The following is a 576,716-nucleotide window of genomic DNA, read 5'->3' as shown; positions in this document are numbered from 1 at the left end:
TTTCTAGAATTCACATTCATTTCAAATTCATCAATGAAGAAAAAGGCATCTGAAAATGGGGCTGCTTTTTACCTAAGCATACGTTCAGAAGTCACGATTTAAGATACGTTGTTTCTGTTGAAAAAAAACCAATTTTCTTTGAGAAAGAATTTCTTAGCTTCATTTTGAGTATATTGACCCCTAAGAGCAGCCTCTCCTTTTTAGTATGACTGACTGAAACCTACAGAAAATGAATGTATGCAGCACTGAATGAAGGTTCAATCCAGAGCATTCAAGAGGGAATCTAAACAACAGGAAATCAAATCCCAAACCCAAGTGTTTAACTACTTAAAGAAATACAGAGAGTTACTCCTGTCTAATTTATGCTGTCAAAAACCGTATTGTGAAAGGTCCCTGTGCATCAAAGTGATATCTTTTCCTTGTGCAGGAAGAGAAGTGGTTAATATCCAGCTTTTGATCACATTCTGCAAATAAAAGATAAGGAGAACATTCCAAACCTGCTAGTGAAAGATGAACCAATGACAAAAGTGTAAAATATACCCACTGCCTGCAAGTGCCTTTCATCAAATACTGCCTAATCAATACAGTGAGAAACAAATTTTAGACTGCGGGGGTAAAAATAACGCATTCAAGTTCACTTTGGTAACTGGACTAAAAATACAGAGTAGATTTCCTTCCGTTATTTTTTATTTATTAATTCACAGGCTGGTTTGGTTAGATGGGGTCCTCTGTGGAAGGTGCATTTAAAAGAAAAATAGTAAAAAAAATAATGGGGACCACAGAAGGAAGAAGAGTGAATTATTGTCTTCCTAATTGCTTATTTCTTTGAAGCAGAAGCTCCTATCCGTGCAGCCCTCCCTGGCCTTATTTGAATGCATTTCATAGGAGGTGGAGGTATGAGCTCTCTGGGTGCGGTATCTGGTTTTATGAAATGAATTCCTCCATTAAAAGAATTCATGCGCAACTAGAAAAGTAATGGCTGTAGTGGGATGAGTAACAACTTTAAATATCAAAAAATACTTTACAAAAATATGAAATTGTTTGCTATTTCTTGAGGCATCAGTGTCAAATGGTGAAATCTGCATTGTAAGAGTAACTTCATATTTTGACATAATTACATTCCTTCCCTGCCATTGACTAGCCTGAAGGCATTTTAAACTGAATTTTAACTTACTTTGCATTTAAATTAAAAATCACGTTGAAACTTTGACATTTTTATACTTCATGTAGATAAGTTTTAATGCTTGTTACATGTTTATGGAAAAGAGGAGCTATGTGTAAGTAGGAATGATAAAATTATTTGCTCTATCATAGCACTGTTAGCCCTTGATGCAAGCTCATAACATTTTGGAGACTTGATTATAGTTACTCCAAAGTTGAATTTAGTCTATATTGTGAGTCTCAGTCAAATCTGAAGTGTCCTGCTTAAACCTTCAAGTGCATTAGGGAATTATATTGTTCTGGACATATTCTGCCATATAACAGATATACTAATTCGATCTTTTAACTACCAGAATATATTTACTTCATAAAATTTGGCTTTTTTTTCATTTCCATTTGACCATGCCACTGACATAAGTCAGTGATATTTTAAACTTGGTCTTCTGTGTTCTTTTAATTGTATTCCTATGTAGTTCTTAACACTGCCTGCTTATTTATCAGTCTCTTATTGTGGTATAGAATAATAGAATCACAGAGTGGCTTAGGTTGAAAGGGATCTTTAAAGATCATCTAGTTCCGACTCTCCCATCATCATTAGGGTTGCCACCTACCAGATTTGGCTGCCTAGGGCTCCGTCTAACCTGGCCTTGAATGTCTCCAGGGATGGAGCATCCACAACTTATCTGGACAGCTTGTTCCACTGCCTCACTACCCTCTGAGTAAATAATTTCTTCTTACTGTCTTAATCTCTTCTCCAGTGATGAATTGTAATAGGATGTTTATAACTTGATTATGAAAGGTAACATTACAGAGGAGAACAAGGAAGTGAATAATTAATAGAAATGCCACTGCGATGGTGATAAAGTCTCTCAGAAGTAGAAATGTAAAAGGGACTGTGCAAATTTTGTGCTGCAGTTTTAGTCTAACTGCAGAGTGGAAGGAAGATATATGACTTACAATTTTCTGCAATGAAATTGAGTGGTTAGGTCTGTCCTAAACTCCCAGGAGGAATCACTGAAATAAGTCATTTGATTTCTCAAAGTCATAGCATTGGAGTCTTGAAAAGGCCCTCGAAAGGTCAGCTGGCATCTTTGCCTTCCAATGCAGGACAAACTTCATCTGTCAAACTTGTTCTTGAAGACATCCAGTGCTAATCATTCATATACTCCCCAGAGAGCCCATTCTCCTCCACCACGATGTGCTTGTAAAATGACTAGAAAGCTTTCTTCCTAGCTCACAGTCTCTTGGTTATTAGTAAAACATTTTGAACTCGTGCTTTGAAAGTCACTTTGTAGATTCAGTGAGAAAACAACTTGTCACGACCACAAGGCAGAACCCTATGGAGATCTACTGGTTTTGTTCATGGGATTTAGCAGATGTATTCATGACAAATGATTATGGTACAGTCTAATACCTCATCGTGCTGTATCTTATATTGTACTGCACTATTGCAGCTCAGTATCATCTGCCATTTGGATTTTGTACAAAGACCTGAGATTTAGGTTTATTTATTTTTCCAGAGAAAGGCAAAGTTGACCCTGCTTTTATAATGCAGCAAATAGAGAACAGAATGTGGGTTTGCTTGTAGTGCTGTCAGATTCCTGGGACCCATTGCTCTGCTTCTTAGTCACAGAGCCGGTAATTTGGAAGATGACTGTATCTCAAATAGTCTGAACAATGAGAAAAGCTGGTTAAAACTTTCATGGTGTATCCTCATGAGATTAGAGTTGATTCAGACTCGTATTCTTTGGTTTTTATTGTGTAAGCATCATACTGAACCACTGCAACTTTTCTGACATTTTTCATTGTACTGTTGTTTCTGCAGAAGTAACGCACTGAATTCAACAGATGCAGGAAATCCAGGAGTAGTTTCAGACATCCCCTAAACTGCATTCTTGACATACAGAAGAGTCAGGGAAAATATACCTTTCAGTTTGTGCAGATATAGGGGAAAATGATTTCTCTGCTTGGCAAAATAGGGAAAACAAAAAGGAAATAAAATATTGGGTTTTCTGTGTCTATTTACTTAGCAAATTGTGTGCTTCTTGTGTCAAGAACTCTGAACTGCTTGGCCCTAAAGCATGTCATGCAATGAAACACTGCTTTAATTGTTCTAGCTTTTTTTTTTCCTCTTGAATATCATGCAAATAATATTTAATAGAAGTAGTAAAAATGTTTTGTGTCCATTTGCCACAATCTAGGACACCAAAAACCAAGTCCCAGGAATTTGAGTGTTTAAAAAGCAGTTACTCTTTGTAATTACTGAAAGGTCCTTCGTAAGCATGAACACTGTTGTTCTCCACACTCCAAAAGAAAACACATCTCCATGCTCAGTCACCCTTTATTCTTATCTTTGTACACTCACTATAAAAAACTGAAACCAACTGAACTTTCTATTATTTTTACACCAGGAAATGGCCCAAGACAGAAGGATAAAACAGGTATGCAGATGTTGCTACAGCTGGGGCTTCCTTCTTTCCACCTCTATTCCACCTTTCTCTCTACTTTTGAGAATTTGCATTTGATTTATGGTCTTCTTCTATCTTTCTGTGGTTATCCTTCCTAACTGAAGATTTTCTTCCTATCCCAACTGTCTTTAAAGCAGACAACTATCCTTCATGGGATGGTTAAGAGGATGAAAGAAATGCGCCTTAGTGGGTGAAAAATTTAGTGGGGAGATCATTTCCTTTTTGAATATGTTCAGTATTCATGGAGCAATCTCATTACCTCCATGTGAGTTTTCCCCAGAAGTAAAGAGATAAAAATGCCATCCTTTCATTTGGCAGATCATTTTGTTACCTGCTGATGAAAGATGTGCATAACAGGTAATGTTTATTTTATATATATATATATATAATTTTATTATTTTACAAGTATTATCACTAAAGGCTATGCATTGCATATGTGTTTTAGGGAGAATGGAAATTAATTTACCTCCCCTTAAAAACTAAGGCCATGTTTTGAAAAGCTGGATTGTTCTGAACTGGAGGATGGGCATCTATATTTGATTCCATTGCTTGCATGCTTGTGGATGGAGCCACATATCACATGCTGTCCTCCAGACAGTTGACTTCTGTCTTCTGCCTACAGCTGTGACAGAATTCCTCTCTCAAGTGGCCCCTGAGCGCTACTGGAATGTTTCAGAAGTACATTGAGACAGTTCATCCTAGAAAATGTGATTTCACAGTTAGTAAAACATTAAACTTGGTGATAAAAAGGCTTAATACGTGTTGTTTGTTTTTCTGGCAACAGTGATTTCTTTTTATATTGCACTTTTGAAGCTGAGCAAAACGAAGTCTCTACAGGATTTTGAGTGATTTTGTTTTGATTTTCATCTAGAAGATTATTGTTTCATTTAAAAAAAAAGAAGACCCTATAACTGTTTCTTTGTGTTTTTGACAATAATATGTACAAGCCCTGTACACACTGGGCCCTGGAGATTACCCAAAATACACAACCCAGGAAGACAGCTTCTTCAGACAAAAAGAAAAGAAGAATGATTTGCCTTTGGCTTCTAAAACTATAAAATAAAGAATGCAGTTTAATAGCTAGGTTAAATACTACCTGTGTCTGCAGTGCCTCGGCTGTGTGCCATGCCCCAAAACCAATGCAGCCCAACAAATATTGGGGCATCATGCAAAGCAGCTCCCCATGAATGTATGGCCCTGGACAGGGAAAGGAATGGCACCAGCACTTCTGATGGCATTATTCAATTGATATGATTTAGCAGAGGGTTGTTAGAGTTAGGGTACTATGGTTAGGCTGCGGTTGGACTTGGTGATCTTCAGGGTCTTTTCCAACCTGGGTAATTCTATGATTCTATGAATTGTGTGACCACCTTTTCAGACTTGAAGGTAAACAAGCCAGAACTGCTGAAGTTCACGGCATTCATACAAATTCTGCAGTTGGTGATGATTTACACTGATCCAGAGGCTGAGTTGTATTTCAAGGGTAGCTATGAGGTCAGTTTAGGTACTGCTGTGAGAAGGGACTTGGACAGACTCAGGTTCTGCTACCCCCTGTGAAATATGAGTAAGAACCTTGATTTAATTTTTTATTACAGCAGGGAGGTTAAAAGTGATATGCTTCTTTCTGCCCCCAACCTAACAGCAGTAAAGAGGTTGAAGATGCAGGTCGGGATAGTTACTATGTGTGTCCTATGCTTAAAATCAAACATTTTGCTTACCTGGAGAGTGTCAGTTATCTTCTAAGATGGATATCTTCATGCATTTCCGGGAGCCTTCCTGAAAGTAAGAAGTGAGCAAATCTGTTCAGGCCCACTGGGAATCAAACAAGTGAGAGAAGAAAATAACTTGGTCTCAGGCATCAAAGACAGAAGAAAGACCTAAGGAGTGGGAGCAGATGCATAACCTCTGTTCAGCTCCAGAAAGGGGCTGTGGAGTTCATAAAAGTGGTCCAAGTATGCAAGTATGTCCAAGGATGTAACACTGTGAGAGTGAAGGAGACAGGCTTCATAGCAGGATCTCTTGTGATAGGACAAGGGGGAATGGTGGCAAACTAGAAGGTGGGATATATAGATTGGATATAAGGATATATATACATATTTTTTACAGCATGAGTGGCAAGGCTCTGGAATGTGCTGTCCAGAATGGTGGTGGTTGTCCTATCCTTGGTGACATTCAAGGTCAGGCTGGACAGGGCTCCTGATGGAGCCATAGGTGCCTCTGTTCATTGCAAGGGAGTTGAATCAGATGACCTTTCAAGGTCCCTTCCAACTCAAACGATTGTATGACAATTATACATGGTATAGCAAATAACTGTGGTTGTCTTCATCTCTGTTCTTTATTGGTGACTAAGGAAAAGGGAAGTCAGATGCAAGGTGTAGCAGTTCTGCTTCCACTCTGTGTTGCTCTTTTCTCAGCATCTCTAGTTTGAAGTGTTTCTGTTAAGGGTGCAGTACCTGCAACAAATTAATTAACAAAATAGTCAAATGAAGTTAAGAAACTTAGATAATTAATTCTTGATCTGAAGATCACAGGGACAATTCCTGTATTTTTTTCATTTTCATTTTTATGCTGCAAAAAATAAAGCAAGATAGACATTCTGAATGGTGAAGAGACAAAGTAAGTGTCAAAGTATTTCTATTTGGAGATATGAATTCAAACATATGGAAGAATTGAGACCCTCTGACCTGCACAAAGCCTCCAGACAATCAAAGGCATTCCTTGGGTTGCTTGATGCAGGTTTCTTATAAAAATAAGGCTGCACCTAGAGCTGCTGAGCACTACAAACTGCTGAACATTAAGCTCAGTGGAAATTAAGACAAAACATCCCACAGCTCTGTGCTAAAAAGAAGATGAGCTGCCAAACTGATTCTGTTGCCAGCTGCTGCCTACTTTGCTCCTTTTAGGATCTATCACCTGCTTTGAAATTCTTGGTGATTAATGTAGGCCATCCCCAATCCTCAGGCAGAAGTTGTTGCTACTCAATTAATATTAAATACTTTTGGCTGATTAACATAATAATTCTGTTTTTTGCCTAATTGCAATCTTTAAGGGATTCTATGTAGGCTTTTTTTTTTTTTCCCTCTCTGTTTGGAAGTCCTAAGAGCTCTGAAGTTATTGATCACATCTTCCCCACAAATCCTAATGGAACCACAAGAGCATGTGATACAGCTCTGATCAGTCTCCATGTTGCTAATGAATGCACTTCGAGAAAATGAGATTTGTTTCAGTTTCATGTTGCTCATACAGATGCTTTGAAAACACATGAAATGAGTACTCCAGATCATTATGGTATTATCAGAGATAAGAGTCTTATCAGGACCCAAGTTACCAACCTAATGTTTTTTTTTTTTTCACAAGAGCTGCTAGAGTAAACCCATGACTCTCTTTTGAATCAGCACATCAAGTCTGTTGTGCTCTGCAGAAAGGAGAGAACAGCAAAATATAACAGACAGTGATAGCACCACAGCTCTGGGAAATGGGGCAATAGAAATAGCAGCAAGTGGTGATCAAAATGTCTGTGTTAAAGTTCAGCCCTGGAACAGAGTGGGTACATCTCCTGTTTGGTTTCTTCTTCTGAAAATTAAGGTACTGTTTACTTCAGGCATTTCTCATTAATCTCAGGAAAACAGTACGTTTTTTTTCTGATTCTGGATGGAGGGGTATGATTGGAAATGGTGGCCTGATATCTGTTAGCAAACAAAGGAAAAGAAGAAAAAGAGTTTTGCTGACAGTCTTTCTAAGTCTTTGCAAGAGTACTGCTGGAGTAGCAGGTTCTCAAAGGGAGCCTTTACATAAGTGTTACCTATTTAACAGTGATAAAAGATGAAGCCCTTTGCAGACCGAGTATGGGAGACAGAAGAAACAAAGCTTGCCTACAGGCGATTGACAAATAAGCCAAGTCTTTTATGCCTAAAGACTGGATATTGGCATTTGGCAAACATGAATCCTAGCATGGTGGCAATTCATAATCCTCTTGAGGCTTTACAAGATCTCAGCACATGTGCTAAGAGCTTGCATTGCCTACAGACATTTTCATCAACCATCAATGGCACAAGTCCTTATATTTCATGCTACTATATCTCTAGGGTGCTATGCAGCCAAAAAATCCTCAATCATTAGCAGACACTTGGACACTGTGGTAATGAAACCATGTTAGTTGCCAGAGAAAGTGTCAGTGATTGGTGTGATGCACTATGAATTGGATGATAGTTTATTCTTAGGAAAGGCGTTTTCATCCATTTTTTCCTCCGGTTTTTTACATTTGTTCTCAGAACATGGAAATTGTAAGGGCAATTTTAGAAATTAAAAATGCATGGCATGAGGACATTTGATGCTGCCATTAAGGCACTTCACTGCTGTATTCCTGGGCCATCAAGGGAGGATGGATGCTGTGTAAATTAGCAGCAAGCTGCACATTGCACAGCTGCACAGAAGGACCCAGAGTGAGTTTAACTTAGGGGCAAAATGGTAAAGCTGACCAGCAAGAGCTGCCTTATGTAACAGAAATTAGAAAACAGAAAAAGTCATTCGGTGTGTGATCAAGAGAGAGAGACCTCTGGATATGATGGGTTAAAACTTTTAGGCCATTTTGATGCTAGATCCAAATCACTCAGAAGGCCCAGTGGTGATGAATACACCTCATAGCATGCATGTTATCTGCTTTCTGTGTTTGTTCCTTTTTTTAGGAGGGTATCACTCTTTGATTTTCTGGTCCATATTATTTTGGCTGGTGTTGATACACAATCTCAAACTGCTTGTGCAGATAGCTTTTCAGTAATCCTTGCATTGTGAAAGAAGGATAGATTTAGAAAAGTCAAGGGCAAGGTTAATCCCGCTGCTGTGATTGTGCAGGTGTGCTCAGCACTTCCCTTGAACTCCTGTTGTCTAAAGGGTTCCAAGGCATGTGGTTAAAAAATGGGCTGCTAACTCCCTATTCAGACACCTGTATGTTAATGTTCTGGCCTGTGAGGATCAATGGACTTCCACGTGAACCCAAATGCTCCTCCACACACATTTGGAGCATTATCATAAAAGGACTTCAATATTAATCCTATAACCTCCAGATGGAGGGCTTTAGTAATGCTACAAGACTAAGCTCAGTGACTTCTCTGTGAGGTACATATAATTATCATAGGTAAGCTGGAAAATGGGCCAAGTCACATCAGTGAATGATTCATGCCTTGATGGACAATGTAGCTGATTTATTCCAGTTTCTTTCTTTGAGCCTCCCTGTGGTAAAGTCTCGTTGATTATTGCTTGTTGGTTCTTCTTATTGCTATTTTACTCTCTAAACTTCTGCAGCAGCTGAAGTGTTCATTCATTGACTGGCCAAAAGAGGGGAGATCAGAGAATACCAATGGGTAAAAAACTGTTTTGTTTTCTTTTGATTTGATTTGTTATTCTCGAGCACCCTCTTGAGCAACTCTTGTCCAAGATCCAAGACACAGGGGACAGAGAACACTGCCTCTAGAGTGGCACAGTGTGAAAAGGATGAACAATCTTGAAAACAGGACACTAGGAACAACATGTGCATCTCTGTATTTGTGTTTTATTGGAAACAAGGGCAACCACACTAGAGGCGCCGGGAGGGTCGCCTCTTGCAGGGTGGAGGAGCTTGTTGGGTGTTGCTGGCCCTCCTCTTGGTGGGGCGCCGGGGCCTCCCAGCTGAGCGCTTCCTGCCCCGGCTGCGAGTGGAGGGGCCATGGCTATGGCCCTGCTCAGAGGGACCGGCTGCCTGAGGACCTGGTTCTTCAGGGCCCCCGCCGAGTGCCCCGTTGGAAGTGCTGTGGGGCTCCTCGGTGTCAGAACATGCACAGCTGCAGAAGGGAGCTGCGCTGGGGGGAGTGGATCCATGTGGGGTGGCGGTGGGATCGTACATGGCCACGGTGCCATCGTTCTGCTCTTGGGCAGCGCTGGGGTCTTCGAGGCCCAGCAACCTCCAAGCCTCCTGGCTGCACCGGCTCGCGATGGTTTCAACAAGGCTGTCAATGAGCGGTGCAGTGATGGGCCCCAGGGCATGCTCTGTGCACTGCACCAGAGTGTCCCTGTCCAGCCCCACCTGGCACAGGAATGCCAGGATCATGCTCTTGAGCCAGTTGATCTTCCACCAGCCCAGCTCCTGGTTGCGGCGTAATTCCTGCTCCAGCCAGGGCAGCACCGGGTCGAGGATGTTTCTTCTCTCCCGGAAAAGTGCTGCCCAGACCTCTGGCAGGAGGCCGCCCACTCTCTCTGGCTCCGCAGCCATGGGCTCAGGGGACGGTGGTGCGGAGGGTGGAGCAGATGCCGCAGTGCCGCTGGGGCCGGTGGTGGTGCCGAAGCCGACGGGCACTGGCACTGCGGGCGGGGAGACGATGCACTCCACGTACTCGTCATCTCCCCGCACAGAGACCCGGATGGTCTTCATGGCCGTCCTGCACAGTGGGCAGCTGTCTCTCAGACTCGCCCACCGATGAATGCAGCCGAGGCAGAACATATGGTTGCACGGAATCACATGTGCAACGTCCCGTCGCACATCACGGCAGACGGAACATGTCCATGCCTCTTCTGCGGCCATGATCTTCTCGCTGCAGCAGGCTGGGAGAACTGAGGATGTCAAGTTGTTCTCCTTCACCGGAGCTGCAGTGGCGGTGTTACACTCTGCAGGAGGAAGAGAGAGCACAGTCAACTCGCTGTCCCGGGGTGTGAATGTCCTCAGCAAGAAGCCCTCCCAAGCCTGTGACTGGGCCGTCATGGCTGCCCTGGGGGACCGAGCTGCCTGTGCACTACTCACCTCCGCTGCTGCGGATGCACTCAGTAGGGCCCTGGCTGCCTGCACTAGGCAGGGCCAGGGAAACAGATGCGATGCTGCGGGGTCAGGCACTGAGATGCTGCAAGCAGCCCCAGGTACGACCCAGCACAGCACAGCCAAAATCTTGCTCGACCTCCAAGCCTCGCAAAGCTGCTCAGCAGGGTCCAGGAACGAGCCAGACTGAGCCAGGCTCAGCCAGCACCCCGGTATAAACAGTGAGGGCTAAGCTGTCACAGTCCGTTGCCTGGTGATGTCACACAGCCCGTTGCTCAGGGGCATCACCATGGGCCTTCCGCCCCCACAGCACCCACCCATGTTTCAAATATTTACTCCTTTTCCTCTTCCTGATTTGCTGGACCTTCCCCATTTCTTGCCATACACCTCTTAAGATCTACATTAATGCACAGGCCTTTCTTTTTCTCTAATTAAACCACCTCTATTTGCACATATGTTTCTTCTTTTTCTTCAGTAGTAAACTGAAATTTTTTCACAATTCTTTGACGTAGGGATTGGGTTTGTCATTCGGGTGTGAGGAAGATTCCTGAATTCCTTTGGGATGGCTGAAGGTGAAATAACACTCACGGTCCATATGTAAATATCAACATGAATGCGGAATTTATAGTGAACAGATTTGCTGTAGACTTTGGCCTTCCACATGTACATCTATGTAAGCTGTGCAGTTTTATGTGAAATCAAAAGAAGCCTTGAGTTACTTAACAACCTTGGGGAAACCTTGTCTTAGCAATTTTAGGAGGAAAGAGAGAAAGTGGGGATGACGGGTTGGGGCCATGGAGAGAGATCACCGCTCTTGGATCTGGTTTGTGACCTGCCAGCAGGATGTCAGGTGTGGAGAGAAAGGGTCCCTGTGGACTTATACACGTCCTTAATTATAGGCCCCAGTGCCTTTGGAGCCTTCTCTTGTCCTAGTTCCAGCACTGGCTGAGACATCTGTCAAATCAAGAGAAGTGACACCAGGCACTCTCCTGGGGCTAAAGAGTCTTTTGGGGTACTGTCAGGGCTCACAGCGCAGTCACTTGGGCTCTTCCCTCACTCTGAGGTGACCACTTTTCACTGGCAGTCACTGAGGGAACAAATTCCCTCATTGAATCATCCTAAAAGAAGATCAAGTCTGAGGCCACCTGAGGAGCCTGGGACACAACCCTGGGACCTGACGAGATTCATTTGAGTCCTCAAGGAACCGGAGTATGGAGGTGACAAGCCTCAACCAGAGTTGAAAAGTATTCTGTTTCAGACATGAAGAGTAACGGCAGTCAAGATCATAGAATCATAGAATTGCTCAGGTTGGAAAAGGCCTTAAGGATCATTGAGACCAAGATGTCTGCACTGACAAGAAAAAAGAGCACTGTGCACCCATTTTTAACAAGATTATTCAGAAGGACAGTGAGCGATACCCCCTCCTCCTGACTTCTGGCAGCGTGGTTAGTGGATAGCATTGCATAGTTTATCCCTGTGTGTGTGCCGTGACTTTATGGTTTTTGTTATGTGTGTTCCACATGATAACATCATGCATTGCTCTGGGAGTAATAAAGCTAATGCTGCAGTTCCATGGGTTGTCGGCAGTTCCATTTACCCATGTCAGGAGGGCTGAAATATACGCCAGCTCCCAGGAGTCTTCACTGTTCCGTTTCTGTGTTCCGGTTTGTGGGAGAAATAAACCTGAGTGGAAGTCAGGAGAGTAGTTCTCTTTGCTCCCTGGCTGAACAGAGCAAGAACGTCGATCTTCAGAAACTCATTTTTTGATGGATTATGTTCAATCCCAACTAACTTGTATTTTCTCTGTTGTAATTTGTAAAGTAAGTTTGTTTACCTCCTCAGATGGTCACCACCGTTATTTCCCCCCCTAAATCCCTTTTGTTCCCTTTCCCCACATCCCCTTCTGTTAAGGCTGGTGAGCCTGTGGGCCTGCACATCCTCATCATGGATAGAAATCCACTGATCAGACTGTGGCAGTGCGAAACATGATGCAATTGAGCAAGCCACATGAACTGGGAACTAACAAGCATTCTGCCTGAGAGCATAGATAAGGCTCTAATTGAAAAGACCTCTGCCTGCCGGTACTTCGGCTGCCTTGATGCCCTGCACAGATGTTCCCGCTCGCAGTAGCTCTGCAGCTCACACCCAACACACAGCCGAGGAAATGGGTTTAATGGTGGCTCATCCACACCGGGTGCTGAGAGCACTGGCTCTCATGTGGCACAGTGTGTGTAAGACATGTGCATGAAGAGTGAACCTTCTTGAAAGAAGGACACTAGGAACAACATGTGCATCTCCATTCTTATCTTTTATTGGAAACAAAGGTAACCCCGCTAGAGGCGCCGGGAGGGTCGCCTCTTGCAGGGTGGAGGAGCTTGTTGGGTGTTGCTGGCCCTTCTCTTGGTGGGGCGCCGGGGCCTCCCAGCCGAGCGCTTCCTGCCTCGGCTGCGAGTGGAGGGGCCATGGCTATGGCCCTGCTCAGAGGGACCGGCTGCCTGAGGATCTGGCTCTTCAGTGCCCGCGCCGAGTGTCCCGTTGGAAGTGCTGTGGGGCTCCTCGGTGTCAGAACATGCACAGCTGCAGGAGGGAGCGGCGCTGGGGGGAGTGGATCCATGTGGGGTGGCGGTGGGATCGTACATGGCCACGGTGCCATCGTCCTGCTCTTGGGCAGCGCTGGGGTCTTCGAGGCCCAGCAGCGTCCGGGCCTCCTGGCTGCACCGGCTCGCGATGGTTTCAACAAGGCTGTCAATGAGCGGTGCAGTGATGGGCCCCAGGGCGTGCTCTGTGCACTGCACCAGAGTGTCCCTGTCCAGCCCCACCTGGCACAGGAATGCCAGGATCATGCTCTTGAGCCAGTTGATCTTCCACCAGCCCAGCTCCTGGTTGCGGCGTAATTCCTGCTCCAGCCAGGGCAGCACCGGGTCGAGGATGTTTCTTCTCTCCCGGAAAAGTGCTGCCCAGACCTCTGGCAGGAGGCCGCCCACTCTCTCTGGCTCCGCAGCCATGGGCTCAGGGGACGGTGGTGCGGAGGGTGGAGCAGATGCTGCAGTGCCGCTTGGGCCGGTGGTGGTGCCGAAGCCGACGGGCACTGGCACTGCGGGTGGGGAGACGATGCACTCCACGTACTCGTCGTCTCCCCGCACAGAGACCTGGATGGTCTTCATGGCCGTCCTGCACAGTGGGCAGCTGTCTCTCAGACTCGCCCACCGATGAATGCAGCCGAGGCAGAACATATGGTTGCACGGAATCGCATGTGCAATGTCCCGTCGCACATCGCGGCAGACGGAACATGTCCATGCCTCTTCTGCGGCCATGATCTTCTCGCTGCAGCAGGCTGGGAGAACTGAGGATGTCAAGTTGTTCTTCACCAGAGCTGCAGTGGTGGTGTTACAATCTGCAGGAGGAAGAGAGATCACAGTCAACTTGCTGTCCCGGGGTGTGAATGTCCTCAGCAAGAAGCCCTCCCAAGCCTGTGACTGGGCCGTCATGGCTGCCCTGGGGGACCGAGTTGCCTGCGCACTACTCACCTCCGCTGCTGCGGGTACACTCGGTAGGGCCCCGGCTGCCTGCACTAGGCAGGGCCAGGGAAATGGATGCGATGCTGCGGGGTCAGGCACTGAGATGCTGCAAGCAGCCCCAGGCACGACCCAGCACAGCACAGCCAAAATCTTGCTCGACCTCCAAGCCTCGCAGAGCTGCTCAGCAGGGTCCAGGAACGAGCCAGACTGAGCCAGGCTCAGCCAGCACCCCAGTATGAACAGTGAGGGCTAAGCTGTCACAGTCCGTTGCCTGGTGATGTCACACAGCCCGTTGCTCGGGGGCATCACCATGGGCCTTCCGCCCCCACAGCACCCACCCATGTTTCAAATATTTACTCCTTTTCCTCTTCCTGATTTGCTGGACCTTCCCCATTGTTCCCATACACCTCTTAAGATCTACATTAATGCACAGGCCTTTCTTTTTCTCTAATTAAACCACCTCTATTTGCACATATGTTTCTTCTTTTTCTTCAGTAGTAAACTGAAGTGAATTTTTTTCACCAATGTGTAACGTAGAGAGTGGGTTTGTCATTCGGGTGTGAGGAAGATTCCTGAATTCCTTTGGGATGGCTGAAGGTGAAATAACACTCATGGTCCATATGCAAATATCAACATTAATGACAAATTTATAGTGAACAGACTTGCTGTAGACTTAGGCCTTCCCACAAGTACATCTATGTAAGCTGTGCAGTTTTATGTGAAATCAAAGGAAGCCTTGAGTTACTTAACAACCTTGGGAAAACCTTGTCTTAGCAACTTTAGGAGGAAAGAGAGAAAGTGGGGATGACGGGTTGGGGCCATGAAGAGAGATCTTGGATCTGGTTTGTGACCTGCCAGCAGGATGTCAGGTGTGGAGAGAATGGGCCCCCCGTGGGCTTATGCATCTCCGTAATTATAGGCCCCAGTGCCTTTTTTAGCCTTCTCTTGTCCTAGTTCCAGCACTGACTGAGACATCTGTCAAATCAAGAGAAGTGACACCAGGCACTCTCCTGGGGCTAAAGAGTCTTTTGGGGTACTGTCAGGGCTCACAGCGCAGTCACTTGGGCCCTTCCCTCACTCTGAGGTGACCACTTTTCACTGGCAATCACTGAGGGAACAAATTCCCTCAGTGAATCATCCTAAAAGAAGATCAATTCTGAGGCCACCTGAGGAGACTGGGACGCAACGCTGGGACCTGACGAGATTCATTTGAGTCCTCAAGGAACCGGAGTATGGAGGTGACAAGCCTCAACCAGAGTTGAAAAGTATTCTGTATCAGACTTGAAGAGTAACAGCAGTCAAGATCATAGAATCATAGAATTGCTCAGGTTGGAAAAGGCCTTAAGGATCATTGAGTCCAAGATGTCTGTGCTGACAAGAAAAGAGAGCACTGTGAACACAATTTTAACCAGATTATTGAGAAGGACAGTGAGCGATACCCCCTCCTCCTGACTTCTGGCAGCGTGGTTAGTGGATAGAATTGCACAGTTTATCCCTGTGTGTGTGCCGTGACTTTATGGTTTTTGTTATGTGTATTCCGCATGATAACATCATGTATTGCTCTGGGAGTAATAAAGCTAATGCTGCAGTTCCATGGCTTGTCGGCAGTTCCATTTACCCATGTCAGGAGGGCTGAAATATACGCCAGCTCCCAGGAGTGTTCACCGTTCCGTTTCTGTGTTCCGGTTTGTGGGAGAAATAAACCTGAGTGGAAGTCAGGAGAGTAGTTCTCTTTGCTCCCTGGCTGAACAGAGCAAGAACGTCGATCTTCAGAAACTCATTTTTTGATGGATTACGTTCAATCCCAACTAACTTGTATTTTCTCTGTTGTAATTTATAAACTAAGTTCGTTTTCCCCCTCAGATGGTCACCACTGTTATTTTCCCCCTAAATCCCTTTTGTTCCCTTTCCCACATCCCCTTCTGTTAGGGCTGTTGAGCCTGTGGGTCTGCTCATCCTCATCATGGATACAGACCTAGTGATCAGACTGTGGCAGTGCAAAACATGATGCAATTGATCAAGCCACATGAACTGGGAACTAACAAGCATTCTGCATGAGAGCATAGATAAGGCTCTAATTGAAAAGACCTCTGCCTGCCGGTACTTCGGCTGCCTTCACCCACTGCACAGATGTTCCTGCTCGCAGTAGCTCTGCAGATCACACTCAACACACGGCCCAGGAAGTGGGTTTAATGGTGGCTCATCCACACCGGGTGCTGAGAGCACTGGCTCTCGTGGCACAGTGTGTGTAAGACATGTGCATGAAGAGTGAACCTTCTCGAAAGAAGGACACTAGAAACAACATGTGCATCTCCATTCTTATATATTATTGGAAACAAAGGTAACCTTGCTAGAGGCGCCGGGAGGGCCGCCTCTTGCAGGGTGGAGGAGCTTGTTGGGTGTTGCTGGCCCTCCTCTTGGTGGGGCGCCGGGGCCTCCCAGCTGAGCGCTTCCTGCCTCGGCTGCGAGTGGAGGGGCCATGGCTATGGCCCTGCTCAGAGGGACCGGCTGCCTGAGGATCTGGCTCTTCAGTGCCCGCGCCGAGTGTCCCGTTGGAAGTGCTGTGGGGCTCCTCGGTGTCAGAACATGCACAGCTGCAGGAGGGAGCTGCGCTGGGGGCGATAGATCCATGTGGGGTGGCGGTGGGATCGTACATGGCCATGGTGCCATCGTCCTGCTCTTGGGCAGCGCTGGGGTCTTCGAGGCCCAGCAGCGTCCGGGCCTCCTGGCTGCACCGGCTCGCAATGGTTCCGACGAGGCTGTCAATGAGCGGTGCAGTGATGGGCCCCAGGGCGTGCTCTGTGCACTGCACCAGAGTGTCCCTGTCCAGCCCCACCTGGCACAGGAATGCCAGGATCATGCTCTTGAGCCAGTTGATCTTCCACCAGCCCAGCTCCTGGTTGCGGCGTAATTCCTGCTCCAGCCAGGGCAGCACCGGGTCGAGGATGTTTCTTCTCTCCCGGAAAAGTGCTGCCCAGACCTCTGGCAGGAGGCCGCCCACTCTCTCTGGCTCCGCAGCCATGGGCTCAGGGGACGGTGGTGCGGATGGTGGAGCAGATGCCGCAGTGCCGCTGGGGCCGGTGGTGGTGCCGAAGCCGACGGGCACTGGCACTGCGGGCGGGGAGACGATGCACTCCACGTACTCGTCGTCTCCCCGCACAGAGACCCGGATGGTCTTCATGGCCGTCCTGCACAGTGGGCAGCTGTCTCTCAGACTTGCCCACCGATGAATGCAGCCGAGGCAGAACATATGGTTGCACGGAATCACATGTGCAATGTCCCGTCGCACATCACGGCAGACGGAACATGTCCATGCCTCTTCTGCGGCCATGATCTTCTCGCTGCAGCAGGTTGGGAGAACTGAGGATGTCAAGTTGTTCTCCTTCACCGGAGCTGCAGTGGCGGTGTTACACTCTGCAGGAGGAAGAGAGAGCACAGTCAACTCGCTGTCCCGGGGTGTGAATGTCCTCAGCAGGAAGCCCTCCCAAGCCTGTGACTGGGCCATCATGGCTGCCCTGGGGGACCGAGTTGCCTGCGCACTACTCACCTCCGCTGCTGCGGGTACACTCAGTAGGGCCCTGGCTGCCTGCACTAGGCAGGGCCAGGGAAACAGATGCGATGCTGCGGGGTCAGGCACTGAGATGCTGCAAGCAGCCCCAGGCACGACCCAGCACAGCACAGCCAAAATCTTGCTCGACCTCCAAGCCTCGCAGAGCTGCTCAGCAGGGTCCAGGAACGAGCCAGACTGAGCCAGGCTCAGCCAGCACCCCGGTATGAACAGTGAGGGCTAAGCTGTCACAGACCGTTGCCTGGTGATGTCACACAGCCCGTTGCTCGGGGGCATCACCATGGGCCTTCCGCCCCCACAGCACCCACCCATGTTTCAAATATTTACTCCTTTTCCTCTTCCTGATTTGCTGGACCTTCCCCATTGTTCCCATACACCTCTTAAGATCTACATTAATGCACAGGCCTTTCTTTTTCTCTAATTAAACCACCTCTATTTGCACATATGTTTCTTCTTTTTCTTCAGTAGTAAACTGAAGTGAATTTTTTTCACAATTGTTTGACGTAGGGATTGGGTTTGTCATTCGGGTGTGAGGAAGATTCCTGAATTCCTTTGGGATGGCTGATTGTGAAATAACACTCACAGTCCATATGTAAATATCAACATGAATGACAAATTTATAGTGAACAGATTTGCTGTAGACTTTGGCCTTCCCACAAGTACATCTATGTAAGCTGTGCAGTTTTATGTGAAATCAAAGGAAGCCTTGAGTTACTTAACAACCTTGGGGAAACCTTGTCTTAGCAACTTTAGGTGGAAAGAGAGAAAGTGGGGATGACGGGTGGGGGCCATGGAGAGAGATCACTGCTCTTGGATCTGGTTTGAGACCTGCCAGCAGGATATCAGGTGTGGAGAGAAAGGGCCCCTGTGGACTTATACACGTCCTTAATTATAGGCCCCAGTACCTTTGGAGCCTTCTCTTGTCCTAGTTCCAGCACTGGCTGAGACATCTGTCAAATCAAGAGAAGTGACACCAGGCACTCTCCTGGGGCTAAAGAGTCTCTCAGGGTACTGTCAGGGCTCACAGCACAGTCGCGTGGGCTTTTCCCTCACTCTGAGGTGACCACTTTTCACTGGCAATCACTGAGGGAACAAATTCCCTCAGTGAATCATCCTAAAGGAAGATCAAGTCTGAGGCCACCAGAGAAGCTGAAAACACAGCCTAGGCCAGATCCTGGGACATAAACCTGGGACCTGACGGGATTCATTCGAGTCCTCAAGGAACCGGAGTATGGAGGTGACAAGCCTCTTCCAGACTTGAATAGTAATGGCAGTCAAGATCATAGAATCACTCAGGTTGGAAAAGGCCTTAAAGATCACTGAGTCCAAGATGTCCGCACTGACAAGAAAAGAGAGCACTGCACCCATTTTTAAAAACTTCATTTGGAATGTGAGTTTCCATTACCCATTCCTCCTGACCGCTGGCATTGTGTTTAGCATCAGCATCAAGAATGCAGGTATCCACAATATTTAAGTGGTTGTTGTGCACCGTTGTCTCCTTCTTCCATCCCCACTCTTGCACAGCATTTTCTGACACCCATGGTCAGGGTGATAAGGGACATCTGTGTTATCAAGAACCAAATGCTGAGCCACCGTCTTCAGAAATTATTTCATTTATTTGATGTATTAGCTCCAATCCCAAGCAACTTGATGGAAAGGAATCAGCTTCTCTAGAGCCTTTGTAAATGTTCCTCAGACTTTGTCCAAGGAAATCAGGCTTTGGCAGAACTGTGTTAGCTAAGAAACTTGTGATACAGTTCTTCTGCATCCAGACATGCAACACATGAAAGCAGCAGGAAGGGTTGTAGTATAACTTCAAATTTGTTAGCACTGCTGAGATGAGCAAGTCATCCTTAGAGTGGCCTGGCCTGGTTCTGGGTGTGCTTCCATCACTTAGTGACAGTCAAGATATTGGTGTGCTATTAATGTTGTTTTGTCTGAAACCATGACATCTGTGTAGGGCAGTAGAAGAGTGCAGCTCTAAGGGAAGCGTAGGGAAGTTAATAGTGTGGCTGGTGGGATGCAGACATCAAAGCTTTCCATGGATTTCATAGGTCCCTTTTGTAGACTTAGTGCCCTAAACCTGAACTTTTGGGGTCAATCTCAGGACCTGTCCTCCCCACTGGATGACTATTTCCACTCAGACAACAGATTGGTCAGTTATGCAGGTTACAATTCATAAACTAAATCATTCACGTCTTGCTGTTTATGTGTAGTCAGCTGCACTGATCAGGCTGTGGGCCATCATCTAATTGTTTCAAAGCTATTTTGAATCCATATATTTCTGGAAAACTGAACTGGCAGACAAATCATAGCTTTAATAACCCCAGAACAAATCCAAGCATTTCATGAGCATCCTTCATATGAAGAAATTAATATAATGAATTAATTAAGAAGGAGTCTATTTATGTTCAAAGTGTTTGAAGTCATTCTTTAAAATGGAGCTTGAAGGATATTGCATATCTATTTTCTTTTTTTAGTAACTCAGCCACCTCCAGACCTGAAGACACTGGAAATAGCAGTACGAACAGATTTAACAGCTGCTGTTTGGAATTGCTCATTTTCACTCCAATCCTTGAAAAGCAGAAAATTGCTAAACCTGGTTCTGTGTAGATTGAGCTCATGATCACCCCTTTACCAGGAGGCTGTGATTGTATGGTGGAAGGTGTGGCTACACAAGAGCATCTCACCTTTTGCTCTGTGCCTGGTCTCACGACACAGTAAATGTTGGGAAATTCAGGATACTTTCTGCTCTGTGACTGAGCTCATCCTCAGATGCAAGCACACTGCAGACAGTGAGATGGAAAGAAACCAGTGTGTGTGGGTACAACCAGTGAGATGAAGCAGGGCTTTGTGTTAGCCCACCAAGGGCTGTGCAGAAGGGAAGCAAGACAGAGGATGATTTATTTGAGCACTGTAAATTTCTGTTGGGGATGAATGTACCATCATCCCCAGAGCAAGAGTTTCCAGTGCAAGGAAGACACTAACTGACTGAATTGAGATCATTGCAAAAGCCCTAAGATAGCCACAGCCTAAAACATGAAAACTAAGTTTCCATGAGGCCAGTCAGTAGCGCAGGGACTGAGAGAGCTGTAGACTAACTGTCCTTCAAGATATTCAAAACCTACCTGGACTGGATCATAAACAACTCCATACAGTTGAAGCAGGCTTCATTTGTGCAGGAGGTTGGACCAGATGAAATTGCAGAGGTTCTCCCTATGTCTGAACTTTTCCATGCCCAAATGAAGGATACCTTGGATTACAAACTGCCAAGAGAAATAAAAAAGGGTCTATATGGTATATGGATCTCTGTGGTATAATCTAAACTGCTTGAATCCCTTTGAGGTGCAAGTTCCTTATACTTCCAATAGGAGGAGATTGCCGGGGGTGGGGAGGGTAGCTGCCAGAAAAAAAGTATATCTCTTAACTCATAAATACTCAGGAAGAAAGTAAGGCATCTTTGTTTTGCTGGATGTTCAGCACTTGATTCTGCCCTCAGAAACACTTCAGCATGATCCTTATTTTGGCAGTGAGATTACTGATGTGCTTGAAATTATGTGTCACTAAGCTAGAAAACAGTGCTCAGCACCAGCCAAAATTGAGACCCTACATAAACCTATCTTGGTGGCAGGGAATTGTTAAGCGCAGAGATGTACTGAAAAAGTCTTTGTACAGAGGATTGTTGTGAAGAATCAGAGCGCCCTGATTTTCATTTTTATTTTTTGCCTGTACCTTCACAAAAAGAAACAGAGATTGACTTTGAAGACAACACTTGAAAGTTCCCACATCAGATTTACCTCCCTTTGAGGTGCCGCATGAAGGACTCTGTGTAGGCATGCAGCAGATTTGGTGCAAGTGTGTAAGAGGAAATGTAAAGTGAACTTTTGTGGAGATAAAATATGTTTACCTTTATTTGTTTCTTCTGTTAGATTTTATCACGCCAGGCAATAACAAAAGCAAAAGTTGAGTCTGCATTTTCATTTGCATTTGCAAGAGCAGAGGAACAAGGGGCAGAAATGTTTCAAAGCAGAGCTATGTGGATCGGGGAATTTCTGTACTGAGGGAAATGTCAATGTCTTAGGATTTATTTACTCTTCAAAATGAAACAAGCCCATGCTTTAAAGTTGTGGTTCTGCTGAGAATTGATTAAAAGTTCTTCTGGAGTTTTTTTCATGGTTTCTATGAAAAAATAAACATGCAGTTTGGAAATGCTGGTATCATTAAGTATTGATTCACAGGGAAGTACTTCTTTCTGGAAGTTACCATTGGAAAATATAAATTATTCTTGTGTTACCTAAGAAGAGCTTTCCTTCTTTAACTGATTCCTTTGCCAGCCTCCCCTTTCCTCTTTTCCTTTGCTGTGCCATTGAGAAAATGAAATTAATGGAGAATTAGTGGCCAGCTCCAGTTGTCACAGTAACAAGCAGTTAATCACTGTGGTAAAACCACTGTCCAGAGGTGTTGGGGGACAGGACTTGTTTCTAGCTTCCCTCCAGCCACTGTCTCTGTTTTTAAAGGAAACTTCCAGCCCAACAGTCGCTATCATAGCTTCATGGATGATGGGCAATTTAAATCTGAGCTCTTATTCCCATTTTATTTTGCTGCCAGTGAGTCAGTGGGAATCTTTCAGTGGGTGTAAATGGGAATAAATACAGATCCTGGGAGCAAAAAGATCTGTGAATTCTTTTTCCATATATGTTGAATTTTCGGATCAGGCTAGAGATTGTTCTTAACTAACTGATGAAGAAGCGCCTGGAACAGGTGAAGGTTCAGATGGTCTGTCTGTTAACTTGATTTAAACTCCAGTTCTTGGTTTGACCATATCACTGCAAATCAGGTACTTTCCTGGACCAGATTTTTCTTTCAGTGATGTATTATTTCTTACATTTTCCATTATGAAATAGGACATCTCTTTGCCCCCCTTAGAATACTATTTTCTGACCTTACAAAAGAAAAAAAAAAAAGTTCTTATGACTATGCTTGTGGTCAGAATAGTTGATATTTTTGCAGTCCTCTCCATGCTCGAGAGTTACTTCTCTCTCACAGAGAGCTCTGTACTGGTCATGATAACTCACACTGAACTTGTGCTTTCTAAAGGAATCATAACCATTATGGGACAGCTGAATCGTTATTGGAATGATGACAAAAAATTTGGGAGAGTAATTCATTCAGTTTATTAAAAATTAACTCGATGCCTTTTGTAACGTTGGCTGCAGTGCTGATTTCTCTCATGTCCTACTTCTTTTGAAATGTTATCACTGTATTCTTCCAGAGCAAGATCAAAAACTTCTGCATAAGGATTGCCATTCAGGGCAGTGCTATGAAAGGCCTGTTTTCTTGTTCAGGACTGTATGGGAATTGTTGAGTCACAGCCTGAACCACTGATTGAGCACCTAGGAGAAAGGATCCTAGCAGCCCCACAGGTGAAGGCAATTTACCTGTGCAATGGAAGAGGTGGAGCCTGGCTGCACCCCTCTTAGACCCCATTTAAATGCTGACTGTCACTAGAGTAAAATCTTTCTCTGGTAAAGCTTTCCCATGTGAGCCTTGAACGTTTTGATACAGGTAAGCAAACTTCCTTTATAGCACCTTTCTGTTATGCTAGGCCTTCATCATCATACATTCATTATAATGCATTTCTGATTGTATTGAATTGTGCTACAGGGACTTTACTGACCTATGTAAACCATTTTTATCTGTTATACTGCTGGATGTCTCAAGCTCAGTTGCTAAACTTAAAAGAACTTTATGTTTAGGTTTTTTTGGCCTTTTTCAGGACCTGCTTTTCTAACATCTTGAAGTGGTTAGGGATATTGGAGTTTCTAATTCCAATTTTGTTATAAAGAATTTCACATGACATATCCTTTATCCATATACTGAGCCATTGTTTCCCTAGGAAGTGGTTGAGTTACCATCTCAGGAGATGTTCAAGAACACCGGAGATATGGCACTAAGGCACATAGTGGGTATGGTGGGGTGGGTTGATATTCTTTTCCAGCCATTATGGATTCTATGACTTCCAAGAAAATCCCCAAGTTTCTTCAAGGCAGCTGACAAAATAAGCATCTCTTATTTATGATTAGAATTGCTTAAGTAGAGTAAGAACTGGAGTCCATTTTTCTTTATAGTCCTTTCTTCTAGTTACAGAGAACATGTTTAGATTTATCAGAACCCCGCCAAGCCAACAGCATTGCTCTTCTGTTTTGCAGTTTCATTGGGTTGTGACAGAACTCTCACATCAGTGTGATTGTTTTCTTCTTCCAGTTTTCCTTGTTCTGAAAGTATTCTTATTTGGATACCTCTGGTTCTTATTTGTTATTGTTATTATTTAGATTGCTCTCCTGATTCACAACAAGGCATACAGCTGCGTCTGTGTGTAATGATTTGTAAACTACTGCCCAGTTTCAGTTTCAATTGGTTGAAGGTGACAAATAGCAAGTATAAAGAAGTTAGAAAAGATTTTATGGAAATGGGCACAAAGCTGAAGTCTTTAATTATCCCATGTGTGATCAAGTCTACAATCTGAGCTGCCATGATATTAGGTATCAGAGATCCCAAACTGAAGATATGTGGGAAAGGGAGCAGACCTTTTTAATATTCCAACTCAGTGTAAATGTGTGTCAGGTCTTGTGCAAGTCAAATGCACACAAGATAATATAGAAGTGAGACTCCAGTGCTCACAGAAGTACTGCAGTTAATGCATTCCTAGAGCGGAATCGCCACCTCTTCTTGCTTGTCTGTGTTTAATTGCACATCTTGATGAAGAAAGCTCATAGTACAAATAGATTTGGAATTATGTTGTTTATCACATTTCAGACATCTAAAACTACAAAACTAAAGAACAGAATGTCTTCATTTCCCCGTTTATCATTTCATCTCTCATTGGATCTGTCACTGCAGGATTCATTTTCAAAGTGAGATAAGGGAGAAATTCCTCCAACTTACTAAACTTTCCTAAATAGTTTCTAATTAGTTGCAGTTAGATACACGAGTTACTTAGATGTCTGTAGTTTGTGAAAACTTCTATAAAGTGTCTTTTTTGAAGCATTCAATTTTTAGTGATACTTTCCTGCTTTAGGGATAATATGATGACAACAGAAGGGAAGTTGCTAAAAATGCTTTCTGAGTGGGTAATGAATCGATGGACTAAATATCAGCTGAGGTAATACTGAAGACAAAAGGCTCAATGGACATTTGCCATAAGTAGGCATTTTCTTGTATTTGTGGATATTTTGTTTGTACAGCTATCATGTTTCACTGCCAGTATGTCAAAATCAGAGCTCTTCTGAGACAATAAAAACAACAGTAATGCTCATTGCATCCAAATGATTTGCAGATGGTTCAGTCCTTTTTGTTCCCTTCTCAGAAAATCAATTTCCTGCCTCTTCATCTTAGTTCTGGTTAGCACCAAGGCAGTTGTTTGGAAAAACCCTTGCATACCAGGATATTTTATTGCTGAGTAGAATCAGCACTTGGCAGAAACACACAGTATTTCCAGCCCCTAAGCTTTAAGTATATACAACCATACCTAACAAAAGTATGTATTTCTTCATGTTTGAGAGGAAAGGAATTAGGGAGACAAAATAGGTTACTTGCTTGCAACTTCATGGTTAAAACAAAGTGAGGTGTTCAATTTCTTTGAGGGTTTGTTTGTTTGTTTGTTTTTTAATAGGAAGAAAACATTCCACTGGATCAGCATGTAGTGGCTCATAACAGTTCCTGTGGTAATGGTATAGAAGAAATCACAAAACTAGCTTTCACCATCTTTTGGTTGCATGAAGAAACAGGTTACAGTTGACTTGGCTGGGATCATATTGTCTCTCTATGCAAACTCAACCCTTTTTTCTCAGCTTCAACAAGGCATTTAAATTGCTTGTAAGGGCTTTAAAACAAATGAAGATGAAGAAGGACATTTGTAGAAATGCTTTCTACACCCCTGGGAATGGCAGGCCTCCTTATGTCTTAAGTAGAAATCAAAACCATATGCGACAGCTTAGGAATGAACTGGTTGCTCTTAGTTTTGGACATGTTGCTTCTGTGCCTTTGTACTGAAAACTTGTGCAATCCAACTCCCTTCTGTAAAAGGGAAGGGAAACCTTCCTTCCTCCAGCCTCATTTTATTTTTGATGGCTTGTTTTTTAGGGCAGCATCTGTGTAGGTTACTCTGAAAGTAATGCCTCCTATTTATTTTTCTGAAAACTATAGTAGATACAAAGAGTACAATAACACTGTTTGATAGAGCAACTTCTCAGCTACACAATGCTATTTTTTTCAACACAGTCACCACCATTAGCTTATGCACTTTCGCCAGCAATGGATGAGAGCCTGCATACCATGTTCATAAAAGTTTATGCTATCAAAGGTTTGTTACCACTGCTGAAATGTACCATCCACAGACTCACTGTGCTAAAATCCATGGTTTGGTCTCTGTAGGCATTCAGCAAACATTGGTGAGTGTCAGTAGGTACAATTTCTTCTGCATGGAGGAATTCAGTTCCACAATTTTGCTTTATCACATTTTCATGTCATAGACTCTTAGAATGGTATGGCTCGGAAGGGCCTCAACACCAGCCAAGTCAGATACCATTTTGTTGAACTGCCCCTCTGCTGTTATCTGTTGCATGTCAACAAAATACTGCCAGACCAGTTTTTGCCTCTGATTTTGTGGGCAAACATAGTAAAACAGGAGGCATTACTTTCAGAGCAGCTGTCATGTTTATACTGTAATCATCATACTTGTGTTGAAATGTTTGGTTTCATTTGAATGGGCTGTAAAAGCCTTCTGGTTTTCTTCTGCTCTTTAGATCTACTTTTAAGTGGGAAGTATGGCTTCAAAATGAAACCTCAAAAGCTTCATTTTGAAAGCTGTTAAAAATGAAATGCCTCATGTAAGAAACTGAAGAGTTTATTTGGGAAACATGGAAACAAAGCTTCAGTGTTTCTAAAGCCATTTTTTTTCCCCCGATAGAAACAACAGCAAAAATTGTTCAGCAAATTACACATATGCATCTGCAGGGATTTTCACTTTCATATTGCTGTCTTGCACTCCCACTGAAACTCCTTCCTTTCATTCAGTTTAGTAATAAGGATAAAGGAAGTTAGCTCCTTGTTTAAGTAAACAAGCAGATGGGAACAACACCAACATAATGTGGAGGCTTGGGCAGAGGACGTAGGCAGATGTCAATACTTCACAGGTCTTTTCTATTTCTCATGGAACTGAGTTGACCGCTGAAAATACGTGCATGAAATCCAAGTCTTATTTTCAGGAATGCACAGTGCTTATCACTCACTGATGAAAGTGAACCTTCACTAAACTGAAAGAAGGGACATCTTATTGTAGGTGCTTGGTCGACTAAAGCTCAAGTCGTATTATATATTAGATGTCAACTATAATGCTCATTTTCTATTATTGCTTTTTATATCCAAACATATCTCTATATCTAAACAGTTATGGAATCATATTTTGGAATAAGGGAGCACTTGTTCAGAAATGAACACGATGGTTCTATGTGTATAAAATAAATAAATGAAGTGCTTTGCTGCATGTTTCTAGGTCTTCTTGGCCTCAGGGCTATCAAAGCAAACATTCTGAACTTCAGTGCTATGGTGGTCATGTTAGAACGTTGTCTTTAAAGCTACATTTAACAGTTCTCTTGTTTTTTCTTAATTTTTATTAGCTAATTGATTTTCAAATTGAAATAGAATAGAAGTAGAGCACTCCAGAGATGCTGGGGGTATGCTGGGAGCATGTTGTGCTCCATCTGCTTGCTTCACTTTGAACTGCATCACTTGTTGTCTAACAGACTGTTAATAGGTGCTGTCACATACAATTTAGCAAACTCATGTCTACATCATGAGCTTGTAGCCTTAATCTTGCCTTCACTGGAGCTATGGAAATATATCCTTTATAGAGGGCATAGGCATAATGTATGTCTATGCGTTTTGAGAGAGCTTTTGGAGGCAGCAGTTACTACTGATCTGCCACTAGACCAGATTAATTAGCATTTGGAAGATACACATGGCTTAAACAGAATTGGATTCTGTAAAGAGTGAATGAACTGCTTTAAGGATCAGTCCATTCTGAAGAACATAGTTCTAGCTGTGTTGACTTTCAGCATGAGTTATTTGCCTTCAATAGAGATACTTGTTCAGCATGAGTCTTGCTAGTAATTTGCAAGTTGTTAAACTTATCTCTGTTACTTAAACACCAAACTAAGCTCTTGCCTTCAGCAACGTTGACTCTGGGAGTTAGTGCAGTTGCTGTGAAGTATATCTAATGGAAATGAGAGGCAAATCTGACCTGGAATTTCATATGAAAACTGGCAATGGAGGTTGATTGAGACATCATTTCAGAAATATTTCATAGTCAGTGCTATGACTTCAGAGCTCAATGTCATCTCAAGTGCCTTGGCATGGATATGTGACTTTTATTAATAGAGGTGCTGAGAGACTGGCATCCAGTAGATGTCATCAGACAAATTACTTCTCCATTACTTATTGATTACTGTTCTGACTGGCAACGAATACATGCTTACTTTTCATTCCATTGGGAAACAGAAAAATGCAATAGCTGACCACTTTAGGTAATTATCCAGTTCTTGAAATGCTTCATCTATGTTCAGATAGATTAGTGGGTGCTGGAAAAGCAATAGATTCTGTCTTTTTGGCAGAAGAGTACAAAAGAACATATTTGTCTTGTATTACTGATGTTTCCCTGGATCTTTCCTATTAGGTATGACATTTAACTCATTTCTGGCCTGATTTCACACTTCTAAAGTGTGGTTAATCAAAAGGGGATTTTATTATGCCTGAACTCCAGTGCAGGAGAGAATAGGGTAGATAGAATTATAGGGCTTATGATAATTTGAATCAATCATATTTCCATTAAAAGTACATGTTTATTAAATGAAAATTCTTGCAAGAATGTCAGTTTTCCCAAAATATGACAGAGAAAAATCAAAGTGATTTTTTTTTTTTCTTGTTAAGACAACAATAGAATTATTGATATATTGAATATCATCTAGTCAAACTCCCCTGCAGTGAACAGGAGCATCTACAGCTGGATCAGGTTGCTCATCCTGCCAGACCTTGCATGATTACAGGCATGGGGCATCCACAACTGCTTACAGTGCCTCACAGCCCTTATTGTAAAAAATACTTTCTTCTTATATCCACTCTAAATCTCCCCTCATTTAGTTTGAAACCATTTCCCCCTGGCCTATTACAACAGCCCCTGCTCAGCAGTGTTGCCTTCTTCCTTTCCCTCAGTTATACCTTGAGTTGAAACATCCTAAGTTCTGCACAGCTACTGCCCAGCAACAGCTGAAACATTGCTGTGTTATTGACACTTTTCTGGGGCTCCTAAGCACAAGAGACACAAGGACAACTGAAGAGAATCCAGTGGAGAGCCATGAAAGCAATTAAGGAATTGGAGTATGTTACATGAGAAAAGGCTGTAAGACCTGGAACTGCTTATCTTGGAGATGAGGACTCTCAGGAGGATTTTATTAGTGTTTGTACCTGAAGGGAGGAAATGTAGATGATGAAGCTGGGTAACTCTCAGTGGTCCCCAGTGTCAGAACAATAGGAACAGATTGAAATAAGCGAAATACCATTTTGACATTAGGAAACTTTATTTTTTCTTTGTTACCATGAGGGTGGTCAAGCGTTGAAACAGAACAGGGCTGAATATGTGCGACCCCCTTTGCTGGGTAGTTGCATTAAATGAACATCCAGCCCCAGTGAGCCTGTACTCTGTGGGGATGTCTCCCTACAATTGTACCCACTGCATTTTCACTGACTTCATTCTTCAGAGTCCAAAGCAGAAATAATGTAGCAGTTTCCAACTGGTTGATAAGCAGATAAAACAACCTAGTCTGTGACTCCCCAGTGCTGATGGCTTCATCAGTGTGATAATATCCAGTTTTTACCATGCATCTTCAGGTAGGGTAAATTGCACAGACATTCTTGTTCTTGTTTAATGGCACTTTCTACAGATAGGCTCCTTGGATTAACATCTTTCCTTTGTTCAACTGTCAAAAACAATTCAAGCAACAGAGCGAAGCATATTTGAGGCAAATAATAGCACAAAAATGAATATAAACCACGTAGCATTGCACTGCAGGTGAAGCAAAGGGGAAAAAAGATGAAAGAATTAATAGCTACAAGGATTGAGAATGGATTATTTTTACAAGATAAACACAGAGTGATAAATATCAGTCTAAAAAGCAAAAGTGTGTGCAGCCTGGGAAAAAAAAGGGTCTAAAAAAGCAGAACACAGCATCTCCTTAAAGCAGAAAAGTAGTAAAACAATTAAAAAATATCTGGCAAGGGAAGCTAAGTCATCTTCAAAGACTGCCAACAAATAATACATAATGAATTTGATTACATGGTTTGCTCTTTGCATACCCAGAGCTGTAGGTTGCATCAGAGGAGGAACTAGTGAAGTCGAAGGGTTGAAATGAAGCCCTGAAGAGGAATTGAGCACAAATTCTCTATCCTTTACATCCTTCCCTGTCCTGCTTAGGATTATAGGATTTTATATCATTGCTAATCACCTGGAAGCAAATCTCAGTAGGACTCTTCTACATAATGTTACATTTAAGCTTGTTTATCTGGAACAGCACAGTGAGTTTCCTTGAATCTTTTCATTTTTCTATTTTATTTTATTTTTTTTCCCCATCATACTATTGCATGAAATGTGTGTAGCATCCAGTTTGTGAGACAGACAAGCAGAAGATTCATAAAAATCCATGGAAGAGAATTTCAGAAGATGAGTGCTCCCTGCCTTTAGCAGTCACACTGGCCATTGCTGGTGGTGGTTAGGGCAAGCACGAGAAGAACAGATCTCATCAAGCTGGTGAAAATCAATGACTATTTTTCTTAAAAGTTTTAGTAGTGCAAAAATATTATGCCCCTCTTAATCCTTTTTGTTTTGTTTTGTTTTCAGATGAATGGAGATAGTTTTGATCCAAAATCTCCACTTACAGAAAGCAAATAAAAACTTAATTAACTTAATCTCTTACTTTGGGACAATCTCTAGTCATCTCAGGTGTCAGGAAAGACTTATCTTCCCTATTTTTAAGCCATAGATTTGCTGCTGGGAGGAAACCACAAAGGAAAAATGGTTATTATGTGATAGTGAGGATGTGCTCATGGTGCTTCTAATGGCAATGCCGTTATATTCCTAATTATTATGTTTTGTCTGTGATGTGGTTCCAAAAGAGTTTTCTTTTTTAGTGGCAAGTAGGAAAGGGAGCAGCTGTGCTGTATTACAGAACTGTCCTCCACAGACAAAGGTCTACAATGGAAGTGAGTAGGATGACATATGAGATGAATTAAGTGTGAAGTTCCATGAAAGAGACTAAGGAGGACCACATATATTGCCTGGTGAGATTCTGTGATTATGAGGGTGTAGATATTGGAAAGGTTTTGCTCCTTTTTTCAAAGGGAAATGTTGTACAAAGAGTTTGCCTCTATTTTCCTCCTCCTGACTTACAGAGCCGTTCAGAATCAAGAAGCCTCAGTTATTTTAAATAACCACTGAGCTATGCTTTTCTCACAGAAAGAATATATATATATAAGTTATGTAAATATATATATGTATACTTTGTCTAAGACAAAATGCAGTTTGGCTATTAAAGGGTGTTTTGACATGATGGCATTGAATGGAGTGTACAAAGCACCTTGATGGCTAATTTTCTTTCATTTCCAAAGTGTGCTAAGTGATTTAGAAAATGCTGAAAAGTACCTCTCTTATCTCTCTATTAATATCTTAAAATGTTGACCTATGTGATCCTATAAAAGCAGACAACACAGTTGCAATTCAAATGCTCTGCAGATGGCAAATGATTCAGGCTGATTGTCTGCCTCCTACCCCATGGTCACCCCAAGAAGGGGAGAACCTTCTATAGTCAACCAAAGATATACGCATGAGTAAAGAAATGGAACTGCTTGAAGAGGGAGGATGACCTTGTCTGACAGCTGGGAAGAGCCTCCTCATACAGTGGTAATCTGGGAAATGTTCCTGCAGGAGGCAGATGCTGACTTCATCTCAGTCATTTAAGTAGGACTGGAATGTAGGAGAGGCAAACTGAATTTTTCTGACAGTAAAACACGATGATGATAGCTGTGTTCCTCAGTATGCTCTTTTCTTACCTGAGACACAGCTTGAAAATTTAGTCTATATATTTATTTGCATAATGTATGCATTTGCTGGGTCATCAAGTTCTTCCTGACATTTGAAGACATTCTGATGCTCTAGAGGCTCTCACCATGATGTTCTCACATCCTACTGTACAAAAACAAACAAACAAACAAACAAAAAAAACCCTACTAGTTCAGACTTTCTTAGAAGAAGAAAGAAGTTTTGGGCTTCTTCAAATTCTGCAGATTGAAGAATTAGGAAAAATTGATTAAAAAAAAAAAAATCCTCCTTGAATTCTTCAACACCGGAAAATTCTTTCCTTACTCAGTAGCTGCTTTGGAAGCAGGGATAGGAAATGCCCATCACAAGACAGGATGTGGAGGACTGAGAAGAAAGTTGCATTTAGAAAACATTTCCAAGAAGGACGTATCAGCAGCAAAGATGTCCTTTTCTCATTGCAACTCTTATTTTCATTTCAATTTCTCTTTCTCTCCTTTTCTATTTTTATGAAACCGTAGCATGCAGTGAGTGCCAACTAGTGTGTCAGGAAATGGGCACCAGGAGCTATTAACATTTACATGTCCTTGAACATGTCAAAGAGTGTTTCCTTGATATATATACATTTTTCTGTTTGATGATCTGGTTTTTAAAACTGGTAACAGTAGACTGGAAGAGAGTGAATGCTTCATTTTCTTTTACATTCCTGCCATTTCTTCTTGTCACTAGACATAATGTAGTAACCTAAATGCCACGGTTAAAAAGTTCTTCTAAGATCTTTCTAGTCTGCACTCCAGTTAATGAGTTGGTGTTTGATGGCTGTGCCCTTCAGCTTGTCTTTTCACAGATTCTCAATACTTGTGACTAAAACTTGTCAAAGAATGCCACTACATTTTTGCTGAACATATCCCAAACACTGCACATCGCTATAAGGTTGTTCCGATCATTTCAGCTGTTTTGAAAACAAAACAAAGCAGTGCACACCCCCAAATAATAATAATGATTTTAAAAAGTCACAAAAAAGCCCCACCACAAATGATTGTTCCTAACTCCAGGGAAATCTTTTAGAAATCTCTTAATTTTCTGCCCAAGGGCATTCTGATTACTGAAGAAAAAAGTTACAAGTACTAATTGTGGTTTGTAGAGCACATGTGTGGGAATAATGAAGCAAAATACAAGTTTGTTAGAATGTCAAGATGCTTAGTGAAAAAGGGCACCATAGACAAGACTTAAGTTGTTAAGTTCTGTAAACTGGCCATGCAATTCTGAGAAGACTGCCATGAAGTCTCCAGGTAGAACTGAGACCTCCAAAGCATAAGGGATGACAAGCTCCTACCTGCATCAGATTTGAGGATAGCCCTTTTCCCAGATCTGGCTCAAGGCTATCCAGCTGAGTAAGACAAATACCTCCTGGCACAAGAACAAGATGTGGGAACAAGTATGGGACAGAAAGTCACTGACATATGGAGAATATATGGTGAGAAGCAAGTTAGCTGAGACACAAGGAACTCCTTCAGCTGAGGCTGTTAGTGGGCCTTGATAATGCTGTCACTGGGAGCAATAATCTTCCAAGGAGAGCAGTACATGCTCTATGGGATTAAACATGGGAGTTGTTACAGCCAAGGATCTCAGAGGCTGCTTTATCCACACAGCTAAGTGAGCATGTCTTCAGCTTCTTCAAGCTTGCACTGGCCAAGGCAGAGTTTGCTTACAGATTAACCATGCCAATTTATCCATTGGTAATGAAAAACTGTGAAATATTACTCCTTTTTTCCAATGAGATTCACTATGTAGCTTTCCAAAAGGTAGAGTTTCATAGGCTAAAAAGGTGGATAAGAATGCCAGCAGAAGAACATCCTACTTCAGGTAGTGAAAAACCATCTCTTCTGCATATGCCTTCTGAGATTAGTCTGCATTTGCTCATTGGTTTTACATTAGTAATGTAATAAAACATTTGAAAACAATCTCTTATGTAATTATCAGCGCTCTGATTCCATCAGAAACTCCCCATACGTCTGACTTCAAAAGATTAGGCTCTTTATCAAATAGAGTAAGACAGTTACATCCTGTCAGTAAAGACTAATATCTAATATCACAGTAAAAATGGTAAAAATCATTTTAATGTATTATTTATTAGATTTTTTCACCTAAATGTGTGAAAGGAAAGTATATATATACTTAAGTTCTGCAAAAGTAAAGATGGGAACGGGCACAATGTCACATACCAAAATAACTTGAAACAGGAGCGCTGGCCATGAAGATTCCAGGTATATTCTGGCTATTAACAAAAAACAACTACAAAAAACAGTGAATGTCATAATCCAAGAATAACTGTGTGGTTGAGTGATGGAAGCCAGTATATGGAGCAAGGTGCTGTCTAACTGAATCGTGGATAAACATGGATGGCAAAGGTATAAGATGATTTCTCTTTTGTCTTAGGCAAAGGAAATTTCAGCCTGCCATTGAAAGGGGCAGTCTCTACTCTTTTGGGGATGCAAGGTCCCATTCACTTCTGGTGGGACAGTACAACTGAAACACTGTTCTTGATGTGCCAGGCATGCAATGTGTTGTTAGCCCTAATATACTGCACTGAGAAGGACACAACAAGACTGTAGTTGTGTACAGATGGAATTGAGTTCTCTGAGCTGGGCAGGTATTTTATGACTATGATGACTCCTACACCAGTGAGCTAGCCATCTTAGCCTGAGATCACACTGGCCAAAGGAATACCACTATTGATAGTTCATGGTTTCCAGAAGCCAATGCCCTTTAACTATTCTACCACAAGAGTGTTACTGGGATGTGTTTTCTATTATTTAATTTGGTAAAGCCCATCCTTATTTGGCATTATTTCGAAGTTTAATACACTTCGTATTTTTTTTAATCTGACCCTTAGTAGAAGTTCTGACCCCGTTACCGCTTATGCAGCCACATGTTACCGCTTATGCAGCCACATGGGCAGAGCTCTGAAGGGCTTAAATCATAAACAAAAGCAGCAGATAGGAAATTTTCCACTTGGTTCCTACTTCCCAGATGTCTCTGCAGTGCTGTTTGTGCCTTTTCTCTGCATGTGGGTCAGGGACACATTTATCTGCTCCTAAAAAGTCATCTCATACTTTTATCTTCTGTCAGATTTACCTGTCCCACACTTTGCTCTGACTCATGACTGTTAATTCTTCCAATACACAAAGTGTGCCACAGACTTCATTTTCCTGACAAGTTGCATTATTATTATGGGTGTTTAAAAAAACAACTACAGGAAAACAAACAAACAAACAACAGAAAACCAGCAGCAACTAGAAGGTAGGCTGTATAAGCTGGAGATGGATAGAAGAAGGCAGGCCATATCTCACTTACTGGTTTCATCAGTTGTCCAGGTTCCTCAGCTGTTCTTGCCCTTGGCCCGTCAGCTGTCTGTCTCATCTGCTGGAGAACAGAGCTTCAAGAGGCCCTCATTTAGCACAATCCACTAAGTCCTGCAGCTGAGGTCTTTGTTATTAGTAACTATTAGTAGCTAACATCTACCCAACAGCACAGATTTGGCTGTGGTATGCAAACTGAGAGTAGAACAGTAATCAGGTAATCCCTGATAACCTGACTATCTCAGCTGCCTTGTGGGTTTAAGAATAACTTCAGCAGCAGTTCTGCACTTTGGAAATGTTCCTGCTTGGTTTTCTTTTTATTCTAGTCACCTTTTGAGCACAGCTTGTCAGTGGTCTGTGGAGCTGTGCAGGACTATTTCTGAAGATATCAAACTCTTCATTTCAGTTTGTATGCAAGCAGTCAACTTACCTGAATCTACACAATACTTTTTTGGCAGATTAAAAAGAAAAAAAAAGTTGTTGGTTTTGTTTTGTTTGAGAAAACAGAGAAAGAGGCACATGTTCCATAATGGAGCCAAGGTAGATGCTTAAAATATTGATGCTGTTACAAAAGGGCCATTGACAGAATGATGGTTGGCTTTGTGTGCATTTGTCATTCCCATTGTTCTCCAATGAGACAAGTGTGTTTATTTATGCCCGGGGGCAGATTGTGTTGTGCAGATAACTGAGCTAAGAATGAATCATGAATGTACTGCATAGGTGAGGAATATGCAGCAACACTCCCCTGGCTGCCTTCAGTTCTGTGTGGGACATAGGGATGACAAACTGCTTTGGGTGGAACAAGGAGCTGCTTTTTGATCCCAGTTATATCCAGTCACTTCAAGTAGATCCAGTCTCACACTGCTTTATACACCAACGGTATCATCCTGGGCTTTAAATCAGTAAGAGAAACAGGCACCTACAGATAAATGCTACTACTCACAGTAAGTAGGTGCCTGATTTTGAAGGAGGCTCAGCAAAGGCTGCCTTTGGGGCACTAGAGTGGCTCAAGACATTGAGGTGCAGATAGAGAGCTACATTTAGCCAACTGAATCCATCTTTGGTGGATGGAAGATTCTTATTTGCTTACTAGAAGATCTTCTATCTGTTAACACTTCTATTTCAACATTTTAATCTGGAACCATTCCCTGGAGATGAAGAGAGAGGTGTACAAATTTATGTCTACTAAAGAAAAACAAGTCTGCTTTTTTTCACTTTGATTCCAGAGAAACAACTTTCTGACTTGCCAGGGTCTTATGGGCAGCAGGGTATAAACCACTGAGTTTTAGAAGGTGCATTGTTACTGAAGCTACAGAAATAATCTTGGTGACAAGGTGACGTCAGGTCACCCAGAGAAGCTGTGGTTGCCCCATCCCTGGAGTTGTTCAGAGCCATGTTAGAAGGGCCCCTCAGGACTGATAGGAGGGGCAATCTTGCCTATGGCAGGGGAGCTGGAGCTTGATGATCTTTAAGGTCCTAAACTGTTCTACGATTCTTTGACAGTGTTAGTGGTTTGTAGTTTATGAGCCAGTGAAGAACTTCAAAATATGGTAATAGCAAATTATAGGGGACAGAGAAGTAAGAAAAAAATGTAACTCTCCCTTAATAGATAGAAGTGTGGGAAAAAGGGTTTTCTGACAATCCTTTTGGTAGATTTCATCAAATAAATTGCTGCTGACCTGATACTCCCCTCTGGTTTTTTGGCACCAGATGCATCACAGGGTCCCAGTTCACTTGAATAATATTGTTTCCCATATATCCAGCCTGACCTGATATGTGGGATCTATTTCATTTCCAGGTACAACCTCTAATGGTGGAAAACAGACCTCACAGATACTTTTCATGAGGCCTTTCCTTCTGTCTAGTACCTATAATATAACAAAAGGCTGTCTTGATTGAAAAATACACTGTTTTTCTGGGTAACAGAAATCTCTTCATTGCAAGCTGGTGATAAGGAATGATTGTGCAGCTGTACTGAAAAGAGACAGAAGCATTCTGCTGTTGCTGTATTAAAATAATGACTGGCATAAGGAAAAGGTTTTGAAAAATCAAGCAGGGGAAGCAAAAGTGCGTGTGAGTGTGTGTGTGCTTGTTTCATTAAAGGCTGAGTGAGGATTAATATTATATTCATTATTCAACTACACTGAATCACTGCAGTTTTCATTTAATGTTTCATCAAATGATTATAACCTTAAAAGTCAAATACATGACAGATGTTCTCAACTACCTCATTGTAAGAAAAAATAATACTCAGGTCTGCTAAATAGAAGAAATGAAACGTGACTAAGCTGGCATTTGTTAAAGTGCCTGGTTTCTGACTTCTCTGTGCTGTTCAGTGATAAGGTGAGTCTGTAAGGAGTAAGTAGTTCCTAATGTCTTATAATCTTCAGAACAATAGTAGTCAGTCAAAGCAAAGGCTTCTTGTGCCATTCTGGGATATGCTGGGCATGGGGTTGGGCTAGATTCACATCAGAATGCTACTGCAAGAACAAAGGAAGATGCAGGAAGAAGAGAGGGGCCAAGTCCTAGAGGACCAGTCTGTCTTCATTGCTGCTGCCACTGGGACTGGGGGAACCATCCTCTATAGATCTAGACCCTGTGTGATGTCACCAAGAAACAAATAGGAATTGCACTCGATGATTCTTACAGGTCCCATCCAATTTGGGATATTTTATGAAAGCTCTGGGAGGTTTAAACTGATGAGATCCCTATTTATTATTGAAAGATGTAATATCCTGGTTTTCCTAAGCATGAGTCAGCATTCAAGTTGCACCAGTGAAAAACATGTAGCTTTCATAAGCAAACATATCTGAGTGTCTAAACCAGCAGGCATTACCAGTGGGGGAGATGCTTTACACCGTAACTTATTCTTATCGTTTCTGTTTTTGCCAAGCAAACTTAAAATAAATGGAAAATGTAGCCATAGGCTGCAAAAAAACATACGTATTCAATGCCCTTGGCTACTACATCAGAATACCTGGTTTCTGATTTGAATACTTTTTTTATATAGTGATTTTTTTCTTCTTTACCCAATTTTTTATTCATTACGAAGACAAAAACTGTTCAGCTGAAAAATGATCACGTTTAAATTTATCTTAAGCATTTCAGTGAAGCAGCAAAGTGCTTTTTGTGCTTCTCCATTGTATGAGACATTTCTTAAAGCCTTTTCTGGTGAATTACTTTTAACCAAATGCCTGGGAAAAAGGAAAAAAAAAAAATCTAAACAAATTGATTTATGGGCACAGCTATTGTGGTTTATTATTATTATTATTATTTTCTTTTTTTTAGAACACCTTTCAATTTTTTTTTAATTTTTTTTATTTTTGTCTTTCTAGTCTGATGAAAGGTACCTTGTCTATGAATACTATTGGCTCTTAAAACCTTCTGTCATATATCTCATATAGTCACAGAGATTAGAGACAGAGTGGACTACCGGACCATTTAATTCATTCCCTTACCGTTATGTGACTATCATCTAGAGTACTTATGGTACTTCATTCTGTTCAACTCCATGTTTTGGTAGATGGGGACCCTGGTATTGTTTTCTATTTTTTCAGTATTGTTTCAGTTCCACATCTACCAGGATGAGTCAGAACTGTCCACCTGGACTAGCATGGTCACAGCACAGATGTTTTTTGGTATGGAGTTGTACATGAACCAGTGATGTGATTAACACAACACACGACTTCCCTAGCCTGTCCTTACTTCATGGATTAGGAAAAAAATTACTCTCAGAAGGAGTAGTAATGCATAGGAACAGGCTGTCCAGGGAGGTACTGGAGCCACCATCCTAGGAGGTGTTCAAGAACAGGGTAGATATGGCACTGAGGGACATGTTTAATGGTCATTGTGGGGATGAGCTGCTAGTTGGACTAAAGGATCTAAGTGGTCTTTTCCAACTTTAATAATGATCCTATGATTAAAAGTCCACCATTGAACAGGTTTCCATTACTCATTATACTCACCATTGTGTTGCATCTGAGAGGAGGGCTTTTGTACTACAGTGTGTGATGCATCATAGCACAGTGATTACACTGAGCCTATGGCCACTTGTGCAAATACCAAAGAATTTTTGACATCTGGATTATCTAAGAATGAGGGAAGGGGGAAAAAATCAGAGAAACAAAGTCTTTCTGATGCGTGCCTTTGGGCAGTATAAATTTCTTGTTAAAGGTAATGAATTAAATGCCCAGATTTTCCTGCTTCACTGTTTAGTTTTGTTTTCTTGATTGTCAATATGGAACAAAAAAGCAGCTCCCATATTTCCCAAGTAACTTCCAGGAAATGCTGTGGATCAGTAAGTACTGGTATCTAGGAACAAATAATTGCTGGACTTCCATGCAGCAATACTCATGTTGACATAAAGCATGGACAAATAGAGAAAACAAAATATAAGGACATTATGAATGGGTCTAATTTTGTAGAGTTCCTTTTGGAAAAATCATTGCCTAGTGACATAAACATTTACCTATGTCTACTCTGGAATATTGCTCTTTAAATGCCTCTGGCCTTGGACAGAGAGAGCAGATGCCCATGCAAATGCAAAACTGCCTTTCTTGCTCAGGAAGCCTTGTGCTGCAAATGGCCAGTTGGAGTCCTGCCTATTGCATTCTGTTGCCAGCATGGATCTCATGTCATCTTTCCTTCTAGTGTTGCTCCAGCTGCAGTCCCTCCACAGGCTAACTTTGCCTGTCAGCTCTACGCATCAACTCTACAATAACCCAGCTGGGCACTTTCCTGCTTTAGCAGTGGCTGCTGTGAGGTGACCCAGGTGTGTCACCAGAGGGCTCCTGGCAATCCCCCCAGACCACTAGCCTCTGCAATCATCTTCGCAGCTGTACTGTTACTCTCAGGACACATTAAAAGATGCTTTCCTTGTTTGCCAAATCATGCAATAGAAGAGAGAAGACATGTATGCAAACGATATTGTTGGGAATAAAGATATGGATGAAAAATTCTAGGTACTGTGAGTTTATGTAAGGGCAAAACCTTGCTGTCCTTGGCTGTAACACAGCAACGTATGGTTCTGTGAACATGGCTTCTTTGCTCACTGGGACCTCACATATCAGCCATGCCAGACAAAGGGGCTTGACAAGCTGAGAGAGCTGGGGCTGTTCAGAATGGAGAAGACTTCAGGGAGACCCAAGAGAGGGCTTTTGGTATCTAAAGGGGAGCTCTAAGAAAGCAGGGTCTGTGTGACAGGACAAGAGGAAACCGCTACAAACTAAAAGATGGGAAATTTTGACTGCACAAGGAGGAAGAAATAGTTTCTTACACTAAGGGTGATGAGGCACTGGAACAGGCTGCCCAGAGAAGTGGTGGATGCCCCATGCATGGAGATATTCAGGGTCAGACTGGAAGGGGATCTGAGCACCTGACAGAGCTGTAGGTATCCCTGTTAACTGCAGAGGAGTTGGACTATGCGGCCTTTAAGGGTCCCTGCCAACTCAAGTGATTTAATGTTTCCATGGTCATTATTTGTAAGAGTTACTTCTACAGGTCTCTGGATAAAGGACCTTTCGGAAAGTCTGTAAAAACACCTCGCATCTTTCCTACCAACATTCATACGCTACCCACATTTAAATTCCACCAGTCTTCGCAGAGTATCCCATGAATTAGGAGCATTTCCTGCTTGGAAGCTCTTACTGATATTCATGCTATACTCTCTTCTGCTTATTTTCTGCTCTCTACTTTGCCTCCTGCTGCATTTGGCTCTACTGCAGAAATGGGCACTAGAGCAAAACACCTCAGTGGGATAGACAAGCTAGTGAAGCATTTGTGAGATTCTGTGAAGCCACTGGAAAAATCTCTGCAAATGTCTCTCCTCTTCATGCCCTAGCAGGGGGTGATGGAAGGACAAAGTGCTTGGATAGTTTCATTTGAGTTGTGATGTGAACAGCAGCAGTAGAGAAGAGTACAAATACAAGCATTAAAAATTCTGACTGAAAAAGAAGAGAGCTTTGCCCTTTGATAAGCTGCTTTAAGCACTGGGGTTTTCATTCTTTAGGATGTCAGTTGGCAGAAGAACTGGTGATACTGGTTCACAGATAGAGAGCTTTTCTGCAGATCAGTGTGTCATTGAACACACTTTTTACAGCTTACTAAATCCACAGATTATGGAAAGCGGGTGTTGAAAAGAACAGATTCAGGCAAAAACAAGAAAAACTATTTAAAATTCTATTGTTCTCAAAGAAAATTTGGGGGAAAAAAATTGCACTGACTTTAAGGTCCCAAAGATTCTTGTTGGGAAATCATAAATTTGTGGGGACTTGGTCTTCTTTCAGTCTGGGTTTTCATTTATAACAATCTGTCTCGCATCATCACTGTCTGAAGAGTTCTTGAGCATAAACAAGTTGAATATCTGGCTCTGATAGTTAGAAGCTAAGCTGCCTGATTTTTTGATCATCTATCTAGTTGCAAAGGGAGATAAGTAAGCATGAGGGAATGGCTGATGCTCTTCCATGTCTTTTCTTCATCACTGAACGCGGCTACAAACATTTCTCCGTGACTGTGTAGGAACACAGAGAGAATGTTGGGGCTGTGTCCACACCATTTAATTTTTGGCTGACTGGATGATCTTGGCACAAACTGCATCAAAGTATGGGGAGGCTGACTGAGTTTCTGCCAAGTGTTATTAAAGGAAAAGTTGCCGGTAAGTGCTGGCTAAAGATACATCTTGCTTTACTTTTATGATCAGTCTGTAAAGTGCAACATTCACTCATTTTACTCCAGCAAGTCATGTCTGCTGAAAGATAAGCAAATATATGTGAATTATACCACTGAAATCTACATTTCTGTCTAGATGAATGTTTTTACTTCTGTACCATTTGGAAACTGCAGCCATAAATTCAGGTCCCCAGTACGTTAGGTGCTGCATAATGACAGGGAAATGAAATTGAGGGTGTTGCCAACATGCATGCTTGCATTTGCAGGGTCTGGTTCACTTTGTTCACTCTTCTGTTGGATAATCCTAGCTCTTTTGTAAGCAATTGCTGTTTTGTTTTTTCTTGGGAGGGCAGCCTTGGCTGCAATCTACTTTGTCTGTTCCGGGTATTACATTTAAATGTAACTGAATAATCTAGCATTGTGAAGACTGAGCATCCATAGTATTGTCCTAAAAATACTGCAGTCATTGGCCAGGCTTCACAATATAACAATGGAGCAGGAGGTCATCAAGTAGAAAATCAAAGGCAAATTAAGCAATAAGCAAGATAAGTGAGAAAAATGATTGGAATAACAACTAAGGAGGATAAAACTAGGAGGCCTGCCTGTTAAAAGAGGATGTGCAATACAAGTTTTTAGCAAAGACTTGAAGGAAAGAGGAAATATCGAAAAAGTAGAGTTTCCAATCCTGATTGAGGGATGGCTAAAATGTCTGCTTCTGTTGCACAGTTGCTCTTCAGTGGAGCACAGGACTCCATAACCATGCCTGGAATTCAGCCTTTTCAACTTGATTATGAGCAAGGGCATTGACAGTATCTTGTTAATTGCAGATTATTTGCAGATGTTCCTTTTTTTCCAGTTTAAGGTCTCTCACAACAACAGAGGCAACAATAAATTGGCTTGTTACTTTAAAAACAGAAATCATCATTCTGCTCTCCATAATGCTTCCTTGGAGTACAATATTGCCGTCATTCATTGGGTAACACAGTGAAAGCCAACAATGCACACTGAGACGTAGACCTGTAGTAGAGAAGTTCTGAATGGGGTCTGGGACATGGGCAGGGGAAAAAAAAAGATAGCAAAATGCTTTCTGAAGCCCTTTGTTGCTGCTATGGAAAAGCATAGCAATATCTCTTAATGAAGCAGATGTTCAGATAAACAGATTTTAGGTTACAAGCACTAAAAAATAGAAACTTCCCCAGGGCTTGAGTTCCAGCTCTGATTCCCTTGTTACCCAGTTGTAATGCTCTTCTTGGCACATTGTAAGCACCAACACATATAGCAGATGGACAATATTTTAGAAATAGTGCCATTATAGTTTCTTAAGCACATTTTCCATCTTAGATGTAAATTTCGTCTTTCATTTTGTGATTCCTGTTGCTGTTTCTCCTTTCACTCTCATGTGGGACTCTATGGCCCTAATGCACTACTACTGTAAAACTGGGAAATCAGTTTGTGTAAAGCGGATGAGTTTTCATTTAATTGTTTTTTACTCTAATTATGTGTCAGCACTTGATAACTGAGACTGTGTCAAATCCTCAAAGCCTTATCCCTTTTGGGGCTGCACTTTTTTGGATATGTAAATGACAAAATGTCCAAGTGAGGCTGAAAAGGCCTTTTGGAGGAGAGGGTGGGCTTTGCACTTTCATTGCACTTTCATTATGGAATAAGAAATGCCATATACCAGCTTGGGGAATCCTGCATCATCTGTGAGCTCACAGTTCTTAAGGCAGAAGACAAGAGATGACTTTAGAGATGAGGAAGAAGAGATGGTAGACTTAGCACTTGGTTCAGCACAAGGACTGCTGTGTCAAGAACAGTGTTTGCACTGGGAACGTTCTGCTCTAGCTTTGTTCCCAGACTCTGGTGAACTTCTGCAAGCAAGAGCCTTGGGTGTGAAATCCAAGCAGCCTCCAGAGTGGTGTCCATTGAGGGATGTCAGCCTGTGATCAACCCTATGTACATCTCTTAGAAATACACAATTATTCTTAAGCTGCCATTGTTGATTTTGAAGTGGCCTGTTTGGCTTGTTCATAGGCAGGAAATGGGGACCTGAAAGCACAACAGTGACTAAATGGGAAAGATGCACAAATCTCTGCAGAAACAATGCTGGCTCTTTCCAATCTGGAAACAAAACAAAAAACAAATGTGCACAGAAGTATAAAATGAAGGGATGCTTTGCTGTCAATGGAAAGAAAATCTTATGCTCAGAATGGAGGCCTTCTGATCTATTGTAGCTATCTATTTTAGAACAATAATTTTCTCTTTCTTCCATCCCCATTGACTAGATAGCCAATGAGTCTAAAGGAAACTTGCAGCAACTCGCTTAGCTACCGGTGCCTTTACTTAGCCAGCTGAAATCACAGGCTGATTACAGAGAATCTGGGTCAGAGATGGCAAGTACAAAAATAATAAAAAAATGAACAGGCACACTCACCAAATTCTTCTGTCAGATGAAAAGCTGGTGCTCTATCAGCACTGTGCAGCTATTTCTTCCCTTTCATTAAAGTGCTCTTAACTTGGGTTGCAATTCACTTTCAGCTAATGACAGACACAGAGGTGACTGGGGCTCCAGTATACCATCAGTTTCCTTTACGCTTTGTTTTTTCCCTTAGAATTAGCCTCTGAACTAACTGTTTTCTCTGAATGTCATGACTTCAACCTCCACTAAGAGTACACTTTTTTTAAAATAGGATTGCTCTTGTGTAAACAAAGCTGTTTATTAAGGAAAATTAGGTTAAAACACTAATTTAGCTTGTAGTTAGGGGGGCAGGGAGTCATGCTGTTTAAATGTTGTTCCAAACCTGGCTAACTAAATCCAAAGGACTATCAGTTTTCCTACTTCCATGCTTTTTGCATGGAAACTGATGGTCTTCTGGAGCCCCAGTCACCTCTGTGTCTGTCATTAGCTGTGAGGTTCTGAAGAATGAGTAACCTGTGAAGCAGAATTAAATGTGCTCACTGGTCACAGCTGTTTTCTAGCTGATAACATGGCATAAGTGCAGTACGTGGATTGATTTCTCTTCTTTTATTACATGTCTAGAACTCTATGGCAATGACTTATCTGAATGCCTCACTGCAGGGGTGGGGTGTTAGGAGTTGCTGAAGTCTTAAGGTGGAAGAGCAGTAATAACACTACTGGCACTAATAACAGACTACTGCAGTTCTGTCAGCAGAGACTTTGTCTGGTCATGCATTTTTAACCTTTTCCAGTCATTTATGATAAGCTCAAGAGCCATTAATGTGAAAGTTCTCAGGAAAAAAATCTTAATACTGTGAAACCCAATGTTAAGACAACAGCCTGTAATTTCAGGCTCTCCCTGGCCTGGTACAATGTGACATATCTACTGTATTTCACTTTTTGCAAAAATGCTGCAATTTCCTGAAGCCAGAAACAATTTGAGAGGCCAGATGAATTGTGCCAGTGGCAGGACAAACTGACTGTAATCTGGGACTCGGTATGTAAGGAGTGAGGTATCCCCCTCAGTTCTGTTCATTTTGGGGATTGGTGCTGCTCCTCAGAAACGTGCTCCTTGTTTTCTGGAGAAGATGGGGACCTGCTTTCTATGTGGGCAACTGTGTGCTTTATATGTACTGGTAAGTTGTATTTGATAAGGTGGCATCCCAATGTAAAGATTTGCTGTTTTTTTAGGAAATTAAAGGCTTCTTGTGAGTTATATTAAGTGTTAATACAGCAGTCGTTCTCTTCAAGGTGTAAGAAGAGAAGTCATCTTTACTTAAAGTGTGTATACATAAAGTTTTGGAAACAAGAAAGATTGAACTGTCAGATACATCAACAATATCTCTGGTCTACTTCCCCATCGTACCTCTCTCCTTTTGGGTTATCTACTTGCTCTTCTTGACTAAAAGAATTGGTTTTGCTTCTGTGCTTCTCCCATGTTGCCCAAAGTAGTGCCATGGCCTAATACAGTGTTAAGATTTTCTCCCCCACTGTCCTTCATCTTCTTTACTCTCAGCTGAAGAAAGGTGCTGCTTTGTTTCTGACATTGCCACACAATTAAATGCTGTAGAATTTTGTGAGAACAGCTTTCTGTCTTGTTCACATTCCTTCTCCATCCTTGCCCAGACTCTTTAATTAATGTTTCTGTCGCGAACTCTGGTGCATTTTTACTGTCAGGTCATTTAGCTTCTTGTTTGCAAGTTGTATATACTCTTCTGAAGATGTTTTGCTGGGATCTTAAATCCTACATTGAGAAAAAGTTTAAATGGGCAGAATTTTTCCTGGCTTCATACTAGTTTTCCTCTGTAGATTGAACATTAAGTCAAAACAGAACAAAAAAACTGGTATGAGGTCTTTTATTTCAGTAGCAATCCACAGCCCTTTGAAACCATAGGTTGTATGGGATCTCTGCTCATCGGGAGCTATCAGTCTGTGTAAGAAAACACTGAACAAATACCCTACTCAGCAGACCAGTAGTAGTACCAAATATGGACCTAACTACTGTGGTGTCCAGACCACAGGCATTTATCAGGAACATTTCAAGAATCGTGGAGATGTGCTGAGGATGTGTTTTAGCAGGCATGGTGATGCTGGGTTGACAGTTGGGCTAGATGATCCTACTGGTCTTTTCCAACATTAATGATTCTGTGATTGTACTTCTAAGAAATGCACTGTTGAACGAGCTGTGAATTTATCAGAACACACTGCCTCACCTGCTGATCAACTTCTGTCAAACCATACATCATAAAGTTGCCCTGATTGTTTGTACAGTCTGTAGCACAGATGGAGACACGACCCATGGCTGAGGACATTAAGCCTCCTATAGTGCTAGCAATAATAGTAATAACAGGCTTAAAAGAAATCCGTGCGTTCACAGAGGTGCAGGGAAGGACATCTGCTGTAAGCAATTCTTTTATACAAACTACAAGGAAACCCTGTGAAAGCTGAGCTTGTGATTTGTCACTGAGTTCTGTGTCATTGTTACTGTTTCTCTTACCCAAATATTTTCATCTTCACTTGTTCTCATATTGTTAATCTCTTTATTGTCATCTTTGTTTTTGTGGATACAATTTCTCCTCTCAAGTGACTTTCTATTGCTACAAGCATTGTTTCATCACCATATTGTGTTGTACAGCTGCTGTTTTTCCTAGAGCTGCATTTTTGTCTGTAATTTCATGCTTAGTAATTAGCACAAAACCCTGTTGTCCTTGCATATAATTTTTGCTTTTTTCCCTTCCAAGCCCTGCTTTGCCCTCGACTGTGATTGAGTGTCCATAGCCATGTTTCCTTTTACCTCTCTGTAACTGCACTTCTTGCAATATTCAGCATTTCCCTCATATTCCAAAGAAAAGTTGCAATGCTGTGTTAATCAGATTCTCAATTTTCCTACATGCTTTTGCTGTCTGGATTCAGCTATCTTTTTCTAAATTTTCCTAGTGCTTCAGCTATTGTAATACCAGATAGTTTCTTTCTTCTTTATTACAATGCAATCTTCCCCGCAGTTTTACTTTGTCTATTTTCTGCCTGTGACTTTCAATGCTGTGTAATGTTTCTCTGCTTTCAAGTTTTTCTCCTCTTCCCAGCACCAGTTTCATGGTCTGATTGTGCTTACATAGATTGCTGGTGGATGTGCCTCTCACCTTCCTTGTTCTTCACCTCCACCAGTACCCGTTTTCTCCCTTTCTTTCTCTGCTTCCCCTTTCTGTCTGTCTAAGCACTCTAAATAGTGGAATCTAAATAATTACTTTGCTACCAAGTGTTCCATTTTCTTTCCCCAGACTATAATTCTCCTGTGAGCAGTGACTACACAGTTAATCACAATTCATTACATGGCTGCCAAAACCCACACCCTCACTCGTCTTGATATATTTAATCAGTACCCTTGGCTTGTGTGCAGTAATTTGTAGTGGGCTTTAGATTAAACTGTTTTTGTTTTCTTAACAGCATATACATCTTCAAATGCAGTCATTGCAGGAACTTGGGGGAACTGGATGGAGACACAGAAACAGAGAAAAAGATGAGAAGCAACAGCTCCTGAGCATGATTGGTGATGTAGCACCAGTAGTGGCTGAACCAGGACTGGGGAGAGGAGACCACCACCTCCGACATGTCTCTTGCCTTGTGTGGCCAAGCAATGCTTAGGGATCTTGGTCCAGGCTGTGGCCACAGCAGACAGCTCCAGCATGTGAGAAGGGCAATCCTCAGCAACGTAGTAGAAATACGGATCTTGACTAAAGGAAGGAGGGTTTGTGGAGAAAGGTACAATCATTTTCTGTGTTGATTGGTGTTGCTAGACAAACTAGCAGAGCTTTAAGGTAAATACGCTCTTCTTCCAGCCAAAAATAAATGCACTCATCCTCAAAGCTAAATTAAGCTGATGATACTGCTGAAATCACCTCACTGCTACCATCCTTGTCCTGAAGGACATGCACTAAAGCCAGGCTCTGCATGCCTCCAGAGCTCACTGAGGGCCTGTTAGAAGAAGACCAAGCTTTGGGTTGGCCCAAGTATATTGCCGAGTTCATCACTACCAACACAGTGCCTTTAGACCATGTGAACAGCTATACACCCTGAAACGACTCCACTCTGACAGCTTCATCATTCAACACTTAAAAGCGTTTAAAGCCAACTTTAGTCAGCATTTTACATAAGAAAATACAGATGACAACTTTAATTGGCTGAACTGAAAACTTGAATTCGATCATAGAGAATCTGTCATAGAAACCAATACTCTAGTCCTCCATAAAACTGTCTCCTGAACTCTGCTCTAGCAGTACCAAAGTCCAAGAAACCATGTCAGCATAAACAATGGAAATTAAAAGCCCACACTATATAAAAATGTGCAAGTCAGCACAGCTAGCTGTACAAACCCAGGAGTTGTTCATAATATATCAAAAGTGCTACAATGGGCTGCTAGGTTTTCAGTGCTACCACGGCTGTGGTGATGAGAATCTCAACAGTCTAAAGTTGCTGCTTGCCCAATAAAACCATTCGAAAAAGTCAGTAAAGTATGAGACTGACTTTGAAATTTTCTCAGAAACTTGCTTCACAAACCTTCAGCTGCACCCCAGATCACTGAACTTATCAGTAAAAGCAAAATGCCGCACAGTATGTAGAAGCTGGAGTCATGTTATGCCTGAATAACATGTGAGAACTGTCAGCATGTTCCCAATCTTAAAAATATCCCCATATAACAGCACTTTATCATCCTTGAATTCTACATCTGCTCCTCCCAAAATGTAATTTACTTCACCCACTTCACAAGGCCCTCATAGAAATTTTATGGATGAAACTAAACAGATTCCTGTGAATCAGAAAGGACTTGAACACGCAAAGCAAAAGGACAAAACTACTCAAACATTAGTAGAAGAAAGTTTTTTGTAATGCAGTCGCTCCATTTCCACTCTCTTAGTCTTGATCCTAGAGAGAAAGCTACAAAATGCTTTCCAAAGATGGCAATCAAAAGACATTCCTCAAGATGAGAAAAAATTATCACAGCAACAACAGAGACAAGCATTTATGGCATGTTATAATTCCTCCCTTTCATCGCCACACAGCATCTCACTTCTCAGCTAAACCATCCATGTTCTATGAACTATAAATTCTCCCCCTCTGTTCTGTAACTCTACCTCATTCCAGTGGAAGATATTGCTGTGTCACCTTTTGCTTTGTAATATTCTTTCTTCTATCCCAAAGGTACCAAACACTACTATTTTTTTCTAAGTGATTAAGAGAATCTAGTTAAAGTCATGCCTTTGTTCTCAGCTCATACTCACCTTTGAAGTTTGGTGTACTTATTTCTGACCCAGTAAAGAGCTTTTGAGTCTAAAACCTGCCTTTTCTTGCAAAGTAAGTTGCTGTTGCCTACTTTCTCCCTATGAACTTTGAATACATCCCAAATCGATCTTAAAATTATTATTCAGATTTGATTTTTTTTTTAAATTAACTGAGAGTGATCTGTAGTGAGATAATGTTATTTGTCTTGTTAGAAATTATATGAACTGAAATGTGCAGATCTGTGTCAATAAATCACCTCTGTGCTGGCCACGTTGGTTTGCTATAGCAACACGATGCTTCGTTGCTGTTCCTTTGGTAATGTATTAGAGGTCACATACAACTGACTTAGCATTTATACCTGAAATATCAGCTTTTAAAAACAACTCATCTGTGTTAAGCTACAATATATGTATTTGTAGGTCTGGTTCATGCCAAGATCTCCTAGGTATCACTACAAAAGAAAGTATTACTAAGTGGAGCCTAATCCTGCCATCCCTTGGCATGAGAACTGCCCAGGGCTGGGCAAAAGATCTTTCTGAAACAAGAATGTGAATCAGAGGAGCACTGGCTTCCTAATAGCAACTGATCATAGATGGAAACCCCCAGGTGGTTTACACAGTCTGATACGCCACGGTGAAAAGCAGCTTTGAAATGGGGAAGGTTTTGTGCTTCCTCCCATAGAACCTGGTGCATGATGTGAGCGCAGGAACTCGCATGCTGCTGTTTGGGAGATTGAAGTGGTTTGATTGGAAAGCAGCCAACAGGTATGAGCACTCGAATTGAGGAACCTCATCTGTGCTACTACTGAAATTTAAGAGGACTAAGTGATTTCTGAATTACTTTTATCATTCCACAAGGATTGCTTTTCATCTTCTTTTTCAAAATTCTTGTTCTCTTTCAGTCAGTAAAAGTCCATCGGACTATAAATCACTTCCTTACTTCACCTTGTTAATAATGACACATTATCTCCTAATTTCTGCATGTGCAAATACAACTGGGAAGCTCTCAGTGACTGAAATGTCAGAGCAGTGTATCTGCAGATGAGCTGAAGCAGGTGGGATGGCAGCTTTGTTTGTAACATGTAATGTGAGTGATGTTTCATTTGAGGATAATGCACACCCAGGTTTATGGGTTGGGTGCAAGCTACCTGACTGAGAACACATTCAGTCCTCCCTTCCTCAGTACTAAAGCAATCCAGCATGGATTTCATATGTATGACCCTGCTGCAAAGTCAAAGTCACCTGCATGCTCTGAAATGGAAAAAATGGTCTGGAGGAAATGTCAGCACCCAAATGTTGATGATGTTGATCATTTTAGCATGTGATAGTACTAAGTACTACAAAAAAATCCCCCAAGTCCCATATGTGTCTTTTTCAAGAGTTTGTGCTAAGGACTTTTGGCTGTATGATGCACACAGGGATGCTACTGGAGATTACTTACTCATAAAATACATCCGCTGCAGTAGCTCAGTAACGACTGGTTCCACTTGAGTGGAGGCAATCAGCAGCACAAAATCACTGCTTAGGGAGTACTGGGGTGGGCAGCAGTGCTATGGAAAATGTTTTGGAGATAGGGGTAGGCCCCACCACAAATGCATCAGTGCGGTTGTGGACACAGTCATCATGATAGGATGACTAAGAGTGGTGTCACGAGCAATCTTCCATACACTGCAGAAATAGTACAGATTTGGCTCTACCAGCGCATTTTGTCCAGGGAACTCAAACAATAATGTGCACCACTTCTAGAATTTTTGAGCAATTAACTGGAGTTGTTTGGTCAAAGAAGCGGGACAGTAACAGTCTTCAGAGGTGCAACAAACTTACACTAAGCATCAAGGGGATAAACTGCTCACCCTGTTCTCACATGTGGGAAGAAAAGAAACAACATTAAGTAGTAAGAAGAAACTCCTGCTAGGTATTAGGAGAAAGCTCGTCAGGTCACCTAAAAACACTAAAAGGGCCTAGCATCTCCACCTTGCATGTCATCATGAAGATGTTAGGTAGACACGTTTCATTGATGATGATTCAGAGCAGAGTTGACCTTTAAAGGCCCCATCTGCTACAAATGGAAAAGTTCTTGTACCACTCATACATAATTTAGGAAGCTTGCAGCTGCTGCCTGTAGGCTTCCAAAATCAGCAACATTCATAAGTCCTTGGCAGCGTTTTGTTGTCTTTCTCAGTGGCACCCATTGGTGTACATGCAGGGAGATCATTTTTGTTTTATTCTATCTGAACATCAGAGCCTGCTATCCATTTATCCTTGGTGAACCATGTGTGTTCATTGGTAAACTGAAACGCAGTGGGCACATTTTGAGAAGCTAAACCAGCTGCTTTGCCTCAAATATTGTCTAGCCAAAATTATTTTTCTGTTTAACCATGGGTAAAACTTAATAATAATAATAATAATAATAATAATAATAATAATAATCCAGTAATAAATAATCTATTTAAAAGCCCCTTAAAACAAAGTTACAGATCAATAACTGTCCTTACAGTTTTTCAGCATAGCATTTATTTTACCCTGCTCATACCAGCTTGCTTTCCTTTCAGTCTTCTTCTCTTTCTTTCTCTTCCTTTTCTCTCCTTCTCTCCTTCTTTATCTTCTTCCCTTCCTCCCTTCCCTTCCTTCCCTTCCCTTCCATTCCTCCCTCCCTTCCCTTCCTTTCTTACCCCTAAATTCTTTATTTTTAAATAAAATATTTAGAGAAATATCCTATAGCATCAAATAATTTTTGCTAGTGATACACAACATTTTTTGTAGTTGTCTGGACACAAGTTGATGACCTTCTTCTACTGTTTTCTTTGGCCATTTTTGGGGTACATATACATATCTAAAAATTCCATTCAAAGACTTGTTAGTAATTTCAAGATTATGACTGTGCCATAAACGTCTTTTCTTATTGATTTCCCCATTCAGAAACTAAGTAATAATGAAGAAAGCTCAGGCCAGGTTCTCACTCTAACAACCTAATGACACTTCCTTATTCCTTGAAGAGCCAATAGGATTTAAATCTGATTAAAGGAATGCTACTCTGCTTTACTGTCAGTCCTAGCAGCCCCTTAATATGTTAATCCACTTTTAACTTGACCTCCCTGGTCTGCAAACTTGACCATACTCAGTTGGAGACCAGACAAAGAAATGTTATGGAAACACAATGCTTTACTCTCTGGTTCTGAGCAATTGTAGCAGAAATGCTAAGCCATGGCCCAAAGCAGTAACTGAGCACCTGGTGGGAAGGCAGGGTCAACCCAGAGGAGCTCAGCTGCATGCAATGCATCTGAGTGACTAGAAGGGCTGGAGCCAGGATCCACCCCTTCCCAGACCTCATTTAAGGGTTAGTAGTAGCAGTAAGGATATCTTTCTAAAGATCCCTGCTTAGCAGAGGCCTTCTAAAAGTAAGTAATATTTTTTTCCCCCTTTAGTTTCTGTGGTTATGGCTGCTGAATTTGTTTTGTTCTTATTTGCAGTAGCCTAGGGTTGTGCTATTCTACTTTTACTGCTGTACTTTCCATCTTGTTATGGCATTCTAGGAATGGTTCTGAATTGTTGTCTCAGTTCAAAGTAACCATTTGTTTGTCCAGCTCTGCTTCTCTCATGAGCATTGATATTTGCTCAGCGGGTTCACCAACTGGGTGCCTCATTTTCCTTATTTCATTTGCAGAGAGCATGAAGGTGGAAGGTCTTAGAATTATTTTGTGTACTGTCAGCTTCTCTGCATCCCAACTTCTTTTTGGAGAAGGCAAATAGGACTTAGCATTTTGCAGGGCCAGTTCTGCACACAAGTGGAATAATTTGGCATGAAAAATACAGATGTAGTCAGCAAAATATTTCCCTATAGGATTAGCAAATGTAACAGGAAAGCAAAGAAAGTTAATGTTTGCCAGAAGGGAAATAAGAAAGCCCCCTGGTATAGGGCTCAATGGAGCAATCAATCTTGAACACCGAGCTCAGCATGCTCAGAGCCAAACGCCCTATTCCTTTCCCTCAGCAGGAATTTATTAGCTTGAGTCACTTTCCACAGCTTTCTCTCTGTACTCTATTTTCATAGTACAGAAGTGCTCCTTGGGGGCCAGGCACTCCAAAAGTGTTATTCAAGTAATTGTTGCATTGCTCTTTGAGAAAAGCAAGCGAGCAGCCACACATATCCCTTTCTCCAATCAGGATGGCTGACATACAGGGTCATTCATGTATTTTCCATTACAGAGGAATGTACCAGGCCTGGTGCTTTGTTGGGGCATCACTCTGGCTGGTACCCTCTGCAGGACTTTGCCCAGAGACTGTGTGGCTGAGTGTGGTAGGAGGCTTTTCACTTCCATCCATGAAGACCTGGAATCAGCATTACTGTATGAGTGCAGATTTTGAGGCTGATTCTCTCTCATCCCACTGGGCCACTCAGAAAATATCTTAATCTTCCTGGACAGTACAGCAGAGATAGCAATTACTTTTAACTGTAATCTCTGCTTTCTTTAGGAACTGCTGCAATGATGAACAGGGGAACTGATGGCCTCTGTGACATGCTGGGATATTGGCTGATGAGACTTGCAGCCATCTCATAGGTTGGTATTTGCCTCAGGATCATTCTTGCTTAGCTTGGTGTGTCTGCAGGGTAGAAGCTTCCATCTGAGCCAGCCACTCTTAGAGTTAATGGGAATGGATATGCATTGTCAGGATGTCCATCACATAATCTTAGTTAGGTCTTTTAAATTGCTCACGCTCTAAAATCTGCACTTGTTTCATTTATGTCTGTAATGGATATTGCAGCCTGTATTCCTACTTCAGGCATCTGCATTTGGCTTCATTAGCTTCATCTCTGGTCTTCTGCTACATGTGCAAGGTCTCTGGGTCAAGGATGACCAGAGTATCATAGAACTGTCTGAGTTGGAAGGGATCCCTAAAGGCCATCTGGTCCAACTCCCATACAGTGAACATCTGCAGCAAGATCAGGCTGCCCAGAGCCTTATCCAACCTGACTTGAATGTCTCCAAGGATGGTGGGTACATCCACCACATCTTTAGGCAACCTGTTCCAGTGCCTCACCACCCTTGTTATAAAAAGCTTCCTTATAGCCCATCTAAATTTCCCCTTTTAGTTTAAAGCCTATGATGATACCTCTATGCATTATATAATGCCTGATAGTATAAGGGACCATAATCCCTACCAAGACCATCAGATCTGACACAAACTATTTCTGAAGGTTCAGTAATTGACGTGCTTCTGCTGTCAACCAGTGTTTAATAATTAACATGCTATTGGTATTGATTTGGTTTCAGTTTATTTTCTCAGGAGGGATTCCCAAGGCAGTAGCTCACTGACCAGAGGTCAGATCACAGATATCATCAACATCTGTTTGCTGGTGCCACCACTAAATTTTAAACACCCATTACAAAAGAGACCGTGACGTTGTTTTGAACAGCCACTACTTTGTTTGATTAATGCTATTATTTTTTTAAATCTTTGTTAGTATTGAATGCTCTCAGCCTGAAAAGTCTTTATTTTGTGGACTTGGTTAAAGACTTTAAATAACATTTTTCAGATGGTGAGCACTTTGATATATACATATTACACATAACAATCGAACAGCCCTGTATGAATGCAGTGTTAAGATATCGTTTTATTACTGGTGCCAGCTTGGAAATGCTGATGGATTGACTATAAAATACTTGAATGGAGGAGGCAAATTAAACAACAGTCTGGATGAGTAATTATTTTGCATGCTTACCAGAGGAAATTGATTATCAGACAGTCCTGATCAATTCATTTTTCCCTACGTATTCTTTTCCACTAGAATTAATACATTTCACTTTATTAAAATTTCATGATGTAAGGGAGCTTTTACTACTATGAACCAATAATGCCAATAAGCTGTTAGTACAAACAGCCCAGTCTAGGAGAGATGTGCAAAAACTTCATATATGGAATGAAATAAGGAAGGTAGAAAAGAAAGAAGGAAAAGGAACATCTAAATGAAAACAAAGCAAGATTAAATAAGTAGTAAACTTATCCTATGTCTCTTCCTCATTGTATTACTTCCTGATTAGAGTTTTTTTGTTATATCCCTATCTGGAATATTCTTTTTGGTCTGTAAAGGAACATGTGAACATGTCAGGTGAGCAAAAGTATTCTATCTGGAATATCACAGTGGTTTTTGAGACTGGCTTTGTGAAATTTGTGTCATCTACCCAGTGCTGTTACCAGAACTTCATGCTATGAAATGCGTAGCTCTGTTCCTGGAGTCCACTGAAAGCAGTAATACAGGAACATCTCATTAGCTCAGGTTTGTGTAGAGGGGCCTTGCAGAGCCTTGGGCTGCTCAGTCCAAGAATCATGAATGGGGATGGGAGACAATGTTGTGCAGGTGCTCCTGCAGGAGCTGCTGTGCTATAAGTGGGGATGGACCATTCACAGATAATGACAGAACTGAAACTTAAATTTACCCAGTGCATCTTTAGTATCCATGCAGAGGACCTGAGGTGGGAGAAAGCTTGCTGCCTTCTTGTTGGAGAGAGACAGCACTACCAAATTTGCACCGAACCTGGACTATTTTGGCTTGTTGACTAGACAGAGGTCCTGGGCAGATGCTTTTGTTTGCCCTGCAGCAATAGCTGTGGTGTAGTGGAAAGTCAGAGCAGCAGCTGTGTGCACACCTCATGAGTTTGTATCCCCAGCTGCAGTGATGACTCAGAGGCCAAAGTTCAATCAATGGACTAACTCTAGACAAGGGGACTGACTGCCCTCCTCGCCCACCTTTCACTCAAAGCTTTTCATCACTCAGTGTAGGATTCCACCAGCTGGCAATTTTTGACTGTCCCCAGTCCTTAATTGCTGTGCATAAACCAAATTTTATGTCTCAGAACAATTTTTTTATATATATATATATTTTTAACATGTTGGTTACTACTCTGGATAGAGAATGTCAACTCCATGAGGCAATTCCCACTGAAAAACTGATCAAATTGTACTCAGATAAGATACTCATCAAAAAGATAGTAGAAATAGGACTTGAAGATGCAGAAAAGACAATAAAGTATGGGGTTTTTTTTCTTTGTTCTGTTATGTACTTTTCTACTGAAATAGGAGATGTCTGTCTGCAGTTTAAGAAAGCCAATGGATGCGTGCCATTCATTTGCTGTAATATTCATGTGGTACCAGAGGATAAGTAATGTAAGAACTGATCCTTGGAGATTCTCACGTGGTCCAGACAGCTCTTGCCAGAGTGCTTTAACCCAGCCTCCCATCACCACCCAGGCACTGTACAGAAGATTTGGTTCCCATACAAGTGTTACCTTTGGGTATGATTCCAGTGAAATTTTTGCTACTAAACTCTGTTAACAAGTTTCTGTGCAAAGGACAGATGCTAAAAATTGAGATTAATACATATCTGAACCCTTAAAACCAATTTATACTACAGCAGATTGTCTAACTGAGGAGCCAGGCATGTTATACACTGCTTATGGAAAAACTGGTGTGAGTTTGCAAGTTGTAGTTCTTGCTATTCCACATTCTCCTCTATATTATCTCGGAGTTCAGCTTATAATATTGTGTTGTCCTCTAGGAAATACTTTTTGCATCAATCTCAAAAGCAGGAATGTTTTCTTAACCTGCTGTACACCAGTTGTGCGAGAGGGAATAGCAGCAAGGACAAAAGTGATGTTCTTGAATCTTCTGTACAAGTAATTTAAATTCAGTCTGTTTACGGAGGTTAGATACCTGTATGTTATTCAAATCCCAATAGACTGTAACATCAAGGGTGGAATTGTATTTAGATCCTGCAAACACAACCTCCATTCTCTTAATGCTGTTAACACATTTCACCTTTCAATGCAAACACTCTAAAGAAACATAGGAGAGTTTGTATGTTGCTACTTTTTGTGTTGGCCAGTTCTGAAGACAGAGGAGGCACCATCACAAGTCTGTGAAAATCCCAAAGAAACCCTGAGAATGAAATCATGAATAAATTCTTTTCTCAGGAACACTTATAAAATGTTGGGTGTTGCTCCATGGAGTAGGACTGTGGTGACAGGAATTGTCATGCTCACTTTCAGGATGCTGTAGAAATAGCTGTAGGAATTACAGGTGAAATCTGAAAGCATCTGAATCTATGTTAACTGTTGAGAATCAGGGACCAGTCTGACCCAGAAAAGAATGCTTGCAGGAACTGATGAGCTACACCAAACTCTGAGACAGGTCCTGGCCAGCAAGCCTGCTTTTCTCAGTTGTAACTGCTGCTAGAGGAAGTAACCAGATTACAATTTGATAGCTACATATGGTCCTTACAGTCAGTGAACTGAAACTTGGCACAATTGCTTCTGCTGCCAAGACAAGGGTATTTTTGAAGTAAACTCCAAATCTCTGACTTAGACTCAATTACAAAAAGGAAAAAGAAAATGATGCCTCAGCCAATGCCCAGCCTGTTAATTTGTTGAAGAGATTATTTCTGCCAAAGTGCGGAAAGAAAAAGAAGTGCTGGGCTTTTCAATCACCACTAATAAGAAAGTGAATGTGATGAAACGAGCTGTATATACAGGAAATTGAATCTCTGGGACAAAACAAGCTAGTTCCCTAGAAAGGGAGCCAAGCAACTGGGAGGCAGTGATTCTATAACATCGCCATCCTTGGCTACAAGGTTCTTATTAAGTTCTGTCTTTGCTTCAGTGTTTTGCACTCCACCTACTGTCTATTCATTTCCTTACCATTTTAGCCACAGGACAAGTGGCAATGGACACAAACTGGAGCACAGGAAGTTTCCATGAGGAAAAACTTATTTACTCTGAGGGTGACAGAACATTGGCACGGGCTGCCCAGAGAGGTTGTGTCATCTCCTTTGGAGATACTCAGTACTCACCTGGATGCTTTCCCGCATGACCTACCATAGGGAAATGCTTCAGCAGGAGGTTGGACTGCTCCCTTCCAGCACCTACCTCTCTGTGATGTCTGCTCATCAGTTCTGAACTCCTCCAGCTTTCTCAGAGATATTTGGCATCAGGCTATGCTGTGTGTAGCCCAGAGTCTTCTGGTAAATACTAAAGAAATTTAGGAATGGGGTAACTTCTCCTTCCAGGTTTTATCTCAACCCCCTCAGCACCAAGATGTTTTGGTCCATGATAGTGCCTGTAAGTCCGTCTGTAGATAGGTTATGTCCCTTCTCACTGCTTATGTAAGTCAGTGTAAGTCTTACGTAAGCATTGACTGTAACAGAGAAATTGCTTCCAAATGTTAGCAGCTTGCATTAAAAATGAAGAAGTAAATTATTCACAAGGAAAGACACTTTAAACACAAAGAAACTGTTCATTTAAGTTGTTGGTCCACTGTTTACTCCTTGAAGGCCATGCTCAGCAAGAGGAAGGAAACCCTTCAAGTTTTGTTTCATGAAGTGTTGCTTAAAATTGACAGATAAATTCTGGGATATGAGAAACTCTTCCAGAGCAGTACAGCATTCCATCAAATAAATGTGACTTCTGGGAAATCTTTTATTGCACAATGTGCACATATGTGCTTAAGATACAAACCTTCCAAAATGATTACGTGTTGGCCAGACCTCATCTTCCCAGCATCCCACTTGCTTAACTAGAACTGTGGTTGCCATAAGATAGTATTTCTAAAAACAAAATAGTCACAAATAATTTGAAGACTGATTGATGCTTGATGCTCAAAACCCCCTCTACTTCTGCAATAATTATTTTTAATTATAGAGCTTGTCATGGTGAAATGGTTACGATGTTCGTAGCTTTCACTGTCAAAGGCAACTGGAGAGCTTACTCCCTTCAAACCACTGGAAAAATTGGTATAGTGTGAACCTGTGGAGAAGGAGAACTTAAAAAATAGTGATTTGCCAGTGCTTTGGTGACAGCCTTCTTCTCACTTCTTTTTAGTGCCATGCCAACAGCTCATAGAGTCTCAAGGAAAGATAAAAGAATCCTTTCAATGGGAGAGAAATATGAATCACAGTATAAACACAATTCCTCATCTCTGAAGGGCAATTAAACTTCTTTTCCTAGTGAAAGAGAGAGCTTAGTAAAGTTATGAGAGTTCTAAAACTCATAAAAGCAGTTTTCACATTCCCCCTTCATGGATGAGTTCCCACAAGCCACATGTTTGTGAGCTCATTATCAGCAGCCATCCAGAGAGAATCAAGTTGCTGAACTCTGTCAACTCTCTGCTACCAAGCTTTTCCCTGATGATCCAAGAATCCTTTTATTTCTTCTCCATCCCAGGAATTTAGACCCAGTAATGACTCTGATCATCAAATGACAAGTAATGTCTTCACATGTCCATCTAATTTCTTCATTTCAGCTCTGTAAGTGATCAGCCAAAAAACTGGTAGAAGTGATAATACATTACTTAGATCCTGAACACGAGTGGAAAAGCAAAGCTCAAGCAATGCAGTGAAGTAAATCCTGAAACGCAGCAGTTATGATGAAGTAAATAGGTTAAAAATAGCTGTTTGAAAGCCTGGGAAGTATAACCATGGTTCATCCACAAGCAGAACTGCCGGTCTCTGAACAGGTCTTTGAATGTTTGCATTATGTCTAGGGTTTTCTGCATTATTTGGACTTCTTTTCCTAAGTCTGGCTGAAGCGACTTGCCATCAGCTTACTTATTTTAGTTGTTCTAGCCTTAAATGGGTTTGATTTTTGCAGATGGAAATTATCTTCATTTTTAGTGCTTATACATTCGCATATACAGCAGAAATGATCTGGGAGGAGAAATCTCAGTTCATTTCTGGTTCCCAGAAACTCACGTAAAATTGAAATGAACTTTATTTGTGCCCTGCTATGTGGATAAGTTCTGTATCTTCTAGTTCTTTGAGTAGTTAATGCAATTCCTAAGATAAAAATTACTGAGGACTGTCTTGTATTTTGTTAACAACTGTCTTTTATCTAGCATCCTAGAATAAATATTGGTGTGAAAACACAATTCTTTTATCAAACGTCCCATTTCTGAGGTGCATCTCACAAAAGCCACCATCACAGATGAAATTTCGAAACCTAAATCAATAGCATGAAAAAGACATGCTATAGGTGGTATTTCCAAGTGGTGTCGCTCCCATGGGATGCTGCTCATCCCAAACTGATCCCACATGTGTTTCCTACAAGTTGCAGATCTTCAATAACTGCTCCAATATGGCTCTGTATCACAGGGCCTATCCTTCAGCAACTGTTCCATAGGGTCTCCATGGGCAGCAGATCCCACTAGGCCTCCTGCTCCACCACAGGTTGCTCCCCATGGGCAAAATACATTAAAATAAGTTAAACAGCTCTTTTCTGAACTTTTTAATATTTTGAGTGAACTGTAATGAAAGGGCAATTAGGTTCCTGGAGCTGTAGTGGTGTGCGTTGTTGCTGAACTACATGCCATCACCTGTCCTCTCTGAGTATCTCCATTAGAACTCCCCAGGACACGTGCATCATGTAACACATACACATGCACACGTGTATTTTAGAAAAGGATTTCTCTTTGAATTCTCAGGTGATGGGATTATGAGTATCACGTTTATTCTCCAGGGCAATTACACTGTATGCTTGTGCAATACATGGATCAACATCTTTTATAGCACGAAAGTCAAAAAGGTTATAACAGCACCAACTGAATGTTAGCAGAACAAACTTCTGAAAATAATACATGTTTTTTCCAATCACAATGGCTATGCATTTAACATTCTCTTTAGACATAAATTCAATAAGCCCTTGCTATTCTGTTTGGGGCCTAAGTATAATATCATTGTGTGATACGCACCGTTTTACTGCTTTCTAATATAACAATTCTCCAGTGTGAAATACAGTTAAACATCAGCATAAAATACTTATCACTTCAGTACAGTAGTAAGTCAAAATTTATTTCACACCTGAACTGCCGTGAGGGTGTGATTGAATTTTATAGAATGTGAAGGATTTGGGGAGCCATTTGATTGGTCAATATTAGCTCTGAGGCACAGGTATAAATCTTCATGACTAAAGAGGTCAAAATTCATTAGCCTCATATTCCTCCCTCCTATAATGTTTCTATAAATTGATGAGAGTGCCAGTGGGAAAAATATCATGGTGTTCATTCCCTATTTTCTCCCCACGGAATACAGATATACTGGAGGATTTAGGTCTACACTTGCTGTATGGTGATTGTTAAAGGTCTGACAGCCACATGCTGGCTGTCTTTGGAAGGCTGAAGTGTGCAGGAGCTTACAGGAGCCAGCATCCTGCAAAAGGTGCTCCCCATTTCCAGCCAAGGCCCAAAGCTCTCACTGCTCCTTTCCTGTATCCAAGGCCAAGCCTGAGCAGCCAAGCCACCTGGTGCTGCTTGCAGAGCCAAAATGAGGAAGAAATCCTGGCACAGGCTGACCAGAAGTCCTCAGTATTGCTTCCTTTCTGACTTGAGGCAACCCCCGGGGCTGTATGCTCTGCTCCAGCATCTCTGTAAATCAAAGGCACCTGATTTCGAACTGCTGATCCATCTGTGCTTTTGTCCTTGTTCTCCAGGGCTCAGACATAGGTGTCCAAGGGAGAAGAGAGATTCCTCCAAGCTTGCACATCAAGTGAGTTGGCAGTGCTTATGCAGAGGCCCTGATGGAGACATTTGTTTTCTTTTAAACTGCAAATGAAGGAACAAATGATGGCAAGTGATTTGGCACCTTGTGTATCTAAATGAGATTATTTTGACAGTTCCCCTCCTTCAGCATTAGCCATGGGGTCCTGCATTTTTGGCCATTGTAGGTCCCCGCTTATGTGAGAATTTTTTGTGCATTCTGCAGCTATGCAGCTGCTAAATCTGCTCAACCCAGGGCCAAGTCTCTTCCCCATGTCGAGAGGAAAGGAGATCCCACCCATCAAATGCCTTATTAGCATAGTGTTGGCATCTCCAGGGGTTTAAACCCTCTGATGACCTGCTTTGCTGTTAGCAAACTGACCACCATCTAACTGGCAAAGGGATCTTGTTTGGAGCAGCAATCGTGGGCCATGGGAATGTGTCCCCAAGGGAATAAATAGATCTGCAGTGGTGTTTAAGCACCAACTATTCAGCTCATCTCCACGTGATGGTGACAAGGACACGTGGAAATGTTGCATTACAGCAGAAGCTTGACCAGAACCTTCATCATTCTTCTGTGTCACTGGTCTGGCAGCAAAACTGTAAAAATTGTCTACAGACAGTTAATGACGTGTTTAAGTACCTGACTTTCAAACGATATAAATGTTTCTTATCATCCCTCTAAATGTTTTCCTTCTGCCACATTAGACTGCTGTTCCCAGAATAATTATAAATCACTACTATTGATCAGAAAACAGTCATAGAATCATAGAACTGTTTTAGTTGAAAGAGACCCTTAGAGGCCATCTAGTCTGAACTTCCCTACAATGAATAGGAACAACTGCACCTATGCTGGTGTCTCGCTACCCTTAGTACAAAAACTTTCTTCTTATGTTCTGTCTAATTCTCCACTCTTCAGTTTGAAGCCATTTCCCCCTTGTTCTACCACCACAGACCCTGCTAGAGTCTGCCCCCTTCTTTCTTACAGCCCCTCTAGATACTGAAAGGCTGCCATCAGCTCTCCCCACAGCCTTCTCTTCCCCAGGCTGCACAGCCCCAGCTCTCAGCCTGTCCTCACAGGAGAGATGTTCCATCCCTTGGATCATTTTTGTGGCCTCCTGTATATTTGGGTGTTAGGCAGCTTTATTACAGAAACTCTTCTCAAACTTTAATTACCGCAAGTGCTACATTTGACTACGCATCTTAAAATATATTAATTTATCTCTTGTAAATTCTCAAATATCAGCTCGAAAAAGGAATCTGAGAAAACAACAGAAAAAGGAGGTAGTAAAATAACAGCAAAATACCAGTTTCCTTTAAAGCAATCGGTATCACTTCTGCAGAATCAGAATTAGGATAATAGTAAAACACTATTAAATGGGAAATAACGTTCTTTACTCAAAGGAAATTAATGAAACTTCCCCAATTTAAACAACAAATCTAGAAGAAAATTCGACCAACACTGGAAGGAAAAAGGACTCATTTCTCATATGAGTGATCAGTGAATTATCCTGTGTAGTAAATATTCTCTACAGCAGATTTTAGCACCTTTGTAACCCAGTGGCCACAAAAACACAGTGGAGCAGGCAAAATCTTGCTGATAGCTTCCCAGGCTCTCAGTGCTTCTTGTTTAAATAAGAAGTGAGTCATCAGCAGTCTTAATGGGAGTCAGTGCTGGCCTCATTGCACAGATTTTTTTTACATCAGCAGGTATTTCCCTCCTTCAAACCATTCCTTCAAAGGAGGGATTTGCTGCTCTTTATCCAGAGCAGTGTCAAGAACAGCACAGCACTTTGATGCATCCAGGGTTCTTCAGAGTGATTTCATCAAATCATTAAGGTTCAAAAAGACCTCTAAGATAATCTAGTCCAGCCATCCACCTACCACCAGCATGCCCGTGTACTAAAGTACCACATCACACATTTCTTGATTACCTCCAGGGACAATGACTTTACCACCATTCTGGAGGTGATGCTCAGGTTTGATTTGGTTGCTTTTAGAAGAAAACAATCAACTATGCTAAAATTAAAGATAGTTCCCTTAGAGACTACTATTCCAGGAGCAGGTGAGCTTCTTATTTCTGAACTGCACAGAACAGGACATGTTTCTTTCATATAGAAGGAGAAACCCCTTAGATGGAGATCATACACTGACACTCCTCTTTTAACACAGATGGCTGAGTTTAGGCTGAACAGACCAATAAATGTTCTTGTTTGACTTGTGCCCTCTGAATCTGTGGTTGATTCACAGTCTTTAATGCCTTTGTACGGCCATCTGGTCACCTGGCCAGCTGCCCAGGGACAGCCTGCTCCTACCCTTACCCTTGGACATATGGCTATAGTGCTGAGCAAAGGGCAGCCTTCACTGCATGGCAAAAAGCAACAGAGGCAAGGAGTTGGAAATTCAGGGGAATTCTCCTGTCTTCCCCTCTTCTCAGTCTCTTTGATTTGGCAAGGAATGGGAAGAAAAAATACAGAGTGAGTCTGATGTCCTCAGGGACTCTGCCTGATCATGCTGCTCCCAGAGGACTTGCAAGCAGAGGGGACTCAAGGCAGGTGACCCCCTTTAAGCAGTTTACCCTAAGCTCCCTTGAGGGTCTGCAGAGCTCTTTAAGTTATCAATCACCTGATCTCATTTCAGTCTTCTCCAGCTGAACACATCTGATTCCCAATAGAACAGGGGAGAGTTGGCTCCCATTAGAAATTCCACCTGCAGACATTGACCAGGGAGCAGGTAGGTAGAACCTCCATTTCCTACTTGTTTCACCCAGTTACAGCTGCTGTGGGAGCACAGCCCCCAGGCATCCATCCTGTAAAGCTGGATTTACATTTTGCACAGCTGAGTGGGTGTCATTTTGAGGTCTGGATACCAGAGCATTAATAACACAAGTGCAGTACTCATGGGTGCAGCCCATATAAAGCAGATGCTGCCCTCCCTCCAACAGCTCACCCTCTAACAGCAGTTGCCAAAGAATATCCCCCGGAGATCTCCATTTTTTTTTTACAGTCTGTCAGAAAGCAACAGGTCTAAAATATACCAGGACAGAGATAATGAGCTCCAGGCTTTTATGCTTAGGAATGATTAAAGCAGTAGGGTTATTTGAAAGCAGGAGTAATCTCCAGGGGATAAAAGGCAGCAGGTCCAAACCCACAGGGAATTAAGTCAATATTCTCTACAAAAGATGGTCAATTTGCTACGATTTGTCACATATGTATAATTCAAAAATTAGTGTGCAGTTCTTTCAATAGTGCCTTCTAATGGTTGTTTGAAGGATTTATTTGCAAAGGCTTGTTGCAATATTTTTTTCATTCTATTTTAACTTTTTATTACAAGTAACCAAAGCAGAGAAAATACTTTGAAAAATGGCTCCATCTTATTATGCTCATAAACTACCCTTGACTAGACAATAAAGTAGTAGCTTTTCTTACAGAAAAGTGTAACTTGCTTCACAGTTCACCACATCTTTGGAAGATTTCTACACCAAAATCAGTCTTACTAGTTGCAGAATGGGAAGAAAAACCATCTCAAAATGAAGTGTCTACAGAGGAGATTTAGGACCAAATTAATAGATTAAAGAGCCTTAGATTTCTAGAGCTACACAACACTAATCCAAGTGTTCAAACAGTACTCAAGTAGGAAATGGAGGAAATATTAAGTATTGTTCATCTGTGCCTTCCTGTCTGAGAAATGCAGGGCAATAAATACAGTCTCTGTGGCAAACATGATACTACTCTTTGGAAATCCTTTATGAGTTGTATAAGGATTCTGAGACTAGTGAGCCTCTTTTTTGTACCAGATAAAATATATGAGCTATAATAAAAGAATTATAAAACGCTGATATGAAAAACTGATATGTTGTTTTATGACATTTTTATAGAAAAAAACTATAGTGATTCACATATCTCTTTTAAGATTATTTGAAAAGAGCCCATGAGCTTGAAGATAAATAAGGGTTTTCTTGGTACAAAAGACCTGGAGTTCCAAAAACCTCAAGTGTCTCACCAAGACTCATAATGAAACTAAGCTTTAAGGAAACATCCTTCTTCGGACTAATTACTGAAAGCAGTTAAACTAGCAACTAATTAATTAATGAATCAAGAGGTGAGAAATAAACAGTTTGATTTCATAGTGGAGAGCAAGAAGAGGTGGGTTTCTGCCTTAAGTTTCTCTATTAACTTCTGTGCTGCCTGTTCCTAAAAGGCTTTGGAGAAAGGGAGAGTACTTGACTAAATCTACACCTGACTGATGAGCTGAGAAAGAGTCTTGTGATCTTCTGCAGCTTAAAGATAAAAAGGCACACTACATTCATTTTGGATCTCCACCCAACTCTCACCAGTAGGTATGTTACATGGAAACATAAGGCATGGCTTATTGTTCTGTCACCTGCACATGGGATGTCTGATGGTTATCATTAATGAAGAGCTGCTACATGGCATGTAGATGCTTTGTGAAGCCGTATGAGGTATTTCTGTGGAAAACTCTCATCCTTCAACACAAAATGTCTGGCCAAAACATGATGAGTTTGCACACGGCGCACTGTGGTTTCCATACATGCCATGTGCCAGGGCAGTGGCAGTGGCAGTGGGCATGAGGAGGTGAGAGCACTCTCCTTTTTGCAGAGTGTTGCAGACTGCATGCCTGGAAAATAATTGGTCTCAGCAGAGATCTGTCCACACACCCTAACGCAGCCACAAAAGACAAGTGTCTCCCCATGCTGTGAGCAGCCAGTGTTCAGATTATGAGCTGAAAATTGGAGCTCTTGACAGCACACAGCATGTAAAGCGCAAAGAGAAGATCTTTCATCCAAAAAAGGAGGGGAAGAGACATCTTCAATACAGCCCTTCACCACGGCACGTTCAATCAATATTTACTCAGTGCTGAAGCAATCCTTTTTTCTGTTTCCAGTCTTTCCTTTATGTAAGGTGGATCAGGTCCATCCAGTACTTATGGCAGCCGTTATTTCATATTGATTATTTTTAGTTCTTAATATTCAGCAGCAGAGAACTGTCTGTTGGAGCTCAGTGTGAAATCTGACTGGAGCAGCACTGTGATAATTATTTTATGAATTAATTACAGTTAAGTGGCTGTGAATAAGGGCAATTGTAATTATCTGTATCATACAGTGAACTCCTGCAAACTGTCATGCACTAGAGCCTCTACACTTTGTCTCTTGAGAATAAGCTCAATGAAGCTAGCACCTTAATTTGGCTCACAGGCTGTGTTGATTGAATGCAACGCTTCTGTCCTGGGCTTGTGGGTTTTTCTTCTAAAGATCCCATTAGCAACTTTTTCCTCTCCCATATTCTCATCCAGTTGATATGTGAAACAAGTTTCAAGGTCAGGCAATAACTCAAATAGTCTTTATGGTAACACCCCTTCTTTGGGCAAAAATCTCATCAAGATGAATCAGGAATGAGTGTGGAAGCATCTATCTAATACTGCTTGCTTGTCTTGGGCAACTGTCTGAACCCTGCTTAGTTATGTCGTATCTCATCTCTGCTGCTCCACTCCTACTTCTGAATCTGTCTAAGGAGAGTATTAAGACTGAAGTCAAACAATCATGAAATAGTGTAGACGATAAATTCACACATCTCTCCACACACATACTCAGTTTTGTGTCCAAGAAACCCTTGTGGCACTGTCGCTGGTACTATCCAGTGGCGAGAAGTTATTCCTCAATATCCAGCAATATCAGAGACTGAACAGGGTCTCCCTCCACAGACAATTCTCCAGTGAAAACTCAGCTTGGGATGCCTCCAACCCGGTCTGCTCTGCCTGTGGCCTCACACCAAGCCTGGAAATTGTTTGCAGCTATTTCTGATTGCCAAAATGATTCCACAGAATTGAACAGCTTGCTTTGCTCCTCACATTCCTCATCCTTCTTTAGCTGGTGTTCTTCTGGACAGGATTCCAGAGGTATTTAGGCACTCCACAGTGTAGAGTGGGGAGGTTTAGGCACTATTCCAGGTCAAATTTGGAGGAAATTACTCTTCCCTTATCTGGACTGGCTGTGAAAATCTGTCAGAAAGATAGCAAAGTCAGTTCAGTATAGACTGGAGCAGAACTTGCAGTGGTTGATCAGAGTTTAGTGAAGCTTTTGTGGGTATTCAGATACTCACAATGTGTAGCACAGCCAGCACAAAGTGTGTGTAGGAGTACAGCAAAACTTCTGCTGATAAGGTAGGTACCAACTGGGACATGGGCAGCATTATAGCTCAGCCCTGATCTGAGGTCTGAAGGGTCCCTTTGCTTTTCCCACTTCCCATAGGGATGTCTGCATATTCTGTGTAACCCCCTATGATCAGCTCTGGAAGCAAAACTAGTTTTTAAAATCAGAGAAATATGGTTTGTGTGGGAAGAAGAAAAGATCAAAGACTCATTAACTTAGATCTTAGGAAATGAACCACAGATCAAGCAAGAAAGAAACCAGGGAAATGGCAGAAAGATCTTTCATGCTGCAACATTATATCTGGAGAGCTGAAGTACACAGCAAAGTCTGCAGGGAGAGCAAGAGGCCCCGAAGCAATGCAATAACAAAGGTGGGAGAAGATGAATATAGCAACACTTCTCTCTAAAAATGGTTACAAAACACTCGATGAAAGCTAGAGAAATGTGTGGCCTGCACTGTATGTAATCTCAAACACACACTTCTTTGCAAATGTAAAAATCAATATAAATGATGAGAAATAGAAAACATTTCCCCCAAATGTAAACACTGAGGATATTTTCATTACAGTGATAGAAGGTACTGCGTATTACTTGCTCTTCAGCCCTTGTTCAAAAAGATGTGAGTTAGAAGAACTGTAACTTACTAAAAGTCAGTAATTTAATATTTCCAACTTCTGGCCACTGTAAAATATTTTGATCAGCTTTCTGACCATCCACAAAGTGAGCAGCTATTGCCTTTCTCACTACAGAAGAAATGAGTTTGTGAGATTTTGACTCTGCCCTGGGTAGTGCTAAATAAATAAACCTTGATGACAGAAACGTGTGGGAAAGAGCTAAACCAAAGCAAAGGCCAAAACATTCCACTTCGGAAATATATCTAAAAATTCAGTTGACATCCATGGCGGAAGAGCATCACATCTCCTTTAGAGATAATTAGTTTAATTTGATAGTGTTTATCACGGCTGATCTGGAGACTTATTCAGTTCTTATTGCTTTCAGCCTTCTGGGGGGAATTAGTTTTTGTTTCAAAGAGCAAACCTGGGAGCTCGATCTGCCAAGATGAGGCTCTGAGAACAGGACCTCTGATTACCCATCCATTTTGGAGGTGTTTCACTGGAGTGAGTGGAGATGTGAAGATGGCATTTTGCATGATCCGTCCCATTTTCACAGTCTTGTCAAGTCACATAACTTGGGGAAGATAACAATACCGTTAGGATAAATGCCCAGCAACACCTCAACCTACCATTCTTCTGTCAGTCTCTAAACTGCTCTGCAAGTACTAGTGAATGGTAGTGTCCTGAAGATGTTGAGACAGAACCTTACAGCAATCTCACTTACCAGTACCACTGGAAAATATTGCAGCAGCTTGGGAAATAAAACGTAGTTGCACTCATTCTTTCATTCTTTCTCATGATTGCTCATGACATCATTCTTTCTACCAACCAAAATAAGTGGCAGTACGTAGCCTCCAGAAATGTATTTCAGGCTGCTTGCATGATAAATCACCTTTCACTGCAAAAGGTGAAGAGCTGACAACCCTGTATCTATGCTTTTTAGCCACGTCTTTTGGAAAGAAAATTGCCTCCTCCTTTTTTGAAATTTTTGTTCTGGAAATAAGAAAAGTCTATTTATATTTAAGTACATTTTTTTTTCTTTTTTCTTCCTTTCTTGTGTTTTGTTCTTAGAGGCTTCCATGATCTTCTATTCTTCTGTGCTTGAAGTTCAAGAGATGTGTGGCTAGAGACATGATTACAATTATTTCCTTAGAACTTCTACTATTCATGAACAACATTAGCCTGGCTTAAGTAATGTATTCAGCATTCTCAGTTCTTTTGTCAGAAACATAAAATACCACAAGTGTTTGAGAAATCAATTCTTATTAACTCTCAGCCCTTTCAAAATGGAGTTTAACTGTTGTCCTTTCTAGGACCAAGTGCTGACTACAGCAGCTCATCTTGGGAAGTTGTCAAAGCCTCTGAAATAGAATTGCTTAAGAGTAGTTTAAGTGACATCTGTCTCTTCCATATCCTTGAGTCTGAGTTGCTTCCATATCTCACCTTAGATCATCCCTTTCTTCCAGGAACAAATGTAAGATTCTGGATGGTGAACTGATATGGTTATGGGAAAGCCATCTAGGCATTTCTGTCTATGAAATAGACTGCATAATACTAAATTCTGCAGCATGAGCTGGGAGAGATCAAGAGAGGAAGACTATGTCTCAAACATGAGACTTTTACTTTCCTATTTCAATATTTCATACCTTTCTGTTAAGTAAACCATTTTATACAACGTTCTTTCTTTATGGAGTTGTAAACTGTAAGGTTTTTCCGAGTTGCCATTCCCGTTCAGTCATTTCACCTTCCCCTCCACACAGGTGAGCTCAAGGGGCTGAAGAATCAATTCTCATCTTCAGAGATGTTAAAGCAGCTAACGAGATTGATAGGGCTACTTCACCTCCAGATATAGCTGCCCAACTTTTGCTCACTGCTCTGCATATCAAAAATTTCTACCCCTCCTTTAGGAAAAGAAAAATAAAGGCTGAAATTCATTCTTGACTGATATCCTATAAACATTTGCAGATAAAAACTATTGTGAGATATAGCAGGTGGTAGAACAGTTCTTTAAAAAAATAATAAGGCATTTTAAGAAAAAAGCATCAGAAGTTGTAATTATTTAGGGACTTATGGCTTCTTCTTGTGCCTTTCAGTTACAATAAGTGTTCAAAGTAATGAGAGATTCTTGCTGCCAATCTGTACCTCATGACTGACAGATTTTGCAGTCTCTGTTATGAAGGTTCCAGTGAAGGTTTTGTTCAGCATGAAGGTTTACCCATATTTTAAAAGGCCAAAGAGAATCTCCTTGCTGCACAGGAGAAATTTCAGCTTATATCACTATATAGATAAGTCAGAGCAGAGTAACCAGCAGAGTAACAGCATGGTCTATGGCCAGGTCTGTCCTGGAGATGAGAAGAGCAAACTCTTCACCACCTCTACTCAAGTGCAATGCAGCAGCCCTAAGATACAAGAGTCTGGAGAACCCTCACTGAAAAACAGAGGCTGGAGGAGGTTTGCTCTTAAGACCTATGAAGTTTTACTGATCTGGTGAAAGAGGTCACTTCCAAAAATTTCAGCTTGACCGATAATGTAAGGATTTGTACAATTAACATTGATATAAAGGTAACTCTTCTGCCATAATTTCAAACAGAAAAAGTGGTACTAAAGCTGCTAAGGAAAGTCTTAAAGATTACCCGGCATGAGCAAATTTCAGCCTGAGGTAGACACATGATCATGAGTTTTATTCAGGTAACTGATGTTCAGTGAAGTTATAAGCAGCTGAAAGCAGGTTGTTAGATGGTACCTTAGTAATAATGCCTCACTCAAACCTCTGTGCCTGTTTGTGTCAGTTCACCAGGCCAGAATCGCAGAATCAGAGAAACTGCAAGGGTTGGAATGGACCTAAAGAGGTCTTTGAGTCCACCCCCTCTACTAAAGCAGGTACAACCCTACAGTGGGTTGCACAAGTAGGCAACCAGATGACTCTTCATAAAAGGAAACTCCACTACATCTCTGGGCAACCTGTTCCAGTGCTCTGTCAACCTTACTGTAAAGCAGTTCTTCTGCATATTAGTACAGAACTTCCCATGTACAAGTTTTGGGCAAGTACTGATAAAAAAGCTTTGTTTCCAAGCAAGGAGTTGCAGTACCTTAGCAGAGTCCTCAAATTAAAAGATCACAGGAGTGTCAAAGCACACACACACCTTACTCAGCAGATCTCAAAGTCAACTGAATCGGAACTGCTTCAGTTCAGGACAGCATCCTGCTCTAATCTAGATATATGTGCTCTCACTGATGCAGAAAGCAGAGAAGGAAAAGCAATGGGAAAAGTCCCATCTTGAAAATATTTGTTCAGAAAAGCAGTTTGAGTGTGTGGCCATGCTAATAAAAAATAAAAAGAGAAGGCAATCACAGCCATTGCCAGGACTTTCACGCTCTGTTTGGGCTACACCTTTGATCCTACATGAAATCCCAAAGCTTTGTGCCACCTGAAAATGATGCCCTATCACCTCTGAATGGAATTGGCTTAAAGGATGAATCCGTTTCTGAAGGACACAGAGTGCGTAATGCAGCTATACATAGGAAAACCCATGTGATTTCATAGGAGAGTTATGCTCCACTGGCTTGTTAGAACATGGTGAGTTTTACTGTCAGTGTAAAGGCTTCTGCAATGAAGCTGAGCACTGCACTGGGTAGGATATTCATAAAGCTTTTAACCCAATTCCTTGGTTTCCAATTAAAATAACATCTAAAAGGCAGAGTTATGGAGTCATGAGATATTAGTGCAGTGCTTAAAATTAAGCTAATTCTAGAAGCCATGTCTTAATAAAAAATTAACGATCATCGGAGACTGCAGAAGTCAGATGTGGGTTGTGAGCTTTGTTATTGTTTGTATTAACAATGAGTAAAATAGCAGAGAAATCACGATTTTCTGGTTGGTAAATTACACTAAAGAGCAACAAATGATAATGGACTTTGAAATTGGACTCTGAAGCAATATCAAATAGTGAATGTGATTAAATATAGATAAACAGAGAACGATCAGTTGTGGAACAAGAAAACAAAAGAAACAAATGCAAAAAATGGAAATTTGCTGCTGTGAACTGCCAAGAAAAGAGATTTGTCAAAGAAAGAGAAAATAGATCAGAAGATGTCCTGACTTCAGGCAGCAGCTTCACTAATGAATGCAAACAGGACATTGTCTTCACTGCTGGGGAATAAAATCATTTGTAAATCAAAGGAAGAGGTAGAACAGTGTTTCTGTGCAACATATTCCTTATAAAGCCCTTCTCTAGTAACCATCACTATGCTTTTGGAAGAACTTTATTACTCTTAATAGGGCAAAATAGAGATGAACCCTAATATTATGCATCTCAAAGATTTGAATGAAGGAGAAATTGTATAAAAATAAGACTTGCTCATCAGAGCCTGATGAGAAGGGCCATACATGTGAACATCCTTATAATTAATCAGTAGCATTGTTTCTGAGAAAGAATATACACAGGTAAGAATAACAGATAAGAAATACAGCGCACTCCAACAATTCTTAGTGCCTTCCATGCCATGACCTCCCCCTGCCATGTGAGGACAGCACTGTCCACAGGAGTAGATAATTTTGAAATACTGAGGAGAAACGTGCTGGGGAAGGGTCCTCCATTTCAGGTGCCCTTGATGCAGTCACACTTATGTCCTGAAGAACCAACAGCTATTGTTATACATCAGTGACAAAGAGGCGTGCTCTTCTCTAGAGGGTTTGCTGTGCAGGTAGACAAAACCAACTGGGGACAGCAAGATGTTTGCAGTGTGGTGATTTAGAAGCATGGTCATTGAATCAGGATCTCCATACCGAAGTTTTGTAGGGTTAGAAGCACACAACTGTTTCTGAGATATAAAACATTTCTATAGCAAAGTTTTATTTTGCTCATTGCTTTCCCATGGGCTTTTTCAGCAGCTACATCTCTCTTCATTTCTGACCCTCAGTCTCCAGGTCTGCTGTGTATCCTTTTCCTTTATTGGTGCTGCAGTAGTGCTAAGCTCTCTAACACATTTAATACATCCTTTCTTTACAGCACTGGCTGTTCAGCATGAATGTATTGCTCTTTGCTCGTCGATCTTGTGTTCCCCTGACACTATTTTTGACAGGTTTTGAACACGTCACAGATAGAGAGGAGGGGAAGAAGGAATAAATCAAGCTAAAATCCCAAGCAATGAGCTTTCTTGCTTCTGAAAGCTCTTCTTAGTTTATGTTTGATCAAAAAGTTCATTTATTACCCTATTTTTAAGAGTTGCCTATTCTTCCTCCAGGATCATAATTGCTTTGCAGATTGCTTATATCATTAATACTCTATATCTTCATTTTCTAGCCTAGGTAGTAATTGAGCGTTTAGTCATTGTTATACTCACTATTCTGCCAACATTTATTAAAATGAGGCAATTAACTATTGTCTTAAATGGAGTTTAGAGGTAAGGCTCATTAGTTTTAGACTCATTACAATTAAGTGGGATGATAAATGTAAAATTATTTTATTGCAGCTTGATACAGAAAACTTGTTTTATTATCTAATGTCAGCGTTCACTTTGCAGCGTGATTTTGCAGTTCCTCTGGGCCCATTTTATGGAAATCCAAACTATTGCATAGGTGCTGTTATAACTGATAAATCTCAGTCCATTTACATCCTTATGTTTGACACTGGAGTTATGCTGCCTCTCACCTTCTATAAGGTAAATCTTCCTCAGAAGAACTTCTGTCTTCTGAAAGCAGACAGACCTTTCAATCCTCTGAGCAGTTTCCACACCTTTGCTTCATAGGCCCTTCCATGTCAGATGCCATTTTGTCAGACTGCTCCTCTGCTGCCATCTGTCACATGGCAATAAAACGTAACATCTGACATCATGGGCTAACATAATAAAATAGGAGGTGTTGCTTTCAGAGCAGGGCTTGTAAAATCCTCCAATCTCACTGAGAAAAATTATTCAGATTGAGCACTCAGGACACACTAATGCAGTCCCAAGGCTGGTAGACAGAAAGTGTCACTCTTCTACCCAAAACACCTAAATCTGGACATCTAAATCTAAAGTCGGCCACACAAGGTGACGTGGATTCATAGGCTGATTTCTGCCACACACTCAGCTCAGCTACGAACCTCTTGAATGAAGTGCTTTTCTAATTAAGATCCTTAATGCAGACCAGTCTAATGATCATAGAATCATTCAGGTTGAAAAAGACCCTTAAGATCATCTAGTCCAACCACTGATCGTGTAAGCTATGTGTTCAACAAGCTCTAGGAGACATCTCCTTATGAAATTCAAAGGATTACTCAGGAGCATAAAGTTAAGACACCTTATTAACAGCTTTGCTGAATGAGGGCCTCAAGACCTAAATACACCCAGACAAGCTTGCATATCATATCAGCTAATACCTCTTATCCATGCACCCAAACATATTCACTCTCTCAGAGCATCTTCTATTGCAGCTTCTGTGTCACAGGAGATGTAAATTACATCACTATCTTGCTTATATTCTTCTTAGAAATTGGGAACATCTATTAGAGCACAGAAGACCTACACGTACATCTTCATAACTCACCAGATTTCTCTCCCATATTCACAATGAGATAAAAGAGACAGAGCTGGTAAATGCCTGTTTGAAACCTGCCAGGCTTTCCTCTCAATTTGTGACAGTTTTGGGATCCCTGGGCTGGCTGCAAAATTGCTCCTGTTGTGGACCTTCCTCCAACCAGTTTATGGCTTTAAGACCATACTGTTAAAGTCAAGGGGAGTCTGACCTCTATCTGCAGGATGATCAAGTGGCCTAAGAAATGCCTAAGGAAATTCTCATCACTGAAATACCGCTGCAGAGAAAGAGGACTCTGATCTGTCACAAACCCATCAGTGAGTCCCTAGGATGTACAGGAGAGCTGTGTCAGGTCCTCACGAGATGCCAAGGTTAGATGTATTGAGATATAAGGTTAATCAAGTCAGTTTCTTGACAGAAGGAACCATGAACTTGCAGAATCCAGTCTCTTTTTTGGGTCTCTTCTTGATGCACTAAAACATGTGCAAAATATCTGGGTTTATTTTGAAGTTCATTAGCCAGAAAGAAAAATGGGACAGGGAGCAGTGGGAAAGAGGAGAAGATTTCACTCATTTGAAAGCCAAAGCCTTTGTGAATGGGAAAGTAACAAATAATTCATGTCACATTAAATAATATCTTGTACTTGATCCAAAACAAAATGCTCATGTGAGGGGTCTTTCTAATGCTTGAATGTTTAATAAAAGCAGTCAGATTAAATTAAATCAAAACTGACTTTGAATGAAGGTCTCTTCTTTAAAAAAATGTCAAAGCAAGAGGTGAGGATGCTAGCAAGAAGCCTACAAAATGCAAACAGAATCATAGAATAATGTATCCCAGAAGAGACTTCTGTATCTGCTTGCTTTGGTCTGTGCCTTACAGCATTCAAGTATCTTCAAGGATGGAAATTCCATATTGCTGCTTGATAATCATTGAAATAGACAGTCATGGAGCAGTGCTAGATGGGTTTCTGCAGGAGAGGAAATCATGAGTGAAGACACAAGGGATGCATCAGCTACCTGCTACTGCTCTGCAGCAAGGTGGCTGTCCAGAATCCAGCATATTTAATATCTCTGTCAATGAGGAATATAAACATATAAAGAAATTCTGAGATACTGAGAAGATCAGGTTTCTAACCCAGACAATGCTCACATTTTCAATAAGGCTGAATGTGAAGTATGCACAGATTGCACCACTGCAAGGCCCAGGCATCAGTGGTGTTAGCTCAGTTGTCCTCTAAACAGTCTGTGGGGAGAGATGTGTCACATGGAACAGGGAATAAGGCAAGAAGAGGCTGTGACCTGAATCTCCAAAGTGTTTTAGGCACCTCATATGTGTGGATGCCATGGAAAGGAAGCAATGCCTGATTTCTTTTGAAATTGAGTCCCCAAGAGATTTGTTAAATGCTTTATAAACTATCTGAGTGGAGCACAGATTGAACCTTTTCTCCTGTGCCCTGAGTATTTTGAGTGCTGGATCAGGCTCTTGCTCATTGTGCCTGTTCCCAACACACGAAGAGGGATGTTGCCTTTGGAAACCTGCAGAAGAATTCATGATTCCTTCACTGTATCATAGAATCATGTCATAGAATCACAGAATGGCTTGGGTTGGAAAGGACATTGAAGATCATCTATGTACAACTCCCATGGGCAGAGCTGCCAACCACTACATCAGGTATCAGATCAGGCTGCCCAGGGGCCCAGCCAACCTGGCCTTGAGCATCTCTAGAGACGGGGCATCCACAATCTCTCTGGGCAGCCTGTGCCAGTGCCTCACTGCCCCCTCTATGAAAAATTTCCCTCTGACATCTCATCTGTATCTTCCCTCTGTTAGACCTTATAGAATGTCAAATGCGACACAAAGTGAGGCCAAAGACACCAAAGTGAGAAGGCCAAAGACACAAAGTGAGGCCAAAGACAACTGGCCAGTGACTAATTTGGGAATCAAGTATTTGGACATGATATAAAATTCATACTATAATACGGTTTGTATCATTATTATCATACCAGGTTTGTTAAAAAAAAACAAACACCTTTTGCTTGAGAATCTGTTGTTTTAACTCGTTTTCAGTGACAATTTTCATTACATATATAGAATAATTTTTCCTACATGTTCAAATATTTTCCTATGTTAGTGCTTTGGCTTTTAAACTACAATGTGTAATCTTGCATACAATTTAAAGTAACAAAATGAGAAGAAGTAATTGTTGATTAATCAAAATGACTTGACCTTTTCCAGAAAAAGGACCGGCGCGTTATTTGAGACTATTCTGTGTTAAGGGGAAAACAAAACAAACCATACAAAACTAAACTAAAACAAACAAGCAAAAAGACCATAGAGTTCATGTTTTCTACGTTGTTCCTAATTAAATTTCAAATCTGAGAACATTTTTTGGGGCAGAAATTTGTTTGTTTGTTTGTTTGTTTTCAGCTGTTTTCATTACTTGCTTGCTGGGAGAGATGGGGAGGTAGCAAAGTATAATTTGGAGAGGCTACAGGTAGCTGAAAATCCTGTAACTAAGGTTCCAGGAAAGGTGCTTTGTGCTTTCAGTCAGGCAGTACTGCACCCAGGTAATCAAAAAGAGACTCAATGCCTTCTGGGGAACTTGCACAGAGTTAATTGCTGCCATTCTTTGGCATCGAACCCTCAGAAGTCGGCAGATTCATATTTGCAGCAAATGAATAAGATCAACACCGAACAATTTCTTTCAGTGGTAAAATTCCAGGCAGCAAGCCTCATTCCTTCTACTTGGAAAGTGAATTTAAATGAATGAAATTCAAAGCCTTCAACCTACAGTGCCACCCAGTCAATGGCCTGTCACTCCTGAAATTCACTCTCAAGTTATCAGAGTTTCTGTGCACACACAGTACACTCTCTGATTTAAACATGGGAAGTGCAGGTTACCTGCCTTCACCCACACGTCCTGTGTTTACCCAGGGAGGACGGAGCTGTGCAGGATGCATTGATTTCCCAGATTAGATGTGACCCTGCCTCCTGTCTCGCTCAGAACAGAGTGCCTGTGATTAGTAGCTATCCGTGAAATGTTCAAAGTGAATCAAGACTTAGCGGTCTCATGGTGCATAATCCCTGCGTGCGGGGGCTGAGATGAGCCGGTGTGACGTAGTTTGTAATTAGGCAGCTTGAATAGCTGAGTGCCTTCAGCTCGCTGGGTAAATCCTGCTTCCTCCAGGGAGCACGCTTTACGCTGGGCAAGATAAAAAAGCAGCAAAGCAAACACACAGCTTCCAACAAAGCCAGGAAACAGCTACTCACACTGCCTGTGGCCCCTTGCTTCGTTTTCTCCCTGCCTATGCAAAAGCCTCTTTCCATTTCCTATGCTGGATAATGTGGCTCGATTGCAGAAACTGTGGTTGCTTCCCATATCAGAGATGTGAATATCCCAGACCTTCATTTCACACCTATTTAAACCACTGCTGACTCAAGTAACTGTGAAGTAATTCTAGTCCTGTTGGTAGCAGATTTAATAGTTTCATTCTGTTTTATATATTAATATTGTAGTACTCTAAAGAGTAGACCAAGGTGCTTTCTCTGGATCAGTAAGATCCATTTCTTGTCTTTTTCTGTTACTCCCTGCTTGTATGGGAGATTGGTAATCACAGCCTGAACCTCTGATTAATCAGCTGAGGCAAGTATGGGGTCAGCTGTGGGAGCACAGGTGAGAGTGATGTAGCTGTGCTCCCGGGAGGGGTGGAGCTTGACTCCATCCCCTCTGAGACCTCATTTAAGGGCTGACTCCCACTGGAGCAGTATCTCTTGGAGATCGCTCACCAGGGAGGACTGCCCCAGCTGCTTCAGTCAAGGCACCACCATTGGTGAGTTTTTCCTTTACTTATTCACTTATATACCTTCTGTACATTTTGTTTCCATCTGTACATTAAAAACCAATACATTTGGCGAGCCAGGCAGGAGCCTGCAAATATCGGAAAAAAAAAAAAAAATGTCTTTCCCATGGAATGTGTTTAGCTGGTTCAAGGGGGAGAAGATCACCCCCTTAGGGAAAACCCTCCCTGGACAAATCCCAGGGTTTGAGGCGTCCCCATATTTTCAATTAGCGACGATTATCGAACAATGGGGGCCCTTACGGGTAACGGGCAATATGTCCCCTTACTATCTAACCGAATACTTTCAGGGATTGCAAAAAGATATTTTGACAACCAAGGAAAGGCAAATGGCTGCATCCATGGCAGCTTGGCCTTTATTGAATGCTTTAAATCAGGCAGAGATTAAATCAAATAAGATTGAGCATGAAAATCAATTATTAAAAGCCCGCATTGAAAAATTAGAGGGCGAAATTAGTCTGTTAACGGGGAAAAATTCATCATTTTTTTCAAATACCCCCCAAATTAGATATATTACAATGGATGATAGTAGGGATCCTGAAACATCGGATCAAACTAAGGTCACTAAATCTGACCTAGAAGAGCCACTTAAGACGGACTTATTAGAAGTCCGTCCTATGGTAACTCAAAAAACAAAAAAAGTCCAGGAGCGACCAGCAGGGGTGCCTCCTGATCAATGGACCCCTGCTGACTCATATTTACACGTAACAGCACGTCCATACACACCCACCGAACTTATGGATCTAGTACAGCGCTTCAGGCAAAGGCCGAGGGAAAGTGTCCCAGCCTGGCTGCTACGATTATGGGACTCGGGAGCAGAAAGTGTAATAGTTAGCGGCCCCGAGGTATCTAAACTAGCAACAATAACAGTCCATCCTGCCCTGAGGCAGAGATTGTACTCAGGGTCCCAGTTCCCTGAAGAGAATCATTCAATCGTAGACTGGATAATGGCTGCCTGCCGTATGGTATGGTCAAATAAAACAGACATGCCAATACATACAGGAATGTGGTCTTCTATGGAAGACCTACAGAATTATATCCGGGAACTAGGCATGCGAGAGGCTGTCTATGAAGATGCATCTGTTAGTCCAGACATGGTGAAGTTTTCCGCAGGAATGAGGGACCTAATCTTACAGCAGGCTCCCTCACATATGTATGGAACATTGGTTTCTATATTAAATCCTTTAGTGGCCGCAGAGGCAGCAGTCCAGCATGCTGCCCAATTGGTAGCGGACCTGGGAGAAACTGAGCGCCTGAGAACCAAGCGCAATATCAGAGTAATTGAAGATTCTGAAGTTTTTCCAATAGCCCGAGCCAGGAGATCGGCTCCACGAACCCCTCGGGCGGGACCCATTAGGGTGTCCCGAAAACAAATGTTTAATGATCTACTCCGAGCAGGTGTTCAATTTGCCAAAATTGATGGGCAGCCCAATCACGTTCTGCTTCAGTTGTGGAAACAGCTGAAGGATGAACAAAAATTTCAAAACCGCCCCAAAAGACCGGGGATAAGGCTTATAGAACGACGACCAACAACAGTTTGGAATCTAGAAGACTTTGTCGTGCCAAATAGGAAAAAGAGGCCACCTCAGGTACCTCGGGTCACAATACCAGAGGCATCAGAGGTAAAAGATTTGAATCTGGCCCAGTTTATGGCGTGATGAGGGACGTCAGTCACCCTAGGGCCTCTAGACGGGACCGGAGGCCCTATGTGGAATTGACAATATATTGGTCCCGAGAGAATGTGCAGAAGGTTATGGCCCTCGTTGATACTGGGGCGGAAACATCTATAATATATGGGGACCCAACAAAATTCAGAGGGAACAAAGTAATGATTGGAGGCTTTGGGGGACAGACCGTTCCAGTCACCCAAACTTGGGTAAAATTGGGGGTCGGGCGCCTCCCACCACGGGAGTACAAGGTATCTATTGCTCCAATTCCGGAATACATATTGGGAATTGATATCTTGTGGGGTCTGGCTCTCCACACAACAGTGGGAGAGTTCCGGTTGCGGCAAAGATGCATTAGTATCCGGGCAATTCAGACAATATTGAGAGGCCATGCAAAACATGAGCCTATTTGTCTGCCCAAGCCACGTCGGATTACTAATGTAAAACAGTACAGACTCCCAGGTGGGCAGGATGAAATAACAAAAACAGTGCAGGAATTAGAAAAAGTGGGTATTATAAGGCCTGCACATAGCCCGTACAACTCCCCAATATGGCCAGTGCGAAAATCGGATGGAACATGGAGGATGACAGTGGATTACAGGGAATTAAATAAGGTCACGCCGCCTGTTCATGCAGCTGTACCCAATATTGCCTCCCTAATGGACACACTAAGTAGAGAAATTAAAACGTATCACTGTGTCCTAGACTTAGCGAATGCATTCTTCAGTATTCCAATTAGTGAAGAATCACAAGACCAGTTTGCATTCACATGGGAAGGCAGGCAGTGGACTTTTCAGGTTCTGCCGCAAGGGTACGTGCATTCACCTACTTTTTGTCATAATTTGGTGGCGCGTGATCTGGCTAAGTGGCAGAAGCCACATAATGTAAATTTATATCATTATATTGATGACCTCCTGTTAACATCCGATTCATTAGAGGCGGTGAGACAAGCAGCAGATTTATTGATAGCTTATCTGCAAAAGAGAGGGTGGGCTATAAACCCACAGAAGGTGCAAGGTCCGGGGCTATCTGTAAAATTCCTGGGAGTAATTTGGTCCGGAAAAACCAAAGTACTACCCAGTGCAGTAGTGGATAAAGTCCAAGCGTTCCCAGTCCCTACAACATCGAAACAGCTACAAGAGTTCTTAGGTATATTGGGGTATTGGCGCTCCTTTATACCTCACTTAGCTCAGTTGTTGAGGCCATTGTATAAGCTTACCAAGAAGGGTCAATCGTGGAACTGGGGGAAGGTAGAACAAGATGCTTTCCAACAGGCAAAGCTGGCAGTTAAACAAGCCCAGGCATTGGGTATATTTGATCCGACCCTCCCAGCTGAACTAGACGTTCATGTTACCCAGGATGGTTTTGGCTGGGGCCTGTGGCAACGCCAGAGTTCTGTTCGAACCCCCATTGGATTCTGGTCTCAGGTTTGGCACGGAGCAGAAGAAAGATACAGCATGATTGAAAAACAGTTATTGGCTGCCTATTCAGCGTTACAAGCGGTAGAGCCAATAACGCAAACAGCAGAGGTTATAGTTAAAACTACATTACCGATCCAGGGGTGGGTAAGAGATCTAACTCACCTTCCTAAGACAGGGGTGGCCCAAGCACAGACGGTAGCACGATGGGTCACCTATCTAAGTCAAAGAAGCAGCCTGTCTTCGTCTCCACTCAAGGAGGAATTACAGAAGATCCTAGGCCCAGTGACATATCGCAGTGATACGCCGAAAGAACCAATGGTCGCTCCACCAGAGAAGAGCCCTGTTCAGGAAGGAAGATATCCTATTCCTGAAGATGCCTGGTATACGGATGGGTCCAGCAGAGGCAACCCGAGCAAGTGGCGAGCTATAGCATACCATCCCTCTACTGAGACAATCTGGTTTGATGAGGGGGATGGTCAGAGCAGCCAATGGGCAGAATTACGAGCCGTGTGGATGGTTATAACTAAAGAACCTGGTGATGGCATCCTGAACATCTGTACGGATAGTTGGGCCGTGTACCGGGGGCTTACTCTGTGGATTACGCAGTGGGCTACCCAGGAATGGACTATCCACGCCCGACCGATCTGGGGGAAAGACATGTGGGTAGACATTTGGAATACAGTCAAACACAGGACGGTATGTGTCTACCATGTCTCTGGTCATCAACCCCTGCAGTCACCAGGAAACGATGAAGCGGACACACTGGCCCGAGTTCGATGGATTGGGAATTCACAATCCGAAAATATTGCCCGATGGTTACATCAGAAGCTACGGCATGCTGGACAAAAGATAATGTGGGCAGCTGCTAAAGCATGGGGGCTGCCTGTACAGCTATCTGATATCGTCCAAGCATGTCAGGACTGTGACGCTTGCTCGAAGATGAGACCAAGACCGTTGCCTGAAACAACATCCCACATTGCTAGAGGATATAGTCCTCTTCAGAGATGGCAGGTTGATTACATTGGGCCCCTCCCTCGGTCTGAGGGGGCGAGATATGCCCTGACCTGCGTTGATACTGTAAGTGGACTGCTGCAAGCCTATCCCGTACCAAAGGCAAATCAAGCATATACAATTAAGGCACTCACTAAACTGATGTCTGCATATGGGACACCTCAAGTCATCGAGAGCGACCAAGGGACTCACTTTACTGGAGCGATGATACAGCGCTGGGCAGAAGAGAACAACATTGAATGGCGATTCCATCTGCCATATAATCCAACAGGGGCAGGCCTTATTGAACGCTACAATGGTATTCTTAAGGCTGCCCTGAAGACAGACTCCCAGTCCCTGCAGGGGTGGACAAAAAGATTATACGAAACCCTGCGGGACTTGAACGAAAGACCTCGGGATGGCAGACCCAGTGCTCTGAAAATGTTACACACTATATGGGCCTCCCCTCTTAGGATTCAAATTACAGGTGCTGATAATGAGGTAAAACCGCAGGTTGGTAATGACAATAATCTTCTGCTCCCTGCCCCTGAGAATCTAAAACCAGGAATCCATAAGATAAATTGGCCCTGGAAGGTGCAAGTAGGACCCAAGTGGTGTGGCCTACTTGCACCTTGGGGGAGACTATTGGAGGTGGGAGGTTCAGTTACCCCCTCGGTGATAGGTACATGGCCTACTGACATCGTGGTCAATACTCCGGTCTTTATTGCTAAAGGGACACCCATCATGTCCCTATGGCAGATCAGGACTCCTCCTCTGGTGCCAGATATAGTTATACAGCCACAGATATCTGGCCAGAGGGTATGGTATCGGAGGCCGGGACATAATCCGGTGCGAGCAGAAGTATTGACCCAAGACAAGAATACGGCCTGTATCTTGCCCTGGAGGGCAGACCTTCCTCTCCTGGTACCCTTGAAACATCTGTATTACTCTCCCTAAGATTCTAAGCCTCTAGGACCATCAGAGAACAATTTGTGTGGACTGATGAAACGCAAATGGACCTGCACCTCGAGATGGCTTGTCTCCAGTAACATCTATCAAGCACTGGCCCACGGAAGATCGTGAATACCCATCCAATCATCATTTGAATAACATCAGCATTCGGTGCGACGGGAAATTGTATCAGCGTCGCGTTGGGTCTCTGTGATAAGGGAAAACTCACCTAATCATTGGTTCACGCTGTGAAGGGGTGGAGTGTATGGGAGATTGGTAATCACAGCCTGAACCTCTGATTAATCAGCTGAGGCAAGTATGGGGTCAGCTGTGGGAGCACAGGTGAGAGTGATGTAGCTGTGCTCCCGGGAGGGGTGGAGCTTGACTCCATCCCCTCTGAGACCTCATTTAAGGGCTGACTCCCACTGGAGCAGTATCTCTTGGAGATCGCTCACCAGGGAGGACTGCCCCAGCTGCTTCAGTCAAGGCACCACCATTGGTGAGTTTTTCCTTTACTTATTCACTTATATACCTTCTGTACATTTTGTTTCCATCTGTACATTAAAAACCAATACACTGCTACAGGAAGAATTGGTTCTTATGGCTTCTGACTTAAATCCCTGTTAGAGTACAGGGTGTTGTATTGCTCTGGAGGGGGCTGTTTCAGATTGCAAGTTCATTTTAAGTAACTCCATTGTATTTTCATTGTTCATCCTCCAATCCAAGATTATCTTCACCCATCTGTTATTTCTCCTACTGGTTACATGACCTGTTGTTCACCCAGATTTTCTTCTAAAATCTCATTCTGTTTTGCAGGGGTTTTTTGTGTGTGTGTGTGTCCATTCATTACTTGATACTTATTGCCAGTGTGCCTTTTTACCTGAAAGCTGCACTGTACAGCAGAAGGGTTTGTGCACACATCTGTAGGTCTGTGTGCTCCTGCTGCCCCATGCCTTGTGTGTGTGATTCCCCCTTGTCACACATGGGCAGCAGAAGTCTGGAGAAGCTCATGAGTACACATTATACAGCCCCTGAGGAAGTCCATATGTCTGATGTTGCATTTGCAGTGCTTCTTGAACACATTGGTATGCACTGAAAACTGACATTTTTCACTGGCTTATTTTTTACTCACTGCTGTAGTTTGCACTCATACTTGCCTAACATTGTCCTTGCAAAAATGCTCTCTCACAGCTGATTGACTTAGAATTGCTGTACTTCTGGACTGCAGAAGGGCTTTGCTTGTACTTGTTCTTGCTAATACGTATGGTAGGTGTAAAAGGCACAGAGAGGCAACCTTTGATCAAAAGAAAATGCCCCCACAAAAATACTTCTGGTCTAACCAAAGCTGTTGAACCTGAAACAAATTAATACAAAGCCATCCCCTGGACTTAAATTACACCGAGATCTAACAAGTTGATCACACAGAATCCCTTCTGGCTTTCAAGTTATTCTTCCTATCTTTTTTCCTACTGAATAATTACTCAAGAGGGAGACTGAAAATGTGATATTGATGCTACTGACATGCACTTTGCATTATATGGTGTCTTTAAAGCTTTATTGAGGCCTGTGTCCCATTATGCTGGGAGACATTAAGACAGAAGGGAAGTCACTGTTGACCTCAGGGAAATTAGCATTTAATTTAATAGCATAAAACAGGTGGCTGTGAAAACTTTGAGGCTGATGAGGCCTGAGAGCATGGAGGAAGAGGCTCATAGGAACAGTTAAGACAGGAGAATATATGGAATTTAAATCCTGACTTTTTTTTTTTCATTCTAAATCCTCTGCAGTTACTTGTTTAGGCTGCTGTAAAAGGAGAATTAGTCCCAATTATTTTATACCATATAATATATTTATATATTTGCTAGTTTTCAACTGTATAAGATTCTTTGTTCTGTAAACTTGGTGGTATTACCTGCTGCTATACCTACCTGGTTGGTCATAAACTGGAGATACAAGAATAGTGTTTTACTGTTTGCAGAGGCCTGCTGCAACCAGAAACTGGAGCCCATACAGCACAGTACGCTCTCATTATAATGTGTATATGCAGGCTATTGATACTTCATCGGCAACTAAATGATACCCCAAGGGAAATCACAGAGATGCTGGACAACAGCTTCATCCTTCAGTGATGAAGGATTGATGCATAGAAGAAGAAAAACTGGAAAAGCTAAGTTATGACCTGAAACAGTGATTGAGTACCTGGTGGGAAGATAGGGCCAACCCAGGGGAGCTCAGCTGCATGCAATCAATGCACTGAGTAACCAGAAGGGGTGGAACCAGGATCCACCCCTTCCCAGACCTCATGTAAGGGTTGGCAGTGGAGGCGAGGGCATCTTTCTGGAGATCCTTGCCTAGTAGAGGCCTTTTAAAGGTAGGCAGTTTTTCTTCTTTTGTTTCTGTGGCTGCTGTGTTTGGGCTTGTTCTCATTTGCTATAGCCTAGGATTGTGCTACTGCACTGTTATTGCTGTACTTTCCATCACACTGTAGAGTTACAGGTGGCTCATGTTACAGGTGGGCTCTAACCACTGAGCTCAGCTCTGTTTTTATTGCATCTCTTCTTGCAGGACTGAAGCAGAGGGCAAGGCAGGTTGCTTGCTTTAGGCTCCAGACTTGATTCCTTCTATCTCTTCAATGTTTGTAAAAACTGTGTATTGTTATAGGAACTGTTCATACCAAATGTCATCCTTAATATCCTTACAGGTGGGGGTGCTGAAGAAGTAGAAAGATCCTTTCTCCCCCAGCCCTGCTGGGCATGTACAATTGAAAATATTGTCCTAAGAGGCTTAAAGCTATTAAGGTTTTCACAGGCCAGCCACAGAGAAGAAAATGCCACTGGATTTGTTTGGTAGATGGTACAAGACTGAAGGCATTTCTATTTTCAGAAACCTTAATTTGCCAGTGACAGCAAGAAGAGGAGCCATGATTTCAGCTGAAGAGGATCTAGAGCAGGTGGCTGTTCTCTTCTTGCCTAAATCCCTGGAGATCAAACTCAAAAAGCTTTCTGTTGCTTGTGGAAAGGAAAGGAAGCTCTCAAATCCCCTTCCTCTGCAGTTGCCTGTGCCATGCAGAGGCACATGAGTTCTGGCACCCATGTGCAAAGACACATCTGTATAGAAGAAAAGTATCTTTTCCGGAACATTAAACTAAAGGCAAGTTTTTGCTTTTTTTCTTTTTTTCTGAGTAGAATTTACAAGCCATTACCCATCACATCTAGAATATTACTGGACCTGTCGAGAGAAAGGAATCAGTGCAGAAACATCATTCCACTGGAAAATATAAAATGGCAACAAGTTGATCCCTCAACAATAAGTCCAATGCTTAATATAAAATGATGTACAACTAGCCCGCATTGAGTTTTGTTTGGGAACTCTCTTCTGGGATGCTTGTGTTTTTCTTCCTTGTTTGGAAGAGTAGCTCCTTTAAAAAAAGAAAAACTCTTTTTTTTTTAGTTCCTCCCAGTATGGGCTAATGAAGAAGCTGAGTGATTCAACTGCTAATGTGATTATGGGAAGAATGTGTTTCATCATTTATGATTTTTTCTATGGTGATTATAACTCCCTCTCAGTTACTTTCCATACTATATACTCTGCATTACTAATGAGTGGCTTTAGGCACTTCCCTTCTCTGGAGGACAAAGTTTTTGGCTCAATGACCGTATCTTCTCTCATCTGCTCACTATCCTTTGTGCTCTGTCTTCCATTTGATTCCTCCCAAAACATTATTTCATGTTCTCACAGTAAGGAGATTCCTTGGAGGAGTTTCCTGTAAACATCTGCCCTGTGTTCTTTCAGGTCTGATTTCAGCTCCTGGACTGAAATGCAAATTGGTAAACAACTCCAGGCTGCTCCATCTTTCCTTCTTCCAGATTTTCTTATCTTTGCTCTCCCTTGTTTTTCTCACTCTGACGTTCAGATATCTTGCTTGCTCTTTATTCACACTTGTTTTCTCCATTGATTAAATTCTGCATTTCCAGATGTTGGCTGCCTCACCTTCTTTCACAGCTCTCTTTTCAAAACCTCATCTATTCCTTCAATATCCAAATACATCCAAAGTTTAAAAAAACAAAAAACAAACAAACAAAAAACCACCAACAACAACCAAACAAAACAAACAAACAAACAAAAAAACCAGAATCTGTATCACTTTATTGAAGACAACAAGTTTTTCCTAGGCAAGTGGTACAAGCCATTATGCATCACACCCAGGACAGTACCTCATACTTCCCGAATAATCTTGTGATAGCCCTGTTTTCCTTCTTCTTTCAAGTATCTGAAAATGCTGATGACAGCAATGAATCCCAGGTTTATATTCCTCCAGCTATTTTTCTAGCTGGCTTTTCACCCAGAGCTCATTTTATGGGCTCTGAGTGCTCTCTGACAACCTTGGGTTTTTTTTTTTACCAGGTGATTAGGTTTCTGTTCCCTCCCTGTCCTCCATAACACTCAGGCTGCTTCCGATACTATATCTCAGTTATTTTGAGCACTTGATGGCCTACTGTCTCCTACGGTAGCAGTTCTTTTTGGTTTTTGGTTATTCCTCCCTTCCTCTCTTTTGTCATGTACATAAGTGATGGCAACCTCTTCTCTACCTTCAATGGTCCTGGTAATCATTCGCATGTCCTCTATGACCTCCATCATTCTCCTCAGCATCCCAGTTGCATCACAGAATCATAGTCTACCCTGAGTTACAAGAGACCCATCAGGAACATTGAGTACAAATCCTGGATCCACATAGCACTGCTCAAAAATCAGCCCAGATGTCTGAGATTAATGTTCAAATGCTCCTTGAACTGTGGCAAGCTCGGTGTCATGACCACTGGCCTGGGGAGGCTGTTCCTGTGCCCAGTACCGTCTACCCAATCTGAAACTCCACTGTCACAGCTCCATGCCATTTCCTTGGGTTCTGTTTGCCAGAGAGAGTACATCACAGTCTCCTAAATTCTCCTTACACACAAACTAAACAGGGTGGTGACTTTCCAAGAGGGGGAGAGATTTGGTGTTGAAAGGATTTCTGTGCGTTTGACACTTCCATGAAAATTCAGATGAGGTAATTGTAGATAAATACTGCCCAAAAAGCATATTATTGGTGACCCAAACAGCTGTAGAAGTTGGATCAGAGGCAAACACATCTTCAGAGTATGGCAGTTTTACAGCAGTAATTTTCCAGGACCTGCTAGACATTACGTCCTATTAAGATGATCTGTTGTAACCACTGTTCCTCCCGTGGGATACCATAAAGAGTCATTCCTTATATATTATTTACGCATTGCTCTAGTCTCCGTAAATGTATATGGTAATGCTGAGTGGGTCATTTTGCATCTTGCTATATTCACTCCATTTTACCTGCTGTGTTAATACACTTTTTTGCAGTGGCCATTTCATCAGAACATCCTTCAAAGGTACCACCTCACAAGCTGTGGTATATAAAGTTTTTGAGGGATGTGGAAAAAATTGAAATGGAAGAAATTACTTCTTAAATCCCAGGATGTTTGATGCTCAGACTGTAAATCATCTGCGCGTTACACAGCTACATTACTGCTTTGTAAAGTATTTGTATTTGAAAATCAGCTATGGAGGAAGCTGCAGATTCCCCCTGGACTTCATGCTAGTAGGTTACTTTAATCATGCAGCAATTTCATTCTCATATTGAATAAAAAGGGCATGATATCCATTTTTGTTAAAGGCACTTTCTTTCTAGAGCAGAGTTGTCTAACAGTAATAACCTTCAACTCTTAAAGCTGTCAGGGCTCACACTTGCCAATTTTCATGTAGCTGGAGAAGGGATGGCTCCTGTGGCTGGACTTTTCCAGGTTGTGAAGGGGGTGGGTGTTGGTCTCTTCTCCCAGGTAGCGGTGATAGAATGAGAGGTAATGACCTTGTTGTACCAGAGGAAGCTGAGGTTGGATATTAGGGAAAATTTCTTCTCAGAAAGAGAAGTATTGGCACAGGCTGTCCGGGCGAGTGGTGGAGTCGCCATTCCTGAAGGTGTTCAAGAAACGTGGAGGTGTGGCACTGAGGGACATGGTCTAGAGTGATTAGAGGTATGGTTGGACTAGATGATCTTAAAGGTCTTTCCAACCTTCATGATTCTATAACATCAATGTAGGGTAATGCCAGACCAGATGCCAAGCTTCTACAATATTATAAATGGAAGGGAAAGCTGCAAGCTCCTGTGAGCACAATACTAGGAGTGGCTTGGGGTTCCCCATGAGTGGGAGAATCCCTGCAGCGTGCTGAGCTCTCTGCTCTTTCTGCAGAACTATTTCTCTGAGCTAGACAATATCTGTACAACCTTCCCTCATTTTGAGTGATATGAAGAATAAACTGCCACTCAGGTAAAGTTTTTTTTTTTTCATCTCAAAAACAGAGAAAAACTCTGCAGTATTCTTAAAGAAAAACTGCAGATTTCTTAAAGTACCCTAGCAGATCTCCAAAGCGTGTCCATTTTTCTAGTAAAGTTTGGACTTTTCTTGATATGTCTGTTTATAGCCGTAAGCTAACTAGTTCTGTTCCATACTACAGCTTCTACCAATTTGCCCAGTGTGAGCCACCCTTCCCCTAAATTATAATTTCCTGGTTCTTCTGCCACCATCTTTCAAATTGCTTGTCTATTCCTATAGTATTAAAACAGTTTTAAGCAAAAGACTAGGAATTACTTAGTTGCTTATACATCTTATACTTTACCGTGTTCAGATTTCAGCGAGTATCATCCAGTCTACGTCTTTTGTTACAGTTTTCTATGTCCATGATCTTATTTGGCCTAATTTTTTTTTCATATTGTTCTTGCTATGCCTTGGTGATTTTATGGCATGCCAAGATTCTTGCAAATTATATGCACTGACTCTGATGGAACATATGAGTTTTTAATTTTTGTTCTGTCTTTGCACAAACTCAGCTGCTTAAACTGTTTCTGTTTGTTTGTTTTTGTTTTCCTAATAGCTTTCTGTATCTTGTCCTTTAATCATGCTGGCATTTCTTCCATTTTAAAAGTAAATATACATACGCAAAGTACGAAAAAGCTGTATGCAGGTTAGGAATTGGGTGCTCAGTCACTGAGGTAGATAATTAACCAATTCTATAAGCAGAGTGAATTTACAAGGACTATATAAATAAATAAGCTACATATATGGTTTAGTAGAAAGTCTTTCAACTGCATTCAAAGATCTGTGAGAGGAGCTGTTCAGCTGTTAATTGATATCAAGTTCTTGAGTGGTTCATCTCAGTGTAGCCCATGCTCAAGTCTCTGTTCCATCTAAGCCCTCCTCAATGGAAGGTGGTCCACTGCATTGTGTAGAGGTTCTGCATACAGGAAATGGCAATAAGGTCTCCTTTCCTTTGAGTCACTGCATGTGGACCCATGCACTGAAAAACAGACATTACACTATGGAAAGTAAAACTGATGGAAAAATACACACGCATGGTGGGTCTGTGACTTGATCAGGAAGCTCAGTAAGGTAACAGATGAACAAGTATAGACACATGATGGTTTGGATGGCTTGTGACTTCTTTTAGATGGTTCTGTCTGGAGCTTCTGCAACACCTCTAAGAAATTCCTGTGGTTTGGATGCCACGAAAGTTTTAAACTATGGGAGAAAAGAGTTTGAATAGATATGAGGTAGTTGATAGTCTACCTGTCCACTGTGGAGTGGACACTGTGTTTGGAATCTATCACTGATGCTGTGATAGATTCTCAGGATCTGTATTCTAATCTAGCATGATTCCACGTAATGCCACTCAGCCAACTAACTTGAACATGCTCATCAGAAAGCTGTAGTGATCTTGGACTTCTTAATTTCAGAAGTAAACCAAGGGGAGAAAGGTGTGTACAGAGCAATAATGCTTGGTTTACATCTGTAACTTTTCTTGTCCCCAAATCTTGTTTCAGATCCAAACTCTAACCCTGTGAATGATACATTCCTTGTTTCTAAAAGATAACAGAACATATTACATGGTTTAACAGTCTTTTTTCTAGAAAATGAATGCCAGGTGCCTCAAAAGTATTTTTCAAACCGGATTCATTTATTCTTTATTTTCTCCAGAAAACATCTAAGCTTGAGATCTCCAGAGGAGATTTTTATGGATGAAATAGGCAAGGAATATTATTCTGTGATCTCAGAACACTCACCTGCTCTCTGTCCCATTTAGTAATTTCACTTTGCGCTGCAAAATCCATGTATTAAAGATGAAGGGTGTGTACAGCTCAACAGTGCTGAACCACAAAATTACTAACTCTGTTCTAAAATAGCTGTGCTCCACTAAGATAAGACAGTTAAGTGCTTTACCACAAGTAAATTATCATCTGGAAAGCATACCCTTTGTTTAGTAAATCTTGAGAAGAAGTGGGGGCTCTGTAGGTAATAGCTCAGATAACTAATGAATGACAGACAGGGAAGCTTTAGTGCGTAATCTCATTGTATGTACATGGGCTAAAGCTACATCTAAAGGTCTCCACAGGTGCAGGGACACGCTGTGCTGAGGACTCTGAATATACAAATGGTGTAATAGAACATTAGGAATTACTAAGTATTATAAAATCGCTTACATGGTACTTATCTAAAAGCTCCTTTGAAGTAAGAAGAATGATCCCTTGAGTTGAAATTCACTTCTTTCAGGGCTTACTGCTTACTTCCTTAAATTGCTATAGACCATTGGATTAGGTAGTTTTATTTCTGATATATGAAAGACAAAACACTTTCAATGAGCTATTCACGTGGAGTCCAAACAGAGAGCCCAAATGCTGGCTGAGCTTTAAACACCTGTGCAGAAGCAGCGTGCTTCTCCTCCAGCAGTGCTGCTGAAAGTCTTCTGAATTAAACATTTGTAGGTCATTAACTCACAGCATCAACTTTCAGTCTCCCTCTTTTAATCTTCACTCTTTCTGCTGTGATGATTTTGTGACTATACTTTGATTTTCCCAGAAAGCTCGAATTGAAGACAGTGGGCTTGGTTTCTTATCAGTAGCAAAAATTACTTTATTCATCTAAATTGGAAATGGATAATCTATGAGGGTTGCTCCAAAAATAATGCCTCCTATTTTGTGATGACACACAATATCAGAGGTAGATGTTGATGGTATGGTTGTAAAGGCCGAATCTGCTGGCCAGTGTTCCATTACATTTTGTTGTCATGTGGCAGATGGCAGCAGAGGGATAGATAGAATTTTAAAATGATCAGAAAATCTGTGTAGTGCCATTGGACCCAGAGGAAAGGTGGGAAGAGCTGTTGCTCTTCTTGGTACTGTCTTTGCCAAGACAGCAGTGCAAGGCCTACCTAATGTCCTAAGGAACTACTTATCCCAGGTTTACCAATTACAGTTCTAGCTTTATAAAGGGAGTAGCTGTGTATTGTTGGGGAGATGTGCTAAGAGACAAGAATTACTGAAACGAATAGCAGCTGAGCCTTCTCCATCTGGTTTTATCTCATTTTTTCTCTTTTCCCTGCTTGCTCTTGGGAGTGAAATTCTGTCAATTATCAGGCATCAACAGAATGAGATAGAAATCATGAAGGTATGTCTATCTGCAGCTTTCCCTGTGATCCTTGTTCTCCCTGTTCTCTGTGCCAAACACTGGCAAATATGTTTTGCTGTTCTTGTCTGTCATGGTCTGATTTCATTCACCAGTCTTACAACTACTGCACCTGAAAGCTGCACATGGTAGGTTCAGGTAACTGAAGAATGCTTCAGGTGCCACAGAACGCGATCTCAAAACAGAAGGTTGCAAATATTTTTTCCAGGGATCTGCAACAAAATATGATTCCTTTCCTTGTAAGATCTGCTCGCACTGTGAAACAAATCAGCCTTTTTCTTCAGCTTTAAACAAGATATCTTGTGCTTAGAACTTCTGCTCAGGTTCTTTCTTCTTGGTTTTAGATTATGAACATTTTGTTTTTATGGTCTGAATTCATTTAATTTGCCCTTTCACATGTACTGGGAGATGAACAGGTCTAAGTGCATCTTACTGCTCTCCTAAGCACAGCAGGATCATTGACTGGTTAGTTTTATAAGTCAGGGTGCTCCAGGTAAGTACCTGTAATATGGGGAGAGGGAAAAGAGAGGATTCTGGCCCTCTTTCCTGAAAAGATTCTTTTTTTCTTTAAAGAAATTGAGTAATAAATTGAGTAAATTGAGTAAACTTCAAGCTTGTATATTTCGTAGATGAAGGAAACTGCATAAGAAATAACCCTTTAACTTCTTCCTTTGGCCTATGTATGATAAGGGGAGCAAAGTGTGAATAGAGACCCTGCTCCAAGTAAGAGCGTAGAGTAAATCAATTTGTTCTAAGCCAGAAAGCCTGAGAGTGGATACGTACTGAAGAAGCTTAGCCAGTATTTCTGCTATAACATGTAGAAGTTGATTGGTCATAAATCAAATTCACTGAAGCTGTAGAAAAACTGCCTGGAAAAACAAATTCTAATGCAGCTCCATGATAGCAAAATTGCATGAGAAACCTCAGGCAGCTCAGCTGTAACTTCTTAAGAAAATTAGATGGCTGTTTTCCCTAGACCTCTCCTGTTCTCCAGAATGAAAGTCGCTCTACTTAAGTGATTTCCTTCAGCATGTCTTGTATACATAAAGTGGATACATATATTTTTACATAGACAGAACAAGGCTGATTTACTTCAGTGTAAACTGATGTATGAACAAAGCTCTGTTAATGTAGGCATTATTAATGGAAAATTCATCATCATATTGTATGTGCAGAAGTCTTTATGTACCTTAATACAGTTTTGCCTTGCATTTTTCTAAGTACAGAACAAACTTATTTTAAGAGATGTTTAATGAATTCATTTTTCTAAATATCTTAATTTAGATGGTGAAGAGAATACCGTGAGTGGTATGCTTATTGGAGAAATCAAACTTCTAATCATTTATCGGATTGCATGTAACGTGCTATATTACTATCTAATACATTAACTGCTGAATGTGTGGTTGAAGCTGCGTTTGTGTATTACTCGGCTCATACTTGTTATTAATGGTGGAAATGTGTATGGTTATAACTGTTGCATCTCATTAGCTGTGACTGTGGCACCGTAGCTGCCTCTCCATCCTTTGAAGTCTTGGTGGATTGGAATATTCCAAATAACAGCAAAGCCCTGATAACACCATTCTGCTGGGGTGGATGGAGTAAAGATGAAAATATCCAGGCTTACTTTGCTCCCTTCTGACCCTGAACTCTTGAGTAAGCTGCTGTGATGTAACTAGGATCTCAGCATAAGCAGAGCTGATTGAACATAGAATGACCACAGGGTGGGAGTCTGGATCTTGGTCCAAGAAATACAGTGGAGAAGTACTTGTGGTGGCTTTAGGTGGAACCACTTTAATTCCCACCAGGTTTTTATTTCAAGTTGACACAGCCCCAGAGAGTGGGCTTATTTCTGGCCCTAGAGATAATGCAGCCACATCTCCATGTGCTTCCTCAAACAGCACAGTCTCAGCTGATCCAGTTCTGAAGCTCTGGCACCACAACACCAGTTAAAAAAGAAATAAAGGCAACTGCACTCAGAGTGCATTTTTATCTTAGGCATGCATTTTTCAGAAGAGCAGGTATTTGGTTAAGTGTTGGCATTGTAGATTCACTACTTAAAAACTCCCTACTTTTAGAACAGCTTTGATGTCAGCCAAGTAGCTAACTGAATGATACCCTCTGGGAGAGCAGATGATGTAGTTAAAAGAATGAAGATGTCGTATGTGAGCCAGTGCATTAATCCTCATATTACTAATACAGGAATTTATAATAGGTGTGTATCCACATGTACAACTTCCACTGATGCCACTGAGAGGATGCTTACACAAGGGTTGTGGGATCATGCCTGTTGTGATATAAGAATCAGCTGGTGGGAATTAACAGCATATATATATATATATATTTAAGGAAGGAGAATAGTGAATAAAAAAGCCCTACTGTAATTTAATGTGTTCAGAATTTTCTAATTTTCATTAGAAAATGGCTAGTCAAAAGCAGATTTCCAGTCCAGAAAGGTTAACTCTTAAATGAAAGGGATTGAGCATATTTCTTTGTAAAAGCCAATGGCCAGATTTCCTTTGTAGCTAGGGGAGAAACCAAGGGAGAATGTCTACTAACTAAAGTGGAGAAAATGGATTTACCAATATTTAAAATTTTAAGCAACTCTAGGGTTCCTCAGTTGAATTTTCCTTTTTAGGACCTACTTTTTTATTCCTATCCTGAACAAAACATTCAAAACATCTTTTTATGTGTATAAAGCACATTGTTTTGTTTTCCTGGACCAGCCAAGCTGTCCGATCCTTTGAGGAGCGGAAACAGGGAACCCACACAGCATATGGTGATAGTTGGCAGTTCCTAGGGAAAGCTGTCTGGCTCTCCTAAAATACAGACAGCCAAAGCATTTGAGGAGAAGTACTGTGAGTTTGCATTGATATGCTGTGTTATTTCAGATGCTACCGTGTTTTTCTTTTTCACAGAATAAGTCATTAAGACCCAACAGGACAAGTTACATAAACACTTAATATTTAAAATAGCAAGTATTCTGGAGAGAGTCATTGAAATCACTCAATCCAGTAACCTCTCAGATTGAGTTTATATCAGTTTAACTACAGCATCTCAGGTTTCATAGCTACTGACAAATAGTCTATAGAATCATAGAATGGCTTGGGACAAACGGGACCTTCAAAGATCATCTAGTTCCAACTGCCTGCCATTGACGTTGTTGCCAACCACAAGATCCGGATGCCCAAGAATCTATTCAACTTGGCCTTGAACATCCCAGGAAAGGGGCATTCACAGCTCCTCTGGGTAGCCTGTGCTAGTGCCTCTTCATCATCTGAGTGAAGAATCTCTTCTTAACATTTAGCCTAAACCTCATCTCTTCCAGTTTAAGCCCATTCTCCCTTGTCCCATTGTTATCTACCTGTGTAAGAGGTTGATCCCACTCCTGTTCGTAAGCTCCTTTCAAGTATTGGAAGATTGTGATGGAGTCTCCCATTCTCTCCCTCAAATTAAACAATCCCAACTCCCCCAGTCTTTCATCATAGAAGAGGTGCTCCAGCCTTCTGATCATTTCTGTGACCCCTCTTCTGGATCCATTCCAATGCCTTCACCAACTCTCATGGAAAGTCTGTGAACAGTGGCTGATTTTCCACTCCGCTTGGTCACTGGCTGTTTCTTTTTCTCTACTATGGACCTTCCTAACTGTCTTTCTTGCTTATACAAAATTTGGAACAATTTCAGGACATAATTCTCCAAGGACAGGTGGACTGGAGGCTGTGTAAGCAAGGCTGCTTTCTCCTTTCCTCATAAACAGCCTTCCAAAAACCCCACATCCAGGTCCTACATAGTGTGCACGGGGTCAATCTTCTCTAGAAGGAGTGTGACTTAAGCAGAGTTCACATAGCCCAGTCTGTGCCAAATGGACTAAAGACCAAAGTTTGGTGCCTCACTTTTAATGTATATGGTAAATAGTACATTTACAGTACATATGTAGTTCACAGCATTGTGGTATGTGCTGAAGCTAAATCATAGACCTAAGAATGTTAATTTTCTTACTGTCCACAAATAATGTTGAGTAGTGTTTCATGTAGCCACTAAGCCTATGGGCTTTTTAGGATCAGTGCAAGGAGGTGAGATTTTACATCAGATTTATCTGTACATGAAATGTACTTGAACAGGACTGCTTCAGGTGATCTCTTTCAGATACATGTCTTTAAAAGTTGTACTGAACTGTGTAAAAAAGGCTCCCTGTCATGTGTATTTACCAGCAGCAGTTGTTCCCAGTCTTGCTGCTGGTCAAATGCCTGCTGAAACATCAAGAAACCAAGGCCTGTGGAGCTTTAATCCAATGGCTAGTATGTCACTCAAAATTGTCAGCATCCTCTCTGTAACATCCCCTAAGTTATCAGAAGGCCTTGAGGAGTAAATACTTCACTGGTAGATAACAAATGCTATCTGAATAGCCTTCCTCCCTTCTCTTTTTCTTCATCGTGCCCAGACTCATGATCACCAACCTGCTGATTTCAGTGTGCAAGTTGTTAACATAGCAGTTAGCTGAAGCACTTGGAGCAGGGCAGGAGCTTTACCTAACAGCATGGGGGTAAGGCACTTGTGGCTTTTGCTAATCATGTGATAAGTGGATTTACCATGAGCCTAGTTTTCCCAGTTCTCAGGTAACCTGAGTTGTGAGTGCAATTTTAGATGAGTTGAGGGGAAATACATGTTTTCATCCAAGTTGAGTGTCTATTCTACAATGAGATGATTGTATCTTGGAGTCCATTGAATGATAGATGAAATCTGCATTGACTAAAAGGGGAACCACTGGAGCTACCTACTGCTAGCCAGATGGCTCCCATATTAAATGTCTGTCTAGCAAACTCATTCATTCTGAGCCCCAGCTTTTAAGTCAAGTCACATGTGAAAGGTGAATGTAACTTAAACTGAGAATTTAGGATACCTCTCTTTACATGTCTGTAATAACACTGCCTATAAAAGGATGGCTGTTCCATTTCATTATGGTGTTGAATATCTGCTTGTGTATATCTGAATATCTGGTTGGGTGTCCCACCCTATAAATCATCTTAATGCCCCTACTTATCCTAGGGTATGGTGTGGCAATGAGAAAGAATTCAGTTGACCATCTTTCTTCAGCTGTCAGCTGCTTTGGAGCAGTGAAGAGATTTCTGTCCTTTAGCTACTGGATGTCTAAAGTAATCCAGGGACTTGTCACAGGCTTTCTCTATGACAGCCCTGAGTGAAGTCTTACTACAGAGGGGAGGGAATGGACCTCGCTTTACTCTTTTAGCAAGGATGTAATCAGCATCATTACCCAAGGGAATTGAACTGTAAATCTAACGTCAACCTCAAGGTTAGTATCACCCAAAGCACTTCCTAGGATGAAGTATTTTGATCGCTGTTGTGGTACTCTTGATTATATAGTACTGTCAGTACATGAGCTGTTACAGACAGGGAATGACCTCCAAGGTGTCCTCTTATGAAGGTGATTTTAAGGATTAAGGCACTGTGTTCTGAAAACTCAAAGATGGAAGAACAGCTGAAATGTAGCACTTGGGGCTGAAGTGCTAAACAGCAGTTTTCTCTGACCACTGTAATCCCAAGTCCAAAGAAGAAGGGAGGTCTAGTGAAACAGCAATTTCAGGATGAATTTCAATCCTAGACCCTTATTTCCTTGCAATACCAGCTTCCTGTCTCCTGCATATTCTGTTTGGAGGGCCTTTCTGCATAGCCTTTCTTTCACACATGCCCAGAATTATGATTTAACTAGCGGCATCCAAAACTGTGACCAATGCCAGAGTAATCTGAGACATGAAATTCCTTCACTTCATCTCTTTTGCTCTGCCAGCTCTTCTGGATTAATCACCTGCTCCTTTTGGGTCTCCTTCAGAATTCTTGGGGTGGTTTGAGATCACAGAAATGCCTTTCTGTCTGTAGAGGACAGACGCTTCAGCAGGATCCCTTGTGATAGGACAAGGGGAAATGGTGGCGAACTAAAAGAGGAGAGATTTAGACAGGTTATAAAGAAGTCTGAAGTCTTCTTATGAGCTGTGAGACACAGGTACTGGTTGCCCAGAGAGGTGGTGGATGCCAGTTTTGAATCACGGATCAAAACAGGAGACTGAACAAAGTAGTCAAGGTAAAACAAATAGTGTAGTATAAATCAACAGAACCCCACGAAGGAGGGAGAAACAGCTCTCTTTCTTAAGGCTGCTCTGTGCGCTACATCCTTCCTCATGTAGGTTGGTTTATTTTGCTAACATGGTTCAATCTCAAACTGCCAAATGACTCAAAATATTCCTATCACCTCCTCCATCTGCATCCCTCCCCCTTCTCTATCTTCTTTTTTTTTTTTTTAATCCCTGTCTGAATAACATGAAAGTGAATGCTCATGCCTAACTACCTGCGATCGAAACCTTTTCTGTTCCAACTTGAATGAATCAATGCATTACTTTTTAAACTCCAGTAGAATCTGAGTACCTGTTAATGTTGGGTGGTTGTGACATCAGAATACTACTGTACTTCCTAAATCCTCAGAATAAATTGTCACAGCAGTTCCTTCTAATATGACTGCAATAGCAGCAATGCCCCTGGTGGGATCATTCCAACAGGACAGTTTTTCCTCTTGTTTTATTCCCGTGCAAACCCCCAGGAAAATATTCAGTTAAAATACTTCAAAGCAATGTCTTGAGTTTTTTGCAGAGCTCAGTAAGACCTTTCAGGATTAGATTTCTCTAATCTGAAGCCTGGCCCTAATGCATATTTATGAACATGGAGGCTTACCATTGTGCAGCCAAATTGTGTATAGTACAATTTGTTTATGATAAGATTTACATGTGCGAGGGCTACTGTTGTTCTTGGAAATAAGCAGCTTGTAAAGGCACTTGCAATTATATGCAGTGCTATTTTCAGGCCTGCTGGTTCTTTTTTCTACCAAATTCAATGAGAAATAAACTTCAGCATGACTTTTGCATAACACGTTTTAGTATAACTGCATGTCTCCTTGTACTGTAGTCAGCTGAGAAACTGACTGTGAGCCTTGAGATCTTGGCCTACTAGCTCTGATCTCTCTAAAGGAGGTTTAACGCCCTTCAGTTAGGCTGTAAAATGGATAGCGTGAACTTCCGTTAGTTCCATTTCTACTATGTAATTCAAGCTAATAAACCTAGAAATGGTTTTTGTAGAAAACCAGATAATAGCTTCTCCCTAGATTGCTTTTTGCCATAATCATTTTATTTGGTGGCATCTCATCATGAGGCTGATGGGGCCATGCCTCTTTACTAATAGATAATGAAGTGCTGCAAAAAAAAAGCCCTGCCATATTTTAATTAGGAATAAAGTACATTATGTGCTGACTTGTAACATGTGGAGCAGGAAAGAGATTTGCAATGTAACACATTTCCTGCTTTCCCTATTGTTATTTTTAGCATAGACACTAATAACCTGTAATGCGTAATTATCATCCTTGTATGTTATGGGCATGAATGCCACTTAAATCAAGCAGAGCTATGCTGTGACAGGAAAACAAAAAAAAAGGTATTAACTTTCATTACAAAGTATAGTTAAAGCAATCAGCATGGGTGTGTTTGTTTGAATCTTAGGGAAGGATTAGGACCGTATATTAATCATATCAGCTCTCAGTGTAAGATTACATTGGCACTAAATATTGATGAGATTGAATCAAATGAACGTGGTCCTATATTGATGTATTTTTCACCAAAAACACTGTCTTGATACTGAGCCTCTGTCACCAATTCCTTCTGCCGAAGCAAACTTCCTCTCACAGTCCTCATGGTGGAGAGTGCTGAGCCAAGTCCAATTTCTAGTTTTGCCAAAGATGCCCTGAGAGGTGGGAGCAGCCTTGTAGCATCCTTGGACCCCTGGGGGGCCCATGGGGAGTTTGAGCACTTGGCTGCTGGACTTCTAATTGGTCTTCCATCAACTTGTTATCCCATGAAATGCCCAGGGAAAACAAATGCCTCAGAATGGATTTCACAGCAGGAGTAGGAAGGTGTCTGAAACAGCAGAGAAGATGCAGCAGGAGGATGTATTTCTTGAATCCTGCTCTCTCTGCAGTTCAAATGCTTAATGCATTACCTTTTGTTCAAGATTGAGCTGTTCTTTCCTGGGGAAACAAAGCAGAGGTCAATACTGCCTTACAAAGGATTTAATGCAGTAGTGAGAAGGCCTATATATCACAGATACTCCATGCTTGATAATTCAGCAGCCACAAGGCACCAGCATCACCTTTGAGCACATTAAAACTTTTACCAGCCAAGCAAGCTAGTGGGCTCCTAATTCTCTCTTTCTGCACATGGGTTCCTAAATCAAAAGAGCAGAAGCTGTGTTCTTTGGTCTATAGAATCTTTAAGCAAAACCCAAAGCAGAAGCCAAAACAAGAGCAAATAAGGGTGCCACCCAGACCTTCTTACCCAATGGGAAACCCCCACAGACTCCAGATTCACCATTAGTTTTTTGACAGAAGATTGCCCCAGATTATCTGCAATATAAGATAGTCAAACCTAGGTCCACCAGATCCTGATGAAGTGCTTTTAGAAGTTGGTTATTAGTGAAAGATGGCAACCACGCTACCAGCTGAAGACAATTTTGAAGAAATCAGCTTCTGATGCATGTTTTTTTTTTTGCCTGAGCAAGATGCTGACATGCCCAAGGAGTAAGATATGGACAAAGCTGATCTCTCCCATGTTTTCCAGGCAGTTCTCCTCATTATCCCCTCATAGAGAACTTCATGTATGTTGGGAATTTCCCTGTTCAAAATACCTTATGTCTAACATAAGTTGAAAATACAAGGAGTGTTGAGGCTTTCTCTGGAACTGAGGGTCTCCGTTCTTCATCTCAGACTGTGGAAAATGGTACATTTGAGTGTAAATAAATTTAAAATTGCAAGGAGAGAGATTAGATGTGATGGTGACTGAAGTGTTCTATCAAGTGGGCAGCATCAGATGTCAGGCAAATATATGTGTTACAGAAAATGATAAAATTTAGGGAAAACTAGATCAAAATTCCATTTTGCCACTTCCAAGATCTTATTAAAACAAGCCAATTGAACTTCATGAAGATGGTATCATTTTCTTATCAGTGGAGGAGAATGTAAAGACACTTCTATTAGACATACAAACAGCATTTGCATCTACATTTGTTTTAAGAAAAGAGTGCAAATCCAGCAAGAGAAACTTCTTGAATTTCAATTTTCTGCTGACATAGCTATAAGGAGTGGCTAAATCTTCCACTCACTCTTTTTATGCTCTATTTGAAGACCTCCTAGCATCCTAATTTCTGACTACATGATTTGACTTAAAATCAGACTGCTCTGTAAGCTTAAGTTGCTTTTATGTACTTCAACAAACATTTACAGCATTAAGATCTTCCATTTCAATTGCGTTCTGTCCAATTCAGTCAAGCAGAGTTCACAGAAGTACTGAACAAAGCACTTGAACAGTCAGAGGTAACAGCTGAAAATGATTAGTTTTAATGTCTGATCAATTTTTATTTTTTTAATACGAAGCATATAAACAAGCAGAAAATAAATGGCAATATGAATTTCCTACCCTCTCTGTAACTCCAAAGGACAGGCTGAGAAAGAGTAAAGATTTCAATTAGCCTTTGAAGGTCAGATTGGGTTGGACTTCATTAGGCTTAGAAGAAGTAATACTGTAATAGTCTGGACTTAAAGTTGCCCACTGCAAGTTTCACAATAAATCCATATCAACACCATCATCATCTGTTAGGAATTTGCATCTTGAAGACAAATAAGAAACTGCCAAAACACATCCTTCATCTCAATGTAACACATCTACACTTATATCTGCATTGTATATATTCATACACTCTCTATATAATTAAATGCATGCATGTTACTGTGCATGTCTCTGTACATAAATACTCCCTAAAACATTTTGAAGGTACTGGCCATTTAAAACCAGGTTGGATGGAGAATTAGGAACCTCAGAGTTATTACACAAGACGTGAAAATAGCCTGGGAAAAGTGGGATGGAGACTACAGCAAATCCTCACCATGGAAAGGGCTACAGTCTGAAGCCAACCCTTACTAGAGAACGTAAATTGAAGACAGCTGTTACGATCGTGCCAACTGGAACAAATGTTTCAGCTGAGGCTTGTCCTATTTTGGAGACGAGAAAGCTCAATTCCTAAGATGTTGGTCATTATTACTTTTGTGCTTATGAGGCTTTCTCCTATGATATCCTTCGCATTTTTCATCTAATAATTGTTGGTTGTGTTGTTTGGTGCGTGAGGGAATTTGAAGATTTTTTAATAGCCGGAAAAAAAACCATACTATTTTTTTTTTGAAGACTAAAAATCAACTGAGGAGAGAAAATGGAGAAAAAAATAAATAAATGATAATTTGTAGTTAGACTCATGCGACAGCTTTGTTTCAGTAGGATTCACTTTTTCCTTTCCAGTATTTATTTTATATACAGTGAGTTTGATGGATGATTTCTAGAGTTTATTTAAGATGTCTCTTTTTAAGACCTTGGTCTTGCCTGTGGTGCCAAGTGGGTAGGGGTTTCTGTCTATTTGCAGTCAATACTTCAAAACATATAGTCAAAGCAGATCTGTTACTGGTTGTAACACTGAAGAAATGTATGTGCTAGGTTATTTTTGATAGTCTTTGACCCTGAAACTTAAGCTGTCTGTGAATGCTACCCATACTCTTTAGATCACGTCTGAAACATGTAGAAATCCTGACCTGTTCTTTATGTTATTTCTAAACGTATGTTTTATCAGAAACTTTTCATCAAAAGATCATAACTTTGGTCGTGGTGATTTTAGAACAAGAACTAGAATAGTTATTTTGTCCCAAATAAGTACGTACTTCTAATCCTTAATGCTGAGTGTTGTTTCTGCTTAACTCTCAAAGAAGAAAATGAGACTTTTACACTCATTGCAGCTATCTTAATAATGTACCTCATCAGTCCTGCACTGATTAATTCTAAATGTAACATGTCAACAAGAGCACCCCAGTGGTTTAATCTATTTGACAAGTTAGAAGTATGCATGCGTTGCCATAGAACTACCAATGTGTAGTGCAAGGTTAATATGTAGGGCTTGCCTATAATGCTGCTGTCAATTGTTTTTATTCCTTTTCATTTTGAATAATTCATCGCTAAAAGGATCGACTTAATATCCCCCTCCCCTTCCCAGCAGGCTGTAATTAATAGAGACCACATTTCTTATGGGGTTTTACAACTTTAAGTACACAAGCTACACTTACTTTTTAGTTTAAAAGACTGGACAGCATCCTCTTAATATTAATTAGGTAGTATCCGTATTGCAGGCTTTTTCATCATACTGTGGTGAATTCTTCTGACTTCCTATGGAGCATTAGAGTGCAAACTATGCTTCCTCTATCTCTTATATGGAGGTGTGGGGAGGGAGAGCCTAGCCAGACTCTGTGGTTCAAAGCAGCTGTCTGTTCAGTATTGATTCATTTAAGTCAAGAGCATTCTCGTCAAGTTTTCTCTCTTTTCCTATAAGATTTGCAATTTACTTAGAAGTCCATACAGAAGAATTTATTTCTGTAAATGTTCTGATTAAGACACCAGAGAAGCAGTATGCAGGAAGGGAGGAAAACTCAGAAAAAGGTGCTAGTGCTTGTACAGCAATGCCATTAATTAATCTGGTAACTGCTACAGCAACGACTGCTTCATTGGGCGCCCATGATGCAGGGATAATCTGTTGTCTCAAAAGTTTTCTCTCACTGCAATCGTTTAAAGCAACTAAACCAGCTAACTGGTAGTTGACTTGGAGGTTAAAATGCCCTGCTTGGTAGGGCAAGTTACCAGCTTTGTTTTCAGCTTTTGTTCTTTTTGAATACTGCTACAAAAGCACATTGCCTTAGATGTCTGATAGGCTTTAGCTGTAGGCTGTCCAGAAGCTAGCAGCTCTCAAGCAGCCCAGACTGCCTGAAGATGTCACCTTATTACACTGACATTTTGTGCCTGAGGTATAAACAAACAGAAGGCTTATTGCAACCTCAGGTTTTTGGAGGCCCACAGTCTGGAGCCAGCCAACGCACCCATTACTGGTTGAGTTAGATCTTCCATAGGAGATTTCTGACCACAGGTGGGAAGCATTGGGATGATATGGTAAGTATAGCTGGAGGGCAGAGGAAGATGGATTCAGGTTCAGCCTGGTGAATCTGAGGGGTGAGATCTGAGGCTGAGATGAGAATGTGATCACAGCTCCATTATATCAAACTTTAAACCATAACTACAGCACAGCTAAAACCAGGCTTCACGAGAAACGTAAGAGCCATGAGGTGCATAGAGTGTTACATCCATTGGACGTATAGCTAAGCCTTGCCTCCACAAGCTATGTCTGAACTCTTCTGAGACCAGCTGTGAAATTTCAGACCTGCCTATGCTGAGAATTGAACTATAGATCACTGTTCTTGAAGGGGGAAGGGAGAATTGTCTAAGCTTTTTCTTTCTGTACAAAATTAATACGCCTCATTTACTCCTGATTTTTCTGTTGCAGCAGTCATCATTATTCTTCACCCAATGGTCTTGTATTGCAGAGCAGAGATGTTAGCTAAGTCTTTAGCGTTTCACTGATGGTTGCCAATATGCATCTCCTGAGTTCTTCCTGTTTTTGTTTTCCTTTCAGGCTTCAGTGGTAAGCAATAAATTTTTTCTTGCTGCTTTGCAGATGTTGTCTGTGTGTGTGTGTGTGTGGGGGTTAATTATAAGGTAAATTATGTGTAAGTCAATGTAACTTATACCAAAAGTGAGAGGTAAAATACTTAAGAAACAGTAGATGGGAAAGAGAGTGGATTCCTGGACAATATCTGCAAACATGACGTGACAGTTTGATAATTCAATGCCATGTGGTTTCACAGGCCTGCTACGGTGTTCTCTAGAAATATGTTTTTAGGCTTTTTTACTTCTTTAGATCTTGTGATGATCTCAGTGAGGGTAGAATCTTAACTCAGGGCTTCTGCCTGAAGCTGAGGCCACTGGGTTGGATTGTTCCACAGCAATGGAATGAGGGACAAAGGATGTTCCACACAGGCTCACCTCAAATTGGTCACAGCTGTAGCAAACTGAGACGACCAAGACTCCATTGCTCAGGAAGGACACCATGAAAAGGGCCTACTGTCTAAATGTCTGTGCAGCTCTGGTTAATGTGAGCTTCACCAGGTTATTTGTGTTTCTGTACATCCTACTGTTGTTTTCCACTACTGGAACTTCAACTTTTAATTGCTTTTTCTTTTCTTGTAAAGTTTTGAACTTTTAATAGAGTATCTTGCAAGTTGTTCCCAGATAGTCTTGATGTTGACTTAACAGAGGGTTTCTACCATCGAGTCTAGAAAATCTACAAACCTTCACATGATAGTTTTACAGCAACTTGTATGGGCTTGGGATTTTTACTTAGAAGGGATTCGTGATAATTTCATTTCTGAACATTCTCCTCAAAATCAAGAACAGGAAGAGAAAGGAAGAGTGAAGCCCCTTCGGATCAGGAGGGTGAAGGTGGCTGCTGTGGGTAATATATAGGTAGTATATATTTCACAAACCGGAGGTGTATGCTACCATCTGATGGGTCATATTTTGCTCATCCTCTACTCTAATTCCCACTGCAAGTTGCCCAAACAAACAGTTGAAATGCAATAGAAGCAGCTATTTGATTTTTGAGGAGTTTAATGGAACTCATCTTAAAGACACCTCATTTTAGGGAGTAGAAGCTCATGGCTCTGCACTCTGTTAAAAAGAGGAAGGTCTTTCAGGCTGGTCATCCAGTAACTGAAGCATTCAAAGTAACTCATCTGCTTTCAGGAATCCTTTGTTTTTTTCCTATTCCTTTTACATCGAAGAAAATGCTTTACTTGTCCTGGGGATACTGTGTGAATTGTGCATTCTTCATGCTAAAATGTAGTTCACAGAGAACAAAAATGAAAACTGAGGCTGCTTGGGAATTTTGATCAAAACTGACCCTTGGAGAAATACTGTGTTGTTACCTCAATAGATTTTTTGTCACTCTCACTGCAAATTCTTTTTGTAGGGGGTGGGAAGAACCTTAATATTTTTGGCTGGGAAGTTTTAATGTGATGATGTGGAAAGACTGTTCAGTCTTACAAAAATTCTTATTTGGTGGACAAATTCTCCTTATCCTCCAATGTTCAGGATTCACAGAGACACTGCAGCCACTATACTGTGTTGGCTACTTCACCTCTGAATGATGACCACTGAAGAACATGAGAGATGAAATACAACAGAGAAGTCCAGATAAATGGGCTGGAATTCCTGCTACCATTATTGTTTTTCATTTTTATGGATTTTGGTACAGCCTAATGGCTGTCAAAGGTGACCCGAGGTTTCAAAATATCTAAGTAGTGATCAGTGCAAGAGTCGGAGCTGCTCTTTGAGCATCCACCCAACATATGCATGGTCAAAGTACTGCTCAGTCTTCTGGATTATGGCACCCATTTGCAGAAGGTAGCACCAGTGCTTTAGCCAGATTAACGCTATTCATTCTCAGTACATGTATACCAGTCTTTCAACTGCTTTAAACAGCATGCTTCTTCTGCAAAGGTGAGATTTGAATGAAAATTTCCCATTCATTTATTAAATTAATAGTCCTCACGTAGCCTGAAAAACATTTGATGGCAGGGTTTTTTTGGTTGATTGTCCTTATGTTGATAATCTGTATGAATTATGCAAGATTTTTGTAACATCATACATCACAGTGTGATTTAATGTCCATCTATATTCTTAAGCTGGAGAGTAATGTGGAGAGATGACTTTGAAAGGTCATTAAGTTTAAATAAATTAGAGTGAGAGCTGGAGTGGTACTGAGGAATAACATTCCTCCATAAGGAGACCTCTAGACTAAATGAGATGAGTAAATTATTACTTAATAATGTCATTCTTAAAACATTCTTAATAGTTAGGGTGCATCCACCTGGGAGTGTTAACATATCAAGCCAAAAGACTGCTTACCCAGAAGCTGTATAATGTAAAATAGAGTGCTGTCAGAAGGAGACACAAAACACAGATGTACTATGAAAACGCTCTTAACAGCACTCTGTAGATGAAGTTAAACCTGGGCATGTGCTACCTAGAAATATGAGCCCTGGTTTCTTTGCTGGTTGGGTTGGTAGGAGATGTGAGCTTTCTGGATATTCCTTGAACCTGCTGAATTTAAGAGCCTGTCAGAGCCACAAACACAAAGTTGATATTGTTTTCTAACTGGGCATTTCAGTTCTGTTGGAGTCTTTTATCAAATCTAGGGCATCCTCTGCTCCAGAGGCCCTACAGCCGTATGCAGCTTGGATCCTAGATGCCATGCTTGGGCTACTGCTTCCTCCTGAATTATGCTGGCAGACTAAGGTGAGTAGGCAGGGAAAGGTGGGACAATATTGTGGGTAATCTGAGGAGCCCAGCTTCTGTCCCGTTAATTGCTTGCTTAATAAGCTCCATGTTTCTGTAGTGTGGAGGAACAATGGGCCAGAGAAAAGAAGAACTGGGAAATGTAACTGAGGAGATGGGCCAGGCTTGGTTACCATGAGAACTGTTGTGAGCACTCTAGGAGGGAGCAATACCAAATAAGTGTGGATCTCTGGCTCTCACATTCTCACTTCTCAGATTCTCACTGGCTCAGCTTCTTTCAGGAATGGATTTACAGCCTGTGCAGCCTTCAAGGGACTGTGGAGTTGCTGTGAGCTAGCTCTGAATGATTTAAGTTTGTAGTTCAAGAAGGAAGAATAATGTATCACACTGAGCTCTGTGCTGGCAGCATCAACTTGACATTTACCTGAAGTTACAGTCAATATGGAAGTGTCTTGATAGTCTGATGGGAGAAGACTGTTCATGATCAAGGTTTTTTGGGACTTTGGACACCTCAGATTGGATACTTGGAAAAATAGTTGCTCAGAAAGAGTGATGAAGCATTGGCACAGGCTACCCAAGAAAATGGTGGAGTCATCGTCCCTGGAGGTGTTCAAGAAGTGTGGAGATGTGGCGCTGAGGGACACGGTCCGTGGGCATGGTGGGGGTGGGCCAACAGATGACCTTAGTGGTCTTTTCTAATCTTAGTGATTCTGTGATCCCTTCCTATTCCCAAAGCCTGGATTTCCACATTGTTTAGGGGTGATTTAATGTTTGCTTCATATTAATTGTTTTTCCCATTGCTATATTCCTTCACTGCTGGCTGCATCAAGAGGAAAGTGATCTTGGAGACTGCTTGCTTGTGATATCACTGCAAAGCATGATTGGACAGAACAGAACCAAGCACTGCTGGGGTTATTCCCTCTCTCCAGTGTTCTGCTGAGCCAGTATCAGGGCTCTCAGAAGTGCAGCTGCTGCAGGGGATGCTCAGCCTTGTCTGAATGTATATTTCTTTCCATGGGGTGAGAGTCACCTGTGTTCAGTGGTGGGTTTTTACCTGTATTGCCTTAACAGGGACTAAAAGTTGTGAGCCTCCTCTGTGTTGCTGTCATGGGAAGAACTCTAACAATCAAGCCAAACTCTGCATTAACTGTGTCCACTTCAGTGGATTCAAAAAGCTCAGTCAGGCTTCTGGCTATGACTAAATCATCTAATTATAGCCTCCCCATGCTGTGCTTTTTGCATTCGTTCCTGATCCATCTTTGCATTGATTTTTAGAACTGTGTTCCTTAGCACTCGGTGGTCTCAATTTTCACATCCTTTTCATCTCCTTTGCTCTCCTCTGCATTCGCTGCATGTTTACTACTCATCTTTATAAGTACTTTTCTTATGCCATGCTTTATTTGCATTTCTCTGCCCAGGTGACTCCTCGTTTTCTCTACAGCCCTCTGACTTTCGTGTGAGTTATACAAAATGGATGTGCCCTTCTGGTTACGTCACAAGTGATGTCAGAAATTGCAGTGGTGTTAAACGTTAGTCTGCCTTGAGGAGCTTCCAATTGCAAATGTCAGAAGGAAACTGGAAGTATTATATCTTTGCCATATTACTGTGAAAGCCTGAGCACCCCTGGAGTTCACAGAGCAATGATACCAGGCACCAGACAGCCCAAATTTAGATCAAAAGAGACTCACAGAAATAACTTAGAGGGGTGTATTTCAGAGACAGCCTCATCTAAGTCTGAAATGGAACTCGGAACTGGTTGGATTTAATGGTCAGCAGTCATGCTGTTTAATGGTGAGATTTGTGACACTGGATGTTTCTCCAAAAGTCTCAATTCTTGGAGAAAGTATAAATCTGTAAAGCATTTATTTTTATTTTGCAGGCTTCAAAAAGACATGGAGGTACTGGAGCAGGTCCAGAGAAGGGCAACAAGGCTCATGAAGGGCTTGGAGAATCAGCCCTATGAGAGGCTAAGGAAGCTGGGGCTGTTTAGTCTGGGGAAAAGGAGGCTGAGGGGAGACCTTATCGCCCTCTTCCAGTACCTGAAAGGTTCTTACAGTGAGAGTGGGGCAGGTCTCTTCTCACTAGTGACATGTGACAGGACGAGGGGAAATGGCCTCAAGTTGCACCAGGGCAAGTTCAGGTTGGATATTAGGAAGAACTTCTTTACAGAAAGGGTGGTTAGGTACTGGAATGGGCTCCCCAAGGAGGTGGCTGAATCGCCATCCCTGGATGTGTTTAAGAGCCATTTGGATGTGGTGCTCAGGGATATGATTTAGTGGAGGGTTTTTAGGGCTAGGGTACTGGTTAGGCTGCGGTTGGACTTGATGATCTTCAAGGTCTTTTCCAACCTGGGTAATTCTATGATTCATCTCTGAAGTATGGATCCAAAGAATTTGAAGAACTCTCAACACATCAAAATTCTTTAATTCTATGACTTAATTTTGGCTGTTTTATTAATCTTAAGTCGTTATTGTGTGTATTTCTCCATATCCATTTTGCACAGCGTTAGCTCAGCTCCAAAGACAGATTAACTCTCTTTACGAAGTGCTCCCAAAAAGTATGACTGAGATTCCTTCTTAATACTCTTCTCAACTCAGCTTATGGATAATCCTTTTCAAAGTATAAAATGCCAAAGGATGTTTATATGCTGGAGCTTATATGACAGTATATTGTTGTTCCTTCACACTTCACTGAACAGTCTACGAATACTAATCTATAAAACGCTCTTCTCATATGCACTTTAAAACTTTGCGCTGTTTGTGGCATTATCTGTTCTTTTTAGATGGATAAAAGACACTTCTGTGGAGAGAACAGACTTTAACTATTTCACTTATGTTTTTCTGCAGTACTCGGTAGCCTTTGCTGAGGCAATAGGCAAATGATGCTGGAACCTATAGGATAGGTATATCCTGCCTGGGCAGAGGTGGGGGCTTCCCCAGGAAAGAAGGGGCACTGATGGCAGAAATGATGACTATATTTTTTTATCTCCGAGATCATGTATGTAGGAATGGACAGGACTTGCAATAGAATCAACTTTTCACAGATTTCAAAGGCTTAACTTCCCCTATGTGTTAAGTAGTCTTTTTTTTTTCCCAAGTGTTAATAAGTACCAACTACTCTGAAAGCAAATCTTTTCTCCCTGCTAACCCAAATGGAAGCTGAAAGTACAGTGCTGTCTTGGTTTTAGGGCAGAGCGGGGCCTTCTGCAAGTGGAACTCTGTGTAGGCATTAAATGGAAAAATGAGATGGAGCAGGAGGCTTTCCCTGGCACTCTCTTGTCAGAGCATAAGACAAATTGTACCCTACAGTGAAAATAGCTTCTCTGTCTGCTCTGCTAGTCTAGCTGTGGAGGGAAGAGGAGGTTACTGCTTGGGTTGGGTAGTGGGGTGATATCTGTCATATCCTTGTTTGCTTCAGGACAAAACTCAGTTAAACAGCCTGGAGTGAAGCTCCTGTTATCAGTTTGTAATACAATGTGTTTGTTGTGCAAGGATGAGAATGCGTAAGCTGGAATAGATAACTACACACAAATACACCTATATATACATACACAGGTGTATATTTCCTTTGTTTCCCTGAAGAATTTGGCTTGGAAGACAAGACAGAAGAACATATTTTTCACCTGTGGTATGCAGTGGTTATAAGGCTTTGCCACGTATCTCTTTGGGCAGTTTTGCTTGCTTATCTCTGATTTTGGAAAGCATTGCACATGCTTGTACAACTGCAAACTGGAACTCCAGGGATGCCTGCATGTCTTAGTGCAGAAACTACTTAGAGGCTATAATGTCACCGGGGCCCATCAAATATGCAACTTGAAGTCCATAATTGGATCTATAACACCTTGGTTAGAAAGATAGAAAAGCCACTGAACGAAGCAGTCAGAGCAGTAAACTTCAACTTGTGTCTGGCACAAGAAGTAAAAGCCCCTGAAGGGATCTAAAGCAAGGGGAGCAGACACTGAGAGACCAAGGAGAGCAGAGAGCGGTCACTACATTATGAGAACAATTCAGAAAGGAAGCCTGCTCTAAAGAGATGGTTTCTCCCTGGAGGAACCCATTTCTTTTAGCAAACCAGAAGTTGAGTATCCGCTCTTCTCAAACTGCATGCCCTGCTACTGAAGGGGGAGCATGTTGACAACACGCTAAGGCTCTGGGGCTTCTCTCCTATATCAGAGTCATGATGTAGAATATTGACAGCAACAGCACAAAACCATGACGAAGTCTCATGTCTCCAACCAAGTCTACCTTTTAACTACATGTTCTTCTGCTATCAGCTTCCATGATGGTCTCTCCTAGCCACATAGTGAGGAGATTTAGCCAGTGAAGCATGTAGTGGTGTATGTATCCCTCAGAAATGGAGGATGGTAAGATGAATTGTGCATGATTATAGCTCTTACTCAGAGGTAGGGTTGTTTATAGCTTGTTTTGCTGTTTCTTTGCCTCTACTTTTCCTTACTTTGCAAATGGATTTTCACACAAGTTTTTGTTGCAAGGTCAGAGGAGGCAGCACTCACCCTCATAGGCTGAATGGAGGGAAAGAAGAGAGCCTGCAGACAGCTGGACTTGATGGTCTTTATGTGTCCCTTCCAATGAGGGGTACTCTATGTTTCTAGAGGTTCTGGTCACAATTCATGTTGTGGATTTACTTATTATTATTACTTAAAATCAATTTTTATCAGCAAAGCAGGGGAGGTTGTACAGCCCCCATTTCTGTCCAGTGTACCTGGAAGAAGAATTACATAAATTATAGTAAGACCTAAATCCCGAGGCTTATGAGTAAATAAACATCTCTCCATTGCATCACAGCCACCCTTTCATTTCACCGGAGACAGCTGCTCTAACTGCCCCAAGCACTGGAGGAGGAGGAGGAAGGGGGAGGGGAGGGGGGGGTGTCAAAAATTAGAAGAAAAAATAAAGAACAGAACCCGACCCAAGCTTGGCGGTTTTTAATGCGATTTCTCTCGCTGGAGGAAGGGAGGGGGGATTAAAAACGGCGGAGAAGTGAGCGCTCTGCGGCGAGGAAGAGCTGGGTGAGGTCGGGTTGCGGGACAGCGCGCCCCGGGGAACGGAGTCGAACCGAACCGAACCGTACCGTGCGGAGCCGTTCCCTCCCTCCCCGCTGCCGCGGCGGCCCCGGAGCGCGGGGGGCGGGCAGACCGGGCTCGCCTCGCCTCTGCTTTGGAGGGCGGGGGAGGAAGCGGAGCCGGCGGCCGTGGGTTGTTTTAGGGTTTGCTTTGGAGCGGGGAAGCCGGGAGCGCAGCCGGCGCGCACAGCCCCGAGTCCGGGGGCGAAGTTCCGCTGCGGGGGCAGCCCGTCTCCTCCAACCCCTCCGCGGCACAACTTTCCTGCCCGGCCCCAGCATGAACCAGACGGCCGGGGTGTCCAACAACGTGCGCTGCTCCAGCGGCAAGGGGCCCAAGGTAAGCCCGGCTCCCCTTTCTTCCGTCCCTAAACCCGTTGCCGGGAGCGTTTTCCCCAAAGCCGGGCGGCAGCCCTTTGCTCTCCTCCCCATCCCAGCACTTTGCCAACTTCAGTGTTCCTCCTTGACACCTGGGTTCACCCCTTTGGGGTTGTGGCTCGGGAAGGTGACGACCGAGCTTGTAGGGATGCTGAGGCCTCGCGGTCCCAAGCGCTGGAACGCTCCGAACTGGCTCTCCTGCTTCAAACAGGTTAAAATGCTTTGAAGGTAAAGATTAGTGCTGGTGTGCTGTGTGGGATCAGTAGAGCTGCCGTGTTCACTTCTTGCCACGGTTTGTTTGCCTAGCTAGCAGCTGGAAAAAATAAGTAGCTAGGATAAAGCACCTGATAGTGCCCTCAGCTGAATGCGAACAAGATGTAATTGGGTCCTCACACCTGATTCCAATCAAATTTGCACTGTTTTTTGTTTGTTTGATTGTGGTTTTTTTTTTTCCTGGTACTAGCAAACATGGCCCTTGCATTTACTTTCATAACGGTGCTGTGCTGTTAAATGGGAGTTGTGTGGGTTTGTGCCTTCTTGTAGGCATTTCTGCTGATGCTGCTTCTGCAACTCTTCAAAGCGTGGTTTGGTGTTTGTATTTCTGTTTTGCGGGGTATTATTTATTTACTTATTTAACTGTTTACTCCAAGGATCTCAAGAACTGCACTTTGTCACGAGGCATGTTTCTATGCTGGCTAATGGGATGCACCTTAAGGAAATGCAGAATTTATGGTTAGCTGGAAATGGTGCTGTGTTGGCTTCTTGTATTTTATCACTTAACACGGACTTCCATGTTCCATCTTCTAGGCTTGATGTCATGTTGCTGTTTGAAATGCCAGTGCTGCTGCTCACCTGGTTGGCAACTTTGTACCCATTTCCTGCAACTTTTCAGACTTAGCCACACAGATTTACCTCTCCTGTGGAATGAATTCAGTCATTGCTCCTTTTATCGCCTGATCTTTTAAGGATGAAACCCATTAATCATGCATCTGCACGAGTACTAAAAGATGCTGTGTGATGGAGGCTGTGGAAGTACACAAGCAGTTCAGATGAGTCTGCTGAAGCTGTTTACTTAGCTCCATGACTAATCATATATCTCAAGTTAAACCCATTCATGAGCACTTTGCATAACCAGAGAGCCTGAAATTGGGGGTCCTCCATGGATCTTGTCTGTAATTTCAAAGCTGAGCCTCCTTTCTTTGTACACCTTGGTTTTGTTTGAGTTTTGGGTTGAGCAGCAAATGTTATTGAGTGTCAGAAATAATTTGTTTTATCAAGCTGCTAACCTAGTGCTTTAATTCACACGGAAGAGATGGGGCTAAAATGGTTATATTGTTAGCACACGATAATTGAGACGTTTGTTGTTGTCTTGGAGGCATCCTCATCGTATTTTCAGATGCTGTAGGAAATGCATGTTTTCCCATTGGAAATAAATATATTTTTTTCAAGTCAGAAGATTGACATGATTAATGGTTTCAGGTTTTTAATTAAAACATGGAAAGCTCCGTGCACGACTGATTCCAGGAAGAGTTCCGAAATGGAACTGTATAAAATAGGGCAGAAAAGCAAGCAAATAACCCCAGTGTAGTAGATTAGAAAAGAGTGTTTTGTGACACTGACTTCTGAAGTATGGAAATGCCTCTGAAATGTTTCCTCCCCCCCCCAGAAAACCAGATATTAAACAACAGCAAAACACACCAAACTTTTCTGACCCGATCTCCTAACTGCTTAAACTCATTTGCCAGTTTTAATCAAAACTGACAGAATAGAAGTGTTGCCAACATTGACTTTCTACAAGTGTCATGGAAGTCGGTTGCTTAATAGAGAAGAATAACTATTTGATACCTGAGCAGGAGAAGAAGCAGGGGGAAGTCTGCCCTTACCTCCTTTTCTTGTATTTTAGCTCACTCAGTGCTTGGATCTAAATACACCGAGGACTGTTTAAAGATTGAGAGAGGATGGGAGAAAGGAATGAGTGCAGAATAAACTCCCATAAAAAGTGGAAGTTGTTGGTAGGAGAGCAGCAGTGATGTGTGAGAGCTGGGGTATTTATAAGAGGGACTGGGTTGTGCCATTGCTGTGGGTTGGAAATCCACTGTGAGTCAAACACTGTTATTTTCTCTGTTCATGACATAAGGTGGGATTGTTTTGATTGCTTTTTCTCTTCTCCCCTCCAAAATACATTGGCACTGTGTGTCATCTGAAGGGCAGCAATTGCCAAGTCACCAGGGCAAGGTCACTCTTCCTGGCTTTGCTGATTTTTCGTCTCACTGGGCAATAAGCACTCGGACTCCAACTTCCCTCTGCATGATTTACAGCTTTGCTCAGATGCAGTGAGCAGTAGAGGCAGCGTTCTAAAAAGAGGGATGCTGTTAAGGTCCTTAAGTAAATAGCTCAACTATAATGCCAAATTGTAGTAATGCATGCCTACTAAAACATATATATGTGTATATATTTATGGGCATTTCCATATAACACATTGAACTGTTTTTAATCAAGATCTGTCTCTAAGCCACTCGTGATTGCTACTGAGAGATCACAATTTGTTGATTATAGAGAACTATATTGAGAAATAGCTTGTGTACATACGGCTTCCAATGCTCTTTTTTTCCTGCCGATGACTAATCCCGTTGCCTTTCCTAAGACAATTTGTGGGAGGAAGGCAAATGGATTCGCCCCAATGCTATAATGAAAAGCTTTGTTGTGGGAATGTTTCTGTCATGTTTGGGTGCCTGGGGTAGTGAGCCTTACATTGCTGAAAGTCTACACAAAACTGGCTACTCCTCTTGTGTGGGCCGGGAAAAGGCTTCAACTCTTAGGGAAGAAGACTTTTTGGAAAGATGGTTCACTTATATAGGCATAAGGCATAAGAATTTGGGGGTCAGTTTCCATTTATCTCCTTTTGATGGGTTTCTTGAAGGAATTAACGAGGGCTAGCTCCATATGGGGGCTCAGGCTCTTCAATACTGCACAGTGCAGTCCCTGGCTCTTGGCTTTCATTCAGCAGTGTGGAGCCCCATGCCAGCCAATATGAGGCACAGAAGTTGTCTTAAATTTCACTTCTTTTATTAGATTATTTACCAAAGTAGATGCTGTGGGAAGAAATTTGCTTCATATTGAGACTCTGAATTTCATCCACCCTGGGGGAGGAATGTCTAAAGAAACCTTTGGGTGTCATTTCTTTCGTTAGAAAGGAGTAATTTCTGGGTTGGAGCCCATCTCTGTACAGTGAATGCGGCTGATTCCATCTCTTCGGACTTCTCTCTGACTGTACCTTTGAATGAATATACCTATGGTAGCTGTTTTGTGTGGACCTGTCTTGGACACAGCGTGCATCTTCTGTGTCAGGTCTCCTGTTGTCCCATCAGATATGGGTGCAGCTTCTTTGGTGTACACCAGTAAACAAGATATGGCCCCAGCATCATGTCGGCAATGAGTACTGAAATACCCTGTGTGCTTGTAATGCTTTCATTTCACCACCTAAATTGCAATGATGTTTTGTTAGACATTTACATCTTCTCATGGATCTAGGCTTTAATTTATTCCTGATTCAGATCCCAGTGGGTAAGTACAAGGTGAATGTTTTCTTCTCCCAATAGGAGTGATAGAAATCACTCAGACTATATGGTTAAAAGAAACAGCATTGCGTTAAAACTTAACAATTAGCCTGTGTTTCCATCATGGCTTTCCTAGCTGTGTCTTAAAGCGTACATTTTTTGCTATAACAGATGCTAAGCAGTCACTCTTCCTCTCTTGACTTAAAGTATGCCTACACCTTAAGAAAAGCTCATTGAGTCAAAGTATTGAGGTTGGGACATCTGCCTGAATAACTGTAACTTGATTTTCAATCAGCACCGATGAATGCCTGAGGATAGCAGCAAATCACTTGAATTGAGGTTTTGTTTTGTGGTTTGTTTTTTCTTTTAAAGGAGAGACAATTGTGCTAATTATCAATTTCAGTATGCAAGAAAGTAGATAGGAAAACAACTCAACGAAGTAATTCAAATTCTTTGTAAAAGTGAAGTATGTGAAATTAAGCTGAACTGGAAGAGCAGATTTTACCCCTGCTTGCTCTCCCATTATGTTGAAAAAAAGCAATGTTAACCTATAAGAAAAAGAAACTGATATATTTAGTGTGTCCCTGCAAAAGAGGATATTTGCAAGGAGTTGCCTTGATCTAAAGGGGTGACATAGTGCTCATATAGCTGTGGTCAATGTCAGTAATGCCCTTTAAACACAATATGAAAGAGTTTCTTTTTTATAGTAGCTTATTCTTTGAACTGTTCTTTAATAAGACATTATTGCATCTACGCTTAATGAATCTAAGTCTCTTTTATATGAACGATTGCCCCTATGTGAAATATGTGAATTCCAATTGAACTACTTACTTATTTTGGTTTAATTGTGGAGATTCGATACCTCTAAACTTATGAAAGCAGTAGAGCTGTAGTCTCCTGGCACATCTGGATGCAGAAGGTACTGATAAAGAAGCTATTGTAGTTCCTGTGTGTTATTGCTGAAGCAGAAACAAGTTCTTGTCTGTTTTACTTGCACGCAGTTTCTATGAGCACAACTATGGAGTATATTTATGAGTTGTCCAATTTAATACTCTATGGGGAATGCAAAGTTGACTTCTGCATCTAACAAGTATTAAAGTAAGACCTGCTGGGGTTTTATAGAATGACCAGTCAGCTGTCTTGAACATCCAGCTCTACTTAAAGGGGGGTTCCTTAAGAAGTCATATTTTCATCTCAAAACACCAGTCTTTAGAGTAGTCTAATATAGCATTGCATAAGCGTCCCAGCTAAGATCAAGAGTTACTCCTGCTGGGTGCTCTACCCTATGGAAACAGAAACAGTTTTTCCATCAGAGAGCTTAGAGTTTAAGTTAACAATAGAGGCAAAAGTCTGCCAGAAGGGGAGAATCACATTAATTATACAGACAGAGAATTGAACTGCTGAGTATAACCTACCAAACTTTACAAACTTAGCATAATAATGATCTTAAATTCAGTGAAAACAGTTAGAGAAGATAGCCTGACAATGAGTTTCTCTGACATGGAAAAAGAAGGTAAAACCAGCCATTGTCCATTTAAGAGCCAATTAATGCATGTGTTGATAACATCCCACAAGCATATCCCTCCTTATAAAATATACTCCTGTAGGTGTTGGCAGGGGAAAGCTGGGGTCAATTGGAAGGGGAGAAATGTGTTGTCTTGGGAAACCTGTAGACTTCTTTGCCATTATGATTCTAGGAGTTGGTTTGGCTGCTCATGGAGTAGCGTTTGTTTTCACGTGGGGTTGAACAGGCTTGATGATGCAACACTTCAAGGGAAGTGTTTGAAACTGTTTTTGTCACATTCTCTCTCCTTTTTGTAAACTGTAAGATTTCAGTTGACAGCGTATGGTGGAAGTGCTGAGTTACTGAGAGGTCTTCTGCTTCTGCTGGTGTAAATGGAAAGACTTCAGACATTTCTGAAGCTCTAAAGCAATGAAGCATTAAGGATTTTATGAGCATTGACTGTGGGAAATTCTTGACTGTAACTCACGTTATTTCAGACAGTGAAATCTGCTTTCTCTGTGGTTCTCCCTGTACCTGATGATTTTGTCAGTAATTCCTGACATATTCCCTTGAGAGTTTCCTTGGACCATACTAGAGTCGGCTGTCCTGGAAAGTTTCCATTAACAGAAAATTTGGCCAAGGGGTTGGTGAAATCAGTGGAAATCCCCAAGAGTCCCTTTGAGAAGGATATGATGGCAAAGGGAGACAACCAGACTGACTTTATAAATTGACTGCTGATCAGAAACCTACTGGTAGGAGTGATGTTTTCCCCAGCTGGAGAGAGAGAATGCAATGGTGGGATAGAACCTGTGAAAGAGTTCCTGCAGTGCTTATTGTTGCTACTACTTCTCTTGTTTTTGGTTTTGGGTTTTTTTTGGTGTTGGGTAGTAAAAGGAGCAGGGTTGCTTGTAGTGATGAGCAAGTGTGCACCAGCTGGAGCATAATTAGCCTGGAACAGCTGTTGTTTTAAGGGTTTGGAGAGACCATGAGAAAGGATCTGGAGAAGGACCATTCTTTCACCAACAAATGCTTGCCAGAAGCATTATGGCAGGGCTGTGCAGAGCTTGAGGGGTTTCCAGCAGTGGTGGGGGGTTTTGTTCTCCATCTCTTCAGTGCCCTCTGGCACAGGCAGCCTCAAGCTCTGAATCTGAATGAGCTCTGGGGGGTCCATGACACCAGAGCTATCCTGCACTGGAGTTATTTGTGGGTGCTGCTCTCTGCTCCTGTTTTTCATCTTTAATGAGAGCTGAACACATCATAAAATTTTATGGGGTGTTTATGCTAACAAAATTAACTAACAGTTGGTGTTCTGAAAAAGCAGCCAGAGATGTGAGTGCTATAACTGGAATCTGCAATGGCTTTTTAACTGGTGTAGGACAGGGCAAATGTGGAAGTGCCAATGTCACATAATTGTAAACCATTTTCTATTAACTTTTTATTGACTAGAACGGATTACTTGAAATTTCAAGCAAAATCTTAGTGTGATATGTGCCAAAACAATGTCATGCTTTCAGGCATTTAGATAGCTAGGAATGGTGCTGTTAATTTATAGTACCCAGACCAATGGGCTGGTCATCAATCTAAATTAGTGGATGAACTGGTCTGAATATTATCCAGAGCTGAGAGAGAAGTGTGCATTTACCTAGGTACAGGAAGGTCTAATTTGTAATGGTGCTGCCAGAGACAAAGTTTGGTGTAAAGACTTTTGATAATGCTCAGGGGAAATGTCTCAATTTGTGGATTAAGCCCTGAGTTCCTCTGGGTTGTTGGCCAAATGGTTTCTGTATTGTCATCTTTATCATAGATTCCAGTTGATTTTTGAGGCCAAACACTGCTGTCGTCAGGATAACATGTGCCAGGCTGCATTTAACATTCCTGTTTAGGAATGGTATGGGTGTCTACAATGAAATCAAAGCAGTCAATGCTAATTGCTCCATACCAAGACTGGGACAAATGGTTTATGCCCATGTTTTATGTTGTTGTTTCTTTCTTTTTTTACTGTTGGCAAAAAATCATAGAATCACAGAATGGCTTGTGGTTGGAACGGACCTCAAAGATCACCCAGTTCCAACCCCCTGCCATGAGCAGGGTTGCCAGAAATATGAATGAGCACTTCCTTTGCATGACCTGCCAGCTCTTTGGTGGAAGATAACAACTTTGTGACCCGCTGAGTGGAATTCCCGTTCTGTCTGCTCACCTTATGTCTTTGTGTTTAAAATCCGAAAAGGAGACTGTTTAAGATTAAGAAATAGTGGGGTATTGAGAAATGCAGCATATAAAGTGCTTCCTAGGTGATATGTCTTCAAGTGGACAGAATGAAACATGCAGCAGGAAGGGCAAGGCTCGTCATCAATGAGAGCCCCAGAGGGAAGTCTGGAGGCTAATGAATGTGCCAGGTGCTGGTCTCCTCCTAACTCTGCCTGCAACTTGAAAAGGAGCAGAACATCATTTTGAGGTCACATAGGTTACTTATCTGCAGATGGTATCTCAGATTGGAATTCTAGAAGGAAGTATAAATTATGGCAGACAGATGCGTACGGACAGCTGCTAATTTACTGCTACTCAGGGCAGCAGATACAGATAATACGTTTCCTCATCTCCCCCCACCTTGATGTATTAGTTTATGCTTTTAGGCTTTTGACTCTTCTTGGACTCTCCCTTAGTGTCCCAACATCCTTGTACTTGCAGCTTTTTAGTGCAGGATTTCTTATTCAAGTAAGATTTTGCTGGATAGTGACCTCACACAGAGCCTTTGCACTGCTTTAACTGTTCTCTGAAGTCAGAGATCAGATGGCTTTCAAACGAAACACATTCAGGAAAAGTCCAGCAGTGGAGACGCACTTCAGTGTTCTTTCTATTGTGTACTCCCTAGGAGCACTGGTTGCATGTTGGGATTCAGTTTTACTAGAGGCTTTGCAGCCATAGAGCACAATACTTTTTCCTGCATCAAAGAACATCCATTTTAAGATATATTCACTGGTTTAGAGTTATCTCTAAAACTAAGAACTTTATTCTTGATGTTTTTCTTCTTCAGCACTGCTTTCTGTGTGTGATCCCATTGACTGTCATGAGGCTTATATCGTGGTTATATCTGGAGCTCAATGAAAGCATGCATATCACATTTTGCTTGGCGTAGCTGTGTTGTCTATCCTCTTGTCTGACCCCCTGTGACACAATTAGTCTGACAGCAGAGTGGCTGCCAAAGTTTTTCAGTCTCTGGAAGTGTAGACAATGTTATTGTTATGGATCTTCCATGGGGCTCAGGGCTGCCCCTGTATTTCTCAGATTTTCCTCTATGTGTGCTCTGTATCTCCGTGTTTTCTTATTTGTTTCCATGTTAATCACTTGAGTTATCTTGATAGTCCCAAAGGCTGCAGAACGTCTTCCACTCCTATCTTTGGGGTTTATTCTTGCTTCCTTCCTGTATCTCCTTTGCACCAGCTGGTTTTCATAGCAAAGAGGATGCTGAATATTCCACTTTACAAATAAATTAACTTAGTTTTTGTGAGCAAAGATTGATAGGTTTCCTTTAAGTAGCAATAACAATTTGAAGCATTTTCTTCACCATTTTATGAGTGCTGTAAATAAAGGACCTTCACGTTGTTAACAGACCTGAATACAGTGCTGATGTGATCTATCCAACTCATGGATGCTGAAGGACTGATTCAGGTTGAAACGCAGATATCTTTACACATTACTTTGAATAGGTAATGATGGTTTTTGATCACTACAGTGTGAGCTATGGGGAAGGTATTTTGAGCCACGGCTCAGAACTTGCACTTAAAATTTGAAGCCACGTATAGAGCACATAAAGATGTTAGCCAAGAATGGAGAAAGGAAAGAAACTGGTTTGGGACCCTCAAATTCAGGGCAGTGTTTCAAGTATTTGGGTTCCTTCTCTCCCTTCCCCCTTCTCAAGCCAATAGAAAACTTCAGTGCTTTTTTATTACTTTAATGGAAAGTAATCGATGCCGAGCACCATCATAGTATGATGATGAAAATAACTCAGATACAATATTTTGCAGTCAAATATAGCTTTAAGTCACCTCCAATGGCCTTTCTCAGGTACTCTCCTTCTGTAGCTCCATTATTTTTTACAGCGTACATTTTGCATCTGAAAAACTCCAGTTTACAGCTGATGTAGTCTAGCTGAAAGGGACAAGATTGTATTTGTTTGATTGTTCATTTATTGTAACTGCAGGAGGGAAGTCTATGTCTAAATATTGGTGATGTCAGCAGAGGAAACGTATCTAAAGTTCTTGTGTGCTGATGGAAGAATTGCTCCTAAATCTTTTTCAGTGTGTGAAGTTGATTGTAGGACCCAGTAAGGAAAAAACTCTGTTTTCCAGTGCTTAAAATTTTAATGGCTGCAGAAAAATGGGTCTTTCAGCCCTTTAAAATATAGCTTGTAGAGAAATTATCACAAATGTCTTAATGTTTCTTAAAAATTCCTTTCTTCTCACTTTCTTGTAAGCGTTTATTATATTTGGGTTTTGATCATCCACAAGGAAAAAAAACCAACATATTTTAGCTAAAAGCTGACACTTCCATATACTCTCATTCTTTGGAAACAGAAATTATGAAGAGTTAGGGGAAATCTAGCGAATTACAAGGGAGTCTAACCATCTTTCTTCACAGTCCTAGCAAGTTAACAAAGACTGTAATGCTGTTCATATGAATGATGATTCTATTCAGCTGAGAAATAGCCATCCTTTGTGGAGGCTGAGGCAGTCAGATGCACCCAAACACTGAAGTATGATGATTGCATGTAAACGTTGTCAAAGCAAGGATATAGATTTATCTTGTATTCTACAAAAGGTATTTGCTGCCCCTTGAGGTGCCTGGAAGCCAGTCTGCATGTGTTTGTCAGCAGTTCCTTAGAGTTCAAGTTATGGTGTTTGCCAAAAAGAAAGGGTTTATTTGATGGTTGGGAATGAGAGGTTGCATCATTAAAAAGCAGCTTTGTTCTGATGTGTAAATGAGAAGGAATGTTCATTTTTTTTATAGATGGTTAGCTGTGCTGTAACAGCTCTCCTAAGTATCATTGTAACAACATTGCCAAGCATGAAATTTCATGTATTTTCCAATTTCACTTACTAAAGAAATATGAAAATAAAAATCAAATAATGCTCAAGTTTATATTCGACATTGCTACAGATGTGTCCCATTAAAGGATGGAAAAATACCATCAGAATGATGCAGGGATGTTATTCCACGAGTCCTCAGAAACTGCAGTGTTTCGTTCTAACGGTAAAGTTATCTTTGAAGGACAGGACTCCATTTCTGGATTACAACACCAATGTTTGTGTGTGTAATTTCAGTTCAGATGTAATCTAGGGGCAGGATTTTGCTCTACTGATGCTGCACGAGATGTGCCAGGTATCCTTCCAAATGCTGCATGAGGATATGAATTTCCAGCAGGTCTTGTGTTGTGTCTGCCATCAACGGCAATACATCTCAAGTGATTGTGGCTGTCTTAGCTGAATTCCTGTTCAAGGAAAGACTGGATGTTGTGTTGAGGGACATGGTTTAGTGGGAGCTATTAGTAATAGGTGAATGGTTGGACTGGATGATCTTTTAGGTCTTTTCCAACCTTGGTGATTCTGTGATTCTATGAATTGGGTTCATCCTACCTAAGCTGTGATAATAGTCAACAGTGCACGGTCAGTGTGAAGAAGCCTGCTATAAGCTCACTGTGGGTCAGTTGCTCTTTCATTTGCTTCTTATATTCCATGAGATCCTTGTTGACTATAACAGGAATTTAGATACCTGGTAGTCACATAAGTACCTCATATAAGTAACTTAGTCGTCTTAGTCTCAAATTGCATCTCCCTTGTACTGGTCAGCCTTGTCCACTTTATTATGTGTTGTCTGTATGGATAAGAAAAGATGGAAATAATTATAGTTTTAATTTCTTGCCTGCTATTTCTTAAGGCCCAGGCCATTTCTTTTGAGTGAGGATGAAGGGTTGAGTACTACAGTGTGATCGGTGTACCTCACATCACTTTATCTATAATAAGATCTCAGATCAAAATGACTGATTTATTTTCAGAGAATTTGGGTTTTGGAAAAGTTTGGGTTATTTGGATCAGAGTAATTATGGCTGGGAACTTAGATTGATGTTTATGCTTCAGTCTTGATGTTGCTGAGAGAGCCTGTTTGGAGCAAGAAAGGATGCTTATGTGAATTGGGAAATAGGTTAGATTTTTATTTATTTCTGTTTTTTGAAAGGTTAGACTATCCAAGCCAATCCTTTTGAACCAAGAGAATAAGGGCTGCAAAAAAAGCTGATATCATTGCACAGAAGATTTATGAATCTCTACGTGGAGCGGAAGGTGGATGTAGATAAAGCAGGCAAAGTTAAATCATTCTTTGCCTGTTATTCTGAGCATGGTATCAGTGTTGGTTTCTTTGACTGCAAGGTCCTTTGGGAGCCTTGCACACACAGTGCAAACATCAGCTGGTCAGCTACATGTCAGGCCATGGCTTATTTTATGTTTCTCTAGGACTCCAACATGGGTTTAGTGCCAGCATAGTGGCATCTCTCCTTTCATCCTGTTGCCATAAACTCACTGGACAATCCAGCACGCACCTAATGGTAAGGAAAAACCAGACTGTCAGTATTGCTAACAGCTCTTGTTGTAATAATGATATTATAATAGTGTCCTAACCTGGTTTGTTTGTATTCAGCAAATTATTGCTCCAAATTATTCTGACATTTAGGTAAGATAACACTTGGAAGGTGGTTTTTTGGGGGAAAGATAGCTGTTTTTAATTTCCTTCTCTGCTCGGTAGCTTTAGGTTGTTATAGTGAAGTTTTCTTCTCTAGTTGTGCTTCTTAAAGAAGGCACATTTTTCTGCTTAGAAATAGCTCTATAGAGAAGTGACAGTGTAATTTGTAAAAGTCAGCAGGGAAAATATCCTTTCACAGGGAAAAGTGTGGGCACATGGAAAGTTATTTTAAAAACTCTCCTGGGATTTAGTAAACTGTCTTAGTGGCTTTATCATTGGAACAGGGGATTGGGAGTAAAGGAAAAGGTAGTTATCAGCTAGGATATTTCTGTGGACTTGATTGCTATCGTGCTTCACCTCCTCAAAATCTCTAATGCTATTTTCTTCAGATCACTATTGATCATTGTTAGAATGGATTGAGTTGCATTAAGTTATTGTTAGTCTGGTTTTACAGACAGTGGAGCTGAGAAACGATGGCAATGGGCTTTTGAAGATATTTAGTCATGTACATATATAAAGACAACGCTTTGTGGTCTTCTCATGAGCAATGGCCATTACATGGGATACGGGGTTACATTGTGGGATGTATCTTTCTGTTCTTTTGTTTTTTTCCCTGAGAATTCCAAGTGCTTCCATAGAATCGTAGAATTATTTGTGTTGGATAGAACCGTTAAAGTCCATCTGGTCCAACTCCTCTGCAGTGAACGTGGACACCTACAGCTCCATCAGGTGCTCCGAGCCCTGTCCAGCCTGACCTTGGGGTGGATGGGGCATCCACCACCTCTCTGGGCAGCCTGTGCCAGTGCTTCACCACTTATTCCTTGTATCCAATCTAAATCTCTCCTCTTTCAGTTTGCAACTATTTTTCCTTGTCTTATCACAGCAGATGCTGGTAAAGAATCTATCCCCTTCTTTCCTACAGACCTTCTTTAGGTACCAAAAAGCTTCTATCTGGTCTCCCCAGAGCCTTCTCATCTCCAAGATGAACAGCCCCAGTTCTCTCAGCCTGTTCTCTTTCCGGTTTACAGAGAAGGATGTTATGGATAGATGTTATTTTGCCCCTTGAATTATTTTTTAGTTTCGCTCAGATAAATGATTGACACTTGTAACTATTATTTTCATGTACTCAGAATGGGGGGGCCACATGCAAAATGGGAAGATGCAATACCATAGTGCTGAGGTGAGATTTTGAAGGCTCAAGCGCTATCGGCTTCACTGCCTCTAGAAATAAATAAGTTGTATCTTGAATGAGTTATGTGAGTTCAGCGGTACTTAGAAATTTATAAGCACCGGGTCTGGTAAGACTGAGGTACACAAGGCCTTCTACACAGCCAAGGACAACAGGGATCTAGGAAGAAAAATGTTTCTAAATGTCAACCTAAATCACGGAGGGATTGAACCAGAAAAGAGGTTAAGAACATGCCTAAAACACAGATGAGATTCACTTTTTCTTGTTGCTCTTTTTCCAGACGTGCTTTAAAAAATAAGACACCAGCTTTCTCTCTGGGGGAAAAAAATATAAATCGATGTGTCCAGGGGAGGAGTGTGCATTGTGAATCCCAAGTGCGTGGCAGTTTCCTCTGCAGCCCCGAGGGAAGGAAAAGTTCAGAATTCAGAACATCTCATTTCTGAACCTTTCATGTGGGCTGGTGCTGAGCAATTTCAGGAGGTTTGGGGGTGGTTTTCAGCATGTTCCTGCTCAGTAAATGGCAGAATCTTACTTTGAGGTAGTTAATTATCAGAAAGGTGAACATAATCTATTGTTTTGGATGTTACTGATGGATACAGAATACTGCCAATTGATCATTATTCTCAAGTTTCCAGTTCTCCAAAAGAGACTGTGGCATCTTCTGCTTCCTCTGATCAGATCTCATGGCTTTCTGTGTACCATGACCACAGTATATGAAAAATCCCAGTTCCTTCAGTTGGCTTCTGCTAAGCAAAACACCTCCATGATGCGTAATTACTTCATGTTTCCAAGACCCTGAACAAAAGTCATGAAGAATCTCCCTGCTTTGCTTTTTCCTTGTGTTTGCTGGAGTAGGGAATTAGAGGACTCTGTTGTCACCCACATGCTTTAAGTTACGTTATTTAGTTTGGTGGATTTCTCTTCAGAATGTTCCTTGATGCCTTTTCAAAGATGAGCTCACTTCATTGGTCTTGTTTACAGATTTGGTAGGCTGTCTTGAGTGAAGCTTTGAGGTCTCCTCATTCAAGCATAATTTTTTCTTTACTTGGACTCACATATGCAGTAATAATAATTACGGTGCTCTGTCACTTCTTAAAACATATTGATCATGAGTTTTTGACATTACTTGGAGGAAAAAAAGGGCATTTGAGGACTTCAGAATACATGCATGCATAATTTTCTGTAAGCTGACATGTATCTTCCTGCTTTCTTGTGGCTTGAAATGAATTTTAGATTTTTAGAACGGTGATATAAGCCATTACACAGCCTTGCTGTCTAACCAGTCACAGTGCTTCTGTAAATCCTCCTCCTTCTTCAGATAAAAATCAGAAACAGCAGAGTGAGAAAAACATGCTGTTTAGGAATTAATAACATGTTTTATTGAACCAGAACAAGTAAGTTGCAATGATGTGCCATGGATGGGCATCATCTTTATTTAAGATCAGCTGCACTCACGAGTCAATGACCAGCAATAGTTTGCTGCTAGCTTAGAGGTTGCCCAGAGAGGTGGTGGATGTCCCATCCTTGGAGGCACACAGAGTCAGACTGGATAGAGCCTGAATATTCTTTGATTTCAGTTTGATGAGTACTGATACGCTTAGCATCCTTTCGTGAGAGTTTTGCTTCTTTTCCAAGATAAGAGTCCATGTCTATCTATCCTTATATTTACTCTCTTATTAACTCAGATCTTTATTAGTGGCTATATAATGTCCATACATATGGTCTATATGTAACATATAGTCAATGTAGCACTCATTGATTGCTGTCTTGGTACCAGAGGGATTTGGGTTCCCAACCTGAGATTCCCACTGTGAGAGACCTGTTTCCAGACAGGCCTTAGCCTCTCAGAAGAGAAGAATTAGGTTGTTTATTTAGTAAAGTTAGGTAGCTGCATATCGCTTTTCAGAAGTTCACATGAAGTTTATCTGTGTGTATGTATATATTCATGAAATTGCTTACCTTGTCACTGGTTTCATCCTGCCCTGTTTGAAAAGGCTTGAATTGTGACTTAGAATGGTGTTTATTGCTTGCTTCCATGATTCTATTTCAAAGTTCCTTTCATGGTGCAGTGCAGAAAGGGGTGAAAAAAAAGAAGACATGGAGAGAACTTGATTTGATGCTGGGTTCTGCGAAGATTTCTTGCTGCGGTCTGAGATGAAGACCTTGCTTCTCTCTGTTTGGATAGGACAGTTTTGCTCTGTGCTGGCAGCCCAGAAGTCTCTAGTAATGGTAGTACTCACCTGGACCATTTTTTGTTTGCCCAAGAATTACTTGTGGTCAAATTCTTTCATTGGTGGAAATGTGCTTGTGCACACCAGCAAAATGCTGGCACTGCTCCATCGTAAGCAGATGGACACTCTCAAATGGAGCTCAATCCCACTTTCAGAGTCATTGAATATATTAAGAGCTCTGGTCCCAGTACTGACACCTGAGAGACATCACTCATCAATTGACTTGCTCAGTCCTGTTTTTTTTTCCCCTCTAGCAGTGCTCTTGCTCAAAGCACACAGATACAGGTGGAAGGAACCTATTCCCCCACCATGCACGTAAGTCTAACGGAGTAACATAGAGATTTTTCATCCCTTGTGATTTAATTGGATGAGCTGATTAAAACTCAGACTTTCTTTCCTCCAAATTTTTGTCAAAGTCGGGATCATTTTTGTAAACAGAGCTGGCTTCCACAATCTGGCTTTTCCTGATGGAAATCTGTTCCAGTCTAAGTCTTCCGCCAGACCTCAGTGAAGAACATATGGATCCCAAAACTGCTGAGACTAAGGAATGAGGCAGTTGTCTGCTGGTGCACTTAGAATAAGTAAATAAATAAGTCCCACTACAGCCAGAGTTGCTGCCTGGGGACTTTGCAGCTCTCCATCCATCTCCTGTTTTAATTCTCAGTCTGTGCAGAGTTCCTTTGTGCTGATCTTCACTTCTGAGACAGCAGATTTAGTACGTATATAGCTGCACACCTCCCTCTGCAGGAAGGAAAACAACAACAACAACAACAACAAAAAACACACCAAAAAACAGATGCAAGAACCATCATAGTAACAGTAATAAACTTTTATTACTGGTGATGGAAAGCATGTTTGAACTGAAGATTGGCTGCAAAGCCAATAACAACCAGGGTGCTGAATGTGCCATCAGAGAAACAGCACTTTACAAGGTAAAAGACAAGCTTCTAAATACGTATCTCTTAATTGTGTGTGGCAAATTGAATAATGGAAGCGTGTTTTCTTACAGTGACTCTTTCAACAGCAATGCTCAGTTTTGCTCATTCAGTCAACTCTGTTCTTTGTATCATTAGTAGGTCTAATGCAGGTAATGAAACAGGTTGCCATTCCTGGATTTTGACAACCTTTATAATATATCTCCCAGCATGGGAGAGCCATTCCTATGGGGTTCTTGGCTGGAGCCTGATGTTAGTGTGGAAATGTCACTGCAACAGTAACAAAGCAAAGATGCTCCTTACCCAACCCTGGCATTCCAGGTGTGCTTCCACTATAATACAGAATTCATGGTATTTTGGTATTTATGACACAGTACTCATTAATTCAAATAGAGTCCCAAATAGTAAGCAAATGATTTCAGCTTTCATAGGCTCAGTTGCATCAGCCTATTCTTAGCATATTTGTTGTTGGTTTTGATCGACCTGGATTAAGATGTGCATTCGTACGTAGTGACAGGTTTGACGCAATGCCTTTAAAGGTAGGAGGAGAGTTAACTGATTTCCACAGCTATCAAAGTATTTGCTGGTAATTAGCAATCAAAAGCGTGAAAAGGGTTTGTTACAGCTGGGATATCTTTAAATAATGACAGTATATTTCCCAAAGCTCACCTTACAGCAATTAAGGCAGAAATACAGAGTTAGAGATGAACCAGAGGAAAAGGTGGCAATGCAGACAAAAGGGCAAATATGTTTTGAGAAGATGTCTGTCACAGACTTGCTTTGCATCGCAGTGAGGTTTTCATTGGAAATGTGCCCTAGATGGTGTTTGTGCTGATCTGAGAGATCCCCCAAAATGAACAGCAAATAATGTCTGAAATGTGGAGTCAGAGAGGCACAGTGCTTTGTTCGCCTTCTTGAAGGGTCAGTGGAAGAAAGGGGAGGAAGGCTTGTAGATCTTTGATTTTGAGGAGATGCTGCTGTCTGCTTTCAGTAGGTGCTGTCTGGGTAAGGGCGGTAGGAGCCCCACTTGGCTCTCCTGGGGGTATTTTTGATTCTAAAAGCTTTTCCTGCTGGATGATAGGGATGACCTGCATGTCTCTGGTAGTGGCTGCTGGGCTCAAAAATAACCTAAGATGTAGCTTGGAGCGATCAGACTGTTTGACAGGTCTGTGCATGCTTTGTACCCTAGTGTAGAAGCTGAAAACAGTTTGTTAGTTGGGGTCTTATACAGCTGACTGCTAAGAGATTTGCACATGCTAGCTGTGCACTGTCTCCAGCTGAACACCCACTGTGGGGGAAGTATCCACCTGATGGTGCAGAATGGATTTGAGATGATCTCTGGAGATACATGGCTGCTTGTCTGATACCCTGTATACATGAGAGCTCTATTTTGGATCTCAGTGGGCTAGGCAAGACAGTGGAAGTCACCCTGAATGCTCTGTGAACTCTTCTAAACTAAGTCCGTTAGTTTTCTGGCAACAGAAGAAGGAACTGAATTATCTGGCATGGCCTGAAACCTGTATGCTAGGTAGGTGACTAGAAGCCCTTTGCCATGCCCTCTGCTATTGCAGTACAGCCTGTTGCCTTCCTCTTGTCACAGCACTTTTCATATTAATACTTGATAATCTGCCGCAATAGCATTTGGATTGTTAGTGGGACTGAGTTAATTGTCGTTGGTATTCCCAAGCAGGGAGCTACAAGCAATGATGTGCTCATGGAGACACAGTCTGCCCTTCTTTACCACTGCTTCCCTGTGTAGTCTCTTCTATAATGCCTGATCCTTCTGGAGAGACAGCAGAATTAGGGTACATGATGTCCCTATGCCTAACAGTCTTCACAGTTCTGTTCCTGTAGATTAATGGGCTGCCTCGACTCCAGTAGATTAAATGTGCCTCGGACAATTCTCAGATGATGAAGCCATCTGGCGTAAATTGCTTGCCACTATATTGCTAACTTCTTGCAAACTCCTCAAAAGCGTGCGTGTTGCTTTTTGCCAAGGGACAAGCACCTGTGTTAATTCCCAGTTGACACCCAGGAGCTGACTGGGAGAGTGCTAGCTGGCAGAGGCCTGTGATGGCTAACGATTTAACATTATAACGCACTTGTACCCATAAATTGTCCTTGACATAGGTTAGCCTTTTAGCCCTTGGACACATGGCCCTTTCCCCTTTTTTCTTTCAGGAGACAAGTCTCACTGTCAAGCTTAGTGCTCCTGGGTGCATAAGGGGCAAGGAGATGTAAATGTCTCGGGTGCCTTAATGAGGAGAACAATGTTTTCTTACAAGGATGCACAGATTTTGGATTTCTCTACATGGCTCCAAACTAGGACTGAAACCTCTCTTGAAGTGTGTTGCTTGCCCTTGCCAGTAAGAATCTGTTGGCCTCTCCAGAGGACTTAAGATCCTTTCAAAGGGTTGAAAATGAGCACAGATGTCCCAAAGGATCCTCATTTGGTGTTCAGTATCTTTTCAAGGTTGTCATTCTGTTAGCTAAATATTGGAAGCACTTAGGCAGAGCTTCTTCCTTAAAGACCTGTGAATAGACTCATAGATTATGTGTCAAAAGGCGATTTATAAAGTAAAAAGTCACAAAATAAGAACAATATCATTCCATAACTCTTACAACTGTTAGGCCAGTCAGCATAGGAAGCAGAAGTCACCAGGAAAGAAAAAGCTTGGTAATTTTTTAGAACATAGGGTGCTAAATTACTTTGCAGCTTCCAGCCATCTGGGGAGAATAACAAAGTATGTTCATTCCTGTTTGAACTGGTGAATTGAAACTGCAGAAGAGACTGGGTTTTGTATTGCTGGTCTGCATGTTAATTCACATCTCAGAGTTGGTGGCTTCTGTGTTGACTGAGCGTAGTTGCTATAGTGTAAGTGTTGGGAACTTGTCTTCTCTTTTACTGTCTGAGTGGAAACGGTTGCTCGAGGGAATTTTCAGATAGCAAAATCTCTCTCATGGATTCCTGGGGATATGAGATGTTAGGTGGCCACAATGCATGTGCGAGCGTGAGTTTGCTTCTTCCATTTCTCCCCAGTGCTTTTTAAATTCAGCTGGCAAATGTCGACCAGATCTGATGAAAGGCTCAACAAGCTTCATGAAAATTAGTGGTTTCGTTATAGAGACTCTTCTTGTACCTCCGTGATATGAACACTGCAGTATGGGTTTGCTCACTGTTCGCAGGACAACGGAGGCACTGTTTGAAGGAGGATTTAGAGGAATACTCTACCCAAAGGGGAAGCGTCACCTGGAGTTTATACCTGATTAAACAGCGTGGAAAAACAGGAACACTGTTGCCAGGGAACATTTTTTGCCCCATTTTTCCACCTCTCTGCCCTTCCAACCAGCAAAACTATATTATTTTAAGGGCCCTTGTCCACAAACAATGACAACACAGCATTCCATTCAAGACATCTGGAAAGTAGTCTGACAAAGAAATAAGTAGCAAAGGAAATGACATCTAGAACCTTTTGCCTTTCTAGGGCATCAATGTGATGGTGAAAGCATTAGGTATCCATATCTTCCATTGCATTTTTGTACTTCGTTGCTGTAAAGAGTGATTGTCCCCTTTCCAGTTGAGGAGCAGCTATTGATGTGAGGACTGGCTGTGCCATGATGGGGTTTTGGGCCTGCTGTAACACAGCCTATGACTTGTGTCTTCTGAACCAGCAGATAAAAGGGAAGTCTGTAGTTTTTAGCAGGTCTCATTCAATTTTTGTGTGAACAGGTTATTTCTAATTGGTGTTGAGTTGCTGCCTGACACGTGAAACATTCTCTACAGATGTCTGTCTCAGGTTTGGCCTAGTGCTTGTTTTTGCCATAGAGCTTCTGATGCTGAAAACATTTGCAGAATCTTGTGCATTAGGAAACCAGTCTCGTGACACTGCTGCTTTGTTTATTTCTCTTATTACAAGAAATAAGGCATTTAGTGATGAGCTGTTGTCGTGTGTTACTTGTGTTTTTAGGATTGCGCTGCTGTGTTTTATCACTACCTGGACGTTAACAAACAAGGTCGGTGGATCAACAAACAGGTCACTGACAGGGAGCAGGGCCTGAATTACAAACCAACTCATTGGAGTAACATCAAGTGCAGGGAAAAAGCTTGTAAGAGCTACTCGCTCAGGGTTGACTGGCTTCACAGCACTGATAATGGAACAGGGCAGCTAGAGTGTTGGATGGGACATGTCATGTGTACTGTTAAATGAAAATTTACCATGGGCTGTGGTTTGATCTCTTTTGGTGGGGCCATAGCCCATCTCATTGAAGGAAACTGTTCCTGGACTTAGGCAGAGGTAGCTCAGCCATGACTAACAGCATTGAGTCAAGAGCTGAGAGTAAAGAGGGATGACTCTGGACCAATTCTTGTATTTTTTTCTACACATTGGAAAGATGAGAGCTGTGTCCTGCTATCTTCGAATGAGGCAATATTTCTTTTTGCAATATCTTTTACATCTCATATTCCTGAAGCTCTTCAGAGTATATCTGGGTGCAGGGGAGATGGAATGTGCCAATCAGTCATACGACAAAGAGAAATAATAATTCCATTGTGGCATAATGCTTTCATCTTCATGTTACTCTTGGAAGGTAGGGAACTCCCCCTAACCTCTTCTGCAGTTGGTAATGGTGGCAGAAGGATGTTCTTTGTTCAAGGCAATGGGCATCTGCTGGAAGGGAGATTGGACTGAGGCAATAGGTTTATGGCCAAATCTGTGTAAAACTGTGTTTCACTTGGAGTGTTTACTAATGAGTTGTGACTAGCTCCTGAATTGGGTTACTTTCAACCAGAATGGATTCAGAATTTTGATACAGCTTCTACACTGATCTTGGAGTGGTGATGGATAAAGCACAAGGATGGCTAGGAGTTATTCGTGCACTTAATGGATATTCAAGAATCGAAAATGTAATAAATAACCACACTTTGAGGCTGACTAACCTCAGTAGAATTTTTCGATGAATAATACCCAACTTTCAGACTCACATCTGTCAGCTGTTGTCTTTCACTGTTCGAGTTTCTCATCCAGAATCTTTTTGTAGTCCATAATTTAAATTTTGCAGGTTTTATATTCACTTTGTTTTCTTCTACATTTCATTCTTTGAAAAAGCATGGGAGCTTTCCTCGATATGATAACCAAGGCTAGATATATTATACCCAGAGAGGTCTTATCAGTTTCCTACAGTGTGTAGCAATTATAATAGTGCTTTTGATTTATGTTATATTCCCTTAGCAACCACACATTCTGTTTGCCACCTTCATTTCAGCTGCATATTGGACTAACAGATTTAGGGATTATTTAATTTTTTTTTTTTTTATTCTCACAGTAAAAATCCTTAATTTCCCAAATGGATCCAAATCACTTTCCTGGTCAATGTGCTAAATCTTCTCATTTTCGATCATGGTTTTTATTTTGTTATAAATATCTTCTTTCTTCAAGATCCATTTATGTCTTCTTTTTTTTACATTGGCTTTAAGCTTAACCACTTTATTTAATATCTAGCACCATGTTTTACTCCCAGCTGCTATCTACAAACTTACTGACCTTATCCAAGGCCTTTGTGCAAAGTGAATACTGGCACTTGGAAGTTGTCTGGGAAGCATCTACAATGCTCCACTGTTTGTTCTGCTGTTGATCGTGTGCTGCGAATGCCTTGAAGGGAAAATACATTTTCTTCCTTCCATTATCCACTGGGAAGAGAAGCACTCAGAAAAGTGCATTTCTGTTGGGAGGGTGTTAATTTATTATGGTGTTCTAAATTTATGTCTAAACAAATCCTGATTTGAGAGTAGTCAGCTTTTGTAATGACAGAGCCATCCGTAGAGGACCAACTCTAATTTAATTTCATTATTTCTGTTCCTGTTTCTAGTACGCAGCTATCACTCATATCCCTGTATCTCTGTGTCATTAAAAAATACCAAAACAAAAAAAATACCAAAACAAAAATTCAGACACCCAGCTCCTGACTATATCACTGTGTCAGGTTAGGCTTGGTATAGCTAAGCATTCATCATGGGACACAGTGAGAAAAAGTGGCCTTTGGTGATAACAGCCTGAGCTTGGCCTAAGCTTGGACTCAAAGAGATTTACTTTTGTATTTCTACTATCTGTTTCCATCTCTTCCATGTCATATGACTCCATGCCCAGATCCTGCACGTTGCTGTGCTTGCTTTGGCACACATTCATTCCACAGTGCAAAGACAGGCTGAGCAGGTCAGAAAGGGATCACAGAATGGCTCTTCTCTTTGAATTTCTGCAAAGGTGTTTCTCTCTGTCCTGACCTCTCCATGCCATTGTTAATATCTGTAGGCACAAAGTCTGAGGCTCCATTTTTGACAAACATTTTGGAAGGTACCATCTCTGCATTAGGAGAGTGATGTGAGCAAGAATCAGTGTGTTAAGATAAACTTGAGCTTTGTCTTCCTCTCACCTGTTATAATCTAGTTTCATGTCTTGGATATGCTGGACCAGGAACCTTTTATGAGTATGTATTGATGGTGAACACGTGGCCCATCCACACTTCCATTTAATTCAGTGGGAGCCAAACTTTTCAACATCAGAGCAGATGGCACCCTTAGAGGTGCAGATTCAAGCATCAGTGGTGCTGAGCATAGGTGTGCATGTATGGATCTTTTTAGAAAGTGGAAAGAAGAAATCAGTCTTTCAGTGATTAGTGTTCTTTTTACTTACCTTTCAAAATTCTTTGGATTGGTTACAATATATGATGCAAGAAAATGCAGTGAAGTCCACAGGTAAGATGTAATGTTAAAGCTGTACTAAGAAAAGGTTGAAATAAGTCTGTGCTTTGTAAGAAAACTAAGTTTCTAGTCAGTACTACCACATGGGTATGTGATAGTGATGGAGGTTTACTATGGATAAAAGAGTTTTAAATTTGACCCTTCATAAACGTTATCAATGGTGAGTAGCCATCTTTGAGACTCACATATTTAGACTAAAAAGAAAATGCATACATTCCCATCTCTGGGCAGTTATGTGCCATCTTTGCCAGAAGCAATGCAAGCTCGATGGCTTGATGATACACTAAATGTCTTTATTGCTTCCCAGTTACAGTATTGCAGCATATTTTGTCTGACCTTGAAAAGAATTATGCTTTTATGACCAGAAACAAAACAACCAAAAATCCGGCCACAAAACAGATTTTAAGTTGTAACTTTAAGCCTCTTCACCGACGTGGATTACTGAAATAACATCACCACTGTGCTCTCTCACTCCACTGACTGCCTATGTAGAGCAGCAAAAGGATTATGCAATTCTCTCAGAGATTGGCAGTCATAAGAAGACCCCAAATCAGGTGAGTTTGTGTTGCTGTGAATGCTTTTCAAATTGTACACAACGCCAGGTGTCTCACTCTGAGAAAGAATTATATCCATTAAAGCTCAGCACCAACTCTCTCATCTTCTTTTTTGGTAGTTATAGCATACATAAATACATTTAGACTTGAAACCCTTGGCAGCGTCTCTTATAATTTGCCTTAATTAGCATTGAACTGAATATGCAAAAGTTAAAGTTTCAGTTTTGCCTTGTTCCATTCTTCCTTTTACTGGAGTAGTTTAAAGGATCAGCTCATCAGGAAGAGTAAGAGACTCTTGTGTTGAGAGTTCTCATAAAGGGCCCTAAGAGCTTCGATAGCACCATTACTGTCTATTGTGTGCCACCAATCTTTAACATACAGACATGGGGTGTATTTAATGCATGAACTCTGTTAACATGATTGGGAATCAGCATGTTTTCCTGCTGAATTGGGCACCTTTAGCCCCTGTCTGCAAGAAAGTCCCTCTACTGTATGCTTCCTATGGCTTAATTGATTCCTTTGAAACGGTGGAGGAGCAAAAAAATGTAAAAATATGAAGACAGGAGACGCTGACATTACAAGTGAAAGCCTACTTTGTGCTGTGACAGTTTATGTATTCAGAAGACAGCCTAAGGAAAATTCATTTCTATTAATAGTGGAAGAATGGATGTGAAGAGATCTGAATGAGATGCACAGCATTTCAAGAGGTGAAGGAAATAGTGGGTGTTAAAAAACTGAATCAGGCTGCAAAACAGTGCACAGAAAGGGAACTCTGAAAAAAGATTGACAAAACGATAGCTGCAGTTAAATAGCGGTGGGGAAGAAAGCTTTTTCGATGCAAACTACAGCAACTCTTGACTTTAAATCAATTTAAAATTGCAGTGCGATTCGAGGTGCATGGAGGGATATTTGTGTAAAAGTAATTAAGAGAATCACTCTTCTTTTTTTTTTTTTTTTTTTTTTTTTTTTTTTTTTTTTTTTGGCAGTTTTGATGCTTAAAACATTGTTATAAGGGAAAATTATCCATTTGGAGTCATTCTTGACATTGTACATACTTTCTGTGGGACTCAGACTTCCACAGGGAAGACATAACCAGGCAAACTCATCCACTGTGATATCTTGGCAATCATGTCAAAGAGCTCCGTCAGCAACCCACCCATCTAGCTACCGAAAAGAAAAGGAAGTTGATGCAATTTAAATGAAGATAAAACAAAACCTTGCGTCAAGTAGACATCTTGTCAGCAAAGTGAATCCATTAAGAATTTTGCTGTTTGTGCCGATTTTTATATTTAATGCTCTAATACTATGGGATCAAGAAATGTTAAAATAGGGAAGTGGACATATAGTCAAGCTTTAAACGAAGATTAACATTTTATGTGATTAACAAAAATGTCCAGAGTGAACACATTCTGCACTAGAAGCATCCTGTTGTTTTTCTGATGCAGTTGCTTGCTTGGGGACCAAATAATTTCTCCTAACTGAGAAGAAACTCTTCCACAGGAGTTAATTTCTGTGGATGAACTGTTCATCAAATGGACTGGATTCGGGATGAGAGAGACCTCTCCTGGGCTGCTCATCACCAGCCGAGGCAGAATTGCAGGAAATGACCTTTTCTCTCCACTGTCAGTATCTGACATTGATGCCCGAGTTCAGGGCATTGTAGGAAATGAGATGCATGCCAACTAGGCTGAGCCATCATAAGATGGATTTCGGTCTGCAGTTTATGATCCTTTCTTTTTTACGTACTTCTGATTCTACTGCACTCTGATGCTGGTGGAGCATCTCCTGCAGAAGATGCATTTGATACAACATCTTGCAGGATGAATGTGCTAGCCAAAAAGAGATTCTGATTTGGAAAGTAGAAACAGGTTCTGGAAATTCTGTCTCTTTAGTAGCTTGGTCTGGAATGTTGATCATGTCCTGGGCTGCATCAGAAACGGTGTGGTGATGTTATGGTTTAACCCAGTCGGTGGTGCAACATCACACTGTTGTTTGCTCACCCCTCTGTCCCACCCAGTGGGTTGGGGAAGAGATAAAATAACACAAAAAACTAGTAACAAAGTAGAATTTATGGGTTCAGTTAAAAACTATTTACTAAGCCAGAAAGGGAAGAGAAAAAACAAGATAATGTTCATGATTATATATGTATATTTTATATGTATGGAACAGTTTGAGTGGGTCCAGATAAGACCACAAGGATGCTTGAAGGGCTGGAGCTCATCTTCTATGGAGATGGGTAGAGAGGGTGTTTAGTCTGGAGAGGGACTCTTATCAGGAAATGTAGTGACAGGGTAATGGCTTTAAACTAAAAGAGGGTAGATTTAGATCAGACACAGGGAAGAAATTCTTCACTATGTGGGTGAGGAGGCAAAAACTTCTTGTTGTCACCATGTTGAAATGTGCTGTGTGTCCTTACTGTTTCATTTTTAACCAGCTTCTGACCCATGGCATTTCTTTCTCTGTCTATGAGCCTGTAGAGCTTAATACAAGTATAGTGAAGCTGATGTGAGTTTCTTTAAAGGGCTTTGGATTAAAACCATTTCCCCTGTCTGAGGGATTTTCCAATAAAATAGAGTTGCTATAATATCATTGTCAATCTTACCCGCTCTGTTGCCAAGGTACTATATGACTACAGAGACCTCGTTTAATCCCTACAAAACTCCAGATGTATCAAGGGTATCTATGGTAGTAAACTGAACACGACCAGACCAGGGCCTGACAACTGCATGTGGTTGTCCATGCTGTTAGGTTGTAAACACAGCTGTTGGCACAATTTTCATCTGTCACTATTCCCAGAAGTGTTCAGGCACAGCTCCAGCTGTAGCAGAGGTTAAAGACCTTCACAGTGGGTTGTCGGCATATGCTCCTTGTTTTGGAGGAGCAAAGGACTTAAACTGCATGGATGTGATCATGCTGTGTGGCCTCAGGGAAGGCTGACGTGATTGGGACTGACTAGTGGACTCTGAGAGGCACAGAAGGAAATGGAAACGAGCTGTTTTGGTGTCCTGTTAATCAGTCTTTTTCCCAACATCACCTTCCTGGTGAGGTCTTAATAGGTGTAGAGTGTCCCTTTCTGAGATTACACCTGTTAGTAGGTGGGATGAGAAGTTAATGGAATAGGTCTATTTGAGTCCTTCTACATATATCTTTACTGAGGCATCTCTACTTATTGAGTCAGAGGCCAATGCAGGTAGGGATGTGACTAGGAACCTAAGGGAGATGTCACCAAAGTGAGAGGCAGGAGAAGAGCTGTCTCCTGAGCTAGCTGGAAGTGATGAACAGCCAAAAATAAGTAATCAAGAAGAGCTCCTGTCCTCCAAAGTGCCACTTACCTCCATCTCTTTCACTCAGAAATTTATGAACCACCTTATTTCACATGTATCCATCAAATTCATCTGCTGATAGCTTGGTGTATAAAAAATGAAGCAAGAAGGAAATGTTAAGATTAAAAACTGCAAGAAGAGTCTTGGTTCACTTCCCTTACAGAAGGCCAAGCACTTTCACGTGGCCAGTTCACTTATCTTTGTCTTCTAGCACAATTTCATTCTCTCTGGGCATCTGAGCACCATACCACTTTGTGCTAATGAGCTGTGTTGTGTCTGTGCCTTAAAATGTGATTTCTCAATGCAGGGAACTTTTCTTGGTATTTGGGAAGTAGCTTGTGTGTCAGCATCACTGTATGATGGAGTCACCCAGAAAAAGAAAGAAAAAGTCGTTCTGGATATAGAAGCCCTAATACACCATTTAATGGGGAACCAAAGTAACACTTCAGTTTCCCTAGGAACATAGGGTCTGTACAGGACATTTGGGGTTAAGGCCAGCTTTCTCTGGCCAGCCTCTGTCAGACAAACCCTTTCACAAATAAATTTAACTGATCCATCTTAGAACAAATTAGGTCATTTGCTACCATTACTTCCTCTGAGACATTGTTCAAGAGCTTCAATTCTCTACTGCTTTGAAACATTCTTCTAATTTTCAGCCTCAGTTTGTTCATGGACAATTTATATCCATTTGTTCTTGTGCCAATGTTGTTCTTTAGCTTAAATAGCTCTCTTTCTTCTCTTGTTTTATTCCTTGATGTATTTATAGGCAACATATCATATCCCCTCTGAGTTCTTGTTTTACTAGTCTGAAGAAGCCAGGCTTGTCTCTTGGTGTAACAAACTGAGTTTGTGTCATTGTCTTCTTAGTTCTTAGCACCTAGTCTTGTCTGAATTTGTTTCACCTGTATTGTGGCCCTAGAAATATTAGATAACATTAGAGACATTTCTACTTAAGGTTCAATAGAAGTGATCTGCATCAAATCTTCACCAAAAATAGGAACTGATGCTTGCAGAAGATTAGATGGAAGTATTTCAGAGCTTGTTTCAAGCGTAACAAAAACACCATTCTGTACTCTAGGAAGTTTACACATTGCTTTCTCCCATTATCTGCGTCAACCCTGTGGCATTTTTTGCCTCTTGTGGCTGTTGCTTTCTTTTCCCAGGCACTCTCTCAGGCCACTGGTTTCTTTTTAGTGCATCTGGGGTAGACACAAAGGGAACAGTGAAGGAACCTGTGAGTTTAAACACCACTTATCTCCTTAGCGGACTATTTCATCATTCTAGCCCATCTTCATGCACTGTGAAAGCTTCTTTTGTTGTTGTTGTAGTCATCACACTCTGTTTCAGGTCAAGAGCTAAAGATGTAATACAGTATCTCTATTACATATACTTGGACTAATGCATTCTCACACTCTTTAGAAGAAGAAAGGAGACATGGGCATCACTGATGGAATAGGACTGTAGAAAAGATGAAAAATGTGATGTTTGAGGTGTGGGATGTCACCTTGTTTGGAAGTTAGTTAGGAAGTCATATACAACATTTCACAAAAATTCCTGTTATCATCTGTTATTCCTTTCTTTTATTGTGTTCCTGATGCATGCTATCATCGAATGGCTGTTTAGCATCTATTCACATCTCTGTTTCCCATATGAAATACTTCTCTATTCTGTTGCAAGCAGCTTCTAGGCCTTAGGAGTCTCTTCATTAGAGATGATCAAAAACATTTTAAATTTAACAACTATCAGGAAATTCATCTTAATCAAAGTAGACACATTTTGAAGGGACAAATTGATTTTCAGCTTTGATGCAATTTTAAGTAGAGGAAAAAATGTAAATGAATCATGTCAGCTGTTTCATTTAAACACGAAATATTTCATTTTTACTGTTTTGATTACTTTTGTTTTAGCTGTCGCACTGTCAGTCAATTCACTGTTCATGTTGCCGTTCATTGTGTTATATTTGTATTCAGCGCTTAATTAAAATGCTTTGGTGTGATTAGAACTTTTCTGTAATGAGATGGACTTTTCTTTTTGCCTTCAGAGTTTGGTGTTGATGAGAAATTGAGTTTGACACTTTTCCAGAGTATCCTGATTCTGGCAATAAACTCATTATGGGCCTCTTTCCGTCATAGAGTCATAGAATCTTTAAGGTTGGAATAGACCATGGCATGGAAGACTGGAACAGCACTACCCAGCTCTGGGTATTGATAATGTGGATGTAGCTTTCTTTGTCACCCAGTGCTCTGTGAGCAGTTTATTATCTGGAAAGCTGGAGGGCTCTGTATTTCACTGATGGCTATGCATCAAATGTTTCCCTGGCTCCCAGGCTGTGCTCAGATATCATTCAAAATTATGGTAAATATTGATTTAGTGCCCTGCTTAAACATGCAGCTCTGGCACAGACTCTTCAGTGAGTGTGACTGTGTCAAACAAGAATTAAATTCACAGCCAGAGTTCACTATAATCGCTGTCTTATTCATCTCCTGCTTGCCTTCTTGCAAAGCGTTGTGCTGTCAAGTGTGGCTCTCAAGTACATAAATGAAATAAATGTATTAAAATGTTAAGATCCTTGACAGTGAAATATACCCAGACCCTTAATGCTGAAAAAGTCACCTTTTAAAAGTGACTCTAAAAACAGTATGTTAGGGCTGTGTCTCCCATCATCTCTTCCTCCGTTCTCAGGTTGTACCTCCCTTATTTGCTACTGCGGCTGTTTGAGGAGCTGCTGCTGTGATGACTGTTTCATCCCATATGGCATCAGAAATAAGACAGATATTCCTAGGAGAAACGGTGTTCTTGGGCTTGCCAGTGGAATCATGGTGGCTAGAGGAGGGGATATGGTGGAGCAGTTATTTGGTGTTATTTGGTGCCTGATGTGGAGTCCTCTTTGCAGGTGGTGGGCTGATAGAACATCTTTGGAAAGGCCACCTTTGCTGCGGATTGCCAGAACATCTAGTAATTCACATTACTAGAGGAATTAATTAAATTATCTTCATAAGAAACAAACTACTGTCTCTACCAGATGTATGCCTTCTGTCTCTAAGGATCTTAACTCTGGCCAATGTTGCCTCTGCTCTTAACTGGAGAGTTTCAGCCATGTCCTTCAAGATGGACCCAATTCTCAGTAGACCTGAGAGGATGTTTGTCTGACAGCGTCCACTGCTTATCTGGGTTTTTTTCTCAGTTCTTTCCTTTTATGATGCTGTTTTGAGACCTGCATTCACCAGTGGTTTAATACTAAGCTTCATCTTTTGTTATCTGCCTGCGTGAGGTGAGACATTAGTGAAGTGTGTCAGTTTTGTCTGAGACATGAGACAAAGCACTGCGTGCAGGAAGCTACTTATGGCTGTGGGGAAAGAAGAGGACATTGGGTTTGATGGTGCCAGTTTAAGGTGCTGATGGATTGGGTGGCAGATTCAGAGAGACAGGTTGGCATTCCTGACAAGATCGGTGATGTGAGAGGTTAATTAATGGCACATGGCTCATTTAGAGTTAGGAGGAGCACCAGCTGGGCAGATCATGAGATGGATTTGCTGGAAGGGAATTACAGCTGAAACTAAATGTTTTAGTTTGTTCTTGCTGAAATAGTCTTGTCAGGTGTACTTTCTTACACAAGCCTGATTAGCTGTACTCTAGGGGAATTTGTCTGAATGTAAATAGTGTGTTTGTACATATTTACATATGTGCATTCCATTATTGGCTCCATAAATGTCTTGGAAAAACTAAGAATCTCCTAAGAGAGGATAGCATTGATGGTTTCTCAAGAATCAATACAAAGTTGGCTCCTACTGGGCACACTAAATATCAGACTGGGCAGATATTTAATAATGTACTGAACTTTTAGTATGGGAATAGTCAGTAGGTCAAAGCATGCACATAAACACTTCTCTGGTGTATCAGATTGCTCAGCTTTTTGCAAGATGGAGGCTGTAGTGACCAAAACTGCTCACAGTTAGTATTGATATTTTACAATACATAGACATGATGATACTTTTCATCTAAGCAATTCAAAAAGGTCATGGTTTTGCCTCATGATAGTAGTGGTAAAGGTCTTTTACTCAAGGTTACCCATCAGACCAGTGGCGGATTTACAAGTAAAGTTCAAGTCTGGTCTCTGACTGATCCTGTCCTCACTCTGTTTCCTGTGGGTGTAAGCTTGTAGTGAGCTGGTGGGGCTTATCAATCTCTTTCAAGTTTCCGATAGGAACAGGCACAACTTGGTGCTAACTTGACTAGTCATCTTATAAGAAGAGTTGTTTGAGCTGGTTCCAAACTTTTTGCCCATCTGTCAGATGGCTGGGAGCCTTCATTTGTGTGAGATGAGAAGGACGTGCACATGGATCGTTCTTTTAAAAACAGGAATTGGACTACTGAATTCAGCTGGCCAGGACTATGCAAGACTTGCTGGAAAAGATGTGCTCACTGTGCATGGCCATTAATAGCAGTGTAATTTTTTTTCTAGATGCAAGAGATTCTTCCAGAAAGCACTTGCAATAATAATAATAATAATAAAACCAAACCCTTGATTTCCTCAATATAGAGCTGAACCTAAAGTTTCAAGCAGGTGATCCATTTCTACAGCTGAAGTAAAGCAGCGCTCCTTGAAGCAGGTGTGCCTGCTCAATTCTCAATAGGAGTAGGGAGGCTGTTCTTCATTTCTTTGTTACAGAAGTGAGCAGTTTCCAGAACATAGATTGGTAATCGCTCATTAATCATGTATTGGAATTAATGGCATAAAACAGTACAGTAATGGAAAATATTCAAAATGTATATTGTTTCTCATGGGTTTGTTGGCTTCATAATAGATAACCAATTTGGCTGAAAACCCACTGAATGATAGATACAATCAATGCGGTTTCATCTTGAAAGTTTTGGTGCTGCAGGTAACTATGTGTCTTTATAGGTTATCAACTGAAAGACAAAGAAGTCTGCACACCTACTGCTGACAGTTTAGGAGCATTTGGAGAAAATACAGACTAAGTTTGCCCTCTACTGGATTGCAAAATTACATCTCTGACTTTATGACCAGCTAGAGAAGTTATGTGCTTCTTATTCCCAACGACGTCTTATGTTACGTGATGCAACACATACCCATTTTCACCTCAAGAGTGTATAATTTTCTTTGTCATCACTCCTCAGTCACCTTTATCTGAGCTGTTTTTTGTTAAGAGTCGTTTCTCTTAAAAATGACTGCATGTAGTGCTACCTTTGAATACCTTCTTTTTCTTTGCATGAAAACTTTCTGCAGTGGGAGTAATTTTGAACATAGGGAATAAACTAACAACTGATTGACAGGAGCCATCTGCATGAACAGATCCTCTCTTTTCCCTCTGACAGCTTGTTTCCAGCAGGGGCTGGGGTCTTCAGCAAGCTGTAGTCACAGCCAGGGAATGGCACCCAAGGGGCTGCAGCTCCTGCTCTTTCTCTGCCAGTCCTACTGCCTGTCCTGTATTTACTGAAGACTTTAGTGTGGATGGAGCCACTTGCAGCCGAGGCATGAGACTATATTGCATCCTGTTTCTAATTGCGTAGTGGGGTTTGGGATCTTATCTGTCTTTTAGCTTTTAAAAGTAGTAGCAAATACATGTCTGTAGTGGGCTGTATTTTGGCAACAGCTCTACAGCACTGATATCCCAGAGTTACAATGTCATACCCAAGAAACCCAATTCCGCCTGCAACGAATCACAAGGTATATGAGGCCAGATGCTCATCTAATGTAAATCAGCATAAATTCTCTGACCTGAACGGAGTTGTGCTCGCTCATTCTGGCTGAGGATTTCTCATTCTTAATGTCATTTCTCATTAGTTGCTTTATTCTTTTGGATGGGCTCGTAATGAAAGTTTATTGGCCTCATCATGCCACTTTGAATTTCTGACCTTGTTCGTCACTTTTTGGCCTGCCGGGTTTTGTTTTACTGCCATAAATGTTATGTCAAATGTAAATTAATTATAGAAAGAAAATCAATGGCTGACTGGACAGTGCTCAGTAGATCTTTCTTCTGACCCTGTGTCCAGATTTCTTCTGTATTGAAGAAACACCATTCAGCGCAGTAGGGCACTGTTGTCACTATCAGTGGCAGTGCCAGTGTGTTACAAGCAGCTGATGCCAATTTATAGGTTTCGTTTGCTGCTCTCCTCTGGTCCTTGGAGCACTCAACAGGTGTGTGAACCATGCTGAGAGCTGCTGGAAAAGCTCTGATATTTTTGCTATGAAGTTGTGTCCATGTCCTTGTGGAACGCTAAAAAGTCATGAAATCAGAATGAAGCCAGAGAACCCAGTGATCTTCTTGGTTTCCCCATGGTTCCCAGAGAGTCAGGATCTGTATATTCTGTGAGGTAGGAAGCCCTCAACTTGACAAGATGATGAAGCACATTGCTTACTTTAGTGAAATCTCTTCTCCATACTTATTGGTGAGTGACAAGCTCTTCACCAGTATGTGCCACACTATAGGCAGAGTATCTCAGATTCCCAGTGAGTAGTGAAATGTACCTTTTCCAGACATATAAAGCTCCTTTCAACAGCAGTATAATTTTCCAGAGCTGGCAGATTGCTTATTTGTCATCATAGTTTTATATATGGCTACCATGAAAGAGGCATGAAGATTGAGTATTATCTGCACTGCCCACCAGTCAGGACTAAATTTGGAGGGCAGGAGGAAGGTGACATATCATGGAGTATCAGGTAATAGAAGTGCAGATATTCCTGGCTGCCTGATTTATTTGTCCATTTATTTCACCATCCATTTTGGAGCTAAAGTCCCTAGTAAAATGGGGTAAGCAACAAATAATCAGTGGTGAAAGGCATATGATAAATTAATGTGTCTATAGGTCTATAGCTCATCTCAGGGGCAAGCACATCCATGGCAGGCAGAAGAGAGTGCAGCTGCTTATGTTTGGGAAGAAAACATTCAAACAACGTTTGAATGCCAGGTAGATTGGATTAAGAGGATCACTGGTGGCTGGAGAACCCACTAATTACTCCGACCAGCAAAGGTGGACAGCTTCATCAGCCTTTGATTTCTGAGTCTCCTTAGGAGAAGTCAAAGGTTGGCATTTGCTCCAGTAATTCTCATAAAGCTTGTTAGGAGATCCTGTGCTGAATGTCTGGAATTGCACATTCCCTGAAATTTCATATTTTGGGAATCTTTGGATCACATTCTTTCCTCTTAGTAAACATGCAAGAATAGAGTATGTTGGTAAGAGCTGAACAGTTGCATAATTGCGGGGGAAATTCTTTTCTTGACAGTAGAGTATTAATTTTACTTTTGGGCTGTAACTGGTGTTGGGATAAATCCTGAACACTACCATATTTGATTGTGCATGGCCTGAAACGCAGTGGAAGCAATGTGGCTTTGTTGCTGGGACAGGGAAGGCAGTCCTCTGAATGTTCAGTGTGGCTGTTGCATGGGTTTCTGCCCTCAGGATTGCAGAGTCTGGACCAGAATGTACTGATGCTGTGACAAAGAGGGGGAGCTTTTCATAGGAGGAGCTTTCTAGCTTTTATATCAATATCTCTGATTTATATTTTTCCACCAGTAAGTCCAAGCTATTCTAGCACTGTCAGACCAGTTGCCTTTCTAAGCCAGTCAGAAGGTCCCCTGTAGTCATGGTATCTGATGAATTTTTATGATGCCTTTCTAAGGATAATCCTGAAATTGAGACTGATTTTTTCTGACATGCAGAGGAGCTGAGATCTGGATCCTCAAAGGTTTTTGGCCTTAATATCAGTGCCGTTAGTAAACTAATTGGCCTTAATTGCCAACTTGGACTTTGTCCCATAGCTCAAGAGCTCCATTTAAGTTCAAGCGCCATTTAAGTTTGCCTATGCTGTGCTGTATGTGTCCACGAGCCCAGCCCTGTCTCCTGCTCTCCTGGCATGGACTTCCCACCCTTGTTGCATCCCTGAATCTGCAGTGTTAGCAGAATATCTCCAGACCAGTCTTCCACTGGAGCACTCAGAATAGATCAGGAAGTGACACCATTTGTGGTTTTCTTGTGATTTGTGACTTGTGGAGGTCACCTGTCACCACCCTGGCCCTGTTCAGGTGCTGTGGGACAATGCCCTATCTCCCTCAGCTCCTGGTTTATTCTGCCTTGTGGAGCAGCCCTACTTCAGCTTCTCGCTGGCACTCAGCCTTGTTGAAGTCACTTATCCATTTACAGATGTGTCAAGAACTAACTTATGTCTTGCCTGAGGCCATGGAGTGGTATTAGGAGGCACGAGACGTGTTCATTGAACCATCTTTTTTATGCTGCATTGATCCTCAGTAATTAGTAAGATTTACAAACTTGCATATATTACTTAATTGCTTCTCTATTCATAAGCATGTCACAGCATTTTAGTTCCTTTCACTTTAGAATCTAGAACTATGCAATCTGTGGGGCAACATGCAGATGTTGCCTTTGTTATAATGTCCCTTTGTTGTAATATTTATTTAGTAGATAACGACGTGGAGGTCTTTGTTGTTAGCTCAAGCCTGGCAACAGCCCACTAAGCATACTTTTGATAGAGAAGGCAGAAGAGTGATGGAAAAATTTGGGAAAATGAAAGAAAATATAAAAGATAGCGTGATAATTTTCAAAGATAAGTCATTTAAAATATCTTGGGAGTAGGTGGGCAGATACTGAAGAGAAAGGGACCTGTCTCATGAGAACATTATGTGGAAAAGGCCAGGGGGTTGTGTAGTGTGCTTCATATATGATATAAAGCCACTTCTGTTTTGTAATGCACATGAAAGGAGAAGAAATGCCTGTGTTCATTTTACTTGCATGAGAGCCTCCTCTGAATTCAGTTCTCTAGGTATTACAGAGCTAGAGCATTAACTCACTGAGTAATCTCCCAGTTTTATGTTCATAAACAATAGCCATAGCATTAGAATGCAGCTGTGGGAGTTATAAAGGAGGGGCAATAATTTCTCTTGCATTCCATTGTATCAACTCACATCTAATTTATACATTTCATAGATGCATAGATCAACATGGAAGTCAGATTCATCTGAAAATGGATTATTTATTGTACAGGCAAGAGCAGACCAAGGAATACCAGGAAAAAGAGAATCTCTGAAGTACGTATTCTGATCCCAAACTTAAAAGAACTCATTTTACAAGCAACTCTAATTTAATGTTATTTTACAGAGAAGGAAGTAGTATTAGAGCGATGGCGTCAATAGGCTTGGTATCACAGCTGATCAGGGAATAGTTCCATCTCTTGTACCAGAAAGTACTCACTTTTGTTTATTTATTTCTTTATTTTGGTCAGAGAACATGGCAGTGATTTTAAGAGGGAGCATGGCATAACAACTGTAATTGCAGATTTCATCCAGCGTTTGGATTTAAATCAATTTTTTCACTCTGGCTCGGATTCTTAAGACCTGTTGTCATTTCAGAACTTGTTTTCTCTGCATTCCGGGAAAACAGCAAACACTTGAATTTCAAAGAGACGGGAGAGGAAAAGTGTGCCTGCCTGAGGTTAGGGTTTCAAACCACTTCTAGCTGCAGCAGCAGATGAAGGAAGATATCTTTTATGCCTCAGTAAAATGATGAGAAAATAAGGTCATTTTCTCCATATAAACTTCCAAGCTCTTCTCCTTGTCTCTCTGACCTGAAAGATGTGTGTGAAGAAGATGTGAGGACCTAGAAGGCCTTGGGGCCCTGCTTTTCTGGGTTGGAAGGGCTGAGGAGAAGACACTTTGCCCAAGAGCTGTAAGTTTACAAGGAACACATCCTTGTGGACACGGGCAGGCTTTAGGGCACTGTGGTTGCATATAGATATGAGTATGTTTGGGTACTTATGTGTATAAGCACAAGTCAGCCTTGCAGTTCACAAAACTCAGTGCCAAAGGAGCTAGATAAATACCATAGTAATGTGAGGGCTAAGCAGCAGTTTTCATGATTTCAGTTCTATATTCAAACACGCAGTGAGATTCAAACATGAATAGAGCCATGGACAGATTGGAAAATATCCAACACAAGTTTACAGGGATGATGAAAAGAGTGGAAAACCTTTCCTATAAGAAGAGGCTGAGAGCTGGGACTGCGCAGCCTGAAGAAGAGGGGGGGATATGGGACCTTACCAACATGTCAAGCATTCAGTAATTCCATGTAAGTCCCACTCGTTCTGGTTTAGGCCTCCACATCTACCAGCCTTAATTCCTTTTGCTCTGCGTGTTTCCTGTGAAGTACCAGGGTAATGTCTCCCTGACTCTGCCCATTCTGTTATATGCTTGAACTCTGTGTCCTATTACAGCAAGGATTTATTAAAATATGCTGTTTACATTTTCAATTTGTGATTAATTCATCCCCGGAATCCTCAGTTGCACTTCTATAATACGTTTTGTTTGACTTTATAAGAGGTAATTGAGATGGATTCACATTGTACAGTATCTTGCAGATAACTGTCACAGGAGTCAAAAGTGTTTCATAGAATCATAAAATCATAGAATGGTTTGCGTCAGAAGGGACCTCAAGGATCATGAAGCTCCAACCCCCCTTCCACAGGCAGAGCCTCCAGCCTCCACCATTAAAACTAGACCAGGCTGCCCAGGGCCCCATCCAACCTGGCCTTGAACACCTCCAGGGATGGGGCATCCACAGCCTGTTCCAGCATCTCAGCACTCTCTTGGTAAACCCTCTTTTCTAACATCTAGTATGCAAGTGTTCCTCACAAAAGTTTTTCTTCTATAATATATTTTGTAGCTTGTTTAGTCAGAAATGGTAGGCTGATTTTTTCAGAAGTCTGTACAAAAACACTTGAAGCAGCATACAGGACTCAGCTTCTCTGGAAAAGAAGTGGCTAAATAAATACATAATCAAACATTTTCAAACTATACAATTTTAAGATGGAATTTTTGGAGCTTGCTAATTAAAGGTTTTCATGGCCAAAATTCCCTTTCCACAAAAACATTCATGTTTTCTTTTGAGAATATTTGTTCTCTTGCTTGTGTATTTGGTTGTATTTAGAAGGGGGAAAGAGAAAAGTTGCTGTCTTATAACCATTATAAGACAGTTGCTATCTTATAACCATGCATCAGTTGTTCATATCCTTGTTTCTAGTAAAGATTTTTCTTCACAAGTCACATTATTCATTTACCTAAGGAGATAGATCTATAGAATCGATTTAATGGGATGTGAACTCCCCTGATGCAAAATAGCTGCATTCCAAAACCAAGTTACTCAGGCAGAATTTTGGCTTACAGAAAATTTCACCATAAAAATATATTCTTTTCTGTAAGCTAAGGTTTTAATCAGCTCTATTTCAAGATGTTTTCCCTTGTAAGATTCATCTTACAAGTGCCATCTATGCTGTGTGCCAGTATTTAATAAATTGTCCGGTTTTTTTCAACCATGACAAGGAAAGATTAGTTTTGTCAAAAAGAATGGCCTAATGTAGATGTGCTGTATGCTTTGGATGATGGGATATTGGAGATACAGAATAGCCTGTGTTGTGGTCGTATTATTGCTCAGTCGACTAATGGAGTTAAGTTATATATAAATTTTGTAATTATATTTTATTATGCCAAAAAAATAATACGTAAATATCTTCTTGCCACACCAACAATTGAGCTCTGTTCCTCCCTCAGGAAAAAAAGAAAAAAGAAAAAAAGGCAACAACTGAGACTGAAATAGAAAACAAAATAGATAATGAAAGCCAATTGCAATCACAAGAGCCTTCATATGGCATGCTAGTCAAGCATCCTGCTTTTCATCACAGCCATGCCACGGCCTTTGCATTTATACTGAGCACACAGTTTAGAGTTTTCCTGCCAACAACCTTGGCCAGGATCCCTTGCTCACTGATGCTTTGAGAAACTGTCTTTACAGCCTTTTTGATGTGGGGGATCAGCAAGCAAATGTGCTTGATAGAGACTGTAGCGCTCAGAAAGCTGTTTGAAATAGTGCTCCCACGTGTCAGCTGCAAAAGAGCTACCAGGGCAAGGATGTGTGATCAGATCCCGCCATATGCCATCTTCTGCCAGCACGCGCCAAGCATGAAGTCTTTTCCTCTGAAGGGATGGTTCAAACTGCAGTTGCTCTTCTGTGCAAGTTGGTCTCCTGGAAGGTGAGTTGAGCTGCCTGGGACATTGTTCCTCTGGGGTAATTACAGAGAGGGTGGGACAGAACATTGAGTGAGACACATTTTTTTTCTCCTTTCTCTTTCTACAATACTTGGCAAAGTTTGTTATTTCTTTAAACACGGCATATCTACCTAAGTTGACTGAGAGCCTACAAAGCTCCCACTCACCTTTTCTAGACGAGTTTCTGACAGTTGAAATTTGTGAGTCTTGTTACAGTTTTGAATTTAGCTTGTTGCTTCATATTAGCGCATCTTTGTAAAACAAGGATGTCATATTTTTTTCTTTTTCTTTTAAATCTTTCTAATGGGATTTCCAGTGTTCCTGCTTTATGAGCACTCGTTTATTTCAATTATCTCTTTTTTTCCTTACTTAGTGTTTCCCCTCAGTTAAACGACTGTGTCTAGACTAGACTCTATAGCATGCATTAGGAAGCAAACTGAGATGTGTTCATTTTAGTGTCCAGTAAAATAAAATTTATGACTATATCTTTTTAATGAAAATGATGGCTAAGGCAGCCTTGCGCTTTGGTGGTGCTTCCCCAGAGCTGGCAAACTCATCAAGAAAAAAAAAAAAAAAGATAATAGAGTCTCTAAAGCTCCTATTGCTTTCACTATTTAAAGCGTTGGTCCCATAGCAGGCAGCACTGAGTCTTTCACTGAAGATAAAGTGATGATGTAAGTTATCATTTGCTTTCAAAGTACCCTGACTTGAAGCTGAAAACTTAGCAAAGCAAGTAGATTCTTGACCGTACTGAAAGATTTGGGCATTTGGAGACAAGCTCTTGGTCTGGATCCATCTTACTATAATACTGGGGGGAAAAAAAGCATTTTAGATCAAGCATTTTAGAAATGTGATAATATACCCCAAGGAGTTCACACATTTACAGACTCAAATAATAGCAGTTAGGTGATTGGCACAACAGATTAACTAAGTCCTTGACATCAGTGCCAACCTAGCAACTAGTACATATCAACAGAAAGTAGATACATTGTTTGTAGGGATGATATCCCTTATTCAAAAGGATTTACATACCTAATCTCAAATAATTGAGAATTTGATCCACACTTAGCTAGGAAGAATAAATTGTGTGTTATAATGCCTACATTGCAAGACTTGGCCATACATTGTAAAAATCCACTGAAAGTCCACTGAATAGTAGAGCAAATATATATATATATATATATATATATATATATATATATATATATCTGCAGATGTGCTAGGAATATCATCCAACAATAAGAAGCACTACTATTACCCTCAAGGTGAAAAGAACTCAAATTGAGTTGACAGGCTTATATCAACCTCTCATCACATAAAAGGAGTAATGCAATTAGATGCAGTCTTATTTTGTTGAAATATTTTTATCAGGCACAGAGCGTTATGAGGTGATAAAGATAATTAGCAGAGAAATTTAATCATCTGTATCACAATGGAAGAAAAACAAATTGGCTTTTTAATCAAAACATAGACTCACCTGGTCTGAAATTAGAATGTTTTAGTATGTCTTCCAGGCTAGTTAGTTTAGCTAGAAATTAATGGGAGTTGGCAAGCATTAAATTATCTACCTAAAAGATCCTATACTGGTTCATGAAAGAAATAGAAATATACTGATACTTAAAAATATAAAACATTTCTCTACAAGACTGTAGCATTGAAAATAGCATCTTTCATAACAAATACCAAAGCTAGGATGCCTTCTCAGCAATAACCTGTCAATAGGTCATTTATTAAAAAGTATGTTCATTCTTGGGTAAAATGGGAGCTGTAATATTTTATTATTATTATTATTATTATTTAACTGATTGTTATGGTTTCATGTTGAAGGAAACTTTGTGGTTGGAAACTGGTTGTAGCTGTGAGATTCAACTGCAGGACTTCTGTTCATTTCTTAGAATTGAATCATAGAATGGCTTGGGTTGCAAGAAGATGGATGAAGATCATTAGTTCTAACTCCCTTGCCACTGGGGAGGTTTCGTTGGGATGAACTTCTTAATGGTTGGCATTGTGTGCCCTTCTGTGAGTTTCTTTTTGTTTCCAGGAATTGTGATTTTGATATCTTTCCAGTTTGGCTGGAATCACTGTCAGCAGTAAACACTTGAGTGAAAGGGCTAATGCTTTTTGCCTCCCCAGTCTAATTTTCATTAAAATATGTAACAGTCAGTGAAATTAAAATTGCTTTAGAGGGTGAAATCCATTGCATAACAAAATTTCACTTTTTAACACAAGTCTGTCAATATTTTCAATTTGGTGTTAATGAGAATTCTTAGTGCATACGTTGCTTTTACCAAACCATGCTTTAGTTACCCTTCCATGTATTTAGTATATATGTATATGTTTTAAACTTTGAAGCACCTTCTTGTTCTTGGAGAACTGAGTAGCACAGCATACTCTTAGTTTAGCAGACAGTGTAATCTGTTGCTTGCACATTGAAATTCATGAAGTCCAACTGGATATTCAAAGTCCAGTTAATACTGAGAATACTTGCTAAAATGTATTAATATGGTCTGTGTCATTTCTACTACAGAACTTGTAGCTTTTAAAGTTTTAAACATATTATCTCTATTTAACCACAAGCAGTGCATGCCTGGAAGGCAAGATCTCAGATTGCTTCGTATTAATGTTTTCCCATTGTTACTAGCATGTCTAATGATTCTGCCTAGATTTTCCTAGCATTCACATAATATTTATATTCACATAAATTTCATAGGCCATTTCATTATGAAGAAATTATATTCATTCCCTCCTTCTCTGAATCCCTTGGCAACTTTAACAGTCAATTTCATTCATGAAAAAGTAATTATTTGAATTCTGTATATTTCTAGCTTTTATTTATGGAGTTCAGGAGCTGGAAATGTGAAGAAAGAGAAGCTTCAAATGGGGAATCTATAGGTTTTAATATCAGTCCTGGATCCTACTGATCCAGCCTGCAGCTGTCCATGTTGCCTCATGCCCAGGCTGTGCTATGGTGTATACACACTCGTTTAGCAAGAAATTTCACACACTCCATATGGGCATGTATGTCCACATGCACTCATTTGCGTCTCTCATTTCCTATATGCTGTATTAATGCCACAGGTGTATTTCATAGAGGTCTGAGGCATGTAGACATTAGACAGAACCAAAGAATGGTATTCAGTTCAAAATTTGAAAAATACTCTTAGGTGCTTCTTTCTAATAAAGTAATAATAAGGGACGTATGGGCCAGCAGCTCTATACACCAATTGGTACCATGGATCATAGTGTGAGATCTCCCATCTCATACCATTTAATGAAGTGCACTCCAAGGTCTTGTCTGTAGTTGAGACGGCAGCATAACAGTATGAAAGCAGCCCTCTATGTGAGCCTGTAAGCTCTGTGGATTATCATGGACTACAGGAAAACAAGCTAGGGATCTCTGTAGCAATGTTATGGTTTGTTTGCAGCTGAATAATTCACTTGCAGGTAATGGGGAGTTGACTGCATTCCAAGTAGCTGTCTGGAGGTGATGAATCTCAAATCATGTGGGGCGGGGTGGAGATTATCACCATGTGGCACAGTTTTGGCATCAGCACCACAAACCATTTGAAAATTCAGTGATAGGAATTCTTTTTTTTCCTCAGAATGTCTGAGATAACTTAATTTCCCCATTTGCAGCTATTTCTCTCCTGTTTGGGTTGGCAAAGATGGCTTAAGTACCTTCATGCAGTGAAAAGTAGCAAGTGTTAGCTTTTTAGCAGCAGCTGTTCTGTCATTATTTTAATTTCTTGAAGAATTAGGGATTCTCAGAAGTATATATTTGTTATCTTTATTTACCATTATAGCTGCTTTATCTGTCTTGCCCATGTCTTTTCTTCACAAGAAGGAGCAATCACTACAGCTGTCCTCATGTTTTTGTTTAAATAAATGGGCAAGTTTCCAGCATAGTTTGAATACAAGTTTTTCAGAATAGACATGTAGCATGTCTTGTCTAGCAGAATGCTCAAAAACGGTTCACATTTAGGAAGAAAAGAAGAGGTTTCTTGCTGCAATTCTCTCTCCATTAGTGTACCATCAAGTACCAAATTGAACTATTTACTCTTCTGTCCCCGGCTTCCCTTAGGGCTTCACAGTGTCACACTCAATCATTTTACTTGGGGTATCAGCAATCCCATTCCTTTTTATGCTTTAATTAGTAGCAAAGCAGGTACTACAGGTGATGTTTCCTTTGCTGATTATCTCCTTTCCTTGGCACTTGGTCTGGATCTGGGTTCTCAGTAACAGGCAAACAAATTGGAGCAAGTTCAGCAGAGACACTGAGGTGGTTGGGGTCACTTAGCCCAGAGTTGAGGCTGGGGGAGCCAGATTTGTTCAGCATGAAGAAGAGATGGGTTTGGAGGGACATGAGCAGCTTTCCACTTCATTGGGGAGGTTATCAAGAATGTGGAACTAGATTCTCCCCTGTCAGGCCGGGAAGGAAGATGAAAGGCAACAGGCCTATGCTGGAACAATGGAGGTTTAGCTGGATTGTAAGCACTGGTTTTTCTTTCACTTGAGGACAGACAGCCATTGGGATGGGTTGCCCAATGAGGCTGTACAGTTGTCATTTCTGGAGGGTTTCAAGATATGACTTGATAAAGCCCTGAACAACCTTGGGATGACCCTACTGGAGAAGGAGACTGGGAGGTCCTTCCAGCCTGAGTGAACCTCTGACCACAAGCATTTGGGTTGGGTTCCCTCTCAGCATTTCTATGACAAAACACTTTCACAGAGCTTGTTGGTGTCTAAGGGAGGGGAAATGTTGGTCATCTGGAACTCTAGGCTAGGTAAGTATTTTCAAGTTCTGCAAAATATATTCTCATGGCGAACTGGTGTGTGGCAGAAAGTGCAAATAGGCTTTCACAGTGCTCAGTTGAACAGACTGGCCCCAGAAAATGAATAAATATGCACAGTGCTGTGACCTGAGGTCTGCTGGGATGTAAGGGACAGGAAGAACTGATGGAGCTGTGGTATGACTTTGAATTACCTTAGAAAGCATAGTCTTGAAATTAGGCTGAAGAGAATCCTGAGCACAGACTTGTTGGATGGGCTGACAGGAAGGAGATGGAATTCTTAAATATGGGTTTGATTGAGAAGAAAATGTTGATTGCTATACTTTGAAATTACATGAACTCTTTTATTGGGGAGAAGAAAATGTAACCTTAGTTTAAGGAGAAACGGTGAAGAGCTGGTAGTCTCAGAAAGGACTTTCAGTTCAACAGCTGTTATATTTTTCTGAGGTCCTACATCCTTAAAATACTTCTTTAAAAGTACAGAATAAAGGAAAGTCTGTGCTATGCAGCCAGCTAATATTGTGTGAAATTAATTCTTTCCTTCTATTCAGAACAACTGTTCCCAGACTTGTTTTGGCTAGTGAGAAGGGGAGCCAGCATCAAATACAATGAATGGGTTTTATTTGATAAAATAAATTCTCCCACTCTCTTATCACGGCTTTAAATAAAGTACTGTCAATAGGATGTAAGCACTATAGCCAGCGTTCCCTTTCAGATAAAGAAAGTCTGCATCAGAGTACTGAAACCTACAAAGAAAAATATTTCTATAAGACAGGTTTTGTTGTTCTTTTTTTTTTTTCCCCCATGTGTTGCATTCTGTGATAGAAGTAAGAAAAGTACATTTCCTCAAAATAACCTATAGAAAAGTTGGCACATGAGGATGGCATTTTGTTCTTGTCAAAGTACCTGAGATACAGAGAAAATTTCTGGATCAGGTAGAAAAAGAAGCTTGAGTTCCCTGGGCTTTTGTCCTGATAGGTAGCTTAGATAGAAATAGATTGCCAAATATATTGGTAAGCATATATGTATATGTAATTGTACACTCATTTCACTTAAGATCTTGAGGTTGAGATCCAGCTGAGTCTGAGCTTAACTCCCCTACGTTTATATCAAACTAACTCTACTGACAAAGGAGGTGCATCGGGTTTAAACCAACAAATGCAGAAGTCGTGAATTCTGCTAGTTTTCCTCCAATAGAAAGCTTGACGTGTTTAAGAAACATTTTAATTCTATATTGAGGTTCTTTGGAGTAGATTTTTGGCCTTAAATTCAGGATAACCACCAGCAAGCAGTTGAGCTCCTTAAGCCATGTTATTACTGCCTTTGGTTGTAGGGTGACTGGTTATCTTTCTGCATCATTTGAAGTCAAAAATGTTCCCTACGGAAATGTGGAAGAAATCTCAGGTCCTTCCTGCATTAAACACCATGGTTGGTGTTTAATAATAATGAAAAATTCCCTTAACAACTGGATGGCATCGAAGATGAAACTTAAGCCTTTTGCTTGTAGTTTTGACTTTAAACAAAGTTGTTTTAATCAAGGCAATTGCTGTGGTTTTGCCAACAATGCGTAATTTAAATGAAAATGGTCAGGCAAACCCAATAGCTTTGTCATGCCAAAGCTGAGGGGAAAACATCCAAGAGATGCTATTGCCAGAGTTCAATATACCGTAAGTAATTCTATTGGTATATAAAGTAAGGCAAGGGGCAAATGGAACTGCTAACTGTGGAGTGGATAACAAATGTTCTGCATTCATACATAATTAAAACACCTGAGGGTAGAAGACAGCGATGCAACAGGAGCTGCTTGATAAAACAGAAGAACTGGAGAAAATAAAACAAGAGACAAGAATTTCAGAAGCAAAATGAGGAGCTTCCTACTCAAGAGGCATGATGTGTAAGGTGTATGCAATTCTGAAATAAAGATAATAGAGAAGATAATAGAGACTTGGAAGAGCAAGGTGACATTTTTGCAGGAGAAGGTTGGATCTTCAGGTTTTCTGTTTTCAATGGAGGACCACTGCCCATGAGAAAACAGTGTTACATACTGTGTAGGACCAGAGTTGAAAGCACTACAGATAAGTGCAACAACAGGACTTGTAGAAGTCCTCATGAATAAAAGGGGAGCTTCTACTCCAGCCATTGGCTTGGATGACAAGTGAGTTTCTGGCTTCAACTTTTTCTTCTTTTTCTACTTGGTTTTCTTTCTCAGCTATTTAAGCAAATCACTTCCTCTCTTCTCAGAGTCCTTTTCTCTTCTTTGGAGCATGCAAGTTTAGAAACAGTTGTGTCCATCCCAAATGAAATTGATGGACATCCTAGTAGTGGATGGTCTGGCCTAGTAGTAGGTATGGAGGTTGGCAACCCTGCCTGGGGCAGGGGGTTTAGAACTTGAGGTTGCTTAAGATCCAAGCTATTCTACGACATCTAATTTTCCTGGAGCTGACAATTGTTATTTCTGGACAAATCGTACACATGTAATAAAGGAAGAGAGAAAAAGACACAGCTTTTCAGGAAGGGATGTTCCTGACTGAGCAACCTGCTGAGGTGTGAGACTCTGGAAGGAGTGGTAAGGCATTGGAACAGGCTGCCCATGGAAGTGATGGAGTTCCTGTCCCTGGAGGTATTAAAGAACCATGGAGATGTGGCACCGAGGGACATGTTTTAGTGGGAATGGTGGTGACAGGTCGAAGGTCTGACTTAATCATCTTAGTGGTCTTTTCCAGCCTTAATCATTCTATGATTTCTCCACTGAGCTCCGGTTCCCCCTGCCCACCAGCTGGGACGTGATGGGGCTCACATTGCCAGGCACGTCCCTGCCCCAAACTGCGCCGGGCATATCCCAGGGGCTCCGGGCAGGGGGTGCAGTGGGGCCGGGCCGCAGCTTTGGGAACACGGCGTGCTGTCCCCGCTATAACCCGCGGTGTTTCCATTCCCCACCCTCCTTGCATCAGCCGTGGGCTGGCTCTAGCCGGTGAACAGTTAATGCTGTGAGAGGCGGCTCCGATCCCCCCTTTCCCCTCTACAACCCCATCCCCTGTTCCTGTTGGTCCAAAAAACGCATGTAACCCCCGGGAGAGCAGCAAACCAAACATCTCCTTCCTTTTATTGATCATTTTCTCCCCTCCAATCTGCGAGCGGGGTCTCACGGGGTGTGGAGGGCTCGGTGGGACCCTCCCCCGCCCACGGGCATGGCCAGAGCGAGGGGCGGGCGTGCGGCTCCCTCCTGCCCACCCCACCGGCACCCACAGGGCAAGAGCTGAAGCTGGAGCGGGGGGGTTGAATCTGAGACTGGCTATCCCCCAGTCCTCCCTTCCTTCCCATCTGATAGGAGCCGCTTTGTTTATTTATTTTGGTGAGGGGAACGGGCAAGGAAAAATTTGTGGAAGGGTGTGGAAGGGAAAAAGCACGCCAGCATCCTCCCCCTCTGCTACTCGTAGTTCACTCCACGCTAAAAAGCCATTGCAAGTGCACGCTGGTTCTTCGCTGAAGTGATCCAGCCTCTGGATTAAGTAACTCTGGGAGAGCAGCGCACGCACATACACTCACACCCAGCAAAAATGAAGGAAAAGGCAATGTTTCAAACCGCTAAAATGCAAGGGAACATGATGGTAAGTGGCTGCTGCCGCCGCCTCCAATGACTGTAAGTAACCGGTGGGGTACCTGCTCGTGCTCGGTGCTCCCACACCCCAGACATCCCCTGCACGGTCGCTGCGGGGCCCCTTTGTTTATTGGGGGGGGGGGGACCCAGTGTGGGGCCATCTCTGCTCAGCGCCTACTCCTCGGGGGGAGGAGGGGGAAAGGGGGGCTCGGGTTGCGGATTCTGCGGCGATGTTCCTGTTTAGGAGGGGCTGTGGTGCAGAGGGGGCGGTGGGTCGGTCAACTTCGGCAAGTTGATGTCCGTGGTGTGTGTTGGGGGACGTGGAAGTGGGGGGTGTGGGTGGGGGGGTGGTTTGCCTCGTGTTTCATTTGTCATTACTATTGGAATTACTATTGGAAACGCTTGTCGTGGTGCTGGTTTATAAGAAACCTACACGGGATGCTTTTAAATCAGCTCCCTCCCTTAAGGTAGAGGGAAAAAAAATAATAATAATGATTAAAAAAAAAGCCAGCTGCTCTCTCGAAGGAAGTGCTGGTTGCCATCTTGTGCTGATGGAAATGTATTGGTGTGTTTTGCCCGCATGCTTGACCCTCTGGGGGTACTGGGGGTGCAGCGTGCTCCATATGCTCCCACAGCTTTGGGGTGGGCAGCGGTGTGTCTGCAGGGCACTTTGCTGCCAAAGCTACTTCCCCGATGTGGAGGGGACCTGTTGGTCTCCTGCCCCCTCCCTCTGTCTAAAGAAGAGCTTGGATTTTGCCCACAGTTTGAGGGGGGAGATGTTAAGGTGTAATATAAATGGTTGTATGTGTCTCTCTCATGCTTTGGGTTGACGTGTTTAAGAGGCGGCCGAAGTATTCTCCATCCTTTAATTAGGTTCTGTAGTAAAATGCTTCGCTGGCTTTTTGAGGCTATAGTCTCCTTTTCCAAATCCAATAACGCTGTTCTTTTTTCTAGCGGTAGTATTTGAGAGGAAGGTGCAATGCTATGTGACCTGTGAATTCAACTAAGGGAACTGAATGGGAACTTCTGCAAACATTTTTTTTCTAGGAGGATTGCACGGCGTGATTGCATCGTACTTCTTTCCTTATGCCTCTTAAACGCCTGGAGATATTGCAGTGCTGCTGGTGCTGCAACTTTTGCAACACAGGGAAACAGAGATCGTTATTTGCTTAAGCTGCTGATCCTAGAGGTCATTGTAGTTGGTGGTGATGATGTGCAGTGCCGCTAAGAAGAAGTAATTAACCACTTGAGCTGGCATTGTGTGTTTAAAGTACAGGATTCGCCTATTTTACATAGGCAGTGTCCTACCTAATTGATAAAACTCTCACGCACGTTTCCTTGCCGGTCTCTGAAGTTGGGGCACGGTGAGCAGGCAGGGATTCCCCAGCACTGCTTCTGCTGGGCTTTTTGGTCAGCAAAATGGATCTGCATCCACACCCTGCTGCGAGATGAGCACAGGCTGGAATGATCGATCTGCATGCAGAGCTGTGTGCTGGGGGATGTCCACATTCAAAACCATCTCAAAAGCCAGAGACCATAGCTTTTTTTTCCCTTTGATTCAAATAGGGCAGGATCCATCTGCCAGGCTGCTATATCCCAGCTATCTCTTTCATACTGTGTGATACAGGGTGGTCTCCCTGAACTGAGCGCCAGGTTTTCCTTTGTAGAACTCTTTTAAGGGCACTGTCAGTGAGATCTGGAGACAGGGAAGCTGTTACACTGACACAGATGATTTCTTTAATTCATGCCTGCGTTTTTATGGGCCACCTAAATCACACAGCTGGTTTCTGTGCCGATCTGGTCTATAGTCGTGACCGAATCTGCAGCTCATTTAAGTAAGACTTAAATGTAGGTGAATATTTCAACTTCAGAATATTCAGAGAGGTTTCATGCTTCAAGATAAGAACTAATCCTCAAATCTCAGGTGTGCTTTCAATGGAAGTTCTAGCAAGTAATGATTAGTACTTTTATTGCTCTTTCTTATTAAGCTTTTTTTTTTATTTAATTAAAATTGGTATATTTCTTTTTGTCTATTTATCACTTCATTACAAATAGTGTTAGAGCCCTGGAACAGTCATGTCTAAGCCTGCTGTTGTGTCTTCTCTTACATACGTGGCAGTCACTGAAGGTAGGGATAAGTGTGGAGTCCCAGGGGCTTCTCTGTGCTGTGCACTGCTCTAATTGCCTACCAGAATTTGAGAAATCATTGAAGATTCAAAGCCCACTGTGTTCTTCTTTTTATTTATTTTTTGTTTGTCTGTTTGTTTTCTGGCAGTTTTGCTGTTGCTTAGAATCTTGACAAGCTTCTAACTCTATATTGATTTTCTTCTCTTTAGAAATCTTCCTTAAACTGAGCTATTTCATTTTTAAAATGATGTGACACTGAGCGATAATGTGGCATGCTGCTCCCTGGCTACCCAATGGGCCCTTTTGAAGTGCAGTGATAGCTCATGGAGTTACTACACCTGTGATTTCTTTATTACGTAATTAGACCAGCAAAAACCAAGCCAGTCTTGTGACACTGAGATAAATGTTTTTATCCTTGTGACAATATTTCATCGGAGCTTTGTTTTGGCTTTTTAAACAACAGCACTTACCTGGAAAGGTGCCTGTTTTTGTTTTACTGCACTGTTTCCCATTCATCACTTGAGCCAAGGGAATGTTGCTTACCAAAATAGTTCACCCTCTTACAATAAGAATTCTCTTAATCCTGCATAAATACTGTAGGGAGTGAGGAATACATGGTGGTTTCCTACAGTAACAACCAACGTAACCCATGAGTTGTTTCACAGTCCCTTTCAAGTTAATATGCAACAAGTAGGGTTTGGAGAAAAAAGTGCATCACTTTTGGAGATTAATTTAATGCATTTACATATGGTCCTAACTAGGGGTGCAGCTCTGTAATGTATTTTGTTTAAATATTCCTGTTATCCCTCTACGCATTCTGTTGTAAAGGATGATCATACCAACTGCACTTGCACTTGTTTTATTCTGCTCTTGCCTTTGTCTCCCCCGGGACTGATCTATCATCATCTGTCATGCACACAGGATATTTATTTATTTATTTATTAAATGTATTTGCAAGAAAATCCATTAAGTAGAGCTGTTTTAAAGACCTTTAACATAGTGTCGTATTCTCCTCTTTATGTACACCGATGCAAAGCCAAAGAATAAAATGGTAGAGCTACAATGAAGAGGAGCTACTGCCTTTAGATGTAGGCTCATTGGTGAGCAGAGAAAATGAGCTCAGTGAAAGTGCATAGTTTTTGTGATGCAGAATTTAATCTGTTGTATGTGATCATGCTGTTATTTGGGCATCTTTGGTTGTCAGTGAGAGCAGTGAGCACTCTGCTGTAGCCAGGTATCTGGTTAGAAGGATGTGGCTATGAAACTCATTCTGAATTTCAGTCTAGGCAATGTCTGTCCTAATGGCTGGAAACTACCAAGAGAAACTAATGAATGTGACACTTCTTTCTAGGGGAAATAATTAGGAACAGGGCAGAAGAGGCTGTTCTGGATCATTGGGAGGACTTATCTAAATCTCCAGATTCTTCTATGTTTTGTTTGGCTGTTTAAATCCTAACTGATAGCTGCAGCTTGGGTGGTTATATAAAAACAAATATAAGCAAGCCCAGTGGTAACTGTTTTCACCCATAAGTTTTGTTGGCATCTCTGGGGCATCAGAGACTTCAAAGGTACAAATGGCTTGAAGATGGAGCTACGCTGCCATCCTTCGTGTATTCCTTCTGTGTCTTCCTGGAGACACACTGGTGCTTCCAAACAGAAAATCCAGCTTTCCTCCCACCCTTTTTGTTTATATGTTGCCTCTGCAGTGCATTAAATTCATATTAAAAGCATAAATAAAAGAGATTGACGTTCCGTTGTAATTTTCCTTATTGGCTGTATTTTCTCTGGGGTTTATTGCTTGCAGTAATCAGTCACTCCACACTGAAACATACATGGTGTAATGTTTCTCAGCCAAGAATGCAGCTGACCTACCATGGGGTAAAGAGGCTGCACAGAGATTAATCTTCCTTCAAACTCCCACCTGAAGTAAGTGGTGGAGTTTCTGTTCCAGCACAGTCTACCTGCTACTTTGTCCTTCCCGCTGCCTCAGATCCTACTTGATTTAGAAACCAAATGCTGTCCAGATTTTGTGTACTATCCATCAACTGTCTGGTACCTTGGCTGAAAAAGGTGCCTCTGGAGCTGAAAACAAGGGAACTGTAGCAGTTCCCTGGTGGGCTACCATGGTTCTAGCTGAAGTTTTAAGTCACGTAGAAACAAAACTGCTGAACAGCAGCAAGAATTTCAGCAGCAGATCTTTGGCTGTGCTGCTTAATGAGAGGTAGGTTATGTTTTGAGGTCCGTAGCAGTTTGGTATTCTTTCTGGGTCAAGCATAAAGGAGAAAAAACACTCTTTTGTTAGGATGGTACATGCAGTATCCATTCCAAAGAAGTTACTGAGATTGCTGCATTGTGCCCAGTGGAAAAGCTTTGAGATGCTCTGTGACTGTTTGAATGTCATGTCAGTATCTGATGGAAATTAAGAGTGTTTGCCTATTTTAAGTGGGATGGCAGAGAGCTCCAAGAGGAAATATCCAGTGGGATCTGAACGTAGCCTTTCTAATGCAGTGTGCGCCTCTACATACTTATGCAGGGAATGGAGGCAGAGAGTCTGAGCTATGGAATGAGTCTGTTAATGCCAGAAGATAATTCACAGCATGTTCCCTTGCACCAAGCATCATTCCTATATATGACACAGGTTGAATTTCTTCACAGAACTTTGCACACAAGTGGTGTTGGTTTAACTACATGAAAGGGAAGGTCGTGCTGAAGAAATCGTAAAGAATCATGCCCAGGCTAACTTGTACTGGAGCTGTAATAGCAACAGGCTACTGAATGTAGCTGACAAAGACAGAACAAGACTCAGAAGCTGGAAGTTGAAGTCAGAGCGTTTTGGACTAGAAAAAGTGCCCCATTTTTGTAGAGAAGGCGATTAACGGCTGGAACGGTCTCTGTGGGAGTGCAGTAGTTTCTCAGGCTCTTGTGGTTCTTCATTAGAAAAAGATGGAAATAAGATTTCTCTGACTAAATGTTGGTTTATTCATTGTAGACATCTACATCTAACGTAGTCAGCCTAGACACCCTTTATAATTGTATTAGTCAGTAGAGTCTGGGGCATGATTCATCCCATCTTGATGTGGTTGTGTCATTTGGACCAGAGGAATTGTACTCAAGGGCTGATTTCTTTCCATTGATACTATTAAAGATGAAGGTACTGGCTGAGCCATAAACATCTACCCTGCTGGTATCTAAGGCTTGAGTCTGTTGCTTAAGCATAGTCATAGATACTCCAGAGCATCTCAGATGGCTCTACACATGCATTTGGGTCTTTGCTCTTATGCAAGAAAAGTACTGCTCTGCACCAGAGCTTGCCAGCCGTCTGCAGTGGGATGTGGGGATACATGAGCTTTATGTTTAGGGCTTTACTCTTTCCAAATCTCAGCATGCTTGTGCAGAAGTGTGTTGGGTCTCCCAGTGCTGCAGTCCGTGTATAGCAGCAGAGGAGCTCCATTTCAGCCATGTGCCGTCTTGCTGTGGAAGTTGCTTGTTCTATGGCTTGCATGTATACAGAGATCCCTTGGAACATTATAATCTACCTCTGTACCTCACTAGCTTTAAGAGAACTTAATCCAAATTGTTTAATGTCATCATAAACTCAATACATTCATTTGTTCATCTACATCTGTGTGTTTGCATATATTTTGTTGAACATTGTTGTACTAAACAGTGACTCACGTGAGATTAACAAGCAAAGCCTATTTATTTAATTGTCTTATGTACTGTAAATCCTGTGCAATCCACTAATGCATAATACTGTAATTTAGGAACCTTGGTATTCTCTCCCAGTAGAGCATTGTGTTTATAGTAGATTCCTATGTCCATTTTAAAAAGGCTGGAGTGGGGAGTAAAATAATAAAAACAATGAATCCACAGAATAAATGTAAACCATTAGAGTGTCAATGCTGACAATGCACTGGTAACTGGTTCCCAGCTATAGCGTGTGTATACCTGTAATTGCTGTGGATTTGCTGCTGTCTTAAGGATATTGTACTAAGGAAAGGCTGCATTTGCCATGTCCCAGGTGCCCCTGAAATGGATTATCAAGGTTATGTTCCATTTCTGCTCTTGCAGTAACTGTCTTTGTGGTATCGGTATGGTCCTGCAAATTTGTGGGGCACCTGTAATGCTTATGCTGTGCATTGGGAAGAAAATTATGTCTTGCGGGTGATTTCCAAGAATAGAATGTTTGCTGTAAGAATGTATGTCCAGAGGTATTCTCTTCATCACTGTCAAATTAAAACCTGGGAACAGGAGCAGTGGAGGGGGATAATTACTATATGTCGTATATGAATTCTGCCCTCGATTGCACATAGGTGGTTCACAATCTGTACATTTTCAGGAGCGTTAGAAGGATTGCATACTCATTGCACATCCAGCCATCAGTCCAGGATTTTGTCTGTGATAAGGCCTCTGTTGGTGTCCTTATCATCAAGTATGAACTATTTCCACCATGGTAATGGCTTTGGAGGTTGCTCTGAGACACACCTGAAAGTCCAACCAAAGCATGTTTGAGAGAACTGGCTGTTTGAGGCAGTGGGATTACCTGCACTGTTGGCTATTGCATGCCCAAGTGAAGCACTGTCTGGTAAGCGGAGTGCTGGATGCTGTGGAATATCACTCTGGAATTACAGAGAATGCTGGCTAGAAGATTTTGTCAACTCAGGTGTGTGTGGAGACAGTTAGGCTTGGCATAAATTCCAGCCACGCATTAGATTGCCTCATTCTGTAGTCATTATTCAGCACTTGATCAAGCACAACTTTTGCTGAACTTAATGGGTTTACGACCTCTGCTGAACTGAATAAGAAATTTGTCTGAGATTTAGTGCCTTCAGACCCGAATCTCAACACAAAACCCCATCATGTCCCATGTCACTAGGGTTTTCCAATACCTTTTTTTAAAGGTTGTATACTGAAATTTAGAGGGGAAATTTGAGAGGGGAAAAAGTAACAACCAAAGGCAAAGGGAGGAGAAAGGAGCACAAAGGATCAGCAAAACAGTTATCCCAGAGGATGCTGTAGGTTAAGGGAAGCACTCTGAGGGTTTTTGCTTCATCTCATTTTCATAGTTGCCCCCATGGAGAACCCTATAGTTTTCCCTATCAGATGCTTCACAGGGCATGCTGCTTCCTGCACTTTCGTTTAGGTTTTCACTAATGATGATGAACTGGAAAACATTCTGAAAATGAAACCTTTCTAGTTGTTTATGATTTGGAAGTAATGTTATTAAAATCAAGGAGAAAAATTGAAATGATAGCTTGGCATGTTTTCTGTAAATACCAAGTAGTTGCTTCTTCAGCATGTGATATAACTAAGGCAAGCTAGAAATAAGCTTATATTGATCTTTTATTTTGTCTATGAGGATGTGAAAAATGTGCCTTCTCATCCAGCTTTGAGGGGGCTGAAAGTACCTCTTGTGTGTATCTCATTTGTAAAGCAAATTATTGTAATGCAGGAATGTTACTACTCATGAACTCTGAGTTTATTGACTACATTAACAAATATATCTGTGGTCCACAAGAAGGATATGCGAATTGCTTTGGGAAGAGCAGAAATTAATTGTACTTCATATCGATATGACAGCACCTTCCCTTATCTCACTATTTGTCAGGTTTTTTGTTTGTTTATTGATTTGTTTTGTTCACTTTTGTTTACAGGGAAGGAAAACTGGTGTTGTGGTGCCTGATGATTTTCTTATTCTCTGTGCCTTTATTTGTGAATAAATTTACATTAACCATATACGTTTAGATTTACAATTTGTTAAGAACTCTGTTGAGGAAGGCGGTATTAATTTGGACTTGCACTTTCTTACTTGTTTTCTTACTCAGATATTTACAGAGGTGCAGGCAGGAGGCTGCTGGTAATATCTGAGGGGGATCAAATAAATGGATTAGATCTGTATCTATACAACAGCAATAAAGCAAAAAGCACATACTCTGGAGGCAGCTTGTTATGTTCCCTGTTCAGCAGTGTACTTGAGCACCTGTTTAGCATTAATGGTAAGCATATGCTTAAATGTTTCTGATGACTTGGGAGTTATGAGAAGTCTGTCTTGCACACACAATAGTGGAACAGCCCGTTTTCCATCTGTGTGCAAGCCCAGAGCACAGTGCTAGCTGAGCATTTTCCAGGTTAATTAGATTGGCATAACAAGATCCCTAGTGGACTCTGTGCAGTCATCAGCTCTTCTGCGCTCTCCAGTTATCAGGCGCTCTGTTTGAAGCAGCATTATCTCTTACCAGTAACTGAAACAGAATATAGCGCTGTATTTCACTGGCGGGTTCAAATGGTAAAAGAATTGAATGGGATTGTGATTGCACCATAAATACCAATTTGGCTCTGCATTGCTAACATGAATATGGTGCATCCTTCCAACGCACTGTGTCTACCAAGGACTATTTATTCTATGGAGCTACCAGTAATGGCAGTGTGCTTTCATGAATTATGCATGCATTTGTCCCTAAACCTCACCTAACCATGATTTGGAGTGTTTAACTTTGATGCTGGCTGTAAGCACAAATTGCAGATATTTTTCATAAAATGTAATGGCTTTTTGGATTTCTCTATAATATTAATAAGAGTTCGTCATGCCTGCATCAGCAGTAAAAGAATAATTTCTGACTCAGTATATGAGAAAATAATCTTGATGCTCCAAAGCCTTGTAAGAAAGCTCAAAATGATGGGAACTCAAAGGTGCTGTATTCATCTATTCACTAAAGCAAGTGAAATGGGACATAATCCCATTGTAGATATTATTTACCAAATGAAGAGAGGAAAATAACCCCACTCTGTGCCAGGAAGCAGCTTTCCATGGTGTAACAACGCATCAGTGAGAATCGTATTAGCCTCCAGGCCTCTGGATGGGTTAAAATGAGAAGAAAAAGCATGCATTTTTAGGGAGAGATCAAATACCTGAGGAGGATTGTTACCAATTCTGCTGAATTCAGTGGCACAAAATCATCTTTCCTGTATTTTCAGGGAGTGGCTGCTTTGGTTTCCACTGAAGAGACCCTGTTTTCTCTGTGCAGTTGTAGCTGTGCAACCGAATCTCTGTTTTCTGGAGAGTTCTATTGCATTTAATGTTTGTTTGTTTTGTTCTTTTAACCTTATGAAGCGTTGCATGTTAAGAGTGACGTCACAGAAAACATTGAGACAAAGTGGGCTAATCTGCAGGACAGTGAAAAATGGTTGTGGTGTTGTTCTGAGCTCTGTTTCCTGCTATATTAAAGAAGACATGTCATAAATTGATGTGACTAAAGAAAAGCAGAACAATGGGAAGACCGGAAGGCTTTGGGTGATTTGCATTTGGGTATGGGGAAGCTTTCAATCTTCAGTCGCAGTTTGAATCTATCCTAAATTGATAGTTATTGATGGTTGCTAACATTCATTGACTGCTTGCTAGTCTTTGCGTGCTGCAGGAGGAGGAGAGCCCGAGCTGCATGAGTAATTGCTGGGAAACAGCTTGTGGCCACACTGCTCAAGTACTCTCTGGAGGTGACTGATAGAGTCCACATCACACATCACTTGGCAGGAACGCCTTGGTGCCCAAGTGGCCTTGTTACTGGAATTAAGAAGTTTTTGCGTGTGTTTTATTTCCAGTGCAAAAATACCAGAGGGCAGAATTCCTTCTTTCTGAACAACGTTTTTTGTTCTGTGACAAAGGTGCGTGCGTGTTGCATGCAGGAGCTGAAAGCAGGAGGCCAGCTGAGAAAGAGCTGGAGGAGACTTCTGAGTTGAGATGTGTTTTAAGTGTGTGTTGTGTCTGTGGGACAGACTCTGTCTGGAGTGGGCTCTTCATAATTGTGCCTTTTACAGGGAGCTAGCAGCGTTGCCTGGAAAGCAGCATGAAAGAGAATAGCCCCGTGTGAAACACAGATGCTCAACTCTGCTTGTGTAATAAAGAACGAGTTAAATCTGTAGTCAGGACACATGCAGTCTCTACTTATGGGCAGAGTCCATATGCAAAGGATGCTGCCATTGGAGAATTCATGCACAGGCACATCCAGAACATGGAATGCATAGGAAATGCTGGATTGGGGGATGCTGAGTCTAGTTTCTGTCTTTCTAGGAAAATTGTAGCATAGCATTTTTGTCATTAGTATATGCAGGAGAAATGTTGCTTGAGGCTTGTAGGGTCCATCAGATCACGACAAACGTACTGTCTGTTCAGTGAAAACAGTTACTTCTCCTGTGCCTTGTAAATGTGTCACACGATTACATCTACTCAGCTGTTTTGTCTCTTATCCTTTCTTCTTCTGGAGCTTCTCACTTTTTCACTTGTTCTGGCATAGCTGAACATATGGAGACTTGTAAACAGAAGTATTCAGGTATTATTGGAATACAGATGTAAACACGAGGAAAAACATGGTGAAGTTAGATTGAAAACACTGTCATTTACTGATGATGAATAACGTTGTTCCCAGCAGTAAATCTGAGGGATGCGTTGTGCTGTCAAGCCCAGAAAGCATGAGCTCTGATAGAAGGTATGTAATAGGCACCTCTGGTGTACTGCGTATGTTCTATACCATAAGCACATACCTATGTACGTGGAGGTGTTCAAGAAAAAGGCAGTTGTGGCACTGAGTGTCATGGTCTAGTGGTCATGGTGGTGGTGGGTTGATGGTTGGACTAGATGATCTTAGTAGTCGTTTCCAGCCTTTATGATTCTGTGATTCTGTACAGGCATAAGACCCAATTTTCTGAGACCATTAAAATACAAAATACACTAGCACATCGTGTACATAATGTATGTACGTGTATGTAATTCCTTTTCCTGCCAGGTCAACAAGGAACTGTTCTGTGGCCAGTCACATATTTTTTTAGATATATTCCATAAAAGCAAAGCCAGATAATAAGCTTCTAAAGTTTATGAGTCCCAAAGTAGACAAGATCCTGAAGCAAAAGGCTACCCTATATCAATAACTGACTTACAGAAAAATATGAAGAATCTGTCAGAAAACTAGTTCTTTATGACAGCTGAAAAAAAACCCCAAATGTTGACATGTCTTAATAGTTGACATCACTTCTCCAGCATATCAGCTATGAATTATCGCGGCCAGGCCACTTCAACACCCAGGTCTTTGTGTATGGAAGACTGCGATGAATAATGAGAGAATGAGTGAGAATGCAAAAGCATGCTGAGATCTTGTTGGCAAATACCGTCTTCTTCCATAAAGTCTTTCCTTGGGGCTTGTTGCATTCATTTCCCGCTTGCTTAGGAATTCAGTGGTTGTTACCAGCAAGTGTCTGTGTGTTTCCGTAGGCTATGTGTAATATGACAATGGAGGTCACACATCTTGACCTTCCCCACCATGTGATAGCAGGTGAAAGGCACAGCTGGAAGAGATTGTAGCACAGGGGCTGGAAGCTATCGGAGTTCAATCATAGAATGTCTTAAAACAGTTGTGTGTGTCTGCAGATCTCTATTACACTCAGAGCATTACCTGCATCGTTGAAATCTATGATCTCATCAAGAAATGAAATCAAGCTTGTTTGGCAAGGTCTGTTTTCCAGAAACCCATATAGGCTAACCTTAATTATACTCCTATTCTTTAGTTCTTAATTAATTGACTCCCATGTCAGCTTTACTATTTTTCCATTCTTGGGAGTCTCTCTGAAGGGATGCTAGCAAGCCGTATCAGTTCTGTGGTAAATAGTGCAGTAGTTTTGAAGAGGTTTGTTGTAAATGCTGTTAGTCGTGAGAATTAAGTCCACAGAGGTGAGGAGGAAATGCAGGGATCTGCTTTGTGATATGAGGTAAGACAAGGCACCATCAGCAAACAAGTCCATTTGGGGTTCTGCAACATCAGTGAAATGATGTGTATGTGTCCATAAGAGGACAGGAGAGCATGAGGCTGGGAAAGCTGATGTTAGTGAAGGTTCTAAGGTGGTGGTATTGTTAAAATTTGGTTTGCAGGCAGTAGGAAGGTATACTGAAGGTGTGAGGAGGGGTAAAAATGATACTGATGGTTCAGTAGAGAAACAGCTTTATGATGAGTACAAAGGCCCTAACAATTCTTAGCTATAAAGAGGGTAGTCTGGAATGAGAAGCAAAAGAATACTGATGTGGATCTGTGTATGCTGTGCTGGAGTGGAAGGATGTGTCATACAATCCAGCTGAAAAGCCTTTGCCACATTGCTATGATACGGAACAAGTTAAGAAGTTGTTAATGCAAATGTGTCCTGCCATGGGGAAAAAAATCAGGTCTGGAGATTTGACTATAAACCGGAGGAAGGACTAACCTATGGTAATGAAATGCAAAGTGTCTGATCAAAATTCAGCATGTTAATCTGAATAGTAAATCTTTTATATGAGTGTGTCACTGGAGCCCCATAGTCTACAAGACTTTCTTCTTGCAGTGTATGTTGCCCTTGATGTCCGTTTTGATTGCAGTGTGGTAACGTTTCAGTATTACCACTTCGTTTGCCTGCCAGAGCTGCGTGGAATTAAATGGCTTAAAAAATTTCTTAACTGCTGGGGGCCACAGCGTGTGTAAGACAACTGTGATTTGTTAAAGTGGAACGTATAAGGCCTTTGCTTGTAATGATGAGAGTGTGATATTTAGCCAGTAAGAACTTTGTCTGATCTGGTCATTAAAAGAAAAAAGGAAATTTAAAACAAAAAATATATTTAAAAGCCAATGAGGGTAATGCTTATAACAAGCCATGGCTGACCAGTGGCTGTTTTGGTGTCCTCAGCTTTATACAGACTTTGGCTTGCCATAAGTTCCCATAATATACATGCATACTAGAATAGTGTAAAAACTGGGGTGTTACTCTTCTATGTTGGACTACTTGTCTATATTTTACATTACATTAAATAATAGAGATGTCATCGATCTACTGAAGATATGGTGTTCAGTAAGAGATTATAGGAGTCTGTAAGTCTGTATAGTGGTAGTAGTTTAACTACGGTTGTAGAACAGGCTCATTCTGAATTACGAAGCACACACAGGATAGCTTCTTCCATTCATGTCTGTGTTTGTGCCTGAATCTGGGTTTTATTACGAATCTAAGCAACATTTGTTACAATCGGTACATAGCAATTATTATTGTTTCCCCCACTGGATCAAACAGTAATTTATGTACTAATAAACTGGTAATATTCTAGTTGATGAGAAAATTCTGCCAGTGCAATCTAGATAAAAATTTCAGATCAACTATTAAAGCTTCCCGCATTTGTGCCATTAACTCATAGAAAAATGTAATGATTTCGATAATGCTTTGTTTAGAAAACAAGGAATTAGAGCTTGCCAAAATCAGACATCTAGAAAAAAAATCTCTGTCTTGTAAGCTTTGATGGTTGTTTGCTTTTTTGTTGTATAAATAATATGTGGAAAATTAATTATTTCAGTTTTAATAAGATGGTTGATGGGAACTGAAATGTTGTTTACTGGGAGGTTTCAGCAGTCTTTATTTATGCTGATTGGGAAAGAAAACTAATATTGAAATTCTTTTTTTCTGCTAAATGGAGATTTAATTTCCTTTCCTCAACTTAGTTTTGCCTTTTAACACATGACTTTCCCATTAGTCTACAACCTATCAATACTGTCAGAAATACGTTGTAAATTGAGGTGATTGAAGAAAGGTTGTTTAGACACAAGGTATTAATGCTTAATTCATTCTTTGCTGTTGCAACCATTCTGCTGTGGATGACTGCTCTCTCCATCCACAACTCCTTTAATATCCAGCAGGATATTTTGAGCATAAATTGAGTTATGTTAGGTTATTTGCATAAATAAGGTGAAAAGGATTGAATCTGGAACTGTCTACAGGATAGGAATGTTATATTAAGAGGTATTTCATTTCTCTGCCTACACTAAGAAAAATATCTGCTGTCTGAGATCTACAGTGAGTGTGTGTAGCTTGCTTTGTCTTGACACTCTGCTGGATCTGAGATAATTTCAGAGGAGTCATTACAGCTTTCCCCATACAACAGCTCCTTTGCAGCTGTGAATATCCCTGTAAAAATGTACTTTCAGAGTCATTCATTGCTGAGTACACTGATAAGTACTGTGGGATGGTTTCAGATAGACTCCCACGTGGACAAAACTTTCAAACAAGCCTAGCTAGCTGAATGTGGTGTCCAAATCCTACACTGGGTATTGAAATTGACTCCCATTTCAGTTCCATCAACTTTGATCTTAGTTCTCTGTGCACTTCATATGCAGTTGTCATTCCATTCAAGAGGCTTAAGTTGGAAGAGAACTTAAAGATCATCAAACTGCAGCTCTAAGAAGAAATGTTGCCAAAAGTGAAATTGCAGCACATGGACACTATTCATCCTTGTATGCATGTAGTCAGCCACTGGCAGTGAATCTGGGTCAGGCAGCTGTTTTGAATACCACATTCCCATGACTAGTCTAATATCATAACAAACCTGCTTGTGTAGAAATATCAGAGCTGCTGAAATATCCAGCTGCATTTAGACTTGCACATGATCACAGTCCCACCTCTGTTCTAAGTATAGTGTATTCTGTACCTGTTTGCCTTGCCAAACTTGCTAAGATTTTTGCTGGCTTTAGGCAATCAGCTCCCAGAGAGGTGCTGTCACTTCAGGTAATCCTTACTACATAACAGGTTTGCGTGGTTGGTAGTGTGGGGTGTCCTCTCAGAAGCGTGACTTTGTGGTACAAGATCCTAGTGTCCTGTGGTGACTGACAGTGATCTGCAAGAATGGTCCAAACTGACTTGGAAAAGAGCTATGCATGTAACGTTGCCTGGTGGTTTCCTGTTGTTTTTTGTTTTGTTTTCTTTTTGCTTATTTTTTTCCTTCAAATTTTGTCTTGTAAGTCAAATGAAGTGTTTTAGAAGATAGCAGGAAGAGTTGAAGCATGAATTCTTTGGAGCTAATTTGCAAAGGACTGTTCATTTATGTGCTTGTTCACTTCTTAAGGCATCACTGCTCCTTGCATGTACTGTATGTTTCTATATTATTGTCTAAAATAACTGTGAAAGTGTCAATAATGAAGGTTTTTTCTGCAGTCCTATCCTGGTTGGTTTTCTTCCTAGAATGGAAGATTTTGTTTCTACCCCACCCTGATTTCCTTCAGGCTTTGACTCACTGCAAGTGTACTGTGGGAAGAAAGTCATCTCCTCCTCATAGTTTGTCTCCCCATACCTTTGCCGGGGTATGGTGTATAATGATCTTAACTCTGCTGTGATGAACAAGAAAGACAGACAGTCTTTGAACTTCCCCAGGAGAGAATTTGGATTTTACGTCGAGGTGTTCCTGTTTCTTATTATTTTTTAGCTCAGCAATATTGCAGGGAATTCTTTGTTATATATTGTTGTAAAACATAGTTAATAAATATTGAATCCAAAGTGCTGGATTTAGCAGCTAGGGAGACAGTTGATAAACTTTTGTAGACAAAAGTTGTCATAGATTGCCAACTTCTATTCGGAATGATGTGCTGAGCCTTTTTTAAAACAAAATTGGTGTTTTGTCTCAAAGCTGCAGTAGATACGAACTATGTCTGGCTAGCTGTGATATCTGCAGTCTTCTGTGTTGTAATGCCAAGAAAATCATGGCTATTAGCAAACTGACCCAGATAGAGAGAAGAATGTTTTTGTTGCAAATGAACTGTTCCCTTTTCACCCAGCCTGTTCTGGTGCTGCACAGTAGATATTTGTAGAGCTGTGAATAGGATGGAGTGATCCTGTAAATGACTCTGACTATCGCTCTCATAAATGACTCTGCGTTTTCTAACCAAATGACCAATGAAGTGAGAGACATTGAACAAGATTTTAAATTATAACAAATGGAATCTGGGCTCTCTAATCAGATTGCTGTATAGGTGGCTATTATTCATTACTAAAAGTTAAAGCAATTAAGCTTCAAGCCATTATAAGGCAGCTCATACCGAAGAATTATTTCATTTGAGAGCTTGGATTTTTTTAAAAGATTTTAAAAATAATTTTATTACTGGTGGAAGTTCACAGTGTGTTGATCTTTGAAATCTATCTAAACTTGAAGTTCTGATGCTGGTGCCAAGAAGGCAGCTGCAAGTGATGCTGTCTTAGACTTGTAGACTTGAACAAACTTAATACTGGGGGTCCGTTTCATGGTACAGAAAGGGAAATGTAATATTAGAATTAGGTATTCCATTTCTTTTTTCTTCTTAGCATGTCTTTCTTTATCTAGGTTTTCTATCTGTCTCTGTGCTGGCTTGCTTACGTTCTTTATTCTTTCCAAGTACACTTTGCTCCCCGTCTTGCTCTCCTGCCAGCCAGGCTTAGAGGAAGTATCTATTCTGGCTGTTTTGGAGGCTAGAGTACTCTGAGGCAACACCAAGAGTAGATGTGGTATCTCAGTTCAGAATGCAGCTTGTGCGGATGCAGTGTGATGCTGTCTGGAAGAAAAAGTATTGCTGTTTCTTTGAAAAATATTTCTGCTAGGAATTTACAGTGTTGTAGCTAATCTGGTGGGGAAAAAATATTTAAGCAAACTCTAATTGACATAATTTTATCTATTTTTACCCATTTGGAAAATGGGCAATTTAATGTCTCTCTGTCACACAGAATTGCTGTAAGGCTTGCTGAAGAGTTGCTTATTAGGCATTTGGACATCTTTGAATGACAGGTGCTATAGAAACGCACTGATTCTGCACACTCTTTTACTGCTGACTTTCACCGTTTTAAATCCAGCACAGGAGTTACACGAAACTGTCAACACTCTGCTGTTTGCTCACTGTTGTTATCAAGAAGTAATATTTGTATTCACCATGCACACACGCATTACCTTTAGAAATTAGATTAAAGCTACTTAATTCCAAGTAGATTTAACTCACAGCAGGGCACACTGGGAAGGTGTTTCCACGTCAGGAAGGAATGTTGCTAGAATTCCTCAGCCAACATTAGTTAGAGAAGAGAAGAATAAGCCCAAGGGTTGAGTTTGATTATTCTTTGGTGGACGTTTGGAAGTAGAACCAACGGAGGTTCTGCTCCGGGAGTTCTGAGCTGCCGGTAGGGCGCGGGAGCTGTCCGTGGTGCTGAACGGTGCCGCACCGTTCTGAGGCTGAGCGGTGAGGGATGTTTTGCTCAGCATTGAGTGGATGAGCGTCTCTTCTGGCTCTGGGGTATATCTCACAGGACTTTGCCCTCTTCATGCCAGCCATCACACAGGGATTCAATTGAAACTATCAAATGACTGTGATACAGACTTGTGTACAAAGTAGTGCACAGAAACATGGTTTAGAAATACCATTAGAATGGTGTGAAATCATGTGATATCCTGAATTGCAGGGGACTCCAAGAATCACTGAGTCCAATTCTTAGCTCCACATAGGACCATGCAACATTGAAATTATATCTCTGAGAATGTTGTCCAAATGGTTCTTGAGCTTGTTCCCGTACCGACCACCTGCTCAGTGAAGAGCCTTTTCTTAATACTCAACCTGGCCCTCCTCTGCTGCACCTTCATGCCATTCCCTTGGCTCTTAACACTATCATTGGAAAGAAGAGATCATTTCTCACCCCTCATGAGGAAGACATACATTATAACATGGGCACAATTAGCCATTTAGCAACAAGTTTGAAAACATAGTGCTAATACTCTGCTTTCTGTCACACTGATGTATTACAGACCAGGGAGAGCCTTTAAACAAGACCACCTCATCCTACATCTTCTTGTTTGGACACTGTCAAAGCTTATTCATCTGGGGGTTCTCAGCAAGGTCTATCTGAATTAACTAATTAGATGTCAGTTGGCTATTTAAGCCAATTCAGAATTCTTGCTCAGAATTAAAGTAGCCTTTATTTAATTTTATTTATTTTACTCATGAAGTGGATTAAACTAAATTAAATTAAAGCTATTTTAATTCCACGTGGGACTGTCCTCCCAGGAATTTAATGTGGCATAATTCATCCATCTACAAAGTAAATTTACATGCAGTTTTTCCAAAAATCTCAATATAAATGTGTCCTTATCAAGAAAATAGTTTGCTGTTAGGCAATGCACTTGGGAAGTGTGTAAAGTTATAATGAATAAGGACACCAAGTGTTTGCTTGGGGAATTGGCACAGAACTGCAAATGGAATATAAATTCACATTTAGGATTAATTTGTAGTACTCTGCCCTCTTTGCAGATGAAACAGATTCTGTTAAGGTCTCTAAATGTTTTCCTGGGAATTTATGATCCCAGATTCTGTTTAGAAGCATGATGATCACAGATACAAAAAGTGAGGGTGGAATTTGAGGCCTGATTTCTCAGGGAACACTAGGCATATGCCTAGCTTTAAAAAAAGAGGTAGTTGGATTGATTGGTTGAGAATTGTTCTAAATCAGAGCCCAAACACTCAGTCTGTTTTGTGACCATTTATATGGCCTCAGGATATGGATATTCAGTGAAAACTTCAATTACCATCTTCCTTAATAATTCAAAAGTCACAGTTTTTCTTCAGAATTAGTACTGGTTTAGATGATAGAATCATTCTGTTCATTTTAGTACAGACTATAACAGGACCTGTTTTCAGAAAGTAGTTTACTGATGACAGGCAGATGGAGCACTGGGTTGTAAGCCCTTCTTTCAGTTAAAGTTGTTTATCACTTATTATGGCTGTTTTAAAACTGTTTTTCTATTGTTGCTGTTTGTTTGTTTGTTTTCCCTTTTAAATTTCCTGGGAAAATAGTGGAATATTTTACAGAGACTTTATTTATTTATTTATTTTTGTGTATGTTTTTTTTTATACATGCGGCTGTTGCTACAGGAAGTCTATGTTCATTATTAAGAGGTGAAAAACATTAACAGCAAAGTGGTGTTGATGTACTTTATTGTAGTCACAGATGAACATTTCTTGAGGAAGTGGTGATAGAAAAGGGATCACTTGGGAAAATCATGCAGCACCTCAATACTGCCATGAAATTCATACAATTCTACCACTACAAGTACACCTTCCAATGCATGTAATAAGGAAGACTAGGGATGGATCATAAAAGCTTCTTCTTAACAAACAAACAGAAATCTCAAAGTAATGTTTTGTTTTGCTTTGCTTTGTTTTAATTAAAGAAAACCATCTTTAAATATGTTAAACAGCTAAATTAAGAACTGTAAGACTTTACCTGGGCACTTAAATCTTTTAATATGAATGAGTATTCTTATAAAGTCACCTGAACAGTATCAGTGGATAAGCACAGAAAACATACCCTTCATACCACTAAATGTATTTGAGTATGCTAAGAAATCCTAAAAACTGTAAAGTTAATAGCATAATACTTAATATAGTTTTATATATATATATAGTCAATAACATAAACTTATTTTAGTATTTTAGTGAGCAGAAAAAAGCAAATGACAAGAACGTGAAAGGAATGTGATTGTTTTCATTTAAAACGTCATCTTTTGATTGTAGTTGCAAGTTTGCAATAGATTTCTATAGAAATGCATGAAGAACATCTTAGAAGGTGTACATTGTAAAATAAAATAAATTCTACAAGAAATAATTAAATTTGAAATTCAGTCAGATTCTGGCTAGACTTAATTTTCCTCATCTGAGGCCAAAGCTTTGAATCTGTATGTGTTCAATTGCTCAAGTAACTTGCTTCTGGAACTCATTGGACAGTGTGGCAAGAGCAGGTGTAGGCCACCATAGCAGGTCTTACCCAACAGTGATGCAATGTATCTTAGGATCTGCATTGGTCCAGCTTCAGGGACTGGGGCTCTGCAACAATTGCTTGTCTTCCAACTCTTACCCTAAAGCAACTATCACATCATTTTTGATTACTTGCAACCCTGTGAAAGAGAAGCTAATGACTTCACTTATGCATGAGAGGAGGCTTAGCAGTAATAATGGCAAAGTAGCTGGCTTGGGGCATCTCTTTGCTACGTGAGTAGGGCTGAAGAGGATGTGTGCTTTCTGCTGCATTATGTGCTGCTTTTTCTTATGGCTACACTGAAACTTGAATACTCTGTCAAGGGAAGTACAGAAATATTGCAGATGGAGAGTCTGAGGCATGGCAGGGAGTGGGGATTTACTGTTGGAAGGGGAAGGCAGTAAGCAGGGTAGTACAGGTGGAGGAAATATAGGGCCTTGAGATGGGACACAGGCATATCTGGGAATAATGTAAATCTGTGCTCCTAAATCTCACTCAAGGCCCTGTGTTGTGTAAGGTCAGCTCTCCCCTATGGGCAGGTTCCCTATTTCATTATAAAGTAAATTGATCAAACAGTTGTGCCAGTCCTAGAAAGAAAATTCTACCATGGGATCTATTAAAGCTTTTCCCTTTATTTTACTACTTTATTTTGTATCTTAGTACAGGACTGCTTAAAATTAATTATCCTCTAATTTGTAGTTGAGGCACTTAGTGACTGTAAGTGATAGCATCTCCACAGTGCAGTTAATGTTATGCTTCTTGTGTGTACATAAATACTTCACAAATGCATTTTTCTCTGATGTCAATTGAATTCTAATATGTTAAATAAGGATAGTTTCTGTATAGCGCTTAGCAATGTATTCCAGGTGCCTGAAAGCAAGTTTAGAGAGGGTGAAAAATTCTCAGCAAATTACGCAGGTCTTAGAATATCTGTCTGTATTCTACTACCTACTTTTCAGGTAGTGATAAGTGTATTTTAGTTTAGTTTTAGTCTAAATCTGTCGGACTCTAAAGACAGACAAGTAATTTGGATGTTCTGTTGAGCTTTTTGATGCAGGTACAGTTGAAATTCTGATAAAAAAACATATCAAAAGGTTAAAAAAAAAAGAGAGAAAGAGAGGGATATGTTCCTTTTATGTTCTGATAAACAGCTTTTTATTTTACCGTAGTGACTTTGAGAACAAGAAATACAGGAGGGATTTTTTTTAGGAGGCATTTATTTTTCCAACGTTAAGTGACTTTTTAATGATTCTTGGTGAGGGATCTCTGCACTTTTGGGAAATTAGGCTCAGTAAGTGGTAAGTTGTACTGGAGGAAACAAAATATGGGCTGCCCTCAAACACTTGGTTTATGGTATTAAAGTCTTTAATTAAAAAGGAAGAACTGGCAAAAGATCTTGCATTAATTAGGTTTCAGGAAGCTGAGTGATAAATTAATACTAGAAAATAAATCTTGTATTTGTGCAGTTAATACATTGTTCATCTTATTAACCCATCCAAATGGGGAAAAAATGCATAAGCGTGGTTACTAGATAGATTTTTACTCTTCTAGATAAAGCCCTGAACTTTGAAAGCGCTCTCTGAGACGTTTTTATGCATGTCTTGATTGTTATCCCTCCATCATTTATGCTATAATGCATTACTGGAAGATCTTGAGTAAATTTAATTTCCTTACCAGCTGCAGTCTTTTCCTTTTGGCAAAGAGTGATTATGTTTGGCTGTGTTTAGAATAAGAATAGAAAAAAGCTTTTCACAGGGTTTCTCAGATCTGTAGTGGTGTGTGAAGTAGGAACTGGTAATGGCAGAGACCCTGTGAGATGGGACCTGAAACATCCTGCTGCAGTAGCAGAGCACTGAGGGAATGAACTTGGTTTTACCAGTACTTGGAATATGAGCCATTCAGCTAATACAGACAACGTCACAGAAACTCTAACAATGAGAGATATGTCTGAAGTGTGTTTTATTAAGTCTTCATCCAGTGTGATGTGGTTAAGAAACCTACAAGCTTTACATATACTCAGCATTGCATATGTGTCAGACTCACTGGACATGTTCTCAGTGATTATATGGATATGGGGATCTTCTGGTGTGTGTTTTTTTTTGTTCTTTTTAAAAAAAGCAGTTTGCAAATGTAGAAAACATCTCCTATAGCTGCATTTTGAAGAGTTTCAATACAAGAACTCCATCATTTTTTCCCTTATATTATACCATACTAACACTGGCAGTTCAAACGTGTGCAGTAGAAGGATCTAGGGGTCCACTGGTTGGCCACGAGACAGCAGTGTGCCCTTGTGGCCAAGAAGGCCAATGGTATCCTGGGATGCAATAAAAAGAGCATGGCCAGCTGGTCATAGGGGATGATCCTTCTCCTCTACTTTGCACTGGTGAGGCCACATTTAGAATACTATGTCCAGTTCTGAGTTCCTCAATTCACAAAAGACAAGGATCTCCTAGGTGTCCAGTGGAGGGCCGCAAAGATGAGAGCATCTGGAGCATCTCTTGTATGAGGAAAGGCTGAGTAACCTGGGTCTGTTCAGCCTGAGAAAGAGTAGGTTGAGGAGGGATCTGTTAAATGTTTATAAATATCTAAAAGGAGGTGGGAGGTGAGTGGATGAGACCAGGCTATTCTCAGTGGTGTGTTGCAATAGTACAAGGAACAATGGCCTGGAATGTGTACATAGGAAGTACTAACATGCAGAAGACCTTCATTATGGTAAAGATGATGGAGCACTGGAACCAGTTGCCCAGAAAGGCTTTGGTGTCTCCTTCTATAGTTCAAGATACTCAAGACCCATCTGGATGCCTACCTGTGTGACCTATTGTAGGGTATTTAGCAGGGGAGTTGGACTTGACCTCTTGAGTTCCTTCCAACCCTTGCAATTCTGTGATATATTCTAGTGTTGCTACTAAATCTGTTTTATTAATACTCAGTATGTGTCTGTGTCCCTAGTATGACTGTATCTTGAGGTATGGTTTTGCACTAGGAACGTTTATTTCCTTGACCTTGATGTACTGTAAAATCAAACCAAACAACAAAAAACAAACTTAGAAGGCAAAGATAAACGCAGCATGATAACAGCAACAACTCAGCAAGCTTCAGTCTTACCTAAATGAGAATCAGCAGAAATTTAGACTAATTAAATTCCACACTTAATGACAGACTGTATGAGCCTGATTTAGCAGATCCTCTAATGAGACCCTTGGGACTTGGGAAGCAGAAGTGCAGTGCCCTATGAGGCTATGAAGGCATAGCATCCTCACTAAAGTTTACAGAGTTGTTACTGTGAATGAGAGACCAGAGCACCCACAACAGCCAGCCCACGTTTCCTTGAGCAAATAAGAGCTGAAAAAGCAGAAGAGAAAGTGCAGCACCCTGACATTGCTCTTGTTGTCATTATTTCTGTACATCATGTGAGAGAAGGAAGGCTCTCCAGGGAGCAAAAAGAAGAGAATTTGAGTGTGTTCTAGTATTTAGGTGAACAAAATATTATGTATTTATTTATATGTTTACATTTGCATTTTCAAGCTTTGGACATTACTTAGAGAAAGTAATGTTCTCTGCTCAGAGAAAGATGCTTCTGATTTATTTTATTTCACCATCACAGTATTTAATGTGATTTGCCAGAGATCTGCAACTCTTTCCATGTTTTTGGCACTGTACTTCAAAGTGTGTTGCCAAACAAGTTAAAGTCTGATCTACTTCTGACACATATATTTAGTGTCATTTCTCTTATATAGCATCAGTGGCTAATTTTCAGTATAGTCTGTTTCATAGGATTGGACCTCCTGCTGGGGAATAGATGCTGTATCAGTGAAGGCAGATGTCAAAGCAAAGTGTTTTGACAAGTGCAATGTGTGGCACTTGGGTTGAGGCAGTCCCAGCCATGAATACAGACTGAGAGAAGAACTCATAGACCAGCTCCAAGGAGAAGAAGTGTGTGTGTGGGGGGTGGTCCTGATGGATGAAAAGCTAGTCATGAGCCAGCAGTGTGCCTTTGCAGCCTGGAAGATCAACAGTATCCTGGACTCAAGTCTTCCAGTCCTTACTTACAAGCTTACAAGCAGGAGAGGGGCTGACTTTTTACGTAGTTTGATAATGATAGGACAATAGGGAAATGGCTTCAATCTAAAAGAAGGGAGATTTAGGTTAGATATTAGGAAGAAGTTTTTTACTCAGAGCATGGTTAAACTCTGGAACAGGTCACCTAGAAATGCCACATCTCTGGTTGTGTTTAAGGCTAGATGGGATGCTGAGCAGCTTGATCTGGTGGGTGGTAACCCTGCACCCAGCCAGGGAGTTAGAACTAGATGATCTTATAGGTCCCCTCTAACCAAAGCCATTCTGTGGTTCTATGTTTTTTTCCCCTCTTCCTTACTGGTAAAGGTATAAAGTAGCCTTAAGAGTCTGGCAGCCACTGGGATATTGAAGTGTCCCCATCTTTTATCTGCAGATGAGGAGCTATCAGTTGGCACTAGTGTTTTAATTCATAGTCTTGAGTAGCCCTGTTGAGAGCAGGTCCAATTGTCACAGCAGTGATGGCTAAGAGGTGGTGAAATTTCCCTAGTGCAGTGGAAAGTAAAGGTTAAGTATTGTCCTCTCATTGTCTGTGTGTTTCTGTTTTGTTTGGTACGTGTGGGGAGGAGTGTTTGTTTGTTTAGGACTCTGTTAGCTTTACTTTTTTCTTTAGGCTCAAGGAATCTGATGTAAAGGGGATACCTCCAACAAAATAAATGCTATGGTTGACCCAGGAAGGAAGGACGTTTCAATGTGGTAGAATAAGCTGGACAGATTTATATAAGCAAGGATAGGCAAATTCATAAGATCAATATTCAGAGGGAGTGCTGGAAGCAGGACTGCTTCAAGCTGCAATTAGTTAGCTAAACCAAGAGGAATGTCAATAATAAGAGAAAGATGAAAAAAAGGAAAAGAAAGGTGAGTAAGGCTGAGGATTTCTTTTTTACTGGTTCCCTCTTTTGCTCTATGTACTTTGTTCCTTCCAGAGGTCTGATTAAATAATGCTTTGACCTGACGATGCTGTCCTAGAGTCATTTTAATCAGCTTGCTGTTCAGATAGCCCTTGAGTGAAAGAACTTAGAGATGTCAAATGCAGTTACTCTTGTTGTGTTGAGTGCTGGAAGATGGAAGGGCGCAGAGAGCCGATGTCAGATCCAGATGTGGTTGAAGCAGGTGGTTCTGTGCAGAATGCGGTGCAGAAATCCTTGCCTGTCATCTCACATATAAATTAGAGAACGATTCCTGGGGTCCCCTGGCACAGGTCTCCTGAGGGCATGACACTGTCTTTCTCTAATAAAAGCCTGTCCCCAGCAGGGTCAGTGACAACTTATTTCCATATTTTCATTGAACCAGGCTCCTCAAACCTTGTACCGGTGTTCATTAAAAGCTGCAGAGTTTTGGGAGAAACATAAATCTGGAGTTTCTTTGCTCATCAGAAGTGACTAAAAGGTCATTAGGCTTCCTTTTGTGATTTCAGCAATTCAGGCATCTCTTTCAACTTCATTCCTTTTTAATATGAGTTCTTCCATTATGCTGATTACTTGTTAGAAACAACTTTGAAATGTGCTGTGGGCAGAAGGTCACCAGTCTAACAAGTTTTGAAAATCATTTTAATCCTCCCTGTGAGGAGTTTAGTTTGGATTTCGAGAAATGCATTTCTTCTAACTGGATACAATTAATTTTACGCCATTTAGTGAAACAGAAAAGATGCTTTCTTAAAGGCATTTTAATTTCTGTGATATTGCTTCTCTGTGCAGATAAAACTGCTTTAAAAATGAGAACAAATTACTTCATTCCATTCATTAACAGGGAAACTAGGTCACCAAAGAAAGAAATGACCAGAGCAAGAGACATATAAATATCTATCAAAACCCAGACCCTAATCCAGGGTCTTCATTTCAGGACTGTGCTTTTTTAGGCTTAGTGTTACAGACACTGATGCATGCTCAATTTGAAGTCTGTGAGTGATCTGAAATGAGTTCAGTGGGATTATGAGGTTTGAAGCTAAGCACATAGGCAAATCTTCTAGCATGTGCTCAGTTATCGCGGTTGTTGCTCCAGACAGGAACAATTTGGTTGAAGAGCGATCTGCCAGATTAGGCAGCATAGAGGGGCTATAGCAAGTACAAACAGCTTTTCTAGGTTTATCTTCTCAGTTCACATTTACGTTGTCATCTTTAACTAGTAAACAACAAACATCTCCTTAGAAAATGATAAGAATGAGAGTATCTATCTCCATATAGACATATTCCAGTACCATCAGTTATTTGGAGTTTACATGGGAGGATGATGGAGCCAACATGTTCTGTACTACAGTATGTGATGTGATAATACAGACAGTAATAGAGATATTAATTTTGTCTGGTTTAGGCATCTACAATGTGAGTGTTTCCATTTGTGTTCATTATTCTGGGCTTCCTATGTAGTCAGTGGAATGAAACTTGCACGTTTAGGGCACAGTTCCTCTGACCTATTTTAGATATCTGCATTAGGAGATGAATGCTGCCTCATAGGCTGTTGGCTGTCAAGGGAGCTGAGAAGGGCTAGCTCAGAAGTTTGCAGTACCTACATTTGATCAGATAATTCCCATCCTTAATAAGTATTAATAAGTATTTCCTTTTAAAGTAATCCTTAATAAGTATTTCATTCTCCAGAGTGATTTGTTTCAGTGTCTTGGTTTTCCTTTACGGATAGCAAGCACTTAGCCCAGGCCTATTGAAATCTTGTGTGGCTGAAAATAAAACGAAGGAAGCAGGTATTTACCAAGTCTCTATTTTAAGTTGGGAAATAGCTCCCTTGTCTTTATTTATCATCTCCTATTTTTCAATACCCAAAGGTGAAACTTTATTTTTTTACAAGGCCATACCCAAATGATCTGCTGCTTCTTTATTAGAGACCCATCCCAGTGCGTTCCTGTTCTTTTCACTTCATCTCTCCTCCATCCCACGTCCCTGAGGAGCAGTTTGAATGGCTGCACACTAAGCATAGTGTTTTATAGTACAAATGAGTCTAAAACCATCTCCCATGCTCACACTCTCTGCTGTCATATCTGTATGTTGTTTTGCCTTCCCTTGCTCATCGTTAATGCTAATGTCCAGTGAGATCAGCTCATTAATGAGCAGAAACTGAATCTTATTTTTCCTTTGCTGGGTTTGCTGGTTGAATGAGCTGATCTGATTCACTGAGCCACAGAAAGTCAACAAGGAGCATATAGCTAAGAGCTTGGACAAAGAACCCTTCTTTTAGTGTTGGTGTAGTGTTAGATGAGCTTAACGGTAGCCTGATGGAGGGAGAAGGAAACTTTCTGGGTAAAAAGACAGTCAGATATGTTTTTAACTGCTCTTGTATTTGTTTAATGAGCTACTAGTTGTGCTTGTAAGGCAAAATTAGAAGTGGTGATATATGCAGACTCAGTTCTGGCTATCTCATGCTGTATGTATGGTGAAGAGTAGCGTGGCGTGGAACCTGTGGATACCCTGCAATTTCCTGAGTATTTCACAGATAAAACAAGGAGTTTAACAGAAGAAGGAAAAAAAAAAAGCAGGACCTGCAGTATTTGTGAGCAGTGAACATGCCTTGGAACCAGACAGGGTGAATGTTAAAACACATCAGTTAGTCAGTAGCAGTATAGGGTAATAGCTCTACCAGAACCTTTGTTTTCTGCATATGAAAGGCAAAATAAACAAAAGATAAATTATACTCTTATTGTTCCATAGCTCTACGTTTCAGAATAAATTTCTTTTTTCTGAAGTTATATTATTTCAGATTAGTATTCATGCAGTGGGGCAATGTTAGCTTATCTGTAGCCAGATATGACTTTCTTTTGTAGCTGGCTGATATCCCCAGGTAGCTCAGTACTGAAACGTGTTGGCTTTGAAGCCCAAGTACAGTTTTAAGTGAGATGTGATGCAGTGTGAAAATTGATCTGAATGTCACAGCTTGTAATGAAGAGGATGTAGGTACCCGTTAGTACCTTTAATGCTCTCCTGAGCCTCAGGCATGATGGAGTAATCAGTTTGAAAATGATCTGGAGTAGAGGGCCATCTCAAACAATTTGCTGAGCATCGGTTCCTGTGTAGGTGTTCTGCTAAGCAAATAGCACGTTTAAGCTTCACTCTGATTAAGGAGGTCTTCCTGGATACAAGGAGATATTAAAAATGAGGTTGCTCTTTTTTTTTTTTTTCTTTTTTTCCCTACTAGATTTAACATATATTTTGTCTCTGGGGAATAATTTTATTATCAGTTTCATTTATTAGCAAGTAATGAAGTCGTGTTTATTACCAAGCAACCAAGGAGTATGCCCTGGCATCTTAGATGTTTTGTACAGAAAGAACAGGCAGCTCTTCCCCAAAACCCGCGTGGTCTATAGGAGATAGATTAGTAGGGAATAAGTCAGGAGTCCACAGTTCTTATTTAAGACAGTCTTAATGCTTGTATTATGCACACAGAACAGGGCAGTGCACTTCCATAACAGCTCCTGGGACGCTTCACTGTGGTTCTGCTTGCTCAGCTGGGAATTGGCTAAAAGGAAAGTAGTGGGGCAGGTGTGAAGTGAAATGGGAAACAGAAGATGTGAGAGACAGAGGTGGTGAGAACTGGAGTGCAGAAAATACCAGCCTGCAATAGGGGGAGTTCAGGAAGGACTGCAAATGTTCCTGTGAACAGCCAAAGGCTCCTGATTTATTTGCTTCTATAATTGTTTCTGTTTTCTGGGGTGTCTGGAAAACTGTATACAGTTTATCCTCATGCCCTTTGTTGGTTAGGAGACAGTGTGAGCACTGTATCATGGATAAACCTGCTCAATTTTTGGATCAGAGGAAAGAGAAACTGTTCTTTCTAGAGGTCACATTACTGTACTGTACCTGATCCACTTCCTTATCTGATTATGGTAAGAAAATCTCTGCTAGGATTGCAGTACTGGTAAAACAGTGAATTGCTTCTTTTTCACTAGAGCAGTATCTTTAGCATTTCAGCTTTCACCAGTCCTTGCAGAGATTTTCTGGAAGCTGAAGATGTTGATAATGTAAACGGTGTTTGCTTTGAGTAGTATCATAAGTAGCATCACCTTTATAGGGACAGCAGACAAAAGAAGGAGCTTGGAAATTAAACCTGTGGGTGTTCAGTGAAATTTAGGCAGTCGCTGGGGTGTCCCCATCAAAAAACAGCAGCGTTCTTTTTTAATTTAAACCAACACATGGCATGTTCTGCGGTCCTGCTGACAACAAGTGCCACGACAAATGCAGCAAGATGAGAGCTGATCCGAGGATAAGACTGAAGGGGAAGGAATTTTAAGCCTAATTTCCAGTTTTGACAGCTATTTCCATTGATGTGGAGGACAATTTCTGTCCTACCACTTTTGTTTCATTCTAGTGCATCTGCAAATCCCAGTAGCCAAACACTGCCCCATTCCCTTGCATTCACCACAGTGCTGCTGTGAGCTCTGAATTATAAGCTCATGCTCTGTGAGGGAGGGGTCTTAAGCTTGACATTTGGTCACCAGCCCTGAAAAGGTTGGAGCACCCCAATTTACACTGTCACTCTGAGGGCAAAAAAAAACATGACATCATTGTTAGCTTCTATATCCCTGTTCCCATGCAGACTTGGGAGAATAGAAATGGAGGTTCTTACACAGGTCTAAAGTGGGAGTATTTATTGCCTCAAGACTTTGCATCAACTCATAGAATAGGATGCATATTAATATTGGCCCATATACAGTTATGCATAAGAAAACTGCTCTGGGAGTAGAGGCAGTTTCTCATTCTTTTCTATAAAATCTCAATACAATCATGAGCTTAGTGAGACCTTATAGGTATGGCCATGGTAGAAATTATAAATCCTAACAGTGACGTTGGTGTGCAATTCTGCAGTGATTCTCTGGCAGCTTAAGTACAAAGTTGTTTAGTGCCAATGGCTGTCAGCACCAAGGATCCATCTCATTTAGGGAACTGTTTTGAAATGATGGACCCTCTAAGCAATAAGAAAAACTGCAAGTATCACTTTAAATCTTTCAAACATTAGGACAAACCTCAGCTTATGTAAGCTGTCACTCCCTCTGCTTCTTGCAAGCCAGGGAGCAAGCTGTTAATACTGCTGCTTAACTGTGACCTTGCTCCTTGAAGCAGCTTCTGATAGGGATCTAGCAGAAGGCATTTTTATTCTCTAGAGCGTACAATATAGAAGAGATGTTCAGTGTTAATCCATACAGATGTTTTCCTGAAGTGTGTTTCTCTGGGGCTGGATTTTCATTATCTTTGCATGAAGAAGAATATCTAAAAAAAGGCAGTGGTCTCATCTTGTCTCCTAAGGAAATGGGTCTGTTGGTGTTAAATGTCTTTGCTATTGTGAAATATATCTTCTAGAAGAGTGCATTAGGAAAGAAGCAAACATTTGATTTAAGCAGTCTTACATTCCTACCTTAAAATCTCTATATAATTTCTCTGGTCAATTTCAAAGATAAGTAAGTTTATTGTTAATTAACTGTGGAAGTCTGGGGTTTGGGTTAGCAGATACTCACAAGGGTTTGCAACTGAATATGAAAATGACTTTTACAGCTCTATTTTGCCTCAAGAGCATGCAAAGCAAAGTTTGTCCTGAGGAGGCTGCCCATTTGTTTGAGTTTTATTGGTGAATTTTTATTTTTTTTTAGTGAAGATTGGCCAAATTATGACTGACTTGGTTTTACAGCTGTAAAATTATAGCCCCAATAAAAATGAAGTTGTGACTCTGAACTCCATGACATTTTTTTAGGCAAGCTGGGAATAGAAGCTATCTACATTCCTCCAAATTAGGACTGTTGTAAGGGACTATTCATCTATGCTCCATTCATTCATCAGCCATAGCTAATAAAGTACAACTGAGCAAAGATTCCTGTAATAGATTACAAGGCTTATTAGCATACAGATATCTGAGTCCAGCATGCCTGGGGTTTTATAACAAAAATGTTCTGAACTTGGTCTACTGTGGTTCTATGAAGTTACCCTATCCTTCGAGTTACATGTGCTGAATGGAATAATGAGGTCAGTAATCAAGAGCTAAGACTTTGCTGATGGATAATAATCCACTTTCTGGTTATGGCTGACCTCTGTGAAGAGTCAGCATGAGTTGCATTGATTAACAAGATAAGAAACTACAGCTTGATAGGAACAGTCCACTTATTAGTGTAAAACAATAGATTCCTTGTGAATTACACGGACTAGCAAATTAGACAGCATGAATAAATTGCTGCTTGGGCATTTTGAGATATCATAGTAGAAACCCCACTTACATCATGAACAATAACCTGTGCTTTGGCCTTTAATTTGGATATCACTTCCACCAGTAAGCTATCATAAAAAAATCAAACTCCAGCAAACCATCATAACAATACTGATTTAATCAGATCATGGGCAGTAGGTTCAGATGAGCTTTTTTCCACCTCACGAGCATCTTTCCCTCCAAGTCTGTGCATTGGGAGGAAAGTTAGAGACTTCTTGATTCTCCTTTCCCCCTCTCCCATCCCTTGTGTAGGGCTGATTTGTTGACTTATTTAAATACATAACTCAACATTAAGGTGTTTAAATGTGACATAAATAAAACTACAGGCTCTGCTGAGTCAAAGGGTTTTGTGTTGTCCCACCTAGTGGGTTTCATGGAAGGTGAATCTTTTTATCTCTGAAGTTGCCCCTCCTAGTTAGCAGGGGTCACTACAGTGATGGAGTCATCTAAGATTCAGAGGAATAATACAAATCAATCTATTGGGAGCTTTCTAACAACCAACACTCTACTTGGAGGTAAAATAGGAATAGCAATTAATAAGTGTTACAAGTAAGAGTACTTTGGCACAGGAGTTATTTCTATGCCATAAGTTCTAAGATGGTGCTAGGCAATGATTTCAAAGGGTAAAAAATGGAGAAGATAGAAAATGGGGAAATAGAAACAGATAGACAGACATACAGGTAAACAAACATAGCAAAGCAAAGCAGTTGACCACTCCTCGATCTCAGGGATTGCTGATCTTTGGTAGTGGTGGGTTGTCCAATGGGGGATGGTCAGTTGACTACCATGATGAACACACATGTTCTCTTTGAAGTAACAGCTTCTGGCCTCAGGGATCTCAGCAGGAACTCTTCTGTTCCTGTCTTCCACGTCTTGCACATTTAAATCATCAGAGACAAGAGGAGGCAGGGAGACGCCAGCTTGCATCTTACCTTCACAGGATACCACTGCATCATCTCCTAACCTCTTGTATCAAGCTGAAGACCATGTCTTCAGCCAGAACACATTCCTGGGCCTTCCCCTTCAAAAGCATACAGCTTCTAGTTCTGTCCAAAGGAATACTTTCAAGTGTGAAACTATTGACCAGTTACTGCTGTTTGTCTCATGTTGACTTGAGACAGAGTATTCCTTACCAGTCTGAGACAAGGGCTATTTTTCTGGGAGTTGGTGTGATTTACAGTAGGCTTGGCAGCAACACAAATCTATGGTTGGTTTGTTATTGCAACAGCTTTGGGTTTGTGGAAGACGGGTGGTCTTGAGGAACTTAGCAGAGAAATAGGAGAGCTGAGGGCTGCAGCCACACTTGTTGGGATAAAGCTTTGAGACAGCTGTGGGTGGACCATGGGTTTCCCTGAATGGAGGAAACTGGGATTTTATTTCAGTGATTGAAATGAACTGAATAAGGATGATAAGAAGATCCAGGGCATGAGGGCAAGATTGTTTGGAGGAAGGGCCTGGAGCAGGCAGATTTTTCCTTCACTTGCCCACTGGTTTTGCCACTGTGTTAGTGATGATTCTGGCTCAGCAGAAGTTCTCCATCTCCGCAGCTTTTGCGCTTCTTGTTTGCTTGATTGATCCTTTGGTTGGATCCCCCTCCCCTTTGCCCTTTCGATACTGTCACCAGACACTGGCTTAGAACACTGCAATTAGTGTGCATGTACACTCTTATTAACGGAAGGACTGTTAGACAGTGTTCCTCGTATTCCTTACTGATGCTCTTCCATGAGAGATCTGAAGACCACTGAAGCAGAAGTCCTGAGATTTGATATATCACCTGCACATCAATTAGATTGATCACCTAAATACCCTTAGGAGAAATTAGTGGCTTTTTTATTTCCTAGGTTTAAGCTGAAAGTGAAGCTGTTCCCAAGGAGGCAAATTAACGTTTTACATGGGTAGACAGAGGTAGGACAACAGGAAATAGTTTTAAACGAAAGGAGGGAGGGTTTAGAGTAGATTATAGAGGGAGGTTTCTCAGAGAGGATGTCGAGGCACTGGCAACCCAGAGAGGTTGTGGATGCCCCAACCCTGGAGGTGTTCAAAGCCAGTTTGGATGGGGCCCTTGGCACCCTGAGCTGGTGCTTGGTCACTAGTGGTTGTCAACCCTGCCTGTGGAAGAGGTTGGAACTAGATGGTCTTTGACATCCCTTCCAACCCAAGCCATTCCGTGATGATCCTGTGATAATGTCTCAGTAATGCCATGTGGGGGTTAAAATGCCAGTGCTGTTCATCCCTTTAAACTCTTGCCTAATGGAAGGTAATAATTGGGTTGATCATAACGTTTAGTTTATTTTGCTGGTTTATTCCATTTCCCACTGTGAGAAGTATATTTAAGATGGCTTTAAACTGTGTCGTTCTGGGGCTTGGAATCAGAATTGATTATGAGGCTCTCTTTTTAATATAATGAAGTGTTGCAAGTTTTGAGATTTGGCTTGCATTGTGCACTGCCTCAGACAAACTGCATGCTTCACAGAGTTAAATAACACAGTTGGGGCTTTTAATCATAAGTAACAGCAAAGGCAGAAACAGGAGCTGCAGAGTAATACACCCTGGAGAGATCTGAGGATCGATGATTGATATGACTATTCATATTCCAGGAGCATCCATGGGTTTTGCTCTGGGAAGAAGGGCTCAGTGTGGTAGACACATTAACATGTTGCACAAGACATTCCTGACTGACAAGGAAAGGCAAAAGGTGAATGTAACGCACAGATGGAGCAGAAAGTGATATGCCTATCTAAGTTTTTATTACAGTAGCTGTTGGCTCAACAGAGCCCTGTGGATCTTCTGGAAATCTGGTAGCAACAAGGGTGGAAGAGGTCCAGCCATGGCTTTTAGAAGGAGCTGAGTTTGTGTGTAGAAACACAGAGAGGTCGCAATGCTCAGAGAGCTGTTCCAGACTGCAAGAGCTGCATAGGTGAAGGTGCTGTACTTCCAAGTAGTGTGAAGAGATAATAAATAACTTCATTCTAGGCAAGAAAAAAATCAGTGTGGATGTGATGCCACACTTCAAGTTGTGTGTGTGGGGGGGTTGTTTTAGTTTTATTTCTTTTTATAATATTAAATATTACAGAAAATGCCAGCTCTTGCCTGGAATCTAAGCATTCAGTTATAAACCCCAAAGAATATACTGCTGCCAACTGAACCTTGCTGATATTTTCAGATTTCCACAAAATCAATGCATGCAAACCAAATTGAGAGAATTTCACATGTTTGTATTAATATTTAATAGTGTGCGTGTCTATCAAAAATATGCTAATCCAGTGCAACTGGATCGTGTTAGCATTTAATACCTTCCGCTGATCACTCAACTCATTATCATTTTGATCACCTGCCTCTCCAATGCTTTGTGCTTGAGGCAGTCATTAACGCCCTGTGCCAGGAGGAGTAACCCTCTGCCACAGCAGAGGAGTTGCAATTTAGTCTCAGTTTGCAGGAGTGAAAATCATTTCACATGCTGGGAAATAACCTGAGAGGACTCTGGAGCCCTGAAAATAAAGAAGCTGTAGGTTAAAGGAGCTTTTTTACCCTGATGGAACAGTTTTGACTCATAAACAGTCTGTGGATGAACAGACTTGAGTTTCTTCTCCTCTAAACTTTTTCTACACTATCTGTGCCCCACCATGCCATCCCATACAGTGACCTATGTCACTTGTGACTATGGCATCATTTGCTGACTAACTGGGGCCAGTGGTTGCCTGTTTGTAGTAAAGTTTTTGGACGTGGCAGTTTGTAACAAAGCATTTGGATTTCTTGAGCCTTGTGCTCTGCTAAATGCTGATTAGGCATGTGCTGTTGATATCGGTGTTGTAGAGGACTTCGCTGTTGTCTGGACAACAAAGAGAAATGTCTTTTGGTCCGTTTCTCTGGCTTTACTCCTTAGTTATCTCCTCAACCACTTTCCCTGCTCAAGTCTCATCACTGTCTAGCGTGGTGTATTTTCTCCTGCAGCTTATGTTGTTTCCTTTGTGTGGCTGTTTCAGAGCTGGAAGCAGACCAGGTCATCTGTTTATAATGGCTTTCGGTTCTTGGCTTCTTTACTTCAGTAGGATGCCTCCTGGCTTTGGAATTCTTGTAGCTGTTTTTCTGAGTGGTCATTTGTCTGTTAGACTGCAATTGTCTGTTCTGAAGAGACCAAGCAAAGTCCTGACTCTTTGTACTAATAGTGCAAAGTGAAATTGTTTGTGTGTGTTGGGGGAGAGGTTGGACTGTATAGCGTGTGAAGATCCTTTCCAACTCACATCATGCTATGATTCTAGGAAATCTGTGTTTCATTGGCCTTCTGGTCTGCATGGGGTGCTCTGTTTCTAGCTCTTGTTTGTTGTGGTTTAGTCTCTTAGCTTGAAGTATGTTTGACTATGATGCAGTACAAAGCCTCTGGTGACTGTGCTGCCTCCTGTGTTACAAGCATTTCTTTGTGTTGTACTGGGATTAAATCCATTAACTTGTGCTTCCCAGAAGTGGTTGATTCTCCTTCATGTTGGCTACCATGATCTTTCTGCTCTTGTCTTTGTGGATCTCTTATCAACATCTTGCATTTGCTCTCTGGCTTCAAAATGGCTTTATTTTCTTTCATCAGCTCCTGCTCACAAGCATTATAGTCTGCTATTACTGCCTTGTCAGGGTTGTATGGATAACATTGCAGCTGGCTGCTCAGTCCTGCTGGAACAGAATTGGTCGTTGACCTAATAATATACCTGCCAACACTGAGTTCTTGGCAGTTTTTTCCTGCGTACACATTGATAGCCTTTGGATTTGCTGAAGTCACATTGTGGAGCTCCCTTTCATTGGAAACTGCTGCATGTTCAATGACTGCCTGCATTGCACTCTTTCTTCTCAGAATGGTTGTGGAAGTGAGAAAACAAAATGTTTTCCAGCATATTTTGCATAAAGACTAATTTTCTTTCCCTCCCTCTCCTTTACATTCCAGACCCCAATGCCTGTGTATCTGTTCTGCTTCATGTTTACTTTTTACCTTGGTTTTTATTACTTGTTCTGACTTGTGATCTGATAGAAGAAAGGTTAAAGCAGTAACTTGTCTTTGCTGTTTACAGCTCTTCCTCAAAAATCAGCTGCAATTTCAAGTATTCCTCCTATATAATAGAATCAAATATCCCAAGCATTTATCCTCTAATTTTAGGCTTCAGTGCCTACCGAGTTAGGTGCTGATTGCAGTAATATCCTAATTATTATGGCCGCTCAACGCTGTGTTGCTCAGCAATAGTTGGTCTGTAACAACCAACTATTCAGTGCTGTTTCCTGGTTCAGTTACCAGAAAGAAGGGTATTTCTCTGCAGGCTATTTCTTTGCTTTTTCCTTGAAGGTCGGTGCTTACTAGGAAGTCATTAGACTGGGCGGTTTGAGGCAGTATTCCTGGCAAGTCTCTCCCAAGGGGGCTTCCATTTTTTCTGCAGTAAAAGAACTCAGTGTTGTTCTGGATAGCTGGCTGTTAATATAGGTTGGTCTTTCTTTTTTACTACACAAAGATTTTATGTAGTAAACTGTGTTTTTTTCCAGTTGCCAATCAGAAATTTATCTCATCTATCTGCCTTAGTTTCCTATAAATTGTTCATCTGTCTTACTGCTCCCTTCTTTGCTATGTTTCTGGTAGTTTTTTATTAACAGAAAGGTCATTAAAACCCCATTTTTATTATTATTATTTTAAAGCTGAACTCACTTTTTAAGGAGAATTGCTTGCAAAAATGCTGTGCGTTATTGAAAGTACAAACATGCCGATCGCCCTGTACCTTCACGAAACTTCCTTCAAGATCTGTTTTGTTCTCTTCTGGTTTCATAGTTGTTAGGCCAACGCTGTAGGCAAATGATTCCACAATGTATGAGAGAATGGAAAACTATATTTAATTTCTAGAGTGTGAACTAATTCATTAAGATTGTTATGGATTATTACATATCTTTGTTTTCGGGATGTTCATCTTTCTATTCTTCTGCTGGAGAATGTCTCACAAGTTTTCACAACGTCTGTATACTTTCCACTTAAGGCTCCTAAGTAGTAATTTTGTATTAACCTGAATCTTTAATTCTCCTTTGCCTGCGCAGACTGTGGGGTAAAGTGTGATGTATTTATTCTGGGGAGTAAGAGTTGAATCCAAAACCAAGATTCAGCTTGTTAAAAATGAAGCTGTCAAGAATGTGAATCTAGAAGAACAGTCTTGGGAACTTTGGCTCAGATAGAGGCCTGGTTAAAGTATTTAACTTTGGTTGGGGAGCCTTGGTTTCTCATTCATGCTTCTAGACCTTTTTATGTATTTTGAATTAAATAGTTATTGGTTACAGCTCTGAGTCCTTCAGACTGACATTGCCTGGCTTGTGTCATCACGTAGAGCCAGGTGATAAACCGTGTCTGTCACAAGTATACTTCAGGCCAGGCAAATTTTCAGTTTACCTTGCAATTTTTTTTTGTTGTGGTAATGAAAACACGTGATAAAATCAGCCCCTCAACTTCAAGAGAGCTTTTAGCCAGGAGAAAAATGAATGCAGAAGAAAAGAGTGTAAAAGCAATTTAAGCCCTTCAGCGTCTCTCTGAAGTCTCCCATTTTTTAGTCCTTATCCATGCCATATATTTAAAAAGCACTCTCTCCACACACCCAGTCTTACTAAGAATCCTTAATAAGACTGTGGTCACTTTAGCCTGTTGCAGGTAGAAATTGAAGAGAAATCACAAATTCAACATCTTGTAACTACTGCAAAGGCAGTAGACTGAACTACTTTGTGGTTTTTGCATAGGTTTACAGATGCTAGATTGAAAGATTAATATGACTAAACATATTTGTTTACACCTTGACTGTCATAGAAAGGCTTGGGTTGGAAGGGATGCCAAGAATCATCAAGTTCCAAACCCCCTGCTTCAGGCAGGGCCACCAGCCTCCAGTTTTGGCTGTCTTCTTATTCCATTATGTTTCTCTCCTGTCTTTGTTAATTTGGCCATTGTGCTCCGATGTTGAGACAGTAATTGCCTTCGTACTTTATGTTTAAGAAAGTATGTCTATGCTGCTTAACTTTATGGTAAACTTTCTCCCATTTTTCAGTCACATTCTTGAAGTCGTATGTTTATGTGAAGATATTTTATTCAGTTAGAATATTTTTAAAGGCATTGTCAGTCTGTAATGCTTATTAAGGAGACTGCAAATAGAAATCTTAATCATTTCAAAAGCAAAGAGTGAATAAAAGCAATAGAAGTAAATACTTTTTAAACCACCTGATTCTTAAGCTAGGTGCAGTATTGGAAAAGTATAGATCTGGGCTTACAGCTCTTCAAAACTTACAATGCTGGCTTTTTGGTGCATGTTTTTATTTAATGTTCATTCATGCTTCTGGATGCTACTTGGAAGTAAAATGAATAGTAATATCTTAGCAAATTGGACTGAGTGAAGTAAAAATGAAATGCAAGTATGCATACACAGAGGGAAGAAAAGCTCCTGTCTTTATAATACTTTTGAAATTCTTACCCAGTATGAAAATCCCCGTCTGAGAACTACATAGAAACATAATAAATCTTCAGAAGAGTTCTAAAATGTAATTGCAACAGGCAGTTTGAAAACGATAATAGCTCCTCAAATATCTTCTCATTAACTCCACGTTATTGTATACTGGACTAGACATATGGTACAGCATTAGCAAAATATAAAGAAGTACAGTTGGGTAGAAAGTGACGCCTTGTCTACATTTTCCCTCATTTACAAGGAAATGTTCACTCATTAAATAAATACTATTTCAGACTGAATTGTATCATACTACTTACATTCCAATACTAATAACGTTCTGCTCTGCTTCAGACTATGGAGAACTTGGTTAAAGTCTGGATTTAAGCCCAGTGAGGGCTGGAAATCTTGTTTTCATGCTCTTTCAGAATGTCTGATAGGAGTAAAAAGAAGTGATCAAGCCAGACCCATTGGCATCTTGGTGATGGAGAAATTCTGCTCCTTCCGGAAGAGGCCTGCTATTAGAGTGCATATAGCAATACCTATATTGTACCTGTATTTTATGTGTGCCTTGCCCAAAAAGCAATATGACCTTTCATAAAAACAATGCATTTTGCAATTGAAGTTTGCATGTGCAAACAGAAAGCACGTTATTGGCCTTAGTGGGAAATCAGACTCCATGACTTTTTAACAGACGGTATACTTGCCAGGAGCAGCTCTTTCCAGTCTGTGCTCTTTTATGCTTTTTAGACCCTCAGAAACTTAAAAGAACTAAACAAGAATTCAGCCGTTAGAAAGCTTGCAGTGTAGGGGGATAATATTTCTGCCCTTTCTCTTTTGATTTGTTACTGAGCTTCTGTTAGAGTTGCCTAAAATTGCTGAGAAACACTGTAAACAAAGCTATCTTTTTTTTCTTTCTTTTATGCTGTATTGTAGTCCAGACATCCTCTTGTCCTGTTCTCTTTCTATTCAAGCTTTTCAAATTATATTACAGCTTGAGGGTGGTACGGATCTGTGGGAACAAACAGACCTGTCTGTGTTCCCTGGAGAAAGTAGCTATGGCTCCAAAATAATTTGCACTCATCTGTAGACTACCAGATCATCCAGCAAGACAAACTGGATCTAATTTGGGTTTTGGCACGTGCCCATATTTCTGTTAGCATCCCTAGCACATATGCAGGCTTTCACTGTTGCTGTGGAAGACAATCTGGACCTGATCTCACTGTGAGCCTGCTGGTATAGCCTTAAATTGTCTGTACTTCTGTACTGAGGTCAGGCCAGCGGAGTGAGTTACAGTTGGTGCAATGCTTTATGCAGTTTAGGTAGGAGATTTGTTCTGGTTCTGTGAGCCTGCCAGCCAGATTTACTGTATTACTGAACAGAGATCTGAGAAGGGAATTGCGAGGTTTTGGAATTCTTCTTCCCTCTGCTCATTAATATTTAGAAGCTAACACTTGTGCAGTTTTAGTTGCAACAAGCATTTAAAAACAACAACAGCAAACAAGGTCTGTTTAACAGCTTGTATAAAAAAGCGGATTTGCATTAGAATGTATCTAGTTTGTACTCCTCTAAAAACAGGGTACATATAACATATTACAGCTTGCTGCGGAGGATAATAGCAAGTGACCTCCTGTGAAAGCAGTCCGCTCCTTAACCCCATAATGGGATTCATAGTGGGTTCATGTAGATGTCAGATTGCTGAGAATCTACTTTATGAAGAGATCTAACAATAAAGGAATTACTTATGTAGTAAAGAAATAAAGAAGCAAGACATGCAGAGTCAAAATGTCCCTAACATTATGCCTAGCAATGGGGATTTTCTTTATCTGTTCAAAGTAAGTCAGCAGCTGATGAACTTATACAACTCATCACAACTGATGTGTCCTCCAGACTTCTTAAAGCTGCATTTTCTCCTTTCCTTTTGGTTTTAAATCACACAACTTGCTTTCCATTCAGTATAATATAGAATGATCTAGACTCAATCCATCATCCCTTTACAAGGTCTTATTTTGTTAACGTGTGATCTGGCACTGGAACATCACAGATGCTATCACAGCATTGAATATATTTTCCCCTGTCCTTCACAAGATTTATTCATTAACACTTCTATGGTTTATCATGTTAGGATTATATTCTTGGCTTTAGGTGCAGAGATGCAGTTGTTAATGAAATATTCCTGGTCTGGCCATCACGTTGCCTTAGAACTGATGTCCCTGTCAGGTTGGGTCAAAAAAGCTGTGTTCCATGTCCCAATCAGTGAAAACAGTAAATACAAATATGCATATCTCCTCAATGAATTTTGGAAACTGTGCTTAGATGTGAAAGGAGCCTCTTTGTGTTCTCACTCTTTCACTTGTTTTCTAGGCAATATATTATGTAAATATAACATATGTACACATTTCAGCCATTGGAATGGACTTCAAAGAATCTGAGAAGATACTTGGAAGGACCAATGAAGGTGATCCTTGATGTGCCTGTTTTTCTGTTTTGCTCTTTTCTTTGGGAAGTCAAAAAAAAAAACAAAACCAAACCTCTTTGAAATTGAAAGATCTGTGTGTGATGAACCATTTGAAATGTGGTAATTGTATTGCACACTGTTTGTCTCCGATGTCAGCATCAGTGAGGGAATTAATCATAGTGGCTGATAGGCAATCTAATGGTGAGGCCTTTTCCACTCATGTGCTCAGTGTAGTTGAGAAGATACAGATACTACACTAATTCTATGTTAATCTTACATGTCTTGGGTTACGTATTTCTGGGAGAGACACTCAGGTGAATGTGTGGAAATAGTCCAATGAGAATGTCTAAGGTAAGAATCCTCATAGATGAATGTCTATAGTTAGGATCTTTAACCTTAAAACAGAGGTAGAAATGAAAATCACTGAATTAACTCACAGCAGGAATGTGTTAAGGTAAAGCTGCTATCATCATGAAATTAAATGCATGTCAGAAGGAAAGGCATTTCCAAACGACTTTATAATTATTTGAAAAGCTTTTGAAATATCTACTCCTACATAGGCTAGGGAATGTTGGTCCTGTGGATGCATCCTAGAGGATTTTCCTTGGGCTCATTAAAAAATGCAGTAAGATTGTTAAAGTGCTGCTGTTATCTAAGTTCATTTAGCTCAGAGAAACCTATCAGAAATTCATAGGAGCTTCTTCTGACTGATCAAATAGACTTGATGGTTTCTCTGAGTTTGCAAATACTACAGTGTGTGACTGATGCAGTAGATAAACACAAGGACTCCTAGGAATTATTTTAATGCTCAAAAGTATTGATCGAACAGTAATCCGAGTTTCTGCAATGTCAACATGAGTTTACAAAATTATTTCTGATAATGTGCTATTTCAGACTATGGAAATCATCATAGACTTCGTGGCCTAAAATTGATAATTATGATAATCTAATCAGAGCTGCCTTATAGCATGAGTCTATAGGGAAGCAAGCAGAGCTTCTGCGCTATTTGAGAGCAGTATCATGATGCTCTGCTCTAAAATAGGGACACGCTTCAGGTCTGCTGCTTGGAAAGACTTGAGCGTAGCCTGAGCCCGGTGTTCAGGACACAATTTAAGTAATGTGACTAAATGTTGGACCTACCTAAAGCAAATGGTAGAGTGATTTTAAGGAGAAATCTAGTCCTCGTGCCTGACCAGCGGGCAGTTTTAGTTAATTGGTTGATATACCCATAGTTTCTCTCTCCAAATTCCAATTCTGCAGTTTTTCCCAGTTTCTTTATGCACTATAAGGGGTATGAATTTCTGACTGATGCCACCAAAACTGTCTCATCACTTTTTTTTTAGACATTCTTTTCTGAACAGCTATTACTTTGAAATTATTTCAAAGCTGTGGTTTAGCTGTACACACAGATCCACTTATGCTGCTTAAGGCAACATATAGTTCTTGCATACTTAAACAGATTTACCTGATGGCCATGTGTCAACAGCATTCTCTTGCTGCAGGCTGTTTTGTGTAGGATCTGTCATTCAAAACCAGGTCATTTTAGCTACGTGATTATGTGAATATCTTTAGTCATGCGTGCACAACACCTCCCCATTAATTAAGTACTTGTTCCTCCAAAGTGATTAACAAACCAATTTATTCTGATAATTGCCAGAGGATTTGACACCTGACCTGGAGAATTGCTATAAATTTGAGGCAGGATGATCCTTGAGATTTCTCTTGTGTCTTGCTGATTAGATATCTTCTCGGTTGTTGACAGTCTGCACAATCAGGGGAACAGTTCTCTTGAAATGGCCTTTCATCAGCAGTGCTGGAGGTGAGGAACAGCAGGAATTCTTTCATAGGGAGGAGAGGATGAGCATTTCCTTTGCAGCGTATATCTTGATTGATGATCCATGTCTATGGCATCCTCAGTCAGCCCCAGCTCTGGAGCTGAGATTGGTTTCCAGCTGCTAGGTTTTATGGCCTTACTTCTGTCCCAGGCACCTTCTTTTTTATTCTTCTGCAGGATTCTAGGGTCTTTCACTCATATCAACTGTGGAAATCAGAGTTTCTTATTTGTTGGTTGGTCTATTTCTTTAATATACATGTCTCAATGATGACTAATTTATTAGTAGGGCATTAGAAGTGTAGTTTGGCATGTAGAGCTCCTTTACAGTGAAAGGAATGAAACTACCAAAACTTCTTTCCACCTGAAAAACTCTTCTACTAAATGTATTCGTGTTGACAGGGAGGATGTGGGTTTCCTCTATTTCATGGAAGAGTTCAGCAACTCCCCAAAGAATAATTAATGATGACACAGTTAGATGTTCTCCATGTTTTGCCAGTACTGGTAATCTTTCATGGTTAAACAGTCTCTTTGCATGGGCCTAAGTTAGATTGCGTTTGATTTAGTATCTTCACTCTTTTTGAGTTCAGTCCTTAAAGCACAAATGAGGAAAATAACTTACAAATGTGTTCAGAGATAACTTCTTGGATACCAGGACTATTTTACCCTGGGAGGTGCTCAAGGAGAGATATTCTCAGCAATGCTGTCTTTGGTAGTCATGATATTGAATAGGTTTGCCCTTGTTTTGGCTTCTTCAGGAGGGAGTACTCTGAGATGTACAGATGCCAGTTTTCATTCATGATTTTTCTGGTCAGATATTCAGCATCCTAATTTAATGTCCAGAAGGTGGAAAACTTCTACGTCTGCAAAAAGGAAGTTTGTGCGACAGAAGTGCCCGCTTGGGTGCTGATGATGGAGCTGGAGATGTCTTGTATTTTATCATTGTATTTAATCTTAGTAGAATGTAATTTGTTATAATATTTGGTAGGATAATACTGCAGTGAGCATTTCATCAGATCTCATCCCATCTGCCAGAGTATTGAACATCATTAAGGTTTTTATCTGTAGAGGTGGAATGAGGATGAAAAACATCCTCAGAGTGTTGATATTTGTTACCTTTTGCTGCTATGTCTATGAACTCACTAGTGCAACTCACCAGAGGATGCAATCACAGCAACTAAGTGGTAAATACAACCTTTTGAGGAACATTGTCTCATTCTGTGAACATTTTATTACGAGATAAATCTACTCAGTCACTTCTGTTATCTTTAAACAGTCCCCTGCATTCAGCAGCTTGCTGAAGAGTTTTTCACATTACCTGTATATAAGAATTGTGGGATTGAGTTGCAGATCAATCTAGCCCCAGCTATGAGGTTCTGTGGGTGCTCATCTGCCTTTCTGTGCTTGTGGAAACAAGCAGTGTCTTAAACAAGTACATTCATGCCAATTCCATGAAATGGACAATTTATAGGCGTAAAGGAAAGCTGGAGGACAGGAGTAAATAGGACCAGAGCTAAACCAGGTCCGTCAACACAACATCCAGTCTTTCCTTGAACACCCCCATGGTCGGTGACTCCACCACCTCCCTGGGCAGTCCATTCCAGTGCCTGACCACCCTTTCTGAGAAGTAATACTTCCTAATGTCCATCCTGAATCTCCCCTGCCGTAGCTTGAAACCATTCCCTCTGGTCCTATCACTAATGACACGAGAGAAGAGGCCGACCCGCAGCTCACTACAGCCTCCCTTCAGGAAGTTATAGAGAGCAAGAAAAAGTCTTACTGGAAGTATATTGTAAATAATGGGGCACAACTGTGATCTGTGATGATCCAGAGAGAAGGATGTTGCAGATGATGCATACGTTTGTTTACTTTGCATTGGGATGCAGGAGTAAAGCTGTGCTTCTGTCATAATGAAGTAGATGCTGATTGCATAGCAAGCGTAGATCTCTTCAGTCTGCAATGCATGCATCACTTTCCAAGCTGAGTCTTAGAGGGCCATTTATGTAAACTACACGAGCTCAACTCCTGATAGAGGAATATTCATCTCTTTGCAGTTACAGCCAGTTAAATTTTATAAATAAGGGGATACTATAGAATTTTCCAAATGTGTATTAATATCCCGGAGATACAAGTGCTAGTGATAAAAATCACTGCAGCATTACCAGAGAGAATGTTGCTGTCATTTGCAGGCTGGAGGCAAAGCAGAAGAAATGTATTTTTTTCTATTAGTTTTTCAGTAATGCTTTACCCTCTAAAGAAATCAAGGTGAAATTAAACCCATCATAGCTGTGCTGAAAAACAACATTTACACAGGGAGAATATGAATGAAGTTTGTGAGCAGACACTGTTTTCTGCCCGTAGGAAATGCAATAAAAATACAAACCAGCTGGCTGAGCATTGGTTTGTGTTTTGACAAATCTCACAAACCGAGTATAAAATCACACATCTGCCTTCCTCCTCTCACTCCCAGCTCCACTCCAACCCAGCCTGTGCATCTTGCCTTTCAAGTATGCATGATTTCCTTCGTGCTCTGTGACCCCATAGGATGTGTGTTCTTCAGCTGCAGCCTCGATTCACAGCTCTCTTCTTTCATCAAGGTGTGATGTGTGGGGACACATCCACACCTGAAAGTATCCGCATCTATCTGTCACTGTAGATTTCATTTTGGTTTCTCCACTTGCTTGATTCTGAGTGTAGCAGACGTTGTCAAACAGTATTTTTTTTAGTGGCCTGCCAGTGGGTGGTTTACCTTGATGCTTGTCTATGTGTGCACCTGCTTTGGGATATAGACACTCTTCATTGCTTTCTTCATATTAGCTTAATACACTGAAAGAGGATTAAACTAGAAAACAGTGCCCTTCCTGTGGGGAAAAAAACACTAACTGTGGTCTTACCCTGTCCTTTCCATCAACTTTGTGGCTGGGACCGGCTCTGTTTGCTTTCCTTTTGCATTCCCCGACAAGTGATTTCACACTTAAAGAATACTTACAACTTTATGTAAGGATCCTTGCAGTTTTCACAGCCCTCAGGTCAGTCGGTCCGTGCCTGGCAGTTTCAGAAGTGAGTTAATGGGAGAAAATCAAAGGTGTTCGTGCTCTCAAGTCAGATATGGGACTGAGACCAGACATCTGTGTAACGTGAGGATTTGCAGACATTTCAGATGAATTAGTTATTCACATTCATGTGTGTTTGTGGTGACTTTGTGGTGTTTTCATACATACTACAGGAGTGCTAATGCGCGCAGTTAAGAAACCATACTGTGTTCTCTTTAATGCTGGCATATATGAAATTGTGCTAAATCAGTGTTGGACAGTGTTCTGATTAGATTCAGTTTAGGTGAGACCCAAAGCATTCCCTTTATTTGAACACTCTGGTGTCTCTTCTGTTGTTTCTTAAAGCTATAAGTCTCCCTTGATTTATCTTAAGGTGTCCAAATGTCTGATTATTCAGAGCTACTTTGTCTCATCACTGCCTTGTCCATCTGTGGCCACATCAATCCAAACTGTTGGCTTGAGATCCTTCTGTCATTACTTTTGTGTGTGTGACACTGCAGAAATCAATGAAGATCTGTGTTGAAAGTGGGCACTTGTGGTGTACTGAGCTTTATAATTGTGCATTCATCTAAATATGGCAAAAGAAACGTTGAATTGTGCAGAAGGAAATCCATATTTCGGTAGAATGCTTTACAGTAACCTATCCAACCTATTTGCACAGTAGAGGATGATTTGGAAGTGGAAAATCTTCAGTGTTGCATTGAAATGCAGGACCTCTGTGCCTGCTTGAATGCTTTATTGCATGCTGTTAGTGAAGTTATATGAAGAAGGAAGACTTAACCGTGTTGCTATCTGGAAACTCTGAGGCTGGTGCTTGGTATTGATTTAGTCATTCTCTAAAAGAACACTAAAAATTATGCCTGCTGCAGTTGTTATTCTTTCATCGTAAAGCCTTTATTGAGTGGCCTTGGCCTGCAATGCTAATGGATGGAGCACTTTTAAGCTCACTCCTCTTGTAGGTCAAATGAAGTCTTATCAAAGTTTAGTAGTTGTTCAGTGTGTTCTTCCTTAGTGATCATGCTTGCAGTTTTCCTGGGTAGGTGGAACGCATGTTGCAACTGCTGAACACAAATAAGGATTTCTGGTATCAATATGGGGGAGATGTTGGGTCAAAAGTTTGGATCCTTTTGTTAAGGCAGTTAGTAGACTTCTAGTGTTAGTGAAAAATGGAATTAGCAACATCTTAAAAGTTTCAGATTCTTAATGTCTTTATTTCCTCTTTGACTTTCGAAGGACATCTTCCTGTTTCACAGCATTTTGTTTCTTACTTACTAGGAAGAGACTGTTTTCAGAGAAATCAGGAGTGTGGAATTGTAGGATTAATTCCTTAAGGATATAGATTTATATTTTGTAGTCCATATAGCCTGTTGTCAGAAGCATATTGTATAGCATTGAAACACTGGTTTTACAGCACACTTATTTAAATGGCCACTTGTGAATGAAGGTTGTAACTGTTGAGCACTCTATGTTTATCTGCGTATGTGAGTGTGTGTGCTGTATAGAATCAGCATCTATCTCTTGATAAAATAGCCATAAGCTTTTCCTGTACTTAAAATGCTGTGCAGACAATCTGAGTGCAACCAACCCTGCTTTATTCTGTTTTTTTCAATCTTGCCATGCATTATGTGGAAAAATTTCCAAAGAATAAACATATGTTTTGAATGGCATCATTTGTAGTGGTGTAAACTGAGACCTCTGGAATTGCTACAGAGGAAAAAAAGCAGATAAGATAACAACAATAATAATATAAATGAGAAGAGAAGCAAGAATACTTTTTTTTAGAGTCATATTTTTTGCTTCTAAGGTTGTATTTTAGGCATGCACAGGGGTCAAATTTCTGTCATCTTCACTTGTTGGGAACTTTTTTCCTCTGGAATAACTTCTTATAATGTAATTAGGCATCATATGTGAAAACCTGTTGTAACTAAGAGCCTTTAAGAAGTTAAAGAGGGGCTCCTTATTGTGATGCTTGTAAACTGTACATTTAATATCAATGTGTATGTAAGAGCAAGGAGAAATCTGAGACAGGGAGAAAGAATAAACACTAATAAACTTATGCTAAGTCTAGTGAATTAAAATTCTCAAGTGAAATTAGTCTTAGCTTTCATCACTTTTTGATTGCGTTTAGATGTTTTAATGGACAACTTAATGGCAAGAGTTCTTTTGTCTCTGTTGTGGGTTTCATCCTGCCTGTGTTTGAGATATGCCACAGATACATAACAAAGGCATTTGTCTGTTCTTGGAAGTCGCTGATGAGCCTTGTAGTCATTGACATACTTCTTTCAGTGAAGAAGATCACGTACACAGAGGGAAATAAATCTCCTTTATGTTTTCATAGTCTTATAGCTTCATACTTCAGGAGATGAGGTGACCTACTTAGGAAAAAAAAGAAAGGCAGAAAGACAGTAAAAGAGAAGTAAAGGACTAAGGAGCAATAACCTACCATAGATTCATGGAGTCACAGCGGAATAAACTGATCACTTTGGTTTCTGGAGATGTGATTCTGCTTGCTTTCTGCTTGGGGCTTCTCACAGCTTAGCGTGCAGAGATCCTATGGAAAGTACATTGTGTCCAAAATGTCAAACTACTTTGATTAGCAGGTAATATGATCAACTGGGCAGAGGGCATAGTGGTATCAGGAAGGAATTTTACTCATAGTTTTATGACTGATTTTGCTGGATTCATGTTAGTTCTTTTCTTACCTTCTGAAGACTGTAAGCTCTTCAGAGCCAAAATTGGCTTCCATTGCATATTTATGTGTTGTCTTGCACACCGAGACTCTGATTATTGTTGGAGGTTTCTACTCCAACGGCGCTGAAATAAATAATAAACTTCATTTTTCTTTTATACGTCTGACACCACCTCTGTTGATATTTCCCTACTTGTGCTCAGGTTTTTGACAAGATGTTGAGATATTTCAGGAAATAGACCCAGTCCTTGCTTACCAGTTATCCTGCTGATGTTAGCACAACTCCACTGGCTGCAGCTGAGTTTGGGATGGAGCATTACCAGAAATAAAATTGAAGACATGGGACCAGGCAGCCTTTCAGTAGTGACAGGTGCAGGAATATCAAGGGCTTTTCCACGTGTAATATCCTGTTTGCTTTGTGCATGTTGAATTGATGTAAGCAGCAGTTGCTTTGCTGGTACTGAAACAGTACCCAGGAACACATCTTAATCTTCAGGTATATCAAAGAAGATGTGTCAGATCTATGTCAGAAAGTCTCACAAAAGGTCTGTACCTTTGAAATCTTGTGTCAGCCATGCTTCACCATAATGATCCAGTTGGTTCTTTCCCTGAAGTCCTTCAGAGTGAGCTTCACCATGCAGCTCTTGTAGGGCAGGTCATACAACATCTCATATCCAGAGACGATCAAAACTTAGCGATCACGTTTCAATGCAAAATCACTCGCATCATGTAGTAGTGTTTTAGGGGAGCCACAAAAGTTTTTCTTTTCGAATTTGCCACCTCAAGTATTATTTAGATCACCTGACTGTAGATGTTCTGTTCTGGTGGGTTAGAGATGAATCTGGGCTTGCTATAGGCAGTGGAGAGAAGGATACTCTTCCAGAGGGAGCCTTCAGAGCTCACAAGTTTTAAGCTTGCTTACTTCCACTTGGTGAAGACCTCAACTGTGCTTTCTCTTCCCTTACTTTTTCTTCCTGTTTCCAAAGAAAACAGACATGTACAATTTATTTCCTCTATTCTAATAATTTCAAAACCAACTGACTTCCTCCAAAGCCATCTGAAGGTCGAAGTTTATACTGCAACAATTTTATAGGTATCTGTTTACTGAAAATGCAGTTCATAGCTCCCTGAAGGAAGACTGCAGTATAATGTTTTTTTGTCATATCAAGTACTAAAGACCTTCTACAGAAGGAATTATGAGTTGTCTCATCTGCAAGACAAGCTTCAGTTGGAATTGATAGGCTATTAGAAGCTGGAGAATCTTGTCATTAGGCATGTCTCTATAGAAAACCGTTCTTCAGGAAACAGAATTGTAAGTGAAGCTATGTTTGTACCATGCATGATCCTGTCAATGCCAGTAGGATTGTCTGAAGCTTAACCTAATACATTCTGACCTCTGATGCTTAACATTAAACAGAGGGGACAAATCTATTTCAATTAATCATGGCAACAGTGGATGTGAAATGGCTACATTAAGTCATTGTGCTAATCCAAGAAGGAAAAAGTTGCTACTCTAATTTGAGATGGTAAGAAATAGGGAGGAAGTTTGCATTAAGGAATGAGTGAAGTGAACGCTATCAAAAGTTGCTTCCATGCAACCCTATTAACACATCGGTTTTCTGCATTGCTTTGCTAAAAGGAAAGCAGTGCAATTCCAGCTGGCAAAGAACAGTGCTCCTTAATACAAGTTTGTGGCACTGATCATATTTAATTCATTGATGTATGAGAAGGCCACCAGACTTGAGGATCCTTCTGCCCTTTTGACATGTATTATAAGCAATTGCTTTTTATATGCATATTTGCTCTTCAAATAGGTGGAAGAAATTTGCCTACTGCAGATGGTCAGTTCATTCAGCCTCATTTCTCAGCTTGCATATATAAAGTTGGGCGGGGAAGCTGAGCAATGAAATAGTATTCTGAGCCTCTCTTCTATAGGTCATCAACAAGAAGCAGGTTTCTGAAAGATTAAAGTGTATTTTATAGCTGTAATATGCCATATATTTTACTGCACTGTGGTACACTAATGAAATGACTGGTGGAGCTTTGAAATATCTGTTATACCCACTTGGTCCAGTCATGACAGACATGTACAAGCAAGTGTGAAATGGGTAAAATTCGGAGTGCATCAGGAACGTGAAATACTGTTCTGTTGTCTAAATAGGAAAGCTTACTGAAATATCAAGCAACCACTCATTTAAGCAGCATGGTGTGCTTGTTCTTTCTGTACAAATATATTTCAGAAATCGCGTTTCTGGTGTAAATAACTGCAGAAATGAACATAATGTCTCATAAATGTTCCACTCCTGTAGCCAGTATCTACCTGGGATGAATTTTCCAGTTTTGCAAGAATGACCTTTTTTCACCACCTTGATTCGTAATATCTTTTAGAACTGCTCAAGGATTGCCTTTGTTATTAGTGAATTTTGGATCAAGCCTGAATTCCAGCTTTAGACCGTCACAGACAGGAGTTCAGAAACCTTGTATCCTGTCTGTGCTTAAATTCCAGCCATGCCAGTGAGGAAGCAGACAGATGAGCTAACAGAGGTGTTACCTGTGTTTTGGAAGGGAGCAGTTATATCTAATCCTTTTTGCACAGTGTTGATGTTTCACTTGTCTTGTCAATACCTGGACATGTGTGGGCAGGTATTTGTCACCCTCACCCAGGCCAGCTATGGAGATGCAGAGATTTTCTTTCTGAGGGAACCATTTTGCTTGGCATGGCCAGCCCAGGAGCTTCATTGGGTGTTACAGAGGATGCCAGTTACGATTTATGTGCCTGGAGCTGGTTCAGTGCAAGGGTCATGCTTGAAACATTGAGCTGAGATAAGCATAAAACCTGATCTGTCTGCCAATTAAAAGCAAAGTCAATTGGCAGACTCTTCTCCAAGAGTCTACAACGTCTTCCTAATCACAGATCTGAAAAAGCCCATGCTTAAAGAACCTGATTTAAGTTTTCCTTCCTCCTGCACTGAAGCAAGTGGCTGGCTGACTGGGTTTCTGTGAAACTGATTACTTGAAAGCTGTCAAAATTGTATTGAGTGTTTAATGATGTTAGGGCACTGAGAGCCACAGAGAGGCAAATTTGTTAATCATTTTAAATCTAAATAAATAAATAGTCACAGAACATGCACTGTTTCTATTCTGGTCTTTATAAATTACCCTTTCTTGCACAACTTGTCTGCAGCAATGAGCAAAGGCACAAAGCATCTCAACTTATTTGGTAGGGTGATTTTAAGAAATGGATGCAAATCATTCCATGCTTTCTCAACTCTCCAGTAAACCTAGAAACAGAGAAGTATTGAGCAGTGAAGGACTTTGCCGATGTAGGACACATGCTTGAGTAAAGAGCATTGTGTTTAAACACAGGTTTTCTTACAGAAGACTGGGTAGCTTGCTGCAGTTCTAGCTTCTTGCTTCCCCTCCCCTCCAGCTGTTAATTATTCTTCTGGTTTAGATCTTAAGGGAGGAATTATTTATCTTTTCCTATTTCTGTTTTGGTGAAACATTAACAATCTCTTACTAATTGCATCTGCTAATTAGCTCAACAGGAGCTGTATTCCTGCTCTTCTTGTGGAGCCACGGTGGGAGAATATGGAGCAGAAATAACACGATCACTTTGTTGTCCCCTTGTTATACGAGCTGTGCAGAAAAAAAGTGTGGTAGATCCATGGAGAAAATGCTCTGCTGTCCTTCTGTGGAGAAGTTTGGGGTGTTTTGGGTGTTTTGCAGGAGGCCATAGTTCAGAGTTTACACAGCTGTCAGTCTCTCCTATGTATACCATCACAAAGCAATTGTGTTCTCTTTGGAATGGAATATTTCAGCGCGAAGGTTTGAATTTGTACATAGAAAAACACAGTGGTTTAATACGTGACAGGCATTTATTATTTGTCATGAGTGCTTCCAGGCATCTGCTCTGCTACCAGTTATTTACAGAAGGAAAACTAGAAACGTTATCCAGCAAGTTACAGTATAATGGAACTGAATGAAATATAAGATTTGAGTGTGCAATAAATAATAAGATTATTTATTGGAAAAAATTAAGTGCTTCTAACACTTATCTAATAGAAAAGATCCCGCAATGGCAGACATAATAAATATGCCTTTTCTGTAGTGCTATTTCCAACAAGACATAAATCCTTGCTAAATAAGATGACTGAAAGAAAGAATAGAGTTATGGAAACGCGTGACTTATGAGAAAATGATATTAGTTATTCTGATGTAAAAGAATTTCTCACACTTCTAGTGCTGACCTTTTCCCACTGAAATATGTTTATGTCACTTGTTAGTTGTTAATAGTTTCAACTGTTCTGGTCTTTGATTTCACAACTCTTTATCTTGAGTGTATGTATTGAAGTAACTGGGACCATCTTCTGCAATGCGAAAGACTGACCATTTTTCACATGTAGACGTAACTGGGACAAATGTCTGTCCTTGGCATCTGGGTGCCTTCCTACCATTAATCTTCACATCCTCCCTCTGGGGTAGGTGGAAATTAACATGCATGCATTTTGTTCCTGGGGCAACTTAAACAGAATGAAAGCAGCTTGCCCAAAATTTCATCCTGGTCAGATTTAAGTTTATAGGAGCCAAAATACGTCACTTGACTGACAGCATAATTTTACTCATTTTGGAGATGAGAGTCTGTAATCAGGGGTTCCTGTCTGCACAACCGACAGCCAAATCACTTTCCTGCGACCTCGTTGCTGATTCTTCCTATGTGTGTAGGCCAGGCTGGAGCTCTGTATAAACCAATGCGAGATCAACTTTCGCTTTAAATGAGGCCAAGATGGTATTCTACCTTCTGCTATTTTTACCTTTACAAAAGTCCTCACAGCAGTTCTCTAACTTGGAGGGGAAAAAAAATGAGAAAAAAAGGATGTGTGTGTGTGTGTATTTACTTACTAGAGAAGTTTATCTGACTTCTATGACCTTGTTATAGGCAAGTGCATAAGTCTTGTGCTGATGTTAATTATGGGTAAAGGCATTCATAGAGATATTTAAAAGGTTACCCTTCTCAGAGGAATAATCAGGACACAGTCTGCAAAGTAACAGAAACTTAAAAATAACTAGTTGAACAATGCATGGTAGGAATGAATAGGCTATACAGAAAAAAAACACATATAAAGTCAAGACTGTCTGCCTATTTCTAACACAATAAAAAAGAGGAATATTGACATATTAGCTCTAATTTTAGATGTCCTAGTAAAAGGATGTTTTGCTACATAGGTTTATGGTTTGCTGCTGTCCCTGTAAAGATTCTGCAGTATATTTCTCTCAATCTCTCTCTCTCTCCCTAATTTTTTTTCCACTTTTTATTTTCCTAATGCTGACTGCTACGATACAGGGGCCAAATGACGCCAGTGCATTAGCAGACTAAGGTCATGATGCATTCTCTTGCATTTTATTGCTTTGCTTTCCTTTGCTGTGAATGCAAGGCAGGAGGTACTGTGGATGCAATGGGTAAAGATGCTCATTGAAGGTAGAGCAATCCTCTTTTAAATTGAAGACCGTTCCTTATCTATTTGGGTACAGGCTTGGAAGATGCATGCTCTGGATCAAGGAGGCAGAGGGTATTGCCTTGTTGAACAGTAACCCAAGGGAGAATACATAGAAGAAGACTGAGGCTGTACTTCTCATTCTGTATTGCTATTCTTAGTACTCTTCTGTTCATAGATTATCTTCACTCCCACATCAGGTCATCCTTGCTCTTTTTGCTGATTGCAACCCTTTGATTTCTAGACCAAGATGCAGGTAGCCATCATCATTTTCCTTTCATCCGAACACATTCTAGCTGGTACCCAACAGAGAGATTAGAGCTGAATGGGGATTCAGGTTTCAAGACTTCAAGAACTTTGATACTTCAGTTAGGACAGGTAATCAGTCTTGGGAATGCCTGAAGGTCATAGAATAAAATCAGTTTGTGACAAGCGAAACAGTTTTTTTGTTATTTATTTTACCTTCTTTATTTTGCTATCCTTCATCGGCATTTCAGAATCATTTCAGTGTTATATTCCCTTTGAAATTCTGCATTTATGTCTTCTAGCCCTAAGTAATAAATCCCCCTCCGTGAATGTTTTTGAACTGGGAATATTGTTTTGAATCAGCCCTTTTTCCATCAGCAGTTTTAACTTCAATGGTTCAGCATTTTCCAAGGGTATCATCAAATACTTCCTGACCAGCTCTCTATGGTGTCTAATAAGACTCAGATGAAGGCATGTGCTTTCCAAACCAGAGCACGTTTTATGTGCAGACTCTGTGCTTTCACATATTTCACAAATAGAGGGATTTCACAAGTCTCTTTCAACTTCATTATTATCTCTTCTTTTTTTCCCCCCATGTTTGTAAATCCTCATGAGCAAATGGCTATTATGGTAAAAGGACGGTAATAAAAAATAGGAGACTCCTCGGTAGTGTTTGACTCAGACTCTCCATTTAGATTGCTGTGGCTTTTTTTTGAGTCATTATCTATTGTATTTTGGTATCGCTTTGTGTTTTACTGACTATTCAATATATTTCCCACAGAGACTAGTTCTGTATGTTTCCTGTAGTGAAGACTATTCAAAAAGCCTATAATCCTGTAATAGTTTATAGCAAAATCAATCGGTATGCATTGGAAAAACGTTCTCTTCTGCTGCATTAAAGGAAAATGGGTGTACAGAGCTGAGAATTTCTATTTGGAATGAATTTTTCGAAGTTAGAAAAGTCACTGAAGGTTCTTTTGTTCTGCTTAAATTTGTTTTTTTTCCAACTCTTTAACTCTTTTTGAGGAGATCTTATCCCTTTATTTTATCACTTTAGTTCAGCCAGGAAGGTTTTAGGGTTTAAACTTTTATTTTGGAGTGAGATCTTCTGTTCCACCCCTGCATATTATGTGAATTTAGCTCCGCATTTTCTGAGTGCCTGCATGGATGTAATTAAGTGAGTGATTGTTGTGTAGCTCAGCGTGCAGTACCTGCCCGGTAGCACATCTTTGAGTTAATATTTAAGAACTACTGCAGCACCCTCAAGTGGCGATGCTGATCTCTATTTACAGTTCTTTTCCTATTGCTTTTATTTCTGGGTTATGATTCATTTTAATGTTTTGGGCTGACCTGGTCTGATATTATCAGAGCCTGCACTCCTTCTTCAGGTAAAGCTTCTACCGAATCCAATTAATAACATTAGAAACTGCGTAGGAGGCTCAGGAAAGTTTTCCTTGGATTGTCAGATGATTTTGTGTAGAGCATAAAACACTCGCCATACCTGCAGTAACTACGGCTTTTTCTATGAGCTCCGTGCTCATAGAAAAGAGAGCCATTACCTCCTACAATAAACGGCCGTAGCATGAAGCCTATGCACTCTTGTGCCCCTGGTATGGACTTGCATGAGCAAATCACTTAGCTCTGCTGGTCCTCAAAGGTAAAACACCAACAAAGATTTTTATTTCAGAAGTTTACTGTGGGTTCTAATGGATGTTGTCTCCACTTTAAGGGCCTTAAGTGAAAACAGATATCAAGATGCTTGCTCTCATATCACTTGTAATGGTGTGTGCAGGGCAGAGGGCACAGACAGGTGGCAGTGGGAGTGCTCCCTCCGCCCCAGAGCTGCTTTGTGCAGTCTCTGCTAATTCTGTGGCTTAGCAGGATGGCACAGCTCCTTATTTACCACTGCAGTTTCCTGCAGGACTGGTGTGTTTTCTGCATCCAACTCAGAGAGCAGGCTTGATAACCACTGTAAACAAAACAGTTTTATTTTTAGGGAGTAGAAAGTGAAACAGGCTTTTAAAAATTACATTGATCCCAATGAATTCTCATCCTATTATGAAGAAAAATTTAATCTAAGTTTTAAGTAAAACGGTCATTTCTTTTTACCCTCTCTCTGAGATGCTTGATGTTGGAAATAGAAATCACTAGTATGTGATGCTCTGTTCTTTCCTCACCTCATTCTTTTTCTTTTTGGCCTCTCCTTCCCATAGAAATCTTACCTCGTTTAAAGTGTACCATCTAGGCTGTCATGCATGTAACAGACTGCGCTGTGTTCACATGAGAAACAAGTCAGCAGAGGGCAGGGTCTGAGAGCAGCGAATCTCCAAAGGGATATGATAAAGAAATGATGTCTGTTTCTAATCTAAGGTAGATAATAGACACAAATAATGTGTGATGAAGCATATTTGAGATAATGGTTGCGCTCTCATCTTAAAGGCCCACTGTCAGCTTAGATATCACATTGTAAAGATATCTTTTTTTCTGTTTTGTTAATACATATAAAGGCACTACCAGTAATGTAAAAAAGCATGTGAGAGATTGCTTTGTAAACTTGCCTTAGGCTGCTCCTAAAATAAGTGAAATGCCATCAGACCTCTCTCACTGTGGCTGCAGCTCTGAGCTGGGATGTATTGTCAGCCTGCATTGCAACTGACCCACAAACCTACTTTAAAACATTTGGGGGCACATGTGAGCCTTGTGAGGTAGAAGAACATGTGGCTTCTAACGCCAGTTAAACTAGGTGGCCTGGCTAGGGATTTGCCTGTCTTAGTGTGCTTGTGACAGCATGGTTGCATATTGCAAAAGGTTTATTGTCAGAAGGAGTGGTAATGCATTTGGAACAGGCTGCCCAGGGGGGTGGCGGGGTGCCTGTCCCTGTAGGGGTTCAAGAAAAGGATAGTTACACTGAGGGATGTGGTCTGGAGCGGTTGGTTGACTAGATAGATGATCTTATTGGTCTTTCCAACCTTAATGTCTCTATGATTCTAAGGGGAGTTGGAGATTGGAGCAAGAATCCCAGTCGAGTAAGCCACAAGAATGATTCTTGGCCAGACAGTAAACCTTAGGCACAGAGGGATTACAGAAAAAGCGTTGCTTCTCTACAGCTTCCTGGGAAAAGCAGGCCAAAGATGAAATGGTTGGTTGTTTATTTAGAAATAGGTCTTGATGAGCGTTCTAAAAGTAACACTATTTTGGGAATAAAAGACCAGCAAATTGCAAAGATTAGAGCTCCTTGTGTATATTTTCTTTCATTTTTAGTACAAAGAAAGCACCGAGTTTTTCAAGGTGAGGAAGATGCCTTTGACAGTAAAATCCCAGCTCACTGAAATTTTCATAAGTGCAATATGATGTTGCGCACATTCTAGCCCAAACAGTTTTGTCCCTCTTTGGGGTCTCTGTCCCACTTTCTGGATACGTCATCTCTGTTTTTCACCAAATGTTTCCACTTCTGACAAGTTGTTGTCTGCCTTTGTCATCATGTGCTGCTGCTTGTGCTCTGTTCTGGAGGACTCGTATGTGAGCAGATGACACAAGTAGGCCATACTAATTGTTTCAAGGCGTCACCCACTTCCAAAAATACCAAGCAATACCAGTGTATGAATTTGTTCCTTTGGATGGAAACTCTCTTTTCTCAGTAAAGGATATTTTCAAGGAGTTTATTATGCCAGAATCAATAGTGGATTCTGTTTTACTGAGTTACTAGATAACCAAGGATATGTTCAGGTTGGTGAATTATGGCTAGAATAAACAGTTCACACAGAAAATGGGTAAACTTTGCCCAGTCTCATGAAATTGAAGGAAGTGTTTAGTGTGGTTATTTATTTGAGGTCATTGAATTCACACTGATGAGGAGCAATTTCATGATGGTTGGACTCATCCGACCTTAATGGTTCTATAATTATCAAGAACCTTAAGTTGCAAGTGAATGATGCTGCTGTTTCTGTCTGCATGTTGCTGATGGGGCTCCCGTAGGCGTAACAAGTGGACTTCCAACAGAAATTGTTACTGCCTTGAGTCACAGCAGCTTCATCGTTTTGTCGTTGTTGTTCAACAGTTGCTTTCAGTTCTGGTGCACTTATGAAATGCAGTGCTGTCTGTGTTTCTGAAGCTTGTTGATGTCATCGCTGCAGAAATCGTGATGGGCACAAAGGTTGTTTTATGGAGCTCTGATGTGACATTTTTAGCTGCCTCGTTGCTGCTTGTCTGCTTTGTGGAAAGGAACAAGAGGCTCTGAATGCTGCTGTATTCTTGCATAACTTGAAGAGCATTCGATTTTTATTCAAATGGAGAAGCAAATCAGACTTCTTTCAGGCTTCTGAAAATATCAGTTGCAGTCAAAATTTTGCAGGATCGCCTTTGCTACAGTCATGCTCAGATCGTTATGAAGCAGCCTGTATTTTCTCGATTAGCGGAGCACTGAATTGCTTTTGTCATTGCAGTGAAATTACTGAACGCCTCTGATGTGAGTTTTCACACCTGCTTTAATTTGGTGCACTTGGCATGCTTTTATGATTCCCTGTCACAAGCAAATAAATGTACGTATTGATCCATGCCCAAATTAGGAAGTACTAAAACACGCAGGCCGTGATTCAAGGGTTTACTTGTTTTTAACATTATTTAGCAAGCCAGTAAGATCTACGCTGGCTTTACTAACAACTAACAATGAAATGCCCCTAAATTTAGGTACATGCAGAAAATATATGAAGATGAATGTGAATGTCCACTGGAATTGTCCAAAACAGTGTCTTGTATTGATCATGCCATCGTTTATATGACTTCAGTAATTCCAGTGTATTCCAGTATCTCTTGTTACTAAATACCTTTGCAAAGCTGACCTCAGTGTCTGTTTGACATACTTTGGAAGACTGCGGTAAGGAGTTAAATTAAATTACATCTCAAAAGGTATCTATAATGAAAATCTCTCTTTGGGTACTATCTTGTCTGTTGGTACTACACAACTGTGCTCATAAACCTCTCTTGAATCAGCAAGAATGTACTTTATTCATGTCCTGTTAGCATTCCACTCTGGTCATTGAGCCTTCCACGTCTTGAAAACTGAATACAGTGTTTGGACAGCCATTGGTAATCCTGTATATTTGCTGTTACCTAATGGCAGTTGACTTAAAGAATTACTAAACCTTTAAGAGAGCCTCAGTTGTTTTAGGCTTTGTGTCTTCACTAAGACAGATGAATTGGATGACTGGAGTATTTTCAATTACAAAAACATAAATGAACTAGTAAGGTTTTTATCCTGATCAGTTTTTGGAGACAAATGGACAGGAAAGCACAGACGAATAGTGAAGTTTCACAAACATCTACCAATGCAAATTAGAGTGAAATCTGAAAAGGGATTATTTACTTTTAAGGTGATTTTGAGAGGCGTTAAACAGCAAATCCAAAAGTGCATTCCATAAAGTCCCTGCTTACTGACCACTTAGCTTCAGATGACTCGGTCTCATTAGATGCTTTCCTGTTCAGTCCGAATGCATCCTGAAGTGCCTATGGTGGCAGTTCTGCACATTGAAAACTGCCTTGGGAAGACAGGCATTTCCCCATCTGCAGTTCTGAAGGGAGATAAGAACTGGACTAAATTTAACTAAAGATTTCAAGGTGTGCAGTCTCCAGAATTTATTCCTAGAGACAACCAACGTGCTCACAGAATGGGGTTTTCCGTGCTCCTTAGTTTGTACGATGCTGTAAGTGGAGAAGATCTCAACCTCTGAACTTGTGTCAAACTAGAGGAAGAAATTTTATGCTTGATAGGCCAGGATGAAAACATGGGGTTGGGGGAGTATTTTGTTACCCTAATGGTAGCTAGCCTTTCTGAGGTGTCTGTCTCTCTCCATATGCTTGCTTCTCTGTGTATTCATGATTCTCTCTGGGTTCTTTCCTTTAGCTCTGAGAGTCTAAAACCTAAAATTGTGTCATTACATCCCCAGGGGCTTTTGTGTTTTTGTTCTTTTCTAACCAGGCAGAAAGCAGTCAATTTAGTGACAGCTAGTCCGAAGAGTCACGGTTCTGCTTAAAGGAAATCTCTATATTATAAAGAAGAGGTCCTTAAATGAAACCTTTTTGTTTTGTCTGTTCCTTTAGAAGTCACTGGCATGTATTTGAAATGCTGACTGGTTAAATCTCTTCTGTTTCTCTACAATTTGGAATGCTCAAGTGAAAACACAGAATACCCCAAGGTAAAGAAATTCTGTATCTGCCTGCAACTCCTTTTTGTAGTGCTGAATTAGAGAGGAATGTTGTCAGCTCCTCTTAACGTGGGCAATTAAGGATGCAGTTCATGAACATAAGGTGGAACAGGAACCTTGTGTATTTCCCTCACATGTATTGCTGAGGATTATCTCTTGCCTCAAGATAGAGTCCATATGAAGTAGCTGACTGAAGTGCCGGGGGATACTTGTGCAAAATGGTTGCTATTTTGATAGGCTTTCAACAGCCTTCTTTGCCTTTCTAACACTGAATTTATTCCCTTTTCTTACTGATAGCCTCTTTGAGAGACAGTATTAATCAAGCAAGCTGGTAGTTGTCATGGCATATCTGATTCAAACATCAAATACTTGCATGTTGCAAAGCAGAGAAGAATGTGTATGGTGACCAGTTCAGGAACATTAGCTAAGTCTTGCCTGATTGCCAACAGCACTTGGCACCCAAAGAAAAACGTATTTATCTCTAACTTTAGTGCTTAACTTCCTGGCTTGTCTTGAAGACATGGAATTGGGATCTCATCCTAATTTTTCTCAGGCAAAGCTTCAACAGACAGAATTTTAATTAAGGAAAGAAAGAGAATCTTCAGTGCAAATTACTCTTAACGTGTGTTGCAATATTAGGTCTAGTGATGGGCCAGGACCTCACCGTACTGTACAGCTGTTCAAACGTGTGCGTCTGAACCTTTTACTTGTGCAACTCTGCTGCTAGCAAGACTATCTGTTGTTGCTGAGCGCTCCCTTCTGTATCTTTTTTTTTTTCTTCCTTTTCTCTCCCCTGCATAACCTGCAAAATCATAAAAACTAGGGACGCGAGAGACCTGTTCAGTCATATGGTTTATCCTTTTGCCAACTGGCAGGATAATTCCTTACAGCACATTTTCTAGTGCCTTGTACAGTCTATTTATAAAATGTCCTCAGCATTAGGACTTCCACCCATTTCCTCTGGGAACAGTTGCACTCACACCACCGGGAAGAACTTGCTGGTATTTGACTGTGTGTTCTTGGTTTAATTCAATGAAGTCTAGTCCTGTAGTAAGACCACAGAGCAAACGTTTATCCACCAGGTGCTGGAACCATCCTCTGGAGAGGCTGATCCTTCTGAAAATCCTCTCGTTGTATGGCTCCAATTAACCTTGTAGCACTGCAGCCCATATCTCTTCTTTCCAGACATGTTGGTGCTTTGCATCTCTGCCAGCTGTGGTCCATTCCTTCTCTTATTCTTTGACTCCAGTGGTCATCCTCTCCTTTCTCTCTCAGCCCCCCGGTATGTCGCTGTGTCCATGCCTTTTCTTGGTACTTTCACTTTCCTTTCTTCGCTGCTCACCCTGGATCCACCTCTTCACCTGAACAGCCTTTTCTTCCAGCTCTACTCTGTTTTCTTCCCAAAAACTTGAATCCTTTAAGCCATATTGCCTGTTATTCCCAGTGCTCGAGTATCAATGTTTTCTTGTCCCAGAAAGAGCCTTCATCTGCTCATTGAATTGTTCTCAAAATGTCCAAAAAACCAGCTTTTCCAGCACTTAGCTTTTTCTACTCTGGCAAACTGGCTTGCATGTTTGTTTAGGTGTTGGGTGTTTTTTTTGTTGTTGTTGGTTGTGTTTTTCTTTTGTAGGTCATTTTGTTATGTTTCCTTATAATTGTAAGGAAAGGAGGATTAAGTTTTAGAATAATCTCCATGATGCCAGAAAACTTCACGTTTTTATGTCTTGGGTTCACTTGCTGTCCAGTGCTGCATCTCTGCAGAATTCACTCTGAGATGCTACTAGCACAAATAATGATATAAGAAATTGAGCATACCAAGTCAGCATACTAATTCCACAGTATATAATGCCCCTCAGTCTCCAGCAGCCCTACTGTCACTTATCTTGACAAAATTATGTGCTTCCCCCAGCACGAATATTAGATCAAAATGAGCGATCAAGTGTATCTTCAGGGACTGCTGTATTGATGTATTTTGTCACAGCAAAGAGACTTTCTGTTCTGGTTTGGTTTGTGTTGGGTTTTAGATGACAACAGAGAGCAGATATATAGATGACATAAACCTGAGGCCAGTAGAAATTCAGGAGTTGGAAGTGTTTATCTTGGTTAACAATAGTAATAGGTGTTAAAATGTTGCTTCTGTAGTGCCTGAAAGTTGCTATTACAAAAAAGTCAGAGGGATGTTAAACTTGTGTTAATAAATACCATTTAACTGTACTAATAACTGTGGTCATTTTAAGAACAGATAATGATTTGGAGCTTCCTGGAGAGATATGAAAAGATAAGCAAACCCTTCTAACATTCCTTTAAAAGTTAATTAAAGGATAATCTCATATTTTTATAATAAAAACTGTACTTAAACTATTGGAAAATTTAATTTCTGTTAATCATTTTCTGCTAAGCAGCTGCTCTTGCCAAATTAGCCAGAAATACACTTAGTTCTTTGTGCAGCAAATTTGCTGTTATTTAAAAGACAAGTTCAGAGTTTAAGCAAACATAAATCATTTAGTCAAAACAGAAGAATGGAGCATGAAATAAGTGCTCACAAGCATTGAATTCCCTGACAGACATTTAACAAATATATATCCAAGAGATGTATGGCTGGATTGCTTCTTTGCCAGTGCTGTTCTGATATGTCTTGTCCAAAAGAAATCTTTTATGTCTAGTTTTAAAGGCAGAAGGGTTTGGGTTTGACCTACAATAACTCTGCTGAAATGTGGGGATGCTTTTTGTTTATACAAGGTGGAAAAACAAAGTGTCATTTTTATCTGTGTGCTTTAGAGATGTCAGTAAAACAGTTATTTTGCCACTGCCAGGAAAATATCTTAAGTTAACACACTTTATTTTGATGGAAATGTCACTAGTTAGGAATGAAACCTCCTTGCAGAACTCTGAATACTGAATTAAATATACAACTATGAGGCACTTGAGAACACTGTTGGTTTTGAAATGCCTTGATTTCTATCTTGGGAACAGATTTCTATCTGTTTGCAGGAGCTAGGGAAATGATTTTCTTACATCTGAGATCCTTGTTTAAAGACCTGAATCTTACATGTGCATTTCTGAATTACTTCGCCTCTTTAAACATGTCTCATTAGGCAAGTTGCTTTGTGCTCAAATCTCACTTTTTGCTGTAAGGAAGCCACAGTTATATTAATATAATGATAATTTATTGCCGTTTACCATTCTATCTCCATGCTTCTCTGTTGTTTGCTTTCTTTTTAGCATCATCCTGTTTGCCATGCTTTGCCGGTGCGCACACTGTATGACAATGTCTGATCACATAACTATGGCATTGTAGAGGACTCTGGGCTCCAGGTTTTGCACAGGTGAACAGCAAATTAACCATGGAATTGCAAGCAGAGCAGAGGGCTTCCAGCACAGAGCTGTGACTCAGGAGCACTGGGCTGCATCCTCCCCCAAGAGGTGGACAGATACTACAGTATGTGCTCATAGGGGATGAGCTACATCCTGAGATGGCTTGTGCACAGGCAGGTTCCAGAGTCCCTAATGAAATCATCCGGTCCCCTATGACTCAGAGTAATCCTCCTGCTTTCAGTAATGTCTCTGGCAGACTGGTTCTGGCGGATCCTGTTGCAGGGGGTTGGTTATTCAAGATATTTCTGTATCTCGCTGCCTGCTCAGCCCTTCTGCATGGGGTCACTCTCACTGTAGCAGGGCTACAGAAATGTAGGATGCAGTTTCCAATGGGAACCTTACCACGCCACGACTTTGCTTCTGCTGTCCGTAGTCTGTCATAGGGAAGAGAGCTGGAATCGGGAAGACCTTTAAATAGCTGTGATTTATTTATTTCAGGGCAAATGAATCACAGCCCAAAGCTGCATGATCAGGACTTTTGGTGGATGAGGACCATTTGGATGGTTGTTTTTCACCGAGCTTTTGAAGTATTTGACAACGCAGTTCAATGTTCCCTTAGTACCATTTTTCCATGAGCTGTGTATACACATACGTGCACAATATGTGTGTGCATGACTAGACAAATCTGATTATGTGAAATCTCGAATCTTACAAATTAAAAGCACAAGCAGAGTGCGTTAGGAACTAAACTGATCCTTCGTGGTTCCAGCAGAATGTTTTCCTTTCTTTCTGTGCTTTCTTTGAGACCTTTTAATTCAGACATTTAATCTTCAGTGTTTTTCTGCCTGGTGCTTAAGTGCCTTTTTGTGGTTTTCTTTGGTTATTCCTTTGTGTCCTAGTTTTCCTTAAAGTTAAAAATACATTATTTCTTTTCACTTGTTTTTCTTTCTCCTTTGTGGTTTTGGGGTATTTTTTCTTTCTCAGTTTAGCTGCCACCAATTTTATATAGTCACAAAGCCACCGTTAATGCAGCTCAGGATGAAATTTAGTGGAAATTACTGTCTGTATTTGTGTTAGTGTGTAGTCGGTGCGTGGCAGAAACAAAACTTAAGAGGGGGCCAAGTGGAAAGTTACCTCTGTTGTGATGCATGTTGCTGTGACACAGAAGCTAGAACTTCTCTGAAGAGCATTGTGCGTTCATCTCTTTCTTTTTTTAATTAAATGTCAGGATCTCAGTTCTGAAGATCAAAATGATTCCTCCTTTCAAGTTCCATCGGAAAGGAGACGGAGCATTTGTTTGTGTTTTCTCCCTATGAGATAAGGTTCCCTTTTCATCTAAATGTTAAGACTTTTCATCCCCGACTTTGAAGATACAAATAAAAAGCAGCAGATGAAACCGTTTGGATGTAAGGAGATTTTTGATCAGACGGTTGTTGAAATCATTGGGAGGGAGGGGGTAGCTACACTTTAGAATATAGTACATATGATCTACTTGGTTGTGGTTTGATTTTAAGATGGAAGAGATTGAATATTTCAAAGGTGATGTTTTTTTAGCAACTAAAACTTTAAGTAAGGATAGTATAAGAAACATCTTAGCCCATGAAGTCTCCTTGCTGAGGTATAATCAAGTGTGTGAACTGTTCATGTCAACTCTATGGATGGGAATGGTCAAGATCTGGTTTATGCTAAATGTGCTTCCCATAAGAGGAAGGGAATATTGCTGGCAAATCCGGAGGTCAAAGAAGAGGGTTTTGCTGTGGGAGAAAAAGAGGGGACAGCAACTCTGCCACTTCCCACTTTCCTTTCAACCTAAGCATCTGTTGCTATGGAAACCTCGGAGCCTAATGCTGGAGCAACAAGGATGGTCTCCCTGTATCCCTGTGTGGCCCGAGATGAGTGGCTGGACACCCCCAGCCCACTCCAGCTGCCCACCCGAGCCCATGCCTATTTTCTCCTGCGGGAGCGTTGATGAGAAGCCGCTGCTCTCTGCCTTGAGTGTGCTTAGATCGGGGCAAAAGGGATGGCGGTGTGGCCGGGAGGTGCTGCGGGCAGACCCCCACCCGGTCCCAGCCCTACCCAGCCCGGCTTCCCCCGGTGCCGGGACCGCTTGTTTATCTCGAGCCGCTCCTACCGGGAGCCACTTTGGGCAGATATCCACAGAGGGGCGCTGAAGCACGTTTTAATGCAGCAACAACAACAGTAAAAAAAAAGTAATAAATGAATTAATACAAAAATAGTAGGAGATAAGATTTACCGGATTTTTATTTTATTTTATTTATATATATTTTTTAAAGCGGCAATAATAACGTAAAAATAAATCCATAGCCTCCTATTGCCCATCACCGTGCAGTGGCAGGAGAAAGAGGGAGACGAAGGGACCGATGGAAGAGACCTGTGGGCACGGCTTCGGGGCGGACCCGGGTAGGGGAGGGCATCGGGGCAGCTTCGCCCTCCTTTCCCCTGCCCCCTTCTTTGCGAGTGGCTCCCTCCAGCTTCTGCTCTCTCCTCCCCACCCTTTTCCCTCCCCACCTTTCCTTTTCCCCCACAATCAGGTGTGTCTGTTGTGGCTTTTTTTTATTCCCTTTTTGCTCCCCCCCTCCCACCCCCTTTTTTTAAGTTGTTTCCCCGGGAAAGAAAAAGAAAAACAACAGCAACAACAAAACAAAAAAAGAGGAAGAATAAAAAGCAGGTGCTGAAAAGGAGCTGCCTGTAGAAGAGCCCTCCCTCCCCAGAAGAGCAACGTGCTTTGAATGAGGCTTCCCAGCCTCTTCCACTCGTCTCACACACGCTGTCACTCTGCCTCTCGCTTTGCACACTGTTGGTATGCGACCTCGGAGGCGACTGCTCTGCCGCCTGAGCCTGGGGAGCCGCTGACAGCCAGCCATTGAGCCAACCCCCCCTACACCCCCCCCCAATGGGTTTTTTTCCCTCCTTTTGCAAACACACACGCACACCCCCAAAGCATATTTAACGCTGATCCACTCAGGCGCCATTATCGGGGTTACGTCTCGGAGTGTTTTGGTTCTCTCTCTCTTTTTTTCTTTTTCTTTCTTTTCTTTCTTTTTTTTTCCTATCACTGGATGGTGCAGCATTCCCGTGGCCTGTGGTGTTTCAGCTCGACTGCGTTTTCTTATTTGTTTCTCTCCTCTTCCCCCCCCCCCGGCGCTTCCCCTCTCCCGATCCCCCCAATCTCCCTGGGCACCGAGGAGGAGCCCTCGCTCTCTCTGCCACTGATGTGGGACTCAGCCTCCCCCGCGTGTAGCATGCTGTAGCAAAAAAGAAGAGAGGAGGGGGAAAAGAAGAGAAAGAGGGAGAAGCGGCTCTCTTTCCCTCCCTCCCCCTCGCTTCCCGCGGATTGACTTCATGGCTTCACTATACCAACGCTTCAGTGGGAAGATCAACACCTCCCGCTCCTTCCCCGTCCCCCCAGAAGCCAGTCACCTCCTGGGCGCCCAGTGCAGCGAGGAGGATGGATCTGCTGGCAAGATCCCGCGTCCATTGCAACAGGAAGGCAGCCGTCCCCGCTTCCAGTACCAGCCGCGAAGTGACTGCGAGGAGGAGGATGTAAGCACCAAGTCGCTCGCGTTCGGCTCCGTTCGGTTTCGGATGTCCTCATCGTGTGTGTGTGTATGTGTGTGCATGTGTATCCCTTTCGCTGATGTGTCCTCTGTCCAAGCCGGTCTTTGTTCTTTTCTTCTTCCCCTGAAGTGCTGGGGATGGAACGGGAAGGGGCCAGAGCAGATCGGGGCTCGCCCTCCCTGTGCTGCCCCGTTCCCTCTTTCCTTGTGCAAAGTGGGGCTGGGGGCCACGAGGTCAGCACGTTTGAAAACAGTGAGTGAGTTCCAACCATTTCCTTCCCGGCAAGCTGATGCTTCTCTCCTCTTCTTTCCTTTCCTTTATTTTATTTTTTTTTTTTTTTAATTTTTTTTAATTTTTTTAGTACTTATTCCATTTTTTTACCCTCTATCACTCTCCCAGGACAGAAGTCTTTACCTCCTTCCTCCCTCCCTCCTTTCCCATCAGCCTACCCCCGCCTCTAGTAGCTTGGCTGCGGGGAAACTTTTTAACCCCTTTGTAGCCACATTTGGAGCTCTCCCCTTTCCCTCCCCGCTGCCCCCGTGTGAGCCCCCGTGTGAGCTCCTGCAAGAAGAAGCAAACTTCGGCTGTACACTTTCTGCTCCCACACTGCCTCAAGAGCAAAGAATTCAAAGGGTGTATCTGCATATCGCCTTAGTAACAAGTGACTCATTCAGGCCACTGCTGTGCCTGATGGAGTTAAACTTGCTTGGGTCGTTTGCGCCTAGTTCTCCCCTGAGGGTAAAGGGGATTTAGGGAGCGGGGAAGTGCGGGCTGCCAGTCACTGCAGGTGGCTCCTGGAAGCTGGTGTAGCTTTTGTGGTGGTCGGTTTGCAGAAAGTGTTTGTGGTGTTTTGCCACTGTGGAAGCACACAGAAGGGGATGCAGATGTCCACGGTTGGGGAGGATGTTTGTATCGATTACAGATTGTTTTTGCATGAGTGGGACTTTGTGGCAAGGTCCAGTTCTGGCTCTCTGAGTGTTCCCAGGAAAGGCACTGCCTCAAGTTGAGGTAGCACTGCTGGGTCACTGGGAGGAGAGAATTGTGCTTGCAGGGAAACTTTCATGGTCTGTTCATTAAGTCTCTGACCACTTTTCCCACCCCTTCATTAACACTTTTGTGCTCTGAAGGGCAAGTACACCTTTAGTAGTGAAAAGGCAAATTGGCCTTAACCACACCAGGGTGATTGCTGCTCTGATAGCACTGACAGTAATAAGAAAATGAATTTATTTTTCCTTGTGAGTCACTGACCAGCGACAGTCTTGGAACTTCTATTCCATGACCCTCGCTGTGTGAAGCCTGTCTCATTGTCAGGGCATGGGAACCCTCCTTGGCCCTTCCCAGCGTGGCAGGAGACGTGGGGCCCTTCCTGGCAATGAGCTGGGCTCTAGATGTCGCTGCGAGCCAGCTGAGTGTTGCCGCCAGGGCTGGGCTCAGACACATTTTCCTCATTATTTGACTGTTTTAATTTTGCTTTCCTGAGTTTGGAGACAGCAGATGTCTGGAGCTGCGTCTCTGATCACCAGAAGCACTGAGCCGAGAAGGAAAGGATGCAGTTTAGCATGTGCGAGTGATTTCTGCTGACAGGCTCACAAATAATATTTAGAACAATGGTATTAAACTACTAGAAAAATAAAAGGGGAATTTATTTTCCTTGTTTTTGTGTTTTTTTTTTCCTCTTTTTTTTTTTTTTCTTTTTTCTTTTTTCTTTTTTCTTTTCATTTTTTTCTTTTTTCTTTTCATTTTTTTCCTTAGGGGTTTGGAGGTGAGTGGAGAGCACTGTTGTGTAATATGATCTGTACAGGGATAAGTGCTTGTCTAGGGCTTCCCTACAATGGAATGCAAAAGACATAGCCAGAAGCAGATTTGGGGCGACTTGTAAACAGATGTGGGAAACTCTCGCGGATTGCATTTAAAGCGTATCTGAGAAAGTACAGTAGATCAGGTTGGGCAGTTCAAAAGTATTCCCAGTCCAGCAGAATCTGGCCAGCTTAGGCTTGGGTGTTCTTTCGGGTCGGAAGGATACAGAGGGGACAGAGTGAAGGACGTGGCCTTAGCTGTGCAGCAGGAACGGGGTTCCCAGTAGGAAAACGGGGGCAGGGGGGCGGTGGTGCTGTCCTTGGTGCTGAATCCAACTGCAGTAGCAATCGGCGGAGCTGTCCCGTAGCGCTAAATTCTAACGTAAGGGAGCTGTCCGTGGTCCTGAACCCGCTGGGGGTGGCACCTGCGTGGTCAAGGCAGAGAGAAGGATTTTCTCTCCCGCTCCCTGTGACTGCAGGCAGGATTCTCTTCTTTCCTTGAAGAAGCCGACTAATGTAAACACCGAATGTGAAATCTCCAAGGGAAAGGGAAATACGAGGCAGGTACCAGGGAAAGACTGTGGGAGAAGTGCAAAGAGGCAGTCACTTTGTGCAGGGTACCAAGAGCACGTGATGTTGCTTATCATGGGAGAGGGTTTAACAAGATGGCATAGGATTTTTCTATGGTGGTTGAACTTCAGATTTCAGTTTTACACAGAAATAATAATGGCACATTCATATTGTTGTTCATCCTTAAAGATTGTTCTAGTAGGAGAACTTGGAGCTTAGAAATACAGAAAGTTTTGTTTCTTGACCTTGGCTGAAAATACCAAAACAAACCAGAGAACTAGACTATTCTGTTCTTAACAGTGTTGTATGATTAATAATCAGAATATGACTGAGATTGTTTTATGTGTTACTAATGACAACTTTCCATACTGAGATGTGTGTGTGGCATTCAGTAATCTGTATTTAAGCACAGACAAAAACCTTAATGCAGTGCAAAAAACAGAAGCTTGCCTCTGAAGGTCACAGTATTGTTAGTAAGCATTTTGTCTACTGAAAATACCACTAGTGGAAAAATACTAGACAAAACTTACATGTAGTTAAATAGGAAATAGTAATTATACATACAAGATAATTGTAAAAATATAATAAAATATAAGATAAATACATATATAATATAATCTTAGTATGACATATGCTAGCTTCACTTTACAGCCACCATTGAGATAGGCATGAAATCATAGTTTTTGTAATTTGAAATTATTGCAATGTATAAGCCACAGCATTCTTTAGTATTTTCACTAAGTTGTACAGTATTCCAATTCCTGGTATGCACGTGAGAAAAAATATACAGTGGACCTAAAATATAAACAAAAACTGTGTTAAGAATTGTGCTTTTTAAAGGTTAAACATTAGTCTGATCAGAAAACTAGGTTATCAGTGGTGAACTACATAGGCCCTATATGAATAACTCTCCCTCCCAAATCAAACAAACAAAATCCAACAAGGAACATTTCCTGGTTGGCTTTGTGGCAGTATTGGTACTGAAGCTAATTACTGCAACAATGGTAGACAAATTTATGATGATATGTTAGTTTTGTTTAGGTATAGATTTACTTTTTCACTACCTTTATTTAGGTATGAGGAATGTCTCTGAATACTATGTAAAACCTACTTTGGCTGTATAGTATCAGAACATTAAGAATTTTGGTAACATTATTCTCTTTTTAAATTGATTAGCTTAATGCGTACCATGTTATATTGTTGAAGGGATTTTATCCTAGAAGTTGATTTGAGATTTTGTTTCCATAAAATAGAGCTTTTTCATTTCTTATTCTTCTTTGGCAACACAGTGATTAATGAGTTTAATTTTTGCAGGCAACTGCCAGGAGGTGCTGAGTAAGATGTATCATGCTGATTGTGTATAACTCTGCTCCTTTTAATTATTGGGATGATAACAATGCATTAATCAAGTACGTATGAAATTCAGCACTTTTCTCTCACACAGAATATTGATCTATTTTATATGGTGCTGACTATAAAATGATGATTATGGAAGTTCTTTTTAAATTAGATTTAGTATGATAAGTTATGTGTTAAAAATATGAAACTCTCCACTGGAACATAAAACTTTTCTATATAAAAACCCATATACTGCATTCTTACAGGTCAATTACTTAGCTAAAACTCCTACTGGATTTAATGGGAGATTTAACCATAAATAAAAACAGCTGAAGCTGCTGCACAAAGTATTAGTGTGGATATGCTTTCCATTACTCAGTTTTGAATAATTCTTAATTTCATGCATTTGCTCGAAGCTATATTTGATCATATATTACACTTTACTAACTTTCAGATTAGTTATTCAGTGTGATTCACATGGAGAAGTTTTTCCATTCAGATATATGCAGTGATAATTTTGAAATGCTTCAATAAAACTGTGTTTCCTGCTAGCATAAATTAAGGATTAAGTATATCAAATACCAGTTGTTAATAGAATGAGTCTGAGAAAGTGAGTATCACGGCGATTAGTGTAAAAAATTGTGACTTGGTATGTCAGACTTGCTGATGCATGTAATTGAAAGTGTTAATTTTCCATTCATTATTTGTCTAATATGAAGAGGTATTGCTTTCTGAAAATGCATGTCAAGGGCAGTGTTTCAGAAAGTCTGAGTGCTGAGTAGCAGACAACAGGCATTTTTGTCTTTTCCCAAAGAGATGACATTTGATTCAATGGAAAGCTTGACTGGACTGCAGGAATCATACCATTATACTAACATAGTTTGAATGGTACGCATAAGTCTTGTCTACAGATGTGAGCTATTGTGTTCATTTACAGAAACCACTGTTGTTTTAAGTCTGTACGAATCTCTTGTTCTGCCTCTTGATTATTATTTTTTTTCTTTTTTTTTTAGTGCTAAACTCAATTATCCAGCAGCCACTAAGATTTAAAGGGCTAAGACTTGTCTTTTCAAAGGAAATGGAGTTGGACCATTCTGGAGTTTTGTAAACTTGTCTTTTGAAATTAATAAAAACTACAACCTACTCCCCCAGAGAGGAATTGTTATAAGCCATAAAATATATGTATATATGGGCTTTTTTGCTTGTTTGTGTGTATTTTTTAATTTGCATGGAAGCTTGTCGTATATTTTCAGTCATCAGTAACAGACACTGATTTGGAGGTGATATGATATTTATATCTTGTAGTTTAGCTATATTTATGATTATACCATCTTAACACTATTTCTTACTAGTTTTAAATTAGGCTCTATTCTTGCAAGCTTTGCTAGCCATGATGACAAAGATGATGCATGCGCTAAAAAGAAATAGTCAGACAAAGTGTATTTTTAAGTATTCATGAATAGTTGTGTGAACAGATTGAATCATCTATCTGATAGTAGTGAACTGTGCAGTAAGTTGGGATGCCTCATTTAGAGTACAGAGCTCACGTTATTTCTCTTGAGCTCAGAGTCAGGGAAGCTTGTGTGGTTTTCCAAAGGGCTTCCCAAGATATGGGGTGAAAAGAGCAAAAATGTGTGCTGCTCTCCATTCCTCTGTACGTTTTCTTTTCAGAAAAGGCAAGAACAGTTGTAGTTCCTAAGGTGTTCATCCCGGCTTTGAAAGTGTTCTTTGGGAGTCAGAAGATTGTGTGCCTTTAAATGAAAACATTTAAATTCGTGTGGGATAATAATTTTATGCTTGTGATCTTTCAAATAATTTTTCCTCGAAGAGTCAGTAACTTCAAATTGATTTTACTGGGATTTTTGCCTCATTAGTGGAATGATTCCCAGGATGTTGCAGTGCGTGCATTTTCATTCCATGACCAAGGGGTGGCAGTGTCTCTTGACTACACTGTTCTATAGAGCTCTTGGCATCACTTTGCTTTTATAGCACAGTACCAACCAATCACTTCCTTGTGTAGTCATACCTACACGGTAGAGTTATTTTAAATTCCTCATTGGTTTCTTTAGGTTTGATTGACTTGCTGAAAAATTAGCAGCTCTCTCTTTCACCATCAGGGAGCAATCCTTGTGAGCAATGCTTTCTGAGCAAAGCTCAGGAAAAAAGTGATTTAGAAACGATCCTGAACTGAAGTAGCAATTTAGCAATGATTTAGCAGTGGTCCCAAGTTGAAATATAGGGGAAAGAAGGGAGAAACAAATCTTTTTTTCCTAGGGAAATGCCTGGCTCTTTTCTCCTAAAGAATAATGAAAAACAGCCTTCTCTGAAAGCCTCTTGCATTCATATTCAGCTGTGTATCTGTGTACATTATCCACAGTACATGTAGATCGTATAAGTTTGTAAGTCCTGTTTCTTTTAAAACTGGCTCATGATGAAATCCACATATAGATATTAGATATGGAGCTCTTCACAACTTTTCCACCTGCAGAGCATTTAGAAACTTTCATTTCCTCCATTCCCTGTTTATTTCTCATCTTTTTAGCACTTCAGGCTAGAGCTCTTCCATACTTTGGTTTGTTAAAATAGCATTTGAATGTCTTACCAAAGATGACAGCAAAAAGTAACATAGTTTTGAAGTTCTGGGGAACTTTGAAGTAGATCCAGACAGAGATGGGAGGAGGGAGATACTCCTACATGTAGTCAGTTTAAGCAAAGACAATCAAGTATGTGTGCTAGTGTGAAAAAGGCCAATATTGTGATTCTCTGCTGAGAAATCTTAATTTTCCATTGAGCATACTTTTCAGTTGCTTAGCACTAGTGTAGATTATTTTCCTCTAAATGGGTGCTTGCTAGTGTAGCTCTGCTATTACGTAGACTATTCCACCAAGTGTTGTCTCTTTTAAAATTGGATTTAACATTATTATCTTCACTTTGCAGATGGAAAGTCTGAGACTGAGTTGACACATTGCCTCCGAGACGGTGTGTCTCAGCTCAACAGCAGTGACAGCTTGCTGTGGTTCAGCCCTGTGAGCTGTTGCAATTTCTGGTCCTGGGCTTCGGGGTCTTTAAGACCAGAAATAGTTCCAGTTATCACTAAAAATGTTCTCACAGGTGTCACACTAATTGTAAAGTCTTGGACATCCAAGTCTGTTGTGTGTCCAGCCATCAGCAGGAGTTTTCATGAGACATTTCACATCTCTGATATTTTCCTCTATCTGTTTTAGGTTTTTGGATGCTTTCTTTGACAGAAGGAAGATTTAAAGCATCCAGAAGAAAGGATGGGAGTATCTTAATACTTTCATTATGTACTATTTGGGCAGGGGCATGAGAGTGTTCCTTCTATATTTGTCAAAATCCAGCATTTCTAGTAGATTTCATTCTAGGCAGACGTCAAAAGCAAATGCAAATTTCTTTCCAAGCTTGCTATCTTGGACATGCAGAGACATGTGAAATAGGAAAGCTGCAATGGGAAATGCCCAGTAACCTTAGTTCTAGTTATGCCACAGTTATTAATTTTATTGTGCTTATGACAAAAGTATGTCTGTGTTCGTTACTTTTCATTGAAATGAGCTCAAATTCTCCATGAAAGAAAGTAGCTGTAGTATTTTAGTCAGAGGAGAAATGGAACCCACAGCAACTGAGCAATTACAGATGTTATTGCAGTCTCCAAGCTGTAGCTCTGAAGACACTTGGTGAGTGAAGCCCGCAACAGGTTTATGCAGGATCCCTATACCTGCTGCTTTCTTCCCATTCTGGCAGAGAGGTAATAATGCCCAACATCTGGGCAGCAGCAGGAGGCCCATTACTGCCTGTTTGCCCTTCTCAAGGGTATAACTGGGGGTTTGCAGAGCCCAGCCATGTAGAACTTGTGTCTGTAGAGTTGAACTCAAGTGTTCTGCAGTGCCTCTTGCTACTGTGGAGTAAAGAAGGACCTATATCTGTAAGGCCAGCTTCCAGAGAAAGAAATAGTGTGGAATATTGTTAATAGCAAAACAGACATTGGTGTCTGTGCCTGTGTAGGGTAGACAAGCAATCTGGTAGTGACTTCTTAGTAGGATGGTATGGGATGTGGCTCTAGGGTCTATAGCTCTTCCTTCTTACTCCCAAGTCTCCCTGGTGCCTTAATAGCAACAGAAGCTGCAAGCACAGCTCAGCATTTCCTCTCTTCTCTACCCCAGCCCTCACATGTCCTGTTAATCATCACGGAAGCAGAACTCAGTTTTTTTTGCACTGCCAGGAAGCTGTGAGCCAGTTCTTCCCTATCTATCAGGTGTCTCCTGGCTCCTAAAGATGATCTCCATGCACAAACTCAGATGAGTCCTCTCCAGCTGCTTTGCAGTGACCTGCCCTCTGGCACTGCAAAATGCAAGTCTCATTTGATGCTCGTCTCTCCTGGACTCCTCCTGGGGCAGGCGAGTCAAGTTATCTCATATTCCAGAGGAACATGAGGAGCCTTGAGCAGAGAGGAAAGAGGATATTGACATCTGCTTTAAACAGTGCTTGACCCCTTGCGTAAGAAAGTGATTGACTTAAGGAAACGTTTATTGCATACACAGGTCTTAGATTTGCACAGATTGTTCATGGGATTATGTTGTATGTGACTGTAGAATCCTTTATTTGTTTGTCATTTATTGCTAAATCCTTCCTCATGTCTCTGGGTAATCCATATAAAATGTGGTTTGTCTTTGGTTTTGTTTTTCCTATTTCTTTTAGATGCTGGAAAAAGAAAGATAATATTTAAAAGACCAAACATCTATCACAATGCTGATAGAATTACTGTAGAAATCAACAATGCTGTTGCCATAGATACTTAAACGGTTTATAGTGAAGCACAGATTTCCACTTTTACTAGTCTTGCTGCTAGGCATAATGAATGCAAGTAGTTTATTGACACAGATAATCTCTTTGTTTTATATGATTTTATTTTATTTTAGCATTTGCAGTTCCAGATACTGAGGGGGTATCTGTAGAGAACACTGGAGTTATTGCAGTGTTTCACAATGGTTGCCTCTAATAAAGTGGGGATGCTGAAGCAGCTGCTTCCTTCTACTGTGAACTGCAGCACAAACAGCACTTGTCAAAACACATACAGTGATTTATTGCAAACAAGACTAATTAATAAGGACTGACATAAGCAATGTTTTGGATCACAGACACACAATCTATTTTGCTTGCCTTGTTTGCAGTCTGTGTTTGAGTTCTGCATACTTGGAAGAGACTCGTTTAAGGAGTAGGTTTCACTGATTTCTGAGTACGTTCCGATACTTTCTGTTTGAGGTGGCAGGGATTTGAGTTAGATCATTGGAATGGCCATTAGGGAGATCTTGCCGTTCTTAGGTTTGCCTGCTGAATGAATTTCAGCTAGTTATTTATCCCTTTGGGGCAGTATCTGCATCTGTTAGATACCATAAAGAAATCAAGGTCATGACTTCATTCATGTCTTCATTGTGATAGTACAGAATTAAATAATTTCTGCTTCTGGCCTAAAGCTTTGGGCTGAAAAGAACCCACAGTAACATGAAATTACTATAAATTAGCAGTGTGATCATTAATTCTGACAGTGGCAAAGTTTGTGGGAGCATTGCTAATAAACAATCCAGGCCTGATTTTGCTTGTTTACGGTGGGCTAGAGGTCTCTCTCATTATAATGTTTCACAAGCAGTGCCAGAAGCTGATAATCACTATAATGCACGTTTTTCTTTTAGCTAAGAAAAGCTAATAAGCATCTGTAGTTTTGAAAATGTCAGATTGAGCCAAAGTGCATGCAATTAGATACGGATAATGTGGCAGATAATAAGAAGATACATGATATTGGATGAGCAGTTATCATACTATTGTGCTTTGGCTGCTAAACTGCTGTGTGTCATATAAAAGAAACCAGTTGTTGGTTGAGGGAAAACATGTCAGAGATGGAAATGTAAGCTAATGTGATGAAGTGACAAGGTTAGCCCTGGGGGAGTATCAACATTCACGTTAGGCTCTTGATAGATAGAAGGGTTGTCTGGGTTAAAAGTCATGTCCGTGGGGTGGTGGGAAAGGCTGCTCAGGAAAAGAAGTATGGAAAGGAAGATGGGTAGAAGGAAGCTATTTATAGTAGCCATCTCTAAGGTTTTGTTATTCCTTTTGTCAAAGACTCTCTGTCTTGCATGTCAGTTCCATCTCTTGAAGCCTTGAAACTTTTCTGAGGTAAATTCCTTGCCCCAAACCAGATACTGCAGTGATACACTGATGAAGAGTCTGAATGTGAGTTTTCAGGCAGTGTCCTCTGTTTAATTTGCCACTGGGGGAAGCAGTGAAGCAGACTCCAAAAGCAAGAGAAAACAGCAAAAGGATGAAATCCAGACAAGGGACGATGGAGGGAAAGGAGAAAAAGGAAAGCAGTGATGCACAGATCTGGTTTACAGCTCTGAATCAGGAACTACCCTGTATGGACTTGTATTACAGGGTTGTACAGAAGTGTGAGGTTAGGCATGAGGTTGATAAATACATTTGGAAAGGACCCAGAGAGAATCTCTTTATATCCTCAGGCCTTCACATATGGATGGGAGCTTCCCATGCTATCACTGTCTGGTGCAGTCTGCATTGCTACACTGTGTGACATGATTGTAGATATGTGTCTTTTCAGATCACGTTTTCATCTTTCCTGACCCTTCACCATTAAGTATGTCTTTTCCGCTGTAATTGAAAAGCACGTTTTCTATACCCTTTACCCCTTTGCATTCAGTTATTCTGAATAGACATTTACTCTGTCTGGGTTTATCAATGTCGGTTTGCAAGAATGGAGTTCATTGGATCAGGTTTTTGTTAAGAATGGTTACGGAGAGAAGGATTCACTGTCAATAAGCATTTGAGCTCAGTATGGGTTGAAATTCTCTCCCTGTGGATGGTGAAGGAAAGTTGCTCGGCACATTCACAGGATGCAAACTCAGAGGTTGTGTAAGTGTGGCCAAAAGGATTATTTCTGTGGGTATTGTTTTGTTATCGCAATTGAGTCAATGACAAATGATCTGCTTCCCGATGAGCTGTTCCTTTCCAGATGGAAGGAAAAGCCTGGATTTAGAGAAGAGGGAGAGGGGAAGAAATCAGCCCTCTTGTCTTTTGTTGGATTATGAAGGACTTCAGTCTTCCACAGACACCAGATGCTTATAGAGATTGTCCAACTTTGTATGGCTCTCTCCTCTTTGGAGAAGCAAGAAAGAAATTCCCCCTGGCACTAGAGAGAAAAACAGAAGGTTAAGAGAAAGGTTAAAAACAGTTTAATCTCACCCTGTAAATCTATGTGTGAAATCCCTTGAGTTACAAACGTGTTCCTGTCTGTGCTAAGCTGAAGCTCTTCTGAAGCTGGGCTTCTGGCAGATAGCACAACACAAGTGGAGTGGAAAGATACGTGAGAATGCCACAGTCAGCTTTTTAAGTGTGCAGCTTAGTATGAAATGCAGAGAGCAGCAGTGTGAATCAGAGGGTTGAATTTGCTCTGAAAGTTCCACAAAAGGCTCCTGTTTTGCTAAAGACAGATTGTGCAAGTCCAACCCAAAAAGCTGCAATTCAGTTGGAAATTAGTGCTACGCATTCCTTTCTCTTGGTTTTGATTGGTGACGAGCTATAGAATTTCTCTGTGGTCACCAGAGTTCAACAGATGAGAATTTCCTAACTCTGCAACATGATTAAAAGCACTCCAAATGCACATTATTAGCAGGGCTTCTGTGAGATGACTCAATCAATGGGCTTTGGGTGCCTTTATGAAAGGTCTGCTGAGCACTGTAGGAATGTGAGATGGCTGAGATAGATATGAACAGCAGGGAAGAATAATGAAATACAAGGCTTTGTGTTTAAAGTAACTTAACAAATGATAGCACACACGTAACAGAGATTTCCCCAGTTTGCCACAATGCCACGCAGATGAATTGTTATCAGTACTGAAGTCTCTAGCAGTGATAATGAGAGCCGTGTGGCTGATTTTGACAGCAGCCCACTCTCTGTTTTTCTTTACCCCACATTGGCTGGGACAGCACTGGAAAAGAAAAAAGCAGATCAGTTTTACACGTACTGTCTGTATCTCTTCCAGAAAACTCATCTCCTCTAGCATTGCTGTATCATAAAGCAAAAACTGAATCCACTGTCATCAAATGCTTGTGAGTGATGAACCGTTGCAGGACCATTGTGTTCTGTTCAAGGCATTTCTGCAAACAGAAGAGGAAAGATTGATAGACTCACTGCAAAATAAATGTTGGGCATTAGGAACTGCCTTTCCTCTTCCCTTCTTCTCCCTTTCATACAAGCTGGCCATGACTTTCCAGACAGACAATGTTGCTACTTCTATTTTATCTTTTTCTGCTCCAATTGCTTACGTGAATAATAGGCAGAGGCTTATTAAGTCACCTTAGTATGGGCTACTAGATTTCTGGAAACTCAGCCTTTTAACATCTATTTGGATGTTCAAAATTATGAAGATACAATGAGGAAATTGAGGCTTCTACTTTGAGTTGTTTATTCTTGGCTGAAAGTTTGTTGCTAAACCTTCTAAAGAAAACTTAGAATAAATCCTGCCATAGTTATTGCTTACTTTGCTTTTGTTCCCAATGGCTCTTGGAGCACATCAGCAAGGTATGACCTTATGGCAGTGACATAATCTTCAAGGAATACAAGTGGAAATGACTGTGCTTGCTAAGAGGCAAAGAGTTGCTAGCTTTGTTTTTTGTTGTTGTGCCTGTTTGCTTGTTTGTTTTTAATTAAAGTATCCTGTTATCAAAGCAGAAGATTGGGATTTTCTATGACTTGGTCTCTCCCCTTTGCTGCTAATAGTGGAAATGAAGAACCTCTCCATTCCAAGGATATCTATCTAGGAGAAACTTTCATTGTCAAACCCAAGCATTTCCAGCATTTTTCTTGCTCAGCTTCAATAATTGCTGCTTCTCATTTATCCAGGTCAATGGGCCCTTTGCCAGAGGGAAAGTGCAGTTTTTTAAGATGAAGGATAGTGTTGGAATAAGAACAGATGGCTGTAATCTGGCCATAAATTCATTCAGACTGGAAATTATGAGATTTCTAAGATCTCAAGCACTGAAGTATTGGAAAAGCCTTCCAGTAAGACTAGGCAAAGATAAGTCATATTTGGCTTTAAGATGGATCTCAGTAACTCTGTTTTCATGATATGCTTGTTTTTGGAAGCAGAAAAAACACGCTATCCTGTTTTACAACAGAATCCACTGTATTTTTCCGTGGAATCAGATCCTTCCATGGAGAGATCCTTTCCTCCATTTGGGTGACAGGAACTTCAGTTTCAATCATGCAGACTAAGTATCTTTTAGGATAATCTTCTGAAGGGTCAAAGGATATTACACAGGATATTTGTGAAAAAATATTGCAGTAAAATGTGTTATCCAGGGCTGATTCTATCTTTCAAACACATTTTTAAGGTTACTTGGTGAAACTTCAAGATCCCTTGAACTGCTGCATCAGGTGCACCAGGTATATTTATGGACTTCTAGCTTCTTCCCCAGCATGCCAAACATTTTTACTTTTCATAAGTAGAAACCTTAAAAGATCTGTCACTGCGTTATCTACAGTATATCTTACATGGCTTCTAGTTGCAGATGATCTGCATGGGCAAGTTGAATTTAGAGTGGTTATCTTTCTCTCACTGTTGTGAATTTGTACGTTCTTGTTCCTCTGAGGTGCTTTGCTCCAGCTTTTCTACGCTGTCTACCAGAGTCCTTCTTGTGGCAGTCTAGTCCATGGTAACTTCATCTATCTTGGTATTGAAAGCAGAAGCCTCTATAGGGCTCTCCTCTGTCTTGACCTCAGTGAGTACAGGAGAGGTAAGTGAGCCGGAAAGGAAACTGAGGGGAATGGAAGCAACCATGTCCACGTGGCTCAGTAGGAATAGCTCTGAGATGTAAGGCTCTGCTCCTCAGCAGCTGGTAGGCCTAAAAAATGGACAAGAAGTGGTACCATGCACACCAGGCTATTTCCATTAGCTTCTTACCCCAATGCTGATAATTTCAAGGTCATGGTGTGCTCAAAATCTTGACAATGAAGTGATGACAGTGGCTGACTTGTAAGCAACCCTGACCTCCATTGCATCTGGCCCTGAGCTCTTTTTAAACTTGACCATTGACATAGACTTGTTTAAAACGAATGCAGCCACTTTTTCAAATAAAATGATGAGAGTCATAGGTGTGAAGATATTTAGTGCAGCAAGTCTACTCTAGTACAGCAAATTACTTGCCAATTATTCCAGTGCTGATAGAAGACAAGGGCCTGCTCCCTTCCTGGGCTGTGCAGGAGGGAAACAGCAAAAGTGGGTCATTCTGAAATGACTGAAGAGAGGGAGGTGGTGATGCTGTATCCATGCAGTTAGAGGCCAGAAATGCAGATGACACCTTCCTGTAAGGTGAAGATGTGGTTTGGGTGTGCAGGACAGTGGGTGTGTTGTTGTGGGAATGGGTGATCTCCAGTTGTCTCATCCCAGCAGCAAAAGAAAAGTGTGTTGCAAGTAAGTAAGGTTGTGGATGCCCCCTCTCTGGAAGTGTTCAGAGCCAGGCTGTATGGGGCTTTATGCAACCTTGTTTAGTGAGAGGTATCCTTGCCTATAGCAGGGGGGTTGAAACAAGATCATCTCTATGATCCCTTCCAGTCCAAATCAATATGTGGTAAGTCAACAAACACAAGGGCCAGGAATTAGACAGCTGGCTTCTATTGCTGTATGGCAATAGTTTTTTAGAAGCTTTTAAAGGTACTGGACGGATTTTCCGGAAGATTTTGGTTATGCAATAAAAGCCATCTAATGTCGTTTCTACTCTGCTGTGAAGATGGAGCATTCTTATTATACCCTATAATCTTACTTCTGCTTTCTGTTCTTGATGGTTTTTCCAAGCCGTGGGCTAAAAGACATTGTGATAGAAATGATTCACCCAACAAAATGTACAAACTGTGAAGCCCTGAAACTCCTGCCCTTTTTGTACTTCTCAAGACAGTAAACCAAGAGCAAGCAGTACAGCTTATATTGCTTGAAAGTGCTGATGTATGTCAAACACTCAGGATTTCCATGGTTATTTGAGCTGGAATTTCACATGCCACCAAACACAGAGTAGCTCTGAATCAGTGCCTCCCCAGGGCCATGTCTTCCCAAGGGAAGAGTTTGCCTCACATGAAGAACATATGGACCAGGTTTAATGCAGAACTTTGGGTGGAGAACTAACATTGCTGCAAGTGCTGCGCTGCACTGGTGCAGTGCCAGCTGTTATCTGTTGATCATTCATATTAGTCAGAACTAATTTATCTACTGATTACTCACACAGCTGTAAATTTTCAGTCCCTGGTATAGGTGGTTCAGAGCTCCTTTGGATATCTCTGCATGCTATTATAAGTACATTAGAGAAATCATCACCATATCAGGCCCTCAAAAATGCAGGTAATGGCAGCCTTAAGTTAATGGCAAATACTCTCATTCAGTTCTCTCTTGCACTCATTATTCCAGTTTTCTTCTGTGCCTTGCGTTAGTCTTTAATTAAATAATTCCATGTCATTGCTGTTTCTTTGCCCAGGACCCCTTTTTCTCACGTTCACATGGAGTTGATGAAAAACTCTTTAGTATTCCATTTCACCTTTTAGTGTGTGGCTTTAGGCTTTAATCTGTGCACTGTCTTAAGATGCCGATTCATTTCCTCCTGGGTTCTTTTTTAATGTTCAGTGTCACAGATTTTGGATGTGTCTCACATCCTAGTGAATTTTGTTTCCACAGGGCAGCTGCAGAACAAGGGGAGGGGTGTATTGCTGCTCTGTAGACAGAAAATTGAGGAACATACATTAATGTATACAGAATACCTTGATGGGTATACTGTTTTCATGGGAGCCCATGGCACAAATCTTTTACCTCAGTGACAGTGCTGATCCTCAGCATTTCTACAAATAAATGAAGTCCTGAAGGTGGCCATTTGGAAAGCAAGAAATGCTGTCGTTGTCACTTAGCAGAACTCAGCATCACAGAATCTGGCTATATCATCACGAATCTGTCCTTTATCTCAGTGCTCCATTTACTGCCTACTTATTCATTTCAGCTGTGCATGTCAGTGTGGGCACTGCAGGATGCTTTTCTTTGTTTTTCTGATTCCCTCGTGAGTCAAAAGTCTTTGAAGTTGGAGATACCTGTGTGCTTAAAGACAAAACTGGGTAAGTCAAGGTTACATTAGACCTTGTGAGTTCTATGTAGACCTGAATATTGTGCCACACTTGGTTTTAAAGCAAGACCTGTGGGAAGAAGTTCTGTTTCCTATTGTGGTAACTACTAGGTTCTGTGGGTGGACAGATATCAAGCATGTGAGCCCTTCAGATCTGAACCCTTTTCTCTCAATTCAGTTGACTTAGGTTGTGCAGGAGCAAGCATCATTATCTCTGTTATGTCCTAATTGTCTAGTAAAGCAACCCCACCTTAAAAAAAACAAGCAGAAAATCATTGTGTGACAGCAAGTGTAGTCCCTCAGTCATTTATTGTTGGATTAGAAGCAAGAGAATGTTACTACAGATCACTGGATTAAAGGGAAAATTAAAAGAGAATATATTTTTTTAATTCTCTCTTGGAATCATTCATAATTGGGAGATAGGTTCTTCTCCTGTCTGTTGTTTCAGAGTTATATGATAACCTTGGAAATACCTTGGAAATAAAGTGACTTGGGAATCCTGAATTATTTTCTGATAGCCAAGTATATAGTGTGGTAACTTCTATCCAGCTCATTAGGAAATTATATCAACTATCTCAATAGGAAATTAGATGAACTGACTCTCACCCATCGTCACTGTATGTTCTCTGTTTATGTGCATATGTCTGTCTCTGTATCATGTTTTAATATATTATTTTTGGTAGAACCTATGTTTCTGTTGATGCTGTCACTGGACTTGGCACAGAGAGGATGTGGTTGGTGCTGCAATGGTTAGATAAACTCAGCTATTTTCCAAATGAAATGTATTTTTTCTTATTTGTTTATTTTTTTAAGCAATTTAATTTCTGTTCTCATAAAACTGGCAAGATTTTATGGATATTCAAGGATGAAATTCCAGGAGTCTCAGCAGTAGGAAGCAAACAATTGAGCTGAAAGAAACAGTATCCCCCAAAACATAAAGCACAGCTGTTTTTTTCATAATCATTCTTGTTCTCATGCATGCTCTGCTATAACTTTATATTACTTTGGTTGTTATTGCAGACATTTTATTTCTACTGTAGCATTTCAGAAGATGTCTGCATTTCGTGTTTTCACTGGGTTTATTCCTGAGAAAGGCTAATTGAAATCTGTCTCCAGTTCATCTTGCTGCTCTGTAGGATATTGCATCTGAGTTACTTTAGGCAGAGCTTCAGAGCTGATGTAAACTTAGGAGGATTTTCTGACTTCTAATAGAACAGAACATCCGTAGGGTGTTAGAATAGCTCCTGGAGGAGTCAACAGGGAGATGTGTTCATTGGTGCTTAATGGAAAACCATAGTCCTCCTGCTAAGAGAGAAATGCAACACCACAGGATTTCTTCTTTTTTTTACTGCTTTATGACAAAAAAAATATATGCTTCCAAATTCTCAGAGGCAAATGAAACTTTATGTACCTGGAAAGGGGTAGTTTTCCTGTGTTCTGATGAAAATTAAATGAAACAAAGGCAGATTTATGAATGACTACAGAAGAAAATATTTCCGTGTGTACTCAAAGATATAAATGTCTTTTGGGAAAAGTATTTACATGGACTTGACTACGAGACTGAAGTGTGGTCTGTCCTCATGAAGGCTTCCTAAGGGTGAGGTTCCTGAGGCAACTGAGAAGTCTTACTGGAATAAAAAGTTCACTTTCAGTTTGAGGCCTGTAGATATCTTGTAGTTGGCATTCAGGAACAGTAAGGGATGGAATGGAGGTCAAACAGAGCAGAATTTGGCGTTGTGTTGTATGCTTACATGGATAGTTTTGGACTGCGTGGAGAAATACAGTATTTGCTATGCATAACATTCACTGAATCTGATCCTGCTGCATTGAATGAAACTGCAGTTTGGAGTGTGGGTTCTGAACCAGCAAAGATTGTGTTGCTCTGAAAGTTCCCCCAGACATCCTCAGGTCATTTGTCAGAAAAACAGGAGTTTGCTGCATTACTTTGGAAGTACATATTTAATGTAGACAACAGCAGCTTGCTTGCTTGCCTGATGTATCTGAGCTACCTTACATTTGCCATGGGCATAGTATGTACAAAGGAAGTTTTTGCAAATATACCTCAGTGACAGAGAATACATCCAGGTGTTTAAGTTATGCAGTGGTTAATCACTCTGCTTCATTTTCTTTTTCACGTGAATTTGTCTACATTTGTTTGTCTCCAGTTTTCAAGCACTGATCTCTTCTAGGAAGCTGGAAAACTTTCTATCATTCAAAATATATGGTAGGGGAAGAAACTTGTGCTTTGTAAGTACAGCTCTGTGCTAATTCCCCTTCCATGTTCTCACTTCTTTACCTCTCTTTGCCACTTAATGTCACAAAAGTCTTTTCTTGCTTCTACGAAGTTTTATAATGGAATTATTGTAGCCATGGAGATTGAATAGCAACTTCTGTAGGTGCAGTCGTGTCTAATAAAAGGCTATTTTGACTGACTGCCTATTAGGAGTTTAGTTGTGGCAGCTCTAACCTCACTGTGGGCTCCTTGTGGCTGTCAGATACAGAAGTTTGTGTTTGCTTGGCTGACCTTGCTGAACCTGCTGCTGGGACTGAACTTCTCTAGGGACCTGAACTTGCTAGAACAAGGAGAGTGTGTGCTGCAGTTTCCTATCACTGCCTATGAAGATATATGCAGTGTTTCTTAATTTATTTCTCGCAGATCTGTATCTCTTGACATTAAATTAAAGTTAATTCTTGATGCCTAGGAGTCAGCAAATTGCCTGTGTATTGTCTATGGGAATGATCCCAGTGGAAGTTCTGTGCAGTGATATTACTGAAGTTTAAATAAACAAGCTCTCCTCTGGCGGCATGTGCCTGTCATTGCTGTAACAGGAAGCAAAGGTTTTAGAATGAATTGCTCTTTAAAACCATGATAAAACACGTTACAAATAATAACAATGGTTTGCTGACACGTAAGTTTGGTTACATGAGAGAAGTGAGGCCAGCAGGGCTTTGGCATTTCAGTATCTCTGTGGAGGTGGCCTGGCTTCCTGCACTTTGGGCACCAAAATAGTGGACTCGTTGCTTGTGTGTGCAGATCCCAAGTGAAATTTAAGAATAAAAGAAAGAAAAAGAGAGTGAAGGATGAGTAAGGAAAGGAACTGCTAGTTCTCTTCCCAAAACACTCTGTGGGTATATGATGAATCTCAACAGCACGCTGAAAGAAAAGAAAGCAGATGTAAAATACAGTAGTGGTGGCAAAAGGACAAAGAGAATAGACTGGAAATGTGGGCAGATGAACTTTCAGGAGGAACAACTGCTAATGCAGACAGAGGGGCAGATGTCTTTGGAGAGTAGGAATGCACGTGATAAAATAACGTGGAGAAATTTGAGATTGCTTAAATTGAAATTTATGGATTCTTGGATTCTTGATAATAGCAACAGGAGACAGTGATTTGCAGAGCACTGATGCTTCATCAAGAAGGTCCTCAGCACTTGCAGCTCCATACAGTTTTCCAGGTTTACTTAGATGTTTTTCAAATGGGTGTACTTAAGCCTACATAGCATAGCCATAAGTTTACTCCACTGGGTACAATGGTTTCCTATTAAGGAACAAGTTAAACACAGTTAAAGCGATGAGAAGCGAGTTTAAACCAAGCAGGATATCTTCAATCCTTCCAGAGCAGGGTTTTCTCCACAACACATTCTTGTGTCTGTCCAGCTTTACTTTAAATTATGTAATCCATGGGCATCCTTGAAGTAGCTTTTTTGATAACTAGAATCTCAATGAGTCCTTCTGTTCATAAAGCAAACCCTTCTGCATGCCTCTGGGAACTGCATGCACTGATTTGGGATGGGCTATGGGCCGTGGAGCAAAAATTGTTCATGACTAGCCACAGGGGTTGAGCATGATGAAAACAGTGGATTGCAGCTTAAAACAAACCAGCTGGCCATGTGCACTGTAATCTTTATCTGTAGGCATTATCAGGTCCCATTCTGTGAGAGAGCCACAGGGTAGATCGGTTTCAGTGGTGCCTAGATTGTAGCTGGTGCATTTAAGACACTATTAATGGAATTACATGTTGTCTGTGGTTTGATGTTATTCTGCCGTTGTTCTCAACTGCTGATAGCCAGACCAATTTACATAGTAGGGAACATACTCCTTTTAAGGATTTGAGTCAGTGGAAATCCCCACAGAAGAATTGGACCCAATGTTGATCAGCTGGTGGTAGTGGGGCACAGGGCTTGTTTCACAGCTTCAACAGTGCATACTTGTTTTTTCATCTGGTGCAGTCCTGCACAGCTTTCTTTCCCTCCTGGGAATGAATGTTAAACATGGCTGAGCTTTGCCAAAACTTCACTTTTCTGCTTGCATGTTGCAGCTGGATGCATGCAGTGAAGACACGTGGAACACTGACATCACGATCTGAGTGTCACGATAGCAGGTGGTGTGTTATGTGGCAGGATGTGGCTGGGCTGTCCTTCTTCACAGACCCCAAACACATAGGCTGAAAGGAGGGACCGGAGCAATGTGTAGACTGATTCCTCTATTGCTGCTGCTTCCCAGCATGGGACAGTTGGAGAAAACATCTTAGAGCTGAGCAATGCACGGTCACAAGGAATGTAGCAGTTAAACACTGAAATGGAAGATGTGCAGCATCAATACTGTTGACACTCAGCACCTGTAAACTTGAGCTTCCACAGTGTGAGATTTGCTGAGCATAATCAGAAGATCAAACAATTCTAAGCCTTCTTCAGGCCCCTCATGATTGGCTTTTATAATTTCAGGCACTGTGCTGCTAAAAGAAACTCCACTGTAAAACATAGCAGAAAGCTGAAGAACAGACAGACTGGATCAGACCAAAGGTCAAAATAGTTTAGTTTTCCATCTCTTTGACAATTGTCAATAGCAGCTGCCTAGAGAAAGGACATTATATGAGAGCAAACTCCCTGTGTAGCTCCCTTGGCATGTCCCTCTGGCAGCTTGTGGCTGAGAACATTACTATGCCCAAAGTTGTGTCACTAGAATGTTTATATAAAAACATATAAACATCCTGGGGCAATGAGCTTTGCAGTTTAGCTGCCTACTGTTGGTAAGGAAAAGAAAGAAGCAGAGGCTTTTTATAAGAAGAGGAGGAAATAGTCATTGCTTTGTCATTCCTGCACACTCAAGCCCTGATATTCCACTTCACTGCCCCTCTCACCCCTATCACTCCTGCCATCACTCCTGCCTATCACACCAAGGCCATCACTCCTGCCTTTCCACAAATGAACTGCTTGGCCTGTATTCCCTTACTTTCTGAGACATAAAGGGGATAATTCTTACTTTTATGGAACACAGTGGGGTAGTTCCCCTTATGTCCTATCCCAGTTTATCAAGGAGCAGGGTTTGCCCCTTCAGTTTAAACTTCTGCTTAAGCAAACTGAGAGAAGCTGGGGCTGAAGGAGGCTTTCTTTGTTTCCAATCAGAGCAATACCAATTTACCGTAATATTCAAAGCAAGAAGTGTATTATTACATGTATTATACCAGTGAGAAGAAAACCTCTGCTATTTTGTGCTGGAGTAGAAAGAGAAACCACCTGCAGGGGAAAGGCCTTAAATTAAATGAAGGGAGATTGAGATTAGATGTTAGGAAGAAATTCTTCACTTGGAGTGCAGTGAGGCATTGGCACAGGCTGCTCAGAAAGGTTACGGATGCCCCATCTGTACAGGTGCTGATTTGATAGGGGCAACCCTGTCTGTGGCAAGGGGTTGAAACTTGATGATCTTTAAGGTTTTCTACAACCTAAGCCAGTCTGTGATTCTCCTGAGTAACACAGACTGAATGGGTTTCAATCTGCTAGAGAAGTTACCTGCATTTCAGGAAAAAGAGGGGAAGATAAAAGAGGAGGAAGACACATTGCGAAAGAGAGAGTAAGCAAAGGAGAAATGAATAGACCTGTGTCATTGCTTTGTATCCGAATGGCTTTGCTACCAAGCTGGCATGCTTGTGCATTGTAATGCATTTTTCAGGCTATGCGGTGATTTAAGACCATGTCTGGTATCAGAGGCTGGAATGAAAGGAAAAAGCTGTCTGCCTTCTGCCCTGAAATTCACTCCTTTCCTTGGCTATATGCCACTAAAACACAATCAAAATAGCATGAACAGGATGTGTCAGAGGAATGAAGATCGTAGTGTTCCATCAGACATTCTGGTTGTGCCCTCTGGAGACCCTGGGAGAGAAGGTAAGCCCTGTGCATGGCTTACATCCCTTGAGTACCGACATACAGGTAAAAGGCCTTACAAGCACAGCCAGAAATTTATGGCAGGAGCAGATGAGGAGGCAAAAACAAGAACAGAAAGCAAATGACAGAACTGCCGATAAGACAGTTGCAAGTAAACTCTCTGTTCATGTTTCTCCCTCCTTTTTCAGTACTCTAGAACAAACAACAGGGCTCAACATTGTCGGCAGCTCAGGAACGTGTTCTGTGTCTCCAAGCTATTCAGTTTGTCTTCTGTAAATCAGCGATGTGATGATCCTTGCAGAAGCAGACACCTTTATTCAATACAGCACTACTGTCTGCTGTTGCAGATTACATGAACAGTCGAGGCTTGGCAGCCTCTGACAACTGAAAATGCAGGGCCTGTATTACTGTCTGCATGGGCTGTTTTAGCCCTTTTACTGTACAATTTGGGTCCTAACATTTTAGGAGATTGGTGCAATGCATAAAATATTTTAGAAGATTGCTTTTTGAGTTGCATGTTGTTGACGTTTCATTATTCACAAGGTGTTTAATGGTGACAGAGCCCATTTTCCTGGCTAGGCAGGATGATTTGTGCTACTGCTCTGGCATCTTTATGTAGAAAGCTACATAACTCAGTTGTCCAAGCTTATATTAAAGACTACTTGGATGGCAGCATGCTCTGTCTTCTCCCCACTGCCCTGTGCTTGTAGTAATGTATACCCCACATCCGCTCATTCTCTGGCAGCTGTTACTTGATGACATCTCTTCAGCTCCATAGCAGATCTAAGCCCCTTCAGTGTCACGCTGACTTATTTTGAGAGTGTAGGTGCCCACATCTTCCTCAAATATGTGTCCGTCATTGCAACACACTGATCTTAGCATGTGCTTGGAACAGCACATATAGGAGCTTTGTCGTGTTAGGGTAAGCAAGAGCAGCCTGCAATGCTGCGAATAGCAATGAGAGCCAGAAAAGCTTTTTTAAGGACACCATCAGCTTGAAAATCACACTTGTCTGAGAATTGTATCTGTTCTAATTAGCAGTAACCCTGTGACTGTGAGAAAGTAGCAAGGCATAAAACATCTCTTCTATTAGATTGATGATTGTTTTCCTGATGGTGCTTCAAGCTCTGTTATTCTTACTGCTGTGTTTGTGGTGTTTTTCGTTTGTTTTTCTCTATCTTTTGTGTGTGTGTGCCTGCTTTGTGTTCACCTCATTGATGAGGATGGCCATGCTCTGGCCATAAGGGTACATTCTTTGCCTTAGGCTATCCGGAGCTATCCTTGGTGCTGCTGTGGTGAATGTGGGTCTTCATGGGTGTCTCCATTTCTCACTGAATCCTCTGGGGGCAGAGAAGCAGCCTGGCTGACTTGTGTGGGAGAGCTGAGGAGTGAGGAGGCATTGCTGGGCCATAGTGCGTTTCTCTCTCTATCTCATGTGCTAGGGTGGGGGGAGGAGGGCTAGGGGTCTTTTATTTCTGGGAGGATCTGTCATGGCACTGAGGGGGAAATCTTAATGATGAGTTAGCTTTCAGTTCTCATGCTGAGCTGGAAGCAGAAGGGGTTTGTGGTGCAAGGTAAAACTTACCTTTCCTTTTTTGTTCTTGCATTATTATTATTTTTTTTTTTCCCCCTTTTCCTGGGCTATTTTCCCCTTTAATTGTGTGTAATCATGTGGCCATGTATGTATGATGTGCGCACTGGTCAGGGAGGTGATGACAAGATTTGGCCATTATGCCATTTTAGAATCTTTATTAAACCTTTGTAGCCTTCACCATCTTCATTGCCCTCCTTGTCCTGGCCCAGTACTCTGTGGGTCACTGGGAACCTGTATTCAAAAGTTCTCTGCAACTTGGTATCTACCTCCTCCTCCCCAATGCAGATCCCAGGCAGTAATGAGCATGGCATGGCATTAGTAGGAGCTGGGTTTTGTGTTTCTCTCCTTGGCTTTTCTACCTGCCCATCCAGATGTATCCCAGCGTGACAAGCCCTGTGCCAGGCCTTGCTGCCTTGTAACAATCTGCAGAAAAAAAAGACCCAAAACTCTAAAAATTCTGGTAGCTCCTCAGTTTTCAAGTTAACGAAGAACACATTCCTGGTTTTACCAACCCATGAACAAACTCTGCTTCTCTCAAAATCCAACCACCCGCTGATATCTGCCACTCAAATACTGTTCAGATTCTAATGCCTGCTCATGTGCTGGGATTTTGATTCTTAGCATTTGCGAATGGGTATTTGTTATAACAAGGTTGATTTTTGTACAGTGGGAGGGAGTCATATATTATTTGTATAATTCAGGTAGAAACATATTTTGTGCTAACCTTATACTTAGTTGAGAAAGTAATTTAGCAAATGGCTAACATTGCTGCTTAATAAATGGTCTGAAAAAAGCCTTATGCCAAAGATCATGTACAAACCTTGATTTCACAGTCTTCCCATTATCTGGGGAAGGCTTACATTTCTGATTGTGCCAGTGTGACAGTTTTCAGAGCAATGTTGTTGATGGAGCTTATACAAGAGAATAAACAAAATCTAGAGCCTTTTGCTTGCATTCGTCATTGCAGTGTATGTATCAGTAGGCGAAAAACCAAATGTGTGCATAGATGGCAGTAGTGGCATTTAGTCAGCAGAGGGCAGGGTATGCTGAGTAGAAATCCTTTCAGTTCAGAGAAATAAGTCTCAGGAAAGAGTTACAGAAGCTGGGAAGGAGGAATTCTAAAGATGTCAGCGTGTCAATTCTTATCCCCCTACTTCCCCATTTGGCAAGTTCAGTTGTTCTCAGTTTGTTCTTAAGCTTTGTTTCTTAACTCTGTTTGAAAATTTCTTGTAATAATTTCGGTTTCCACCTCCAACATACCATTAATGCTTCAGTTCATTTCACTTATTAAGGTGCTCAGGGACATGATTTAGCAGTGGGTTGTTAGGGTAAGTATGGTTACACTGTGGTTGGACTTGATGATCTTTGAGGTCTTTTCCAACCTGAGCTATATATGATTCTATTCTATACAGTTATGAGCTTTTCAGCTTTGAGGACCACGTTTCAAGTTTCAAAAATCAATTTTTTTGAAAATCAGTGCAGGCCATACTTTCTCTATTTGGAAACATTAAAATAACAGCAGAGTTCAGCGAAGTAAGATGGCAATACGGGAAGAGCTGTGGGGGATATTATTCTGAGCTGAGGTCAGGAAAAGGACAAAAACTTGGAGGAATAAGTCTCAATTACTGAGAAGAGGAACAAATGACTTTTTCATCCTATCTTGGTTAAATACAAGGCAGAAAAGTTGGGAAGAGTGTGAAGTCTGTTGACTGCCTTTTACCTGAATGGTAAAGCTTTTATACTTTTCAAAGTGTATGTGAAACATTACTGAGACTGAGCTACTTATGATATCTAATACTGATATATAATGTCTGCAAGCTGTACAATAATAGGAAAAGTTTTTGACCTATAAAAAGTTCAGAAGTTTTCCTTTCTTTGTTATAATTGGATTAAATAGCAGAGCTTAAGAGCTCATGGGGCATAAATAAGAAAACTGATTCCTTTTAAAACTGTCAGAAGGAAAAACTGATTATGTATACAGATACTTAGATCTGCATCTGCCCTTGTAGCTGCTCTCATCGGTGGCTGAATTGGTATCAGGTTTAAATGTGATTTCACATATGAAATGTATGCGAAGTTATACAGAATCATAGGCTATCCCAAATTGGAAGGGACCCATAAGGATCACAGAGTCCAGCTCCTAAGGAAGAAAACATCACTGTGAAAAAAGGGAGTCACAGTGACAACAAAGAAAATGTTCTTAATTTCTGAAATACTTAAGATGACAGTTTGTGTGCGTGTGAGATCAGTTCTACTTCTATTAAGCTGCATTAACCAAGTTCCTCTGGTTGGTAAGTGGATGCTATTGGATGAGTTCTGTCACGGACTTTATTGAAACAGAAAAGTGGTAATAGTCAGATCCATGGGGAGTGTATGAATGTCTTGGAAAAGTCAGATCCTTGGGGAGCGTTAAAATTTTAGCTGGGAGAGATTAGTTCTTATTGGGAGCCTCTTATAGGCACAAGCTGATGTTCTTAAACTGGAACGGCCAGCAACGTGCTCATACTTTATCCAATACTATAGAATGATAGAGGGAGGTGGAAAAGGTTCATAACTAATAGTTAATTCATTTAGTTCTTTAAAGGGACATGGTGACAGTCTGGATTTCTGGTAAGTTCCATGACTGCTATCACCAACTGTACTTATGTGGTTTGCTTGAGAGAATCAGTAGTACCTTCAGTCTATTACATATGAAGGGCTCCATTATATTTGGCTGAAGAGGAGACCAAGAACATCATTTGTGTTGGCTGGGGAATCCTGTGGGGATAAAGAAGTTAACCTCAAATTCCAGCTAACACTTCTGATCACTATCAACGCTCTTGTCCTACACCTCTTCTCATTTATTATAGATAAGGGCTCTGTCTATTTATTTATTTATTTTGCTATGTGTGACTCTCTAATCAGTGAGACTCTTACACAGATCTGTTTCTGGCTTTGCTGTTCATATCCACGCTCTTTCAGAGCAATATAAGCAGGGAAAAACCAAGCCAAAATAAAACCAAAACTTTTTTAGAACCCAAATTTGCCAGAAAGTTGGTTTCAGAAGTTGTGGGTTTGTTAGACGTGTTCAGATTAATGCGCTCTGCAGAGCAGTGAATATTAAAGGAACTGTCAAGAAGGAAAGTCTGTGTATGGGATAAATTAGAGCTCTCCAGGGATTAAAAAGATGTGGGATTTTTTTTTTTAAGTAGCTAGCCTACTATTGAAAAATAATGAGTAGTTTCCATAGCAACTTCCCTTTCAAATTGTGCACCCATACAGTAGAAACATAAAAAAGGAACAGTATCAAAGAAGGAATAAAACTGAGCTGTGCTATTTGGATTTAAAAAAAATATTCCTACATCCTAAATTCTCTGCTTATAATGCAAAGATCAATAATCACCGAGGATATCTATAGATATTCAGGATCAATGATTATAAGATTTTTCATCCAGATATTTGGGAAAAGGAAGCAAAGTAAGAAGTATTGCTCAGAAGAGGACTGGAAAAGGTTTTTCTTTTCCTGTGCTGTAGACTGAGCAAAAGCAAGAGCATCTTAAGCTACCATCATCTTCTCATTGCCCTGTACTGCTAATTGAGTTCAGGATAATAAAAAGACTGCTGCTATTATTTCCTGAATGCACATCATGATGTTTGACAGCTTGTGATTGTGTTTGACAGTCAAAGTTTGGCCTATTCTGACCTTGCAGAATAGGACCACATGAAGATCAAGCTCTCCTGGCTGTAAGTCCTTAAAATTAAGATTAGACTTCTCCAAGGTTTGCCAAAGGTTGCACTTTCTTCAAGCAAGGCTGGACTTGCACAGCGTAATCAAGCAGAGAAGACAATCTCAAAACAGAAAGTCCAGCCAACATCTTTGAGAGAGTCCTATTGTTGTTGTTGATTATCAGTTGAATCCAGAATTCCCAACAACCATTGAAGGAACTGAAACTGAGGAAACTTTGCTTAAGTTAACTTGCTTAACTATAGCAAGCTCAGCTCTCACTGTTTATTCTCTTCAGGAACTTTCCTCTAAATGACCTGACTCCACAATCTAGAAAGAAAACTGTGATTTTTCTTTTCAAACATACACATTTTAGAGAAAAAGTGAAAGGAGGATTTTAAATACTAAGAGCAGAAGGGATGAAATAAATATAAAAATGCTAAGTCAGGATGGGAGAAAAGTGAAAATTAGTAATAGTAATCATTATAATTAATTAGAAGATGGAGTTTCTAGAACTTTGATGTGGGAAGGCTAAGATGATGATCTCTTAAGGATCAAGTCTCATCAGATATAGCCTTTCTTCCCCCAAGGACAGTTTGTTTCGTAACATAACATCTGAGAGTTGCCTGGCTCTGGACCACAGCCCTTCACGGCACTCAGGGAACTGCAAGTGTGGTCAGTGACCGTATCACAGGCAAATGTAATTATCAGAGGAAATGTAGTAATTAGTCCTGCAAGGATTGTTTCTTGGTATCAAGTGAAGGACAAGCACCCTATGCAGTAACACGTGGGAGCTATTGGTAATAGGTCAACAGTTGGACTGGATGATCTTTTAGGTCTTTTCCAACCTTGGTGATTCTGTGATTCTGTGTACAAACATGTCCATGTGATCTGAATCCTTCAGTAAGAAGAAGGAAGTTATAGTAGGTCTGGACTTATTGGGAACCTTAATTAGAATCTACACGAGGGACTAGTATCTGTGTTTCAAGAAGACCATTCAGTGCAGTGAAGAGGATTCAGAGAAAACCTCTGGTGTTGGATAAAGGAAGGAAAAATATGCCTTGCTGACAAGGTGGCTGAGTTTGATATGTTTTGTGTGGTAAAGAGCTGACAGCTCTATTGGGTCATTCTGATCTGCTTGAAAAAGGGGTAAGCAGTGTCTTGGTGATATTTTCCATCTGTTTTTCTTATTCCTTGTATAAGACTTTTCATATGGTTTTAGTCTTACTAATTATGAAAACAAAATCTGACAAAAACAGAAAGCTTCTGCCTATAACTCCATGGAGGCAAATTAATATGTAGGACCAACAGTCACCCTAACCTTTTCATTAACACCATCCAACACTTCTGGTTGTACTCAGAGCTGCAACAGATTTCTTGATAAAATACTTTTTAAATGCCAAATGCTATTTCTTTTCATGGGAATATGCTTTCATATGGCTCTGGTTTGTTCCAGAAAAATGACAGCTTTTGATAACACAATAAAACAATAATACATTGTTTTTCCTGTGGTATTTTAGCGCATGCAACATTTAATGCAATATGGATTTTTAAGGTCATTTCATTAGTAATGAACTCAACAGGGTTCTTTTTTGTTCATCTGGCTATACTGCCATAGTTTTTAAAACAAGTTCCTGGGGGAGCTTGTTGGGAGTTCACTGTAGGGTTCCTTGAACTCTAAAAGTCTATTTCCTCTACTGACATTAGAAAAGCAATCTTCTATGACTGCTAGGATGAGTGCTGTGATGTGATAACTTGAAAAAGATTCCAGCTCATTTTGTTTCTGTGAAGATCTTAAATGCATTTCCCCTTCATCGGCTCTCCGTCCCACACCACTTACTTTTCAATTAATAATTTTTTCTCCAACTCCTTGCTCTTTGGGGAACATATTTATATTATCTCAGGAATCCTCTTCTGCTTTTTACAGCTGCCTGGATTATTTTACATACTTCCCATGTGGATTGTGAAAACCTCTAGTTACTATTGCAAGGCTAGGCATTCACTGGAGAGTTGTTCTAACCCATGTCTACAGGCCTGATCCTGGCCTGTATGAATCAGCATGGGATTTTGCCATTAAGACCATGGAGAAGATGCATCCCAGCCATGTGAGTGCAGCCTGCTGTGGTTTTACAGATGAAGGCAGGGCAGTGCATGACCTGTTGTCCTGGCAGGAATTTTCTCTCTTTGGAGTTGCTCAAATTCATATGACTTATGCTGGAACAGAACTGCTGACATGAGATCATCCTGTGATGATGCTGGTACCTATTCATTGTACTCCTCCAGGGTGCCTCTATCCTGCTTTTCCTATCTGCCATTGTTCTGAACAGGCACTTGCTTTCCCAAACTCTTCTAAAGCCACTGTAGCACTGAAATGGTTAAATAACTGAATTATTTTAGTTACCATCAATGCTAGAAAGCACATTCTGGGGTTATTTGAACTTCACGCCAAGACACATTGCTGACCGCTGGCGGTGTGTCTTCCTCAAAGGATGCCTTCCATCCTTGCTTGTTTCTCTGCAGAAAGAAGAAAGGCTTTGAAAGTTCCTTCTGCCTCATCAGAGTAATGAGCACTTAAGAGAAAAAAAAAAAAAAAGTCAGCTCAGTAGCTCAGAATTTTGCTGGATTCTGTGTAATTAATTAAGATTTTTTTTAAAGCATTGGTTGCTCTGCTGGTGTGTGTATCTAGGTTGTGCCAGTTTCCAGGATTCCCCCCCACCCCCATCCCCGCCCCTCGCCCCGGTTCCTCGCACAGACGTGAGCAGCTGCAGCAATGGAAGACTTCTTTGTAGAGGAGGCAGCTCCAGTGGAACAGGTAGGTGGGCTGGGGTGGGTGCTCACGCTCTGTTGTGCTGCGATGGTCATTGATATTTAAAGCCAATAGCCTAAGACTCCAACCAGCAATGCAAACTCTTTCTACTTGTGAATGAGCAAGGCTGCTGGTGCCTTTGGAAGACACACCAGGTGTAGCTCAGAGCAGCCTCTAAAGCTGGATAAAGATGGCGTAACATCTGCAAGGAGAAGGTTAAAAACATATTTTGCTCGTGGAGCAGGTGTTGCTCTCAGCAGAGAGAGCTCTCTTCCAGAAAGGAGGGAATTCAGCGGGAATGAAGCTGAGCAGAGCAGGTCTGAGGTCTTGTGGGGAGCAGGGAAGGAGCAGAGCAGGCTGGAGGCTTGCCGATCCGGCCTGGTTGTAATGGGTTTCCTCTGCTCCCTGCTCAGGTGAATTCGTCAGCATTGCTTCTCTGTCTTTTCTATTCCATGTGATGTTGAAAGTGGGTAACTAACATCACTGAATCAAGACTGAATTTGCCCCTTTTTCCCTGTGCTGACCCACAGCATCTTCTTCCTATGTGACTTTTTGGTTTTGCCTTTTGGCATGTTGGCTACTTTTCAGTTATTTACGCCTCCTGCCTCAGCCATACCAAAAACAATCATAGTTCTGGACAAGCATGAGCTTTGGACAAAATGACTTTGATCATTGAGTGGGGAAGAGATCTGGAGCTAGTTAATGCTATGGAGTTTGACCAAAAGGACGCGGAACAGTACTGATATCTCAGGACCTTTAGACCAAACCTGGTTTGGGAACCATTTTCTTTGTTAGGACAAATGACAACTGCAAAAGTCGTTTTTCCTTAATACTTCTGTTTTTCCTCCTCGCCGACGCTGTATATAGAATCATAGAAGTGAAATTATATGTTAGAACTGATTTAAATTTCCTAAGGTATAATACTGTAGAAATTGAGATTTCCAAAGTGGAAAATAATGTGTAAATTCAAATTATTCAAACCTATTTTTTGAATAATAGATGATGTTTAGAATTATTCTCTTTTATTTGCCCAGGAGTGTGTGCTGAGTCTTGCTGCTGTTTGAGTAATTCCTAACAAAGCTGTGCTACATTAGCAGTGTCAGAATTGACTGCACTTTTCCAGTGATCCTAATTCAGAGATAGCATAAAAGAAATAACAGCTGAGAGATGGGAGCAAATAACTGCCAATGGATAAACCTGTGAGCACAGGAGAAACCTGTACAGCAAATGGGAGCTGGTGAGGCCGATGTTGCCAGTGATGCTCAAGTGTGATGGGTCAGTGCAAGGCCTGCTTGCTGAATCAGGACGGGTGTTCATGGGAAGTTACACCCAAAAATATATTTCTTATATGGCTTGTGTTTGGATCTAGGATTGACCAATTCAGGGACTCACTGAACTCTACTGAATGGATGGGCAGTTATTTGTCTATTGGGCTTTTTTGTTCATAATGTTGAAAGGGGAATAATAGCCCTTCCTTACTTCCTGGGGATATGTATAGATAAATACTAAATCTAATGAGACCATAGCCAAATTAAAGGGATGTAAAGAGGCAGATCGTGTTCACTTTATGCCTGACGTGGTGTTTTGAATCCAATGATGATATCAGTGTCTCTGATTAGAGAAGATGTAGGATTTGAGTCTGCTAAATAGCTTCAGGAAAAAACAAACATTCAGAACATTCACCTGGCAATATTTTGAAATGAAAGTTCAAAATTTTGCCAAGTCACATCATGTTTCCTGACTCTTCTTTGAAATGAAAACCCACTGTTTCTGAAGTGATTTGGTGAGTACACCTTTTTTGCACATGGTGATTTCTCTTTATAGATAACTGAAAATATCTGCTGGAAGAGTGAGGAGTAATTGTCCTGGGTTAAAATAAAGCAGGCACATCAGTACTAAGTTACCAATTCTTTAAGCATACTTCTTTGAATGGTTGAGATATAAGCTGATAACTCGATCTGTATGGGCAGTTTGCTTGTGCTGGATAGCTCATTTTCATTTGCATTGATGTGGATGTTTGGCTACCAAGCAGAACACGACTCCAGCTTAATGTTAGTGCTGGTCTGGAATTTATGACTTTGAAAGTGCCCTGCTTAATTGCTTGTTTCCCCTGGGAGTGGTGTGCCAGAGTGTAAAGAGCACTCTTAAGCTCCTACAAAGGATCCTGTTCAGCCATTTCTTTTAGAAGTATTTCTGAAAGGAGTGCTTCCTGTCTTTGAATCGGTGAAATTCTGAACAGGGGAATTTTCTGTATTGGTTTGTTTGTTTGAAGGGAAAGTTCTTAGTTGCAATGATAAATGTTACTATAGATTTCCTTATGCTTGCAGTCTTTTTACAAATGCTGATGCTTGAATATGAGGAGGAGAGAGAGTGCACTATAACTACATAATTGTTATGTAAGCATTTTGGATAATGGAAGAAGGAATACAATTAAAGCTTGCAAAACTGGTAATTGCAAGCACTCTTGAAGAGGACAGGCTTAGAACTTCAGATGTTGGTGATAAATTTGAGTGACAGTGTGAAATCAATACGATAAAATTCAATAAGAACAAATACTAAATATTGTAGTTTGGAAGGAAAGTCATATGACACAGGGACAAAAAGGGAAATAATTGGCTAAGCAGCTCTCTGCAGAAAAGGGTTTTTGTGGCTTATGCATATAGTGGATGACAAGTTAAATATAAATCCAGAATGCATGCAGTGGCAGAAACAGTCAAGCTCACACCAGGATCTATTGATAGATATGTGGCATTCAAGTTATAGGAAGTAATTATTCTGCTCTATTTGGTATGGGAGAAGCTTGGAGTTGGCTATTAGCCCTTATACATGGAGGGAAGTATATGGAAAATGGAAGGAGTGAACTCAGAAGGATATGAGAAGGAAAAAAAGAGGAAATGGGGAGAGAAATAATTGTAACAGTCTTAGTTATGTAAAAGTTTTTTATTTTTAATGATAAACGTTTCCTCTGGGAAATCTTAATTTGCAACAAAGAGAGAGAAAGTTCCTAATAATGGATCTCATCTTTTCTGAAGGGAAGAATTCAGAACAGAGTTGACAAGCATCTGTCAGTGGTAGCTGGGAAACTGTCTGTGGGAAGGGACTTGGAAGTCCCCTGGGCTTTCTTAGCAGTATGTTTCTGTCAGTTTTATGAAAAGTAGATGCTACGTACTGGGGAAGGCGATGAGGAACAGTGTTGTGTGCTTTGGAAAAGTTTTGGGCTGTCATGGAAGAAAGGTGCAGAAACAAGACTTGCGTATGCAGAACTGATAAGGTCATGTGGAGTCAGTCAAAGAGCATGTGAATTATCACAACATCATAGAATAGCTTGGGTTGGAAGAGACTGCAGAGATCACCAAGTTCCAACCTGCTGCCATGAGCAGGGCTGTCACCCACCAGCTTAGGCTACCCAGAGCCCCATCCAACCTGGCCTTGGGCACTTCCAGGGATGGGGCTTCCACAGCACTCTGGGCACCTTATGCCAGTGCCTCTGAGTAGGGAATTTCTTTCTAACATTTAGCCTATGTTTAAATTATGCAAGCTATTGATCCTACACTGATCAACATCATTCTCTATCATAAAATAACACACCGTCTTTACCCCAAAATTACCTACTGATAGATTTGCTTTTGGAAGTAATAGTTATTTTAAAGTTTTTTGCTAAAATCGAATATTTCACTGTGTTTTATGTTGAGAAGGAGTAGGAGGACGAGTCAGAGAAATCTATCAGGGTACTCCAGTGATTCCTTCACTGGAAACAGTCTTGCTTTACTGTTTGGCTAGCAGATTAAAAACTAAACAGAAAATGTTTTCCCCATTAGTTCCGGTAAATTGAATTAAAGAGATCACGGAATCATAGAATGGCCTGGGTTGAAATGGACCTCAAACATGATCGAGTTTCAACCTCCCTGCCATGGGCAGGGTCACCAAGCAGTGGACCAGGCTGCCCAGAGCCACATCCAGCCTTGAATGCCTCCAGAGATCTATAAATCTTGTGTAGTAGACAAAGAATTTTTCCGGTGATCCACTGTCTAGCAAAATCCTAAAATAAAACTAAATAAATGAGGATGCTGCTGATTTAATACTCTTGGATTTCTAAGTCTAGTGATAGTTTCCACGGTTATATTGCAAGATATAAAAAGTCTGAGTGCTTTCTGCTGGAAAGGCAGGTTTTCACAGCTTAAGCATGATCTAACAGTGCAAACAGGCATTTTAAGAAACACATGGATGTGTCATGCATATGTGGATCCTCCTAGAGTAATTCTGAGTTATCTATTGATCGCTGTGGCAATCCAAAACTCTAGTATGAAGCATGAATTGGGTTAAAATCATTAGAATATAACTAACAGATTATTCTCCTGCAGGAATAAATAAGTAAATACATGAATAAATCTACCAACAATCTGCCTTCTGGAACAGTACATCAGACTGAGTTTCCGCAATAAAGAGGAAATAGAGAATGCTGTGCTATGGTACTGTTAGAGCTGATTCAATGAGCTGAGCTCAATTAAAGGAAATGCATGCAATTAACTTGGCCCTTTCATCTACTTTCAAACTGCTTGCAGATCGACCCTGTCTGCAATATATTCATCTTTGCAGTCTGAGTGCAAAAAGATTCAGCATTTAGGTCCTCTACAAGATTTGATCACAGTGTATTTTATCTCAGTGGCTGAGTAATTAAACATTTTAAAAAGTATATATTGGCTACTAAACATGTATTTTTCTGGTTTGGGTGTTTTGATACCTAATCTTGAAATTCAGGATTCAGAAGCCTACTTCTAGATAGTCCTCTAAATGCCTTTGTAGCCTCTAGCAGTTTCATGAGCCAGAGCTCTCCATGCATTTAGTAATTCTAAATGAAATTTTCTTCTATGAATACCTTTGAATTCATGGAACCTGTTAGGAAATCTGATTTTTTAGATATTGCATAGGTATGGCACTGGAAGATAGAATGAACAAGCATTTCCTGCCAACCTTCTCCTTTCCACACATTGTAATAGGCCCCTGCTCTCTTGTTCCTTTCTAGGTTGAAGAGTCTGAGTTTGTATAGCTATTTCTCATATGGAAGCCAATCTCCAACTTCAGTCACCCCCTCTTGCCTTTGTCTTCATTCAAGCTGTCTGTATGTCCTTTTAGAGACAGGAGACAGCAAGGGAACTGCACACCATCTTCAAGTTGAGGCTAACTCAAAGAAATACATAGTGGTCTTTTTTTTTTTTCTGTTTTGTTCACTGTTTCTTAAGCATTTCTCAGCATTTGATTTACATCTTTGGCTGCTTCTAAGCACTAAACTTGTATTTTCTTAGATCCATTTATTATACCTGAGTGCCAGTCATACCAAATCCATTGTTGTCCATGTAAACTATAGAATTGTTTCTCCTTAGTGCATCACTTTCCATGATTAGTGCCTTGACAGCTGTTTCTTTACTCAATCACCCATGAGGGTTTGGTTTTAAGATATTTAACAGTCACTTGGGAAAATCTTGCTGTTGTTCCCTTCCAATCCCATTTACTGTCCTTACCTGGTTGGCCCTTCTGCCTTTACTTGTTATTAGAGCCAGTTATTGGCATTAATCCTAGTTCCACTGGTAGATACATTCACAGGGATGTCACTGCAAGAGACAGAGACCCTGCACTTTACATGCTAAATTCCCTTCTCCTGCAGTCACTCACACGATGGCTTTGATGCTTTCTGGTATTGTTTTCCTTCCTCATGGTACGGCTGGAAATAAATCACAAAACAAGTATTTTAAAGTTCTTCTTACAGTTCTTCCAGTTTCAACACCAGACCTTGGGCAGTAACTCCATTTGAGAAATTTAGTCTCTTTATGGAAATAATTTGTAAGTGGCTTAAAAATTGGATGTGGTAGATTTATGGTTCTGGCAAACTAATGATCCCTTTTTCCAGTGCTTTGTCAAAGCCTGGAGTGCTGTCCATAGAATCACAGAATCACAGAATGATCCGGGTTAGAAGGGACCTCAAGGATCATGAAGCTCCAACCCCAATGCCTGGCAGGGCCAACAAACTTTTTACTAGATCAGGTTGCCCAGGGCCCCATCCAACCTGGCCATCAGCCAGTCCAAGCACTGGTGTCTTTAGGGGAACGTGTATCTGGTAATTCATGTTGTTTTCATCATAAAATTATTGCGCCGAATCTCGACACAACCATTCTGATTGCAGCACATTTATTATATTTTATATGTTCATGCCATTGATGCCACTGTAATCGTTTTCTGTATTTGATTGCAGTGAAAAGAAAAAAAAAGATAGCCAAAGAGCAATGTATATATTTGCATAGATTGCTGAAAAAGTTGTCAGATAAAGCACTGCTGTGTTTTTTGTTCTCTGAGCATGACTTGAATTGCAGCCTTCCACCGGCTGATATGGTTGAATGAGTTTTTGCCTTGATGAGTCAAAATAAAGATGTGTGTGTGAGTGGTTGTTCAGAGAACTTGCAAGGTGAAAGGAATATGAATGTTAATGGCTCTAGGAAAAGCTGTGAAGGTGGGAGAGAGTATATGCTTTCAGAGGTGGAAACTGATTCACGCTTGTTTAGGTTGCATCTATGATATGATGCAAACAAAGATTTATTTCTGGATAGGAAGAAACTAAATAAACTCCCTTTTGTTTAACAGCAACTTTATTTTTCAGTCGGCCAGTAACCTAACAAATATCTCGACCCTCTTTTCTGTGTATTTAATGTGCATTGTGTTTACATTGTCCCTCACTGAACCTTCCTGTAACTCTCTATAATTCCTTACAGTGATTTAAAATGCTCTAAGAGAAATTTCTTACAAGCACGGCAGCCATTCACATGTCTAATGCTCTTTGAAAGTCTGCACAAACAGTAGTAGGTTTTGCCACTCATGATCCCACACCAAAAAAACCCCTGATGGTTCTGTGCCTGTTTCTGGGTTTGTTCCACTGTGCTTTGGGAGTAGCACAGTATCGCTCCAGAGGGAAATATGAAACCAAATTCCTTCTGGCTGCAAAGGAAAGGTTCATTTCCTCCTTTGAGCATTCATGCCCCACATTGTGCTTTATCTGTGAGGACATTGATTTGGGAGCATGTGACACTGCTTGTTTCTAAGTTAGTAGGATAGTATTGTAGTGGGTAAGAAGTTACAGTGTAATGATGTTACAGAGAGATAATGTTATTAGTGGCAAGATGGTGATCAGCTTCATTTCCTTTTTACCTTATTTATTTATTTTGCTGTATGTTCAAGTTGGAGCTGCTAAAAATGCTGTTTAATATTCTCCCCAAATAACACGTTTCACATTTGACGTTTTAAATACTTTCCAAATTATCTGACATACACTGCACTGTGTCAGTTAATGCCAGTAAAGGCAGCTTCTATTTTATAGTTAATACCTGTGCTTTCCTGTCATACCCCGACCAGCCTTTTTGCTAGGCAGATTTTCTTCTCATCCTTTGCTGCGTCTGATGAATGTGTCACAGATATTTTTGTCAGTTACTTTCAGGCTGTATGTTTAGTTATTAAATGGTGTCCCAGCATATACTTGTTGAGTAGATCGGAAGAACCCTCTAGCATAAGACTCAGCTCAAAAAGCAACAAAAACTTTTTTGGCAGTGTAGTTAAGTGATCTTTCCAGTAAGAGAGTATACACCAAGTCCTTACAGAAGGCATGTGGGATAGGACGGATAAGAAAGCTGGGAGGGAAAGGTGTTAAGTCCCCCGTCTCGCCTTGCCATGCAAATGACATTTCATGGTGATGCAATAAACACGGAAGCGGTTGTGCCATTTATTTAGTTTTTCTTCCAAGCAAGTGAAGGATGTAGGAATGTTTGAGGCACAAAACATGTTTCTGCATGGCAGAAGGCTGCAGGAGGATGTGCCTCAGCAGCGGCACGGACACCTGCTGTAATCAAATCCAGGCATCTGACATCAGCACTCCCCACTGTTTTGTTCTGTCCCTGATGTGACGCTCCTTCTCTTTCATGTCTCAAGGCAATCCTAAGAACTGGTGCTTATTAATATTCCTCAAACCAAAGATTTCCTTTGAAGAGATTTTGTCTTGAAGAGACAGGAAGACTAATGCAGTCATCAAACATTTCTCCTGCAGTCATCTCCTTGCCAATGACCTCTCCTGTCTGTTCTCAAGAAAGACTTTGTGTCCTCCATCAGCCTTGCCCATAGCACATGGCTCAATTCAATCTCATATCAGTGTATGTGGACTGGGCTGGTCTTTGGGTGCATGAACAGCAAATAATTCACTCAGAAAAAAGTAAGATTAGTTGGAGAGGCGTTTCAGGAGATAAAATATGCTGTGTAGGCATATCTTAAGGAGATACAACTCATGTGGTCAAAATCCATATGGGAATGAAGTTAGGGTTAGGCACACAGCAAATGCTGACCTGATTTGTTTACTCATGGTATGTTTTTCAGCTTTTGAATGCCTGTATATCATTTCAGAAAACATCTGATCCTTATTAAATAGCAGAGAACAAGCAAGCTTTTGAGCTAGGTAGGTATGTCTATTTCTGCAGGGTTCATATCTTTTGCTTGCGAGGGTTGTCATTGTAGGTATCAAGATAGACTTTGTGTGTAGTTTTAAAAGTGTACGTTTATTTATTCATTCAGCCTTGCAAAATTGTCGTAGAAATTTATCAGCTCAGCCACAAAGACTAATCTCCTGGCTTTAGCAGGATGGAAAGACTAATGACATTTTACTCGTCCATCAAAAATAATTACTTTTCCCGGCTGAGCGGGCAGTGGAATTTGTTAGACTCAATTAAATACCTACATTTAGGAGAGTTTATATCATGTTCTTGTTGTAAGGCACTTTGATTCTTACCAGGGCCATATAAATTAACTTCCTCAGTGCTTTCCAAGAAACCTTGATGGGGCAGAACTGAGATTCATTGGCACTTTTTCTTTGCTGTTAAGAGTGGCTTACGCTGAGAAGCAGATGATAGAAGATACCTACAGTAGCAAAATGATTTCTTTCAAGTGCACTAGTTGTAAATACATAACAGTAATTGTTGCGTAATAATAAATGAAGTGACACACACAGAAATAAAAAGCATCAGTATTAGCTCAAGGTTTTTTTACAAGACTTTTAGCTAGTAAGGAACCACACATCAAACTGAGACCTTCTGAGAGGAAGGACAGTGCTGTAGATCAGTGTTAAACCAATACAGAGATGCTTGCAAAGAGGTTTGATTCCTGGAGAAACTGGTCTTAGTGGTCCTCCTGGTCATCCCTGATGTCCTGCAGAGGCCAGCCTTGGGGAAGATGGTGACAGTACCTGTGCTTTGAGCACTCACATTGCCTATCCCCTGGGGAGAGCTGAAGTGGAGGCACCACACTGTTCTGAGCACTGCAGTGGTTGGAGGACTTCTTATGCAATCTTATTATTGTCAGGGCTGTGATAAGAGAAGTGCTGGGTTACAAAATAGCTCATATTCCCTATGAATGATTCACCACGTAAGAAGCTGATTATCCAGATCCACATGAGTCTTCCTTAAGGTTGCTGTGAGTCAGCTGGTGATGTTTCTGAGAAACGGGGGACCTGTGGTCATCACCTGCAGGGACGCTACATCAGATGCACTCGTGCTTTCATTTTTGATGGAGAAATATTCTTGAAGCTATTTTCTGCAGTGTTAGCATCAAAAAGACTTCTTCCGAATAGCCAGTCTCCTCTGCTGCAGGAGAGGTAGTTCCAGGCAGGTAGTTCCAGGTCTAATTTCTGACAAAGAAGAGATAAGTTCAGGATTTATGTAAAGAAGTCCTGGGTGTAGAATAAATTGAATAGCTCAATTTATTCTGACATAATTCACAATCAGAATGACTGTCCTTTAAATGTCACAGGGACATGGGTCATCGTGGAATTATTACGGGGTTGAGTCACACGCTTAAATAGAAACATGGAAATTGGAAATCAAAGAGTTGTCAACCCATCAGGCACATCACCTCACTTGTACTGAATATACCCTAGGACCCATTGAGATCAGAGTCTGTTGTCTGGACCGATACTCCTCTCTGTTAAATCAGTTTAGTGTGAATTTTATCAGCCAAATATAAATGGTAAAAGGCTCTGGTGACATAAATACATTCAAATTTCCTTTTTCTTTTAAATATGCTTAGGCAAAGCATTGGCTGGAATATTTCTGAATAGTTAAAGAAAATGAAATGACCACTAACAAAAAAGAACATGACAGGAAGATTTCAGACTGTGTTCTGACGTATTTTATAGTCAATACTGAAACAGTATGCATAAAAAAGGGAAACAATAAACCATTTCCTTTTATAACACTAAAAAGCTTCCATCCGTACTAAAACTATTAAAACTATAGACCACCCACCAACTAATTAAGCCTATAGTAACATAATGACCATTCAGCACCATTAAGCTCTCAGAATTAGGTAACAAATTTGCTCAGGCAGCCAGTGGCATTAAGCAATCATACATACATGACCTCAAACTAGTTCATAAATCAAAGCTACATAAAATCATTATCCCCTCGCATGTCTTTCTGCATAGGATTTCTGCTCTCCTTCCAACGGTTGTTCAGATTGAGGGCTCTTCCAGATCACCTGCTGGAAGGGCATCCAGTTGAGATGGACAAGGAGAGGGAGGAAGTTCTGAGCTTTGAAGGCATGTTCTGCTAAGGATTTCTTTCTGCAAGAAGGGACTTAAAGCTTGAATGGCTCTCCTTTGTGTAAGTGAGGAGATATACTCCTGAAGGATATCTCTGGACAACTACTAGTAACATCTCTTACAAGTAGATTCATTCATTCATTCATTACAAGTAGAACATCTCTTACAAGTAGATTCTCCAAGGCCCCGTCCTTGGAGGTGTTCAAGACCAGGTTGGACGGGGCTCTGGGCAACCTGATCTAGTAAAGGCGTATGTTTGGTGGCCCTGCTAGGCAGGGGGGTTGGAACTACATGATCCTTGAGGTCCCTTCCAACCCGGGTGATTCTGTGATTCTGTGATTCTGTGATTCATCCTTGTGCTCAACTTCTCTGTGTTTCTTGTTTTTTTAGTAACTATTGGTCAGTGCAATACACTTTGTTTATTGGTGCCTTGGTTTCCACCCTGTAAAGGGTAAATAATACTGTCTCCCTCCATCAGAGGGATAGTAAACAAGTTGCAAACTGCAAGGCAGTCAGATACCAAAGAACTGGAACTAAATAACTGCCTTAAATTATAGGGCATAGCAGATCATGACCTGTGTGTTACAGTCTCTACCCACAGGCCATTCTGCAGAGAACCTGGGTTCATCTGTCATGTTCACCATAAAATGCATCACATTTATTGTTTCGCCCATGAGCAGGTACATGGTGAAGCCTGCAAGAGAGTGCTTCATATTGAAGCATATTGCTTCATATTGAAGCTAGTCTTAAAGTTTTTCTGTGTCTGAAAGCCTGGAAGGTGTCTTGAGTTTTCAGCAGTTATGTGATGCCAGTCTCTTGTTTGAGCATGGTTATCTCAGCCCATCAGACTGGCACTGAAGTTCCCACCATGGGAGATGGGACTGTTGGTCAGATAAGCTACTGGAAGACAAGTCATGGCCTGAACAATTGTCCTTACCATCAGGCTTTTCATTCTTCATAAAGCCAGCATTTATTTCTAAGCCTTTCCTAGAGCAGATATCACTAGAGGTTGTATGTCAATATATGGAGGGCGAGATGACAGTAAATTAGAATTTTCTCAGGAAAATGCCTGAAAATTTCCAAATAGTTCTATTGAGACTGTGAAATAAGCTTCTAAAAACTTGAACTGCTTTCTATTTGAATCTGAGATGCTAAGACAAACATCTTTGAAGGTTACATTTAAAGAATGAGAGCAACAAAGAAATATAGATGGAATTGATAGGTGAAATTGACTTGGGGACCAAGTCAGCATGCATGACGAGATGAAAGAGCTGTAAAAAAAACAGTTAGAAAGTTATCTATCTGTAGCAGGCAGGGTAGCTGACATCAAAAGTGGAAATATCTAGAGATGTACGTATCAGACTCTGTATGAATATTTATCTGTATTATTCATGGTTTCAAAAATGTGCTGGGAAAAAGAGGAGGCTGTGCTTGTGACATAAGACTGAGGACCAAGTGCTTGCTGTACATACATTTGTGTTTCCTGAACTCTATTGGGGAAACAAAATTCGTTTCAAAGTATTTCTCCTATTACAGTTAACAGCTTGTAATCATGATGATGGTTGGTGTAGAGAAAAGTGGCATCTCACAATGAAGAATTCAAATGCAAAAGCAGATACCTGTACAACCAAACACTCTGGGAAACCAGAAGTCACAATTCCTTTAAACTCTTTATAGCAGTTTTTTTCAAGTCAGACAAAATGTAGCAGCTGAAGATTGGCAGTGTATAAGGTCAGTCAAAAAGTACATTACTCACCCAAGCTGGATTTGAGTCTCTGGCAAATCTATTTAGACTGTAGTGGTGTGTGAACAAAACCCCAGCCGGTCAGGATTGCAGCACAAACCCAAATTGAGTTTGTCACTGTTTTAAATTCCACCATACGCTGGTGGAAAATTGATGAAAAAATGCAAAAAAGAAATGGCAGAATCAGTTTAGTTTCCTGTCAGCTATTGGGTGCAGACAACCTTACATGAATACGATACATCAGCAAGATCTTGTCAGTATAATCAGGGATGGCACACCGGCATAAAGGAAAAGGTGTTCGGATATTAATAGTTTCAGTCTGGACTTCAGTTCTTGGGTATATAACGTCTGATCACACCTGTGGACCTCTCCGTTGGCCTTCCTGCCCTTTGCCTTGTAGATACGTTGTGCATGCTTTCAAAGTGAGAAGCTCTAATTGAGACACATTTTATAAGTAATAAGACTGTGTACACATCAGGTAACTTGGAATAGATGCTCTTGAATAGCAACTGCTGGGTTCATTTCAGTTTTCATTCTGCTAAGCTCAGACCTACCTTTCTTCTTCTGTCCTCCTTCTAGAAACCAGTTACAATTGCATATGTTGCATATGATGTAGAGTTCAAAGAACTGGAATTACAGATACTTTTGAGTGACAAATGATTAATAGTAAGTCAGGCTTCAGCTGCTCTCTCTCAGATTTACGCTCAAGCCTTGTGTATTGGAAGTAAATAGAGAAGCAGAAAGTGTACAGTCTGTGTTTGTGCAGCTGTAACAGAAATGCACAGTCAGGGCTTGAAGCAGTGATTGAGCACCTGGTGGGAAGGCAGGGCCAGGGGAGCTCAGCTGCTTGCAGTGCACCTGAGTGACTGGAAGGGGTGGAGCCAGGATCCCCTGCCAGACCTCATTTAAGGGTTGGCAATGGAGGTAGGGCTGTTGTGCTGGAGATCCCTGTGTACCTGAGGCCTTCTGAAGGTAAGCAGCTTCTTTCCTTTGTTTCTGTGTCTGTAGCTGTTGCATTTGAGCAAGTACTTGCTTGTTGGACCTTACTACTTAGCAACTATTGCCGCACTTTCCCTTGTGTTATAACAGTGGATGGTTTCTTCTGAGAGGTTTAATAGCAGTAGATGCATTGAGAATTAAAGTCTCATGGATGATCAGGCTCTGAATTAGCAGTAGTAATGCCAGTGTACCACACAAACTGGAGCAGTGCCTGGGGTCATGCCTGTCTCATGGAATGAGTGACTTATATAAGGAAGCCCGTGTGAGTACAAACAGGTGTCATATCACTTTTTCTATTAAACTGATCAAATGGGTTGAAATCCCCAGTGACTCTGTTATTAAGGTTCATACTGTGGGCTGCGTGGTGGAATTGACTGGAATCTCAGGGGAGGGGGAGCTCTGCATAGGAAATGAACTCTGGCCGTTTTAATTTTCTCTTCTTCATTAATAATTGCCTCAGTGTCTTTTATACATGTGCCGCATAAAATAATTACAGGTGTTCCATCTTCCCCCCCCCCCCCCCCTTTTTAAGTTGTTACCTGCAACCATTTGGCATGAAAAATGAAGCTTGGTTATTTACTCCTTGAACTGATGGTTATTTTTGTGTGTTTAAGGATTTATTGCTGGTCTGAGTAATATGCTGTGGAGGAAAAGCAGTCTTGAAAGCATGGCAATATGTGAGCTTTCCAAGCAAGAGCACTGAAATCAAGGTGTTGTTTACCGCTGTGTTACTGAAAGGAGGCTACAGTAAGGTGGGGGTTGGCCTCTTCTCCCAAATACCAGTGATAGGTTGTGAGATAATGGCTTTATGTTGCACTAGGCAAGGTTCATGTTGGATATTAGGAAAAAAATCTACTGAAGAGGAGTGGTGAGGCATTGGAGCAGGTTGCCCAAGGAGGTGGTGGAGTCAGTATCCTTGGAGATCTTCAAGAATAGTATGCATGTAGTAATGTTGTTACGGGCTGTGCTGGGGCTGGGTTGATGGTTGGGCTGGATGATCCTAGAGGTCTTGTCTAGCTTTAATGATTCTGTGACTGGGGAGCATGAATGGAATGAATCCATTTTTGTGGTTCACATTTATTACAGACTTCTCCTTTGAACTGTTTTCAGGTTGATTTTGCATAGATGAGTCATGTTTTGTTGTTTTTTCACGTTTTTCTCAGTGAAATTTGATTTCTATTCAGGGATGATTTCTTTATTTTAAGTGCAATGTTGGTGCAGTACTATGAAAGCGACCATGTTGAGAGTTTGGAATGAATTCTTCACATCTGAAATAGCAGCATTCATCTTTTTGTGTCCAGTGACATCCCTGATCTCAGTTCCCTTATAATTAAGATATTCAAACTCAGCTACAAATAGCATATTGTATTTTTTTTTTAGCACTGCAGCAGACTGACTGCAGTCCTCCTGCAGGTGTGCTGCAGTAAGGCATGAAATGCAGCTGCCACAGCAGTGTATGGGAGTGCTGGGCCCAAATTCCTCCAGCTGCCTGGCAATCAGGCTAAACTGCTGCTGGTTAGGTCAAAAGAACAAGCAGGTTGGCAATAATACATGACTGTATTGACAAGCAGCCTTTCACAACAGCCATAGGAGCTGAATAGAGAGGCAGGTTCACGGTAGGCATTTCTGTGGTTACAGGTCTACATGCACCCAGCAAACTGCTAGCAACGTGTGGGGAAAATCATGCAAAATGCTGGTTTTCTGATATTTCTTAGTATGGGGAACAAGTTGCATATAGTTCAGCTCTCGGAGGTTGGGCTGTTTCAAAAAGCAGTTTAGGAAGGCACGAAGGAAGGAGAGGAAACTGAGCTGAGGTACAGAATAACTTGTATCAGGTAAGTGCTCTAAAAGACCTTAAGAAAAGGTACTATACTCATGTTTGCGAAGCCTGGATGCAGGGCAGTCTTGTGTTGAGACAATGTATGTTTGCTGCTCTTTTTCCCCAGTCTTTGGCTGGATGAGTTAACTGTCCTTTGTAGTAGGACATGTGAAGAGTGTTAGAGAATGATCAGCACTCTCAGTTTGTGGCTGATGAAATGTGTGTAGGCCACAGGCAATATTTCATCCAACATTCATCATAGTCGCAACAGGGACAGAAGTCATGCTTTATTTCTCCCTATGTATTTAAGAAAGGTACAAGGATAAAGCTGAAGAACATTATAATGTATTTGTGCTCCTAGTTGATTTATATACTATTAATAATTGTCAGGGACAAATACGAAATGCAAAATATTGGTAAAAAATCTTATAGGAGATATTTCTGGAAGAGGTGTATCATTGTTACCTGGTACATCTAGCATACTGTGAAGCAGTTTGTTAGTAACAGAAGCCTTTTCAGATATGTTTTACTCTATCTGTAAATTAAACCTAAAATCGTCTCTGACATTCTTTTCTTTCAAGCTGCAGGCTACAACATTGACTAACCTTGGAGAAAATGGTTGTGTTGTTTTTTTTAAGACATTTTAAAGAAATGAAACTAATGCTGTTTGTGGAATGCCCCCTTTTAACAGTTACGTTTATAAGAATAAAGATGCATAACATGGCTTAGGTCTTTGCGTGATGCACATTCTGATTCAATTGGAATACATTCCATTTCAGAACTTGTGTTATGTTCTGAAAAGTTAAATATGAGCTTGAAAATGTGGCAATAAATTAAGTCCTTTCTTTCTCTCCTTGGTAAACTTTAACAAATAAAACTGAATATCTTTGAAGGACAAATGATTGAGAGTGCTGAAAACAGCCTCTATGGATTTGGGTCATGCACTCAATCATTTCTTCTGAACTTAAGCATAGCTGTGGGGAAACAACCTGAATTCTTTATGTTAAAGCCTTGGTCTTAACTCTGCTTTTGTCACAATTTGGTAGTGAGATATAAATCGCTAAACAGGAATCTCCATAAAGCCTCATTATAAAAGGGCCTTCTGTTATTATCACTGATTGATTTGCTGATTTACTGCATGCTCACCATTGATCAGGTGAAGTTCTCAGCTTGCTGAAAGTATTCCATGTTGCTTTTTATGCAGATAAGCACACAAACACTGACACTGTGTCTTTCCCAAGCCTAGTGTGAGCTTGGCATAACCTGCAATTGTAATATATCTCTGTAATTTTAAATCTAATTAGGGAAGTTACTCATTTATGAGAGTGGGCTTTCATCCCATTGAAATCCACAGTATTTAAGTTAATTGTGTTAAACTTGTGCTTTGGCTTTGCTGAATACTATCTGTGATTTAATATCTCTATTTCAGTACTTAAAAGGAAGATACTTGGTTGCCATCAGTGTGCACAGCTGAGTTTTTAGATTCCTATTTCCAAAAATAAACAAAACTATAAAACAAATAGAAAAAAATAAAACAACCCAAAACCTTTATGTTTTGGTGCCTTAGGGTTTTGTTTGTTTTTTTTTTTACTACAACAATTGAGTCTGTGAGATATTTATAGACCAAATCTGCTTTACATATTAGGGAATATGTAGGCTCAGAGGTACTGAGGTCGCAATCTCCTTTGGTGGAGCAAGTCATAGAAAACATTGTTTCATGGCTCCTTCAAAGAGGAAACTGTTTCCTCCTTAATTACATTTTCTTCTTTCAAGGGCAGGCGCAGATTAAAGAAGGATTTTCTAAGGTTTCTCGGTGCTATTGATCAAAATAAATGCAGGCGTTGGCATTTTTTCCCCATCTGCAACTAGTCAGAAAAATATACCCATCAAAATGGAGACACTTCGGTCACAGTGATGTGTTTATTTCTATTCAATTGTCATCGTATCTTATTCTTTTTATTAGAAACTAAGTGGTGAAAGCTAAAGGAAAGGGAGAGGAGGAAAAGAGTTTTCTTTGTTCAGACTTGCAAGTTTTTCATCCTAACACAAGCTTATTGTGGTTTAGGCAAGGTGAATGGTTTATGCCTCTAAAATATGAATGGTGATTTAAAAAAGAGTTTTTAATTTGTCTGATTACTGGGGTTGTGTCACTCATTGTAGAGAACAACTCTAGACCATTTTTTGGTGATGCTTAAAGGTGCTGAAATTGTTGCAGCACTGATATAAACCAGTGGATCTGCTTTATGATTAGGCTGTGAGCCCAATAAAAAGAACCTGTATCTAAACACAGATTATGGCAGATACTTAATTCAGAGAGCCACGTTTCACGCTTTGTAGCTCTGTGATGAAGGAATATGTTTCATAAAAGTCCTGGTGTAGAATCTCATAGAATATTCAGAATTGAAGGGACCCATAAGGATTGTTGAGTCATTATTCCAAGCAAGAATTCCTACTGGAAGAGAAACAAATACCAGGTTGAACAGTGTCAAGCCACATCAGTTTCCACTTCAGATAAGATGACTTTGAAGCTCATCTAACAGATATTTATATGGGTAAAACTGTGATAGAAGTACTGTGCAATAGGCTCATCTTCATGCACTGCACACCTTTCAGCTCAGTTAGCCTCCCTCTGTCTGATGAAATAATTACACTGAGAGCATGATGATGCACCGTTTTAATCCTGCCATTGCTGATAGCTTATTATTTTGTCTACTTCAACTTAAAAAGGTGCAAAGAATGTGAAATTAAAATGCACAAACCTCCACTTGCACTGGCAGAAGGTCTGACTTGCCATATTTCCTATGGTAGCATGACTAGAATATCTGAATAGGAAAAACAAATGTGTCCTGTAGGCAAAAAAATGAATGCCTGGCTTCAGCCTGTGCAGATGGCCTTTTTTAAGCATGGAGTGCTTTTTCTGTGTGTGTAGCAGAGGAATCAGGGCTATCCCCAAGCAGTTGCTGAGAGGAGGATGAGTTTTCCCCTGCTCCATATCTGGTCTGATGCTCGATATTCTGAATACTGGACTTTTCAGCATTTGTTCTGCTTTCCCTTGGTCACTCCGCCATATTGCAGCACGATATACAGAGCTCTGCAGAATTCTTCTTCCACTGTGTCAGCAAATGTCAAGCATCTGAAGTTGTCTTGTCTACCAGAATGGATTTGCTCCATTTGAATTGTAACTGTAGAATCATAGGGTTTGTCCTCTGGTTATATGCAGATGTTTATAGAACAGAGCAGTCTTGGCTGACAGAACAGATGATGCACGGACATGCTAATTTAATAAAGTAGTCAAAGTTTTTGCCCACTTATCTACATTCTCAAAATGCATCCCCTTAATTCCCTTCAACCAACTGTCTGGTGTGTTACTCCTCATCAGCAAGGAAACTGGCCTTTTGGATGGAGGTAGGAACATTCAAGATGCAATTCACTATGTAAATTTATCTTCAATATTGAGTAAATGATAAGAATTATGATTGAAATGTTTCACATTAATATGTGGATTGTTCTGAAAGTAATACCTTTTATTTCCACTTTTGCGCCTATTCTATCTTTTCCTAGTTTCTCCTTGCTTCTCCAACACTGCTGTGCTTACTATGGGCTTAGTCCTCCTTTGTACCTGCTGCACTCCTCTGCTTTTTTGTCCCTCTTACCTCCTGTGTTTCATCTGTACCCAGAAACCAAGTTTCCTCCCTCCATCTTTTCCAAATCACAGATTTCCCTGCTCCATGGTGGCTTCCCCAGGGAGCATCATGGTCATGCTGGTGTTCAAGTCATCAGTGCCTGTATACACCGAAAAATAAAGGGTTAGTAAAATAACGCAGCATGAATCTAAAGGATGCCAGATTAAAAGTTATGCAATGAATTCAATTAAAATGTCAGTAGAGAGCTGGGGAAGCAGGGGTTCAATTTCTTATCCCAACTGGCAGTTATTTTACTTCCTAGCTATCATTAAGGAGAGAAAAAGACTAAGCCCTAGAGACATCCTGACTACCAGTGCAAATATCCTCATGAAAGTGCAGTAAAATCTTCAGCGCGGGGATAGGACTTATACCTTCTAAGCAGCGCTCTTGACAGTCTTTAATCCTGTTGATTTTTGGCGCTCTCCAAATGTTCTTTTTACACTCCTGTAGAAATGTCTGAAAAGTAGGACAGGAGATTTTCCATCAGAAATGGTGTGTAAGAGTCAAATCCATTTCACAGCACACAGATGCAAATGGTCCTGGAAGTGTACAGGGGGGTTATTTGTAGATAAGAGGAAACGCTCTAGATCTAATTATGTATATATGAGAAATAACCTTAAAGTCAACTTGCTTTGTAAGTCCCAAACAGTATGGCAGCTTTTGGCCTCCCCATGCTTTGTAGCTAACCATAAGATTCAGCATGAATATAATCACATTTACAGACCTTGTGGTCTGAAAGGAATATCCCGTTTGAATTTCAGTTTGCAAAGTTCTTTAAGCTTGCATTAAATTTTAATAAAGGCAGGGATTTAAAAACACTTTATCCGTATTTTTTCTTGTCAGTTGAAGTTCTTTGCTGTTGTTTGAGCACTAATATTTTAGAGAAAGAAATGCTTAATAGATGTTTCAGTTTTGTGATTGAACTAAACGTGACCATGTATACGTTTCATGTAATGATGTGGATGGGGCAAAAGATGTACAGTCTCTTAATACAAATGTGTTATAAACAAGCCCCCCTCTCTCCTCTCCTCCTGATAACCAGGTACAGATTTGCTGGATTTGCTGTGGGAGTTTTAGCCCTGTGTGCATCCTTGTGTACCCACCTGTGTCTGAGCATTTTCCCCTGCCTGTGACTCAGAAGCCACATTTAGTTAATTACAGAGAAGCTATGGCTCTGTGAACCACTTCCCAATCACATTAGAGTTAAAGAGATGTGGAGAGCTTCTTCATCAGCTGAAGAGATGTTTCCAGCTCTGATATTTAAGTTCATTTGTTATCTCTGTTCTAGTGAATCTGACACAACGGCCACCTCCTGTTCCTGTTTAGAAGTGTATTATTATTAAAAGAAACTCTGCTCCCCACCTCAGGAAAGGTGCAGCAGCACAAATGACATTGCCATGATATAAGGAACAGCATCCCATTAGTGAAGTGATAACTCTCTGTTGGAAAGGAGGAAGCATACTGTCCTTTGCAGTAATTTCAGTATCATTGTATAGAGTGTGCCAGGCAATTTCCAGATGTGAAGGATTCAGTTTTCACTTTCAAAAGCTTCCCACGTGCTTCTAACTAAACATCCCAGCTCATAGTGTGGCGGGTTGGAGAATGTTTCCTGCTGGTTGAAGACCACAGAATCAGAACCTCTTTGCTGTGTCACAGCCTCAGGTCCTTAACTTGGTCTGCTCGCAGTAATCTTGAAAGCCCATAAGAAACTAACATTGCTGTTTGTCAGGGCTGACATTGAAAAGCAGTAGCTGTTATTTCAGTTACACACTCTGAAGGATCTGCCAACTCAATTGAACCATAGGGGAAAATAATCTCCTACCAAGCCTCTTATTTGTACCGTCTCTATTTTGATTCCCTTCTTTTTCAGCTGTTAGACATTTAGCTTAATTCTTTTGGCGTGTGAGTTGAGTTTTCTTCAAAGAAAAAGTACTGAAGTTACTAATTACATTAGGAGTATTTTACATATCTGAGAGGTTCGGTAAAAATCAGTATCATTTAACAATTACTCTTTTTCATACATAGCCAATGCATTTCACATACGGTCCAGAACTAGACAGCTACTTTTCTCAATTAAGGTCTGTTTTTCAGAAGTAATAAACTCTGTTAAAGCAGTGGAGTACCTATTTAAAAAATACTCCTTTTCCAAAAAACATAGTAACTGACTATGCTGTTTCTTCCAGGAATATGTGATCACTGAATCTGCTATTCTAAAGGATGCTCAGAGAGGCTGTTGGTGCCCCGTCCTTGGTGGTGTTCAAGGCCAGGTTGGATAGGGCCTTGGGCAGCCTGGTCTAGTATTAGATATGCAGGTTGGCAGCCCTGCTTGCTGTAGGGGATTTGGAGCTTGCTGTTCCTTGAGGTCCCTTCCAACCCAAGCCATTCTATGATGTGATTGAAGACACTCAAAGATTGTGACTCATGTATCTGCAGATGATGCAGTGGCATGTCTTGGGCACATCTCTGGGCAAAGCAGAGAGATGGCAGAAATGTCATTTCAATCAGATAAAATGTGCGTCATCATCAAATGAAGAAAACAGCATCTGACTAGAGTGTTACCTAAAGCCTGGTTAAAACAATAGAACAGAATAATAAACTCATCGTTCTGTGAGATCTGTATCTGTGGATACTCTTTCTTACAGTCCGTCAATAGGCCCATCATGTCAGTCAGGACAGATTATCTTTGACCGTTGGGATTACCAAATTGCCCAATTCTGACATAGAACAGTATTTATAGATACCCAGGTCTTTAAGAAAGCTTATTTTCCTCAATTTTATGACAAAAAATAGCAAGGAATTTTGTTGTGTTTGCTCTTCTGTGAGGATTAGGAAAGAGGACTTTGAAAGCTGAGGATGTTTGACAGCTATACCTCACTGAAAGCTCCCTATCAGCAAACTGTAATCTGACAGATTCTGAGATTTTTACTGTAAAACACACAGCATTGCTTGGCAGTTGGGTTATGTGCTTCCAGTGATAGTTTGGAAATCACTTACAAAGCATTTATATAATAATTCTCCTGTAACTCATATAGGTAAAACAATACAGGTGATGCACAAAATGTGAACAGTACAATGCGTAATACAAACCCAAAACCAATGCACCAGACAATAATACAACAGCACACCTTGCTGTTGCTCCAATCAGTGAATTCTGCCATTGACTTCTGGAATCAGCTTCACAGTGAAGGCAGATAAAAAAAAATTGAGAGTAGTTTAGATTTTACCTCACCTTGGCAAAGAACTTTTGGCCACAGCTCCAAGAGCACTGGAATATAATAAAGCAAATAAATAGAAAACAAGTCTCCTTATTTTTTTTAACTACTTTTATACTTGCACTAGGAATGTTATAGGATATTTAAATGTTCTCAGTGAATAGAAAAAGGCATCTGGAGAACAAGCTTTTTATAAGAGACATTGCAGATCCTTCTGGCACCTTGTGTCTTGTTGTATGGCACCATTGCCTGTGCTCTGGCAACTGAAAAAAGCCTGAAGGATGGGGTCTAACTGTAAGACCCCCTAATGTAAGCCAGCCAGCTGAGCTTCTGTGGGTAGTGAAGGGAGTCGATGAAAAGAGTGAAGTCAAGAGAGGTCAGATCATACTGAGATGCTTCATCAGTTGAACTGTGCCCAAAACTCCATTAGCTGCATTGACTGCATCTGCATGGTCTGCAGTGGGACCTCAGAGATGTGGCTCATGTGGCCCTACTAAGTCATCAGTCTGCCAGCCTAATCCCACCCTACATGCTGTGTAATATTGGTTTTCTTTTTAATCTCTAGCACTTCATGGGACTTGGCAATCAGAATTCTTTCTAGTGTTGGAGGTTGTTGTAGTGGAAGCAGTAAGTTTTGACAGAAAATAGAGTATTTGGTTAAAAAAAGGAAGAAAGACGTTTGGGTACTGTTTGGTAATTATGCTTTCTGTTTTCAAGCAAAAATCATCAAAAGGAAAACAGTTAATGAGTGACCGTCCCAGTTGAGGGTTTATTTAAAGTTCATAGTTGAGAATCTGTTGATGACATCAGAAGAGATCCTGTTCTTCCCTCTGCTGCTCTGTTGTTCCACAGCCATCTATACGTGGAGGAGGAATTCAGAATTCAGTGCTTTTTGCTGAGCTCACACATTTTGGGTTTTCTTCACAGCCCTTGTGGCGAGAAACGTCACTTCCAAATGAAAGATGCACTGCTGTTTCATGTTAATGGAATGAATGTGACAGCATCCTGAAGACATTGCTAATCACAACTCTGCCTAGGGATATGTGACAGAAGAGCACTATTCCTGCCCTGTTTGGTAGAGTAGGAAGTACTGATTAGACTCCAGTGAAAGTAACAGATTTAAGTGTGAAAATGAGCTACCCATGTTTCAGCTTAGTTTTGTCACAGTGGGTAGTTTGGCTTGCCTTGCATCTATTTTTCTAGCTATAAAAATATGGAGATGATGGAGTTATCAGCTACAGTGCAACTTGGCCCTTATGTTGCCCTATGAATTGGTAGCTGGTTTTCTGCTGTGCCTTGCACCATCTGCTGCCTCTCTTGCATGTTCAGCTCAGCCTGGGGAGAACTGAATGAGTAGCAAGATGCTTTTCAAGCCATGGTTAATAAAGAAAAAAATAAGTAGAGAAGAATGAATCTGTCTTTCTCACATCCTTTCTACTTTTAATTTATGTTTAACACCATTGAACCACATTCCCTTCTCATTTGTACTGACACTTTCAGCAATCTCCTAAGACTACATCTAGTGGCAAGAATGACCTAAGAGTGAAAGACATGCGCAGAATCCATAGTTGTTTCCCTTTTTAAGAAGGGGTTCAAAGAACTTTTGAAGTTTGAGTTGCAGAAGGCATTTCCTCTGCAGCCTCTATCTTTGGGAGGTCGATTCATTCTTCACCCCATTGTTTTCCTCTGTTTCTCTGCATTGATTTTTATTTATGTGTGTATTTTTGAATGGTAGTACTTAATGGCAAGGAAATATTGATGGTAAGTTGACGGTTGGACTAGATGATTTTGGTGATCTTTTCCAACCTTGGTGATTCTTCTATAGATGTTTATGATAGCTAGTTCATGGGCTCTGCCTCCAGAAAGGGCTGTGGCCAAAATTGTCAGGACTGGTAATTATCCCTTCCATAAATAATTACATTATTTTTTGGGGGGCGAGTGAGTAACTTGTCTACTAAATAATAGAATCTTTGTCTCTTAAAGAACGTAATGAGCAAGGAAGTTGTCATGGAGTACCTGACAAATGCAGCGGCTACTAAACAAATCTCTCTTGCATTTTCCATGTGGAAGGTAAACTTGTTGGTTCTTCACCCTGCTGCTGTAATGTATGAATTAAAGTTGATAACATGACCTCCCCTGTGGTCAAGCCATCCACTTAAGCTTGTTGAAAAATGCTCTCTTATATGAAAAGCGTTCATTAACTCAGGTGAAGTTTCAGGTCTGGTTGTCTCCAGTGTAGGTCTGAATGGTCTTTAATCTCTTGTATGTATGTTCCTAAGTACTAAAAGTCAGAGTGGTGCTTGAGCTGTGCCAGTCTAGAAATGCTGCCTATTGCTCCAAATGCGATGCTTGATAAGAGAAGGAAAAAAGTCAACTATACATTAAACTATAAGGTATGAAATACACCACTTATTTTTATTAGTCACTACACAGTGCTATTTTTTCCATGTGTATCCAAAAATATTCAGAATTCAGTTTTACTCCCAACTTCTGTAAAGTCACTGTGGAATAATGAAGGAAAGGTGAAACTGAGCCACACACCTTATCTTGGAATGCCTTGCTATTATCCACTCAGGGAAAAAGCTAATGGAACAGGTGGGTACATAACACCATATAGTACCTTTATTCTGATGTAGCAGCAGAACAGATTTGATCTTTCCCTCCAGGGCAACTCTGATATCTCACCACAGCTGAACGGGCTGGATCACAGCAGGATTTGATGCATTGTGATTGCTGCTGCTGTGATTCTAGAGAGATTCTGGAAAGTCCATCTGGACATCTGAGATTTCTTGATATTTCCTGTTCTTTGACAAATTGGACTAATTGGTTTCTATTTGCATAAGAACAAAGGAAGTTCAGTAACTGTCTCATTGTTTTACATATTAACAACAAGCTGCTGAATATAAACTACTTTATAGTGCGGAGGATTTCAGAGCCCAAAGCTACTGAATGTTCATGCGTTTGGAAGTGGGAATTGGAGCTTTTTGGGTAGTGCTCCAACACAGCATTATCTCTGCATACTGAACACATGTTCATGGTCTTGTTGCATGGTGTGAAAATGCAATGGTGTTTTGTGTCTGCAACCTGCTTGTAAGATGGGGTGTGCAGGCTTCCTCCATTCTTTAAATAGAGAACAAAAAAAACTATCAGCTAGTTAAAATCTTGATCCCTCTATTCACAAACAGTTACGATAACATTCCAGTTGAAAGTTATTACTTTTAAATAGAATAAGTATTGCAGTCCTTGGGTTGGCTCCTCATTTGCCACAGCCCTGAAATAGATATCTGCTTTTCAAAGGACCTCTAATTATATATATATATATATGTGTGTGTGTGTGTGTATATATATATGTATATTGTATAGTTCTGAAAACTGCAGTCTCGGATTCAAAAAAGGCATTGGCACCTTTCCACACAGAAATAAGATCATCTGTGGTCTTTGCATCGCAACCTTTATTGTCAGAGCAATTCTGTTGCCCTTATGCAAATGGATGATAAGCCCAGGTCCTGATAAAGCCTATCTCACATCTAATTGCGTCCTCACCGTATACCTCACTCCACCTTGACACAGTCCCTGTGCTTGGGAAGATCAAGGAGCAAATCCTACTGGAAGCAATGTTAGGGAACAGTCAAAGCTGCCACTTAAAAATATATATACATATAAAAGTAAAGTGGGTTCTGAACATCCCATTCATAGATGTTAAAGACAGGACAGTCTCCAGCTTTACTGGAAATTGGCTCTGGTTGTGAAAGACTGCACAAAACTGTATGTTACTTTAATAGAGCCACGTTTCATAATGCAACACAATTTAACAGATTCAAATTGCACAACAAAGAATGTCTGATTTTCAAGGAGCAGTACAAAAACAAACTACCTTTGGAAGAATGTGTGCAAAGCAATGGAAATAGAGCAGATGGGGAAGCATTTACATAGGAAATAGCAGGCAATTTCATTTTTTCTATTGGTGTGCTAATTAACGATCTTTCCAAAGAAGGAATGCTGTACAAATCTCCTAAAGGAAGATTAATAGGAAGGTCAGAACTACGTGGAAACTTGAATGCACGAATACTGCAAAATCTTATATCAGATTAATAACTTGTTCCAAAGAGAAACTCGAAGTACTTGCTATATATGATTTGAAATGCAGATACAAGATAGAAGGGTAAGGCACTGGAATTTTAAGTTGCTAAACCTAAATTCCTGAGTTGCTCTGGATCCTGCAGTGGTGGTTTGTTTAAAGCTATTGCTTGAGGTGGGTGTTGAAAAGCAGGAGGGAACTCGGCTTTGTCGTTTTCTCCTTTTTCCCAAGTTAATGGATGTTTGTGAAGGTCTGCACAGTTTAGATGAGAAGCCGTGATTCAAATACTTTGGTCTAAGTAATGTAAACATTTGAAGTAATTTTTTTCTATAGGTTAGAATAGCTGTAGTGGTTGTAATACTTGATGTAACTAAAATCCATGCAATGCCACTGGATCTGCTGCAGTCACTCAGTCTGGTCTGGATGGGTATGGCTTATGGCTGCCATCTGAATTACAGTGTCCAGGGGCTGCTCAGCTAAGGCAAGTCCCTATGCCTCAAGCACACCGAGCCTATTCAAGTATGTCTTTTTTTTGTGAAATAAATGATGAAATTGATTAAAGTCACCCTAACAAGGTATTCCAGAGAACAATAATCCAAGAACTGCAAGGCTGCACTGCACCAGCACATCATCTCTCTCCTTCTCTCATAGTCTGTTCTAGCATGTTTGGCTCTCTTACTCCATGATCTCTGCTGGCAGTTCCCTGAGAATTCAGGTTTGCAGCATTTCTGGCTATGCTGAATTTCATTATTTTAATGCACAGAGACCATTTGGAAAACATTTTGAATAGTAAGATTGTGAGGTAGAGGGGTGTATTTCAGGAAAGAGTGCACAGGGCCATGGTGTGAGTAATGAGTTTGCTCAGGACTGTTATTCTGGGAAGAGTTTGATCTGTAATGACTGTAGGAAATCGTTGTGCTCACTGAGTACCCAAACTGCTGACTGTTTAATTCCATCATCCTAAAATGAAGGAATTAATCTGCCTAGCTATGTGATCCACTGTAAGCCCAGTGTCTAGGTTCCTACACGACGTTTAGATCACAAAATCATAGAAAGATTAATGTTGGAGAAGACCACTAAAATAATCATGTCCAACCATTCACCCATCACAGCCATGCCTGCTAACCATGTCCCCTGGTGCCACATCTACCCTTCCTTTGGAGATCCAGCCATGACAGTCAGTATAGGTGAGAAGCAATGCTGTGAACTCCTGTTTTAGGGTAAATTAAGTTATTTTGCAGATTCTCTTGTTATTTTCCATTCTAACTAAGGCTCTTCTGCATAGGAAATTTTTTGTGACTTCTTAGCAGTATTTAGTGGGAAGCCAAGGACATGAGTTCATGTCCAGAAATTACCTTTGCAGCAGTAGGGTGAAGTTCCACTCTGCAGGTAAACCTTAGGGAAACAAAAAGAGGCACAGAGATGGTAGTAAAGAGCCTAACAAATATATGATTGCTGGAAGCAGCAGTTGATAATACAGTAAAGTCTACTAATCAGTATTCATACCTTGTCAGAGGGAAAAGTCCTCATCTCAGCATTTAATAAAAAAGGAAATTCAGCTGGAAAAAATTACTATGATGATTTTGCTGTGTATTTTCAGTAGTATATGAGATTCATTAAGAAAGTGTGACTTAGAGGACTTGACAAGCAAGCAGGATTAAGAAAAGTAAACATGCACTGAAGAAAAGAACATCAAGTCAGCTAGAAATACAAGGCATGTGTTGAAAGTCACTTTTAACACTGAAGCTGCAGAAAAGGTGGTTGTATGATATATTTGTGTGAAAAGTTGCAAATTGTATGGACTGTGTGAACAACAGACTAATTTGGCTAACAACAAAGATTCTGGAGTTTATTGTTATTATTTCTAATATGGAGGTAAGGGTGTCTGTTAGCTTGGCCAAGTTTGCATCTAATTTAATAGAAAATGAGACACTGGCAATAAAATAAATCATGCTATTTAATTACAGTCATGGCCTCTAGGAATTGCTTCATTATTTGGTATTGCAAGAGATTTTATTATATTTACTTAAACAATTGTGTTGTCCTCTGTTAAAACCATCAAGCATTGGAACTGGAAAGTATATGTTAGATTACTGTGTATTCATTGCTGCATATTATCTTGTCCAGTTCTGTCCATGTCTCTCCTGTACTAAAGATTCCACATCTGGATGTGAAAGTGTAATTGAATATCTCACTTCTGCAAGGAGATATTCCTTTCATTCAAAGATTTAATAAGTCTCCTGGTTTAGATAGGTCCCTCTCTGATCATTACAAGAGGCAGGGCCATAAATATCAGCTTATCAGGCTTTGCTGCCCTGTCACATTGTTTTCTTTTAATTTTACCAAAACTGTTATATTATCAGTGATTCTGAAGAAATACGGAGATTTTCTGGCCTGATATTCCTCCCGACTGTCCTTATTTTCAGGAGACTGTATATTTTGTTTTTCAGCCCAGTGTATCAGCAAGCCTTTTATTTCCTCCTCACTAGAAGGGAAACGCATTTACTTTTGATGGCTATCAGCAGGCTTCAGCAGCAGCAGCTGATGAATGCAGCCATCCCTAGGAAATCTTCCATACTCTCTGTTTCCCAAATCTAGAGCTTGCCTTGCACCCTGCCACTGCTCTGGGCTGAGCTTAAGAGATTGCAGTACCCCACTATAGGCTTCATAGAGCTACTTTGCTATGAGGGAAATGGTGACAATGCAGCCCCCTGCAAATCTCTGGTGTTGAGCCCTTCTAGGGTTGGTGTCATTGTATTTACCTGGCACTGATGTTACCTCCAGGCGTCAAAGGCTTGTGTGGGTCAGATTTTTTCTGCAGATATTCTGCATACTGTTTAATTTGCTTAACGTGTCTTCAAGCACTTGAAGGTTTTGATGGAGGCAGCAGAATGAAGGGAAAGGAGAAATGATGGAAGTTAAGAGATAGGATTTGCCATTTCCTACTCTAAACAGGGGAGGAGATTGTGTTCTATTTTGGGAGCTACTCTGTCCCAGATAACAACATTTCTTTCTGTCTGTCCTCGCTTTGTCAGGGCTGGGTATCTTTCCTCTTGGCACCTCTCCTTGCCTTTCAGCAGCCTCCCCCTCCTGTAGCCTCTGCTTGTTCATATCCTTCTCACCAGGCTGTTTTATCACTGTTTCCTTGAGATTCTCTGTTTCTTTCTTCTCTGGCCTTCAATCTCCTGAGATGCACTCTAAGAGGATCTTTCTTATTCTGTATCCAGGCTTGCCTTCCTATCCCTCCTCATAAACTTATCCTCTCCTAGACTGAATTATCTGTAACCCTTGATGTGAGTTACATTTTTGCCAAATATGGCTCTATGTATGCATGTATTGTATGTGTGCACTCACTCTGACATGTGTCTTGACGCTTTTTCAGTGCTAGAAGCATTGATTTATGGCCTTGCTGTGGAGACTCTGAACCTACTGGGTGAGACTATCTTGATCTAGGCCTTTATTTCTTGGTACTTTAATTCTTCAAGTGCGCTTTATTTTTGTGTCTACCTCCCGCTGCTTTAATTATTGGAGTGAAAAATGCTGTCAAAATACTCAGTTCAGTGAAAATCAGGCACTTGGCTATCCAGCTAACACAACAAAATACTCCAAGTGACATTTGGGAGATAAAAGTCCATTGGATGCTGCTCCCCTGCTCAAAATGGCCTGCACAGATGTAATCATTCAATATGGGGTTCAGACCAACTGGCTTCTATTGTGAAGCAGAAAAGCAAGCATTATGACAAATGCTTGTTCCAGAAGAGTGGCCGCACAGATGTGAGAGGTGAACTGAAAAAGAGACATGATGGTGTGCTCTGTCTCAGCAATGAGATCCTCTTTCACAAGGTGTGCACTGGGAGCTTCTTGCTCCTAATGCCCAGCTTCCATTGACTCTGTATTGTCAAGTGTGAGAATGGCATTGGCCTCAGGTTTCTTCATAGTGGTCTGCGTCCAATGGGGAGGATGATTACATTTGTGGTATCACTGGCAGTGATGCAGCTTTGTGTCCTTTCCACTTGACACGGTGCCTTATTGCTACAAACTCATCCAGAGGAATTTCATGCAGCAAATACCAGCACTGATGAATATGTCCCTGCTGAGAAACTCATTGGCACAGCCACCGCTTTGACATTCTGTCACTGTGACTTAAGGGAACAGGAACAGACTTGCTTCTCTATCATTTCATATCTTTTAAAAGGCCGCACAGGAGCAAGGAATCCTGCAGTAACTCACATGGAAAAACAACAAATCTGTTTGCGCTGTAAGCTTGCAGGCCTCACTCAGTTCACAACAATTAAGAGAGGAAAATTATCAACTTTCCTATTTCATTGTGCATATATATTTATATATATTAAGAAAAATCATTTGATTTCTCAAATTGTACAAGCCTGTTCTTAAAAAAAAATAAAGTAAAACAACTGAGGCAGTTTGCCAAAGGCTAATGATTCAGTTTTATGTGATAGTTTTCTTTAGCCAGTTAGAGGAACTAATAAGCAGCCACACTGCTAATCTCTAAAATGGCTGTAAAGCCTCAGATCTGACTGTAGCACTTCAGTGGTGACATGTTTTTGTTCCCTGTTGTTTGGAATCAGTATGTTAATGTGAGAGCAGAACAATGACAAGATTGCATGGCACATAATGTTTTACTGTTTTTCATAGCTTGGTATTGTAAGGATGTATAAGCAAAGAACAATATTACAGAGAAGCATTTAAATAGGAGATAATTTCCCAATAATTTGGGAAAATATGAACTATAAAGTTGTCTGTGTGATATCATACATAGCTGACCTTGATGTTCAATCCAGCTGCCCTTATGTGGGGGCCAAAGTCTGACCTTCTGGCTGTGTTACTGCCTTTCATGTAGATGATGTTCAGTAACAACTGGTAGTTTGGGTTGCCTTTATTCATACATTCAATATGGAAAGAAGTCTGATGTTCATTTAACTCAGTGAAGATTGGTTCTTTGTATGATTGCTTATGCTGGACCTTTGGACTTTGGTATGCTCAGATTTATTGATTGTTTCAAGAAATGTAGCCTTATTGCATGTTCCTGGAGGTTTTTGATGGAAGGGTTACATGTGGCACTGAGGGACATGGTTAGTGGGCATGATGAGGATGGGTGGGTGGTTGGACATAATGATCTTTCTGTTCTTTTTCCAACCTTAATGATTCTATGATTCTATGTTTTAATGTAGCCTTTTTTATACTTCTTTTTTCTGCATCCCTTTAAGCACCAACAATACCACTGGGAATCATCAGGGAGCCTGCAGGCATCTACAATACGGGTTGTAATGCTGCTAAATACTGCATTTACTGGTACATATAATGCATTACTTAAGCTCATAAAGAGACATCTGCCAAATCTGCAGATAACAACTCTGAAAAAAATGTTCCCTCTTTCATTGTGTGTCTGAAGGAGCAGTGGGAGCCCAGCTTTTCACTACTGGAATCTGCAGTGCTCCTTCTTTCTCTGCAAGTACTACATTGTGAAAATCTCCTTTTATATATGTGTGTATGTAAATATACTTTTCCAGTGGTAGGTAAGAAGGGGAAGGGTGTCCTTTTCCTATAATAAAATTGACTCACACCTGGCTCTGTGACCAATGCCCATCTAAATTGTTGCAAAAATTATCATAGGAATTACCCGATCCAAATGCCATGGACTAATACTCCATCTGGTCCAGAGCTGTTTCCAGAAGTGATTTACACCAGATGTTTTGAGGGAGTAGTAAGCTATTAAACATGAATACCCTCACCAACTACTAACTTGGTTGCTGGGCAGTTGCTAGGAGGTGTAGTGACAGAGGGAGCCTGCCATCATCTCCGTTCTTCTAGTAACTAGAGCAAAGAAATTCACTTCCCTAGGGAATATCAGTATCTGTTATATCCAGCCCTAGATACGTTCATCACTCCTCCTGAGCTCACATGCACACGTGCATCTAGATGCATGCATAAATACTGTTGTCTTTAGTGCAAAAAACCAAGAAGTGCAGTGCTTGCAGTGCAGTGGGTTTTTGTCAGAGGTGAAATATTGCTCAGGAAACTTGTGGAGACAGAATTAGCTTGAATCAATCTAAGAGTGATGGAAACCTAACCTAGTCATCCCAGGCTCTGTTCATAATCGAAAGAACAATGCCAGCACTTGTTGGTCATGACTCTTGACTGGCACAGATCATGACTCTTCTGATAAGACTTAGATGCCTAGTGTGAGGTGCAGTGACTCTGCCGACTTGCTCTCCATCAACTGCAAAAGGAATCCAGGAAGACTATCTTATTTAAAGACCTCTACAGGGCAGACATCTGCATTTTGCTGAAAGAGTTCCATTTCTGGTGATTAAGCTAATATTTTTCAGTATGAATAGTGAGTTTAAAGCATTAAGATCTGAAATAGTTAAGGCACTTGGGAGTATATTTTTGTCTGCCCGTCTCCTTAGTCTCCCTTATCACCTGGGCAATAATTACACTGAACAGAGTAAAGATGATTATAGGAGTGGGATAAGGAGCTTCTTACTTCAAACTGGCAGCTAAAAGTTATCCATCTTCATAAGGACTAAAATATGTTATATAGATGGCCATGATATGAGTTGATTGCATCACTAATGGCTGATCACACAAAATGCCCTCTGGATTAACATTAACTGATCACCTTGGTGGAGATTTCAGATAAAAGCTCATTGATCAGAGACAGTGACTGTTTTCTTAGTAGGGTTTGTCCTTTAAACGAGGTGGGAGCACCTGTCATTTCCTGCCTTCAGGTCTAGTGTCTTTTCAAGTCACTAGATCTGTTTTTGTCCTAATTGCTTTATATTTCTGCATTTTTCTAATTCATTTCCTGGTTATTTCAAGCACCTCTCATTTTCATTAGGGTAGAAAATAGCTCGTTGTGTATTTTCTTTAAACCTACTTTGCTGATTTTATAAATCTTTGTCTCCCACTGTCAGGGAGTAATTTACTTTATCTGGTTAAGTTACTCTGATGAAAGTAATACCAAGACAAAAGCATTACTGTTCCTAACATTCTATGTCTACACAGGATGTATACAGAGAAGCAGAGAACTGCAAGGCGCACAGTGTTACATCACAGATCAATGTCAGAGAACAACAGAAAGTGGAAAGAAAACACATGCCCACAAAGAGCAGCGCACAATAAACACTACATAGAAATGTACAACAAATACATTCTCAGATCTGAGAATTCATATTACACTGTGGATGGAAAAGTAATTGATTGAGTGTAAAATCAGGTATTGGTTTAATTCCTTTCCTTTGAAGGATGTAGCGACAGTTTTTCTTTGTCACAAGAGTAATGCACAATGCATGGATATGGCCAAAGTATTCATTTGAGTTAATATATATATGCAAATACCAGTGACCATCAAACATACCTTATCTTGTGGATGATCTTCAGTATGTTCTTATTGCTGTAGTGTGGCTTCTTCTTAGTGCTCTTTTTGCTTGCAAAGCACTGATTCTCACCCAGTGATATTAGGTGTTTCCAAGAAGTGGGCTCAGCAGTTGCTTGTGACTCGCAGTGAGGGGCTGGTGGTTAACACTAGTGGTGGGAACTGCTTATCCCCAGCTTGCCAATGCAATTGTTTGCACAGCCATACTATGAGCCAGATCAGTATGCTGGTAAGTAAACTCACCTACCTCTAAAATAACTTGATAAAAAAAGATAGATTTTCTACTCTGTGTCACAGCGTGGCCCCTTGAGGGGCTGTGTTGACTTAACCAAGGAGACGTTGCAGCATGCTTCACATTTGAAGAAGTAACATCAATAGCAGTGTCTACTGTTTTTGTCTGTTAGTACTGTTCAGGTGAAGTGAATGTTCAGCCAGTTACGTGGCTCACACAAGCACCATCCCAGTTGTAGGAGGAGGTATAAGAAGAGTAGGAGACTTAAAACAAAAGCTCAATATGGCTTTTTGATATTAACGTTCTCTGTCTTTTCTCTCTCCCTTTCTTAATCTGGCTGTTTCTTACAAAGTGATGGTCGTGTAGGAAAAATTCTATAGTTTAGTGAAGACAGGAATTTCACTCTTGTTCTAATGAGGTTTATTTTGAGATCAGAGTTTATGGACACGAGGGAGTGATGTGGTAAACAATAGCTGGACTCTGCTCTGACCTCCTCCAGTTCACTCACCCTGCTGGAGATACCTTGAAAATGTCAATGCTTTTACACCTAGGGAAAAGATGTCGGAGTAGAGAGGGTAGTGAATGAACTACTCTAGTTTATTTATGAATTAGGATTAGGTTAAAAATGTGCTGAAATCCACTTTTCAGCAGATTACAATGTGGAAAGACTGTAAAAACCGCTTGAGATAAGACCATAAATTGGTGTAGAAGCATTCTGAAGTAAATACATGTAATTCAGAAGTAAAATTTCTCCTGGCTTCTAACCAAAACAGTGAAGAAAGCCACAAGATAGAGCCATGTTTAGATTGACCTTGGCCTGGGCATGCAGTGTTATTTACGTTCCCTGAGCAAGCCAAGCAAAAGGGGTGTCCTGAGCAATTGCACTCATTGCAGTAGGTAAAGCCAGAAGTTTTTGTCAATCTTTTGAGCATGAAGAAACATAGGGCAGATTCTTGTTCTTGGAGAAAAGAGTTTAACAATTTTAGGTATGACTGCATTTTTCTTTTGTTGTTTTTTTTCTTTGATGTTGCTGGGGTCTAGTATCATACTTTAGCATCAAGTGTTAAGTAGTGCATGAACAAGATAGGGAAGAAGAAAAAAGCACTAAGATACTGACCCAGCTCTTCCTCGGTATCCACGCATAAGCATTGAGCTGTCAGTCTTATTCTCTTTAGAGACACAGCTACATGCAGAAGTCATACAACTATAACCTTAGTTAGTGCATTTGTTCCTTTGCCATCACTTGCCCGTATTTAGCTTAACAGCAGGCATTTGATGCCTTGGTAGTTATGACCATATGACATCAAGGAGAGTTTCTAGGTATTCTCTTAAATCTAGCTAACGATAAACAAACCTAACAGTAAGCTGACAAGATTTCAAACTAGGGAGTTTGAAATATTCATAACTATCTTTTCAATGGCAGGCAGATTAACTGTATTGCCAAAATATCTGAGAGGCAGGTCTGAAAACTTGGAAGTTTGGAATAGCATTAGATAATTCAGAACCTGATTCATAAGGGGAGAAATGAAGTGCTTACAGGAAGCATAAGGAGATATAGTTTGTTATTTTCCATAAAACTGAGACATGGACTCACTTTTATTCTTCATTAAACAGATCAGATTCTGTTAACAAGAATGCTCCTAATGTAACAACATTAGGACTTTGATATCAATGTGAAAGCAAAATAGTCACAGATACCTAGGAGAAGCTTTCAGAGATAACAAGCAGTACTGAGCTGCTCTTATGTCTACCAATCTTGGTATGCACATTTGAAGTGAAGCTGTATGTTTGGTGAAGCATCTCATGGCTGCTAGAAAGCATGGGTCAGATCCTGAATTTACTGGTAAATGCATGTCTCCTAATGATTTTGCTATATATTATAAGTAATGAAATACTACTCAAGTAAAAGCTTGCTGCTTCAGACCTGCAGGATTTCTGTGTAGATTTTTTTCTTGATGAGAAAGAGGCCAGGTTTGATAGAGGCTGCACCAGTACTGGCCAGCAGTATCAAATGTGCCCTTATACGCAGTGTAATTTGATTGAGAGTACACCACACAGTATTTTGTGAGGGGGAGATAAAGTTTCTGCAATGCTGCAATGTGAAGGTAAAGATCTAAACACCAAGTATCTAGGCAAGCACAGTGTGACATGGAAAGTGACAGAATGCACATGATGAGGATATACTGGTAACCCTTTCTTTGTGTGCTTTGAGCAACAGTGTGTACCGAGTATTTGAAGCAAAACCATTTTAGAATATTTGCTGTATGACTTCTTTCTGCACACCCAAGTTGGTGCATTACCTGCCTTTTGATTCGAGGTGACACTTATGAAGAGGGTCCCTTTGCGGAGATGTCTCAATGCAATGAGTCAATGCAGAGGTCAACTATGAAGTTGCAACAGCCAAGAAACGTTACTTTCTCAAGGACTTGATACGTATATTTCTATTTTATATCTTAATAGTGAGACACGTTTCACAGCTTGTTTACTTTTTCTTTTCCTGAAATTATGAAATTATAGTAGGGAATGTAAAACCGGTGGTATGAATAATAAAACCAAGTGGCTCCTTTCCTTCAGCAGCCTTGTAAGCATGAGCTGTGATCAATTTTTTCCATGGTTGGGATCTGTCACGGATTCTCTCCCATCTTCTTTTCCCTTAGAAGAATTAGTAAAATCCCTGGTATCATCCATTGATTTCCAAAATCAAAATCTGGCATATTTGAGTCTGCTAACTTGCATAATTTTATTTTCTAAGGGAGAAAGAGTTAAAAACTTTTTGGGTAGAATGGCTGATGTGCACATTCACATAACTATATGAGCATTATATGGTTAGGAAACGACAAAAATGAATTAGAAAACGCCACATGATCTGTTTCTCAGCACCATTACATTGGAGCATATTGCTGACAGCTTTGTAATATCCTGTGATTGCAGACAGTTTTGTAATATCATATAATTTCCATATATTTTAAATAGCTTTCTTCTTTTTTTTTTTTTTTTCTTAAGATTAAAACAATCCTTTTTGTAAAGACTCATCATGACAGTGCTTTAAAGTGCCACGGCTGTCAGCTTACGAGTCTTCTTAAAGTTGGATGGCTGACATAATAGCATCTCTTTTCACTGACCTAAATCAAGTATTGGATGGATCAAGCCTTCTCCCTCTATGATCTCAAAGGAGGGATTTTAGTGTTGTTTTTTTTAATGTCATGCTTGGCTATTGGTTACTTTATGCTGAGCTGTGAACTGTGTGGTTATTGGAAGCAGCATTAAAAGCCAGGGAGTGCCTCTGTTTTCAAGACTATCCATCACTCTACTGTTTTTAGGCACCCGACTGGTTATAGAAATACTTACAGCTACATAGGATACATATTTGATCTACAGACAACAGAGATGAACAAATCCAAATTGTCCAGAGTGAAGAGATTTAAAAAATTATGGAGGGTGAGTGAAAAAATATGCATTAGTCTATTAAACAGATTGCTGTGGGGAAATGTAAATTACAAGCAGCTAATACTGGTGTTTGTGGGCAAGCTGTCCTGCTGCATGCATGTTATTTGGTCAGACTTGTCAGTACAGCTTTGACTGTATTTTTATGGTTTTCTAGATGAGTTCCATCTTTGCTTATTTATTTCTAGAGACGTTAAACATTCAGGTTAATGTGACTTCTGAGAAAAGTTCCGGAGGATTTGAAACAACAACAACACTCGTATATTAAAAACCCTCGGGGAAGCTCAGATTTCCTCAGTAGTATTAAAAAAATGCCATTTGTAGATGGGTGAAAAAAGGTAAAAGAAAATGGTAGGGAAAAAAAAGCCGTTGTCCCCTGAAGCTGTGATTTAACTGAGATAAATTGTGAAGCTGAGCTGTATGGAATGTGCTTAAAGTCCGTGTTCCATTGAAGTCTGGTATGATGGTCAAATGAATAAAAATAATATTAGAAAGGCGTATTTACTTTTTAAACAGCTGCATGTCTTACAGGTTAGAAATAGAGATGAAACAGATCGTTCTTTACCAAACATACAGTTAATGTTGCGCAACAAGTGAAGCGGACATCCCTCTGGTGTCTCACAAGCAGTTCTTTGAAGGCTTTCTTAACAAGTTTGGAGTCAGTTCTTCCCGCTGATAATTAAGCAGCAAACACCTTTCATTTCAACAGGCTTCAACAAATTTCCTTGGATGCTTTCAGAATATGGGACTCTGGTATCAGCTGATGAAGTTGCATTCGTTGTCTTGCATTCAGTAGTTAAAGAGTGGGAGTCATCCACAATGTGAAATTCTGTTGACTTGCTTCCTGGTAGTATCGATTTGAATATTTAAAGGCAGCTTTTATATGAGGTTCCATCAATGATGAGAAGGCGATGATCTCTGTGGTATGCAGCAATTTGTAGTCTGCACGTAGAGTAGTGGAGGTTTTCCGCATTTTAAGGACTACCTTGAAATAGAAGTAATGTCTCTATTTATGGTTTTGTTTATTGACAAACGTTATTGCCTGAGTGAAAATTATATTTTAATCATCATGCAAGTTTCATTTGTGCAACCAGGCAGTTTCCTTAGAAATTAAAACATATCCATTAAGCATAAGGAGGCATTATATCATGTGAAGTGACACGAGATAATTACCACAGGGCATGGTTCTTAAATGAGCTCAGGAAGCTGTTTAGTATTAAGGGGCAAAATGTCCTTCTTGGATAGAAAGGTTTTATTTGCATATAGTCGTGTGTTTTGTTGTGCAGCTGAACGCTTTGTCCTTTACCTCCTATTTGTAACAGCTATTAAACTGCAGGCTATTAAGCATCATTTAATTGACACATTTTCTGCTCCTCTCCCAAAGCACTTTCCCCTATTCCATCAACATGGTACCTGATATTTCAGGGTGATATAGTTCAAAATTAAGTTTCTGCAGAAGCAAACGTTAGTTCTAAATGCTGCTGTTTCTTTTTCCTGCTTCAAGTTATTCTGGGTAGAAATGGGTCAAAATGTGGAAGAGGGCTTTTATGGTTGGGATTAAAATAAAGGCTAGACCTTTTTTTATTGTGCAGCATGTGCATTTATAATAAGCCATAATATATTTATACAGGAGATTATATGTCTATGATATGGTGCACGCTCCCTTCTTCCACTTAACTCTTGGCATTAACTTGCTCAATATTTATGGATATATCAAAATGATGATACACTGTACTTCTCATTAACATCCCTTGCAACAGCTCTCTGTAGTTCTTGCCATCCTTCAGAATACAGTCATAAAATGAAGAGATTAACAGATAATTAAATTAAATCCTTAATTATTTGGGGATGATGAATTCACTCTGTGATTACCAAAAGGTGTAGAGAGCCTTTTTCACAGGCAGTACAAATTGAAACCAGTGGAGCTACGATGATTTATGTCTACTGAAGGATCTGAATCATGCTGTTAATTACCTACTCCCCTTATGAATACATTTTTAAATGTATTTTATGAATTTTATGTATTTTATGAATACATTCTTAAATGTATTCATAAAAAATTGGATGTACGAGGCCTTCAAGATATTTTTTGCAATATTATATGCATTCAAAGATAGCGCTGTTTGAGAAGTATCAGTCAGTCTTCATGCAGCATGGAATGTCCTTCAGCTGGAGTCAGGGAAATGTAGTTGTTTCTCCAGAAATCTTTGATCACCGTGAGAAGCCTCGTTGTTTTCAGTTAATTTTTACCCTGGCCTATGTTTCAAATGGATCTCCAAAGCACTGATATGTATCACTGACTGATAGTTATGAAGGATTCAATAGCTATCCACCCCTGCTGGTGGAGCGGCTGGGAGCAAAACCCTTTTGAACGTACATCCGACTCAGCTAATTAAGGACAGAAAGCCAAATGTATTGGTAAAATGAAGGAAAATGAACGTTAGGGTCAAAACCAGCAGTGACAATAAACAATCCTTCTGTACTCAATTGTGAGCTCATTTACCTAAAATAAATAAATAAAGAATCCCCCTATAGTCATTATGAAAAAGATTACTGATTACAATATGTAATGGGCATGCGGCGTTATCATGAGGATTGAAGGATATCGTATTTAACTTATGCACTGAGGAGTCTTGAGAACCCATTAGAAGTGTTTGTTAATGATAGAGCTGTTTGGCCAATGCTTGTGCCGTATTCCAAGGGATTGCGTGCCAGATTTTGCTAGTTACAAAGTCCTAAAGCAACTGTCAGGATAACATGGAAATTGATATGAAAATATATACTGGCTCCTTCAAAGATGCTGAGCCCCTGATGGAAACCTTGATTTAGGAAATGTTTAGAGCACACGTTTACTTACACCACATTGTGATCCATCTTATCTGTAAGTATTTAAGCTCCATTTCTGTATGGATTTTTGGCCTAATAGATTGTGGTGGTTATAAAAACCTGCTATGCTCTTTCATCTCAAGTGTTTGAAGGGGATGTTTGGAGTAAATACGCCTTTTAAAAATCCCTATAATTTACTCTGAAAAGTACTTACGGTTGTGAGCTGAAGCAATTCTCACTTGTCAGGAGCATCTCCTCAAACTATCACTATTTCCATCAGGAAATGTTACTTCTCTGATTCATAATTTGTGTATTCTGGGCCGAAAATTGGTATGAAAAGCACTGATTCTGAAGAAATTTCTGTCTCATTGCTTCTTAAAAGCATTTCTTCATAAACACTGTTTTAGGCAGTTTGTGTTAGTAACCACAGAGGCAGGAAGATAAAAATGCTGTTTTAAATAGCTTTTAAAATATAGTGTTCGTATCCTTACTGTGTCTTCCCCAGCCCCAAGAGCAGCAGGGCTGACATGCTTTCAGCCAATTAACAGAGTGCCTATCCAGTCTTGTATTCCTGACTTTTAGATAAAAATGCTGTCACCCTTGCTTAAGTGGCCGTGGCCTGCAGTTTCTTTGCTGAGGAACAGGATCTGAATGCAAGTTCCAGCTGATGTGGCCCCATGCATTCCATTTGTTCTCCACAGTGTCCTTATTAGTGTGCAATATGGTCAACTGTAAACTTTTTTTGGTGTTGCTTCCTTGTATCTCCTTCTTGATGCTTCTGGGCTATACTTTGTCAAAATAGACTGTAGGGGATCTGCCTATTGTGTCCTTGAGGACAGGTGCATATAGTAAAAGCTGATGGTACAAGACTTGAGTGGGCAGAGATGGATTTAGGAAGGAAGCACACTACTCAGGGTTTCTTGATGGCTTCTCTATTGCTGCCTATAATAGCTTTTAAAAGACTAACAGGCACCCAAGTCCATCCATTAGCCTCCACCCCCTCCAGGTCCAAGGGTGTATTTCTTCTGCAGAAGGCACGAACTGGGAGAAGAGTGGGAAGGAGGGAAGAGGCTAAATGTCTTCAGTTGACCCTCAGAGTGGGTGGGGAGCAAGCCCATGGGCACCTACTGGAACGCAGCCGGAGAAGCCCTCCTGTGGCTTGAGCAGTGGGGACCTGCCCGATGACGATCTGGTTAGTGCTGGCAGGTAGGAATGGTGGGCTGAGAGGTGCAAGGATGACAGGGACTCGCACAAATTCAAGCTACAGAGGTGGGAATTGAGCAAGAGAAGCTGTTTATTCTTGACACAGGGCAACAGAGGGGTCAGGATTTTTGGGATTGTGGTCTTCCCTTTGCTTTCTTCTGTTCTCCTGTTTTATGGCTTTGTAATTAGTGGAGGAAAGGAAGTGAAAGGAGACATTTGATGCAGCAGCTTCCAACTCTACTGTTTCTGCTGGAACCAATTCCCATCACTGGAAATCCTTCATTCTCAGGTGAGCAACCACTCAGGAGGAGCAACAGTGCTTTATGTAGCTCCTCATCCCTCCATCTGGGGATGGATTTACCTAGGGACAACTGTGTGTCCCTTTAAAGTCACCTACCCTGTGCCTGGGTAGGCCCCTCCAGACTTATGGGTTGTGCCTAGAGCTACTACAGGGATTCACCTGGGAAGTGCTCGGACAGATGAACAAGGAAAACTGTTAGATGTCAAACAACTGCAAGCAAATGTGGGTTGGTCATTTATTGCTTTCTGTTTTATGATGCTGAAAATATCCAATTGTTCTTTTTGGGGAGATCATTGACACTTCTGCTTGGTGTGTGTGTAACGTGTGTTGCTGCTGAGAATGATTGAGGATAACTACAAAGAAAAGTGGATTGATCTAAAATAATAACAGAAAACATTTAAGTATGTTCTCGGGCTTGATAGTACTGCAGGTCTTCCCTGGAAAGACAGATGTTAAGTTCCTTAAGCAGGTTTTAGTTATTTGAGATTTGTCTTCTGTGTTGGAAAAACAATGACACTCTAAATCTTTAGAGGTGTAGATTACAGGTATTGTTGTGTACTGCCCCTTTCCTAATGTTTACAGTGCTACCAATTACACACAACTACTAATACCAGGTGTTTTGATTCCAAATAGGAACTATTTAATTCACTACATACATAAGTGATCTATCATTGCTCATTCCCTAGGGTCAGTATGGGGCTCCCAAGTGTGGTAAAGCTGTTAAATGTAGGGTAGATTATAGACTTCATTCATTCTTCCAAGTCTCATTGACCAGGATTTAAATTGCTAGATTTAATTGTTCAGAGCGAGGTGTGTAAAGCAGTCTGAAAGTGTGTCCTGTTGTATCCTTAGCTTAAAAGGTAGGATGAATGAAATTGTAAGCATTCTTTACAAAGCTGCTTCTGCTTTTATGTTAGGAATTTGCAAGCCAACATGGCTTTGAAAAAAACACAACAGCACCTAAACTATTGAATCTTAACATGGACAGAGCTGGAGTCTAAGGGTGGTCTTCTGGTGGGCTCTGTACTTGCTTCAGTCACTAGTCCTGTGTAAGGTCCCATGAAAGAAGTGCCAGGGAAACGTCCTTAGAGGGAAAGAGCAGCTTGGAATGTTTTGGCTGTCTTAGTAAGTTCAGGTCTTTAGAGTTGTAAGAAGATATAGGAGAGGCTACTTGTTTATTAACTTTGAGTTTTGGCTTGAGTTACAGTCCTACCAGGGATGACATCAGAACCTCTTCTAGCGCAGGGTCAGCATTTTTAAAATAGAATTTTATAGAAGAAATAATGCTCTCAAAATATCACTCTCCACGTACTTGAGCAGCATAAAGCTGAAGTGGAGGAGTCGGCGAGGAAATGAAAATGGGCATTCAAAACTTTTTAAACTGTCTCCGCACTTTCCTACATCACTATCTATCTGTGATTCCCCTTTCATGATAAAACATGCTGTGTACCTGTACTGAAGTCGGTCTTGCTGATGCTGTGCTAATGCCTGTTTGTAGTCACTGTTAGCAGTGACAGCGTGCTGCATATAATTTACGTTATCATTTCCAGTCAGCGTTTTTCTTACAAATTATGAGGTCCAAAGTACCTAGAGTGAAATACTGCTTTGCTTGAAGTTGTTGGCAAAACTCCATTGACTTCAATAAGTCAGGAATTAGATGCTGAGGATCTTCAGGGTGATTGCATGTAATTTATCAAACCATGGGTCTTGGCTACATTGCTTGCAGTTAGGTAGTTTCAAATCTTCTGCTTATTTAAACGAGGTGCAATGTGTTGTGAATTGACTTAAATTCTTTTTGAATTATGAAGAAGAAGAAAGGAGGAAGGACAGCACTAGAATTCACATTTTCTTTTCAGGGACTGTATCAGCAATTGGTAATATTTACCTCTTATAGGCACAGCTCAGTCTCCCTTTCTTCTTTCTGCAAGTACCTATATTGACCATAGCAACATGTGTTTAGTTAGTAGGGACCGAGCTTCTCACCACTAGTAAAACAATGACAGGAAGCCAGTACTTGGCCTTAGATTCATTTAAAAACAAAACAGGATGGCTGTGATAGAATCTTGGGGTTCATTAAGTTGAAGGATCCTTAAGCCACTACTGGAAAACAGGAGCTTGAGGAGCTCAAGAGAGTAAGATCTCAAATCAGATCTTACGTTTTACCTTTCTATCAAAGCAGCAAAAAGGGGGAAAAGGTGAACATTTTTTATCTTCCCAAAAGTAGTTATTGGTGAAAAATTGAAATGTAATTTATGTAGGTTGCTCCAAAAGTAATGCCTCCTACTTATTTCTATGGAAATGACAACAGCTATAAACGAGCACAATAACTCAGTTTGATGGAGTACATTCTCAGCTATTGAACACTATTTTTCAACATAGTCACCACCATTACCTGTGCATTTTTGCCAGAGATGAACATGAGCCTGTGTTTGTGAATTCTGTGCCAGCAGAGGTGACATAATCACTGTCTCCACTGCAGAAATGCACCACCCACCACCTCACTGTGCTCATATTTGCTGTTTGGTCTCCATAAACTTTCAGCAGGTGTTGATGAATGTTAGAGCCACTCAGAGCAGTGTGAAGATCCCAGGGTTCTCATGGGACAGCAGGGCCTAGGATGTGATGTGACTCTTAATGGCTGCAACAACCTCAAAATTCTGAACAAGGAGCAGCTTTTTCCATTTTTCAACCAATGGCATCTCTATCAAGAAACACACAGATAAACATACATACATAGGCACTCCTATTCAACTCCATTACAATTTGCCTTCTCCAGGTGAAAGGCAAGCATTTATTACCCAAAGACTCATACATCTTTCATGTGAGAAATAGTTTATGAAAGCAAGGAAACATGAGCCTGCTTCAGCTTGGCACCTGAGGAACTTCACACTTGGTTAATCTTGCATGTACTCTGTGCTAAACTGAATATCTAACCTGAAAGTTTTATAAGATATACTCATTCTAACTAATGCATATAATTTAATGGCAAATAACAGGTTCAGTGGACGCTTGCCTATAATCATGATTGTGGGTTTTTTTTTATTATTATTTTAAGAACTGTTGAGATTGTACCAGGGACTTCTCTTGACCCTGCATCCTTACAGGGTAAAGGTGACTTCTCCTCCTCTGCCCAGCAACAGCACTGGAGGATGGGAAGGTGAGAGTATCCTTGAAGTGTGGTGCAGAATATTTGTTTGGTGGATAATTGCTGCATTTAGAGAGGGTACAGAATTAATGGTACGGTGTCCTTGTGGCAAAAAATAAAATAAAAGTACACATATTAGAGAAATAATGCAAATAGCTCAGAATGCATCTGCAAATGCAGAAGTTTGTGTAATTACACAAATTTGGTCAGTAAAAGCCATAAAAATAGTAATTTCTGGTGACGGCAAACAAAATTGGCAACTCTTTCAGTACTTAAGGAATTTGTTTATGAGAGCTCTGGATCTTACTGAACTCTGAGGACTTTCTCCTTTTGCTCTTAACTGTTTTGCTAATTATTCTGGGGCAAAACAATTTTTAGCTTTCACTTACGAGTTTATATCTTCAGGGAGGATGATCACCTATTGCCCACCGCTGCTATGATGAAAATCAAAGTGGTCTCCAGACTAGGCTGAGGCCATCATATGATGGAAGACCTGTCAGGAGGATGGTTACTTCCATCCTCTCCAGTGCATTTTGGACAGTTATACCACAGGTCGATAAACAGAGAAAAATTATGTTTTCATCTCACTAGCAGAGCTACTCCTGGATCCATTCTGTCCTTGCCCCAGACACGCCATTGTCCTATTTATGGCAATTCTTCTCCTGTTACGATTTCCTTTTATTACTATTGGCTTCTAAATAAATCATGTGTGAGGCAAGAGGGAAAAACATTTTAGTGTGTTGACTCTGTTCTGCTCTAATACCTACAAGGAAGAAGAGAGTCTCTTGTACTCTTCTGAAGTCAGTATAAATTTTTGCGTTCTCGATCACTGATAAAAGGAAATGCCCTTCCTATTTTCTGCCCAGAGGAAAGGACAACAACTGGAGGTGAGTGATGCCAGCAGGCACCCCTTGTGTGGGTAGAAAGCCTAAGAGGGCATTTTGGTACGAGGGAGGTGAATGAAGAATATGTAGTGTACATCTGGGGACTTAATTCAGTCAGCCTCAGAGACTGAAGGGTGGAGAAGGGGAGAAAAACGTTTGTTCTTGATATGTTGACAGTCTCATCTGTCTGGGAAGGCTATTTTTGCTATCTAAATTTCTCTACCATGCAAAGCATCCATTTGTTCTGAATGTCTCTATTGAGTTAACGTGTGGGAATAGCTGAGCTAAAATAAGAATAGTAAAACTTCAACCCATAGATACCAGTTCTCAAGGAATAAAGAGAGTCAGTGACTCAGGAAGGTACACGGATTTATCCCAAGGTGGTATTCACATCTTGTCTTTGGCCTTATCCAGAGCTGATCCCTCATGAGTGAAGCAGCTGTAGACTTGGTTGTCCCTTTGGGAATATGGCCAGACTCCTACCTGGAACGTCAACACTATGGTAGCATTTATGATGACCTGATATGAAGCTGGGATTTGAGCTATACAAAATGTAATGTGTATTTCTGGCAAGTCCTTCTCTTATGCTGTTTTTGCTTCCCCATAATGCTTAGAGAAAGCTGTTGCTGGACTGCAGGAGTGAAAAAGGTTTATGGCTGTTTCCTGCGTTTCACTGCATTTATTGCCTCTGTGGAACTTTTTCTGAAAACAAGGAATCTTTCAAATAATAACTTGATTGACAATGAGTAGATGGTTTCTTTCTCCCTCAAAAGTATCTGTAGTTTCAAGCTATGTATAGCTAGTGGTTAGGGAGAAAGGTCCTTCTCTTACTGAAGAGCAGTCCCTCTCGGGGCTACAAGGAGGCTGTTGGGTGGCTGTGACTAAGAGCTATGCTAGGGTGGAATGAAGTTCTTTGGCACTTTGTTTTTTGCAGGGGTATTACAAAGAGATATGACACAGAGATATCAATGCTTGGCTTCATTCGTGTTCCCTGTCAGCTCTGCCAGAATCAGTTGTTTGCTCAGAGAATTCAGTAGTTACGCTATATATTATTTATTATAAAGTCAGCTTATTTTTAAAGCACAGAAGTAATAAAGTGAAGCTGAGATGGTTTCTGAAAGACATGTTGGATGTCTCCCCTCAAATCACAGGATTTGTGATGTGTCATAAATTCTTTATGGATTCTTCTTCAACAACTTTAGTTCATATTTTAGAGGTACAGATTTTGTGGATTTATAACTAATTGGTTTAGTCATTTTGCTATTTCACAAGCTGATGTGCAAAAACATTAGGTACTATGTATGACAAAGGTCTTTGCATTCCGAAGGCTTTACGGTTGCCTCAGAATGTGTGTTTTTGGTTTATAGGTATATCTGTTTTCACCATTTCAGATTATGGGCATGATTTTGCAGCAGAGCTGCACATAAAGCATCCATTAAGCACATCTGTGGTTCCCTGTAGGTTCAGAACCTACGTAGTCTGCTTTATAATCTTGTGTATGGCACTACTGTGGGCGATGACCTAAGTTAGATCTCAGTATCTGGGTACCAGGTACAACGTAGACAGAAGCTGTGCCTGTGTGGACCACCACCCAAAGAGAAGTCATCACTATCCTTTTGGCATGGTCAGCCCTTTGATTCAAGATCACTCAGACCAGCTTTCAGCTTCTATGGCAAACCTTTGTAGGATCACTGAATGGCTTAGATTGGAAGGGATCTTAAAGAACACTGGGATCCTGCCTCCCTGCTGTGGGCAAGGTTGCCAACTACCAGGTCAGGCTGCCCAGGGCCGGATCAGACCAGGCCTTGAATGCCTCCAGGGATGGGGTATCCACAACCTCTCTGAGCAAACATGTTCCATTGCCTCATGCCTGCATATAAACCTTTCTGCTTAGGTAGGTGGTGGAGAGATGTCCAAAAGCTGCCTTGGCATGGGCCTCGGTACTCAGCTCTGAGTGGTCCTGGTGGGGCAGGGTGGGAGCAGATGGACCCAGAGATGTCTTCTGACCTCAGATATTCTTTAATTCTATGGTTCTGTGATTTTGTAATCTGGTATTTTGTTTCTCCTTATAAACAGTCTAAAAGCACCGATCTGTTCTGATCTCTAGCTTCGGAACTGTATTTGAGTAGCCAGAGGCAGGTCCTGGGGGTTTTGCTGAGAGGGAAATGCTGTGGACTTCATTATTAAAAGCTCTCAAGCTCTTCCTTTCATCACTGGGACTGTGGGGCTCTGAATCTGCTCCTGCTTCCCTGTCACTGACCACTCAGAGGAATACCATTCACTGCTGGCTCCTCACCATGACTGCTGCAGGGCTAGCTGCAGCCCATGAAAGATGTACTTGTATTGGTGAGGCCACACCTCAAGTACTGTGTTGGATGTTGGACCCCTTATTGCAAGTTATTAAGGCTCTGGAGCATGTCCAGAGAAGGGCAGCTCTGATGGGAAGAAGCAGAGGGGAAACTGGGGTTGTTCAGTCCGGAGAAGAGGCTGAGAGGGAGATTTCATCACTCTCTACAACTCTCTGAAAGGAGGCTATGAAAAGGTCAAGATTGGGCTGTGCTCCCAGGTAACAGCGATAGGATGAGAGGTAACGGCCTGAAGTTATGCCCAGGGAGATTTGGGTTGGATATTAGGAAAAGTCTCTTCTCTGGAAGATGCAGGTGATGCAGTGGCACAGGCTGCACAGGGAGGCGATGGAGTCACCCATCCCTGGAGGTGTTCCAGAGGCATGGAGATGGATGTGGTCAGTGGGTAATACTGGGGATGGGTTGGTGGTTGGACTAGATGATCTTAGAGGTCTTTTCCAAACTTAATGATTCGGTGATACTCTCTGCAGTGTTCAGACTGCACCCATGCTCCTTCCTCAGCTTTTCTGCACCTCATTTCTTATCAACCCCTGCATGCCAGCGCAAGGTGAAAATGACTCTGCCTTCCTGCTCTGTGATAAAATGTTTCTAAGAGTATTTTGAAGAGATCTCCTTACCCTTTCCTCTATCTGTATCAAATTCAGAAATCATATTTGCCTTGCCCTGTCAGTCTAGCTGTCTGCTCAGAATGCATTTGTTTCTTGCAGTGCTCTTTCAGAGGGAGAGGAAACGATCAAAGGATTGGAACAATTAGTGTTTGAAAGAGCGTTCAAATATGTATGAAACGCTTTGATTTAATGATGAGTAATGTAGGGACAGGTTGATGGCAGTCTACGTATTTATGAAAGTAGTAAACATAAGGAAAAAGGGGGAAAATATTTGTCATAATGAGACAGGGTTTAATTTACATTTAAGGAATTAAATTTTAAATGGCAAAACATGTGCTGAATATAAAGCAAAGCTTCCTGCTTGTAAAATCTCTTCAGTGACAGAATAGTTCCCAGGGGATGCAGCTAAATCCCTTTGCCATTATATGAAAATTTCCAACTGACCTAGAGGAAACACTGAAGTATTGATTTAGGGGATCAGTCTTGCATCAGTAAAGAGGCAGTCTGAATGCTTTGATTGTTTGGGGTTGTTTTCCACCATTAACTCGCAGGATCCAGTGGGTTTTTGAATTTCTCAGGATCTGGGGAGGGTAAACAATGTGAGATGTGGTTTCTAATTTTTGTGCTACGCAGTGAGGATGAGCAGCAGCCGCTGCAGTGAGCGCGTGCTTTTGTAAGGCTATTATTGCATCTCATCTAACTGCTCTGCAGGTTCCATTATATTTTAGCTTGATGAGGGAAAAAAGCAATAGTGAGTGCCAGTGAGTAGGGGTTTGGAAATGGGTGATCTTTGAGGTTCCTCCCAACCCAAGCCATTCTATGTTGCTATGATTCTGTCTGCATCACAGCCCACGTGATTCTTTGTGATGCTTCTCTGGGTTTGTGCAGGTCAGAATATCACCAGGCACGCCAGTGCAACCCATCACGCAGGGGGAGCTGGCACAGCAACTCGCAAGGACTCAAGGTCAGGCACAGAATATTCTGGGGCAGCACTGTACCTCCTGGGGAGATGTGCCACAGAGGAAACAAAGAGGGGACAATATCTGTGCCAGGGTTTTCAGCAGCTACTTCTATTTTGCGGTATTTAAGTATGTCTAGCATTTAAGTTAATGCGGTGGTAGGAGTGCTGTGTTGATTCTAGATGGGAAATTGGAACCAAGAGATTCAAAGTACGATTTTTTTTTCCAAAGAGGCTCAATGTTACAACACTAAATACCATTTCACTTTAAACTTTCAGTGCTCAGTAAAAGACAATACAGAGATGATGTGGCAGATTCGTGTATGATAGTAACACATACTAAATGAGTGCATGGCTATGTGGACAGTGAGTAATAAAGAAAATAAATGTATGAGGAAGAGAATTTGTTGAAATCCAAACTGAATTATTGCTTAAGAGAGCAGAAGCAGATAGCTAACCCAACTTTGTGTTCCTTGCATTATCTTTCCATAAGTAATATGTGTAGGACTACAGAAAGACTTAAGATTACATGATAAGACTGCACATAGCTCAGTCTTCCTGCCATTCATCAGCATTACTTGGAATTTAGGTCAGACATCTAAGGATTCATCTCCTAACTAGCAGATAGGTTTTCATTGAATTTTTAAGTCTCATAGGTCTCTTTTTCCCTCATCTCTGAAGTGCCTGGTGAGAGGCTCTTTCATTTATAAGCTCCTGGTATGCTCAGATAATTTTCTTACATGGCTCGACATAGTATCAAAGTCCATTATTTACTTACCATCCATAATCCCTCCACTGGGCTCCTTGCTGTGGAAGTCAGCTGAAGTTCCAGCCTGCCTGGGACTCAGCCCAGCCCTGGCTGAAGAATGTTTTGTGCAGAAGAGCTTCACATGAACAGCAAAATCCCTTCAGTTGTGAGCCCACTGCTCACAAAAGAACTCTTATCCTCAGAAAGTCAACACGTGGCAAGAGAAATGGAAGAAAAGGCCAAGAAATGGTGTGTTTAAAAACCAAATAGCAGTTTGACATAGGTAGTTCTTGCTGTACAGCAGGATTCAAAGGAATTCAGAAGCAAATCCCTCACATCTTTGTATTCTGTGCTTTTACATACACATAGGAGTGCGGACCCCAAGTATGCCACAGTCATGTTATGCATGGCTCTGTGTGTGGGCACGTACATGTGCAGTAGTCATTCTCAGGAAGAAGAGCTCTCTCTCTTTACCAGAGGGTGTTTAGAGAGAACTTTGAACACTGTCAAGATAAAGCCATTCCAGGACTACAAACTTAGGGAAGATGAACCTCTCTTAACTTAAATGGACTCTGCATAGGTTGGAAAAACCTCTCTTCAATACTGTAGAAGCTTTGAAGTGGAAATGTGCACGTTGTGAAGGAATGACTGAAGTATGGAAACCACCTGCACATGAGAGGGCTGTAAAAGATACCCACCTGTACTGATCAGTGCAGCTGTATAATAGGAGCTCTTGCTCTATGCCTCTTTCTCTTTACACTGTGTGTTTCCCAGCCCCAATATCAATGCACAGCTGGTGCACTGTAGCAGCATGAAGTCATCTATCAAATTCAGTGCCACAAGATGGCCCAGAAATGTGCAGGGCCCGGGGATACAGACCTAGGACAGCTAGGATTGACAGAGCGAGATGACAAAAAGCTTCATAACCCAGGGACACAAGTCTTGCAATGAACAGAGATCTGATCCAAAGAAGTGCTGTTTGAGTTTCACGAGTACAGTAGAATTCATGAGCAGCTTCACAAGGAAGAGTAGCTGATCCAGGTGAAGGTTGCCTCTGCTTTTCACTTACAGGAGAGAAAAATCATTGTTCTGGTTTTACAAAGCTCTTCACGGTAGGGTTGAGCCCCTGCACTCCATTTGCTCCTTCCTCCATACACACAAAGTGCTTATGAAATATCACTCTAAAGCATCAAGATTCTGCTTGAGATCTAAGGCTGCACGTCCTAGAGAGGTACAAGCCCACTCTTATCACTAGGATCAAAAAGGACCAGTTGTTCTCCATCATGATCTTGAGCCAGGTTCCAGGGAAGTCTAAACAGGATGAAAGGATAAAGTGAAGCTGCTTGGGTTTCAGGGTGCTGGGGTAGAGGATGAGATAGCATTTGGGTAAGGGTGTTATTGAGCACTTAAGGTAGATATATACCTTTTTTGCAGGGAGGAAATAACTCTTTATTATGATTGCTATTATTTATAGTCCTCATTCTTCAATCATTTCCATAAAAGAGCTGCTGCGTATATATGAAATGGAAGGCATGCTGTACTGGCTGCACAGGGAGCCTGATGACAAGATTGGTTGGATGTCCTATAACTTGTGAATTTTGAATGTCCTATAAATATTTTACAACTCCTTCTTCAGTTACAGTCTCACTGAAATCCACATTGAGGCTTCATTTTTCTGACAGCTGCCTTCAGAGTTGCAATTCTGCCTAGTTTTGCTCTTGCACAACTTAATCATTAAGAAAAGTAGGTAGTTGCTACTTTGAGCCTATTCTCAGTGTATTTGGTTTTAAACTGTATTGCAGGCAATGCCACTTGCTTGCATGGTCTTATAATTTCAGACTTTTTTTTTGCAGACCACTGGACTGTAGGTCCCTTTAAAAGCACTTTTACAATATTGTTAGGGATTGCTTGCATCAGGCACATATTCTGAGGCTGAGGGACAGTCTGGAGTGTGCAATAATTTTATACAAAAGCTTCCTGTTCTCTTCCCTGGGGTATGTTGCATTGTGAACTTCTGGCTTTGTGGGATGCAGGTGAGAAGGACTGTCCATGCTGAGGGAAAGAGTCAGGTCTTCCTTTGTCACTGATGTTTTGAGGTTTAACTTGCAAATTGATTCTAATTTGTAAAATAAAAAAATAAAAATAAATATTTATAGTAATGTTTTAATGTTTTAACACCCCACAATCATTCTCAGCGGATGATCTCTACGGTGGAGGGATAAGTGTTCAGATAGGAGCAGTATAGGGTTGCGTTTGCGTGTAGATCAACGGCAGTGAAGCACACTTGAATAATCTCTGCCTCAAAGCAAAATTTGGCTTGCCTAATGACTTCACTTTTTCTTGTTGGGTGACCAAACTGTGAAGATTATTTCAGGAGATCCTGCACATTCTCTGTTGAATGGCTGTGTGTAGTGGAGGTATTTGTTCTACAAGAACTTGAAGGAAATCAGAATTTCAGTACTTGTGGCTAAAGAAATTTCTGTAACAGCTGCTGGTACCAATGGGAATAGACAGTCTGCCTTGCTCTTATTTCCACTAGGGTGGCTGATAGATGTGTGACAATTCACTCTGGTGAGCAGTAATTCTAATAATAGCAGGACTAATGAAAATAATAGAAAAATATAGCTTTTTTCCCTTAAAAAACAGTAACAACAACAACAAACCCTCTAGGATGTATCATAATCTTCTGACTTGCTTACATACAATATTTATACTTACTGATATTACCAAATATCCATAAATACTAGTTGAAAAACTCCTAGCCTGGCCAAGGATTTAATTTTAAGGCATTCTGCCTTTCTTTTTACAGACCTAAAGTCTTCCACTATCTTCCAAGTCCTGCAATTGTCACAGAAATAAAAGCCCTCAGCTGGAATATTTTAAGAGTTACTCTAGCCAGGACTTGTTTCCTGCACTTCCTAATAAGTACCAAGCAATTACTTTGTGGTTATGTAATTCATACAATTGATCTGCTAACTAAAAGTCTGATTCACCGACAAAGAAAAAAGTGAAGGCAAATTAAATGTCTTCTGGAAAGGTTAAGTGCATATTTTATTTGGAACAGAGTATTATGGACCTTCGTAACGCAGTTTTGTGTATCTGAGCAGCCCTGTGAAAATGAAGTTTCTTTAAAAGCTGTATTTCTGTTGCTGATGAAATTCCTGAAACCTTGCCACTCTCTACAGCTCTCTGAGAGGAGGTTGTGGTGAGGTGGGGGTAGGCCTCTGCTCCCAGATAACAGTGATAGGATGAGAGGGAATGGCCTCAAGTAGCACCAGGGGATGTTCACATTGGATATTAGGAACAATTTGTTCTATGAAAGAGTTGCAGTGCACCAGCACAGGCTGCCCAGGGAGGTTGTGGAGTCGCTATTTCTGGAGGTGTTCAGAACTGTGGAGATGTGGCAATGAAGTACGTGGTTTAGTCAGCATGGTGGGGTTGGTTGATGGTTGGACTAGATGACCTTAGAGGTCTTTTTCAACCATACTGATTCTATGATTGTTGTGCTCACCCTTGATAACTTCTATTTGTATGGATGTCAGCTCTTGTCTGCGTTCTCTACCAGGCTGTCCATTTCCATAGAATTTATGGGAGCTCTACATTTGTTAAACTTTGTCAAATTTTGTTAAATGAAGCCACGGGCTCAAAAGGGAGCAAAGCAAGACAGACATGTGTGCAGAGCAGTCACGTTTGCTTTGTTTCCTTTGAAAAACAGAATCAGATTGGAAAGAACTGCCTAGTGAGGAATTCTTTGAGTCCCATTTCCTGTGTTTTTGAGAATGTGATGGTGCTCTGCAGGGTCCACAGTCAGAAGCAATGGCAGTGATGGTAGGGTTTTCTTAATAACTTGTAAATTGTTCATGTTCTCTGCAGCAGATTCTCTACAAGGAGGGTGGTAGATATGTCAGGTAAAAAAAAAATAGAGCAGTGCCTGTTATCTGAACAGTGAAAACCGTAGTATGAGATAAGGCCGGAAAAGGCAAAAAGCATTCATCTTCTCATTCTACGCCTTCTGCTTTCTGGTGGTCACATCCAGAGATTGTGCAGATCTCTTTCTGTGCTCAGTGCTCCATCCTTTGCCAGAAGCAGAGCTGATTCACCAAAATACAAATGCTCAGAGCGGGTGGGACAGAATCAGTTTGTGCCGTGCTTCATCACAGCAGAAATTATGCTCTGAAAATAATCCAGACTTGGTTGTTGCACAAAGCAAATTGTGTTCAGATATTTAGTGTGGAAATTGTTTTCGTAGATTCTCTACCTTGCAGCTTAGATGTGCAGTTTTTTTCACCACTTGTGTATGTCAGATACCACTCCTTGAAGACCGCAGATTGGAAGAGGAGTCATAGATCTCTAATCATAGAATCACAGAATGGCTTGGGTTGGAAGGGATCTTAAAAATCACCTATTTCCATCTGCCTGCCATGGACTGATTGTCTCCTACTGGATCAGGCTGCCCAGAGCCCCATCCAACCTGGCCTTGAGCATCTCCAGGGATGGGGCATCCTCTGCCTTGACCTCACTGGACTTAGAGTAAAAACTGTCCTCCTAATCTTTGTTGTCAAAAGAAAATTTTCTCTAATGAAACTCGGATGAATAGAGAGATTCAGACCTCATTTTGAGCAGCTTTCAACCTGTGAGCCTGCAGCACTAAATTAAGGAGAACAGAATCTTTTCTGGTACAAGAGGAATTGATGTTTAAGCATCCTGTCTGTTAATGGGTGATTAGTATATGCCTTTCCTCATTACTTCATCAAGAAACTTGCTCTCAGTCAAATGACAAGCACTGAGAAATGTTTTAATTGATCCAAAATTATTTTGCTTTAGTTAGTCAGCTGTAATCCTGAGGAAGAAGTTGAGGATAATGGCAATATCTCCCAATGAAATATTTGTGTTCAACAGTGATTACATAAAGGTGCAGCAGTGTGATGCAGTTCTGTAGGCTTCTGGGAAGATGTGTGCTGTGCATCACCGCTTTGTCTTTGCTGTACGCTGGCTGGATGCTCATCATTTAAACACAAATGCCAAAATTCTGCCCCCGTTCACATCTTGGGTTATGCTTCATGCTTTTTCCAGGAGTTAATAACTATGTAAATGTACGTAAGGATATTTGATGTGTGAGTATGTGTGAGCTCCACTGTAAGGCTAAAACCATGTACCTACAGTTGCCCACCTCATTGCCCTCCATTTACATTGATGGCTTGATATGTCTGTCATTCAGCTGCTAACTGTTGCAGAACGACTTTTCCTTGGAGGTTTCTTGGCAACATCTAGAAACCACAGAAACGATGCTATGAATTGTGGCCACTGAATCTTAGTTTATCCAGTGGTAATGCAGTGATGGGTTTCAGTGTGGAAGTGAAAGCCAACTCTAAAAGTCAGTGTATACAGCCAACTCTGTGCATGCATGAAATGTTTTGTTTGTGTATTTGCAGACTCAGACATGCAGTTTCTCATTATTTCATTAACAATAATGGACCAAAAATACGTACAGTCATGAATCAATGAGTCATTGAGCATTGATGCGTTCTGTAACTTCAAGAAAACTTTTATATCTGAGCATGAAATATGACATCTACTACAGTGATGATTACAGTACAATCTTCAAATCTCCCATGTTATGTTAATCGAATATATGTGTTTATCTATCTATAGTGTTTAGCACTATATCTAGTGCTAAATGCTACGTAAATCAGAAGTAATATTATTTTTCTTTGCCAGAGTGCATTTACCAATAAAATAGTGTCTGTCCTGTCAATGAGTCCAAAAAAAAAAGGACCCCCCAACAGGTAGCCCAGCAGATTTTCTGTAGTTGTAATTCACACAGTGCATCCTGTTGTTTTTTTTCTGTGCCTAAATCAGGCAGCTTTACAACAATTACTGTCAGCATAAATTGAGCAAGCTTGCAAATTGTCTTCAAAGTCATCCAAGAAAGCAACTTTATCCTTCAAAATTACTGAAATATTACGCTGATAATATATACAATTATTCAGATAATTTATAAATTTACTTTGAGACAACTTAAGTGCACTTTGTGTTTCCCATCTGGATGAGGCCTAATGCATGGGAATGTGAATTATTCATAAGTCTTTTGGTTCTAGGAGTCTTTATATAGCTTTTGTTTGCTAATGCATTTTGTAGGCTATTTTGTGCACTAACACATTATATAGATAATGCCAGCAGTAAAATAAATGCTAAATTATATATTCAGTACTTCTACATTAAGAGCTAGTATGCTTCGCCTCATCGTTTTTCCTCTGTTTTACTTCACAAATCTAAAGACAATTGAAACTGTGAAGCTATCATCTAACTCACCGAAAATACACCGCTGCTGAGTGATTGCTCTATATGTTGATATAGAATTGGTACTGCTGACAAATTTATTAAAGCAATGAAAGCCTAAATATCTAACCTAGAAGCTTCAATATATTACCCAAATTACATTTTGGGCTTCTGAAATCCGTAATATGAACAAACGGAATTTATAGTCATCAGCCAAACAAAACAACTGATAATGATCTTGAGTGCTTACGTGTGAATGTGGCCTTTAGCTAAACTGATTCCCTGAATCCCCTTCCACTGAAAAAAATACAAAACAGAAAAAAAGGAGAGCAACCTCCTTGTTTTTCCATCAGAAATTACAGGATCTGAAGGGCCTCAAACATCTGTGTCTTCATTTCTTATCACAAGAGGTTATGGATGAAAGCATTGCAAAGTCTTTCATTACATACTTAATTTCGTCCATATGGTACCTTGAAGCTGCTGATAGGACCGTAGTTCAGATTTACTGTGTTTGTTAGGAATGCAAAAGGCAATTCCTGATGGGAAGAGCCTGCCTATTGCTCTGCTGATGTGTTGCTCTCCAGCTGTGGGTTTGCACATCTAGATTGGGCTTATCTTTACTCTCAAAGGTCAGCATTCAAAGTAACTTTGCTATCCTGTCTGTGCCCATGGGACATGGTTATGGACTTATACCTTGCGGTAGTCTCCTTGTACACTCAGCAGTGTCACCTCTGTCCCAGGTATATACAATGGACCCTTGTGGGTTTGAACACCTAGGGACCACAGCATCCTTCGGTTTAGTAAAAATTCCTACTATGAACATGTGGCTACTGTGGTAAATACGTGTCCCCCAGGTATAATATATGATAAGTCTTTTTCTTTTTTTTCTTTTGAGCTGGAAAGTGATATTTCAGCAGAGATAGCAAAAGAAACAATAACCCTTGAAGATAAGTACAAGGCACAGAAATACCAGAGATAACAGCAGAGGTAGGAGGGAAACTACATTCTGAGTTAGTGAGATTAAATCTTGCTTAGAACTCAAAATTATAAATTTAGCCTATGGTCTTGGATGTTGTTTGGATCCTTTGGTCTTGCTCTTCTTTGCCTTACAACTACCTGTATGCCTTGTAGTGCTAGGATTGAATGGTACCTTTGTCACTGGTAGGCGCTGGAGGGGTTTGATGGGTGGGAGTTTCCTTTTGCATGTGTAGGAGTTGAACTGTATGGGAAAACAGTCTGCATTTGCAAGTTTGTACAGGCTACGCTCAGTTGAACATCTGAGAGTTGCAGTGCATATTTTCCATGTCCATACAAACCACCTGTATTCTTACTTCCTTTGAGCTGTTCAAGAGGATTTATTAAACTTCTCTCATTTCTCCCTTACGGATTCATACACCTTTCATTTTGGTATAACCCCAAAAGGTTCATAGCAGTATAGTAGTCTTAGTGTATGCTGGTTGCCTGTGAATTTTGCTTTTAAGTAGTGGAAAAATACAGTGCATGTGAAAATGTTTCACGAGTTAGATTAACAGCTACTACTTGAAAACAATCTGCCATTGTTTTCTTTCCTTTTTTTCTTTATGAACTAATGGTTTCTTAGTGACACAGTGAAAATGTTCTCCTTTCCTGCTGCACTGTCTTTCCTTCTGTTCCATGTTTTTGGTAGTCACTTGAGCCTATGTGGAGCATATTGAGGCGCTCTGCAGCGAGTGACATGGGTGTCCTTGTGGATGACAGGCTGGTCATGAACCAGCAGTGTGCCCCCATTGCCAAAAAGGCCAATGGCATTCTGGGGTGCATTAAAAAGAGCATGGCCAGCAGGTCAAGGGAGGTGATCCTCCCCCTCTACTCTGCCCTGGTGAGGCCTCATCTGGAATATTGTGTCCAGTTCTGGGCTCCCAGTACAAAAAAGACAGGGATCTCTTGGAAAGAGCCCAGTGGAGGGCCACAAAGATGGTGAAGGGCCTGGAGCATCTCCCCTATGGAGAAAGGCTAAGAGAACTGGGTCTGTTTAGCCTTGAGAAAAGAAGACTGAGAGGAAACCTGATCCAGGTCTATAAATATCTGAGCTGTGGGGAGCAAAAGGTCCCTTCCAACCCCTATGATTCTGTGATATGTGTTCAGGGGATTAGAGGTATATGTATCTGAACAAACTGCAACAGATTGTTTCTACTTTTGTGAAAGATATAAATATTGGGGTTATTTTCTTCTTTTTCTAAAGATTGTTTCATCTTTACCTTTAAAGTTTCAGAGCTTTTCTGAATTTCCAGAGGATCCATTGGTTAAAAGTAATCGGGGTGTAGTTGTTCATCTGTCTTGAATTAAGGAGTGCAGATGGATGAGCAGCTTTGGAGGGAATCCAGACCTTCATAAACTTTTTGAATTAGGGTATGGGCACTTAATATAATATACCACGATTCAATTAATCTGTAATATAATGGGAAACCTTGTTAATTGGTCTTTATTAATAGTCTACAATATATTCATTTCAAACTGCAGTAGATTACAAAAATAAGGATTTCTGCTTTAATAAAAATGATCTTTTCACAAGAATGAAGACTTAACATGAGATATTCCTAAACTGGGATTGTCTGTTTGCATCACTTGCAGTCTGATGTTACTCTCTACTCCTTTTTTTTTCCTTCTTTTTTTTCCTTTTTTTCTTTTTGCATGTAAATACAGTTATATATCAAGAGTTACAGGTTAATATGTTGAGGTTGAATAGAGCGTGGAGATACTGGGGTTGGAAGAAGAAGGAAATAATGTGAATAATGTGGTTTAGATCCAGGGGCACTCAGAATATAATCATGCCGTGAGTCCTAACAAAGATTCTATGTGTTGATAACAGGGAGGGGTCAGCATTATGTCTCCTGGAAAAACTTTTTCCCTTCTGTTCTCTTCTGGTCCCTTTTGAGATTATTACGGATGTGGATGTGTCAATAGAAGAGGAGCAGGGAGCTGTCTAAGCTGCTTCTGGGGATTTAGGACAGTTAATGTACCCAGACCTGCTGCATAGGTGCAAGTCGGATAAAAGACTTAATTTACTTGGTTGTTCTCAGTCAACTGCTGTCCTTAAATGGTAACAATTATTGTGTGCTAGTCGTAATCACATAATAGGTTTGAAAAGTCATTTATCATAGGCCAGGATGTGGATTAGATTGTTGGACCTTTTCAGAAGGTTTATATTTTGCTTTGCTTGATTCTTGATTAAATAGACTAATCCAAAATAAGATGCTTTACAAATTCAACTGCAACAATCCATTTGCTAAAATTTCAGGTAGGTCAGTCATAGAATGACAGAAGTGGACAAATGATGGAGAGGGCTGTGCAGCTCTGAAGAGTCAGATCCAGTGGGCAGTGTGTGGTTAGCAAAGCATTTTTTGTAGGTATTGCTGTTGTAGGTATTGCTGTTGTAGGTATTGCTGTTGTAGGTATTGCTGTTGTAGGTATTGCTGTTGTAGGTATTGCTGTTGTAGGTATTGCTGTTGTAGGTATTGCTGTTGTAGGTATTGCTGTTGTAGGTATTGCTGTTGTAGGTATTGCTGTTGTAGGTATTGCTGTTGTAGGTATTGCTGTTGTAGGTATTGCTGTTGTAGGTATTGCTGTTGTAGGTATTGCTGTTGTAGGTATTGCTGTTGTAGGTATTGCTGTTGTAGGTATTGCTGTTGTAGGTATTGCTGTTGTAGGTATTGCTGTTGTAGGTATTGCTGTTGTAGGTATTGCTGTTGTAGGTATTGCTGTTGCTTCAAGAAGTAAGGTGATCATGTACTTGCCCCCTTGAATCACTCAACAGAGCCTAAACCAAGTCAATTTTTCATCTCCCACGTGCCTTCTACACTGAAACCTATGTGGATTGTTTGGTTTTTTTTCTTCTCATTTGCTGCTTCTTTCTTCTCTGCTTTCCTTGCAGGGAAAACAATTTACATAAGCCAAAAGTTGTGAGTTTTAACTCTCTGATTGATTTTAAAGCATGATACAGCAGGCTGACCTTTCAAAAGAACAAATCTAATCTTTTCAGAAGTGCTATCCCATCAATATTTAAATTGAAGGATCATCCAAATACAGTATGCGGTCATTGTTAAGGAGATTAGACCAATTTGTACCGTTGGTTCTAGAATCCTCTAATTTAATGAAAACATGAAGACAGCATGAAGAGAAGAGAGAATATTAATGAGGCAGTCGTAAGATTTGATCTACAACAATAATTTAATTAGTTTTTATTTTAACAGGGTAATTAGGAAAAGTAATTCACGTTTTACTGATTTCATTTCCTATGGTCCATATAAGGACATAAAAATTATTCATAAAATGACTATGTGGAATACTAATTTAGATATATCTTCTTAAATGTCGTACTTAAATTTTGTGTTTGTCATTATTGTTCATCTATTGCTGTACTCTACAGTTCAGATTTCTTATATATACTTCACTGTGATATTAATGCCAATGGTACATCAAAATCCTCTAGATGGCTTTGAAAATTACCAATATATTTTCAGTGTGCTGTGGCAATACTGCTGAATTTATCCTTACACCACCCTTCAGAGACAGGTCAGCATACTCTTGAGTACATCTTATTGAAGATAAACCCTGAAGCACAGAAACAGGGGAGACATAATGGGCCTAATCCTATTGACATAATTTGGCAATGGAAGCATAATTTTGAGCCAAAATTATTAAGAATTTATCAGGAAAGAAAGTACTCTGATAACATATTTATCTTGTGCTATTAAGAAAGAAGTGTTTAAAAGATCTTATAGTTTTGTTTTTGGCGTGTGAGGGAGCGGAGCATTTTCATATATTCTGAAGTGGAAACCAAAATATGTATCTATAATTGCCATTATAATGCCTCAAGGGAGAAGTAGCTCCTGAGCTGCATATTCCCTTCTTTTCCTTGACAGAATTAAATGATGCCGTGTTCTTTTCTCTCTTGGACCAAGCAGCACTCTTAGCTTCTGTCATGATTTGTGCTGTCAGTATTCTACATCATGACATCATGTGCGGTATGAATCATTAACTGAGGGTACAAATAGTGGTAAACTGTTTTGGTGGTATAAGAAAGTGTAACAGAGGGTATGTGGAAGTGTAACAGAGGGTATGTGGAAGTGTAACAGAGGGTATGCGGAAGTGTGGAAGGTTCATGCTCCAGATCTGTGGAATGGCAGCATCCCGAGTACTCAGCTCTTGGAGGAAACTACATATCCCAGGGGACGACGCGGCCAGAGACGAATCACCAGAGGAGGAGGACACATATATAATCTCACTCCCAGGCTGGAACGTCCCTCTTTTCGCTCTGTCTATCGCTTTGGAGCGCTCCATCCCTGCCGTCTCCCTCTATCAGCAACGTTCCAGCCTGTCGCCTAGAAATTGCAGTAGGCCCCCCCGGTTCTCGGGGACTCTAGATAATGTAATCAGGTTATCTAGACTTAACCGTGATAGAGGCTGCTGCCCCTAGAAGGAGGGAAATGAACAAAAACAATGGCAGCAATCTAAGGAAAGAACTTATTTTACTAAATACGAATAATATTGGGATACAAGGTGACACAATATGATACAATATAACTACAACTACTAAATCAAACAAGGCAGAGAAAAAGAAAGAGAGAAAAAGAGTCCCCGAGAAGACAGCACAAAACCATGACAGCTTCAAAATAAATCACCTGGCTACTGTGGGGGGTAGTTCAAGGCACCCATAGATAAAGTAGCCTATCTTCCATTAGGCAAACTAGCTGTTCTTTTATTATTTTCATCTTTTGGTATTAAAATTCACATCTGCTTTAAAAGAGGAGATAACTCTTGACATTTTCGTTGTGTTAAAAATGCAGTTTCTCATTAAAGGAAGATATCAAAGCAGTGGAGTGAGTCCAGAGGAGGCCACCAAGATGGTGACAAGAGTTGTATGAGTAGAGGTAGGAGGAGATGGCTTTGTTCAGCCTAGGGAAGCATCAGACTCAATACTGCTTTGTGGTGCACCAGTGAAAGGGTAGCAGGCAAAGGGTATGGCTTCAGTAATACATAACTGAGACCAGACATTCATAAATGGTAGCAGAGTTAAGCAAACATAGGATAAGGTCATCTTTCAGCACTGTGGAAAACCTATTATTGGAGGTGTTTTGGAGTGCCCTGGTCATCATCTTTCCAGAATGGTCTAGAGTGTGCTTAGTTATTTTTCTAGAAGGGCAGTGAGATGAAACACCCTCTCTCAGATTCCTTCACAGTGATTTTCTGTGATTTTTCTGTGACGTATAGGATAAAACTTAAAGTCTGTGTCTTGACTCAGCTGCAGTCTTCTTGTCTGACCTTGGGAACATCAGTTAATTTGAGCTGTGTCCAATTCTCCCTTTCCAAAAGGGAGATTATTATTAGTGTTTAGTATTAGAAGAAGTACAGTGAAGGTATAACCTATTAATGCTTTTAATGCTCTGGCATATTATATTAATGATAAAGAAATGTCCTGGCCCTGCAGAATTTATAATCTAAAAAGGTCAGACAAAAAATGTGAGAGGAAATGTCAATATCCTTGTGCTGCAGACAATATTTCCAAGTTAACGGGACCAACTGGCAGTGCATCTTCTCCTGACCAGCCATAACTGTGCTCACATTAAAGTCTATCTAAAAAAGTTTTTTTTTGTTTTTAACACTGCTCATGCACTGCTATTAATAATCCATATGTTGCTTGTTTTTATGGCTTCCTGTATTGCCTGGCATTCCTTTGTGCTTGTTGATTTCAAGATCTTTGGACCAGAAATGCCAGCAGCTGCCAGTCAGCGTGGTCCAATGCTCACGTTCCAAGCAGGTTTCCTTCAGCCAGCCATGAGAGCTGTATCAGTCCTGCGTCTCTTTAATAAGTAAACCTGATCTCTGTAGCTTTGCTCTGTCTTGTAGAACTTACTGAGGCCTGAGACGAGCCACACTGGATAACTTATTTATTTAAAAAAATGCATTCATCCAAGAAAAGACACGAAAGGGCTAAATTACTATGGGAAGAACTTCCTCGTGGGGTGAGAGCTGTTGCCTCCATGCTCAGTAATGGTACACACAGCCGGTGACTCACCAGATGATTACTGGGTTGGAATGGGCTGTCATGAGCTGATGCGTGATGCCACCAGCAGGACATCGTCTCCTAGCAACCACCCAGAGATGCCATCTTCACATTTAACCCTTCCAAATTTCCTCACGTGCCAGGACACCACCAGGACGTGTTTGCACAGCAGCTTCTGTTGCAGTTTAATCAATACTTCTCTTTGAACAATGTGGGGCAAGTTAGAGGGCTCCAGTGGATTGACTAGCCCAAAGGAGATAGATCAATCTGTGGTGCTAACGTAATGGCATGTAACTTTTCCCCCTTCTCTCACCTTCCTGTTTCTTCTCCTAATGCCTTTTTAGAGGTGAATATTTTTCCTGCTTTGCTTTTGTTGAAGTTTATCTTCAATTGCACTGCTCTGCAGGGCCTCCATATCATGATATCCAAAGCAAATTTTTAAGTGATCAGCCTGTTTAAATATGATGGGGAAGACTGAGTTGAAATCTGAACTTTAGTTCACTTTATTGTGTGTTGGTAGATAAGTGGTTGATCTCCATAAGCCGTCAGCTTCCCTCCAGTTCTGGTCCCCACCATGTGAGATATGTCTGCAATGTGGCAGAAGAACAGGAGTTTCCATGCAGGAAGTAAAAATAATAACAAAACTCTCTGCTAAGACTTTCATTATGCTTTTATTAAAAAACAAAAACAACAACAAAATAGAGATGGATTTTTATAGAAGAAAACAGATCTCAGAAAGCCAAGTAGAGGAAATCATGGTGTCATGGCTGAAAGGAGAACTCATCTCTCCCAACAGGCACCTGAAAGGAGAATGCAGTGGTGAGGTGTTGGTCTCTTTTCTCAGGTGGCAAGTTATTGAATGCGAGGCAATGGCCTCATGTTTTACCAGGGGAGGTTTAGGTCGAGCACTGGGAGGAATTTCTTCATGGGGAGAGCAGTGAAGCATTGGAATAGACTGCTCAGATTGATGTGGTGTCTAGTTAAGAGATATATGGACATGGTGATAAGGGATGTGGTTTAGGGATGGACTCTGTAGTGCAGTCTGTGTTCATTAAAGAAAAAGTTCCAGACTCTGCACAGATTTGTGTAATATCACAAATTTTTCAGTGCCTATTAGGTGGAAACTTGAGACTTCTATGCTAATGGCACTGAAACTTAACACTGAGGTGATCCAACAGAGCTGCCTGAGGAGGTTTTTGTAAACCCTTTGTGTAATGTCTCTGTTTCTTTGCCAGTAAAAATCAACCTCTGCTTGAAACTTCACCTAACTCATTTAGATATATCAGGAAAAGAGAAAATCAATCTATAGCGAGTGGTATCACATTAGGAAGACCTAATTAGGAATGGCTTCTTTTCTATTGCACTGGTAACAGTAAGTTTTAAGATTGACATAATGACAAAACCCAATATGTTATAACTGAGTGAATTTTTAAAGCAGGTGTTTTAACTACCAGATCAATAACTTCACACACCACATAATTAAATTGTACAGAAATTCTCAATAAACAGTAATGTCAGAAAAGTGGTACTCTATTTTGTAATAAATTAGATCATTTGAATCTGCATGAGCTTCTAAAAGTTGGGCAGATATTAATGTGGAGTGGAAGTTTCTCTTTACATATCACACAGAGGACACTGTCTTCTCTTTGTCTTCTTACCTGTCTTCAGCTGCTGTTGGGAGGAACAGTTTTCTATGTTTACCAAAGTTTCCCTTTAAATGCCATTTGGATTTCTGTTTCTTTCTTTTAAGAATCGTAGTTGAAGAAATATGGGAAAAATCCCAAACCATTCAATGTAACTCCCAGTATTTTCAAGTCATTTTCATAATTTCTTAAAATAAGCCGAACTCTTTTACTAATCAGAGACGGGCTTAATTTTAACTTTTTGCCCAGAGTTAACAGTCTTCAAACCAACTTTGATTTTACAAAAGTGAAACACCCGCTAATGGGTGTTATTCAGCCACTGCATGATTGAATACTTGGGATAATCCATCATGGCTTGGACGCAGCTAAGATGCGATAACGTGCTGCATATCCATTACATCAAATGGCCCAAAGTATAATTTGCCATTGGCAAAATTATTTTTTCTAAATGTGCACAGCTAATCTGCACTCACGTATTTTGCTCACTGAGGGAGCAGCATATCTAATGTGTAATCTTTTTGTAATGAGCCTATTACTGGTTTCTAGGTAGAGCTCCACCAGGCATATCTGTGGGCACTTTTGTCCGTACTCTCATTAAAAATCATCTTAGTAAGATTAGCTGCTGTTTGGCAATTTGCATGTCTAGATCTATTTGTTTATAGCGAGAGCAGGAGATAATTAACGTGCTTTGTTCAGCAACTTTCAGCCAGGAAACTAAAGAGGCTGAAGATAGAATCAGTTCTGTTTTTTTCTTCATCCAGCAAAGAGTTTCAAAAAGTATAGGAAAAAGATTCAAGGTTATGCAACAAAAGAATTTCTGTAGCTTGGAACTTGCAGATAAGAAGCAGTGTGCTGCACATAATACTTCTGAGATTTGAATTAAAACTGCCAGAGATATTGGATGCAGAGATGAGCACTGTTCAGCAAAAGGAGTTCATCACTGGTAACAGAATTTGAATTATGCTTTACTAGATTTCCTGCATATGTCAAAAATAAGTAATTGCCAATTACCCTGCTCAAAAGAGCTGGTGGGATACAATCATTTCCCTTCAGAATAAGTGCAGATCTGCAGAGCTGAGGAGAGAGCTCTGCAGAGGAAAAGCTTCAAGGAATAGTTTCTGATAAATCAAGATAACTTCAACTACAGCAAAGAATAATTTTAGCTTGGTCCTAGCATGCAGATGTTCAATGGGTCTTAATAACCTGTAGCGATGTATCTTTAGCGATGGGTTAATCCAACAATACACTTGCTGAACACAGCACTACCATTAACTCATAGTTCAGGAAAGAAACTGATCCACAGAGACTGCTTAGAATAATTGTGGAAAAATTGTGGAAAAAACAAATGAATCTGGGTCTATTAAGCTTATCCTCCTGTCCGCTGGATCTTTCTCTGGATAACTAGAAGAGAACTAATTAGAAAATACAGTTCCTTATGTTGTGGGCTTTTTTCCCCCTTTCCATCCACATGAGGAAAGCTTGTTGAAATGTTATGGGAGCCGCTAACGAGAGCCACTATGGGAGCCATTAATGGTTAGGTCAGAGTTCAGAGCCAAAGCTCCAAATTTCTGTTCAGAGTTTTCCTGTTATCTTATTCTAGGCAGATCACTTATTAGCTTCCCCAGGAACTGAAATGGAAATAATTAAAAGGAGTTGTGGTGATATGAGACATTCCTGTTGGTTTAGATTGCTCTGGTATCTCTTCAGGAATGATAAAGAAATGCCAGCTATGTAAGTGCAGCAATCTATGCAATATATAAAAAGGTATATCTAGAAGCTGTGTACCAAGTTAAAAAAAATAATATTAATAGAAAAAGATACAAACCATATCATAAATCATAATTACTTATGCTTGCCTATAAATGCATTCACCTTACACAATGCTTGGTGTGACTCAACTCCCTCTGGCACTGGTAGTACTGAGCTTAGCTTCAAGAGCAAGGAATATGAGGTTTTGCAGATTTCTGTGTGTGTGTTTGTGTGAGAAATGGATTTGATTTTGTAAACAGATTTCTGTGAGTCAGACTTGATTGCAGATCTGAAGTGTTGGAAGTTCCCATTTCCTTGATCCTCAGTGCCTACATATAAATTCCCAAGACATGAGGACTGCAAATGAGGCCAAAAATAATCGTGTGTGGGATAGCCAGAGAATTCTCCAGGCATAATGAAAGCAGCCCAGTTGTCTTCCACGTTAGCAGAGGACTGGAAGTGTGGAGGGAGGAGTAAGGGAAATGGTGTTAACCTAAAGAAGGGCAGATTTAGACTGGATGCAAGGGAGAAGTTTTTTGCAATGATTGTGGTGAAGTACTGGCAGAGGTTGTCCAGAGAGGTGGATGCTCCATTCCTGGAGACACTCAAAATTAGGCTGGATGGGGCTCTGAGCACCTGATGGAGCTGTAGGTGTCCCTGTTTATTGCAGGGAAGTTGGACCAGGTGACCATTAAGGATCCCTTCCAACTCAAACAGTTCTATGATTCTGTAATCCTATGATTGAGAGCACAGGGAGGATGAGGGGTGGCTGTGCACCCTGAAGTCCCAGCAAACTATTTGATCTTGGTGGTCCAAAGTGATGGACTGAAATTGCTGAAAGCAGCACTGCAAGTGATGATTTTCAGTCTTCAAGTTAAACAGGCCTTGGATCATGATTTAAATGAATCTGTGAGTTTTGGCCTCATCCCTTCAAGCTATTTAGCTGATCTAATAGTTCTGGCAGCCAGAATCCAATGGAGTACAGGGATTGTTTGCCTACAAATTAAGGAGAGAAGCTTTATCGAGTCAGTCATCTCCCAAAATCTTATTGCTGACTTAGTTTGGCTGAATCCTAAATGTAAAGGTAGAGAATGGAGGGAGAAGAGGCTGATAAATGTCTATGGGAATCCAAAAATGTTTGAGGTAGTTGCTGTGATGCGTGATCTGCTTTGAGATTTAACGGTGTTGGATATGGCTTCGTGTCTGCAGGGTGATCTGGTGCCTGACCCTGTCCCTGGGGCTTCCTCTGCCAGTTAAAGAGCCTCATGGTGTACAGTGAGGTCAGTGGGACATTTATTGTGTTGGTAGTATTGTGGCCGTCTTAAGAAAACAAGGTTAGAGAAAAAAAAAAAGGATTTTTCAGCTGAAACAAAGAATAAATCAGATAAAATCCTCATTCTATTTGTTTATTATTATTATTATTCTTTAAGTAAATAAGATTCTCATGGCCTGCTGACCAGCTTGCCTGGAGGCTCAGTATCTAATGAGCTAGGCTGACCTCTACAAGAGAAGCCTGTCCCTTCCCCTTGCATGGGATGCTCTATAGGATTCAGCTATGGAGTGAAGAGCTGGCTCACAGCTCTGCCTTCCACAGGGAAACAGCTGCTGCATTTTAATTTCTGTCTGAAGAGAAAAGTAGGTTAGAAGGTTCTGCTGTCCCCCTGGAGCTTCATCCCTGGCTGAGCAGATTACAGCTCTCTAGGAAAGCACTCCAGCAGTCTGGCATTGTTGGTCCTTCTTCCCCGCCAAGCCTGCTTGCTGCTCTCCTATGAGGAGGTGAGGAGGGTGAACTGCAGTGAGCTAATCCTGCACTGGGGAGCTCAGAAACGTTTGGTCCTCAACTTCTGTGCCTTTAAACAACTGGTCCATCACCTTCATGAGACATCTGTCAGTACTAGGAGACAGCTACAGTGAAGATGCTGTTGTGCTGCCAATCTGGTCTGTAAGAGCAGCGTGGTCTATTTAGGTCTGAATGTATTTGCAGTGGGAAAACAAATGAGAAAAGCTCAAAACTGCCTTAAAGGCAGTGATGTCAGTTTGTGTGGGATTTCCCTCTCTGAACTATAAATTCCAGCAAAGTTCTTGTCTGTGTGTGTATTTGTCCCAGTCACTCCAGCTCTCTTTATAGAAGAGAAAATGGTGTGGTTGCTGATGGTTGCTGACTCAAGTTCCCCTAGGCCTCCTATTGACTGTACTGGCAGAGAGCTGTTGACTTGAGAGCTGCACAGGGAGCTCAGGTGTAGATGGCTTCAGTCAGGTGAGTCCCTCTCTTCTTAGGGATCATTGCCATCATCCTGCACTGTGCCAAGAAAAAATCCATGTCTAATATTGTGCTTTCTTTACCAAACAAACAGTGACAGAAGCCTATTCCCCTCCATCCCTGGGTTATTTCCCAAATATCATCCTGAGGACAATGTGCTTGGAAGGGCTTTTTGGAAGTCTGCCATTGCCTCTTCAGCTTTTTGGTGATGTCTGTTCAGAGAAATAGTAAAGCATTTTGTGGCTTGACCCCAGCTTCCCCTTCTCATCTTATTTGGCTCAATTGCTCTGCCAAATACTACACTGGTTTGTGGGTTTGGCCCTATCTGCCACCTCCTTAAAATAAGCCGTGAATTGATTTTTCCCATCCTTTACTCTCAGTGTCCTCTCCGCCCTTCCTCATTTTTGGGGCAAGACTGTGTAACACATTGCTCCCAGCCCTCTTTCAGTCTCCAGTGTTCTTTTTAATAGATGGACATTACTTTGGCCATGCCCTTCTGCTTTGGAGCTGCAATTCAAAGGCTTTCATACTAAAATGTATATTTTCAACAGTCTCTCACCTTCATTTCTTCTCCACTCTTGGAGTGATACCAGCCAGCCTGAGTGATTTATTGCATTTTAATTTACTGAACTGTTCTTTCACCTCTCTTCTCTGTACATCTGCTTTTGCAAGCACCTCTGTTTCATTGCCTGTAAAAGGTCACCTTGGGATGGTTATTTCCCCTTCACCTTCCAAAGGGAAAGGTAAATGAAATCTATTTAGCTTCTCTGCCCTATGACTGAATCATTTAGCTTTTCATTCTCTTCGATTGTTCCTTTTCCACCATCATGGTACTGCTAGCAAACATTCCTCTGGGCTTCCTACATCCAATGCAGCAGGAACTGGATTATTGTTCATCTTTGTAGCTTTGGTTAATTCATCCTTACCTCTCCAACAGCTCCTCTTCAGCAGTAATTTGCAGTAGACCTGTAAAGTACAAGAGTGCATAGATATTTCTTTGTCCTTTTGCCTGAATATGACCTGATCTCATATGTTCTGCTAGCTGGGAAAAGAAAAGAAACTGTCTGCTCACTGGGTACCAATGACAGAACCATAGAATCACCAAGGTTGGAAAAGACCTCCAAGATCAACCAGTCCAACCGTCCACCTTCCATCAATATTTCCCTCTAGACCAGGGGCTGTGACTGCATTACCTCCCTGGGCAGCTCATTCTAGTGCCTGAATGCTCTTTCAGAGAAGTTTTTCCTTACATCCAACCTGAATCTTCTCTGATGCAACTTGAGGCCATTCTGTCTCATCCTATTTCTAGTTAAATGAGAGAGGAGACCAACCTTCACTTTGCTACAACCTCGCTTCACGTAGTTATAGAGTAGTCAGTCTCCCCTGGCCTCCTCCAGACTAAATAATCCCAGTTCCCTCAGCCCTTCCTCATAAGACTTGTGTTCCAGACCCCTCACCAGCTTCCTTGACGTTCTCTGAACATACTCCATCAGGATGTGTGGAAAAGACACAAAGCTGCACCAGGGAATATTCAGACCAGGCATCAGCAAGAATTTCTTTAGTGTGAGGGTGATCAGATGCTTGGGACAGGCTTCCTAGAGAGATGATTGATGCCCCATGCCTGCTGTTGTTCAAGTGGCTTTTGGTTAATGCTTTTATTGATATGCTTGAACTTCAGGCAGTTGGACTAGATGATCTTTGAAGGCCCTTTCCAACTATCCTATCCTATCATATCCAAGACATATTCCATCCCCTATAGTTGAAGTCTTTAAACCACTCAAAGAGGAAGGAAATCACTGCTGGCACTGCAGAGCTTTCTTTCCACTGGGTAATGGTGGAGGACTCTGATCTTCCTCACCCATCAACTCTGGCTCTGTTTTTTCCCCCCTCTATTTACCTAGACAAGTGAAAGGATTATAACAAGAGCGCTATTTCTGCTGCTTCTAGCAGAATCTGACTTCAAGGTTAATCTGTGTAAAATGTGGCTGCTAGGACTTGTTGACACAGTCACCTCTAATTACAGAAGGCAATGCTCGTGTAATACTGAGCTTTCTGTAATTCTTTTCTCTCTTTTCATTTGCTATTTTTTGCTTATTCTTGTTCTACATTCTATTCTTGGCATTAAAAATCTCTGCTCCATTTTTTTTCAGTTTTCTTTCTGTCTTTTTTTCTGTTTTTGCTGAATTAAAAACTTAATAGAAACAGGATAAATTCTGATCTGTTAGACGTTTGATTTGTACCCAGATTTAGACATCAAGCTTGACTATGTTGTGCCCAGCAGCACTGGAACGTAGCAGCGCTTTTTTTATTAGATCACTTGGATTTGTTATTGTTTCTCTTTCTTAGCGTTACCTGTCAACATCTAAACAACAATTATTTGTTTCCTATAAATATATATTACTCCTTGTAACCACCTGACATGATACTTCCAAAGCACCTTTTCACTTCCTTTACCTTACTTCCCAATTGTCTTCTACCAGTTCCTCAGGCATTAATTATTTTCATTACTAACTGCATACATCATTTATTTTTGTCTGGAGTGTAAATCAAACCACTTTAACGTGTTCCATCCTCTGAAGTTTCCCACTGTCTAAGGTTAGCCACCATTTTTCCACCCTTGTCCTTAACACATAGAGATGACACGATCCAGCAGTAATCTGAATGAGTGGACTGATTGTACAGAGAAATTTACAGTAACTGGCAGATGTCCTATGTTTAGTAAATTAAATTAGTGGGGTTTACAGCACCCGGCAGTTCAAACGCAAAGCAACTAGACAAAATTTGTCCTCCAAAAGGTTGGTAAGGATGTTCACCTTCCTATAGCATACATACCCTTGGGATGGGGAGTGGTTTTGTGTGGCCTCTTCAAAACTCAACATCAGGTGGTGGTGAGATGGGGGTTGGCCTCTGTTCCCAGGTAGCAGTAATAGGATGAGGGGGAATGGCCTCAAGTTTGCTGGGAGGGGAGTGTTCAGGTTGAATATTTGGAAAAAAATTTTTTCAGAGCAGTAAGTCATTGGAATAGGCTGCTCTGAGAGGTGCTGCAGTCATGGTTGGAGATGTGGTCCTGAAGGATGTGGTCAGTGGGCATGGTGGACATGGGTTGTACTTGGGCTTTATGATCTTGGATGTCTTTTCCAACCTTAATGATTCTATGATTTTGTAATCCTTTGGTGCTAGTGTTCATGCCCATGGGGCAGTGTTACTCCAGCTGCAGCAAATATGCTCAGCTTAAGCACACAGTGGCTCTGCCCTCAGCAATAGAAGGCGGGCAGTGAAGACAGATACAAAGCTGGGAGTGCTGCATCTGGGAGCCAGGTGCAAATAGGAAAGAGTATTTCACTGTGATGGTGATGAGACACTGGAACAGGTTGTCCAATGAGGTTGTGGATGTCCTCTCCCTGGAAGCACTCAAGGCTGGGGTGGATGGGGCTGTGAGTAACCTGGTCTAGAGGGAGGTGTCCCTACATGTAGGAGGAGGGTTGAAACTAGATGATACTAATGAAAGTGTCAAGACTAAGCTTACACAGAAAATCTTCCACAGAGTGGTGATTAATGCAAACAGTTCCTCCTGGCTTATTCTCTGATGCCTCTTTTGCTAAATGCCACAGTCCAAATGAGAAAACAATAAATAGAGCAAGGCCAATTGTTGCACCTCCTAAAAACTTGCAATGGAGAATTAAGCTCTAGTGGTGCAGATGAGTGGAGGTAATTAAAACAACTTGGACACCTTGATAGGTAGAAAAATGGGAACCTTTCTGTCAATGAATAGTCTCAATTGGCAAAGATCTTGAAGATGACTTTCAGCCTCTACTTTTTCATCTGGGAGGATCCTTAGCAGCAAAAGGAGCTTTGTGATTGTTGACCCTCAGTAAGAATCTCAGCTAATCTTCATTTGGAATATCTAGAGGATCTGGAGACAACTGACTCTAACCTAAGCTGTCCTCAGGTGCATTTTGCAAAAGGCTCTCAGCAGAGAATGCTCACAAAGATGTCAGTAATCTTTCCAATCTCATCAGTTCTTGCTCAGGAGTCTATTAAAAATGAAAGAGCCCTGGTAAAATTAATGCAAAACACAGTTGGGAAGGAAATGAAAACTTTTCCAACAGACTTAAGGCTGCTGCAAGCATCCTGCACTTCCCTATTCCAAGGAGATACAACAGTCCTTTTAAGTGTATTTGAAGGAGAAAAGCAAAACTGTTTTCTACTTGTTTTCTCCTGTTTGTTAGTAACATAAAATGCAAATTGGATGAGGACAACATATATTGTCCTCGCTTTCGATTTTTTTTTCTTCTGAGAAGATGTGCTCAGTATTTTAACAGCACCATCTGTCACAGTAGCAAGAGCCAAGTTGCAATATTGATCTTGTCACTTTGGGGAACGCTATGATATTTAGGATTATAACTACCATTTTTCTTTCCTTCGTTCATATGTTTAGTTTGTATGTGGAACCCAAACTCAAGAAACTACTTATATCCCCTCACAGGACAAGTACTTACATAGAATCCATAAGAGAGGTTTTGTTGGGATCTGAAGAGCATCGTTTGTATTATTAACTGTTGCATCTTAATAATGTGAATATCTTAATTGGTCTATGCAATTGATGTAGTGACAACTATAGTCGCTATGAAGCAAAGATAATGGCTTCCAGTGCCCATAAGTCATTACTGGGCACAACATTTCTCTCTTTAAGAGAGAGATGATTATGCTGATGAGATTTTAAATGAAGAGCACTCAAGCTGATGTTACAAAGAAAACAGGTGCTGCATTTCTTGCTATTTTACATGTAAAGCAGTGGGTCCCTGGGAGTTGAAAGACTCTGACCACTTAGCATCAGCTGGATGTTGTTTTAAATCTGCATTTAGGCTGCCTTGGAAAACAGAAGATGCACTGTGTGGCTCATTTTTGCTACATATTCTCTGGAGAGAACCAGTGGTTGGGATTGGGTTGAAGGTGTCACGAACATGGAAAGTTTTTGGTGTATTACACTGTTTCATTTATACAAAGACTTTCAGTGGCCAATTCCTGGTGGGGAAAAGAGAATTTGTCCCATTAATGCACAAACTTCTGTACTGTTCTTTCCCTGTTTGCATTTCTGGATGCGGGTGTATCTTTCAGTACAGCTGGCAAGTCTGATGCTCTTAGGTGGTCACTCTAGGCAAAAATATTGGACAGATGGATGGAGTAGTGAAGTTTTTCAAGGGATAATGATATTTTCCAGGAATTACAAGGTTGAATACTTCTATCTGTAGCCTACTGTTGGACATGATGGACTTCAATGATATGGCAACATTTTTTTCCCTCTACTTTATAATCCTCTTTCTTTTGGTTTGGATATTAGACAAGTTTCATAACCATTAAAGTAAGATTTCACTTGGGATTTGTAGTGTTTAAGTGTCAGAATGGAAGGAAATACTATAATACAGTTTCTTCTATCAGGAATTCTACTGCTGCTGCATGCGTATCTATTCTCTGCATGCAATTTCACTCACACCTTCAAGGCAGCACATGGAGCCTATAAGAACTGTGTATTACAGGTTGTCAGCAGTTGGTATTAAGTATCTCCTCTGAAGAAAAAAAAATAGAGCTTTTACACAAAACATCAAGAGCTTGTAGTGGAATAATCCATTATAATCCTATTCTTCATTTCTGAAAGGCTTTGCAAATTGATCTCACCTAAGATATTGTCACACTATATTCAAGGCTTTGTTTTGTTCTTTTATTTGTTTCATTTCCTTTAACTTACAGAGATTTACAGAGTGGAGTATTTTTACTGGGGAAAAAATAAAATCCAGTAAATAAGCTTTGGGTACTGAACAGTGAGGGCTGGATAATCCATTCTCTGCCTCCTCATTTCACTGCCTGATTGCTCAATCCGTTGCTCATGGTATTTCATCCAAGTGCTACCTGGTGGGCAGAAGAGCCAGGTTTGCAGCCATGGAGAAATACATGCAGATGGTACATTTTGTACCATCTAGAGAGGTTGTTTTATGTAGATTTACAAGCAGTCTTTAGTAAGAACCAGACAACAACTACAGAAGATGTTATTTATGTGTGATATAGATATAGTCTGGGGCAAGGCCAGCTGCCAATATCTTCATAGTGATCATAGCGTTCCTTTGGATACTAAAGGTGATTTTTATGTAGGTGGATTTTGGCAGGGGGTTAAGCATTTACAGGAAGTGCAGTCAGGCAGTGCCCAGCCTGACTTCGGAGGGCCTGGAATCTGCTCTCCATTGATCTCAGCATCATAGTGGATGGAGAGTGTGGATGGCAGAGCTATTCAAACTCTGCTTTTGCATAAGAGAGCAGTGACAGTCAGGATGAGAATTGACATTGCAATAGCAATTGCAAATCCATTCTCCTTTACTGATGTCCCTCTGGCTCCCTGAGCCAGGCAAGCCTGGTTGCAGGTGGGAAAGGAAGCAGCAAAATACATTGCTTTGTTTGTTAGTTTGTGCTTATATGCTCCTCTGTCTTTTGGTGGTGGCAGGCAGCTGTACCATCATTACCAGCCAGCACAGAGTGTAGGGAGATTTGTTTGTATAGCAAACTTACATCCTTGGTGTCTTTCCAGGGGCAGAAAGTGGAGGAAGTAATGGACTCTCCAGGTGGGAAGAAGCTGAACTGCTGGGGAAAAAGTGGACTGGAAGGATGAGGTGACCTGAGGATGCTTGGGGATAAGGTTCAGCACAGAGCCATGGCAGGAGGAGAGCTGTGAGGAGATGATGAAAGGCTGTAGCTGGTGGATGGGGAGAGAATGATTTGTAGATAAACGAGCAGAGGAATAAAGGGAAGGGATTACATGAATCTCTGTGATCAAATAAAAGCTTCTGTGTGCTTGTTTCACTGAGAGCTACATCTCTTCCCTAGGCTGGATAGCACAACTTGCTCTTGAGAAGAGATCTCTAAAGCAAACATTGGTATTTTCACTCTTTGGATGATCAAATAGAAGAGCTACAAAAGTTACATGAAGTGTCTGATTAAAACCAAATCCCCCCAAATACCTGTGCTGACAACTGTTTCCAAATAAGATCTGTATGGCTGTATACAGCCTATGCAAACAGGGCTGTATGTGAGGAAAAAGAAGCAATGGACATCCCTGGGAAAGCAGAGGAGATGGAAGGAGCAGCAGAGATCACAAACAGGAGCATTTGGAGGTGTTCAGGGCCAGGTTGGATGGGGCCCTGGGCAACCTGATCTAGTAAATCTGGAAGTTTGGTGGCCCTGCCAGGCAGGGGAGTTGGAACTTCACGATCCTTGAGGTCCCTTCAAACCCAGGTCATTCTGTGATTCTATCTGAGTGCATAGTAATTAAGCAGCAGATTTAATCTGAGGCTCATGGGCCTGTGAAAGAAACCAGATGTATTATAGTTAAAGCATTTATATTTGTAAATAAACACTGCAAATTCAGGAATCCAATAGAACTTAAAAAAAAAAATAAATACTGTTTTGGAGATGGGGATAGATGCGGCATAGTAGATATTAATCAGCGCACTGGGAATGTGGCAAGGAAGAGTCTGTGGGGTCTGGCTTGCAGTGTGATAACTGCATCCTTTGCCTGGGCAAGAGGGTCCAAGGAGCAGCACAAGCCCAAGGCAGGCATGGACACATTTTGGGTCTGAAATCCAAAGCTTAGGGTTGCAGAGCTTTTGGTTGTAGAGGCAGCTTTCTGGAAGGGACATTTGGCAGGCAACCTATGCAATCAAAGCTTCAGAGAAAACAAGAATGGAGAGTATCTCCAAAGGTCATCTAGTTCATTCTTTCATCCGAAGGCAAAGTTTAATTATACCCATGCAGTTCCTGAGAGAGGTTACATCTTCTCTGCCTCTGTAAATTGGATGATCCAAGTTCTTTCTTTCCCTCAGATATGATGTATTTTTGGAAATCTGTGAGCCTTGCCTAGACTCTCTCCAATTGACTCACACCCTCAGCAGCCCGGGGCTGTGTACCCTACACACGACCTCCCCGGTTCCATAGAGAATCTGAGGATGGCTGGTGGTAGTGAATGTCCTTGCTGACTCCACAGATGTATTGAGTTTTTCCTATTGATTTGGAGGGAGCATCTGCAGAGATGAGTTTAATGTCATGAAGAGCTCTTTAGTTTGTGGTATGGACTTCCTTCACCGACTTGTCTCAGGGTAAAAATGAGAGCCCGTGGCAGGAGGGTTGGAATTGAATGATCTTTGAGGTCTCTTCCAACCCCAAGCCATTCTATGATTCTATATTTCTAAGAAATAATACGGCAAGCCTAAATTTGTAAGCTTGTAGAAACTGCCTCAGTGTGAAAACAGTTCAGAGAGCACTGAAAGTTAGCGCGAAGCTTTTGATAAGGAATTGCTCATTGCAGCTGTCTGCATTAGGTCGGGTCTCATTTAGCGTCTTTGTTTAATGATTCTGATGAGGGAGTAAACAGTCTGTTAATGAATTTGTGTGTGAAGCCATAAAGGGAGGAACTTTGAGTAACAGGCGGGAAAGTAAAGGCTACAGAGACACATGGAAGTGATGAACAGTCACAAATAATGGAGTTAATTTAATCTCCGAATAATACAGGTTAATACATTCGAGTGAAGTAGAGGAAGAGGATATGCTTATAAAAATCTGATGAAAAAAGACAGTCAGAAGCCTGTTACAAGGAGAATAGGTTTGCAGTGGGATGTTGCTCCCTGAAAGCAGAGAACTCCTTTGGGCTCTTCAGGAAGACATTAAACACAAGTGGGACATGGCAATTTCTCCTCTCTGTTGGTTGCTGATGACCTGCATGCTTTAATATTTGAGTATAGAAGATGAAGGGGGAACTGCTTAGTGAGATGGGATTCAAAGAGCTTGGATGTGCTGCTTAACCCAAGGGATGGAGCAGCATACAGATACAGGTTTCAACTGAGAAAAAAAAAGGGCAAAATTATTAAAAACTTCAGTTAAGAACGGGGAAAATGGAGCCATCAATTGAGCATCTGAGCTGATCCCTCGTGATGGATAGTATAGCCTGGGGCTTAGAGAGATCTACACAGTCTATGGGAAATATACACCAGGGAAAAGCTGAATTGTTGGAAAGATGGCTTAGGAGATAAGAGGTGTCATCATCATCCTTATTTTCATTTATTTTAGTTCCCCCTCATATCACTCTGACAAGAATAGCACAAGAGGAAGCTTGACATAAATGACAACTTGGCCCTATGAGTCTGTTGAGAGCAGGTTTCCTCCTCAATATCAGCCTTTCAGTCCCTTCAGCAAACAGACAAGTACAGCGATCAGACACATCATCTGCTCAGAGATTTGGATGTAAAGACTCACAGGTTTTTATTTCAGATCATTTCCTCCCATCCCCTTTATGAGCATCCCAATGTGCTGGAGGCCTGAATAATTAAAATTACCTATGTAAACAGCAATATATTCATAAACGTTTTCTTAAATGAATGTGTGCTTTCATATGTACAAGGAGAGTGAGGGAATCTGTGATTATTGCTTTCCTTTCAAAAAGTGTTCAGGTCTTTTGTCCAGTGCAGTTTGTCATGGCTTTGTTGTGAGAAAAAAAAAAAAAAGCATCACAAAAAAAATAATCTTCACTGAAATAAGAAAATGGTGTACAAAACTTAAGCTGGGCTAAGGAACCAGTAACTGGAACACAGATAGGAGCAATGTCCTTAAGTATCACGGAAACAGCGTAGCAATGCAGAGGTGAAATAGGTGTTAAGAGGCACGAGTAAGGTATGATAGATGAGGCTGTCATTGCAAAGAGCTGCATGAGGTCTTTGCCATTGGTATTGAGAGAAAAAGATGAAGGTCACATCAGAGACTAGGAATATGCTTTCCCAGGGGTAGCACAGAATGCTAAGAGGTTTTATCATTATGCCAGAGCAGATAGTTAGGCAATTAGGAGTTGTTAGAAGTTCACAGTGCACTGGATCCAAACAAGTTGCATCTCAGCACTCAGATAGAAGCAACAAGTGGAGATGAAAGCTTTGGCAGAGGTTTCCTGATCCATCTCCAAGGATGGAGTGGTTCAAGAGGACCAGAGAAAGAGGAACTAATGCAGTTTCTGTGTACTAGCAATGCTTGAGAAAAGAATTCAGTGTTAATGCAATTCATTGACAACAGTTTTACTGATAAGGGAGAAATATGTTTTGTTTCTGCCAGCAGTGATAGAAGATTGTTTGCTCAGACTCAGGAAAAGGGAATTCTTAGCTTGTAAATTTACTTGAGTTTCTGAGACATGTTGTTGCACTGGGAGACAAATGTCAAGCAAAGTCTATAATTTATCTGGCTTTCCTGAAAGTGCAGCATGCAAAATATCGATCTACTTAATAAATACACATTATCACATGAAAATGATCAAAAAATAGCTAGGAAGAATAAACAGCATCAGTAACATTGCCAGGAGATAAAAGTAAACTGAGAGTAAGTGTTCATTAAACAGTATCTACCAGCATTTGGTGGGCTCTTACAAATCCTTATGCAATGTGTGCCTTGTTTTGAGTATTAGACTTACAAATATTGTGGAGGTAAAGGGGAAGAATCTTGTCCATCGTGTGCTTCATGTTGCAGGTCAAGTTTTGTAAGGGATAGGACTGTGAAGAGTCTTTCAACACAATACATAATAAGCTTTAATCTGTGCAAAATCTTATGTCTTCCATTGGCAGAAGTTGCCTTTGAGACTCTATATTCAAGGAGCTCAGCTCTGTCTGTGCCAATTATTGGCCTCATAAGAAGTAAGGATGGCAAACCACATTGTTTCAAGCAGGACTGGAGGTGATGATATCACAAAATACTGAACAGAAGTTGAAGAATATGATGTAGTAGTTCCGGTTTTTCTCAGTGCTGAGCTCCTTCCCAAAGGAGGGCTCCCATGCTCATTTGGAGATGAAACAACAGCAATGTGCAGCATCCTGTCCTGTCCTAGATATGATGTTCTGTTTGTCTCCTTTCTAACTGTTAGAGGTGTTGCTTCAGCCCTGCCACGTCTCAGGGTTGCAGGTATGCCCTACAGTGATGGCCCTCATTTTTGCTGCTACTTGGTTACCTGCCTTTATTCCCCTGGCATTTTCTCTTCTTTTGCAGCTGTAATGTTTCTTGCAGATGACGTTTTTATTCATAGCTTTTGGAACTAAGGCCATGACAATGTAGGATCTGTTTTACAGTGCAAAGGGAGCCCGCTTTGCATGCATGCCTCCATTGCAATTCTTTGTGTTGTTACTCTACTGTGTCAAAGCAGCCCTATAGCTTTGCAACTCTCTCTCCAGGCATGCAAATAGGAATTGCAAGTGCTCAGCCTTCAGGGATCTGCATTTGTGATAATCTCCTCCTCCCATGTAATCCTCATAGCTGGAGTGCTGCTAATGTGTTTGCAATTCCTCTGTTTTAGTATTTAACTAGTAATTATTAGTGGCATACTCTTTGGGGTGATCAGACCAAAGCTGCAGAGGAAGAGTGTGACCTTGAGTTTTTTTTTATAGACAATGGAAATTAGTTGATAATGGACAACAGTAATTGGTTGGATGACAGTGCACCTCTGGAGCTGCAACACCACAATAGATCAGTGAGGCCAGGAGCTTAGCAGGATTCAGAGAAAAGGGAATTAACAAAATGCAAACAAGATGTTAAAATGAATGAAAAATGGGATAGAGGATAATACAGAGGGTAATTATAATGTAATTATATAAATATAATTATATAAGCAAGCACTGCAGCTTCATTGGGAACGCTGCATTCAGAGCTGTGCTCAGAGATGCTTGATGAGTATATTCTGAGGCTTGAACGATTGTAACACAGAGAAATCTATAACTACTGGTGTTATTTTTGTAAAGGAGACCACAGAGAGAACATCAGACCAAGACAATGGGACTCCTCAGGTGTCAGCCTCTGGGTCAGATCTAGCCCATGGAGCCCAGGGTCCTGCCAAGAATCCAATCCCCACTTCTCTGCACCCTCCTTGCATTCCCAGTGCTTGTTTGAGTTCCAATCAAACACCATGATGTTGTTATCACTCATGGAGTCATTCTTGGGAAGAATCTGGAAACTTGCATCAAAACCAAGCATATTGCTATTGCTCTGATTAGCAGTAACACATTTAAGGGAGGCTACTCAAACTCTACAATTTAAGTCAAATGTTAAGTATTAATATGAAGACAAAAGCAAAGCATCCTTCCTGTTTTCTTATGCTTTCTGAGAATTAATTCACCCTCTTGTACTTTCTGGTCAGGTATCGTCCACACTGCTGTGTTTACATGAACAAAAAGCGTTCACTGTCATCATGTTAACATTAGGAGTAAAAATAATAATAATAATAATAGTAAATTGTTGCAAAAATATTAATGTCTCTTAGCATTAGGGAGTGTACATATTGTATTTTTTTTTCTTTACAGTTTCTCCCATGAAAGCTGCATGACCAAAATCTTGTTCACTTTTCACTGTGTTTTATTTTTAATATGAAATTATAAAGTGGGAAATATATCTGTGATTTTTTTCCCCATTCCATGGTTTTATTGCTGGGACAATATTGTTTCTGTTACGGCTTGTGAGCAGTGCTTTGTATATGTTCTTAAATAGATCTGATGCATGAAATGTTTCCGTGCTTCCTCAGGCTTTGAAGTCATTACAGCTAAGTATTGCCAAGTTGGCTAAATGTCTGGGTGGATGAGTAGCTGTACTGTCAGACCTGAATATTCGAGAAGTAATAATCCATGCAAAAAGAAAAGTTAAAAACAAAAGTGTAGACTTCTTTTTTTAAAGAAATATATTTTCTGGCCTCTTTATTTCTCTTTTGGGTTTTGAGGTTTTGGTTAACATAGTCAGGTTTTTCCCTTGCTTCAAGAAGGGCAGAAACTCATGGTTTATGGCTCGCTGTGGGAGGCGGTTTGGGAATGCATTATTATTTCCTCAAGATTGTTACTAAGACAAATGCAAGAGAGGATGAGCTGTGAGACAGAGGTGTCTGGTTGGGTCTCTGGTATGGGGTGAAAGGTCTTCCAGGTGTATGGAGGCTCCATTGCCTGCGGGCTACCTTGGATGTTATTGGAGTGTTTCTTAAAAGTTTAGGATCTTGCTGCCCTGAACACTCGCTGTGCTGTAACTGTATGAGGATGGAGTCATAGCTTTGTTCTCTCCCTCCCTTCTCCTATTTGGAGGAGTTAGATCTTCTAATAACCTGTCCAATCATGCACGTAAGAACTATCCCTTTTATTATGAATGTTTTCACTCTTAGGTTTGCAAGAGTATTTTGGACCTGAGTGAAGGGTCAATAGTTCAAGATAATCCTGGAAAAGGCTGCCTGGTGCTATCCTTTAGCTGATGGCTCACTTGTCATTAGGGGATGATGTGGTCTGGGAGGAGCTGCCCTCCCTCATCCAAACACTGCCTATGTTTCCACAGTGGGTAAAGTAATTTTTGCTTGAATACTTTGTAAATGCTGGCAGACATTTGTTGTTCCTCTGAGGTGAAGAGTGAAATAAAAATTGATGCTAATAATCAACGTAATTATAAAGAATGATGCTGGAAAGACTCCAGACCTGTAAGGACTTTTCAGTGACGTTTTTAAGAGCTGTGATGTGGATTGAATGAAAGATGTGTGTCCAGAGAAGGGCAACGGAGCTATGAGGAGTTTGGAGCACAAGTCTGATGGAGGGGAGCTGGGGCTGTTCAGTCTGGAGAAGAGGAGGCTCAGGGGAAACCTCAATGCTCTCTACAGCTGCCTGAGAGGAGGTTGTGTTGAGGTGGTGGTTGGTCTCTGCTCCCAGCTAACAGCAATAGGATGAGAAGGAACAGCCTTATGTTGCACCAGGGGAGATTCGTGTTGGATAGAAGGAAAAAAATCTTCTCTGAGTCGAAAATATCTTTAAAGAACTACTGCAAAATTAAGGAACTACTTTAAAGTTGTAGGCAAGTTTGATGCATCGTGATCATGTTATTGGTAGGAGTCCCTTGCTCATTCAACTATATTAGTGCAGAATCGATACTTTCATTTAATATTTTCTGAATCATTGTCATCTTCAGTGGTACTTAATTGAATAAAACATAAGATTCACTTGAAATAGCTGCAGATACAAAGTACTGCATTTCTCAGAGGAAGAATGTTTTCATTTTGTTTAACCGAAAGCATCAGTTTATTTCCAAACATAATTGATACTGGCTTGCAAAGCATTCCTAGAGTACGTTAAATGGAATAGCCATCACAACAATACTAGATTTATGGCAGATGAGTGTAAATAGTGCAGTATTAGCTGTAATGGATTCTGGACTGTAAATACACCATGATGTCCCACTGTGGATGGATCAGGATTCTCATTCATTAATGGTAGTTCAGATGTGCATTGCTCAAAAGGAATAAAGCCCTGTGTTTTACATTATGCTCTGATTCTTTACGCAAACTACAGCTGTGCATTTTTATAATGCTGAGCTGCATGGTCAGATACAGACAAGGGTGAACCGCAGGTCCTGGGCCCATTAAGGCTATTAGTGGCCGGAACCACAGGTAGAAACACAGTGAGGTTCAGTGGAAGGTGAGTCAAACTTTAGCCAGAAAAACTCAGTAATTGCAAAGATGCTGTTGAGGAATAAAGAGCTACGTGCTGGGCAGATGGCAGGCAGAATATTCTTATTGAGACTATAAATTATTTTCAGCAAGGTACATTCTGTTGGAAGCATCTCCAGCCCAAAGCAAGGGAGAACCGTGGGTTGTTCAGCTCCTGGAAGCTGCTGAAATACAAACGTGTGATAAATAAATAAATACATATACACACATAAAGAAGAGATTGTTTTTCTTACAATGTCATTCCAATGAATTCCCAGTATGCTGACTATATTGATTGTATGTCCATGTGTCATGGGATTATTTCATGAATAGATGTTTTCCAGTTTCGACTTCAGCTCACAGGAATGGATTTTCATTTATATTGCCTGCATTGCACTTCTCTGACTGTGCAAGGAGGTTTTAAAATGGATGTGCCTTGCACTTTCAGCCACTTACAGTGCCACTTACATCCACTTTACAGAAGCAGGGTAATGTCAAGGAGCTTTAGTGCCTGGCAGAAGAAGATGCATAGGTCTGTGCCAGGATGGAAGCTGTACCAGTCTTTTAAAGCAATCAAGTGTCTTTGATTATAGACATTTAAGCCTCATTTACAGTGTAAAATCTGATGAAGATACTTACAATCTTTGTTTCTTGAAAAAAGCTTCCTCCCAGGTAAATCAACTGCCCCTTCCTCGTGGAAGGAAAATCATGGTGAAGAAGGGTTCTGGTACCCAGGATAGGCTCCTTCAGCAAAAAGCCTTTGTGTTTCAGAAGGATATATTCTACCATCTGTGTTTGTCTCCATTTCTGTTAAGTTTAACAAGGCATACTCTTAATAGGGATAAAATTAAATCTCTAAAAAGGTAGATTTAACGTTAACTACTTGGAATACTGTAATAGCGTTGCTAAAAATTATGGCTGTGGTAAGAAAATTATAGTGCGCAGTTTATATCTATCATGACCACATGGGTAAGCCAGCAGTTTCGTGTCTAAAAGGTAACTCTTGCATCACGACCATGTTGTTCTGTTGTTAATACAACTGAAGTGAAGTCAGTTTCAAGAGAATACTGAATTAAAGCTTTCTTTCTAGACCATAACTGACTACATTACTACTGGTGTAATTCTCAGTCATGTACAGCCCCGTTCCTGGCATCTATAAAGGGAATAAGCTCTGCTGAAAGTAGATTAATTTGTTTTGGAATGCTTGCCTCTTGACTTCACTTCTGGACATAATTAATAGCTTGATTAGGATTTTCCTATTAGCTTGACTTTTCTTTGACTACTGGAAGGGCCAGAGCGATCAGGCAAAGTATTACTGAGGCATCCTGTCCATTAAAGCTTTTTACAGTCACCTCCCTTTCCTGCAGCTCAGATTTACTGGCAAACATGAATGTGTGTACTTTTCCCATCAATCTATTATGCTTTCTTCTCGTATTTCTCCTTTCGGAGAAGCTGTTACTTGTTCTGATATCACCAAACTACAACATGAGGTGAAATTGCTGGTTAACCCAGCAATTCAGTGCTTTGGATTACTTTATAAGGCAGATGGAATTGATTTTTTTCCACTGGCCAACTTCTATTTCCACTATTCTGGGCTCTTTTAAGTGTAAGCCTGAAATGTCCTTTTCAGCAGCCACTTCCTACAGCAACAGAAGTCTTGATCTGTGGAGGAGAACAAGAGAAATGAAAAGACTGCTGATTCAGTGAATAAATACAGGCCTTAAGCTGCCTTATTATCCCTAGAAAATGCACCCAAAAGACAAGTCTTTGGGTAATATTTGCAATAAAGTGCCAGCAGTGTTCTCAGGTATGATCAAATCTGTCCTCATCTTATTTAAAAAGTCTGATCTGCTCTACGGAGCGTGCAATGATGGGTGTTGCATCTTCTCTTTTGCAGTATGAGTTCCTGTGTGGCGGTGAGACTTCATAGGCTCTCCTAATTCAATCACAATTGTGAATATTTTGCAGGTAGAGCTAAATGCAGACCCAGAGCTTTCCAGAAGATATTGGTTGTTGCAAAGTCTGTGCACAGCCAAGCACATGATGTGATAATGGGTCAGTGGCTGGGCTTGATGATCTCAGTTGTCTTTTCCAACCTTTATGGTTGGACTTGCTATTGCTTACTACTGCTGACATTTAGGCAACAGGTTTTTAATCTCTTTTGCATCTCTTGCAAGTAGGCAATAGGTTGGGTTAATAGAAGACTTTGCTGATGCCTGTAAGCTAAAGTGAACTCAGTTTTTGTATCTTTGTTTGGCATTGTTGCTATACTGCAACATATTTAGGCAATTGCTTGTGCCACTTGCAAAGGCAATGTGTCTGATTCATATTTAAATAAATATGGGGGGCATATCATATATGTGTAATTACAGAGACCTGTGAGTTATGTGAAGGAGATGTGCATTAACTATTTTATTCCCACAGCAGGGGAATGACGCTCAGTGATCTTTAAGGTCCTTTCCAACCTAAGCCTTTCTATGAAGCTATGAAACACAACACTTGTAAAATGAATGTACGTTATATGCATCCATCTACTTAACAGCATCAGTGTTTTACAGAATTCCATTACTGAAAGAATACAGATCATGTTGTAGGTTCAAGTATTTTTTTTTCCCTTCTTTTTCTTTTTGTTTAAAGCTGCTGGAAAAGTAAATGAAAAATAACAACCATTGCAAAGAAAATTGTGCTTCATAAAGCAAATGTTTAAAAAGCCACTTGCTCCAGCTGTGGCTTTTATGTACGAGGATCTCTCAGGCAATTGTATGTGCTTACATAAGATGTCTTTCACAACATTTACATTTAAAGCAGTCATCATCTTATATGCAGATCATTTATACACCCTATAAATCACTGTTGTAGCTAGAAATATAGAAACAAACCCTTCCACTCCCTTCCAAAACAACAGCCAGAAAGCACCTGTGCTGAAGCAATGCGGGAGGGGGGGACTCAGCTATATCCAAAAAATAAAGGAGATGGGGAAATGGAAAATCAATCCTTGAGATCATGGGGAGCAAAAATAGTAAGCCAGACTGTGAGGAGGAAAACTCTGAAAAACCAATTTGGAGACGATTCACAGCTGGCACAGAAGCTGGGTCCTCAGAAGTCCCTTGCACAGATAAACAAGCGAGGAAGAGGCATCTGTTGTGTTACAGCTGCCAAGGTCACACCAGCAGGAACGGAGAGAGGGGAAGGGAAGAACCAGCAGTACTGTCCGTGCTCCTCGCAGCAGTAACACGGTGCCAAACTGCTATGGCACTGCTAATAATGTGCCTTTGGAGTTGTGATGGTGTGTTAAAATATAGGTGCTGGCTCAAAACTAACTCCACAGATGATCAGAAATAATGTTATTGAAAAACTGAAGTAGAAAAGTCTGACACTCGGTACGCCCGCTTGATCTTCGGGATAAGCAAAGCAAAGAGGAGACGTAGTACAGAAGTGAGTAGGGCAGAGGCACTGGTCATGCTCCCCAGAGATACGCTCCAATTTAGGCAGGGAAGTGCCATGCAAAATAGCTCTAAGCTGCACACAAGCGAGCAGGCTTCTTCACAGCTTGCCTCCTAGCACTGTCTCATTTGTTTACCATGAACTGAGAGATCCTGGAACTTGCTGCAGCAGCAAGAAGCAGAAAACAGCAGAATACTGTGGAGCGGATAAATCTGTTATAACCAATTTAAACCACACTTCCATGCCCAAGTTAAAAAAAATGCACCTCGGAGAAGCTTCTGTAATGCGCAAAAAGAGGCAACACTACAGGACTGTTCCATAGACCGGTAAATTATTCTTGCCATGCCCCTTGTCTCTCTGTCCTCTGCTCCAAATAGAGGAAGACTGTCTCAGATAACTTGTAGAAACATTTTTATGTGCTCTCCTTGTAGAAACAGATATTCATTGATGTGCATAATTGGTGGCATTGACTAGATAAACTGGTTTTGATCTGTTAAAGGAAAATGCTACATCAATTGCTTTCTTAACGATCTTGGTAATGGGTAATGGAAACGTGATGTATTTTTATCTGTGACTGTGTTCACAGTCTGTTATTGCCTCTAGCACACTCAGAAAACCTTTGAAGTCTTGGAAGCCATCTGAGTGCATCCCCAAGCCACTCAGTGGAACCTCGAAAGAGTCAACTGGACATAAAGACTCGCTTGTCACTCTCTCTTGGTAGAACAAACATGTTGGAGACAACAGGAGAGGGGTGGCGGAGCAAGGCTGGTGCAAGATAAAGTTAATTAATGCATATCCTCATCAACAAACTGCGCTTTCAAAACAAAATTAATTTCTCCCTCTCCAGAGCTTATTCAGACAAACACGGAGCAGAGACTTCCAGAATGAACAGTTGGTATATCTTGCTGCTTTTCTGTGAGGATGTGAGGGAATGGCTTTAAGCTGCGGCAGAGGAGGTTCAACTCCTTAACGATTCTGAGATGGCCTCTAAAAGCATGAAATCCTAAACAGAGAGTTTTTTTAACTGTGCAACCCTTCTGGTTTGACTATGATCTCCAATAGGATCTATAGGGGATATGCCATTGCTTTTCTGGTTGGTGATATTTTGTCACTGGGACTGCAAAGAGTCAGTTGGTCACCAGCATGACTTGACATATCTGCAGAACCATAGTAATGCTATGGGCAGCCTGCCTTGCACAGACTCATCCCTCTCATTCCCCACTCTTTGACATCCTCTAGAAAAGTTGGAGCAGTGGGAGAATAAGATAGCTGCAAACGTATCAACTCAAGACTTGGAGACTTGGAGCTGTCAGGAGGTCGGGTCCCCATCCTTCTATCTCCCTGCTGGAAAGCAGCACTGCTTTCTACTGAGCACAGCTCACCTTGTATTCTGTGAATGTGTTTTGATCCGAGCTACATCAGTCACCTTTCAAATGTCTGAACGTTAAAATCCATGCCTACAACATTTTTACATGCTCCTCTCACCTTCTCCTCGTGGGTGTCTTTGCTGGCAGTCTGTCTCTCTTACTGAGTTGTCGCACTAACATCTGCTACCTCCAAAACACTGTATCCTGAAAACTATAGCTTTTAGGGCTTCTTTTCCTTTGTAACCTACCTGGGAGTATGTTTTTACATTGCTGCAGGTTGCCAGAGTACTTTCTTGGGCCATGTGTCTTCCCTGAGCTGAAAGCAAACCAATGGCAAGTAGTCTGTGCTGAGTGTGGAGCTCAGAGGGACTGAATGTACAAAGGCAGATCGTCTGGTGTGTTCTGCTGGAGGCAGCACATTACAGCATCCCAGGTACTAATGGGTTAGCCCCACTAAAAAGTAAAGTAAAAGAACTCTTTGCCTGGGATCTGGTCTTCATCTGTAGAGGGGAGAGCATTAGCAGGCTGTAGGAAGGTGTAGTTAATCAAGTAGGATTCATTTCTACCCATTCTGCCCACTGGCTTCGACTTCCTTGATGTTGTAATGAAGGGGGGATTAATAACCTGGTGTGATATAGCCAAAACCCTAGGCTTCAAAGGAGCAGAAGGGCTCTGCATCCAATAACTCTACCTGCTGCTGCTGCCAGCTTATTAATGTCCTTGCTCAGTCTCAGCTCCCTCCAACTGATGTGTGCAGCTGGCAGGCTCCCTGTGAGCACAGGCTGCTCTTGGATCTGCCCTCTGTAACACACAGGGGCTGGGAATGCTCTGCACTGACACTGCTCCTGCAAAGGGGCTGCTCTGCACTTTCCCTAGCATACTTTGCTGTAATGGCTGATAAGACACAATCCTTACTGTGTTTTGGCTACCAAGACTACATTGGTCATCCAGTCCAACCACAATCCCATCCCCACCATGTCTACTAACAGTGTCCCTCAGTGCCACAGCTCTACGGTTCTTGAACACCTCCAGAGAGGATGACTGCACCACCTCCCTGGGCAGCATGTGCCAATGCCTCACAATTCTTCCTGAGAAGAAATTGCCCTAATATCCAGCCTTCATTAACAGGCATGGAGTAATCTGCTCACACATCAGCAGGGTGAAGCCATGCAGTGTGACCTCCATGCTATGGTAGGGCACCAACTTTATTGGTTGGCTGAATCTTATGAGAGATTAATTTTCCCCTATTACAGGGTGAGAAATCTGCCAACCCCAGCAGATGACTCGTGGCCATCTAAAGGGATGAGACCCCCTGTACAGGCAGGGAAGGCAGAGAGGTACCGCCATGCAGAGAGACCAGTGAGCTTCAGTAGCACTGGAATAACTGTGCCAAAACACTCTGGCATGCAGTGAGAACACTCAGTCATAATGCACCTATGTAATGAGGTTAAGCCATATGCATTTGTATAGCAAACTGCTGGACTAATTAGCACAATTAACTTCCTATGTGCTTAACAACAAGGAAAAAAATAAACCTATAATGTAGGTCTGGCCATTTCCAGAGGTAGTAAAAACCATGTCTTACATTGCTGACTGCAGAAGAATTCAGTATGCATGGAGAGGGCGTGCAAGGGTTAACAGAGGATAACAGACACAAGGAGATATATACATCTTTTCAGTGAAGGCATAGTTTAAGTTCAGTAATTGTCTTGTTTGAATTCCTCTTGGGAAGAAAGACAGCAAAAGTGTGTGGAGTAAAGGGAGACTCCGTTCCTGCCCACAGCAGGTGGGAAAACAGACCAAGGCAAGTGAAAAACTGGTCTACTCGTACAGCCCTTGAAAGTAATTCTGTTCATATGATTGGGGAAAAATACCTGAGTGGGAGTAACCTCACTATAAACATATTGTGACTAAACCTATTGGGACTAAAGAGAACCCAGTAAGAGGTTGACACAAGCTGTTAGATTGAAGTGTGAATTACTGCTTCTTGCTGGAGAGGTGCTGTTCACTCCTCTAATGAGCTGTTCCTGGATGCAGGAATGGGATCTGGATGGCAGCTGGGACCAGGTGAGGTTGTCCAGTTTCCTACCAGCACAATTATACATTGCAGGCTTTTTGTGTTGTGGTTTCTATGAGCTGGTGTTCTATGTGATGGTGGAAACACGGGAATACTTTGTGGGGGCTGGAAGCTGAGCTCTAGCAAAGCTCAGCTGAGCATCAAATTCACCCCGAGTATAAGGAGTGATGGCATCCAGCAGAGCCGTGGATTGCATCCAGTGGAGTTCATGGTTAATGCAACCTGGTAGCATTACCAGCAATGTAACATTACGGGTCAAATGAAGCGTAATCGCTTGCTGGATAAATACCCTGATATTCCTTAGCTGGTGATTTGCAGACTCAGCACAGATCCCAGTTATCACTCCTGAGAGGACACTGAGTTTTGTCCTACAGCACAGAGCAGGGCTGTGGGCTGGTTGCAGGGTGTGTGGGGGTGGAAAGCAGCACTGTGGCAGCATCAGGGTGCCCGATGTGGAGGTGAATGTGGGGCTGTATTAATCCTTGTCCCATTTACAGCATCCTTCACATCGCCCCAAGTTTTTACATGGGCAGAGCAATACCTGAAGTGTGCCTTATGTATGACAGCCAAGGCAGGAGGGCTGGGAAGGTCTGTTTGTGAGTAGAGCTCTGCTACGCTGGGGAGAGAGCTCGGACAAGTGCAGAACAGAGCACAATCCTGTGTCTCACACACCCCGTGGGCAGTAAGAGTCATGCAAAGTGACCCCATCCCATTAGGGACGTAGAGAGGACCGGAGGATGGGGCGTGAGGAGGGGGTGCTTAGAGCACCTGCTCTCTCAGCATCCCATCGGTGGCAACCCGCGTTCCCGAAGCATCCTCCAGACCCAACCGGGAGCGCGCATCCACCGCCGGGACCCAGCGCTGTACCCGGCGGGCGGCACAGTGAGCGGGGGCGGCGGGGCATGCGCAGCGGCGGGGGCTGCCGGTGGGGAGGTGCGGAGCGCGGAGCGCTGCTCTGCCTCCCGGCTGCCCGTCGCCGGTTGCCAAGCAGTTATCATTGTTTCTGTGACGATTGCAGAGGCTGTTGCTAATTGAAGGAGCCCCCACAGCATCCTTCTCTCTCTGCTCTTGCTTTGATTTTTAGAGGCTCAAGAGGGAAGCCAGCCAGGCTAGAGATTTTTTTTTATTATTATTATTATTTTCTATTTTTATTTTTGCATATATATATATTTTATATATATATATATATATATATACATTTGTTTTTGATTTTGCCGGGGGTGGGAAATTTCTCAGCTGGTGATTTAAGTGATGGACTAGTTACTCATCCCTCCAGTCTTTGTGTGTATGTGTGTGTGCGCGCGCGTGTATGTCTGAGCACACGCAGACCAGCTCACACTCACACACACACACACACACACACACATTCAAATCCTGGCTTGCCACTGCGGTGGGCACAAATAGGTGAGCATGACTACAGCCAAGGAGCAAAATGCATCAGGGAAACAAGCCCAGCAGCAGGATCAGGTAACGCTTCTTTTCCTCTGTTACAAACAGATACGGATTTGCGTTGTGTAGCTCGGTGTTTCTTGTCTGATCTTTCAGTTTGATTTTATGGCTGTGTGCGTTCCTAAAATGATTGGCAACTGAGTCACCAGTCAGTGGCAGGAGGAAAGTGCTGTGCATTTGGGCTCAAGGTCTGCTGTCGGTGTGTGTGGAGGCTTGGGAGGATTGGGGGGGGGGGAGGACAGGATGGGAGGTGAATTGTGCTATTTTTATCTGACTGTACCTCTTCCACCGGGCTGCAGGACATTGCTCCGTATCTCGGTCCCTACATGTGTGGGGCAGAGTGCTGGGATAGAGGCCCCTTCTTGCTGCAGGAGGGTTACGGTCACTCTGCAGGCAGATGGAACAGTGCAAAAGTGGGGTTCGTCTCCTGACTTTGTGCGGTACTTGCTGGGATTTTGGGGGGGGTGACGTTTCCTCGGAGGGATGCCCCAGGGGACAGCATGTGCTGTCAGTGATGGAGGGCCATGAGGAGGTACAGCTCCTATGGACCTGATGGAGAACTGCAGTGCTTACACCGTATCTGAACTGAAGTCTTTTTTTCTGGCTTATATTAGGTGCCCTTTGTGTTTCTATAGTGGTGGAAAAGTTAAAGACCTAATTTCCTCTGCCATGCCTGTTTGTCTGGGGTTGGATTATATTTTTTATGTGAGCATTTCTATTTAACGGCACTTAACCCAGACAGGATGAAGTCTAAACTTTCCCTGTCAAAACAAGAAGAAAACAGCAGGGAAAAAAGAAAAGGGACGCATCCTCAGCTGTAAATGGCAGATACGGTTAGAGGTGGTAACACAAGGGACAGCAAAGGTGCTTTGGAGTCCCAGTGTCCCCGCACTGCCTGCGGGAGCACAGAGCATCCGTGTCTCCCCATCGTCCTTCCCCAAACACTGAAAGTTCTCTGCTCTCCTCTTTGGTTAGGACAGCACGGGAGGATAATTTAAACAGATCTCTCAGGGCTCAAATTAATTCTTAAAATAGTTCCTCCTGACTTCGTGGGCTGAAAGCCTCACACATCGGTTATATATGTGTGTGGTTTTTGGACTTGATCTTCTTAGGGAAATAACAAAAGGAAAAGCGTGGGAATTCCTAGGGCACCCTCAAAGCACAAGCAGCATCATAAATTCTCCATTGGCACGGTGACATTTCACTAATGGTCAAGGCAGGCTCGAGGGCTCTGTTGAAACAAGAGGAAAACAACTTTGGTACGGAGGGTGAAGAAACAGTGGCTCTAACTGATCTCACCTCTGCTGAGCCCCACTGCTACTGGAATACTGATCTCTGTGTGCTGCTCCTTGCAGTCAGTCTGGCTGTGTTTCTGGGAGGAAGGGGTGCACGGCAGCCTTTGCTGAACAAAGAGGGCTTCTGCAAACCGAGTAGAAGTGTCAGGTTTGGTAACTCAAGGAGCACGGGTTGGTCGCCCTTTATAAAGGAGCACAGCTTTTATTGCAAGTGGTGTTACCTGCCAAATGCCATCTTTATGCTGGTTTGCCACTGCTTTGCTGCTTCACACTTCCTCTGTGAAGTATAAAATGCCCAGAAAGGATCCCTAGTATTACTCAGAATGTTGACTGGATGCATTTTATAAGTGATTGAGTCGCAATTATACCCATACGGTATTCTTAAATAGTCTGAAAGTACATACTCTCTCAGCTCTGTTCCAGCTTGAACATGAAATAGAGCTATCAGGCATATATAAATATCAGTGATATTGATGAATATTAATGTTTGGGTCTACAAGCGACTTTGCACTTTGCTCGCTCCTATACATCTTTCTTCCTTTCCTAAGTATGTTGTTAGTAAAATGGTTTTTACAGTGGGATGTTGAATCTAATCTGTGTCCATTGATTTCTGTGCACTTTCATCTTCTAACACCAAGCACAGATCTAAACCTTTATTCTATTTGAAACAGTTCATAACTAAAAAAAGGCTCTATCCAAATTCTATTTCCAGCCGAAAATTGCCTTCTGTGTTTCAAGGATTGCCAAGGTTCTTTTCTTGCATAAAAATGGTCAAGAAATTGAAATATGTCTTTGGGAGAAAATCAGACACAAAGTGCTGGTCTGTAGAGGACCGAGGCTTCAGAAGCAGCTGCTGCTGTCATAGAGAGATTGTGACCATCCCTTTTCAGTGTCCCTCGCTGTGACATCCTTGGGATACAGAGGCAGGCAAATAGCACGTTGGTTGTATCCTACCATGTTAACCCAAGCAGAAACTGGGTGCAAAAGATGCTGTAGGAACAGGGTGGGAAATGTTTAAAGAACATCTGCAGAAGTGCTGTGGGCATAAATTAAACATTTAATTTGGAGCCATGCGTTTGTGCAGAAATGAAGGCTCTGCCCTGAGATTTGCAAACACAGCGATAGAAGATTATTAAGATATGGATGTAAGCAATGCACTGTCTAACCTGCTTGAAGCCAGGGAATAAGCATCCTTTTCTTCCCTTTGTTAGAGAAAAGCATTTCTGTAGTTTCCTCCTGATAAGCAACGCTGCCCACCTGCAAGCCAGTTAAACTATCTGGAATTTTAATCATTTGTCTCCATGCCTTTCAATTTCACGGTGCTGAACTTCAAGTCTTTTGGGCATCACGAGCCGAAAACATCCTGTAAGATGTGTAATCAGGTCTCCTGCAGTCATATTGGGATTGTCTGCTCAAGATGTAAGTTGGATACAACCACCCCTGTATGCTTTAATGTTTTTGCCACAGCTGAGGTATTCTTGTTTGAATGGTTGGAGATGGATGCAGTGCATTGTGCAGTGATTACATTTGGCTTTCTGCTCTATCAAGTGCTCTGAAGTCCCTAGAAAACCCTGAAGGCACTAATAGTCTTGGCATCATCTGGAGAGGACTGATGGATCTTGGTCTCAGTTTTGGGAACTGTTAGCTGGCCTTCTTTCAATGGTGCATTCACCTTTTATAAAACATATTCAAGGGATCATTGGTTAATAACACTCGTAATAAAATACTGTTCCCATTTCTTTTCCTACACAGAACTGTCATAGACTTGGAGGGAGCAGTAACCTGCGCCAGAATATGCTCATGTCCTAGACTACATTGTTGATGATTGTTTGCTTGCAGCTCTGTGGACAAGGCCAAATATTAAGTAAGGAGCCAAAATAGCTCAATGACTGCCTGTTATTGAAGTGGGCTCTGCGGAGGAGTAACATCAGATCAATAGAAGAGTTCTGGCTATTAACTGTCATTAAGATAATCAATTTTGAACCTTACAGAACAGGTGAAAATCCAAATGATCGGTGCTTTCAAATGGGGAGAGAACACATTTGCCTTGGAAAACGTAGGCCAGGCTCAGGGATAAGAGGATGGAGAGATGAATTTTTCATGCTCTTAATGTTCTCCTGCCACTCTGTACTTCACAGAAATAGCCTGTAGTACATTGCAAAGTGAGTACAGTTGAAGTATCCAATATACTGTGCTAAAGCCTGTCCAAATAGGACAAGAAGTGCACTTTGTGCAGCCTTTTTCCGTAGATAGATAGTTATAATTTAGGTCATTCTGGAATTGTGGTAGCAAAGGGAGTCCATCCCTGTGTGTGCCGTTCTCTTCCTTCAAGGTCATAAATAGCTCCAACCATTGGGATCTAAGTCCATCTCATTCCCAGAGTAGATTAAACTCAAAAGATACGATTATGCTTACATTAGGAAGTTGTGTGGAACCGTGAGGGTGAAAAAAGTGCTATTGAGGCCCAAAAGCTTGTATTATACAGATCTTCAAGAGGGAGTTATTTCAAGCCAGTTCTAGACCAGTGTGGATGTCAGCTATTGATTGAGCAGCGCCTTTTCATTTAGCTACATCCAAAAGGAAGCAAGTGAGGCGTGACTTAAGTCATTTCAGATCTGATTTTTTCATCTGATGTCTGTCCAACAAATCAGTGTATCTGGGTGCCCAGTATCGTGGTTAGTTCAGGCTTTATTGAAAGGCTGCAATAATCCTGATTGTGAATTTAAAGCCTCCTTACATCATGTGAAATCGGCTCCAAAGAGTGCAGGATCTCTCCACTTTGAAAGCACGCTGTGCAGGCGTAGGTTCAGGTGCATATTATAACTGAATTTTATCTGTTGAAATAGGGAAGGGACTTTACCCTTCCATTTTTTAGTAGCATCTCCAGCATATGCTAGATCAAAAAGAGCCAATGGTGAATCCTCTGTGGAGGGGTTGAGATATTGCATTCTAAGTTTGTGTTCAGAAGCAAACCAAGCCCCAGAAGCATTACAAGAGAGCTCTGATTTATGGTGCCATTAAGTGGCATAGTCACAGTCCCCACTGCAGCACCTCAGTGGCATAAAATCCATGGAGAATAATTGAGGAGTGCTGTGACATACCTCTGTGCTACCTAGATTCAACAGTGGGCAGGAAGAAGCTTGGCCTGGGGCTGTTGAACAGGTGGGAGTAAATCTCCCAGGAGATAAGCTAATTTAGCATATTATCTCAGTGACTTGTGATAGCAAAATTCCTTCGTTCTTGGCTAGAATTGAAAGCTGTCATTATCCCAAGGGTGAGTCCCTGCTCATGAAAATAAGTCTTTCTTGCTGATTTGCTGCAGTATTCTGGCTTTGACTATTACAGCTGTGTAGAAATCACAGAGCAGTGTCCACTTGCAGAAGGTGTCTGGCAAAGAGAAAAGAAAGAGGTGAAACTGAACTCGTGACTTCCATGGAAAACCAAGTTGTTGGGCTTTGTTTGTTTGTTTTAATGGAAGTGTTTAGTGTTAGATGTTGAAGTGCATAATTTTTTTAAGACCTAATTTTGTTGATATGAAACAACACCGTTGTTTTCTGATAACAATTCCGTAAATTACGTATCTTATTGTAGACTCAACAGAGGTTTTCTTCAGGAAGTTTTTGAGATCATTTGTATTTCATTCCGTTAATGATATCTGCTCTGTTTCTCATGAGATTAAATTTCCGTAATTGTGCTCCAGAGAACACTGTATTCAAGAACATGAAATTGCATCACATTGGCAGTCTTTTCAAGCCATTAATTTTCTATGAGGAATGCAGGCAGCTGAGAAATGGGGAGAAGGGACATGTTTGGCATAATGGTAGCATCTCAGAAGGAGAAGGCTGGAAGAGCTTTTCTCGTGTTCAGTATTGAAACAGAAGTTCTTCTGGAAGGCTTCGGATGTGTCAACATTGCATTGTGGCTGTTGAGCTATAGGTGTGATGAGCAAAGGATTGAAGCATTCCATTGGATGCTTGAGATTGTGTAAACTGTGAACTGTAGCTACAGCTTGACAGATCAAGCGGAAACTGCCCATAGGATGTGCTCAACCACTTGTCCTTGTATCAATACTGGTGGAGTGCTGCTCCCTCCATTCCTTATATAGAGATGTCCCTGTTTATTACGGGGGAGTTAAACTAGATGACCTTCAAGGGTCTCTACCAAATCAAACAGTTTTGTGGTTCTATGATATCTTATGTTGCAGTCTTTCTCATTAAGTCTTTCTTTTGCTGATGGGTCAAGACAGAAGAATTTGTCTCTGAAGTTGTTTCATTTATCTGGATCTTAGGAGACTGGGATTGAACTAAACAAGAAAAAGCTTCTATTGTTTTCCAACTCTTACCGTAGACCATCCCATGCTTCAGTTCAGTTGTGGACCATTATCAGTGCTATTCTTTGCTACAGTCATTTCATTTTTACTTCCTTTCAGTTTTCATGCCTTTAATAAAGCTTCCTTATGACTTTATAATGCGTTACACTGTCACGAATCGTGGTCACTTTGGATGATGTGAGAAAAGGGTAGTTTTTGTTAGATGATGTAGACTACAATTGTATTTATTATTTATGTACTTAATTCTGTATGGTTTGTATTCCAGCCATTTGTTTTTTGGTCCCTTCTATTTTTCTTTTTCTTTTTTTTATATTTTTTTTCATACTGTCTTTTGTCCTTTCATCTTCCTTCCCTGATTGTAAAGTGAGATCTAAATAGGTGAAGTAGATATGGAGAAGGGTGAATTGTTGGCAGCAACACAACAGGAAAGCTGAGCTCACTTCTTCTTCAAAGGGCCGCTTCAGATATGGAGAAGCACAGATTGCAAAAGTGAGAGAAGGGAGCACTTTCAGCAAGACTTCGAAGCCTTTTTAGAACACAACTTTGGAGAGGGAACTATATTTGAAAGTGATCATGAACAGAAGGCGGAGTTAATATCAATTTCTGATTAAAGAGCCAAGACTGAATGGGGTTATCAGGTGGCTGTGAGGGATGGTACAGTGATCAGAGAACAGGATTTAGTGTTTGTTGTGCTGCAGACTTCCTTTATGGCTCTGAGCAGGTGTGTTAGACTTAAGGCCATGGTGGCAGTCAGCAGCTTCTGTCTGTTGCTCAGGCTGCACAAGTGAGTACTTGAGATGTTAGAGAGATGCTATAACGTGATAGAAAGGATAGCAACAGCAGAGCAGGAAGATCCTAGGCTGCAGAGAGTGAGGAGTCCTGGCTCCACTCCTTCTGGTCACTCAGGTGCACTGCATGTAGCTGAGCTCTCCTGGGTTGGCCCTCCCTTCCCACCAGGTGCTCAATCACTGCTTCTAGCCCTGACTTAGCGTTCCTGCTGCAGATGCACTCCTTGACGTTTAAAGAGAGTGTGGTAAGAGTCATAGGAGCAGTCTTGAAAGTAGAACTCATTTTGAAGCATCAGATATGAGTAAGAATTTCAGCTGGAAGAGATCAAGAATAAAGATAAATCCTAGCAGGACCTGAATAGTTACAAGCAGGCTTGCAAATGAAAGAGAGCAAATATAAAGAATTTTGGGATTGCATCTGATTCTAATATTTTGGGAACCTGAAGCAATTCTCGACTTGGAGGTAAGATACAGATCTTTCAGCTCTCTCTTGTATAATACAGCAAGACCTTTTCTGAGGAGGAGTAATTTGATTACTATTTTTTTTCTTCAGTAGGAATACTGTGGTATAATTAGGAGCCCATAGAGATGAAATGGGAGAGTAAAGGGATAATGATAAGCCAGAGATGTGTGTGGTTGAGAATAAGAACAAAACCTTTCAGAAGAGGAATGCGGATGGGCGAGGGAAGCAGGCTGCAGTTCAGGGTCTGTGGGCTGATGGAACATCTCTTTCTGTAAGTCAGGCTGAGACTGTGAGTCAAGGCTAAAGCCTACAAGCCATGGGTGAAGTAGAGAACATGTTACTTGTAGGCACAAAGTGTTTGAAAAAAGTTGTGGATGTTGTGGAGGAAGTTGCTGGGAGGGTTTATAACAATTAGTGGCACATCCTACAGGGAGGTGATGGCAGCAGCAGTGAAGCAGGAGGAAGATTAGAGAGTCATGTTATGTAGGGTTAGGGTGATGGTCCTTGGTACGCCAATCATGTTGGACATACTACTTAATAGGGTAGTAACTGAAGCCTCTGCCTTCCATTTCATCACATGGGAGTGTGTGGTGGGAAGGAAACAGGAGCTGGTTTTTTCCAGAAGAGAAGATTCCTGAAGGAACAAGACTTCTTGCACAGGAAAAGGGCTCTACTTTCCTCATTCTTGCTCATATAACCCATCCTTGGGTGTCCTGATAGTGCTGCTGTGCTAAAGCTTTTTTGATAAGAGAACCTCTGGTTGTGTGTGCTGGATGATGTATGGCATTGGTCTAGCAGTGCAGTTGGAAACTGCAGACAGAGCATTTCTCAGAGTGGAATTTGTCCTAGCCCGCTGAGTAACAGCTGGTCACAGGTGCATAACAAGGACTCAGTTTTGAGATCTTCTCATGTTCAACACCCTTGAATCATGGCCATGTCTCCAGGGAGAGGCTGGAGAAGAAACAAGGCAATCTCTGTGTCTCAGGACTCAACTGTTGGTTGTTGTATTGTGTTTTGTTTTTCATTAACCCTCCTGTTTATCTCCTTACCTTTGTCAGCCTGAAAAGCAAATGACTGTTGTTTTTGTTATTTATAAAACTAACAGAGACAGAACTAAAAATGAATTTCATCTAAAGGCTGACAGTGCCTTGATGAAAGTAGCTTGTATTACTGCTGAACTGCTGCTGAGCTTGAAATTGGAGAGATAATAAGCCTTCAACAGAAGCAATTAGTCTGCAGTTTTTGACTCCATTACCTTCACTTATGTTTGTAGCAGATATTTAAGGCTTAGTTGTAGTATATTATTTTCAACAGTGAATCCACAACGTAGACATTAACTTATTGCTAATTTAGCTTGTCAAAGATATCATAATAAACATGTAATTGGGGGGGGATGGGGCGGTAATGTATACAGTAGCATATTATTTGGTGTATGTTTTGGGTCTTTAATTTAGCTTAATTACACACCAACCAACCTCTCAGCTCTTTTCATGCAGAGTTTAAGGGGGGTTGCTATTTCATCTTCATATAGCTGTAAAATTTAATGCACGTTACATTAAGTTGTAACCAGCCTTGAGTACACTGACAGCCTGGCACTTTGATCTTTCCGTTTACATGACAAGGAGCAAGCAAGTGGTTTTTTTTAATGCATATGCAGCATTTTTTGACTCCTTGTAGAGAGAAACTCAAGGACTTAGAGAGGGAAATCTTGTGGCCAAATAACCCATATTAAAATGAGAGAAGGAAGAGACCGGTAATCATTTACTAGCTGTGTAAAACTAACTGCAGTGTAGATGATGTAACTTGAGGGAGGTAGTAAGCAAAAAACTTCAGGTTCTTTATTGTTTTGAGACGTTGTGGCATTGAATTAAAGGAATTGCTCAAGGTGGGAGCAATTTTTAAAATATTTCTTGAATTTCAATTTCTGCCCTAAGTGTAGTATTATCTTCTTCTGTTTGCTGTGAGGTGACCTCATTGCAGCCTTCCAAAACCTAAAGGGAAACTATAAACAGGAGGGGAGCCGACTCTTTGACAGGGTAGATAATAGCAGGACAAGGGGAAATGATTTAAGTTTGAAGGAGGGAAGATTTAGGTTGGATGTTGGGGGAAGTTCTTTACCAAGAGAGTGGTGAGGTGCTGGCACAGGCTGCCCAGAGAGGCTGTGGATGCCCCGTCCCTGGAGGTTTTCAAGGCCAGGTTGGATGGGGCCCTGGGCAGCCTGGTCTGGTATTAAATGTTGAAGGTTGGTAGCCCTGCATGTGGCAGGGGGGTTGGAGCTTCATGATCCTTGAGGTCCCTTCCAACCTAAGCCATTCTATGATTCTGTGCTATGGAAAATGTGTATTTAATCATGCTTCTGTTACTGAACCAATCCAGACACTAGTAGAATCTAAGAATAGTAACAGCCTTCTTTTTCATATTCTAATGTCCCAGTATGTCTAATGCTAAAGGCCATTTACAAACGTTGCTGAGAATGCCAATCTATTGAATGTAATGACTTTTTGAGATTAATCTTGGTGAAATTAGTCTGCAGAGCATTCAGTTACATTGAATTGAATTATTTTCTGTGTTCTGTCCCTTGTAAAGTGTAATACATGGCTTTACACGGATTATATTGATGCTTGACATGGCTGTTGCAAATCATGTTATGATTACATTTTATTCTTGCACTCAAACGGGGCAGGTAAATCAAAGGACAGTTTGGGAATGTAAGGATCGGGAAAATTTAAGGAGTTATTTAGCCAAGAAATTTTATCTTTCTTCCTACAACATCTTTGAGATTTTAAGGTTGATACTAAGTGAAGAGATTGCCTTTTCCTTTATGCTGCAGTTGCTGATTTCATCCTGTTCTCAGCCCCCTAACATCGATGTAGCAGTGAATCTCAGCACGCCCTTCTCCTCTCTTGGTCTATACCACTATCTGTGCGTCTCCCTCCACCGTATATACTTGGCAAGGGGAGGAGGCCAACCAAAAAGGAACAGTGTTTATTAGGCAGACTGGTCTCCAGTCCATGCACAGCTCTGTTGTTTTGTCCCTGGTGTTTCTTGCAGAGAAGGGCTGCCAAAAGAGTTAAGGATGGGCATATCCCTTAGGTACACTACCCAGTACCCTGTAGCAAACTGAGGCTTTAACCCTGCAAGTGCAAACAAGATGTAAGTAGCAGTTTTATTTCAAGCAACCTATTCTATTTTCATGTGGCTTTTATCATAGAAAGAACTGAATATTTTACATGTCTCTTCTCTGTGTTTTTCTCACATGGCCGGGAAAAATACTTCCTTAAGAAATCAAATTTCTCTTACAGAAACGCACTTTGAGCTTAGGACCACAACATAAATCAGGCCACATTAGCACTCTGGTTCAAGGTTGCAGGTCTCTTCATCAGTTGCTTCAGAAGATTTATTGGAGCATCTGTTAACTCACATCCTCTTGTATGTGGCGAAATACTGTTCACGTGAGTCTGCTCCTGACCTGGAGGTGGGACATGACTGGAATGCTCATGGAGACCAGGACTGCAGGTCTCCTGCCCCTATGATGGCTGGTATTTTTCTCAGGCATTTCTGTAGGTTCCTAGAGATTCCTCTAGTTTCTTTTGAATTTAAGAACTTTGGCCAGTTAGCGTGTGGTTGGGTCCATAAATAAATAGTCGTACTGTGTCTCATGCCAGAAGAGAGCAGTTTTTCAGTAGCCTGGTGTGAGTTCCAGAAAGACTGCAGTGATCGATAGCCTGAGCCCAGTTGTTCAAGTGGACAGGGCCTTTCTGTTTGTTAGAGGTGTTTGAAATTACGATGTGTTGGGTTTTTTTGCTGTAAAACACGGTCCATCCATGAAGAGCTATTTCCACTAAAACTCCTAACTCTAAATATTTTGGGAGATTTTCCAGTCTTCACACTGAACGTGGTTGGACCATAAATGTAAATTTGCTTAAAAAATTAAATGGTCACATTAAAAAATTTGAGTATTTGCATCAACCGGGGTAATCAAAAAGGATGTAAATTCATATATGAGAGGATGGAGAAAGCTTACCAAAGAAAGATCATTGTTCTAAACGTTGTTTTCTGCAGCCAGAATGTGCTTCCTTACCTTTTTTTCCCCCTGTTCTTGTGGATTTAAATACCTGAAAATTGAAACGTTTTGTTTTGATTTATGACACAAGTAGAGATATTTTCAGTTCCCAGTTAATATCCCAATTTGGGATTTGGGGTTGGAAAGCCCTTCCTCATTTTGCTTTACTGAAGAAAAGAGAACTTGGCTGACTCCTACTTCTGTAGTCGTACATTCTGGATATACTGTTTTTGGCACGCAAAGATAGAAAGTATTTAACTCAACAGTCTGTGTAAAATACACCTGAGAAATAACATGTACTTGAGGCTAAAAATATGATCTAAAACAGAGCCTAGTGGGATGCTGGTTGTTCAGGCTACTTTTGAGTCCTCTCATTGAAACTAGAGCTTGTTTCTCTTTGTATTTGTTCCCCAATCAGCTTCTTTGTCATCTTCCTCTTGACCTGTATGGAAAAAGTTTGAGTAAGAACTCTTTCTCCAACTAAGTTGCTGCAGCACCATCAACTGTAATACACAAGTTCTGTTTAGTGCTGCAGAGAAAAATGGATGTGCTGGAGGTATTTGGAAGCACTTAATGAGAGAGAGTAAGGAAGCTGTATATGTGTGTTCTTGCTCTAGGGAGTCCCTCTGTAGGCAACAATAATAAGCATTCAAATGATGTTCCATATCACGTTTCATCCTGTTCTATACAGGTTCTTATATTGTTGGTCACAAATACTTAGAGGCTGCCAGAGTATCTACTGAACATAAGTATTTTTCTTTGACTTACCTATTTCTTGAGTAAATGCTTATTGTCAGTCAAGGAGAAATTGTTTTTGTGCAGAAAAAGGAATTAATTTGCTTTGAGCCATTCACAACATGCTCTGTGCTTTTACGTGTGGTTGGCTGCTCATCAGGTGTAATGCATAACTTTTACTTAGTTTTATTGCTGCAACTGATGATAAAACAAGAGATGACAGTTGCTGTAAGGAGGCTGAATTTAGGTGACATTCAGATGTTTATACTTCATTGCTTTTCATTGACTTGACAGTTTCCATAGAGTTTATTTCCATCCTATAAGCCGTCAATTACCAAATGAAGATTAGTCCATGGCTCCAAGCCAGAAGACTGTTGAACAGCTTTGTTAATATTTTTTATCATCATGGATGTTACAACTAACTCAAGAATAAATCAACCAAGTGGAAACCTAAGTTTGCCTGGAAAAAGCTTGGCAGTGGCGTACTCATTTGCTCTAATTGTCCTTGCAAATATTATCCGTCGCTCTGTTCCATTTTCTTTCATGTCTGGCAAGGGAAAAGAGAATACACAAAAATGCATATTAAGCCACACTATTAGTTTAAACCAACAGACCAGTAATGCAGCATTTGCTATCACCTACACCACCACGGGGGCAGATGGATGTGGATGGCACTGAAGTCTCTTCTGTATGAGCGCTGAGCAAGCTGGAGAGCCTTGCTGTTATAGCTGGGATCTGGCAGGAGGTGACCAGTTAACACGAAAAGCCAGGAAGGAAATCAAATAGCTGTGGGAGATGCTGAAATTAACAGATGAGAAGAGGTTGCTTGCAGAATTTTGACTCTACACAATAAATTATTGCTGGCAAATTGAACTGCTGCCTACTGCTTGGCGATATTAGAGAACTGGAGATAATGCATATTTTGGCCAGGCTATCATCTTCTGTCTTCTACTGACAAACAAGTAAAACCCCAATGAGGAAAAAAAAGACTAATTAATCATTACTTCATGTAACCTTTACCAGCATGGTACAGTCCTGACATTTGAGTCTGAAGTGTGCAGCAATCATTTAACTCAGGCCTGTTTCTTGTAAAATTCAGGGGGGAAAGAAAAACACCTGTGGAAATACTTGAGGATGTTTCAGGGGAGCCTAATAGATGTCGGTGTACAAGTCCAGCCAAAAATGACACTCTCAAATGTTGTAGCTTTCTGTTTACCACACAGTAGTAAATAACACCCTGAGGGGAAACTGTTGAGTTGTGATAAATTGTTGAGCATTCAAGAGCAGTTGCTGGTTTCACTGGGGACTGCTGCATGCTGAAAGCTCAGTACTCTTGAAAACCCATCCAATTATGGAGGTGCTTATGCATGGGCTTTGAAGGGTCGCTTTTCTTGTGTATTAAAGAGAGTGCTTCTTAAACGCTTTCTGAGCTTGCTAGCCATTTATTTTCCCTCTTTTATTCTGAAAACAGCCAAAAAAGGTAGCAAAATAGAAAGAAACACATTCGAAATGCTGTGTGGGCCAGTGGTGGCATTTAGTGTCATTAATTCAAGGGAGGTCTGCTGGTCAGTATTAAGAATGCAGAGGCAGCAGTTGCTCAGGCTTTAGAGAGCAATGAAATCCTGTCGAGTTTCATCTTGTTCGTTTCTTTTATTTTTTTGGAGCCATGATATAAAAATGGAACTAAATCACCATCTTAATCATAGAATATTTGTATTTTTTTTATGTTTTAGCTTGAATGTTACAGGTACTGCACGCCCTCAGGACGGAGTATGTTTCTAAAATATTTATTAATGCTATTAAATGTAAAGAAAAATAATTGTAGGCTTATACTGTTTAAACAAAACTCCCTCGCAGAAAGATTCATGCTGCTAAACTATTTCTTTCATCTCATAAGTAGTCACAAAATAATACTCTGTTTTCGTTGTGCTTTATGTCTTCAAATTGCTTTTTGAAATATTCCTCCTGATATCTCAGCGATGTAGGTAAACTGCATTCCCCACACTTGGCAGAAAGGGGAGCTTAATAAGAGCATGAAATGACTTGCTCAGGGCTTAATTGTTCTTGTGTTTCAACCTCCAAGAGCATGCAAAGCTCTTGTTCTCTGTTGGGATTATTGGTCAGGGTCAGCCTGGCTCCAGGCAGTTGGTTACAAGGAGTAGATATGTTCTACATTGCTCAGTTATTTTTAAACTGTTAACAGCCTTTCATTCATTCATTCTGTTGCTCATGTTTCTGCTCTTTTGAATAAGATCAGATGACATTGGGTCTTCAAAGGCATAGAGGTTTGATAACTGTTTAAAGAAAGCGCTCCTAAAACACATTCCAGTAATTGGGAACGTAAAGCCAACATGGAAATCATCAAAATGAATCCTTCTGTATGTTGGCACTCATTAAACTGTGAACCTGAGAGCAAGAAATAACTACCTTAAGGCTAAGGTGCTTCCAGAGAGATGCTGGGTAGTGCTTCTCTGAGAGCCATTATTTTCCAACTTCCACTGAACTCCCGATGGCCAAAGGAATAATTGACTTGGGAAGGAAAAAGCAGACTCGTACAGTGTGCTTGAAAAATGTCTCATCTCTAGAGTAAAGAACAGTTCACTTCCTCTGCAGATGGTTTGAAACTTGATGTGTTTATTTGCTCCTGGAGCAAGAAGAATTTCCTGACATGCACTGATTTGTGTCAAAAAGATAAAAGAGGAAAAATCAGTACTAAGAAAAAATAATCACCACCCTCTGTTTCCTAGAGTTCTTTCTGGCAATTCTGCATCTGAAACTGAAGACTGTTTCTATCATGAAATGCTTCAGGCAGACTTTACTATCCCTTATGGCTCTAGCAGTATACGACCCTTGGTTGACTGCAATAAACTATTTTCAAGAAATACTTTCCAATTGAGTGAGGTAGTGTTTCATCTCTAATGATTCCAAATGACTCTCTTCCATTGGTTTTACAGTCAAATTCTAAATGGATTTGTATTACCTACACTCATGTATTTTTGGTTATCTTAGGCTACTTTCTAAAGGTTCACAATATGGAACAACGCCTAAAAATGTTTCATCTGTTTTCATTAGATCTGTGTATTATCAAGCAATGCACACAACCATGCACATGTAAATGTACGTACAGACCCACCCAAAAGATACCTTTCCTGTCCAAAGAAACAACCACCAAGTGATACTTCAGTTAAATAACAGGAGACCTGAAAAAATAGCCCAACTATCTAATCTAAGAGCTTTCAGTAAAGCAGTTTTTGGTATTGCAGTTTATTTGTTTATAATGATGGGTGAACTATCAGTAAGTGTGATTTTTGATTCCAGTACCAGTGAGTTTACTATCTAGGGCACCAGTTGTTGAAGGTATCAGAAGATACCTTCTCTGAAAGAGAAAGATTGTCTGCTGGCAGAAGAGGTTAAAATGCTGTCTCCCTTGTGTGTTCCTATGGATACAGGAATGCTTAGCTTCACTAGTTCTTATATGTGCTTCCTCCCCCTGGATCCCCCCTAAAGTTCAGCTGCTCAGTAGAATTCTTTTCACCATGCAGAGATGCTGTGGAAATTAAGTGATGAGTATTTGAGGCACTCGCACACTGTAGTGATGAGCTCCATAGGAAGTGCTATGAGAAAACTGACAACTGCCTTTAAAGGAGGTTGGGATTTTGTGCTGCCAATAAAGCCATGCACACAACGGGGAGGATCAAGTGAAATACTGAAGAAGCCTCATTATGTATGAGCACCATCCACTTGGTGCAGTGAATGAGGCAGCTGAAAGCATGTAGGGTGTGTGATTAGACTCTGGCACAACACATATGCACGAGGGACTGAATTATAGCTCGTGGACGTCGAGGCTTAAATCTGGCATTTCCCAACCTAATGCTTGCCTGTGAACTTTAACCATCATTTAAGGTAGATTTTTGTCTGTTATTGTTGAATAAGGGTGAGATTTTCAAAAGCATTTGGCTCTATCCCGCCTGCATTGCTGGCAGAGATGACAGGGCTGTGTGGATGACTTTAGTGGGAGCAGAGTTGGGCCAGCGCTGAGTGCTTTTCAAGTCACAAACTGTGTTGCAAATTGTCTGAGAAAATAGACTCAGAAAAATGCAGTACTTAAAACTTGAACTCTGTGAAGTTCTTGTCATACCTACAGGCTGTTAGCTTTATTAAGAGCAGCCTTGTATGCGATATGCTAAAATTAGGACTTGGCAGTGTTTTGTTGTTGTTTTTTTGGTAGCGCATAACATGAGTATGCAGGATATTTCTTATTAACCTTGAATGCAGAATTTCATTGACCTGGTTCTGAACATCAAAAACCTTGAGGCAACCTACAAAGGTATCTCTGACATGCACTGAATTGCATTTAAATTACAGAGAGTGATTTGTTTTGTTTGATACTACTGTAAGCGTCGGAGATCAAAACCTTTTTGTGTCTTATCAGACACTGCCATGAAGATCTGGCAGTTCAAACTGAAGAATGGGATTCTTTAAGGGGAAGGACGTACACGTACAAAGAGAATCTCTTTGTCCATTTTTGCATTCAGGAGCAAAGTTCTACACACAACTCAACAAGGCCAGCAGAACAGTGGCATAAAAGGGAGCCTGCATTGCTTATTGCCTGCAGTGGTTCTGGTGCTACAATGCGGAGGGGAATTTGAACTGAGTTCATTACTCCTCCTCTCTTAGTATTGCATCTGTTTGTGCTTTATAAGTACTGAACTCTCTTGTTAAATTTTGTTGTGAATTGCTTTTCTGTATTGTTTCAGTTTTTTATTGTGGTCATTATTGAAAAAAAGCCAATCTCAAAACGCTAATGGGATGGTAGGAGTCCCTGTAAGATTTCAAATGCCAGATGTGTATGAGAATGAGTCCTTGTTATTCCTAAGACTTAATTCATAACAAGAATGTGTCACTAAATCACTAGTACTCTGAACTAAACGCCTTCTTAAGAGTATCAGGGCTTTCACATGAAGTGCCATCATGTAAGCCCAGCTGTGAGAGATGAGTCAAATTCTGCAAGTTTCATTGCTTGAAAGCTCACTTCTTTATCTACCACTCTTCAAGGTTTATTCGTACAAGGTTTCTACTGCTGAAAGAGTGTGACCAAATCCCATGTGATGCTGCACAGCTGTGGTTTTTGTGGTATCTGTGAGACTGCTGTTTGTTCTTCTGTAGGAAAAAAAAAAAGATAATATATCAACCACTTATACCTGCTAAATCAGTTAAATTGGAATATCATCCCAGTATATTTCGGAAACACATGAAAATGAGCTTCCACCAGAAATTGAATTATGGTGTGCACTACAAAGCTCCATTTAATACTGACGTTAATGACTAATGTATTTGCATATTCAATTTCCTCTGAGGCTTTAGCTGTTTTTCTAGGGCTGGATTGAGAACCTATTCCCCAGCTGAACAGAAACAGCATCCATCATGACTGTGGTAGGACAGCTCCAGGGAGAAATGTATAGAAAAAGCTTGTGGCAACAGTAGGAAGCATCCAGGTTTCTAAAGCTCTTGAGCCCTTCTGTTTCTGCACATTGGTTCACTGAGAGACCCTCTGCCTCTTAGTGGATTACCTATTCATGTGCACAGCCAATTGTTCATTGCACAAGTGAACTAAAGCACTAGTGCTATCTAGTCCATAATAAATTAAACATGGGTGCGTTGTTGGGACTACTTTGTTAAAGAGAGCACAGTATGAGAACTATTGGTGATAGGTGGATAGTTGGACTGGATGATCTTGCAGATCTTTTTCCAGCCTTGGTGATTCTATGATATATGTAGCTAAAACTATCAGTTGTAACTTTCTCCAAATCATAGCAGGTAACACTTAAAACCAAACCATGTAAAACCAAAACAAAATATGTTTGTAATTTTGGAAACAAAGTTTACTATTTAGTAATAGGAAGGTCATATAGTATAGCTAGTAACTGCACATCTGGCTTATGAAATGCTAGAATTATTCAGAAAGTAAATTCAAAGTAAGTGGTGTTTTTAGCTGCTAACCTCTACTGCTAGAAACACTCCTTTCTTTTTAGTTATAATGATTTCTGCTGTGACTTCTTGTTTCTTTTCCCAGGAACTTAAAATACTTGCTAAAAACTCATGTTTTTCTGTGTTGAACTCTGCAGATCAATGATATTTCAGCAAAATTCTATTCCTTAGCAATCCTCTGCAGATGAATTTTTAGTTTGTTCAGAATTTAGTTACGGGGCAGATTGTTTTTCATTTGCTGTCCAAATTAGTCAAAAAGAGGTCATGTCTACGAAATATTGTGAAAATAAATGAAAAGGGAGGATTCTGGAATTCATAGGTGCAGAGCTAGTTAAAATCATGATGTCTGTGAACTTTCGTTCAGCACAGATCTGATGAATGTTCCTCCTTGCTTTCATCCCTCCTTGCTTTACTCTTTAGTACACGTACTCTTTAGAATGCCAGTCATATCAATCTGGGAAGATGCTTGCAATCAACTTACAAATGTCTGTTAGCAAGGAACTGTGGGCTTAGTTTTGCTTGAAGTATGCCTGAATTCTAGCAGCTATCTCTTAAGTCTCAAATTACACATCTGCTCCTACTACATGTACCGCTGTCTGGCCTGTTTGTAGCCGCATTTTTTTCATGTGTTGTCTTCCTCAAACACTTATCTGAGAGTAAATTTAGGAGATGTTCTTTCTGTCTCCACAGGGGCAATATCTACTCCTGAGAAAAAGGAGATAAACTCTTGATTTCTGCAAACTGTATGTCTGCAGTTACTGTACATATCTCCCTATTGGCAAATGTACAGGAATGAGTGCCTTGGAAGCAGTTTTCTGCAACCATTATGAGTTTTCCCTGGACAGTTCTAAGGAAAAACTTCTCAGCCTCCCATTTTTAGCTTAGGTACATCAAAGACATGACTGATGTCTTTTGGTAATCAGACTTCTGGCTGTGCTTGATGGCTATTTTTATTATAATGACATTCTGCAGGGGTTTTTTTGGCCTGTATGCGTAGTTCAGATCATTTCATGGAGCATTTTCTGCTTGTTTGGCTTTAGTATTAGAAAATATCTGTTCTTTAGTATGAAACCTGTAAACAGAAAAATGGCTCATGGGTGAACCTAGGTAGGAATGTTTGGCTGAACGCTGTTGTGCAAGAGAAGTCATTGCTGCACAAGTGTGAGTTTCCTTGAATTAATGATGGGAAGTTGGAAGTTCCTATAGAGTAGTCTTGCAGTGACTTGGGCATACACTATTGAAAGAAATGTATTTAAGATGAAGGATCAACAGTGTTCTATTTCAAATGGTATGAAACAGTCTTTACTCATTTCAGCCACTTTGGACGATGAACCTGAAAATACTCTCATGCATTAAAAACTTGAGTTCTTCTTAACCTCTGTACTGCACCAGAGCAGGCATAATGGTGAAAAGTTTTACTGATGGTTCATAAGCATGGCTGACGTTAGTAATGGAGTCCTTATTAAATTATATGTTCTGTTTAATGAATCTTCAGTACGTTAAACTGCAGAGAAATCAGGGTCATAGTTTTCTATGTAGGTAATTAGAAGACAGGGCCTATGGACACAGATAAATAGAAACTTTTGTGATATTGTTCTAGTAGGAGCTAGACTGGACAATGAATAGCTCTGATAGCTAATAATTCTATAAATTCTTCCTCATTTTTGAGAGCTGTAGCTTGGTTCCATTGAAAGGTAACATTTATGTCAGAAATGTTAGCTAAGACAAAGCTTGAAGTTAGGCCAAAATGACATTGCTCATGAGCAGTCATTATCTCAAGTTATTCATTGTCCTTGCAAATTTCAGACGTGATTTTTTCCCCAGCATTACGAATGACATTTAATTATTTAAACCTATCTACCTAGAGCCATTTTCATGCCTTTCATTGTCCAATATGCTTGCAGAGGGTTGACAGCTGACATGTACAGAGGAGTTAAGACCTGCATGTTTCTGGAGTGCCAAAGAGAAACAAGCAGGATATCCACTGACATTTAAAATAATCTGTGACATCTATGATTTGGGAACAAGAATCCTACTGTTATCCCTTTCATTTCTTCCTAGTCTCTTGCAGTGCTTTCTAATATATGATGTTATTTGCCTTCCATGCAGTCATGCAGATCACAATACTTGAGCAACATTTAGTTTCTTAGCACGATGTTTCTGCTAAAAATCTTTTAAAGATTTTCTATGATTTGTCTTTCCTGCCCTCTCTTCTGTATCTCTCAACTATACTGTTTTTATCACATTCTGTATATGTCATCCTAGCTAATAATTCCATATATTTCTGAATGACTTAAAATTAGTATTAGTTCAAGACAGTGCAGGCCAAATTGGCTAAGTGATCGTGAGCTAACAAAAGCCATGACTACATTTCATGTAGTCCCCTGGAAAGATGAATCTTTTTATGCTTTGTAAGGATGATAGGAGGAATTATCACAATACTTTGCTGAATCATACAGAATATCTGCAAAAAAATTACTTGCCTCTTTACTGCAGTTTATGTAGAAGAAATGACTCAATTGGTCACACTGAAAATAGAAGTAAGATAGAATGCAACTAGACAGTATCATGAAAGTGATTCTACTCTAACTTCAAAGACCAACATTTCAGAACTATTTTTAATTCAGGAGCGCAACAGGAGTTAAAGAAAATAGTGCAATCATGTAGTCCAGAGACATTTAGATTAACAGACTGGACCATGACTAACACCAGAGCAAAGCTATTTGCAAGATTAGCTCATGCTTAAAGCTATACATTTTGTAAAGTATGTACATTTTGGATGTGCAGAGTCTTTGCATATTTGTACCAATAGCTGTTAAGTGAATTGAAAAAATAATCCTGGGCTTAATTTGAAAGGATCTGTCCAGTCATACTTCTTGTCCATGTCTTCACCTTTCTGCTCACCTCTGCCAGTAACTATGGAGTCCGGTAAGAGATTTCATATAAGTGTGATAGACTGGGCAATGAATTCAAAAGTATTGAGTCCAAAGATGAAAATGAGTGGTTACATGGAAAACAAAAAGCTCAAATTAATTCTTTCTCATAGGGAAAAGATGGAACGAACTTGGCAGTTGTGTTGTGTAGTTGGCCTGCCAGCTGGCTGAACGACTCACTGGGTTGTTTCCTTTTACTTGGCCGCTTTTCTCACTTAAGCTGTGACTCTGTCCAGACCACAGCTGAAAGCTTCCTGATGATTTTGAGTGCATTGGAACAGTTTTAATGCTCCCTTTTCAGCAACGGTATCTTTCAGATCTACCTGAATCAATGAACTGTACGTAGGTAGATACCGAGAAGCAGAAATTCACCAAAGAATTACTTAGAGTGGAAGGGACCTTAAAGATCACCCAGTCCAGCCCTCTCTGCTGTGGGGTTGCCAGCCATTACATCAGGTTGCTCAGGGCCCCATCCAACTTGGCCTTGAGCCCCTGTGGGACATCCACAGCAATCTGGGCATCCTGCACCAGTGCCTCACCACCCTCTGAGTAAAAAAAAAATCTTCCTAATGTCTTACCTAAATATCCCTTATTTTTTATTAAAACCATTCCCCCTTGTCCTGTCGCTATCAGGCAGTGCAAGAAGCCAGTTCCCATTCAAGTGCTGGAAGGCTACAATGAGATCTCCCCAGAGCCCTCTCTTCTCCAGGCTGAACAAGCCCATCTCTGTGTCAGTCTTTATAGGAGCAGTGCTCCAGCCCTCTGAGCATCTTAGTGGCCCTCCTCTAGACCCTCTCCAACACCTCCACTTCCTTCTTGTGCTGTGGGCCCCAGGCCTGTATGCAATACTCCAGATGGGGCCTCACAAGTGCAGAGTGGAGGATAGCCATCACCTCCCTGACCCAGCTGGCCATTAAGAATTATGCATTAAAAAATATCTTTAATTATCTTACATTACAAAAAGGAACTAATATTAATGTGTAAGACGCGTCTAGGATATGAAGTTTGAAGGCCTAAGCAAAGCATGGTTGAAGTTATTCTGTTTGGCTGTAGTTGTCCGTATTCCTGTAGGTGTTAGCACTTGTCCCACAACCAAAGAACTCCAGAATTCATTGTGCTTAGTGAGAGGAATAGTGCAACTTGGGAAGCAGGCTCTCAGTCTTGGGTGCTGGTAGTAATTCCCCAGAGAACAACATCTGTTGGCACAAATGGAGCGTGAAGCTGAAAGATTTTCTGTCTCAGATACATCAGCAAGAAGACTCATGCAGTAAGAGCTCAACAGCTTTGTAAATCTCAGCCTGAAAGAACACCATTTGCTTGAAGGGTGCCAGACAGGGTAGTTCCAGTTGCCTTCCAACTGGAATTGCGTGTATGTGCTGGTTTTGTCTGTTTGGTAATGTATTAACTTAAGTAATGACTTTCATTCCAGTGAAGGTCTGAATAGGGAAATGGCTTTAGAGCCGACAAATCAAGAATCCCCAAACAGATAACAGCCACTTGAGCTTCTCAAGGGTAACATTTAACTTTAATTCACATAATTTTGTTTCTTTCTCATCAATCTGCTCACTACCTCACAGATATATATATATATATATTTTTTTTTTCAGGGCTTGTTGTTAGAGTTTTTACTTTCTATTTTTGCCGTGGGCTTTTGAATACTCCATGTTTCAATGCATTTATTTTGTTTTAAGTCAATTACAGCTTTCTGTTTCTCTTAATACCAAGTTTCGTTGAGACGTCAGCATTGCTTCTGTCATCCACTTGACAAAGTTACAACTTGTGGCCAAGTTTTACTGCCAAAAGGAGGGTGACTGACCAGCGAATGAGTATGCAAAGGTCAGTGTGCCGTTCTCTTTGCTTCTAGAGATTCAGGGCTTCCTGGAAGCCCACAGTCAGCAAGTCAGTAATCTCTCATCAGGAGAGTTCATGGCCCCAGACCATTTTCATGTAGCTGGCAGCAGCCAGGCTGGGAGTTTGTGCTCATGCAACACTGAATGGTCTCCACAGTGACTCTGCGTGGCAGAAATGTGCTTCAGGACAAAAGACTATTGCAAATGGCACTGATCCTCCTCTATGATTCGTGTATACCCACATATCTGTATAGCCAGAGAAATGTGGCTGCCAACGTGTAATTTAAAGTCATATGTGGTACAGGGGAGGATCTGTGTTTCTGTTGATTTCTGTAGTGCACCCAAGATACTCTGGTCCTACACAGATGTGCGTATTAATATGCAATATGAAAACACTGAAATATTGCTCAAAGGCCAGAAACAATTTGAGCTGTATTGTGCTCTGCGTGAATAAAAATAATAGAAAACCACAGTCCCAGCTCCCAAAGGGCTGTTGTCTGAAAGGCAATATGAGCAGGTGGAAAAGATGGCAGGAGCAGGAGGTACTGAGGGAAAAGAGGGGCGAGAAGCTACTGATAAGTACAAGCACAACAAAGATTAATACCAGGTGTAGAATAATTCCAATTAAAAACATAATTTCCATCAACAATGAATATTGTTATCAGAATGAATTGCTACCCTCAAGCCTGGTGGAGTGAGGATACGTGTTCCTCTGGCAATACTTGGTTTCCTCATGGCAATACTTCTGATCTCTGCCAAACAAAGAACTCCCAGCTACTTCAGTGTCATCAGGAAGATAATTTTTCAAGATCTGTTAAAAATATACCTGATTCAAGTTGCAGACCAATGCATTTACTAAGCATAAAGCTCCCCCATGCCCTCCTTTTCACCCTTATCTTTTGGACTTCTTTCCATTTCTAGTTGCATAAACATATTAATTATGTATCTGTAATGAATAAAGTATAAGTTGTTATGGCAGTTATGACTTCCTCGAACCTTTATATTACTGCTTCTGTGGTATTTATGGACAAATACTGCACACCTGACTTGTGCATGTGGATCCATTAAATTTAGGAGGTATCTTTTAATTAAGAATTGCTCAGGTAATGATGACAGATCAGACCATAAGATTCAGCTGGATATTGGTCTGTCAGTGCTATAAGTACCCATTAAAAAATGTTTTGTTTTCTGTGACTCTCCTTTATGTATGAAGTGCCAAAGAGAGAACCATAAAATTCTCAGCAGCGAAGCTTTAAAATCCCACATCCCTTTTGGGATAGCAGGGTCTGCATTCTTACATGGGAGATTTCCCTGTTGTCTACAACCCGAAGGAAATAATCTACTGCTGGAAAGGCAAAACATGTTTTAAATGGTCACATAAACTCAGCGTAAAAGACCATTTATTTTCTGCATAGGTACATCAATATTTGCGTTTTCTTTGTTGTTTTAATGTTTTAAACACCGGGAATTACAGGCTTTCATTCCTTTTTGGAGAGCTGCAGAAGTCTACTTTGGATCCCTTTATTGCAGCTGCAGTGAGTCCAGGCTATTGACACTATCCCCTGATCTTCCTTTACTGAGAATAGTAATTAGACATTAAAAGACATTATAATGCATGTCATGATGCAGAGTGTAGTATTTTCATGGGCTGTCTATTTTATTCATGGCCACCTTGCAACAGAAGCATCAAGCAGAAGATGAGAAAGGATAACGGAAAGGGAAGAAACCGTTTTAAGCCTTTATTTTTCAGAAGGAAACATAAATAAAATGTAGAGGTAAAAATTAAAATGTCTCAGTGAAGAGCCAGCATTGTGTGTGTGTGAAGCATCTATATACAAACATGTATACGCCTTACGTGCAGCATTATAGAGATATTAGATATAATTCCCTACTGCCTACCTCTTATATGCAGGGTTGTGGTTTTTTTCTGCATAGGGGGCTTTGTTAATGCTATTTAAACTTGCTCTCAGGACTCTGCAATATCTTTTATACAATTGAGACATCTATTTTAAATATTCTTCTGCTTCTTTCTTTCTTGTTCAACGCTCCTGTCCTGGTGTGAGGGCCCTTTGTAAGCTCTTCTTCAATTGAAGAGGTCTTCCCATGGGGCTGTGGGTTTCTGTTGCTGAGGTGTTGGCCCCAGGCAAGGGGCTGTGCTTAGGTGGATGTGAGGATGATATCATGCATCTCTCCTGCTGTTTCTTTCCCCCCAGCACATAGAATATGAGTCCTTTTTTCTTCCATGCTTGCGGTGCTCTCAGTTGTAGCTGCTGTTGTTTTAGTCTTCCACAGAAGAACTGTGATTATCCAAAGCCATCTCTCACTAAATCTCTTTTCATTTGTCACTGCCAGTTGCTGAATTACCTCTTGTTCAAGCAAATCAGCATTAGGAAGGATCAAATTTCATCCCAGTTTACTGACAGCAAACAAGAGCACACCTGATAACCTTATATGACAGTACTGTTCACCTTAATATACAAAGATAAATACACACAGGCTCCCTTCCCAGGAAGCAGATTAATAAGGACACATCTCTGACCTGAGACTTGTCCTTACCTTTCATTATGAAATCAGAACCAAAATGATCCAGAGGGCCTAAGAATCTAAATGTAGTGAAATACTCCTTTGATGAGCCTACAGTATCTACTTTTGTTGAAGTAAATGGTCTGATTAAATTATTTGAAGTATTAGTTCAATTTAATAGATTTAAACTAGTGCGTGCAGGGCTGGCGTTTCTTATTGAAACCTGTCTGCTCTCTAAGGGATAGATCTTTATTCTGAAACGTTCTGCTATCAAAGAGTTCCACTTGTTCTGTGTTTCTGGTGGTTGTCTGTGGGGCACATATGCACCTCTCTGAGGTTAAAAGTGTTAGTGACACCTGGAAATAGGGTACCCACTCAGCAAGAGCATCGCTCTGATCCTCAATATAGAACCGAAGGTTCACTTTGTTGCTTTGTGCGGTTTGATTTGACTTGACTGGAGTTTGAAAGTACTAACAGAATTTTGTCAGTGGCCTATTTCAAGGAAATCTTATTAATCACTTTCAGTCATGCTGCATCGAGTTTCCTGCTGCGTATTGTTGCTGAGGAAGGAAATTCCAGCCTGATATTTTCATTAATGATTGCAGAAAGTTGGACCAGCACTTCTTCCAAATGCTGAATCAAGAAAGTTTGTAATGTGAACTACATCATAAGAGAAAAGTTCTGCCATGGACAGTTCTGTCTTCATTAAGGATTATACTGCATGAAAACAGCAGCTAAAGCAGTTACCTGCAGAGAGTAGTAGCCTTAATAAAGCACTGCAGGGATTTTTAGCTGCTTCTTTATACACTGAAAACTCACGAAAATATAAGGAGTCAAGCGCTTGATGGATTCTGTTGTTTTTAATACAGGTTAATGAATGTGAGCAACCACTTCGGTGCATGTTCTGGCTATTTCCATACATCAGTCTCTTCATGCTTTCTTATGTAAGAATAATGCATTCTTATAAAGCAGAATCCCCAAACTTCTTGTGCAGGATTGCAGAGGAAAAACAAAATAGGCTCAACTTTGAATCTTGGTGATGTTTTGATGTTTTTCGCTGTGTTTGTGTGCGCGCATTCTTGTGTACACCATAGTCAATGATCCAAGTTATTGTCTAATAAGTCTTATTAGTGGTGTGGTAGTGATGGGTTGATGATTGGACTAGATGGTCTTTTCCAACCTTAATGAATTCTATGATTTTTTTAAGTCACACCTCCATTAAATTCATCTAGAAGATAAGAATCCTCAAAATCTCCCCAAAACTTAATTCAGAATTAGATTCTTACAGTTACTGCACATCGTTAACTCGCTTTGCTACTCATCTAATTTACAGGTAGGATCAGGATTTTGCTTCTGCTTATAGACAGCTATGTATTTGCAGACTCCTGATTCATTCTTCATATTGATACGTGACAGGAGTTGGTTGTTGAAACGTATTTCAAATCCATCATATTCTAAGTATAGAGCTTAATACAGTGTCATATCGTGATTCAGAATAGAGGCAGGTGAGTCAGAATTGAGGAGAAATAGCTAAATTATTTTGACTGCTCCTGAAGGCATTTCTGTCAGAAGGAGATACTGGGAAAGAATTTGAATATTGCATCATAAGGGCACAATTTAAGTCAGTAAAAGAAAATGGCATGTGGCTGTGGAGACTATTTACGATCTGGACTGGATGGAAGATAAGAAGCCTGCAGAGCAGATAAGAGCCTGACCTGGTATGCTTCAAAATAATATTTAGAGAAATACAAACTGAAACATCTCAGATCTTAGAGAATGAAGAATTTAATAAGAAGTAGTTAAGGCGGAATATTGAAAAGGAAAAGAATTAGAAAATCCTCTATGAAGCAAGATATAACTTGCTTATAGTAATTCTTGCTGATTTTTAAGGTTCTTTAGTATATGTAAATTAGCTGTTCGATGTAAAATTGGTTCTGTATCCTCAGCGTTTGTAGTACCACATAACCTGCAATAGTACTTTTAAATACTTGGTAGTATGTAAGTACTGAAAGTTGTCTCATTTTTAATTTCCTCTTGATAAATGACTTGCTTAGCTTGTTGAAGCAATACTGTTCTATTGAGCTCTGACTGAAGCCTCCATGAATGATGTATAAGGTCTCATTTAATTGGTTTTTTTGGTCTTTCCGTTGTCTACTGAACTTACTTCACTTCCTGAGTGAATTTAATGAACTTGCTGTCTGTAGGGAACATTGATATTAATGGTGCTGTAATGTTCAAAGGCCCTGGGCAGGGTTGGTGCAGGATGCTGTGCAAACATACTGATTTGATCACAGGCCCAACTTCATTTTGCCAGTCTTGTTACTTTAGTTTCTCACTTGCAGCAAATTCAGTGAAAAAAAAAGTTCCTTTGTAACCACACTGTGATAGCATAATTGCTGCTCAGCAGCAGCAGGAGCATTCGAATAGGGCCTGCAGAGTAGGATTCAGGGGACCGAATAATTGGAGCCATTAAAAACATTATGTCAGGTCTGTCTATGTCCTCAATGGGAAATCATGCGGAAATAATGGCTATGGGTCCTTCTATATTGGCCTCAACAGCTCAGCTTCCTTGAGTGGAGATGGTAGGTTTACTTCTTACTCATCACCTGGCTCACCCCTATACTACTGCATGGATCACTGTGTTGTGTGGTAAAGGGACGGAAAGAAAAGTACCTTCCTAATATGAAGAAGATACGTAATTAAACAATACAGATAGAGAGAGATTATTCTTCCAGTACTAACTGTATGAAAATCAAACTGTTAGAGTTCCTGTTCTTGTTTCCAGTGTTATCACTATTAGTGTAACTCTGGTGAAACCACGTACTGACCCTGGACCTTCTCCCACTTTTTACCTCTAAGAAGTCCATACTTTTAGTTCATGAGGGCGCTGCAGATTAAACTTTGCCTAGTGTTACAAAATGTATTGAATTGACTGGATGAAAGCAGACGATCAGTGCAGGGCATCGTTAAATTATCTCATTCTTGAGCTACTCATCTTGAGAAATATAAAATAGGTTGCCGATGGGTTTTGTCTTTCGATTGCCATATTGCAACAAAGATTAGCTGAGCGGCCTTCCTGCTCTGACGGGCTGTGAGCATTTCAGTTTGCATCTGAGGCACGCATTTGCAAGACACTTTCCACTTGAGCAGAAGGAAACTGATATGAGGAAAAAGATTTTTTGCATTGTCGTAATGGAACCCCTACAATTCCTCCAGCACTGCTTTTTAGCTCTGAAGTGCATCCTGTGATTGCTGTAACTGCAGAGAGCGCACCTTGTGTGTGTTTCTGCTTTTCTCTTTCAGGAGTGTGGTGAAATACTGCCAGTTATTCACCTATCTATCTGTTTCCTCATTCAGGCTAAGTGCTTTCAGTGTGCCCCACAGCTCGATGTTTAACAGTCATGGCAGATTGATGTCTCCTTTTTCACTTTTGGCTGACACACTTCTTGTTTCTTGTTTTGATTTTATAGAGGAAAATGAGGTCAATGGGAAAGGACTTTTTGTACCGATTTCGGTCGCATCATTTCTTCTTATTTGAGGTCATATTATGACTTCTAAGCCTTTTAGATTAGCAGCCATCAGTGAGGTGCAAGGATGAGGTTTATGCACATTTCTTGACTCAGGAGGGGGTGCAGCTCAGTGTTCCTCTGCCCCTGCCTCCTCTGTCTGATCATGTTACTGTGTCTCCATATTTAGTCTTGGTTCTACCCAAATCCAGTGCTTTCCATAACTACACAGGCTTAGTGGTGGCCAAAACAGAAACACTGTGTGTTGGGATCTGAACGAAATGAAGCCTGTGAGAAAATGTGCCATCAACGTTCTATGAAGGACCTTCCTTTTCTCAGAGATCTCTGACCAGGGAGCCATTCCTATTTACATGGAGGCAGTGTGGCTCTCCCGGGAGCTATTTATTAATGCTGTCTTTCAGCTGCTGCTATATCTTTTATTTGAGAAACCTTGTCTCAATTCTCAGTTCTGAATGGGTGAAGTATACCCAAAACACTGTTTTCATGATATTCTGCTTCCAGGAAGTGGGAGGCTGAAATAAGTCCTGGTGCTTCTCTGGCTAGATTAGTAGAGTCAGTCTCCTGAAGAGGCTACGCAATATATGACAAGAAAGAGGAAGGCAAACCAGAGTGATGGATCCAGCAAAGTAGGAACTGAGGCAAGAAAATCTCTGATTCCCGGTCAATAGTTACAGCCTTTTAAAAGGTTCAAAGTAATGACTTCTACTTTCTGTGATCTTTCTCTAAACCAGATACAACCGCAAATCTCCAAGCTTGCTCTGTTGCTCTGTGAGTTCCTCATTCTACCCTGGAGGCAGCTCCTAGGCAATGCGCCCGGGATTGCCTGGGATGTGTATCTCAAAATCTTGTTTCTCTATGGCCATGGTATTCCTTGACTACAGGGTCTGCAGTGTTCAGCTGCAGTTGTCTCCAGCTTAGCTAACCTCCTCTGAAAGTGTGGCAGATCCAATTACCACAGTACAGTGCAGCTTATCAATAGCCAAAGGACTCATCCAGCAGTGGGGGATGGACTGCAAGAAGGGCTGCAGAACTGCATAAATCTAGCTGCAGGGAAGCATGACATGCAAACAGAAGTATGGCCTCACACTGAGTATACAAAATGTGACTGATCTGATAAATCCTTTGACTACAAATGAACAATGCTGAAGTCTGTTTGGATGGAATCTCTTGCAGGTTTATGAGAGTTTCAGATGGCTTTCTGGAGATCTTGCACGGCTCTTTATAGCTCCACAGTACAAAAAGATGTTTCTAGGGCAAATAAGAGCTGTGTGATAAACTAAAAATTTATTTGCATAACCTTGATATGTGTATGTGAGAATTAGCTTTCACATCTGGCAAATAAAATACTGTGTAAACTTTCTGTGACCAAAAGATGTCATTAACATAAAATGAGTTGTAATTAATCTTAGTTAACTGCTAATTACCTGTAAAATCTGATTAAAGAGAAAACTAAATTTGCCTGCAGTAATTAGTGTACTGATATGAAGGCTATGTCCATGTAAATACGTCTAGCTCTCTCTGCTAATTTATCACCAATGATATTTACGAGCCTTTTTTTTTTTTTCCTTTCTGCAAAGGTTACAGAGAATGAAGGGCAAAATTAGAATAATGAATTTTTGCTTATTAACACAGCAACAGAACAGATCTTGTATAGATACTTCATAGATTTCAACATGATGATATTATCAGAGAAGCATAGCATTTCAAACATATTAGCATAGAAATAGGTTTGTTTCCTATTACTTCTAGTAGTTCTGCTTGTACTGGTTTGTCATTCAGCTGTCAGTAGAAACGCAACAAACATTGACCCCTCCCCAAGAACAGACCTGTTCATTGACAAATGCATTGTGAAACATTCACATAATGAAATCCTCAGAGCAAATGCACTTTAATAGCTTACAGGTTCTGTAAAGCAACATAAAATCACAGCTGGACACACAGGGTGAATTCTGAGTAGGGAATAGCAGCAAGTATATACCCACTTACTAATGTGACTGAAAGGAGTAAGACGTGTAATTCTCTGTTCTGTCAGGTAGTTAAGTCATTTTCTCTCTTTCAGCACAAATTCATTAGCTGTCGTTCATCAGATTGTTTTAAGAATATTCCTATACCAGGAAAACTTTGTGCCACGTTCATGACCACAGTGGCAATCTACAGAGTATTCCGCATAGAAAGCACATAGACCTCAACTTTCAGCACCATACGATGAGCTGCCTTTGAAAATGCCCCACGTTAGTGATGTATCACTGCATCTGCTCTGATTAAGTGTAGCCTGCCTCCAAAACCTTCACACAGCACGATGCTTTTCTATGGAAATAGTCACGTCTTTGATTAAACCACCTCCGTGCCGCACATAAGTACACTGCTAAAATACATCTACAGGCTTCATGCTATTACCCTATATGGGAATCTATACAGAAAACGACTCCATCTTTATGTTCCTCTGGAGGAATAACACATCCTGATCCTCTCCCTTCAGTCCTCTAAACAGTTCTCCCGAACCTCACCGAACTGATTGTCAGAAGCTTGATGCAATCAGGTTGTACAAAACAACAAATGCTAAAGATGCTAAAATATCTCTAAAGCCATCACAGAAAACTGTTCTTGACAATCAAATCACCAGTGAGTTCTACACATGGGAGCCTTGGAGCGTCATATGCTTTCTCTAATGCACCAAACACCCCCTTGGAGTTAAGCAAGTGAAAGCAAACAGTGATTTTGCACCAAAATAATTCTGTTTTGTTAATTGGAAATGAGCAGAAAATCCAGTCATCAGAGGACAGAGAACTTGCAGGGAACTGCTTTATCTCTGTTTGGCTGAGCCTTGTTCTCAAGTGAGATGTGCAAAACTCCTCGAGGGAGGAAGTTTGGGTTAAAATGCACAGCTTTGCTGGATATTATAAATATAGGCACAACTGAATCATTTTTAATATTGCATTACTGTTTTTCCAAAGCCTTGCTTTTCTTTATAAATCCTTTCTATTCTGCCTCCTGTCCAACTGATAAAGAAATGAGTGTTATCACCTCTCCCCTTGGTTACCCTTCCCAGTGCCCTTCTCTCAAATTTTTCAGCTGATTAATATGACTAAACAAAGCTCAGAACAGCATGTCCTGGTCTGTACTGAGACTGACGTTTTCTGCCTCTATTTCAGCCAAAATTGTATCAGTTGCCCTATAAAAGGCAATCAGATGTTCAAATCTTGCCAGTCTTATATGGATGAAACACGGTGTTTAGGTGTCTGCAACAGGACTGCTGGAATCTCTCTCCTGAAGTTGCTCTCCCATGAGAACAAGGGAAGAGAAGTTGAGATGGGCTTTTCTGCTTGAAGAAGAATAGGAAGGATATCAAAATAATTTCCTGGATGTGATGCCCTTTCTCCTTGGAGTGAGGATGAATAGATGCTCTACTGGTGGATATGTACAGTCATACTCTGCTTACCCAAAGTCAGATGGGAAAAATGTGGAGGATTTCCACTAGATCTTCAAAGACATGAAGTCCCAAATTAGGCCCTTAGCTCTGCCCTAATGTGCCCAAATACTATAGAACTTTGGTCAGTTACCAAATGACCTCATAACATGAGCTACTCTGCCATCTGCATGTGCCTCTGTGAAGTTTTATGCTACCATATAAATAAAGGTGGAGTAAAATTTGTTCCTGTGTGGAGAAAAAAACATTTGATGTTATTTAAACTTGGTTAAGTCGCTTTTGACTGGAGCCATCTATGATCATGATGCAGTGGAAACCTGTCTGATATGTACAAAATGTTGTAAGTGCATGGTGATGGATCCTTAGTGTCAGATTTTCAGGCTATGGTGTGTGTTCTCATTTTAGGATGAGAAGGAACCTCTCATTCGTTTTACTGTGGAAACCAGGAGGTGATCTCAACATGCTTTGAAAGCGTGTTTTGATTTCTTTCACAGCTGTATTTCTCTGCAGCCTTTTCTTTGTTACTTGGTCATATCTAAAATCTACCCATTTAGTTGTATTCTTCAGGAACTGCTTGGTCAGTTGATAATGAGAGCAGATAGATGCCTAAATGGTTTTGGCTATTGAATATTTAAGAAATTCTTCTGTCTGTTCTTCCCTAACTTTTACATGCACCTGAAACAGAAACTCTTAAAAAAATTGCATCTCTTTTTTAGGCATTCTACAGATTGGAGTAATTATGAAGAGCCAAAATATTGGTATTTCCTTTGCCAAATAGGTTAGAATGCATCACAGAATGGGTTATGTTGGAAAGGACTTCAAAGATCATCCAGTTCCAGCCCCTGCCATGGATTGGTTGCCCCCCAGCAGATCAGGCTGCCCAGAGCCCCATCCAACCTGGCCTTGAGCACCACCAGGAATGGGGCATCTACAGCTTATCTGGGCGAGTGAAAAGCCTACTCAGATATTTGCCTATTCAGAGGGCAGAGATTGTTTTTCCATTGTTTTTGTTGTTGTTGTTGTTTTTCCTGAATCAGTGCTATCATTTTAGCTTGTTTATGTGCCAGTAGTGTTAATCTAACCTATAGCTTCTCCGCAAATATGACACGAGTTATTTGCATTTTTCATGCCCGGTGTCGGTTTCTTGTTGCTCACAACCAGAGCCTGAATTTTGGCTGGTTCTCCTTAAGATTTTATGACAACTGGCTGTGTTAAAAATACTTAAAAGACCCCCCCAGGACATGAGCAGAACTTAGTGCATCTTCCTGAATGCCAACAACTCACCTTGCCAGCAGCGGCTGAGCTTTTCATGTCTGGAACAAAGTCCTGCTGACACTGTCCCTTTCACTAACACCTTGTCAACATTTTTGAAACAGGCAGCTTTCATTTCCTTTCTTTTTTCTGAATACTTTACATGGCTGATTTCAGAAACTAGTGAGCAAGGCTTCAGAGAACACGTGCCTTCATTACAATCTGGCCATCCCAGTGAGCAATGAAGCTTCCTCTGCAGCCCAGCATAGATCATGTCCTTTCCTGTGCCCTGCTGCTGAAGGTTGGGATGTCATACAGAAGCAGGGTGATACTCGGTTGATAAGGTTGATAATGCAAATTGACAGCTCTGCCTGTCATGTGGAGGTGAGCACCGTCATGCCAAAGCAGCTGAAATGCAGCAGAACTGTTGTGTAGAGGTGAAGCTATTAGGGTGAGTGTTGGAAGAACGATGCGGATATGAGGGCAAGGTAGTGCTGCTGCTTTTTACCATCTTGGATAATCAGTAAATAAAGTTTTTAGAATCAAATGAATAAAAAAAGCAAGTGTCTCATCTCATGGAATAACCTGGACCTGAAAGTTTTTGGATTGGAAAAGGTATAAAATTCAAACTGACTGAAACTGTTAGGTAAGACTTCCTACATCTGTTTCAGAGGCTGCTCCGTCGTAAAAGAACAGGGGGAAGTATGCCTTCCTTCTGATGGTCAGTATCAAAAAGCTGGTAAATTATTTGACCAGATTAAGAGATCTTTGGTTATTGGGTGCTGGCTAAAGGCATTTAACAGTGCTGTCTTTATTCACTGTACATGTGGGGTTCTTGGCACCAGGAAGGAGAGAGTTGCTTGGGTTTTTTTTTCCTCCTAGTGTTGGGATTTAGCTCTGATTACTGAGGCTGATTCTTCTTTTATGTAAGAGACAAAAGCAGCCAATGATTCAGTCTATTAAGGACAAACTGTATCAAACTGACTGGTGATTCTGTGCTGGAAATCAGCAATGGGCGACCGCTTAGAATAAAAACCAATCCTGATAACATCATTGATTCAGGGCTATCCAATCCGCATCTTTAAAATTCAGAAGAAAAAAAAAGAGGCTTAACTGCTGAATTAAGCAACACAGGCTGGACTTCTCTGCAGCAAACAGATTATCTTCAAAACAAAGAAAGGGGAAGGGGAAAAAGGCCAGAAAAGGGAAGGGAAATAAGTGGAAGGGAGAGGAGGAAAGAAAAGTCTGAGCAAGCTTTATGCCATTCTAAAGCAAGAATTTAGGTAGGACTAAATCCTGTAGACTTCTAAGAAAAAGGCAGAACAATTTTCATTGCTGTTGCAATAGAAGAAGGAGGCGTGAGGGTCTGAGACAGGCTTGCTTGTCTTTCAGTGCTCATGCCCAAGTGTATTTTTCACTCCTAATTCTAAGCTTCTCGTCTGCTGTTCCTTTGACTCAAATATCCTGTGGGACACTCATTTGCTTGAACCTACTGTTAAAAATAAATGGCATAGCAAGAGAACCTGGCAAGATAAGTTGAGCAAATGCTGGCAAAAACAATGGGCATCCTCACAAATCCTAAGGATAAGACTGTTGGAACCAGTGCAGCAGCATGCTCCATTGGTGCCAGCTGGTTCCCCTCCACTGCACACTCCCTGCAGAAGCCAGAGCCCCAGTTGCACTGACTCATTTTCACTGATGGAGGTCTGTTCAGCGTAACACGGAAGTGTGTTTCATTTAGCTGTTTTAAGTCAGTAAAGGAGGTGTGGTCAATGACAAGTCAGGGTGAATGACAGGTTTCCTAATTTGGATCATGTCTCGTGTTGGGTTTCACATCACTAGGCTGCTGAATACAGGCTGCTTGGCTGTTGCCAGATTTTCCTTTCCTTTGAAGCGCACAGATAATGTTAAAAATGGAGGAAACATCGGAAGGGAAATGTTAATAATATTCAGATTCTCTGCTGATGTAAACCAGCTCAGACTTCCGTGGAGATGCTCTGAGATACCCCAGGCAAGAGCCAGAGCCAGGAAGGATGGCAGTTCTCTTGGTGTGCTGTTACACTGTTCCTGTTTAGCTGGGATTATCAAATTGCAACTTCATTAGTTGCTAATTTCCTTTTGGCGTTTCGAAAATACCAGATGAAGTGTTTTTTCTTCCGCTGAGGACTCTTATTTTCCCATGCTGTCCAGATGCATCTGCAGCATACGGGAAGGCCGTAGGACTGTAGATCTGGTCCTGCTCCTTCCATTCCCCTGACAGTGACATCCACAGTGCAGCACAAATGATCATTACTGTATTTCTACAGCAGTTTCAAGACAAAAATGAAAATTGGTTCTACTCTTGGAGTTGGGAATAAGTTAGTAGCTTTGAACCGAATCTAAAACATTGCAGTCCGTCTTGGCTTGTGTGTTGTATACCTTTAAAAAGAGTCAAGTTCAGAATCATTTTGGAAACTTTACAGGCTTGTGCCTGTGTCTGCTCCATGTAAGAGTGCAGGAGCCAAGGAAAAGCTGCATTATTTTTGCTCCACAGCTTATGATTTAAAGGTATTTGGATTGTCATTAGCAAAGGTTTTCTGCCGTCCTCTATATCATTATTCCAACAGCAGGTTCATAAACTGATGTTTGTTAGACTGATGCTTATTGCAGAGTCAGGTATCAAAGACAAGAGTTAAAACAGCATTTTAAATGCTTCTTTGTGATGCCTTGAATGTAGATCATCTGAAACACCGCATCTACCTACCCTCCCAATCATACACCTACTGCTGAATAGATAAAGTTATCACATGGAAACCTCTTTGAAATAAAAATCCAGAAAAAATACACTTATTTTATCCTTGGACCAGTACTTGTATAGAGGCTGTTTCATAAATGTATTGTCTCATAAAGACGACTGTGATTGTTGGAGCTGAAATAAGATTAAATGAATCAGGTACTGCAGTGCGTCAGTTCAGTCAGGGTGCTTTGCTCTCAGTTTGTATTACAGCCTAATGAAGTAGGGTCAATCACACGCATTTTTGCTGGAACTACTTTGCTGTTAATCGTGTCATAGCTACAGTTGGGTCAATAAATGTTGCCCTTGTCGGTTGCCTTTTGCTGTGACAGAAGATAAGAGTTTTTCATCACATGGCACAGATGTAGAGTCTGTACAGATCAGTGCTTAATTTCTTCCATGCAGGAACTCTGTACATAGTTCCTATTTCTTGTAGAAATACCACTGGTTGCAATATCCAAACATGCCTCACTGCTGAAATGGCTGAGTTAGCAGTGGGCAGCTGATACTTAGCACTGCAATAGTCCTGGGAATCATTCAACTTTTATAGATTCCCTTTTAAATTCAATGTATTCAGCAACTTCTGAAAACAACATATTATCCGCAATTATGCTGTTTCAGCTTGTGGCTCACTGATGGATGAGAACGACAGGAGAAACATTTCAGTACGTAATAGATGCAATGTGTTGATTAGGTATTGCAGTGATTTCATTGAGGCGTGTGTTGAGTATATAATTTACTACAACAAAAAGGCTGAGAGTGGGAAGGAGGACGGGAGAGAAAACTGTTAGCTGTAGTGTCACACCTCCTGGTTAATGTTTCAAGGGACATCAGACAATGTAGAGCCATCTGCTTTTATAGTCACCTCGGATGCTCTGGAGAGGAGGTTTAAGCAGGTTGAGAAGAGTGACCTTGGGCTAGATGGGAAAAAAGCAGGTGGGTTCATCTCAGTCTTTCTTGTTACAGCTGTATAAACAGTTAAATATTAATTGGACTAGAAAAGCAGATTGACCATGTGAAGAAAAAAGGGACTCACCTGGGGACACATGGGCCAAGTTCAGCCCTCAGCTCTGAACCAGCTAAAGTCAATTTTCCGGACCTACTTCTGAGTTGTTGGCCTTGGTCACCAGATATGTTATATCTCTATTGCTGTTGCCCAATGTTTCCCTTGCATTCAAACCTACTAAATATAAAACTACATCTCCAACTGTTTCATCGAATTTAGCATGTTCCCAGAAGAAAGGTCAGTTTCAGTGCCTTGGTAGTTTCACATTTAATATATATTTGTATATTTTTGAATATTTTCTAAGTGTAAGGACATATTTCTTCAAGTGAACCCCTGGCTGCATTTTCTTTTTCCCAGATGAGCCTTGAAAGCTGAAGCATGAAAACAGAGATGCCTGCTACCTTAGTCTGCTTTTTTCATTCTCTTTCCCAGTGGGAACATGGCCAGTTACCTTTTGCATGTTGCTAGCTTCTTTTTTTAGCCCAAGGCACAGCATACGCTGTTTCTTTGTACATCTGGGCATCCAGTCACCAGGATGCAGAGCTCCCAACCCCTGTATTTTGTCATCTCACACAGCGCAAATAGGCCAAAGAGAAATGTGGAGTAATGGAAATGTTGTCTCTTGTTCAGAAAGCAAACTAGAAAGACCGGATGTCCAAAAATGACCACAGGGAGATCTGCACGGATGTATGTTCAGGAAGGATCAAAGCTCTCTTTATTTTAAGCATAGAGATTTTTCATATACCAAATCATTGTTGTGAAATAGCTTTTTACTTATATTCAGGCTTACCTGTGCTGCACATTCCCAATTGAGTGGAAACTGAATTTAAAACGTGGCTCAAAGAAAACTCTTGTCTAACGTTTCTATCTTTTACTTGTTTGCAGCTTTTAATTTGATACCTTTTGATCTCAGCAATGTTAATAACTGTGATAGCCAGAACTCCATTCTGGCAATTTTCTTCTCACAGTTCCCTCAACATTTCTGTAACTAAGTGTAAATTAATTACAGGACAAAATGTAGCAGTGATGCTTTGCATTGAGACGGCATGTCCTGATAACTGGGCTTAATTGTTCTCTGCTTCCTGTGTATCTTCTTTGAGCTTGGCAGGGCTGGCAACAGAAGAACTGCTTTTGCCTGCTGCTGTTGCTGCCTGCTGCTGCACATCTTAAATTTAGAGCTGATAAGACACAAGGGAGATCTTAGTTATGAAAAAGCCATGAGATTCACAGTAATCTTCCAAAAGAGAGCTTGGGTTTGTGTTGTCGTTGCTTTCAACAGTGTCATAACGAGCATGTTCTGTACCTGTCAGTATTGCCACAACTTGGTGTGCTGTTAAATTCAGCTGGGTAGCAGCAGTTGCCGAAAATTGTTAAATTAATAAAACGTGGAAGTTTTTTGTTATTGTTTTGTTTTCCTTTCTTATTACATGAAATGATTAACAGTCGAGTCACGTAGACTTTTTCTTTTAGCTGTTTTAATGAGTAAACCTGCAGAAGCAAATGTGTAACTGGGGCATCTGTTATGGGAGGATGGAAATGTTGGCAGGGAGGTCTGTGCCATGCAAGCAGGAATTTCTGGTGGAGGGGAATCTGTTTCCTAATTAAGACTGGTTTCATAGCAGCTCCCCAGTGCCAGCCCCGTGGTTGACTGTTGTCAGTGTAGATATAGCAACAAGCAGCGAAGCGAACTGTATTAATCAGGGATCTGTTTTGATTTTGTCACTCCTGCTGGTCTTTTGCATTAAGAGAGTGTGACTTTGCTAGCAGCACAATGTTAAGGACAAAGACTCCAAATCATAGAGTCATAGAATGGCTTTGGTTGGAAGGGACCCTAAAGGTCACCCAGTTCTAACCCCAGATCAGGCTGCCCAGGGCCCTATCCAACCTGGCCTTGAGCACCTCCAGAGATGTAGCACCCACAGCTTCTCTGGGGAACTTGACTCACTGACCTCTGAGTAAAGAAATTCTTCCTAACATGTAACGTAAATCTTCCCTCTTTTAGTTTAAAGCCATTCCTCCTTGTCCTGTTGCTATCAGATCACACAAAAAGGCAGTCTCCCTTCTGCTTATAAGTAATGTAAGGCTTCAAAAAGGTCTCCCTGCAGCCTTCTCTTCTTCAAGCTAAACAAGCCCAGCTCCCTCAACCTTTCTTCATAGGAGAGTGCTCCAGCCCTCTGAGCATCTTCACATCCCTCCTCTGCACCCACTTCAATGAATCCGCATCCTGCTTGGTCTGGGGGCCCCAGGCCTGGATGCAATACTCCAGATGGGGCCTTATTGAGGGCACTATAGGAGGAAACAAGAATCTAGAAGTTATTTGGATGCAGGCTTATTTTGTACTTGTCCTACTTGTGCTTCTGTGCATTGTGTTACCATTTCCAAAGGACTCATGAGAACTGAAGCTGATAGGCTGGATGGGAGAAATGTCTTGTGGCAAGAGATGGATTGAACATGGTCCCTTGCGCCATGTTCAGCACACCAGCAGATCACTGTAGCCCTGCTGGGATCTGCTACTTTTGCATGTATTTTTTATTTTCACTTTTTAGCATCTTTTGGTGAACAGAGAAGTGCCCACCCTCAGTGCTTCAGTGCATGGTTACTATAGGATGAGGCAACTGAAAGGTTTTAATCTTGCAGAGGTTCAAGGTTTCAGAAATCATGACTTGAGTTTTCAACAAGTTCATGATGGCTGCCTGAGAAAACTAAGTAAATTTGAACTGTTATATTGAACAATATTCAGTTTTCTCAAGCTCTGAGCAGTCATTTAAAACTCATTTTCCTGCATTGTGAAGACCTAAAAGCTTTTATTTGGTTATTTTTCCAAGAAACACTATTTAATAATCCCATGGCTAAAGTAATAGAAGCATTAAGGAAATACCAGGAGCTTGCCAATACTGGTGAGTAAATCTGCACACTCATGGCTCTTATTAAACTAAATAAGTCATGGGAATTGAAAGACTCTGGAAAGGAAGTTCTAAATCATTAAATCCTTTTGATCTCTCCATGGAGGCATACAGTTTCTAACTACTTCATGTATGGCCTTCTGACCCCTTTCCTGATCACTGATCCTTGCTTACATGCTGGTTGGTATCACGGTCAACCAAGGAACTGGTGGCTGAGAAATGGAAGGTGGGAAGCAGCTTTCTCCAACCTGCTCTGCTTTCCATTGCACTGCAAAGGCCCTGTGGGACAGCAAAGCCATTGTATTGAGAGATGGATAATAGAAACGCTTCTTTGGAAAATAAGTAATAAGTTTTCATTGGTCGTTAACAGGGAGTTCAAGGTTTGCTGGAGTTGGACTTGGTCTGCTCCTGTAGAGCGTTCCTTACAGCAGCAGTCCTTGCTGATCAATCTTACTTAATAGGGGGAAGCAGGACTCAAGGACCAGCATTTCATGCAGTCCCATGGGGCTAAACTGATGCAGGCTATGTTGTTATGCCATTTCAAAAGACGGATAAAGTAGGGAATTAATTATAATATTGATTCCAAATTAGCTGTGTTAGATTAAATGGTTTGCTCAATACTGCGCGATTTTTAAGATGTATTCAACAGTACATTAATTATTATCCCCATTTAAACAAGAGAATCCAAATATTTTGTGTAAGTAAATAAATGGATTCTGAAACATTATTCTACTGACTAAGAAGGCTTGGTGCACTTCTGGGTATTTGCTTTTACAAAAGAACATAAGGATGACCTTATGAGGGCAGGCAGAGGATCTGTCTGGTCCAGTGCCTTGTCTTGGACAGTGCTCAGTACCAGATATCTGCGGAATGGTATAAAATAGGGCAAATGTTCAGCTGTTGTTTCTCAGATCACACTCTATTTTTCCAGCTGTATATCGAGAAGAGCTGCCAAAGATGGATGTCTCCAGGTGTAACTGCATATACTGTCACTGAAATCAGTGCTATTGCAGTAGATTGGCATTGCTGAAGCAAATGTAAAGTCCAGCTTTTAGCTTCCACCAAGGCAGTGCCATTGAATCCTGTACTGGCTACAGAAAGAATAAACAGGAAGAGGTGATTTTATTGCATTATACCTCAGCAAGGCCAATGGGCACCTTTAACAGTAGGCGAAGTATAATAAAAGCCAGGAGTGCAGTAGTATGTCAGCAATAAAAATCACCCATCAGGATTATGAAGATGAATTATACGGCAGTTTGCTGCTTCTTTGAGCCTGAAGATTTCTCTAGAGAATTCAAGCTTTAAGCATAAAAATTTTCTGGCTGATAGAGCTGCTCACATTGTTGACATGACTTACTTATGTTTTCCCCTGAACTGATATATTTAAATAACATCTAAGGTTTGTGTCCTGTAGCCCTATCAGTTCTGCTATCAGTTCTGATACTGCTTAAAGCACAGGAAATGAAAGGAGATGAGTATCTCTTTGCTGAAAAGACTGGCTCTGACTGCAGAATTTCTGAGGGTAGCCAGTGTTTCAAGGTTGTTGATGTCTACACTCTGTAGATGGGCTTCACAATCCCAAATTCTCTCTTTGGTGTTGAGAAATGCATTGCTAGGCTGAAATAGGCTCACAAAAATGCCATTTTTCAGCTGAGATGGAAGTAAAATTTCATATTCCCCCCAGTCTGGTGTGGTCTGTTTCTGACCAGTTCCCTGTTGTTTGCATTCCTGACCCTTTGTATCCAGATCCAGGCCTCATACAGCTACTACAAACACTGCAGCTTTCTGTCCTACTGACGAGGACATGTTTTGTTCTTATTTTCTTGCCCATGGCATCCAGGCATTTGAGTCTTCTGTGCAGAGCAGAAAAGCTCAGTACATGAGATTTACAAGGAAAAGCCCTTGCAGAATATTCTCCTTGGGTCTGGGAGAATTTCAGGAGTGGTGATGCATTGGAACAGGCTGCCCAGGGGGGTGGTGTAGTCACCATCCCTGGAGGTGAATTTGATGATGTGGCACTGAGGGTTGTGGTTTAATGGATGTCATTGTGATGGGTGGATGGTTGGACTAGATGATCATAGTGGTCTTTTCCAACGTTCATGATTCTATGATTCCTAATGGGAAAGTGTCAGAAGTGTGCTTTAGAGAAGGTTCACATGCAGCAAGGCAGTGAAAACAGCCACAGTCATATGGGATAGCTCTGTTACAGTGCGATGTCTGAATCCTAGTGCAGAGCACAGCTTTTCCCATACCTGTATTTTGCTATTTTGTTAGCAGATTTCTGGATGAAATCCCAGCCAGATCTCTTTCCTGTGGCTTTGAATCAGTGGGAATGCTCTGTGCATACTCATTAGACTTCAAAATCCTCATGCATAAAGAACGACTTACAGTCAGGACAAGCTATGGTGGTTGACCAACAGCTTTCTTATTGAATTTCTTTCATGTCCAGTGCTGAGAAATGTTGCACTTTAAATTATGTTTTATTGATGCTGGTGTGCTTTTTTTCTTCCTCTCTTGCTTTTTCCACATGGGAAAAGTTGTACTGTTTCATTTATGTTAATCAATTAATAAAATGGAATATTTTGCATCTTGTCATCTGGACAGAGTGACAGATCTCATATGTATATGCGTAAAGGCACTGACAACAAATTCCCACTCTAATACTAAAATACATCTGTTCTGTGTTAGACTTCCAGTCTGCTGGTGTTATGGGATTATTATTTGTTATGTTACGTCTACCAGAACATCTTACACTGTATGCTATGGAATAGGTGACCTTAGGGAGGTTTTCAATCAAAGCATAAATGTGGCACTTGGTGTCATGGTTTTGAGTGGTCACAGGCATGGTTTGATAGTTGAATTAGATGATCTTAGTGGTCTTTCCAACCTTCATGACTCTGTGATGCTGTAATTTTATTTTAAAGGAATTCTTTGTTTCATTGTTGTTAAACAGGAACAAAGCATACGTAATTTCTGTTAGTCTTTTTTTCTCTATTAGGAGTGTGTGTGTGTATATATATATATATATATATAATTTTGCATCTTTGGGAGTTAGGAGTTTCTGTGGGGGGGTCTTAGTGTTTGGCATGGTCAGATTCTCTCCTAAAATCATCTGCTGAGGACTTCTGCTGTACAGTACACTAACTGATAGGGAAACACGCTGCATTTGGTAGTTATACTGAAATAGCCTTCATTTTCACCGATAAGAGCTGTTGGAATAATGAAATATTATGCATTTAATTAGGAAAAAATGGAAAATGACTTCAGAGAATATGTAATTTTCTTATATATGACAGTTAGCAATGTGCCATGCATGGCAGTCTGGAATTTATATGCAACTATCTTGTGCAATTAGCCATCTTATTTACAGTCAAATAACTGGTTTTAGTAGAATTTCTGTGCAACTGCAATTACATCTATGGGATGAGTAGATTGATCTTATCTGCATATGCCAGGTGGAAGCTTCCACAGACACTGTGCATCTCAGCCCCTTATGCTCTAGATGTGTGTGACTTGCTGAATCTAATAAGGCCAGGAGAAGGAAAATCTCTGCTTTCTTCAAATGAAAAATTGAAATAATATAACTTAACCTTATTTACCAAAGCAGTATTACATTTCCCTATGCCATCTACTAACATGGCAACTCTGAGCAGGCAGAATGCATCATTGTGTGTTGAGGAGAATATTGGATGCAGCCATCCTTCCCCTTGCTAAAAACACCGTAACTTAGAGGAGGAAGTGCTACAGGATCAGGCCATGACATACAGAACAATTGAATTATTCCATCAGATGAAGGGGATAATGGATCATGCCAGGATTAAACTACTATATTTTCTTTTCCTGAAGCAGTATGTGCTTCCAGAAGCTCCTCTCTTTTAAAAGGAATATGGTACATAATTTTTGCTTTGAGCACCAATTGCGATTGTTTGTTGCATGAGATGCTGGTTCATAAATTCAGGTAACAGCTGAAGAATGTGAAGAAGCGTGTTTTGCACTGCATTCAGTGCCCACAACAGCCAGCAAAGCCAGAGGCACAATGGTACAGTGTTCAAAACTGCCCTTCCAAACATGACCACACTGTTTTGAGGAGCAACTGTGCTTCTAGCATTGGAATCAGAGCATGGGCACTGTTTAGTTAACAAGAGGTGGCTTTTTAATACCATTTGCCAACACAAAAGTTGATCTTATGTTTTCCATAACCCAGAAGATACCTCAAAATGGACTTATGTCCAAGCAAAAATCAGGGAATCTGAGCTTGATGTATTCATTATTAATAATAATAAATCAGTTGATTGTAGTCAAGTCTTTGGAGAAGCTACTCTTGGAAAGTAAAGAATATCTGAAGGAAACGCCCTCTAAATTTCTTCCAATGTATTTCACTAAACCCACTTAATCAGAAGGCCCCATTCACTTTTGGAGGTTGCTAACGTTAGCTAGTCCTATGTGGAGTCAGGACTTGATGATCCTTATGGTCCCATCCAACTCAGGTTATTCTATGATTCTGTGATTATATTTCTCCAAATATTACTGGTTTTATATGTCTTAGGAGCTAAACTGTATTCCTCTGAAGACTGCAACCATTTGCTAGACCATCTGTCTTTCAGAACTATCAAAAGCCTGGGTGGATGATACAGTACTTTGGAACCGGGTATTTCATTCCCCTGAATTTACTAATGTCAGGGAGAATGTAGCTCACTTCTATTTTCAATAATTATGATCTTATTACCTCAGCCAAGCTGTGACATCTCAGTAGGAATAAGCATTTTTGTGATGCTTACTCAGTCAAGGGGACACCTAGAAAGGATTTTGCATAAATAACCTACCAGGTATGAGTGTGACTGTGTAACCAGGATCTTTGAAATTAATGAATAGGGAATGTGCTTCTTAAGAGTCCTTCTCATTTTTAAGGATGAACATGTCCATGGTGTGGTGGGGAAAAGCCTCTGCATCTTCAAAAAGAGAGAGGGAGAAAGAAAAAGAAGATGGAACATGAGAGAAATACTCCCATTCATTACTTGTGTCCATTTAGAAGTCGCCTGTAAATTACCATCAGAGTCAAGTTCCATGCAAATACAATATGTCTCTGGTGTATATACAGTTATTCCTGTATGGTCGTTAATTCATAGAATCATAGAATGGCTTGAGTTGGAAGGCACCTCGAGGATCATGAAGCTCCAACCCCCCTGCCACATCCAGGTCCACCAATTTCCACATTTTATACAAGACCAGGCTGCCCATAGCCCCATCCAACCTGACCTTGAACACCTCCAGGGACAGGGCATCCACAACCTCTCTGGCAGCTGTTCCAGCACCTCACCACTCTCTTGGTAAAGAACTTCCCTCGATATCCAACCTAAATCTTCCCTCCCTCAGCTTAAAACCAATTCTCCTCGTCCTGCCATTATCTACCCTTGTAAAGTGTTGGCTCCCCTCCTGTTTGTAGGCTCCCTTTATGTACTGGAAGGCTGCAGTGAGGTCACCCTGCATCCTTCTCTTCTCCAAGCTGAACAAGCCCAGCTCCCTTTTTTTTTGCTCCCTATGCCCTATTCTATTCTGTTCCTTGGTATGACAGCTTCAGAGATTAAGCCAAGGTTGTGTAGTGAAATGAAACTCTGTCTTGAAGATTTGTTGTGATGTTGAGAAGGGCATCGTGAATGTTACATTAAGTGTGCTGAATTGTAAGCAGATTTGGACATTCTTCTGTCTGAGTGTTGATTCTGAATTTGTAAAGAAAGTTTTCAGTTTCTCAGTTTCTTTAAAAATATATATATTAGGGAGACAAGTTCCTTAAGTGAACAAAGCTCTGAGGTTTTGGAGAGACTAATACAATAGTGTCCATACTGCAAGGAGTTGTTGAGAAGAAAAAAGTGTGAACTTTATATGAGATGAAATTAATTAGTGAAAGAGCTGCACTGTGCATACCCACAGTGGGAAATAAACTCGGCAGAATAAATGAGGTAAGGCTGTAGGCAAAACAGTGCTAGGGCATGATGTGGCATCCAAATGCTTACAGCATAAGGAGGCATTGTAAATCTTGTTTTTTTCTAATTCCTTAGACCTCATCTTGCAAACTCAGTTGTTTGGTGCATATTTTAAAGGTATTTAATAGTATTAAAGCATCCCAAACTGGGCTGGCATTTTTAGAGGCCAAATTCATTAGCACTCATCTGTTACAAACATTGCATATTCAGATGATTCATGTGGTACTTTGGAGAATCCGCTGGTGATGGGTGTTTGGTTGAACATGTGGAGGTTTGTGATTTGTAGTGAAGGACAGACTAGCCGTGGATCCGAGCAGATGGTGGTCATTACTTTTGCCAACATGTGACTGTGTTTAATTATGATGGAAATGCTGAGGCAGATTATCTTCCTGAGCTGTTTACATATATCTTCATCACAGTTAGTAAGTATGCAAGGAAGCACTGCATATAAAATATCAGAACAGCAGTGAGTTCATTTTAATCATTGCTGTATGACCCATTGTCTACTATTTAATGTTCAAGGTCTCATAGAATCATAGAATTACCCAAGTTGGAAAAGACCTTGAAGATCATCAAGTCCAACCACAGCCTAACCAGCTCCCTAACTCTAACTCATGTACGTTTCTAGATAGATTCTTCACTTGGGAGCAATGGACTGTGTTCTTCTCAATGTGCACTGATCAGTTACTGCAATTCAGTTTGATGGATACTGCATTTTTCCTTGAATTCATGATGCAATAGAGTAAACTCTGGCTACAAATAATAAATATGTCTGCACACCTTAAACCACAAATACAGCTGGCCATTTAATGCCACATTATATGGAATTATCTGTAATGCAATATGATTCCATTTTAGGGGCCGCGCTGTTTTATGTTCATCTGCTCTCACTGGGTCATATTTTCAATTTTATGGATTATGTTATTATTGTTTGGCTAATGACACTCAAAACTCCTTCTTTCTCTTGTCCTCATAATGCGTCTTCAGTAATAGTGTGGTCTCTTGACTGTGAGTTTGTGGCTGTGGAATAATTTTTAGCAATTAAACACATTATTGATTAAAGTGTTCCTTCTGTTCCATAATTCATCTCATTACACAGGGAACAAAATACAGCTGCAAAGAGGGCAAAATGAAGAGAAGACAAGCTGTGCAAGATTCTTCCACCCCAGCCCCAGATTTCACAGCTAACCTTCAGCCTCAGCAGCATCATGCAACCCATAATGAAGTGCTCCAGAAGAAAACCACACAGCACATGCAGAAATAGTGCATAAAATGAATGCTGCTGGAAGCAGGGCTGATATTTCCTACCTGTTTTGGGGCATATATATCCCAAAAAAAGTTTACATGGTCTTCTACAAATGTAAAAGCAGTGAAACTAAACTTCTTCCTTCAGTAACAAATTCTTTTGTCTATTGCCACATGGCTTGTTTTGCTCCCCACTGTTGCTGGATCACCACTGAAGCCCAGCTTCTACCTGCCTGCTGATGTCTCTGGTACCTACCAATGTTGTAGGCATTGCTCAGTGATTTTCAGATGCTTTTTAGTTATCTGCATGTCTTCTGGATTAGTAATTCTAAGCTTGTGTATATCAACACTTTACTTCCCATACATGTTTGTTGGTAATAGGGGCCTCTGCTTCATCCATCACGAAGGCTTTTTTGTGTTGGTTCTTGGACATCTTCAGATGATGCAGTTCCTCTATACTTAGGGAATTTCACTTGTTTGAAATTAGGACCTGAGGCACTTCTAGTTCAGGGTGGATGCAGAGTACTACAATACTCAATAGGTCTCAGTTTGCAGTGAGATATATGTTGCTGGAAAAGAGGAGCAGACCAGGCACATCTGTGTAGAGTCGTTGAAAGTCTCTTGCATGGGAGAGGAGAATGAGATGCATGGGGTGGTGGGAGCCATGATGTCCTGCTGAGAGCACTGTGAGAGTTGAGATTTTCCTTTCACTCTTTTAATTACACATCCAATTATAGAACTGTGTGTCTGAAGTACCACTGAATGAGCTATTCTAATGTATAATAAAGTTCTCTAAAAATGTAAGAACTCCAAATACTTCCATTGTAGTGTATTTCAGTGAACTACCAGCTCATAATCAAACTCGTAGTAAAATGGTATTGTAATTTACTGCAAGTAAAAAGTACTTGGGGTATCTTCTATTTTGCTATACTGTGTGTATGGGAAACTGTTGATCACAGCCTGAACCTCTAATGAACCACCTGTGGCAAGCAATGAGTCAGCTGCGGGAGCACAGGTGAAGGTAATTCAGCTGTGCTACCCGAAGGGGTGGAGCTTGGCTCTACCTCTCCCAGATCTCATTTAAGGGCTGACCACTACTAAAGCAGGATCTCTTTCTCTGATGATTGCTTTTGTGTGGAGTTTATGGCAAGCCTTCAACATTGGTGAGCATTTCCTATTTATCACTGATTATATTTCTATCACGATAATCTTTCATACAAAACATCTGATTCAACCTCTGCTTACCTGTCAACTGTACACTGTGTTTTTCTGAGAATTATGTTTGTCTTAGCTTTGATATATGGCATTCTGATAGATCTTACCACAGTTTGCACTTCCTTTATTAAACTAAATTAACAAAATTTACTTAGAACTAACAAAAGACCGTTCTTGTTCATTGAGGCTTTGTCTGCAACTGACCTTTGCTTAAGCATTTTGTGCTATATAAATATTTCAGGTGATCCATGAATCAGGATTAATGCATTAGGTGACTACCAAATCATTAGTAGTGCAGGATGTAATAAAGTTGCTGCCAGGGCTTTATTATACAGGGCATGTTAGTCATTAAGGTAAAGTGGTAGTGTTTGTAAATGTGAGAGCATTTACTCATTTCCTCTGGGTGTATCATCTTAAGCAGGTGGCAGTATTAATAGTGGCAAGTATCATAATATTCTATAGTATTAGGAAAAAAGAAAGAAACCCGTGGTGGCTTTAGAAATGAATAGGTGAAAAAACACTGAGTCACCAAAGAGTTTAAACTTTATGTAGATGTGTGTTCTGTTTGATGGCTTGGCCTTATAAACTACCTCATGTTTTATAATTGTCTTTAGGTGAAGTAGACATTTTTGTTTGCATTGCTCATTTCTGTATGCAGTAACAAACATGTGATTTACATGAGCAATTTATAAGTATCTGGGTTTTATACCTTATTTCACGGTGATTTATTTCTGTGTAGAATGTGCTTTTACTACAAGTGACATTTCGACAGCATACTACAGTCCCTGCAGTCCTTGAACTCTTTCCAAGCACTGAGCCTGCTGGGGTTTAAGCCAGTTTGGAAATCTATCTGTTAGGTTGATGGATTATAGTCCCTGTAGTGAGTACTCAGTCTCCACAAAGGTTCACGGCATCTTCACCTTTAAGCATCTAATTTATGTAGAAATGCCAATAAATTATTTAGAAGGATGTGCTTGCAGATATCAGCAGTTCTGGAGCAAGTAAAAAATCCTATGACTTTGAAAATCATTGAAAATGTTGGCAGATCTTCAACAATTCTGGATAGGTTCTGGTTATTCAGTCTCTGAGAAGTAAAAAGAAGTAAAAAGCTTGTTTCTTTTTTTTTTTTTTTTTTTTTTTTTTTATTTCCAAGATTTTCTTGTCATTTCTTTAAGAATTTAATGTATTGTTCTTGGAATAAAGTCCACGTTTATTCTGGAAAAGCATTCATCATAGAATCGTGAGAGAGCATTATGATGTGGACATGAACAGTTTCTTCCTTTCTCCCTGAGTCTTTAAGAATTTGTTTCAGTTCTCTTTTACTTCAGATCAGGTTGTCCCCCCCTCTTGCTCCTGGACTGAACTCAAGACTTTCCCTTGGCATTGGTTTGCTTTGTTTGTCGCAATGTCAAAGTCGTATCAGAGACTTGCTGTGGCATGGGCAACCAAGTTCCATTACCTGGACTGGGCCACATTCAGTTACTTACTGTAGGCCCATCTGTACAGGCTAAGTGACGGTTTCAGTTAGCACAGCATGCAGCACATATGACAGTATAGAAGCTTGCCCTGGAATCCTGCTGGGGATCTGCAAATGTTGACTATTCAGGGTAAACACATAAACCTGCCTGAAAGCATCTATTTAAAAAGGAGTGGTTTTGTACGTGCTGAACACCTGAGATCTTTATTAAACCAACAGAAAACTGAAAATGAACTTTTGAGCACAGCGGGGTAAAATTAAGATATTTTAATAGACAGGCTTACTAGAGCCTGCTTTAGAAGAAAGAGCGAGATCTGGTTGTGCTGTTTCTGTTTAGGGTTTGCAAGGTACTGCTGCTGACTGTCTCAGACATACACTAATGATATTAAAACATTTCAGGTTGTTAACAGCAACTTGCTTAGCAGAACTTTTAGAGTCAATACTGCTTGTTATAATCAAGCTCTCTTCATGTCATGCTTGGACAGTTTCTATCACAGGAAGGTCATAGTTTTAATGGAAAGTATTAGCAACCACTGTTGAGACTCCTGATAAACTGAAGATCTAGCTACTAGCACAGTGGTTGATACTCCTGGTCAATTCTCTGTTATTTATTATGTATTTATTGTTGTGGGCATCTATTGCCCGTATCTCTTCCACATCCCATTCAATGTCAATGCCATCATTTTTAGAAGGTATAGCCTCCCTTCTGGTAATTGCGAGTTTATCCGATCATTCCCTTACCTCTTGGAGTGCATGCTGGGCTGTCCCTTTCAGCTCAATCTCAATATTGTTCTGTCGATCTGATGTTTGTAGACCGTGATGTGTTACAGCATGATCCAAAGGAGTCTTGTTAGTTGAGCTGCTTGTTGAAATATTTAAACCTCTTGGTGAGGCTGTACAGTGAAAGCAATATATGTTTTTCTTGCAGAATAGATGCTGATTTAAGAGGGCTGTATGTCAAATATAGGTATGTAATGTGATTTTGAAATAAGAAAAGTGTGGTATGAAGAATGTGATGAAAAAGGCAGTCTGCACGAAGATCTGTATTTCAGCTTTAATTTTTAATCACTATCCCAGTCCATTAGAGAAAACAGAATACGATCAATTGATAAAAGGAATGTTTTTTTCCAGGCATGTTAATTTCATTGTTATGAAATAACACTTGTTACTGTAGAGAAAGTTATTAGATTGTATACATATGAAGTAATACCCCTAAAAAAAGTTAGATGAATAACCCATAATCAATCACAGACCACTAGGGTATGCAGTTAATATCAAGATTAATTATACACTGACTTGTTAAGTCATTATTTAACAGATCGCAATGTTGAAATCTAATTTTTCACTAAAAGCTGATGAATTCTGATACAGTTCTTTAACTATTTATAAGCACCCTTGAGATGCAAGCTAAAACAAATTACATCCATTTGCCTTGTATAATGGAGTGGTTAAACTTACAGTATTGGTCACAGCAAAACTTAGTTTCTGTTTTTCTGTCTCAACCTTGTAAGCACCCCTTTGTTTTTTCATCTTCTGAAGCATTCTGTAGCAGGATGGGTTTGGTTTTATTTTCTTCTGTTTTGCACTCCTGGTAGTCTTCTCTTGTTACAGTTGCATGGCAGCATCATTTTTACCTGATTTATGAAGATGACTGAAAAGCAGGAAAGCACTGGTTATATTCAGCCACGTTGAGGAAGTGTTATGAGATGCCTAATGTGCTGTTTGTGTCAAATATAATTTATATTCTTGAGTCACCAGCATGATATTCTATCTTCAGTCACCCCATAAAATTCTATCTCTGTCCTGATTACGGATCAGATCTATTTCAAAACCATAACACCCTTCAGTTGGGCTCAGCTCCTTGCATTGTGAGCAGTGTTGGGTGATAAGAGGTGATGCAGGGGCTTATGCATAGGACAGAGATCCTCCATAAGGAAAAGGATGCCCCTGTAATGGATACCTGTGTTGTGTCTTGGGTCTTTCCCAAGTCTAGTGTTTATTTTGATAAATCATACACCAGAATATCTAGGGAATGCTTGAGCTCTGCATCCTGCAGAGGACCATGGAACGTGAACATAAGTTTAAATGGTTCCCCAAATATAGAAAGGTAACTCATTAAATGCTTTTCTGAGTTTGTCTGCACTGAGAAGTCATGAAGGGTATATGAGGCCAAAGGAAGCCATTGCCCATCCCCAGCATTTTTTCCCTATGGATGGAGGAGAGCATCCTATCAGATAGGAGGCAGAAAAGCCATAGAGCAATAATGTGCATTAATGCCAGTACTTTTTCTTAATTGTTATCAAAAGGATTTAGTGAGGTAATAAATACAGTTACTGGTTTGAGGAGCTGCCTTTGTTATGCACTATTAAACTGGTGTTCAGGTAAAGAAAGCAACAGCACACCAAGGCACACTGTGCAGTTGCTTAATGTAAGAGAAGCAGGCAAACACAAACATTTATAATAGTCATGCTTGACTTTTTTGGGAATTAGTGACTTTTCTTCACATTTTCTTAATGCTCTCATTTCTCTTACGTGTCTATTTTTAAACTCCCTGCAGCCCACATGCATGGCACTTAGAATTTCTAAAGACCTGTGTGCACCATTCTGCAACACAGAGCTCATAGCTTAAGTGTTGTACAAGAAGAGGTGCATGCCATCTAGACTGAGGTAAATGCCATCCCTAATGGACATTGAAAGCATTTTTCTAGGGACTGATTCCAAGCGCATTCCCATTATTGGGCAGGTCAAGCATTGCCCCTCCTGATCTTCTCCCACCTGTGACTTCAGTCTTTGCTGAAACAGGGTCTCCAGTTTTTACATGCATGGAAGATTTTATTTGTATAAAGTGTTCTCAAACATTACTCTCATCTGGGCTTTCCCGTGCACAAGAGATGCATCTTTCGGGAATTTCAATTCTTAATACAAATGGGAAATCAATTACATTGTAATGGTGAGGCATGTAAAGCATGGAGGACTTTGGGCAGTCCATATGAATTCAAGTGCAGAGGTTTAGTGGGCTTGTCTGGGTTCAGTAGCCTTGCTGTCAAAGGATGAGGGTTATGTCAAGGCATCTTTTATTCCCATGGGGGATAATGACTTCCTGCCTAGATGGCTCATGTCCTCATTCCTCATGAAAAGTTACAGTACAGAGTTGAAGTACCTCCTGTAATTTCACATAGATATTTGATACAAGCCTCAAGCTGTCTTTTCCATCTGTGCCAGACACTGTTCTGTTGTTCCAGAAGATGACTGTGTGGTACAGTCTGTTACGTGGGGGCTTGTTAAGAGCTTGGAAGATTGATTATTTTACACTTGATATCTTCAGCCTGCAAAGGGGGTGTGCTGTGTGACCCCATAGCTCATGCCAAGCACATTGCCTCAAGTGGCACTTGTTCCTGGACTCCCAGCAGTGCTGGAAATATGTTGCCAAACCACAGGGAAAAATTAGAGCTCTGCTTATTCCTTGCACATATACACATATATGTATATATAAGACCTATTATATATACATATCATTCTGATACATGTTACCAAAGCAAGCAGATTCCAGCTCATTTTCCTAATCCCCAGTTTTCCTAGTAGTAGATTTTTTCTCTCTCACAGGAGGGGGGAAAATGCTGAAGTCACAAATTTTATCCAAGAAAGTTGGTTTTTTTTGTGTGTGTTTGTTTCCTAAAAAAGGAAATTAGGAAGGCAATTAAGGGAAAAGTGGGATATATTATTGATGTGAGTTATAACAGCTTTCACAAAGCATACAATAATTGTCATTTTTCATTGTGAGGCCATGGTAGTATTTTGACTTTATAAAATATTGCATGTAGAGAAAAGCGATGTCTTCTGTAATTCTAGGACAACAAAAACACTTCGGGCACTAAAGCACAGCCTTAAGATATTTTGTGCTAATAAGGAGTCATAGAACACATAGCTTTTTCTCTCTGCCATTCTCCTACTGAAAAGTAAATGAGGACATGTCTGCTTCACAGTCACTGCCACAAGTCCTGGTTTTAAATGAGCTCATTTGGGTCCCAGGAGAGTGAGGGCAGGTATTGCAGCACTTGATCTATACTTCAGATTCACTGTGGTTCAAGGTGTCCATTGAGATAACCAGGGACGCAAGGGACACAGGCAGATGTATCAGATGCATCCCCCTGCCAGCTACTGTGATGAAATGCCAGCAGGAGGGGGTGTGCTTTCAGCTTTAAAGGTGTAATTTTCCACTGTGAGCTGAAATGGGGGGAAATGAAAGAAAAGGGAAGAAAAAAAGAGAAAAGAGAAGGGAAGGAAAGGAAGAGGGGAGAAAAAGGGGAAAGAAGGGAAGGCAAGGGAGGAGAAAGCCACTGGCTTTTACTTCTGCAGTTCCTCTGCTGCTTTTGCACTTCTGATCAGGCCTATTTTTCATTAATTATTCACAGCAGCCATAGTCCCTCACTATATGGGAGCAGGCAGATGAAGCACTAAGCTCCCACTGCAGCTCCCACTGCTTCTGCCCCTGGAAGGGGCTGCAGCCGTGCCCTTGGCTGTGTGTTCCATCAGGGGAGCCAAAGTCTGGCTCCACTCAGCTCACTAAAGGACAAGTTTGGTTCTCAGTTTCCTTTGAAATGAAAACTAATGGATAAAAGAGAACTGGCTTCTTGTGCAAAGCTAAGCAGGATAAGCAGGAGGGTCTGCAGGGGGAAATATTTTAGTACCAGGGTATTTTTATTTATTTTTATGTGAAGTAATGAGCTTTGATATTGTATTTTATCCTAAAGGCTAACTCTTGGCACTCCTTTCATTAGTAGCTCAGACCAGCTGTGAGCTATGTGTGCTATGTAGCAGGCTGATCCGACAAAAAGCCTGTAGTTATACTGTTTTATTTGCTAACAGGTAGAGACTGGCTGGAGAGAGAGAGAAAACCCCTATTAAAGGACAGACAAGGCAGAGAAGGACTGGGTCAGCAATGTGGGGGGCACTGGAGGAGAGAAAAATGCCAGCAGCAAAACAGCCATGTCCTCTCTTCCTCCAGGCAGTATTTGCTAATGGTTGAGTATTTGTCTCACCATTAATTAACTGAGATTCTTTATATTATATCAACAATAATCTGCTATCTACAGATGCAGGTGGCAGTGGACTAGAGGAAGTGCTGCTAAATGCACAGGTATTTATGTCATTGAAGGGGAAGGAAAATGCTTCTATGACCTGCCTGTCCTGCTGCTTGATGGCAGCCAGCACAACAACCAATGTATGAAACATGGATCAGCTGCCACATCCTTTTGTCACTTCTTTGACACAGAACTTTTCACAGAATCTTGGTGCCAGCTTTCTGTTGCTGAAATTGGTGACAGCAAATGTTAAATGAGAAAAGGATGAGGTCTGTGACATGATCATTTTGGGAAGCTCTGTATGGTGCTGTTTAACATGGAGAATGTGTTCTTGCTGTAACTCAATATGAAGGTCACTGCTGCTGGTGTCTTCTCCAGGTAAAGTGGGTTCTCTGACTTTAGTCGCTGTAAGGGGAAGAAGAGTTCATAATCCGCAAGTCAAAGAAAGGGTGATCAAGAGCCCATATGTGTGATTCCCCTGGAGGTGTTCAGAGCCAACTTGGATGGGGCCCTGGGTTGCCTGATCTGGTGGGTGGTGTCCCTGCCCATGGCTGAGGGTTGGAGCTCTATGATCTTTGAGATCCCTTTCATCCCAAGCCATTCTATGATAATTTGTAAGACCCATTTTCCAGCAGTACTGTTATGGAGGCAATACCATGGAGTCAGAGGATCTGTTGGTTAGTATTAGCATGAACTTAAAACTTTGATTGAGATCTTTTGTGCAGATGTGAGTCCAGCTGTACCAAGGCCATCATAACGTTTTGCTGAATAGGAAACTGGGAGTTCAGAAGCCAAATCCTTCTTTTTTGAGTGTACAGAAGTGTGTGCAACTGGAGGTAGATGGATGATGACCTGATGAATGTGAGGAGCACAAACAAATGGGATTTCTAACCATAATGACTTAATATTGTACTACAGAAAATGTTGGGCTTTGCAGGCCAGTAGGAAGGAGAGTCCTGCTTTTAATTAGGATTCCGTGTTACCTTTCGCTGATAATAGCTTTTTTGTAATCATAAAATGTGAAAAATGAAATGCACCTTGCCAATATTTGTGTGTGCACCGTAGTGGCAATACAATCACAGTGTAGTTTTAAATCAAATTCTTTTGTTCCTTTTGTTAATTGGAGTTTGATGGTTTTCCCCAGTGCCAGAGCCTAATTTGAAGCAGACAAAATTTCTTTAAATTGATCTTTAAAAATGCACTTACATACAGTACATTAACTTTGTCGTTCCCTTATGGTGTGTGTCAGAGAAAAACGATGTAACTTTGGATACTGAAGAGATACATATATAGAGAGTGTATTAATTGGTGAAGTTCCCGTTCTTCTCTGGATGTATTTTTTCAGGTAGTGAGATCCTGCCTATGTTACTGTTCATCTCTCTTTAAAAATACCACTGCCTCAGCCCCCAAGATTTGTTCTCTCTCCCTGCTACATATCTGATCACTTTTAAACTCCATTATTAGTGATGGAAGCTTTATCTTTGAACACAGAGAGGGAGAAAGAAAGCACCATGACTTATGTCCTTGGGAGCATTTCTGTGCCTGACTCCTGGTAAAGCCACAGAGAATTAAGGATCTGAACACCACTGAGGACATTAGCCTGTGCAGGGTGTAGCGAGGGGTTTCACACAGACAACCTCATAGTGGGTGTTCTGAGAGGGCTGGCTGGGGTACTTGGTAAAGAAATTGATATTGGAAGGGTTTTTGGTACCCACTGCTTGTTTATGATGTCCTTAAGTCTCACAGGGTGAGTGCATGGACAAGGGGAAATGAAGATCATAGAATCATAGGTTAGAAAAGACCTCCAAGGTCATCCAGTCCAACTGTATACCTATTACCAATATTTCTGCACTAAACTATGTCCCTCAGTACAACATCTGTTTCTTGACTACCTCCAGAGACATCGACTTTACCACCTCCCTGTGCAGCCCATTCCAACACCTAACCACTCCTATGGAGAAGATAGAGGACCTTCTTGAGATGTTTAATTGGAAGTTGAAGATCCTCAGCAGTGTAAAGCAGTGTGGAGATGGCGCTCTCACTGTTTAACCTATTCAAATCTCTGAAGATCAGAAAGGAAATCCTTCTTCTGTAGAGTAAGGGACTGGGGAGGTGTGGAGAATTATCTCCTTGCTTCTTGGGCACTCATCTTCTCCCTTACCTCTTTCTGAAGCGCTTTTGCATGGATGCCCTGAAAATGCCACTCAGAGGTCATTGTGCTTGCTCGGGACATTTTTCTCTTTCCAAACCCTACTTGCATGTTCAATGCTGTTAAGGTGCTAGCATAGGTTGTGCAAGGTGATTGGAAATCGTCAAGATAATGCAATTGCTTTGCTGCTGGGTGGCAGTGACCCTTGAGAGATGGATCTGGGTGAAAAATATTATAACCTGTCTGTTGGTCTCTAATGACAGAGAAGGGAGAATTGGCATTGGCATGTCCTATTGGGCATGGAGAAGGCTGAGGTACTCAGTCATCTCTCTGCCTCAGCCTGGGGCAAAGAATTCATTGCCCCAGCAAATTCATTGCTAATACAGCGTTATATGGGAAATGAAGTTGGCACTTTGCTCTCCCAAGGAAAAAAAAATGACTTGCTGTTTGTTGGTTGTGTTTAATGCCACCCAGAAAGTTTTGAAAATGAAAAGGACTACTAAGTTTTTTTAGTAATGGGCTGTGAGAACCCTGGTAAAAATAGAAATCAATTAAAACAGACCAAGCATTAAGACTCACAAAGCTTTGGAGGCCTTGGTGTCACTTTGCCTGACAGCAGGCCCCAGTGCTAAGCCAGTCTGCTGGCATTTTGTGCTGAAAGCCCAAGTACCCTTGAAGAGCCGTAATCCATCAAGCTGCAGTTTTCCTAAGCAAGTACTGGACAAGAACCAGGGTGAAAACTGGCCTCTTTTAAAAAGCCTTCCTGGCCATTGAATCAGGGTACATGTGAAGTGGCTTCTGATTTGAGACTACTTGAGTTACACCTGAGCATTTAGGAAGGATGATGCAATACAGTCATCTTGCACAGTGGATAAGATTGTTTGGTTTGAAACAAAAGTTCTGTTAAGGAAGTCTAAAAATAATCTGAATTTTAGTACTGAGAATAAATCTGGACTTGGCAGCTTATGTGTCCTACACTGTATTTCAATTTTAATAGGGTATTCAGACACTTGAGGAATGTGGCATCATAATGTGATTAATTTATGCTATATGGAAAAGATGAAAGGACTCCAGCATGCTACTGAATATGTTACAAACCTCAATAAGGATATGTTCTGGTTTAAAACAGGAAGGAATGTTTATTTCTTGTGAGATATCGCTGACTTATTTAAGGGAGATATGTTTACATATATATGCTGGACTTGACTTCTATGTATAATGCATATGTCAGTAGGATAGAAATATGTCATTTTCTTTGCTAAAGTTTGAGTGTTTTAGTGTGTGCCCATCAGATTTTATCATCAACTGCCTGTGAGTTTGGACATTTTTCTTTCTTCAGTAAGTGAAAGAATTTTGCTTTGTGTCTCTCCAGGGTAGCTTAGGTAATTTTCATTGCTTTTGAAGTATTGTTATTATGGGCTTTGATCAGATGGTTTTTTCCCCCAGAAGAGTTCTGAGCTGGCACTGTGGTGTCACATTCATGCTGTCCATCCACCCCTAGCTCTGTCCCATCACCACTGTGGGACTAGGGAAGTTGGTCCTATATCTGACATGCTTTGACAGAACCCTCCCACATCTGCCAGGCTTTTGGGAGCCATCATTTGCAAGACTTGTGTTGACCAGGGACCTCATCTAAAATCTACCATCCTCCAGAAGTGGAAGTGATGGTGAAGGGATGGTGTTTTGAACTTCTAAAAAGCAGATGAATTTATTTAAACCTCTGCTTATAGACAGCAGGCGGCATGAACAATTGCACTGAGGGTACTTTTCTTCTTTCTGGGTGTTGTTTCTTTTTTCTTTTCTTTTTTTTTTTGTAATTATTTATTTACACATGTATGCATGAAGCTTTGATTGTTAATTACATGTTTTGGCCAACCTTGGCCAATCTACCCTTCCATTGTCCCTGACTATTGTAATTCATGCATGCATCCGTATTGTAGGTATCACAGGTTTGCTTCCAAGTAATCTTGCAAGGTAGTTTTTACTTTCTTAGCACGCAGTGCGTTTTCTACATCTTGAGTTTGATGGACACCTCAGGAGAGCGCAAAATGAAATGATAAACCCATTTTCTTCCCCCCTGCTGTACCCATTGCTTTGGTGTTCCTCTCCCAGCTGCCCTCACAGCTTGATAACCACAGAACTCTGCTGTCTTCATGGCCAATTCTCTCATTGTTCCCAAACAAATTACTTAAGAATTAAATTTTGTTCACTTCATATTTTCTCTCCTGAAGCATTTACCAACAAATTATTTATGAAGTGGATTATAGGAAAAAAAACAAATGTCTAGGATTTAGTAAAATATAATCTTAACCAATTTCTTATGCTTATTTCTTATTTCTTATTCAATTTCTGCCCAGGGAGATTAAACACCTCACCACTTCCCTTATCACAAGTTCTTTCTTGGTATTCAGAGTCACGCAATGAATGTTATATTGTGTTTTTCTGAAATAAAGTTTCTCTAAAAACTGTAGTTGTCTCATCATGGCATCTGATACCCATACGACATGTTGGCAGCTGAGTTTAATGATTTCAGTGGTCTTTTCTAACCTTAATAATTCTGTGGTTTGTTTGGAACTGGGAGGAGTAACAGAAGAAAAAGGGAGTTTCTCAAAGCTTTCAGATCTTGCAGACAGGTTTATTTTCCCATTTCTCGAGACTGAAATTCTTCAAGAAATAAGGTGGAGAAGTGGCATCCTAGCAGGCCTTAGCAACATCATCTTTTGCAGATGTTCTTTGTTTGGGAATGAGCTGTTTTAAGGTTTGTGTGCATGTTTGGCTGGGCTGGGTTGGATGGAGCCAGATGTTTTGCCACTCTAAAGCACTGAACTTGGAGCTAAGCTCTGTGGCACACAGGGGTCCTTGTATCAGTGATATAGTCTGCAGCATTTGGGCTTGCCAAGTCTTTTCATGGATCTGATGGAAACACAGATTCTTACAAAATAGAATCCTAAGCATCAAACCAAATTGTGCTGATGCTGTAACGGTTTTAGTAGAAGAATTAGAAGAACTTATATCAAACACTGAAATGAAATCAAAGAAAAGATGTTGATTTTATCAAGTCTGTTACTATTGGGAATAAATCTTTAATTATGCTTTGAATTACAGTAGCAGCTATGTGCCCCTTTGAGCACTTGCAGTCCCACTGTGCCGGGAGCTGTAAAAATATCTAGGACATGGTGGACGAATGAATTAAGTTGAGGGTGGGAGAATGAAGGTGATTAATACGAATGCATTAAAGAAGGACCATCACAGTTCTTGAGTAAATGCATCTCAAATCATATATGTTGTGTGCCATACATGCATGCAGCCATGGCCTTCTCCTTTTTCCCGGGCTTGATATGGAAGTTGGCCATGTAACTCACCTAGAGAAAGAACTCCTGGTAGGATTTCAGGAGTGTGAGGGAGTTGGCTTGTTTAGCATGGAGAAGTCTCTGAGGTGACAACATTATGGCTTTCCAGTGCTTGAAGAGAGCCCATAAGCAGGAGGGGGAACGACTTTTTGCATTGTCTAGACAAGGGGAAAATGGTTTTAAGCTAAAAGGGGGAAACATTAAATTAGATGCTAGGTGCTGGCACAGGCTGCCTGGACTGCTATGGATGCCTCATCCCTGGAAGTGCTCAAGGCTGGGTTGGATGGGGCCCTGGGCAGCCTGATCCTGTGGGTGGCAGCCAGTTGTGGGTTTGGAACTGGGTAATCTTTACAGACCCTTTCAACCCAAACCATTCTATGATTTAGAGTTCACATTCCCAGTTTCTAACTTATTTTGGAAGTACGTCCTTGTCTCTCTGTCATTAAGCACTAGGGAAAATTGAGAATACTTAGAATAGTAATTTTCTGCTTATTTATGCATGGTAAGGTGCTAAGAGAGTGTTGCAATGTGGTTACTATACTTGGGTACGAAAGTTACGTGAGATGCCAGTTCAAAATTGAAAGATGCTAAATTAATCTTCTAGTGCTGTTAGGTTTGGAGGGAATCCAAAACCATTTCATCACAGTGCTCATAAAAATGATGGGAAGTTATCAAATATCCATTTCTACAGGAACAGTGCAGCTAGGAATTCCAGATATTACCATATTTAGATCTTTTTACGGGGATTTTTTTGGTAAATTTAAAAGTAGCATTCTGTTTCACTTTATCAGTGGAACTTGAAGAAATACATAACAGTTGTCATTTTTTCGTCCCCCTTAATCATTCTATTGGACTTGTGAAGGAAAGCCCATGTGTGTGCCAGGCTTCATTTGTAAAAGCAGACCAGGTTTTTCTTCCTCTCACTGAGGTCTCTGAAGCGTCACATTTAGCATCTCAACAGTGGAGTTCTCTGTAGAGGAGAGGAAAGGAAATAAAAAGCCCCAAGCACTTTTGCTTGAATTCAGAGATAAAGACACAGTTATTTGCTTATTATTGTTTACCTGTATTATGGTATTCTCTGAGTTCTTCAGTGATTGAGATCTGCACTCTGCCAGGCAGGGTACCTAAAAATGATTCCTGCCCATGAAGAGCCTCCATCCTAAATTCAAGGCAGGAAAACAGCAGAGGATCCAGACATGGAGGAATGTGAGATAAAGTAGTGTGTTATCAATCAGCAATTAGTGGTATCAGGAAACCTACCACTGTAACCACTCCTATGCTAACAGTTTGCTGCCATTATCATTTTAATACCAGTTTGTTTCTGCAATGCAAGGTTAATAAACTATTGATCTGGGCTAACGGCTCTTCATCTTATTTGTAGTATTATTCAGCAGTCGTAATCTGCAGCAGTTTTGTGTTATGATGAGTTAATTAATGACAAGATTTATTTTTACTCTGAAGGTCATGGGAGTTATTGTCAGGGGTGACAGTGTTTATTCTGGGCTGTGTTTGGAAACCTGGGGGCCAGCTTGCCACCTATATTGCACTCACCATGCTGTGTCATCAGGGAACAGTTATAATTCAGAAAGGGAGCACAAATGGTAGGTAGAGCACGCATTCCTGAATCAATTGTGTGCCAACAAGCTCTCTAGATTTCTTTGTTTAATGTGTTTGAGTATAGCATTTTGGGTTGCACTCTGGTTAGCTAAAGTAGAGAAGCAAATGAAAAGTTCAAGAAGCAGAGCTTTGCGGCAGTGCTTACAAGAATGGTAGGTATGGAAACCATACAAAAGGTTTTCTATAAACCCCATCCAGCCTCCCCCAAAGCCCATGAAGTTCTTGGCAGGCTTTTGTTTCATACAGTTACTTGTTGCTTTATTTTCTTTTATTGTATCCTTTCTGATTTACACTGGCATAACTGAGTGCTCAGTCTCCTGTCTGCATGTGTTGCAATGCCACTGGGAATTCCAGCAGATGTAGATCAGTTTAAGTATTCTAAATGGTCTGTAGGTATCATATACTCTCAGTTACTTTCCTTAAAGCACTGAAGTGACAACCAGGGGCTGTGGGCAGCCTGATCTACTATTACATGTGGAGATTGGTGGCCCTGCATGTGGCAGGGGGGATTGGAGCTTGACGATCCTACTATGTGTGCAGTGTCCTTCTCTCATTGAACAGTATTGACGTAGCTGTCGAAAACAAAGATCAACGTTGTGACTGAATTCTTGTCTCAAAAAGCTATTCTATTACTGTAATATTGCCACCGCGCAAGCAGACTTTTTGGCAGGCTTTAAATAACGATGCCAGAAATAATTTTGTTGACAGCATCTTGGATCAGAGCACATCCTGCCTTCATCCCTATGTCAGTGCAGTGATTATTTCACAGGGAGGAAAATATGTCACCGTGAATCCATATTTTAGAGTCTTAAAAAACAAACTATATATGTCTGGATTTATGGCTTCAAAGTCAGCTTCAAAGGTGGGTAGTGTTGTTTTTCAATCATAAATGAAGATGAGAGTGATAACATTTACAGTTCGTAATACGCAGCATCAATGGAAGGTGCTTATTTTAAAAGCTGTGGTAACATCTGTTTTACTTCCCTAATCCAGAAGCAGTTAAGGTTTTATGTAAGGGATAGGAAGGGGGTGGAAACAGACAAGTGGAAACGAAGAAAAAAAGGAGCTGACAGGCTCTTGCTTGCAGAGGTCATGTAAGCTTTGTGTGTGTTCTTCCTAAGAAGCAGAGGGCAGGCGATTGACATAGATGACTGGCTTTGTCTTTAACATCTCCTGTCTGGGTTTTAGGTGAGTCATTTTGTCAGGGCAGAAACTGCGTGTGTTTGGTTTCTACTCAGATTTCAGCGCTGAAGGTGAAGTAATAACTTCAGAATTAACAGCTGTAGTTCACAAGAGGTATCTGCTGTTGAGTTTGGATGCTAAAATCTTTCAGGAATGGGCGAATTAGACCTTTGTGCTGCACATTGGAAACAAATCCTTTGAGATGCCTCTTCAGGAGTGCTTCTTATCTGCTTGAATCTGTAGCTGCCGAGGGCTTAATTAAACACATTCCTGGCTTCTGGAGTCTGCACAGAGGCTCACCTGAGCAATGTGAACAGCTGATTGCTTGCGGGTGCTCCTTTTTAAAGGATGGGAGCTTGCTGCCAAGGGCATGGAGAACCAGGGAGCAGTGGTAAGACTGCAATGATCACAGTATCCCTTTGTAATTTACTAGTATTACTTCTCATAATGGCCTTAAGTTGCACTGGGGAGGTTCAGGTTGGATATTAGGTAAACATGCTCAGAAAGAGTGGTGATGCACTGGAACAGGCTACCCAGTGTGGTGGGGGATTACCATCCCTTGAGGTGTTCAGGAAATGTGGAGGTGTGGCACTATTCTGAAGTGGTCACAGGTTGATGGTTGGACTAGATGACCATATTGGTCTTTCCAAACTTTAAGTCTATGAGTCTGCAGAAATAAAGGTAGGGAAGACCCAAGACGTGGGTGCTATTTCGTATGGCACTATGTGCAGGTGTCCTGTAAGTAATTCCATTGCAAGAAGCTTCAAGTGACTTGAGAACAAAGCTGCTGTCCAGGCCTGTCCTGAATAAAGCTGTTTGCTGTTCTTTGAAATGTCATTTATATCCTCTTGCTTTTTATCAGAGAAAAAATTCTGATATTTTGAAAGAAAGATGAAAACATTCTTCTGCTTCATTGAAGTGCATTAAACCCCAAAGTCTTGTTGGTGAATAGTTTTCTTGATGTGTTAGAAATTCCCAGTCATAGTTGCCGTGCTTTTGCTCCCGTATTGATGGAATGGCAAAAGAATTAATGGAGTTTTGATTCGGTAACAGATTAAATGGAAGTATTGATGCATTGAAAGCTTGCAAACATGCCTGAATGGGGAAACTTTGTGGTTTGTAGACCTGTGTGTGCAGATCTAATTCAAACCCATGAAGTCCTGTCAACTTGAAAACTTATATTTGGGGAGCTGTTCAGTATCTTTCCAGGGAGCGTTCCCCTCAGTTCTGCCTGCACTTCCCTCTGTATGTCCTTCAGACACAGACAGGGTTTGCAGTGGCTGTACAGAAGCACTGTGGTTTTTCGGCTGCTTTTCCCCATTTCTCTCAGCATCCTATTGGGTTGCCCCATGCCCTGCTGTGGAAAGAAGACTATTTCTTCCCCTTTCTAACAACATCTGGATTTTTTTCCTGAGTTTATTAGCACTCCCTGAAATGAAGTCCAAAATGCTTTCCCAGTGAAGGTGTTCTGTTCTAAGATGAAATGAATTAATGTTTGTGAAGGTACGTAGGATGAAGACGCTATAAAAATGCAAGCATTTATTTTCTGTTTGCTTGGTGGTAAAATTACGTTTCTCAAGGACCCTGACCTACTTTTCAGGTTTCTCTATAAATTTGTTCCTTCTAATTACTTTGCATTTCAAATAAAAAAGCCAAGTATAGCTGAGAAGAAATCAAGGAGGGGAGAGGTTGCTATAAAAAAGTTGAAAATAAGCTCTATGGATCACAGAAACCCTCAATCTATTACAACGCTTTTTGTGTTCCTTGAGGAAGGGGAGAGGTGCAAAAAAGGCTTTGAATAGGTACCAGGAGGTCTATGTTAGAACCACCGTACCTCATAATTTAGGAAATGAAGCAAGAACCCTAAATTAGTGTCACTGTTCAGCCATGACAAGTGGGTGAAGGGACTCACGGTTGCGTCAGCATACTGATGACAAACCATAATGATTAGAGAGATCAGCATGGAGGGTGAGCATTTAGAGCCGTCTGTGCTCTAAGGTCTGATCTCTGTAGTGAATTCAGCCTTCCAGGAAAATGGAAAGCATGAATGTTTCATACTGTAGCTGCTTCAGTACATGAATTAGTTCACATTTACTGTGCAGTGATAAGGGAAAATCCAGCAAAAGATGCGAGTAAATGGAATAGGTGTGCTAAACATGATACCAGTCTTCATGCCCTTAGACCTGCCAACAAAGGAATGAAGAAGTGGTTTGAGTGGATGTGATGTTTTCTCAGAAGGCAAAAAAAAGTCACCATGGAAATATCCTCATTGATTTTTATCTCCATATGTAAATAATTTATCTCCTTGTATTCTTCTCTAGTATCTTATTTTAAAAGACATCTGAAAGTTACTGGAAGAACTTCATTCACACTTAATGAGGGTAGGTAGGAAATTAGCCTTTGATAAGCACAATCAATGTGGGCAGACAGTGCCTGAGCATCCTGTGGGTACAATGCACTTATTTATCACATCATATGATTTGCAAGGAATTATATGGTTGCCACAACATATTATATCATGAACTGTACTTGGCTTACCTGCTTGCCCAACCGTGGCCTCGTGCTGTGGTTGTGCAGGAATGCTTTGCTCTTCACTTTCTGCAGTTTGTTTCCTTCTTTCAGTGCCTTTTCTAAACATTTGCTTTCCTTTTAATATTTCTAGGAGCTGGTGGGGAGTAATCCTCCACAAAGAAACTGGAAAGGAATTGCAATTGCCTTACTTGTTATTCTCGTTATCTGCTCCCTGATTGTCACCTCTGTTATACTCCTGACACCAGGTATTTATCATCTTTAACTCATTTTCGTTTTGTTTTCTTCTATAATTTTTCACTTCCGAGAGTAAAAGGACCGCAAAGTCAACATCAAAGGAATCATCCTTGGAGTTCTTTAGCTTGATGAGATACTGAGTTCATTCTGTTTGTAAGCAGACTGGTTCAGAGTCTTACATTTTTTGATTCAAAGATCAGGACCACTGCTGAGCTGAAGGTACCAGCACAAGAAACTTGGTTCCCTAATCACAGATTGCAAGTATTGTTTAAGAGGTAGAGGACACTTGAGAGATTGATGTGGGGCTCTCTGTTAGGACATAGCACTTCCTGGAGTCCATGCTGCAACCACCAATTCAGCGCATACCCAGGAGCATCTACCATGGCATTGAATACCTATTTGTAGGCACCTAAATCTGTTAGCTTTCACTATACTGATTTTCATATCGGACCATGGTGTTTCAGCTCTACAAAGCAATTCCAGATAGGTATATGCTAGGTAACTCTTAACTCCAGCAGATCATTAGTAACTTCCCTACAAGAGGTTCTTTAACTTAATCTTGTTACAGAGCTTCAGCAAAGTTCTGTACAAGGAATCTTCATAAATTACTTCTCTTGCAGTAGCTGCTGAGGTTGTAGGTTTGAATCTTAATGTGATAAAGTTATGGTTATTGATTATTATGTATTTATACAGCTCTTGAAATTTCTATGACTTCTTAAGCAGAAGAAATAATGTGCTTTTGCTGCTCCTGAGAAGCTTGTGATCTGAATTTGAAAGGACTAATGAATGAGATAAAAAAACACAGAACATGGTGTTGGAAAGGGTTAGGAGCTACAAAGCACAGAATAAGGTTGAAGGCCACCTGTAGAGCGTTGTATAGGAGAAGGAAAGGATCTCATTAGATGAGTATGTGCAAGCACAGATTGAATACAGGAAAGATGACAAGGGAGAAATGAAACCATGGGAAATGGAAGAGATCAAGGTGGTGAAGAGAAAAAATGAGATGGGAACCGCAAGGCAGAAATTTCTAGGAGCTCGTGGCATGTGAACTGACATGCAGTTCTGGCCCATCTTCCCTGACACCATTCTTATCCAATAGTCCTGCTGTAAAATCAATTGGAAAGAGCAACAAGTAGGGAAACACAGGACTTCACGTAATTAACTGGAAAATGAGTGAAACAATCACTGAGAGGTCCTTTTGGTGATTTAATGATACGCTACGTTCAGTTTATTTCATGCTATCCAGAATTTGTTCATGTAAATGCAAGCAGCACATGGTCACACCAGAGTAATTAACTAAATTAATTAAGGTTAAATGTAATTAAGAATCATTCTTTAAATTGCTTTTGTTATGGTTCAGATTAACACCTTTGGATTGTGCAGTTAATCTCTGGGGCATTTTCAGGTGTGGCCTGTGGTCTGCATTCACATCGAGAGACATTTACTTGCTGTGATAAATGGTCCATAAGGTACCCATTAGTTATGGAAATGTTACATCCTACTTTGTGGAAGTTTAATCCCTGGCTTTTCAAAAATGAATGCTGAAGCACAGATTCCTAAACCCTTATCTGTGGGCTTCACGATGCTCTCAGTGGCTCTCACTGCACAGATGAGAGCACAGGTACAGCTTCCATAAAGAGCAGGATCCCATGTAGGTGGATACGTAGGGAGGAGCATAAATACCCTAACTACAGCCTGAGTTATGAGTCATTCCTTCCTCGTGACCACCTGTAGCAATAATGTCTATAAAGACAGTCAGAATAGTATCTAATGAAGATTTAGTAGCTCTGATTTCAGTTCTGGATTCTGCAATAGACCTCATTTAGAACTCTTTCTTCTCCATACAGGAAAACTCTGGTTTTACATATATGTATTTTTATATATCCATTAATGACTATTATAACTATAGATACTACAGTGGTGATACAGAAAAGGTGTGCTGAGCATTGAGACCGCGTTGTTAATGTTCTCTTAGGGAAAAAAAAAGTAAACGAGTTATTATGATTACCTTCTATTTTATGATATGAACTGGGAATGTGAAGTGCATGCAGTCAGAATTAAGAAAGAGTCATGTGTATTTATGTGTTCCCGGTATGTGCATATACAAAGACATTTTGTATTTCTATGTGTGCATATGCATGTATACAAATAAACCACCCAGTTATTAATTAGTACACGTTTGGCACGAATTCCAAGCAGCACCTTTGAAAGTGTCTGTTTAAAACTGAGGGAAGTGCCAAGTGAATTTATACGCCAAAATTTCAAACCACATTTTTGGGGATTTCTGATATAGCAAAATGGAATTTGGAATTGGTTTATCCCTTGTTGGTGTTTCTGAACTGTCCCCTGCATGCAAATACAAAACTTTGAGCTCAGTACTACTTCTGTTTCTATTATGGATTCAAACTGCTTCACAGTGAGGCTCTGCCGAGGGTAAAATCTGATAGTTTAGGTTGCTGCTATGGCTTGGCAGCAGTTGAGATCAATCCTCTTGGGGCCACTGGCCCTGGAGCTTGTTACAAAGACATGTGATGGCACGGGGTAAGAAGAGGATCATTTCACAGGCATTACTAAGTGAGACATTAAAGCTGGCTTGGCAAGTGGCACAAGCACTGCTAGTGCTGACTGTGGAAAGCACTTCCCAGTAAGGTAGGAGAGGGGAAGACAAAGGAGCCTGTCCAAAAGGAGATGCAGAATCTGCATCTACCTGCCTTCGAATAGTTCATTGGATGGAGAAATGTTTATCTTTTGGATTCCAGAAAATAAAATGATTGATATTTTAACTCTGAGCTAAAGGAGGGGGTAGGACAAGGAAGTAAGGAGGCATAGTAAATGTGTGGATGTTTATTGGGAGCTGCTGCCAACAGTGAGAGTGATGTTAGGAAAACAAATCCTCTTTTCTGCATCTCTCAAGTGAAGTGGTGCAGCCTGGCGTGGGCAGAGTGAAATTCTTGAGGATACTTCACACTTAAGTCTTTTTTCCGATGATAATATTGGAGTCTAATCTGATAATGATGTGCTAGGACAAATATAATTTGCATTTAATCTCTGCGTTTCTTGCTTGTGTCTATGTTGGCCTTCTCCCTGGCTGGGAAACCATTGTTCTTTTAGTATTTTGTTTTGGTTTGAAGGCCTGTTCTACAGTGAAACACCAACACATGACATGCAGAGATGCTCTAAAACATGGCGAGCATCATTCAGTGCATGTAGAGGGTAATTTGGAGCAGGTCTGGGATACAGGCTTGCAGTCCATGCTCAGACAAAGAAAAGTGGTTAGCTGGATCACCAACTTGTATCATCAGGATGGTCAGAGCAGCATCATGCAAAAGCAAGAGTGAGTGTTAGAGTGGAGAGCAGACAAGGCTTGTTTAAGCAGAGCAGATGCTGATTAAGGTATTTAACGATTGAGGGGGTATTCTTTTGTAAAATCAATTCAAACCTTCCAATTGTGAGTTCAACTTTAGAAAGGCTGAAAACCCACTGATTGGGGTTTCTGGGATGCAGGACGCTCACTGTGCTTCAGGATTATCTCATAAGCTCGAAACAGTGCCCTTTGCATTCAGTTGTGCATAAAATGGGTTTGCAGTATTGCTAGCTAATTCTGAGGATTCTTAGGATTATAAAATCCTAATAAAACTTTAAGAGTTTTATGGTTTGTATATCTTATGATATTCTAGAACAGTATTCTTAAAAGGAACAGTAACTGATGAGAGCTTGCATTTAATAATGCAATTGCATATGCATTCAAGCCAGGCTGGATGTGGCTCTGGGCAGCCCAGTGGTTGGCAGCCCTGTCCATGTCAGGGGGTTGAAACTAGATGATCATTGTGGTTCTTTTCAACCCAGGCCCTTCTATGATTTTATTCTATGAAAAGCGAGGCTAAGGAAGACTGAATTTTGTATGGCTTTTGCTCCTTAGCAAAAGCAGGTAAATATCCAATGACCAGATGTGAAAAAGTGTAATTTTTTTTGTTCATAAGTGTTACAGAGAAACATTAATTTCCAATAAAAACATGGATTTAAAAGTTTACCCGCTGTCTTTTGGGTATAGGGAGCTCTGTTGGGGTGGAAGAAGGCTCATGTCTGCCCAATCAATGAGCAGGAAAGCAAGGTGGGGTGGGTGAGTTTCCAATGTGCTTGATAAGGGCTTCCAAGAGATGGACATGTGCAAAACAAGACATACCTGTGAGCTTGCAGTACAGAGTAGCCCAAGACACTGACTTGTAGCTGAGCCCCAGGGTTGATGGAAGGAAAGGAGACTGAGATTGCCTGATCTCTCAGCCTCAGAACATTGCTGGAACTGAGAGGAAGCTTGAAAAGCAGCACTGGTATCACAGAGGGAAGACAGGCAAGGAGGTGTGACCTTGTCCCTTTTGTTCTGAGCTTTCTGGAGTTTTGGATTTTTGTTACGTTTGTGTCCTGGTGAATAAGATTTCATCAGTTCAGCTCATGTCCTTTTGGGTTCACTAACTTCAAGGATGTCTTGGGTTTAGAGGATCTCAAAGATCATCCAGTTCCAGCCCCCTGCCACAAGCAGACTTACCAGCCTCTACATCAGGCACCACCCAAGGCTGCCACATCCAACCTGGCCTTGATCAACTGTATGGATGTGACATCTACAAACTCATTGGACAGCCTGTGCCAGTGCCTTATTGCCCTGTCAGCAAAAAATTTACCCTGACATCTAATATAAATTTCTTCTAATCTAAACCTCTTCCATAGTTCCCCCTTGTCCAATCACTGTCTACCCAAGTAAAGAGTTGATTTCCATGCAGTCTGCAAGACCTTCTGCAGCTATTATAGTCTTCTGCTGCAGAGAAAGAAGGAATGATAAGATCTTACCATCCTACCCTTTCCCAGAGCTCCAACACAGAGGTTCATTTGTGCCTTTTAGCATTCGTGATAGGGAACTGTGTGTCCCCATTCCCTCAGGTGGCATTTGGAAAGCAGCACCTGAACCAGCTGTGTACCCTGACATCCTGCTTCACCCTGTGTTGCATTCACGGATGCCCTATGATAGAACTTTGTGCCATGGTAGAAATTAATTGCAACAGATTCCTGGGCCTGTTCTGTTCAGTGGAACAGAGCATTGTTCAGAGATAATTTTTAGCAATCTCTGATAGCTCAGCGATGCTCCATACACAAACAACTAAGAGGTTTCTGTTTGTGAACTATTAAATGCTCCTTTTCTATATTAAAAATGTGAAGGGGTTTATGAGTGACAGCTTAACGTGGACCATTTCTGGATGGAATATCATATGGCTTACTCACTTACTATAATTTCAGATACATTTCAAAGTAGAAGTAATAACTGTTTTTGAATGTGTTACAGTTGAAGATAACAGCTTGTCTCAGAAGAAGAAGATAACAGTGGAAGATCTTTTCAGTGCTGATTTCAAAATTCATGACCCAGAGGCTAAATGGATAACTGGTGAGTGAGACACAAATAATTCGCTGTTTTGTTCTCTGGTCTCTTTGTATTTCCTCCTTTGTTTACCCCATTCACTTCTTTGCTCCTGGAATTACATAATTACACTGTTTAAGGTTAAAAGGGGCCTCAGTAGTCTTGTCTTACCTCCTGCTCAAGGGAGGTAGCTAAAATAGGTTGCCCAAAAATTCAGTCCTCAAATTCCTATTCCACTTTTCCTCCTGATTTATAGATAGGCATATGCAAAAACTACTGCTCTGTTATTGCCAAGGGACTCATAGCTATGCATTGAAAGCTACAGCCTTTGTCCCTAAGTGCTCCCAGGATTCAATAGGTGATGGTTAGAAGTGGTTGAAGTCATTATTTCACCACAAACAAATCATTTTCTTCCTATTCCCTCATCAAAACCATTTTTTCCAGCAAGGAGGTGAAGTGTTGCTAAGCAACTGGAAAACAGTGGCCCAGCAGCAGCTGGGCTGGTGCTTGCACACACACCATGTGCTCTTTTTGTCTTATGCTGCTGTGTGTTTTCTAGTCAGAGGAAAACCAAATAATGCTGGAATTAATACACGTAGCATTTGCTGGAATTGAGCTGTTTAGGGGATGAAGAATTCAACTCCTGCTGGAAATTGCTGCGGTCTGAAGAAGCTTTGACAAGAATGAAATGATCCATGGCATGCCATTCATGTAGCTTCCAGTCCAGCTCCTTTTATCTCTGAACTTATTAGTCTTTCTCCTGAATTAATAAGGGAATGGGATCAGTTCCTTCCTTGTGTTTGGCTTTCCTTGTCTACTGCGCCCATTGGGAGCACTTATAATGCCTATACCAAAAAGAGTGCTAAAGCATTGTGTTGAATGTTCCCCAATCACCCTCATCACAGCTGTCTCCAACTTCTCCCACCCACTCAGCTGGGCAGGAAGGCCATAGACAATACACACCTTCACAAACACCTGCAGTGAACAGGAGCTCTCCTTTAGGCTGCAGACTCTGTGGGAATTGTGTTCACCAAAGCTGCTCTTAGGGAAGAGTAATAAAAGAGATATTGTGCTGCAGCTCATAGTTATTTATCATCTTTTATTAGCAGTAAGATACCTGATGATCCTCATAAAGGAAGAGGTGCTTTCATTGAGATGTTTGCTGCTATTTTTTTTTTTTTTAATTATTTGGTAGACTGAGGGGTTTATAATAAATGAAACTTAAAGGAACAGAGAGTGGAACACTGCCACAGAGCTGTGTGTAACCTCTCCTCTCTGATGCATGCATCTTTTGTTGATAAAAGGTCTTTTTTTTTCCCACAAAACTGCTGTCTTCTGTCCAAAATTAGTACTTTCCATGCTTTAAGTTACATTCACATATTGATGTCATATATACTTGTGTTAGGAGTTCAATCCTAGCATGTATTTAACTCCATTTCCCTTCTCTTGTGCACTCTTAACTCCAGTGAGTTTTGCCTGCCCTGATGTTACTAAAATATTGTTTCCGTATGAGAGAATATAAAGTTGTATTGTGCAAAACTGCACAGTAGATATTTTTGAAGGACTTGTGTTGTTGTTGTGTTGTTGCTTTGCTACTAACACCACTGATACTGATTTTTAATATAACTAGAGAATTTATTTGTAATCCCATAGATATTCTGTATCCAAAAATAATTTGGTGTTTAAAGACAAGACTGCAATCTGCAGTCATTCATCCAAGGACCTGTGGCCATTTTTCTTGTCTGCGTTATGGTGGCTTTTCACAGGTCTCTCTAGCTGGCTAAGTGGTGAAATCTTCATCAAGGTTTCTGATAAGCCAGATGAAAGAGCAATAGCCTGATTCCTAAGTACACTTTCCCACTGGTCTCATATTCTCAGTTTAAGTGCAAATGGACTAGCAGAAAAATTGCCTATTTAAGTACCACAGAATGAGTGATTCTAGCAACGTTTTGTGGAGAATCTGAACCAAAAGAAGTAGATACTTGTGGTCTGTACTTCTATTCCTTCTCTTCCAATGACTTAATGTTGCACAATACCACCATCACTCAGATCTGTGAAATTCAGTTCTCTCAGCTCTTCAAATCTATTTCCTTCCTTTCCCAGAAAAGTGTTTATTTACAGGATGACACATTCTGAAGACTTACTGAAATTGATGGGATATGCTGATGTTTAAGCATGTTCTGATACCTGGTGGGCAAGTGGAAATAACGTATGTCAGATCAATAAGCACTGTTATTCATTGATTTCAAAGGAGCTAGAAAAAAAGAAAGAACTGATCTCAAAGCTGACATAGCTATACTTCCAATGCAGTATTGATTATTCTAATTAATAGAATCATTGAATCTTAGAATGATTTAGGCTGGAAGGGATATTAAGGGTCATCAGGTTCCAAACCCAGTAGTGCTATGGGAGCTTGGAATTCATTGGGTACATCCAATTGATTGGGTACAGTCTACCATCTTTACTTGTATTTCCTGACTTACTGTTGGCGTTCTACAAGTCAGAGTGTATGTTGTGGTGACTGTTGTCAGGATTTGGGGCTGTACTTTGTTGACTGGAGGATCCAACCAGGAGTGTATCTTTGTTGTGCTAGGCACTGGCTCAGCATGGTGAGGTAGTCCTTGCAGAGAGGTCGCAGCCAGACAATAGAATAAGGGATGAAATGCAAAGCATGATTTATTGGTCAGCAAGGGGCATGGGACACTGAAGGATACCCTGAGGCATCTGAAAAGCAAGCCCTGCTGTCTTTGATCCCTTGCCCACTTGCTGCAGCTGCAAAACTAGGAAAATATTATTCTAATCTGAAGAAGGACAGTGGCTTGTTTAGCAAGAGTCTCTAAATGGCATTTTTGGAAGTGCCAGAATGGCTGTGTGCCTGGCTCATGTCTGAGAATGGCAACTGGGCCTTTGCATCAGTCCCCCTGAAAAATGCACTAAGAACTAAATATAGTAGAGCAATTCTTTTTATCTTTGATACTGAGGCACATATGTTTTACTGCATGTTTTCCTAATAGTATTATAGGCTCTCAAAGCTCTCTTTAAGTCTAATATTTAATTTAATGACCTAGAACTAATAAGTGTTATTTACCATGCTGAAAAAAAAAAAAGACTTGCAGTAACTGAGGTAATTTATTTCAGTTTACCTTTAATAATAATGTTCAAATCAACAGTACATGGAGAGCCCAAATGCCCCCAGGTCTATTCTGTGCAGTGTACATTCATCCCCCTGTATTGATAAAAGCACTGGTGCATTTCAAATGGTGCAGATGCATGTGGACTAAATGAATTATTTATAGTTTGCTTTGCATAGACATTAAGAACTTTATAAGTGCTAATATTTTTCATTGTGAAAAAGGGTTGTGCTAAGATGCTGCTTTGACAGCCCTGAAGACTAAAGTAGCATGGTTAGAGCTATAACATGGTTAGCTGGAGCGTAGGCTTCTCCAGGTTGCTCCTCTGTCATCTTGACCAGTTCTGAGTGACCACACTCAGAGCTTTTTCCTTAGCAACGTTAGACTGGAGTGGAAGGAAAGCTCATCTTCCCACTGATCACCAGGTGGACAATTTCCAGTCTTATGTGGTGGTTGTAGGTGCCCTTGAACACAGGTGCTGCAGGTTGGGGGCACGTTCTCACCCCAGCTCATCTTGTGATAAATCAGTGTGAACTGCGCACTGGTTAGGGTAAGTTTGAAAGAAGCATAAAAAAAAGCTGGGTTACTCTATTGGAGTACTTGCTTCATTGCCCATTTTGCTCAACAGAGAAACTGCTTACTTTCGATTAGTTTTAATGGTGTGTTGAGATGGTTTGAGAGAATGGGTTTGCTAAACTTAATGGTTCAAAGAAAACTTAACACGCTCCCAACTCTGGTGTGCCGAACATCATATTCTATGTCATGGTAATTTGTTTTTGTGATATTTGTGTGAGTGTTCTGGGCTTTCATTTGTTCTTGAAATATTTTCTGAGAGATACTAGAAGTTATCTGGAGCACAGCACAGTGGTTTATGGTGTTGAAGGTTTCAGTTTCTTTGAGCCCCCCAACACAGAGAAGTCATAAAGGTGACCTTGTTCTGAGGCAGAGACATGACAGTGAAGGAAAATACCATGTAGACCAGAGGAAAGCCTGAGGGAAAGACTGAAGGAGGTTTTTCTGGTCTAGAACTTCAACACCCTTACATGGAGGTTTAGTCAGGAATGACTTTCAGAAACACCTTTTCTTTGATCCGTGAGCGTATGAACCAGTTAAGTAGGCACACAGTGACCTCTGAGGTTGTTTGGGTGCCAGGGGAAGTTGCCATGTGCTTTAAACATTGCTGATTGCTATTTGTAATCTGAATGTCTTCCAAAAGTGACATTCTATGTTGCTAAAGCAGAACAGATAAAGACTCATGTTCTGTCAAGGCTACTCCAGTGGAAAAGATGAGTGGAACAGGCTAAGTATCTTGAACTGTAGTTTTGATTTTACAGCCCATTCTGGATCATCATCTTCAGGGTTTTCAATAGTTACTCTACTCCGAGAGCAGTGAAAGAGTTTGCCTTGCTCCCTGCATTGCCACTGCTAGGTACTTGCCTAAGTTTAGTGGTGACAGTAACCAATTTGCTAAAGACAAGAAACCCTGGAATTAATGGCTTTTTAACATACTCTTATGGGCCGTGAAGGAGAGCATTTCTGCCATGTAGCTATTTTGTTCATTGCTGCTAGAGAGAATGAAATGAGAAATCAATTTAGCTCTCTTAAAAATTAATACAGTCTGCAGGAACAAGCTGGGAAGCAGCTCTGTGCTTGGCTTTAGAGTGGTGGCTGTGCCCAGCTTCTCTGAAGCACTGGGGTGCTGTGGGACACTTGTGGCTGGCAGGCTGAAAAAATCATCCTTGAGCAGCTGGATTTGGAGGGAGAAATATACTGGGGAAAGTCCTGATTGCGAAAAATACTGCACACTATAAAAGCAGAAGTAACACAGTAATGTTGAATTTGATTTATGCTTGTTTTTGAGTAGCTGGATGTCTTGAGGTGGTCAAGATTTTTGGGTAGATATACATATTTATTTAGGAGTCTCCATAGGTAACCAGTTTGCACAGCTGTTCCCCTGAGTGTCACTGATTTTCAGCACCAGCAACTCTGAGCCAGAAGTCTTCTTGAAGTACCAAAATGTGGTTTTACCTAATGGAAACCTAAACACCCACATGCAAAAATCATCAAATCATGCAATCATAGAACGGCTTGGGTTGGAAGCGGCCTTAAAGATCATCCAGTTCCAACCTCTTGCCATGGGCTGATTGCCGCACACCAGATCAGGCTGCCTAGGTCCCCATCCAACCTGGCCTTGAGCACCTCCAGGAATGGGGAACCCACAGTTTCTCTGGGCAGCCTGTAAAAAAATATGTAAAAAATACATTAAAAAATAATAAAATTAAGCAATCTCAGATGTTCAGCATAATAGCTTTGTGTTTGTTATGGCTGTGCATCACACCAGGTTGAGTGAAGAGGCCAACAAAGGAACAGGACTGGTGATGTGAAGGTCACCTTTGAAGGGTGAGATGAAAGGGAGCAAGTGATGGAGAAGGTTTGGCTGCAGTGAGGATGAGGGAGAACCCCATGTATATGGGGATGATTATGTGGGTGTGTAGGGAGGAGCAGAGACTGGGGCTGTGGAAATGATGAGAAGAGCCTTGTCCTGTGTGAGAATGCCTTAGTGGCCTAAGACATATAGCTGCGAAAGGCATCCATTTGCTTGGATAACTTTATAGGGAACTATTAAAGAGGAAAAGATGGATGCAGGAGATGTTCTTGGCTTCACTTTTCCTTCTTGTCAGAGCTCTGCTAACGCCCACTCTACATAACTGCCTAATTCTGCTTTCATTGATATAATTTTTCAAAGAGTAGGAGACATAGATTTCCCCTCAAGCAATATAACACTCACACTTTCACATGTTGGATCAACAAGCACTTCCTAGACTTTTTATATCCATTTGCAAAAAGAGATTCCAGTTTCCCATTCATGCCCAGCTCCACTCTAATTAGTGCTTTCCTCTCAAAATACCTCAGCAGCGAGGCGGTGCCTCCTGCCACTGTGTTGTCTGCCAAGCAAGAAGCATCTGTGGGGAATAATTTGAAGCTGCAACAGGTGTGAAAACCAGGAGCATTTGGGTTCTGGTTTGTGTTAAATGTGTTTGCAGATTTGAGGTAGAAATCCACAGAGATTGGGTAGAAGCCACCCCCGTTGTCATGATTTATGCTGCACCAGGGCTTTGCACGGCTGGTGGTAGATAGGAATATGCAAACTTCAGTGCTTCCTGCAGCTGGACCCAGTTCACAGGGGGGAGAACTTTGATTAAAAAGGGAAAATAAAAAGGAGAACAGCAGGAAGGGGAATAGGGAAGAAACATCATTCTTCCATGGGGAGCTGCTGCTCCCATAGGGGACTGAAGTCCCATCTTCTAAAGAAGATGCAGCTCACATCAGCAGTGTTTCTCTGGCTGGAAGAAAAGAAATGCATGTGCCAGCTCTGCCTGTGTGCTAACAGTTTGAGACAAATTAAAGAGGGATCTGTTTTTATATCGTATTCAGAATGGTTTGAAATCAGAACTCACTGCCAGCGGGGGCACACTGGTTTGGCAGGGATTTAATTGGATTAGGTGTTTTTTTTCTGGTTTGTGTTAGTTAAAGTTCCAGGTGAAGAGCCGCAGGTCCTGTCTGACACTGATAGATGTGCTGCCATGGCTTATACCTGTAAAATGGGCACCAAACTCCCAGTTGTCTCCAGCCCCTGATGAAGGGAAACTGCTGTGATGGCAATTCAACAAGCCTGTGGTCGAGAAGGGTGGTTATAACTGCAGTGGTTGGTTTTGTAGCAAAATAAAGGTGCTTTTTTCCTTTTTCTTCTTTTCTTTTTTGTTTTTTTCCCTTTGTCCCTTTAGCACAAAAAGAGAAGGGAGGAAAGTAAGGCAGCCCGTACTCAGCTCCCAGGTGATGGTGAGCTCATAGAATGGTTAAATTTGGAATTGATTCCGAAGATCATCTCCAACCACCAACCCATCCCCACCATGCCCACTGACCACATCCTTTGGTGCCACATCTCCACAGTTCTGGATCATCTCCAGGGCAGTGACCCAACACCTCCCTGTGCAGTCTGTGCCAGAGCCCACACACTCCTTCAGAGAGGAAGTTCTTCCTAATAACATCTCCCTTATCCAGGCATCTGTCAGTGTCTCACCATGGTTAGGGTTGCCTTGAGGGGGTGTAATAAATGTGTTCAATTTAGAACCAGCACTGCTGAGAAAATCGGAGGTAGGAAATGCAGTTTTGAGCTCCAGATAAGGAAGGTCAAGAATGGGAAGTTTGCATGGATTTGCTGAGGGTTTGCCTAGTGGTTGTGCTGATGTAAGAACATTGTTTTGGGACAGGAAGATTGAGGAAATGAGCATCTAAGAAAAAAAAAGAGGGAAGAAATGAGTTGCATCATTGCAGGATAACCACTAGAGAGAAAGGGCTGATAAGAAAGGAGAGCCCTTCATTGTGTTTGAGCCTCTTGTTAAGCAGTTGATCCTGATAACAGTGAACAGCTTGGATCTTCAGCACTGATTTCCAGAGATCTGGAATCTACCCACAGAGTCCATCTTCAGAGCCCTGTATTCTGTAGGGGACAAAATGGTTCCTTTATTTCTCTTTCTCATGGCAGCTTTTCATTTTTTTGTATTGCCCTTTGTCTTTGTGTCTGATCCCTTGTTGAAAGTATTGACTTCATGTAAAGTACATTATCCTGACTTGGGATCTTTTCATGAGCACACCCAACTGCTCTTAGATACCTGCTGAACATGGAGTACTTACCAAGGATAATTAGGGTAGTATCTGTTCTTCCACTTGCCCCCTTTTAATGAGCATGAAATAAATGTATACCCTGAAACGGTAATTTCACAAATTACAGATGGGAAATACTGTATTTCTGGTGATTAAATTTGTATCGGATATTTGTAATTGCTATTTCAACATGCAAAGATTTACTAAGAAAGAAAACCTCTAGTGAGTTTGGATCTCATGACTGTATTAAGCTGTTGACTGTATAAGAAGCAGTACTTTTTTTTATACTTAGAAGAAATAGGACCAGGCTTATATATATAATTCATTAAGAGAAATATAGAGTGAAATAATTATCGTTGATCAGGGGAATAGAATTATGCTTTAAAATTTAGATATACAAATCTCACATCAGTGAAAATTCAGTTGAGAATGGAAGAGACCAAAGCTTTGCCCAACCCCAAATCCTGTTTCTGTCAGTGGCAATAAGTGTATGCACAGGGATGTGAGAGTGCAGCAAGATTTATGCGCTGTTTAGCTCAGGGGAGTATCAGATCCTTTTTAATTATTATTATTTAATAAGCCCAAGTGTATTTCTCTTTCAATTCACTTCCAAGTGTCCTCCAGTTCCTCCTCCATCCCTATATGCTTCATCAAGGGGTTTCTCAGGCCTTGAACCTGCTGCGTGAACTGTCTCCTTTTCCTCACTTAGAAGTTTGCTTCCATTTGCTTTGCTTGTTTGCCCTCAGATCAGTATTCTGGATCACCCTTATTGTTTCTTGAATGCTGTCCATCTCTAATGCACTCTATCTGATAGAGTGTGGGGTAGGAGCGATGCACACTTGTTCCTTAGTGAGAACAGGAATAAGAACGAGAATGTGGAACAGGAAATCCAATGTGTCAATTCTGTGATTCATGTTGGGCTACATATGGGAGCTGGGCCAGTCACAGAGGGCAAACGGGTTTGAGATGTCAATGGAAAGCCATATACTAATTTAATTTCCTCATTGGCAATTCATTTCAAACCAGTTCATTTGGATGTTTATTTGCAAGCTGCTACTCCTTGTAACTGTTCCATTGACCTGGGTGTCTGTTCTGCTTCAGGTGCTGCTCCTTGCTAGATTCACAGCCAACATCCTACCCAAACGTTCATTAACAGCTCTTTGAATCTTCAGAAAGCATTTCCATCAGCTCTGTAATGCAGTGCCCTCTTGTGACCAGCACAGGGTAACCAAGCTGGGCAGGTCATTGGGTTTAGAGTCTTCCCTTGATTTTCAGAGGTCTGGAGTCAGAGTGATGGCTACAGGTCTGCCACAGTCCTTCTGCTCTTAGACTTGAGAGTCCAAAATAAGGAGTTGTTAATGGGATCTGTATGCATAGTGAATGTGCTTGTTAATACACAAAGATCTCATTCAATTGGTATTGAAATTTCAGGGCACTGAGCACAGTAATAGTAACATGAAGAAAAAAAACAACCTCCCTATGTGTTCTTTCTGTTACGGCTTCTAACAAGTAATTGGGCTGGGGGAGAGAGAAGAATCCAAGGAAATGCACGGAGAAATTAAGAAAGCAAGCTGTGAGGTCACATTCTAATGAAAATTTATTCATGGATTCTTCCTTTATCTTAATGTCAAATGGCTTATTCCATTCATGTGTAACACGCAGGGTTATATGCTCCCATCTGTGAAGGCAACCTAAACGAGGCAGCGAAGAGTCATTGCTGTTGGCCAAGAAGAGAGGGATTGCCACGTGATGCTGCTGCAGCTCTAAAGGTTGCTTGGAACAAAGGTGTCAGCATGGAGGTGATGACAGCTGTCACATCAGCTGGCAGCCACAGTGGCAGTTGCTCTTGATGTCTTATTCTCCAGTTAAACTCTGTGCTTGTGTATCACCCATTCGGGACACTGCACAAGCTGGGATGTTCTGTTGTGTGCTACCCATTGTCTGCACTGTATTTTGCTGCTTAGATGCATAGTGAGATTATGAAACCGATGTGGGGTGCAGGTAAAAGCGTTCTGTGACTGTTTTCTTGGAAATTGGTTGTTTGGAGTTAAATTGTCTTTGATCTGTGCTGGTTTATGGCACTGGGATACCTGGTTTAGTGAACATGGTTGTGGTGATGGGTAGATGGTTGAGCTAGATGATCTTAGTGGTCTTTTCCAACCTTAACGATTCTATGATTCTTTGAAAGTGGGAAGTTTCTGGCAGGAGACTGAAGGAATGGGTGTAATCTGGCATCTCCAGCTGTCAGGACTTGGAAACCTGAGGTCATCCTCATTTATCCTGTAACTTTTACAGTGTGAAGAGCACACAGTATGAGCACAACTGAACTGAAACAGAAGATAGCACGGGAAGGCTTTTCTGTCTTGCAATAGGATAAAGCCAGCTCAGGGTGCTGCAGGGTCCCTGCTCTGAGGTCAGGCAGCAACAAGCTGCATTTTTTTGCCATTTTTGGTAGGATTTTATAGCATTTATTTGATTTTTATTTATTTTTGAGAGACGGGGATAATTTGCTCTTGCTGGAGTCAAAACGCATTTCCTCTAGATGATTTCTCATTCTTTTTTTTTTCTTATTAGCAGTCATTCTCTCCTTTTTCCATGCATGCATTATGGAAGCTGGGAAGAGACGCTTTTTGAAGTTGAAATGCATTCTGTTTCTCATATGGACTTCAGCTTTTCATTTCTTTGCCACTGAGCCGTGATCTGCGCCTACAGAGTTGGCAGACTGGGGCCCTTTGAAGTGAAGTTCAGTTTCACAACATTTGGGACTGGAGTTTCAAAGTTGAGCACAAACTGGGCCTACGGTTTGGTTCCTCAGCCCTCTCTCAGTGATAGTGAATAAGATTTCTTTGAGTTGAAAATGGTGAAATATTTGGGATTAGACAGGTAGAATGAAAAAGAGAGTAACAGATCGGTGTTATGGATCTTTATAGTCTTAAGTTTTCCCAGGGCTCAGCCTTCTTTGAGCTTTTGACAAGTGATTTACAAGCCTGCTAGAGATGCACCTTGATTTGGGAATTTATCTGAGCTATAATTGTGTTTTGTTTTATTGGCATTACTGCCAAAGCACTTTGTTGGTGCACCAACTACAGCTGTATTGAAGTGATGAGCAATTAAAACCATTTCTTGTATAATAAAACACATTCTTTCATGTTGTACTTACTTAATGTACCAGTGCAGTGTGTTACGCAGCATGTAACTAAATTATGGTAAATCACCTATTTCAAGTTTCTGTTTCTATTTTTCACGTTAAAAAATAAATAAATGAATAAAAATGCTGGAAACAGTAAAAGAATAATGATCCATAATACCAGGAAGATAAAAATGGGGTTTCAGTTGTCTCCTGGAATTAAAGGCTGCAGTGATGTTGTTAGAGGCAAGCTGTTCTCCATCCCCTGTTGCACCCTTGCATCAGCATCATAACATACAACAGATTGTAACTTATTTCTGCACTGAGGTTCAGCAAGGCTGAACAGAAAGGAGCTGCTGGTGGAGGGCAGGCGGATGGAAGACATAAAGCAGGCTGGTTGCAGAGGGCTGGGCTATGTTGCAAGTGCCGTAGCACTCTCATTCTCTTCAAGAAGCAGCTCAGTACAGAAATGGGCTTGCTTTGTGCTTGGGGGAGTGGATTTTGATCCAGTTATGAGTACTACAATAAATAACAAATATAGGCACTACATTGTATCTTGAAAGAGCAACAGGTCGTAGTATTAAATAAGTCATCATAACATTCTTCTTTTCTACCCATATTTGGGACTGTGTTTGTCTGGACACCCAAGTTGTCTTTTCTGGGGGGTTGACTGCTTTTATTTTGCATTGTAGTCTCTGCAGTTTGATTTTATAGCAATTAAGAAGCATGCCTGGCCCTAACATTTGTTGCCTGTTTATTTGAAAGGAACGTACCACTCTGAACATCAATCTCTGAACACAGTGGGCTACATCTGGCAGGATTAAAGGTTTTTAGGGCCTCGGTGTAATGCTCAGCAACCTGTTCACCTTCACTTGCCCTATTTCCTCTCACTTGTCACATAGAAAACACTGTTTTTCCAGGAGACCCTAAGCCTCCTACAGTTAACCTTTCATACCAGATACTCACATGGAGTGTTTGGACGTCTATGCTCCACATAGAAACCTTTTGCTTTGCCTGGCACTTACGGGCTGCTTCATCCCCATGTGGGTGAGTTTGTGGGTGGGAATGTGGCAGTCCCAGCAGCAAACACCCACCGCTGCCTTGCCTGCTTCTGGGTGCCTGTTTTTGTTGTGATGCTGTTCCCATGGTGACCTTCTGGCAGCCACCCTCAGTCCTATTGTGTGCTTCCTTCCTGTTACCTCATGCTATCTGCTCGCTGCTGGGTAGTTGTGCCCCATCAGTCCCCGCCTGGAAGCAAATAGTCACTGCTGAGCAATGTCTCTGCATGGAAAAGCCCTGCCCTGAGTTATTAAAAACCCCACAACAGCCTTTTTGTTTTGAGAAGAAACAGGGTAAAAACAGTGGGCTCTTCTCTCATTTCCAGCTGCAGCAGCTGGCCTTGTCAGGTGGAACAAGGATGCAGTATTTCCACTTGCAAAGTTCTGAGGATTCTTTCAGGTTTTCCAGCCCCACTAAAAAGGATTGCAAAGTCTCTTGCTACAGCAGCAGAGGTGAGAAATGACTTAAAGCACCTGGTCCATTCTGGGCAGTCCCATGATGGTGACAGCCATGTGGATGGCCAATGCAATGCTGCCTCAACTCTGCCCTCTGGACCTGGTGTAATTTGTTTGCCAGCCCTACTGGTCACACTGCTATCTAGAGGCTAATCTGTCTGAAATGACTCAGAGTAATTGTAAGATTTAGGTTTCCCTTGTTCACCAATATCCCTTCATCTTAGAGGCTGAGGACAATAATTCCCCAATGCTGGCTTTCATCAGCCTGAGACACGCTCAGTTATCTTTCATATCTGAACCTACAGTACTCGAGAACAATTGAGAAGTTGCCTTTTCCTCTAAATCTGTTGTTCTGAATGACTGGAGCTCTCCTAACAACCCTGATATTGCCTTCTACCTTTCACTGACTGATCCTTCTAAATCATTGCATGTGATTTTTGTTCATTTTTTTTTTCCTTTTTTTCCTTCTCCAGTAAACTGATAGTAAATTACAGTTTCTTTAGGTATTTTACCAGAGCTGGAATTAAATACTTATCCCCCTTTATCTTTTATCAGTGCTTTCCGTGTTCTCTGATACATCATGAATGTTATCCTCAGGAGCATGTCTGCCATTCTTTTACCTTACAAACCAGTCTCTCTCCTCTAATAACGTGTGTTTACAGAGTCTCATTGCAGAAGCTGTACAGCCATATGTACTTGAGCAATGCAAATCTGTAGCTAGATGTAATTCTTTCAACTTCCTTGCATCTGCTAGAAATCAAACTCATTCTTTTGGAGGTAAGATTGTCGCTGACCTTCTGGTGATGTGTTGTCTGTCTGGTACCCAGCTTGGACCATGTGAATAGGAGACCTCTTAGATCAGCTAAGTAATCCTACAGTCCAGCATTGGGTTTCTAAACATGGCACTAGCTGATGCTATGTTGGACTTGAGCTTTTAATCATCCATAGATTCTGTCATTCACATATTCTGTGATTTTATGTTAATAGAAGCACTGATTTACAAGTGATAAATAATTATCCTGCCCACTTCCTTCAATATCTGCCAGCTTATCAGTTAGTGAATTTTTTGTCCATGAATTTTGATATTCTTTTTATGTTATGGGAAATGGTTAATACTTTCTTGCTCTCTTGATGATGTTCCAATGTTTAGGTGGGTGTTAGGGTTGCCTTGGCTTGTTGAGCTGACAACTTGAGGGCCATCCATGATGGTCTTGTGATCTTTCTCCTTTATCGCAGCTGGCACTTCCAGGTCTGGAAGTGTAGCAGCACCAGTGTGCAGGCTCCTAGAGCCTTTCTGCTTTTCTGGATAGTAAAACCCTGGGAAGGGATGAAGAGCGCTGCTTCATTTGTTCTTCTTTACTCGTATCAGAAGTATTTGCAGCAGATTTAGTGTCTGCTTTTAAGATCAATGCACTTTAAGAAATAACAGAAAGGCCTTTCACTGCCTGATTCCAACTATACAGTAACTTCCGTGTAATGATGTTGAAGTTTCATACTTAGTGCAAGTATTACTTCTTGCAGTATCTCCAAGCATAAGCTTAGGGAGGAAGTGTAGCAACATAAGTGGGAGCAGTAATATGATTTCCATCAGGTCAAGTGATACTCAGGAAAAAAATCACCAGGTATTATCAGGCCACTTATTCATTGGCTTAATAAGATGCTTCTCTTTTCTCTTAAACTTAGAGCTGAGGGCAAACAGTCATGGCCAGGTTTTCCCATAATTAAGAGATACTCTGATGGTGTTACAAATACCCAGATGCTTTACTGGCTGTATTTAAAATGAGCTTTTTTTCTACCTCGAATTTAGAATGTGATTGGAAAACAAACGCTGTTGCTGACATAAGATGATAATTAAAGTGGTAATCTTTCTCAGAATGCTTGATAATGAGCTTAGTTATTCCATTTTTAAGGATACCTGAGAACACAAATTTGGACCAGCTTTCCGCTCTTAACAAACGATGCTTCAGCCTTAATGGCTTAAGAATATATATAAATGGGAAATGTGTGCAGAGTGCGTTAATATATTTTACTGTAATACCGCAAAACTTGTTGGCACAGAAGTTTTTCTTCAAGACCTGGCACAGAAGCTGGAAGCTGAAGTTGTAAATAAGCAGTGTTGGATCAGACCCCAGACATCCTCTGTGCTGGTGTCTGGCTGGGGACACAAGCAGGTGCTTAGCAAAGGTTTTTAAGAGTATATTTCTCATGGTGATAGTTTATAATGTACTTCTGCTCACCAGAGATTTCTCATTCAAAGACTTCCCAAAAAGTGTCTCCCCTCAAGGCCTGTAGTCTTTCCAGGTGTTGAACCTGCCACTGGGTGGCATCATTTAATGCCCCCTAATATTGATTTTGGAAGAGGCAGGGAATTAGTATTCCCTGCTTATGTTCTCCATGCTTTTGACTTCTTGGACGTGCCATCCTAGTTCTTCAGTCAGTACATTTACTGGTTGAAAAATCTTAGTTTAGTTGTAAATCATATGAAGCAATATTTCAAAGTCCTGAGTAGGATCAGGAAAGCTAATGAAAACACCATATCCTTGGACAATACCACATAAGTAAGGACAACATTTTAATGCTGTCATATCCAAGCAGGATATTTCTTCATTACTCTGGTCTCAAATGCAAGTCTTAACCTAACTCTACTGTTTTCATTCAGGACTAAAGGTGTTTACAAAATTTGTGCCATAATTAAAAGAAAGAGATGCTTTGAGAGCTTTGCCTATGTCTCTGAAGGTCTACTACCGTCATTCAAAGTCTCTAACAGGTTGTTATCTATATTGCAGCTTGGCCCCAAAGAATTTGCTTCTCCTTATTCTCAAAATAGGCTTTTTCCCTTTTGTTGTGGTGGTGGTGATGTGTAGGAGGTGTCTGTTTTGTTATGAAGAAGTACAGTACAGAAAGTTTACATCTGCACATGCAAAGTAGTTTACGGAGATGGGTTATGACTGTGGTCATGGCAAGTTTGAAAGTAAAAGTCTAATGCATAGATAAGGAAGGAGCATGCTACCTTTGACTCATCCCTGGACAGCCCATGGGTTATATTTAATCACTGTCTGTCCCTAACACTTGTGGGATGCACCATGACATTACCCCGATGCAGTCCCAGTGAGGGTGTGCACTGAGGAATGGCCCCCCTAACTGAAGCCAGAGGCAGAAGTTGGGTAGGACCCATCTGTTCTCCATGTTGGTTTAGCTAGGTTGCTAAAAAAGCAGTAACCCTACTCCTGTGTCAAGAAGAGCTGCTGAATCCTTTCATGGCAACATGCTTGAGACTTCAGTTTTATCTGTGGGGCAGTGCATGCAAGCACTTGTCAGACCTGAACTTTAGTTTATGACATCTGACAAGATCACAGCCCTCTATTGTTGTAATGTTTTTTCATCCTGAACCTTCGACCTGCCACCCAGCCTTCATTTGGAGTCTTTTTCATACGCCTACCCCAGCCTTACTGTAGTAGGTTTTGAGCTCTGAGAGCTGGAGACTGCCTGAGCTGCTCCTGCTGCAGGATTCTCGTTCTTGTTCAGACATACCGAGTGCTGGGGTTGTCCCAAAGTGCAACGAGAGCAAGGTGATTTGTCGTGTTGCATGTGAAAATAGCCATTTCTGTCCATGCATCTCCTTCTGGTATTAGGACAAGCAGAAGAGTCAGAAGATCTGTACAGTACTAGCTTCAAAAATATGCTGAGTCAAAAAGTGTGTTCCCTTTAGCTGTCAGGGACTTTCTAGGCATCTGACCTAATGAACTCCCATGGATATTAAGGATCTTGGAAACCTTTCAGTGCAAGAATATTTTATGACTTTGTTTTTCCACACTAACAATATGACTTTACGACAAACAGTTTGATGGGTACCCTGGAAGCCACCTTAATGTTAAAGCAATGGCTGAATTAGAAAAGCTGTGCTCTTCACAGGAAGGCTCCCAGAAGTCCTTTTGAATCAAGAGCGTTGTTGGGTTTTACATAAACAGACAAATTTCAAACTTCCTTAATGATATTTTCTTTTTCTCCTTGCAGATAATGAATTCATTTATAGAAACCGGAATGGCTCAGTGATCCTGAGGAATGTTGAAACTAACAATTCAACGGTATTAATAGAGAACAAAAAAATTGTAAGTATTTTCTATAATGAGCATAAGTTCAGTTTTCTTGCAGTTGGATCAGAAAAACAGAGAACGACTTGGGTTTCAACCCTGTGCTGTCAAAGAGAAACCATATGCTGGTAATGCTGTGAGATAAGCAGCAGCTGATAATTTGAAGTTCAGCTCCTGCTTTCATTATTATACTGCAAGCCCAGTTTCTTTCATACAAAAGGAAGTATCATATAGGTGTTTGAAGTTAGTCTTGCACATCACATATAATTGGAAGGTACATAATTCTAGTCTTTGCATGCTGAACAGTAAAAACCAGTTGGTACTACGTACCGTCTGTTGGTAGCATTCTCCATGTTACTTCATGTAAATGCTTATGTTTTTAATTTGTGGATTTACTGATTTTTCTTGCAAAATGGTTGTAATGTCATTTCAGCCAACTTAATGAATAGTGGTGATGAGTGGAAATGGGTTGCATATGAGGGAGACCCCAAGAAATTATTGGGGGGAGAAGTTAGTAGGCTGCTATGAAAATGAATGGAAATAATAAATATTCTTATGTTCTTTACAGTCGTGAGATATAAATCATTGTTGTCCTGGTAAAATTGCTTCACTTCCCTCAGATTTTAGTCAGCTTAAGGGTTTATTCATTGTTTGGTTTGGTTTCGATGTAATATCATTACAGAAGTCCAGAAATAGAAAATAGTCAACAGACTATTAATGAGCCAAGGTCTCCAGAAAACAGTCTTGGAAACTGCAGATTTGAATTGGTTTCAAAACACAGAAGTAAATCAACAAGAGAATTTTAAAACTGGATTCCGGGTTGACTTTATTTTGCAGTAAACCTGAGTGTGTGACTCATTTAGAGTAGACTTAGAGTATAGGCTAAAGTACAGTCTTGTTTTCTTTTAATGAGACAAGGAATTCATCACCGAATTATTACTGCAGCACTCAGCGTCAAACTTCACATGCTGCCATTTAACTTGCAACCTTTGCTACACCATGCAAGCAAAGCAAGCAAACAGAATATAACCCCTTTTTTCTGCTGTTCTGTTCTTTTTTTCTTCCATTTTTTTTTTGTCAGCCTAGCAGACCATGACTTGAAGTGTCAATAACCCAGGGCCAGTAGGGCCAGCACAGATGAATGTGATAAAATATACCCACCCTAGATACGACAAATCAGTGCAATGTGCTGGCTAGAAGCAGGATCTGTTGATCTCTGACCTTCTCCAGTTTGATGTAATGGTGATTCTTATATCTGTTACATATTGCATTTTCTCCATGAAGCGTGTTTTCACCATGCTGTGTGTAAAGGAGTGGGCTGTCTTCCATTAATAGGAAGGTCTGCTGAAGTCAGGCTAATTCCATCTTTTATTCCTCTCATTTTTAATTCTTACCATTCACAAGAAAAGTGGTGTTACAAGATAACCCTACTCTTCAGCACCGTAGCTTCCCCGCTGCCTGCTCTACCCTTGCTGCTCCATCCTCTAGATAAACAAATATGCAGGACATCACCTCCACGTTCATCCCAGAAGTTCTAGTATAAGAGCTGCCGTAATACCTCTTTCTGTCACATTATATTTGCCTTCTTACTTGCCAGCCTTGGGTCAGAGTAATTTCTACTGCCTTGAAATGTGTTCCTTTCTCTCTGTCAGTAATATATCAACAAACAAAATGTGCCTCCACTCTGAACCACAGTGGCCCATCAGTCCCCTCTGCCTTTGGTACTGTCCCACCTCATGCCTCCTCCACTCTGCTGATGCTAAAGTCCAACTTCCCCCTTCCATTCTGCTACCAGAGGATATCTCAGTGACTTGAAACCAGTTTATTAGGTGAGGGGATAGGATTTAAGAGCTTTAAGGGACAATGGATGAGGGGTGTATTGGCAGCACCTTTCTTTGGTGCCATGCGTATTGGCACACTGTATGTTGTGAAGCACACTGGAAAGGAGAAGGGATGTCTACACTACACAAATCTGAAGTGCAGCAGGGAGAATTCCTGACAAGTCTGAGATATTCTGGCATCTATTCTCATTAGCAAGACTCGCAGTGCAGCTTTTTACAGAGTTCATATCAGAGTGCACAAGGAAAGCTGAATCACCACATCATACCAAAAACTTTCTTCACTGGGGAAAATGGCATTGGGATTCCTCAGTGCTGTCTTAACTGGGATAGGCAGTGGTGTCTTCTTACTATTAATTCATTCTGACAGGCATTTACTGCTTGCAACGTCCAGCACCAGTGACTGCAGGGAATGAGGAAATTAAGTTGTTTACCACCTTTTTTCCTCTACCTGCTGTCCACCAGCCTCTGTGCAATGGATTTGGAAGGAAAACTTTCCTGAGGTGGCTGCCTGGTCTGCGTCACAGTGTGGTTATCATTTATGGAAACATACATTTTCCTGCATAATTATATTTGTTTATTTATTTAAGAGAGATGAAAGGTTATTTTTCAGGATACTTAGTCTGGCAGTAACCTTCATCTGTATAAAAACTGCTTGAAAATTGAAAATTAAAAAAAAAAAAACAATTTCAATGTCTGGTTTATTTTCTAGGTCTCCTTAAAGGCCGTTCGATATGAAGTTTCACCTGACCGGGAATATGCACTTTTTGCTTTTGATGTTGAACCAGTAAGTAAAAAGATGTCATTTCAGAACACAAAGCCACTGGTAGCCTCTATTCTTTTCAGTTATTTCTTTTTCTTTTCCTGATTATTATTTTTTTTTCCAAGTCTATGCTATTAAGATGGTATTTTCAATTAATTGCTTCCAATGAAACAAGGAAAGGAGACCTCTCACTTGGATATCCTGAAAGCATGTCACACTGCCATCTAGTAGATGAGAAAGGTATAAATTACAGCACAGAGGAATCACTGTCACTGGCAGAGTTTTATAGGCTTTGGGAGGAGAGTTGTAAGGACATGTCTTTGCTACAAGGATTTCTGTTCCTCTTCTGTGTAATTTTTTTTTTCAGTCACACTATAAATTTCTTCCCAAGAACAAAAAGCAACTGTCAGTGTCTCCCACAACTGAAATAATACATTAATTATGGTGTCACCGTTCCCAGGGCTGCAGTTAGGGCTGAGCTATCACTTCGCTTATAAATTCTTTTCTTCGGAGGCTTTGGTATAAATCATTTGTAAGAAATCACCATTGCGTTACTTCTGAGTTTCAGATGAGGGTAATTCTTTTCTACCAAACTTCAAAAGAGAAAAGTATAATGAGTCATTTTTAAATAACTGAAGCACCAGGCGCAAGGGAAGCAGTTCTAAGGCATTGAATAATATTTCTTTTCCTTTAAAATTCTGCTGGTGTAAGATCTGGAAAAAATTTGAATGATGGCTATGCTGTATCACTTGGATAAACTGCAAGCCCCATACATTCTGTTTCCATAATTTAAGAGTGCACCAATTCGTCACAACGAAAATAATTCATTCACTAGCAACTGCGAGTCCTTTTCCATGCCATAAATCTGGTTTGGGCTGCTAACCAAAGGAAATTTGTGGGTCCTTGGGGTAGTAAAGTTTGTCACCCTGTTGCTCATCTGATTTCTCTGCTGTCATCGTTGGGGTTATTCCTGACTCGCAGTAGTGTAATAGTTGGGAGAACCATACCCGATGCTAGGAAAAGGTCAAATGAAACTGTGTTGTAAACTTCAGGAATGACTCATAAACCTTTCCTTGGGAAAGGAAAGCCCGAGTTGGGAAGGGGAACTTTGGGAAGCAAATTTTGGGGTGTGACTGGATGTGTATTACGTGCAAAAACACAGAAAAATTGCTCAAGGGTTTATATGTGAGTTTATGATAGCAAGAATTCCTGAAACAGTTTTCTGAAACAAATCTAAACGAAAAAATCTCTCCTTTTTTTTTTCCCCTTTAAGATCCAAGCTTATGAAGAAGTGTACTAATAGAGGGTTAGTAAGCCGTATTGGGTGATTCTTCATATTTATTAAAGCTGCGATAACTGCTAAGTTATTTACTCGTCTCTCTTCTCTTTTGACATGCAGACTATGGCTATATAATCATGATCAAGCTTTTCACACTTTCTGTATTTCAAAATGTGTTCTTGCCCAAAATTCAAATTAGGCTGTTTTCAGCAGCACAAGAAATTGATTAGCAAAGCCTTGGGGCAGTTGTCCTTGTTGCAAAGTCAAAAGGAAATTTCAGGAAATATGTTGTCAAAGGACGTTTCTTTGAAGTTTAATTCTACAAATACTTTCAAAAAGTATTTCCGTGAGCCTATTGTGTATGTTTATTTTTTATTAATAATGTCTGAAAATATTGCTTTATTTTTCTCCAATTACAAGAGTGATGTGCTACCTTTTGTATGCTTGTGAGTATAAGTTTGCCAGGATTTTAGCTGGGATAGAGTTAGTTTTCTTTATAGAGGCTTGTATACTCAAGCTGCATCTACATGTATGCGTAATATCTTAGTATACATAATACACAGGTTTCTGTTTATTTCCATGGGAACTGCAACAGCTGCAAAGAATACAATAGCACTGTTTGATAGAGTAAATTCTCAGCTACAAAACACTCCTTTTCAGCATAGTCACCACCCTTATCAAATTCACGTCGATGATCTGATCAAGATGGTCTTTGTTTTGTGTTGGGATGGCTGTTCATGGCTGGCTGGAACATGGCTTGTCTTTCACACTGCTGTTACCACTGCTGAAATGCACCACTCACCGCCTCACTGTGCTTTTGCTGCCGTACTATCAACATCTGCCTGTGACATCATGGGCCAGCATCATAAAATAGAAAGCATTACTTTCAGAGCGGCCCTTGTATGAGGAGGTTGCTTGGCAGATAGCTGTGGGGCTGCTGTGGGTGCACAGACAGGCAGACAGACTTATGCACAGACAGACTTATGCACAGACAGACTTATGGCCAGACAGGCTGCTCAGCTCGTTTTTCCATTGCTTCTATTTCTGGAACTCCAGTCTTTCAGGCAGCAGTATTCTGCCTAAGCCTTGTGCTAATAGGGAGCTTTTCCCATCCTGACTACAGATTTGTTTTGAAAGGTCGTAGGGAAGATGCCGGGCTTCTTTGTCTTTGAAACAAGACAAATCTTTGTCTTGTTCTTGTTTCCTTACAATAAAACAAGCTGCAGCCTGCAAATGAAGCCACAGGATGAAGTTTGGGGAAAGAACTGGGGAATAAATGCATCCATGGAGAAACTGATTTCAAATTGTCATTCACTAACATGCATAGGGGGGCTGTGCCCACATTGCTTAGTAATTCCATGTAAGTAAATTAGGACTGAGCCATGGCATCCTAGCAGAGTGGGTCACAGCTGTATCATCTGGAACCTGGTGCCAGGGAAAAGCCACCAGCCATGGGCCTGAGTAGATTTCTGTGGTAGTGCAACCCGTGTGTTGCATAATGGTGATAAAAGTAGCAGAGAAAAGTAAGTGAGAAGTGATTTTCTTGAGTGACACAGTGAGACTTTAAATAGAGAGTATTTAATTGACTTCGTTATGAATAGCTGTCGTCATAGTGCAGGAGAGGGATTAAAGTGGCCCACATTCTTCTTAAAGCTGTTCATTCTTCTTTTCCGATTTACCAGTCTGTGTGTGAACTAGTTAAGAGCAATTACGTACAAGAAATGTGGCTTAATCTGGCTGATTAATGCACACCAAATTGTTAAGTCTTCTGAACAACAGCAATTAGGGCTTCAAGACTTTCATAGCTGATACAACAGACGCTACTGCCTATTTTCAAGTTAAAGGAATGCATTTTTATAATGCTGAAAGCTGCGAAGAATTAATCATCGCTGTAATTAAAGAGGGTCCAACTACATTTTTTTTTAGAATAGCTTCTGTGATGAGCTTCGTATTTCCTTCCATCCTGCCTATTGCTATGGGTGTCGCAATGACTTAGAAGTGATTGGTGGCGTTTTTTGGTTGATGCTTTAGGCAGAGATTCATTGTAGTTTCTGAGCCAGAGGCAAGTATCCTGCTGAGGATTTAAGACACAACTGAATTTTGCTTCATTAAAGAGGTCTCTGCTTGGATGGAGAATCTGGATGGGTTTTGGAAGAACAGCTAAGAGAGGGCAGAGGAGCTGAGAGAGTTGGCACCAAGGAGACCTCATAAGACCTATCCCAAACCCTAGATTTTGTACTGAGGCAATGAAGGAACTAAACAACAGTTATTTTAAGCATATTATTATAGTTGTTATATTTTTTTAGTATTAGTCCAAATGTGGTTGTCACTCCGATTACAGTCTCATCATTGCTTTAATTAAGCATGTAAAAATTAAGATTATATGATACTTGTTATTTCCAAAACACTATTAGGTATAAATATTAATGACTGCTCCAAACATCCTTTTGAGTTAGGTGAGCACTATTATTATGATAAATATGCCTCTGAAAATTAGATACTGTCATCGTTATCATCAGTAATACTAATATTTTAGCTCTGAAAATTTATTGCTTAATTGAAACATTTACCAGTGCTAGAAATAGAGCTGTTTACACCTGTTTACCTTCTGTGGCAATGAATATAATTCATATTTATTTTCCATTCCAACCCAACATAATTTTCAGAAACAGCGAAAGAATGTGGTCTTTGCACTAGGTAAAGTCAGCACATTTAGAACAGTTTTGTAAAATCAAGATGGTCATGTTAGCAGTTTGTAGCATTTTTGATAACTGCATAAACCAGTAGAATTTCCGGAGAGTTTTGAGCAGAAAAGCTTATAATTTTCATTTTTATACTCTTTTTTTTCCTATATACCTGCAGAGTTGAATCTTTGTTGCTCATAAACCAAAAGGCTCTTTCTCAATTGCAAAGCTGCACAATATATGGGCAGTGCTGAACATTATCGAAGGCTGGTGGCTAAATCTAGTTTCCCAAGTCATTGACATTTCCAAGCCTAATGCACTGTAACTCTGTTTACTCGAGAGAATGTTAGCCATTAGTAACATAAAACCTGTCGCTGCAGTTCTCACATAAAGAGAAGGAGAAAAAAGCAACAGTCCTAGGAATGTAAAACTTCTGTTAGTTAAAATGTTCTTCTGTAGTTCAATCTGTGCGTATGTATTCTTGTGCACGTCGTCAGGCGAAGTATCTTTCCTTGATTCACTGGAGGGCTGTAGTCAATAGGTTCTTTGTGAATTAGTGGAACGACGTGGACTCACTGAACCTACTATGATTTGCTAAACCTGGGGTCTTTTCATAAAGATGACGTCTTCAGCTGATCCCTATGGAATAAATATTACTAAAACCTTTCAGATATTATTTAATATTTCAATTAAATGCTCACAGCTTCTGAAATCATGCCATTTTTATGAATATGCCAGTGTGGAATTTTCACCTGATGATTCTAGGGAGCCAGAGCTGAAAGGGCAATTGTAGAGTCCAGTACCTGGGGAGGAATAACATGTACCTGTATGGGCTAGGGGCTGATCTGCTGGAAAGGAGCTCTGTGAAGAAGGATCTGTGTGTTCTGGTGGGCAGCAGACTGGCCATGAGCCAGCATTGTGCTCCTTGTGAATTGCCCTTCTCTGGAGTTATCCAAGACCTGTCTGGACACTTTCCTGTGCAACCTATTGCATGGAAATGCTTTAGCAGGGGTTGCACTGGGTGATCTCCAGAGGTCCCTTCCAACCCCTACAGCACTGTGATTCTGTCCTGTTTTGAGTGACATTACTTCAGAAACCAAGATCAGTACAGCAAATATCCTTGCTTAACAATGGGCTTTTTATCCTGTTTGTAGTGACAAAGAAGTGCTTCAGCCCTATTTACATAACAAAAGCTAAGAGTTCTGTGTCCAGAAGTATTGTATTAACAAGAAAGTCTCAAGAACACAGCTGAGGTTAATTTTCTGGGTGATGGTTTACTTTGGATTTGAAGCTGAAGCAGCAGCTATTTGAGAAAATTTGGAAGCATTCGTTTATGATAAGTGGAGAGTGTTGTGATTTCTTTTAATTATGAATCTGTTCTTCTTAAAATAGCTTCTGTGAAAGACTCCGTATCTTTTCAAATCTCAAAACTACCATGAATAAGTTCCCTCAACTGTCATTTTCAATGTGGGCTGAATAGCAACAGGATGGACAAAAGACAGTTTTCAAAGGCATTGGAGGAGGTTGACTGAAGATCATTTCTCCATTTCCATTTACTTCTCTGCACTGTCAGACCTGGATGAGTGCAGCTCACTGAAAACACCAGTGCTGTAAAATCACCTTGGATTAAATAAACCACAGCTGGAAATAAACAAAATCTGAGCAACTGGGACATTTTCCTGGGGATGCATCTGTGTTCAGGTAGCAATATCTCTGTCAGACATACTGATGTATCAGGTTCTTCTGTAGCGTGTTGCTATCAGCATTTGGTTCAGCCTAATTAGTATTTTATTGCTTTCCGTTGCAGAAAGAGACAGGGAGGTTTGCCACACAGGTCTGGAGGGATTTATGCGTTTTTAGAACTAGTAGAGAGTTGTGCAAACAGTGTCTGCTCAGGTGTCCTCATTTGTGCCTTTGACTGCTGAGCCACTGCAATCAGAAATCTTTTGTTTTTCCCTGCTGCACGTGCTTCAGGAATTATAAATTCTCACCATGGGAGGGTTGGATGCCCATTGTAATTGAGTAAACAGATCATCAAGTGGTGCGAGTATTTGCTCTGACTGCTCACCAGTGATCGCTCTGTGCAATTTCTCATACATAGTGTGCATGGAATAGAAAGTTTTGGATGCAGGCACAGAAGGATGGAATGCCAATTAGTGAGAGGTTTAATCCTGCGTCTCCTTTCAGGAGAAACCACAGAGTAACCAACTTTCATATCAGTAGTGGTCAGCACCAGTTTTGGACTAACACAGTGGAAGAAAAGTGGTCAAGCTTATATCTTATTAGTTTTGGAGGAGTCTTGCAGTTCATTTCAAATCCCTACAAAGCTCCAGCGGAAAATGTGTTCCTTTATGTGGCCTAAATGGTTCTTTGCTCTTATAAAAAGTCCTTTTCCTTTGGCATGGTGTAGTCTAATGCAAGAGAAGAAATCCAGCTAAAATGAGGAGGTAGAGAGAGCCTGGGCAGTCCTACGTGAATTGCAGGAACGTTTTGGTAGTTGAGTTTCTTGCACAGTGGGGACGAGAGGAATTAAGAACTTGTCATTGTAAAAAGAAAAATGAGTGGATGGAGGCTTCCTGTGCTTATTATCTGGGAAAAGAATATTTTCACTCCTTAAATGAAAGGACTGGGTTCTCTTTGCAGCATCCTCAGGAGGTACCGTAGGATCGGAATCATCTCAGTTTTGAAGGGAGAAAATGGGGATTTGCACTTATCAGAAGTAGCCACTATGGTTACTTGTGGTCTTGTAGTCCTTTCAAACAACAAAGTTGTTTAGGGATTTTTTAGCTATGTTGTTCATCCCTATCGGAGAATTATTTTCAGCAGAAATGTGGTGTATATGAAATGATCATCTTAATACATTCAGAAAATACGATGTGATGTGTTTGTCATAAATGACAGACGAAGCTCTGCCCAACAGGTACAATCCCCAGCCTCCACATTCCGGTTTTGCTAATACATGCTCCCTGTTTAGCAGTGGTTTCAGTAAAAATGCACCAAATATTGGTTTCTTTCTGAGTCTCTATTCTAGCTAGTGTTGTTTAATGTCATTATAACTACAAAATGCTGACTGCAAGGAATGGAGAACGTTAAAACCTGAGCATGGTGGCTTCAGCTGTTCCATGGATTGATGATTGGACACATCTTAGTAGTTTTTCCAGCTTTAATGATGCTGTGATTCTGTGATCATGCCATCGGAGCTTTAACTATTCCCTACAAGAAACAAGGGACTAAACTACTGCTTCTCTTCTAATAAAATGCATGGAGTTAGGACTGACTTTTAAGCCTCATGATTTATGATGGCAGACTTCAATACAAATTGCACAGGTGTGACTGAGTACAAAATGATAACTCAAACTAAGTCCTTCGCATATAGCAGAGGCCAACAAACTGTATCCTACATTTATTCAGACACAGATACGTATCAGTGAACTGGAAAGCAAATGCAGTGTTCCAGGGAAGAGCAGAAAAATATCAAAAGTCTGAAATAATTATCCTGTCATGCAAGAGTACATGGATATGTTCTGTATTGGTATCGGCTGTCAGCAGTCTTACTCTGTAAATATTTTCTTTAGTAAATGAGATTTTCATCAAACAGAGAAGGTAAATTAAATATATATATATATTTATATTTATATAAGTATAAATATATATATATATATATATAAAGGAAAACAACATGATTAAAAAACCAACTATGTTGGAACAACAACCTTTTTCTATGCAATTCACAAAGCACCTTAAAAATAGCCTGAAATTTACTTCTGAAGGAAGCACAGGTAAGTGTACAAGGTCTCTTAGATGGTCAAACTCAGATAGACAGCAGATATATCACCGCTGTTTTCTTTCTTGTATTTGTATTGGAAACCATCTGAATGAAAGATGGGGGAACCTTCCATGCTTTATCAGAAATGAAATAGATACAGCTACATAAAACTTACTGAAAAAGTAGATCTTAATGAAGAGCTTGGTTCCTTGCAACATCTAGGAGCTTTAGAATTATAGACGGGCGAGTTCCTATTTGTAGCATAATTGTACTTCCTGAGTTTTAAGGGATGAATCCAACTTACACTGCATTGTGATAATTATGGACAGATGTTTTAAAACGTTAAGGAAGGAGATTTGTTAAGAATAGGATACAAAATGGGAAAATGGCATCAGAATTCAAAAATCAGAAAGAATTTAATTCTGATATCTGTGCAGGGACATAGGAAGCAGTCCCAGCCTGCAGGAGTTTATGATCTGTTCCTTCTGATTTCTGATCTCTCTAATTTATTTATTTTAAATCAATAGAATGGGAAGAAAATATATTTAGTGCCCTCTTCTGGAAAACCAGATCTTGCTATGCATGGCACCCCAATGAAGTCTCTGTAGTCAGAAATGCAAATCTCCTGATGGAGATGTTTTCTTTTTCAGCTGTTACATGCCTCAATCCAGCTCTGTGTTTACGCTGAACAAGTGCCTTTTATCTCTTTAACTGCCTGCAGAACTCTGTTTTTTATCGGAGCTATGTTAAAACCAATCATTATCATTCCTCCTTGGGCAGCTAATGACCCAGATTTGGAACAGGGAATTTCTATGCATTTTTCTTCTACTCTCTCCATGAAAGAATAAAAAATAAAGAGAGAAAATAAAAAAGAAGAAGAAGAAAAGAATTTTCCTAGAAAAGAAAATTAATTCTAAGTCTTTAAAATTAAGAATCCTCAGATTTTTGTGTGCAGGTGTGGAAAAGTACCAGTACGGTGATGCTGGTTGAGGCATTGATGTGAAGAGATGCACAGCACACAAGGAACTGGGGATGCTCTATACTTCTTTCCACCTGATTTCCTTTCCCCTCACTTTCTGAAGGGATATTCACCATCGCCACCATCCATTGACCCCTCTGAAGATGTCTGCAGATGCCAGGGATGACACACAGAATACCCTGCAGTAGAGGTCTCTTACACGATTCCAGTTGATTTGCCTTGTCTCAGAAAATAGGAATGTTGCCTATGGTGAATTAAACCCACGCATGCATCCATATACAGCTCACAGTCTTCTGATCTCATATGGAACTGGAAAATGAAAAGAGAGAGCTTTTTTGGACCAAGGTTCCTGACACATACCTCAGTGCTTTCATTCTCCTTTCACAACCACTTCAGCATTCTCTCCCTTCTGCTCTCTAATGAAGTTTGAAGGTCACATCTTCTTTGTCTTGGATTCCTTTCTTTGCGTCTTCTAAGACTGCCCCGAACTGATTAATGTCATAAAAGCTTTCAGTGAAAGTGCTAACTTCTTTGTAGTATTCGCCCTCACAACTGCTAGAGTAAGAAAGAAATTTTGATATGCTAGGAGAAATTTTTAATAAAAGAACTTGTGGTGCTCTATACCTAAATTGAATTATTTAAAAGTGAAAAAAATTAATTAGATATATTACATATTGAGCCCATTTTCCTGGCTTGGTTCTCATGTAATTGCTACAAAGCTGCATAGTTTGGATTGTAAACACCACAGAGAGAAGGGTTTAGAGTCTCCCCACATTCAGCATGTCCAACTTGAGAAATGTTTCATTTAAAGAAGACAGTATCTAATGTTTCCTTATAAGCGCTGATTTATCCTACTGTCCTTCAGCACCCCAGCTTGTACCTCCAAAGTCAATGAAGATAAGAGTCAATGACGTAAATATAGATGCGAACAACACAAACTCCCCAGCTGCATTAGCATCCCTGGGCTGCCTTTGGAAGTAGTTTTCTGTGGGATGTAGGCCTGAAGCTAAAATGAACATTAGAGGATGATTGGAGGAGCCACAGCGCAAGCATGCTTTTGGGGCAGTTGTCTGCTACTTGAGGTTGTAGGTGCAAAAAACAGGAAGAATGACTAGAAAAACTCAATGGCAGAGACAGCCCTCAAGGATGACAGCCACTCCAAGCTGCCAAGAGCTTGAGGAAGTGTTATATGGAAGGACGACCACATCTGTGTGAGCTATGGTCATCCTTCTGAACCTGCACTCAGCTACTTTCAGAGACAGGACAGCAAATTGGATAGACTCTAGGTCTAATGTAGTTCAGACCAGTATTATGACCAGTGATATTTCAAGAGAAGCACAGTTGCATGTTTGTGGGGCATTATACAGACTTGAAGGTTTTATGTTTAGCCAGTTTTTGAAAATCGTTGTCTCCTAAAATGTTTATGTGGTTGTAGGCTACTTTTGTACCCCTATACTTATTAAGTAATAAGTATTTTCCTTAGATAGAAGTATTACATTGTATGTCATGATCACAGCATTAACTTTGTTCTTGATAATTTTATTCTCATTTCCAAGTTCCTGAACAAGACTTCAAAATAAGCAAGTTGCCATGTTTGGAGAATGTTCATCCAGTCTTTCACTAAGACCATTATAAAGCAGGAGGGGAACCTGGGTGCTTCCACAGGGTTATGTGAATATGGATAGAAGTTTTTAAAAAGATCAAAAACAAAATGAATTCGTTATTCACAGCTCCCACCCATAGTTCTTAAAAATTGATTGGAAATGTTCCCTGATACCTTGGAACAGAGCAGCAATGAGTGCACAAGTGTTGGTGCAAAAACACCATGGAGTGTTTTGTAGCTGCCATTTTATTTACCAGTAAAAAATGGAGCAGTCATCCTTTAAGCCAGGGACTGCAAGTGGCTGCTTGTGCTGCTGGTGCCAGTAAAGCACTGTGAGGGACAGGTGGCTCGGGAGCAAAAGGAGGTTTTTGTAATTGCTTGGCAGGGCAGAGCTGTATTAGAGTGCAGCAGCAGTTGGCAGATTGGATTAACGTTCTCCTAAGGGCTAGATCTGGCACATGAGCTGTATGTTAATACCTGGAGCCTAAGTTGATTCTGGAGCTGCATTTGCAACAAAAAGAGCATCCACTTTACTTCCGCCATGTCACAGAGGGATAAATACTAAAGCTGGCATCAAAATTCCCTTTTGGCACCATCAGCAGAATAAGGCTCTCATACACGTAATTCAGATGGATATCTTTTAATCAAGAATGATTATTATGAAATAACAGAGATAATCAGTTTGTAGAGTGTGAAGTAGCAGCATTAACCTACAGCACTGCAATCCATCTATTTCTGTAGTGCATGCAGCCATCATACTTTATTTGTGATTATCTTGCACACTAGAGATGATACCATTTGTGAAGGAGTAATTCTTTGGTGTAGCTGGTTTAGAGAGCTGTAGGCCAGGAGCTGGAAAATTAGCTCATCCCAGCACACAAACCCCACGCATCCGTGGGAGAGATTTACGTGTTAACTGCGCGTGTCGCCTGCAGAACATAACACTATTACAAATGGCTTGAGTTTGGGTGACAAATGCTTCTGAAAAACTATACCCTGTGGCATGAATACGCCATTCCTTCCTGATGTTACCTTGATGTGAGATCACTTCTGCTCCAAGGAAGCCTCTCCGGCATGGGTGGCAGGATGGCTGGCCAAGCAGAGTACTGCAGAGCTGCCCAATCATCCTGCACACAGCAAGGACAGGCTTAGAGCCTTAGGCTCCTTCAGACACGTATTGAAATGATTTAATCTCCAGCCTCAGAGAAAACTGAATGAATCACTGAAAGATTTAAAAAAAATAGAGCCATGCAAAGGTTTTTCCTGATGATCTCTCGTGTTCTCTCACTCTCCATCTGCTATATAGACAGTATCATTCTCATCTTCCAAAGCAAGCTAAAATTTCTTCCTAGTTATGGAGATACCTAATTGCTGTTTCTTGACTTTACATGCCATTGGGTAGCAGTGGAGCAGTGCCTTGTTCACAGTGATGTAGCAGTGATGAAACTTTGCTCAGTTCTCCTTGAGACTTTGGTTGCTAGGTGTTGGCAGTATCATTTTATACAAGCATAAATAAGCTGCTGCATTGAGATCCTCCCAACAGAAAGGATTTCCATGCCTTTTCTCCACTATAATGCATGCACTTGCCAGGTATTGATCTTGGTTCCTGTGGAAGAGAGACAATTATAGCAAAGGCAACCATCTGCCAAATGCTCTGTATGCCTGTTGACCCCAGAGACCCATTCTTCTAACTGCCCTCCCTTGCTAGACCTATTTCCCCTATCTGTGCTCTTACCCAAGTTCCTCAGACCTCCCTGGTGTGGCACAATGCTGACAGTGAGCGCTTCCCACAGCTGTGACCACGCTGCATGTGGGGCTGATCATCTGGATGGAGGGTAGGAGAGGGGTAAGAGCATCCTAAGGCAGGTGTTAGGAACAGCTGTCGGTTGTTTGGCTGTCGGCTGAACTGATGCACAGGAAACACTTGAGGATAGCATTTCATTATGGTACTCCTAATTTATTAGAGGCACAAATTGAAATGGGCAGTGCTCCTTGGAAGACTGTATCAACAGGCTGGCACACAGCTTGAGACTGTGTTAGAGGTCCATTGCTTGGGTAGGGATCAAGTATAAAGGGATAATACAGTCTGATAAAACAGAATAGAGTTTGCTGTTTCAGAGAAACCAAGGTAGGTCAGTATCATAGTGAATTTGGAAGGTGAGAACGTTGAAAAGACCTCAAATTATATGGCTTTATTGTGTTTGGTTCTGGCAAATAATCAAGCCTAGGGTACAAAATACAGGTGTGGATTTATTATTTTTTTCATTACAGTGACACAAAAGGAATAGATACTGTGGCTTTTCAGAAACCAATTCAAAGTTGGTTACTGTGGAGTGTCTATTAACAGTTAAACAGTGGCAATACCTTAATAAAATAGTTGAGCTGGGTAAAATACTGATGACCAATTTGTCTCCACCAGGAGAAAGAAAGAATAAAAAGGCTGTTGCCTACCTGCCCACAAGCTGTGACTCAACCAGAGACAGCCAGTCCTTTGTGCTCTGAATCACAACTACATGGGAGAATCAAGAAGAAATGTAATTTCACCTGAACGTAGTTCTGAAAGATTATATTTGAACAAATCCTTGCCGAGAAGTCGGTGCTCAGCTGTAGGGCTTGGTTTTGCTTTTCAGTCATTTGGAGGGCAAGTCCAGCCTATTAGTTGAAATGGAAGATTTCTTCTCAACAGAACAGATGGGTCCATGGGTTGCACAGACCCAACAAAACCAGGAGCTTCATGAAGGATTTTTATGAAGGCAAATGATGACTCACTAAGCGCAAATTTAACATTAATTTCCATCAGAATTACAGAGACTTCTCAGAACAGGTACAGTGACCTGCTTCGATTCTCCATGGAGTGCCATAAAGAAATTAAGCATAAATATTAAGGGACAAATGCCAAACGTGCTTTCACCTACATAGCTTGCATCACAGCGTGAGTTGCAGGTTTATAGGGTTCCAGGGCAGTTTAGAAAGGTGTAGTAAGCAGTTGTTTCACACGTTTGGGATTATTCATCTGGGCTGATTTCCTTACGTGCATTTTGGGGGATTTCCTGCTCATAGCACAAGTAGGAAAATGGCCTTCATAGTCTACTTACAGCAAATGTCTTTCGAGAGACGCCTTGTAGGAAACTCTTCTAATGGATCTGGTGGTTCCCATTTCACCAGCCACTTATGCTGTATTTTTACTGTCTTGCTGCTGTGCATGAAAGGGAATAGATTATAAGGACAATTTGGGTCACTTAAGCATCCTGAGGGGATCTATTACTTGGAGATATACTTTATTGTTACAGAATAAAAAGAGTTTCCTCTTACCCACATAACTACTGAGGGATTTATGATTAATCATGTTAAAATGCTTTCTTGCTGTCCTCACACTTCAGGCAACAGCTGTACAGTGTTATTTCTAATGACTAGAGATCACTTTTATTACATTTTGGATGTAATAGTTGATTTCAAAATGTGAAGAAAACACAAAGTTCTGCAAATTTGATATTAATCCTTTGAACTACATTATAATATGCTTTATATTTCTAGCCTGCTCTGTGACCGCTCCCTTTAAAAATCTTAATTATATTATATTTTGTGAATTTTCTAGGTAATAATTTGAGCTAAGTAATACTGGGGCATGAAAGACCACTTGGCTCTGTGGAATCATTTAGAAAAAGGACGGAAAGAATGTTTTGTTTCTGTATTTATCACATAACTAATAATCATGAGATCAGGACAGCCAGCCCCCCTGAGCTTTACCTCAGATCAGCCAACTGTTGATCATGCTGAGAAAGAAGACCCTAAATTAAATGTTTTGATAGAGCAGCCTGTTGGAAGATTGAAGATTTGGACTGACATGGGGAGGTTTCATCTAAGTCCTCCCTTCTTTGCTTCTAACCATCATGGTGAGCAGGCCTTTTCATGCCTGCACATGCCTCTTGTTTGCACTGATGCAACACCTTGTCATGCAGACATAAAGAAAAGCTTTTCAATGAATGCAGATTGCTGTTGCTAGCAGAGCATCAGCCCACAGCATATGACAGAAACCAGCACAGAAGATGGAAGTGCAAACTAAACTCTTCCTCTTTTTCTGGTGCTGGTGGTATGTCCTCATCAGACAGCATATCCTTTCATATGATGGAAATGGATTTCACAGTTTACTTCTAAAAAAGAAATAAAAAATCCTATATTTCCACCTAAAAACATACCCGAATGCTTTATGAGTTGCTCAGGCTGTGCCAGGTTGGAAATGATGATGAAAATGCCAAACTTGTAAAAAGAAATTAATGAAGGTAAAGACCCCGTGTCTAGATTGTGCCATGTGACAAAGCAGGTGAGATGTGAGGGGTAACAAGGACCCTGTCTGTTGTTTTGGGCTTAAATCACGTGCTGCTGCAGTCAACCGGAGACATGAACAAGAGCTATTAATTGCAGTGTAAATAAATAGTCACAGCGAATGAAACTAAATCAGCTGTATTTGAAATAACTTCCACTTTCTGTTGAATAAGCTCTGCTGGACTAGAGTCTATACCCTTGGAGAGCATACAAGGGATTTCAAGGAGACATTACCATCCACATCATACTTTGCTCTGATGTGCAACAGAAATTACATCTTCCAGTTTGTTTCTGTGGCTTGCAGGACCCACAGTTTATGTGTTACTTTGGAATTTGGTGGTGAGGAAAAAGAGGACTCCACTCTGCTGTTGTACGTGCTGCAACATTTGCATTCCCGTTGTCATATGGTCAGGTCCAGGTTTCTTTTGCTGATAGGATAGAATGAGGTCAGTGGCTTCACAACGAAGTGTCTTCATATATAATCAGTCCTGCATTTTTCTGCATTTGAGAGTGGAAAACAGACAGAGCCATCTCTCAGACCTCAGTAAAAACATGCACATGTTGCAGCAGGTAAGGTAGACTGAAAGTAGGCAAGATCTGTGCTGTGACCTTGGCTGAGATACCCAGTGGGAGAGTGTTTCTGGCACCGTGGTTTTAGTATAATGATTTCTACAGCACTCACTGATCACCGCTGGCATAGAAGTTTTTGTGACCCAGTTTTTATGACACCTAGAGTCCTTTAGAACAATCTCAAACCTATTCTGACTTATGCTGGCAGGATATCTTGGCACAGAGGGTCCTCAGAGCAAAACACTGCCAAAAACTCTGCAGCCATTGAGTGTGCCCCTCTACTGAGAGGAACGAGCTGTGTGCTTCTGGTACGCAGACAAAATTAGGGCTAAGATAGCCAAATCAGTGTGGTGAACTCATACCACACCCCTTGGATAGACAGGAAGAATGGAAAGAGTTAACACCACTATTATTGTTGACTAAGCCTCAAAACCAGAGAGGTTGTATGAAATAAATAAGAACTTTCAAAAGCTACAGTCTCTGAGACTTTGGTTTTCAGGCAGATGCTGATCCTACGCTGTTCTCTAGCGTGGGATTTTCCTATGATCAATGAATAATTGAACTTAGCAGATATTTAGTCAAGATACTAAGCAGATATAGTTATCATCTGAAAAAGTTAAAATAATTCCATTTAGTTTGTGTATCTAAGAAGAAAGCATGAGGATTTTTGTTATTAGAAAGACATTACATGGAGCTCCTCCTGGTTCCCTGTCTGCTTAGGGAGGTTGCTCACAATGTGTTTTCCAAAGGTATTTCAAATAACTGGGATGAGAAGGACTTTGGAACTGAATGGGCTGATGTCCTTAAGAACTCAAAGGATGATGAACATTGGATCATGAAGTCTTTGCTCACACAAGTCACTGTTGTTTACATGAGCAAACCTACCAACTTCAAAGCTTTATTCAAGGAAGGACTGCTCCTGTGAATGAACCAGAAGCCTTTAGGCACAAGTTATAAGGGCAGCTAATGGGAGATATTTTAGAGTCTGGCCGAAGACCCTATAGAGGAATGACAAATTATATTCAGAAAATAAAGGTATTCCTTGAGACTTTTGTAACTCTTTTTTTGCTCTGCTCCCAAACCTTCTCAAAGAAGGAAAAACAAACAAAAACCAGGGAAAAAAAGTAATTAATCTTTTACTGTGGTCTCCACTGATGGCTCTGAGACAGCTTGAAGCCCTCCAGCATGGCTGCGGGGACTCTATACCACAAGTGGGAACATCAGCAGATGGCCTTCTTACAAATTCCCTGACTGTTTCTTTTCCCTCCAGCCTGCCACATTTCTCCATCCTGTCTGGAAACTTTCTGTTCATACTTATTTTGGAGACTGACTTCTGCATCTCCCTGCCCAGCTCACTTTTTGTATATTTGTACTGTTCTTCATCCTACTGCCAGGATATTTGAAGACAAATGTTGTTCAGTATTTATTGGCAATGTACTGTTGAACGTCGGGAAGCAGTGAACACAAACCTGTTTTCTCATGCTTATAAAACTATTTGAAACTTGGCAAAAATGCTTGCAGATCATATCAGTATTCATCATATGACCCTGTATGGCTGTCATAGAGTCACTAGGGTTGGAAAAGACCACTAAGATTGTGTAGTCCAATTGTTGACTTCTCACCACTATGCCCATTAAACCAAGTCCATCTAGATCATGTTTTCTTGTTCTATGGACAAATCTACTCCTCCAGTGCATTCTCTTTAAGGAATTATAGCATATTTGGAATTTCAGCAAGGCTGAAATGAAACCTGAGGCTACAGGCTTCAGTGAAGTCTCCATTTTCAGCATTATAAGCTTCAAGAGCTGTTTGGTCTGATTAACTGTAGATGAGATAATAGTAATTTATTTGATGCTATCTGCAACAGGTGAATCTGAAAGGGATGTGTGCTGAAATCAATGTTATCTTGCAGTGAATTCATTTATGCTCCTAGATCTTCCCTGATACCAACATGTCAGAGACTGACCTTGTTAGGGGTGATTTTATGTATCACCATGCCTAAAATAAAGGGATTTGATTTTGGAAGAAACTTGATCCTTGTAAGGAAATGAATGAATTACAGAGATGGAGTCACATCAGTCTGGTGTCAGCCTCTCTTGTCACTTCTACAGTCTGTAGTAGATTTTTATGTATCTTTCACTTTTATTTTCCAGGGTGGGTTATGCAGTAATGTAAAGATTTAAGTCATAACAAAGAAGTTGGTTTTCATATCTACAGAATGATATATCAGGTGTTTCTCTGACTCTCTGTTAAGCCCCCAGAAATAGATACCACTGTGCAATGCGAGTTTTGGGAAGTCCTGCATACTTGTCTGCTCTGCAGTGTGCCTGGGACGGTCATTGCTGAGGCATGCAGCACCATCCAGCACATCTGATGGTTTCTTGGCATAAATAAAATAAATAAATAGATAAAATTAAATAAATAAAATTGACTTCACTAGAGAAAAAATATTTTACTAATTCTTAAAGCACCGACCTTGACTCTAGCATTATTATTTGCTACTTATTGAATAAGTAATAAACTCTCCCTACTGAGATGGCCTGCCATACAAAATGATGAGCTCCTCCCCAAGGTCCAGAGAGTGCAAATGGATGTGAAGATGCAACTTAGCAGGTCATACAAATGTGAGGTCAGTTCTGTGTCCAAAGTCAATAAGCTTTAATTTGCTGTCTGACTCTGGTTCTACAACCTGCTCGGAGATCACCCACTGTCACTCCCCGTTTTATTAAAGCGAGAATAAAGAAGAGAAATACGCATTATGTCCCTGTTGTGTTTAGTTATAATGAGAGATTGTCTCCAGCTGACCAAGGTGTCCTCATTAATGACTGTTCTATATTTAGCCTGCATGGAGAGCATGTGCCCCCAGTTCAATCAAAGACCCGGTAGTCATGGTAACAACACTGAGCATCTGGATGTGTAGCATTTGCCAAACTGTAATGAAGTGCAAGACAAAAAGAACACACAGCAGTATTAGGTGAATGAACGCACTGTTCTTTTCTACTACAGATTTTGAATAACTGCTCCCTACCCATAAATGATGGGTTTCATTGATTTATTTTCAGGAAAAAGAGCTCCATTAATAGAGTTGACAATTACTAATCTATTTTTTTCTCTTCTGTTTCTTAATTTCATTTTGTAGATGTATCGGCATTCATATACGGCGCATTATGTCCTCAGCAGAATTCCTCACGGGTAAGCAACAATTCAGTGTTTTCATATTAAAATTCATCCATTAAGAATTCTGTGAAATCATGCCCAGTGGTTTCCCAATGACAGCCCTTTGCAGAGGTTTGGCATTCAGCTGCAGCATCCGCTGTGCTGTATGTTGTACAAAAGATGACATAGTCTGGAAGCAGAAGTACTCATCTTCCCTGGATCATCAGACTACATGAATTTCGCACTCTGGTTTTCAAGGTTTTGGCCAGAACGTAGATGTGTTGGCATCTGTCTGGGAGCCATGGTTGGCCACTCAGCAGTGCACTATTGGAGGATCTACCCAAGGGTGTCCGTTCCTTAAATTTAGCCACAACTGTGGTATCACCCTTCAGTTTTAGATCTCTCAGCAGATTCCTTGTACACATATATTCTCTCTAGCATCCCGGAAGAGAGCAGATAGAGCCACTGTGTGTTCACAGGATCCCACTACACGCAAAGTTACACTGAAGTCACAAGCCTTTGGGTTTTTAAGTATATCATTTCAGACTGGACCCAGTAGTGATCCCTGGGGTAATCCACACATTTCTGGCTTATAACTAGACTTTGTGCCACTAACATCTACTCTGGGCTGGGCGGCCTAGCCAGTTTTTGATCCACGTCTCTGTTTGTTCATCCAGCCCACACTTCATTGTCTTCTCACTGTGGGTCTTACGGGGCACAGTGTCAAAGGCCTTACTGAAGTCAAGGAAGATATTAGCCACAGCTCCCTTCTCATCCATCAGGCTGATCATTTTGTTATACAAACTGATTAGGTTGGTTGAGTATGATTAACATAAGTATCAACTAGCTTGAGGAGATCCTTCTTTATCATTGATCAGAGGTGTTTTTTTAAATCCCTCCTAATCAGCTCTATCTCCATGACACTGTAGATAACCCTCAGCTCCATTCTCACATCCCTGCAGCTCACCTCTTATGTGTCTAGAGTTTATCCCATAGTTCCTATCTGATTATCCCTTAAAATATACCTCTTCTGTTTGTGTGTTTTTTTCTCGTCCTGATTATTTAAGGAATAACCCAGGTGGTTAGGAATGGGATTCCATCTTATCAACATGTAATGTAATAATTCCTGGCATTTCAGAGTGATATTTCTGTAGCATCAATGGATATGCATAAGCTAAATTCTTCAAATTATTGTTAGCAAATACAGGGCTAAAAGCTATGAATTTGATGCCAGATTATGTGTTTTAATTATCGCATTGGTGATATCTGTGCGGGAATGATAAAAACTAACATTATAGTTGTGCTGAAATACAATTTCAGCGTTCATTTTGCTTGTTCACTGGGTTTTCGTTTCTATACATGATGGCTAAGCTGGTAGCAGATGCTTTGGATCCTTCTAATAGCTTACAAAACCTGTGAAGTTTTAAAAAGTGCACCATTTCTATACAAAGAGTGATCGTAGGGTCACCGTACAATTCGGGTTGAAAAGGATCTCATGAAGTCCAACATCCAGTTCAAAGCAGGTTGCTCAGAACTTTAACTGTTTGAGTTTTGGAAACCTGTATGGATGTGGATTGTACAGCCTTGCATGATGCAGTATTGGATCAGGCAGGAGGAGAGGTGGAAGGACTGAAGTGTTTTATGTTGGGAAAGGTATGGTTTAGAAAACAGTTTGGTCTGTAGATATGTATACAGCCATTGCAAACATCACATAATAACAATTGCATTGATCTTTCACGTGATTGCATCACAGGACAGAGTTGAAATGTGTGGCTTACTACCATTTGCAAGAAACATGGGCATTTATCATTAATCTGGACAAATCTTAGATACATTTTAGGATTCTGCAAGAAGAGAAAGGGCAGGTGTAATAAGTGGAGATGATGTAGCAAGTGATGAAGTGCATCAACTGACTGGGAAGTAGAGCCCCTGTTAGATGAAGGCATGAAAATGTTTTCATTGCATATTTTGTATTAAATAGAGGGACACTGTTTGATGGATGGGTGTGAGTGAAGAGCATTAGATCAGGACCCAATGCACTGACAAAGCACAAAGTGCAGTTCAGTTTGATGCCTCAGGTTCTTCAGTGACAACAAAATTCATAATCCAGGCAGCATCCTTGACCTCCTGCCAATAACAGAAGGGGTATCTCAACTGAGGCTAACTATTAAAGAGGTGAATTAATCTTATCTTAAACATCACTTTTAAAATAATCTAGCATTAATCTGTAAGCCTAAATTGCCTTTTAAAGGGAAATTTCTAATTCTTCCTTCCATGTTCTCTCCAGATTCAGGCTGTGTCTGAGTGTTCTGTAAGCCAATTTGACTACATCCTCAGCTCATATGTGGATATAAAGGGTGTGTAAGGGACTGTAATATTTTCCCATAAGAGCTGCAATGTAAGGGAATATAAGGAGGAGCAGCACAGTTTAGCACTTTACAAGACAACTGGTATATGCCAGTGATATAACACTGAGGATCTTACCTGAAAATGAAAAGAAGTCTGGGGTAGAAGAGATTGCAAATAAAACTGCAAGGATTCTGTATGGATTTGGTGTAGTATTGGCTCAAGTTGCCCAGGGAGGTGGTGGAGTCATCATGCTTAGGTGTTCAGGAGGTGTTCGGGAAACTTGGAGATGTGGCTCTGAAGGACATGGCTAGTGAGCATGGTGGGGATGGGTTGATGGTTGGACTTGATGATCTTGGAGATCTTTTCCAACTTTACAATGCTATGATTCTGTTATATATGTTCTTTTTGTTGGCTTTTGTTGTTGTTGTTGTTGTAATCCCAGCCTTCTTGCAAATTCATAGATTCAGGTTAGAAACCTGTACACTTTGTGCTTCTGGATTTGTTTGTCTGTTTGTTTATTGTGGCCTGAAGTTTTATTATTTCACGGGGAAAACAAGCCAAGATCTGCATTCCCATTTTGCTGGGCAGAGGACTCGGGGCACAAAGAGGAGTTTCACATTCAGTTCTGCTTCCCTGCGTGGCACCGCTTTTCCTCCTGCTGCTCATTCAAAACAGTGATGCTGGCCCCGGGTGCCATCTAGTGGAACAAAGCTCTTCTCTCTCCTTTCATCCTCCCTTGCATAGGCGGATATGTACCATCCCCTCTGTTTCTCTCTATCTTAGATACCCACTGATCACTGTATACAGCTGTCTGCTTGATAGATCCTTTTGCAAAGCTCCTCTCATAATGCCAGACTTGTACTTGCCACATTGTGGTTGCTGTCGGGTTGTAAATTATAGTTACTGCCATAGCATCCCCACACTTAGATATGCAATATGCAGCTCTCATGAGAGGCACAAGGAAATAGTGGAGAAGAATAATAGTAACTATTTCATAATATTATTTCAACTAACTTAGGAAAATAAAAAGTTACCTAATATGATGTAGGCACAGGCCAGCAATGAAATCCAGCAACCAAAAATTTATTTTCTGCTCTCGTGGGTTTAAAATACAGTGGTTCTACAAAGTCCAGTAGTAGTGGATGATACTAGTCATTGACAGCCTGTGCTGGACTAGGGAAAAGGCTTGGTTTGTTCAGAGTCTTCTTGACTGGCTCATGAGACTGTTCCCCTAACGCTGCTGCAGGATTTCCCTTACCAGTATTAAGGTCACTTCCCACCACAGCTTGATCTGGCACTACAGGTTCTAGGCAAGAGCTAACTTTGTATCCCACAGGGTACCTCTGTCTTTAACTTCTAGTTTCAGACAGAAGTAATACACTTTTAGAAAAGGGAATCAAGAAAAGTAACAGACTGAAAAAAACGTCTGTGTTGTGTTTGCATTTCTCAACACAAAGACCAGCGTAAAACTTGTGCATTTCCTCAGACCTCCTAGCCCTCCGCTCTTTCTGCATGAGCCATTGCCCACTGAGCACAGCTGAGTGACAGGGATTAGAACTGACCCCTTGAATGCAGTCTCAGTACGATGTTAGCGCATCCATACAGTGCACACCAATGGGAGCTTGCATATCTGCTTATTGGGATCAAAGAGACTTTAGCAGTTATACCCACACCTCACTGATTTTATATGGGGAGGAGGAAATTGTAAACATCTTCTTCTGCAAAGGATTAGTAGAATCATAGGCTCCATTAAGGTTGGAAAAGACCACTAAGACCATCTAGTCCAACTATCAACCCATCAGCACAAAGATTTGCACTCCTTTCCAAATTTGTGTAGCATTATCAGAAGAATGTGATGGGTACATCGCAGGAGCAATTGCAGTTTGGTTCAGCTCTTTCTACATACACTTTAGAGCATTGCAAATTATTGCTCCCCACACTGAATTCCCATTAACTTCAAGAGAAGTCCCATGGGTGCAGTAAGAAATGTACACTGGAAGTCACCCAAGCTGTAACAGGAGGAAGAACTCAGCCCATTTTCAAAGCATTGGCTGTAGATTCCTGCAGAGCTCCCACTAATGTTCCTGTCCAACCTTTTATGCCCGCTATAGCCAGGGAAGATATTAAGGCCCATTAAAGAAAGTTTAATTAGAATTTGTATATACACTACCTTTAAGCGCTTTGAAAGACAGCCAAGTTTTCCTCACACATGTTCTTATTTTCCTATTTACGGTAAAAGATAGAAAACCCTTTCATAGAACTGTCCACGCTGGAGAGAACTTCCCTTATTACCAAATCTCTTCTGTTTTGTTCTATAATGCCCCTTCTTTTTAGCATTCAAATATCATTGCACAGCAAGAATCTTCCCGTGCTTCTGTGTCTCCATCTGCAAAGCTAGGAGAGAAATATTGCTTACCCCACAGTGGTGATATGCAATAATTACTGTAGAAGTGCTGCACGATTTCACTCTTCTTAACATTTATAAACTTGTACTAGAGCCCACATTTTATTTTAAGAGAAGAAAGCACAGTAATTAATAGAGTCTGTGTTCAGCTAATTAAATTTTACTATATGAGGTGCGTATTCTTCCCCTAACAATGACATGGAGGGGTTGAAACTGGCTCTTACAAGAGATATGCTAAATTTTTTAAAGCAAGTAGCAAACAAATGCGTTGTGCAGTTTGTGAATCATCTGCTAATGTTGCATCTCCTCCTTACTCCCTCTTTCCCAATTACTAGTCCATTGTTTGTATCATTTTGTGAAGAGCTCTCTATAGCAAATCCAGGAACCTCTGCTTCATAGTGTGGTGATTCTTGTGCCAGACTATAATTAACAACGTACTTATGATCAGATATGCATATTCCATTGTTTTTGACAACCTAAGACTGGACAAGTTATCTTGATATTTTGACTGTGGAGCCTGACCTTAAATCCTCTGGAGCAAATAGGAATCTTTGAGTTTACTGGAATTTGGCTCAAATTCTGATGTATCAGTTGGGTTCCTTGCTTTTTTAATCATCTGAATTAAACACTAAGGGACAGTGCTTGAACAACAGTTAAAATACATATGTTTCTTGCTTGGAAATTCATTTTGTACCTTTTTAATAAAAAGTTCCAGCATTTCATTAAGCAGAGACTTTAATTGAACATCACTCACTTCCAAGCGGTGGCAGGTCGAGAGCAGCTCAGCTCTGGAAGGCTGTCGTAGCCTGTGCCAGTGGGAGGAAAATCACTTCAGCAGCTCAACACCATATCATTTCCACTGGGGGTTTGCCATTTGTTCGCCCATGTTGGTCACTGCTCAGCATTTTTAATTTGAAATGTACCTCCTCTGTGTAGGCAAAGCAGTTCTTTACCACACGCTTCTCTTTTCTAGAGTTAGTTGTGATGTGGGTGGACACCTTGGAAACCATACATAGCGATAATAAAAAGGAGCAGTCCCCTGATGGGAGGATTGGATATTAAGAATGAGAGTAATGGCTGGAGAAGCTGAAGGAAAATAACCTAAAATCTTAAGTAATGTTTAGGTGTACATGTTAGCAGTTAGGCAGAGAAAAGCCCAGCAACCAACTTGTGGATATTACAGTAAAGATCAACAGTTTATTGTTTATTGGGAAACCAAAAAAGAGGAATAAAGAAGAAGGATTTGAAGCAAAGTCTGACATAGTATTTATCCAAGGCAGCATTCTCTGAAAATGGAAGTAGGATTCCTATTAAATTCTATTCTTAAATAAATTGTGCAGGGTCACTCAATACAGAAACCAGGGTTCAGTAGTGAAAAACTCAATTGGATTTGGAAATGTTTGGAATGTAATAACATCATAATTTTAAGAACACTGTTACCAACATTTAAGGGCAATTTCCATTCTTTGCATAGTAAAGCCTAGAGATTTTGATGAGTGTTTTGCTGTTTTTCAACATGGATTAGATCAGATTGGATTAGATCTTCACTGGAAATAGAAGCCAATGCCTTAAGTTTACTTAATTCCCAGAGGAAGTTTGTGGCTCCTTTTATGCCATGTGATTGATTTTTAAATATTAGTACTGTACAATATTTCATAGGTTTAGTACCAAAAATTACATACATGGGTGCTTTACAAACAATAGCAGACTATAATCAGACATATCTCTTAGCTCCCATTCTCTGCTGTATCTGACTACTTTGCTAAATCAGAGCTAAATATGTTTTAGATTCCCTTGCTTTTAGTCTTTTATGCTCTAACTCCATGGAATTCATTCATCTTGGACAAAGCGCTGGGTGAGCTAAGCTGCTTTTGAGACTTGTTAAAAGATTAGATGTGGATCTGTGTTTGAAATTAGTTGATTCAGATTGCTTCAACTGCTTCTTCCAACTTCCGCTCACTGAAAAGTGCTGTAAAGAAGATATGAATATCTGTGCCTACATGCTAATACATCCTTAATAGTGGATAAACCTACATGAATGGAAGAGCTTTTTCCATCTGTTAAAGCACTTCTGTTTGAATTCCAGGATGATTCCTTTTGTTGCCTCTTCTGATAGTTTAATTTCTTGATTATCTGTTCTGGTAAGACTGATTCCCATTTGTATTACGTTTTCCTCTTGCTGAGAGTCTCTAAGACTGTGTGTCTCCTGGGAAGCAATTTTCTTAATGACACCTGTCTCCTTTTTTCCTTGGTGAATACTTAAGTAAACAAGTCATTTAATTGTTTAAGAGTGTCTTTTTTCTCCATGAGAAATGGTATTGTTGCTTCTTGGAAGTCTTCCTTTCTTTAGGAAGAGGTTGGAGCATCTGTGGTTCTTTGTTCATTTACAAACACGTGTTCTACTCCCTTTAATATCTTTTTGCAGATATCCTTCAGTCAACTTCTTTTTTTAATTCACTGACAATTCTTAAATATGAAGTTTGCGGTTCTTTATAACCTATCCAGATTCCTTCTTTACATGGTGTTTTTTCTTTTCCTCTCCACAGAGAAGAAGAAATCTATTTAAGCTGCTGTCTGGCTTTATGCTATTAAAAGTAGATGCGAAGACACCAAGTTCTAGTGCTGAGACAGATAGTTAGGATAGATAGCTGTTGTTTTTTTTATAGCTAATCATGAAAACGTCTTACAGTGAGATGAGCTGATGTGCTTAGTGCTGTTGTCTTTCAAGATATTCAGTGATGGTTTGATGAAAATAATTGAGGGAGTATTCCTGCCTTCCCTATTTTTTCTTCAACTTATTTTCATATGACAGTGCAGTCTTAAAATGCTTTCTTTATTTTCCAAAGTTATTTCACAGTTAACCAGGAGGGTTCAAAGTTTTTCTCAGGAATTCACTCCAGCTCACGTATATTTAGACATATGGGAGTACTGTTTGGTGGAAATTGTTGCATTTTTGTACATACCTGCGGGATTTGCAAAGAAATTCCGTGCAAATGCTGTTGTTCTGTATTGGAAATCAAACTAAAACATTACTCAAGCAGACCCAAGGAAGAACGGCCATACCACAGCCCAGATTTTGAGTGATTTTTTTTTCTTTCATTCTTCTTCAGTCTGGTTCTGTAGAATATTTTTATTGAAGAATTCTTGAAATCAAAGGAGCTTCTGACTGGGTTAGTGGGAAACATTATTTTGTTTTAAGCTGCTTTTGAAGCCACTGTTATAGAATCATTTGTCATGTCTGTGCACAGAGCAAGACTCAGTGCTGGAAAATAGTCTTTAGAACAGGAAAAAGAGGGGAACACACAGCTAAAAGAATGCAATCTCTTTAAAACTAGATCTTCATTAATCACAGTATTTCTTAAGGTCAAAAACAGGCAAGCTGATATGACTGTTTGGCTTGTTTTATTCTACATAGATGTTTTGATCAGAATTACAAGGACGAAAAAATGACCTGGTAGATGGCATGCTAATTACATTTAGGAACATTTCTTATTCAGTCTTTTTTAGTAATGAATACTCATTTAAAGAAATGAGTAAATTTCTCTGTTTACTAGTTCAGTAATCTTTTGTGAACATTGTGCTGAAATCATCCCTGTGCCTGGAACGGCTTAACAGCCTCTGTTCCAGACAATGTCATCTGTATGTGGAAGAGTTTATACAACACCCACTCCATCGTCTGTCTGGCCTAAAACAACATTACTTTTCCCTTCTTTCCCAGGCTTTAAAATCAATCATCTTAAGAGATGAAATAAATAAGAGCAACCCTTTAACAAACCCTTGCCTTGCCATTTCTTTGGCTGGAAAAAAAATAAGAGTGCTTTTCCACAAGGAAACACTGAAAGTGGTGTAATGATGCAGTGAAGTTCATGTAAACCTGTAATAGTAGATATACAGGCTGCCTTCAGAACATCCCATTTCCTAGCCAGCATCCTGCACAAATGAGCTCACAGGGGAAGGCTTGGGTCCTAACAAGGCCTAATGATGGGAGTCTGTGAGAAGCATTGGCTCTTTAGAGTGGTTGAGTTGCCCTGTAATTTTGATTGACTCAAGAAAATATATATAGAAGTATTTTAAGCAGAATGTTTTGGAGGAAGGCTATAGCTATGAAAAGCCATTGCTTTTCAGCAATAATATAGCTCCCAGAAGGAGATGGCTAGTTAGGCCATTGTGAGACTCCATGTATGCAGTGCCTGGGTGATGGGCAAGTGCCCCTGACTTTTTGTTGCCCATTTGTTCTGAAACCCTTCAGGCTTCTTTAACGAGGAGAATTGCAAGTCCAGAATGACAAAACATGAGTAACTTGATAGCTGCTCTTCAAATATGTGTTTCAGTTTGTGGATCATGAAGAGCTTGCTTGGGGAGAGTGGTAACGGGTTATGGCCATCACACTGTAGAGGCTCTGTAGGCAAGTACTCCTTCTGCTACAGGTGATGTGGTGCATTCGTAACAGAGTTGTTCGGGGCTGCCATGGAAGGATTTAATGTTTATGCACCCATGTAGCCGATGTAAGCATGTAGGAATTTTCTATTTCATGGCAGAGTTTACCAGTAAGTGAGCTGAACTGAATGCCATTTTCAGGCTTGCTGACAGTGTGGTCTCACCTGGTCACTACTAATACTGTGTGCATGCTGATCCAGTTTCTCTGAAGCCTTCTAGATCATGGCTACCAAAGAGGGATGTCTTCTCAGGCCCATTGATGTAATGTTCAAGTCTTCTGCAAGTAGTGAATAGTGGTTCTCTTGTGAAGAGAATTCTCGTCTTCCTAAGAGAAGAGAACTAGAAGAGCATGTCCAATTCTCAAGAGCACTTCTGGAGGAAACTAGGATCTTAAGCTGCTTTTGTTATCCCATGATGGAAAAGAATAGTTCAGAGAATGAGGATAGCTTCCTAGCTAAGACCTCCCTGCACTGGTCTACATCATGACTTCGGCATGCCTTCTCTTACACATTCAATGTGTAAGAGCATTCAATGTAGAGGAAGTTTATTGTAGCTCAATTTGTATATCAGACACCTTCACACAATATGCAGTTCCATCAGTCAGCCTTTCTATCTGCACATTTATCAAATGGCAAATAAACAAGATTAGGCTACAAGAGAAATTTCCCAGCTATTCTGAGCAGCGTAAGAACTAATTCAGCATAAGCAGTGATATTTTTTCCTCAGAGAAAGGGAAAATGTCTTTGCTTTTCATGTCTGCAGCAGAGCTTTTTCCTGGTAGACCAGATTTTTACCTTCTGCCTTGTCTTTCACCTTATCAGCCACCAAAGCCAGTTTATGCAGCTTTTCTCATTGCATTAGAGCCATCCTCTTCTAAAACATGATGCAGTGAGCACTGTGATGGGACTTGTCTAGGCTCTGGTCTGAATTACAGAATGTAATTGGTATGCCTGTCACTAAGCTCCACCAGGGTTATTTGAAGCATTACAGGTTTCAATTCTTACAATTTGTCTAATCTGTTTATTTGGTGATGATATTTCCCTCTCCATTTATATTATTTATAGTATCTTGCTCCTCTCCTTATTCCAGGTGAAAACAAGCAAACAAACAAACCACCAACAAATAGATAATTCATTTGTCAAATAGCAAATGACTGTTTTTCTCCCATGAGAGGTTTTTATTTGATTCACTAGTTTTCTCTCTCCTGCATTCAGATGTTACTGTCTGTTGGGATAATCAAAGTAGCTAACCAAAGAAATTGAGTCTTAACAGGAACAGCGGACTTGAAGTTTAAGTAGCTGATGCATACAAACCTGAAAAGATACAGAAGTTGTAGGGCTGTTCCTCTTGTGGGAATGGGACTTTTCTGGCTGTTATTAGTAGGAGTTCAGTATGACAGTCATTTATCTTACAGAACTGACTTTAAGCTGCCCACAAATACTTACTTACAACTGAAAATCATCAGAAGAAAACGCATAATTATATCCCACCAGCATCAGTCCTGAGTGACGTTTTGCCAATAGAGCCAGAAGCCATCTGGGTGATGCACGTTGACTTGAAGGGTCAGTGCCTCAACAAACCACTCGTCTCTCCACATCTACATCAGACCTGTAATCAGGAGCACTTCATTGTTCAGTCAGCTCCAAGGGTCTCTTTGCAGAGACAATGTGGGCTATGGTTTATAACCACTCTCTAGAAGCAGTGCAAAAGTTGCTACTCCAACCAGATCTGTTATGGAAACGGACTCTGTATACATTGGAATCCCATCTCATTTAGGGTCTACCCTAATTGTAGTTGGCTTTGAACAGAAGCATACAGGAAAAACACTTTGCACATTTGAAAGACTGTAAAATGCATTCCTAAGTTCTCCTATTGCTGCTACCATTGGACATGTATCCATGGTGTGGTGGGAAGGTGCAGCCATGGGAGATCTCATCTGAATAGGCAGAGCTGGAACATAGCCATGGCATTGCACTGCTCATAGTCCAGGCAACAAAAAGAATTTTGTTACTGTCTAATTAATGCTTTCAGTTCTGCTCTGTTTTGAAAATTTGGTCTGGAAAACATTGCCTTTATCTAAGTAACAAATGCTGCAGAGCAGCCTTTTGCTTAGAGGCTAGGCAGGCTTTGGCTCTTTTCTCTATTTTTGGGCAATGTTGGCCTCAGATTGTCTTGTTAATTCCTATCTGTAGACAGATAATTCTCTTACTTTTTAAAGCCATTTGAGTTCTGCTAATGAGACATACCATGTACTGACTTTTTAGTGCATTTGTTTGCTGAACATTACAACACACAGCTATAGTAATGTGCCTTCAGAATATAAAATTATATTATATAAAATTATTTATATTATATCAAATTATTTTTTTAATAATTATTTTACTGAGTATAAATACCATCAATACACTGGAAGAGTTTTGCTTTCTGTGATATGATGAAATGACATTCTGCTACTCTGACATTTACAGAAAAAAGAAAAAAAAAAAACCACCTTTTTCTATAATGCATTTGCTGCATTTGCTCACTGATCTTCAGCTACAAAATAAAGGTAATTGATGAAAGAACAAGAAAATTATTTTATTTTCTAAAAGATAGAGATTTTTGGTATTAGCAGGAGATATTGCCTTTGAAGCCAGACTGCATATCACTTGTTGTAAATCTGCAAAACATGCTTGCCATCGTGTACAGAGAAAAACTATTAGGCAGGAAAGCTGTGAGATGCTGAAAAGAAATCGTATTTTTCTTGTGGCATTATGTTTCAAATACATAATTATTGTTTATTCTTATCAGATATCATCAGTGTATGCAATTACTGTGTTTACCACCCCTTGACTAATTCTTAAGGTTTAGGGAAGTCAGTGGTAAAACTAATGTTTTCAACATCATACTAATAGAAAACATAGTTTGTCAGGTAAAAATGCTTGGTACTGGTGTAGTTCTTATCATATGATAAGATATATGCTGAATTTGGGCACTAAATGTTCAACGACTGTCTTAAAGATGCCTAATGGAGCATGGTGGATTTCCATAGGAGAGTGTGCACCAGCTTGCACAAGGACATTTCTGAAGCTGAAATTTTGTTTTTCTCTTTTGCAGGGATCCCCAGAATTTGTATCCCCCTGAGGTCAGCAATGCAAAGCTTCAGTATGCTGGTTGGGGTCCGAAAGGGCAACAGCTGGTAAGAGAAAGAACAAGCATGCGAATGAATTTAGAGACTATACTGCTTTTGAGTTGAAGAGAATAATCAGCTCATGACTAGATTCCTGAAACCCATGTAGTAGCTACTGGTATCTTTGTGGAGTCGTTTTATCATGTAAATTATTTATGAAATTGCCAAATGTATAAATGTGCAGCAAAGTAATTATGTCTAAAAATGCAAATAAAGAAGATATTATGAAAGTCCTTTAAGAGGAGGCACTTTCTTCTCCTATTGTTGGGCACAGGACAGATTTATAATAGAACATATGACTAGTGAGTATGTCGTTACTTCACAAGGATGTCACTAGACGTGCAAATTTGGCACTAGGAATATTTCAAATCTAGAACAGATGTGCTCTTAATTTGTCCTGTAGTTGTATGCAGAATAGACTGAAGTAGAAGCATTTAACAGAAATGCTTAGTCATGGCTTGAACCAGTGATTGAGCACCTGTTTAAAGGCTGGACCAACCCAGGGAGCTCAGCTGCATGCAGTGCACCTGAGTGACCAGAAGGGGTGGATCCTGGCTTTGCCCCTTCCCAGAACTCATATAAGGGTTGGCAGTGGAGGTGAGGTTATCTTGCCGGATGTCCTTGTGTACTTGCGGCTTTCCAAAGGTAAGCAGCATCTTACCTTTATTTCTGTGCCCGTGGATGTTGTTTGAGCAATTCTTCACTTACTGCAGCTTATGACCTTGCTACTCAGCTATCGTTGCTGTGCTTTCTATTGCATTGCAGTGTTGAAGGAAGTTTCCAGAGCATGCCTTTTGTAAAACAAACAAGCAACAACAAAAAACCCCACAAATTGTCAGAGATCTTCTGTATTTCATGAAGCCTAGTGTAGTAGTCCTGAAATCTCCAGGTTGTTTTTTTTCCTCTTGGCTACTGCTCTCTTTGAATTTGCCCATTTTTCACAGCTGGCTACATTCCTGTGCTTCATTTCCTGGTGTAAATCCAACAGGAAGTATTTGGTCGTGCCAGGCAATTACAGTTTTTTCTGATACGGAATTTTACTACCCCCTTGCCTCCAGAAAAGAAAAAAATAAATAGGAGCTTTAGAGTAGCTAAGAAAATATAGTATCTTTCTCCTCTCCCCAATGTTTTTTTCAGGCATTTCTTTTTTGTGCCTTTAACTATGTTATTTTAAAAGTTTGTGACTTAAGAAACTACAGTCGTCACTGCAAGTCTCTAAATCATGTTGGAAGGAAAAGAACAGGTGCAGGATCAAGAAGGTTTCTCCCTTTCTCCACAAGGTTAACAAGGTTAGAGGGAGTTATTGACCTCAGATCTCATAGGAATAGAGAGGAGGCAATTTTTGCATCTCTGTGAAACTGACTTCTGAGAAGCTTATTTTTCCTTATCTTACACACATACGTACCTGAGTTTTGTCCTCTAATATGTGCCATTTTATATTCCCTCATCTGCTGCCCAACAAGTCCCTGCTGAGTAGTTTGTACCACCTCACAAGAGATTGGGGTCTGACACTGACCAAACTCTCATATTCACTTGTCAACACCAGCATGTTCATATATTTAGGCTTCTCGTTACTGATAATGTATGATCAGCTGATAACGTATAATGTTAAGCATCCAGAGACTGCCTTTAGGGCATAGCGAAGAAAGGAAAAGAAAGAAAAAGAGTGTTTTATTTTTAACTGTTTTATTTCTCTAAGTCCAACAAACTGAGCTTCACAACATAAATATACGCATAATGTAACAAAAGCTTTATCTGCTAATGGAAGGATAATCTTTAGCTGCTTTACTGGTTTTTCTCAAGTTCACAAGGACAGCTCCCTTTTTTTTTTTTAGTGTACTTTTGCTGTAAACTTACATGCTTCAGTGCCCTTAGTCACAGCATGATACTGATTCATGTTTATGCTAGTTCTACCAAGCTGAGTGGATATACTTAACTTTTGTCATAGAAAGAAGATTTAACTTTTTCCATGCCAAAGATAAGACAACCAATCTACTTAGTCCGCTGCCTCTGCTCTCAAAGGAATCTTTCTATACAGAAAGAAAATGTATCCAAATGGATGAATTATATGTCCCTGCCTATAGCAGAGGGATTGGAACTAGATGATCTTAAAGGTCCCTTCCAGCACAAATCATTCTATGATTCTATATATACAATATTGTCTACATAGTTCAGAAAAATAACGTTTTTTTAACTCCCAGCTTCCTCTTCTTATACTGAAATAATTGATATCACTTTCCACCAATTTTTATTAAAAATATGGTAGTATCTTAATTCCCTAATACATAAAGTTGGGTAAATATCCCTTCTTTGGGCTACATGGCAGTCTTTCTCAGTGTAATCTGAAGCATTCCTATGAATCTTGAAAATACTGTGCAATTGTGGATTTCTTCTGGCTGTTTCTGCTTTGGGCTTCTAAATACATAAATCTGTTGGCCTTTAATTCAGCAGCATTCCTTATTCCTGCAGTGTTAATCAGGATGGGGAAGAGACCCTGATTCATAGTTTTAAGTGTTACCATGTTAACACATGTGCTCTTGGTCTTTTCCTCACTAGTCATTCACCTTGAAATAAAACTATGAGTGTGGTTTATAAAATAAGGAGGCGAATATAAATACTCCGTCTTCTGTATTTTGTGACCGACTTGAGTTACTCAGTACAATTCCAAGTGGAGTTAGTTTCTCCTTCTGTAAGGACAACGTAGAGTGCTAGTGCAAAGAAATGCAGCACTCTTTTCAAGTTTGCTGTTAATGTTTGCTGGATTGTACTGTAAGAGAAGGAGAGAGAGTTCCCAATGTGTTATTTCCATCTGTGTTGACTCCCTCAGTCTGAACAAACAACTAAAGTCCCAGGAAAGGTGGGAGCAAGGGTTGAATGGGTTAACATCACCTTGAAGATACCCCTCTTTTCAGGAGTATCCTTTTCAGGATACTTTCCCATCAAAATCTTCCTTCTTTACCAGTGCAAAGAAAAGGAAGGCTGGGAAAGTTTAGCCCTGCAGGTTTTTATTTCTATTATTTCATCCTTCCAAGGAGAACTTTTGGTCACCATGCCTGTCCTTGTACTTGCTTGCTTGCCTAATGATTCATAAAAAGAGATTTGCAGCAGAAGAATCTGAATAATTTGCATTCTTTTCAGTTTAGAATAAACATCAGAACTTTCCCAGGAGCAATTTTCTATTTATCTTGTTTTCTTTTGTCTTTACTCATTAAATTATATGCCAATTTTTGGATTATGAACTCATCAGAGCATGGTTCTTGACTTCTCAATAGCCTGCAGAATGCCACACATTCTGACAGATCTACATAAATAGCGGCAGATATTGGATCTGAGAAAATCAATGTCAGGAAATCGAAGTGCAGAAAAGCCCGCACTTCTGGCACCTCAAAAAATTGCTTCTGTCTTTCTCAGCTTTCAGCCCATGTCTTTAAAGTCTGACAAAGCTGATGTAAGGATCATGCCTTTACCTGTACTAACCTTCTGAGTATGGAAGGGGAGCCACCTACTTCTCTTAGTATGGCGGTTTGCTTCTTCTCTTTTGTCCTACCACATGAAACATCATCTATGACTTTGCAGAGTGAAAAGCACTGTTAAATTTGAGTAACTGTGCAATATATTCACTTTCTGTGCATGAAATTGTCTATTCAAAGTATTGGGACAAAATTCATTGATACCAAGGTACAATCAGCAGTCCAGAGCCCTCAGTATGCAGTGGCATCAATCCCATGACCTTCAGCATGTTTCTGGGTGATTTTCAGCTAATACGCTGTATTTCTCTCAAGCAGCATCAAAGCATGATACTTTGCATCAATATAAGGATCTTGATGTCATGATAGGACTGCAAAAAACATGTTGGGCTCCTCATTTACCCTGTTCCATGTATGCTTATCTTGGATTTCTTTTCTTTTTCTTGACATTTGTGACCCAACAGAAATATACTTTTCTCCTTTCGGAGTTTCAATCCTGCCACCAAAATAAATAAATAAGTCAATAAAGATAAAGAGCTTTTGTTAATTGATCTTAGTGGATTATTTTAATGCTTACATGCTTTATAGCTTTGAGTTTTTAGAATGAGTTTCTGCCTACGTGCAGAAGGATCGCACAAGGTTTGCATACGGTATTTCCCTCAGTACTGTCTGCGCAAATGAGAGTTGCTATCAGCCTTGAACTTGGTTCTTGTAGAATGTGTGAGAAAGACAGACTTGGGCTTCTCTATTTATCAACACCCTCAACCCAAAAACAAAAACACCAAAAACAAAACAAATGGAGTGCAGGAATTTCATTAGCTGGTTTGCCTGAAGGCAGGGAATGCTTCAGGAGCAAGACCTTTTACTGCATGTCTGTAGCTGAAGTGTGCAAATAATCCCAAAACCCTGAGGTTTTCAGGATGCTTTTGTCTAAGTTACTCCAAAATGAGCACGTCTAGGTTCGAAATGTTTGCCTCAAGGACAAGCTGGGGGTGTACATGGGCACTGTTGTGATAAGGAAGGCACAAGCAGTAGGACTACTCTAATAGTGCACAGTGAGTGTTTGTTTACCTGCATTGCCAGCACTAAAGTACCGCTCATGGGAGTGGTTATACTCCAGCTGCCAGAGGCAGAAGGCTTTCTGCTGTGATGTTATTTTCCCTTCTATAATTCCCTCTAACAGTCTGATGGATACAAATGATGAGTGACACATTAGATGCAGGGGGCAGCAGTTCTTCACAGCTTTAGAGGCAGCAGTTAGGATTCAAAAGACCTCTCTCATATCCCATTATTTATCCTTCAGCAAAGAAAAACATGTTTGAGGTTCTCCTGGCTGTTCAGTTTTTTACTTTTTCAGCTGTCTTTCTGTACTACCTAAGATGTGCAGGAAGAGAATCATAATTGCATTTAATTGCTGGATTAATAAATTGCGTTAATTGCAAACCCAGAGAGTGGTCAAAATGGGTTCCTCTGGCATTCAGAGCCAATAAATCTTCCAGTGTCAACTCCTCTGAATCAGGAACTACCTTTTATTCTTGCAGATTGCCCAGCAATCAAGTGTATAATCTGTTCTAAAGTTGTATAACTTATGTATCACAGCAGGTGCATTAAGAAATCTCCATTTCAGTGAAATGCAAATGCAAAGGGAAATGAAGAACAAGTCTTTCAGCCTCTGCCATGTTAGGGCTTTGCCAGGTGCTCTCAAAGAGTGAATGCTAATGCTGGTAAATAGCGTGTTGTTACAGGTATTGCTGTCAAAAAAGCACGATGCGATTTAGAGAAATACTTGGGTTCATTTGTATATAATAGATTTGAATGGTAGGTCCTGCCATACAGGGTCACAACCAATCAACTCTGCTTTTTGTTAATAAATAAGGTCAGCACCTAGCGCAATGTTGTGCTAACTGTGATATCTAGATGCAAAATGCTGGTTAAGTGATGACACCTGGAACTGAAGTGGCGTGACTCCTTTAATTAGCAGGTTGTTCCTTGCATGAATTCATGCCAGCTTAGTGCCAGGCAGAATGCCTGCACAGATCACAAGAGAGGAGGATTTCCACAGGAGGTACTGAGACATTTGTTGTTCAAATCCAGTCGTGCCTTTGAACTGCTGAGCATATAATTGCTGTGGGTCTATTTGTTTCCACTGTTATCAGACAGACTTTTACACTGTTGTTTTTATGCTGCACTTCTCTCACTTTTGATTTTTACACTAGCATCTGAATCAATATTTAACTGCGGTCTGCTATATGTAATAATTCTGGCTTGGTTATCTTAGTTGCAAGGAAGAAAATGTTCCTTCCTTTCTAATCCCTGTGTACACCCAATTCACAGTCAGCGGACAGCTTTATGCATGGTTCCTGCATTCTGGGAAAAGCAAGAGTTTCAGAATAACCTTTCCTTCATCCCTTTTCCCAGTGTCAAAATCTTTATGAGATCTGCAGTGAGATATATGTACTAAATATGGGGGTAGGTTGCTGCAGTTGGAGATTCCCTTTTTTTCCCTTCTAATCAGTGGACACCACTGAAAAGGTGTTGTTGTGTTAGCTTGGTTGTTGGTTTTCTTTTCCTTTGGTGCTCTGCTCTTTGATCATGGTGACTGTGGTCTACTGTTTTTCATTCTTACATGTGCTTGTTGCTTTCTCTGACATCAGTAGGTTGAACATGCAGTCTTCATTCATTAAGGGAATGTTTGGCATCCTCATTTTGAGCTCTGCTGTCCCTTTCCATTTCAACGTTCTTCCCAATGACAAAAGAGTATGACATTTAAGACAAGAAAAAACATTTCAGTAGTCATTACTGGAAGAAGTTATGGGTACTGTATGTAACACGTTGGCCACTTGGTGGACATGAAAGATTTCCAAGAAAAAAATCAAATAGATGGTTTGCCGTAGAAGTTCTACGAATAAATCAGAGAAAAATCTTCTTCTCTTTCATCTAAATGTGAGAGCCATACAGTGGCTTAGTACTGAGTGTGTTTCCCCTGTAGACTGTCACTGCCATAGACTTCTTCCATGACTTCATAGCCATTACTGTGTTTTCTGTTTTACTTACAGTATGAAGACAATGATATATAGTCCTCCCTCCCAGGATTAAAACATTAATTATTGTGGGCACACACATACACACTGCATACACGTGGTATATAGCTAACAAAAATGCATATACTGGTGGATCTGCTGTGCTAACTTAGAGTATTTTCCTCCTTTTTTTTTTGTTTTTAAATCACAGAGCAATTCACCATCTTGCTGCACTGTAGTACAACTTCTGAGTTCTGTTATGTTACTGTGGTCCTTTGAATGCCACTGCAGTTTCACTAAAGCACATCATTTCTGATAGTAAAGCATGTTAGCACGGGGTCAGTTCCACTGAAAACGGTTCCCTCCTGAAATGTTGATGTTCCTTTACTTTGCTTGAGTCAGTGCACTGGTGTTTCTCTGTCATACTGCTAGCTGTGATTTGTAGATGCAGTCCACTGAAGTTATATGTTTCCTTTCATTTTATAAAGAAGCAGTCATAAGTAACAGTATGTTTAAATGCTATGCCTTTATACAGCACAAGCAGTCTCTTAGTTTGTGCTGCTTAGTCTACTTGTACTGTGGAGCAGCTCACCTTTGCTTGCATTGGTGATCTCACCTTCCCCAGACATTTGTCTGAGCCATGAAAATGCCTCTAGAACAATTCCATTAGGCCTTCTAGTACATGCTCAGCTCCTAGAAGAAATGCTGGTGGTTTTTATATCATACTAAACATTGCATGAAAGAGGCGTATTGCATTGCATTGCTAACTGTGTAAGGACATTGTGTTCCTGGAGGAACCCAGTTGCAAGTTTTCTTTATGCTAACAAGTAATCCATGTGCTCTCCTTAGCCAGATATTCATTTTATAACTCAGCAAAATAGGTAAAATGATACACTGTATCATCTCATATTAAATAATCTAATTTATAGTGATGCCCTACATAACCATCAGTGGTATTAGGTTACAGAACACAAGATGATCCATCAAGGAGAACTTAAAAGCAGAATCAGAGTTCCATACTAAACAGTACATTTACTGATATATGCTTTAATACAAAAAGGCAGTCATAAATTAAAATAACCCCATTAGAATCCAGGGCAAAGAATTCCAAGCGGACATGGTTCTCTTTGTCGGTGTGAAATAAATGTTCTTTCTTCCCCAAAGAACAGAAAATAGGGCAGCGTATTTTTCTTAAAACATCTATTTTAAAATCTTCCCAGCCATAGTAATTGCTTGTTTGGCCAGACTCTTGCAGATTCTGTGTAATTAGAATCCCTACATGTTATGGACTAGCCTGCTCTCAGAATATAAATGGAAATTGGCTGTGTTTGTAATGATGCAAAGTCAAAAATGTGAAGAGGCTTGTAGAAACCTGAGAAGAACATTAATGTAGTTAAGAACTTAAGCTGAAAGAACTGAGACAAAAATCTGTGCCCAGTTTAAAAAGAAAAAAATGAAACGTGTCTTCAGATCATAGAATTCAGTCATTGCTCCCATCGTTTGATGAATGGGACTTCATCTAGCATGCCATTTTAGAGTAGGTCTAGAGACTGTAAGAACTACAGGATCTTATCAACTCTTCTGCTTTCCAAATGATACCTTAATATCGCTGGCGGAAAAGGTCTACAGAATCTACTGAATGCTGTTCCCAGGATCCTTCAGTGACTTCAGAATAGCTCTGGAATATCAAGAAGCAGAGCATTTAAACCCTTGTGCAGACTGATACGTCTCCTGGTTGCCTTTGGGATGCCAGGGATCTACTCACTGCGTGGGGAAATAAAAGGTAGTTTATCTGAAGACATAAGGAATGGAAAAACATCCCTCTGGCTTCTTGCTAGTTGTGGGCAATGAGAGCAAAATTAGGGCCTTAATGCTTATTTTACAAGGGACTTTTGCACAGTTTACAGGTGATAACTCTCTGCACTTCCTTTGCTACATGTATAATCAAAGCAAGTGTGTGCAGCAGTGTTCTGTTGCAGTAATTCTCGTGGCTTTCCTGTGCAGAACTGATTGCATTTCCTTTCTTTACACAAATCCCTATTCAGTCACTCTCTTATGCTACTTTATATCTGATATAAGCCTTTGATCTCTGAGTAAAAAAAATACTGCTTTTGAAATGTCTATGAACCGGCACTGTCCTTAGGGGCATCAATCTGTACTACTGTATTCTCTGGTCATAGTGGTCCTCAAGGCTGTTTTCAGCTTCTCTATCTTGAAAGCCTTCCTGCCGAATATTTCTAATATTGGGATAGTCCTCACTTCACTCTATTAAGTGCCACCTTTGGCCTTTTCTAGGAAGAAAACAAGTGAGGTAAATTTTACCCTTGTCCAAAGAAAACATTATCTGTGTGCTGCATACCTTCAGAAAGCATGTCCTCTAAGTCCTTGCCCTGGGAATAAGTTATCTTCTTACTCTGAATTACAGCAAAGCTAAACACTTGTATGAAAAATTGAACCTGTAGACTTTTTCTGTCAATAATTTATCAAAATTTCTTTCTCTGCAATATGTTGATTAAATGGAATGGTTTCATTCATTTATCATCAATCTTAATGATGACGTTTTGGCTTTGTGAAGAAAGAATCAACAACTTCCTTTCGCTTCTCCATCATAATTGCTGGGCATCTCTTTCCAAACCCGCAAAATTGAACTCTGTGATGCAGGAGAATAAAAATGCTTTGACTCACTACTTATATCCCAAATGCAGTCAAGCTTTTTTAAAAAGCAGCTGGTATAGAACTCTAATTAAAATACTTTTCTTATATAAATTGACTGGGGGGGGACAGTTCATGCTTTTATTACTCTTTTTTTGAAGAACTTATGAGTTGGTGTAATTGTATCATACGCATTAAGAACAACACTTGTGATAAATGTGAGCTCTGATGTTCAACTAGCTTCCATTTATGCATTTTTTCATATTCAGATAATAATTATTCTCTGAATAATGCATAATCAATCAGCAACAAGCTTTAGAATCTGTTTTTGCATTGATGATGCATTTTTCTGCTTTAGTTGATGTAAGAATTATCATTGCAAAATGCCAAGACCTTTTCAGTGCAGTGCTTGCCAGATTTCCGTGATATTCCAAACTGAGAACACAATTATCGTATCTTCTTCAAGATGCTGCACGGGCACAGATGGGCATGCTAATTCTGTGTAGTAAGGACATGTTTTAGCTTGGGCAAAACAGCAAGGGAATCTTTCTCTTGACAGTTTCTCATTTTCACACTCCTCAGCTTCCAAGTGTCATGTGGCAATGGCAAAACAAAACTGGTTTGAGAGGGGCCATCTTCAGAATATATGAATGGAATTGGATGAAATGTAGAAATCGAGGTGGAGGGAGAGATCTCCGGGGGGTGCACGTTTCCAGGAAGAGCTTGATAATGCTCCAAACTACTCATATCCATGACCTAACATTTCCAATCCCTGCTTGCCTACTTCAGCTTTGTTACTGCCCTCAAGCAGTTTTTTAGTATATAAACAAAGAGGTAATACTCTTCTTTCTGGACACATCAAGAGGCTAACGCTGTCCTGTTTTCTGAGGATCTTAGACCTATGTGATGTAAAGTACACCATGAAAGCATGTAAATAGTTAATAGATAGTCCAGTTCAAAACATTAAATTATATCTCGCTGTATTCAACCAAAAAATTAATGAACATTTTTAAAAATAAACAAAGTGTCTCACACTAAGAAGAACTTAAAATGTCCTTGATTGTGCTGTAGGACTCTTCACGTACACTTGACTGAAGAAATAGTTGATGTAAAGGACTAGGAAAGTAGGAACGTTAAATAGAACCTAAATTGGTTTCAGGTGGTTGAATCTCCATTTATATCCTGGGGAATATTGTGGTTAGGACTGGCTAACCATACAGAAATCTGGATCTACCTCAAGTGATCACATTCATTTACTTACATTGATTATTATTGGTCATTTTTGGAGAAATGGGTGCCTGCTGCTTAAGAAATGATGTGACTGGCATTTAAGTAGAGGAAACCATGTGAAGGAGAAGCAGTGTGACTTGGACATGGTTAGCACTGTGAGTAACAGAGAGCTAATGGACCATATCTTGAGTAGATGAAGGTACCTGATATTTTCTTTTGGCTGTCTAGAATGAGTAGAAGCAGTAGATACCTAAACTACATGGGCTGCTTTGACTGACTTATTTGGACATGGAAGCAACCTGAAAGCTATAAAAGCTGCTGGAGAGTGAGAAGTCCATGGAGTTAGGCAGTTCTTCATTGGTATCTAGGACAGTCTGGCTCATGCCTTTGGAGCCACATGCTTACAGAAGATGACAGAAGGTCACACCCAAGATGAGACAGGGTTGATGCCAACCTACATGCATTGGCAAATGCATAGAGAAGGTTACATGAAGAACCATTTTTCTTTGTTATTTCAGCAAAAGGAATTTTATAGTAGCTGTGGCTCTGCCCGTGCAGAAGGAAAATGAGTTCAGTATTATGTTGAAGCTGACTGTGGCTCTGCAAGTAATTTGATTGGAATGACGTGCAGTTCATTACAGGACAAGGAGCACTTGGGATCCTTTGTCTCTCAGTCTTCACAGGCTTATAATAGTCTACCTGATGTAAAATGATAATTATAGTAAGGATGATCTTATGGTTCTTGCATTGGAATAGAATTCAAGCTGCCCAAGTGTGACTCATGGTTTTACTGGTGCACTTATATGACACTGAAAACTGCATTTGTCTTCATACACATAAGTTCCTAGAGCAGTTCAGATGAATAGTATTAAAAATATGTGGGCTCTAGATGCTCTTCCAGGACAGTCATTCTTTATGATACTACAAGATGTTTTAGACACTCTGAGAGCCTTAAAATGGCTCTGGGTACCTGTGAGTCAGTTGAGACTTGTCTTCAGTGTTCCTGCTTCTCTTTTGTGTGTTTTTTTCACATGTTGAACGAAGCCTATTGTGTCCGTTCTAGGCTTACCAGTCTACAAAAATATGCTATCAGGGTAGGGATGATCACTTTCTGTGCATTTGTTCAGCATCTAGAACAGTGAAGTCCATGGATAATTACTTTTACACAGATAACTTTACTGATTCTGCAAAATTAAATGTGTTTCTGAGAGGCAGAATGCTAAAATGAATCTGCTATTTCATTTATTCCACCAGAATACTCCCTCAGGTAAACTGGCTTGCCAGCTTATTTGAAGGCTTCTGTAAATGGAAAAAACCAAGTGCTGCAAAAAAACACAATAAAAATGAAATAAGGCTTTAACATTAAAAAAAATAAAAGGAAGAAAATGGAGTGCATTAGATTAGATGAGGAGAAAGTAGCATGTTGATTTAAAGCTGTGTTCCACTGTTAATTGAGCCTTCTGCTTTGAGACTGTTGCTCTTTCAGACGGCAATGATGTTTGGGCTGATTTGGAATTTAATACCGGTTCAAGCTTTTGTGCCTGTCTATACATGAATGCTGGGTTTTATTGACCAAGCTCTCAATGCTAAATAGGCAAACTTTTTCATGTAAACTACTCTCCTTTGGGATGACCTTGCAGTGGGAAGGCTTTAGGAAGTATTCTCCCTACTGCAATGCATGATTAAAGTAATAAGCATCCAGATATTAACTCTATATTTGGAGATGCTAAATCTTAAAGATGTCGTTCATTTAGCTGGCAAAGAGAACATGAACTCGGATTTTTTCCTGAAAGTTGGAGAATAAATCAAAGCATGAAAAATGCAGATTTCCATGTGTTCATTTTATTTTCTCGTGGTCTTTGAGGAAATAGGACATTCTCTCACCCCTTTGGCTGCAAGGGGGAGTGAAATAACTATAAAAGGAGGTATTACATCTTTCAGTTCAGAATAGTCGGCCTTTAAATAGTAGCAAACGAAGTCTGAAATGGATCAGTCAGTTTTGTGATGGATCTTGTATGTTTTAAGATGATTGAGTTTATTTTGCATTAGTTTAGTATACATCTATTTTACTGGATAAATACCTAAACTTTGACTAAAAGATCTCTTTCTGTCTTAGGCATTTGATCCAACCAGCATAGTATTTCTTTTTTTTCTTTAATGTTAGTTTTGTCAAGTAGCTTGCAGTAATCAGTTCTAATACAAACTGTGAGCAAGCATAGATTTCTTCCTGGCCCACATGAGCTAGTGATGTGTTGATACCTGAGGCTGAGGGCATAGCGGCTTATGCTGAAAATGCTAGGTGATATCCTGAGCAACAGCAAAATCCCTGTGGGTTTTATTATCCTGGGAGTGAGCAAGTAAGTTTGGTTGGTTGTTTCCTTTTTAGAAGACTTTATCTAAGTCCCTCAGGGCACTCTAGTTATCTTTGTTAAGAAATATTTCATTTTTGAACCCTATTATAACATCCAGAAGGAAGAGATGCAAGTCCTCCATTACACCTCAGAGTGTCACACTAATTCTGATTTCAATAGGAGAAAATCTTTTTTATCCATTTTCAAACAGCTTTCTTTTAGGTTTTGTTGGTTTCTGTGATACTTGGAAAAGAAAAATTAAAGGCTAAAAATATTTTTCCTCTTTTCTGTCTCATGTTTTTATCTTGTATAGCTCAGTGACTTCCTTGTTTATTTTACAGGGTTAACAATTTTGCTTTCTTCAATCGATATATATGGATGTTTGTTGTCTTCTTACTTCTTCCAAGTATCTTATTTGTTAGAGGCAGTGAAATATAATAACCAAAGTGGGCACGGTGCTCAGGGTGGGGATATCCCCCTGATGTTGCCCAGCTTTATTTCCCATGCCATTAGTTTCACTCAGTGCTGGATGTCATGTGCTGTCCACCAGAAAAGGTGTAGACATTGCAAGGATCTTGGGACTAAAATAATCCTCAAATACACACACCAAAAGAGAAGGCATTGGGAATTTCTGTATGCTCTTCATCTTCTGTACAGAGAGACATACAAAACTGAGCTTGACCCCTTCTGTTACCACTTTATATTATTTTAGATTGCTACATAAAGCAAGCATGAAATAATGTGGAAGTGATGTCCGTAGGTTTTTAAATTGTTTCTTTACACAGATTTATTATTCTCTGATTAGCTCAAAGGATTCTGGTTGTTTGGTAGGAAGCGCTACTTTAATGTCACAAAATGGAAACAGTAGAAAATATTATAAAGAGGCTTAAAAAAAACCACTCTGGTATCTCTCTAGACCAGAAGGTGAAGTAATCCAAAGACATCTCTTTTTGATGAATAACAGAATTTCAAAAGCTTTTTCTTAATTTATAAGATACGTTACATAGAAATCTTCCTTCTGCTGCTTCAGTTATTTTTTATCTTGATTATGCTTGACGTTTTTAGGGTACAAGGCACTGTAGTTAGGAGGATAATTTTAAATTCTCTATGAGGTGCTGCAGTTTGGCTCTGAATTACACGGGAGATGGTTTGAAGTCAGAGCACTATATTATTTTCCATTGCAGATACCAGATACCCTATGCAGCCTGACTGGTGCAATGACGCTTTGAAAGACAAAGCAGTGAAGACAGAAAACATTGCAGTGCTTTACAAAGCACAGGGCAGGAGCAGGCTGTCATTCTGCCTTATTTATTTTTCCTGTAGACTCATTTTAAATTTAAGACAGTACAAAATATTGCAAAACCTTCATTTGCTGGGAGAAACTGGGCAAGAAATGGGTTGCATCACTTGAATAACTCCACCTGGCTGTGCACCTGTTGCATGAGAGATTGCCCAAATACCTATCACACATGTTGATGTAGAGATTTGGGATTGTTTTGCAGTCTGGGGATAGCATCCCTTAGGGCATTGTGCATTACTGAGAACAGGTTTCTCAAGTTCTAGCCTGACTAATCTTCCCTTTTACCAACAAATGCCACCAATGGGTTGTGGACAATCCAGGGTGTCTGTTGTGCAAATTAAAGATGTACAACAGAGAGTGCAGAGCCTTGGCTGTGGCAAGAGGAGCTGCAGAGCCGAATGGTCCACATCACTGAGGCTGTTGTGTCCCAGCACTGCCTTATCTCCACTGCCACCCCATACTGCTAATAATATGCATAGTGTATAAAAAAATATTCTTTATTTTTTTCTATTGTCTATGAAAAACAACCTCTTATTTTGCCCACTGTGGTCTTCTAGTTTTTATGCTTTGACAGCCCTCCCGTGTGCAAGGTAGCTAACACACTGAATTCTCTACTATGGATCTCTCATATGGCTTCTCTGCTTACTAAAAATGAAGGCAGGAATGACTCTTCTACAATGTATTTTTTACTCTCAAAAACATATTAATGGACTCTTCTTAGTTTAAAAGCCCTTGTAGACTAAAAGGGGGAAAAGCAAGTTCTAGTTCCAGTCATACTTTTTATCTGTAAGCAAACTCACTGTAACAACTGCTAAAACTACATTAGGACCTGTACTTTTTATTTCTGGTATCTTTCCAGCTCATCTTTACATGAAATACGTACCACAGTAGGATGTGAAACAGAAGCTGAAAGCAAATACTTTTTCTCAATTCTATCCTTTCATGAGGGCAGCATGAGAAATTGCGTTCTCGTTTTGTGCTGTAGATACCTAACATTTGTTGCAATAGTTCCAACCTTCTATAAACTCATTTGTAAATGTCTGCTGACCTCTATTAAACAGTTTTGTCTTTCAGTCTATATAGATTTCCCGGTACTCTGTTCAGTACATCTTTGCAGCCCGAGTTATTTTCCAAATAAGAATAGGCTGTGGTTCACTTTGAGGGAAAGAGGGAGAGGATCTCTGTTTCGCTGCTGACACTTAAACATTTAACCAGATGGTGCCATAGACCTACCAATCTATCTACCTATATATATGTATATATTTAAATGGCTGGCTAAAGTTTGGCTCACTCATTATCTCTTAAACACCTAAACAGTCTGATTCCCAAAAATGATCTGGTAGCAGTAAATCTATTGGAAACATGTAAGAAACGTTTTCCAGTAACCAGTTTAGTCACCATCAGCTCCATGGCCTGAAGCACTTCAAAATCTGGAGAGGTAGCGTTCCTCATTTCATGCCATCTCACTGCACTCTTCGATTTCTGAAATGAAGACAGGACCAAGAAAAATAAAGCTTGTATTGAAGGACCAGGGCTTCAGTTTGCTGTAAATTAGCCTCTTTCTAGTGGTTGATGACTTTGGAAGCAAGCTGTGAAAATCTTTTTTAGGATGAAAATGCTATGGAAATGTGATATGTGAGCTTTCTTTACTACCAATTATTGTAAAAGTAAAATGCAACGTCTTAAAATGGAGCCACTGCTTAATGCTCTTCTCTTTTTCTTTTTTCCTTTCAAATTAGATTTTTATCTTTGAGAATAACATCTATTACTGTGCCCATGTGGGGAAACAAGCCATTCGAGTGGTCTCCACGGGAAAAGAAGGTGTTATTTTCAATGGGCTCAGCGACTGGCTATATGAAGGTAGGACACAGCATATAGGGTGGCAGTTAGTTATGATTTTTGTACACTCTAAATCAGCAGGACTGTCTGAAATTGTATGTTTAACACTGCGTTTCTGGGGACTGGTGAGCATTTGCCTAAAATTCACTATTCTAACACTTGTCTGAAGTTCTGGACTGGAAATAACGTGATGTCAGAATTCTGTTTGGTTGTGTTTGGTTTTTTTTTCAGGCTGTTTTTCTTTCCCTTAGTCCAAAAGTAATAAATCACAAAGTGTTAATGAACAGAGCTGCTTCGTTATTTAGTGGCACCTGCAATCACTCAGAGATGTGACAGTTTTCAAATGACTGGAAAGGACAGAAACATGGAGGGGAAGCTGCTTCTATTTTAAGGGAAGAAGCTAGGAAACGATTTTACTTGATTGGTTGTTTGCCACAGCTCTAGGTGTGCTCCAGAAGCTACTCGGCTCTTGACAGATAACAATTTTTCCCAAAGCAGACAGGTTCTCACAATAATTGGCTTCCTTCCCTTGAAAATGGGCCTGGTGGGGCAGAGGGTCATCTCTGGAAGGGTCCAGAGAGGAAGATGCAAGAGGAGCGGCTGAGGCTCCTGGGTTTGTTGGGTGAAGAGCAGAGCAGGCTGAGGGGAGGCATCATGGCGGCTGCAGCTCCTCACAGGGTGGGGAGGGACAACAACAGGGCCTGAAGGAATATCATGGAGCTGTCAGGGGAGAGAAAGGCTGTGCCCCAGAGGGCGGTGGGCATGGAATGGGCTGCCCAGGGCAGCAGGCACAGCCCTGAGTGCCAGAGCTCATATTGCGTTGGGACACTGCTGTGAGATACAAGGTTGGGTTTGGGTGCTGCTGTGTGGAGCTGGTGTTGGACTCCATGAGCCTTATGGGTCCCTTTCAACTTGGGATAGTCCGTGATTCTATGATCAGTGTACGAACTCATCAAACACAATGGTGGAAATCTGATACTTGTTTATATTACTTCTGATATTTAAATTCACATTTATATCATACTACAGAATATTTACAAGTCAATGTTCCCCTTGTGAAGCCCTTTGTAACCAGAGGAGTGGCTAAGAATTCGCAAAATGCTAATTTTCTTTAATTTCTATTTATGAATTTGAAGTTATGGGCAGGCTGGTTTGACTCTGTAGGTCAAGCGTGCATGTTGGTACCCATCTTTTGCTGTAAAACATCATTCAGTACACAAGGTCTTCTGATATAGCCTTGTACACAGCAGCATGCTGACAGGAGAAGTTTGTCACACTGGTGAACTCCAAGCCCATGGTGACACTTGTGTTTTGCTGACGTGTGTTTTTATTCAATTACTGCATTGCTCAGGCAATTTCTTGGCTGACATTGACTTTCAGGTTTGTCCTTTATAATGAACTTACTCGTTAGCTGTATATTAATATACTGAGATGATCAAGGAACCAAATATGGTCTGGATATATACCAAGCCAGGTTCTGTAACCTCTCTAAGTACTGTGTATGCAATAAGACCTCTGATCCTGTTGTTCACTTGGAGAATGTTTTAACAGAAATCTGAGAAATCTGATTGTAACATCCCTTTAGAAATGTCACTTTGAGCCCAAGTACATAGAGCTGAAGTTGGTATGAAAACTTCCTTTACTTATCAAGCAACAAAGAGAAGGAATCCTAGGAAAATCTTAAATACGTGTTTTCAAGTGATGGAGTACAGAACTTCACTCAAATCCGAAGGTGTATTGTGGAAGCTGAGTATCTTCCCTTGCTCTACATCACTTGGAGGTGAAGCTGGGTGTAGGATCAGTGCTGTGTGAACAAGCTGTGGGGATGCAGGATCAGATGGGTTTGCAGCATCCTGGTGTCAGCTCTCTGAATGCATGGATGGATGGAGAAAGATGCCAGAAGGAACTGGGTATGGCATAGTGGTGAGTAGGTAAGGAGTTTGTGAGAGTTCAGACAGCATTGTTAGAGAGGCTGAAGCATTACCCTGCCAAACTCAGCTGAGTGGAATTTCTTTAAATCTGAGCTAGGTTCAAAATTTACCATCCCAGGGCTACTTTTTACCTCCCTCCATTCCTACTGATGTTTGGAGATGTCTCCTCCACCTCCTTAGTAGAGCTGGGATGCTCAAACCTACGTTGGTTTGCACCACTGCTGTCTCAGTGCACTCCTGGGGTGAATGATGAGCATATGTAGGGATCTTGTTCCATCTGTGCAGACACCTCCAGCAGACAGTCTGCGAAGAACCACTGAAACGAGATCTCAGCAAGTTGGGCATGTTGCTCTGTGAGCAAGTGCTCTTTTTGATGCTGAAGTTCCCCACTGCCAGCAATGGCAGCGGAGCCTCCCTGGAGCACCTGGTAGGTTCATGACCTGCTTATCACCTTTCCTGTGTATGTTACAGAAATAAAAATATTGGTATTTTCAGTCTGAAGAAGCCACTTACAGTATTTTTACTGTCATCTGTATCACCCCTACTCCCCCATTTTGTAAAGCTGCCTGCACCGTGGACAGATTGCAGCCCCAGCAGTGCTGCCTTTAGGGTGACTCCTGGTGGCTGAGATGAATGGTGGGCACAGGGGGAACACTCCTCTTCATAACGCTATTACTGTTGTCACGACAGAATAGATGCTCTGTGCTATTAATCACAGGCTTTTACCAGATCTGGAGGTAAAGCAGAACTAGAGGAGGTTTGACAGGCTTTTTTTTCTTTTTTGCCCTGTAAAAATGCAGGAGTTCGTTTCAATTCAAGTTAAGCTCTGCTTTTGTAAATCTGCCAAAGGAGGGAAAAAAAAATTCCTCATGGTATTTATGCTGATCTGTAGACTTTTGATAGTATAGTGGAAAACATTTTGAATCAATCAGAGCTTAATCTACTTAGTGTATTTAGCTGGAAGGCTGTAGATTGATACATAGATTTCTGAAAGGGGAAAGCATAGATTAAACATGGCTTTTATTACTAAAATAAGCGCTGACAACGTTTGCATGTAGACTGACTTAACACTTTCAGAGTTATGCCTGATAAATGCCTATGCTAAAATACTGTGAGATCCCGTATGGGAGCTTAAAGTGCTGAGGCTGAAACCAGCTCAGCATTTAAACGGATAGCATGAGCAAAGAGGGTTTTTCACTTTTGGCTGAATCCTGGGGAGTGTTGAATCCTGCCTGACCCTGTTTCAGGCTCCCTGTACATGGCTCTGCTGAGCAGGGCAAGGACCTTCCCTGGTTGCTCTGCTCTGAAGTCCTGGTTTTACCTCTTCTCTGCAAGTCTGCATTCACAGACACGACTCTGATGTTGCATTCTGCTGTGTGGAAGTCGCAGGGGAGTGGAGCACCAGGCATGCTCCATGTGTTCCTTCCATGAGTGGGAGGGGAAAGGTGGATTTTTACCCACAGATGAGCTGATCCTATCCACAGACTGCAAAACGGAGGGTGGTGTTTATTTCTTGTGACCTCAGGTATAAAAGCGGTACCATATAAGCCATTTTGCAACCTGATCTGCGGGATGTGATTTGTTTGTGGCTTAGGGTCTTTGCTTGCAAAAGGAAGAGTTGCACATGAGTTAATCCCTCGCCTCATGCCCTTGTCAGAGTGGATGGTAAGGGTTTGTTCTGCAAGTCCCTAAAGATCACCTCAAAGCAAAGACCCTTTTCCAGATCAGTGCTGACCTGGTAGCTGTGACATCTCATCTGGTCCCTTCCTCAGCCTCATGCAGGAGGAGCACATCTGAAAGGCTCACGTGGTGCTCATTTAAGACTCTTATGCAATATGAGTTATACATATCTGACATTTAAAATTGATACTCTGCTCTGTTGAGCTTAATGCACAGTGGTGTTGTTCTGCTTTATTTTTGGCTGGGGAGCAAGAGGAGGAGTGAGAAGAGACTCTTCTCCAGCTCTGACTCGCATGTCTTATTAATCTTCATTCTGCCCGCATCTTGCTTTATCACCATCAGATCCTCTTAAATGACTTTGTAGTGACACCTGGTGGGGGAGGCCAGGATGTCATCATCATTAAGACAATGAAACTGCAGAATTTTTTGCTGCAAGATCCTAGTAAAAGACTTCCAATTTCCCCTCCCGTGCACTTCCCTGAAACTCCCCTTGAGCTTATGGGAATGACAGAGCCAAAGCTTCTGGCTGATTCACGCTAATAGTGCTTCTGTTCCTTTCCTACACTTTGCAAAGAGAGGAAAGCAAATGCAGTAATAAAGAAGAATCTTTTTCATAATTTAATCAGCATCTCAGAGAAGTCAGAGCGTATATTTAAAATGTGTATGGCTGGTCTCAGAGGTGCAGTGCCTGGTAACAGCTGCCAAAACAAATAGCATTTCTCTTGAGCAGTATCTTTTATGCTTATAGTATTTCAAGCGACTGAAGTAGATATATTTCTTATGGTTAGAAGCGTTAATCCTGGAAGTCTGGAAACAGCCTTAATACTGAGTGAATGCAAGATACATCTGCTGAAGCATTGCCCTCTGCCTAATTTATCTGTGTGCTTGATTCATTACTGTATAATTTGAGAACTCTAAACCTTTAGTGCTTGGAAACAGTAACTTTGATGACTGGACAAATTAGGCTGAATGCAAGTAAGTACAAAAATTCCTGTTTGGTCTCATCAGAGGAGATGAGGTAGTGTAACATCTCACTGTGTAGGTCTAGCCTTTCCTAGTAATTAGCTGCTCCGAGGCTTAAGGGGAGATAAAAATTAGACTGAGTCATCACTGAACGTTTTAAGATCTCCTGGATAGAGTGATCTCTCAACAAAAGGATGGTCAAGACAAGGCTCCAGACAGTCAAAAGGGCCAGCCTGGATAGGACTGTTAAAGAAGCAGATGACTGCCCAGGGAAGTGGTAGAGTCACTATCCCTGGAGGTTTACGAGAAACATGTAGCTGTAGTGCTTAAGGATACGGTTTGATGGACATGGTGGTGATGGTTCATAATTGAGCTGGATGATCTTAATGGTCTTCTTAAACCTCCATGATTTTGTGACTCCTCTTGGCCAATGCACATGAAGAGGATTGACTAGGGCAGTGAATGGCAATTCTCACCTGTTTATTTTTAAGAATTAACATATTTTCAGTCAAGTAGAGTTTTCCATGGAAGTGGGTAAATGTGCAGCTCTGCATATTTTCCACTGAGGAGCAAATGGGCAAGGATAACAAAGAATACTTGGAGATAGTGCACCCCAACTTCAAAAATCATTGAGTTTTCCTTGGGAACATGCAGATAATTTTAGAGCTTATGAGGAAGCCACGTGGAATTTTTACCCTCATTTCTGTGCTTCTTCAGGCAGGGCAGGAAGCATTATGGCTATATTAAAATGGAAAGTTTCTTATGATTTGCATGTTGTGCATTGCCTATTAAATGCATGCAGCTGTTCATGACACTTTGGCCATGCAGTTCCCAGTTGGCTGTTCTTTAGCTTTAACATTAAAAACGTTGGTGACTTTCTTTTAACATACATTTGTGTGCATGCTGATTTTTACCAAATGTGCAGAAAATCCATTTCTGTTGCAGGCAAATAAAAACAAAGAGCAGCTTTTAACCTCTGCCATGTGTTCGAAATAAATGTAAATAATCCTGTTGCAAGGAAGGTCAGCTGTATGCGGCAATATTTTTGCCTTATCTATGTGTATAAAGAAGGAAAAAGCCTTAAATGTCAGCTGGCCATGCAGTGAAAGGTATGGTAGAAGTTCCATTGTCTTCTGTTATTGGTGGAGGTTCCCTTTCATGTGGATTGCATCACTGGGGATGGGCTCCTGGCCTTTCTCAGTTGGTTAAGGTCAGAGAAAATTGAACCATTTACAATGCACATTGAGAACACCTGCCTAGAAGTCAGCATGCTCCTGAAAACTTTTAATTGTGTTGCTCTCTGGACGGGCTTCAAAATCCATTGCCGCACTGCAATAAGCTTTGCCAGCTCTAGCCCAGGCTTTAACCTTCCCTTTCTGCAGAAGGTTGTGTAGAAGGGGGTTGCCAGCCAAACCCAACACCTGTCATCCTCTAATTTTTGGATCACCGTCATTCTGGCTTCAGGATGGCTTTTGGAAGGAAAACAGAATATTATTTACTGAGGTCAGTGATCTCCTTGATGCAGTGGAAGGAAGCCAGGTGGCTGTCCTGATTTCGCCAGTCAGTCAGTATCCGCCAATGCTCCAAGTCCAGGGTGTTCAGGGAGTGAGATTGTTGGTATTTGCACTGAAGAAGCATGTTCTTTCCCTTCTCATATGCCCTATTTAAAATGCTGTTTCTTCAGGAAGAACGTTGAGCCCACAGACTTCCCTTGGCACCATGTTCATGTGTTGCATGCTTTACTGAGAGAAATTTAGAGCCCATAAAGGCTGTCACTAAGCTGAACATAGACTTTCCCTTCAACACACCCCAGTTGGCATCTATGGGTAGTAGAATCTTGGAGGCAGTACCTTGGTGTGAGCTCACCTCAAGCCAGTAAGGGAAAAGAGAATTCTCCTTTCTAGAATGAGTTGCCTGGCTACTGCCAGAGTGGCGATTTCCAATAAATCAGATCCACTTTCATAATATCTCAGATGGCTTCTTCCAGTTCCATGCAATGCCTTGCAATTCATTCTTTGTTGTTCTGATTCATTTTATCTTTTTGTTGTTATTTATTTTGGTTAGGCTTTTATTATTGGATGGTTTTCATATGTATATAGCAAAAAGAAAGTGTTACAGGCTATGATTGCCAGTATTTTTATCTTAAACACTCTTTTGAGCTGCAACAGGTCTGCTTGTGTGTGATTAAAAAGAATATGAAATTAATATGAATCTCTTCCTGAAATAGATTTGCAATCTACATGAAACATGTGAGAGCAGTTCTGTTACGGTAGTTTAAATCCACAGTAACTCTTCTGATCTGTGCAGATATAGTTGAGATTTGGAGCTTCCCACAAAATTTAACTCAACCGTTGTAGTAGAATCTCCTTTCTGTTCCACTGCTATTTTACTGCTGATGCTTTGCCAAGCACGTTTGTCTCTTATTCATCTTATATGAGGAAAAAAGGCACCCAGTTTGCAGCCAAATTAAACCTAATGAGCTACTGCCCTGCTTGAGTATGTGAATAAAAATGAAAAACCTACAACTGAAATATGTAGATTGGTGTGAAAGTAGCACCTGGTATTTACAGATATATACTTACAGATATCTACCAGATTCTGCATCACTTAGTCAAATATATCTAAAACATGTATTGGGTTGTACAGAGCAGCTGGTAGGAGTTTCTACTTGTATGTGAGTTCTGTTTATATGCATCAAAGCCATTTAGAGTAGCCTTAGGAGAAATACTTTGTCCCCATTTTCAGATTATACTTGCATTTTGAGCAACTAATTTATAAACTAGCAATTTAAATATTGCAGAATGTGTTTTGACGTATGCTATGCTAGTCTGAAGTCTGGATTAATTACATGGAAGCTCACAGTAGTGATGCTGATCTTCACTAGGGCAGTGGCTGCCGTATTCGTGCTCTGTGACCACTATCAAATTTGCAAAGAAAATACCTTAAATTGTCATTATTCCCATAAAAAAAAGAGTGTGAATGTTACTCAGCACTTAAGAGCTCTCCCATTTTGAGAGCTTGTTTTTTCTCCATTTAGTCTTACCAGTGGCTTGATACGATAAAACACACAGTGCATTTAGGGGTTCAGGTTACAGTGGCAGAATTGACTTTGGTTGTTGTGACCAACATAACAGCCTCTAGAATACTGTAGAAGTTTAAAGGAAATTGGGTTAATTCGCACAAAAAATAATGTTGCATGTAAATGTTAGGGAAAAGATATTTGATAGGGCATGGTGCCCAGGGGCACTGTAGGAATCTCTGTTCTGGAGATTTTAAGAATTAGGCACATTTCTACCATCATTAGCTTGTTTAGATAAAGATCAGTTGTAATTCCATGCATGGGAGATCAGAAAAGGACTCTGAGTTTCTGCTAGACCCACAATAATATGTATGTATGTATTTATTTATTGGAGTTTTGATGGCTTTTTTTCTGATCTCTATGCAGTTAAACATAGAGGCTCTTAGATTACAGAATCAGTGTGAAAGCTTCTGGAACATCTCTTCATACAACAGAGGTGTAAAGAGTAGATCTCTTTATCATGGAAAATTTACATTTACTTCATTAATTCCTTAAGGGAAATAGGTGGTTTTCTTCTTCTGATAGTCTCTACAATTTTTGTTTTGTTTAAAAACTTATCTTAAAGAAAACAACCCATCTAAGCTGTCCAGGGAGGTGGTGGAGTCACTGTCCCTGGAGATGTTAAGAAACATTTATATATGGCACTGAGGGATGTGGTCAGTTGTGGGGTGATGTTGGACTGATGATTGGCCTGGATGATCTTAGAGGTCTTTTCCAGCCTTAATGGTTCTATGATTCTTAAAGTGCTGCATTCACAAAGTGATTAAAATGACAGGATTAAGTACAGCCAAAATTGAAAGATTGCTTTAGAAGTTTTATCAGTACATAATCCTACTAATTTGACCTAAAAAGTAAAGTTCTGTATTTATTTTTCCTCTTGACACACTTGAACCACCATGGTAGAAGAATTCTTGCTTATGGAAATTCAGGGGCCAGTGGAAAACCTGTAAGAAGTTTAAATAGCTCTCTCTTTTGTCTCACTGATCTTTGGCCTGAATAAAGAATTCGTGCCAGAAGAAAAGATATATATATATAAAAAGCAAAAATAAATGTATCTAAATTAGAAAAAGTAAAAGCCACATGAAGAGGATGAGAACTCTTGTGAGCCTCACAAGAGGTTTGACCTATCCGTTGTTGCATAAATGTGGCAAAATCCAAAGAATATCAGAAATAATGACAGCAGTTGGTCATCTGCTCGTAATTCCCATATGTCAGCTCTTCTAATGGGGAAATGAAATCCATGAAATGAAGCGTGTTTTAAAACAACTGCAAGACCTGCTCCTAATGTGAGTTGTAAACAGCCACAGGTTGGAGAGGGTCTGCGAGCATGGAGGCAGCAACCCGAGGACAAAAAGGGTGAACTCCTGCAAGGCAGCTTACACTGAGCAGTTTTTGGTGTGTTTCAAGCTGCTGGTATCCTCCAGGCAGATATCAGGGGCCTCTTGCACAAGAGGATATGGGTGTTACAGTGCAACATTTTGCAGATTAAGCCCAGTTTTGACTGTGGTGTTCATACCAGTCACCAGTGGAAGTAGTCATACCTGCATCAGGAGAACTGAAGAGTAAGGACACATCTTTATAATGATTGGCATACCTGCAGTTACAAGAAGATAAAGCATCCAGGGATTATATCATGCTCAACTCTATTAGTTTATGTCAGTGGAAGTTACTACCATATGGCCTTGTTTCTGCACCAGCTGTTTTCCAGTCTTCAGCAGACACGAGTCTAAAGGGGAAACTATGCCACAGAGTAATCATGATTAGTAAGAGGAAAAGAGGAATAAAAAATGTAATAATCCTCTTACAACTGTTAAATGGGAAAGTAACAAAATATAAGTGGCCAGGTACACCTTGACTGGTGTGTGCTGGTGTTAAGTGGCTACCTGCAGGCACTCAGAACTGTAGGGCTTGGAAGGGACCTCTAGAGATAGGGACCTGCTAGAATAGATTCCTTACAGTAGCACAGGAAGACTCTTAGAATCATAGAATCATTGAGATTGAAAAAGACACTAAGATCATCAGGTCCAACCATCAGCCCATCACCACAGTGCCCACCAAACCACTGCTCTTGGTGCTGAGTGATCTGGCTTTCAGTCAACTCATGCTGCCATCTTGGCCAGTTGTTCTATGCATGCCAGGCAGTTTTGCTGAGACTTTTTTATACCTAAAAATTAGTGTATATTTGCTGTGTCCTGTTCCCCAACCATTAGAAGCTTTAAGAACATGAAGTTCCTACCCATCAAATGTACACAAGAAAAGTTCAGTCTGCTGTTTTGAGTGACATCAAACAAAGGAGCCCCGTGTGCTGCTGCTAAGAGCTAAATATTGTAATTTATTTACAATTATTTTCAAGTGTTTCTTATAAAGGAATACTTTGGCTGTCAGTTCTGAAGAACTCTCACTTTTAAAGGATTTTTGATGTTTTAATGAGTGGAGGCATTGTGTCGTTCTGAAATGACTTGAAATGCTGTGATTTCATCCATAACATTTTCTGTGGCATAGCTAGGACTCCCTGGTTGTTGCACAGCTGGGTGTAAGTTACCCCACAAAAACATCTCCTTTTTGGCTCACCTGGTGCTGATTGCAGAGCAAAGAGCAACAACTGCCAACCAGTGTACTTGAATTCCAGTCTATTAACAAAAAAAATTTCCCTCAATTCATGTAGAGAACAGGCGGGCCAGAAAAGTGGATGTGAAATTCAAGCATTTCAATCTCATTTAGTATGCACAGCACTCTAACTTACAGTTTAGATTCTAGGAAAACCATTTGATTAAGCAGAAATTGATACCTCGAACCATGTTCCTTAAACTTTTCTGAGTATTACTCCAAGTTTTTGCTTGTTTTGATTTTTTTTTTTTGTGTGTGTTTTTACTTAATTTTATAGCGTTGCATTTTCGAGTATAACCATTTAAGCCTTTAATCTGTAATGCTTGGGAACAGAGAATGACGCCTTTCTGCTGGGGTCTGCTGGTAATTACATTCCAGTCAGAGATGTATTAACAATTTTTAACCTTTAATAAAAGGTTTATATCATACTGCAGGTTTAGTCTACCTACATACAGATCTTAAAATGAAGGAGTAGCAAACAGACATTTGAAATGATGACTTTAAGTTTACTTCTCTCTGTGGCTTATAAAGGTATTGCATGGTATAGCTGGTAAATCTATGATTGTCTTTTCTTATGCATCTGTAATCCCCTTCCAGGCTGAATATTTTACAGTTCTTTTTTCCTAAGTAAATACTCCTATTTCTTTCTTCTTTGTGCTTCTTGCATTATTCTTATGCTAGCTTTTGATCAGTTGAGGATTTTTTTTCCTTCTCCGATAACAAGAACAACAAAGATTGGAGGAGGGAGGATCTATCTTGCTGGGAAGGAGTTAATACAGAAGGGCATGGGAACATGTGTTGATAAAAAGGAGTAAGTGCAGAGTGGGCTTCCAAACTTCATTATAAAGAAGAGAGCCATACAATATTGCATTAGCTAAAAGAAAAGCCCTTATGTAACAGGGCTTAATCTCCTTGGAAATGTTTCAAAGTTTATTTGAAAGATAAACCCAACAATACTCTATTAAATTTATAGAGGAAATGGAAAGCAGAAACTCAAAAGGACTATAATTGTCACCTACAAAGAACATCATTAGAGGGAGTAAGATGTAATGAAGGAGGAAATCGGGCAAGACTCATCTCCACAGCCCATTGCAGGCAGGTTATACGTTGCATGTTTTCTTGAACATTTCTCCGAAGTTTCTACGTGCATTTTGACTTTTCTCAAATACTTTTACTAATCCTGGGATAGTTCCCAGTGCTATCACACTGATAAATATGGCCCTCAATCTCTTACAGAGAACTTTTTAGAGCACGCTGGAGAGAGATGCGTCATAATTTTATTTTAAATCTGAATTCTTCCAGTTCTCCCTAAAGCAGGATTTGGGATTCATGAAAGTGTGTCAGCTTGTTCTTACCCCCCCACCCAACTTTTAATCATAATTCTCCCTGGCACAACAACTGGTCGATGTAGATGTTATTAGGATCCAAGGGCATGATTTCACAGCCCGAGTCGGATGAGCTTTTCACAATCCCTGCCTGGATCAGATTAGTGTTGACCCTGAGCTGACACGCAGGCGAGGAGAGCCAGGGCGTAGAATCTTAGAATCATTAAGGTTGGAAAAGACTACTGAGATCATCAAGTCCAGCTGTAAGCCCACTGACCATGTCCCTCAGTGCCACAGTTCTGGAACACCTCCATGGATGGTGTCTCCACCAGCTCCCGGGGCAACCTGTGCCAGCACCTTTTCTCTCTTTTTGAGAAGAAATTTTCCCTAATATCTAACCCAGGATATCCTGGTATCCCTGACACATGTCTTTTCCCAGAGGTTCTTCACTGCGAGATCTCTTTCTTCTATTTTGGTGCCTTGTGACCCTTTCTTTCGTTTCTAAGGTGTTCAACATGTTTGTTCAGGTGGTGGTGTAGCAAAGTGCTTATAAGCACAGCTCTCCTTAGCACACACACTCCTGTAGCTGAAGTACAAGGATAAAATGAAATAAGCATTGCAGAGAACACTCAGCTATATTTCCTGGTACATCTAATTATGACCTTCACGTAGGCAATTATTCTGTCATGATCTTAATGCCTTTTGCAATCATCAATTAATAAAACTTCTCATTATATCCTGGTAGAACTCGAGTTATTATCATCTTTCTAGAATCAGGCAAACTGAGGCACAGTTATTGACCTGATTTTAGATGAGCTCAGAGAAATTAGGACACGAAGCTGAGGTGAGAGCCTCACCTTGGGCCCTAGATGTCAAATGAAAGGCATGGTGTAGCTATCACAAAAACCCAGATTTGGCTGGTCATCAGCAGGGAGGCCAGGTAAACCCAGAGGATTTCAGCAGGGGGGAGGAGGCTTTCCAACCCAGAGGGCACCCTATGAACAGGAGGACAAATGCCTGTTGCTTAAGCTGCCCCAGCTCTACTGCATTATTTCTTCTGTTCTACACCATAGAGGGGATGACAGGCTCTCACCTGACTTGCAAATCACCCCAAATATAGGAAAAAAACCACTTTCGGCCTTCCCTTTCTAATCATATGACTCACAAGCATTTGCCTCCTACATTAGTTTTGCTTTCCTTTGACATTGAGTCATTGCCTTGTATTTGATTTAACGACAATAGCAGGGGGGAAAAAAATCAGCATCAGTTGCTACTGAATCAAAGTAGATCAAAAGCAATTTTTTTAAAGGAGGCTTTCAAGATAGGCAGATTAAAGATCTGAGGAAGTGGTCAGAAACAGAACTGAAGAAAAACAGCTCCTAAAAGCAAAACATTATATTTTCATACTATTGTGCTTTTAAAATTGAACAGGCAACAGTCTGAAAACTGACAATGGAATAAATCTTAATAGGAATTATCTGAAGATCATTGTATTTATTGCATTTGTTTTGATTTTCCAGTCTCTACCTTAGACTGTGTGCACAGAGATTACTTAAAAGATTCAATACCTTGTTAGAAAAATTAAAGTTCACTTGATTATTGAACTGACCCATCCTACTGTAGAGGATATTATGTATTGTTCTGGAGTATCACAGGCAGGCTTGAAACCTTGGGAACAGGACAGGATGGAGAGCTGTGTACTGAAGTGCTTCATGGCTGTACTCTACTGCAGAGGCTTGGCACAAAGCTGCTGCAGGGTTCTCAAGGGTCTGTAAATCCCCGTGATTTAGTGCCTCTTGCCCAGATTGTATCAGGGGTGACAACCTGAAGGAATCCATTTCCACTTCAATGAGCTCCAAAATGATGCAAGAAAATAAAATAATCCTGAAAATGAAAAGAAGAGAGAACTTTCATGGTGTTGTTCTGGTTCCATTACCAGAGTAATGGTACCAAGTGGTGCCAGATGAGTGGTGGGAGTCATTTGACAGAAAGGCAGACATAATAGCAATCTTATTCTGGTGTGAGCTACCACTTGGAAGTGTTGTAGTACATGATCTACCCATTACAGAAGCCCAGGATTATCTTTAATGAGGAGATTATGCAGCACAACACTTCTGACTGGCATCTCAGCCTAAAAGGAACCTTCAGGAAGTGTGGAGAGTGCCTGGAATAGAAGAAGCAATACCTCTGGGCTTCTAACTTGGAGAATATACCCAGGCCTATAGGAGGATTTGAGAATGGGGAGAGGTGGCAAATTACAGTCAGTGTGATCTGAAGGAGGGTATTTCAACACTGAGTCCTCAGAAGGTGCATTGCAGATCTCCCCCAGCCCTAACCCAGCAACGATTTCTGGGAGAGAACAACAGTGGCAATTTGATGGTTGGTTGCTCAAAGCCCAAGTACTACCCCAGTTAAGCATCTTAGGGTTAAACCATCCAACCAACCAACCAACCAACCTTTCTGTTCCCATCCAAGATCTGATGATCTCTTGAATGAACTATTTGCTGAGACAGAACAGACGTTATAAATGCAAGCAAACAGAAGATCACAAAGCATTTGGCTTTGATTCCAACAGGATAACATTCCTCAGGCATCTACACATTGCTCCTGGCCATTTCAGTCCTTAGACTGATTTGGACTTCTCCTCTTGCAGAAAATATGCATTTGAAAGCACAACTGAGAAAGGTTTGCAGGAGAAACTAGCCCTTTGCCTACAGCATAGCAAACAAAATATGCCCGAGGAGTCACTTCTCCTGTACAACTTAACCTCATCTTATGTTTGATGCATGGAAGCAGCATGCTCTGTGCTGGCCACTTGAAAAAGGAAAGAAAGAATAAAGCAGTTGTTTGGCTGCACGGTTTTTCTGAGTAAGTGCCTATTTTTGGTTTCAATTGGAAAATAATGAATCATGTTGTGAAATCACAGGTATAAACTGAGTGAATTTGGCTCCTCTGAACACATAAATCCTTAGCGGGCAAGCACAGCAACGCAACATTTCTTCAAATTACAATGGAAAAAAAGAACTGAATCCTGAGTATATATCACTAATTATTTATACCACCTATTGTTTTGGGCTTAAAATTGCAATGAGCCAACTCACTGAGTACCCAGAGCACAGAGAGATAATTTACAGGCAATTAGGCAGCCAGGTGGTTGTTTTCATTGCAGTATATCATGGTGCCTTTTCCACTTAGGAAACGGAGATCTGTGAAATAGAAACCAAACTTCCTGTTAGCACTCTTCCAAGAAGTGCTCTTCAAACTGAAAAAGAATTGTCTGTCCCGTGATATAATCATGCTTTGAGTATTTGCATGGATTAGTAGAGTACTGATAAGCCTCAGGAAGATGAAACCTCCCATCTGATGTGCTGGTAACGTAACTGAAATGTATACTCACAGACTGGAGCTCATAATCTGCAGGAGTTGGAGGGCATGATCGCTTTGAGAGTGCCCAAGGAGTAAATCACAGCCTCAGTCTGTGATGGAAATTCACATAGGAATTCCCACAGGCTTGTCCTTGTCCCCATGAGTGGGTCAGTGTTCCCACCTTTGGGAATGCCATAGCCATGAGTGGAAGGGAAACTATACCAACCCCAAATGGCTGCAAGGAGTAGTCACATATTGGTCGGCTGCGATCTCAGCACAGCAGCACTGCTAACATTGTGGATGTCACAGTCAAAATATACTGGCAAAGCAGCTTCTATAATGAGTCATTTTTATGTGGGAACTGTCCTTGATACTAAATAGGAAGTGTTTAAGGGTAGAGGTGGCTGTGAAGGGCTTTGGAAATGAAGATTAGTCTACGTTAGATATCATGAGCTCTTAGGTAGATAAAAACAGAACCTCTACCCTGCCAGTGCAACAGATAAAGAGAGAAAGAGGGGAGGGTATTTTTTTCCTAAGCCACCCTTAATCAGCAAAAAACAGCAGACAAAATTATCTTTGGTAGATAGCGATTTGTGGGGTTTGGGTTACATTTATTATCCGGTAGGTTATAAGCTTTCTTATAATATCTGGTATTTGTCTGCCACATTATAAGGAACAATGTGAGCTAGATGTGATGCATATCATTTGTAACTCTGTGCATGTCATTTGTATGGTAATGGGGGAATTTCCCTTCGTCCCAAGTGATTTCTGCAGAATTCTACATGCTGGCTCTCACTATACTTAGTGTAAATTAAAATGCACATTCATGATCTTTGAACAAAGCGGGCAGGAATAATTAGTGATTTGATACTATTCTGTACAAAGCAGTTCAAAGTAATACTTACAATTTGCAGTTAATTAATCAGGTTGGGTTGTTGTTTTTTTTTCCTTAAAATTCTTAATTGCGTTCCTATGGTATTCATTTTAATAACTTATTTTCTACCAGTTTTAGATCCAATTATGCAGGCAGTTTGTTTTCACTGTCACAATTCTTATGCATAGCTGCGTGTGTGTTCATCTTTGTATTTCTCTGTGCATTTTGGTATATATTTTTCTCAGAAAATTTATATATCAGTATGGATATCGAAATTAATAATGTGAAAATAATGAGATCATTGTATAGCTATGAGAGGCAGGATACAACAGGCAATAGAACAAAATCAAATCAATACAGTAAAATGGAAATAAATATACTTAAACCTCTGTAATTTCACTGCCGGTATGAACAGTTAACCTCATCTGGTTTTTAATTCACTATCCAATTACAGCTCTCATTAGAAGACTAATTATTGTAGCTTTTAAAGTAAAACTGGCAGTCGTTAGAGACACCAACCTTAGACTCTCTAAGGAAATTAAATCTTTCATACATTTCAAAATAAAAAGGTTAGTAAATATGGAAATACATGGGCATAGTGCCTATAATAGGAGGTATGGCAGAACACCTTTGAAATTTCATAGTATATGTTTAATACATTTATCTCCATTGGAAAATCCCAGTTTGAATGAGCAAGGCAACTGCCTTGTTTATCACCATAGACTTCATCACTGAGCCCAGCACAGTGGATGAGAGGAGCTGGACACCATTGCACCACTTGGCTGTCCTATGTGTTGGACTTAATAGTGTGGTCCTGTTTTTCTTCTAAATAACTTCTACAAAATCATCCTGTAGGTTTGCTGTAGACTCTACTCTGCTGGTGCAGCGGTGCTGATTGTACAGGATGGTTGGCTCTTGGTCCACAGAGCTCATATCTGAACGTGTGATCATAGGAAGGATCAAGAAAGGCCACTAGGCAGCGTGTTGCGAGTAGGACATCCCTCAACACTTGGCCATCCCTCAATGCTTTTGGCCAACCGATATAAAGGGTTGTTAAGTGATCATTTCAGGAATGTGCTTTGGTGCAAACTGATTTATTACGTACCAGAATTGCATACACAAAACCTTGATTTTTGTTTACTTTCTCCTATGGGAGTTACTGGGCTGCAAGTATTGATCACACAGGCTCAGTGCCCTCTCCCCAGGCTGCAAGCTGGGACCATCACCTGTGCCCACAGCAGCTTTAAATGTCTTCTCTGTATTGGCTGGGCTTAATAGTAGATCTGCAGCTGCCTACAGAGAAGTGGACTAATTCCAAGAGGTCCAAGGAAAGCCAATATGTAAGCTTTTCTTGATCGGTTTGGAATTACTACATGGTAGCTGAATAGGTTTAGAATCACTGCATTCTTCAGTCTTCAGAATAACCAAGAAAAAGTTGTATTTCCTCATTGCAGAGATGAAAGAGCTCTCAACGAGCTGACACTGTCAGGCCGGTATATTTGTTTCTTCTATTTGCTTACCTGATTCAATAGTGGTGATCCCCCAAGGCTTGTATGTAGGAGAAACAGAACTTAGAGTAAGTTCACAGAATAATTTTGTTAATGCCTTTTCCTGAAGTAGAAGAGGGTCACACTGTTTCTCAGCCTCCCTGCTACATTCTTATCTTTCCTTTTTATTTTCCTTTCTTTCTTCAGTCCTTTTACTGCTTGCCACATGCACAGCACCATCACACAACAGTGCACCCAAGTGATTTCTGATTTTCACAGCATCATGAGGTTCCAGTCTTGTTGGTGTCCAGGAAAAGCTTTGGAGATGGGGGCTGCATGGGCTAAGAAAGCTCACACTGCCGGGATTCCTGCATACACACACTGAGTGCGGTCAAAACCAACCTGTTCTTGCCCTCATAGAGCCTGCACAACCACAGATATTTTCACTGGTTATTGAACAACCCATGTTTTCTGCAGTTTCTGCTACATTACTATCGGAGATGACTACATACACTGTTTTAGCAAGGGATGATAAAAATAAGCACGCAGTCTTTATTCAGTTGTGTATCAATTATTTTGTGTGGTTTCACAACTGAAGGTGTTGGGATTCGTGCATAGTAAATGAAAAGGGTTTATCACCATCTGGTTCTCACTGTTGAATAGTATTTTTGGTGTTTCCTGCTTGCACATGCAAATGCCACCACTGATAAACAGAGTCAGACCCCTCTGATCCATCTGTGGCATAACTTTATTATATGCCATTACCTTTATTAATAATAAATGCTTCTGTTATTTAATAAGAGTGTTGTTTTTTTACTGAAATAATGCTATAAGCTAATTTTGCTTCCGTTTTTATCCTGCTCTCATTTTGATTATTCTTGGGTAATTCTATTGATCTCAGTAGTTCCTCTAATTATACAGCACAGTAAAATCAGATTCATCCTCTGAGTCACTGTTCAGCTGAATCTTTCAGTTAGTGAGTTCCTGAATCACTGTTCAGGTTGAAACCTCTGGGAATCTTGCCATAGCAGGGCAACATAAACTCTGAGTGGGTTTTTAATGGCTTTTCAATGTCAGTGGCAGTTTACACTAGGTAAAAAAACTGTAGCTAGACTAAATTCAGTTCATGTGGTACAGTTCCTATTTTATACCGTATAGCCTTATTTTGCAGTACTAACAGGTTCATTAGCACTCAGGTGACTAGCAGGTGCTGCTCAGAGTGAATAAATCATGCAGTTAATTGACATGAAAGATGACTTGTGCAGGTGCTGATATAGGCATTCATGAGGCTGTAGAATCAAGTTCTTTAATAGCAATGTCAGGCTATTCAGTCTTCCTTTCTAGCATATTTCTTTATGAAATGTTAAAAGAGATTGCTTTGGGACACTTGTGTTCTTGAACTATTGCAATCATCTAATGAATTTTTGATAGTCAAATTCAGAGGGGTTTGTGATCACTAACTTTCTTGATATGTCTGTAGCTATTGAAATTGATCCCTTGTGTCAGTGTTGGCTGTCCATCTTCCTGCTGTCATAAGCCCACAGATTAGCTGGTAAGAATATGTTACTTTTAATTTAAAGGGAAGGTGCAGTGAAAGCTGCTTGAGCAGGTTTGAATAGAGTAATATAATGAAAGCCTTGATTTGTCTCACTGCATTGCACAGATAAGCAAATTGTATTTCCAGCCATAGCAGCCTGCTAAGTGGCAGGGAGAAAAAAAATAAGACTTGACAATAAGGGGCCCCACTGCATCACCTCAATTGGGCAACATGAATTCTGTCTTGTCAGGGCCCTTAGCAGCTGAGAAGCTATGATGTGACCTTGCTGTGGACATCCTCCCACAGCTATGAGCTGCAGTGCAAAATGACCCAGAACACTTTGGCCAGCAAAATTACTACAGGTTTTACTACAGCTTTAGTGCCTCTAGCTACCAAGCTTTCATGGAGGGCTGACAAAGACTGTGGAGTTATGCCTAGACCAAGTGATGGTAACATTCATCATTATCTTGCATTAATGACATGCTGCAGTTTGCCACTGCGGAGAGGTTTTTGAGATAAATTTGCTTTTTGGAGTGAGTGTTAGGAATATCTGGCTATGTGATCTCTAAGTAATGTTTCTACTTTCTTAATTCGGTCCCCATTTTCATTTTCACTGGGCAAGCTGATGAGTTACAGATTTCCCTGTTTTGATGAAATGTCTGCATGCCAGTGTGGCCAGAGTGGATCGGGAACGTTTTACAGTGTCTGGGACTCACCGACACCAGCAACAGTGCTGATTGTAAGGAGCTATTGTGAGCAGGAATCCTTCATGCTTTGGAAAGCAAACAGCTGAGGGCTGCTAATGATGGCATCACTTGTGTGCAGTTGTATTGTTTAGTGGGTTGGGTTGTTTTTTTTTTATTCTTGACTTTTTGACTTTTCAACAAATCCATTCATATAAATGAGGAGGACTTTAAACTTTCATGATTTCTTAGTTATTGCAGCCTGACCTTCTTCCTGTACTCTGGTAGGAGCTGTAGAGCACTACCAAAGAGCAGAGCCAGATTTGTAATCGATACCTCTCGTGTTTTATAACACTCAGACAACAAAGAAGATCTGGCAACTTCTTGTCAATAACATTGTTAACAACACCCCAGTGCCCTGACTCATATAGCAGCTACAGGACTTTTTGGTGAAGGAAAAACAACAAATTAGAAGAATCAATGGTCTGAGGGGGAAAAAAAAAACAACAATGCAAAGCAGCAGCATGAAACTGGTGCTTTTGGTGTGGTTGAGAAGAGCAGCCTCAGAAAGCTTCTTCAGTCTGTCAGCAGCCTGCTGCCCTGAGCTAATCTTAATCCCAGTCCTTGGGGAAAGATGTCCTAAAGCTTGTCCTCAGAGAAATACAGAACCATAGATCAGCTTATGTCTGCAGGGACCTTAGCAACCATCCAGTTCCAAGCCCCTTCTGTGGGCAGATTGCCACCCACCAGCTCAAGCTACCCAGGGCCCCATCCAACCTGGAACTGAGCACCTGCAGGGATGGGGCATCCACAGCTCTCTGGGCAGCCTGTGCCAGCACTGCCCACTCAGTAAAATATTTCATCCTAACACCTACTCTGAATCTCCGTTCTTTTAGTTTAAAGCTATTCTGCCTCATCCTACCACTTCTATACAGTGTAATATGTCAATCCCTTTCCTGTTCGTAAGCTCCCTTCAAGTACTGGGAGGCCACAATTAGGTTTCTCCAGAGTCTTCTTTTCTCCAAGATAAACAAGCTCAGCTCTCTCAACCTTTCTCCATGGGATAAGTGCTCCAGCCCTTTGATCATCTTCATGGCCTTCCTCTGGATCCACTCCAACAGCTGGACATCCTCCCTGTTCAGGAGGGGATTGCTGGTGGATGGGGCTGTGCCAAGAAGCTGGGATAAGAGGAATCAGAATTTGGCCAGGCAGAGCTTTCTCTGCTATAGTCACACTGGCTCTACTGGGTGGTGTTTGAAGATCCCTGTGTCATTCCTTCAGAGCCTCAGAAAGCATCTAAAGGTGCTTTCTTCTGAGCACAGTAGTTTGTGAACCACGGGTTTGGTGAGGTTGACGTGTTCGTCAAGCTTGAGTCTGGCTCAGAATGCACAGCAGCTCTGGTACCCATGTAGGAGAAGAAGTGGTTAGACTGGAGCTCACTGACCTGGAGGGTCATATGGCATTGTCCTCAGTGCCCAGCTTCTTAAGAAATGAGTTTCTCTTCAGGCCTCATTTTCCAGACACAGAGGCAGAAAGCACAGCCCAAACCCTCAGAATTCCCTGTGCTCCATCTTCCAAGTGCACAGCTGAGGGCTCTGCATGTCTTCTAGATTCCTTTCTGTTTTCTTAGAAATGAAAGGCCAATAATACTTCCACACTTCATCTGCAGCACAGCAAGTCCTTGAAGGCAGATAGCATCTTACATTGGGATGCTGCCTAACTAACCAGGGGAAAATGCTGGCATCTCACCACGATGTTCTTCTGAAAGGAACATGGGGCTGCAAGGCTGCAGGAGCAGAAAACAACATGTGTTCAAGCAATTAAACTGCATGACTAAGGGGAAACTAATGACACTCACAGCCCACACCTTCCCTATGCATGGGCTCCTGTCCCTGAGATGAGGGGCTGCCATGTTCTCTCAGCTGCTAAACACATGGGAGCACCTCGACTGTGTGATGCTGCTGCCATCAGGTGGTGACAGCTTTTGGATCAAGGATTTTGTGTTTAAAATATGTTCTTTAAAGCATGTCTTCAAATCCCTCACAAGCAAGTAATATTTTATTCTTCATAAGCTTGCTGTCTGTCACAGAAGATGAGGCTGTGTGTTTTGAGGAGGAATTAGGAGTCGTCAGGTTGAGCACTGCACTCAGTTTTCCTTAAGGATCTCCTTTACAATGACGCAAACACCTTGAGAACGTTTATTGTTGGCATACAGGAATAATGGGATCAGGCTGAGAATGGACTGCTCTCTCTTCTTTCTCGTTCATCTATTTATTTTAGAGTCTCTGCCTTTTTCCAAGTGCTATAGAATTCTTTGGTGATCCTGAAAAAAATGATTTTTTGCACCTGACTCAATTATGCAGCACAAAAAGAGGATTCGTTCCATTGAAATCAGGAGTACTGCAGGGGTATTGCTGACATAAGCACAAAAATATGGCAATGTAGGAAAATGTAGATTGGATATAGAACTAATGTAAAGCAGAATAATATGAGAAAGCAATTTTCATACATTTAAGTACTTTTACTCTCATTTTATACCCGTTAATGGAAGTCAACGTAGAGCTACAGGGGGGCTATAAGACAGAAGGAGCAGAGTCTCTAGCAGGGTCTGTTGTGATAGGACATTGGGAAATGGTTTCAAACTGAAAGGAGGGAGATTTGCGTTGGATATAAGGAAAATGTTTTTTAAGTTTGGTGAAGAACTGGAGCAGATTGCGCAGAGAGATGGTGGATGCCCCATCCTTAGAGACATTCAAGGACAGGCTGGACAAGGCTCTGAGCACCTGATGGAGCTGTAGGTTTACCTGTTCATTGCAGAGAGTCGGACCAGATGACCTTTAAGGTTCCCTTCCAACTCAGACAATTCTGTGATTCTTTGATTCTACGTTACATTACACCAACTGAGACAAAATTTACCTTGCATGTGTATGAAAGATGGCATGGTGGTCCTTGAAAGAATCCCTGTAACATGTCAGTGAAGGCCAATATGAGCAAAGCATTTTATTAACTAGGCAAAAATACTTGCTTTCGAACTATACAATAGTAATCAATTTGGCATGTGGTTGGTGATTTGAGGTGATCTAGTAATTGATTTTAAAACAGATGCTGGCTGTCAAATAAGCATTTGTATTTATTTGATGTTTCACTGGGAATCCTTGGGGTTTTGCTATCTCAGAAGTCTTTTTGTTCTCATTTCCTAGACCCCCTTTTGCTTCTCTGATCTCTCTTCCTCTCATCTTCTTTTGATGCTTCCTACTGACAAATTCCTTTGAGCTTTCTTCCCCAGTATAAGCCTTGGCCTTCATGTTAGACTTTAATTTCATTTTGCTTAAGATTCCTTTTTATTAACAGTTTTTAAAGTAAGACTAAAATGCCATCAGCACACCAAATACTTAACAGTCTGAGCACCATCTACAAATTGCACAAACAAAACCATTGATTTTGCTTCCTGGAATCACTGTGCTTTAAAACATCAGCATTAAGTTATAAAGAAGGGTATGTTTCCTCGGTAAGACAAAACCTTGTGTAGTTCTTCAAGTAAAAGTTAAAATACTGTGGAATTAGTGGGTCTGTTGACATCAAACTAGATACACTAGAATGTGGTTGTGTGCATTTGCTTGCAGGAGAATCGAGCCATTTTCTATCTTTTTTGTCACAAAGACAATGTACAACATTAAGAATATTGTTTTCATCCCTAAAAGAAAATGCAATGTCTGGAACGAGGAGCAGATTTTAATTGTTAGAAAGAAATGGATTTATTTCATAAGTGAAATGTCTTAAATGCCTCTACCCTTGTTTTGACCTCTAGAAATGCAGAAAGTCTCTGTTTTCCAGGTGCAGTTAAAAAATCATTCTGCTTAGTCTCCAAGGACACCTCCTCAGTACCTGAGGTTTCTTTTTGGTACTTAGTGACACTGCAGTTTTTAGCCACAGCTCATCTGTCTAACACAAGGGGCTTCACCAAGGGTGAACACACCACTTGGGTATCCCAGAGATCTCTTGCTTGTGTGTAGCACAGATCTATGAGGGAGACATTTTCTCTTTGAAGAGACAAGGTTTATGAAAATGACAGCATCTGTCAGAGGACTGGGCTGGCCAAGCATCCTTGCCTTTTGCAAGTCTCTGTTTCATTTAGCTCCTACTTGAAAACTGCAAATCATTGGTAATGTCTTTGTATATTAGAAGAACCTCCTGTTATGCCAGTGGATTTCCCACTCAGCCATTAGTAAAAGCTTCATTCTTTCACTAACGGCAAGCCAGAGCTTAACCACATTAAACAGAATGTCATTAATCAATAGTGTGACTCAGGACTGACAGAGAATGCGGAAATAGATTTTTAGAAATGCTTGGAAAAAATGCACTTATTGGCCCCTGTGACAATAGCATTGATGTGCACTTATTAACAAAGAGCTCAGCTTGCTGAGAGCTGTGCACAAGCCTGAGAAGCAGATTTATCATGGTAATATCTGTAGAGATATCACAATTGCAGATTATGTTATGCAACAGTAAAACCACCTATTTGGATTTCCAAATGTCGTTCACAAAGCAGGTTTTATCCCGTATCTGCTGGTTACCACTGAGATTCCAGAAATAAAACCCTGATGCTCGTGGCCCTTCTTTGAGAAACATATTACCTGAAGCAACACACAAGTCTTCATCAGTCTTACAAGAACTGTTGACATCAAATCTTTAAGCAGGCAGATGCTTCCTTTTATACACTTGCTGGGCTAGTTGTGGCTAACAAACCTACTGGAATATGCATTCAGTTGCTGATCCACTGTTCAGTCCATCCAGGGCTTGACAGTAAGTTTGTAGGATCACCAAGATTGGAAAAGACCTACAAGCTTGTCTAGTCCAACTGTACAACATCTACTTGCTTCTTGATCACCTCCCTAGGCAGCCCATTCCAGTGCCTGACCACTCATTCAGAGATGAAACTTTTCCTAATATCCAACCTGAATCTCCCGTGGTACAACTTGAGACCATTCTGTCTAGCCCTATCAGTAGTCATACAGGAGAAGATGCCAACTCCCACCACACTACAACCTCCTTTTAGGAGGTACCTTCAGCAGAACTGCTTCCTTAAGTCTGAGGTCCCTGAGTAAAAGTTAGCTGAATGAAGTCATTCTTAATGTTAAAATGACAAAGATTCATCTGCCATCTATTTTTCCCCTCCATTTATGCTTTTAGTTATGTCTTTAATGATGTAGCAATAAAAAGTCAAGAGCAGCATCTTTTAAATAATAGGTGGGACAATGCAGCAAAACAAATCTGCCAGAGATATGCTTTCCCACATGATACTTGCGATTTCCTAGACATCTTCCTGAAGCCTCTCATAGATATCCCCATTATATACTGGTTAATTAATTTGTTGTTTGTAGAAGCATAGCTCTTGAGAGTGATTTTCCCTCGCACTCTTCCTAACGTTACCTTGAGCACTGTCTCAAGACTAATGCAAGTCTGGAGTAACAAAGGTTACTTCGATCTCTGACATGTCTCATTGCCCATCTGTTCTTCAAGGATAGATCCAAGATTTTTTCCTTTAAAATACACTATCTGGTGAATTTCTACTCTTCAGACCACACGAGAATTTAGGTTAAAGCAAAGAGTAATCACAGGTTGTTATACAAACATGGTGGGTCCAAACTCTAAAGTTCCTCATTCGTTTTTTGAATGACCACAATAACTGTTGAGGGTGGAGCTGCTTGAACTTGTGTAGTTGAGTACCAGTGGTGAAAGTTCAGAAACACTCTGAAGCCTATTTAATTCTTCATTCTCACATTAAAGTCATGGCACCTGTCTTCCTGCCCATCAATCTGTAGAGCATATGCAAGCCCTTCTGCTCCAGTTTGAATAGAAATGACTCATTTGGTATTAAGCCTCGTAATGAAAATGAATTGCATTATTGCCTTTTGCAAAATGGTAGATTTAGAAAGCCAATTTAGTGTCTTCCTCATGTTGGTAGCTGAAGACACTTTGGGCAGAGAAATTTAAAGCTTTTTTGGCTATCTATAAGTTGAAGTCATCTTTGCAATGAAGCGTATTAAATGATAAGAGAAAGTATTAGCAATTAAATGCTCTTTGAATTGATATTTAATGAGAATGAGGTTCTGCCAGCCTTCAAAATAATTTCTTAGGATTGCAATCATTGAATGATCATAGAATCTTTGAATGGCTTGGGTTGGAAGGGACCCAAAGGATCATCAGGTTCCTATTGCCATACCATGTGCAGGGGTTGCCAACCACTAAATCAAGTAGTAGCTCCAATTGTCCAGGGCCCCATCCAAGCTGGCCTTGAACACCTCCAAGGATGGGGCATCTGCAGCCCCTCTGGGCAGCCTGTGCCAGCACCTCACCACTCAGTGAAAAACATCCCCTGACATCCACTTTCCCTTGTCGTATCACTATCTACCTGTGTAAGAAGTTGAGTTTCCTCCTGTTTATAATGTCTCTTTAAACACTGAAAGGCTACAATGAGCTCTCCCCTCAGCTTTCTCCTCTCCAGGCTGAACAAGCCCAATTCCTTCAGCCTGTCTCCCAGGAGAGATGCTCCAGCCTCCGATCATCTTTGTGGCCCTCTTCTGAGCCTGATCCAACAGCTCTGCATCTTTCCTGTGCTGGTGGCCCAGGCCTAGATGCAGTACTCCAGCGGGTGCCTTACCAGAGCAGAGTAGAGGAGAACAACCCCCTCCCCTTCCCTGATGCCACCCCTCTTCTGATGCTGCCCAGGACACCATTGATCTTCAGGGCTCCAGGCACACACTGCTGGCTCATGTTAAGGTTTTCATCAACCAGGACATCTCAGCCCCTCTCAGCAGGGCTACTCTCAAGGAGTTCTTCTCCTGATCCGTGTTCATATCTGCAATCTTGCTTTCTGCTTACATACTTGAATTCTGACTTATTTATATTGTCGCCTTTCCAAGGATTTTGTCGCTAACAACTACACCTCTGACCCTGGCTGCATATGAAATATAGCTTTGCAAAAATGTTTTTAAAAATGAAATAGGGATAATACTCAAGATGGCAACCAGGCCAGTCTCTGAAGCCTGGTGTCTCACAAAGTGTTAAAAAAGCACCAACATTGCATAACTTATAGAAAATCACCATTTATGTTTATTCCCAACTGGCAGTAGAGATTAGGAGGATTAAAATTTCAGGTGATGCGCTTTAACCTAAGTACAAAGACTGTTTGAATCCACTGATATAAGTCAAGTATGACTTTGTGAACTCTTTGTGGGGAAGCAAATCAGTGCAGTATTCCCAAGGGAACACAGCTTTTGCTACCATCAAATTCCTAATGTTCATATACAGGAGCACAGGACACAGGGCAGGAACAGCCACGCTTTTTATTCTATCACAAGTGTGTGTACTAATATGAATAATTTGATGCTTCTTGAGCAACGTAATTATGCTTAATAACTTATATATTCAGAGTAATTGTTGTCAATTGTGTTCATTTGTGTATACAGCATAATTTAATGAGCATTTTTAATTGATATTCCTGTGACATTCTCCCTGTGCTGTGATTAGACTGGGATTTTCGTATCTACATGGTTTTCATTTATTGCTATCTGGTAATTTACACCTAATAGTCTTTTTTTTTTTCTTCTCTCTTTTCCTTTCTTTTTTTTTTTTTTTTTTTAATTAGAGGAGATCTTGAAGACTCATATTGCTCATTGGTGGTCTCCTGATGGCACCAGGTTAGCATATGCAACAATTAATGCTTCCAGAGTCCCTACCATGGAGATCCCAGTTTACACTGGCAGCCTTTACCCTACTGTTAAAACCTACCATTATCCAAAGGTAAGGGAAAATAAAACAAGCAGTTCTCTTGTTTTATTAAAAACAAACAAGCAGCAAACTCATATTGTTTTTAATTTTTCTTGGTAGGCTCAGATAGGAGACAGTGTAATTGGACACATTCATAAGCAATGAAAATAAACAGATCTAAAGAAAAATCAGCTACTCTCCAGTGAATTGTCTGTATTTTTCTTTAGCTGTATTATTAAAATTTGCAGTTTTCTGATCAAAGTATTAGTCATTCCTAATGTAATGAAAATAAAACGTTTCAGTTCTTGCTTTGTACCTGCAATTGTGCTTGTGTTCTAGATAGGAGCTGACAATATCTAAAAGCGTACAGCGATCCTTAAAACATTTTGGCTTGTTGTTTCTAAGAAAAGAAACAAGAAGGAAAATTTGGTGTTTGGAATCCTCTACAGTTTCTAGGATGTGTACTCTGCAGCACTGTTGTTTCTTCTGTCATTTCTTGCTTTGCATACTGAATTCCTCAGGACTCACAGATGGGTCCAATCTGAACCATAATCAAACAGGAGAGATACATATGTGCAGGTTTTATGTAGGTTTCCTGCAATAAGGGATGTATTGTATTATAAATGTATTATTATAAATGTATTACGACATTTACCATTATCACTATAGTCTGTTTTATTAATATATTTTATTAATATCTATATATCTATCTATATAAATATATATTTATTAATATATTTTATTTATATATATGTATATGTATTCTTAGTCACCATGTATAAAACAACATCTTTTACAGAAGTTAGAGGTGTGCTGTGTAGAATTTCACCTTTGTTTTGCCTTTCCACACCTCTGTGATAAACCACCTTAGTCGTGCCTTCCCTATGAATGGCTGCGTTACCCATCCATAACCTTAACCAGGAGAGCGCATTTTACAGTCCATCATAAATCAAAACCATCCTGTGTTGTGTTAGATATAGCAATTATTCTATTTTTACTTCATTTTATTTTGAAATCCAGGCTGGAATGGAGAATCCAACTATTTCTTTGCATGTGATTGGTCTGAATGGACCTACCCATGATCTAGAGATGACTCCCCCAGACAATCAGAGACTGAGGTATGTGTTTTCTCGTACTGGGATGCCCAATCTGGTTCCGTTAGGGTTTTATATAAGGCCCTGTCTTTTTTGAGGTCGTTTTACAGTTACTTTTTCTGCCACTACCATCAGGTTTCGCTTTGGGTAAATCTAGTTAAAAGTTTTCATATACTTTTTCTTCTTCCATGTGCTTTTATTGAGCACTGTTCATTTTTTACTCAGAATGCCTGTGACCCAGTCTAACTCCAGAGTGGGCTTATTTTTAGAGCACTGAGCAGTATCATGTTGCAAAATCCATAACAACATTTTCATTTCACATCTAGTCATTGGCATTGAATAGGGATGGTTGTCTGTGTGCTGTATGGGACACCATGAAGCAGAAACAAGGCAGATCTCTAATACAGAAATCATGAGATCACTGCTTTGTGAGTCGAGCATGGGAACGAAATCAGGACATTCTGCAAATACATTGCCCTGTCTTCATCAAAAAAATAAATAAATAAATAGAAAGGAAAGATCTTTGCTGCTTTCAGGGTAAGTAGATTTGAGAAGTTGGCCTGCAGTTTAGCCAAGCACTTAGCCACCCATTTCTATTCAAACAAGTGCTCCAATCTGTTTGCATTCAGCAAGAGCTGGAAATTTGGCTTGGACTTCAGCCTACATCCAAAAGTGGTGCTACGTTTATAGGTCTGTGAGCACTTGAAAGTTGCATCACATTGTTCCAGCCTGCTGTTGGGAAAGAAACATCTTTAGTCAGTGCCTGGCACATCTCCCTGCAAAGCTTGGGGATTAGAGACATTTCTGGATTACAGCAGCTTTGCCATACACTTGAAATAGCTTTACAGCATGACATCCTGCAAAAGAATTCTGCTTCTACATTCTGCTTCTACATCTGGTACCTGCAGTGACCCCTCTGCACCGCTTCTGGATGCTTTCTGTGCATGTCAGACATGATGCAACAAGGTTTTCATTGCCAGCACATCACTTACTCAAGTAGCAGCATCCGATCACACACATCTGATTGCTAAATTAGACTGCTGGATGGGCAGTCCCCGTGCTAACAGATATATAGGTGTAGCACAGAGCTAATGGAACAGGCCAACTGTGAGGGCAGGGAAAGGTGCCCTCATTATGCGTGATCATAGAATCACAGAGTCATTAAGTTTGAGAAAGACCACTAAGATCATTTAGTCCACCTCCACCATACCCACTGACTATATTTGTCCTTCAGTGCCACATCTGCATGTTTCCTGAACACCTCCAGGGACGGTGACTCCACCACCTCCCTGGGCTGCCTGTGCCAATGCCTCACTGCTCTTTCTGAGAATAAATTTCTCCTAATATCCAACTTGAACCTCCTCTGGTGCAATTTAAGGCCATTCCCTCTAATCCTGTAAACTGTAGGTACATAAGGCCTCTGCCTGGTTGTCATGCACACACTGTGTAGTCATCTGATGAGAGGATGCTAAATCAGTGCAATCAGTTATGGTGGAAGTTACCTTTCTTAACGTTAGGAAAATTAATGTCAACCTCAGAACAGGTTTCCACTGAATCACTCTAAATGGCTCCAATTCAAATCCAATTATGCAACAGCAGATGTATGACCTGTAAACAGATCAAATGGGCAGAGCTGTGTTTGCCTTTCAAACCAACAGCTTCAGGACTGCAGGCTGCAATCCCAGCTCACAGTACCCAAATCACAATGTCAGAACTGCACCTGCTGGACAACGTCATTTAATTGCAGTAATAAGTTGAGACTGCAGGCTCCACGCGTCACTAATAAATTTGTGCTATGTGGCTGTGGGTGGCTGTAATTTATTGGCTTTCAATCAGTATTGTAAAACGATGCAAAATATGTCATCATTAATTAGCATTTTTAAATCCCATCAAAAACATGGTGGTTTTCATCCCTGGAGCACATTATTAGTGCTGCTGGAGAAAGAGGAGTGCGTTTTCATGATGCATATGTTTTCCAAGATGAGAGGATTAATGTGATAATGTTTCATGAAGAGACACGACGGATGCACCGTACAGACCGTTACAGAAAAGAGTATCAGAAATTCAGGGGAGAATGATGGTCATAAGAATCTGGAGCATTTCAGTGTGCCCAACGTGTTCACAAAGATGACACAAGGAGAGCAGCGAGTCTGGGCGCTCTTTGTATCTGTATCCAAGTGTTTTGATACAGTCAATACAACTGAAAATTAAGACGAGAAACTCCATTTGTTTTGCTTTAGAATTAAAGGAAGTCAGAAATCTTCCACAGAATTGGAACATTTGTCAGGAAAAAATAATTAGTTGATGATAGGAAGCTTATTTGGAAGCAATAGAATGTCGTTTCAGAATCATTTTCATCTTAAAAATATTTCATTCTGAGCATTTTTGCCAGATTTTTTGCAATTCCATGCTTTGCTGAGAGAAGAAGGGAAAAAAGTTGAAGAACAACAGAGAACGAAACAAGCAAACAAAAAAGGTTTACTATTTAATGTCTAAATGGCACTTTAATTTCAATGAAAGGCACTGGACATATAACAGTGAACTGCTACATCAATGTCTTTCTCACATCACATTGGCATCTCAGATGTCAAATGAGGCACTCCCCTGAGTGCCGAAGTCGTAAGAAATACATTCTCCTTCCCTCAGCTCCCATAAAATCCAGACTGGGTCAGACAGCGCCTGGAAAATGCCCCGCTCCCCTCCGTTGGCTGCCCAACCAGTGCAGCTCTCAAAGTGCAGATGTTTACAATTAGCTGAGATGAATCACACCTTATTGTCTCGTTTTCCTCTGCAAAATGGGAGACATAAAATTTAGTTGTCCTACAGAAGAGATGTAAGGAGAAGTAAATTAAAGACTCTGAGACTAGAATAATAAGTACTCTACGAGTACGTGCCATTGTCTGCTTGCTGGGTGTCTACAGGCTTCACAGAGGCTACAGACAGAAATTGGGTCTCCATGCCCATCTCCGGGGCAATAGAGAAGGTATATATGTGACATAAAATAATAATTAAAAGTTCCTGAGCAAGAACCGTGGCTCCTATGTTCAAGCAATGACAAGGATATCGAAATTTAATATATATCTTTCAAACTTTAAATTGGATTTATGGAAAAAAAATAAATGCTCCGAGCCACAAATGTACTGAATTCAGCTTCCTTTTCAGGGTGACTGAGTCTTCTCAGTTCATTGTGAAGGGGAAGAAGAGGTGGTTTTACAGTTTAATTTTGCTTCAGTGCCTTTTTTTTCCTTCTCAGGGCCTATGCTCTCTCACTGATAGAGCGTAAAATTACGATTTTATTTCAAGCACTGAATTTTCAGACTGCTGTTTTCTCACCTGGAAGTATCCTTCCTCTCAGTGTGGTGGATGCTGTTGTAAAGGCCTTTTGTTATTTATCCCCAGCCAAATTCAGGCACTAAATGTTACAGAAAACTACAAAATCGATTCCCAACTTGTTATTTTGCTAGAGAAGCGTGTCTTTGTTGCTTTTGCCCTTTTTCTTCAGTATATGCAGGAGTGCTTGCCAGTACGCTGAGTACTCTCCAGTGACACAGCACATTAATTCCAAAGGGAACAACAATTCCTTATACATATTTTATAGCAAACAAATGAACTAATAAATTTTTATAGACTGTGTGCTTTGAGAAGTTGTATTATAACTTAAGGGTGTCTTTGGCCCGCTCCGCCTGTTGGTGTATTAGAGCATTACTGGCTTTGTCTGCCCAGCAAGAGCTTTACCCTGAGACTGCAGTACAGAGGTGGACATTTGTGAGCACCTCTTGGAAAGTGACCATCATTTATTTGTGATCCTGGACTTTCAAGCCCAGTCCAAACTAAGTGTGTTACATCAGTCAATATTACATATTGCTGAATCTTGCTATGTTTTCTTGGGCAAGATATTGCTTACAGGACTGTGCAGCCCACAGTAGTGATTCACTGTGGGTGTTACTAGAACCTGAATATGTCCAACAGCAGAGAATGGCGTAGGGAGTGTGGGATGACATTTTTAATGATGTAAACTGTCACATCTCTACTGACTTCTTTTTGACAACCAGTTGTTACTGCTCCGCTGAAATCCAGCACCTCTCTAAACCACATCCTTTGTGCTGTTGTCCTTCTGATGCAATACGTGTGGATCAGAGACATCCAGAGATTGTTAACCCTTCATAACCATAAGGAGCCCTACCATTGGTGGTGATGGGTTTCAGAAGGGCAATTGTTTGCAATTTCTTTTCCATCAGTGCATAAATTTGTAACTCCAGGCATTACTGTCCTTCTTGGAAGACTGAATAGCTTGAAAAGTTCTTTATCTCTGCCTGTGGGTCTTGGAAAATGACTTTCAGAAGTGGAAGATAAAACACCTTTACATCCCTAAAAAGGTCATTGTTAGGGGTTGAAATCCATACATAAAGAAGCCCAGAGACATCTAGACTCACTGTTTTAATAACCAAAAACACCTCTGTGTTTTCAGGGACTATTACATCACCATGGTAAAGTGGGCTACCAGCACCAAGGTGGCAGTGAACTGGCTGAACAGGGCCCAGAACTTCTCCATCCTGACGCTGTGCGATGCAACCACGGGTGTCTGCACCAAGGTAGGGATAAGAGCCTGGAGGTTGTTGGCCACCTACACCTGGGGTGAGAGTGTACCAGCCATCTCACTTGGGGACGTGTCCACTGGAGCATATTTATTTAGGCAGAGAATATAAATGATGTTATTAATATGTTATAAATTATGTAATTAATTGTAGTTAATTAATGCCTTCAGTGGATATACTAATGTAAACGTATTCATAATTAGCAGACACCATCTTTTAAACCAACATGAGTAATTCTGTAGTAGAAAGGAGAGATATGCAGTGGAGTGTATCTGTCTCTGTGCTTAGATATGCTACGCATCGAGCATAGTCCAGAGTCTTTTCTTAACAGCCTTTGTTTCAACCTTTATTACTAACAGATTCTATTTCTTTGGGGAATAATGTGACTTTGTTCTTCTGCACAGCTTTTCAGGTTCAGTCCAACTGCACTTTGCACTGATAAGCAACATGTAATACATGCCAGGAATGTTATTTAATGATCTTGTTTTGTTTTAGAAACATGAAGATGAAAGTGAAGGTTGGCTGCACAGACAGGTAATAGCGATCTCCTCTTTGTGGTCAAACTTTTGGCCATTTTTTTCTTTTATTTTTTGTTTTTCTACCGAAGAACAAAGACAGATTTCTAGAAATAAGAAAGATGCCATGGTCTGTGTTATGTAAAACAGTTCCCCAGTTATAAGAAAGCATGATGTGCCTCAGGTGTCACCTTCTCTAGTGTGCACAGAGCTCTCAGCCTAAGATTTACTGGAGCTTAAGAGACAAAAATCAGATGTTGGTGGTAATCTGCCCATTCATGGAGCAGCCTCAGAGGTAGTCCTTCAAATCCTGCTCTGAGACTGACGGTGAGACGCAAGGACTGTGGTGGTTGTTTTCTGGTCTTCTAGACTGGAAAGAAGTCTAATGTTGAAAACAGTGTTTAATTAGAAGAGCCAATGTCCATTTCCAGTCAAAATCATGCAGATGGGATATTAAGTCACTGAAGCTAAATTTGACAGAATTATCTGTTACTCTGCAGCTGTTAGCAAATGTAAGAATGGTTAAAAAAAATGATATTAAATTGTCTGTGGGGCAGCTGACGGCTTACATGAATCCCAGAATGAGGAAAAACTGTCTGGTTAAGTATAATATCCTGTTTTAACAGACATTCATTTCACATAATCCACCTGACGCTCTCACTTTTGTCTCATATAACTGCTTTGTGTTGCTATGTGCTGCCTGCCATCCTCCAAATGAAATAACACTAAGATGAAAGTAAATACCTATAAATTCACTAGGTATGTACATACATAATGAATTTAAAGCCCCAAAAGATTTTTTATTTATGGAATGTTTCTTTTTTTTTTTTGGGGGGGGGGATTTTTTTTTAACACCTGCTTATAGATTTATATGCTGTAGATTTTCAGCATGTAAATCTCTAGCTCATGTATAACGCTTCCCCAGCAGGCAGTTTATGAAGGGATCTCAGATTTGATTAAGCTGCTCTTTAGAGAGAAGTTGCTGATATGAACTCAGACACAACAAAGAACTGTTTTTCATGGAATAGGTGAATGCCAGACATGGGAGTATGTCACATAAAGATCTTGCACTGCATTTTCAGATTTAAAATATATCCCATTTTTGTAGCGGCTTGCTTAAAAGGTTCAAGAACCTGTAGAAACAACAATACATCAGTTCACAGCAAGAGCAGTGTTTTTTTCTGTTCTATGTCTGTCCTCCAGCATTGGTCTATGTCTGATCCAGATTAAAATTGATTTTACACAGGAAATAGATTTTGTGCTCCAAGCGTTTCAAGTAATCTTTTGCTGTACTCAGGTATAGAGTGAAAATGCTGCCAAAGTATTCTTTGTGTTTACGCCACCTGTGTTAGCTTAAACTGACCGAATTTTGTATCTTTTTTTAATTTAAAAAAAAAAAAAAAAGTATTTCCAAGAGTTATTTTATTTAATAAATCTGAGATTTTTAATCCTTTTCTTGCTATTTACTGGGACCTCCATTCTCCTGAAGCCCAGAGAAGTGCATTAGAAGAAATTGTGCTTTACACTGCTGTGCTTCGATACCCATTTACCTATTAAACATACAAGCATTAATAGATGGTGTTTTGTCCTGAATAACTATTAAAGGAATTGCCAGTTTCTAACCAACCTGTTCCATGGACTTAGTTTGTATTACTGCAAACATCGTATACCTAGTCTGAGGTCAGAAAAGTATGTTTATTATGACCAATTGAGTCAGGTATTTCATTACTGAATGAAGATAACTCTTGTTATGGATGCTTTGGATGCTTTTGATACTATTCTTCAAAGGCTTTTTATGAGTCTGAAGCAATACAGAACTTTTTCACCTATGTTTCTGACAACAAAATGACTTAAAATTCCAGTTTTGACTGAACATATGATTACTAGAATAATTGCATTTTCTGTATTTACCTTTAACTCTATGGCATATTAATCTAAAAAAATTGGAAGGTTATTTTCGTGCCATGGGTGTCAGAGTATGAGAATAATGTGAGAATGATGTGAAAATGTCAATTGTTAGTGCAATTCCCCCAGCCTCTTTAAGAAGATGAATCACACATTTGGCAGCCTCTGAAGGAGACCAGAAGTGTGACTAAGCTCAGAAAGAAGAGTCCTTGGTTGATATATTTCATTTTACGTGTGGGCCAAGGACCCAATTCAGTCCTGTAGTCAGCATTGTGGTCATAGTGGGCCTTGAGTGTGATTCAGCCCCCCCTGAAGAAGACATCAGCGTGTTCCGTTGGCCAAACCATCTGATAATTAACCCAAGCATAAATCAGAGAATATAGATGTTTACATCATTCCTTCAAATACTGCTTCGCAGTACTCCAGGCACATCATTTAAAAACTGTACAGTAACTTTACCTTTTACTTTAAGTTCACCTTCCTAGATTTTCCTAGAACAGATGCAGACTTCACAGTTGGCTGGGGGAGAGAAAAAGCTGTGAAATAACAGAAGATACTAAAAATGGGCATGAGCAAATCTCCGAGGATAACGTAGTTGACTTTTTGTCAGCTGTCTGAAATACTGGGACTTTTGACTTAGGGCACATAACTCACAATTTTGATTTCTATTTCTTTTTTTCACAGTAACTGTTCGTTAACTCCATGAAATTTAATAATCTATACATGGAAGGTCATAGTAAATGATCCTCTGTTCCATTATGGGCTTCAGTGCATGAATGAATTTTATTCAAGCCCCAAAACGTTGGAGAGCTCTCTTCAACACAGGCCAATAACAATATTGTTGTCACTGTGTGGCTAAACAACAGGATTAATTACTCAAAGTGCAATGAGAAATGCACACATTCCTCTAGAAAATGTCTGTAATTCCTTGTCAGATGATATGGCCAAGATTTTCAAACCTTTTGATGAAAAAGAATGCGTACAAGTCCACCAAAGATACTTAGGGATTATGGAAGATCTTACTGCTTTTATTTATATCCTTCAGGTTCTCTGCTGAGTGTAAAAACCAAACTGGCCTTGTTTCATACCTTTGCTTAAACATACAAATTCTCTGAAACGAGAGTTACAGCTGTAGAAAGTTTTGTTTGTATTTTTGTAAACAAGCCACTTCTAGTTAGCAATTATGATGGTCATATAAAGATAAGGAGACAGCAAAGGAGAATTTTCTACAGCAACTGGTGTAGATAAACTTTACTGGCATTTTAACTGGATTATTTACTTAATTGTGAAGGTGAGCTGAATAAATTTAATTATAAATCAGGGCGCAATTCCAACTTCACACAAAGCTGTGGGTTTTGACAGTGATGTCAGTGGAATCAGGAGATTGACGCAAAATAGCTTGTAGACATATAACTTCTGAAAGTGTCTGTGTGGGCTGGCTGGCCTCCCCTGAGCACCTTTGGACTCCGTTTTGCTTTGCAGTCCTCCTGTTCTCCCAGTGTTTCAGGTCAGCTCTGTTTGAAAAGACTTATGCTCTGTCAAAAGGTAGAGATGTGATAGGACTAGAGGGAATGGTTTCAAGCTACGGCAGAGGAGATTCAAGCTGGTCATTAGGAAGTATTACTTCTCAGAAAGAGTGGTCAGGCACTGGAATGGACTGCCCAGGGAGGTGGTGGAGTCACCATCCCTGGGGGTGTTCAAGGAAAGACTGGATGTTGTGTTGAGGGACATGGTTTAGTGGGAGCTATTGGTAATAGGTGAACGGTTGGAGTGGATGATCTTTTAGGTCTCTTCCAACCTTGGTGATTCTATGATTATGTGATTCTACGTATAAAACTGCACATGTTTCTTTTACAACTCCCTTGTTTTAATTCCAGCAGCATGGTAGCTCAGTAATGATTCTATAACAACTAGTTAATAAAATGAACTTCTTTAAAATAAAAACAGAGCTTGTACAACCTTATAAGCAAGATCGACTTTCACCCTACAAAACACTTGTCATGAAACCACCCCATAAGTGACCTGGTGCTACAAAAGGCAGGCAAAGGTGCATCGTTAAGATGAAGTAGAAGACTTCTGAGAAAGGGAAAAGCCATCAGTGGAGTGATGGCAGAGGACTGGGTTATTCAGATTAACTGCTTTCCTTTTCAAAACTTGAAAGTGAACCAGAAAAACTTCTCAAAGAAGTGTTATTCACAATCAGTAACACACAGAAGACCAAAACTTAAGCCAGGTTTTAAAGAGTCCCTCCAAAAGCACATTAAGCACTGTACTGTGGAGGAGCAGGAAGCAGGGAGGACATTGCACGGAGAAGCACAGATGGACCAGCTGGGAAATGCTTCCTGCAGAGCTGAAGTGTGGTGGTGTTTGACCCACACAAATCATATCAACTGCAGCTCAAGGCAAGCTCGCTTCCTGATAGCCCCCAGCTTGCCATCCAGGATAAGTCACCATCTCTGTCACAACCTTAAACAAGGTTTTGTCTGCACTAATGAGTTGTCTTTCCAACAAGAACACGCGAAAATCTGTCCCATAGCATCAGGCAAGTGATAAAGCCTGATGAAGGGATGAAGTCTAAGTGAACCTCAAATAAATCTGCAGAAAGGCTGCTCTCACTGGCAGAAACATGCTTCTGGAATATATAATGCATGAGGCACAGACAGAGAAACGAGGGGTGAGCTCTCTGACATGTACCTTCGTTCTGGTAGAACAGCAGATTTGCCCATGTTGTTTTTCAAGGAGTTTTCTTCTGTCATTCAAGACATTTGGAAATAATGTTGTTTCATATTTCAAGTTTCTGTACAATGTCAGAAACAAATGATGCCATTATTTCATTCAGCGAGCTGTAAATGGGAATATTTTAAAATATAATGAAATCCTTAGTGGGCGAAAATAAGGGAAGCAAGCAGTATGAACACCAAGCACAGTGTTGCTAAAACCAAGAAATAGTGGAAAATAATTAATCAGTGAAGAGATGGTAGCAAATTAATACACAGAAAGAACTTTATGAAAAATAAAAACACTTATTTTTGCCATGTGCATTTGCATCAGCCTTAAGTCTCCTTGTATAGTGAAATTCTGGTTCGGTGCAGAGCTAAAGCAGAAAGCTGAGGTTTAGTAAACACTGGGCCCAGAAAAGGCTCAACATTAACACCCCTGTTAACACAAAGGGGCCATAAAGATGGGTCAGTGCAGGCAGGGCTCAACTGGTCTCCAGGAAAGGTTCAGTAGAGGTTCAACTCATGTGTTATGAGCTATATTCATCATTCTATTTTCTGTATTCATCTCATCTATTCAACATGCAAAGGAGCTTCAACCAGCACATTCCCTTCACACAGAGTTACTGTGCCACACCGTATGGGCCATCCTTCTGCCCTCCCTTGTAATCTGCTGTTCAGATCTCTCTTGCACTGGAGATGTCCCACATGCCTTGGAGTTCCTCTACAAAAAGGAAAACAAAGACACTTCCAGGAACTGCTCACTTGCCATATGTGTGCATTGAGTTGCTCGCACCAAGTCCCTTCTATCTCAGGTTGAATGTTTCAGTCACCCGGTAAAAGTCAATCACCACCTTCACCTGGGAGCTCTGTGTCAAAGGCAGTTTGGCAAGAATAGCCTTCCCCTCATAAATGCTTCAGCGAAATAAATAATTGTCAGTGAGCAGGAAAAGGCAACAGCTGCTGTAGTATGCTGGTAGTTGTGTTTCCTCGAAGACAGGAATAGATCATTTCTTCCAGCAGAGTAAACAAGGTTTGACATACTTGTGCCAACGAGCTTCACATCATTTCTGAAGGCTTGACTCCAGCTGCTGAGAGCAGTCAGCTGTATGTATGCGCTCTTGGCTTTGCAAATGAAAGTTGACTTTACACCCAAGGGTCCTTCCTTCTTGCTCATCATCCTGTCTTCCCCCAGCTGAAAGGTGTCAGCTTCCCAAGAGCACAGACATTGTAGTTTCCAAAACATTCTCCAGTTCTCAGTGGGTTTATTCCGCCTGCCTCGGGTTGCTGTTAAAGGGCACTCTCTGCTTCACTCTAAATTAATTTCAGAGGGCTTGGTAGAATGGATCAATGTAGTGGTAACATAATCCTTAATTTTGCTGTTTACAGAATGAAGAGCCAATTTTTTCCAGGGATGGTCGGAAGTTTTTCTTTGTGCGAGCCAGTCCCCAGGGAGGACGCGGGAAGTTCTACCATGTTGCCATGTCGACGTCACAGGTGAATGGCTCTCTGCTACTGCCTTGTGCACACCTACAGCAGAAAGCAATGAAAGCAGAATCTGTGCTCATATCAGAGGGATAAGGTGGTGCAAGGGTAGAATGTTGGACTTGTGCTTGAAGGAAAGCATTCGGTGATTGCACATAAAACAATACCAATTTCTGACTGAGTTACTTTGGATAAAATAGTTTACCAACTTTCTCTTTTCAAACAGTATCACTGCTTTGCTTTGTTTTGTTTTTTAATGCCTTCTTAGTGTAAATAAGTAAATCCCTTCACTGCCGTAAAGGATTAATCTGAAGCCTGTGGACATGCCGGATTAGAGGAAGGGATATGAAGCATTTCTATACTGAATTTATCCTGTTATCTTTAGAAGAGTTGTTTTGACTCTGCATTATTTATATTTATTTGGGGGAGCTGGTGGAAACTGCAGGTGCTTGGTAACCCTGAACAGGTAGCAGAGTCTAAGCAGCTCCCTTCATCAGAACAGAAACATAAAGAGAAGCTTTGCTTAGATAGCTTATTTTAAGAATAAAAACATCAAATTGCCTTTTATTTCTGGCAGCCCAACAGCAGCAGCGATAACTTGGAGTCCATCACATCTGGCGATTGGGATGTGACAAAGATATTGGCCTATGATGAAAAGAGGCATATAATGTAAGTAAATTTTGGTGTGACAAATCAGTCATCCCGTGCTTAGCAGCAGGCTGTTGGCTTAGTTACAGTGAAGTGTGTGCATCTGAAATAGACGTCTGAGCACAGGAGATGGAGATAAGACAGCAGCCTCTGTCTCTGCTTTGGTTTAATCTCCTGCACCATTGCATAGAGTTTGTCTTAGATTTATTTTCTCTGTCCACTTCAAACCTTTCCTTCTGTGACCATAAAATGCAGGATAATTTTCTATAGAGGGGTGGTTTGTCCTACAGCAACTTCAGGTGTTAAGCTCTGAAAGAAGGAGGAGTATTTTCATTGACCTACCCAATTTTAGAGAGAGTCCTTTATTGACCTTCAGATATATCTGTGCATTATAGGAACAGTGTTTGGTTAGAATACACACACACACACACACACACACGCACACACACACACACACCCCAAAAAATACCTTGTCATTTATGCTTGTAAAATAAATTCTGTGTTATTTATTATACAGAAAGAAAATATTTCAAATTTTTTTTGGACTCAAAATGCCACATAGAATCATTTGCATGAAGAGCCTTAGTTAGATAGAAGATTGACTTTTTGGTTTCATAAGGTCATTGAGACATCTGAATAATGGCTCTGTAATATGATGAACTTTGAATGATCGTTAAGAACACAGCATAAGGCTCCTTCAAGGTGTTGGATACCCTCAACTACTAGTAACTCCAATATGAAAAAATGGTCATTATGACTTGGTAAAGCAGAGTAACAAACTCGCGGCAAAGCTCTTACCTGTTTTTTCACAGTCTACTCAAGTGGAAAATACCATGTGCAAATTTTGCAATCAAAATATACATTGAAGCAAATGCAGCTTATTGGGAAAAGATCAGCAGGGCTGAATGTCCTATCCTCCTGTGCATTTTGCATCAGATTCTGGTTAGCTCACTGGGAAAAGAATAAAAACAGAGTAAAAACTGGTTCCAGAGAGTAAGAAAACTTGCTCAAAGGTAATTTTGCACTGTAGACTTTGATGAGAAAATGGAAAGGCTGTTACCTTTATCACTTGATACTTTTTTGATTCACCGTCATCAACAGTCTGTGACCTACATTTTGCCTTTGCATGACCAAATGACTCTGTGAATGAAGATGTTATGTATGATACTTGTAAACACTCCTACTAATTCAAATGTCTTTTTGTTGTTTTGGCTTTAAAGTTATTTCCTGAGCACGGAAGATTTGCCAAGAAGGCGGCATTTATACAGGTCTGTAGTTTGTTAACTTCACATACAGAGCATGAGTCACTTATCTGATTGTCTTTAGCGGCATTGCAGCACCTTGCAGCGTATCACTGGAACAGAGCAGCGTAATGGTGGTGAACAGAATGACAGACATCTGGAAATGGCTGAAATTTAGCAATTTTCTCATTTTCTTGAAAATTTAAGATTAGTCTGAAGATTGATAACCTGTCGTAAAACTTTCCAACAGAACTGCTTAACGCTTGAAAGAATCCAGAATGACACAAACCACAAATAGGAACCGTTTCTATTCTTCCAGACTGCAGTTTTCATTAGAGTTTAATAGCACACCTCACCTGTTCAGGAAATTGAAAAGAAAAAGCAAAATGCTATGTTTATACAGATGTTTGTGAGTTCTTTTTGTTTCGTTTTGGGTTTTTTTTTGCAATTCTAGATGACTTTAGTGTCCTCAAATACCAGTACAATGAGCAGAGGTTAGTTTATGGCCAGCTATAGGTAGTATAGCTATCAAGAAGTATTGCAGGAATAGATAATAAAAGAGAGGAAAATCAAATTCAGATTACAACTACTTGGGAATCATTATTTCCTTTTAATTTTCTTCTCAATGTTTGTAATGAAGGGCAGGACTGATGATGGCATTGTTTGATAAGGGACTCTCAGTACATTTGTCCTTTCTGACATGTTTTCATACTTCTTTTTCCTCAATGGGAAAGAGACTGGAGAAAACCGTATTATCTGCAATTCAATTCAATCATGTTTTCCTTCTGTAACCTCTATGCCTGTTTACTGCACTCCACACTTTTTTGGGAGTAGTTCAGCTTAGTGTTCATTTTCTTAAAGAAAAAAGGTAAAGGAAAAAAAAAATAAAAAGGCCATATCAACTGTTAATTTCTAATGAAAGATGCAATAGGAAGTCAACTGAGTCCAGGTGCTACTGCTCAAGAAACCTTCCTAACCTCATTTCCCACACTGGTAATGAGGAAAGAGGGAAAGAGATGCACAAAATTTGAACATCCTCAACCTTACATTTATTACCCACTGACACTGGCCTTACTTAAAGGATTTGATTTTCTCTGCTGGGTAGTTTGATTCTCTCTTGTCCTTGTCCAAAGGAGTCAGTTCGGAGGCATCATGGGCCTATGTTCATTAACCAAGGTCCACTGGAGATAAGGCAACTTGTATCAAATGACAGTCTGATTTTGTTGGAGGTTTTTTGCTTCCTTTTTTGGATCTGATTTAATAGATTGCAAGCAGAATGATTTGAAAGCCAGAAACATGATCTCAGCCTAAACAAGATCCCCAGAGCATCTCAGTTGAATCTTCAGTGGCCCTAAACAAGTTGTCAGCTTCACCTCTTTCTACCTTGAAAAGGCAGTAAAATCAGTCACCTGCCTCACAGGAAAATACTGGAAAGAAGTGTTGTGAGGCTGCAAAATGACATAGCAGTGCAAAGCTGTATTTAATAATATTTGCTAATGATCTATAATTCCTTCTTCATACTGACAGTAACAAAGTCTTTCATAGAATATGGACAGGCCACATTACCTTCATCAAAAACAGACTCCATAAAGCAATGTTTTTCTTTCCACTTGGACATTATAACAGCAACTATTTAAATTCCCGAAAATACTTTCAGCCCCAGAGGCAGCTGCTAGCAAATCAAACCAGTGAGGCAACCAGTAAGAAACTTCAAGAAGGCAGTTCCAGGTCTTTATTGCCTGCTATAAAATGAATTGGTGTAAAAACACTACTCCTTTTTTTGTTTTTTCATGCTTTCATTGACTAAATTATAGCTTCCTCTTGTGGAATTGCAACTATGATCCTGCATACCCACCTGACCTTGCAAAGATAGACATCGGTATCCGTTTATATACTGTCCATTCAAGCAAAAAGAAAAAGAAAAAAAGCCATTACTGCTATTTAAACTCAGCCAAATGGAAATACTTTGTCTCTTGCTAATGTTGGGCACATTATATTTATGTTCTTGTTCTGTAGTAAAGTGAGATTCAAATAATGTTGCTTCCAGATAACATTTGCTCAGTGACCTTCACAGAATTATATTAACTTTTTTTTTTTCAGTGCGAGCACAAATGAGAAATTCAACAGGCAGTGTCTGTCTTGTGATCTGATTGAAAACTGTACCTATTTCAGTGCATCATTCAGTCACAACCTGGAATACTTCCTATTGACGTGTGAAGGTACGTGGGAATTGGTTTTGTGGTTGTTATGCCTAGGGATAGGATTAAGACATGGATATCTTCAGATGGACCTGTGGGTAGTTTTGAAAGACTGACCCTGAGTACCTGGATGACTTTACTTTTGAAGTTTTACTCTTAATATTTTTTTTATTTTATGTGTTTTATTTTACTGTTGTTTTTAAATGGTAAGGCAGATGTGTGAAACCTGTTTCTATGTACATCTTCCTACTGAAGTCAGAGGTAAGTCCTTTCAGCCAGTCCAAGCATCCTTAAGTTAAAATAAGACAAGAGGAGATAAAACATTAGAAAATTTGTGAGAGAGAAACCAGTGAGATGGGATCAACCATGGACGACTGAGTTCCTGACATGTTAACTCTAAAATGTGCTTAACAACAAAAAATATAGATGGACTGTATTTTGTGAGACGTTTATACGTAGACTGAAAAGTACTTGGTGATACAGTGTAATGAAGTAGCATTGTTGGTACAATGGTTTAATTAACCTAATGGACCACCTGCAGATCTGTGAATCTATAGGCATGGAAGCTATATGTAGAGACTTGCCATTTCCCACTAAATATTCAGTGCTGCAGTGAATGTTAGTATGTTTATGAAGTTTATCTCTTGACAACAAAAGACATGTATATTTTTCTTCTTGTTTTTATTTCAGGAAAATTGCCAGTAGATCCTGGAAACAGTGTCCATTTCCTTTCACCAAAATAATTGTTTTGCTGTAATTAGAAGCACCTGTGAATAACAGCATTAAGTTTCTAAAGGGTCTCATCAACTGTTGCAAGGGGATGTGTTCGTATTTCGTTATATCTCATTTACAAAAGCCATGTAGTGATACCTAAAGGCATTAATGAGCTTTATTAGTATGTACATTAATCCAGGTAAACACAAGATAATGTTTTTCTATAATGAACTGTGGGCCGGATCCTCAGCTGCTGCAAACAGAACCTCCATTATCAGTTTATTAGAGTTAGATCTGTTTACATCTACTGAATGTATTTCATCTGAATGTTAACTATGTGAGGCTAAATTGTCAAACTCTACTCTCAGTGCAATGCCAATACCACATAGTTTGTACTGTGGGGCTACTGTTAATGCCTCCGTTCAGATAACTTTGCAAAATATGCTTATATGAGAAAACAGATCCTGAAAACTTCTGTTTTCAGCAATTTTATAGAAGTACCAATCCATTAAATTTGGTGGAGTCATTACTTCCTTACATAACTGGAAGTGGGAGTTTTGTCAAGTTTTTACTTTCAAGCATTTTACAGGAGTGCTTCTTCTTGGCACATTTCATGCAGGATCAGTTCAGTATCAGGTAGCTGCTGTATATACATCTACAACAAAGTTAACCACTCTTGGTTCCCATTGTAGCTCATGTGGGTGTAGTGGAAACACTACGTCATGGCCTGAAGCAGTGATTGAGCACCTGGTGGGAAGGCAGGGCCAACCCAAGGGAGCTCAGCTGCATGCAATGCACCTGAGTGACCAGAAGGAGTGGAGCCAGGATCCACCCCTTCCTAGACCGCATTGAACGGTTGGCAGTGTAGGCAAGGGTATCTTGCTGGAGATCTCCACCTACTTGAGGCCTTCTAAGGGTAAGTTTCTATGTCCATGGCAGCTGCACCTGGGCTTGTTGTCAATTGCTGCAGCCTGGGAACTTGTTACCCTGCTATCATTGCTGTGCTTTCCATCATATTGCAGCGAGTCTGATGAGGGAAATCATCGCTTTTGTCTGAAAAGCAGACTTATCAAAAACAACTATCCCATATTTTCATTCTGACCAGGAAATCAAATTTTCTCATTTGTCTAAGTGGAGATTTCATGGGTAAATATTTATATGAAGTTTTCCCTGTTTTGAAACCAATTCCTGGGCTGATTAAAAGTCTTAACCTCCTTCATACAACAGTTTCACTCTGTCTTGCTTTAATAACTCACTTTGTGATCTTTAGTTAAAAACTTCAAGGCATTTAGAGATGCAGACACAACTCTGGCTCACATTGAACTCTTTAAAATTGATGGTAAGTTTTGTGAGATTTGATTGATCAACATGTTTATAAAGTATTTTATGATGTTTAAATGAAGGGCACTGGAAAGGGAAAACAGATATTCAAAGTCAAAATAAGCAAAGGCTTATTTTGAAAGAAAGGTCTGGCACTGCTAATGTGATCCCAAGGTCAGAAATTCTACTCACTGTTTCAGTACCTTGGGTGCAGCATATAATTTTCTTATTTTTGCTGTCCAGCAGTGCTACCTGGCACAGACTGAAGTGGGAGAAGTATGCCATAATGAAAGGTAACCTCTCTTCCAGGAAAACAGTGTAATGCTTACTGTCAGTAGGCAACCCTTATTGCAATCACTCAGTCCCAGAAGGCTAGTTACCTTGTTTTTCATCTGATTTTATATGCTCATAATTGAATTACGGTAGCAGGACCAAAGGAAACATGATGCTTTGCAGACTGCTCTTAGATTATCTCCTCTAGACACTGTCAGAAAAGCAATATGTGCTGGAGCAAGGTCACTCCTACTGTCCTTTTCATCATAAAATATGGGTTTGTCCTCTCTCCTGTTATGATCTCGCACAGCCTCTGCCAATGAGACTCTGAGATAAACAGGAGAAAAATCTGGATGGAAGAGTTTTGAAACTTTGTACTTAAATTTTATTGAGGATGGGGTTTTCTCATCTGGAATATGGTGTGAAATTCAATTATGTAGAGAAAAAGGTAAGAATTTGCAAGTTTTGGCTGTGGCAAGCAATGTATTCCTGTTTATTTGATGGGGTTTGGGCATATAAAGTGCAAAGCTGAATGACACTGAGCCAGTAATGCATTGAAGCCCGCTTTTTTGGTGATAACCCCTTCTCCTTTGCAAGAATGAAGCTTTACCAAGAGCTGTAGTCAGCTCTGCATTGTTTTAGTGTTTCCATTTTAAATTGGTGCTCCTCGTCTTCAGTGTCTCCTTCCCTCACTCCCCACCACTATTAAAGCTTCAGTGTTAATGCTGCATTCCTGGGGGAAGAAGAGATGTGCAGCCACTTTTGTTACAGGATGTAACACTCCGTGGAGCAGTTTTGGTTCCAGTGTGTTCACTCTTCTAAACAGTCTGAAGCCATTGAGATTTTAACTTCAACTCACAGAACTAACAATGGTTTTTCTGGATCTTGGAGTTCAAGTCCCTGCTATTGCATGCAGGCAGCTGGATCCTCACTGTAATTAGAGCGTCATGAGGTTCCTGATTAAGGGTTAATGCCTGCTAGCTTTGAAACAAAAGGAATGGTGAGGAAGACCTCTGGCACATGCATACATTACTGCAATTAATGCCATTTAATATGTGATGAAAATGAAAGGGGTGTGTGTTGTTCATGGAATACCTGCTAATTAAAGTTCTCCCTAATCATGCATTTTCAGGAAGGGAATAATCATTTTTAGGTGTGACACAAAGAAAATTAGTAGTTATGCAGAAGGGAGAGGACTATAATAAGGACTTAGGGGAAACTATTGCTTCATGTTCTGGTGATGCACAGGTGCCTTTGCCACTGTGCTGTGTATTATCTTTTTATTGACAAATTAAGGGGAAAAAAAAGAATAGGTAACAGGTATCTAAGAACAGAGAACACTATTTTCTTCCTACAGGTGACATGACCCTTCTGTTTTTCCAGAAATAATATAAGTGTTCTGATTCCAGACACTTCTGCATTGCTGTAGTCTGTCAAGCTCTTTGAAGATTATCTCTGCTGGAACCTGTGTTTGCCTGGTAGTCTCTGCTGCCAGTGTTGTGCAGGTCAGCTGGTGCTGGAGATGTCTCTCTCTTTGAACAAAGGAAGATAGGCTCTCCTAAATAATGTTCTAATATTAACCACCTACATTGAAGGCCTTCTCCAGCAGTATCAGTAGTGTGGCTTAAATGCTGTAGATCAAGGATCATGGGTAGAAGTATTTCTACCTTTCTGAGCAGGCAGATTTGCAACTGTAGACCAAAATGATATGTTGTACCTGAGCTATGTTTGATAACATGCCCAGAAGACCAATGGGAAAGGGATTTATCAGAGGATAGGTTTGCTTTTTCCAGGTACGTCCTTTGAGCTAGCAGCCACAGCACCAGTAGTACTGAAACCACACTTCTTGTCCTACAGTGCTGAAAGACGCCTGTATGCTGTATCATACATAAAATGGGATTTATAACTCATCGGTTCTTCCAGATAACATCCTTGTTCAGTCCTGTACACAAAGAAGACAGAGGACAAAAGAGCAGAATAGGAAGATGTTGCAATTAAAGGATCTCCTTCGAGAGAGTGATTCATACTACTGAAGAAGTAATACGACCAATTTAGCAATAATCTGAGTGAAATTGTCCATACTCTTGTGTGTCTAGCTCGTTGTTTGTCTGTGCAGCTAGGAGTTTTGAAAATGAGTGCTGCAAGTATGTTACAGAGGCAATGTGTAGCTGTCAGATTCTCAGCTCCTTCAACTGTTTCCTGAGAATTGAATTGTCTTCTTTCCTGCATCTTGGAGGCTAATATAGAAATGCCATCTGCACTTGCTTTTACCAAATGGGGAGCAGAGGTGCAGCAAGAATTTAGTGGTTTGCTTATGGATGCATCTCAAGTCAAGTGTCACAACCCTCATTTCCTTTCTGATGTTGGAAGGCAGCACTCCAAGGAAAAGCACCGTTGGCTACTGGAACAGATGAGAAGTAAGTCTAGCTCCACAGCCATTGTCCATCAGTGGAAGATACGTAATTACTCTCTGCAGGATTTTTGCAATAACATACTCATCAGGGACATATCTGCCCAGTTCCCACAATAAGAGGTTGGCTCATGCCTTCAGGCAGGAGGATAATGAGCCTTTTTCTGCATCTTTCTCAATTCCTTCATTTAATCAGACCTTTTAACCTGTGCTATATGGGCCAGACCCACCATCACTTGAATTCAGTGGAAAAACAGGAGGTGAGGATATTTTATAGTAATTATGGTCAAACAGATGACAAGAGAACCATACATCAGTACAGAAAGTCTACCATTCCACAAGGCAAGTTCATAAAGCAGTGTTTTGTTTACAAAAACAAGCCATGTTGCTAAAGTGTGACCTTGCATGTTACATAGAAATCTGACCTATCGTGCTCTCATCAATAATGTTTATTTAATTACACTTGAATGAAGAGTTAACAAGATTTGGTTGCACGGTTTCACATTTAGTTCATAGCACTATGCAGTTTCATCTCAACGACAGTTCAGTAACTGGTCTGTAATTACATCACAGGCCTTAATTACCAGGGGCCCAACTCTCCCAGGTGCTGACTGCTCTTAAATCCCACAGCAATGGCTGAGGATGCCACATAGCACGGAGAAACCCCTTCACACAATGCAGGATGGGTCTGCAACAAGAGCAGCCTTCTTTGCCACCTCATCACTCAGTGCCTTTGGAGGCAAGTATAGTATTCAGTAATTTCTTCTTTAGAGAGAAGGAGACAAAGCTCCTATTTGACCTCCCCAGATAACCAACAATAAATGTGCAGAGCGGAAATGCCTCCATTCATTGCCCCTTTAAGCTTAGCCTGCTGCTTGGCAAAATCTGTGAAGTATGTGGGTTGACTGTCAACCAACAATGTCATAAAACTGCTCATCATGGTATTGATAAAGCATCTCTGAAGCACTGTTTGCTGAAATTCAAGTAAAAGCTTTCTAGGTGCCGTTGATCCTGCTAAGGAGGACAGCACTTGGCATTTCAAGTGACCTTTGGCAAGAATTGTAATAACCGATGTCATTGAGGCAGTCTAAAGAGACTTAATTAGATGCTGAAATAACTACTAATGCTGAGACAGGACTTTTATTAACTGAGTCAAGAGCCTATGGATAGAGAAGCACATTCGGTTTAAACAAATACGAAAGGTTGATACTCAGATTTTACTAATGGAGCGTGAACCAGCTGCCAGCACACTTCAGCACAGCCATCTTCTGACAGCCAATTTTAGAAGCAATAACTCCCAGGCTGTGAGGGAGGTGGCTCCCACCTGCATCCCTGACTGATCGTGCCTCTCTGTGCCCCAACTTGTCTTGCTGTGAAATGCAGTGACCCTTTATAAGTGCCTTGTAGTAATTTTTATCAGTAAATCATAGAGGACCATAACACTTTATGTTCTCCAAGTCTGGAAGAGAAAATCAGTGCTACTCCTGAAAGAGGCCTCTCCATCCTCTATCCATGTTTGGGGCTTTTCCCACCTGTGCCACAAGCAGGTGCATTGCAAGCTGGGTCCACAGACTGAAGTGAATGAAAACTTCATATTAATTCAGTTGATATATGTATATTTATTTTTATGCTGGGATCACCTCTAGAAACTGTTACGCTGTTTTGTTAGATGGCTGCACAAGCATTGTGGGTGGGAAATGCTGGAATAGCCTTACCTGCATGTCATGGAGTGGCTGATTTTCTGGATTGGTTGAGATGTGGTTGGCTTGCTCTGGAGTGTTTGGTTAGGGGTGGAGAGCCCATGGTAGATGTGCTGTTAGGAGGAGCAGAATATAGTTATGCTTTTCTGGGTATGACCCAAGTGTGGGTTTCCCACCCAACGATCATTCAGTGAGCACATTGGCCATGCCTGTGAGGCAATCCAAGCTGCTACTCACATAGTATGTCACTGGGTGACTGTTATCTGCTGTGACCAGAGTGGTTTCTCATGCAGCGATGATTACAGTGATGCTTGACTTTTTGTATACCCAGTAGCAGGAGGTTGTAATTAGTGCTTCAAGGCAAAATGTGACCTCTTGGAACTTTTCCTGAGGGTTATGAAGCCTAAATTAGTTTCTGCTGTTTGAAAGCATGCACTGACTTAATCTGCGGGCCCTATTTATATTATAATTACTATATAATTCTCATTTGCATTCACTTGACTCCCTTTCTCACTTAGCTGCTAAGGTTGGCTCTGGTGTCTCAGTGCCTTTGTGTGTGGGGCAGGGGTCAGGAGTCCCAGGGGTGAGACACAGCAGGGGATTCTCTCCCTCTCTTGCATGCTTGAACGGTATTAACACAGTAGGCTGGCATGAAAATTCCCTTCTACACATACAGGAGCAAGAGGTTTTAGTGTGGGAAAAGAGAGGGTACTATTAACAGTTTAGAATTTAAAGAACTTCTTTTCTGCTGGCTCTTAACAACCTAGATATTAGTTTGAGGTTAATTTAAATGGTATCTTTTCTGGATCATCTTACATCTTCCTCTTAGTAGACCATTCATTTATGAGTTGAATCATAGAATGGTTTGTGTTGGAAAGGACCTTTAAGATCATCTAGTTCCAACCCTGCTGCTATAGGCTGGAAATATGATATAATATTGCATTGCTAAACATCTTTGAAGCTGTGTACTCACTGACAGGGAGCAAGTGAAAAGAAATATGTATGAACAAAAAATGAACAGGCAATATCTGTAATATCCATTGCATGGGGGAAAAAAAATGGGGAGTGAAACTCATTTGCCCTTTAAAATGACTTCATTCTGCAAAGCATGACTTCTTCCTTGCTTTTTCGCTTTGATCCTGTTTAGATGTTGACTCCTGCTGGTAAGTGTGAGCTGTCTGATGTTGCCCAGAAGCAGGCGATCAAACACCCGCTTACAGCCAGGGTTTCTGTTGTTTGGTCACTCTGTACAATACCAATTTTATTTGAATTCCACTCATAGGAGATGGATGTCCATGACAAGAGGCTTCCTCTAATGCTGGGAATAGTGGAGCTTCACAAAACAGGCAGTGGCCTCCTGCATGCTGAAACCAGGGAGCACATGCATCATTTCCAGCTATATGAGAGACCCTGGTTGAACTCATTACTCTGTAGTGGATTGTACAGATGTTACCATCCTGCAAGATTTGAAGCTTCCTCTAAGGAAAACTGCTTCTTTCACCTCACTGGCCAGCTGGACCAGCTGTAGGGTTTATTGCTGCTTTTGTCTCCTGTTTGCATCATTCTTAGGGCTTTATTAATGCAGTCAGTACGATCGAGGATATATAAACTTGAGAACTCATGGAAGGAAAACAGCTTAATAACAGGACAATGAGAAGCAATGTTGTTTGTGTTCTTCTAAAGTGTTAAGATGAACTATTAACTATTACTTAACTACCTAGGATGCCATTACATATGCAAGAAAAATAAATACATAAAAAGGATAAATTAAGGTGATCTGAATCACACTGTACAATATTAAAAATATGCAAATAAAATATGAAGTGAGGTTTGTGGATTGTAAGCAGCGCTAAGAATGTATTTTCCCTCATGATGCAGTTGTGAGGAGATACCCTTTTCCCTTGGATATATCACTGTCTCTGTTAGAGCAGCTGGGAGGACAGGCAGGGACGGTGGGGATCTTCCTGCCCTTCTACTGCTCTGTCAGGGATGCGGCTGTGGGAGATGTGGTGAGGACATGGTTCACAGTCTCTCCACTGCACTGCCATTTGTATACTTGTTAATCACAGAACCACAAGATCATAGGTACATTCAGATTAGAAGGCACCTGAGGAGATTCTGGCCCAATCTCCTGCTCAAAGCAGTGTTAGAACAGAAGCCAGAACTGTATGCTCAGGGCATTACCCAGTTTGATCTTGGAAGCCTCCAAGGATATAGAGTGCACAGCCTGAAATATCCAGAGGCTGTCCAAGGTAGTACAGACAGTATTCCTCTTCACATGTTATTTCTCTTCTTCCACAGATGAACTTTTGGGATGGATCAAGCAAAAATTTTTCCAGAGGACAAAGTACCTGGCAGTTTTGCTGTATGTGGACTGGTTAAGATATCCTTTACAGCAGGGAGCAGAGTGCTGATTATTTGTGTTTAGGAAGGATGAACTGAAAGTGAAATGCTCTTACAGTAAAGGATAAGAGGAAAGGAGAATTTGTACTACGAAAGGGAGCTAAAATAATCTAGTTTATCCAATGGAATGAGAATACTAGGGAGACATGACTGTTATGACTGTAGAGGGAATACTTGTGATAAGTAGAAAACAGCTTTTGGGCACAAAACCACAGAGGTGTTAACTGGAGTGACAGTCAACAGAGCCTGAGTTAAAGGGTAGCTTCTCTCTTGGAAGACTGAAGTACCAGCAGCAATTACATCAAGGGAAATATAGCTATATTTTGAGGGCATTTATCAGTATTTTTATAACATGCTATTGCCCAAAGAAGCAATGGAGAGCTTTCTCATTCCTATATCTTTCTGTGTCCCAGCAGTCACAAGAGGGACAGTGTAATGGAGCAGGTTGGATGGGTTGGTGTCTATCCCACATCCTGTCTGTAGGCATCTCAAAAGTCCAAGGAACTGACCCTGGTCCTGACCACATTTGCATTCTCAAGAAACCTTTTCAAAAACTCATCAGAGCTATTTTGTGCAGTATAATTAACCTCTTGCTCACTTGCCCTTTAGACACAGCTAACTGAAACTACCTCAGCAGAACCAGCCTTATTTCTGCTGTACGCAAAGCACGCATGAAATCTGTCACTGGAAGCGGTACCTTCCATGAAGTTTGTGCCATTCTGCATGTTTCCTGACAATAAGACTGTATTGATTATTTTACAAGACGCGTTACATTTGAGGAAGTAAAGATTAGATTAAAAGATGAAATGCCTTGAGGAGGATGAATAGCAGCACAAATCTGTTTGATGTTTGTGTCAATAAGGTTGCCAAAGCAAACAGCACGAACATCTGTCTGTAGCATAAGCTGGAAAATATTGTAGATGGGAAAATATTTTAATTATAAGCAGTGGCTCAATGAATTCCCCATGTCTTTATTTATTAGGATGATATTATCACCCCAACATATGAACTTATGCAGCACACATAAATAATTCATGGATTAGCAAATAAAGAGATCTGGAATCTGTACACAGAGATGGCTGTTGCCAATTATCTCACTCGTGCAGAGCCAGACCCTCTCAGCTCCCATTGCTTGCAGCTGCTCTTTTAAATCATTCATCAGTGCTTAAGAGATACACTGGTGGTGCTGGCAGAGAGCATTTGAATTTTCATTGTTTACACACTGTGAATTTAGCTTCTGGTCTGAAATTATCTTCCACATTGAAGCCTTTGAGAATATGAATGAGGAGAATAAGACAATTCATCTTTTTTTCCCTCTTTCTAAACACTTATAATAATTTTGTTGTTCTTTTTTATTATTTTTTTTTCAATTTTACATAATGTTCTTTTTATAATTACTACTTTGTTTTGATGATGTAGCTATATAGGCCATGAAAATATCAGAAATACTTTGGAATATTCTCTTAAAAGTATTGCAGAACAAACGTCAGGTGAATATTTTGTTCAAAGTTGTAAGATTTTCAGTTTCTGCAAGTCTGTACCTGGCTACCTAAATATCTACAGAGCTGCTTCTTTCTGATAGTGTTCAAGCAGAACTCTCTTGAAAATAATAGTGAGAACTACTTAAAAATAGATGACGAGCCACAGGCAATGCTTTTTCTTGCCAAATTACTGAGGCACAGACTTTCTGTGCACTTTCAGAAAGCAGTAGTACCTCCTTGATAATATATTTGCCCTTGTCATTACAGTGATATGGCTTAATTTACTTCAAGCATAGATAATGATAGTAACATTTCTTTCTAGCATAGATAATGATAATAAGAAGTTTAAAGTCAAGACAGCAAAATTTTTAGTTGAAAATATTGTAAATTCCTGTAACTAGAGCCTTGTGCAGCATTATTAGGCAGCAGGATGTGCCAGGTTCAGGGTCCCATCCAGATCTGGAAGGGCTGAGCAGTGAGGAGTGGTGGGGCAAGGGTGGCCTTGTGCCACTTCTGTCAGCTCTCTGCGAGCAAATTAGGTTTCACTCGCACAGCTGCAAATGACAGTGGCTGGCATTTAGCAGATGGCATGTGTAATGGGCCTGTCATGCCATTATAGCTTTTAAACATGAAGTATGGAAGGCAGTAAGGAGTATACACTTTCTAATGTCAGGAGTTTGGTTCTTTTGCTGTTGGGTGTTATGCACTCAGTGTGCACGTGTTGTAAGACTTTTGGTGTACACAGTGCAGCATGTAACTGGGATGTTGTACTTGAAAAACTGGCATTAAAATGGGTAGTTTACACCAGTCCCTAAAGAGAAAAACAAAAGGGAGGGGGGTGATTTCTTAATGACTTTCAAAGCATTCACAAGCAAAATGTATTGATTAACTGGAATGTCATTGGCAATATTTCGTACTGAGGCTGATCTTTCACACAGTCCTGCATTCTGTACATTTCTGTCTTTATCACTTTTCCTCATTTGTTGAAAAGGATAAATTGAGAAACTCAGAATTCTACTTTTTCAAGGATATCGATGCATAGTTTAAGATGTTTTCTTTGATATTGACTCAAACTGAGTGTCTTCGTAGGAGACTTCACTTTAAAATATCTATTTGGGGAGATGATAGTGAGGTAGTGAAAGATAACTTAACACAATATGTAATACATGGCTTTGGTAAACTGCATATTGGCTTTTTTCTTTATTAGTTTCTGATTGTTTTCCCAGTGCTAACACGGGAAAAGAAAAAAATATATTAGAAAATAAAATGATGATATGTGTTGCGTTTCTCTCTGTATCCCTTTCTTGTTTTTAGGCATTTTTCTGTTAAATAAAGGACTGTTCTACCTCTGATTGAAATAATTTGGGAGGAATTTGTTTATTTTCATTGATGATTTTATCATGCCCACGATGAATTGTTTGTTAGGTTGGTTGCATTTCCAACAGGCTGGGTTCTGAGAATACAGTAAAAAAGCAGGGATGATTTATATGTAAATTATGTAAATACGGTTATCATGTCAATGTGTATCAGTAGTAGAAAGGTAAGTTCAGCTAAATCTCAGTAGTAAAGCACTATTTTTCTCTGTGATTTATACTGACTTGGCTTCATTTTGAGAAGATCATGCAGATATAAAAGAATCTGACTGCTAGAGAAGACGTTTCTCAGTGGCTAGGAAACCAATGTCAGATCTGCTGCATCAGTCAGCTTAACAGTAAATAAAATTTGATATGTCTCTTTTCTGTATAGATAAAGTCTACATTAAATGCTTCTGAAGCCATATTCCACTCAATGGGATATAGTTATTGGGCAGCACTAGGAAAGCTATTGGCCTTACACCACCCTGATGCCTTTCTTGCTGTCAGCAACTTATACCACTTACCAAACTAGTGTGGGTGGCTCATGTTAACCCACTTTTGTTGCCACTTACAGAGAACTGGGGACGCATTCTCAGACTGTTGGCAAGAAGTACCCAGATGACTGGTGCACATGAATAGCAATCATGGTTTGTAGGCTGAAGGACTCAAGGCATCTTAAAGAGCTCTGAATCCCAAAGAGTATCGATTTTATCAATCTCAGAGAGGCTTAATTTTGAACACTCTTAATTTTGAAGTGTAAAGGGGCCTTTCTCTTTTGATTAAAAAAAGTCCAGCACAACTGCAGGGCTCCCCAGAACATCAAAGTGTCAAAGTCCCAAGAAAGTAGGAACCAGCATTTCTAACATTTCCTCCAAGAGCCTTCTTATAGCCAGCTTTAATTTCTGCTGTCCATACACAGACAGGGCTGAACAGCTCAGCTTTTCTGCATCTCAATGGGAAAGGAAAGGAAAAAGAGATAAGGCCTAACTTTGGGGTCTTTGAGGGTCTTCTTTCTTCCAGAGCGGTACTGTCAGTCCCATTAGAAAAGCTGAAAGCAAGTGTGGCATAAGCAAAGAGTGGCTGTGCTGGGTCAGACCAAAGTTCCATGGACACATGATACTTGAAAAGAAAAAGGAGGGTAAGAAGCTGGGCAGCTACTGAATGAACCCAATCCCAGTGACCATCTCATTTTCCTATCAGTCAGCTCCTTGGTGACTTTCAGAGCTAGAAGCTGAACCCAGAGCACTGTGCTACAGCATCCTACAGCATCCTAAAATCTGTCACATCCTATGGCAATGAGTTCTTTTCTTCACTCATGTACATTACCTAGAAATTATAATCCGCGATTTTATACCCAAATGCTGCATTTTCAGACAGCGTATGTGGGTTGTTTTTGTTTTTTTTTTTCCAGTGTAGATGTAAATCTGGTGTTTAATTCTTAAAAAAAAAAAAATGTTTACAAAACAGCAACAGTTATCCATGGCATATAAAACATAAATGCTTTGTGCCGTGATGTTTGTGTCTCATTAGAATAATTTTAAAAGCAAGTGATTTAATTGTGTTTGTGCTAATTATAATGTTTACAAATTAGGGAAAGATGCATTTAGTCGTCCATTGGGAAAAAGCTTTGAAACCTCCCGTGTCCTCAAGCCTACAGCACTGTCATTTATTCATAGATTCTTTCTAATACCTGGATGATTTGCTTTTTAGATTACTCTTGCATGGAAAGCAATCCTCAGGAGGCTGCAGCTCCATGGAATTCAAAAGCAGGTTCACGCTGGTATGTGCGTGCATCGGTAGCTATTTAACCGCCTTGTTTCCTTCTTCTTTTCAAGGTCCCCGGGTTCCGATGGTGACTGTTCACAGAACAACCGATGCACAGAGTAAGACTGGATTTATGCCTTGCATTTCTGCAGTGAAATGTAGGCAGGCAGGACGGTGGGGTCTAGCTGCTCTTTGGTAAATTCAAGAAAGGAGGGAGTGAGGGCACTGCCTAAAGGCAAATCTTCTCAGGGAGCCAGACCCTGAGTTCCAGCTGTGGGCTCTCCCATGTCCCAGACTACAGTTAAAATTCTCCATTTGGGTTTCCATGGATATAGATGCGTCTCTGAAATCCTTCTGTACACAGTGCTGGTTTAAGAATATTGCTCTTGGGGTTATGAGGATGGAGATTTGCAAATGTCGCATTTGTTATCGGCTTTCTCAAAAAATGCACAGTTCAGGTTTCTCATAGAACGACCTGTGTTGTAAAGGACTACGATGCTCACCTGGTTTCAACCTCCTACAAAACTTAACAGCATTCTGGAAAAGTCAGGTTAAAGCAATATGCTGCTCCACTGCTCTGTAGAGAAGCAACATCTCTACTGCTCAAACCACACACTGCATCCTGCCCTGGTCTATCTGCTGCCATGTTGCTTACATGGTAACCAGCACTGGTAGTTCGTTTCTTTATACCTGTTTCCTCTCTGGTCTGAAATTTCCAGGTAAAAGCCTGGAGTGCCTTTATACCCAGATTCACCCAGGCACAGCCAAGTGCAGAGGGATTATTATTTTAACAGGTTTTATCCCTCAAGAAACTGCTTCTGCTATAAATAGTGAAAGTTGGCATGCGTAGTTGTCCTGGTCAACAAAGATACAAGAACTGCTTGTTTTTTTTTAAGTCACAGCAGACAGCAAATAGCAGCCAGAAAACGTTTTAATCTCTCTGCACCAGTAGCTGCTCATATCTCAGTCTTTGCACAGGGTAGTAGCAGTGGGAGTTTAGAGCTCTGTCTTGCAGCTATGCAAGCTCCTTGCTGATGTCTGACACGTTACCTGGCCTTGTGAGCCATTTAGAAGTCATTCGTTTGTCCACCGTTAATTTTTTCTTCCTCTTTCTCTGTTAGAGGATGCAAGTGATTGCTTTTAAGATAGAGGGACATTCCAAAACAAGCTTTTCATCTTCCTGCTCTCCATCCATTTTGGACTTTCTGTTTTTTTTCCCCTTAAATACAACGCTTTCATTTTACAGTAGACATGGAGATGGTTGACTCTAACAGCACATACAGGACAGTGTTCTCCTGAACTGCACTGCAGGCTCCTGTATATTTTTACAAATTACATTTAGGAGATTAAAATGATGGATGTTACGTAAAATGAACAACAACAAAGAAAATGAAAGTCTTGAAAAAGGAACACAAGACATACTAAAATCAGTTTGATTTTGATGGGTACATATGAGTAGTGCATATTACATAGAAAGCTTGATCTAGTTGTGAACTGAACACGGCACCTGCTGAAATTTGTGATTTTCTGCATATAATTAGCATTTCCCCTGCTTCCCTTTTTCCCTCATTCTTCTCCTTCTGAAAAAAAGGGCAACTGACAGTTCCACGTTACTGAATTTGCTCATTTAATATGAGCGCATTACCCTATAGAGGGAGTTTGCCTCTGTATTCTGCAATAATCTGATAATCGTGAGTCGCTCAGAATATTACAGCGTGCTTACATTTAATTAAGTGGTGACCATTTGTACTCCATAGACTCCATCTCCCTGTGGTCCTAAAGCAGAAAAGAAAGTCCTTTAGGAGATATGCCAATCTTTTTATTTCCTCCATAGTCTTCTTGGCTTTCTGAGGATGCAATTATATGAACAAATAAAATGGCTTGACTAAATTCCCCTACGTGACAGGCCCCTTTCTGCTGATAAAGCTACTTGTGTGTGCCATAATTAAATGAGAATCTTAATATTTAACTAAACGTAATAGGCTGTTGCTTTGGCAGTTTCGTAGGGAATGCGATTTCAATAGGGACGAGACAGGCTTTTCAGAAGCAGGGTAAATAGTCTTGGAACCAATTGGGTCTTGCTGAAAGATGTGGGAGGGTCATGTGTTTGTGGTATGCCTGCCTTTTCAACAGAGGTGGGCAATGACAGCATGATTATCAGCTAAATATTACTGGAGGAGTTAGGGTTACACATCTATTTATTGGTGTGTCTCTAAAGGGAAGGTACAGTCAGCTGAACTCATATTTTGGTGCAAAGCCCTCTCTTGGTCCACAATGCAGAAGTGATGCTCTGAGTCCCCCTGGTACAAACCCAGCCTGACCCCATGGGGCCAAGCACTGCAGCATTTTCCCAGGACTGAAATCCAAAGCCAGGATCTCTCCATCTTTGAATCCCTCCCCATGGGGCTCAGGATCCTCATTGTCACACGTGGAAACATTCCCTTAGGATGGGCCCTTTCCTTACCAACTAAGGACTTGTTCTTTGTGTTGCTAAAGATGATCACTTTTTCTAAGTGGTCCTCAGGTGTGAGCTATAAAGGTTAATTCCTTTATGAGACTTAAAGGAAGAAATCCTCTATCCCCATCCCAGACAGTTCTTGGATAAGAGAAACAAGAAAAATAAACAATTGCTGAAGCATACCTTGCAAACTGGTAGTGCTCCCAAACCTGATGTTGCATGTTTGTGTGATCTCTCTCCCCATGGTTTTCATTTCAGTTGACTTTCTCATGAGTAGCACCACAGCCTTGTCCTGAAGGTTCCTAAGTTCTCCTCCCTTTCCCTGTTTGTTATATATGGCCACAGACTTGAGGGCCTCTTCATTTGACCCCTAGGTTTGCATGCAGACATCTATCTGGAGCTCATAGCCACATCTCAACACAGACAGTCACATTCCCATAAGGAAACCTGCATTACAGATATCAAGCTGGCTATAAAATGTTAACGTGCATTTTCACCAACAAAACTGGAAGTTTTTGTGATCTTATCCTTCTTCTTTCAGAAATGTTTGATCTGGAGGTAAATGAAAACGTGCAGCTGGCTGTAAATGACAGGCAAATGCCTAAAGTAGAATACATGGAAATCAAGATCGACGATTACAGTAAGTAGCACTTTTCCTGTATCTTATTTTTCTTTTTAACTACTATTGCTGTGGAATGATACAGTCATCTTGCCCAGACTGGCAGGAGTAGAAATGACTTTGGCTCTCAATTTACTCTCACAGTTAGCAAAGCACTCTCTTAGATGTGCTTCATGAGGAAGTTATTACTGAGAGAGGATTAGATGAGAATGCAGCTAAAGAAAAGCAAAATGATAGGATTGGGTGGTGTTGAAATTTTTCTTTGCAGAGGAAAATCCACTCTGAGAATTGACACAGTGTGGTGCTCCCACTGTTCATGGCATTTGCCATTGCTCAAGTGGCTTATTATCTAAGATGGGTATGAAGTGGGATAGTGTATGTGCTTGCTGGCAACAGCTGGGATTGCCTTTTACTGCACAATATTGAACCACAGCGAATCAACCTGGTTGCCCCTCGGAGTCATTCAGGAGTCTTTGAGAAAGCCATATCATTTGATAGGGATGGAAAAACAAAACAAAACAAAACAAAAAAGACCCAGCTTTTCAACAAAAGCCAAGAGATTTCATCTGGAGTAATGAAAAAACAGTTTATATCAGTGCCCGGCACACTGCTTGCACCATTTGTGTAATTGCTCCCCGTGTATCTGTATGCCAAAGGGGACAAAAAGAAAGAAAACCTAGTGGCAAATAGGTAAAGTGTAGTCATTTTCTGCCTGCCTCTATAGCAGCACCTGGAACAGCCTAATAAGCATTTGCTCTTGTTGTAAGCAGATAGAATACATGGAAAATCTCAGCGTTGTGAAGTTGCTCACCAGAGCCCTAATTTGTGTGTATGGCAGTAACTCTAAAAACAAGCACAGAACCTGGATTTAAATGGCTCATTTGGATTTTGACATTTCCCGTGCCAAAAAGCAGCACACCTCTCAGACAGGGCATAAAAAATGAAGGCGGGGAGGTGTGACTGATGGCAGGTTACTAATTTCAGCCATTGCCAGGTGTTAAAAGAAAGGTGTGAAGCAAAGGCTGAAAGGCATTTGAAAAGGATAATAATGGCTCCCAAATGTTCTGCTTGCCACGCTGGTATTAGGAGTGCATAAATAACACTTCTAAGCCTCACAGGCAGAAGACTGTCAAAAAGATGATACCCGTCCCCTCCATCAGCCGACTCATAGTGGTATCGACAGCTGATGGTGAATAACTCAGATTGATGCTGTGTCTTACCTGCAGGTATCACTGACACTGGATTCTGCTCATTTAAGCAAATGTATGTAATAAATACAAGTGGGCTATTTGCATGTCCTCCCTGTGTCTCCGTGGCCTTGGGCTGAAGGGCCCTGGGAAGACTGCAAGTGGTGCCTATTTGTATTTAAAGTCAAGCGATGGCCTTTTGGGCTGTCCCTGGGCCATTGATCCAATTTGCAGTCCATTAGCATTCAGATGGAATAACTAATTAGGCGGAGTGTCAGACAATGATTGCAAAGCAATCCACTTAAACCGAGCAGCTAATGTGTACATTAATCTATTGAAAATGCTCCTAATACCGATTTAATTGCTGGGCCTTTGCTAATCTGGATTGTAGTTAAGGTTTTTAAATATAAATGTGCGCTCCTTGATGTGGAAGGCATTCATATGGAAGTGTTCAGTTGTCAATAGGAAGCCATCCCAAGTAGGTTAAGGAGCTGTGGTGAGAGTCCCCATACAGTGGGGACCTTGGGCATTTCCCACTTACTTTGGTTTGGAACCAGCCATACCATGCAGCCATCAGCAGGGTTACCTGCTGTTTTAGAGTACCACTTAGGTCCCTTACAAATCAGGATTAAGGCAGATGTTTCTCTACCGGTCTTCACACCACTACAGCGGAAAAGATCCCATTCTCCCCTCAACACATCACACTTACTTAATGGGGTCTGAAATTATCGTCCTCCTCTCCTCTTTCCTCCCTCCTCTGCTGCCCTGAAGTATTGATTTCTGGCTGTGTCACTCATGCAGCTGCCAAAAAAGAAAATTATAGCTATTGCCAGATGTTAATTGAATGCTGTAAAAATGATGCATGACTGAACAGTGCACTCTTTTCTCTCAATTTACATTTCTTGTCACCGCAGCTACTATCACAGGGTCTTTTCATTGACAACAGCTGTGTTCCTAAGGTGTTATTTACCAGCACATCTGATGAAATGCTGTGTTGTTCCTGTTCATAAGTCGCCAAAACACCAGAAATATATACTGTCATCATGTTGGTTTTCCTACACTAAAGACAAACTGTCATTTGCTGTTTTCTTGCCTAGAATTACCAATGCAGATCCTAAAGCCAGCGACGTTTTCAGACATGACGCACTATCCCTTGCTTTTAGTTGTGTAAGTTTGCACTCTTCTTTTGATTCTCTTCACATTATGGCAGTGTGGAAGTTTCAACAGTGGCCAGAGCCTTTCCTTTTTCATATGAGAGTTGGACACAGGTACCTTCTCTCATACGTTTGGGCTAAGGATTTCACTTACTCCCCAGGAGGGTGCCCTAGTAAAATCCTACAGCATGCATTTTTGCAGTTGTTGCAAATATACTCACAATTCAGTTATTTAGGGGTCAAAAACATGGGGAGAAAGAAAAGATGGACACTGACTTTCTATCCTGGCATTAAGGTGCACACTTGGTTCGGTGAAAAATGGGGCCCTGATCCTGTGCCACTGAGCAGAGTGTGCTAAGTGCTTCTTTGAGAAGGGCTGGGAGTGGCTGGTCTGGTCAAGCAGGAGATCCAGCATCAGGGATCTCAGCTCTCCATGGTTTGCAAAAGTATTTCAGCAAACTTCAGGCAAAAGAGAGGCTTGTTTCTATCCTATGGAAACTGTGAAGCTATGTCTGCTGAGATGCCATAGGAAGGGGAGCATCCTGCTTTCCTTCTTAGTGCCTTTTGAAGATCTCCACAATTTTAGCATTTATATTTGGCAGGTAGAATTTCCTCCTGGAGGGCATAGCAGATGGGTATCTCTTTATGCAACATTTAGTAATAATAATATGCAGAACTGTGTTTTTTTCTGCAAATTTGGGAAGAATCCAGAGGAGGGAATTGACTGACCTTGGAGACACCTTCCTGGTCCGCTGCATCCTGCTGTATCACTTGCTCTCTGCCAGGGGATGCCCTGCAGCAGAGAAGCCTCATGTAGGAGTGAAAGAGGTAGCTGAGTGCCTGAACACCACGCTGCACTTCCTTCCATGAAGGACAAAAGCACTGCAATAAGCACACCATTACATCACAGAATTACTGCAGAGAAAATGTACTTCATTAGACAAGTGCTTGAGGAAGATTGGTACTCATCAAGCTAACAGCACTTGATTAGGCTGCCTCCAAAGCTGAATGTGCCTGGGTCTCTCCTGAATAAATGCAAATGACTGAAGTCACATGCAAGTTAAAAACCTGCAATGAGTTGTCTGATGTTCTCAAGAACCCCCCAGAAAGGACAAGAATTGGGTGGGAGTGCCTGCTGCTCTACAGTAATCCCAGCCCAAAATATTGCTTCTCATTGTCATCACCTCTTGTTTTTTCTGGGCTGTCTTGCAGAAGTGGGCTCAGTATTGCTTGAGAGTCTTGAGAGTATTTCTTGTGCAGGGTCTGAGCAGGTTGCGAAGGGAGACTTTCCCACACGTTTCTATGCTCTTAGTTTTACCACTTCTAGAAGTGTTCATACCCTCTGCACTTGCCTCAATGGGAAATGATAGATAGAACTGACAGCTCCATCTGCAGCCACTCAAGAAGCTGATGGGAGAGGGCTGGTCTGCATTGGGTGAAGGGGCAGTGGATGAAACTTGAACACCTGTCAGTGAAGCAAGTGAGAATGAATGGCTGAGGACTTCAACCAGTGCGTTTCAGCAGCATGCCAAGCCAGGCTCCTTGCAGCTAGTCCTCCACTAGAAATACCCTGTCTTTGGGAGTGGTAGAGAAATGGATACAGATTAGAGTGAGAGATGGTAGAGAAATAGATACGGGTGTTAATAAGGAAAATTCCACTGACTTCTGTGTCACATCACGTGCCATTACCACAGCAAGCCCATGGCCCTGAGAAGAGTTTTGGGCTCCCATTTAGTGATGTTGCCTTTGCTTCTTGAAGCACTATACCTTTTCCCATTGCCTGTTTATGTTTCAGGGATGGGACGCCAGGCAACCAGATTGTAACAGAGAGGTTTGAGGTGACGTGGGAGAGCGTGATGGTCAGCTTGCACAACGCCATCGTGCTGAAGTTCGACGGCCGCGGGAGTGGCTTCCAAGGCACTAAACTATTGCACGAGGTTAAGAGGAGGCTGGGCTTTTTGGAAGAGAAGGACCAGCTGGAAGCTGTCCGGTGAATGACACTGTTCTTGAAGAACGTCTTGAAGAACTTAAAACTAAAAGAGGGGAGGTTTCGATTAGATGTTGGGAGGAAATTCTTTACTCAGAGGGTGGGGAGGCAGTGGCACAGGCTGCCCAGAGAGGTTGTGGATGTCCCATCCCTGGAGGTGCTTCACACCAGGTTGGATGGGACTTTGGGAAACCTGATATGATAAGAGTACCCCTTCTCAGGGCAGGGGCTTGGAACTGCGTGGTCTTTAAGATATCTCGACCCCAATCCATTCTATGATTCTATGAACTTAATTAATTACCAATAATTACTCCAAGGCTGGCATTAGTCCCGCTTCCTTCAGCAGTATGTAGGGTAGACCAGGAAGGAAGAACAATGTAATCCCATGGCTGTGATCAAGTGATGGCATGTGAGAGGAGGAGCTCGCGCCAGCCAGCGCAGATGGAGAAGAACAAACTTAAAGAGCTAAATTAGAGCACACTTATCTCTGTCACACGTTCAAAGCCTGTTTATTTTTAGCTCCGTGCAGTCACACAGCTGCAAACAAGCTGGAATTTCAGCTCCTAGATTAATTTTTTTGCTGGATCTGCAGTGAGAGAAAATGTAAAATCCTAAATTTCAACTCCTGTCTTATTGTTAGGTCGACTCGGAGCACAATCACACTAAAAACACCACCAGCGTAGTGTAATAGCAGCAGCTTTACTGTGCCTTTCAGAAGCAGGGCTCTGCTGTGTTGAAGGGAAAAGTGTTTTTAATTCACAGTTTCTCCCCTCATATTGTAGGACAATGCTGAAAGAGCATTACATCGATAAAACGCGAGTCGGTGTGTTTGGGAAGGTAACTTTTTTCTCTTATTCCTCTGCACTGTGTTGGTTGGCTGATGAGGTTAAGCAGCTGAGCTAAATCCTGATTACGTGAATAGTGTTTTGTTGTTATTATTTATTTTGGGGATGGACTTCTTCTTGCTTGGAGATGCTGCTGATGAAAGCTTTCGTTTTATCAATATATTCATCAGTGTGTGTAAATTAAACTTCTGAGTGCAGAAAGTGACAATTAGCTGTTAATTACTTCTTCCCCTTGCAAACTTTCATTGTCCTCGCGTCCCTTAAGGCCTGTGGGTGTGTGGGTGGATCTACCTCGTACTGTACAAGTGTTCAACAACAATGCTGATTTCTGAGCTGACTCACACCCCAGCGTGTGCCCGGCTGGGAAATAGCAATTGCAAAGTACACACAGTTTGAAATGAGCATGGGACTGCGAGTAGAAACTGTTGTGGGAGATACAGGCTTAGAGTGAGTGATGAGAGCTGCACATACAGCAGCATCTCTGTGGGGAACTGTTGACAGACTGACAGCAGACACTGAAATTATGATGTCCCTTTTAAATAAGTGCTGAGCTGGTATTTTGGAGAGGTAGCATATCTGGGCACACCTACAGCCATGCGGTGGGTTAAGAAAAGGAAGGTTATGGGGCACAACCTTTCTGATTCAGGAGAGTGCAGTGGGTGCAGAGCTCATCCTCAGACATGGCCGTGGAGATGTCCCTTGTTCCCTGCTTCTCTAGGACCAGGTGCTGGGGGCTCTATAACCCTGCAAGGTCTCAAGTGCCCTGTTCTGTACACAGAAGCCTCAACATGTCGCTGCATGATTGCTGATGTCCCTGTCCTGTTTGTATTCTAGGACTATGGTGGCTACCTGAGCACTTACATGCTTCCAGCTGGCGAAGAAAACCAGGTGTTTGCATGTGGAGCTGCTCTTTCCCCACTGACAGACTTCAAACTATATGGTAAACACCATCCCAGAGCCCACAGGCCTTCTCTTTAACCACAGATGATGTGTCTACCCTACCCTTACCAAGTGTTCTTCTTTTAATTTCGCAAGATCATGCTAGTTTTACATCATGAGTTTTCTCAGGACTAGCTATAAAAACTATAAACTACTGTTACCATCCAACTTCTATCACCAACTTGTACCGCTGTATTGAACATTATTCCTCCTTGCCTGAACCATCCCTCCATGAGAGCTGAAGTGCAATGCCCATCCTGGGCTGGTGATCCCCCTAGACACAGTGGTCCTTCCTCTCAAGGTCACCATTTCCCTTTGCACTGTCAGTGAAATCAGAAAGCCAGTAAATATATATAAGTAAATAAAGAATAGTTCTTCTGCTAGTGATAGACACAACGATGATGAAAGCCTGTGATATAGTACATATCCTGATTATATTTTCTAAAGCTTTTAGAAATAAATCTATTGAAGCTTCAGTAGAACATGAGCACTTTTTTAGCATCGGCAGTATTTGACTTAGAAGTGCCAGTGTACTCAAATACGACTGAGAAGCTTGTTTCCTTTATTTCTTTTCAAGCTTCAGCATTTTCTGAAAGATACTTGGGCTTGCATGGGATCGACAACAGAGTGTATGAGGTAAGTGCATGGACACTGCATTCCTTTTACCTTGGGTAAATATGGATATTTCAGTTTAACATATTGAAAGAACTGAGGCTTAGAAACTCAGGTGCACCCGTGTAGTCACAAACTCCATCCAGCTTCATCCCAATGGTCTTATCACTTTGATACCCTCTAAGACGTAAATTTGGACCCATTTTCTTGAGGCAGATCACTTTCTGATCCCTGCAGTGGAAGCTTTTTCACGGTTATCTAGATTCTGAGTTCATTGTCTCTCCTCTCAGATTTTGCACGGAAGATCTCTAGTTCATGGCAAATTCTTTTTATTCTTTTAGGACTTTGAAGGCAGTAAGTAGCAGTGAAAGCGAGCAAAAAATATTGAAATAAGAAACTTAATAGAAATTAGAACTTGGAGTTGCCACTTGCTCTTTGTGCATTGAAAAGTCGACCTTATCAGAGAGGAGACTTGGGCCTCTTCAGGGTTCTTCTTGGTTGAGTGACATAGGATAAAGCCCGGAAGGGAAGTGGAGCCAAAAAAGCTGGTTTATGCTCAAAGATCACCTCCTCCAAGCTCAGGAGTGATGATGCATCCAAACAAAAGGAAGTCAGGCAAAAATGCCAGGAGGCATGGATGGATGAACAGGGAGATCCGGGCCAAAAGGGGAAACACAAATCCCATTTTTAAAAAGAGAAAAACAGAAGACGTGGGGAGCTACAAGGCAGCCAGCCTCACCTCTGTGCCCAGCAAGATTATGGAGCAGATCCTACTGGAAACTATTGTAATGCACACAGAAAACAGAGTTGACAGGGAACAGCCAGCATGACTTCACTAAAGGCAAATGGTGCCTGACAAATCTGCTCCCTTCCTGCAGTGTGGTCATAGAATTGGTGGAAAAGGGAAGAGCAGCTGACAAGATCTGCTTGACTTGTACAAAGCATTTGACACCATTTTGCATTACATCCTTGTCTCTGAATTGAAGAGATGCAGATGTGATGGATGGACCACTCAGTGCGTAAGGATGGTTATACTCAAAGGGCTTCAGTCAGTGGCTCTGTGTCTGCATGGAGACCAGTGATTCTCCCCTGTCTTTTGAGACCCAGTGCTGTATTCAGCTCTGGTGCCCATAGTACAAGAAGGACGTGGTTCTGCTCAGGCAGTTCCAGAGAAGGCCACAAGGATGCTCTGAGGGCTGGAGCACCTCCCCAGTGGGGACAGGCTGAGGGGGCTGGGTTTGTTCAGCCTGGAGAAGAAAAGGCTCTCGGGAGACTTCATTACAACTTTCAGTATCTAAAGTGGTGTACAGGAAAGCTGGGGAGGAACTCTCTATAAGGGCATGTATTGATAGGACAAGGGGTAATTGCTTCAAGCTGAAAGAGGGTAGATTGAGATTAGGCATTAGGAAGTCTTCACAGTGAGGGCAGTGAGGCGCTGGCATAGGCTACCCAGAGAAACTGGGTGCCCCATCTCTGAAGGTATTAAGGGCCAGGTTGTACAGGGTTTTGAGCAACCCACTCTAGTGGGAAATGTCCCTGCCCATGACAGGGAGTTGGAACTGCATGGACTTCAAGGTGCTTTTCAACCCAAACCATTCTATGATCCTATGACTTGGCATTATCTACTAGGAACAGCTCTTGAGCTCATTGCAGAGTATTGCACTCCTCCAAGCACAGCTCATAGGTGATACACAGCTCCTACATTCTGCAGCTGGACCACAGATTGCTTAAGGAGTAAGAATTGTTCCTGTCCTGTGAACCATCCATGTTTATGAAAGTCATATCAGCAAAGACCAGGTGTAGACCCCAAAAAGTCTGTATCGTCTCATAGCAAAGTGCAACCAAAGAAGCATCAATCAAGGAGTAACATGAGGGAGAACAGAGTGCAAGGTACACGCATACACTGTCAGGGTACACGCATACACTGTCAGAGAACTTAAGTACCGTTGCTAAGGATGAGAGGATGAGAGAACTCATTAAATTCAAGTATATCAGGATAACCAGAGTCAACTCTTGCAAAGTTTGTAAACACTTGCTAGGTCCATACGGAGTGTAGTATTTGCAGTCACTCCAACTAGTCTGTCCCTTGTGCGTCTGGGAGTTGGCTGGAGGCTAAAGCATTCGCAGCAGTGAATACTTGAGAACCTCCTTTCGTCCATGTAAGCTCATCAGTGCAGTGCCAGCTTTCAAACCACACCAAAGTTACTGCAGCTCACTGAACCCATTTTAGCACGCGCGGTTAGGTGTCTCTTTGTCAGTGCGTTTTATTCACTTTGGAACGTTCACTTTGACTTTTTCCACATGTTCTGCAGTTGAGGCTTTTGCTGAACATTAAAGTATTAAAATAGATGAAGGTCTCTGACCTCTTCCTGCAGCTGGGGCAGAGCATGGAAGGTGAAGTGGGAGTGTGTTTTACTTCTAGGATGATTCAAGTGGCTGAGAGAATATGCTGTGCTGGCGTCTGCTTGTTATTCATCTGAGGGAGCATCAAATGGAATTAAGTGCTCCTATTCCCCCCCCCATATGAATTGCTAATTTCTTGAAAAAGTTTTAATCTTATTGCAACCTTTACCTTCACAGATCACCAGATTAGCACACAGAGTCTCATTACTGAAGGAACAGGAATTTTTGATCATTCATGCTACTGCTGACGGTAAGTTAGACCATCACTTGAGTTCTTTATGTATTTGAGAAGGCTTTGATTTTTCTTAATTAAATTTGCCTCTTTAATGATTGTAATCTGTTTCTACAGAAAAAATCCATTTTCAGCATACTGCGGACCTTATCACACACCTAATTAGGGCAAAGGCTAATTACAGCTTGCAGGTACAGTATGTGCTTTCTTTTCTCATATTTGAACAGTTATTTCCCAGTCCGAACTCAAACTACTGTTAGGAAACAAGCTTCGAAAAGCCACTTGCAAATACAGCCTGGCAATAGAAGCAGAATCAGCTTATAATGTGTTTCCATGTATTCACGTGCTAACTTGATATCACTGTTTTGTTTTGGACAGTTGTTGGACAGTTATTGAATTACAGTAAATTAGATTTTGCAAGGAGTATCTCTAAGGAGTTGATGGCTGCTATCTTTCAGTGGGAACAGCAGGCTGAAATCAGGATGAATTACAGATACAAAGGGCTCTAAATTAAATCAGCTGGAAAAGTTAGGGGGAGAAATGTTTCTCAAATCTGACATCCCTGAGTGGCACACACTGGTCTAGAAAGTCCCTCTTTCTGCTGAGTTATATCTCTGATTTGCTGAACTGCCCGTATATGTGATGCTGCAGCTTCCTAAAGAAGCCCAACCACGGACAATGGTGATGATCCCTGTCCTTTGCCACCTGCTGAGCCACAGCCAGGAGAGCGCCAGCAGTCAGAGCTACCATGGTAGAGACTACAGCTTGCAATACAGATGGTCTTATTGCCATGCCCAAGCCCTGCTAACACTTCATCTACTGAATACCAGCTCCCTCTGGCTGCATTTCTGCAGAGTTTCACATGAGCTCCATCAGGTTCCAAAGGCAGTAGGATGGAGCTGTGATAGGAGCCTGGAAGGGATTTGATGGGCGCTAAGAGGACTAAGGGATCAGTACACATTCCCAGTGAAGAAGCACTGGTGCTTTGGAGCTTGAAGGCAGCCGTGGGGTTGGTACCCCTTAAGGATTTGTTGCGTAATGAGTGGAGGGATCAAGGATTTACGCTGTGGATTGAGACACTCAGAGCAGCAGTGGGACCCCTCAGTCTTACCTGTCAGGATTCAGCCCAAGAGGTGCATTGCCTTCCTCTCAGTACCCCACTCTAGACAAACAATGATGACTCTTGCTTTCCTTCAGTGTGTGCAGAAGTTACTGGCTTCTTCCCGGGTGGTTTGATTCCGTTTTGCTTGGAATTGTTCAGAATGAAATTAAATGAAACGCCCACCTACAAAAATGTTTCTTTTGGTTCAAGTGTGCTCTCAGTGCACTGAATTAACCTGGGCCTTGTGGCATCCATGGGAAGACATAGGGTGCCCAGGGGGCTGAGTGCTCAGTTCCAACACTTTAAGCTTCTCACTGTGTATTTCCTTGCTTTACAGATTTACCCTGATGAAAGCCATTATTTCAGCAACCCAGCTTTAGAGCAGCATTTGTACAACTCCATTGTCAACTTCTTTGCATCGTGTTTCCAAGTTCAGGACAAACTCCCAATAGCTCCACTGAAAGAGGAGGAGGACGATGATTAACCCTGTGTGTCTGTGCTAAGCACAGGGCAGATCCCTCTAACAATATGCAACTGGATCATTTTCCTGAAGAAAGAGATGTTAATGTTGTTAGCATGTATTTAAAGAAAACTGAAAGCAGCTCCTCTGCTTTACTTGACAGCAACTCCTTCCTAGATGGAAGAACATTAAGCATGGTGAACTCAGCAGAAACTGCTGTCTGAAATTAACTCATCACAACCAACATCTTCCTTTGATTTTATCCTCTTTTTCCCCATTTTTTTCTCTCTTTTTTCTTTGCCACAAAGTGACTTCTGGTGTGAAAGTGGCAAGGCTTGAAGGAACACCTTTTGAAACCGCTTTGAGGACTGGAAGATGTGATGTCCCTTTATAGTCAAGCAATCAAGCAGCAGCCCTGAAATCCATCATTCATATTACGTTCCTGTAGTTAACATCACACTTTGTCAAAAAAAAGAATCAAATACCCACAAAAGATTATAGCAGTTATTTTAAAGGACACTGATTCATGCATATTTGCCTGCTCTTTCTGATCAGAAGGTTTGCCATTGCTGCAGGACATACGAATTCAGTCGCTATAGTTATGCTGATGTTTACCTTCCTGTAATTATTTCTTAATTTTGTGTAGCTTTTACTCCTGTTTTCATTTGGTCTCATGTTTACCTTATTAGCTTCTCAGCTTGTTCCGGATGAGGAAGAAAAATATGAGGAATTAACCAGCCCTATTTAGACGTTAGAGGTCTGGAAGAACATTGAGGGTCAGGGTAACCAGCCATTAAAAAATCTCTTACACTAAACAAAGGAAATCTCAATCCTGTGTTCCTGGAACTGCCTTTACTCACAAGATTGAGCATTTTCTTTGGCAGCCTTGAAAAATACACACATAGATAGCCCAGATCAACTTAACATTGTGACACGTTTCCAATACTAAACAAAATTTGTGATGGTCATAACTTTTCTTTTGTTTTTTCTTTTTAATTTCTGGTTGGCAGCCTGTTGGGAGAAGGATTAGATTAGGTTTTGGCAGCAGGGATTTGTGGCAGACACTTTGCACATCATCTCATGGAGCCATTTAAACAGAACCATTTAAACAGAACAGGACGTGGTTTAGTGGGAGCTATTGGCAATAGGTGAACGGTTGGACTGGATGATCTTTTAGGTCTTTTCCAACCTTGGTATTTCTATGATTCTATGATTCTAACCAGTATGCCCAGATTTATTGCACATGCTGCCTGTGGCTTAGTTTTATTCCAGGTCAATGATTAGCATTAGGTTATCTCTTCTGCTTGCATGAGCTTTGTCAGTCATACCGGATTTAAAGCAAAATAAATTAAAAAAAAAAAAAAAGATTTAAAAAAAAAGCCATTTTTTGCTTTAAAATATCATTTCTACATTGCGGTGCAAAGCAAGTTTTTAAACTTCTTGTGAAATTATTGCAACTCTCAGAAAGAAAATCAATGCTCATTCATTGCCGTTTTCCCACCCGATAAGAACTTTGGCTACCGTCTCTCCTTGTAAAATACTCTGACCAAATGTACAGCCAGTATTAATACTGTATATTTCATTTTGTTGTATATAAAGGAATGTAAGTCAGTTATTTGTCAGGTTCCCAAGCCAATATTAGTCTTGTGTTCAGCATGCATGCGATAACACTTCTTTGCTGATCAGGACTCTTTAGAAGTACTAGCTTGGAAATATAACAATTAATGTAATTTCTTTTCTTGTTTTGACAGCTTGAATGTCAATGCCAGTTTCTACTTTTTACATAGTACTATGGGTAAGCTCACATCCTGACAGCAATGATGATGTTTCCATTGTGTTCTTTAGTGTGTCTTTTTTATTACCGTTATTTTAAGCCTTGAATGTTGGTTGTACTTTGGCCATCATAAGAAGAAATATATCTATGTACGGATAAACCACAGAAGTTACTTAGTTTGGTTTGATTATCCTCTTTAATTTACAGTGCATCAACGTTGTGTGAACAAGAACTGTGGTATAAACCTGCTTTATCCGGCAAAATGCCAAATAGACAATAAAAATGCTGCGTGTCCAGATTTTGCAACACTGAACGGGCTCGGCGGCCTCAAGTGAACTTGACTTGAGAAAAAAAATCTGCTCTGTCCACAATCTTTTGTAGAAAGAACTTTAGGATGTGGCATGGTAGTGTTTGTTCATCCATGGAATAAAACATTATTTTACCACCCTGGTTGCTACTTCTGTTATTTAAAGTACTTATAATCAGTGATGAAGGGCTGGAAGTGCTGTTCCTGGTTGAACTGAACTCAAACTCCAGATGTAGGTCAGCTATGTGAAAACAAGCCTGTTAGCTGATACCAACCCATCAATAGGCTACAGCAGACATTTTAATCTGTGTTGCCAGCAAAGCCAGAAACAGGAAGCTTTAGTAGAGGCACAGGGCAAGCAGATTGCACTAGTACAAAATAACTGTGCTAATATTTGGCTTTATTACCTAAATGTAACTAATATTTTTTTAATTGACCAAACAAATCAAGCTCATACCCTCAACTGGCATTTCTGGATGCCATAATGTTCAACTGTAGCATCCCAAAGCAGGATAGAGCTAATGAGCAGTGCCCTTCTAATTCAGGAGGAAACCACAGAGGGAAAAATGAGCCATTGCTGGCAGCTAATTAACAAAGCTAGGCAGTCAGCCATGATTGTAATTGTCTGTGGGTTCAGGCATGGAGCAAACAAATCCATTTGAGTTCTGTTCACAAACTCACGCCAAGAAAAGCCTACATCTGAATTTTGGGAAGGAAGAGCATGAGTGAAGGAGAAAGGATACATGGGATGCTTACTGGAAGACCAGTGGAAGCTGCTGTTAGCAATGGGGAGAAATGGGCATGTAATGTGGGAATCCAAGGGAAAGATATCAGTGCTGGAACCCACAGGGGGCTGTTCTGGTACCAGAAGAGCTGCTCTCATAAGGTTTTTGCTTTCTGGCATATGTTGTCTCTGAAATGCACTCAGCACGTCAGTGGAAGTCACTGGATGAGTGTTACACTCATGGTCCAAGGGCACATAAGGGGCATCCCCTGGGATACTGGGGAAACAATATAAAAGGAAGCTTGATCAGCTCTCCCAATTAGTCATAACCAGATTCAATTCTTTATTTTGATAGAAAATTCATGCTTGGCCCGCACTCTTTGCTTGTCTCTTAGTCCTTGTAGCACCACAGAGGGCTGGATGTGGTCAGCAAAGTCCCACAGCTAACAGAAAATAGAGACTTCTTCCTTAGAGACAGCTAGATGGCTTCTAGGTGTGCTCCAGGTGCTGCTCCAACCTGCTCAGGTGACCCCCAGAGATGCCTTCTGACCACTCTTAACACCCTTTCCCTTGCCACAGGAAGATAATTTTGGCTGTGCTCTATCTCCATAGTAATACTTCTCCTAGAAAGTAAATAGGAGCAATTCCTCAGACTTGAATCACCATTCCACCTGCATTTTGTAGCATCCTTGAGCTACCAGGCAAGTGTGTATGTGAAAACAAGGCTTTGGTCTTTGCTGTTTATTTCTTATTCTCAACCTATTTCTGCCCCAAAGAGGAGGGAGGCCACATCTGGTTAGCATGGTAGGAAATCTGGTGATGCTTTTGTGGAAGAAAGGAGTAAGCAACATCTCAGCTTTGGGTGGAAACCCAGACCAGCAATGTGTACACATATTCCGTCTTTATCTGCTCTGTGCAAGGGGCATCAGTTCTCGAAGAGACATGTTGTTGAAGGCATAAACCCTGGAAACCTTAAATTAAAGCCTCATCCACCACACAGGATTTTCCTGTGGTTCCTTCTGCTTTTGCTGCTGTGATTCTCATAGATGCATAATTTGCAAGGCTATTGGGATAGGGGAAATTTTTCTCACTCACTGCAGTGGCAGATTTCAGGCAATTCATTGTGCATCAGCACAACAGAGACAGAACCTCAGCCTAAACTCCTCCGAAGTGATCTGCGGCCTCTGGTTCTATGAGTAAAGAGGGGGAAAAAAAGCATTCTGAATGCAATGGGAACAAGCACAAGGGTGAGAAGTGAGAGATGGCATCTCCTCTCACCCAAGCAGGCAGGGAAAGCAAGCAAAGGAAATATTAAAGACAAATGATCTTTTGAGAAATTAAGCAAGCCCACTGTTTTCTACCAATTCCCTTTGTGCAGCTGTGACCAGAGCATGCACACTTGTAGTCTGTATTTATTGTACTTCCACAGAGACAGGAAAGCTTCTGAGGAGTAGGATGCCATCTGCTGCTTCAAGCAGTTATTTCCTTGCTTCCCATCCCTTCCCAGCGTGCAGCCTGCTCTGATGGGGGGGTATCTGGAATGCGTCTGGATCATCTGCAAAGCAAAAACATTCTCATACATAAAAAAAAATGTGCCTGGATAATAGAAAGCCAAGCACGGAGTTTAATCTCACAAGTGAAAAAGAAAAGCTTGTACACTGAATGAGGCATCCTGGAGAAGGTGGCTGATATATACCCATGGAACCCTTTGAAAGCCAGATTGGGTTTTTTGTTCTTTCCAGCTTAACTCTTGCTACTAATTCTGCATCCTCCATTATCAAGGAAATAATGGACATCATCTCTACCTCTGAAATGTCCTCAGCTTGTCTTTATAAAGTCAATGTAGTGAGGAGCAATTCAGAACACACTGCCAGCTCTTGGGGACTGGAACTTGTGAGTAAGCTCTACTAAGCCCAGTAATAGACACCAGTCCTACCCAGACACACAACGGAAGTGAACTGGGGGGAACCATGCACCATCAACACTGGCACTCTGGCAGCACTAGGTATCAAGCTGGGCTCACTGCACTATCAAATCCATAATTTATTGGGCTTCATAAATATCAAAACATACCGCAGCTGTTAGTACTTCAGCGCAAATCCCACAAATATGGCTTCAATTATTCAGGAGCTCATTGCAGGAACCAGTCAGCTGCTTTCCAAGGTGCAATTGCAGGAGGTATCCATTACTCGAGAGCTGCAGCAGTGCAGTTGCTAGCACCAAAAGCAAGAGGAAAAATTGCTTCTCTCTCCAAAACAGCCCAAATCCCCTTTGCATAGAGGTGTGCAGGCAGCTCAGTGCAGCACTCATTCCCACTCCTGGACCTCCTTGGGAAGGGTCTCTACTGCAGTGTCCACTCCAAGGGGCTGCAACCAATCCCAAACGTTATGTTCTTAATGTTATATTTCATGCATGATACAAGCTGCATTTGTTGAAATGATGAATCTCACTGGTTTGACTCTCCCTCCACTGATGAACCATCATCCGAAGCCATCCCTCCAGTGATATAGAAGCCATTGTGGCCTTCCCCTCCATCTCCCAGTGGCATCTGCATGCTGAAGACAAGTTTCAATCACAGTGACTGACTCCATCACAAGTGATCGTGTACTGCTCTTCTGATTCTTAACGTAATGGCCTAGAGTTGCACCAGACGAGGTTCAGATTGGATATTAGGAAGAATTTCTTCTCAGAAAGAGTGGTAATATATTGGCACAGGATGCCCAGGGAGGTGGTGGAGTCACTGTCCCTGGAAGCATCCAAGAAAAGGATAGGTGTTGCACTGAGTGACGTGCTCTAGAGTGGTCACAAGTGTGGGTTGGATTAGATGATCTTATTGCTCGTTCCAACCTTAATGATTCTATGACCATTCTTATTTTATGGGTCAATACATTTTTCCACTGTTGAAACGGAAGCCTGAACTGAACTATATGGGGCAGCAAAGGTGCCACATGAAGAGCTTGATGGCAAAACAGAAAAGGGAAGCAAGTCTCTTTGAGTCTGTAGGGATGTTTTCTGAGCATGAGATGCAGCATGAGAACCCCAGGTTCATTAAGGTTGGAAAAGATCACAAAGATCATCTAGTCTGATTGGCAGCCCATCACCACCATGCCTGCTAACCATGTCCTATAATGGTTCACACATGAAGCGAGCAGGACAACATTAGATAAAATGTTGACTTTCAGCAAATCCCAGTTGAGGATTTGAACAAAACTTTGTAAATTAAACCCAAATTTATTTCCATTTCCAGACACTAGAGACCTACTAGACCATCTTGATTTACTCCATTGCTTCAGAACCGGGAACCTCCTATCCTGTAGGTGTTTAAACACGGTCAGAGCTGTCCAAGGGCATCCCTGGTCCCCAAAGTCCATCTCTTTCTCTAAATAGATGACAGCTTCCTGGCCCCATGAATTTTGCAAAGCGGAGCAAAACAAAAGGAAACAAAAAAAGCTTTACATGTTCCATTTCTATTAGAGCTCTGCAGCAGGCGGAAGGGCAGCCCAGCAGGGAAGGACACCTGCTGCCAGACAGGGCTCCTGCAAGAGAGCAGCATGAAATTTTCATGCAAATTTCCCACCAGGGCCTCTTGAATAAAGCTCCAGATTTCCCTGCCCTTAATGAATAAAACACTTGGCCTCGTTAGCGGAATCTCCAGTATGAGGGCAGCGAGCATCACCTCAGCGAGCTGCTGAGTTGACCAAAGAAGTGACATTACCAGAGATGAACATTGCTCTTAAGCCTGTGCTGAGGGAAGACATGCAAAATGCCTTAGCTCAAAATATCACACACAGCAACGCGACGTGGGAATATTTGAGATATAAATGGTGCTCAGGCACGAACTGAAGAAGGATTTTTTTCTCCTTTATTAAGCTAACAAACTGCTTGTGAACCAGTGAAGCTTGAAATGATCTCCTGATACAGCAGACTTAAATCCAGTACCGCAGGTCTATTCAGATGTGCTGTATGTTGGTCTTCAGATCTCATTTCCAGTGACTGACTCACCTACCCACAAAACAGGACAAGAGGACATTCACGGTGGGAATAGTCACTGCTCACATCTGCACAGTCAAACCATTGACGCTGAGATGCTCCAAGGATGGCACTGGAGGTTATCATAAGACTGAGAGAGGATGCACAGCGTTTACAAGAGAAAGGCAGCATTTTACAAACCTTTAGAGCTTGTTACTGTAGAGGACAATTTATATGGTTGTGGGCACACCACCATATACCAAAGAGCATTCTGGATCAGCCCCACGTGTTCCCAAAGACTACAGCAGTGGTATTGTGCCCTGGTGAGCTGCAGGAGAGGCCACTTGATAAGCACCCAATGCATGGACATACCCTGAGCAAGGCTTCCTGATGCAGTGCTGCACACTGCAGTGTTCCATATGCAAGGACCTCTGTGTTGAACAGAAGCAAGGGTGCATCACTGGAAAGAAAACTGGTCACACCTCTGCTCTTTCCTTTACCATGGAATAACAAACCCACCTGCCACACCTCGACAGTACTGACAACCTGCCCAAACATCAGCAGTACTTTTAGTAGCACCTGCCCCATGCACTCCCTGCCACATAGATCAGATCTCACAGTTCTGAGCTGGAGATTCTCAGCACTGCCTTTACTGCAAACGTTCAGTAAATTTGATGCATATGCGTTGGGTCTAGCTGTGATCGAGGAAACATAAACATGGAAGGCTTGCTGCTAGAAATACAGTGTCCTTCCTAAAATACAGACAAGCAGTTCCCAGGCTTTCAGTCAGTAGATGAACATATGGAGGTTGTCTGCTTTTAAATCGCATCACTTTCTCACTTTGCAGTGTGATATAAACAGCAGCTTTTCTCCATACACCCCTGGCAGCTTCACTGCAACAATATAGGGAGGGAGGTAAAAGAGGCAAGCACTTGTCTGTCCTCAGCCCAGCACCTCCCTGCACACAGCCAGCTGGAGCAGATGAGCACTCAGCTCCTTAAAGCATTGCAAAACCATCCATTACTGTTGCATTATGTTTGTTTAACAGCTCGGCTGTTCTGGGTTATGTGGGTACGTGTCCCTGCTGCTGGGATGAGCTGCATTCAGCAACTCCAGTCTCAACGGGCTGCAGTTGTTTGCTTTGTTAGCACACTGTTTCCCAATACAAATGTTGTCTTCAGGAGTAGGAACAACAGAAGAGAAAAAAAATAAACATGGATTTGGGCACAATTCCTGCATTCGAATAAACACCAGGTTAAGATCCACTGTAACTTGGTCCAGTTGGGTCATGGCCCAGAACTTCATGGTCCAGAGGTTTATGGTTCAGAAGTGGAAATGAGTCAAGTTGTATAAGAACAAAGTCCTTCAGATGGCTGATGAAGCCCCCAGGAGCAGTTAAACTGGGATATTTAGCTGTGTACAGAGGCTGTTGAGAAGAATGGGGAATATTGGCTTTGCCTTTTATGTGTTGTTTCACCCCTGGAATTGTCCCCTGTGGGATCTTTCTGCTCCTGAAACTCTGAGCAGCTCATACCTCCATTTTTGCAGACAGGAGATCCCAAAACGTTGCACAGGAGAGGAGAGGAGAGGAGAGGAGAGGAGAGGAGAGGAGAGGAGAGGAGAGGAGAGGAGAGGAGAGGAGAGGAGAGGAGAGGAGAGGAGAGGAGAGGAGAGGAGAGGAGAGGAGAGGAGAGGAGAGGAGAGGATGTAGATGTGGAACTGTGGTCACCCAGAAACCAACGGCCCCCCTGAGAGTTAGAACAGAATTTCTTAGCTGGTTGATTTTTCTCAACAAAGTCATAAATTAAAAGTCCACAGAGAAAGACAATTAGACATTATTTCAGCTGTGAGGCCACTGACTCTTTGCAGCCTCAGTGTTTGAAGACAGCACCATGGATGAGATGCCTGTGGGCAACTCTCTGGGGAGCCCATATCAGGCTTCAGCAGCCTGCTCCTTCCTGGAGGATGAGATCAGCTTTGTCACATTCATGGCTAACCAAAATGCCTTCTGAACATAACTGGATAAAACTGATCACAGGGTCATTCATGCTCTTTGCTTTTTCCACACTGTTAATTTTCTCATTTGCATGAGAGCTTCAAGGTGAACCTGTGCTTGGAACAAATCTCAGCCTGTGACATTGAGACAGGAGCTGACAGCCACAGCTGGGTCTTCTCTTTGCAACACTGCAGGCATTTTATGTTTGCGTCTCTATTTGCAAGTGACATGGGACATGTTCCATGTGTGCCCTGAGACCTCTCTTTGATGAAAACCAGCATGGTGAGTGGAGATCAGAAGGATCATCAATTCAGAAGCTTATTCCTGATCTGGGCTAGTGAGGATATGGAAGAGCAACCAAGCAGTTGCCTCTGTCCTTCTGAATCATTCCCAGCCTTGCATGGCCATACTGGCTACCTATGTCTTGCAGTCCTTTATGGCACAAGAATGCATCTCCAATGGCTTTGGTGCTGTGGCTTTGAGTTTCATGCCAGCAGCGTCCTTGTGCAAAACTCAGTGCTGGCTGTCCCCAGTTCTGACCATCACACATAGGTGGATGTGGATATAGATGGATGTGGAGGGACGAATCAGAGTGGTGGGGAAGACCTCAGAGAAGGAAGCAAGAAGAAAAAAGTCCTCTATGAAGAACCCAACATTTTGATTGCTCCAGCCAGCAGAATGCGGTTTGTTTGTTTCTGTTTTCTCAGCAAGGCTAAATAACTCGTGGAGCTTAAGACAGTAAACACCACACAGGCAGTCAGTCTGCTTGGAGCCACTCTGCTTCACACAAAGGTCAGATCTAATATGAGCATGGAGAAGGGACTGTCAGCCTCCAAGCTGGGACTTTGAGGATGCTCACAGGTTGCTCCATCTCTCTGGTCTGGGACTGGAAAGCCTCATCAGCACCACATTTCAAACTGCCCCATCATGGCCTAGCAGGCAGCTGGAGGAATGCCATGCAAATGTCCTCCAGATCTCTGCATTCTCCAAGAGGGAGAAGGGAAGCACAGGGCAGCCCTGAGACATGGTTAGTTGGGCATGGTGGTGATGGGTTGGCAGCTGAACAGATGATTTAAGTGTTCTTTTCTAACCTTAATGATTCTATGATTCTTGCTACTCTACCTCCTGCTACTGCCAATGTTCCCTTCACTCTCTTGCACTTATCCCAGCTGAAGGTCACATTTAACTCCTAAAAATTCCTTGGCATCTTTTCATGAGCACTCACCAGCATTTCATGGGCTTAGCACCCTCTGAGTGAATCCCTGTGACCCTTTTTCTCCTGCCCAAATCTCACCATATGGCATTAGTTGCTTCTCTTTATCTAATGTACGAGCTCTGCTGTTATTGCTACCAGTCACGTCACAGTTGCAATAGGATTCCAATAGGATTACAGCTGGGTCCGCAATCTCAGCCCAAACTCCCCCACCCCACGAAGATCACGGCAGTGCTCAGTCTCTAGTTGCTGTACCAATGTCTTATTCTTCTGGCTACATCTTCTACAGTTCCATTACTGAATGAAGGACATTTGCAATATAAATGAAAGAAGAAAAACCAAAGCCCACGTATTATCCTGCCTTGTGCACTTATGGAATGAAAGCATTATTACAGTAGAGAGAAAGTAAGCTGTGATGCCGAGTCTTTGTCTCACTGAGGATTTGCAGAGTAGTAATTAAGAGAAGCACTTTCTATGTAAGAGGGTTTCTGCTGCTGCAGAGGAAGTAAAAACCTTTCTACTTATTTTAATCAGACTTTGATGGATTGAACTAATTGGTTACAAGAGCATTTCAGCAACTTCCTGGTGCAGATTTCCCGTTAAGTGCAGGGTAACCCCATTTTGTTCATTGCAGTCAGTGCTGAGAGAGATAGAGAGGCACATGGACCTGGCAGTGGGGTTGGACCTTAGTGGTCTTTCCAACCTTTAATAGGTCTTTGATTCTGTGATTCTAAATACTGCAGTGATATCTCTGTGCACAAATATAGACTGGGCTGACAAAAAGATGGGAGGATCGGTCCTGAGTCTGGACACATTCAACTGCAAAGATCTTAACATGCATTAAGGAGGCAAATGGACTAGTGATGCTGAGTGAGCCACTGCATGTGCATCCCTCCCAGGAGTGATGAAGAGGGAATCACATCCACCAGGTTGCTAATGGCCCAGCAAAATGCTGCAGTGTTATTGAGATTACAGCCCTGGAGCACGGGAAGAGCTGAGAACAAGCTTTGCTTTTATGTGAAGCATAAACAAAAAATAAAGAAAGCAAATAAACAAAAAGCAACAAACAAGCCCAATACTGCTGGCCAATACATGTGATTCTAAAGGCTGAATTCCTGATTTGTTTATAACTAAGGTTGACTCTCTTTGAGTTACTACTTAAATTACAGTCTTGCTCTGAAAGAGAATATATCTACCTCTCAACACCGGCAACAAAAAATGTTGCTATTCACAACTCATTGGAGGTGCTAGGAGAAAGCAAGCTCTGCCCGTAAACAAGCTGCCTCAATAATTAATTGCCAGCACAGAGAGTACAATAGGAAATCTCCAGAAATAAGTTATGGCAGACACAATTTCATACTAACAGCGTATGAATAGCTTTAAAAAGCCAACAAAAGCAGACCCTTGAGTTTTGGAGAGAGGTAAAACACCACCAATCAACCTGTCTCTGCTTTCTCAGTGGGAGATCTCAGCCTATTTGATGTCAGATGAGGCAGCACGTAGCCTAGAAAGGAACCCCCAGCAGCATTCAGTGGCTGACAAAGGGATAAAAAGGATGAAAAGGATGAAGGGATGTGAGCAGGGGCTTGGAGAAAGGGAGTAGAGAAGATGGAGGTAGCAATGGGTGATGGGTGGGTGGATGGACGGATGGATATGTGGATGGATGGATGGATGGATGGATGGATGGATGGATGGATGGATGGATGGATGGATGGATGGATGGATGGATGGATGGACGGACTGGTGAATAGCTGGATGGGAGGTTGAACTGGTGAATGGATGGATATGGTCCATGAACATGGTCAGTGGGCAAAGCCCTGGTATGGAGGAAGCAGCCACATGACACCCACAAGCACGGTCTGCTCAGGAAATCCTCATCCAGCAGCTAAAGGAAGAAGAATTAATTCAGAGCTCACCTGCAGTGATCATTAGCAGGTAGGGAGAAACAGAAGTGAAAAGAAAACAGGAAGGAGACTTTATAAACAGAAATGGTAGAGAAAAAATGCGCATCCAAGTGAAATCTATAATTGCCCTGTAAATGAAAGAAGAGGTAATGATGCACATCAAACTAATGCCATTATCCTGCAGACTGACTGCAAGCTAATGAATTTGCTTACTTAGCATACATTCACTGAGCTGCAACTGGCATTTCTCTTTACTGGCATTAGACAAAACTCTTCCCATCAGTAGCAATGCCACGGGATAGAACTTTATTTTATACTGTACAAATCTCCCAGTACAGTCAGGACATACAAGGCACGAGGGTGCTGCATGTGAAGAAGAGGTTTGAAAGTCAAACCTGCTTTCTTCTGATTCATGGGTGGCTATCAGGGCCATTTCAAGGTAGAGCTTTCCTTAGTCAGCAATTATGTTGGGAACGTTTGAGCTGTGTCAGGATGCAGCTCTCTGTGGCCACATGCTGATAACTCCAGGACAGCACACACCTCTATCAGAGTGCTCTTCTGGCCCTTAAAGCAAGGTGGGCTCCAGACAAGAACAACTTCAGCCTTGTTGCAAACCACCCAGGTTTGCGTCCTGCCAGTGCAGTTCTGCTCTCCCTTATCTCCACGCTGAGGCTAAGAGCAGCCATGTGGAGCGGAGTTGCTTTTATGCTTTCCTCTTCCTAGGGTGTTTAATGCTCTCTGCCATGCGGCATACCGGAGGGCACAGCAACACAACACCACCTCCAGCCTGACACCATTCAGACAGGCAGAAGGACCTTCATGAGGCCTACAGGGAGCAACCATCCAATGGCAATTGCTGCTTTTTAGGAAAGGATTAGGGCTTGATGGCTGAAAAGCTCCCACACGGGAGCTGGTGGATGCTGGCAGTCTGAACTCCTTGATTAGCTTCAGTTCATCTTTATGGAGCCTTTGGGAGGATGATGTTGTCATAGCACTGAACCCTCACTAGGTGCTGAATCACAAAGTGTAGATAGGAAGACACCATTGCATCAGTCTCAGAGTCAGCTTCTGTCAGCTGAGCCTTGCAGAATAAACACCCCCAAATCTATTCTGTTTTCCTGATGAGTGAAACAATCCAAAAGCCATAAAAAAGACTTTGGGACAAGAGCTGCAACACCAAGCTGAAAGGTTTTGCCCTCAGCAGCTTTGCAGAGCTAGTAGTCTCCTCCTCCCACAGATTGATGTGCCTTCAGTCCCATCCCTTCAAGGTCACGCAAAGTATTTTAAGATGCACTTGCCAAGTGTTGGGCAGACTTTAAAAAGAGCACTTCTCCAGGGCCCAGCACTCAGTAACCTTCAGCCTGTCTTCATGTCTGAACCCCTGCCTCGATCCTATTACCATTGCTCACCGGGGAGAGTAGGCAGGTTTGAAGGAAGCCAAGTCTTCCAGCTTGTCAGCTCTGAAATATGCAGCCTGAGGCTGCCCAGCCTCTCACTATTTCTCTTTCAGCATGTGGGCTGAGGCTGCCAGCAGCTCTCCCCCTCTTTGCTGTTCAGATGGATTTCTCCTTTGACCACTGCTGTTACAACAGGGGAGCTGCATGCAGCCCAGGACACCGGCAGCCTTGTACAAAACACAGCCCCAAGGGCAGAGGGACTTCAGGGAGACACAGGGAGTATGTCTCAGAGACAGGGAGGGGAAGGAGGAGTGGGGAGAAAGGGGGAAAAAGGGAGAAGGGGGGAGGAAGGTGGAGAGGACGGGGGGAGGGGAAGGGAGGAGGGACACTAGGGAGATACAAGTTGAAAGCAGGTGCTTGCATAGAGTTGTGTCCCGAGATGTCCTACGTAGCACAGCTGTGGAGTTACACATGGGAGGTCCCCAGAAAGCAGGAGCCCTGCGCTCTGCTCTAGAAACCATCTCTTTCTCTCAGCGAACAGAGAGATGACATTAGTCATCTCTCAGTGCAAGGCGGATACAGACTTGAGAACACGAGGCAACGGCCTCAAGTTGCACCAGGGGATGTTTAGTTTGGCTGTCGGGAAGAATTTCTCCATGCAGAGGGCGGTCAGGCATCGGAATGGGCTGCAGATGAAGTGTTCTCCATGCTGGGTCTCAGCGCGGCGGCAGATGGCAGCAAAGGCCGCGAGGAGCGGAGCCGAGTGCTGATAGGGATGAGATCCTCTGCAAGCAGCATCTTTCAGTTTATCCCGCAGGTTGCATCAACACAAACGTGCGTTTGCATTTCTTTATGGTTGTACTCTATCAGGGGACCCCATTCCTTGCAGATATCAACACTTGGACAGTTGCAGAAGAGCTGTTTCAAGATGAGGCATGGCCCTTGCTGGCTGCAGCATCGCACAGCCCAGATTGCTAAATCTCAATTTAGATATACCAGATACCAAAGGCTGCTGTGAAACTGGGCTTGGGGGGAGCTCGGTGTGGCTCAATGAGGTGGGCTGCAGCCCTCCTGTTGTTTGTATAGAGGACCTGGAGCTCAGCACCCTCTTCCATGTCCATGGTTAGTAGCCCTGGAGTCATCACTCTGGGATGGTGAGGTTTCTCCTGGAATGCCCCAGGACTCGTTTTTTGCTCAGTATTTCAGAACAGCTTGCCACTGTAAGCCACTTCAGTGCGATGATTAATGACTACCTAATGATTACAAGGACTGTATCATCTCTAGACAGCATTCCCATTCCTAAAGACCACAAGAGCCAATTCCTGCCTTTTTGCAAGCAAGATCAGAGGGAGAAAATTATAAATTAACTGTGTTCAAAGTGTTTGAGGACAGGTTGGACGTGATTCTGAGCAACCTGATCGAGTGAGCAGCAACTCAGCCCATGGTGTGGGGGTTGGGTCTGGATGGGATTTAAAGTCCCTTCCAACCCAAACCTTTCTATGATTCTATGAATTTCAATGCGTTCTTCCTCACACTTTATTAAGCTGATACTAGAAGATGGAAGCAGTGCCTTACACCTTTCTCAACAACTTCCATGGCACATTGGATGCTGCCATATTGTAGAATAGGCTTATTACTCATTCAGTTTACTCTGGTAGAGGAGGATCAAGATAAGAACAAAACCTTGGGATGCCATGGGCAATTTCCCCTTGCTCCCTTCTTGAATCATGTGCTGAGTTGCTGCCACAGAACCTGACCATGCATTGTGGTCTACAGTGCTGATTTCTGAACATTCTCACTGCTCCCCTAAGAGGAACCTCAAGCTTTGGGGCTGAGCACACCGCAGCTCCTCATCTCCATCTCCCCCTCTGACAGAGGAATTTGAATCAATCACACTGGAAGAGGAAAGTCAAATTACTGCAGTTCATATTAATAGGCTGCTTATTAAACAGAGGAAAGCCTTTTCACAGAAACCTATGCAGACACACGCATCTGCAATTATCTTTTTAAATTCTAAATCAAAGCAAATTAGCAGGGTAGTGCTGAGCAGTAAACATGATTTGATTAGGCATTTCATACCCAGGATACAACAGGTTGTTTTTTTTTTTTTCTGAAGAACTCAATTACAGCAGTGAATCGTGCTTTCTCCATGCTATGAAGAGCTCACAGCCCAACAGTGACAGCTCCGTGTTCAGGGTCAAAAACCCAAAGCTCTCCTTTCTCTTGGCACCAGATACCTAGGAAGCATAGCAGCATTTATCTTCTTACCTGCAGTGCCAACCCCTCACCTTGTAGGAATTGCACAGAGTTCATAGTCATAGAAACACAGAATGACTTGTGCTGAAAAGGACCTTATGGCTTCAGATAGGAGCTGTATCACAGAATCCAGGCTAGTTGGGGTTGGCAGAACCTCTGGGTTCCTCTGTCTCACCAGGGCCACCCATTTCAAGGCGTCAGGACCATGGCCAGTTCCACCATACAACTGGTGAACACAAGAGACAAGGTTGTGTCTTTCGGAGATTTGGCATATGATTGTCTGAGCAGCTTGTTAAATACACAGTGATATATCAATATTTAATGCTTGTTAGCATTAAATATAAATAACTGCATTCCTAGATCAGGAACAGTTGTGTCCAACAAGCATCTGGCATATCTAATGTTGTGACGGTATAGGTGGAAGCAATGAATCTCTGTTAATGAGCGTATCTGTAACCAGCTTGCATCTCACCAGCTTTCAGTTTGATCCCAATGCAAAGCAGGAAGCGAGCACCAGGAACACAGCATTCTGCCAGGCTGCAGGGCCCAAGGACATCAGCAAACAAAACAATGTGGCATGAGCAGCTGCTCCAAAGCAAGACTCTGCTGCTTAGACTGGTCCCACCAAGAGCTTTGTTTTGTATCGTCTTAAAGGAAAACCCTTTTGTATCCATGGATGACATGGCCTTGAGCAGTTGATTGTTGGACTAGATGTTCTTATTAGCCTTTCCAACCTTTTCTATGATTCTGTGATTCCATGTTGCCTTTATAGTTGGGGACCACACTTCTGCAGGAGCATCTCTCTCCATGCATGTCCATGGAACTAACAATGCTCTCCCTCATGTGATGAGTCCCAGGATCCTGAAGTAGCACTATGGTGTGTGAAGCCTCCTCCATGATGCTCTTTGCCCCATTCTGTCATCACCTCCTGCTTTCACAAGGGTCTGGCAGTGACTGTGCAGGAGGAGATGCATATCGAATTGCTGCAAGCAATAACACCAAAGCCCCTGGAACATGTTCTACCTGGTAATTTATCGCCATATTCAACACAGCGAGGTAAAGCAAAGCAGTACCAAGCACAGCAGCTCCTGAAATCTATGGCTTTACTGCTTCCGAATTTGACAAAAAGATCAGCCTAGGATATTCGGTAAGCTGCAAGCATCCTGCAACACTTATGCAGTAATCCAGCAGTGCTGCTGTAGAGCTGGGAACTTGAACTCCCTTTCCATTTCACCCACACACCCCATGACTAAACACAGTGGTATAACATGTTTTGCTCCAACTTTGTTTCCTCAATTATTTTCATTCCAATTAGTTCACTATTTGGTATGTTAATAATTCATTTTGCCTTCCTACTCATAAAGCCCTGATCTAGTTTCAACAACATTGACAGTTTCTTGCAAAATGCTTCAATTTAAATGGAATAATTTAATAATCTGTCAGCTCCCAGAAGCTCCTGGCCTTAACAAATACCCACATCATCTTTGGAGACAGGGCATATTTTCATTCACTGCCTGAAGAATGAGCATGAAGCCTCCACTCTTGCTTGGGGTTATCCTGGCATCTTATGATTAGCACTGGAACAAGAACAGCAGCCTTGCCCCTCCACCAGGCACTCAACTGCTCCATTATTGGGCTTTTCCATCACTGGTCGTCATCATCATTGGGTTACTCCATTGTTGGGACTGCTGTATTGACTGGGCTTTTCCATCATTGGGCTGACAACAATTGACTTGGTCCTCATCGCCATCACAAAACATTACTGGGACATTTGTTGCGTTAACTCATCCTTATCTGACAACCAACAGAGCTTGGTGTTTATTTTAGCCCTAATATACTTGAGCTCTTATAAAGTCTTG

The 576,716-nt window shown here is 40.9% G+C and overlaps 1 protein-coding gene across 5 annotated transcripts; it reads left to right on the top strand.

Moving 5' to 3' along the window:
• Positions 1-114,064: 114,064 nt before the first annotated feature.
• Positions 114,065-561,536, top strand: DPP6 (dipeptidyl peptidase like 6). 5 transcript variants are annotated; one of them, XM_072328927.1, is made up of 26 exons: positions 114,065-114,371; positions 416,985-417,099; positions 422,421-422,519; positions 438,944-439,038; positions 441,571-441,645; positions 459,965-460,017; positions 472,268-472,349; positions 488,100-488,220; positions 515,380-515,534; positions 516,522-516,619; positions 521,064-521,187; positions 521,686-521,724; positions 527,717-527,824; positions 528,390-528,481; positions 529,681-529,728; positions 531,802-531,920; positions 545,391-545,438; positions 548,319-548,417; positions 550,681-550,750; positions 552,533-552,727; positions 553,507-553,561; positions 554,404-554,509; positions 555,086-555,144; positions 557,701-557,773; positions 557,873-557,946; positions 559,195-561,536. In XM_072328927.1, the coding sequence occupies exons 1-26, from the start codon at positions 114,312-114,314 to the stop codon at positions 559,339-559,341; spliced, it is 2,409 nt and encodes an 802-aa protein (XP_072185028.1). In that variant the 5' UTR covers positions 114,065-114,311; the 3' UTR covers positions 559,342-561,536. The 5 variants fall into 5 exon arrangements, with proteins under 5 accessions (XP_072185028.1, XP_072185027.1, XP_072185024.1 ...); XM_072328926.1 differs by lacking the exon at positions 114,065-114,371 and adding an exon at positions 161,493-161,660; XM_072328923.1 differs by lacking the exon at positions 114,065-114,371 and adding an exon at positions 227,956-228,921.
• The last annotated feature ends 15,180 nt before the right edge of the window (positions 561,537-576,716 follow it).

This window comes from Excalfactoria chinensis, chromosome 2 (genome assembly GCF_039878825.1).
Source record: "Excalfactoria chinensis isolate bCotChi1 chromosome 2, bCotChi1.hap2, whole genome shotgun sequence".
In the NCBI taxonomy this organism is placed as follows: Eukaryota; Metazoa; Chordata; class Aves; order Galliformes; family Phasianidae; genus Excalfactoria; species Excalfactoria chinensis.
The sequence above is the reverse complement of the archived record's forward strand: the minus strand, read 5'-3'. Positions and strand labels throughout refer to the sequence as shown.

Coding starts and splice junctions, on each gene's coding strand:
- DPP6 (XM_072328923.1), top strand. CDS start 228,721: ATGGCTTCACTATACCAACGCTTCAGTGGGAAGATCAACACCTCCCGC. Junction 422,520..438,943: donor AGAGGCTAAATGGATAACTG/GTGAGTGAGACA, acceptor TTCTCCTTGCAG/ATAATGAATTCATTTATAGA. Junction 555,145..557,700: donor TCGACAACAGAGTGTATGAG/GTAAGTGCATGG, acceptor TTACCTTCACAG/ATCACCAGATTAGCACACAG.